General features: G+C 42.8%; 1 protein-coding gene and 1 long non-coding RNA gene across 2 annotated transcripts; one reads left to right on the forward strand and one right to left on the reverse strand.

Annotated features, from left to right (window-relative positions):
* Positions 1–9,915: 9,915 nt before the first annotated feature.
* Positions 9,916–444,673, reverse strand: LOC115476280 (cadherin-12-like). Its single transcript, XM_030212608.1, has 5 exons — positions 444,629–444,673; positions 210,882–211,154; positions 102,069–102,490; positions 10,345–10,635; positions 9,916–10,008 (listed from the first exon to the last, which is right to left on the reverse strand). The coding sequence occupies exons 3-5, from the start codon at positions 102,297–102,299 to the stop codon at positions 9,916–9,918; spliced, it is 615 nt and encodes a 204-aa protein (XP_030068468.1). The 5' UTR covers positions 102,300–102,490; positions 210,882–211,154; positions 444,629–444,673.
* Positions 444,674–501,035: 56,362 nt separating this feature from the next.
* LOC115460218 lies at positions 501,036–520,083 on the forward strand. Its single transcript, XR_003940421.1, has 3 exons — positions 501,036–501,188; positions 515,751–515,754; positions 520,074–520,083. It is a non-coding gene; the product is annotated as an uncharacterized LOC115460218 (long non-coding RNA).
* The last annotated feature ends 56,633 nt before the right edge of the window (positions 520,084–576,716 follow it).

Below are 576,716 nucleotides of genomic sequence, written 5' to 3' on the forward strand. Positions count from 1 at the left end.
ATGATTTCTGTGCACCTATACACACATATAGCCCTACTTGAATCCATGCTCAAAGACATTATAAACTTAATCCCAAAATGTAGCTGATGTAGCACTGGACCTTGTGCACATCAGCAACACTGTCAAGGTTTCAACTGTAGCTAAACCTTCATGATTGGTGTTGCTGCTTTCAAGTTCCAAACTTACACAACTCAATCCTATTTTCTGTTTCTTAGCATACTTCTAATAGATGTGCAGGTATTTTACTGTACAATATAATAATAACTAGTAAAAAAGGCCCGTTTCTGACACAAATGAAACGGGCGCTAGCAAGGTTTTCCTCGGAGTGTGTATGTTTGGGAGAGTGTATGTGAGAGTGACTGTTTGAGAGTCAGAGTGAAAGTGTGATTGTGTGAGAGAGTGAGTCTGGGTGTCAGTGTGTTTGTGAGAGAGTGTGTGTGTGAGAATGAGAGTGTGTGCAAGTGTGTATGTGAGAGACAGTGTGAGTGAGAGTGTGTGTGTGTGGGCGAGAGAGAGTCAGAAAGACATTGTATATGAGAGAGAGAGTGTGACCCGTGCCCTCCCAATCCATGGCCATCCATGTTACTCTGTAACCTGCCCCCTCCATTCATCCTATCCAGCATTTCCCCTCTGTGCCTGAGGCCTGCCCTGCAATCCATATCCATCCATGCCCATCTGTCCCCTCCATTCATCCCTATCCAGCAATTCCCCTGTCCCTGAGTCCTGCCCTTCCAATCCATGGCCATCCATGCTCCTCTGTCACCTGGCCCCTCCATTTTTCCCTATCCAGCATTTCCCCTCTGTGCCTGAGGCCTGCCCTGCAATCCATATCCATCCATGCCCATCTGTCCCCTCCATTCATCCCTATCCAGCAATTCCCCTGTCCCTGAGTCCTGCCCTTCCAATCCATGCCCATCCATGCTCCTCTGTCACCTGGCCCCTCCATTTTTCCCTATCCAGCATTTCCCCTCTCTGCCTGAGGCCTGCCCTGCAATCCATATCCATCCATGCCCATCTGTCCCCTCCATTCATCCCTATCCAGCAATTCCCCTCTCCCTGAGTCCTGCCCTTCCAATCCATGCCCATCCATGGTCCTCTGTCACCTGGCTCCTCCTTTTTTCCCTATCCAGCATTTCCCCTCTCTGCCTGAGGCCTGTCCTGCAATCCATATCCATCCATGCCCATCTGTGCCCTGTATTCATCCCTATCCAGCAATTTCCCTGTGTCCCTGAGTCCTGCCCTCCCAATCCATGGCCATCCATGCTCCTCTGTCCCCTGCCCCCTCCATTCATCCCTTTGCAGCAATTCCCCTCTCTCCCTGAGCCCTGCCCTTCCAATCCATGGCCATCCATGCTCCTCTGTCCCCTGCCCCCTCCATTCATCCTTTTCCAGCAATTTCCCTCTCTCCCTGAGCCCTGCCCTCCCAATCCATGCCCATCCATGCTCCTCTGTCCCCTGCCCCCTCCATTCATCCTTTTCCAGCAATTCCCCTCTCTCCCTGAGCCCTGCCCTTCCAATCCATGGCCATCCATGCTCCTCTGTCCCCTGCCCCCTCCATTCATCCTTTTCCAGCAATTTCCCTCTCTCCCTGAGCCCTGCCCTCCCAATCCATGGCCATCCATGCTCCTGTGTCCCCTGCCGCCTCCATTCATCCTTTTCCAGCAAGTCCCTCTCTCCCTTCCATGCCCCCCCCTCGCATCCATGCCCCCCCCCTTCGCATCCATGTTCCCCCCCTCTTCGCATCCATGGCCCCCCCTTCGCATCCATGTTCCCCCCCCCCCTTCGCATCCATGGCCCCCCCCCCTTCGCATCCGTTTTTTTTGTTTTTCTTCTTCTTTAAAATGTACCTCCGTGGCGGTTCCCTGACGCTTCGCTGCCGAGCGATGCGATTGGTTGAGTGTCATTGCTCCGCCCTCAACGTCATCACGTTTGACGCGTGGGCGGGGCAGACACAATGGGATCTCACCCCCTTCACTTAGAATGTTGGCTAACAGAGGCTTCATTAGAACGTTGGAGGTGCGTTTTATATAGAGAGATAATAATAATAAAATGCTGCTTTAAGAAGTCAATTATAAATCAATCAAAATCATTAAAAGAAATTAAGATAAATCCTTGAAGAAGAATGTCATGATCAAAAGTTGCAAGGGCCTACTTTCTAAGCTGTGCTAGCTGTTTAAAGTGGCAACTGCCACATGCCAACTCCCACGTTGAAAATACCATTTTGGGCCGTGGAATCGGTGAGACTGTGACTTAAGAGATATAGCGGAGGAGGTTGTTACTGTGCATTAATTGTTAACATGGCAGATAACACTTCAAAAGTGTAATTAACTGCATCACGAGGAATCTGCTGCACAGTTCACATGCAGTGGCTACTTTTTCTCTGTAACTACATGACAGCCCTCTCAAAAAAACTGAGTTTTAGCAGCTAATTAGTTCCTAGTAACAGCGAATAAGGGCCAAAGTTCTTTGCCACTGTTAGTTCATCTTGTTCATTAACAATTCTTTCTAAATGTCTTCTTCCTTACTTTAGGCCATGCGAGGAACACCAAGAGGAAGAAACATCCTTTTATTTGTATCACTCTCTTACCGGCTCATAGTTGGTAATCCCATCTGTTAAGCTATAAGAAAACAAAATGCCTGAAGCCTGAAGAATTGAATTTGCAAAACCCAGAATACTACCCCAACAGATACTTTAGAAAGAAAGGATTGCAGAAAATGTTGATGCTTGAAGGATTTATGGATGCTGAATTGTAGCAGCTCCGATAAGCTGAAATGATTTTGAGAGCAAGCTCATGGAGTAAGTTATCCATAAGGGAGGCTGATATTCTGTTTCTTAGTAACTTTTGAGTTAGCCAGAGTACTAAGTTTTAAATTCCACCCCCCTCAACTGTATGATCAAGAAGGAATAGGGCAATTTATCCTGAACATTTAGGGGCTCATAATCAAGAAAAAAAATGTCCAAAAAAATGGCATAAGGGGCAGCAGATGGACATGTTTCTCACTCAAAAAGAAATAACCCATATATTTTTTAACTGTAGTTTCGATTATTGGAAAAGGTTGGGGTTTTTTGTTGTTGTTGTTGTTGTTACTTCTTCCATTGTGGACTTGGTTTTTTAGATGTTTTCCAATAAGCATTTTATTTGTCAATTGTACGGCATATCAAAAATGCTCCTCATAAGTTTCAAGTTTCTTTATTTCTCGATATACTGCCAAGGGGGTGCAAGTCATCATGGCAGTTTATAATCATATAACAGGAGAGGTCAATTGGAGAGTTGAACTACAATGCATGTAATATGCCAACTTTAGAGAGAATAGGTGGTGTTCTGGGTGTGAGGTCCAACGATACCTGGACAGTACCCAATACTAAGCTCAAATCAGTCTGTATAAAACATGGCCCTGTACTGAATTTATTTAGGGGGCCAAGTTAGACTAAGAGCTACTGCCTTAATGTTGGCAACTTTTCATAGGTCCCATTTTCTGCAACGAGACCTAGTTACTAGTAATGCCATAGTGCATGTTGGTAACTATGACCTGGATATGTGGGCTGAATATTTTAGTTACAGATAATCAGATATATGTTCTAGCCATCTTCAAACAGATACCATCAGAATGAATATGGTCATCAGAAGGGCAAATTTCAAAAACATTTTCATGGTTAAATCAACGCTTTGCTCCTGGGTTTGTAGCCTATTCTATAAAGGAAAAGTAGGAGTAGAGGAGTAGCCTAATGGTTAGTGCAGTGGCTTGAGAGCCAGGTTCAATTCCAACTGCAGCTCCTTGGGACCCTGGGCACGTCACTTAACCCTCCATTGACCCAGACTGACCCAGGTACAAAAATAGATCGTCCCCAGTAGGGACAGAGAAAAGTACCTGCATAGAACATGCAAACCGCTTTGCCTGTACCACAGAAAATGGATATATCAAGTCAATGACCTTTTTCTTTATAGAATACAAGAGTAACAGGGCAAATACATGTGTATATTAAAGGTGCAACCAATTACATCAGCCATAGAACTGGTGTAAATGCTCATGCCTAGATTGCTAAGAACAAAATATACTTTTTATAGTATTCAATCATTTAGATGCTTAACTGTGCACCCTTCATATGCTCCTTCTAGATGTTTCTACTGGAGACACATATTTTGGTCTTTATTTCTGCAAACGGCGGTGCTAAGTTTTTATGTTGGCATTATGAGATTTATATTGATTTACGCCTTCACAGCTGACTTATACGAACCCCTGAAGGAAGCTTGGGTGCCAAAACAGGGCCCGTGTTGGGTTCATACTGATCACCTTGGAGATTGTGACTGGAATCTTCCACTTTTGTGTACTGCCTTCTAGACTCTGCCCATGTATTTACCGTGTTATAGAATAGCACATATCTGAAATATAAACAGATATGCCAGTATTCTACATAGTAACATAGTAGATGACAGCAGAAAAAGACCTGCATGGTCCATCCAGTCTGCTCAACAAGATAAACTCATATGTGCTACTTTTTGTGTATACCTTACCTTGATTTGTATATGCCATTTTCAGGGCACAGACCGTAGAAGTCTTGCCCAGCACTAGCCCCGCCTCCCGATCATTTATGTGCATTCTCGGTGCCTAATGCCATCACTCCCCTTACAGAAGCACACTGTTAGGGGGTAATTCTATAAGATCAACACTGCTGTGCCAAATATGCATGTAAATTATAATACTGGCATATATGCATGCATGTATGTGTGTGCATCTATCTAATATAATAAAACGCACCGTGAACGTTCTAATGAGGACAACGTTCTGAAGCCATCTGACGTCACTCCCTGAGTCCCTGGCTGTAGGGTTCGTGGAGTTCGTGGCGTTCGTAGTGTTCGTGGTGTGAAGCCATCCAAAACAAGGCGGAACACAGCGAAGGGAAAGCTAGACGTCGGGAGCGCCGCCTCCTTCCCTGACACTTCGCTGCACGAACCGCCACGGAGGTAAAGTTAAAAGAATAAAAAAAAAAAAAGGGATGCATGGATGCGAAGGGGTGGGGGGGCATGGATGCGAGGGGGGGGGGCATGGATGTGAAGGGGGGGGGGGAGAAGAGGGCGGGCCAGGCTGGGACATGGGAGAGAGAGTAGCATGGATGCGAGGGGGGGGTCATGGAAGGGCGAGAGGGGACTTGCTGGAAAAGGATGAATGGAGGCGGCAGGGGACAGAGGAGCATGGATGGGTATGGATTAGGAGGGCAGGGCACAGGGAGAGAGGGGAATTACTGGAAATGGATGAATGGAGGGGGCAGGGGACAGAGGAGCATGGATGGGCATGGATTGGGAGGGCAGGACTCAGGGAGAGAGGGAAATTGCTGGATAGGGAAAAATGGAGGGGCCAGGTGACAGATGAGCATGGATGGGCATGGATTGGAAGGGCAGGACTCAGGGAGAGGGGAATTGCTGGATAGGGATGAATGGAGGGGACAGATGGGCATGGATGGATATGGATTGCAGAGCAGGCCTCAGGCAGAGAGGGGAAATGCTGGATAGGGAAAAATGGAGGGGCCAGGTGACAGAGGAGCATGGATGGGCATGGATTGGAAGGGCAGGACTCAGGGAGAGGGGAATTGCTGTATAGGGATGAATGGAGGGGACAGATGGGCATGGATGGATATGGATTGCAGAGCAGGCCTCAGGCAGAGAGGGGAAATGCTGGATAGGGAAAAATGGAGGGGCCAGGTGACAGATGAGCATGGATGGGCATGGATTGGAAGGGCAGGACTCAGGGAGAGGGGAATTGCTGGATAGGGATGAATGGAGGGGACAGATGGGCATGGATGGATATGGATTGCAGAGCAGGCCTCAGGCAGAGAGGGGAAATGCTGGATAGGGAAAAATGGAGGGGCCAGGTGACAGAGGAGCATGGATGGGCATGGATTGGAAGGGCAGGACTCAGGGAGAGGGGAATTGCTGCATAGCGATGAATGGCGGGGACAGATGGGCATGGATGGATATGGATTGCAGGGCAGGCCTCAGGCAGAGAGGGGAAATGCTGGATAGGGATGAATGGAGGGGGCAGGTGACAGACAAACATGGATGGCCATGGATTGGGAGGGCAGGGCTCAGGGACAGAGGGGAATTGCTGGAAAAGGATGAATGGAGGGGGCAGGGGACAGATGGCCATGGATTGGGAGGGCACGGCTCACACTGTCTCTCTCATATACAATGTCTTTCTGACTCTCACTCTCACACACTCTGTCTCACACAGTATCACATTCACTCTCTATGTGCCACACAGTCACTCACACACTCGCTTGGTGTCATACACTCACTCTCACAGAGAATCTGTGTCTCACACACACACTCTCTCTCACACTGTGTCTCACATACACACTTGCACACACTCTCATTCTCACACACACTCTCTCACAAACACACTCACACCCAGACTCACTCTCTCTCTCACATACTCACACTTTCACTCTGACTCTCAAACACTCACTCTCACATACACTCTCCCAAACATACACACTCCAAGGAAAACCTTGCTAGCGCCCGTTTCATTTGTGTCAGAAACGGGCCTTTTTTACTAGTATATGCATAAATGCCAAAAATCCATCTAAGCCATCCATATGCATATTTGGCAGGTGGATATAAACACAGATGGAGTCTGAGTGGGGCTCACACATGTGTAACTTAAAGAATACTATAAGTGATGCATATGCCTTTAGCATTTAGGCTCAAGCAATTACACCAGCTTCTTTGGCTGATGAAAAGTGCTTGCACCTAACTGCATACGTGTATATATTGCCAGTTATGCTAATACAGCAGAGTCTTGATTATCCAACATAAATGGGGCTCACCAGTTGATGAGAGATAATAGTAGTAGTAGTAGTAGTAGTAGATAAAATAGAAATATATTGAATACATGTTTCAAAAGAGGAAACAGTAAAAAAAGAAGGAAAAAAAAGAGTTTACAACTTAATGTGCCCAAGAATCTTACCTAGCACTGCTGCCTCTTAAAAGTGATGCCGAGAGAGAGAAACCCACGTGCATCTCAACGACAATGCTGTGACACCACCAAGGTATGTCGGCTAATCCAGAACATCTGAAATGTGAAGGTCGGATAAGCAAGACAACTGTATTCTATAAAGGAAAATAGGCACCTACTTGCCTTTATAAAGTAGGTTTCTATTAGCTGCCAAGTTATAGAGTTGCTCTTTTAATTGGAAAATGTACATACCTATTTCTACAACATACAAACTTGTACTCCGCGTTTGTGGGAGACTTTCCTGGGGTGGGTTAAGGCAAAGACTGCAACAATGCATGTTCTATTTTAGTACATGTTATTTTAGGCAAAAAGTAAACCAGTACCGAAAGGTATGTTTTCCTTAATATGTGCACGGTTTCACTTTGAAATGTGGTGAAGTCTTTGTGGATTAAATGGTACCAGTGGACTTTTCAGGTATGTGGGCAGCATAAAAAGTGCCTAGATGAAAGGATCCTGGATGTTTGAGAGCTCCTTTTTGATGGTTGGGAATCCAAGATGTGCACGATAAATGGTTGAAAGAAATTGAAAAGGATATTTTCCCTTCACCTGTATGGTTCATCAGATGGAAAAAATTCAGAGGGTCTTTGGTCCCTATTTTAAAAGCCCTATTCATGATTTTACATTTGCAAATACTACCACTAACATGTGTATATCACATACACATGCAAAACCTAATTTTAGAAAGCGGATAATCTACACCTGTTGAACTGCACTATGTGTAGATTGAAAGGAGGCACAGTTTGGGCAGAGCATAGGCACAACCAAAATGAGCACATGTATTCCCCATTTTGGAAAGAGAATGTATGTGTATGTCCCAGTTTATTAACCTTGGGAATTACAGCTGCTCTAGCCCTGTGCAGGGCAGATTTAAAGGAGCCCTCCCCCTTAATCCCTCATTGCTTATGCCCCCCTTTGATTGTCAAGTATTGCAGGATCTATTGTTCATTAGCAGTAAGTACACACATGAGTTTGCAAAATGGGAAGGCACACACATGTAACTTACGTGTAATTTGTAGAAACACCAACTTGCTCATGTAACATACACAAGTAAGTTGAGAAATTCCTACTTATATATGTAAGTTACACCTGGAGGTTCATGAGTCACTATTTATTTATGGAGTTTTATTAGCTGCATTTATCAAGAGATTCACTCAAGGCAGTGTACAGCCAGTTACAGGTGTAAGTTATAAAATATCTACTTGCAGGTATAACTTCCATGTGTAAGTTGTCGAGTTCCTCATTCAGGGGTCCTGTTACTAAGGTTTGCCGATAAATGGCCTGTGCTGTTGTAGACTCGTGTATTGGAAGCGCGAAGGTCCATTTTTCAGCATGCCTGCAAAAAAGGCCTTTTTTGGGGGCTGAAAATGGACAAGTGGCAAAATAAAAATTGGAGCGTGTCCATTTTGGGTCTGAGATCTCACCTGACTTAGCAGGAAGGTCTCAGGCGGTAATCGTCTGAGCGTGTATACTGCCGATTACTGCCCGGTTAGGGCCATGTGGTAGAAAATAAAATATATTTTAGCCGCGTATGTTGGACGTGTGTAAAAAACGGAATTACCACCCACGGCACGTGGTAGCTGGGTGGTAGTTCCAAACTGATGCACGTTGGACGCGCGTAAGCACCTATGTGCCTTAGTAAAGTGTACCTTTGTAAAACTGGATTACTGCAATGCACTATACAATGGTCTGACTACAAAGGGCCTGCATCAGCTCCAGTTGATTCAGAATGCAGCGACGTGACCACATCATACCATTTTTGCAAAAACTTCATTGGCTACCAGTACAATACAGGGCTAAATTTAAAACTCTATGTCTGATCTTCAAGGCCCTGAGTACTGGAAGAATAGGATGATCTTCCACACACCACCAAGGAATCTAAGGTCCTTCCAAGGACTATCACTAACCACACCCTCTCCAAAAGACATTACATGATGTGATAACCGCAAGCGAGCCTTCTCCGGAGTAGCCTCCACACTCTGGAGTGCACTGCCTGAAAGGCTCCACTTAACACAAGACTATCTCTACTTCAGGAAGCAGGTGAAAGCTTGGCTCTTCAACCAGGCCTTTAATGGAAGAAGTAACTAACTTGTTAGTCTCACACACACAAGGAGTGACACGGGCTGCACATACTGCAGAAGGACATGTTTATCCACTCCTACCCTAGCTGAGATAATATTTAACCATCTCTCTGACCTCATATGCAACTCTCTTTATATCAGTCACCTTACTTTCTATCTCTTCCTACTTTCATACCTATCTATATGTTACATCTTTGCTTATACCCTTCACTATCAACTAAAATGTTCTATTACATATTTTGTTGACATTGCAAGTAGTATACTATCTCCTTGTCTATAATTTTACCAAATGGTGTTGAGATATTCGTCTCTCAGCATGTGAATGATATTACTGATTTATCAACCCAGGACCTCAACGCTACCAAACTTGGCTATTCTGCAAAGAATACTTGCTCTTTCTTTCTTAATTCTTTAAGAGCGCCACAGCTTATCATTGGAGCTATGTTCCTATCATTGGTCCTTGTTTTTTCTATTTTATTGTAGCGGGAACAGTACCAACCAATGTAAAAAAAACTCAATAAGGAGAAAAAACATTGGTTACTTAGTCTATCCGCCACTTGCAAACACCCATGCTGTGAGAGAAATATCTTCAAAAATACTTAATCGAAATCTAACATTTTACATTCTATGTCAATTCTTTGCATTTTATTTCTTTTATATTTTATATTTTCTTATTGAAAAGCACTCTTATTGTCCACCCCCAGCTGTGCACTTATCTTGTCGGCTTTAGTCCTGCTGTATTGTGGCTTGAGGCATTCTTATCCTACCGCCGCTGTTCAGTCTTTCCAACTGGTTGGTGCGTTCACTCAGTGCTATCCAATCTCGGCTATTGCAATCCTATTTCACGTCTTGCTTCATAATCTCCTTCTTCTGCTTTTTCTGTTATTGCTGCTTTAGGAAGAGTTTTTCTGTTAATGCCCTGAAGCAGCAATAACAGAAGAAGGAGATCATAAAGCAAAACGTGAAATAGGATTGCAGTAGCCAAGATTGGATAGCACCGAGTGAACGCACCAACTGGTTGGAAAGACTGAACAGCGGCGGTAGGATAAGAATACCTCAAGCCACAATACAGCAGGACTAAAGCCGACAAACGTTGTTTGCAAATAATGAACTTTACATTTTAGGAACGACAGTTCAGTTCTACTTACTGAATTGCCTGTTTTCATACTCCCTGTACAAGATCTATGTGCAAGATTGTAACAGTATGCAGAAAGAACTTGAATAGAAAATAGCTTTATGATTTTCACTTACCAACTGGAGACATTTCAGGTACACTAGCAACATAAGGCCCATCCAAGAACTGTGGCTCATTATCATTAATGTCCTGCACTTTGATAATGAATTCAGACTCTGGCTCCACTAGCTTTCCAGTATCTATATCTATAGCACGAGCACGTAGAGTATAGAAAGGTTTCTCCTCTCGATCAAGGCTCCTAATGGCATGAATGTCCCCGGTTGTTTCATCAATTGTAAAAATTGTGCCTGCACCATCCCCCAAAAGGGTGTATTTAACAGAGTCAATTCCTTTGTCCAAGTCAGAATGAAGCTGTGTAGAAGGAAAGAAAAAGCAGAGACATTAATGGTCTATTCCAGTAAAGGGCTGTATTTACACGTTAGTTTACTATAGGCACTAGAAACAATGAGATGCTAGATGAATCACTAAAGGTATTAGATTTAGATATTAGATTTTGAAAACAGCGAGATGCTTTTGTCACTGTCCCTATTCTCTCCCCTCCCCCAACCTGTAAATTAACAACAGTCATACACTACAAGTTAAAGACATTTCAAAACTCTGATTAAAACAATAAGTTTCAAAAAATCTTTTCTACTTGTGAAGATTTATATTCTCCTGGATATATAAGGTAAAGGTCCTGGTGGTAGACTATATGGCAGACATAATTGAAATAAAATAGTACAAGTGGGAAGCCTAATTAAAGTAATTGTATGAAGGGCCAGGAGTTTGCAACAATGTGACATTTTTGTGTAGAAATGACAAAGTATAATGTAAAGAGTATATCTCTACAGTTAATATATTCCTAGCTGTAATCTTCACTGAAAATGAATTGTTTCTGAAAGGATAATATATGAAATAGTTCTGCTTGAGTGGAATAGACTATATCAAATCAAATGAATGAAATTTATAAAAGCAGTCTAAGATATCAGTTCAGCCCCCAACCTTTACAAGGAGAATGAACAATTCTTTGTAAAATTAGATGAAAACTGAAGTCCGTGGCATCAGAGGAATGACCTTTCACTAGGTGATTTACTTATGCCAATAATATTATACATTGCCATCAATGATCAGTAAAACCACATGAATACTATAGATTTTACATAGTAACATAGTAGATGACGGCAGAAAAAGACCTGCACAGTCCATCATATTTGCTGCTTTTTGTGTATACCCTACTTTGATTTGTACCTGTGCTATTTGCTACATTTGTATCCCACATTTTCCCACCCTTTGTGGGCTCAATGTGGCTTACATATAACCATTAACGACGTTAGCTGATTACAGTCTGAACAAATACATGGTATGAATGAATACAAAGTGAATACTTCCACAGCATTACAAAGAACTCAACAGTAGCATCAACAAACCTCACCATCATAAAGCAAATCAATAATGAGCCAACCCAACTCAAAATAATAATCCTGTCCATATAAGTAACAAAGATACAAAGCTGGAACTCCTTATATGGATTGGTTTAAAAGTACTATAGTCCACTGTTCAAAATCAGTTTACATCAAGTGTGGCACTCCAATGATCTTAGATCAGGGGTTCTCTACCTAGCCCTCAGGACATACATAGCCAGCCAGGTTTTCAGGATACCCCTTAATGAATACGCATGAGAGATTTGCATGTCTACTACAGGGGCATAGCCAGACCTCGCTGGGAGGGGGAGCCAGAGCCTGAGGTGGGGGGCACTGTTTAGCCGCCCCCCCCCATCCTGCACGATGCAGGATGTAAGGCGTCAGAACCAGCTGATCACAGCAGGAACTTCATTGAACGAAGGCGCTACTCCGGTGCTGAACTGAAGAAGACTCTCTTCGGCTGCAGCAAACGAAGTATCTGATGCGGCAGCGGGGCGGGCGGCGACGGCGGGGGAGGGTTGGTGGCGGGAGGGGGGTTCAATGGGATTGTCTGCAGGGGGGCCAGGGCCAAATCTACGGGGGCCCAGGCCCCAGGTAGCTACACCACTGGTCTACTACCTCCATTGTATATGTCTATCTCATGCATATTCAGTAAGGATATCCTGAAAACTTGACTGGCTAGGTGTGTCCCAAGGACTGGGTTGAGAACATCTGATCTTAGATGCATAAAGCATACATAAAAGAAAAAGAAAAAACTGGGTCAACATGGGCTCAGTCTGCAAACTGGTCAAAAATATGGGGGGGGGGGGGGGGGGACAGAATCATCCACACTATGGTCAACTATGTTGACTCTTCATTACTGAACAGGACTGGATACGTACTCAATATGGAAAACATTTATTTATTTTATTTATAGCATTTGTACCCCACATTATCCCACCTTTTTGCAGGCTCAATGTGGCTTACAGAGTAAGGTTATGATAAAGTCAGTACATGGTTTAAATACAGTTGATCATAAGCTGAGGTAAAAGAGAATTTAGATGGGTGGATGTTGGATAGGTTGTGTGAGAAGTGTTTTAGGTGTGCTTGGGTGGTTTGGGGGATGATTTGTATCATTCAGGGTGACTTTTGTAAGCTTTGTTAAAGAGGTGTGTTTTCAGAGCTTTGCGGAAGCTGGTTAGATTGTTCATGGTTTTCAGGGCCTTGAGTAACGCATTCCAAAACTGTGTGCTCTTGTATGCAAAGGTCATAGCAGAAGCCTGTTTGTATTTCACTCCTTTGCAGCTGGGGAAATTCAGATTGAGGAATTTGCGGGCCGATCTTTTGGCGTTTCTGGGCGGTAAGTCCACTAGGTTTAGCATATAGAGTGGGGCGTCTGCATGAATGATCTTGTGCACGGTTGTGCAGATCTAGAACTCAATATGTTCCTTGAGTGGAAGCCAATGTAGTTTCTCTCTTAGGGGCTTCGCACTTTCATATTTAGGTTTTCCAAAGATGAGTCTGGCTGCCGTGTTTTGGGTTGTTTGGAGTTTTTTAATGGTCTGTTCTTTACAGCCTGCGTACAGAGCGTTGCAGTAGTCCAAGTGGCTTATTACTAGTGACTGTACCAGGGTGCGAAAGACGTTTCTAGGGAAAAAAGGTTTAATTCTTTTGAGTTTCCACATCGATTGGAACATTTTTTTCGTTGTGTTCTTCACGTGGGTATCGAGTGTGAGGTTTCGATCAATGGTGACTCCAAGAATTTTCAGGTTTTCTGAGATAGGAAGTGTGCAGTAAGGTGTGGTTATAGTGGAGTAGTTGTTTGTGTTGTATTGGGAGGTGAGAACTAGGCATTGGGTTTTTTCTGCATTGAGCTTTAACCGGAATGAGTCCGCCCATGAGTGCATGATCTGGAAGCTCTGGTTGATCTCATTGGTTATTTCGTTTAAGTCACTCTTAATCAGGATGTAGATTGTGACGTCATCGGCATATATGTAGAGGTTAAGGTTTTGATTGGCCAAGAGTTTGGCTAGTGGTATCATCATTAGGTTAAAGATTGTAGGTGAAAGGGGGGATCCTTGAGGGACTCCACATTCCGGTGTCCAGGGCGGTGATCTGGCAGTATTCGTTATAACTTGGTAGGATCTAGTGGTGAGGAATCCTTTGAACCATTTGAGAACTGGGCCTCCAAATCTGCTTACAAATTCATGCTTACAAAACAAAAATATACACAAAGGTTGACTATGTTAAAGAATGCAGCAGATGAGATACAGACTTCCTTATGCCAATAAACATAGACAGGATCTACATCCCCACTGTCATCATGGCCCCAGGCACCAGAAAAACAGTGGACAGCCATGTAGAATGGCTACCCAAGTTAGTAATTTTATCAGCACATATCTGACATCTGACAAAATCAAATCATGTAAAAGATTATTATCTCCTTAGATTCTTTCCATCTATCTGAGAAGCAATATTGATGACTCATAAGGCTCAGCGCCAACCAATCTGAATCAGAACTGCAGGCAATCAAGTGATGCCCAAACCACCCCTTATAGATTATGTTGGCTGTCACAAAATTAACCTCCAGAAAAGAGGTTAGCTTTTTTTTAACAAAGCACTTGCCGCACGGCCATTTTGGGAGGGGGGGGGGACTGCCACTCGAGGTGGCGGTAATGGCTCCAGCACTAACCCGACAGTAACTGGGCAGCGCACAGCACTGCCCGATTACCACCGAATAGAGTCTGGTACTACAAAAATAAATACATTTTTGTAGTGCCGGAAATGATAGTGTGGTAGAGGTGGGAAGTACTGCCGGGCTGCTGCGGTAGCATGGTGGTACTTCTATTATAGCAAGTGGTAAGCCCATGTTGGGATTACCACCACTTAGTAAAGCAGCCCTTACTTATTTACAACATTTATATTCCACATTAAACATGGTTTAGGTTGAAACCTGGGAGCATGTAAAATCTTTTTTTCCTATGCCTAGATCAAAAGAGCGAGATGGTTTGTGGGAACTTGCTCCTTTTGTTTTGTGGGTGGGTGGATGGATTATGATGCTGAATATGATTATGCTGCTGATGGACTGGTGCTGACTGTGCTAATTACAATGGTTCTGATTATGGTAAGCTTCTTAAAGTGGCTCAATGAGAGAGTGTGCATAAAGGGGGACCAGCAATTTCCTATACATTCCATAACACAGAGCTTACAATTAAGGCAGACAGACAGGAGAAATAATTTTGGAAAGTCCATTTCTTATGATATACAAGGCTGTGTGTCACGTCCCCTACCTCAATGCAAGCAGCGTCCTCAGGCTACGCGGAGTCCCGTTGACCCGCACACTTGACTGGCACTGCCAGAGCAATGTGTGTGTAGTCCTCTCTGGGTTTGTTCAGAGAGCAGTGGTTGCAGGCTCCTTAATTGCTTTGCTTCTATGCACCTGTTTCTGCTTTCTCTCTCGCTCGCGCTCTCTCTCTCTCTCTGCCTGGCTTGATTGCTTTGCTTCCACCCACCTGGGTCTCCTCTTCCTCTGCCTGGCTTCCATTGCTTCTCTCCTATTGGTCTTCCGGTTCCTCCTTCCCCTGCTCTTGTCCTATGGCTGTGCCCCTTCTCTCTGCTGATGTCAGACACCAGCACTTTATCAGCTGAGCTCTCCCTGGACTCCATGCTTCGACTTCTACTTTGGTAGGCATTTCTAACTCTGTAGTCTGCTTCTTACCTACTGGTCCCTCGTTGCTGACTTTGCCTGTACCTGGATTACCCTTCTGCCTGCTGCCTGCCTACTGACTTTCGCCTGTACCTGGATTACTCTCTTGCCTGCCGCCTGTCTACTGACTGCCACTTGTACCTGGATTACTCTCTTGACCTGCTGCCTGCCTGGCCGATACATTCATCACCCCGCTTCCAGCTCCGTCCCGTAAGTCCTGCAGGCCGCCTGCACCTAGGGGTTCAACCTCTGGGGAACGGCGGTCAGCGCAGGTGAAACCTGGGGTTGTCCAGCCGCCAACAGAACCTGGTCCGAGTACTGATCTCAGCAGTGCTCTACTTGGTACAAGAACTCACAAGTCTGACACTGTGATAAGAAGAAAAAGGGTTAAGATTTAAAAGTAAATGCACAATAACCTCATCAGAGTAGATTTTTTCAATTAGAGTTGACTTGTGTAATAAGGTGGAAGACTTGATTGTAAACTCTGTGTTATGGAATGTATAGGAAATTGCTGCCCCCCCCCCCCCCCCCTCCAATGCACACTTCCTCACTGAGCCACCTTAAGAAGCTTAGCTTTAGAGCGCTCAGTAGAGAGAGTGCGTGTCAGCCAGGGGAGAGAAAATCTCAGAGCAGAGACAAGCTAGATAAGGACTAGAGGGAAGGGATGGAGCTTCCAGGACTGAACCCAGGATTGTAGGAACCTAGGTGCAGATGCTCAAAATTCTGTACTAAACAGCTTGTATATTTTTCGGCTACTTCCAAGCCATTAGCCACAGAGGACAAACCTCTGTGAATAACAACGAGGAAGTGCCAGGCTGCAAGTTATTCTATTCTGACTCATTTATTCTGTTAGAGTGCTAGACCAAACCCAACTAAGTAGGGAGCTAGATAAGGATAAATAAAGAGAATGAGAGATAGTTTTTTCTTCTAGAATTTACTACTTACCAAAAGCAATTATTACAAGCAGATTATAAGAATACTGACATATTCTTAGGGAGATCCATGAGACAGAGTGACCGGGAGGGGTCCGACATGTCCTGGACTTCTCCATTGCATTTGGGCTGTCAGTCTTGGTGTTTTCATTCTTCCCTGGATAGTGGACATACCACTAGGCAGAGATGAATGAAGCACCTCAGGATATGAGAAATTAGCTCTCAAGTTTATTACAGAATATTTCTACATGAAATTACTTCTATATCTGAGACCCCAAAGAATATACCAGCAGCATGTACAATCAATTGGTTATGAGAATATAATATTCCAGCTGCACATAGGTGCTTTCTGGGTTTTAGTCTTTTATGATATATTTTACCACTCAAAAGTATTCATGAGAAAGCAATTGGGTAATTTGCCAACTCTGATGCGCTAGATTGGTTTCTCATGGAGAGAGAGCAGTGGCCGCCTCTCTCCCGCTTGAAGTAGGAAGTACACTCATTTTTATATGTTCATTCAGGATACAGGTAATATGACAGTAAGCACACCTGATTGGATCTATGTTAATGTCATGGTTAACACTGATTGGCTATGGTAATGAGTAGCTTCGAATCTTGTAAACATGTTTTTCATCTTTAGATTCAACCGCTATTGCATCTCTCTACCACAAATTTCAACAAGCCCCCTGCACCTGGCCCACTGACGTCCAGTAACCACAAACGTCTCCTTTCTGGCCTGCATCTGGTGTTTATTTCAGTTATTTTCATCAGAGCTTAGTTTCCACATCTGTCATCTGTCACCCATCCTCTCACATCATAAGTGACCACAACTTCTCACTTTGTACTGACCACCTGCCATCTTGCACCTTCTTGGGCAACTCTTTCATCGGAGGCTGTAACTCCATCAAGCTCACAAACAACTGTGTTGCTGCAATCAGTTGCAACCCTTTAATACAGACAGGCTCTTATGATTTTTATTGAGGCCCTGTTATCTGAGAAGCCTCGTGACCCAGTTTCTGGCCTTGAACCAAATAATAATATTCAAGCTCCAGAAAAATACCGCCATGACAGTGTGGCAAAGGAACTCCATAATAATGACATGCAAATTTAAGCCCAATGTCAGCGTTGAGCATTAAGGAGTTCAGTGAGAGGGCAGTGTTAGGCATATGCACTGAAGGCATATGCGTTAATCACAGCTCTCAAACGTGTTTGCCAGAAGGCTGGTGGGGGGGGGGGGGAACGAGGAGAAAGAGGTGCCTGGAGCATGCGCACACAACCACTGGCTGCACAGCAGCCCCCTGGATGGAACAAAGCCCCTTCTGAAATCCTCGACTGCCGACAAAGTTCATGCAGCTTTGGCATTTGTGGTATGTAAGCCCAAACTTCCAGGTCCGTTTTTTGTAGAAGGGGAATGCTATGGTAAACTGAGCTCCAAGCAGACTTTTCTCACCGCAGCTCTAGTACAGATTTTCCTGGCTCACTGCTCACTATTTCGTTGTCTATGCTGCAGCACAAAATCAGAACTTTCTTTTGCCTTTATGCCAGCTCTGAGCTGGCGAAGGATTTGCAGCGGTACGGGTGTGCTTGTAGAGTCAGTGGTCATATCAGCATCAGAGCGAATAGGTAATGACCCCTGTTTGCATACAGTTTCATGCTACTTGCAAAGATAGTGGTCACACTCGTTGTTTCCTGCGGCAGGGGTCTTCCAGCATACTTCCACCAGTAAACGCGGGTGCTAGATCGGCACTACTGGCTTGTAGCCATGTTTACTTTTGAGCATTGGGGCCCTAGTGGGAGCTTTGCAATTAGTATCCTGCAAGAAAGGAAGCTATGTTTGCACCTTGCCAGAGAAAGGATTAAGAAGAAGACTGAAAAGGACCTAAGGTTTGCAGCTCTGTCTACCTTTACCTTGCCAGAGTTTAAAGGTAGTACAACGTTTATAACTTTATACTCATTTATTGGGCTGACAGGAAACTAGACCCCTTTTAGATGGTTAACCACGAACTGAAAATCCAGTGAGAAAGAAAGTTGTCTGTATGTTTGACCTTTGACTGTATTGTAACCCCTGGCCTCCTATGATACCCTGTGCCATCTTATGCTTGCTGGAGGAAGGCCGGAAGACACATCCAGATGTAGGAGGTGTGTTAATAGGCAAGAAAACTTCCTCCTGTACCTGGAAACTGGGTTCTGGGACACTGATCCACTGGAGCAAGACAGATATTACAGGCTGCTCAAAGGATTTCTCTGTCAGTTTCATATAAGAATTAACAACAGAAGCAGATGTATAATTCACAACAATAACTTTACTGAAAGGTACTGGGGTTCAACTTAAAAAACAAACAAACAGGAACAACAAGGCAATGAAGGATTTATACAAATAGAAAAAAAGGTCCAGCATAAGATATAGTGTATTCTTTTAAATAGCAAATGTTACTACAAGACCTGGGATTTCAGTCAGTTAATTGTCTGTCTGCTAAGTCTAACAAAGAATATGTTACTCAAGATATGTTTAGTTCATTACTAATATAGCAGAGTGATGGGGCCCAGTTGGAGCTCTTACAGCTTTCAGATTAGATTCCAAGCGGGAGGTATAATAACCCTCTCAGTGCTGTATTATAGTTGGGATGGATATGTCCCTTCTATTTTTAAATTTAGAACAAGAAAATACCTTTTTTTCCCCTTTCTTCTGGAGTAGTGCACTTCTCTATTCTCCAAAGAAGTTTATGACAGTTTTTTCTGTCTTCTACTGTCTGTGAGAGGCACAGTAGCTGAAGTATCCAGTTATTTCTTCTATCTAAAATGCACCCCTGCACTTTTCCAAACCCTCTCTTTTCCCCTCTGGCTATTGCTCTAGGCTCAGCTCTCAGTGTCTTTCATGGTAGCCAGTAGTGGCAGCTGTGCTCGTGCAGTGAGAGGAATCCAGGCAGTGTATTTTTACTCCCTTATTAGTATACAGAGGCCAGCACAGTATACAAAAACACAAGTGGCATCAGATTCTGGTGAATGCCACAGACCGGTTCCTTTGATTTCCTTTCAGTCAATAAAGGAATTTCTGGATGGGACCTTCCTCATACTCTCCCCCTACCACAGTTGGACAGGTCCTCATGTCCATCTGTTAAGGGATTGTCCTGACTAACCAGCTGAACATATTTATGAATATATTCAATTATTGTCAACCAATCAGCAATGAACGTATTTGCAGAAATCTGTACAAGCTGGTTAGAAGGGGTACCCAATTCATAATAGTCAACATAGAAACATAGACAAATGTAGGCAGATAAAGACCATGTGACCTCTCCAGTCTGCCCATCTACGCCATCTACTCTCCCTACCATTCCCTTAAAGATCATATGTACTTGTCCCAAGCTCTCTTGAATTCAGATACTTCCACACCACTTCCACCAGAAGACTGTTCACGAATTCACCATCCTTTCCATGAAGATTACTTCCGAGTCTGGCCTCTTTCACAAGTTTTGTGACAGGCTTGTGGGTCCTGTGTGACCTGTGTACCAATGTAGTATTATCAATATACTGACCAGCTATGTCATCTGACACAATGGGCATGCTTTCACTATGTGCTGTTCATAGGCTCCCCGTATAAGAGGCTTGGGGAGGCTAAGCCTCCCCAGCCCAAATGCAGCATGGGGCTCTGCACGTCGCTGCCTGGCAGACTGCCGGTTCCTTCCGGAAAGAAGCTGGAACGTCCCTTCCATACTTCCCTGCCGCCAAACCCGCTGACTCTCCGATTCAGTGGCGATCGGCAAACAAGCACTGTGCACGGAGCCATAGAGCTCTGCATGGCAGCGCTGACAGCTCTTCCGGTCCCACCCTCTACGATGCAACGGTTGCATCATAGAGGGTGGGACCGGAAGAGCTGTCAGTGCTGCCATGCGGAGCTCTATGGCTCCGTGCACAGTGTTTGTTTGCCGATCGCCACTGAATCTGAGAGGCAGCGGGTTTGGCGGCAGGGAAGAGGATCGTCGATGGCTGATCGAGACGGAAATAGGAAAGAGCTGCTGAAGATGCCCGGGAACACGAGGTGTGCCGACAGCGGAGCTCCAGGTGGGTGGGGGAGGGTGAGAAGGAGCCGGGACACGGTGCAGGGATTTGGACAGAGGAGGATGCTGGGGCAGGGCTCCGGGTAGAAGCTGGTCAGATGCTGCCAGGGGCAGGGCCCGGCAGGGCAGCATGGAAGAGAACTTCCAGCTTCTTTTTCTTTTTATGGCTAGGCCAGGGGAAAGGAAAAAGAGAAAGAAGATAATGCTGGAGGCAGGAAATGGGAGGAATCAGAGAGGATGGGGGAGGGAAAAGGCAGAGGCACAATGTTGGATACTAGGGGGGGGGGGAGAGAGAAGCAAGGCTAGATGTTGGATATTTGAGGGGGCAGAGAAGCAAGGCCCCTGACCCCGCCCCCCTTAGCCTCCCCAAACAGTTGGGCCACCGACCGCCTATGGTGCTGTTGTTTCCTCACTTACACCAGTTAAAGGTACTGGAGTACTAATGTCTGCTAATATGTTCTTGTAAGGACTATTATCAACTATGGAACCACTAAGCTCAGGGCTCTATACATTAATTTGGCATTGCTTCTGGCCTATCTATAGAAGGAACAGAAGAAAAAAAAGAGTAAACCACGTAAAAAGTGAAATGATATTTACTTCCAAGTCATCAAAACAAGAAACGATTTCCTTGAATCGCCCAACGTGGCCACGTTTCACCCAACTAGGGCTACATCAGGGGCTAAACAAATAACCATAAATACATAACTAAATACATAAAAGGCCATTAGATAATGTAATTTAACAAAACACCTACAACTTAAAACAAACAATATAAAAGACATACAAATAAAGGAAAAGCTACATACACAGCAGGAGCAGTCCAATGTTTTCCCTGTCTGGTTACTGCTAAAATACATCTATCTATCTATCTATCTATCTATCTATCTATCTATCTATCTATCTATCTATCTATCTATCTATCTATCTATCTATCTAATTGATTAATTAATTAATTAAACAAAAACAAAACATAAAACTCCCATAAAACAGCTCAGATGTAGAAGGAGAATGCCAAATCAAAAGTTATATACTCACTAATACAGCACTAAAAGCTAGCAAGATGTTTGCTTTTTATAAGCAGAGTAACAGCAACTCAGATACATAAGAGGAATGTCAAAACAAAAGTAAAATACTCCACAATACAGCACTAAAAACTATCAAGAGGTTCGCTTTTACAAGCAGCAGTTACAGCAGCTCAGATACATAACAGGAATGTCAAAACAAAAGTTAAATAAATACCAATACAGCACTTGCAACTAGCAAGAGGTTTGCTTTTACAAGCAAAGAATTTTATGACAGTTTTTCCTTTCTTCCACTGTCTGTGAGAGGCACAGCAACTAAAGTATCCAGAGGCTGTGTGTTTTATTTTGGACTGATGAAGTCCAAATTACTTCTTGCAATTTTTCATGTCCTGTGTGAGCTCCTGAAACCGACTTTCTTCTATCCAGCATGCACCCCTGCACTTTTCCAAACCCTCTCTTTCCCCCTCTGGCTGTTGCTCTAGGCTCAGCTCCCAGAGTCTTTCAAAGTAGCTAATAGTAGCAGCTGTGCTCATGCAGTGGGAGGAACCCAGGCAGTGTATTTCCTCTTCCTTGTTGCTATAGAGATGTCTGCATTGGTGGTATTTTACAAAAACACAAGGGTCTTCCATTTTCTGATGAGTACCACAGACCAATTCCTTTGATTTCCTTAGAAAATACTTACTCAATAAAGGAATTGACTCACAGTACGAATACATTTTGTTGTTTGCCTCTGAATTATCTGGAAGTATGTTGAAGACCCAGGCCTCAAACCATTGCACGCATTACCACACTCTAGAATTAATCTTATATGTGAAATCCCCTGTTAAATTGGGGTTGCTAAAGAGAGAGTGGATCCTGTGAGGAGTCACCAGAGAGGAGGAGGAGGAGGAGGAGGCAGAAGACAGTTCAGTGAGCAAGTCAGGAGGGGGAGGGAGCCGGAGAGGAGGGGGAGGGAGCCCGGCTTCAAACTGTTGCATCCACGTTGTCGTGCTTTATTGTTGGTAGCATTTTTATTTAATTTACATATATTTTCAAACATGCCAGCTTGTGCAGCATACGGATGTACACAGAGGAAGTATAATAATTGAATAACTTTTCGTAGGCAGAGTAGTAATTTGTTATAAACTGTAATCAGTGTGTCATTTGGAGGGGCTGGTTATAGGGACACCCTAGCACATGTTATATTCGTGAAGAGATTTTTTTCTCCTGGTAAAGGGTCACTAAAACAGACATCATGTTATGAGAATCTGGTGCTCAACATTCAGAGTTTCTATTTAGTTACTTATTTATAACATTTATATCCCACACTAAACATGACTTAGGTTGAAACCTGGGAGCATGTAAAAGTTTTTTTTTTTTCCTGTGCCTGGATCAAAAGATTTGTGGGAACTTGTTCCTTTTGTTTTGTGGGTGGGTGGATGGATGGATTATGATGCTGATTATGATTATGGTGCTAATTGTGCTAATTATGTTGCTGCTGATTATGATGATTACAATATTAATATTCATATTAATACTGGGCTACTTTTGGATTGGAAAAATGTTCACCATCTGGCAACACTGAGTCTTTGGTTGCCTGCAGGTTTAAGCTCTCTGCATTATCCTCTGCCATTGACCCAGGGAGAGAAGGGGAGTCCTGGATTGCCAATCATTTCTGGGTTGAGATTAATGAACAGCTATTCCCATACTTGTACCAACTGGAAAAAGAATAAGATCTCTGGTAGCATTGGGGAGACCTATCCAGGAGCAGGACTTAAGAGCAGGTAGTGTCTGCTCAAGGCCGGGTGACCCAACGAGGGGCACTCATGGAAGGAGGTCAGTCTAACAAAGGGGTCTGTGGCCAATGGAAAAGGAGAGCTTGAGAGTAGGAGAAAAATTTAACCCTTGTGAACTGACATCTTGCTACCAGGATAGGCATGGTCAGGAGCAGACATTTATATGTACATAGCCCAATTTATAGGATCCCCTGTACATACCCCCTACTGAGGAAAAGACCCGAATGGGGATTACCCTACAAACACCAATAGTAATACCACTGAAACTGGTTGAAAGTTTAAGCTGTTGGATTGTATAGAAAGGATGTTCAATTTGCTGTCTGTTGCAGTCAAGTTCAATAAAAGTAAAGTTATTATAAAATCTCCAGAAGTGTGGTGTCGGTCCTGGACTGAGGAATGGAGTGGAACCCAGATTGTTAAATTGTCTCCCAAACCCACTAATCCGGACCATTGACCCACTCCCAGCTCACCTGGAGTCTGACTGAAGACCTGAGTGTGGTAAGCATGGTCTGAATGAGAAGTGTTTGTTTTATGGGCCCAGGACCAGAGCTATATCTGGGTGAGACCTGGACTATATATGTATTTATAGAGTTGTGTTGTACCTCTAGTGGTAGTTTTAGAAATGGTTAATTAGTAAAAACAATAGTAGTAGAAGTAATTGGAGAGGTGGACTTACTTAAGCAAGGGTAGAAGCTGCAAATTAACCCTCTCCCCTGAGATGTACTGCAACAAAGTTGCTGTGTCCCTCACACATACATACACATAGTCCACTGTGGGAACAGGAGACAATATTACATTTGTAAACTGACAGAAAAACAGCACCACAGGCCTTTAAAAATGGAACACAGTTCTTTAATGAATGAGCCTTGACAAAAAGACCCGACATGGGCTGTGTTTCGGTGACTAGCACCTGCGTCAGGGGTCACAGTGATGACGTGGAAAACTTGGGGAATAACTCGAATACATTCCTCTACAATATATTATTCCTTACTCCACGTCTCATATAGTAAAAGCTACAAAGCACCAAGGCACTTTCACTTTCTGTATCATTCATATTCTGTTATATGATTGTGTTACAGTGCTGTTAAATGTTTATATGTCTGATATTGTATCATGCTAATCCTTTTACTAGGATTCAATTTGCCATCTCCAAGTTTACCTCATTGTTTGTGTTTCTGCATGTATGCAGCCATTTTACTATCATTATGCTGTTAACAAAATGATAACTTTTATGTCAAGCAGTGTACACCACTCTGGGTGAATATCGTCATAAAGACAGCTTATAAATATCAAACAATAAACAAACTTGAGCACAAGGTCTGGAGCAAGAGCGAGTTTAAAACGTGTGTGAATGCTAATGGGTAAAGTACTGTTAATGATTATTTTGTGGGAGGGGGGCAGAGTTGTGCTAGTTACTCTTCAAAAGTAATTCATTACAGTTACTAGTTATGTCTCTGCTTAAAGTAATTAGTTACAGTAATTAAACTACTCATTTAGAAAAGTAATTGATTGCAGTTACCTGCTAAGAATAACTAATTGCTTTTCTTTACCAATACTACATCCAAGAATACTTATGGTAAAAGCATTACGGTATGTGAAGATATATAATATCCATCTTATACACAACCTCAATGTGGATATTGCATAACTTTCTCTCTTGATGCTTATTTCAAGGAGGTTTGACCAACTCATGCCAACCATATCCTCTGTCATGTCATGTTGTCTTAGTTACTTTTCAAATGTACAGTTACTGTGGTAGTGAATAAGTAGTTAACTACTTTTGTCATTACTGGAAGAAAGTAATTAACTACAGTAACTAATTACTAGTAACTAAATATCACACAACATTGTTTTAGCTGGCATTGCAACAGGTAATTACTGGAAAAGTCTGCAGTGGCCACAGTACTATGTTTTCAAGAAGCAGCGAGAAAAGGATCTGAAACCAGTCCACCCCCTCTCTACCTTGTCTGATCCCTGAGTGTGCTATTATTTGCTTTGTCTAAAGCTATTTTTCAACTGTCACCCTTTTTTGCTCTCTGCTAACCTGCAGCTAACAAGCTACCCCCCCCCCCCCTCTCTCTCTCTCTCTCTCTCTCTCTGAAACCCAGGAAAAAGAATGAGCATTGGAGTTTGTGGTATTTGATTTCCACCCTCCCTCCCTATTGCTCACCAAGGTACTTTCTTTGATTTTTAACTACAGCTACATCGTGCTGTATTCCCAGAGGCGTAGCTAGGTGGGTCACCAGCGGAGCAGCCTCTCCCCCAAATGGACTTCTGGAGGCACCGGTGCCTATTTTTTAACGTGGTGATTTGCGTTTAAAATATGCACAAGTTCCATCGGCAGTCCGCTCTCCCCGTGCCCTCCTGGCTATGCTACTGCGTATTCCATATTAGGATTCACCACTTTGCATATTCTCCCTAATTCTATAAAAGTTGCTAAAAATTGTGCGCCCAATTTGCACATGCAACGTAATCGAATAACCTAATCAGCACCAGTAGTTGGCTTTTTAACAAGCAATTATTGGCACTAATTAGATTTAATTAGGATTTATGTGCATACATTTAGGCATGGGATCAGCACCTAAAATTTACACTCAATCTGAAAAAGGGTTTGCGGAAATGGGATGGTCATAGGTGTAACAGTGGCATTCCTAAAATTAACACGTGTTGTTATAAAATAACGAGGACACATGCCTAAATTTAGGCATACAATTTGTACCTTGTTTCAGTTTGTACAAATAGCTGCGCCTAAAGGTTAAGTGCAATTCCTGGGTGTAAGCGCTATCCTATAAACTGTGCCTAACTTTAAACACAGCTTAAAGAATATTGCTTTTTTTAAGCCCTGAGTTTTTTGGCACCATATACAGTCTAGCCCATTGTGTGCAGTTCTGTTCACCCCCTTCTCAAAAAAAGATAAAGCAGAACTAGAAAAGTTCAGAGAAGGGCAACAAGAATGATGACGAGGATGGAACAGCCACTCTATGATGAAAGGTTACACAATTTAGGACACTTTAACTTGGGCAGGAGAGCCTTAGCAGGAGTTATGATAGAAATCTATCAGTAAGGAGTCCATACGTCACATTTTAAAAACACAGCAAAGAAAGCATTTCTTTTTCACTCAGTTGTGGAATTTATTCTTAGAAGATGTGTTCAAGACTGTTAACATAACTAGGGTAGATATTCAAAGCGATTTATCGCTTATCTGGGGATATTCAGTGGCACTTAACCAGACTTTGAAGTACTGTGAGACTGTTCCTAATGGTCTCGGCAGCCATTTTAGGGAGGCAGCTGCAACAGGCAGGAGCAAGTAAGCATCACTCTTGCCCATTTCCCCACTTGACCACCAGGGAACCAGGCAGGTACTGCCGCAACCATGGGAGGGCTTGCTGTTCTGGGGGGTAGGGGGGACATTCCGCAAGGGGGTGGTCTTTCTTTGCTCCTGGGGAATGGAATGTGGCATGTCTACTTATGTTGGTCCTGACCAATATTCAGCTGGAACCCACATAAGCTCTAGTGGCAAGCACCTGAGGAATTAGCCCCAGTTATTTACTTCTGGTGGCTAGACATAGATCAGCATGGAGTACCTGGGGGTAATTCTGCCCATAGCTGGGCTAGACATAGATCAGCATGGAGTATCTGGGGGTAATTCTGCCCATAGCTGGGCTAGACATAGATCAGCATGGAGTATCTGGGGGTAATTCTGCCCATAGCTGGCCTAGACATAGATCAGCATGGAGTATCTGGGGGTAATTCTGCCCATAGCTGTCAGCATTTAAAACAAACTCTGACCACCATAGGTTGAATACTGACAGACTGAATTTAAAAGATGTTTTCACACATTTCTGTATAAAAAGTCCCTCTCTGTGTATGAGTGCATATGAGTGGGTCTCCCTGGGATCCTGCTAGGTACTAACCAGTGTCCTGCACTGGAAATTATCAGAAGCAGGATGCTAGGCTTGATGGACCTTTGGTTTGATCCAATATAGTACATCCTTAGGCTGAAATTCAAAAGCACTTATGCAAACGAGAGCGACTCAAACCATGTCTTTCCAAAAATAAAATCATCAGTGAATTTCTATGTAAATTTGGTCATTTAATTTCCAAATTGGTCAAAGATATGAACAGAAAAAGGAGTGTTATGAGCTGGGATAATGACTAGCAAAAAAGTTATAAGTTCTGTGATGATATGCCATTGAAGTGCTGACAGGTAAATAGTAGGAATAACTTGAAACATATAATTTATATTTAAGGTATACATTGATATTCAAAGACAGGATTAATATGGATAATGCTACTGAAAATACGTATACTGTAACTTTAACATATTATAGATGTATTTAAATCCTAAAACAATAAATTAAACACTGATTAACCTCCCAAGGCAGCGTACAACAATATAGCTAGACAAATAGCTTACATTGTACTAACAGCATAATGATAGTAAAATGACCAAATATCAGTATAATACACAGAATAATAAGGGGGAACTAGGCAAATTAAATACTAGGAATAGCAACAATGAACACATTACAACAGCACAGTGGAACATTCATATAAGAGAAACATGATAAAATTTCAACAGAATACAAATGATACACCATAATAACTAGCACAGTACGACGTCAGCACAATATAAATAAAATAGTTTGATAGGCACACATTAGAATATTTATATAATGCAGATATGAAGTGTTGGCACAATAGAATGAAACACCCTAATAGACAGTAGAGGGGACAAGTTGGGACATATAAACAGATGACACTGGTACAAGAAAGGTTTTGAGATAAATGGTGGCTGCATGACTCGGTGATCTTGTTTTCTTAAGTAATTTTAAGGGGTAACATCATATTTTGTTTCCCTTTGAAAAGGGACGGCAATGTATGCAAGCTAAAATGTCCATGTATACTGCTGCAAACGACACAGACTTGTTCAGAGTTGTCTGAATGTTACGTTCACACTCCATCAAGAATTGTTTGATGACCCATAGAAGGAACTGTTTTAACAGTGTTTCCACCCCCACTCCCCACACTTATTTTCTCTCCTTCAGTTGTTTCCTGGTGGATTTTACCAGCGGCTTAGGCAACCAAGCACAGGAAACTAAAAGGTGTCTCAGAGGTTGAAGGAAGGAGTACAACATTAAAAGCTAATTGATGTTCAACAGGTACAAATAGGAGCAGCAGTGGAAACAGCTGAAAATAAATGGCCAGGTAGATTGTTAAATTCTGTTAAAAAATCACTTAAAAGATTGGACTTTTTAAATTCACAGTGTTATTCATTGGCATGTGTTCAGTATATTTTGTTAAAATATATTGTTTTCATTTAGCCTTTTATCAAATACATAATCCATTTTAAACCCCATATATAATTATAGCCATGGAACTGAGAATCTTCAGAGAAGAAAACAGAACGTTTTCAAGACAGACTGAAGTAAACACAGTAAATGGAATGCAGAAATGATTGTATGACCTGAATATGATTATCATGCAGCACTGTATAGGGTGCATGTTAAAACCAAGAAAAATGTATTACATTCACATACCTAGTCTAATACAGAAAAGAAAATGTAGCTATCGAAAGTGACTTATCAGAAAACCTGGTCTGAAGAGTGTTCATGAAAATGAATTGAATTTTATATCTTGGAAAAAGAAGCAAAGGTTGACCCATTTTCAGCATTGTTTCTCCATTCCTATTATCTACATGTGGAGTAAGTGTGGTATTATGGTTATTTCCATTGTGAAAACACTTGCTTTCTTATCTGAACTCAATCTGATTCAAATTTATACAGTATACATATATTTAGAAGCACGTTTTCATAGAATATAAAAACCAGCGAGACTGCAATTTCTTTCTGATCACCAATCCTTGGTTGGCTGCCTACATCGCTGTTGGAAATGCTGTCTCCATTTGTAAGTACAAGTCCTGGTACTGTCACTTCCCTTATGAGCTCCATCACCATTTGTCCGAGTAAATCCCCTTTCAATGGAATCTGCTTAGACATATGGAAATGAAAGCCAAAAAGGAAGGTGTGAAATTTGACTATTGTGTTTGCCAAAAAAATAAACATCTCTAATGTTCTGATAGCTGCCCACAGGAACAGTAATGATCTTTAGCTTGTGTGATTTGAATTAATCAGCATGCAGAGTAAAGAGCACATGGGGTTAGCAGGTGCCACACTGAAAGATGACACCAGTGGGAGAGGACAGTTGGAATAATTTGTGTTGCAGAAGATACCATGATTTAAAATTTAAATCTGGTCTGGGTTGAGAGGTAGGCACTATAAAGAGAAGGGAAAATTAGGTCTTACCTGATAATTTTCTTTCCTTTAGTCACAGCAGATGAACGAGTGGGTTGTGTCCATCTACAGGCAGGTAGAGATAGAGATCACTGAGCTGAATCCTGTGATATCAGACAGCATGGTCACTGGTTAGCCAGTATTTCTCGAACAAAGCAGAAAGAAACCTCCAGCCACAGCATGGACCCTTGTCACAGGAAGAAGTAATAGAACATGAACATCAAAACTGTACTCAATCTACAGATAAAAGGAACCCGAAACATCCGCCGTCCAGAGAGGTGACCATCATTCTGCCAAAGGGAGTGATCCTGGATTCATCTGCTTTGACTAAAGAAAAGAAAGTTATCAGATAAGACCTAATTTCCACTTCCTTGTCATCAGCAGCAGATGAATCCAGGAACAAGTGGGATGTAGCCAGTGGTATGCTGGAGCAGGCTCTCATAGGCTCGCAAGAGCCGGTTGTTAAGTTTTTAAGAATTTTGGGAGCCGGTTGTTAAAGTAGGGCCCTCCATGGCTACTTTAACAACTGGCTCCAAAAATGTGGGCTTGGGCACCCTGCTGAATTATCTTTTACTTTGCTGGTGGGGATGCTGAGCCCTGCCAGCCAAGTAAATAGACAGCTGCTGCTCCCCGCTCCTTGTTTCCAGCTCCGGGCAGCAGGCTGGGACTTCTCCAGCAGGTGAGAGAAGTTCCAGCATGCTGCTCAGAGCAAGACGTTGGGAGTGGTGGCAGTCCATTTATTGGCTGCCAGCAAAGGTATGCCTAGCGTGCCCACACGAAGGAAGGGAGGAGAGAGAGGCAAGTGTTGCTCCCCCACCCCACCCCACCCCCGGCCACCCCTGGCCCTTCCAACTGCAGAGCTGGCTACGTCCGTCTGGAGAAAGAGCCTGTTGTTAAAAATTTACCAGCACACCCCTGGATGTAGCAAAGCAGTCCTCAGGTGTGTGTGTGTGGGGGGGGGGGGGGCGGAGATTCAGGAGCCAAAACCGAGGCCCCGAAGGAACCCTCACTCCAAGCAGCCATATCCACCTGGTAATGTCTAGTAAATGTATGTAAGGAGGACCACGTTGCCGCCCTGCAAATTTCTTCAAGCGAAAAGGCCCAAGACTAAGCCTACAAAGTAGCCTGTGCTTGAGTAGAGTGGGCCTTCAAGGACAAAGGCGGTCCTTCCCCACCAGCATATACACCAAAACCATGGCCTCCTGAACCCAACAAGCTATTGCAGCTTTGAAGGCCACACAGCCTCGACACAGCCCGACATGAAGGACAACAAATGATTCAACTGATGAAAATCATTCGTGGCCTGAAGTAATGTAACAGCACCTGACACGTCCTGGCAGTGCAGCCTGGCAAAATCCTTCGGATAATCCTCCTTCCGAAAGGATGGCAGCACCAAAGGCTGATTCAAATTAAATGAAGAGACCACCTTGGGAAAGAAGGAGGGGACTGTGTGAATAATAACCCCTCCCTCTGAGAACCACTGGAAAGGATCATGACAGGACAAAGCCAGAAGTTCCGAGACACGCCAATGACACAGTAACCAGAAACACCGCCTTCAACATCATATCCTTCAAGGTAATTGCAGCCAGAGGTTCAAAGAGACTCTGCTGGAGGGCCGGTAACACCAGATTCAGGCTCCACTCCAGACAGGTAGGTCGCTGTGGAGTCATTTACCGTGGAGGAGTGGCCTAGTGGTTAGGGTGGTGGACTTTGGTCCTGGGGAACTGAGGAACTGAGTTTGATTCCCGGCACAGGCAGCTCCTTATGACTCTGGGCAAGTCACTTAACCCTCCATTGCCTGCCGCATTGAGCCTGCCATGAGTGGGAAAGTGCGGGGTACAAATGTAACAAAAATAAATAAAAATAAATTAACCCCCTTCAAGAAACAAATTATATTGGGATATGCAGCCAGGGAAGTATTTTGCAGCCTACCCTGAAAATAGACCAAGGTCACCACCTGCACCTTGAGGAATTTGAAGGCCAAGACCTTGGAAACACCATCCTGTAAAAAGGCCAAAATGTGGGGCAGGATACCCACCAAGGTCGAAATAGCCTTCTGCATGCATCACATCTCAAACATATGCCACACTCTGGAATAAGCCGCATACATCAAACACTTCCACGCCTGCAAAAGCATAACAATGACAGCACTCAAATACCTTTTCTGCCTCAATCATTTCTTCTCAAGAGCCAAGCCATAATAACAAAGTAGGACACATTGTCCATACAAATCAGGCCCTGAAAAAGCAGATCTGGAGAGATCAGAAGCAGGAACGGCTTGTCCACAAGAGATATGCCACATCAGTATATCACAGCCACCTGGACCAGTTCAGCGTCACCAAAATCACCAGACCCAGATGCAGACTGATCTTTTGAAGCATATGGACTATCAGGGTCACGGCGTAAACATATAGAGGAGGTCCGTTATGGGCTAAGGGTGGAGCAATGCGTCCAACCCCTCTGAACTGCACTCTTTTCTGTGACTGAAGAACCGAGGTACTTTGGTGCTGCGGCGAGAGGCCATGAAATCCATCACTAGAACTCCCCACTTGAGCATCATCACCCAGAAGGCTCACGGAGAGAGAGCTCCCACTCTGCCAGATCCAAGTTGTTCTCGTTGAGAAAGTCCACTTGAATATTCAGCGCATCCGCAATATGGGCTGCTTGTAGAAGCTGCAGATACTGCTCCACCTAAAGCAGGAGCAGTTGGGCCTCCTCCGCTAGAGAAGCACTGTGCCTGCTCCTGTGGTGATTGATGTAAACTACTGTTGACACATTGTCGGACAATGTGGCTTGCCCCACAAGTGAGCCAAAAAGGCCCACAGAGCCCTGCAAACCACTCAAAGCTCAAGTCGATTGATCGACTTGGAAGCCTCCAGGCTGGACTACCTCCCCCGAGCCACATGCTGGAGGCAGCGAGCCCCCAGCCTGGCATCTGTCACCACCACAATCCAGGACGGTGATATCAATGGCATCCCCCGGAGCAGATAGCCATTGGAAGGAGCCACCAGGCCATGCTGGCCTACGCTGCTGTCATCCACTGGAGGTCATAATCCTGTGACACCAGAGAACAGTGGAATAGGATAGAAACCTGAAGAGGATACATGTGTGCCCTTGTCCACAGCACGACCTCGAGAGTTGCCACCATAGACCCCAGCACCTGTGCATAATCCCAGTTGCAGGAAAGGGGGGACCAAAGCAAGAGCCAAATCTGAGACACTAGCTTTTCTCACTTGATGTCCAGCAGAAAGACTTGGCCTCGTACCATATCGAAGCGAGCCCCCAAATACTCCTGGACTTGAGAAGGTACTAACTGGCTCTTGGAAAAGTTGATCACCCAACCCAGGGACTGCAACAGATGAATCACTAGTTTTCCTCCACAGAAGATGCCCTGATCAGCCAGTCATCCAAGTAAAGATGCATCTGGATCCCCTCGTGGCACAAAAAGGCCACTACCAGCACCATGATTTTGGAAAAAGTCTTGGGGGCTGTTGCTAACCCAAAGTGCAGTGCCTGGAACTGAAAATGTTGTCACAGTACAGTGAAGTGGAGAAACCGCTGATGAGGCTGCCAGATCGCAATATGCAAATATGCCTCCTTGAAATCAGAAAGGGTAGAAATTATCCCAGTCTTACTGCAGCAATGACCGAGTGCAGGGTCCAGAAACGCAGAATGTGCAAGCACATGTTGACATGCTTGAGGTTGAGGGCCGGATGGAAGGAGCCACCCTTTTTGGATACAACAAAGTAAACGGAGTAATGGCCCTGACCTTGTTCCATTTGAGGCACCAGGACCACAGCTCCCACGTCCATCAAGGTCTGGAGACGACGACACTCAACTTGGTGGTGAACTTAGAACAAGGACTCCAAGAAAGAATCTGTGACTTGAGTTTGTACCCGTCTTGAATAATGTCAAAGACCCACTGGTCTGAAGTTATGTTGGTTCACTCCTTGTAAAATAGGGCCAGCCGACGCCCAATGTGCAGCTACGGAGAGAGGACTGCCACCTATCATTGCAATGAGTGGGTGAACTGCGACACTCTGGCAGACTGTTCTGTGGAGTGCATGTCCAACTGAAAGAACTTTTTTTGCTGATACCATGTTCACTAGAAGGCCAGTGCTTGTCCCGGGCGATAGTTCCTTGAGTCCCTGAACCATGGATGGGATTGGCCCACCCTGGGCGAACTCCTAGACCTGTCCTCCGGAAGACACTATGTCTTGGACTTCCCCAAGTTCTCCCCAAAGAGGAGCTTCCCCTTAAAAGGGCAACTTCATCAAGTGCTGCTTCAAGGCCACATCCACAGCCCAATGGTGAAGCCAAAGCAGGCCACGGGCTGTGACTACCAGTGCTGTCTGCTTTGCTGAAACCCTAAAAAATTATACAAAGAGTCAGCCTGGAAGGCTAGAGAACTAAGGATTGGGGGGGGGGGGGGGGGGGGTTGGTGCCTGGTACCACCAGGTGTACCCAACTGCCACAGCCACACAGGTTTCACCCCCATGCTCAAATGGATTGGAGACCCAGAGCAGGAGTCTATTAGAAGACAAGACCAGGAGCTTGTGGAGAGCTGTCCATCCACCTGCTGGAGAGAGAGAATACTGGCTGACCAGGAAGCATGCTGTCTGATGTCACAGGACTCATCTCAGTGATCTCTATCGCCACCTGCTGGTAGATAAGCACAACTCACTCGTACCTGGATTCGTCTGCTACTGATGACAAGGAACATTTTATTTTTAGTTCAACTATTATGGATGTGCATGGTGAAAATGTTTGTTTTGGCTCATTTTCAAAGAAATTAAGCTCAAATTTTTTTTCATATCCCAAAAATCTTTGCTCCATTTGTTTCATTTCATTCCATTAAAGCCAATAGGGAAAGCAGCAATGGGGGTTCCTATTTTTAATGAAAGTAGTAAAAAGCTTGCTGACAAACTTAAGGCAACAGCACTTCAAGACGCCAAGAATGACATGAATACCCCAGGAAACCAAAAGAAGGGCAAAGATCACTATGGTTAATATGAGCAAGGGTGGGTCATGGAGCCATGTATGACAAGCCACACATACTCAGCAAGTTACAGCAGGCAGAGAAGGAAGACTGGCATCTCCTCATATAAAACACTAACTGCAAAGCAAGGTAGCAACAACACTGTCAAAGTCCTAAATGGAGTGTGGGAGTAGTCTAATGGATTTAAAACAGTGGGCTGAGAACTATGGAAGACCAGTTTAAATCCCACTGCAGCAACTTGTGATCTTGGGAAATCACCTAACCCTCCATTGCCTCAGATGCAAACTTAAAAATATGCAAACATGCAAGATCAGACCAAAAGTCCATCTAGCACAGTATCCTGTTTCCAACAGTGTCTAATCCAGGTCACAGGTACACAGCATGATCCCACAAAGTAAAAAGATTTCATGGTGTTTGAACCAAGAGACAGGAAGTGGCTTTCTCTAGGTCTACCTTTAGTTCATTGTCTTTCTTCCAGGAATTTGTCCAAACCTATTTTAAACCCAGTTACACTAAATGCTTTTACCCCATCCTCCAGCAACAAGATCCAGAGTTTAACTATGCATTGAATGAAAAAATATTTTTCCAGTGTGTATTAATTATACTACTTAGTAACTTCATTGCATGCCCCCTAAGCTTAGTACTTTTTGAAAGACTAGAGTGTAAACCTTGTGAAAACAATACCTCCTGCAGATGAATACAGCTTGCCTTGAGCTCAAAGGCATAGCCATGAGTGTGCCTCGGTAGACATGAGCCCACCCACTTTGGGCTTAGGCCTACCCAGTGGCAGTGTACCCTTGACTCAGTCAGTATTAGATGGGGCAGGGAAACAGGGGAGCTACTCTGGGCCCCACAAGCCCCTATGCATGGCATCTTTCTCCCCTGCCTCCAATCCAACATCCCTCCATCTTAATATGTGTCTTTGTATGGAGGGGTCACTTGCATAGGATCCAGCTCTGTAGGTGCTTGAGCACTCCCAATATTGATCAAACTCCTTAACCGTGTCTGTTGGGTTTAGCACCCCAATCATTTTGAAAAGTTGGTTCCTACAGTCAATGGCAGTGGCAGCAATTCATTCACACTGCCTGTGATTAAACCCCAAAGCCTTTTCTCTGTCACATCCTACCCCTCTGATGCAACATCCTATTTCTACAGGCAGAACATGGCAGAAGCCTAGTTTTGAGGTCATCAAAGGAAGAGTATTGATTCTTCCACTTGTTAAAGTAGACCGGAGCAGGGAGGGGTGGAATGAAATAAATGTGATCGGAGGGTGTCATGGTTAGCTCAACTCTGGCCTAAATCAACCACTTTTTGCCAAGTTTCACCCCAGATGGAACCCCCAACAAAACAGTTCTGGAGAGAGAGTCAATTTCTCAAAACCCCCAAAGTTCACTGCTTGCTGCTCTAATAGAACTGGCCATGACATCTGACGTTGTCACAGAAACTGGTATGTACTGTTTCTTTCACATCTTTGGGGGATTGGAAGATGACCAGTGACTACTGGGGGAATACAGGGGGGGGGGGTCATGCCTTAATCCCGCCAGTTGTTATCTGGTCATTTAGGGCACCTTTTGGTGACTTAGTAATGGCTGAAACAGGTCTAGACCAAAATGCCTTTTAGACCTGGACATTTTTGCTTTGTTCCATGGAAGAAAAAGTCTAAGTTTTGGGAACACCCAAATCCCGCCCCTGATATGCCCCCTTGTGATTTGGGCACACTGTAGATGAACTGTATAGAAAAAAGTCTTAAAATGGGTTTCAAAAACAGAGATTTGCACATTTTGGCAAAAAACCTCCATCCATCTGCCACTTTGTCCCACTTTTTCTGTTTTGAAAATAAGCACCAAGATCTTCTACATCAAAGGACAAATTAAACAGTCATCTCTATTCTTCTTTAATTTCCTGTGATGGGGTCTGTAGCTCTCTTGTTCCTACATCATTGATGATGAGCTGTAAGTGCTACTAATATAATAAATGTTGGCAGATAAAGACCTGCGTGGACCATCCTGTCTGCCCAACAAGGTGGCCAGAGTTGAATCTGGGACTCTGAACTGATTACACTTCTTCATGATTAAATGCTGGTATGCTTAATCTATCTCTCCATGCCAATTTTGGGGCACAGACCATAGAGGCCTGTCTGGCACTGATCCTATTTCCGAACTACTGGAATTGCCTATTCCAGCCTTGACCCATCCGTTTTTCTCATTTACAGGACCCAGACCATAAAAGTCTGCCCAGCATAAGTATTACTTCTCAACTTCTGAAGCTGCCATCAAAGATCTCTCCAGTTATGAGGCCATTTAAGTTTTTGCATTAATTGGATTCTATCTTTTTTCTATAGAGAGATCATCTGTGTTAATCCCAAGCATTCTGTCACCGTTTTTCTCTTCACAACCTCCTGCAGGAGGGCATTCTAGGCATCTACCACCCTTTCCACAAAAAAATATTTCCTGATATTCATCCTAAGTCTTCCAGACTGCAGCCTCAATTCATGACCTCTAGTTCTGCTGCTTCCATGTCTCTGAAAAATATTAATTTCCATATAAATCCACACATACACTTCTTTCAACTGCAATAGTCTATATCTTCAGCCAGCATCACACTTGGGGTGAATTCCCACTGCTGGTTAAACTGCTGATTCCTCCCTAATTAGCATTATAGTTTCACTCCTTCCTCAGGCGAGACTCTTCCCTCTAGCCTTTTCATAATATGAGCAACACGCTCCCCGACTTCAGGCTTTTCTGCCCCCACCCTTCTAGGACAACTCTCCCCATTGGTGATTCCTCATGGGCTGAAACCCTCGTACGCTGTTTTCTCTTTTTTGGCTCTTTAGTCTCCAACTCTAGCACCAAGCTTTATGGGCTCTGTAGTTTTCTTCCTCTTAAAGGGAAACTTTTTTTTTAATTGAAGTTTTTAAAATACACATGTTCACATTCAAACATTAAGCAATTACAAAGAAAAGGAAAAATCCTCTGAACGAGGTAAGCAATAACAATACAAGGCAGTGAAAATAGTTTCAGCTCACATCAACGGGGAAATAAAGAACAAATTAAAAAAGGCAAAAATACCAAAATAGGAAAATCAAGAATACAATCTTAATCATGAGACTAGATAAACTATAAGAACTCTTTACATCTCTATACCTGATTAATTATTTTGAACTATGTTCCTACAATAAACCTTTTCTTCCAACACGTTTTAACTTAAAAAAGTAAAAAGGGTCTTCTAGCTTTCACCTACACAGACCCTCATGACAGGGCATAACCTGAACCTGTCACAATAAGAGCACAAGTACTGTAGGGCCTTTTACTAAAGTGCATAAAATTTTGAGATAATAAAATTATGTAGTAACTTTGTAGCCTCTGTATTACGTGTCAGGGGCCTGCCCAGCATCTTCCCAGTCAGTTAACACAGATACAATGCACTCTGTGAATTAAAATGGCAATTCTATAACTGGGTGTGTGCAGTTAGATGTGCCTCGAATGCTTAAGTTCACAGAAACCCAAAAGATGATTTTAAAAAGACACCATGCACATATAGTACAGATAAAGTCATACGAAGAGTATTGATTCTTCCACTGACACCAAAAACAATCACACAACAAATAAACAAAGAAATAAATAAATAGAAAATGTGAGATCTCAGTTATTAAGTCTTAGTTCTCATAAGGTTTTATAAAATGTGTTAAGATTTCCAAGTAATACAGATTTATTTTTCCATAGACATCATCAACTCCCCTATTGATCCTTGGTGCTCGTCCTAGGCTTTCACAAATTCTGTTTCCATTTTTGTATCTACCACTTTCACTGTCTCTCCATTCCACTTAATTTCTCTCCTGCTTCAAATAAGCTACAAAAAGGGAATTAGAACATCAAGCAATAGAATGATTATGGCTAAAACAAAAACAATATGTATGTCTCTCTCTCTCTCTCTCTCTCTCTCTATGTCACTGGATATTCAGCACCAGCCACTCTCTCAAGACTAGTGCTAAACGCGTTGTGATTGGCTCAGAGACTTCAAGGTCTCTCAGCTGAGTGAAGCACGTCCAAAAAGGGCGTTTTTTATTATTGCGGGTGGGGGGGGGGGGGGGGAGGGCGTCCAAAAAGGACGTCTTTTTGAATGGACGTCCTCAACTGCACTTTCCTGCTAGGATCGAGCCGCATCGGAGCCTTCCTGCAGCAGGCCGTGGAGGGGGTGAGCGGCGCGGTGTCTTCCTTTCGGGCGGCACAGAGGCTTATTTGGCAAGCGCAGAGCAGCCAGCATAACGCTTGGCTGCTCTGCGCATGCTCAACCGGCCGACTGTTTACTGATGGAATAGAGAATGCAAGTGAGCTACAACGAGCAGCTCATTTGCATTCCTTTTCCTTGATGCATGCCCGTTCCTTACCAATTCGCTAAGGGAATCGGTAATGGAAGGGCTTTAACAAGTCTTTAGTGCATCTTCCCCTAAGCAACTCAGTTTCAACCTGTACCTGGTGAAAGCAAAAGGTTTAAATCTCTGTAACCTAAATGTGAATTCATACTAATGAATCTTAATCTTACTGGGGAAGATTCGTTTTATTAATTTACATTGTGCAGGACAAGTATATTTAATTATAAAAAAAGATCTGTTAATCCCACTGTAATTATCTTGTTTGTTTGCAGGCCCCCTTGCTTTGTGTTTTAGACACTATAGATTGATCTATTTTTAACAAAAGGATTACACAGTTTAATTTGCATAGGACAAGAAGTTAATTAAACAGCCCCTTTTACCGCTATCATATGCAACAGTGGGTTTTTTGAATATATAGCAGTGATGAGTACTTTACCATATTTGGGAAAATTTAAGTTCATAAACATAGTAACATAGTAAATGACGGCAGAAAAAGACCTGCATGGTCCTTCCAGTCTGCCCAACAAGACAAACTCATATGTGCTACTTTTTGTGTACACCCTACTTTGATTTGTACCTGTCCTCTTCAGGGCACAGACCGTATAAGTCTGTCCAGCACTATCCCCGCCTCCCAACCACCAGCCCCGCCTCCCACCACTGGCTCTGGCACAGACCGTATAAGTCTGCCCAGCACTATCCTCGCCTCCCACCACCGGCTGGCTCTGCCACCCAATCTCAGCTAAGCTCCTTAGGATCCATTCCTTCTGAATAGGATTCCTTTATGTTTATCCCACGCGTGTTTGAATTCTGTTACCGTTTTCATTTCCACCACCTCCCGCGGGAGGGCATTCCAAGCATCCACTACTCTCTCTGTGAAAAAATACTTCCTGACATTTTTCTTGAGTCTGCCCCCCTTCAATCTCATTTCATGTCCTCTCGTTCTACTGCCTTCGCACCTCCGGAAAAGGTTAGTTTGCGGATTAATACTTTTCAAATATTTGAACGTCTGTATCATATCACCCCTCTTTCTCCTTTCTTCCAGAGTATACATGTTCAGGTCATCAAGTCTCTCCTCATACGTCTTGTAACGCAAATCCCTTACCATTCTCGTAGCTTTTCTTTGCACCGCTTCAATTCTTTTTACATCCTTCGCAAGGTACGGCCTCCAAAACTGAACACAATACTCTAGGTGGGGCCTCACCAACGACTTATACAGGGGCATCAACACCTCCTTTCTTCTGCTGGTCACACCTCTCTCTATACAGCCTAACAACCTTCTAGCTACGGCCACCGCCTTGTCACACTGTTTTAGATGTAGATTTTACTACATCAGTGTAATAACAGAACATTTTCAGCAGCCTGCCCATAAAATCCTCCAGTACCTGTATTCCATGGAGCTAGTGGGTAATTTTCAAAGAGAAACAACATGAACACAAATCCCCACACTGTTCACGCTATCCAAAAATACTAGGACTAGAGGGCATGAGTTGAAGCTACAGTGTGGTAAATTTAAAACGAATCGGAGAAAATTTTTCTTCACCCAACGTGTAATTAGACTCTGGAATTCATTGCCGGAGAACGTGGTACGGGCGGTTAGCTTGACGGAGTTTAAAAAGGGGTTAGATAGATTCCTAAAGGACAAGTCCATAGACCGCTATTAAATGGACTGGAAAAATTCCTCATTTTTAGGTATAACTTGTCTGGAATGTTTTTACGTTTGGGGAGCGTGCCAGGTGCCCTTGACCTGGATTGGCCACTGTCGGTGACAGGATGCTGGGCTAGATGGACCTTTGGTCTTTCCCAGTATGGCACTACTTATGTACTTATGTACTTATGTACACTGTGTTTCCTTTTTCTTGGGTAGAGGAAAACTAGAAAAAAAATCTATAGATTATAAAATGAAATTCTGCATGCAGACTCTACTAGCCTGTCCTAAACACATCAAAACACTCTTTAATGTAGCTAAAAGTAAAAATAGTATAAACACCAAGCGCCATTTTCAGCTATTCATAGGAGAGAATTTTTCAAATAGGGTAATGTATCTGGGGAAAAATGCTCTTTACCTAAACTAATGATTGAAAATCACCTTCATATAAAGGAACAGGGCATTCAGACTGTTAAGATAAATACTGTACATACATACATTTACAATTTTTTATTCATGACAATTTTCATCTATACTTCAATAAATGCATTTAAAAAAGCCAAATATTCATAGACAAATAGCAACAAAGGAAACAATTTAACAGCAGTATGAATGATGAATCTTGAAGACTGAGATTGAACCAAAGGGAAAGTTACATAAACCCAGGAAAAATTTTCCAGAAAAAAATGGGTAAGGTTATTTCATTCACATCATTACAGAATGCTGCTCTAGGTAGTCAGGATACAGTAGCAGTCTGAAAATCCAGATGCCACAAATCTGGACCATCAGAGAATCCGGACCCTTTAAATTTGCGTGCTGACTGTCCAAGAATCTGGACTACCCCCTCCCCACATGGTACAGCTTCTCTCTCTGTCTCTGAGTTCCTAGCCCTTCACTCACTCTCCCAGGCCCCAAGACCCCCCCCCCCAAAGCTATGCCTTCCCTTTCCTTCCCTCCCTCCCCGCACTGTTTGGTGTCTTTCCCCCCAACTCCCAGCCCTGCCTGCTTGTTCTTTCTTTAACCTGTCCTGAAGTCTTCCCAGCGCCAGCTTTACTCTCTAACCTGCACTTGGCCTTTCCCCTCTGACCCATAACACCCTTTCCAAAGACAGGAGGTTGCATCAAAAGGGGCAGTATGGTTCAGAAGGGAAAGGCCCGGTGCATGCTGGAGACATCCAGTGAGTAAGGCTGCCACTGGCGCTGCAAAGATTTCAGGGTAGGTTAGAGACCAAACAGGCAGGGATGGGTGTAGAGAGAAAGATGCTGGACCATGTGGGGAGGGAGGGAGGGAGGGAGGGAAGGAAGGGGGGAAGCATAGTCATGGGGGGGGGGGGGGTCTTGGGGACCAGGGAGACTGATGTGGGCAGGGCTGCCTGAGAATCCAGAAAATACAAAAATCTGGACTGACCCGATCTCCGAGCAGTCTGGATTTTTAGGGCCCCTTTTACTAGGCTGCATAGGCGCCTACGTGTGCCCAATGTGCGCCAAATTGGAGTTACCACCCGGTTACTGCGTGGCCCTTGCAGGAATTTCAATTTTGGCGTACGTCCGCTATACGCGTCTGAACAATACTTTTTATTTTCTGGCATGCATGCCAAGTGGCATACCACCCAAATTTTTAATCGCTAGGTCTATGGCTCTTCGTAAGGTCTCAGACCCAAAATGGACGCATGGCAATTTTGATGTTGCTGCATGTCCATTTTTGGCAAAAAAAAGAGGCATTTTTTGCAGGCACACTGAAAAATGGATCTGCGCGCTCCCAAAACCCGCGCCTACACTACCGCAAGCCATTTTTCAGTGTGCTTTTGTAAAAGGACCCCTTAGACTTCTACTGTAGTTGCAATTATCAACCAGTGGCAAATTTGCCAACTATGACAAAAATTATAGAGGCAATAATTGCTGACCAATTACAGGAATATTTAGAGGTTCACCAATTGCAGTATGGATTTAGGTCTCAGTTTTGTACAGAAATGTAAGAATGTAACAAAAGGTAACACATTCCAAGAGACATCCCCAAAACAATGACAGATCGGTGCAAAGCAGAAACTGCTAGGAGACTATTATCAGAGGCATTAACTTAGGAACATAGTTTAAAAAACCCAACCTAGTGAAGTGCCTACCAGGATCCTCAGCTACCAGAAGTACCGACCAAATACTGAACTTGATCCGAGAGGAGAGTAAGGATTCTAATACTGATGCTGTAATCCACCTAGGGACAAATGATCTGTCCAACAATAGCAAGTTCAGAACACAAAAAGCGTTTCAGAAGCTTGGGGAAGGACTGAAGTCTTTGGTTCATACTGCGACTTTTTCTGAAGGTATTCCTACATGTGGCAAGGGAGAAGAGAGACTATCAGGCTCATTTTCGAAAGAGATGGATGTCCAAAAAGTGACATAAATCAGCATTTGGACGTCCATCTCACAGAGACGTCCAAATCGGTATAATCAAAACCACATTGTGGACGTCTTTCTCAGAAGTCCATCGCAAGGATGTCCAAATCTCAAGGGGGCTTATCGGAGGCATGTTTAATGCGGGACTTGGGCGTTCCTGAGCCTTGGACGTCTTTGAGCCATAATGGAACAAAGCAAAGACGTCTAGGACTAAAACTTGGACATTTTCAGCTAGACCTGTTTTTATTACAAACAACAAATATCCAAACCAGGACAAAAAGTTAACAGAATTCAAAAATAACCAAACACAAGTTCACAGCAAGGGCTACCAAAAGAGTATTAGTGTATATTCAAATATTTTTTGAAAATACCCTCAGAATTTCCACTCATTACTGCAAGTGATATCACTGCCTGGTGGTTCAGCACTTCGTTCATCGGGTGATTCTTTTTATATATATTTTTGTGCTGGTCAGGTGATACTAATCCTTAATTCACCTTATATTAAGTGTAATATAAGTATAACCAATAGCCAATGCTGCTAATAGTACAGTCAATAAATACACAAGCACTTATCTTGTAATTTGTGAGTGCTCCATCTTGTAGAGTCGTGACAAGAAAATATCCAATAGCCTCCCCCTAAAAGACGCCCGACGCCACGGTTTCAAAATCATTTCTTCAGGGACTCTGGTTTGAAGGCGTTAACTGGCAGTGTTATCCTCCTGCAGCTGATTTCCTTCCGTCCTTATCTCGACTTGATTTCAGTGGTGTAGTTTGGCACAAATAAGGCACAAAAAGGTGCCCCAGATGACCACTGGAGGGAATAGGGGATGACCTCACCTTACTCCCCCAGTGGTCACTAATCCCCTCCTAACCCCCCCAAATTATGATGAAGAACATTACTTGCCAGCCTCAGATTTCATACTCAAGTCTATTACAGCACATGCAGGTCCCTGGAGTAGTTTAGTAGTAGGTGCAGTGCACTTCAGACAGGTGGACCCAGGCCCATACCCCCTACCTGTTACAGTTGTGGAGGAAACAGCGAGCCCTCCAAAACCCACCAGAAACCCTCTGTACCCACATATAGGTGCCCCCTTCACCTGTAAAGGCTATGTTAGTGGTGTACATTTGGGGGTAGTGGGTTTTGGGGGGCTCAGCACACAAGGTAAGGGAGCTGTGTACCTGGGAGCATTTTATGAAGTCCACTTTACTGCCCCCTAGGGTGCCTGATTGCTACCCTGGCATGTCAGGGGGACCAGTCTACTAAAAATGCTGGCTCCTCCCACATCCAAATGGCTTGAATTTGGACGTTTTAGACTTGGACGTTTTTGTTTTCGAAAATGACCGAAAATCAAAGACGTCAAAATCGCAAAACATTGAAATCCAAGGATGTCAATGGTATTTTCGAACACAGAAGATGGACGTCCATCTTTTTCGAAAATAACCTTCTCCCCGCCTCGGAATTTGGACATCTTTGTAAAACGTCCAAATTCACACTTAGTTCGAAGTGACAAAAGGAAACAAAGGAATTCAGAAAGTCACCCTTAGAAAAAAGCCTGATGGCAGAGGGAAAGGTCAGGTAAATAAAGAAACCCATCTTAACTCAAATAGCACAAGGAAAGCAATGAGCACAAATGCTTGTAGTCTAAGTAGAAAAGTTCAAGATCTGAAAGCACTGATATTTGAGGAAAACTTGGATATTGTTGCTATTACAGAGACATAGTTCAATGATTTTCATGAATGGGATGTGACCATATCTGGCTATAATCTTTTTTGAAGGGATAGGGAGGGCCAAAGAGGTGGAGGAGTGGCGTTATATGTGAAAAACAATATCAGAGTGGCTGAAATGTGGGGTACCTGGGGAAAGGAAGAAGCTACATGGATCAGCCCAGAAAGAGAAGCTGGAACCTGTATCGACACGGGTATTATCTACAGACCTCCAGCACAAATGGAGAAGCTGGACAAGGACCTGATAGATGATATTCATAAGCTTGGTATGAAAGGGGAGGTACTATTGTTGGGAGATTTCAACTTGCCTGATATGGACTGAAATGTCCCGTCAGCAGAATTGGAAAGTAGAGAGATTGTGGATGCTTGTCAAAGTTCCTTGCTTAGACAACTGGTGACAGAACCTATGAGGGGAGGGTCAAAGGATCTAGTGCTCACAAATGGAGGAAGTTTTTCCAATGCCAGTATGGGTGCCCACCTAGGTAATAGTGATCATCACAAGATGTGGTTTGATGTAAGAGAAAAGCAGAGTGCAGACGCACAAAACTCAAAAGTACTGAATTTGGTAAAATGGGAGACTGCTTGAAGAAGGAGCTGATGGCAGGGGTAGGAAATGGAGAAGTGGAAGTGCAGAGGTCCAAGCTGAAAACTGCTATAAACACGGTAAACAATCTTTAAACAAGGAAAGTAAACAAAACAAAACAAGAGAAACAGGAAGCCTATATGGTTCTCCAAACAAGTGGCTGAAAAAATAAGGGCAAAAGAGGCTTCATTCAAGAAATACAAAAGAACTTAACGAGAAGATCACAGAAAAGATTACCACATTAAGCTCAAAGAAGTGAAGAGGCAAATATGGCTAGCGAAAGCGCAGGCAGACAAAAAATGGCTAAAGAGGTAAAGAGAGGTGATAAGACCTTTTCTAGATATATTGGGGAAAGGAGAAAAAATAGAAATGGAATTTCAGAACTGAAAGATACTGAGAATAGCTATGTGGAGAGTGATGAACATAAAGCGAATGTGCTAAACAAATACTTCTCTTCAGTGTTCATGGAAGAAAATCATGTAGAAGGACCATGGCTGGTGGCACAGGGTATATCTGGGAATGGAGTAGATGTTGCGCCATTTACGGAAGAAAGCGTTTATAAGTAACTTGAAAATCTGAAAGTGGACAAAGCTATGGAGCTCTCCTCCCCCCCACCAAAAAAAGCAATATATATGTATGGAACTTTATTATACATTTTATTGATACAAAGGTACAATGTAGAAACCAATTTACAAATAATATTAAAACATACAATATTCTTTACTGTAAATTCCATATGACCATGCAACCTCAGGAACCCTTCCCCCTCCATACGCCCCTCCCTTCCTATAAGCCGACCCGACTGTTTCCACTCAATAAAATGGCACAACAGAGGTACAGATCAGTAGGACCAAAAGCAGTACAAAATAAGTAAAGTCATAAACAAAACAGTTTATACCAAATTGTTTAACCACCCTTAGGCTGTGCCTTTGGGTTTAGCAAGCAATACCATGTGCATTTAAGGTCTAGATAAATTAATTTAACCAATCTATGTTTTAAGGCATATGCCCTAAATATGTAATGCTTGGTAGCAATAATGAAAGAGTGATGGAATAATCACATAGCAGGCACCCAACAGATTTAATTTCCACTGAAAATAATTAACTTTTTTATAAACATAAATGTCATTCAGCTCCAACTGTTCTACTGCTGCTTTCCCTTAGCCATCATTATTCCCAGGACTCAACTACTGTATATACAAACACACATCCAGGAGAAAAAGATTAACCCCCACCCCACCCCACAAAAAAACAAGCCTTTTACAACCAGACTTAAAGAAGAAACAAATCTATACCACAAAACTGGAAAATGTTGGCACATTTAGACTGACTGGACTTCTGCTTGAAGGTAGCTCTGCCCTCATTATTCAATCCATCTCTTTTAAATAGTAGTAATAAACAATATTAAATGATTTTCTACAATAATATACCACTGCATTCCAATAAAACAAAAGAAGCAAGTTCCCATAAATCATCTCTCTCTTTTGATCTAAGCATAGGAAAAAATAAAATTTTAAATGCTCCCAGGTTTCAACCTAATTCATGTTTAATCTGTGGGATATAAATGTCAAAAATAAGTAAATAAAGTGGCGGTAAGCCCAACACGGGCTTACCACTCGCTAAAAGGGAACTACCGCTGGGCTACTGCAGCAGCCCAGCGGTAGTTCCCACCCCTAGCGCACCATCATATCTCAGTTCTTGTCTTAGATGTGTTGACTAGAAGGATCATCAGAATTTCATTTTTTGATGAAAGATGTATCGTCCAAACACATTTTGGGCTCTTTTAAAATCCTAAGAGCTCCGGGGATTCATTGTGCTCTAACATGTTCTAGAAGAGTGAGATAGTGTAATTCAGCTTGGGTGCATCTTTTAGGGGTACATTTACTAAAGCATAGTGCTTGTTAATGGACATTAGAGTGCACTAAGTGCCACATGACCCATAGATATAAACATAGTGACATAGTAAATGACCGCAGATAAAGACCTGAATTGTCCATCCAATCTGCCCAATAGTCACATTCATTATCAAATTATAATTGAACTAATAATCCATTAGTATTACATTTTGATCCCTAAGTTCTAGTTCTTCTCCTCCACTGAGATATACAGGACGCATACTCATAACATAAGATATGAATGTGGTATAAAAAAATATGCATTTTTGATCCTGATCTGTCCTTGCCATTTTCAGGGCTCAGATCATTAAAAAAAAGTCTGCCCTGCACTAGCCCTACTTCCCAGCTATTGGAGTTGCCACTCCAGCCCATCCTGATCTGTCTTCCCATACACAGGGCACAGATCGTAGAAGTCTGTCCGGCATTGACCTCACTTCCCCACTGCTGGGGCTGCCATCTAAGCACCATTCCTACCCATCATAAATGAACTTATAACTATTGATGTGTTTTGATAATATCCCCTTTCTATTTCAAGATCCTTTGTGTGTATCCCATGCATTTTTGAATTCCATCAATATTTTTGTCTCCACCATCTCCACTGGGAGGGCATTCCAGACATCCACTACCCTTTTCTGTGAAAAACTATTTTCTGATACTACTTCTAAATTCAAATAACAAAAAAAGCACCGGGACATAATTCCTTTAGGAGGAGTAGCCTAGTGGTTAGTGCAGTGGACTTTGATCCTGGTGAACTGAGTTTGACTCCCACTGCAGCTCCTTGTGACTCTGGGCAAATCACTTAACCCTCCATTGCCCCTGGTACAAAATAAGTACCTGAATATATGTAAACTGCTTTGAATGTAGTTGCAAAAACCTCAGAAAGGTGGTATATCAAGTCTCATTTCCCTTAATCATGTTACTAAACCATCAATCTTGCATAGATGACCCGACACGGGACTCCATTGTAAAGGGACTATTTTTTGCTCTAAACATATTTGTAAAGGAGAAAGTCCCATCATTGCACATTGATTTTATCAAATGCCATAACACATTTGACCCCTGACAGAGGCGCTTAGCGCAGAAACACGGCCCGTGTCGGCTTATCTATGGAAGATTGATGTTTTAATAACATGATTAAAGGAACTGTGTCCTGATTTTGAAGGCTCTTGATGCTTTTTTGTTATTTGGACTTTGCTCTCTATTTTGGACCCTCTCTGTGCTGTTATTTTTAAATCCACCACCCCACAACTTCAATTTATGTTTTCTAGTTTTACCATTTCTCGTGTCTGGAAAAGACTTGTTTGTACATTAATACACAATTTACCTGTGAGGGACGTTCCTTAGATGCCTTTAAAAAGAAGTTGAAAAATTTTTGTATTTAATGATGCTTTTAATATGTAATTCTTTTGAGGATATGTAAGTGGGTTTGAGTGGGTCACTGTCAAAGCACCGTGGGGCCCTTTTACTAAGGCACTTAGGCATCTACACGTGTTCAACATGCATCAAATTGGCACTACTGCCTGGCTACCATGTGCCCCAGGCAGTAATTACATTTTTGGCGTGCGCCCAAAACATGCGGTAGAAAATATTTTCTATTTTCTACCACATGGTGCATACTCGACAGTTTACGCATGCTGGCCACTTATCACCGGGTTAGCCCACTAAGACCTTACCATTAAGTGAATGGGTGGTGGTAAGGTCTGAGGCCAAAAATGGACACACGCTGGTTTTAATTTTGCGCGCTTCCATTTTCCGGTACAAAAAAAGCCTTTTTCCAGGCGCACTGAGGAAATAGACCTGCGCACATCCAAAACATGCGCCTACACCAGCGCAGGCCACTTTTAGGTGCACCTTAGTAAAAGGGCCCCTGTATTACTTTTATTACCATACTATCTCTTTCCTGTCTGTAAATAGAGTTTTTTTCAATTCTTAAATTTTTTAAATTTTGTAAATTGCCTAGAAAGGTTACTGACCTGGCGGTATGTCAAGGACTGAATAAACTTGAAAAGTCAGTATCATATTTCCTCTAGTGCTTCTTTCCTCTAGAGAAACACATGTCTTTTCTCATATGTCTCCTGGCACAATCCTGATATCATTTTTGTCACCTTCCTCTGAACCACTTGTCTTTTTATGTCCTTACAAAAATACAGCCTCCAGCAATGAACACAATATTCTAAGTGATGCCTCACCAATGACTTGTACAAGGGCATTAACACCTCCATTGTTTTTGCTGGAAATTCTCTCTATGCAGCCCTGCATCCTTCTCACTATGGCCAACTGCAACTAAGGGCAGTTATGCACATAATTGTAAATTGGTGCCAATTAACTTACTGGTAGTTAGTGCCAATTAACATTTAATATAACAATTAAGTTACATGCCTGTCTTTATTCTATAACCTATGTGTGCAAATTTGCATGCTATGTGCGTAAATGTGCATGCAAGGTTACAGAATTATGAGGTAAATGGCAAAACTCTGTATTATGTGCCCTTGATATACAATTTTTCAGCACAAACCATGAGAAATAATAATGGGAAGTGTATGCAAAGCAGCTCATTAATATGCAAAATTAACAATGGAGCTTGTATTTTACCTCACAAGTTGCATTAGTCATGGAAAAATATTACCTTTGTGGTGCTGTTATCTTTCCTCCCAAGGTACACTAGACAAATAGAATATAGCCCATTGATCCTGAGTTGACACTTAAGGTTGGTTCTAAAAAAATATTGTTCCCTATGCCCTGGCCACCTTCTCATCATCTACCCCTAAAACCTCTGCACCTCCTGGTTAGCAGGGGGGGGGGGGGGGAGAGGGGGAGGGGAGAGGCAGAAGTGTTCCTGGATGCTCTTGCCCTGGCTGTTTGTAGCTGCAAAATGTCAGTCAAAACCTTCTGGTTGTAATCTTGCAATACTACCACTAGGGGGGTCAAGCTGCCAAATAGGACAGCAATCCCAATTGAAGTGTTGACCCTCCCCCCAACAATAGTAGCATAAGAGTACTACTAGCGTTCTTTGGCCACCATTTTGCAGCTCAAAGCAGCTGGGGCTGAAACATCCAGTGTGAAAAGTCAGATTTTGGTGATATTTGAGAAGGAGATTAGGGATGTGGGGGTAAGAAGAAGCATATGACCACCACAGTATCAAGTTGATGAGGGATGGATGATTAGGGGGCTGAAGGATGAGATGGAGCATATGACAAGGACATTGGGGGTGCAGGAATGGGTGATGTATGACAAGAGGATTGGGGATCGAGGGGTGGAGGCTGAATGACAAGGATATCTGGGGAGGGGAAGAGTGGGAGTCCTTTCCCCAGTACTAGACCATTAAAAGATAGTGGGCCTGATTTGGGGTCTGTTATATTTGCACTGCTGCAGCCAGCAATGCAAGATGTTCTCAGCTGCAGTAATGCAAAATGAAATTTATCAAGTGATTATCCTACAGCACTGAGGTTACCTTGGATTAGTGGCTTGTATGGTGAATTTTGCTGTGGTAAAACAACACATTCTTAGCGAAAGCCAAATTCACTAATTGCCCCTGTATATTAGATATGTTTACTGATATACAAACACAGAATCTACATGTCAATCATGATCATATTAGCATAGATTTTTTGTATGAAGGAACTAAGGAACAATAGCATGCTTGAAAAGAAGTGAAGGAAGGGGAAACCTGTTCCCTGTTAATCACTGCTGCATATAAGTATTCAGCACAATTACTGAACCTCTAAACACTGGATGAATGTGGACAGTCCACTCTTACTGGAGATTTGCATTTAAATAGTATGCTAAGCAAACCTTCCTCTACATTCCTCATAATAGGAATATTTAACCCCTTGACCCCCATACAGTGACACACTTATACAAGAGATCAGCAGGGCAGAAATTCTGTTTTGGTTTATTTTTCTTTGCTGGAGAACTAGAAAAGCTGAAGTCTACATCCATTGTTTAAGGCTGGGTTTTGTAGGAAGAGGAAAGAGCAAGGGGCAGTCTGTGATAAACCAGCATTTGGGGGGGGGGGGGGAGTTATAGCAGGGTGAAGAGTATGGCAGGTCAGGCAAAGAAAAACAGAAGAAAATACAAGCATAAGTAAAGAGTAGAGGTTAAAAGAAAGAAAGCTAGAGATCGCAGAAGTAGTGCACAGAAAACCAGAGGGAGATGAAAGAAAAATAGCAATAATAAATCAAAGAAGAACAGAATAATAAAGGATTACTTCAAAAACAGGACAGGCAAATTGATTTTTATTAAATCAATGTTTTTATAATCTATTTCATTTTATATATTTATTTTTTTTAATTTTAATCTGCTTAGATTTGTATGTTATTTTTAATTTATTTAGCAGCCATTTTACTAAAGCTTTGTGGGGCCCTTTTACAAGGGTGCGGTAGGCTGTAACCACGTGCAGCACAAGCCAAAACGAGAATACCGCCAGGCTAGCGCACCCCCTGGCAGTAATTTCGGATTTGGCATGCACCCATACCACCAGGACAAATTCTTTTTTACATTTCCTACTGCATGTGAAGTTTCTGGCATTAAATAATAATAATAAATCGGCAGTTGGTGCACACCGACTGGTCACCGCATATGTAACATGTGAGCCCTTACCGCTAGATCAATGGGTGGCGTTAAGGAATCAGGCCATAAATAGGCACATGCTGGTTTCAATTTTACCACAGGCCCTTTTCCTGGCACATTGAAAAAAAGCCCTTTTCCCAGAAACAGTAAAAACTGGCCCGGCACATGCCAAAAACACTTGCCCACACTACTGCAGGCCACTTCTTGCTGTGGCTTAACTCTGAATGCTGCATGTCCTATCTTATACCTTTGGGCCATGTGGCACTTTGTGCATGCTAATATTGGTTAGCGTGCACTAAACATTAGTAAAAGGGCCCCTTAAATTCTTATATACCATCTACATGTCTGAAAGCTATCAAAGTGGTGTTTTTTCAAGTACAGGTTATCATTGCAGGGCTCACAATCTGAGTTTGTACCTGATGAGTTAAGCATATAGATTGTTTTAGACACAATGTGAGGGTTATAAAGAATAAAAAGTTCATGAGAGATGAGACAGATTACAAAAAAATGGATCAATTTATCCATACAGTCATGCCAGATCATATATGAAAAAGACAAACACTAATATTAATCATAGCAAGTCATGTAGCGTCATTACTCCTGTGTCAGGAAGAAGGACCTGACCCGTGGCCGACACCAGTGCACAGTTAACACGTTAACACACGATAACCCGGGTCCTGGCACACAGGAGCAGGGGACCAATCAGCATGCGCTTATTATATATCTCCCTCCGTGGCACCCCTATAAATTTGCTGCGGTGCACAGTTCCGGAAACGCTGTCCTATGTCATTTTCAATTGAAAAGGAGCGGGAAAAAACCATTAAAATTAATGTTTTGTCAATTGCTGAAAACAGTATGCACTCTTTCAAGTCAATATGCACTATTTGCAAAGATAGCGCCCATTATGCATGTGCAAACTCTGTGCGCACTCTTTCAGAAAGGGTGCCTCCCCTCTTTCCACATAGTGCATCCTCTTTCAAAAAGAGTGCACACTCAATGACTTTGCTCCAGTGAGAAAAAACTGGACAAACAAAACCAATAAAACAAACTTACCCAGAAATTTCACGGGAAACAATATGAAACAAATTTTTCTTGATGCCCATCCTTATAAATTTATAAGCATGACTTTTAAGTTCCTAAATTAAAATGAATTTTGAAAACCTATGTTCCTAAATTTGGCTGAAAATACGGTACAAATTTAGGAAAATAAATTTAGAAACTCTACCTTTTTTGAATATTGTGCCCATAGTTTAAATATAATTTTAATTAACATATATGGCGTGCGCTCTGAGTGGGACTACCGCCGGCGGAAAAAGTGAGCGGTAAGCCCGCATTACTGTCACTCTGTAAATGGGCCCATATAGTTGGTAGCTTAGCTATGTGGGTACCAGTGCTGAATATTATTGACACTGGCATTGCTCTCAAGCTGCCCACTTTCAAAATGGCCCATCTGAGCCAATATCCAGCAGCACTGCCCAGTTAAAGAGCCACTGAATATTGTCAGTCATACTGCCGTCTCCTGCCCACTTAAATTGCTTTGAATATTGACCCTAAATTGATGTGCTATGTATCAAATAAAAAATAACTATGAACTGAAGGAAAGGTTCAAATAATAAGATATTCCCAGTATATTGTTCCAGTCTATACATAAGCAAATTATATGCATGGCAATTCTAGGAAGCCCACACTCACAGCAATGCACCTATTATACATGAAAGTCATTAGAATAATGGCAAATGCATGTGTATATGCCAACATTCTGCCTAAGCACTGTCCTGTAAACATGCATGAATCTTAGGGCATATTTTGGGTGTACACATAGACACAGTCTGGGAAGAGCACAAATTTACAAATATAACTTATAGAATACTATTAGCTGTACTGTACGTGCATTTTCTACACTTAGGTACACACACATACGCCACCTCTATGACTGCTGCAGTAGCCTGGTGGTACTTCCTGTATAGCGAGTGGTAAGCCCACGTTGGGCATACCGCCGCTTAGTAAAAGGAGTCCTAAGTTTGCCATCTGCTGAGAGTACAAGGCTAGCGAAGAATACCAGCACTGGGGCTATTATGCAAGGAAAACTTCAGCCTGAAAAAGTGACCCTAGAGGGATTACGGGAATCCTTAGGTGATGTGGAGTATTCCTTGATGCAACATATTGATAAACTAGTGAGAGTTCCAGAAACTCTACAGAATCAAATTAAACAGTGTAATAAAAACACAGTGAAAAGTGTGTCAGGCAACTGTAATGAAGGAGAATTTGGCTATTCATCAAATATTGGTGTTTTTAGAAAATTATGATCGTCGTTTAAATCTGAGTTTTATTAATTTTACTAAATCTCCTGGTTTGTCACCTGTGAAGATGTTGAAAAAATATTTGTTGAATATTTTACAGATTACTAGTGATATGATAATATATATTACAGCAGTTTATTAGCCAGCATATTTTCAAAGGAGATCACCGGCCATCTTCCAACACAAATCAGGAGATGGCCAGCCAAACTTCAAGGGGGCGTTTTGGTAGGGTAGTGAAGGCGGGACGGGGGCGTGCTTTGAGATGGCTGGCTTCGCCCGATAATGGAAAAAAGAAGGGCTTCCCTGGCGAGAATTTGGTCCACTTTATTTGGTCCCTTTTTTTTCAGGTCCAAGTCCCAAAACCCTGCCCGAACTGACCACATGACCACCGGAGGGAATCGGGGATCACCTCCTCTGGCTCCTCCAGTTGTCACTAACCCCCTCCCACCCTCAAAAAACATCTTTAAAAACTTTTTTTGCCATCCTCTATGCCAGCCTCAAATGTCATACTCAGGTCCATCGCAGCAGTATACAGGTCCCTGGAGCAGTTTTAGTGGGTGCAGTGGACTTCAGGCAGGCGGACCCAGGCCCATCCCCCCCCCCCACCTGTTACACTTGTGGTGGTAAATGGGAGCCCTCCAACCCTCACCCAAAACCCACTGTACCCACCTGTAGGTGCCCCCCTTCACCCATAAGGGCTATGGTAATGGTGTAGAGTTGTGGGGAGTGAGGTTTGGGGGGCTATTTGGGGGGGCTCAGCACCCAAGGTAAGGAAGCTATGCACCTGGGAGCTATTTTAATTTTTTTTTTAATTTTTAGAAGTACCCCCTAGGGTGCCCAGTTGGTGTCCTGGCATGTCAGGGAGACCAGTGCACTACAAAAATGCTGGCTCCTCCCACGACCAAATGCCTTGGATTTGGCCAGGTTTGAAATAGACGGCCTCGGTTTCCATTATCAGCGAAAACCGAGGCTGGCCATCTCTGACATTTGGCCGGCCTCAACCGTATTATCGAAACAAAAGATGGCCGGCCATCTCGTTCAAAAATACGGTCGGCCCCGCCCCTTCACGGCGCCGTCCTCGGAGATGGGCGCCCTTAGAGATGGACTTCCCCGGTCGAAAATGCCCCTTTAGATGTACTAGGGTGAGAAGGGAGGGCAAGTTAGTGAGAAGGAATCAGCTGGAGCCAATGCAGATATAGACTTTTTGGAGAGTCTGGCTCTGCAATGACTACAGCAACTTTAATTGCCCCTTTGGAACTTGTCCAAAATTGGATTCTTAGACTGTATTTTTAACTGGTTCTCAGGTTTCTAATTTTTCCTGGCCTCTGCAAGCTACACAGTTGAGACATAAAGCCTTTTCTGGCCAATCATTCTCAACTCTTAAACCTAGGTGGGTCTTTTTTTTTTTTTTTTCTTGCAATCTCTGTGTAAATGGTTTATATAGTAACTTGGAGGGGCATAATCGAACGGGGGCACCCATCTATAAGGGAGCCCATCTCTACAGAAGGCCCCGTAAAGAAGCGTACCCGACCGTATTATCGAAAGAAGATGGGCGGCTATCTTTAGTTTCGATAATACGGTCGGGGATGGCCAAAACTCAGCATTTGGGCCACCCTTAGAGATGACCACCTTTAGAGATGGCCGACATTGGTTTTCGCTGATAATGGAAACTAAGGGCAACCATCTAAAAACCGGCCAAATCCAAGCCATTTGGTTGTGGGAGGAGCCAGCATTCAGTGTTCCCCCTCACATGCCACGACACCAACCGGGCACCCTAGGGGGTACTGCAGTGGACTTTACAAATTGCTCCCAGGTGCATTACTCCCTTACCTTCAGTGGTCTCCCTCGTGTGCTGAGCCCCCCAACCCCCCCCAAAAAACCCCACTCCCCACAACTGTACAACACTACCATAGCCCTTAAAGGGTAACGGGGGGCACCTAGATGTGGGTACAGTGGGTTTTGGGTGGGTTTTGGAGGGCTCCCATTTACCACCACAAGTGTAACAGGTAGGGGGGGAAGGGCCTGGGTCCGCCTGCCTGAAGTGCACTGCAGTACCCACTAAAAATTGTTCCAGGGACCTGCATAGTACTGTGATGGAGCTGGGTATGACATTTGAGGCTGGCATAGAGGCTAGCAAAAACATTTTTTTTAATTTTTTTGGGGGGTGGGAGGGGGTTGGTGACCACTTGGGGAGTAAGGGGAGGTGATCCCCAATTCCCACTGGTGGTCATCTGGTCAGTTCGGGCACCTTTTCAAGGCTTGGTCGTGAACAAAAAGGGACCAAGTAAAGTCGGCCAAATGCTTGTCAGGGCCGCCCTTCTTTTTTCCATTATCAGCCGAGGACGGCCATCTCTTAACCACGCCCCCGTCCCACCTTCGGTACACTGCCGACATGCCCCCTTGAACTTTGGCCATTCCTGCGACGGAAAGCAGTTGAAGCCACCCAAAATCGGCTTTCGATTATACCGATCTCAGCGCCCTTAGGAGAAGGCCGCCCATCTCCCAATTTGTGTCAGAAGATGGCCGCCCTTCTCCTTCGAAAATAAGCTGGATAGTAACATAGTAGATGACGGCAGAGAAAGACCTTTACGGTTCATCTAGTCTGCCCAACAAGATAAAAAAAACTGAACACAATACTCTAGGTGGGGCCTCACCAACGACTTATACAGGGGCATTAACACCTCCTTTCTTCTGCTGGTCACACCTCTCTCTATACAGCCTAGCAACCTTCTAGCTACGGCCATCGCCTTGTCACACTGTTTCATCGCCTTCAGATCCTCAGATACTATCACCCCAAGATCCCTCTCCCCGTCTGTACATAGACTCTCACCACCTAACACATACGTCTCCCGTGGATTTCTACTCCCTAAGTGTATCACTTTGCATTTCTTCGCATTTAATTTTAATTGTCAAACCTTAGACCATTCTTCTAGCTTCTGCAGATCCTGTTTCATGTTTTCTACTCCCTCCTGGGCGTCCACTCTGTTACAAATCTTAGTATCATCCGCAAAAAGGCAAACTTTACCTTCTAACCCTTTGGCAATGTCACTCAAAAATATATTGAATAGAATCGGCCCCAGCACCGATCCCCGAGGCACTCCACTACTCACCTTTCCCTCATCCGAGCGAATTCCATTTACCACCGCCCTCTGGCGTCTGTCCATCAACCAGTTCCTAATCCAGTTCACCACGTTGGGTCCTATCTTCAGCCTGTCAAATTATCTGAAAAGTCATATGTTTTCCTAGCACTTAATTTTTTTTTTCTTGAAGAAAGGCTACCCCCTATCCCTTTAGCAAGGTCTTCTTCTAGTAGGCTAGGCTAGGCTAGATATAAAAGAAGACGGAGGAAAATGAATGTTCTCTGGGACCATTCTTTAATAATTTGCCTTTTTTTGTTTCTTTTTATCTGAATGATTTATCCTCCTAATTGGCTACCCCCTATCACTTTAGCAATGTCTTCTTCTAGTAGGCTAGATGCAAATATAAAAGAAGACCGAGGAAAATGAATGTTCTCTGGCACCATTCTTTAATAATTTGCTTTTCTTTTTTGTTTGTTTGTTTCTATTTATCCTCCTAATTGCTTGGAATTTTTATAGTCCCCATTTTCCTCTGAAGGTGGTTAATAATATTTCTTGCATTTATATTTTCCTAATTGTAGGTCTTTTTTACGATTTACTTTTCTGTGTCAACTTAAGCTTGTAAAACTGAAAATGCTATTAAAACAAAATTTAAAAAGTTCTTCAAGGAAGTAGAACATCACTGTGCAAACTTCACTTAGTTTCTTATTACTCCATAGCTTCCTTTATCTCTTTCTCTCATAAAGAGGAACGAGTTAAATAGAACAAGTTGTTAGTTTAACAAAATGGGGCTTGAACCTACTGTCCCCAACTCTAGCAATATGTAAATCAGTTCCTTAGTCTCTCAGGTGGGACTTGAACCCACAGTCTCAAGAGTACCAACTTCTTAAGGGTTGTTCCTTTAGAACAGGGTTGTCCAGCCTCAGTCCTCAAGGGCCACAATCCAGTTGGGTTTTCACGATTTCCCCAATAAATATGTATTTTTCTACCCCTGTGAGAAAATTTCTTCAATAAGTTACACTTACTATATTGCCTCTTCTTAGTAACTTTAACCGTTTTCAATATATCACAAAACTTTATTTATTCAGTGTTTCTTTTACAAATTACATAGTCTTAAAACCCTCCTTATCCTCACTGTTTCAATCACAACATTGATTGAAACAGTGAGGATAAGGAGGGTTTTAAGACTATGTAACTTGTAAAAGAAACACTGAATTAATAAAGTTTTGTGATATATTGAAAACGGTTAAAGTTACTAAGAAGAGGCAATAAATATGTATGAAATCTATTTGCATACACTTCCCCCATTGTATGCAAATAGATCTCATGCATATTCAGTGTGGAAATCCTGAAACCCGACCTAGTGAAAACTCAGATTGGACACCCCTGCTTTAGAACAAAAGGCTGGTTCCCTCCCCTCAAACGCTGAGAACCGCTCAGCCTTAACTGCTACCTCCCCTTAGGATAGTTGAATCACTTAACAACTTTTCAGTACTACCCTCCACCCCGGCTATTTCATCAACACAAAACAATAAAGAAAAGAAAAGAAAACATGAAGAAAAACATTCACCTGGTTTCCAATCTTCATTTTTTATCAACAACTTGTACTCCTATGGTAGTTTAACACTGCCTTGGTTCCTGTCTTCCACAGTGTTGAAACCAAACAAAAATATCCCATATCCACACTTGCCAACAGAGGTCCTGCTCCATTTCAGCTACTCTATTCTAAGCACCTCTGACAATGTTTTTAGGTTAGCTTCTTCCCAGAGGCCTTGGATTGTGGGTCAATAGCCACCACCTTGTCACATTGTTTCGCAGCCTTTTCCCATGCCGTCCCCAATGTCTAAGTCCCCATTTTATAAAGCAAGGATATGCATGTATGTATGCAAATGGTAAGGGGGCATGTTCTGGGCGGGACATGGGTGTGTCAAATTCATAGATCTTTAGTCCCCATTTTTGAAGGGGATTAAGAGGGAAAGTTATCAAGCTGTGTTAGGGCTTTGAATTGTGTTATTTGTCTCTGTTTTGAAATATGACGTACTAGCAGTAGTAGCACAAGACTACCACTAGGGGTACCATTTTGACAGGTGGTGCCAGGAGTGCAGGAGCAGCTGGGGATTGCTCCTGCTCAGTCACCACTGGCCCACCACGGCATAAGGAATGGCCACAGGGGTTGAGTGCGGAAACTTTTGGAAGTTGGGGACTGCATCAAGGGGGGAGGGGTGGGATGGAGGGGGGATTGATCAAGGGGTTGGGAATTGCATCAGGGGGTAGGAACTTTGATCGCAGGATGGAGAGTTTGACCTGGAAGGAGCTTGGATTGAGGGGTGAGGACTGGAAGCCAAGGCCAGGAGCATCAGGTTGCAGCTAGGCAGCTTGATGTTTTGGACTGCTAGAATAGTGCTGTTTGTGGGGTGGATTGCAACAAAGTTATCCATTTACTATGTTAGTTAGCAACCTGCAAGACTCTTATACCACAGTTTCTAGACTATGTGACAAAGCTAGCACTCGGGGCCCCACAGAGAAGCAGCTAATCCCTGAACTATGGTTCCCAGAAGCCCTTGCAAGCAGGAGGGTAGCCCCAAAAGGGTGGAATGGATTTCCAACCCCAGCAGGGGGAGCAGTGGCTCAGTGCTAGGGGAGCCAGTTACTCCCTTCCCCACTAGAGAGAGAAGGGAAGATAAAGCTCAGTCCCTTAGCTGCAGGAAAGGAATGGAAAACAAAATGAGGATGTTATAATGCCTTTTTATCGCTCTATGGTGCGACCGCACCTTGAATATTGTGTTAAATTCTGGTCGCCGCATCTCAAAAAAGATATAGGGGAATTAGAAAAGGTGCAGAGAAGGGCGACAAAAATGATAAAGGGGATGGGATGACTTTCCTATGAGGAAAGGCTAAAGTGGCTAGGGCTCTTCAGCTTGGAGAAAAGGCGGCTGAAGGGAGATATGACAGAGGTCTACAAAATAATGAATGGAGTTGAACGGGTAGATGTGACGAGTCTGTTCACGCTTTCCAAAAATACTAGGATTAGGGGGCATGCGATGAAGCTACAATGTAGTAAATTTAAAATGAATCGGAGAAAAATTTTCTTCACTCAACGTGTAATTGAACTCTGGAATTCGTTGCCAGAGAATGTGATAAAGGCGGTTAGCTTAGTGGAATTTTAAAAAGGTTTGGACGGCTTCCTAAAGGAAAAGTCCATAGACCATCATTAAATGGACTTGGGGAAAATCCATTATTTCTGGGATAAGCAGTATAAAATGTTTTGTACATTTTTGGGATCTTGCCGGGTATTTGTGACCCGGATTGGTCACTGTTGGAAACAGGATGCTGGGCTCGATGGACCTTTGGTCTTTCCCAGTATGGCAATACTTATGTACTTATCGCCGGTATATAATTCCCTCCAGCTGTGAGAGAGGATAGGGAGATTTCCGGGTGGCTCCCAGCCACCATGAGGGAGAGGAAACTGATTGAGAGAGAAACTGCCATGGAGTAGGTAGAGGATGGAAAGGGCCTGCCACTGGAGCTTCCCTGGGGGGGGGGGGGAGAGTAAGCTGCCTTGGAGTGTGAGAATGCAAATGTAGCCCTGTCCAGCACATGAAGGCAGTGTGAGAGGCCACAGTGGTGTGGTGCTGTGAGGTAGGAGGAAAGCTGCCAGCCCTGTTAGGTACAGGGTCCTCCTGGGTGCTGTGAAGAGGACAAGGGCATTAAGTAGTGGTTTCCTTTGAAGAGACTGTTTGTGAAAGGGATGAATTATTGGGATATATAGAACAGCAGGCTGAACTTTGACTGAGCCCTTCTGAGGGAGAGGGGAGGTAGTGCAAAGGAAGTGGGCCTGAACTGTTAAGGAACTGAATGTTGGCTGGAGTTTTGAACCCGGCCTGAACCCTGTTTGTGAACTGCATTTCAATTTTGAGAGTGGAACTGAATTGAGAATAAAGCACTTTAGTCTTAAGTCCATATGGTAGTCTGGTTCTTTGCTAGAAACCTGTGAACCTAACAGGGCTGCTGGCCCCAACCCATGGTAAATCAAAGTGTAGTAAAAGCTCACCATTTACCACACCTTGATAACTAAAAAATTGGGCTCAGGAGTTACACCTGCTACCAAGCAAATTTAAGATTTGGCAAATAGCTGCTATTGAGTTTCACAACAATGAAGGGATTGGGGAGTGTTGCCCCCTTAATTTCCCAGTGTTTTTTGTCCCCTCCCCCCTAAAATGCCAAACTGGCAAGCAAACTAGTCACTGTGACAGCATTGGGATTATAACCGGTTATGTTTCTTTTTATTTCCTATTTATTTATTTCCAACAATTTACAAGTGACAAAGTGTATATTGGGAAGTCAAGCAGATCCTTGAATGCTAGGATGACCGAACACTCGTCCCGGATCACAGCGTGCAATATAGGAGCACCGTTGGTGCAGCACTGCATCCAAAATAATCATCCAACCGATACCCTTAGATGTATGGTGATCGACCATGTCACCCCAACCTCTAGGGGAGGGGACCGGAATAGAAAACTACTCCAGCAGGAAACTTTTTTGATTTACCATTTAGATACCCTGGAACCGAAGGGGCTGAATATGTACATCCATTGGGGATGTTTTATGTGAGGCGCTTTTGGAGTCAACGGAGGCAGCACCGGAAACCGGATATGTTTGGTACCGGCACCATCTATAAGACACAGTTGTAATCAGATTCTAAGGGCTACGAGCTGATGAGGAGGTTGAAAGACTGTGAGCCATGAGTTATGATGATCATTTATGCCAGAGCATAACATGAGACGGACTTGCTAATGGATGTGTACTTAATTTTTATAGGTCCTTAAGTGTGATTATCCCTTGAGAAAGCCATAAAGAGCGAAACAGGCACCTGTCGGGGCAATATCATGGGTGTTGGTATTGAAATCTGCTTCTGGGATGTCCACATTACCAAAAGGTGCTCAGAGTGAGCAGTACTTCACTGGGGATATTCAGGGGGTCATCACTTCATTCCCCCTGTGGTTGCTTTCCCTCTTGAAAGTGACACTAGCAAGGATAGGTGGTGGAGATGAAAACGGTAACTGAGTTCAAACATGCGTGGGATATGCATAGAGGAATCCTGTGCAGAAGGAATGGATCCTCAGAAGCTTAGCTGAAATTGGGTGGCGGAGCAGTTGGGGGGAAGAGGGGGTGGTGGTTGGGAGGCGAGGATAGGGGAGGGCAGACTTATACGGTCGGTCTCTACCAGAGCCGGTGATGGGAGGCGGGACTGGTGGTTGGGAGGCGGGAAATATTGCTGGGCAGACTTATATGGTCTGTGCCCTGAAAAGGACAGGTACAAATTCAAGGTAAGGTATACACATATGAGTTTGTCATGGGCAGACTGGATGGACCATGCAGGTCTTTATCTGCCGTCATCTACTATGTTACTATGTTACTATGATAACAGGGTTATATCACAGCTCTAGGAAAGACAGTTGCATTTAGTTGTTCATAGCGCTAAAATGGCTGACATGAAAGTTCATGTCCTGGCAAATGGATGTCTCTGTGGTCATTTTAGAACATGGGTTTTTCATGTTGACGTCCATGTTCCAGTTTAGCTACATCCACAGGCTAGGCAATCAAGGTTGAAAAATGGCTGTTCATTCTGGATGTATTCAGATGCCACTGAACGTACTGACTTAGACATCCTTCTAAAAGGCCATTCCACATGTATTGCTTGCTTGACACTTGAACTGATTGTATAAAACCAAGATACATAAATATCCAGCCACTAAAATATACTTGTTTCTTTCAAGTTCAATTTTGGTTTTCTTAAATGGCAAGATATACAAGTGTACAGACATGACCTTGAAATACCACAAGCAGTTAATGCACAGAATTCCATATGTCTTGCCCCAACTAACTCTGGTTGTCACAGAGTTAGTAATCTTGCAATTAACCAAACACAGAAACCTGCAGAGCAAAATATTTTGTCTAATTATCAAACAAACACCGGAACTGTTCTTTCTGGGGAGGGGGGGGGGGGGGGGGGGGGGGAGGTTAGCTTGGGTTGTGCATTGCTATTGAGTGTCACAGTGCTATTATTTTCTCAATGATGCCATTTTTCATACCTTTTGTCTTTGAGACTTACATATACCATTTACGAGGTGCAAAGCCAGTGTATGATTAAGTACTTTATAGCTTTTCATACAGGCTCATCATTCATTGACATCCAATTGGCCTTGTTTTCAGAAGCATAAAATATGTTCAGAGAACACATCTTGTATGAAGTAAAAATTTTAAATAGCGATATGTTTTTGATTTAATAGATACACTTGCTTAAGGACAAAGGTTTACCATTTTTTAGATGCAACCATTAAAAACTGGCATCTACAGGCACTGTAATGAATGTGAGTACATAGGGACTAAGAGTGAATCTAATGAGCAGTTTAAACCAATTTGCACATCTATTTTATCAAAAGGTGTGCTTTTCCAATAACTGGAAAGAAATTACCATATAAGAAATTTCAATACATAATGCTTCAAAAGAATAACCTATGCTTATTTTTCTAAACCTACAATACAGTGTAAGACCAAAATTATTCATGCTGAAATGCAAACCAAATAGACTGAGAGCTTCAGACAGATTTTACATTTTCATCAACACATTTCAAATCTATTGTAGGAACAGATGAATTACTATTTTGTTCACTAACAGAGTTGCATTTCTGATACTCAAAAATAAATTCAGTATCCAGTTTCTCTATTTGTAAGGCCAGGAACTCATATATTTGCTGAGTTACAAAGACGAAACATGAAATTCTGAAGAAAAAACATAGTATACAGTATCTAAAGGTACCCAAGACAAAATAATAGGGATTAATGCAAATATGCATGTGTACATCTACATAGAGTGGTAGATAGATATAAAGATCCACATTGGGTTCTCTTAGATTCCACACAAATATATATCCCCATTTAGAAGGACCTGTGTTTCAGAGTAAGGAGCACGTGATACGCTCCACTTGTTAGAATACCCCTTGGTTTGATATATTAGTGGCATGCCCCTGAGAAGGAATATACTATATAGCTCCATAGAGGACAATATTTATGCTCTCTGCATGTCTGCCAAGTAACACAGTAAATGCCAGCAGATAAAGACCTGCACGGTCCATCCACTCTGAGCAACAATGTGGGCAGAGTTATATCTAGCTCTCTGCACAAATTCCACTTCTTCATGGTTAAACACTGGCATTGTAAAGAGGGGCGTTGGCAACTTGCCACCTTGTCAGTCTCATATAGGCAGCTATGATGCAATCTTGGAACATAATACCATGATATCCTTGCTGTCAACCCTAAGAATGTCTTCCATTTCTGATACTCTTGCTGTCAACCCTAAGAATGTCACCTCCTCCTCCACCCCTAATTAGTGAAACTGTTGCTATCTCCTTCTGAATATTTGTGAGACTAATTATAAAGAAGGAATCCAGTATGCATCACCTCATTCCTAATTTGTTGTATCATTGGGGCCATCATGTGAATGATTTGATTGATCCAAATTTATGTTTGGTTCAATATGCTTCTTTTGACCAGGCGAAAGAGCTGCTATGGAATCATGGCCCCAGGACATTGATGGTAAAGGCAGATATTGAGGCAGCTTTCTGGTTGTTACCCCTTCATCCAGATTTCTTTTATTTGTTGGGCTTTAAGTTTGAAAGGAATTTTTATTTTGACAGATACATGCCTATGGGCTGTTCTGTTGTGTATGCTCGTTTTGAAGCTTTGTCGATGTTCTTGCACTGATAGTTCAGCATGTGGCAGGCAGTGATAACATGGTGCACTATCTCAATGTTTGTAGGGGCAGCTGGAAGGTTGGCTTGTGCTAAGCTAATGGAAGCTTTTCATTGTGTCACTAAGGAAATGGATATTCCTTTAGTTTTGGAGAAATCTGAAGGGCCTGCCACTATTCTCACTTTTCATGGTATCGAGCTGGACTCAGTAAAGTTGTCAAATTAAAAGGGACAATTTATTACCAGTCGGATGGAAAAATTCTCACATTTTAGACCTAGTGAAGATGAGATCCTGGTAGATATGATTTGGAGTGATTTTCATAAAATTCATTGGTCCGATATGAACCATCTAATTAACACATTTGCTAAACCACACTGAGGGGCATAATCGAATGTCGCCGGCCAAATAGATCAACGACGATCTATGTTGGCGGTGGCGCTACAGCTGGCCGGAACAGTATTATCGAAAAAGATGGCCGGCCATCTTTTTTTTCGATAATACGGTTTAGCCCGGCCAAATGCCTTGGAGTTCGCCAGGTTTGAGATGGCCGGGTTTGTTTTTCAGCAATAATGGAAAGTTATGTTGGCCATCTCAAACCCTGGACAAATTCAAGGCATTTGGCCGTGGGAGGAGCCAGCATTTTAGTGCACTGGCCCCCCTGACATGCCAGGACACCAACCAGCCACCCTGGGGGTTACTGCGGTGGACTTCAGAAAAGCTCCCACGTGCATAGCTCCCTTACTTTGGGAGCTGAGCCCCCCAACCCCCCCCCCCAAACCCACTACCCACAAATGTACTGCACCCACTAAAATTGCTCCAGGGACCTGCATACAGACTCTAGGACTTATTGCTGCTGTATAACTTTGGCACACCAGTTCACACCTGAAGACTTATCTCTCTGAAAAGTCCTTTCTTGAAATAACCATGTTTACTCACAGTTAACTGCAGATCAAAGGTTGTGCCCCACTGGCAAAGAGTCCCCTGGTACTAAGATTAGCAGTAGGTCAGAGCTGGCACAATGGTGTACAATGCCCTCTTTCAGACCATTCAAGGTAAGAACTACGTTCTCTAACGTGGGTAACACAGGAAAGCGAACTAAAACTGGCTTACAAAAATGGCCACTACCGCATGGACTACAACAGGAAACAAAACAGGGCACACTCTGACCCAGTTAGCAGGGGGGAAAAGCACCATGGGAGTAGAGCCCAGTACCCTACACCCACCACAATGCATTGCTAATGTGACTCTGCAGGGCACCTAACAGAAAAGGTGTCACACTCACCCGAGAGCCACATCGCAACCAGGGAAAGGCTGTCGGAGGATACAACACATTCTGCTGTCATGGAGGTGGGTACGGCATTTGAGGCTGGCATACAGGCTGGCAAAAAAGGTTTTTAGTTTTATTTCTTTAGTTTGGAAGGGGATTGGTGACTACTGGGGGAGTATGGGGAGGTCATACCCCATTCCCTCCAGTGGTCATCTGGTCAGTTGAGGCACCTTTTTGAGGCTTGGTCGTGAAAATAAAAGGACCAAGTAAAGCCGGTGAAATACTGCTTAATGCCCCTTTTTTTTTCCATTATTGGCGAAAGCCAGCCATCTGGTAGCCATACCCATGCCCGCCCATGTCCCGCCTTCGCTAATCTACAAACACGCCCCCTTGAACTTTCGCCAGCGAAGCGACGGGAAAGCGGCGATGCTGTCAAAAATGCCACTTTCGATTATACCGATTTCGCCGCTTTTAAGAAATCGCCGGCCATCTTACGACACAAATCGATTATAAGCTGGATTGTCAACTAGACTCTTGTCCCACAGTCTATATGAAATCAGCTTCTAGTTTAGGCTTAAAATTATGATTGGTTGACGACTTTGTTAGCACAAGGCTCTTTCCCTCATTATTTGGGTAATATCATCTTAACTCCTATTCTTAAATATAAACTAGAATCTCCAGCAACGGTTAGTAACTACTGACCAGTTGCCTCAATACCATTCTGTGCTAAGGTTATGGAGTCTATAGTTACCACTAACTGACAATGCACTTAGAGAAGTTTAATATCTTGCTCTATTCACAATCAGGATTTTATTACAGAGATATTATTATGCACATTATTATTTGATTTACACACTCTTAAGTGAGGGGGGAAAGGTCCTTATAATGCAGTTTGACTAATTGAGTGCAATTGATGTGGATCATGTCTTATTACTAAACTAGTAAAAGAGGCCCGTTTCCAACAGAAAGGAAACGGGCGCTAGCAAGGTTCCAGGGCCCCCTCCCTACCTCCCTGCGATGTGCAGGCCCCCTCCCCTCCCCTCCGAGTTCCATGCCCCCTACCTGCCTCCCTCCATCCCTCTGAGTTCCACACCCCCCTACGTGCCTCCCTCCCTCTCCTCTAAGTTCCAGATACCCCTCACTCTCCTCCGAGTTCCAGGACCCACCCCTCCCCCTCCTCCTCCTCCCCCCTCTCTCTTCTCAGGACCTCCTCCTCACTCCCGTCCAACGGCCCCACTCCCGTCCGAGTTCCACACCCCCCTCTCCTCCGAGTTCTGCCGCCCAGCACCTCCCTCCCTCTGTCTCTATGGCCTCCGAGTGCCCCAGCCCTTTGTAAGTGGCAGCTGTTGTTTAAAACGTTTTACCTCCTGCTCCGCCGGCAACAGTGAAGTCCAGCACGCACGGACGCCGCTTCAGACTGCCTTTGCTTTTGCTTCTGTTTCAGCTGTTCCTCTGGTCCCGTGCTTCTGCAAACAGGAAACGAGTCTCTCTGCTTGTTATGAGAAGCTCCACTAGTTGCCGGTGGAGGCTTGAATTTTTTAAAGATTTGTTATTTGTTTACAAGATTTGACGGGCCTGCTTCCGCTTTACATGTACCTGATGATTAACATACTGGCCTCTAAGTATGATACTTGTAATAGTTTAAGACTGTCTTTCCCATCTTATAAAGGATTACACTTAAGAGAAATTTTACATCTTTATTTTCTTACCAGGCTTCAAAAATCTGGAATTAGGTTATCTACTTTTCCGTAAATCCCTTAAAGCAGTTTTATTTAGAAAATATGTGCTTTCTAGCTAGCTCAATTATACATGATTTGTCTTAATGACTGAATTTTAGACTAGGTTCCAAGTATAATTGTAAGCTCACAATTTTTTTGAATTGTACTCCACTTTGAACCTATTTCAAGGTGTTGAGGGGAATACAACTCTAAGGTAATGTAATGGTTCATCAATCTAAGATGGTTCAGCAGGTGAAATATTATTTAGTGGTTCTGCACCAGGTGCTGGGTTTACATGCTTGTCCCTGGAAGTGGGCTTGTTTCTTTTTACATTTGTGGCCATCATCAACTTTATTTTGGTTGATTCATAGCTTCTGGGTTGCCTTTAACCAGGTTCATAATTTTGCATCGATGCATATGAAATGTTTGATATATTGTGGGATGGATCTAAACTTATTTGGCACTCATTTTTTCCACATAGGTGCAACTCGTTATGCCACCACATTAGGTGCTCCTACTACACTTATAAAGAGAATATGGCACTGGTGTTCTAGTAAGTGCAAGAGTTATGAATACTATTTTAATGTGTTGTTTGCTAATTAGTTTTCTTGTTAGTTTCTTTTACAGTGCCTTTGCCTCCTGAAGTCTGTGTGTGGCTCTACGGACATTCCTGTATCTTCTGAGCACAGAAAAGAGAATTGCAATCTTACTGAGGTCCCCGTCTGTCAATAGCACCACTTGGAATGAGGGTCCACTGGAATGGGTTGAGAGGAATATTGTGAGAACAGTCGCAGTCTCTATTACTACAGGTGAGTAATTTCTCGACACCTGTACTCCTGCTGATTCACTTGGAGGAGATGACATATGTAAAATAAAAGGGTCAAGATTATTTGACAAATGAAGAGGGCGTTGTTAATTGTGTATGTGCTATTTTCCTACAACTCAGTTAATTTGGTCTCAGATTATCCCCAGATTGGTTTGGAGGGATGTGTGTCACCACTATGGGTCTTGGGGAGCAAACATGATTTGGAGATACTGCAGATCACGCATGAGGAAATATGAACTCAGCCTAGTTAGGTCATTACCATCTAACCTGGAGTGTTATTGTGTTGATGTTGACATTTTGGACAATTAGGGATGGCTTGTTAAACTAAAAGTTTACAGTGTTGCGTCAATGGTAATACATAATAAACCTGCAGTCGGTTCTGCCACAAAGAATTAAGTGAACTGGTGTCATTTTGGGGAATGTTTAATGGGTGATGTCATGTGAATGGCTATGTTAGGGGCATGTGTGCTAAGCAGTTACCACACATTGTAATGTGGAGACGCCATTAACGTGGGCTTGCATTAATGGTTACCATATGATAAAAATGCTACTGTGTGTTATAGTTGATTTCTCAGTTTAGATCATGAATGAGGTGTGGAATGTGTAGAGTGGTTGTAGAAAGCACCTCAGTAGCTAACACACATGTGTTATATAAAAAGGCTCCAGGTAACATGGATTTCTTACTATCACCTCCTTAGTAAGCATTACATGAACCTGCATTAACTGCATTCCATCTAGCATCTGCTCAGTCGAAATCCACCAAACCTTTCTCCTTGGACCACCCCCTACCCAAGGCAGCCAATAAAAGAGCTGCAGGCCTTTCCCTTTGGATTTCTTATCATGGATTTTGTAGTGGCATGCTAGAGGAAAAGCAGCAGCAGCACCTACAGCAGTTGGCACAGAGCAGCAGCAGCAGCAGAAAGAATTGAGACAGGAATGTCCTTGGTTAAGAGAAGTATAGCCCAGGTGGCCACATATCTTTAGAGCCCGTGCCGCCCTCTTTGCCCTTCATGAAGATCAGGTCTCCTTCTACCAGCTAAACTCAGATGCTATCATATCCTTATATGAGGAACTGTGATTTGATCTCAAGCTATACCTAGTTTAGTGAAACTTCTAAACACTTTACATTTATCTGTCTCTAGCTCCTTCCAAACATCTGTGGAGGTAGTTGGTAGAATAAGCCATGCCACCTTTTCTTGATGTCTCCACCAGGTACTTCAGGCCATGAGGAGATGAATTATCTATTTATTTATTTTATACATCCCACCTAATCTATCTTTTCTTGTCAGGTCATAACAAAATAAATACTTCAGCAGACAATCAATAGAACATTAAAGCCTAACCCTTCAGCAATCAATCAATTACAGCTAAACTCAATTAAGAGAGATTTAACATCATTCTTGGCCTACTTAATGATGGGAGTTATTGATTGTAAACATGTGGTACTTATACCACCCAGTGACAGGGAAGACATCTTTTGCAGTTGTAAGCACTTTCATTCTCTGAATATACAGGTATGTGATGGGCACATTATTATTATGAAGGTACTGGCCAGGTTCCCATGATTCCAATATCCTGTGTTACTCAGCTATCTTTCTCCAGTTTGAGGAAAGGAGATATGGACTTCAATGGCTGCTGGAAGGTATTCATCAGGCCTTGCCATTCTTTGGGATGGGCACGGATGAACCATGCCCTCTCAAATATTGGGGACACTAATGCTGAATTGGTTCCCACAGTCAATATGGCTTCCTTACCCTCCTCCCCAAATTAAGCAGGATAGGTACACTGATGCTTCCAAACTACAGTTCTCACACTCTGCTCAGCTGCAATCACGGCTAACAATCCATTAATTACAGTATACCATGCATTCAAAAGCATCTCTTTTCTTATAAGCATTCCCACCCTCAAGCTTTTCTCCTATGGCCTGAGGCCCATAAGCATATAAAGCTCAAAACCTGACATTTATTCCCATATCCACATGGTACAGGGTATGCTCAGATTATATCTATCATCCCCAGGGCCAGTCCAACCATTAGACAATAACAGGCAGCCACCTAGAAAGGCAGCTTCCTGGTGGCAGCAAAAAGCAACTGTAACCAATGCAAATCAATAGGTCCTGAAAGCCACACAAACTCATCAATATATACTTTGACCTGCATTTTTGTGTGACGATCATGATATTTGAGTTTAAGTATCAAAATCATGGTTGTGGGGGAGGAAGGGGGAGACTGCAAGCTAGAGGCCTGAAAGTTAATTGGGGGGGGGGGGGGGGTATAAGTCTGAGGTTCGCCAAGGGCATCCACTACCCTTGCACCATCTCTGGTCATTACTTGGAAGAAAGCACTGGTTCCTCCCCACTCCAATCTTCATCAGGTTCATCCTCTGTGCCTTGCCTCACTCTCCATATTTTCACATAACCAACTGATTAGTGGGGCAGGCAGAGGAGCTCTGTAGTGCCCTTAACATCCAGCTGCTCCCACAGATGCACTTCTTCTCTGGTTTCCTACTGTTGCCATTCTGATGAGTTAATATATAAATAAGAATTCTAACCAACTCTTTGACCAGGAGCAAACCCAAACCACAACAGGGACCAGCAACTCCACTATATCTACATATTATATCAGTTCTCTGAGATAGGTATTACATAATGAAACACCAAAGGTATCTGGTGTAGACATGATATATGTGTGGAGCTCTTTGGGGAAGGAACCTTACAATACAATCATATCTCTTTGTAGGTCCTCTGCTCTGAATGTAGTATACATGTAATATGCCCTGGTTCTCAGGCTACTGCACTAACCATTTGGCTATTTCTGCACTTGGTTTAAGATTATACACTGCTTTGTTTACAATCTTAAACCAAGAAAGAAAAAAAGTTACAATACATCAATATGGGTCATAGAAGGGGGCAGGAGATATGAAATAAACAGAAAAAAAAACAGAGAAGGAAGGTGTTGGTATTTTTTCTGTACTGTCCATGACTAGGCCTCACTCTTCTTCATATGCAAAGTAAAATTAAGTCTTTAAAGTAGATTTGAAACATATACAGTCGGATTCATTTCAGAGTAAAAGTAGGAGTGAGTTTCTTTCCAGGGGCCCAAAGCAGAAAAGAACAGAGTATCTTATTGCATTGAGACGATGAGCAGTGATGGCTGGGAGGATGAATTGATTAATGAATGTCTCTGTATCTCAATCAAAATGTCAGTCTGCTACGATTTCTTACAGAACAGGGGCAAATGGCGGAAGTCATGGCCCTTTACCAACCAGATAACTTGGGGACTGCAAAGCTTCAGCATGGCAGTGTCATAAGCTCCAGCATGGGCTAAGCCTTGTTTTTTTTTTTTTTTTTTTTTAATTTATTATTTATTCATTTAAACAATATTTACAAGAAACATCTTGCTTAGGAAAGTGTCGTATAACTAGAAACTGTTATAAAAGGAAAATACTCTCAAAAACAAGCACATAAATCTATACACTTTCAAATTTATAAGACACTCAAGTCCATAATGGGAGATCCAAGATTTCAGGTAATCTAAGGGGATAATTATAGTAAAGGAGAAAAAGTTACTAGGTAAATCCTTCTCTGCTAAGAAATTATAAATTATTCTTTAAAGCTTCTCCATTTTAACTGAGGCTACTAATGCTGACAGATGTTCAGGTTCAGTAAATACATATTTCTTCCCCCCTAGCCGATTGTTTTTCTTTTTTTCATTGGTACATCTCTAATATGCATCTGCGTAAGCAAGCAATGTTTCAAACATGTTTGACACATTTTGTGACCACCGAAGAACTAATGCAGCAGAGGAGTGGCCTAGTGGTTAGGGTGCTGGACTCTGGTCCTGGGGAACTGAGGAACTGAGTTCGATTCCGACTTCAGGCACAGGCAGCTCCTTGTGACTCTGGGCAAGTCACTTAACCCTCCATTGCCCCAGGTACAAATAAGTACCTGTATACAATATGTAAGCCGCATTGAGCCTGCCATGAGTGGGAAAGCGTGGGGTACCAATGTAACAAAAAAAAAAAACAGCTATCATGGATGGTAGATAACTAGCCAGGTTCTCAGGACCTCCTTCATGAAAAGACCTTCCATATCTTGGCATACAAAGGTTGTACTTTCAGGCTTTGCTATCTCTGGATTGTTATATGGAAGCTATTCTGAAAAATGGACAGGTATGATGAGCTCCAGTATTGCAATTGTACAGTTTAATTCCTGGTGTGGTTTGTTTTACCTTTACAAAGCTATGAGTGATCCAAGGTATGACATTTTCCAGTCCACTGGATAAAAGAAAGTATGTGCTAGATGCCAGACACACAGAACTTCTGCTATTAATCCTTAGAGAGTTTATGCATGACAAAATGAAAGTGGTTGGCAGAGCAGCATGCTGCTTTTTCTTCCTAAATATTCCTTTCACACAGTTAAAACATGTCCACTCACTAGCTGTGAAAGACCAAGATGGAAATTCTGTAACAAGGCAGTTTCATTTAAGCTTATATTGTTACGCTCTGCTACACTTCTCCAGGATGGGTTGGTTTCTGTTTCCTAACCTAGCAGCCGTCATCCGGGTTGGATCATGGACAGCAGCCATCTTGGCTAGCTCAGGAGGGGCAGCCATCTTGGAGTAACGAGGTCAGGAAGGAAGCCCATATTTGGATGTAGGCACCTCTGCTGATGGGGGCAGCCAACTTGGAACAGCTGCTCATGGTTGAGCCTAATTCCTGCTCTATTTAAAGCCCTGTTTCCAGTCCTTCCATGCTTCGGCTTCTATTTGCTTAGAGGTTGTGGTCTTCATCTGTTCCAGTGTTTTCCTGTGTTCCTGACCTTGGATTGTTTACTGACCACGCGTTGTGTTGCTGCCTGCCCAGACTTTCGGATTGCTCTCTGTTTTGCTGCGTCACTGACTCTTTGCTCCTGGACTGTGTCTTCCTGCCTGCCAGCCTGGTCAGCGGTTGTGCAACCCCGCTGGTTCCAGAAGTCCTGGTGGCCGCCTGCACCTGGGGGCTCAACTCCCAGGGAACGGTGGTCGCTCCCCAGGTGAAGCTAGGGGTTGTCTGGCTGCCTGATCGAGTGCGGAGCCACTTCATCTTTGCCGTGCTCAGTCGGGGCACAAGGGCTCACATTCACCAGGTCATAACAGTAAGCCGAAGCCATGAGCTCGCCAGACAGGTCTGAGCTGTCTCACCTAGCTCAGGTTCTCCACCAGCAGCAGGAGCAGCTAACCCGCCTGTCCAGTACCCTGCAGGAGGTCTGCAGTCAGCTACCAGGGCTCCAGCGGAAAGCGGCCGCGGTTCCTCCAGTCCCGAGAGCGGAGACTTCTGCCGCACATCTGCGACTTCCAGAGCCACCTCATTTGATGGTACTCCCGCAGCTTGCCGGGGGTTCCTGAACCAGTGTCAGATCCTGTTTGAGCTGCAACAGGAGGCTTTCCCATCTGACAAAATAAAGGTGACCTACATCATCTCCCTGCTTTCCGGTGCCGTGCTTGCTTGGGCGTCCCCGCTATGGGAACAGCGGAGTCCGGTTCTGGCAAACCTGGAGGAGTTCTTGCGGCAGTTCCGGATGGTATTCGACATTCCTGGCCGACCTTCTTCTGCCTCTGGGGAGCTGCTGCGGATCCAGCAGGGCTCCGGGTCGGTCGGGGCGTATGCTGTCCGGTTCCGTACCTTGGCTGCGGAACTCAGGTGGAACCAGGAGGCCTTAACGGCCATTTTTTGGCAGGGGCTGGACGGCCAGATAAAAGATGAATTGGCCGGCCGAGAGATTCCCGCTACTTTGGACGCCCTTATTGCACTCTGCACTAGAATCAATATCCAGTTCCAGGAGCGAGCCCAGGAGAGGGTCATGCAGCTGGCAGCGAAGGGATCCAGAGGCCTTCCCCGTCGCCCCGCGACACCCCGGTCCTTCGAAGAGGGTTCGGAAGGAACCAAGGAGGAACCCATGGTATTGGGGCAGCATCGCCTGTCCAAGAAGGAGAGGGCCCATCATCTCCAGAACCGGTTATGCCTATACTGTGGGCAGGCCGGACACTTCACGGGCTCCTGTCCAAACAAGCCTGGGAGATCGGGAAACGCTCCGGGCCGAGCCCTATGAAGGGGGTGGCTCTGGGCCGGCTGTCTGCCCTTCCGGACAACTTGCTCTCTGTTCCCATACTGCTCCAAGGAGAGGGTTTCCAGGCTCATACTAGGGCCTTGCTAGACTCCGGGGCCGGAGGGAACTTCATCGATGCCGAATTCCTGTCGCAGCTAGGTGGCTTCACGGTGCCCTGTCAACCGGAGCTCAGGGTCACCTCCATCCAGGGGGATAGTCTTCCTCGAACCATCACCCGGATCACCTCGCCCCTGGGTCTACAGGTGGGGGCTTTACATCAGGAGAATATCCAGTTCCTGGTTCTTGCCTGAGCCATTCACCCGGTGATCCTTGGACTGCCTTGGCTCCGACTACACACTCCTGTTATTGACTGGGCCACCGGGGAGATCGGGAAATGGGGTTCCCGATGTGTCGAGCACTGTCTCCAGCAGGTCAAGCCACCTTTGCCGCTCTGCTCAGCTAAGCTGCAGACCCCACAGGAAGGTTCGCCCATGCTGCCAGAGAACTACCAGGAATTCCGTGACATGTTCAGTGCTCGGCCGGCTGACACGCTGCCTCCCCATCGGTCTTTCGACTGCGCCATAGACCTACTGCCCGGATCCAACCCACCTAGGGGGCGCCTTTACACCTTGTCCCGGGAGGAGTCCCGAGCCATGAGGGACTATATCCAGGCCAATCTTCGCAAGGGGTTCATCCGAGCCTCCACTTCCCCTACAGGGGCCGGATTTTTCTTCGTCTCGAAGAAGGATGGGTCACTTCGTCCCTGCATTCATTACCGAGGATTGAATAAATTTACCATTAAAAACCGGTACCCGCTTCCACTCATCCCGGAGCTGTTTGACCGTCTTCAAGGGGCCAAGATCTTCACCAAGCTGGACCTGCGCGGGGCCTACAATCTTGTACGGATCCGGGAGGGAGATGAGTGGAAGACGGCTTTCAACACCCACGAAGGACACTTTGAATATCGGGTGATGTCGTTCAGTCTCTGCAATGCCCCTGCAGTATTTCAGAACTTTGTGAATTACATTTTCCAGGACTTGCTCTACTCCTCAGTGATCGTCTATCTGATTTTTTCCGCTTCATTGTCACAACATGTTACTCACGTCCGCACCATGCTCCAGCGCCTCCGGGAACATCGGCTGTATGCCAAGTTGGAGAAATGTTCATTCCACCAACAGAGTTTGCCTTTCCTGGGATATATCATTTCTTCCACCGGGTTACAGATGGATCCCGGTAAATTGACAGCGATCCGAGACTGGCCGGTGCCTCAGGGTCTGCGGGCTTTGCAGAGGTTCCTGGGGTTTGCGAACTACTACCGGCAGTTCATCCAGGATTACTTTCTCATCACGGCTCCTCTGACGGCCCTCACGAGGAAGGGGACCGATGCAAAGAATTGGACGCCGGAGGCTTTTTCTGCATTCTCCACATTGAAGAAGGCCTTTCTCTCTGCCCCGGTACTCCGCACTCCGGATCTTACTCAGCCTTTCCTGGTGGAAGTGGACGCCTCATCCCTGGGAGTAGGGGCAGTTCTCTCTCAGACATCGGCATCCGGGAAAAAACATCCCTGCTTCTTCTTCTCCCGGAAGTTCACCCCCGCGGAGCGAAACTACAGGGTGGGGGATCGGGAGCTTCTGGTGCTCAAACTAGCTTTTGAGGAATGGCGATACTTACTAGAGGGAGCAGCACATCCAGTAACTGTAATAACCGACCACAAGAACCTGCTCTATTTGCAAAATGCTACCAGACTGAATCCTCGCCAAGCCCGGTGGTCTCTGTTCTTTGCCCGGTTTGACTTCCGTCTGATCTTCAGACCGGGGGAAAAGAATATCCAGGCGGATGCCCTGTCCTGCAGCTTCGAGGCTCCCGAGGACCAGGAGGAGCCCTACCCAATGTTGAATCCGGCATGCATTCCCTCCATGCCCGGGGCCAGTGCCACCTGCCAGAAGGCCGCTCCTGTGAGGCTTCGTAGGAAGGTGCTGCGCTGGGGGCACACTTCCGAATTTGCTGAACACTTTGGGTTCCACAAGACCCTACATCTGATCTCTCGATCGTATTGGTGGCCCCGGATGGCGCAGGATGTTCTACAATACGTATCTACCTGTCCAGTGTGCGCCCAAACTAAATCTTCACATCAAAAGCAGTGGGGGCTGATGCAGCCCATGCCGGTACCACAGCAGCCATGGGAGGACCTGTCCATGGATTTTATCACCGACCTGCCACCCTCTCAGGGCAACATGGTCATTTGGGTGGTGATCGACCGGTTCTCCAAGATGGCCCACTTCATTCCTATGAAGGCTTTACCCACTGCCGCTACCCTGGCCGCAAACTTCATCACACACATATTCCGGCTCCATGGACTGCCTCAGAGGATCATTAGTGACCGTGGCTCGCAGTTTACCTCGTGCTTCTGGAAAGCTTTGTGTTCAGCTTTTGGGGTTACCACTTTATTCTCGTCTGCATATCACTCCCAGACCAATGGTATGGTGGAGCGGGTCAACCAGACGGTGAAGGCGTTCCTTTGGGCATACTTTAACCAGTGCCAGGATGACTGGTCTACGCTGCTACCCTGGGCTGAGTTTGCCTATAATAACAGTCTGCATTCGGCCTCCCGGACGACACCTTTCAGCACCATCTATGGACGCCACCCGCGTCTACCTTCTCCAATTGCCCCTGCAGAAGTTCCACCTCAGGTGCAGTCCACCATCTGTTCCTTTCAGGAAGCTTGGAGGAAGGTCCAGGAACAGTTACGACAAGCCGCGGTCAAGGCCAAGGAGACCTATGACCGTAGAAGACAAGCGGCTCCCACATTCCTGCCGGGAGAAAAGGTTTGGTTGAGCACCCGATACCTGAAACTGCGGCTCCCATCTCTGAAGTTTGCTCCCCGGTTCATTGGACCTTTTGCCGTACGATCCAGGATAGGAGCAGTGACTTACCGACTACACTTACCCGGTCAACTCCGGGTGTACAATACTTTTCATGTGTCCCTCCTGAAACCTTTCCGCAGGTCAAAGTGGCATCCTGAACCCAAGAAGGTGGTCGTGCCTGAGAGTGATCCAGATCCAGAGTATGAGGTGGATCGCATCATGGATTCCAAGTGTCGTGGAAGGAAGTTGTACTATCTCCTCGCCTGGAAGCATTTTGGACCAGAGGATAACTCCTGGGAGCCGGCGGACAATGTGCATGCTCCAGATCTGATCTGGGAGTTCCACGCTAATCATCCTGCTAAGCCCAGACCGAACCGGTGAGGGGGAGATCTTTCCGTAGGGGGTACTGTTACGCTCTGCTACACTTCTCCAGGATGGGTTGATTTCTGTTTCCTAACCTAGCAGCCGTCATCCGGGTTGGATCATGGACAGCAGCCATCTTGGCTAGCTCAGGAGGGGGCAGCCATCTTGGAGTAACGAGGTCAGGAAGGAAGCCCATGTTTGGATGTAGGCACCTCTGCTGATGGGGGCAGCCATCTTGGAACAGCTGCTCATGGTTGAGCCTAATTCCTGCTCTATTTAAAGCCCTGTTTCCAGTCCTTCCATGCTTCGGCTTCTATTCCCGTCGAGGTTGTGGTCTTCATCTGTTCCAGTGTTTTCCTGTGTTCCTGACCTTGGATTGTTTACTGACCACGCGTTGTGTTGCTGCCTGCCCAGACTTTCGGATTGCTCTCTGTTTTGCTGCTTCACTGACTCTTTGCTCCTGGACTGTGTCTGCCTGCCTGCCAGCCTGGTCAGCGGTTGTGCAACCCTGCCGGTTCCAGAAGTCCTGGTGGCCGCCTGCACCTGGGAGCTCAACTCCCAGGGAACGGTGGTCGCTCCCCAGGTGAAGCTAGGGGTTGTCTGGCTGCCTGATCGAGTGCGGTGCCACTTCATCTTCGCCGTGCTCAGTCAGGGCACAAGGGCTCACATTCACCAGGTCATAACATATAGTTACATTTTTGTTTCCCTAGCCCATCTCTAGTGAGTATGCCTTAATAGTTGACAAGAGGTAGTAACTGAAGGTCATCTCTATGGAGTGTAAATTTTAAGGGGCTTCAACGTTAGCTTCAGAACTTTTAGTGCAGGAACAGTGCAGGGCAGACTTTTACGGTCTGTACCCTGAGAAAGGCAGGGACAAATCAAACTGGGTATACATATAAAGTATTACATACCATGTAAAATGAGTTTATCTTGTTGGGTAGACTGGATGGACCATTCAGGTCTTTATCTGCCGTCATTTACTATGTTACTATGTAATTGTTGTGATTCATATACAGTGAGTAACTGATATATTGTGTGATATATCTGAGCAGAGCTTGGGCGGGCCATGGGCGTGTCTCCCAGTTACATGCATAGTTTATAGAATTCTATAAATTATATATGTCACACTCAGGTGCATCAATTATGTCTGCCTGTTGCATGGCATAAGAGGGCACATCTAAACATGGGCATGCCAATGCCGACATTACCCTAGCATTCTATAGCAGAATCTAAGTCCCAAGATCCTGTTCTACTAGTGGTGCTACGTGAATTGCACTGGAGTGCCAAAATTGAAGCACCAAGTTATACAATTGCTCCCAAAATGTATGAGAGCATCAAATCCTGTGGGTGTAGTGGAAGATTTTAAAGACTGTTTTTAAGCTCTGCTTTGACCGTCAAGTGCAATCGGGGTATGTATTTTTAATTAGAAGTAATTCTGTTTGTGTGAAAGATAAGACAGCTCTAATTAATTTGGTATGTGAAGGGAGAGGTGGAGCCTGTTTCAAGTTCAGACTGGCCACCTGGTCTAAGAAACATGTGACCACATTCCCACAGTATGGCTTGCTTACCAAAACAGAGAAATTCTCAAGCATTCTGTAATTTTCCTTAGCTCTGAACATGAGTTCTAAGCCTAAAAAGGGAGTTTCTCTCAGTGAAATTGGAAGCTCATCTGTAACATATGTAGTACGCAGATAACCATATTTCCTGGTCAAGGAAACTCCTGGCTTTTGCTGTGAACAGGCCCCCCCCCAGCTGATAAGAGCCTGGATGATGTAAGGACCAGTGATGTATGTTTAGTGTATGTATATTGCTTTTCCTGGTCTAGAAAGTCCTAGATGTAATGATTGTATATAGGTATTGTTTCTTTTCACTTATATAGCTTAATCATTGTGTACATAGCTTAATCATTGTGTATATTAGACAATAATGAACCTCTAATAAAAGTCTCATTTACCTAATAGGAATCCAAATGAATCCACAGTAATTACTGAGTAGTCTGTGTCAGTGAGGCAGGCTGTAAAACCAGGTCAGATCAGTGGGATACTTCCACATGCACACCACAGGTGGCATAAAGCAGTTGGGGAATAAAAAAAAGGCACACATTAGGAGAAAGGTAAGTGTGTTGCCCCAGTACTGAGAACTAACAAGTGTGTCTGTATTCCCATGGGCAAACACCTAATATAGTGTATGTCCCCTTGGCCACATTTCTCATATGCTGATGTGCTCTGTTGGAATGTCAGGGCACCTATGCAATCTGAAGGATGAAATACATGAGATACAAACTTTATTTATATGTCATTGATTTTACAGGATATCGGTCTGTGGTTGAGTGTCATACTGCAAGGTTTGAGATTATATGAGAAAGAAAAGCAATGGTATAGGGCTGGCACCAAAAGAAGCAGTTGCAAAGATGTTTGTGTTTGTAAATAGTGAGGAACACATCGGATCCAAGTGAAAAGCTACCAGATGTTTATCCCAGTTCAGTTAAAGCCACGGCACTATTGTGGGATCTCCTTGTTAACTTAGTACACAGTTCCATTTTTACCCGAACGAAGCTCTCGTAATAGAGGGGAATAAACAACGAAGGATTATTTTGCACTTGGCTCTGGCTGTCCTAGAAGTGTCTCAAGGATGTCATGGCACAGGCTGGTTGCATACTATCTAGAAAGTGCTCCCTGTTAAAGCTCTCTACCAACAAGTATATTCCATCAATCTTCTGTGTGCACTACAGAAACAACAGAACTATAGCAGAAACCAAAACACTTATGCTTATCTCATAGTTTTGCCTTCTGCCACTCTACAATCAATTCTCCCATATGTTATAGCCATTCCTTTTCTTTTGTTCCTTGGTTTTTCTTTTTGAACCCATGCTTTTTGTTTTTGCTTTCTCCTTTTTTTTTCATGCATCTACTGTTTAATGTTTACTATTTATTGCTAAATGTTTTAATATTCCTGCATTTTCTTTTTGTATTTCTAATTGTTATTTACTCTTATTACAAGTCAATAAAAATTGTCATGGACAAATAGCCAGTGATTTGCTTCTTAACTTCTAAAACTATTTTATTACAGACCAATTGAATGAACAAAAACAGTACAATGAAATTAAGGGTAGCTATAAGTGTAATCAATGTTCCATTGGACACTTGATTGAATTCACTCCTGGGGTTGCAGTAGGATGGTGGCTGCAACAACAGATCCGAGCACTTTGACTGCAATGGAAATTTACTGCTGAAAGCACTGTTCCATCTAAACTGAGCTCCACCTACAGTCCTGCCATTGGGGGGTGCTGTTTCACTATCACATTTTCAGTAGCAAGAGACACCTCTACAGGACTCCAAGGAACCAGCCTGTCCCTAGCAATTGAAAATACAATATTGAAGCATCACCCCACCCCACCCTCCACACACACAGAGGCAGCAATGCAATTGGAGGATTCCCGCTCGCTTAGAAGGAACAGTGTTTGAAAACAAACAAACTCCCCTTCAACAGGTAACCACTTGGAAAGATTAAATCCTGAGTCAAGAAATGAATAGAGGGGACATCCATTGGTAATATGGAAATTAAACATAAAATAGGGTTTCTGCCTCATGGAATCAAAAAGAGTTATCTAGATCAAGGAATACGATCACACGCCACAAGGCAACAGTGTAATACAGATTTATAGAGTGTGATCTGTACATATGGAGTAATTAATAAACTCCATAAAACTGTGTAGGATATTGGCAGTCTTCAGACAAATGTCCCCACTGTCTGCTTACGCAAGCGCTGTATCAGGCCCCTGTTCAGCTTAGACATATCATGGGAACTAAAAAAGACTTCCAGCCATTTAAATATACAATCATGATATAGCTTTTATAAAGTCCTTGCATAAATTCTGCAAATATTTAGTGACTATAATTCATTCTTTCTCTGAAAGCTTCTTTGTGAAACACTTACACTGGAGACTTTCTAACTGCAGAAAACAAATACCACGTGCATTTTTAAATGGCTTATGCCAACGCACTGTATGCCCATTGATAATAGCGTGAAAATGGAGCCAGGCAGCATCTGAACTCAATGACAATTTATTTCTTTTCTTGTATATTATGTGCAGCTAATTAGTAATTATTTCTTTTATGTAAGAAAAGTGAGATTCAGAATTTGCATAACATGTTCATATTTAGTAGACATTCATTAGTGGCTCATTATACAGGACAATACAAGTATTTTTAAAAAAGACCTTGAAATAATGATCCTCTTTCAATATTCTGTATCTTCAATTTGCAGTAAAAATATTGCCATTGATCAAAAAGTGACTGAATGGTTAATTGTGTATTCCATTGTTTCTGGAAGCTGCAGTAACTGACAGTTTGGATCATTTAACACAAAATAGTCTTTGATGTGGAATAATTTAAATTAGATAAGAAAATTGCTACAAACATTGCAGAAGTGTAAGAAGGGCCGGATACTTTCTTCAACGGAGATGAATGGGGAGTGTCTAACATAAAGACAGAAAATTCATTCACGGAGATAACGGAATAACTGTGCACAGGTGCAAAAAGTATATGCACTGTTTTATTTGATGCATGGGGTTTTGCGTTCAATGTGTGAACAATTCTGCTTTGAAGATAACTCCAGGGGGAAAATATGTTCTTTCATCCCCACCTGCTCTTTGGCACACAAACATCTTCAGGATTAATTTTCATACAATAGGCCTGAATTTTGAAAAGTGTGTGTATATAAGTGCAAACTCCAATCAAAACTTGGACCACCCCCTCTTACTCTAGGTAAACTGTATGAAGCTGTAGGAAAGGGGAAAGTAGCTTAATGATTAACTCAGTGGGCTGAGAATCTGGGTTCAAATCCCACTGCAGCTCCTTGTGACCCTGGACAAGTCGCCCAAGCCTGTATCATCCCAGACACAGTCCATCAAGGTCTATTTTGGACCCAAATGTTGGAACTCTGTCCTAAAATCTATTAGATTTCATCCTAAGTACTTACAATTCTGAAAATTGATAAAAACTCATTTCTTAACCAATTCATTCCAGAATTCATTACATTAATTAATATAATAACCAGTTCATAATCTTGTCTCTTTTCTGTATTTTGAATCTATCAATATGTACACTATTTGTAGTTTATTTGCTAATCTGTTACTCTGAGCCACTTCACTATTGTTCAAATTCAAACTCTGCATTTTTAATCTAAATAGTAAGCCACATTGAACTCGAGCTTACTTTCAGGATAATGTGGGATATAAATGTCATAAAGAAATAAAATTTTCTGTTCACATTGAATTCTAGTATTTTCAATAAAGGACTTGCTGATGTCATCCTGGTCTATTTGTATAGTCATTCCCATTGGTGCTTGCCCTTCTTGGTATATCACACAAGCACAATACCTTATAAGAGCCTTATAAAAATAATGAAATATTTTTATTGAAGATTACAATACCAACAAGTACAAGAAAGTCGGTGACATAACATATTATGGGAACATACAACATTCCATCCCACAAACCTCACATAATTACATCACTTTACCCTGTATAGCTATCAAATTAATCTTGAGAAAACAGCACACTCATACAAAAGCAGCGCTGGATGTTCTTTAATCTACAGACTGATTCCAAACCCTGCACTGATCACAGAACACTAACACACAACACACCTTTCACACAGACACTGCCTGATGGTTTCCTTTTCCATATATCAAACTCACCTTCAGTTCCCCTCCCCCTCTGTCACACTTTAAATCCTTTCACACTTTTTTCTGACATCCTTATAGTTTTTTCTCATTTAGTACAATTACCAACCAGAATCACAGTCTCTCTGACTCTTACCAGTCACCCACAACCTGGGTCTCAACTGTCCTCCTCAGCAATTATACCTTCCCTAGTCAACACTTCAAACTATTTTCTTTCTTTCTCACAGACCACCACCACTCCCAGTGCTTCAACCTTCTCCCCCAACTCACAACTGACCAGTGAGCTGTTGCCAAGGCAACCAGGTCTCAGCTTGCTGGACTGTTGTCCCATAGTGATGTCACTATAGAACCCTCATTTTTTCCTCTTGAGGAGCTCAGTTAAGATTATTTTAACCCCTTAGGGTTACAATACTAATTCAATTTTGTACTGCTGTAATATTGAAAATGGCTGCAGAGACATTTCAGAGATGGATATCTCTCTCACAGATGTTTCTGTCTTGCCACCTCCTCTTTTAACTTTCTAACCTCATTCATTGACCTCAGTTAAATCACTTGTTCAGGGTTAAGCAGTCATTTTCAATATCACTGAAAATGTCCAGTTAGCGCCTATCTCAAAACTGATTATTTTGGGAGCATTCCTGGGGCAGAGTCAACACTTGGCCAGTTAAGTGCCAATATTCAGTGTTTAACTGGCCGAGGTAACTGCATATATAGGACCGCATAAAAGTCAGTCCTATCTTTATGTGGTTTATCTGATGTTGAATATCATACTTAACCGGCTATTCTTTAGCCGGCCCCACAAACACGGAAATTCAATGCTGAAGCCTGAACATGGCCTAGCATTGAATTTCTAGGCATAACACTGGTGGGATTCAGCAAAACACTGAGCACCGCAGACTGAAAATTGACCTTATATTGCTTACACCAACCTAAATGTCTATGTGCCAAATACATACATAAACCATTAGAATACTGTATGGGAGTAATTCTCATAAAGTTGCCTAAAGTTAGGTGACAGGATATTGCAACTGAGTGTGGATTCTATCGTGGAAATTGCATGCACAATTGCTGTTATAGAATACTAGTGTAAGTCCGCATTTATCTACCTAATGCTCACACCTAGCTGTAGGCAGTTAGGTGTATAAATGCAGGTGTTTTATAACCCATGCATACAACTGCCAGACATGTCATTGGCCCACCCATCCCCCTCCCAGATCCACACCCCCTTGCAAGTTGTATACTCTGGAATCAGCACGTGCAATTTACAGAATACTGACTAGAGTCTGTTACACACATAGGACCCAATTTTATATATATATATAGCGCCTGAAAAATCAGCGCCAAAATAATTGCTGCCTAGGCGTATGTTTTTAAACCAGGTCTAACTTTAGGCATGGTTTATAGAATACACATAGAGCCATACACATGCCTAAACCTAGTCATGGGAATTTACACCAAGGGTGACTAGTGGAGTGCCACAGGGATCTGTACTGGGATAGGTGCTATTTTATTCATAAATGATCTGGAAATCGGAATAATGAGTGAGGTGATTAAATTTGTAGATGACACAAAACTATTCAATGTTGTCAAAACACATGTGGATTGTGAAAAATTGCAGGAAGAACTTAGGAAACTGGAAGACTGGGCATCCAAATGGCAGATGAAATTTAATGTAGACAAATACAAAGTAATGCACATTGGGAAGAATAATCCAAATCACAGTTATCTCATGCTAGGGTCCACCTTAGGAGTCAGCACATAAGAAAAAGACCTAGGTGTGATTGTAGACAATACGCTGAAATCTTCTGCCCAGGGTGTGGTGGCAGCCAACAAAGCAAACAGGATGCAAGTAATTATTAGGAGAGGGATGCAAAGTAAAACAAAAAATATTATAATGCCTCCATATTGCTCCATGGTGTGATCTCACCTTGAGTAGTGCATTCAATTATGGTCACCGTATTTCAACAATGATATAGCAGAATTAGAAAAGGTTCAAACAAGAGTGACCAAAATGACAAAGAGAATGGAGCTGCTCCCATATGAGGAAAAGCTAAAGAGGTCAGGGCTCTTCAGCTTGGAAAAGAGAAGGCTGAGGGGGAATATGATTGAAGTCTACAAAATCCTGAGTGGTGTGGTGTGGAGATGAATCGATTTTTCACTCATTCAAAAAGCACAAAGACTAGGGGACATTCAATGAAATTGCATGCAAATACTTTTAAAACAAATAGGAGGAAATATTTTTTCACTTAAAGAATAGTTAAGCTCTCTAACTCGTTGTCGGAGGATGTGGTAATAGCAGTTAGAGTATCTGGGTTTAAAAAAAGGTTTGGACAATTTCCTGAAGGAAAAGCCTGTAGTCTGTTATTGAGATGGACAAGGAAGAAGCCACTGCTTGCCCCGGGATTGGTAGCATGGAACAGTTTCTGCCAGGTACTTGTGACCTGAATTGGTCATTGCTGGAAGCAGGATACTGGGCTAGATGGACCACTGGTCTGACCCAGTATGGCTATTCTTATGTTCTTAAGTTAACACACTATGGTATTCGGGCACCCAGGATTATAGAACAGCTCACACTCAGATATGTATGCAACCCATAATTGTTGTGCCCCTAATAGGTGCCAATTATCAATAATTGATTGTTAGTGTCCAATCATTTATTTTAATTTGCATCAATGGAGACAGACAGAGTCCTGGATTCTCTAGGTAGTAAAGACCTGAACTGGAGTTATTGCAGGGTTGCACATCTTGAAGTGCAGTCGGCAGGTGGATCAATGCAGGAAGTAAGACTGAAAGTAAACTGGAACTGCAAACTTGGAACTGGAGTTAACATGCAGTGGAATAGTGTAGGCCCCTGATGGCGAACCTATGACACGCGTGTCAGTACTGACACGCGTAGCCATTTTCGATGACACGCGGCCGCATGTGGCCGCATACAGAGAAGCAGTGGCGTTCCTTGCTGACACCCAGGCGGATTGCCGATGCGCCCCCCCCCCAAGGTGCAGCGCGACCTCCCTCCCTGGCGAAATCACCCCCCCCCTCCAGTGCATGTTTACCCGTGTGCGCTCCTATTGGCTCCCTCCGAGTCCTCCGCTCGTTCCCTTCCTGCTGCTCCCTCTGCCCCGGCTCCTGCACGGCCGTTTGACCTCACTTCCGGCTGGCGGAGCAGAGAGCAGCGGAATGCCGTGGGGGACGCATCTCTGAGGGCCCTGTGATCGCCATTACCAGCAACCACATAACCACAGCAATCATCATCCAATCTACTGTTCTGGGGTGTCGTGGATTTCTAATTGACCATCATTACTGAGATAGGTGAGGGGGAGGCTGGGAGAGGCGAGGGCATGTGCTATGGGTGCCATTTCCCGCCATTAGAAATAGCGGCAGCCATCTTAATTTACATAAGGTGGTCAGTTAGGCTAGTTAACCCCTAATTGCCTGCAGGGCTAACAGGCTATCTATAATTCTATCTTCTGTCACTGCCCCCCTGATGGAGAACCCAAAAAATAAAAAACCAAGGTTAAGTAAAGGAAGTGGTAGTAGCAGTAGCCGACCCTTTCAAGAGACATGGACCGAGATGTATGGCATTATAGAAAAAAATGGCAGATCATTTTGCGTTCTATGTACTGAAACGGTAGTAAGCAGAATGTGGAATATAAATAGACATTTTGAAACTAATCATTCCCAGCTCTTGAAAAAAAGTGAGGATGAAAGGAAGGAATACATTTCCAGGCAGCTACACTTTTATAAGAGCCAATCTAATTCCATCCTTACATTTGTAAAAGGTTCTACAAATTTAACATCTGCAAGTTTGAGCATTGCTCACTCCATAGCTCAGCATGGAAAAGCACTCAGTGAGGGAGGATTTATTAAAGAAACTCTCCTAAGATGTGCACCAGTTCTATTTCACGATATGCAAAATAAAGATGCAATTATTAAGAGAATATCTGAGTTACCAGGAAATTTGGAGTGCCTGGATCCGATTACCAGACACTTTTAGCACTCTGAAAAATATAGCAATGGCTTTACTCACAATTTTTCCCTCTACGTACTTTTGTGAAACCTTATTCTCAGCGTTAAATAATATGAAAACCAACAAAAGAAACAGATTGAAAGATGAAGTTAGTAGCGCTTTCTTGGGCTTGAAGTGTACAAAATACCAACCTTCAATTGAAGATTTAGCCAATGAAATTGAGCAACAAAAAAGTCACTAATAGGCAGATTAGTTAAAGAATTCCCCCTCCCCCTCACTTATTTTAGTTCACGGCACCCCACACAAGTTAAATAATATCAAGACCAACAAAAGAAACCGACTGACAGATGAACAAAGAAGTCACTAAGCAGGTAAGTTAAATAATTAGGTTTTGGTTTATTAAATACAGTTATATATTACAATTATACATTTTTGTTATTTAAACTATAAATATCGCGAAATTATGGTTTTTTTCTCGAAGTGACACACCACCCAAGTTATGCTCGTTTTTTTGGCGAATTTTGACACACCAAGCTCAAAAGGTTGCCCATCACTGGTGTAGGCCATAATATTTTCCCAACACAGCATCAGCTGCTTGAAAGCTTTGGGACGGGTCTGGATATCGGTTTGCTCGGCCCCTTCAATTGAAAAGATGCTCACTAAGCAATTAGGTTGTGCACACATCCCAGGATCATCCACAAATTTGGATGCCCAAATTTGAACAAACTTTGTCTAGGGGCACACGAGTGATGTGTAGGTCAATGTGCTTAGGTTTAATGTTGCATGCATGCATACATTTCTTAAACCAGACAGCTTAAAGTGCTCTCTACACCCTCCTAACATGCTTTAATGCTAATTTAATCGCCTCGTTGTAGAGAAGATTGATTTTAATACAGCTTGCAATAATTGCATTTAGTAAAAATCCATTAATGAACTTTCTCAGTTTTAATTAGACAGATTTGTTTGTTTGTTTTTATTTCCACTTAACATCAACTATAACTTAATTCAGGTCAATATTACTGTGCAGATGCAGTTTAATCTCAGACTATCACTGATGGCTCTATTGTAAATTTCAATTCCAGAAGTAATGCCGTGAAGTTTTGCTCTAGTACAGCTTTAGTAGCATCACTGTTTAATGGAAACCTTGGAAGTTATGCACTAAGGCATGTGCCTTTGTGACAGTTAGCAGCAATCTGACTCAAGGTTTTGCTGAAGGTTTCAAATAATCCCTGCAACAAAATATCACATAAGCTTTCACATTAGAAATAATAATAATACATGCATCTTACTGAGGTGGGTTATCATTTTTGTGAACACTAGTGCATGAAGTTATGTTTGCACACTGCTTTTGCTGATTTGAGAGCTGCTCTGATTGACATTGCATCCCATTCATTTTGAATCAGAATACAAGAACTCATACAGTTTACTACGCAGACACATACTCCATTCCACTGCTGTTCTTACCTGACATTTGTGATGGGCTTATTCACTATTTACATGAAAGTCATAATGACAGCTTAAACCAGGGTCAGTTCCAGAGCATAGTTTGGGATCCTAACAAATTAACATTACCAGATAGACCCCCAAGACCACACCCCTATGAGGAACTAGCTGTGGGTCACTTGAAAGGAGTTGCAAAGAAGCAGGGGATTGTTTACGGGAACGTGAAGACCAAACTTCCCTTCTAGCTACCAAAATGCCTGCATAAGTAATCCTTATTGCCAAGTTTCTCTGTTTCAAGGTCCAAGTTCCATTTCACTATCAGTCCTACACCAATTTCAATTTTTTCAATTGAAGGAGCCAAACAAACCGATACCCAGACCCGTCCTAAAGCTTTCAAGCAGCTGATGTTGTGTTGGGAAAAATATTATGGGCCTCTCTATTCTATGCATGTTAACTCCAGTTCCAAGTTTGCAGTTCCAGTTTACTTTCAATCTTACTTCCTGCATTGATCCACCTGTTGACTCTAAGTTGTGCAACCCTGTAACAACTCCAGTTTAAATTCAGGTCATTAATACCTAGAGGATCCAGGTCTCTGTGTCTATCTACATGTGTGCAAACTTTGATTCCAGTTCTTTCATTTCTTACTACCTGGAAGTCCCAGATCTTGGCCTTTGACTACTAAGCACAACTCCTGACTCCAAAGCATTTCATCCCTGGGGTTCAGCTCTGTTCTGATCTAATAAGTACCTTCATGGCAGTAACCAGGAAACCATCTGTTAAATGTTTTGGAGTAGGTATTTCTGCCTGTTGGATTAATTGAAACCTGGGTTTGCCATAAAAATGTCCTAATTTTAAATGAAATCTGTTCACCAAAATTGCCCACCTGGTAAGAGGCAATAAGAGGGGAGGAGGCATTGCAATGATCTACAAGTCCTTTCTCAAGATTAAAATCATATCAGAATGTAATTCCCCCACTTATAAATATTTGTTTGTACAATTCAAGACTCCTCTCTCCACGGCCACTTATGCTGTATTCTATGCTATCATCCCCCCCAGCAAATAGAGTCTCAAACAGACTTCACAGACTTTGTCTCAAATGTGTGCATTAACCATTCTGACATAATTCTAGTAGGTGATTGTGAAGAAACAGTGTGTTTTTTTAAGCCTGTAAAATGTATTGGATATTTTCCTGTCTTAAATGTGTCTGAAGTGTATTTCTCCTGTTTGGCCAGCAGATGGTGCATGTTTATGCTTAAAACTGTTAAAAGTGTGTTGCAGTGATATAACCAGTTTTTATTTGAAACTTGACTGTTCTGGTCTCTGATTGGCCTGGAGTTTTGAAATTACCCAGCAGATGCTGGCTATTTCTTCAGTTTCAGCCTGGGAGGAGAGGGAGGGGGAGAGAGAGAGAGAGATTGTTGCTGAAGCTCTGTGAACAGATATATGCCCTGATATCCCCAGGTACTTTCTAGGAAGCATGCAAATGTTTAGTTTTCTAATTGATTCATTTTTCTGTTACTTGTTACTATTTACTATTTGCACAATTATTTTGTCCACTATTCCAAATTCTGAGAATAAACATAATTGTTTGTTTGCCCTGTTTGTCTGGACTGATTAAAAAAAAATCCTGGTGGTTTGTGTGTTGGGTATGTGAGTGCCTTCTGGAAACTGTAGACCACTGGGAGTGTGACTCCAGCAACCTAGAAATCACTGGGGATAATAGGAGAGCGGGAGACTCACTCAGAGGCGGTTATGACCCAGTCGGTGGGAGGAGGGTGCTAATGTAGAGCACAAGCAGCAGGTGCAGGCAGACCTGAGCTGTGCTAGGGATAGACCCTCTAAGTGGCCATGTTGCTGGTTAGGCATTTCGTGACAGTGATATAAACCTACACATTCAGAACCCGGGAGACAAGAACATAAAAGCATTTAATGACTTCCTCAAACATTGGAATTTCACAATCCCAAATGCAACACCCACATATGCAACAAGTCACACCTTCAACACAATTGCACAGAGAATCTCTGAGAACCAAAATTTTGCAATAGAAGGAATAACATGGGAGGTAGTGCCGTGGTCAGATCATTACAACCATAAATTGGATCGAGACTCACATAAAAGAACCGCAAACAACACATTTTCTCACAAGAGGGAGGGTAAATGGATGTTATTTTGGAGCCATATGCACAATGAGCAATGGTCTCCAAACATTGAAACCACTCAGTTCCTTTCTGAATGGACCACAGAACCCGAGACATACTCGACCAAATAGCTCCGCTGAAAACGTTAAGGCTAACTAGGTAAAAAGTGGTCCCATGGTTCAGCAACATTCTAGGAAATATAAAAAGGGCTTGCCAAAGACAGAAACATCAGCGGAGAAAGAACAAATCAGATGCAAATAGAGAGGAATGGAAATCAGCACTTTAAGAACACAAATCAAAACTACAACATACCAAATTCAAATTTTACTGTGGAAAAAATTGTAACAGACCACAACAACTCTAAAAACAAAAACAAAACACTAATGCAATGGTAAACAATTTGATAGACATTAATGCGATGACCACCAGTTGCGATTACCCGCTGTCAGCTAATGAACTAGTCAGTTACTTCAAATACAAAATAATGGACCTGAGGAAAGGGCTTAATGTATTGTACTGTATTATGCTATAATCTAATGCATTAATACATCGATGAATATCAATGGCAATCTTGCTTAATAGCACAATATATCTGTACAATGAAACGGTAGTATAGTGAATGTATAGTTTGACAGAACACTTATCTTTCAGACTGCCGGCACTAGGGATTTCCTCTATACTTCGCTTGGGGCGAGGGAACGAAATATAGAGGAAATCCCTAGTGCCGGCAGTCTGAAAGATAAGTGCTCTTTCAAACTATACATTCATTATACTACTGTCTCATTGTAGAGATATATTGTGCTATTAAGCAAGATTGCCATTGATATTCATTGATGTATTAATGCATATTCATTTATGTATTAATGCATTAGATTACAGCATAATATAGTATAATACAGAAGGTTTTTGGCCAATGATGAACAGAGGACTCATTAATAAATCCGTTTAAGCTCTGATAGATGAAGATAATCTAGGAGCTCTGTGAGGCCTTTTTATCCTTCTTCACGTACAAAACAGGAGTATTGTTGAACATTTCAAACGTTTTCACCCAGTGGAAAGTTTTCTTGATTTGTTAGTATCTAACGATTGTATTTCCACACCCTAAAATAATTCTCATTCAAAATATGCATGCTGGTCCACCAAATCATATTCAGAATTACCCCAGACCATATGAGAGATCTAATCAACCTACCACTGAGAAACGTGAAGTAAGTCTACCTTAAATGTATCCTTCCTTCCACACCACACCCCTCTTCACCCCATGTTCTGTCCCATTTCTACCTCCACTTTTCCTATTTCTCTCCTCTTCCCTCCTGCACTTTTCCCACTTCCTCTTTCCCTTTTCTCTACTTTGCATACCCTCCTCTTCCTCTCTAACTGCATCTCCTTTGCACTTTCTGCGTCCCTCTTGTCTACTCCCTCCCTCTCCAAACTTCCTATAAACTGGATCCCTGTGTTCCATCTATTGTTTATAGCTCCTGCCTCTGTCTGTTTCTCTATTCTTCAGGCGGTACGGTCCAGATTTCCTGCCATCCCACTATTCAAGAAATTCAGTAAACATCTCTTTCATACATGTTTCCTTTGAATTAGGGCAAATCAAGCACAAGAAGGAGTTTCTCAAAATCCAAAATAGTCTGTGCCTCAGCTTTATTCCCCCATTTATGACAGCCGTTAACCTGTATAAATGCCTGCCAGATTCTGTTAGGATTATATCTGAATCTCATTTTAAACAGAGTGACAGCCATCGATTTATCCTCGTCTCTACTAGTGGCATCAATTAGAGTTAAACTAGAAGTACAAGCATGCTTTCGGTCTGATAGTGCTGCTTGTGACAAGTAAATGACATTCTAGTGTGCTGTCTGGAAAAAAGGTTGACAGTGAATCTAACAAATTATCATAACAATTGAAAATGATCTGTATATATAGTCCAGTGGTTTCCAAACCTGGTCCTGGAGGCACCCCAGCTAGTCAGGTTTTCAGGCTATCCACAATGAATATTCATGAGAGAAATTTGCATGTAGTGGAGTCAGTGCATGCAAATTTCTCTCATGAATATTCATTGTGGATAGCCTGAAAACCTGACAGGCTGGGGTGCCTCCAGGACCAGGTTTGGGAACAACTAGTATAGTCTTTAAGGAGGGACTTCTATATATCAAGCTCAAAATTCAGCGCCAAAAGAAATTAGGCAAATGATATTCTATATAAGGCGAGTTGAGTTATAGAATAGCGCTGTGCGGGTCAAGTTGCACGTCTATTATAGAATAGTACTCAGTGCGGAAAATTATGCGTGGATTCAGTGAAAGGAGATGGATCAATCCATGCACAAGTTTTGATGCCCTTTTTTGGTGCCAATGCCACAGGGACAGCGAGAAAAAATGGCATTGGGCAGAAGGAAGCCAAACGTATCAAAGGAGGACACAATCCTGCTTGCCAGGCTCATGATGACCAAGGAGAGGACATATTTATGATCCCTGGCCACCGGAGAAGCTATAATAGCTACAGGAGGGTATGGCAGAGGCTCACTGCCTCATACAGGGGTCCTTTCACTAAGGTGCGGTAAAAGGGGGCCTACGGTGGCGTCAGCACATGTTTTTGATGCTCACTGAGACCCTCTCTTTTACTGCAGTGGGTAAAAGGCTGTCTTGTTTTCTGGAAAAGAAATGGCTGTGTGGTAGTGAACCACTTGCCATGTGGCCATTTTGGGGGGAGCACTTACCGCCACCCATTGAGGTGGTGGTAAGGGCTCCCACTCTAAGCCAGCAGTAACCAGGCAGCGATTACCACCAGATAAGCACCAACACTACATAAATATTATTTTTGTAGTGTTGAAATAGCACATGCTAGGGGTGGGAACTACCACCGGGCTCCTGCGGAAGTTTCAGATTGGCGTGCTGCACGCCAGCCCTTTAGTAAAAGGGCCCCACAATGAGCAAACCTCCTTCCCTAGGGAGTTAAGTACAAAATGAAAGTAGGGTACAGTGCATTGTAAAAATTCCTGATTACATCAGTTAGGTGTGAGCCCAGCACAATAAAGCACTGTTTCCCTGTAATAAGGAGGGTGAAGTGAATAGTTCAAAGCGCTAGTGGGCTTTGAACCTGCCACCCCAGAATGTCAAGTCAACAGTTCTAACTACTAGGCTACCACCTGCACCACTGCCCCAACAATGTGTGCAGATCCATTAGGCAGGCAACATGTTTATGTCATAGTGTAAGATTTCCATTAATATATATATCATATCATATCCTGGCAATAAGGGCACTGAAGCTACCACAACAGGTTGGCAGGCAGCAAACCAAGATTGAGATAACCTGATGACACAGTGAATCTATTACTGATGATCAGAACCTAACATCGGTGCTGGAGCTGATTAACATTGGACTAGTGCCAGTGTTCACCTGCGCAGAATGTTCAGAGAACTCTAGTGCGGTGGGAAACAATGTATGTGCCAAAGATTAGCTGAAATACTATTTAAATGTAGTCAAAGATGTTAATGAGGTCATTTCCTATTCCTTCCCCAAGACTCAGATAACAGAACACAAAACAAACCCGCCCTTACCGCTGGAAACCTAACACCAGCTTGAAGCTGGTGTTAGGGTATTTGAAGAAAGGATTTCCCAAGATTTTCTCCTTAAAATCTGCCAGTTTTGATTTGATTTGGAAGTCAAAGGAAGCCCTTGGAAGCCTCTAAAAACAGGGAGTGAGAAACATATGTGCGAGTCCGAGCAAAGCTAAAAATGAAGGCACACATTTGGCGCCTGTTTTCTATATTTAAATATAAGCCTTCAATGAAAAAAACTAATTTGAAAGGCGCCATATATGCTTCACTTCAGGGGTTGCCTGCCTCATATGCACAAGATCCATGCTTACTGCAAAACTCTTGTGTGCATGCCCCAGGCACATTCCACCCCCTTATGTTTGGTCTCACAGTGTGCATATTATTTGCATGCAATTAATATGGAGAAGTAGCCTAGTGGTTAGTGCAGCGGCCTTTGTTCCTGGGGAACTGGCTTCAATTCCCACAGCAGCTCCTTGTGATTCTGGGTAACTCACATAACCCTCCACTGCCCCAGGTACAAATAAGTACCTGTATATATTGTTTGTAGAGGAGTAGCCTAGTGGTTAGTGCAGTGGCTTGAGAATCTGGGAAACTGGGTTTGATTCTCACCGCAGCTCCTTGTAACTCTGGGCAAGTGAAGCTCTGTACACTTTTATATGAAGGTACTTTTTCTGTCCCTAGAGGGCTCACAATCTATGTTTTGTTTTGTACCTGGGGCAATGAAGGTTAAGTCCTCCATTGCCCCAGATACAAAAAAGCAAACAAACAAAAAAACCATAGATTGTGAGCCCTCTAGGGACAGAAAAAGTACCTGCATATAAAAGTGTACAGTGCAGCGGACATCTAGCGGAGCTATAGAAATGATTAGTAGTAGTAGTATTCCTCTACGCTGTTCCTGTGCTGTTTGCTATAGCACCAAAGTTCTGAGCATCGGCTCATGTGACTTCTGGCATGCATATTATGTGAACTGCTGTTCAGTTCTTTCAGGAGTCATAGACATCTGTGAGTGATAGAGAAGCCAAGCACATGGGGATTTTATGTTGTTGTTGTGGAGAAACTTTCCTTGTTGAATCTGTTCTTGTCTGTACTAACTGTCTTTTATGTCGTGATTTCCTTGGGATGCCAGCGTAAATTAGGACAGCAATAAGCCCCTGACAATATAATAAAGAACTCTGAGGGGGTGTTAACAGAGCATCAGCTATGATTTCTGATGAACACTTCTGCTTTCAGTCTACAAAGAAACAGCACTCCAACGTCACCAAGAGATGAACCTTGGGATGCATTCTGTTTCATCAAAGCGAAGACGGTAATAAGGTTGCCAACATGCTGATCCCAACGCTTGGAAACAATGTAATTCAAACAAACTACCCAACAAAACTATTCCCCCCTGCAATTTCAAGCTTCCTGCAACCACCATAGTAAAGAGCAAATTCGTAAAACATACATAGACAGTAAATGTACTAGCCAGCTCATTTAAATTTAAAGTAGATTGTGTTACTGCAAAAATGTGCATTAATGCCGCTATTAATGCAAACATTTAAAACACCTTTTCACAGGTGTTGTAAACATCTTTTGCACTAAAAACTTGTACTAATACAGATTTCTAATGCGTATTATACTTTCACCTGCATACTGCTCAGACTACATCCAAACAACTCCCTGTAATCAGCTACAGTTAGGCCACCTATAGCCCACTAATACTACTAATCATTTCTACAGCGCTACTAGACGTACGCAGCGCTGTCTTAAATAGTTCACAGTAGGTTACAGCAAGATACTAAAGCACAATTTGCCCAGGATGTCACAAATTTAGGAGAAACAGTTATAGGTTAGCTCATTAAAAAAAGAATATTCTAATTATATGTGATTATTTATTAATCACATATCTATTAAACAGTAAAGTATTTAGGCTCTTTCTTAACATGCCACAGTGAAGTAAAATTAGGCGGTAAAAATTCCCAAAATTTGGCAACCTGAAATGCAAATAAATCTGAGAAAAATTTCTTAAGAGGTGATACCTCGTGGACTTGAGTAATCAAAAGACAACAAATTGCAGATATTATAAAATCATACAAGGGAAATCATATATGATGGTACTTTGCCCTGTGTTATCTTCAAGCAAAGCAGAATGCATGGGGGAGGGGGTACAGCTGGACATAATACAAAAGCCCCCCTGAAAAACCCATTGCTTTCAGATCCCCGGTAAATGTTAAATGGTGAAATAACGAGTGATGCAGAAAGGAAATCTCATGCAAATGAGCTACTCGCAATTACAACAAGCAGCTCGGTAGAAAAGACGCCAGCGCATGCGTAGGACAGTTACTCAGTAAGCGTCAATGCTATGCACATACCCTGAACAGAATGTGCTATGGACGCACTTTCACAGCATTCCAGTGCTACACACTACTTTTATGTACACATATAAACCCCCCAGAGTGTAAAAGTGTCTTTTTGTGGGGTTCCACACTAACTTTCCTGCCCCGGGGGGGGGGGGGGGGTATTGTTTATATGCACGTGTATGAAAGCCGTGTAGCTTTTTTTTTTTTTCAAAACTACAGGTGCTGTTGGTACACCTCCACAATGTGCTTTTTGGCTCCAGACAACTTCTTCATAGTTCTATTACATGCAGGACACACACACGTGCAAATAATATGACCGAAGACTGCTCAGCCAAGAAGACACCATCATGCTGCGACAGCTCCTGACATGCCATAAAACTTTGCTTGTTAAAGGGACGCTCTCCTTTCTGTGCATTGCTCAGGATGCTCATTTTAATATTAATCAGCTCACTGGAATACATTTGCATAGATTCTTGTTGGCTGCTACTGCAAACGGTAAAAACCATGCAGGACCCCTTTGTGCATTATTCGCTGAATAACGTATACGCTAAATTGGACTGAACCGGTCAAAATCAGACGTTCATAGCATGGTAAGCTTTGTGCCTCGAGGCCTAGAAAGTGGATCTAGCAACCAGCTGGGGCAGAGAGCAAAGCCTCTTTAGACAGGTAGCCCAGGTTTTAGTCTCTAATCAGTCGAGGCAAATAACTCAGCTTCTTTGGCAATAGCAAGAGGGTATGACTGGAAGCACACACTGTGGGCAATACTTGAAGGAGCTAGAAACCGAGCACAGGAAGAACACACACATGCTGAGACTCTTAGGGCACTGAATAGGACCCTGAAGCAAGGAGTAAGCCAGAAGGTAAAGACAGGCTGGGAAAGGAAAACATTTGGAAAAGGTTTAAAAGGATTATTGTAGCCTTGAAAGAGTGCCCAGAAGGCGGCTTAGGCTAGGGAAGGAAAGCTTCAGTTTGGGGAACAGAGATCCCAGTAAACAAGACTAGGTAGAGGTATAACCTAGGCATGAATTAAATGCAGCTAGGTTTATTCACATGATGAAGGATTACAGCAGTGCTAAGAATTAAAGCAGTACATGTCGCATACAGAGAGAGAGAAGGGAGAAATTTTCTTGAGTAGTGCTTTGCAATCTAAGGGATCTACTACTACTACTTATGATTTCTATAGCGCTACTAGACGTACGCACCTATGCTCAAACCTTCACAATAAAGCTCACAGTGCAAAACCCTGTAGCACGACAACAACACAGGAAAAGAGCTGACCAATGCTGAAAGCTAATTATATTTAAATTTTATGCATGGTGAAATCGAACTATGAAACCAAAAGTAGGGGGAGTGCATACGGGTTTTGACACACATGCGTAAGGGTTTTGCGATAAGCAGGGCTCTTGTCCAGATGAAACTGGAAGTGCAGGCACATCAGGACTGTTCTGTGCTTTTATATTTGAGTCTTTTAAAAATTATTTACACCTCAAGGCTCATATTTAAGTGCATATAAACAGGCACCAATGTGAGCTTTCACTTTTGGTTCTGCTTGGATTTGCACACGTTTACTTCTCACTATCGGCGTTTAAAACTTGCATGGGCATCCTTTTTCTTACAAAAAAAAGGCCAAAACTCACACTTTAATGTGCCAAATTGTATTGTATTGTAACATTTATACCCCGCGCTTTCCCACTTATTAGCAGGCTCAATGCGGCTTACATAATATATAATAGGTTTACAAGAAAACACAAAAAGGATAAAACAGCTAAATATAAATTGACAAGAAATCTTCTCCTGGAAACCTTAAATGCCACCCCCGAGGTGGAGGTAAGTTTTCAGCATTAAGCCCAGCATTTGCTATTTGCTTCAGCATGAGCATTGGGAGGGAATACTGACTGACCTCATTAACAGCCATTTGAACACATTTAAATACAATTTGTGGCCATCTTTGGTATGCATGTTAATAGTCCCACTACAGCCTTCTGAACATTATTTATTTATTAGAATTTATTTACTGCCTTTTTGAAGGAATTCACTCAAGGCGGTGTACAGTAAGAATACATCAAACATACGCACTAGGCAATTACAGAAGTAAAAAATGTTCAAATAACAATACAAAGTATGGCATAGGATACTACTTACAATGTCAACACAATACGTAATAGAACATTTTAATTGACAGTGAAGGGTAGAAGCAAAGATGGAACATATAGATAGGTAAGAGAGAAGAATTAGAAAGTAAGGTGACTAATTTAAAGAAAGGTTCTGCACATATTAACATGCATGCTAGTATGGCACTAACTGCCTTTAATGCTGACATTAGCTTTTTAGCATTGGCCCCTGAGGGAGGCAGCACTGGTAGGCTGAACCGGGAAAAGGGTTTAAGAGTCTAAATGTGACACATGTATGCGGAGAGGGGAAAGGGAGAAACCTCCTCCTGCAGCGCATTGCAAATAAGAGAGACAGCACTGCAGGCTAAGCCTGGAAGAGGGATTGAGTGCCTAAGAGCAACTAGTGCTGTGGAACCAGAAAGATATATGTTTGATGTCCTACTGTTTGTAAAGAAAGGGTAAGTATTATTTTGTTACTGGTGGCATTTTGTGTATTATAGAAGCCCTTTGAGAAAATGCCAAGGATAAAGGTTTGTATTTTCTGTTTGTTATAACTATAATAAAACATGTCTTTTGAGGAAATGCTGGTAACGGAGGTTATTGTAGGAAAAGGATTCCCATAGGGTTAGGTTGGGCTAATTCTGGGAGGATGTAGAAACAGCAGGTAGACTGCAGTTCCCTTTCAGTACCAGCAGGGCCGGTCTTAGCAAGTGCAGGGCCCTATGCAGACCAATTTGGTGGGGCCCCATCCTAGCCCTGCCTACCCTAGCACCACCCCCACCCTAGCTCCACCCCATTGATAAGATTATTCCATTTTTAGAACATTTTTTTATTTACAAAATTTCAAATAAAGACAAATGAAGCTAAACTTGTACAAAAAAACCTGATTGAAATAATAAGCACAATGCTATCATGAAACCTCCCCTCCCTAGAAATTATTCAGTTCAAGTTCACTACAGTTAGTAGCGGGCCCAAGCCAGGGGTGGATGCCGTGCCGGTGGTGGCGGGAGCGGAGTGGCCGAGCCGCGGGAATGGGGATCATCTGAGGTGACTAAGGCGAGCAGCGGCAGAGGTCGGAGCGGAGGCACGAGCGAGGCAGAGTTGAGGTGCTGCGCCTTGGTCACCTCTGCCTAAGACCGGCCCTGAGTACCAGCCATACCTGAGTGAGACTCCATCAGGGCTCACTCTGCTTAACCAGTCATCAGGACTGGGACCTGCACCCTAGGGTGACACCTAGTGGTGACAATAGCTAGTAGCACTATACAAATAAGTGGAAATGGGAGTCTCTGTATAAGTACTCATTTATTTATTTATTTGTTACATTTGCATCCCACATTTCCCCACCTATTTGCAGGCTCAATGTGGCTTACATAGTACCATAAAGGTGTTCGCCAATTCCGGTATGAACAAACACAGTAATGTTGTGGTAGAATAAGGTTCGTGTGTTCAGACACATTAGGGAATCGTAGAGAGGAAGAGTTATTATATGTCCATTATGAGTTTTGGTTTTGTTGGGTCGGTAGGGTATGCCTTTTTGAACAGGTTAGTTTTTAATAATTTCCGGAAAGTTTAGGTGATCATAAGTTGTTTTCACGGCTTTTGGTAATGCATTCACATCCAGCGGCCAGGCTTATGCATGGACCGGACCGCCTTCATCCATCCAATCTTTGAAGTGTGATTCCCCTCACCCACACCTCCTTCCCCTGGCAGGACACTTCTCTGCTCAACTCTCTGAGTTCTCCATCTCTTCTCCTCAGAGAGCCAATTCTCCACTTCTAGTTGCCTCTGCTAGTGGGCAGAAATGCTACACTGTGCTCCCACTACAGCTCCCCATTTCTTTTGCCAGCAGAGGATACTCCCCTTCAGTTCCTAGGGTCTTAGCAGAGATTCAAGTTACCAAAGACCCCGTGTAGGTCCGAGCTAACATTTCTATAACCCAGACTCCTCCCCTGATTTAATAATTTATGCCAATAATCTCTTCTCATAACACTCTCTTACTGTAATCTAATACAACCACTCCCCCCCCCCCTGTAAACCATGGGTCCATTCCCTAGCAGCACAGTATTTTATTACCCCAGCCCCTTCTGATTGTGTGACAATGTTCCTCAACTGAGTAACCCCTCCCAGAAAAAAAACACTCACCCCTTCTGCAGCCCAACAGGGTTTTTCTGAGGAGGTTACAATACTATAAAATCCAGAATATATTAACCCTGATTTGAATTGTGAGTGTTAAGCATAGGAGTCTTTGCTAATAATGTCCAGTAGTATTAAATAAGTTAAACCTTATCCTTGCAATGTCCTGCTCCAATTTAAATTCATACGAATCCATAAACTTGGCAATGTGTTCTTCGATATTAAGAATACCCACAACTGGCAGTAACCAAGGTGATAGCACAAACGTAGGATTCACAGAGGAGGTGAAATACTGTACTACGACAAAATCTCGGCACTTAGCTGTCAGCGGCTGCAAAACAGATCCCAATGTTCAATGTAGCTGATGGTTCTAAAATGACGGAGGACTGATGAAGTCTAAATCTACACTGTTTCTATTCCTGGAATTCATTTCTATTCCTAACTGGTCACTCACTGATTCAGAGAAAGATCAAGAATACAGAGATTCACCCCATTTGTCTTATTTTCGATTTCTCTGTGAATCCATAAAAGAGAAACATCTTTTTTAGATATTTTTGTGTTTTGCCCCTTTATATTTTGTTTTCTGTTTTTTTACAAAAATCTGTATGTAAATATAAATCTGATGCAAGCCAACAACCGTCATGTTGAGTTCAGTTTTTAAAATAATGTTTAGAATTTTTGTTTGCTTTACTAATACTTGTTACACAACAGTTGTTTGCTGTCCCCTGCTCAGGTGGCTCAAATATTAAACAGTTACCATTAAAATGCATCACATTTGTCACATTTCACAACAGCAATAAAAAACTGAGAAGTTACCTTTCCCACATATTGGGGCTCAGAGCCCATGTATTCTTCCAGTACAAAAAACTGGTTCCATACCCAGCCCCGTTTAACTCGCTGGGTGGGTAATCTCCTCCCTGGCATGGAGACATTTTCTCTTTGCCTTTCTGCTGAAATCTGTGGTGGCTGCTGAGACTTCAGTGGTGTTAGCAGACCTCCGTCAAACAGGACCCAGAGAAGCAGCGATAAGCAGTTTCTTGTACGCATTGGCAAAGAGTTCCCTTCCGCAAAGCGATCAAAAATCTCCAGCACTTATCGTCAAACCTTTAGATCCAGGTTTGAGGTGTCAGGGGCCTCTACCACCTTAGCTTCCTGATCTCATTGTAGAAATGCTAATGTAGGTAATGACTCCATTGGATAATAGAGGTTGTGTTGCAATAATTTCCATCTATAGGGACCTGCAATAGAAAAGTTACATGCATTATCTAATTATATTAAATTCCTGTAAAGGATAAGAATGGCAAGAACAGCATCTGTTTGAAGATTAAAGGGATACAAGCAAACACAACTGTTAAAATGTTTTGGTTGAATCCATCACTTCGTTAAAATGCTAGACATTATGGAAGAAATTCTATAAGTGAGCATTCCCTTTTAGGTGCTCCAATGACGTGCAATGATAACCCATTCTATAATGGCATCTGGACATTCAGATTCCACTACAGAATATTAGTGTAACTCAGTTTCAGTGTGCCTTACATTTATGGACCATAGATCTGGCGTAACTGCAGGTGTCTATTTGCAACAAAGATGTGGGTAACTTACTGTATTCTGTAAATGGTAATGCATAAGTGGCAACCCCACCCATGCCTCTCCCATTCTCTGCTCTTGTGAACCCCGTCCCTTTGCATTTACATGTTATGCCATTTACACGCTCCTTTACAGAATAGTGCTCAGCTGATTTGCTGCCATGTATTTATTTTATTTATTTTAATTAGGATTTATTTACTGCCTTTTTGAAGGAATTCACTCAAGGCAGTGTACAGCAAGAATAAGTCATGTAAGTAATAAGACAATTACAGCAGTAAAAATATTTAAATAATTCAAAGTATGTCATGGAGGGACATTTTCGATAAGACATCTAAGTTCGATTTTGGTTGTTTTGCTCAAAATGTCCAGAATCCAGGAGTCGAACAAAGTAATCTTTGAAACAGCAAAATGTCTATCTACCTTTTTTTTTTCCCCAAAAAATGGCCACTCGCTAGGGGTTTTTGTGCTTTGCGTGTTTACCTTTTTGGTCCATTTTCGAGAAAAAAGAAACAACCAAGTGAAAAATGAACAAAATCAAGCCACTGGGATGTAGAAGGTGCCAGCATTCCTAGGATACTGGCCTCATAGATATCCCAGCAGAGCAGTAAGGCACCCCAGAGGACAAGACAGTGGACTTCACATAAAAGGTCATAGGTACACATCTCACCCTTACCCCCTTATATTGTATGGTGAGTCTTCCAAAACCCACCAAAAACTTACTGTATCCAACTATACACCACTACAATACCCCCTATGGCTGCAGGTGTCACCTTATATGTGGGTACAGTAGGTCTTTCGTGGGTTGACACTTTCCACCACAAGTCTAACAGTTAGAGTGGATTATGGGCTTGGATCCTCTTCTCCACAGTGTACTGCACCGACCACTAGACTGCTCCAGAGACCTGCTTGCTTCTCTAATAGGACTGGCCATAACATCTGAAGCTGTTATAGTGGCTGGTATGTACTGTTTCTTTCACATCTTTGAGTGGTGGGATGGGGGTCAGTGACCACTGGGGGAGTAAGAGGGGAGAGGTCAATCCTTCATCCCTCCAGTGGTCACTGGGTCATTTAGGGCACTTTTTTGTGGCATAATCATTATTAAAACAGATCTAGCTCAAAACATTTTAGTTTTTGTCCTGGATGTTTTTGTTTTGTTCTGCTATGACAAAAAATTTCCAAGTGTTAGGAACGCCCAAATCCCACCCCCAACAGGCCCCCTTGTGATTTAAACGCACTGCAAACGAACAGCATAGAAAAACGTTTAGATAATGGGTTTAGAAAAAAGCAATTTGAACGTTTTAGCAAGAAAAACCTCCAAATGCTGCTTTATGCCACTTTTTAAATGTTTTTCGACACAATACGCAATAAACCATTTTAATAGACAACATACGGTGTAAGCAAATATTACTCTTGCTGGAATTCTGCACCAAAAAAACTCAAAATTCTGTGCACAAAATTTAGCCAATATTACAACCCCCTTCCCTGCACAGATACCATCCATACTTTTCCCAGCACCCATAGCATCTACCTTTTTTACAGACCCCCTCCCTACACCCACACACAACATCCACCGTTTTTACAGCCCCCCCTTCCTGCACCCACACACATAGCATCCATCTTTTTTTTACAGCACCCCTCCCTTCCCTCCACCCATAGCATCAGCCTTTTATTTACAGCCCCCTCCATCTACCCACAGCATCCACTTTATTTTACAGCCCTCTCCGTCCCTCCACCCACAGCATCCACCTTTTTTATAGCTCCCTCCCTTCCTGCACCAACACATAGCATTAGTCGTCCTTTAATCTCCAACTATGCTCCACCTCCCCCACTCATCAAAATGGTCACTGTCTTGATCTCATCTTCTCCTCCAACTCTTCACCTTCTAGTTTCCTTGCCTCTGATCATCCCTCCTCTGATCACCATCTTATAACTTTCACACTTAAATCTCCTCCCTCCCAGTCCCGTCCTATCCTATCTAATTTATCTAGGAATCTTCACGATATTGACCCTTCATCTCTATGCTCCCATGTTTCAAACCTCTTCTCTACTGTGGCACCATCCACGTCTGTCAACGAGGCTGTTTCTTCTTACAACAATACTCTATCCTCTGCCTTAGACACTCTTGCACCTTTGATGACCCGCCCTGTAAGGCGTACAAAACCCCAACCTTGGCTGACTTCTAATATCCGCTACCTACGTTCCTGTACCCGCTCCGCTGAATGCCTCTGGCGGAAATCTCGGGCCCTTGCTGATTTCTTACACTTTAAGTTCATGCTGACCTCCTTCCAATCTGCTCTTTTACGTGCCAAACAGGATTATTATATCCAACTGACCAACTCTCTTGGCTCTAATCCTTGACTTCTCTTCACCACATTGAACTCTCTCCTCAAGGTGCCCCCTCCCCCAACTCCCCCTTCATTATCTCCTCAGACCCTTGCTGAATTCTTTCACAACAAGGTTCAAAAGATAAACCTTGCTTTCTCTACCTCACCAGCTCTCCCTCCACTAGTCCGTTCCCCTCTCTCTCCTTCCCCTCATTCCCTTTCCTCCTTTCCTGAAGTTACTATTGAGGAAACTACACTTCTCCTTTCTTCCTCAAAATGTACCACCTGTTCCTCTGATCCCATTCCCACCCACCTTCTTAATGCCATCTCTCCTACTCTTATTCCTTTTATCTGTCACATTCTCAACCTCTCACTTTCCACTGCGACTGTCCCTGCTGCCTTTAAACATGCTGTGGTCACACCTCTCCTTAAGAAGCCTTCACTTGACCCATCTCCCTCCTTCCTTTTCTCTCCAAATTACTTGAGCGTGCTGTTCACCGCCGCTGCCTTGATTTTCTCTCCTCACATGCTATTCTTGACCCATTACAATCTGGTTTTCGCCCTCTCCACTCAACCGAAACTGCGCTTACTAAAGTCTCCAATGACCTATTACTGGCTAAATCCAGAGGTTAATATTCCATCCTCATTCTTCTTGATCTTTCCGCTGCTTTTGACACTGTCGATCACAGCATACTTCTCGATACCCTGTCCTCACTTGGATTCCAGGGCTCCGTCCTTTCCTGGTTCTCTTCCTACCTCTCCCTCCGCACCTTTAGTGTTCACTCTGGTGGATCCTCTTCTACTTCTATCCCTCTGCCTGTTGGCGTACCTCAGGGTTCTGTTCTTGGTCCCCTCCTCTTTTCTATCTACACTTCTTCCCTTGGTTCATTAATCTCATCCCATGGCTTTTCCTACCATCTCTATGCTGATGACTCGCAAATCTACCCCTGATATCTCACCTTGCATCCAAACCAAAGTTTCAGCGTGCTTGTCTGACATTGCTGCCTGGATGTCTCAATGCCACCTGAAATTAAATATGACCAAAACCGAGCTTCTCATTTTCCCCCCCCAAACCCACCTCCCCGCTCCCCCCGTTTTCTATTTCTGTTGATGGCTCTCTCATTCTCCCTGTCTCCTCAGCTCGAAACCTTGGGGTCATCTTTGACTCTTCTCTCTCCTTCTCTGCTCATATCCAGCAGACCGCCAAGACCTGTCGTTTCTTTCTTTACAACATCCGTAAAATCCGCCCCTTTCTTTCCGAGCACTCTACCAAAACCCTCGTCCACACCCTTGTCACTTCTCGTTTAGACTACTGCAATCTGCTTCTTGCTGGCCTCCCACTTAGTCACCTCTCCCCTCTCCAGTCGGTTCAAAACTCTGCTGCCCGTCTCATCTTCCGCCAGGGTCGCTTTACTCATACTACCCCTCTCCTCAAGACCCTTCACTGGCTCCCTATCCGTTTTCGCATCCTGTTCAAACTTCTTCTACTAACCTATAAATGTATTCACTCTGCTGCTCCCCAGTATCTCTCCACACTCGTCCTTCCCTACACCCCTTCCCGTGCACTCCGCTCCATGGATAAATCCTTCTTATCTGTTCCCTTCTCCACTACTGCCAACTCCAGACTTCGCGCCTTCTGTCTCGCTGCACCCTATGCCTGGAATAAACTTCCTGAGCCCCTATGTCTTGCCCCATCCTTGGCCACCTTTAAATCTAGACTGAAAGCCCACCTCTTTAACATTGCTTTTGACTCGTAACCACTTGTAACCACTCGCCTCCACCTACCCTCTTCTCTTCCTTCCCGTTCACATTAATTGATTTGATTTGCTTACTTTATTTATTTTTTGTCTATTAGATTGTAAGCTCTTTGAGCAGGGACTGTCTTTCTTCTATGTTTGTGCAGCACTGCGTGTGCCTTGTAGCGCTATAGAAATGCTAAATAGTAGTAGTAGTAGTAGTAATTCACCTTTTTACAGCCCCCTCCCCTTCCATCTCTCCACAACCAGCATCCATCCTTTTTACAGCCCCCTCCCTCCCTTCACCCACAGCATCCACATTTTTTTTACAGTCACCTCCCTCCCTTCCAGCTCCAATAGTGTGCATCTTCAAAAGCACCCTTGGCACCATCTACTCTTCCTATTTCTACTTTATCTGTGACAGTCCCTGCTAACCCTCCCACTCCTATTGCCTGTGCTATCTCTGATCTTACTAAAACTTTCACCCCTGTTAAGAAAGCATTTTGTAATTTGGACCCCCTGCTTCTTTCTTGGCTCACCAATTCTACACATAAGCTCCTTTCTGTTACTCTGTGGATGATTAAAAATAGTCTTTCCATGGAAGCCATTCCAGCTTCCTGGAAAATCTCAGTAGTACATTCGGTTTTGAAGAATTCCACACTTAACAAACATGACCCCACAAGTTATTATCCAATATCCTTATACAGAAAACAGTATTTTACCAATCCTAGGATCATATCGAGGCCTCCAATATTTTAATCCGAGCAATCTGGTTTCAGGTGTGGTCACTCTACTGAAACCATAGTTACCTCACTTTTAAATGACATTAATTCTACTTTTGATAGGGGCTCACAGGTTCTTTTAATCTCACTGGATTTAATTGCTGTTTTCGACTGCTTTCTTGTCTGGCTTCCCTGGGTCTTTCTGGGACTGTTTACTGTTGGTTCACTTCTTTTCTATCTTATTGTCAGTTTGTAGGACAGCCCTCCCAAGGTACTTCATCTTCCTGAGCCCTGCAATGTGATGTTCCTCAGTATTCTATTATCTCTACGCTTCTCTAATATTTTTCTGTCCCCTTTGGCTCTTATGATCCAACACCTGGGTTTTTCATTTTATATTTATACAGACACTATCCTTTTACGCACTATCCAAGATCCCACTGTACCTAATCTCTTTGCCCTACAGAGTTGCCTTGAGTCCACTGATCACTGGCTATCTTTAAACCATCTGGTACTTAACTCCTCCAAAACTTTAGCACGTTGGTAAGCCAGATCTACACTCACCCTGTCAGTTAGTCCCCTCTTTCAAGGTTCTCCTATTCAAGTAGTCGATTCCCTACAATGCTTAGGAATCACTCTTGATTCTCAATTATTGATTCTCAACTCTTTCATCCCCCATATTTCTCTGGTTGTACGTTCATGTTTTTGTTTTCTCTGCTCTATCCGTTATGTCTGTCTATTTTAGGATGAGGATGCATGTGCTACTCTCCTTCATGCATCAGTTCTAAGCAAACTCGATTATTGCAATATTATCTATGCAGGCCTTCCTTCTACCCTCATCAAAAAACTGCAGCCCATCCAAAATACTGCCATTTGTATCCTTTCTGGTTTTTGTCAATTTGACAACATTATCCCTTTGTTTAAATACCATCATCGGCTCCCCATTATCTTTCAAATACAGTATAAAATTCTAACATTAACCCATAAAGTTTTTTTCTAATGCTCCTGCATATCTTTCATCTTTCCTCATTCTGTACAGGCCCGTCTGTGTTCTTTTATCTTTTTTTATTTTTGTTACATTTGTATGCTGTGCTTTCCCACTCATGGCAGGCTCAATGCGACTTACATGGGGCAATGGAGGGTTAAGTAACTTGCCCAGAGTCACAAGGAGCTGCCTGTGCCTGAAGTGGGAATCAAACTCAGTTTCTCAGTTCACCAGAACCAAAGTCCACCACCCTAACCACTAGGCCACTCCTCCACTCCTCTTCTACAGCCCATCAGCTTTCCACCACTGCATTATCACATACCAGACTTCAAACTACATGCAGTACTGCATTCTTCTTGCTCAGTCATTCACTTTAGAACACCTTGTCCTTTACCCTATGAAATGAACAATCCTATCACCATTTTAAAACTTCCCTTAAAGCCAACCTTTTCACTAAGGCTTTTCAATAGGCCATTCTCCTTACTGTAGGTTAGTGATAGACAAAAGAAAAATATAAAAAAAAGCAAATTTTATCAACTAACCTCCACAGTCTTTTCCCCTTAGTTTTAAAAACTCTTAGGTAGAAAGCTCAAATCCAGAACCTCTAGGGTATCATTTTCTGAAATGCTACCCGTTCCACGCACAGGGCCCAAGAGACAGGCAGAGCTTCAAAGTCTTAATGACCTAGAGATGGGAATAACTAGTGAGGTAATTAAATTCGCCGATGACACAAAATTATTCAGGGTCGTCAAGTCGCAGGAGGAATGTGAACGATTACAGGAGGACCTTGCGAGACTGGGAGAATGGGCGTGCAAGTGGCAGATGAAGTTCAATGTTGACAAGTGCAAAGTGATGCATATGGGTAAGAGGAACCCGAATTATAGCTACATCTTGCAAGGTTCCGCGTTAGGAGTTACGGATCAAGAAAGGGATCTGGGTGTCGTCGTTGATGATACGCTGAAACCTTCTGCTCAGTGTGCTGCTGCGGCTAGGAAAGCGAATAGAATGTTGGGTGTTATTAGGAAGGGTATGGAGTCCAGGTGTGCGGATGTTATAATGCCGTTGTATCGCTCCATGGTGCGACCGCACCTGGAGTATTGTGTTCAGTACTGGTCTCCGTATCTCAAAAAAGATATAGTAGAATTGGAAAAGGTACAGCGAAGGGCGACGAAAATGATAGTGGGGATGGGACGACTTTCCTATGAAGAGAGGCTGAGAAGGCTAGGGCTTTTCAGCTTGGAGAAGAGACGGCTGAGGGGAGATATGATAGAAGTGTATAAAATAAAGAGTGGAATGGATCGGGTGGATGTGAAGCGACTGTTCACGCTATCCAAAAATACTAGGACTAGAGGGCATGAGTTGAAGCTACAGTGTGGTAAATTTAAAACGAATCGGAGAAAATTTTTCTTCACCCAACGTGTAATTAGACTCTGGAATTCGTTGCCGGAGAACGTGGTACGGGCGGTTAGCTTGACGGAGTTTAAAAGGGGTTAGATAGATTCCTAAAGGACAAGTCCATAGACCGCTATTAAATGGACTTGGAAAAATTCCGCATTTTTAGGTATAACTTGTCTGGAATGTTTTTACGTTTGGGGAGCGTGCCAGGTGCCCTTGACCTGGATTGGCCACTGTCGGTGACAGGATGCTGGGCTAGATGGACCTTTGGTCTTTCCCAGTATGGCACTACTTATGTACTTATGTACTTATGTACGTGGATGAAACAATGGTGCAGGGAGGAGAGGTTTAGATTTGTTAGGAACTGGGCAACATTCTGGGGAAGGGGGAGCCTATTCCGAAAGGATGGGCTCCACCTTAACCAGGGTGGGACCAAGCTGCTGGCATCGGCATTTAAAAAGGAGATAGAGCAGCTTTTAAACTAGAAATGGGAGGAAGGCCGACAGTCACTCAAAAGCGCATGGTTCAGGATAAGATATCTTTCAAAGGTATCACCAAAACAGGGAAGATAAGGTATCCTGATAGTGAGGCTGCAAAACAGACCATAGTAGATCAGGTGTCCTTAAATAAAAAACAGACAAAAGACTGCAAATTAATACTGTCAACTAATGAGCAAAATGTAAATAGGAACAACAAACATAGTTTGGAATGTCTATATGCGAATGCCAGGAGCCTAAGAAATAAGATGGGCGAGTTAGAATATATTACACTAAATGAAAAATTAGATATAATAGGCATCTCTGAGACCGGGTGGAAGGAGGATAACCAGTGGGACACTGTCATACCGGGGTACTAATTATATTGTAGTGATAGGGTAGATTGAATTGGTGGAGGGGTAGCATTGTATATTAACGAGAGCCTTGAATCAAATAGATTGAAAATTCTGCAGGAAACAAAACACTTCTTGGAATCACTATGGAATGAAATTCCATGTGTAAAGGGGAAAAGGATAGTGATGGGAGTGCACTACCGTCCACCTGGCCAGGATGAACAGAAGGATGCAGAAATGTTAAAGGAAATTAGGGACGTAAACTAAACAAACTGGGCAACACAATAATAATGGGTGATTTCAATTACCCTGATATTGACTGGGTAAATGTAACATCGGGGCATGCTAGGGAGGTAAAATTCCTTGATGAAATCAAGGACTGCTTTATTGAACAACTGGTACAGGAGCCGACGAGAGAAGGAAAAATTCTAGACCTAGTTCTTAGTGGAGCGCATGATCTGGTGCAGGAGGTAATGGTGTTGGGGCCGCTTGATAACAGTGATCATAATATGAATGATGGAAAAAAAAAACAGAGGAGTGGCGGCGAGGGTCAAAAATTTACATCAGGCGTGGCTGCTGTTCAAAAACACCAACCTGGAAGCCCAGGCCAAATATATTCTGCGTATTAAAAAAAGGAGGAAGAAAGACCAAACGACAGCCAGCATGGTTAAAAAGTGAGGTGAAGGAAGCTATTAGAGCTAAAAGAAAATTCTTCAGAAAATGGAAGGAACCGACTGAAAATAATAAGAAACAGCATAATGTATGTCAAGTCAAATGCAAAGCACTGATACGGAAGGCTAAGAGGGACTTCGAAAAAAGATTGAGTTGGAGGCCAAAACACATACGAAATTTTTTTTTAGGTATATTAAAAGCAAGAAGCCGGCAAAAGAATCAGTTGGACCACTAGATGATCAAGGAGTAAAAGGGGCGATCAGGGAAGACAAAGCCGTAGCGGAGAGATTCAATGAATTCTTTGCTTCTGTCTTCACCGAGGAAGATTTGGGTGGGATACCAGTACCAGAAATGGTATTCGAAGCTGACGAGTCAGAGAAACTTAATGAATTCTCTGTAAACCTGGAGGATGTAATGGGGCAGTTCTACAAACTGAAGAGTAGCAAATCTCCTAGACTGGATGATATTCATCCTAGAGTACTGATAGAACTGAAAAATGAACTTGCGGAGTTATTGTTAGTAATATGTAATTTATCCTTAAAATTTTTGTTAGTAATATGTAATTTATCTTTAAAATTGAGAACGGTTCCGTTAGATTGGAGGGTGGCCAATGTAACACCAATTTTTAAAAAAGGTTCCAGAGGAGATCCGGGAAATTATAGACCGGTGAGTCTGACGTCAGTGCCGGGCAAAATGGTAGAGACTATTATTAAGAACAAAATTACAGAGCATATTCAAAAGCATGGGTTAATAAGACAAGTCCACATGGATTTAGTGAAGGGAAATCTTGCCTCAGAAATCTACTACATTTCTTTGAAGGGTAACAAACATGTGGATAAACGGTGAGCCGGTTGATATTGTGTATATGGATTTTCAGAAGACATTTGAGAAAGGACCTCATGAAAGACTCCAGAGGAAATTGGAGAGTCATGGGATAGGAGGTAGTGTTCTATTGTGGATTAAAAATTGGTTAAAAGATAGAAAACAGAGAGTAGGGTTAAATGGTCAATATTCTCAATGGAGAAGGGTAGTTAGTGGGGTTCCCCAGGGGTCTGTGCTGGGACCGCTGCGTTTAAACATATTTATAAATGAACTAGAGATGGGAGTAACTAGTGAGGTAATTAAATTTGTTGATGACACAAAGTTACATAAAGTCATTAAATCATGGGAGGATTGTGAAAAATTACAAGAGGACCTTACGAGACTGGGAGACTGGGCGTCTAAATGGCAGATGACGTTTAATGTGAGCAAGTGCAAAGTGATGCATGTGGGAAAGAGGAACCCGAATTATAGCCACATCAAGCAAGGTTCCACGTTAGGAGTCACAGACCAAGAAAGGGATCTAGGCATCGTCGTTGATGATACGTTGAAACCTTCTGCTCAGTGTGCTGCTGCGGCTAAGAAAGCAAATAGAACGTTAGGTATTATTAGGAAAGGAATGGAAAACAAAAATGACGTTATAATGCCTTTGTATCACACCACGGTGCGACCGCACCTCAAATATTGTGTTCAATTCTGGTCGCCGTATCTCAAAAAAGATATAGTGGAATTAGAAAAGGTGCAGAGAAGGGCGACAAAAATGATAAAGGGAATGGGACGACTTCCCTATGAGGAAAGGCTAAAGCGGCTAGGGCTCTTCAGCTTGGAGAAAAGGTGGCTGAGGGGATTTATGATAGAGGTCTATAAAATAATGAGTGGAGTGGAACGGGTAGATGTTAAGCGTCTGTTTATGCTTTCCAAAAAGTCTAGGACTAGGGGGCATGTAGTAAATTTAAAATGAATCAGAGAAAATCTTTCTTCACTCAACGTGTAATTAAACTCTGGAATTCGTTGCCAGAGAAAGTGGTAAAGATGGTTAGCTTAGCGAAGTTTAAAAAAGGTTTGGATGGCTTCCTAAAGAAGAAGTCCATAGACCATTATTAAATGGACTTGGGGAAAATCCACTATTTCTGGGATAAGCAGTATAGAATGTTATGTACTTTTTTGGGATATTGCCAGGTATTTGTGACCTGGATTGGCCACTGTTGGAAACAGGATGCTGGGCTTGATGAACCTTTGGTCTTTCCAGTATGGCAATACTTATGTACTTATGTAAGGTCACCTGACTGGTCAGCTTTTATGTCCCCTGTTTCTGTTACTACTTTCTAATGCTTTTGCTGTCCTCTCTCTCTCTCTCTCTCTTCATAGTTGGCCATCTTATTCCTTTTTCCTTATGTTTTTATTGATTCTATTTGTAAACTACTTTGAATTTATGAAAGGCGGTATATTAAATGAAAAATAAACTGAACTACACATTGTCCATGAAAAAAAATGCATGTCTTTTTTCAGCATACACACATTTTTCTGGGGAATTTTAGAAATGGCACCTAAACTTAGGCACTAATTCTGCACCCCAATTTCAGTGCAGAAACCAGTTCTAACAGATGCAAAGCACCAAAATGGGCTGAAAAGGCAGATCAGCAGAGCAATACATTTATATATGGTGCCTTAACTTGTGCACGCTAATTTGGCCGCGTGGTACTTAACCAATTAGCAGCACTAATTGGCTTTAATTAGAATATACACACACAACTTTCTAGGCACATTTTAGAAGGCAGTGTGCATAAATTCTAATGTGCGCAGTCAAAAAAGGGGGCATGGCCACGGGCGTGGAATGGGTAGGTTGTGGCATTTCAAAAAAACTGTGCACTGTTATAGAATACACCCGATCTGTGCCTACGTTAGGCACAGGTATTTAGGACTGGTTTTATGTGGCCTAAATTTTAGTCAAAGGAAAGGCACGGGAGCACATTCTATAAACTATGCCTAACTGTGTGGTTTTTTGGAACCAATTTTTAAGGTGCCATTTATAGAATTTGGCCCTAAGTGTGTCCGTGCAAAACTGCAAAGGGAGCATTCTCATGGGAGGGGCATAGGTGGGTCAGAACTGTTCCATTAAACTGCTTGCAGTATTACAGAATATCACAGATGCATGACCAGCTTGTGTTCCAGGATTTACACCTGGTTTTAGCTGGTTTAACTCCTTGCACTTCCACAGCCAATGCTATTCTCTAAAGAGCACTTTCTGGAGTGTCCTTTATAGAACAGATCTGGGTGCCAATTTACTAAATCTATCCCTTTATGTGTGCATGCAGCCACACAATGTTATAAAATCCCTTTTCTACATGTAAAACAGGCTTTACACATAGACAATCCATGATAATATTACCCACTATAAGTGTGATGCTTCAGATGTGTACAGCAAGGAGCTTCAAAGTGAACAGAATAGGAGAGGGTAGAGACCTTTCCTGCATTTACACAGCCACAAATAGGATGTAAATGGATCCTGGTAGGGGAAGAAAGAGGAATGAGTGGGGGGAATCAAATCTTGAGGTTACTTTTCAAGCTATGGGGGGGAATATCAGCTAGGACAGGGAGGGTCATTTGGCCTGCAAAAGTCCTTTAGTCATAAGAGCTGGGAAGTGGTTGTAGGAGGATATTGATTCACAGTAGGGCTTTCTTTCACATTTAAGAGATGGAGAGTATGGAATAGATCAAGCGGCACTGAGACCTTTGTTCTGAGCTGGGAGATCAAGGACAACACTATAATGAAAAAGCAAATATATTATCAACTGCTGTAACACAGATGCATTACTGCTGCTTGTAAATGCACACACATCAATAGCTAAAGGTGTGTTTTATTAATGTCCAAAGTACTAAAAATTTTGGGGGGTAACTCTATAAGTAGGTGTTTTTGAATTTTAGGTGTCCTGATGTCACACAGTGAAAACCTATTAATAATGGCAACAGGGCACCCACATTTCAATATAGTATTCTTTCAAGCCTGTATTGGGCACCAAAATCTAGGTGCCAGCAGTTAGACTGGTCACAGAGCTGACGTAGCCATGGGTGCCTAAATGCGACATGAGCAATTTACAGTACTCTGTAAGTGGTGTGCGTAAGTGGCAGCCCTGCCCATGTCCCTCCCATGCTCTACCAATGTGAATGCCTCTTTTGCATTTCAAGGCTATGCCACTTAAGCGCATCCTTACAAAATTGCACTTAGCTGCTTTGCTGCCACTTATGTGTGTAACTGTGCACAAAAATGCAGGTATTCAGTACTTTCACATGCAAAACTGGTGCTTAAATGTGGATGCCCAGTTATACAATTGACCCTTTATGCCTTTAGACAATGGGTATGAACAGCTAGAGTTAATAATGCAAGCTACCATGGAGGAGTGGCCTAGTGGTTAGAGCAATGGTCTTGCCATCCAGAGGTGGCGGGTTCAAATCCCACTGCTGCTCCTTGTGATCTTGGGCAAGTCACTTAACCCTCCATTGCCTCAAGTACAAACTTAGATTGTGAGCCCTCCTGAGACAAATATCCAGAGTACCTGAATGTAACTCAACTTGAGCTACTACTGAAAAAGGTGTGAGCAAAATCTAAATTTATAATAATAATATCACTAATTTGTGTTATTAGTAACAAGGTCCCATTTTGCCTGTTGTACAATAATGTGCATAAACCACATTAACACAAATTAAAGCAGTAGTGCATGTTAGTAATTCCAGTTGTGAACTAGAAATGAATTTCCATATTGAAACTGGCACATAAATCCATGTTAATAGACAATTTATGAGGTGTAATATATTGACCACTAGGTAAGAAGCATTTGATACCTAGCAGGTGGAAACAATATCTATTTTCCTACTGTAAAGCAGATTGGCAAAATACTTCTAATCAGGGTTAGGGACAGAGATATCCAGTACTCTGAGTCAAAGTAGAAGTGGTTTACAATAATTTTTTAAACTTTACCTTTTTTTTGCAATTTTTACAAAGTTAACAAATACAGAAATAAAATAAAGGAAATTAGTGTAACTCCTCTCCCATTCCTACCCTCAATATCATCTGAAGAACTGACAGAAGCGATTCATCATACTAGAAAGTAGTATCATAAAAATGGGGGGGGGGGGGGGAGTGGAAAAGAAATTACAATGCTATCGTATTTTTACAATTTGTCCTCTCTGTTTACTAAGCCGTGCTAGCGGCTGCCATGCAGCAATGCCGACACAACCCAAAGTAAATGGGTTGTGTAGTGTATCTTGTCAAAGATTTTTGTCTTTGTATATTATATAAAATGATAAATAAAAATTAAAAAAACAAAAAAAAAAACCCTTGTTCAAAAAGGTATATTATAACGATCCAAATTAAACACCTGAACTCTGCAACACAACAAAACTTATACCAGAACTGGACAAAACTTAACTCTTCCTTCTTGATTACCTAATTTACTCTGTCACTCATGAATCTCTAACGCAATACCACTCTGTATTTCTCATACCAGAATTGGCGATCGCCATCACGGTACTATGTAAGCCACATTGAGCCTGCAAATAGGTGGGAAAATATGGCCTGCAAATGCAACAAATAAATAAATAAATAAATAATTTGCGTGTTCCCACCAATTACTCTGACCTCATCCTCCCCAGACTGCTCTTTACACAGTCTAGGAATTAACAAACTCCATAATCAGAAGGACTTGCTGGGATATAAGACGATATTTTATTACAATCTCACCAATCTCACCAACAGTAGTACAGGCAAATCAGGTATTCATATGGTTGAGCAGCATTACACGACATGACCTCTCTCTGGTCTTCTGAAGTCTTCTGAAGTCTTCTGATCTAATACCCTTCAGACTCCCCTTTTATACTATTTCAACCCCATTCATTCCAATAGACCCTAGCTTTCTCACCAGAGCTCTTGGCCCTTATCAGTTGATCAAAATGACTCCACATGTTATCAAGCTCTAAGTATAAACAAGATATGCTCAGAGCGCATCTTGTGAGATGACTTCACATGTTCCCAAAACCTTTCCCTAGCCCCCTCCTTTGGATGTTCTCACCAGGGGTGCAGCTGACCCAGTACTATCTCTACATAACCAAAACAATCTTGCTCATGACGTCTTGTAGGTACCAGTCTCCTCATTGTTTACAGAGTAGATTTCCCCCACCCTCTGTCAGCTCTCAATTACTTCATTTCAGCACTTGCCACAGTGAAATGTAACTGTGTCAAAGGTGATCTCTGATTTTCCTACAGGCCTAGCTCTTAGCCTGAGCCCTGAGCCATTGACCTGTATTTCAAGCAAGTGACAGTATATTTCTGTTGTTTAGGTATTAGTGCACAGCTTAGTAAACAGGGGTGTGTGTGTGTATAAAGCAGCCTTTCCTGGGGAGGAGTGGGGTGGAATATTGGATTTACACATATATTTGGTAAAATGTAAAATATACGTGCATAAAACAGCCAATATACATATGTGCAGTTAAGTTGGTACTGCTGCAGATGCAAATATACGCCAGTTGTATGAATAAGCGGTGAGTTTAGAACAGGAAATATGTGTGTGGACTTTCCCTTCCTACAGTGGCTGGGTTTTTTTTATATGTTTACCAGCCACATCCACTTATGGGCCAGTTCTAAAATCAGAATATATTTTTAAAAATCTGCTGAATAAACAACTTATATGCCACGCAGTTAAAGGCTTTTAATATTACATGCAAAGACCAATGTGTTAACAAAAAGCTAATTTTAACAAAGATAGAGACAAAGACCTCATATAAAAGTTTAATATAAGACCACAAAGCACCACCATTCTGAACCTGCATAGTTTAATCATCAGTCAAAAAAAGAAATCCATCTAATGACTCTTTTTACAGTATAAAATATTCAAAGTCTTAACTATAAACTTATCAACCAAGATTATAAGTCAAAAAGAGTCAAGAAAATTGTCACAACATATGGCCTTCCACTGTGATATCTTAAATGTATACTTATTTCAGTTTCATCAAAAGGTCAGCATGACTTCACATATATCTTCCCAGTACTCATTATTTCTTCAGTATCATAGACCCGATGTAATATAGATAACTCTTCTAGTATTTCTACTGATACAAAGGGTATAACGGCAGTATATTGTACACTGAAAACTTACTCCAGTGACAAAGGACAACAGATTTTTTAAATTATTTTTTATACAACTAAAAAAAGTATTCAGATTAATATTCAACAGTACAACTACAATTTAATGGCAGCCATGAGAATTTCCCCCCTAATTCTATAAAGGGTGTTTTGAGATACACATGCAAATTTGGGCACTTGCAAACTGCGCACACATCTTAATTGAACAGATAACCAATTAGCCCCAACAATTGGCTTTTTAACAAGCTATTGTTGCTAATTGGAATCACTACTACTACTACTACTTAACATTTCTAAAGCGCTACTAGGGTTACGCAGCGCTGTACAATTTAACATAGAGGGACGGTCCCTGCTCAAGGAGCTTACAATCTAAGAGACAAGTGAACGGACAGTCCGATAGGGGCGGTCAAATTGGGGCAGTCTGGATTTAGTGAATGATAAGTTAGGTGCCAAATGCAGCATTGAAGAGGTGGGTTTTAAGCAAAGACTTGAAGATGGGCAGAGAGGGGGCTTGGCGTAAGGGCTCAGGAAGGTTGTTCCAAGCATAGGGTGAGGCGAGGCAGAATGAGCGGAGCCTGGAGTTGGCGGTGTTGGAGAAGGGTACAGAGAGGAGGGATTTGTCCTGTGAACAGAGGTTACGGGCGGGAACATAGGGGGAGATGAGGGAGGACAGGTAGTGAGGGGCAGCAGACTGAATGCATTTGTAGATAAGAAGGAGAAGCTTGAATTGAATGCGGTATCTGATTGGAAGCCAGTGAAGTGACCTGAGGAGAGGGGTGATATGAGTAAATCGGTTTTGGCGGAATATGAGACGTGCCACAGAGTTCTGAACAGATTGAAGGGGGGATAGATGGCTAAATGGGAGGCCAGTGAGGAGTAAGTTGCAGTAGTCAAGGCGAGAGGTAATGAGAGCATGGACGAGAGTTCGGGTGGTGTGTTCAGAGAGGAAAGGGCGAATTTTGCTGATGTTAAAGAGCAAGAAGTGGCAGGTCTTAGCAGTCTGCTGGATATGCGCAGAGAAGGAGAGGGAGGAGTCAAAGATGACTCCGAGGTTGCGGGCAGATGAGACGGGGAGGATGAGGGTGTTATCAACTGAGATAGAAAGTGGAGGAAGAGGAGACGTGGGTTTTGGTGGAAAGACGATGAGCTCGGTCTTGGACATGTTCAGTTTCAGGTGGCGGTTGGACATCTAGGCAGCAATGTCAGATAGGCAGGCTGATACCTTTGCCTGTGTCTCTGCGGTGATGTCTGGTGTGGACAGATATAGCTGGGTATCATCAGCATAGAGATGATACTGGAAACCATGAGATGAGATCAGTGAGCCCAAGGAAGAGGTGTAGATTGAGAAGAGAAGGGGTCCAAGGACAGATCCCTGGGGAACACCAACAGATATGGGGATAGGGGTGGAGGAAGATCCATGAGAGTGAACTCTGAAGGTGCGGTGGGAGAGATAGGAGGAGAACCAGGAGAGGACAGAGCCCTGGAACACAAATGAGGACAGTGTGGCAAGAAGTAAGTCATGATTCACAGTGTCAAAAGCGGCGGATAGATCAAGGAGGATGAGGATGGAGTAGTGGCCTCTGGATTTGGCAAGGAACAGGTCATTACAGACTTTAGAGAGTGCTGTTTCTGTCGAGTGAAGAGGGCGGAAACCGGATTGAAGTGGATCGAGGATGGTATGAGAGGAGAGAAAATCAAGGCAGCGACTGTGAACGGCACGCTCAAGTATTTTGGAGAGGAAGGGTAGGAGGGAGATGGGGCGGTAATTGGAGGGACAGGTAGGGTCAAGTGATGGTTTTTTGAGGAGAGGTGTGACTATGGCGTGCTTGAAGGTGTCAGGGACAGTTGCAGTGGAGAGAGAGAGGTTGAGGATATGACAGATGGAGGGGGGTGACAGTATGAGATATGGTGTTAAGTAAGTTGGTGGGGATGGGATCAGAAGAGCAGGTGGTGGATTTCGAGGAGGAAAGAAGGCGAGCGGTTTCCTCCTCGATGATGACAGGAAAGGAGGAGAAAGAGGCCTGGGTTGGTTGGGTGAGGGAGAGGGTTGCAGGGTGAAGAACAGATGGCTTGGTAGTGAACTCAAGGTTGATCTTTTGCACCTTGTCACGGAAGTAATCAGCCAGTGATTGAGGAGAGAGTGAGGGTGGGGTGGGAGCGGAGGGCACTTTGAGGAGGGAGTTAAGGGTGGAGAAGAGACGACGGGGTTGGAGCTGAGAGAATTGGTCAATCGGGTGTAGTAGTCCTGTTTGGCAAGGAAAAGGGAGGAGTGGAAGGAGGATAACATGAATTTGTAGTGAAGGAAATCTGAATGGGTGCGGGATTTCCTCCAGAGGCGCTCAGCAGATCGGGTGCAGGAGCGAAGGTGACAGATGCAAGGGGTCAGCCAGGGCTGGGGATTAGTACGCTTTGTGGGACGGGAGGTGGAAGGTGCGAGGGTGTCCAGAGCAGAGGAGAGAGTGTCATTGTAAGCGGAGACAGCCTTGTCGACAGACTCGGAGGACATGATGGAGGGGAGGAGATTAGAAATATTAGAGTGGCTGAACAGCTAGCAGGCGGGCTGGAGTATACTGGTGCAGATGGACAGGAACGAGCAGGGAGAAACTGGAGAGCAGGTAAGTCAATGGCTGACAAGTTAGCAAGTTAGCAAGCAGGCAAGTAAGTCAACGGCTGACAAGCTAGCAGGTGGGCTGGAACAAGCTGGTACAGATGGACAGGAATGAGCAGGGAGAAGCTGGAGCAAGCAGGCTGGAGCACATGGACTGGAGCAAGCAGTGAGAAGCTGGTTAGGCGGACTGGAACATGCTGGAGCAGATGTACTGGAGCAGGCAGGCTGGAGCAGGTATACTGGAGCAAGCAGGCTGGAGCAGATGGACTGGAACAAGCAGGCTGAAGCAGATGGACTGGAATACTGGAGCAAGCGGGGTAAGCTGGATCGGCGGACTGGAACAAGCCAGGATCGGGTGGACTGGAACAAGCAGGCTGGAGCAGGTGGGCTGGAACAAACAGGGGGAAGCTGGTTCAGGCGGACTGGAACACGCTGGAGCAGATGTACTGGAGCAGGCAGGCTGGAGCAGGTGTACTGGAGCAAGCAGGCTGGAGCAGATGGACTGGAGCAAGAAGGGAGAAGCTGGAACAAGTGGACTGGAACACTGGAGCATGCAGGGCAAGCTGGATCGGCAGACTGGAACAGGCTGGGATCATGCAGACTGGAACGAGTTTAAAGCAGGCGGAACAGGTGGAATCAGTTAAGATGTACACATATAAATTTAGGTACTTGATCCGCACCTAAATTTTATGTGCATCCTGAAAAGGGGGCAAAAAAATGGGAAAGTCATAGGTGGTTTGTGCAAATTGGGGGCATGGATTTTGATTACACGTGCTGCTATACAAAAAGGGGCTGCTGCGCCTAAATTGAGGCATGGACATTTGCAGCACATTTTCATTGGAGCAAATGGATGCGCCTAAATTGAACTGTGACCCCCCCCCCCCCCCCCCGGTCTTTTCTATAAACCACACCTAACTTTAGGTGCAGCTTACAGAATCATGCTCAGCGGGGTTTTTTCAGTGCCATTTACAGAAATCTACCCCGTTATGTAAATACTATGGGGCCCTTTTACTAAAGTGCATTAAGCACTAGCCCCCGGATTCTTTATAGGTCACCCAAAGTTGGGCACTCAATTTTGGGAAAGGATCAGAGATTCACGCATAAACTACATAAGTACTTAAGTATTGCCACACTGGGACAGACCAAAGGTACATCAAGCCCAGCATTCTGTTTCCAACAGTGGTCAATCCAGGTCACAAACACCTGGCAAGATCCCAAAAAAAGTTCAATACATTTTATACTGCTTATCCCAGAAATAAGTAGTGGATTTTCCTCAAGTCAATTTAATAATGGTCTTAGGACTTTTCCTTTAGGAAGCCGTCCAGACCTTTTTTAAACCCTGCTAAGCTAACCGCCTGTACCACATTGTCTGGCAACAAATTCCAAAGTTTAATTACAGATTGAGTGAAGAAACATCTAGATATATAAAAGGCAACCCCAACGTTCTGAAGCCTCCACGGACGTTGAGGCGCCCGAGATATCCGGTGTGCCCTGGAGTGTCTGCACCGCCCTCGCGTCAAAATGTCATGACGTCGAGGGCGGAGCTATAACACTCCAGGCCCGAAACCGAAACGCCACAGGCACGGCCACGGAGGCGCAGCAAACAAAAAAAAAACCAAAACCCTACCCACACACAGCGACGCCAACACCGAACAAGGCAAGTAGCTCGGAGGGAGGGGGCCCCTTGCTAGAGCCCGTTTCATTGCCCTCAGAAATGGGCATTTATTCCTAGTTTTCTATGATTCGTATTAAATTTACTACTTTGTAGCTTCATCACATGCCCCCTAGTCCTAGTATTTTTTTAAAGAGTAAACAAACGATTCACGTCTACCCGTTCGACTCCACTCATTATTTTATAGACCTCCAACATATCTCCCCTCAGCCGTCTTTTCTCCAAGCCGAAGAGCCCTAGCCGCTTCAGCCTTTCCTTATAGGGAAGTCGTCCTATTCCTTTTATCATTTTCGTCGCCCTTTTCTGTAGCTTTTCTAATTCCACTATATCTTTTTTGAGATGCGGTGACCAGAATTGAATACAATATTCGAGGTGCGGTCGCACCATGGATCGGTATAAAGGCATTATAACATCCTCACTTTTGTTTTCCATTCTATTTGCTTTCTTAGCCACCGCCGCACAATGAGCAGAGGGTTTCAACGTATCATCAACAACGCCGAGATTCCTTTCTTGGTCAGTGACTCCTAATTGGTTAAATAGATGACAATCAATTGACATTAGCAAGCACTAATTGACGGTCATTAGTAGTTATTTGAGGAGCCCCTGGAATTCTCCCACCTCTATACCCTATTCCCTTTTCCAGTATTTTGCCATTATGTCAGCCTTACCTCTAGCATTTGGTCTGTGAGAAAATGGCTGGAAATGTTGGCCAAACCATTCCTTCAATGTCTGAGAAAATCTTAAAAGAGAAGTGCCATAGTATTAGGAAATCAGGGCCAGTGAATTGATGATTACAACAAGAGAAATCATCCTGGCTGACAAAACTTTAGGGGCCTCACTGTGGAGCTGAATCAGAATTGAAAACCTGCTTCCCATGAGTTTAGAGGAGAGGCAGATTGGTGGTACATTGGGAATTCACTGAGAGAGTTGTTTAGCCTTTTGAGGGTATTTGTCACTTGCTCAACTCTTTTTGATGGTTTGGGCTAGAATGGGAGATAGCCCTCTAGTGGAGAAATCCTGCTGCTGGTGGTTACAGAGAGTTAAGAGCTGGAAACTCTGAACCCAAACAGGAAGAGTACCCTTATAGGCTCTCTTGAAAACAAGAAGAGCAGAAGCCCTTGAGAGCAGAGCAGCTTAGGGCAGGAGGAGCAGCAGCCCTTGGGAACAGGTTCAAGGTGAACAAGCCTTTGGGAGCAGCTCAGGGCATAAGAAAATGGCCTGTGAGGCACTATCGGTGTCTAGGGCTGAGAAGTGCAGATGTAGCCCAGTAGCATGGAACCCTGGAACTGGTGGTTGCAGAGTCCTGTTAAGGGCTGGTAATCCTGAAACCCAACAGGGAGAAACCCTAGAGGCTCTTCTTGAAGAGAGGACCAGCGAGGATGAAGGCCTCCAGGATGCAATTGGCACTAGGGGCCCAACGAGGGAGAAGGATCCCTAAGTGTGGCCAGCCTTAGAAGCCCAGAAGAGGACGGCAGCTCTTGGGAGGACAACTGGTCCCCACAGTCCAGGGAGAGCCTCCAGGAAGTCATAGGAGGGACAGGCTTAGCCAGCCTGGGATATAGCTCAGCAACCACCAGCCCACAAAGTCTCCTGAGAAGGAGTAAGATCTGAGGGGACTGGGGGTGGACTTGCAAGGAAAGGAGAGGAGGGACCTAAGCAACTCAGCCATACCCACACACTGATTTAACTAACTTGGCAAGCAAGACTGACAGGGTCTGAACAACGTGTGAAGGTCTAACTCACTGATTCAGAATACCTGAGTCAAAGACTTATTGCTAATACTAGAGTGCATTTGGTTTAAGAGGTTAAGTGTCAGGACTATTGGTGTTTATGTATAATAGCTAAATATATATATATATAGAGAGAAAGCAAGTTTAATTTATTACTCAGCCAGGTTCAAAGCAGTTCTCTTTTTTCTTTTTTTTTTGGGGGGGGGGGGAGAAAAGGGTAAACCCACCCGCTAATGCTTTCTTCCCCAGGTAGAGGCATCAAACGCCAAATAAATAAAGGACTGATACGGATTGTTGTACACTGCCCTTGGGAGGTTCCAATTAGGTTAGGCCCCAAATCTAGGAGCGCCCAGTAAGGGGACATTACATTTGTGTCAGCCAGCCTCCTTAACAACCTGTTTATTTCCACCTCCAAACTAAAATTAAAGATTGTGGCTTCTATAGCTAATTGGGTGCATTCACATACGGGTTTCCAAAATGACAAACTGTTATATTTCTTCCACTGTTTTTTTCCACATTTATAATTGTAAAATGGATGCTCACACCACATATGCTATCACATACATGTGTATTAATGCATGTATCAATTCCTGCCTGGATGTATCAATTCCTACAATCTATTTATGAGAGGTGAGTGATTAGCCAATCAAAGATGTCTTAGATCAGGACTTGGTGCAACAATAGAATATAAGCCTTTTTACATATGCATATATATAACCATATACAAAAAGACATATAGCACACTAGATTGGTTCCAGTCTATAGATCTTGCTATATATGTATATGAATATTTGTAGACATGCAACATTTCTGGGCTCAGAAGTGACCCCAAGCCAAGGTAGGTTCCTCTTCCTTCCACCAGTGAGTTAACATTAGAACAAGTACCCTGAATCATAAACCTGTCCTTTGGGACAACATGAAACGAGTTATTGGATTCATATGGAGTGTGGTAAAGGTGGTTAGCTTAGCAGGTATTAAAGAGGGTCTGGACGGCTTCCTAAAGGAAAAGTCCATAGAACATTATTAAATTGACTTGAGAAAATCCACTATTTCTGGGATAAGCATTATAAAATGTATTGAGCTTTTCTGGGATCTTGCCAGGTATTTGTGACCTGGATTGGCCACTGTTGGAAACAGGATACTGGGCTCTCCTCTCCTACTTCCTGTACACATTAATTGATTTGATTTGCTTACTTTATTTCTTGTCTATTAGATTGTAAGCTCTTTGAGCAGGGACTGTCTTTCTTCTATGTTTGTGCAGCGCTGCGTACGCCTTGTAGTGCTATAGAAATGCTAAATAGTAGTAGTAGGTGTAGTACTGGGCTTGATGATCCTTTGGTCTGTCCCACTGTGGCAATAATTATGTACTTATGTAAAACATGTATCTTCACTTTTCATTTGCCCATACTGACAAGGTAAGCAATGTTTAAGGAACTGAGGATCAGGGCAGCTACAACAAGACTGGCGCTATCATGGGCCTTTGAAAAAAAGCTGGCTGTCCCTTACAGCAGACAGAAGCAGCAATTGTACTGTCAGAGTGGCAGGAGTAGAAAAAGTGCTCCTGAGAATCCCACTGTTTCATTCCTTACTGCAGGTGATTATTTTCTACAACACAATGCGAATTAACAGCAAGAGATGAGAAGAGCAGTAGCAAACTCAAAATTCCTTCATTCCAGCTCTCACTGTAATCCTGCTGTCTATCTAGTGCTGATTATTAAACTCACAGCTGTGTGATAACCCAAGTGAGAAAGAGCTGACAATCTTCTGGAAACCAAACCCCCTTCTGCCAGACAGAATCATGTGGGAACCACCTTGTTCCCCATTCTTCTTCCTGCCAATTAGACCAGTGTGGGGACAAGACTGGTTCAGTTCTGATCTTAAATGGTTTTCAAACATTTAGATGATTGCATTGCTGCCCACAAGCTTGAAACTGTGCTAATATGGCAGTTTTCATTAGGGTAAATATCGGGGTCCTTTTACTAAGGTGCGCTGAAAAATGGCCTGCGGAAGAGTAGATGTGTGTTTTGGGCACACGCAGAATTATTTTTTAGTACACCTACAAAAAAATGTTTGTTTTTTTTTAAATTCTTGCCGAAAATGGATGTGTGGCAAAATGAAAATTGCTGCGTGTCCATTTTGGGTCTGAGACCTTACCGCACTCCACTGACCTAGTGGTAAGGTCTCACGTGGTAACTGGGTGGTAATGGTCTATGCACGTCAAATTCCACTTGACGCGTGTAGCTGCTACGCATCAGAAAATAAAAAATATTTTGCGGACGTGCACCAAAATTGAAATTACTGCAAGGGCCAGGCGGTAACTGGGCAGTAACTCCAATTTGGCGCAACTACGCAGCTTAGTAAAAGGGCCCCCAAAGTTAAGAAATATTTAGAATGCAATGCTTAATATTTGTGATATGAAAAAAGGAGAATATATATTATATCTCAGCCGTTCCACAAGGTGCTATATCATGATTATAGACTGCTTATTTATAGTGAAAATGTAATTACCTACTTCTACTGATAAATACCAAAGTGGGGTACAATGAAATATCAAACTTAATACAGCAAAACAAATAGGGAAAAAATTCCCCTTAACTATCCCCTTATCGAGCAAGATACAATCCCCAGAATTAAAACTCAAAAGGGCAACTCAAATACCTATGCATGACACATCCATTTGTTGGCTGGGTGAAAAACATGGGTATCCTATATAATAAAACCCACCTCCAACGTTCTGAAGCTGGCAGCGTGGACAACAAAATTGAAGCATTCGTGCTCAAACTATGCATCGGCAGACATGATGACGTACCGCAACTACGGACACATCACAAAAGACTGTGCCCAATCGCAGCACACCAGCGCAAGACGTCACCAAACAAAAAAAAAATGCCAACAACAAAAAAAGAGAACAGCACTGCCAGACCAGTATTTAAAAAAAAAAGGAAACTGCCAACGTGAAAAGAAAAGGAGCACTGCCGGTAAAGCTGACACACTGGAACACAGCCCCCACACCCCCGGTGCTCTATCACTCGCCCCTCCCGAGGTGCCAGTTGACCACGTCCCCCTCAACTGACTTAGGACACCCGCCCTCTCCTCCACGACTTCGGACCTCCCCCTCCTCCCCCATAGACTCCCTCTCGAATCGGAAAACAATCCGTTTCTACCCTCCCGTCACGGCATACCTCCGGACGTACACGACAACAACCTCTCCTTCCCCCCCCCACCCAAAACGGTCGTCGCGTCGTCAGAACTTGCAGGCACCATCCCTACATCGACGCTGATACAGTGAATGCAGCAGCAGTCAAAAGCATCCAGACTCGGAACTTCCCTCTCTAACACAGCTCAGGTCCCGCACGTGCCCACACGCAGACCCAAACCGATACCCACCTGCAAAACCCTCTCAGCTAGAAAAGACTTCCTCAAACTTTGCCAGCAAAATAGAAAAAAAAACCCACAAACACAACCCACTCAAACCCTCACAAAACGCTGACCACCCCCCTCCAACCACCCACACTACCACAGAAACAAACACATTCCCAAAACACACACTGACTACCCAACTCTATATCACACACACACACACTGAAACAAACACAGGCACACTCTCACTCACACACACACACACACAAACTACAACCTCCAACCCACATACGCTGATGCACAACACTCACACTCACTCACTCTCTCTCACTATATCACCCCTTCAACAATAAGACAAACACATAAAAAATGGCCTATGCCCCTCTCACACACGCAACAACCCCCCCTTCCACCCACCCACAGGATAAAATCCAAAGCCCATCCAAAATTACATACACCCACCCATTAACACATCAGTTCAGAAGTTGTCCTACTAACACTATCCATGTCATTTCTAGCAAAAAACTGAAGACACAGAAAACAGCAACTGAACCAACAAATGTTCAACCGAAGAAGAAAAGCACTACTGAAATAACAGGACTAACACACTATGGAGAAAACCCACGCTCACAATCTCTAATACAAGGTATGCAACTTGATCAACACACAGACATACTCTCTCACCACACAAAAACCCCAGTAAAAAATAAAAAATGACATGACACGTAACACAAAAATGTCAAATATTCATTACCGTAACAAATACAGAAGAAACCTGTCTTCGCAGAAAACAACAATAATCAAACACAGCGAAGATGACGCAAAATAACGGTAAAATGAAAAAAAAGAAGAAAAAAAAAGAAAAAAAGAAGAAAAGAAGAATAATCAAACACAGCGAAGATGACGCAAAATAACGGTAAAATGAAAAAAAAGAAGAAAAAAATCTCTTTCAACACAATCATTGCAGAAATCAAATACCTTGCTAGCGCCCGTTTCATTGCTCACCGAAACGGGCCTTTTTTTACTAGTTTACAATAAAAATTAAAATTCTTAGTTGGTCACTAATCCTACTATTAAGCCACGCTAGAAGCTGCTGTGTGCTAATGCCAACACAGCTCATTCACTTTGAATGGACTGTGTTGGCATTGCCTTGCGGCCTAGTAAACAGGAAGATAAATTAATATAATGGTCATAATATCAAATGGGAAGTTTAAAACAAACAATTATAAGATAATATTTAACAATATGGAGGCGTGAGTGGTAGACATTCGACTCAAAAAAAGTAAAGACAATGAGACAGATAGCTCAGATTGAAAGAGAAATGGCCTGAAGATTTCCTAGGTCCAGTTCACTTGTTTATCCTCTTCTGAAGACAGTTTCCTTCTTTTCACCTTTCCCCAGCTTTTCAAACTGACATTCAGATTTGGCAGGTAAAGATTTTCTTTCATTCCAGAATGAGAGGCTCCAGAGCACCCCCATAGTGCATGCAGGTCAGAGCAAGAGGATGTTCATTACACACTGTCAACATGATCATTCAGCACGTACAGTGTTGCTTCTTGGCAGATCACTGATAAAGGGCATAAAACCCCATAGGAGAGAAGATAAGAAAACCAGAAAAGAAAGCAATTGTAAGAAGAGAACAGCTCTATACTTTTCAAAATCAGTGCAATGCTACAGACCTTGTGTTAAGGATAAGACTCTGCCTTTGTAGTCATATTTTTTGCAGGAAAAAGGGAAACTGGGGGCCACTGTCCAAGGGGATATGGAAGGGCTAGTACGAGAAAGATATGGTGTGATGGGGTGGTTAGCAGAATAAACATTGACTTTTGACCCAGCAAGTAGTGCGAAGACAGTTCACCTGCATGTGTCTATTATACAGGTTGGGTGATCTTTCAGGCAATGTGTAATTTAATTATGATATGATTGCCAAGAAACAGGCTCTAGTTTTGTTTATTAGGGTCATTTTATGTATGTATTTATTTATTTATTTTATTGCATTAGTATCCCACATTTTCCCACCTATTTGCAGGCTCAATGTGGCTTACATAGTATTGTTAACATAGTTATTCCAGTATATTAGGTATAGTTAGTATTGTGTACAGGTTAATTAGGGGAAGAAAGAAGAAGGACGGGATTTATAGGGTATTTACAGAAGGTGGGCTTTCATAACTGAATGGGTTGACATACTTTAATTTAAAATTGGGTCTCATTTTATTTTGCATTAGGGGGGGGGGGGTCATATTTTTTATTTTTCTGTATTTATTTTATTTGTAGTTATTTAATTTTTATATACTGCCTGTAAGCCCAAAAGCTGTAGGTACTTTTCTGTCCCTAGAGGGTTCACAATTTAAGTTCGTACCTATGACAATGGAAGGTTAATGTCTTGCCCCAATCACAAGGAGCTGCAGTAGGATTTGAACCAGCTTCCCTTGATATGTTTCTAACTGTCAGGTAACTTTTTTTTGTACAGCACTTTGGATGATTATCTTAGTTTTTATGTGGTTAAGGGGCTCATTTTCAAAACTAAAAAAAAAGTCCAAAAAATGTCATAAGGTAGCAGGAGAATGTTTTCCTCTTAAAAATGTCCACGTTTTGACAACCCGATTTTAGACGTTTTGCTCCAAAGTTCATCCAAATTTCAAGGGGGCATGTTTTGGGCGGGACCTGGGCAACACCAAAAGATAGACTTTTTCTGCAATAATAAATAAAACAAAAACGTCTAGGGCCTAAATTAAGACTTTTTGATTAGACCTGTTTCAGTGATATCTAAGTGACCAAAAGGTACCCTAAATGACCAAATGAGCACTGGAGGGATCAAGGCATAACCTCCCTTACTCCCCCAGTAGTCACTTACCCCCTCCCAGCCCCCTAAGATGTGATAGTGGCAGTGAATACCAGACTCTATGACAGCATCAGATATGATAGTCATTCTTGTTAGAGCAGAAAGCAGGTCCCAGGAGTAGCCTAGTGGTTGGTACAGTATAGGGTATAAGGTAACAACACATTATCTTGCAAGAACTCCTTGATATGATTACACAAGTGACCCTGAATTTATCCAAGGATGGTGATCATGGGAGATTTTAAATTACAGATTGAAAACCCAGATACTACCACAGCTGTCGTCCAGGACACGATGACAGCACTAGGATTCACGCAGGTGATCAATTCTCCAGTCCATTTAAAGAGTCACATACTAGACTTGGGTTTCCTACAAAGAAGTTCATATCCGAGAATACTGGGATATCAGTATTGAAATCACCCTTATCAGTGGCAGACCATTTTCTAATTAAGTTTTCCCTAACTTACCACCTGTGGCACCTCCCAGAGTTTGGAAGGAGATCAAAGACAAGAAAAAGCTAACTGCTAAGAATTTCCTAGAGGCTTTGGACTATCCACATGTGGATGAAAAGACAACTACAGTGTCGGAACAGGTTGATATTTGGAACACACACTTAGCTAAGACCTTAGAGAAAATGGCACCACCAAAAAAAGGTCTTATGCCTCACTTACACATGCTCACCTTGGTTTTCTTCAGAACTTCGGACCCTTAAATGCAATGGACAGAAACTGGAAAAGAGATAGCGTAAATCTCACCTGGATGAGGATAGACAAAACTATAGAAATCACATTACAAAGTGCTGCCAAGCCTTAACAGCAGCCACAAAACAATATTTCTTTCAATGCATTGAACAGGCTGCCAATTCAACCAAGCACCTGTCCAGCATAATAAACAGCCTACTGCAACCCCTACAACAGAACCAGTTTGCACAGTCACAACTGAATTGCAGTGATTTTCCTGCATGCCAACAAAAATTAAAAGTCTCTGCTAAGATTTACAGGCAGTCCCATCCAGTGTTCAATCAGCTAACCAGGGTGCCCTTTTAATAATGGAGTCCCTCTTCTCTAGATTATCCCACCTAGCTTGATGCAACTTCCTGTTATCCTCGTACGCGGGACATGCCTAAGAAGAGGCCCTGATGCTGATGGAAAAATTTCTTAATCATTGCTGCTGCTGGAGAGGTACAGGGGCCTGGGGCTATGGAGGAGAGTGGGCAAGAGGGAGAGATGCAGGGCTCACTGGCAGGGGGGGGGGGGGGGAAGAGAGACTTGATTGGAGAAGAAAGGGTGAAGGGACGAGATGGGCAGGCACGAAAGAGAGAGTTAAAGACGTGGCACTCAAGTGTGGTAGGGTGGGCATGGCAGGAAAAGAAGGAAAAAAGAAAGGAGAAGGTGAATATGGGGAGAGACAAGGACAAAAGATGCTGGACAGGGAGGAATATTGGGACAGGAAAAGGGGGATATGGAGACACAAGGGGGCAGAGTAGCCCCCCCCCCCCCCAGGGTTGTTCCAGGTGAAGGTGAGCAGTGGAAAAAATGTGGGGGGGGGAGCAGTAGAAAAATATGGGATGTAGAGACCTACGTGGCTGGCGGGCAGGCAGAGACCTATGTAGATGGAGGGGGGGGGGGGAGGGTGCCACGAAAAATTGCTCAAACACTAAGGGTGCCGTGAACCGAAAACGTTTGGGAACCACTGCCTTAAACAGTGATTCCCAAAACCTGGTCCTGGAGGCACTCCAACTAGTCAGGGTTTCAGGAAATCCACAATCAATATTCATGAGAGAGATTTGCATGCACTGCCTTCACTGCATGCAAATCTTTCTCATGAATTTTCATTGTGGATATCTTAAAAACCTGACTGGCTGGGTTGCCTCCAGGACCAGGTTTGGGAGCCACCAAGTTAAGGGAACTGCAGAAATAGGAGGCCTAAAGATATTTGGATAATAACACTAACTAGCATAGGCAGTCGGTGACCCAACTGTTTGGGGAGGCTAAAGGGGGCGGGGTTATGGGTGGAGCTTACATCCATAATTGTCTAACACGCAGGAAAAAAATAAGTAAAAATAAAATAGTCACAATTAATACCATTTATTAAATTTAGATATTAGATATGTATCATATGACAAAGAATAAAGTGGTTGCTCAAAGCATATACTAACCACAATCACTCAACTGCAAAACACTATGCACAAATTTGTGCACAAACACTCTCAGAACCTTACTGTACCATAAATATTACACTGGGCAGACCCTAATACACCAATATATCATCCTTACGGAAAATGAAGACCATCAACAAAATGAAGCAAGGGATCATAATATCACAATCCTCATGAAGAGCCACAAAACACCCTTTTAGGGTGGATAGTGTTCACAATGAGTTCCTTTTATTAATGACCATATGTAGATCCTTCAAGAGGTAGTGTGTCATGATTTAGGCTCTAAAACCCTTTCTGATGATTTGGTGCCACCTCAGTAAGGCCAACACACAATCTCTCCACTGCAAAACACACTCATAACCTTATCAAACCATAACAGCACTAATTCCAAGGACAGGATGAGGTACAACCTTATGCGTTGAAAGGCAGCACTGTAATTATACCGGGCTCTAAAACACCAGTACACAGCCTAGTGAAAAAAAACAAAACAAAACAAAACAAAAAGGGCTGCAAATACTACACACTAGCAGAATCCTGCACCTTGATCACACATGAAAAACACATGACACAACAGATATGAAGGCAAAATACTGAACTGGAAAGCTACCTCAAGAAGTCAGACTCAGCATGCAGCAAGTCGCAGTAGGGCACAGGTGGCTATTACAATTGCTAGTATTAATTTTTTCTCCAAATTGTTTGGCTGGGAGAATCCCACCAAGGCCTTTGTAGTGTCAAGGATGATGAAAGGGTGGCACAGGGTAGTAGGTTCCTCAGTGGATAAGCGTCAACCTATTTTACATGGTGATTTGTGTGCCTTGTTTGCAGTTATGGATGAGGTGTGTGATTCGCCATTTGAGGTACGGCTATTCCGCTGTGCCTTCGCATTGGCTTTTCATGGGGCCCTTAGGGTGAGGGAGTTGGTGGCCCAGTCTAAGTCTGCGGGGGCTGACAAGGGTTTGTTAATGCGGGATGTGACTATTACACAGACGGGGATTGATTTACTCATACGGAGCTCAAAAACTGACCAGTTGGCCAGAGGTTCACACATGTGGATTAGACCACACTTACCGGAAACTACATGTCCTTTATACAATCTGCAACAGTACCTGCAGATTAGACCAATGGGGGGTGTCTGGCTGCTGCTTCATGCTAATGAGTCCCCATTGACTCGATTTCAATTCATCAAAGTATTGCAGTTGTGTGTTACTCGGGCGGGCTTGGAATCTGCAACATTTAGTTCGCACTCATTCCGGATTGGGGCGGCGACTTCGGCTGCTCTGCATGGAGTTCCATGTGAACAAATTAAACGGTTAGGCCGGTGGGGATCGAATGCGTACAAAAGATACATTCGACCTCCACGTTAGTAGCCCTGTTAGGGTTAGCCCTGTTAGGGTGGGTGGTCCTTTGCAGTGGGGTTTACTTGGGTTGGCTTCCTGTTGTTGCCATAATTGATAATATGTTAATTGCATGGGTTGGCTTTCCTGTTGTTGCCATAATTGATATGTTAATTGCATGTGACTTGCCATATTTGATAATATGTTAATTGCATGTGACTTGCAGGTGACGTGGTGGAACAGTACCAGATATGGATCTGTGGTCACTCTTATGTGCATTGGGCACAAAAGAGGGCAGCTGTACGACCTGATGGGGTGAATTTGGGCTTTCCGAGGGGGAAGGTGGCTGTACGATGGTTGGGTAAGAGAGGGATGCTGTGGGCTCAATTGTTGCCAACCATAGAGTGGGAGTTGATGTCTTCCAGTGCGCCACAGTTTCTCATCCTGCATTTAGGGGGCAATGATTTAGCGGGGATGAACAGTGTGCTATTAGTGAAAACAATACAGAATGATTTATTAAAACTGGCATGTTTGATGCCCCGGACCAGGCTCGTCTGGTCGGATATTATTCCACGACGAGTTTGGAGGGGCGAGAGGTCGCATACAGCGATCGATGGCACACGCAAAAAAATTAATAGGTGGATGGGTAAATTTATGGGGTCAGTTAAAGGGCAAGTGATTGTGCATGAGTTCCTTAAAGAATCTTGTGCGGGTTTATATAGATCGGATGGGGTCCACCTGTCGGATGTGGGCCTGGATATATTCAACTTTGATTTACAGAATTTTATTGAAGCCATTACGCTGGTAGTAGGTCGCAGCCAGGGTTTGGGGGGAGCCCGCGGCGAACGAGGAGTCGTTGCCGTGGGCTGTGGCATAAGCTATGGAACTTAGGTAACATTAGCGACGAGTACACAGCACCTCAGCGGATAATATGGCAAACTGAGTTACTATGTATATGTTAATGACCTGTTGCAAGTTACAATACTGAGCAAAATGTTATGCCTGCATGCGGGCAGGATTACAGAACAAGATGGACACGGCTAGTCTCCTGGCTTGGACGGCCAGGGGGCCAATAGCTTTGGTTAAAGTGGTAAATGCATCCTTGTACGGGATGCATTTGATTGGACAGCGTGCTATAGCAGACAGCACTGAGGAGGAACAGGGTGCTTGGACGGCACAGCCTGTAGTAATATAAGCAAGAAGGGCTGTGTACTCGGAGGGAGATGTTTATCAATGATGTTTACCAATGATTGTTTATGTGAAGGTTTACAATAAATAAATTTTTGCGGACCTGGCTGCGGCCTAAATAAATCCACATTTGTTAAAGAAATTGGCTTCTGGTGTGGTGTTTGGATAGAAGGGGGTGACTGAGTGAATGCCGAATGCCCGTGTTGTAGAAAAATTGAAACTTACATGCAAAATATCACAGATGCACATTTCCAAAAGCTGGCATATGCTTGCTTTTTCCCTTCCTTCTCCTACACTCTTTTGTTTCTTTTGAAGATGTAATCATGCCTTCTTTATCTTTCATTTCTCTATGCAAAATTTTAGAAATTATAACTTTGTTATTTTGTCTCTCATTTATTTGTTTGTATTGTAGACCTCCTTGTGCCACCATGTGCTTGACCCGTATATCAAGTGCTCTAAATAAAATAAATCAGTGCTGCTTGGTTTTGGACTTGAATTCAACTAATGCTAGAATAGTGTTCCATAAGAATGATCACATTAAATTTTGGTTTAATACAAGAACTATTTGAATAAAATCACAAACATATGCTGTTAAAATGTAAAGTCTGGCTGCAACAGGGAAACATCAAGAGGTACCGAACAGTGTGCTATTGAGGGCTTTCAAAGAAAAAGGAACCCAGCTGCGGAGTGGCTATAAAATCCTGCTCGGAACCAGGCACCGTCCCCATACTGACGCTTCAAAACTTACCTGAGCCGCAGAGTTTCTCCTCTCTACTCATAAAAGCTTCACCCCGCACCAGCAGGAGAGTGACCGTCAGATGTTCTGTCAGACAGAACATGAGGTGCCTGCCTGAGCCCCAAGAGGGACACATCATACCACCAACAGTACGGTTCATGTCAGCGGCCTTCCTAGGCACACGTACACGGGGGCTAGGCCCATACGGAAGTCATCCTAGACCCGGTCCTCACGCGCCGGGAGAAAAAAATCGGAGCAGCAGCAAGCGCAGAAGCCCGGGCCTGCACGTGCGAGCGCCCACTCTCTAACACTCTCTATCCAACCGCTTCTGCAAGCAGGTAGGTAGCTCAGTTTCCCTCCTCTTCCATCCGACCACGGTAAGCACAGATAACGGAACCCCACAGTGCACGACCCCTGACCTGGTACAACTGTCAGTAATCAGGATGAGGGAAAAGCCGCCCGACGTTTAAATCTTTTTAAGTCGCAGTGACGGCTCACCTCCGCTCCAGCCTTTCCCTTCTCACTCAGTGTCCCGCCCTCGCGGAAACAGGAAATACCTCATCAGAGGAAGACGGGACACTGAACGAGAAGGGAAAGGCTGGAGTGGAGGTGAGCCGTCGCTGCGACTTAAAAAGGTTTAAACGCCGGGCGGCCACGGCAGGAATGGAAAGGTCGGGGAGCTGAGGGTGGGCTCAACGGGGGGTGGGCGGCGGCAGAGGAAAAGGCGAGGAAAGGTCACAGCTTGGCTGGGGAGGCTTAGCCTCCCCAAGCCTCTTATATGGGGCGCCTATGCTATCTAATTGCATTTAGCGATGGCATCTACCCACCAAAGGCCAACTGTTACAAAGATGCAGGGTTGGGAGATGCGATATTGGAGCCAGTGACTTGTGGGGAAGAAGTAACTGCCTCCCCCTCCCCACAGATATCAGAGAGACCACCCAGTAAGTGCCAGTGGAGAAATAGGGAGGGTGGCAGAGTTTCCTCTGGTGGAGGGGATCTGTTCAGGAGGGAATCTGATTAGATAGTGAGAGTGAGCAGGCAAAAATTTTCATTTTAGCTTCCCATAAGTACATAAGTACATAAGTAGTGCCATACTGGGAAAGACCAAAGGTCCATCTAGCCCAGCATCCTGTCACCGACAGTGGCCAATCCAGGTCAAGGGCACCTGGCACGCTCCCTAAACGTAAAAACATTCCAGACAAGTTATACCTAAAAATGCGGAATTTTTCCAAGTCCATTTAATAGCGGTCTATGGACTTGTCCTTTAGGAATCTATCTAGCCCCTTTTTAAACTCCGTCAAGCTAACCGCCCGTACCACGTTCTCCGGCAACGAATTCCAGAGTCTAATTACACGTTGGGTGAAGAAAAATTTTCTCCGATAAACTGCAAACGTTGCCTCCTGTTCCCTGCTTGTTTTACTAATCAAGGACATCGACTCTCCCTCGAGGCGGGGGTGGGGGGAGTTTTAGCAATTACTTGCAGCTCTCATGCCAACAATTTCTTCAGCGGGACAACAATCTCTCGGAGTTCAATTTTTTTTCAGCCGCTGGTGAATTGATCAGAACGAATTCATTCCTTCAAAGTGAAACTCAATGCAGAAACTAAATGTGATTGAAATGGACTTCGCTGGCATTTCCAGATTAATCAAAAACTTTCACGGCACACACATATGTACAGCTTTACTCACAGGTATTGTTTTATTATTTAACGTTCACAAACTACATGTTGATTTATTTGCCAATTCATTCAGTTCAATGGTGGTCCAACCTGTCCTGGGGGAGCAATAGCCAGTCAGACCTTGGGGATAGCCACAGTAAATATACTCTAGATAGACTTACATGTAGTGTTTCCATTGCATTGCAAATTTATTCATGCGCATCCACTGTAGACATCCTGAAAACCTGACTGACTTGTGCCCTCCCCCTCCCCACCCAGGACAGGTTGGAGAATCACAGATTTAGTGGCCCTTCCCATGTTTTTAGGATTTTTTTCCCCCTTTTCATTTCAGGGGCAATGTCATTAAGAATGCACATTATCCCCCAGTTTCTGTATAGGTTGCTCAAATATGGGTGTGCAAATTGGGCATGGATCATAGATCCACATTCAGCTAATTAGGAGATAATCAATTATTGGCTTTAACAAGCACTTAATTGGCAGTGATCAGGATTTATGTGCAGTTTTGCTCTATGCCCTATTCTATAACATATGTGCCTACATTTTAGAGTGTGCAACTCCAAAAGGGGTGTGACCATGCAAAGGGCATGGTTGGGTCAGGGGCGTTTCCAGAAATTAGGCATGATGTTATAAATACCTGCATTTGTGCACCTAACTGCTATCAGTTGGGCATAAATGCTCACATAAGGGCCCTGTTTACTAAGGCACGTTAGCGTTTTTAACGCACCTACAATTAGCACGCACACTAACCGTGTAGGCGTCTATAGGGATATTGTAGGCGCTTATACAGTTAATGCACGCACATGGTTAAATGCTAATGTGTCTATAACAAGGCTTAGTAAACAGGGCTCTAAGTTAATATTTGACACAGAAAGCCCTTTAGAGAATACTAGTTTAGCATGGATCATCCTGATGCCTGTGGGCAGAAAAGTGAGGAATAAATCCAAATGAAAGCTGTGGAGATTGCATCTTTCTTTTTTCCATATAGGTCTAACTTTAGGTGCCATTTATTGAATTTCCCCCTATTTGTGAAGAGAGTGGCTAGTGCACAATATTAATGACAGATGAAATGTGACAACATTTTAGGTCTTTTGCTGTCATTTCTGTTAGAAAACCACATCAAGGGCTAGATTATATATTTCTGCACTTGAAAATTCAGTGCAGAAAAAAAAAATCATGCCTAGGTGTATTCTCTGAAGCACGCCTAAATTTTATAAAACAGGCTTAAATTTCTTCATGGTATATAGAATACGCAGAGCACGGGCCCATGCACCTACATTTAGTCAAGGTCAATTACTCCAACTAAAACCTGGTGTAATCCCGACACCTAAATTATGCGCGGAGCAGGTGTATTCTATAATATCGCATGTAGATTTAGAAATGCCCATGACCTGTCCATTTCACGCCCATTTTTCAACTATGCATCTTAGAATTTATGCGCACCACGTTACAGAATACACTTAGCACTAATTGGCATTAAGTACAAGTTACACACATTACTGTCTAATTGCTTAACATCCCAATCATCAGTGCTGATTAGCTTGTTAACTAATTAAGCTATGCGCATTGTTGTGCATACGCCTTGATTTCTGAGCAGAAATCTCAGCACGATATATAGAATCACAGGGCAAATAACATAAGAAATATTTCACATTTCCTGTGTCGCTTCAAATGACTGTACGTCCCTATTATGTGGAGTCTTTTCAGGGGGGAGTCTGTTTGGAGGCGCTGACGGTGGGGGAGGAATCTGGGGAGATGGGGTAGGTAGGATATTAAATAGAGCACTGGCCTCTTTAAGAGGCCTCCAAGGAGCATCAAGGCACACTCTATGCTCCTGAGGAGGAAAGATGCTGCCAGATCAAAATTAATGTTATCTTTTACGATTAATGCAGCTTGTGAAGTTAAACACATGCAATGTTACTCAATTTGCAGAATAATGAGGTGCTTTGTATGCATTTACATGCTTTGCATCTTCTTATTATTTACCTCATGTTGCATTATTATTTGGCCCAAATCATTCATTATTCCTTTAACATACACTAGTAATTACCCTTCTAAGTCTACTGAATAGCCAGATAAAGTTACATGGATGATTTATCCACCCACTAGACAACTGATTATCAGATCCCATGTTCTTTGTTTTTTCAAGAATTATTATTTGTTTCTAGGTCAAAAGATAAACGTGCTTCCAGATTTATTTACGGATACAGTTTATGCAGTATTGATACTGTGAAAGTATGTATTGGATATAGGCTCAAATTACCATCTTAATTGTAAATGTATTATAAAATATTCTAGGACAAGATTTGTCTGTCTGACTCCTGACCACTAATACATTTCTTGTGATAAATCTACTTTAGCATCAGCTCTCTGGTGCAAGGAAGACAGCTCTGTTTATAGTTCAGTGGAGTTGTTAGTATATTGAGTTGTGTGTGGTGGTGATGGTGGGGAGGAGGTTTTATCTTACACAGCAGCCATTTTGAAGAGGCAGGTACAATGGGCAGGAGAGAGTGGGCATCACTCTTACTCATGCCATGCCAGACTACCAGGGATCGAGCATGTAGGCCTGCCGTGATCCTGAGGGAGATTCTGGAGGGCATCTGTATGTTCTTCTGGGGAGATCAGAGGGAGGGAGAGGGACCCAGGGGTGGAAGGATGGTAGAGGGGATTTGTGTGGATTTGGATATTCTTCTAGGGGGAAGAGAGAGGGGGAGATCCAGGAGGGTCTGGATGTTCTTCCAGAGATTGGGAGGGAGGGAAGGAAGGGGGACTGGCAGACTTCAGGCCAGGACCCAGAAGTTATTCAAGGCTGGCACCTTCATAACAAAACAGCCAAAGTTAGGAATGTTATTTTTTGAAGTCCTATTTGGTCACTTAGCTATGCAGGCAACTACACTGGATATTGCTGACACCTGCATAGCTACCAGTTCTTCCCTGACTCTGACTTTGGAATGCCCCTCTACAGCCCACTTCAAAAATGGCCAGTCTGAGCCAATACTCAGTGGCACTGCCTGGTTAAGTGCCACTGAATATGGGCTGCCAGCCAGCCCGCAGAGAATGATTTAAGTTGGCAGGATGCACAACAACCTCCTTTTCTCTCTGCCTATTCCCAACCCCTCCAGCCTCTCCTCAACCACCCCAAGCTCCAAATTCCCATCCCCCAACTGCACCAATTCCATGCCTGCCAAACTCCATCCTAACAGGCCACCCCAAGGGAAAAAGTAACATCTCTCCCCAAGAGATCCCCTCCATAGACAATCACACTCAAAGAAACACATATACACAGACCATCCCATCAAACCTACATCCTATATCCCTTATCACTCCCAAGAAAACCTCCCCCACTCCCAGGAGCCTTTAAGCATTCACTTTCCTTACCAGTCCATGCTAACAGTGGTTTGCTCAATTTTCTTGCCACTATTCTGTCGGTACTTCAGACCCTTATCTTCCATCAACTCACTGGCAAAGAGTCTCATATGGCAAGGGGAGGTTGAAACATTACTCCCCTTGCCATTTGAGACTCTTTGCCAGTGGGTTGATGCTCTGCCACCTCCAGTGCTCAATTTGCTTCCTCCTTGGATCTGATTCAATAGGCCTTTCCATTGATTATGAAGCCCAGAGCAAAGGGGTGCATCTACCTATAGTGTACATTTTCTCCATGCAGCTTGGCAGTCACCTCCTTAAGTTCACAATGCCTGCATAGAGTGACTGAAGAGAGATCTTGGAAGATCTCAATTTGGCAACAGTTCTACTCCACTGTGCCAGCAGACAATGCTTCAGGAAAGGGAAATGGGACTTGATATACCGCCTTTCTGAGACTTTTGCAACTACATTCAAAGCGGTTTACATATATTAAGGTACTTATTTTGTACCAGGGGCAATGGAGGGTTAAGTGTCTTGCCCAGAGTCACAAGCAGCTACAGTGGGAATCAAACTCAGTTCTCCAGGATCAAAGTCCACTGCACTAGCCACTAGGCTACTCCTCCACTCCACTTTAGCAGCTATCATATCTTTATCTTTAAAAGTCCCATGTTCTTTGTTTTTTTAAAGAATAACAGATGTTCTAAGCAACATTTTACTACGAGCCACCCAATCATTCTTCACCATCAGCAGAGCTGAACTTCCCTCCAAGCCTGCCAGCAAAACCATCTCGATATTCTGGACTACCTCTTCACAATGGCCATATTCTAGCATCTCGGGGACACTCCTGAAGCAGATGCTGAAGTGGCAGTGTGGTTTTTCCAGGTCCTCCACTTTATTGATTAAGTCCATATCAATCTTCTGCTGCTCCTCCAGTCAATGTATCTGTTTTGTGCAGGCAATATAGTTAGGTACTTGTCTTTGTAAAATGGTATTTATTTTGACAGTTCTGTAGGTGCATACCCATGGTGCCCAGCTATAAATTGTTCTTAGAGTACATATACATATACATATTTGAATGTGCACCAGATCAGGTGTATATTTCAGCAAAAGCATATCTGTACAACTGGGGTATGTACATACCAGGGTATGTAGGAGCCTGTTTTTATAAAGACACATAGGTGCCTATATTACCTGTACAAATCAGATGCACTCTGGAAAAATTTTGAAGGTATCTTGTCATAATATTTCCCTCCTACTCTCCACCCCCAAATGCCTATGTGCCTACTTTGTACATTTGAATATCCCTGGGCAATTTTAAAAGCGGCTACTTGAACATGAAAAAATTCTACAAGCTCAATTCCTTTATAAAAATGTTTCCGTTAAAATCCATTGATCTTTTTAGTTGTTTGCTTTTGTCATTGGTAAAATATGTATGGAATTCCTTATTTAACTTTATCTTGATAAGTGTAATTTAATAAAAAAAAGGAGAAGTGCTTTGTTATTCACTCATCTGTGAGTTCTTGTTAGGAAAAAGTAATACTTTCAAAGGTATATTAAAACATTTCACTTTATCATAGTTATCATAGTAGATGACGGCAGGTAAAGACCTGTACAGTCCATCCAGTCTATCCAACAAGATAAACTCATATGTGCTACTTCATATGTATACCTGACCTTGATTTGTCCTTGCCATTTTCAGGGAACAGACCGTAGAAGTCTGCCCAGCACTAGCTTTGCTTCTCAATTACTGGTGTTGCCACCCAATCTCTGCTAAGCTTCGATGGATCCATTCCTTCTGAACAGGATTCCTTTGGGTTTATCCCACACATTTTTGAATTCCATTACCATTTTCATCTCCACCACCTCCCGCAGGAGGGCATTCCAAGTATCCACCACTCTCTCCGTGAAAAAATACATCCTGGCATTTTTTTCTGAGTCTGCCCCCCTTCAACCTCAATTCTTGTCCTCTAGTTCTACCGCCTTCCCGTCTCTGAAAAAGGTTTGTTTGTGGATTAATACCTTTCAAATATTTGAACGTCTATATCATATCACCCCCTTTTATACTTCCCTCCAGTGTATACATGTTCAGGTCAGCAAGTCTCTCGTATGTCTTGTAACGCAAATCCCATACCATTTTTGTAGCTTTTCTTTGCACTGCTTCAATTCTTTTTACAACCTTAGCAAGATACGGCCTCCAAAACTGAACACAGTACTCCAGGTGGGGCCTCACCGACATGTACAGAGGCATCAACACCTCCTTTCTTCTGCTGGTTACACCTCTCTCTATATATTTTTTTTTGTTACATGTGTACCCCGCACTTTCCCACTCATGGCAGGCTCAATGCGGCTTACATGGGGCAATGGAGGGTTAAGTGACTTGCCCAGAGTCACAAGGAGCTGCCTGTACCTGAAGTGGGGATTGAACTCAGTTCCTCAGTTCCCCAGGACCAAAGTCCACCACCCTAACCACTAGGCCACCTTCTGGCTATGGCCACCGCCTTGTCACACTGTTTCGTCACCTTCAGATCCTCAGATTCTATTACCCCAAGATCCCTCTCCCTTTCTGTGCATATCAGACTCTCACCACCTAACATATATGTCTCCCGTGGATTTCTACTCCCTAAGTGCCTCACTTTGCACTTGTTTGCATTGAATTTTAATTGCCAGACAGACCATTCTTCTAGCTTCTGTTTGGCAATTAAAATTCAATGCAAAGAAGTGAAAAGTGATGCACTTCGGGAGTGCATCACTTTGTTCAAATCAACAAAACCAATCTTGTATCAGAAAGAGGACATTTTATAAAATTTGTTTGTGAAAAGGGAGAATTCAGTATACAGCGCACCTGCAGCAGAGCTAAGTTATCAATGAGCCACACTGTAATATGGCTCACATGACCAATTTATACATCATGTATCTCCCTGTAAGCCAAACCAATCTTTTTTTCAATGAAACTTTTATATAGACAAAGCTTGTAATAATCCACATTAGTTACTGCAGATACTTTGACATTATTACAGGCTGCTCTCAGTTTATTCCCTTTATTTGTTGACACTATATCTAGTATTAAACCTCTCTCATTGAAGAGTATCTTCTCTTAAGAAAACACACATACTACAGTTTATAAGGAAGCAAAGAGCTCCAATTGGCAGGAAGTCCAGGACATTACCATATAATTCTAGAACCAGGGCATGGAAGATGCATTTAAAAACACAGAAGGGACCTTTTACTAAGGTGTAGTGAGCTTTTCCACTTACTGTGCTGCACTTGAACAGCTATTAATACACAGTAAGTGTAAATACTGTGCGGTAACTGTTAGAGGCATGCCCAGCCTGTAATCTGCAGATAATGCACTATGGACTTAGGAGTTAGGAGTGGCCTAGTGGTTAGGGTGGTGGACTTTGGTCCTGAGGAACTGAGTTTGATTCCCGGCACAGGCAGCTCTTTGTGACTCTAGGCAAGTCACTTAACCCTCCATTGCCTGCCGCATAGAGCCTGCCATGAGTGGGAAAGCGCGGGGTACAAATGTAACAAAAAAAAAAAAAAAACATGTTCTTTACTTTGGGATAAGGTTATTTACGATTAGCGTGGGTGCACTTACCGTCTTTCAAAATGACAGCACCTGGTAACTACCCTGTGCTCCCAGTCGTGTGCAGTCTGTGCCCATTCTCTGCCTATAACCCTCCCAGTTCCTGCTCCTTAACAAAGTCAGCGTATGCTGTCATGTCAGCTCAGTAACAGTTACCATGCTTGCCAACTAGATCCACATTAGCCCGACAGGGAACTTGTGGTTCTGATTTTCACATTGGATTCCCTAAGAAAAGCAAGGCTACAAGGCCCTGAATGTATTGGGGGTAAGCCCAGGACTGGATCAACCCTGTCAGGCGGATCTGGATCTAATTGGCAACCTTAGGTGGATAACAGTACACACTTATTTTCACATTAATTACTTAACACACTTTATTAAAAAGAGCCTCATAATGATTTTTCTGACTGCCACCAGGTCCCATTGTGATCCCAATGCTCAATCCTTTATCTTGGAATGTTTTATGTTCACAGTCTACTTTGCTCTAGTTCCTGGATGTGGGCCTATCTCCAATCAGCACACGTTTACAACAGTTTAACTGGCAAGCTTTCTGGCATCAGTACAGCATCTCTGCTGCTGAGTGAAAACTGAAATGTCTGTCCTGTCTGAATCTCAATACATTTTCTACCTCTGCTGCTCTGGCAGTGGTTTCTGTAAACATTGAGGGATTAATTAAGCCCTTTGGCCCTACTGACATCTGGAGACATGTAGCCCTCAGGCCAGGATTTTCCTCTCTCTCTCTCTCTCTCTAAAAGACTTCCCATGTACAATAGGATAGATTACATTTTGTGCTTCCTAGACTTAGTTTTGCACACTGAAAACTGACATTTTAAATTGCTTTTGCTCAGAACATCATTTCATCTCATTTCACTTCACTTCTGACAAATTGGCATGTGCCATTATTGGAGGACAGAGCCTTGAGGCTGATCATCTCATTGCCAGGAAACACAAGTTTTGTGAAAATGGCGTCTGATATTGTTACACCCTTTGATCTATATGAACCTGCGTTGGACTATACTTCATCTCTGAGATGGGATAAGTTGAACATAATCCGAGAGGAATCACTAATTCCAACATTCTAAGCAGAAACAGACAGGATAAACCAATGGTCAATTAACAATCACAAAGCATCATTCTTGCAGGTGTTAAAGAAGGAACTTCCTGTAGGGTCAGCACACATGGAGTGGTCATGTAGGTAATGTTTCTTAGTTTTGGGTCAGTGGAAGATGAAGAAATCTTAAAGGCAATTTTCAGCAAGATGCAAAGCACACAACTTTAAACTGGTAAGTTATCTAAGAAAAGATATGTAAGAGAAGAGAAGGGGTACTTTTGTAAAGCTTTGATCCTGACCTTATTTGGCAGCCTGACATCTAGCAGTAGTAACACAAGACTATTGACAGGGATTGTGGGTGCCATTTTGAATCTGACACCAGCAGGGGTAAAACAACTGGGAAGCGCTCCTACCCTACAACTTCTAGGCCACCACAGATTTATTGAAGAAGGGGTGTATGGAGGGGATCTTTCTGGGTTCCAGGGAGACCAGTGAGGGGATGGGGCTTGAATGCTTTCTACCTAATATGTCTTTGGGGGTGTCTTAGCTAAAGAAGGAAAAGGGACCCAGACAGCGTTCTACCTTATACTGCTAGCCCCTTTAAGACAGACTTTCCAGGAGCATGTTAGCTGGCATTGTTTTTCCTGGAATAATTCAACATACAAAGTTCAGCATCACTAGATTTATATAATGAGATATTTTGCATATATTTGCATGCTTTGTATCTCATTATTATGTAGCCCACAGTATCTTAAACTATGTGCATTATGGTAAAATAATACATGATGTTGCCATTTAACATGCTGGAAGAAGCAAATATCATGTATTATTCCCTTAACACATATTAGTAACTACCCCCCAACACCACTAATGTGCATTAAACTGATTTCAAGCAAACAATTTTTTTAAGATGCTTTTCTGAACCAAGTGCATGTTAACAACTGCACATTCCTAGCAAAGGAATGGTGCACATTTCATTAAGAGAGCCAGTATAGGAAACAGATCCCAGAGCTTTAGGGCCTGAGCTTATAACAGGGCACCTATGCGAGAAGCCCACAGGGGTGCATATTTTATGTCTTCTTTATAAAGGAAACGCAGGGTCTCTTTATGAAATAGCCTTCCAGATCCAGCCCCCCAATAGTGCCAACATATACACTTACAGCTGCTGTGAGGCAGTTATATACTCATGTATTTTATAACACACATATATACATCACAACTGCACCACAACTCTGTACAAACTATGTCCCCCTACAGATTGTGTAAAGGTAGGTGTGCATTTTCCATGTGTGCAATTTCTTTCATATGTATATGCAGGTGCCATTTTCCATGTGTAAAAGAGGTTTTACATTCCAGAAAAGCTATATAAAATAACCCAATTGCAATATTCTAAGCCATTTCCCTCCAGGAATGTACTATTTCAACATTGCCATCCTCAATATGGGTAAAATTATGGCAACTTTACAATGTACTTAATTTCAGATTTGCTATCTGGAGGCATTTACAAGGGTGTGAAAGGAAAACAACATCTCTAAATAACATTTCCAAATTTGCAAATTATTTCAGAGAGAAAATGTGTGAAAATGTCTCTTATTGGTACTTGTTTTCTGGGATAATAATGGAAATAATATTATGTGCATAATTTTTCTTTGATTGGTGGTAAAAAGCCCAGAGTTAAAAATTATGAACAAACTTTGCATCAGTGTGGAAAATTTGATTATGTCCCTATTAATTTCAATGGAGACCTCATATCTAAAATTTGCAGTTCTGGCATTTTTCTCCCTTGTTTTGGCATGAAGTATCATTGCCTACCATGACAGTCAATATCTAGCAAATCCTGAATAACTAACTGCTACTTGCCTTCCGCCAGCAGCTGGATCAAGAATTAGCATGGATAGGGTTGACAGACGGTGATATGAGAAACGTACTTTCTTTTCATGATTATCTCATAAAACAGTAGCCCCTGGATTATATATATTGCACTCGAAATTGCACATGCACCCAATTTACATGTCCAATTTAATTGCGTAATGAGCCGATTAGTGCTGGTAATTGGGTCTATCAATTATTGGTGTTAATTGGCAACAATTTGGATTTACACATGATCTTGCTAAGCACTATACAGATGCATGTGTAAATCTTGTAGCACAAAACTGAAAATGGGTGTGGCCACTGGAGGAACATGGGGGTAAGAAGTGTTCACTAAAGATGCACAAACTGTTATAGAATTCGGGGGATCCATGCCTATTTTATGCACAAGGATTTGAATCAGGTTTCAGTTGACGAAAATCCTCATGCCAAAAGCTGGGCATGGATGATGGCGCTACGCACTGTTCTATAAACAGCACCCATTTCGGGGCACTGTTTATAGAACAGTGTTTAGCACTCATTTTTTGACACCAAAATTTGGGTGCCATTTACTGAATTTAGCTCTATTTGCTGTGCAAGCTTGTCTTGTATTATTGTTAAATTGAGAATTAAAAGAAATCAGCATGGTTCAATTTTCAAAAATGATTTATACAACTGCTAACCATCAGGATCTGTATAAATTTCTCTTTCCATAAATTTACAAAATTTATATGGATAGTCTGTGGCTGAATAGGTGACTAACCACCTCCGCTCCTACCTGTATAAAATGGAGCTAGCTCGGCCTGGGGTGAGTGAAGACACAAAGTAAAACAAGTGAAGGGCACTGAATAAAGGGTGCCTAAATTTATGCGTCAATTGCATGCTCTAATTTAGAGAATAGGTACACTTACATGCATGAATGATGCAACAAATTGGCATTTACACGCATAAGTGCTAGATGATATTCTATAACATTAGCACACTAGTCACATGACACATAAAAGCAAATGGTCTGAACTAGTGGGAGGAGCATGGGTATCTCATAGGCTTTCTGCCTAGCAACACGTTTAATTTAATTTTGGCAGTTAGAGTTGGCTTAACCTTGAAGTTCTAAGCGGAGAACAGATAGAAATTGGGAACAGCTTGAACACTGAATCTGAGGAAAAAGAAACAAAATCATTACATTGAAATCAGAGGAGGAATATCGTTACATTAAACAGAAGAGAATGTCATTATATTTGTGTGTGTGTGTCAGGTCTAAGTAGCACTTGGCAACTAAAAACAGAGAACAAATTAATAAAATGGTTATGATTCTTTGTTGTACAGAATTGTCTGCGTCATTGCTGTACTTTCTTTGTAGCCCCTTGGAATAAGCAGGGAGCTGAGAGGCCACTAGGTTAAGTTCATTTATGGTGCATATTATTTGTAAAAAAGCCAGATTTTCAATTTTCTACGGAAGCTCAGATACTTTGGGATGCATCTAATCTTTTTTGTAATGAGTTGCATAGTTCTGCACCTTTGCCCATCATTGTTGTACTGGTTGTTCTTTTAAGGTGGCAGATTCGGTTGTTTGGCGGTAACAGTCTGATGTCTGTTAAGGATCTAAGCGCTCATTTGGGTTTGTATATTTGTATGAGCTTTTGTAAGCAGTGTAGTGCTATTCCGTAAAGGCATTTTAAGAGTGAGTAGCTTGAATTCAACCCTTGCTTTGCAGGGAAGCCAGTGTAGTTTGCACAGGAATGGGGTGGCATGATCAATCCAGTGGCCTCCTCCTATTAGTTTGGGATGCACGTTATAGAATATTTTCTAAAAGATAAGTTGTTAAGAACACTATGACTAATTAATTTATGAGAATAAATATATAATTAATTATAGTTAAGCAAATAGAATATTGGGATGCCAATGAGGAGGTGGGTGTTGCAAATCTCATTGATTACAGTCAAGTTCAAAGAGTAGCACCACTGAGGCAAATAATATATACACATATTTTGTCATTTAATGTTAAGATCTGGTGTTTTTGCTAAGTGCTTTGGAGGTCGAATAACATTAGATCGATTGAATCATGCTGGATTTTGAGTGCCTTATAGAATAGTATCTTATGCGCGCATTTCAAGACGCACTCAGGAACACTAGCGTATGCCTGCCATTGATCTGGAGTAAGCTATCATGCCTAAGTTTCAGCACATCAAATGCGGCTTTACGCTACTATTCTATAACAGGTTAGGCAAGGAATTAGTGTTAAGTGTGCTTGACTACATCTAGGTGCCACGTTATAAAATTGCCCTCTTGGGTGATCCAGAGAGCAACTGAAAATACTACTACTACTACTTGACATTTCTAAAGCGCTACTAGGGTTACACAGCGCTGTACAATTTAACATAGAAGGACAGTGCCTGCTCAAAGGAGCTTACAATCTAAAGGACAAATGTACAGTCAGTCAAATAGGGGCAGTCTAGATTTCCTGAAAGGTATAAAGGTTAGGTGCCGAAAGCAACATTGAAGAGGTGGGCTTTGAGCAAGGATTTGAAGATGGGTAGGGAGGGGGCTTGGCGTAAGGGCTCAGGAAGTTTATTCCAAGCATAGGGTGAGGCGAGGCAGAATAAGCGGAGCCTGGAGTTGGCGGTGGTGGAGAAGGGTACTGAGAGGAGGGATTTGTCCTGTGAGCGGAGGTTACAGGCAGGAACATAAGGGGAAATGAGGGTAGAGAGGTAATGAGGGGCTGCAGACTGAGTGCATTTGTAGGTAAGAAGGAGAAGTTTGAACTGTATGCGGTATCTGATTGGAAGCCAGTGAAGTGACCTGAGAAGAGGGGTGATATGAGTATATCGGTTCAGGCGGAATATAAGATGTGCAGCAGAGTTCTAAACAGATTGAAGGGGGGATAGATGGCTAAGTGGGAGGCCAGTAAGGAGTAGGTTGCAGTAGTCAAGGCAAGAGGTAATGAGAGCGTGGACGAGAGTACGGGTGGTGTGCTCAGAGAGGAAAAGGCGAATTTTGCTGATGTTAAAGAGAAAGAAGCGACAGGTCTTGGCTATCTGCTGGATATGCGCAGAGAAGGAGAGGGAGGAGTCGAAGATGACTCCGAGGTTGCGGGTAGATGAAACGGGAAGGATGAGGGTGCCATCAACTGAGATAGAGAGCGGAGGAAGAGGAGAAGTGGGTTTTGGTGGAAAGACGATAAGCTCGGTCTTGGACATGTTCAGTTTCAGGTGGCGGTTGGACATCCATACAGCAATGTCAGATAAGCAGGCCGATACCTTGGCCTGGGTCTCCGCAGTGATGTCTGGTGTGGAGAGATATAGCTGGGTGTCATCAGCATAAAGATGATACTGGAAACCATGAGATGAGATCAGTGAGCCCAAGGAAGAGGTGTAGATTGAAAAAAGAAGGGGTCCAAGGACAGATCCCTGGGGAACTCCATCAGAGAGCGGGATGGGGTGGAAGAAGATCCATGAGAGTGTACTCTGAAGTTGCGGTGGGAGAGATAGGAGGAGAACCAGGAGAGGCCAGAACCCTGGAACCCAAATGAGGACAGTGTGGCAAGAAGTAAATCATGATTGACAGTATCAAAAGCAGTGGATAAATCAAGGAGGATGAGGATGGAGTAGTGGCCTCTGGATTTGGCAAGGAACAGGTCATTACAGACTTTAGAGAGTGCTGTTTCTGTCGAGTGTAGAGGGTGAAAACCGGATTGAAGTGGATCGAGGATGGCATGAGAGGAGAGAAAATCAAGGCAGCGGCTGTGAACAGCATGCTCAAGTATTTTGGAGAGGAAGGGTAGGAGGGAGATGGGGCAGTAGTTGGAGGGACTGGTAGGGTCAAGTGATGTTTTTTTGAGGAGAGGTGTGACTACGGCGTGCTTGAAGGTGTCAGGGACAGTTGCAGTGGAGAGAGAGAGGTTGAGGATATGACAGATGGAGGGGGTGACAGTATGAGAGATGGTGTTAAGTAAGTTGGTGGGGATGGGATCAGAGGAACAAGTGGTGCATTTCGAGGAGGAAAGAAGGCGGGCGGTTTCCTCCTCGGTGATATCAGGAAAGGAGGAGAAAGAGGCCTGGGTTGGTTGGTTGAGAGAGAGGGTTGAAGGGTGAAGAGGAAGAGGTGCCTTGGTAGTGAACTCAAGGTTGATCTTTTGCACCTTGTCGCGGAAGTAGTCAGCCAGTGATTGAGGTGAGAGTGAGGGGGGGGGGTGGGAGCATCTCTCACCTCAGTGTGAAAGCGCTGCAGGCAGCAGCAGATCGCTCTGCTGCTGCCTGCAGTGCTTCCACACGGAGGTGAGAGGCGCTGTCAGGTCAGTGCAGGGGGCCCGATTCGGAGTGGGGCGGGAGCGGCGGCGGGGATGGGGGGAGGGTGGGGGTTGGTGCGTGCGATGCTCGTTTCCAGGCTCCAGCGGCAGCGTCTGACAATCCGACTCCATTTCCCTCTCTGTTCCACCCTCTGACATCATCACGTCTTGACACGAGGACGGGACAAAGAGGGAAGTCTCTACTGCGCATTTGCAGGTGAGTCGGTCTCTTGCCATTTATATGTTTGATATTTAAGATATATATAGTATATAGGGCCCTGTTTATGAAGGTGCACTAACATTTATAGTGTGCAGTAAACATTAGTCACCCATGTTTCTATAGGCGACTTAGTGTTTAGCGCGTGCTAATCATTAGTGTGCACTAAAATGCTAGTGCATCCTTAGTGTGGCTTAAACAGGGCCCATAATATATTAAATAACAAATGAGCAATATAAGGTACTGACATTTTTTTTATTCTAATTAATGCTTTAACAACTAGTTAAAAATATTAAATAATGGGATCCAAGATGGCGTTTTGAAACGGATGTGCGTTCATTGTCTCCTGAACACTAGCGGATTTCCTGGATTGTGGAGTCTCCCCTACGAGCCCTTTGTGTCGGCAATGGGGAAGAGGAAAGCTAAAATCAACGTGCTTACCTCCACGAGCCGTTCTGTGTCCTCTACCATGCGACAGGCAACCCTAGATGAGATGGTGACTCGAACGCCGGGGGCCTCAAATCCTGCCACGGTAAACCAGGAAGAACAACGGGAACATAGTACCGAGGGTATCTCTTTGAGTCCGCCCTCGATTACAGCCCCCCCGCGACCCAGAGAGGAGTTTGCTTCGGTGGAGCAACATTTCGGTACACCCGAGAGTGGGGATTTACCTGTTGTTGCACGAGGAGGCCCCGTAGCGACTTCTTCACCTATGGTAACAACGCGAGGACAGGATGAATATTCCCTTTCCTCTCAAATACAGGGAAACCTCTCTGGAGCACTCGGAGGACAAAGACCAGCTGTTATTACCCTTGATGTTTTATGGGACGCGATACAAGGTTTGAACGCTACTCTTCAGCAGATATCGAATACCACTCGTGGAGAAATGGCTGAAATCAAGCAGATCCAGGATTCTTTTTCCACCCAGCTCGAGACTCACACAACTAAAATAGAGGTACTTGAGAATGAAATGCAAACTTTTAGAAACTTCTCTTCCTCTGTCTCTAAAGATAATAAGATTCAAATTCGTAAGATTGAATACCTTGAGAACCAGATAAGGAGAAATAATTTAAGACTTTTGAATTTCCCCAAATCACCATTGATACCCGCTTTAGAAATGTTCAAAAGATACCTTAAAGATGTGTTGCATATTCCTTCGGAGAATATTCCGCCTATTACTAGGATTCAATATATATCGGGTACAAGAAATCATGGAAATTTACCACTATCAAACTTAAATTTAACTGAATTCCTTGAGACATCATTGGAAACTATTACAGAAAGGACCACTATGATAGTGACGTTTGCACTTGAACTGGACCGAAATAATATACTTAAACTGTTTTTCAGCCATATTAAGGACAGTTTCCTAGGAGCAAGAATTCAAATGTTCCCCGATCTCTCTAAGGATACACAAAAGAGAAGGAAGGAATTTTTACAATTGAAATTAAGACTTTTAAATATAGGTGGAACCTTTCTTCTCACGTATCCTTGTAGATGTATCATTTCTTTAAATTCCTCCAATTATATGTTTTTTGAACCTAGCAAGCTATTAGAATTTATTCTGTCTAAGGAGTAGAATAATAATCTTTGTATTGATGTACTATGTATCGGCTGCATCTTTTGAGGAAACCCTTCCGTTTCTTCTATTTCTATTTTGTTCCTTTCGAATATATTTGAATTTAATTTTCTTAGCGCTTGGATCCATTTGTGGACAAATAATAACAAAATTTCTTCTATGTTAAGTATTAATGACTTTTCCGAATTCCTTTATGTTTATGTTATCACATGAATGTAATTTAAAAATTTATAAATAAAAAAATTAAAAAAAAAAAAAAAAAATATTAAATAATGTAAAAATAGTTTTTTTTTAAACTGTGCATATGTAGACAAACCTATCTAAGCCACAGTAGCACAAGCACATGGCTACTGCGCTGTAAAAAACACTACTGTGGGAAACGTTGAGGCATCAGCATGGTAGTGTACCACTCAGCACGCACTAATCCTGCACCGAAAAATAATTTTTATTGCTCTGGCAGAGAGTAGGCATGCCCTGCATATATCAGGTAGTGCAGGCACATTGCTGCGTGCTGCCTGATTACCATGGAAGTAGCACAGCAGCCTTTACTGCCAAGTAAATAGGTGGTGATAAGGGCTTCCACGCTAAAGGCCACATGCTAAATGGGAAATTAGCGCATGGCCATTAATGTGGGATATAGCAAATGCGTCCATTTCACTGCTTTGCTAAAAGCGCCCACAGCACTTGTCAAACCCATGCACTGACAGCAGTGCTAACCACTTTTTAGCACGGCTTAGTAAAATGACCCCTAAATGAATTAAATAGAACTTTAAAACTCAATTAGATTGTAAATTCAGCTCATTTTTACATTCAAATTGTTTCTCTTCAACTTTGCAGTTTACACTTCAGTAATTTCTATTTTCACAATATCCACGAACAGTGATTTACTACTTCAACATCAGATAAGTAAACACTGCTTAAATTATATATGTTTCCCTCTGACTACATCTATTAAATTCCTTGTAATGTGTTTCACAATAAAATTGATTCTTTTCTCTATTTTCTTTTTATATTTTTTCAGGTAAGACTTCTGTCAGGCTATGAATCACTTCCTTTTTTCTATTTCTTACTATTCTTTGTCTTTGAATCTCTCTCTTTTCATACTCTTAACATTAGAGATTTAGATGTGTGAGAATGAATGTGAATTTAAGTTCAGTATCTTTTGTGATGTATGTGTAGCTGTAAATGGTGGGGGTCCTGCTTCTTTTCTTCCAGTAGCAGATGATGGCAAATCAGCAGCAGCAGTACCTACAACCTTTTCTTTGAACCACAAATAACAAATATCTGTCTCCTTAACAATATGCACCCTCTCTCTCAAAAGTATTCCTATAATTTCTTCTGAAAACCTAAATATACTGTATTTGGCTTACTATTTTAAAATAAAAATACATTTATTTTCCTGTCTACATTTTTATCTACAACTGTATTTCTCTTCACTACCTTTCAAGTCATATAATTACAACAATCAGTTTACCTCCTTTTAAAATAACTGTTGTGGTTCTCACCACTTTCAAACATTTTTGGCACAAAAAAGTCGCTGACAAAACAGAACTTCCACTTTTTAACTTAATAATTCTCTTCAGAAGTTCAAAAACACCCACTGTTCAAAGTTAGCTTGGACATCACTCTTGTCAAAACCAAATTGTATCAATATCAACTTTAGATATAATTAAATTCTATAAGAGATTACCAAACCAATGTTTCTCACTCAGGCTCACTCTCCCAAACTCCCACACATACACACAAAATCCCACAACTTTTTGCTCAAAAGATTTCTTAAGGTATTGTGGTATTAAAGTTAGAATACAATTTTAAACTTGCATAAATTTCTTAACAAAAATCCAAAAATTCTTCACTTTTATAAGTACTCAATGGTTCCTCTCACAATACTCACTTATTCACCTATTTCCTCACCAAGGGACCTTTTTACAAAGGCGCAAGCCCACTGTGGTCTTGCCGCATGCCAATTCAGCACTACCACCAGGCTACCGGAGGAGCCCAGCAGCAGTACCTGCTCCCACTGCATGCTATTTCCACCACTCAAAAAAATACCGCTGGGTGAGAGCGGGAGCCCTAAATAGGTGGCGGTAAGGGCTCCCCCGGGAAATGGCCGTGCGGCAAGTGGTCAACTTACCGCTGGGCCATTTCCTTTTTTTTTTAAGGCCTTTTATCTGCTGCAGTAAAAGGGGGTCTTGTTGCGTGGCAAACCTGCGTGCCAATGCCACTGCAGGAATCTTTTACCACAGATTGGTAAACGGACCCCCAAATGTTAAAATCAGTTCTCTTTTTACTGACTTTAAGCCAATACTTCACACTCTCAACACAGACCCTGCCTCTTCAGAGTCCAACCATTTTGTCCCCAACAGACTTCTGAACAGTCCATAGAAACAGGTTCTCACAAAGAACTGTGCAGCCAATCAGATTCTTGCAGTAATATTCTATGACAGCAGCTTGCAGAACCCTGCTCAGCTCCAAACATTTTTTAAATCATAAATGATAGCATTTTTGGTTTTAAACACCACATATCAACTTACAGCCATTATTTTGACTAAATCATGTAAAAATCTGAATTTCTAACCAGAGGCGTAGCCAGGTTTTGACATCAGGGGGAGCGAACTTTTGTAAAATAGGCGCCAGTGCGAGGCTGAAGGGCCGGGAGAGAGGGAAGGGTTAAAATCCTCATAGGCATATGTGTGATCAGTGGTCCTTCATAGTCTGGCATCTCTCCTATCCCCCTACCCCTGCAGATCTAGTACCTGTCCGCTTCCTTCCTTCTTTCTTCCCCCTCCCATGGGTTCAGCACATTCCCCTTCTCCCCAATGAGTTCAGGACCTTTCTCTCTTCTTCCCGAAATCCCCCTGGAGTCCAGAACCTCTCCTTCTGCCCTCAGCCCCCCCCCCCCCCAATGAGTCCAGCAACTCTTCCTCTCGTTCCCTCGATCCACCCTCCCCCCCCCCCCGAGTCCCCCCCGAGTCCAACAACTTCTTCCTCCCAAAGGAGGTTAGATTGAGAACAGGAGATGACTTGACGTCAAAAAGCTGAAGCCAAATAGGGTTAGTCTCCCTTTCCTTCTTACCCAAAAAAACCCCAAACCTACAAGCTGCTCTATCCACATTGTCATTCGTTATTGTTGGTAGCATTTTTATTTGATCTCACTTATAATTTTCAAACATGCCAGCTTGTGCAGCATATGGATCTACACAGGGGAAGTACTGGTTCCATCAGTTAGAGTATTAATTAGTTCTAAATTTTAAATCACTGTATCATTTGGAGGGGCTGGTTATAAGGACTCCCTGTATTCATGCACAGATGTTCTCACCTAGTAAAGGGCCACCGAAACAGAAGAATCAGGTGCTTAACAATCAGAAATCCTGATTTTTTAAAAAAAATACATATAAACACATTAATTAGGTTGAAACCTGGGAGCATTTAACATCTTTTTTTTCCTCAAAAGCACAGAGTCAGTCTAAATGTACCAACATTGTCCAGTTGAGCACTCTATTAGCTTCCAAGTTCACACAAAGTTAATTATGTTCATTGGAAAATAACTCTATTGGCTCAGGCTGCTTGCTATGTGAATATTTCATCACCGTTTCATGACTGCTACCAAGTATTACATATTAAGAATCTTTGCTGTAGGTGAATCCTAAGGGTGGTAACCTCATGTGAGATATAAATGTTAAAAATAAAAAATAATAAGCCTTTATCCTCCACCTTTTAAGACACTGCCTATCCAGCAGGATGGTGCTGGCACAAGGAAAGTAAGTTTGGTCCAGTGAAGACCAACTCAAAATAACCTGTTCCTTAGCTTGACTCTAGTATGTTGAAAATGCAACCATACCATGCCTCTATGGTTATGTTTCACTAACAAATGATTAACTGGCTTTCTTGAAAGGATTATATAACATTTGGATGCATGACTAGGAACAAAAACAAACTTATTTATTCAGTATCACAATTCCTCATGTACAGCCACAAAACAACCTTTTAGGGTGGATAGTGTTCACAATGAGCTCCTTTTATTATCGACCAGATAGAAGAGATAAAGAGTTTTCAGTTTTGGCACAGTATAAGTCATCACAAGAACAAAATAAAAGAAAACCAATGGGCTGAATTAGGGTGTTAAAAGAAATCTGCAAAACATGAAGTGAAGATGTGATTCCATAAACCCAAATGAAAGGATAGTTTAATTTTACTTCCATTTAGTTTCAATCATCTTTATAACACCAGGCTTCCCAAGACAGATTACAACACAATTAAGATGAACCCATTAAGGCATTTTGTGCTAATTTTTCTACACTGTTCTATACAATACAGATGAGGAGATTTCAGTGAGTATAAGATATCCTCACTGAAATCACCTCATCTGCACTGTATAGAACAGTGTAGAAAAATTAGCACAAGAGAAGAGTCAGTTATGCCTCCAAGACAAGTTTAAAATATAATCCATGGTGTTCTGTGGTGGCCCAGCAGCAAGACAGATAGGCACCGTTTTCCCTTTAAATCTCATTGGGGGAGCGGTCGCTCCCCTTGCGCCCCACCTAGCTACGCCACTGTTTCTAACCCCCTTTTGTACCCACAATGGATGTCTAAAGTTTTTTTAGCATTTAATATTTATAACTACTCAAAAGAGGATCACAGCACACATTGATCACATCTACACATCTCCATTCTTACATTTTTAACACTGCCATAGCCTTCTGAATGATATAAATATTTTAATTTTTAAACAGGTGACAATGCAGGTCTCCACTGTCTCCACTGCTCATGCATGAAATTCTGTGCCATTTGTAGGCATCCAATGGCTTTTTCCTGTATACTCTTTAGCTCCCAGCATCCTCAGGACTGTTTCCAATATGATCATGCATGAGCAATTACACAGCCACACTGATTGCAGCTCCTCAAAACCCTTTTTTCTGAGTGTCGTCCTGCCCCTCAGGCCACTTCATTAATTAATTTGATCCTGAGCCCCCAAAACTTTTTCTTTTATTAGGTTTCCTAGCTCCTGGCTGCATCCTGGTGCCTCCGCACATGCACAGTGATATCACATGCGGCAAGCTTCCCAGCCCAAATACTTTGTAGAGCCAAGGTCTTTCCTGCTGCCAATTAACCAACTGAAACAAGCCTTCAGCAGCTCGGAGATGGATTCTTCTGTCTCATAGCACCATAACTTTAATCTGCCTCAAAAAAACTGTGACATACCTGTGGCATCACTGTCATGAGTTCCTGTACTTTCCTCAGATCTTCCCAAGCTAAATGTTTATTTCTTTATCTCTGATTATTCGCCCAGGCCAAACAAACAAACAAAAAAAGTTTTGCCATTAAGCAAAACAATTTTTTAAAATTCATTACATTAAACCTTTTTATTTCATCTTTATCTTTAACATTGCACCAACACATGAATCCACAATTTTATTCAGCATGATTATTATAATACTGTGAAGGAACAGTGGGCTCCTTTTACCAAGCTGCGGCAAAAAAGGGCCTGCACTGGCATCGGCGTGTGTTTTTCACATTCGCTAAGGCCCCCTTTTAACACAGCGGGTAAAGGGGAAATCTTTCTTTCCTGCAGGAAATGGCCATGCGGTAAATAAAGCACTTGCCATGCGGCCATTTCAGGGGGTCCCTTACCGCCACCCATTGAAATGGCGGAAGGGGTTCCCATGCTAACCTGGTGGTAACTGGACAGCATGTGGCCCTGCCTGATTACTGCCAGGTACACCCTGGCGCTACAAAAATATGATGGTGTGCTAGGGGTGGGACGTACCATCGGGCTGCTGCAGTAGCCCGGCGGTACTTCCTGTTTAGCGAGTGGTAAGCTCGCGTTGTGCTTACCGCTGCTTAGTAAAAGGGGCCCTATGTGTTTTAAGCCTGTAAAACTGCCTTTATTAATTCCTGAAGTGTATTTCTTCTAGTGGCCAGCGGGTGGTGCATGTTTTTTATTTTAAAGCTGTTATAGAAAAATGAATGCCCTCTTTTAGTTTCACGCAGTGAAGATGTGAATCTTCAGTACTGTGAGCAGTATACTTTTAAAACTTGTTGACTGGGCTCTGATTGGCCCAGGATCTCATTTTTCTTTTCAACTGTTCTGGGTTATTTCCCAGTTTCAGTCTGGGAGAAGAAAGAGAGAGAGAGAGTTCTTTGCTGAAGACCTGTTAAAAAACAGTTATATTTGACAATTGGTGAACAGTTATATGTCCTGATCTCCCCAAGTACTTTTAGGAAGCAAACAAATGTTTAATAGTGTTATAATTGATCCATATTTCAGTTACCTGTTATTGTTTGCTGATTGCATTATTTTGTTCTACTGTTCGATTTTTAAAAGACAATAAACAATATTTAGTTTATTGCCTCTCTGTCTGGACTGATAAAAAATTCTGGTGGCTTGAGTACTTGGTCTCTGAGTGCTTTCTGGGAACTATGGAACCACTGGGAGTGTGGCCTCAGTAACCTAGAAATCACTGGGGATAATTTGAGAGTGGGAGACTCACCCAGAGGTGGTTGTGACCCAGTCGGTGGGAGGAGGCTGCTAGTGTGCAGCACAAGCAGCAGGTGCAGGCTGACCTGTGCTGTGCTGGGGATAGACCCTCTAAGTGGCCACAGGGTAACCCCAGGCGGGTGGCTAGGCGTTTCATGACAAATACTATCCAGGGTACAAGTTGATAACAATCTCATCTAAAGACCCCCAATGTTCTCCTCCCGAGTACTCACTTCCTGTGTACAAAACTTCATCCAGTGCATCCCAAGAGCATGGAAGCCAATATCCTAACAAGAGTCCCATATCCTCAGGTGCACTGGATGACAAAAGCTCCTGATGAAACTGTTCTGGGCATTTCTTTTTTATACTTTCCTTTCCCTGGTTGGCCATCCAGGCATACAGGGAGGGGACTTTTCTATCCATACCACAACTATCCTTCTATATAGGCAAATTACATAAGTGGGCTTCCATAACCAAAATTCACTAGACTTCTCTAAATTTCAATAATCAATGCAAGAATTAACCAAATTCTCAACCATATTTCAGAAATTCAGCATAACATTGTTCTAATCAATTATTCAATTATATAGAGTTCCACAGTGCAGAACCCATGCACTACAGAGAAACAATTCCAAGCTAGCATTTTGTTTGTATAATGTGAAATCATGAATTCTGTTTACCAGCCTAGCTCCCTGATCAAAATGAGGTACAAATTATTCAATTTCTAACACAAAAGAAATTTCACACATTTCTAATATAAAATGCATTTATTTATTAGTATTTATTTACCGCCTTGAGCGAAGGAATTCACTCAAGGCGGTGTACAGTAAGAAAAGATCAAACATAAGCAATAGGCAATTACAGCAGTATGCCTTGTAGCGCTATAGAAGTGATAAGTAGTAGTAGTAAAAATATTCAAACAACAATACAAAGTATGGAATTATATACTACTTACAATGTAATACAATATGTAACCGAACATTTTAATTGATAGTGAAGGGTAAAGCAAAGATGGAACATATAGATAGGTAAGAGAGTTAGAAGAGTTAGAAAGTAAGGTGACTGATTTAAAGAAAGTTGCACATGAGGTCAGGGAGATGGTTAAATATTATCTCAGATATGGTAGGAGTGGATAAAAATACTCATACAGAATTCATTCTCTTTCATACGTCTATCACTGTCAACACTTGCATATTTTTACTGAATTAATACTCCTGAGCATCTAATTTAAAATACATCTATTCTCTCTTCATGAACAATCTCAATTCATTATTTAACTCTCCTGTTTAATTTGTATTACCTCACATATTCTGCATTTAACCTGGTAGGTTAAATGCCCTACAACTGGCTATGAATTTTCAACCGAGCATGGCTGGCCATGACCTGTTGAAAATTTGCGGTTATCGGCTAGCTAGTTATCAGGCTCATTTTTGAAAGAGAAGGACGTCCATCTTTCGACATAAATCGGAAGATGGACGTCCTTCTCCCAGAGACATCCAAATCGGTATAAACGAAACCCGATTTTGGACATCTCCAATTGCAGTCCGTTGCAAGGACGTCCAAATGTCAAGGGGGCATGTCAGAGGCATAGCGAAGGTGGGACTTGGGTGTGCCTAACACTTGGACATCTTTGACCCGTAATCGAAAAAGGCAAGGACATCCCTGACGAACACTTTTTCAGCCAGATGTTTTTTTTTATGAATAAGGCACAAAAAGGTGCCCAAAATGACCAGATGACCAGTGGAGAAAATCGGGGATGACCTCCCATTACTCTCCCAGTGGTCACTAATCCCCTCCCACCCTCAAAAAACATCTTTAAAAATATTATGTGCCAGCCTCAGATGTCATACTCAGGTCTATGACAGCGCATGAAGGTCCCAGGAGCAGTTTTAGTGGGTACTGCAGTGTACTTCAGACAGGCGGACCCAGGCCCATACCCCACCCCCTGCCTGTTACATTTGTGGAGGAAACAGCGAGGTATCCAAAACCCACCACAAACCCACTGTACCCACATCTAGGTGCCCCCCTTCACCCATAATGGCTATGGTAGTGGTATACAGTTGTGGGTAGTGGGTTTTGGGGGGCTCAGCACACAAGGTAAGGGAGCTATGTTCCTGGAAGCATTTTATGAAGTCCACTGCAGTGCCCCTTAGGGTGCCCTGTTGGTGTCCTTGCATGTCAGGGGGACCAGTGCATTACAAATGCTGGCTCCTCCCACATCCAAATGGCTTACATTTGGATGTTTTTGACATGGACATCTTTGGTTTCGAAAATCGCTGAAAGTCAGAAACGTCCATGTCTAGCGACGTCCAAATTTAAGGATTTGAATGTCTCTGATGGTATTTTCTAAACAAAAGATGGACGTCCATCTTTTTTTGAATATACGGTTTTCCCCACCCCTGGATTTGGACGTTTTGCAAAGACGTTCAAATCGCAACTTGGACGTTTCTTTTGAAAATACCCCTTCACATCACCCAATATAATCAGCTATCCGCTAATTTTCAGAGTGAATTTGGTGGTCATATTTGGTGGCGCAAATACCTGGAATATGTTTGGCCAGTTCAGACTTAACCGGCCAGTGTAGAATATGGCTTGACCATAAGTTTGGTTTAATGTTGGCCAGTTCAGATATTCAATGCTGATCATTGTAAAGGCCCAGCATTGAATATCCAGACTCATCATCGATTGCGGGAGTTAGCCAGGCTAACTCCTGTGGTCTGAATATTGGGCCCTCTATTTTTAAATTCCCAAGCATCCTAATCTATGCCTTTTTCGAAATCCGTTTCCAAAATAAGAACCAAACCTTCCAGCTCCAAAACAACTCCTTTTGCATGTGGATTATAACTTATCTTAATTTGTCTATTGTTTTGTCTGGACACACTTCCAGTTATCTCTCTAGCAACTTGCAACTTATGTGATGACTTTGAATCCAATTATCTAAATCTTCCTGGATTTCTTCTTCATCTTCTAGAAAAAGCTGAAAACTTGGTAATAGAGTCTCCTGACCCAGCAATAGATAAAGATGGGGCAAAACCAGTCGACCTATGGATAGTACCATTATTCACTTCTACAATTTACTCAGACTACTGCTTTCATTTCTTCACTTCCATCTGAGCTATAGTTCCATTTGGTTCTTGGTTGGAATTGCCACTGTGAATCGAGTGAACATATCAGTTATCACTAATACATTTTCATACCCTCTTAAATCTTTCTTTAATACAGTATAGTCAATTACTGCTACTTCAAGAGGATTGGTAACTTCAAAACACTGCATATGTGCTTTTTCCAAGACAATATCCTTGGCAAAAATACATCTTTTACAGTTCTTGATCCATGACTCTACAAAGGCATACATATTTAACCAGTAGTATTTCCTCTGCAAGTTCTTAACTGTTGTTCCCACTCCAAAATAACCTCCTATGTCATTGTATATCTCTAGCAACTCCTCCTGATATTCTTTTGGCACCAGTAACTGTAAACAAACTTCTCTGTCTCTTGAATCTTCTACGTTTCAGAACAATATATTTCTTTTAATCAGTAACCGGTTCTTTTGTCTCCATAATTTATTAGCCTCATGAGATTACTGAGGAGAGTTTCACCCCACTTGTTGCACTAACGTATTGATAACTTCCCTTAAAACTGTCTCATTTCCCCCTCCGAAGGGACACCACCTTGTAGTGGTGGAGGGGCTTCTGTGTTTCAGTTACTCAGAGGGCTATGCTGAAGGGTTACCCATATCAGATAGGCCTCTGAGGAGAAACCAGACAAAGAGTGTCCCAAACTGGGGAGAGTGGAGAGATGGTGACCTGAAGCTCGTATGCTCAACGGCCCAGCTTTCCTCTGAAATTCTGCTTTGATTACCTGAATTTCCTCTTTACAATTGCAGTTACCTTAACTGAGAGGAAGGGGACAATCGGGGATCAGCCACCGATGGCCAGCGTTTTGTCCCCTTTGCAGCAAGTGTGGGACCGCTACACTATGAGCAGTCCACAGATGATTGGGTTGGCGAGTCCTTTGATTAACGCTGGCGAAGGAGCATTGATGCACTTGGACCTGGAAACAACTTTATCGCTCCCGAATCATTTAACCACCATGTCCAAAGGAGTGGAGTGAGTTAGGAGTTTATGTGGAGGACATTTACAGCAGAACCCGAGTCGGCGGTACCACTCCTAAACCAGTAAGAGGAATCAGCTTGGAGGTTTTGGCTCCCGTGGAGGTTACATTGAATATCATCTGGAAGGCGCTTCAGGACTTGACGTTGGTAGTAAACAACTTTGTTCCAGATATAGTCTTACTAGTGAGTTACATGGATAACTTAACCGAATCCTTTGAGAATGAATATTGATATAACAAATGAAGCTTTACAGGAGTAGGAAGCAGTTAAGATTTTGAAAATGATAATAGACCAGAAATTTAGAATAAAATGATTATTACAAATGAATAATATTGAGATTATTGTTCTTTCCCAGAGTTCCGGGTATGACTCCTAAAGATTTCCTGTGTTTGCATTGTTAAACAATTTCTGGTTTTAAAAGAGAAAGGATGGAATCAGATGTATTATTTCTATTAACATTGGACAGTAAGTTTTCAACTAAGTGAATTGACTATACACCGTTTTGGCTTTGAAGGAGCCAACCAGACGATCAATGTGGAATAATGATTTAGACGAATAATAACTGGGGATAATCAGGTTAATACCATGTTTTTTCTTTGTTTAGTATTGTTTAATTGATCTCCTTGTCTTGTTTCACTCTCCCTATTTAGTGATCTAAGGAAGAATATAGAATTACCTGATTGAAATAATTCTTGTGTATTACTTTCTCTGTATTTCTGGCAAGTTATTTTATCACTTGTAAATTTAAATTCCTATTAAAAAAAACTGTCTCATTTCTTTGTTTTTGTTTTTAAATCAAATCTTGGTCAGTTTGTTTTTTCCCTTCGAGATAATTTAATGAATCAATAGCACCTTTGAGTTTTGTTTTGACTCTTCTTTTTTTTCTCACATCAACATAGGACTGAATTTCTTTACTAGAGAGAATTTTAAAAATCTGTATCTAAGTCCTCCAAATCCAAATTAGATATACACTGTTCAATTAATCTTATAGCACATCACTATTTTGATCAATTCAACCAGGTTTATAGAGCACTTCAAAATCCAACTCAGCAAGCTAAGCCAACCCTCTCTGTTCAATTGCTTGTATCTTGGCTATTTCAAGATATTTTAGCAGCTTATGATTTGTGGTAAGAAATGCTAGGGCTATGGTATCCTTTAAGTGCTCTAACAATTCTTGTCCCCTCCAAGCAGTGAACAACTGGTCTTTTTCCAGCTTGTTGCAGAGGTATAGAATTGTCTCCATATCAAACCTGAACCTTCACAGACATAGCTCCTCTCATGTCCATGAACTATGTTTTGCTCCTGTATGCCCTTGTACATGGGCCCTCCTTCTTCTCTGTTGCCTTTCCCTCTTGTGATTCACGGCCCATAGGAGCAACACTTTGCTTCCACGCATGCTTGTTGCCACCAAAAGTAGCGGTGCTCTGTACCCACCACCAGATCCTCACATGCTGCGTGCCCTACCCGCTCCTTGGTTCCATCATGGTAGAGGGAAGTGTCGGCCATGTAGGCTGGGCCGACGCTCCAAGATCATGCTCGCCACCCCAACCAGCATGGCTGCGTCGGTGCGGGGCTCTTTGCCTCCGATCTGGTTGCCCCTGCAATTTGGAGTGCTGGCGCTCCTGAAGCAAGCGTTCCTCTTCCGGGCACGGAGCCCGGGAACTCAGGCCACGCCTCCAATACACCCAGATTGGCTCCTCGTGTCCAGGCTCCACCTTCCCTTGCTGGCTGGTCCATCGAGAGTTTCCTCGCCAGCTGAAGTTCATCGCTCTGAAGGTGGGGGCTATTTAAGGAGCCAGCCTTCCACTCTAACTTTGCTTCGGCTTCAAGTAGTGTGACGGCCCTGTTCGTGTTGTGTTTGCTTGCTGCCTGCCTTTGAACCTTTGATGGACACCAAACGAAGCAGATACGTATGTGGAAAACAATATTTAATTGATATGGATCAATTAATGAAATGTAATTATTATTTTATATCTATTTTTATGTTTACTTGCTTTTATATTTGTTCTAATTGTTATATGATTGTTTGTTTTGTAGCCCCTGATGCAGCCCAGTGGGGCGAAACACGGCCTGTGTCGGGCTTGTTAAATTTTTATTGATCCATATCAATTAAATATTGTTTTGCACATACGTATCTGCTTCGTTTGGTGTCCATCTTGGAGTTTGCAGATCGATTACCCTGCTGTTTTCTTGGACCTGCCTTTGAACCTTTGCCTGAACCTGGACTGTGTCTTTTGCTTGTCACCTGTCTAGAGACTTTACCTGGACCTGACTTCTGCTTACTGCATGCCTAGAGACCGTGCCTGGATCAGTCTATGGCTTCTAGTGACCTGCTCTTCAACTTCGACCTCAGTTAAGGCCAGAGTTGTTCAGCCGCCAAACATTGTTTGGCTCAAGGGACTCACTATTTCTTGCAGCAGGTTTGACAGTACACCACCAGCAATGGCACAAGGACACACATACCTGCACCCATACAAAGGGACACTGCAGTATATAGACATGCATTGGCAAGCTATGGCACATGGGCACAAAACACAGACAATGCCAGAAGGGCATACTGAAGTTGAGACACAACTACACCTGTACCCATACACAGACTGCCAGTTGTATGGGGGGGGGGGGGAAGAGAGAGAGAGAGAGAGTTTTGGAATGAGAAGTTGTAGGGGCTGAGAGGCAGGTGATTTAAATGGTGGTGAGGAATTCTGGGAGAAATGAGTGATACAGACCAATGTGGGTGATAATGGGGTTGTAAAGGTTCAAGTGAGGGCAGAGAGACTGATAGCTTGAGAATGAGTGAAGATGACCATGCACTGAGATGCCAAACAGCAGGTCAAAAAAGGCATCTTTCCATTTTAGTCAGTATTTATAGCAGGTGTACATGTGGGCACATTATTCTTGTGCCCAATGATTATGCAATATACTATGCATGCATTGTGATGGTGAACAGAAGCAGATCAGAGAAAGGATATGTACAACAAAACACCTTTATTAATAAAATCAAGCAAGTCTGACACAGGCCATGTTTTGCCCTTCGCAAGGGCTGAAAAATAGCAACAAGTAAATATAAACAAAAAATAGCAACAAGTAAATATAAACATAACAAAGCTATAGTTAGTAAATAAACATAACAACCCTATAGTTAGTAAAAAAAACATCAAATATACATAAGCACGAAACTAACTAATAAAGAAATAAAAACAATCATAAGTAATAGATACAAAAATTAAGAACATAATTAAAAACATATTTAAAACATAATTAAAAACATGTGTTCAAAAACATACATTAAAAATAATACTATGGTACAAGTCAAAAAAGATAGCAACCAGATATAAATTGCAGAACAACACTGATACCACAAGCATAAAGGATAGGGGGAATCTACCTAGAATGTATTCAGATAGCACTTGATAACCACTAAGTGGTGCTCAGCTAGCACTCCACCACCTTGACAAAAACAAACATTATTTATCCTAGTTAATACATTAGTACATATGGACGGCACAAGATAGCTTATGCTAAAAATCAGCTGGAGCTAAACGCTGAGATGCCCATTATATTCCTATGGGCATCTCAGCGTTTAGTGCGAGCTAAAAATGCTAGAGCACCTTAGTATAAGACTCCCTTAATATTGCAACCAGCAGCACAAAATCTTACTAGTAGGATCCTAAAGGTGGCAGACTCATATAAGACTCCTTGACAGCAACTGCTATATGCTGCCTGTTTCTTTAAATACAAGTACAGGTCAAAGGTCAAGAGAAACTGACTCAAAATAAATAGTTCAGAAACCTAAAAAGTGGCAAACATTAAAAATAAAAATAGCCAGATTTTATTAATAAAGATGTTTTTTTTCCCATATCCTTTCTCTGATTTGCTTCTGTTCACTTCCACTTTGGCTGCCATGCATGTATTGTTTCCAATTCCATCCAGTGCATACCCATTCTCTACTTCAAACGTACCCTTTTCTAGGTACATATATGTGTGCTTCCTGTTGTTGGGTGCAGTATTGGCACTTAACGTTTAGAGCAGTGGTTCCCAAATCTGGTCCTGGGAGGCACCCCAGCCAGTCAGATTTTCAGGATATTCACAATAAATATTCATGAGACAGATTTGCCATGGAGGCAGTGCATGCAAATCTCTCTCATTTGTTTATTTATTAGGATGAATATTCATTATGGGTATCCTGAAAACCTGATTTGCTGGGGTGCCTCCAGGACCAGGTTTGGGAGCCACTGGTTTAGAGAATTGCCCTTATACCCTTAATGCACATTAGTAACTTTCCCTTCAAGTATGTCAAAGAACTGTCTCCAGCACCATAACTCTCTTATGGTGTTTCTTTGATCTAAAAAGCTGAAATTGAAGGCAACAGACTCCTCTATCTCTGTGTTCCTCAAGACCAGTCCTGGAGTACCCCTTGCCAGTCAGGTTTTCAGGATATCTACAACGAATATGCATGAACTTGATTTGCATATACTGCCTCCATGATATGACAATCTCTTTCATGCATATTAATTGTGGATATCCTGAAAACCTGATTGGCAAGGGGTACTCCAGGACCAGACTTGCGAAACACTGCAATATCTGTCCAAGGCCATATTGCCACTTCAAAGCAAAATCCAGTGTATTCCCACTGATTCTAGGGGTTCTGAATGATCTGGCATCTCCTACATACCACTGGTTTGTCATCTACATCCTAACTACAAGAAAGCAAAGAAACTCTTCTCTCTGAAACTCCTTCAGATCTGAAATGGGTACATTTTAAAAGTGGTCGTTTTCAACCCAGTCATGCACTTATCCACTTATCATTTTTCGATATCCTGAAATACTATCGATGAGATTTATTTTATTTGTTGCATTTGTATCCCACATTTCCGCACCTATTTGCAGGCTCAATGTGGCTTACATAGTACCGTGAAGGCATTCGCCAACTCCGGTACAGAAACAAATACAGGTTGATGTTATAGTCTTATAAAGTTTATAGATCTAGACAACAGTTAGGAATAGTAGAGAAGGAGAACTGTATGGTATACATTATAAGGTTTGTTTAAGTTGTGCAGCAGAGATTTAGGCCATTAAGTTGGGTCCGTAGGGTATGCCTTTTCGAACAGTGAAAGAATGTTTGGTAACAATTCAGACTGTAAAGGACTATAGTGCAGAAAGCAAAATGATGAAAAACGATGAAAAAAACTGTTTGAACGATTTTGTATGTGAAATTATTATAAAGGAGACGTCATCAATTTATGGCTTGTTAGTAAAAAAAAGACGCTTTGCCAAACGCTTTTTTTAAAGTGGACTCCTTGAAAAACATATTGCTTTCACATCAATCTATGCAGTAAAAAGGCGTTATTAAAACAATAGTGGAGTAGTGAAATCAATGCCTGCACACTTGTGTATACAATGAAAGCATGGTAACATTGTTCACTTCTTGGCATTACAATGACAGGGACCACATAGAAGATCAACAGGGTTTTTCATACACATATTTATTTAAAAAAAAAGTCAGAACCACTTTGATCCCATCACCACCATATCTGAACATTTCAGAAGAATCCCATTTAAGCCCTGTGTTTTTCTGCATCTAGTTATTTCAATTGCTTTATTACATTATTTATCCTTATTGGCAGAATCATTCCCTTTTGCATTGGCAGTTGTTTTAATTCTTTTAACAACCAGGATGAACATTCCTAGTTTCAGTCAGTAAATGTGAAAACTGTTGGATAGTATTTACACTTAACAGGTGCATTTGTAGTAGTTTGAGGATCATTGACTTTCTTTAGGGTGTTGTACATCTGAAGTGGCCAAAGCATCTATATTTTACTCTCCCACTAGCTCTCTAGCTTCATGCCATATCTCTAACTCTTGACTAAGTCAGATTTTATTTTTCTCAGATTCAACTGCATTATTTGAAAAAAACTGTATGAGGTTTGTGTCAAAAGACATATGAGAAGAGACATAGGGACCTCAATACTTATACCCTAGAGAAAGGAGGAGAAATCCGAGAAATTATAGACCAATGAGGCTGACGTCGGTGCCGGGCAAAATGGTAGAGACTATTATAAAGAACAAAATTACAGAGCACATTCAAAAGCATGGATTAATGAGACAAAGTCAACATGTATTTAGTGAAGAGGTGAACAAACATGTGGATAACTGTGAGCCAGTTGATATTGTGTATTTGGATTTTCAGAAGGCATTTGAAAAAGTACCTCATGAAAGACTCCAGAAGAAATTGGAGAGTCATGGGATAGGAGGTAGTGTTCTATTGTGGATTAAAAATTGGTTAAAAGATAGAAAACAGAGAGTAGGGTTAAATGGTCAGTATTCTCAATGGAGAAGGGTAGTTACTGGGGTTCCCCAGGGGTCTGTACTGGGACTGCTGTTTTTAACATATTTATAAATGACCTAGAGATGGGAGTAACTAGTGAGGTAATTAAATTTGCTGATAACACAAAATTACACAAAGTCGTTAAATCAGGGGAGGATTGTGAAAAATTACAAGAGGACCTTATGAAACTGGGAGACTGGGCGTCTAAATGGCAGATGACGTTTAATGTGAGCAAGTGCAAAGTGATGCATGTGGGAAAGAGGAACCCGAATCATAGCTACGTCATGCAAGGTTCCACGTTAGGAGTCACAGACCAAGAAAGGGATCCAGGTGTCATCGTTGATGATACGCTGAAACCTTTTGCTCAGTGTGCTGCTGCGGCTAAGAATGCAAATAGAATGTTAGGTATAATTAGGAAAGGAATGGAAAACAAAAAGGAGGACATTAAAAATGCCTTTCTATCACTCCATGGTGCGACCGCACCTCTAATATTGTGTTCAATTCTGGTCGCTGCATCTCAAAAAAGATATAGTGGAATTAGAAAAGGTGCAGAGAAGGGCAACGAAAATGATAAAGGGGATGGGACGACTTCCCTATGAGGAAAGGCTAAAGTGGCTAGGGTTCTTCAGCTTAGAGAAAAGGTGGCTGAGGGGAGATATGATAGAGGTCTATAAAATAATGAGTGTAGTTGAATGGGTAGTTGTGAAGCGTCTATTTACACTTTCCAAAAATACAAGGACTAGGGGGTATGCGATGAAGCTACAATGTAGTAAATTTAAAAACGAATTGGAGAAAATGTTTCTTCACTCAACATGTAATTAAACTCTGGAATTCTTTGCCAGAGAATGTGGTAAAGGCGGTTAGCTTAGCGGAGTTCAAAAAAGGTTTGGAAGGCTTCCTAATGGAAAAGTCCACAAACCATTATTAAATGGACAGGGAAAATCCACTATTTCTGGTATAAGCAATATAAAATGTTTTGTACTTTTTGTGGGATCTTGCCAGGTATTTGTGACCTGGATTAGCCACTGTTGGAAACAGGATGCTGGGCTTGATCGACCTTTGGTCTGTCCCAGTATGGTAATACTTAAATACTTATGAGAGATATGATACAGGTATTAACAGACATACAAATCTTTTCCAGAGACGGGGCAATGGTAGAAGTAGAGGCCATAACTTGAGATTTTAAGGGCGGTAGAAAGAAATATTACCAGGAAGTACTTTTTCATAGAGAGGGTGGTGAATACCTAGAATGCCCTTTTGAGGGAGGTGGTGGAGAGAAAACTGGTGAAGGAATTTAACAATATGTGAGATAAACAGAAAGGACTCCCGATATGAAAAAAGGATGGAATCAAAATAAAGCTTGTCAGTGCTTGGATGGCAATTCTGGTAGTTGGGAAGTAAGACCAGTGCTAAGCTACTTCTATGGTCTGTGCCCTGATATGGCAAAATAGGGAAGATCTGTATGGTCTGTGCACTGGTTATGGAAAGACAGATTTGGATGGGTTTTGATGGCAACTCCAAAGGTTGGGAAGTAGAGCCAGTGCCAGGCAGACATCTACAGTGAGAGACCTGAGAACAGCAAGGACAGACCAAGAACAAGTATGGTATGAGTTAGGGTTATTATATGACTCCAGAAAAAAGAGGACAGATTGAGCCAGTCCGGGTGTTACTTCCATTGAAATCTGGACAGGCTCAATCTGTCTTCTTTTTTCTGGAACCATATGGTAACCCTACTTTAAGTGTACCTTAACGTTGATAAGTGAGTAAAATGTCTTTTTGCAACATTGTTGGATTGCTGATTTAATCAAGTATTGACAATGGATGTGACTGAGCTGCAACAAAAATTAGAAAACCTTTCTTTTCAAGATTGTGCCAAATATAAGTGGTTTGGAAAGTGGCAAAGAGCCAACTTCCCTATGTGATCATGAAGGATTATAACCTGCATGGAGTGGCAGATGTGGCTCTGGCCACCTTGTTGGGCAGACTAGATGGTCCATGTGGGCCTTTATCTGCCATCATATAGATATGGATGGGCTACAGTGTAAATTTTAAGGGGCTTTGACGTTAGCTTCAGAACTTTTAGTAGACGAACAGTGCTGGGCAGATTTCTACAGTCTGTGCCATGAGAACTGCAAGGAGAAATCAAACTCAGGTATACATATAAAGTAACACATACCATGTAAAATGAGTTTATCTTGTTGGGCAGACTGGATGGACTGTACAGGTCTTTTTCTGCCATCATCTACTATGTTACTATCCTGCTTATTTTCGAAGGAGATCGCCGGCCATCTTCCGACACAAATCGGGAGATGGCCGGCGATCTCCTGAACCCGGCTAAATCGGTATAATCGAAAGCTGATTTTGGCTGGCGCCAATTGCTTTCCGTCGCGGAGCCGGCCAAACTTCAAGGGGGCGTTTCGGCAGGGTACAGAAGGTGGGACGGGGCATGGTTATGAGATGGCCGGCATCGCCCAATAATGGAAAAAAGAAAGCAGGCCCTGACAAGCATTTCACCGGCTTCACTTGGTCTCTTTTTTTTCAGGACCAAGCTTGAAAAAGGTGCCCCAACTGACCAGATGACCACCTTAGGAAATCGGAGACCACCTCCCCTTACTCCCCATAGTGGTCGCCAACCCCCTCCCACCCTAAAAAAAAAATAAAAAAAATATTTTTTTGCCAGCCTGTATGCCAGCCTGAAATGTCATACCCAGCTCCCTGACAACAGTATGCAGGTCTCTGGAGCAGTTTTTAGTGGGTGCAGTGCACTTCAGGCAGCTGGACCCAGGCCCACCCCCCCCACCTGTTACACTTGTGGTGGTAAATGGGAGCCCTCCAACCCCCCCCAAATCCACTGTACCCACATGTAGGTGCCCCCCTTCACCCCTTAGGGCTATGGTAGTGGTGTAGAGTTGTGGAGAGTGGGTTTTGGGGGGATTTGGGGGGCTCAGCACCCAAGGTAAGGGAGCTATGCACCTGGGAGCAATTTTTGAATTCCATTGCAGTGCCCCCTAGGGTGCCCGGTTGGTGTCCTGGCATGTGAGGGGGGCCAGTGCACTACAAATGCTGGCTCCTCCCATGACCAAATGCCTTGGATTTGGCCGGGTTTGAGATCTCTGGCATTAGTTTCCATTATCGCCGGAAACCGATGCCAGCCATCTCTAAAGCCGGCCCAAATGCTGACATTTGGCCGGCTCCAACCGTATTATCGAAACAAAAGGTAGCCGGCTATCTTATATTGAAAATACAGTTCGGCTGACGCCGTTCAATTATGCCCCTCCACGTTACCATTGGGCTCATTTTCAAAACAGGAAAACGTCTAAAAAGTGGCATAAAGTAGCATTTGGACGTTTTTCTCACAAAAACGTCCAAATCATCTATTTTTACATGTTTTTCTTTGAAGTCCGTCAGAAGTGCATCCAAATCTCAAGGGGGTGTATCAGGGGCGTGTTCAGGGCGATACTTGGGCGTTCCTAAGACTTTCTTTTTCAGCCATAATGGTAGAAAACAAAACCGTCCAGGACTAAAACTAAGACATTTTGAGCTAGACCTGTTTTTATAACAAATAAAGCACAAAAAGGTGCCCTAAATAACCAAATGACCACTGAAGGGAATCAGGGATGACCTCCACTTATTCCCCCAGTGGTCACTAACCTCCTCCCACTCCCCAAAAATGTGATGAAAAACATTATTTGCCAGCCTCTATGCCAGCCTCAGATGTTATACTCAGGTCCAATAGAACAGCTTGCAGGTCCCTGGAGTAGTCTAGTGGTGGGTACACTGCAAAATGTCCAAAATCAGACTTAGACGTCATATTGAAAATGCCCCTCCACATCATATACTATGTTACTAAGTTACTGTGTTACAAAGTTTATGCTTTTCTTTAAGAACATGTATAATCACTCTACATTTATGTATTTCAAATTACACAATATATTTTACATGAAACATTGTAAACTTTGATGTTAATATTCAGCATGCCAATTATCAGTAAAGTTAAACAGATAAGTCTAACCAGATAATCAGTAGGACTTTTTTGGATACAACTAACATGGAATGTACATAAATACCAATGTTCTTCACCCATGCTAGTCTGGCTTCAGGATAGGACATAGTACCAAGACAATTTTGGTTTTTCTTCTTAGTGAAATTCACAGTTTTCTCATTGATGGAAGAGCTGACGTGGTGGTAATTCTAAGTTCTTCAATAATTGAACTCTTTTCTATATAGTCATTCTTTTCATGTCTCCACTGCCACTTCAGTTTCAGCTCACCTACTCCCTTACTGTGAAGCATCCCTCAAAACTATGTTCTTACCCCCCCCCCCCAACTTAGCCCTTGGCAACTCTAATACAGGACTGGCATCAGCAGGTCTACTACACAGACCCTTACTCTCCAGACCTCCCCTGAAATCCTAGTTAGACCCAGTAGCCACATGACTTGAAAAATGAACTCATCCAAGACACTGCATCTTGAATTACTGGTAAGCACGTCTGCCTGGATATTCCTCCACATTATCAGGGTGTTTCAATTCCATTAACTGATTTCTTTAATTATCTAGGTATATATCCAGATAACTAATAGCATTACAGAATACCATTACAGCTTCCTATCTTCCTAATATTAAGCTTTTTTCAGGAACGGCAGGAACAGTCTTAAGTCTATAAACAAAAATTTGGAATTTGCGTACAATTTCAAGAAGATAATGACCTGTGGAGCACTCAGGTCTATGCATGATTTGTGTATTAAGAATATCATTCAAATCATTTTGCCTGACAAAGGTGTACTCCAAAAGTTGTAATATTTGGCATGAACATTGATGCTTTCTATAAGAAATGTTTCTCTGGCTGCATGAAAATAGCTTTGCCAACAGTTCTACATATGAATTACAGTTTACCTTGACAAATGTGCCTATGGTTTATCCATAAGTGTTAATTCACACATTAACTCTTGCACTGAAACATTCTAAGCTGTGAATTTTGTCAAGTTATGGAATGGCACCAACTGCACTGTAAAGGAAAGTGCAAAACTATAGTTAGAGCTTGGTAAAGGGAATTTTGAGATCAAATTCTATCCAAAAGAAATATATCTACATATATATATATATTTATTTTTATTATTTATTTTGTTGTAGTGAAATTAGCCTGCCATCAGCAGTATTCCTTGTGGAAATTACAAATCAAGTATCTCTGTTATCATTACAGACATTCCAAAACCAAAAGATAGTGCATGTTTCCTTGCAAATGTTTCCTGTCAAGTATAGTCTCTTGCATGGCTGCATATCTAAATGTTGAAATAGTCTAACTCACCCCCGACAAGCCCATGCTCCTCCCATTCGCCACAGATATACACTTTGGGATATAGGCACACTACCCTATAGAACAGTGCTCAGCCATATTAGCATGCAAATATTAATGAGTACCAATTATCAATAATTGGTTGTTTGAATCTAATTATTGATGTAATTTAGCTTGTTAAGCAAAATTTGGATGCACAAGTCTGGGCACCATATATAGAATCCAGTCCTAAGCTCTGCCCTCAACTTGTTGACCACACTGTATCTGACCCCCCACTCCCAGTACTACCTTCAGGAACACAGTAGTCTCATTGTACTCTCTCTAGGGTTCTGTCTGCACATCTTGTGCCAATTACATGTCTAATTAGCAGCACTATAAAAATTGACATTTACACATGAATGACATCTAAACATGTAAAAATGTCATTCAAGTGTAGCAGACCATTAGTTGGTTGAGGCTGAGGGTCACCTGGAGGTGGGTACATAATCAATTTGTAGTTTCAAATATGCACCACCTTCCCTCTTAACTTTAATTTGAGGTACATAGGGCTAGTTTCTATATATGGCTCCTGAAAAATTCAACACATTTAATTTACATTTTCCTGAAAAATCCACACAGAACACAGAACAAAAAGGCGCCTAGGTGTATTCTCTAAGTACGCCTAAATTTTATAGAATCAGCTTAAATCTCCACGCAGTACATATTTATTTATTTGGATTTACTCACACCTCACATAGAACAACACTGAGCGCCTCTCCATGCGACCAAATTTGGTCGCATCCATTTAGGTCATGTCTTACTTGGTATAAATACCATCACCTAAATGATGCGCATAGACTGTAGAAACGCTCACTTCCCACCCATGACCATGACCTTTTTTCAACTATGCAAATTAGAATTTAGGTGTTACAAAATATGCTTAGTGAGTTGTGCATGTAAATCTCAATGCCAAGTAGCGCTGACTGCTTAACATCCTATTAACAGTGCTGATTAGATAGTTAACCAATTAAGTTGTGTGCATTGTTATAGAATACACTTCGATTTTCAAGTAAAAATAAATGCGAAACATATAGAATTTGAGGCATAGAGTGTAGAGAGGTATGGTAGCCATGTTAGTCCACTCTTAAAGGTTATCAATAGAAATCAAACAAAATAAAACATGGAAAAGAAAATAAGATGATACCTATTTTATTGGACATAACTTAATACATTTCTTGATTAGCTTTCGAAGGTTGCCCTTCTTCGTCAGATCGGAAATAAGCAAATGTGGTAGCAGATAGTATATATAAGAGAAACATCAAAGCATTACTTTGACAGTCTGACAGAGTGGGAGGGTGGGGGTATGCATGGGGACATCAAAGCATTTCATTGATATTCTAACAGGATGGGTGTTGGTAGGTGAGAGGAGGGATAAAGGATAAAGATCATTCAGAAGCAGCAAGTTAATACAACCTGACCTTTGATACTATGTTAGACATTCGCTACCTGGGGCTCTTATCAGAAAAAAAAAAAGAGTGTTGTTGTAACAGTTCACAAAAACATATTTCTATTGTTATACCATAGAATACATTTACAGAAAATTTTTAAATACCAAGCCCCTATTTCAGGAACAGAAATTGACAGCGTTATGATTGCACAACTCTAGCCTTAGTCAGGAAAACCAAACTTTTCGTACCAAAAAAAATTCCCATCTACTACTAAAAACTTCTGAAAACCATGTCACACACTACCATATATTAAACTACTGAAATTAAAGCTGCTGGTTGACAGCGTCTAGAAGTATTATCATAATGAGCTTCCATTTGTAACAGCAGAGTTAGGAACAGAAAAGTAGCAAGAGTTTTGGAGACCAGAGTGGCTTTAAGATAACAAATTCCTTTAATAGGCACTTCAGTATTTAAGAAGTATATATAATATACGAATGATGAGAAAATAATGCTTAGGGGCCCTTTTACTAAGCTGTGTATGCGTCTACGTGCTCCCAACTCGCGCCAAAATGGAGTTACCACCCGACTACCGTGTGGCTCTTGTAGTAATTTCATTTTTGGCGCGCCATATGCACGTAGGAAAAAGATTTTTTATTTTCAGGTGAACGTAAAGGACGCTGTTTCCTCCACAAATGTAACAGGTATGGGGGAATGGTCCTGGGTCCGCCTGCCTGAAGTGCACTGCACCCACTAAAACTGTTCCAGGGACCTGCATACTGCTGTGATGGACCTGAGTATGACATCTGAGGCTGGAACAGGGGCTGACAATATTTTTAAAGATGTTTTTTTGAGGGTGGGAGGTGGGGGGGTTAGTGACCACTGAAGGAGTATGGGGAGGCCATCCCCAATTCTCTCCAGTGGTCATCTGGTCATTTTGGGCACCTTTTTGTGCCACGGTCATAAGAAAAACACGACCAGGTAAAGTCGTCCAAGTGTTCGTCATGGACGACCTTGTTTCTTTCGATTATGGGTCGAGGACATCCTAGTGTTAGGCACGCCCAAGTCCTGCCTTCGTTACACCTCTGATACGCCCCCTTGAACTTTGGCCGTCCATGCGACAGAAAGCAGTTGTGGACATCCAAAATCGGCTTTCAATTATACTGATTTGGACGACCCTGTGAGAAGGATGCCCATCTTCCGATTTATGTCGAAAGATGGACATCCTTCTCTTTCGAAAATGAGCCCAATAGTCTCATAGTAACATAGTAGATGACGGCAGAAAAAGACCTACACGGTCCATCCAGTCTGCCCAAGATAAACTCATATGTGTATACCTTACCTTGATTTGTACCTGTCTTTTTCAGGGCACAGACCGTATAAGTCTGCCCAGCAGTATTCCCCGCCTCCCAACCACCAGTCCCGTCTACCATCACCGGCTCTGGCACAGACCTTATAAGTCTGCCCTCCACTATCCACACCTCCCAACCACCAACCCCTCTTCCCCCCACCTGCTCTGCCACCCAATTTTAGCTAAGGTTCTGAGGATCCATTCCTTCTGCACAGGATTCCTTTATGCATATCCCACACATGTTTGAATTCCGTTACCGTTTTTATCTCCACCACCAGGGCATTCCAAGCATCCACCACCCTCTCCGTGAAAAAATACTTCCTGACATCTTTCCTGAGTCTGCCCCCCTTCAATCTCATTTCATGTCCTCTTGTTTTACCGCCTTCCCATCTCCGGAAAAGATTCGTTTGCGGATTAATACCTTTCAAATATTTGAACGTCTGTATCATATCACCCCTGTTCCTCCTTTCCTCCAGGGCATACATGTTCAGGTCAGCAAGTCTCTCTTCATACGTCTTGGAACACAAATCCCATACCATTCTCGTAGCTTTTCTTTGCACCGCTTCCATTTTTTTAACATCCTTCGCAAGGTACGGCCTCCAAAACTGAACACAATACTCCAGGTGGGGCCTCACCAACGTCTTATACAGGGGCATTAAAACCTCCTTTTTTTCTGCTGGTCACACCTCTCTCTATACAGCCTAGCAATCTTCTAGCTACAGCCACCGCCTTGTCGCACTGTTTCGTCGCCTTCAGGTCCTCAGATACTATCACCCCAAGATCCCTCTCCCCGTCCGTGCCTATCAGACTCTCCCCGCCTAACACATACGTCTCCCTTGGATTTCTACTCCCTAAGTGCATCACTTTGCATTTCTTCGCATTGAATTTTAATTGCAAAACGTTAGACCATTCTTCCAGCTTCTTCAGATCTTTTTTCATGTTTTCCACTCCCTCCGGGGTGTCCACTCTGTTGCAAATCTTGGTGTCATCTGCAAAAAGGCAAACTTTACCTTGTAACCCTTCGGTAATGTCACTCACAAATATATTGAACAGAATTGGCCCCAGCACCGATCCCTGAGGCACTCCACTACACACCTTTCCCTCCTCCGAGCGAACTCCATTCACCACCACCCTCTGGCGTCTGCCCGTCAACCAGTTCCTAATCCAGTTTACCACTTCGGGTCCTATCTTCAGCCCATCTAGTTTATTCAAGAGCCTCCTGTGGGGAACCGTGTCAAAAGCCTTGCTGAAATCTAAGTAGATTATGTCCATAGCACGTCCTTGATTTAATTCTCCTGTCACCCAGTCAAAGAATTCAATGAGATTCGTTTGGCACGATTTCCCTTTGGTGAAACCATGTTGTCTTGGATCTTGCAACTTATTGGCTTCTAGGAAATTCACTATCCTTTCCTTCAGCATCGTTTCCATTACTTTTCCAATAACCGAAGTGAGGCTTACCGGCCTGTAGTTTCCAGCTTCTTTCCTATCACCACTTTTGTGAAGAGGGACCACCTCCGCCGTTCTCCAATCCCTCGGAACCTCTCCCGTCTCCAAGGATTTATTAAACAAATCTTTAAGAGGACCCACCAGAACCTCTCTGAGCTCCCTCAGTATTCTGGGGTGGATCCCGTCCGGTCCCATGGCTTTGTCCACCTTTGTCTCCTTGGAGTTGCTTCACACATTTCCAACTCCAGCATATTTCCGACATTTAGTAGGTGGTATATTGTGGCATGGAATTTTAGAAAGGACATCCAGCTCAGAATATGGATGGCCAGTCAGTATGTCACAAATGGATGTCTATCTCACAGGCATTTTAGAAAATGATACAGCCTGTTCTAAAACATATGTGAGGTGGATGCTCATGTGCTATAAGCATCCAGCATGAACATCCAAAGCATCCAAATTATGAACGGGGAAAATAAGGGGCACGGACAGGAACATCCGTCTGATAAAACGGACAGAAAAAGGCCCATGCAGCGCACAGGGATAGTCTAATGGTTGAAGTAGTGAGTTGAGAAGCAAGGGACCCAGGTTCAAACTCTACTTCAGCTGTTTGTGATTTTTTTTTCTAAATTGTGAGCCCTCAAGGAACAGAAAAATATCTACTTTACCTGAATATACACTTCAATAACCTTCAGGCTTACAGGTGTTTTACATATTCAGGTAGAGTAGGCATTTTTCTGTCCCTGGAGGGCTCACAATAAAAAAAAAAACCAGAACTGAAGTGGGATTTCAACCTGGGCCTCTTGATTCTTACTTAGTCCACTGCACCAACCATTAATCTACTCCTCAGACTTGTATATTGCTCTGTTAATAATGTCTGTAGTACCTGAAGCTGTCAAGGAGCCTAGTATCCCTTCCAGTTTCACATTTTGGGGAGAGGAAGGACAGAATAGAATTGGACTGGATTGTATTTTATGACTTAATACTAGCCGTTGAGCCCGTAAAAACGGGCTGGTATAGAGGTTTTCCTCCCCCCACGGTCACCACCGCTCCCCTCCCCCCCGCGAAGTCACCACCGCTCCCCCCCCCTCGAAGTCGTCGCCACCGCCACCCCTCCACCTGGTCCGGGCCCTCTCTTCACTTCTGAACTTACAGATCCATTCGCCGAACGCAGCAACGCACATCAGCTGAGCTGCCCCTTCCTTCTCTGCCTGTGTGTGTCCCGCCCTCGCTGACGTTACGTCACAGGAGGGCGGGGCCACAGGCAAAGAAGGAAGGGCTCACTGCAGCTCAGCTGATGTGCGTTGCTGCGTTCGGCGAATGGATCTGTAAGTTCAGAAGTGAAGAGAGGGCCCGGACCAGGTGGAGGGGTGGCGGCGGCGACTCCGAGTGGGGGGGGGAGCGGTAGCAACGTTGGCGGCGCAGTTTCCCTCTCTGTCCCACCCCCCCCCATCATCACGTATTGACGCGGGGGCGGGACAGAGAGGGAAGTCTCTACTGCGCATTTGCAGTGAGTACGGTCACTCGCCGTTTATATATATTGATACCACATTTTTGCTTAGCGTCAAAGTGGGGATTAACCACTGGGGGATTCAGGAAGTGTCATGCCTTAATCCCTTTAGGGGACAACCACTCAAATCAGAAGATCTTTCTGTAACCTGGACATATCAAGTACCAGGTCTAAATAACAACATCCATCTTTTCAGACATGAATGTTCCTTCCCCTTTTGTGATCAGAGTTGGGTCATCCATATTTTAGCCCATCTCTAGTCCTGCCCAAAACATGCCCAGACCAAACACCTTGTCATGTGGACATTTGCAATATTAGGCATCCATAACCTGTCTTTATATAATCAGGATTTGGACGTCCATGTAATACGGACATCTATATGCCAGTTTTCAGATATTCAAAATAAGAACAGAGCTTCTAAAATAACCCCCATAGTCGCTTACTCAATTCCAAGTCTCTCCTAGATATCCTGTATCCCTTTTCCTCTCAGTTTAGATGATATAGAGGGGCATAATCGAACGTCACCGGCGAAATAGATCGCCGGCTACAGCTGGCCGGAACCGTATTATCGAAAAAGATGGCTGGCCATTTTTTTTCCGATAATACGGTTTAGCCCGGCCAAATGCCGTGGAGTTCGTGGGTTTGAAATGGCCGGGTTTGTTTTTCAGCGATAATGGAAAGTTATGTCGGCCATCTCAAACCCCGGCCAAATTCAAGGCATTTGGCCGTGGGAGGAGCCAGCATTTTTAGTGCACTGGCCCCCCCCTGACATGCCAGGACACCAACCAGCCACCCTAGGGGTCACTGCGGTGGACTTCAGAAAAGCTCCCACGTGCATAGCTCCCTTACTTTGGGAGCTGAGACCCCGACCCCCCCCCCACCAAACCCACTACCCACAAATGTACTGCACCCACTAAAATTGCTCCAGGGACCTGCATACAGCCTCTAGGACTTATTGCTGCTGTATAACTTTGGCACACTAGTTCACACCTGAAGACTAATCTCTCTGAAAAAGTCCTTTCTTGAAATAACCACGTTTACTCACAGTTAACTGCAGATCAGAGGTTGTGCCCCACTGGCAAAGAGTCCCCTGGTACTAAGATTAGCAGTAGGTCAGAGCTGGCACAATGGTGTACAATGCCCTCTTTCAGCACCATTCAAGGTAAGAACTACGTTCTCTAATGTGGGTAACACAGGAAAGGGAACTAAAACTGGCTTACAAAAATGGCCACTACCACATGGACTACAACAGGAAACAAAACAGGGCACACTCTGACCCAGTTAGCAGGGGGTAAAAGCACCATGGGAGTAGAGCCCAGTACCCTACACCCACCACAATGCATTGCTAATGTGACTCTGCAGGGCACCTAACAGAAAAGGTGTCACACTCACCCGAGAGCCACATCGCAACCAGGGAAAGGCTGTCGGAGGATACAACACATTCTGCTGTCATGGAGGTGGGTACGGCATTTGAGGCTGGCATACAGGCTGGCAAAAAAGGTTTTTATTTTTATTTTTTTAGTTTGGAAGGGGATTGGTGACCACTGGGGGGGAGTATGGGGAGGTCATACCCCATTCCCTCCAGTGGTCATCTGGTCATTTGGGGCACCTTTTTGAGGCTTGGTCGTAAAAATAAAAGGACCAAGTAAAGCCGGTGAAATACTGCTTAACACCGCTTTTTTTTCCATTATTGGCGAAAGCCGGCCATCTGGTAGCCACGCCCATGCCCGCCCATGTCCCGCCTTCGCTAATCTACCGACATGCCCCCTTGAACTTTTGCCGGCGATGCTGTAAAAAAATGCCGCTTTTGATTATACCGATTTCGCCGCTTTTAAGAAATCGTCAGTCATCTCCCGATTTGTGTTAGAAGATGGCCGGCGATCACTTTCGATTATAATCTGGATAGTTACATGACATGAATTTCTGAGATTATAGCTTCTCTCTTCATTGGGTGGTGACAAAATTACTATATTCATATCCCAATGATGGTAATAGTTAGCTTTCCTTCAGATATTATAGTTTCCCAGAGTGCTGGAATCTTTCCTTGTGAACAGGTTAAGGAAAAACCCAGAGTGGATGTAGTGTAGCGTAGTGATGTAGAGATGGGGACTTTTTTCCCCGATGAAGTGAGATCTTATTTTTTTTGTTTGCTAACTGAATTGGATATTGAAAATGTATACTTCTTGTATTGTTATTTGAGCGTTACATGGTACAAAGCATAGCTTTCCTTATACTGTTTGAAGGAGTCTGGGTTCCTGTGCTTTCTCCAGGCTTTCTCAGAGTGCCTGGTTTGAGTTTTTAGTAGACATAACCCATTATTAAACCAAGGTTTAAAGTGACCAGTTAGATTTAGAGGAGTGTAATGGGGCAATCTGGTTGAGATGGTATATATTATTCCATGCAGACATTTGATCTAGGAGTGAACAAGATCCGCAGTCAGGGGGAAACTGAACATAGTGATCAAATTGAGGATGGATTTATTTGAACAAAATTCCTCGTGACAATGAATGACTGTTCAAGCAACAGTGCAGAAGTCCTAAGAATAAAAGTTATAAGAAAGCAGTCTGATAAAGGTATTGGAAAAGTAGAGAAATTAGTAAAGCAGTAATGGTTCATTGTTGAGGTGAGGACTAGATTTAGTGTGTGTCCGGCAACGTGAATTGGAAAATATGTATACTAAATGAGTCTGAGTTAAGGAAGGTAAAGTATTGTCTTGAGATTGAGGATTACTGATGTGAAACTTTAGATTCCCAAAGATTAGCAAGTTGGAAAAAAAATGACTATAACATCAGACAAAGTTTGAATGAGGGTTTCCCAAAGAGCAGAATCAAATGCTGGAAGGACATAGACCAGAAGACTATGTAGGGCATTGTTAGGGGTAGTCAAACAAGTAACAGCTCTTGATAGGCAAACACATCAGTTTGAGGTTCAACAATAAATAAAGAGACATTGGCAATAAGAAATTGCATCATAGAAATATATGGTTTTATTCTTTCGTGATCTACCATTAAGAAGAGCAAAATGAAATAAAGAAAGCTCGGGCCAAGGGTCAAAAGAGGATCTCAAGGGAGTTAATAATATCCTCAATGCACCGGAATGTCATGGGTTGACTTGAAGGTCATACTAAAAGCACAGAGCAGAACGATAAGAGAAATAATGAAGAATGGACATAGCAGATGGAGAGACCTGGTCACTGTGATAAGTGTTGCTCCAGGAGTTATCCCAATGAGACATCCATGAAGCACGTCCTGTTCATTAGTCTTACTGCTTCAGTGCATGCCCAGGGTGTGAGCCATTTCAGCATGAATGCTGCCATTGGAATACACTTTATACAAATTACCAAGGCATCACTTCTGTCCTGTTAATTGAGTGGGTGAGGCTTAAGATCAGGGGTAAATGTGGCATTGGCAGCAATGAATTAGGATCCAGCCAGGATGTCACTTCCATCCCATTTGGGAGTGAGCAGAGCTTGAGCTCATGGGTGAATACAGTATTGACAGCAGAGTTAGGACCAAGCCAGGACATCACTTCTGTCCCACTATGGGAGCAGATGGAATTTAGGATCACAGGTGGATGTGACATTCACAGTAGAGGGTTGAGAGCGAGCCTGCAAAGTAAAAAAATAAGTCTTGTAGGCAAACAAGAGAGCACAACGCAAATTACTGAACATCATTGTAGAATACAATTTACACAAACTGGTTTGTTATTTTTAACATATTTATAAATGACCTGGAAATGGGAACAAGTAATGTGATCAAATTTGCAGACAATATGCAATTATTCAAAGTTGTTAAATCACAAGAAAATTGTGAAACATTGCAAGAGGAACTTGTGAGAATGAAAGACTGAGCATGCAAATGGCAGATGAAATTTAACATAGACAAGTGCACAGTAAGGCATGCACGGAACAACAACCCAAACTACAGTCACATGATGCAAGGTTCCCCATTAGGAGTCACTACCCAGGAACAGGAATTAGGGTTCCTTGTGTTTAATGTGTTGAAGTTGACTGTTCTGTGTGCAGCAGCAGTCAGGAAAGCAAACTGAATGTTAGGAATTACTGGGAAAGGAATGGGGAATAAAACAGAGAATATCATATTGCCTCTGAATGGCTCCACAGTTGACTATACCTAGAGTATTGTGTGCAATTCTACAGCTCAAAGAAATATAGTAGAGTTAGAAAGGGTACAGAGTAGAGCAACCAAAATAATAAAGTGAATGAAACGATTCCCCCGTGAGTAAAGGCTAAAGAGGTTAGGCCTCTTCAGCTTACAGATGAGTTAGCTGAAGGAGGATACGGGTAGCCTAATGGTTAGTGCAGAACCTGGGGAACTGGGTTCAACTCCTACTGCAGCTCCTTATGACTCTGTGCAAGTCACTCAGTCATCCATTACCCCATGTACAAAACTTAGGTGCTCTTTCACTACTTACCACAGCAAAAAAAAAAAAAAGCGGCCTTACCAAGGGGCGCATTCAGGCATTCCGCAGTAATTTTGTGGCCAGCGCACGCTTCCCATGTGCTAAAAAGTAGCTTTACTTTTTTAGCACTGGGGACAGGTCAGGGGTGGAGAGTGACTTCTTCTGCGCTAATCTGTTAGCACAGCCACATTGCCATGTGATAACTGATTAGCACGTGATAAGCGCATGAGCCCTTACCACTTACAAAATAGGTGGCGGTAGGGACTCACACGCTAATAAAGCCATGTACTAATGGGAAATTAGTGCATAGCCATTAATTCAAAAAACAGAAAAAGTGGCCATTTTACCCATGTGGGGAAAATGGATGTGCTAAGGCCACCTTTTACGAGAGTTTGGTAAAAGGGCCCCTTAGATTGTGAGCCCACTAGGAACAAAGAAAGTACCGGTATATTATATAATGTATACCAATTTGGCTGTACCACAGAAAGGCAGAATACAAAATCCATACCCTTTACCCCATAATAATTAAGGTCTATAAAATAATGAGTGGGTTGGAAGAGGTAAAGCCAAATCAGGTGGCTTGTTTAATATTTCAAATTCTTTCTGGCAAACATTGATACATTTGGTGATGCTGATTGGGACCTCACAATCTAATAGAACATTTTGATTCTATGACTGCAACCTATTAATTTTTTCTTATACTAAAGGGCCTTCATTTTAAAAAGGCTCTGGATAACTCCTTTTGTTTCTCCATTTGCCTTTAAATATTAAAATGTCAATCTTCTTATCTTTCATTTCAAAAACATTTAAAGTCATTTCTTTTCCAGAAATACTTCTTACAAGATGATTGTTAAATTGTGTACTACTGCTATTTACTTTATTTTATTGTTTCCAATGTATATATTGGCTTTTTTAATTGCAAATCACTCAGGGCCCTTTCAGGGATTAAAGACTAGGGGGCCCTTTTACTAAGCTGCGTAGGCGCCTACGCAACCCCAATGCACACCAAAATGGAGTTACCGCCCGGCTACCACATGGCCCTTATGGTAATTTCATTTTTGGCACACGTCCAATACGTGCGTCCGAAAAATAAAAGTTTTCTGATGCACATCCGCTACACACCAAGTGGCATTCTACGTGAGTAGGTCATTACTGCCCGATTAACACATGAGACCTTACCGCTAAGTCAATGGCCAGAGGTAAGGTCTCAGACCCAAAATGGACGTGGGCCAATTTTGATTTTGACACACATCCATTTTCGTCAAAAATTTTAAAAAGGCATTTTTTATAGGTGTGCTGAAAAATGGATCTGCATGTGCCCAAAACCCACGCCTACACTATTGCAGTCCATTTTTCAGCACACCTTAGTAAAAGTACCCCTAGATTCTATACATAGGAGCCAACTTTTCAAAATGATTGGGGGTGCTGAAATTTTTTTTTTTTTTTTACAAGCAGTGCGTCGTTCCCCCCCCCCCCCCCAATACCTTAAAATTCTGTCTACTGCAGTCTTCACCTGGGCAGTGGCAGCACCGCTCATAGGCTGCCTGCAACCTGCACCAGGACGTCTTCCCTGAACAGTCTCACCCCTCAGTCCCCCTATACTGTGCAAATATAAAGAGATGCAAATGTCAAAAACTGACATATTTCAATCACTATACTATAGGTTAACAAATACAAATACAACAAAAAATGGAAAATATATCATTTTAGTGGACTAAATACATTTTTCAATTAGCTTTCAAAGGCCAAAACCTCTTTCCTCAGGTCAGGACAGTTAGAGGGGTGGAGGATACAGGGCCGTGCAAAGTCTTCACACCCTTGTAAATATTTTACTGTTGTCTAAAAAAAACACATTTAATTCAAAATGCATTAAACTATCAGCTTGTTTTAACTGATTTATGTGACATCAAAATATGAAATCAAAAAGCCTTGACTAGTTAAAACTAATTTTACCCGAGTGAACGACAGTGAAACAAGAAGAGTACAGCTGGCTCCGTCTTCAGCTTCTCCTTCCCTCTCAGCTCAGCTGTGGACCCGCCCTCATTTCCTGTTAATGCAAGGGCGGGACGCTGAGAGGGAAGGAGAAGCTGAAGACAGAGCCAGCTGTACTCTTCTTGTTTCACTGCCGTTCCTAGGCGGTCGGTGGCCCAACTGTTTGGGGAGGCTAAAGGGGGCGGGGTTAGGGGTGGAGCTTAAATCCATAATTGTCTGATCATACACAGAAAAAAAAAAATGTCACAATTAATACCTTTTATTAAATTTAGATATTAGCTATGTATCATATGTCAAAGAATAAAGTGGTTGCTCAAAGCATATACTAACCACAATCGCTCAACTGCAAAACACTATGCACAACTTTGTGTAAAAACACACTCTGAACCTTACTGTACCATAAATATTACACTGGGCAGAACCTAATACACAAATATACAACCCATACGGAAAATGTAGACCGTCAACAATATTGAAACAAGGGATCATAATATCACAATTCTCATGTAGAGCCACAAAACATCCTAATTCATGTTTAATGTGGGATAAAATGTCATAAATAAGTAAATAAACTTTTAATGTTGAACACCTAATTCTCAAAGTGGACATATTCCAAACACTATAATGAAAATAAAATGATCTTTTCTACCTTTGTTGTCTGGTGACTTTGTTTTTCTGATTGTGCTGGCCCAGTATCCGATTCTGCTGCTATCTGTCCTCTTAACTCTGTTTCCAGGGCTTCCTTTCCATTTATTTGTTTACTTTCCGCCTTTCTTCTTCATTTCTTGTCCTACATCCGTAAGTAAAAGCTGGGTCCTCCGCAAACTTGACTGTCCAGTGGATCCAGCTTTTGCCTATTTTCTTCATCCATGTGCAGTTTTTCTACTCTCTTCCTTTTCTGTTATCTCATCTCCTTCCTCACTCCTCCCTCCCCCTCCATGTCCAGCAACCCTCCTCTCCCCCCTACCCTCCCCTCCATCTACCCATATCCAGCAACTCTCCTCTCCCCTGCCCTCTCCTCTCCCCTTCTTCCACCATGTCCAGCAACCCTCCTCTCCCCTTCCCTCCATCCAGCAACCCTCCTCTCCCCTTCTTCCACCATGTCCAGCAACCCTCCTCTCCCCTTCCCTCCATCCAGCAACCCTCCTCTCCTCTCCCGTCTGCCCTGTTACCTTCCTGCCCCCCCGCCGTACCTTTAAATATTATAGTTTTGCTGGAGTCGCGGGCAGCCGGCATTGAAGACATCGGCAGCCTTACGCCGGTTCCAGCAGCCTTCCCTTCCCTCGTTGCAAGTCGGATGATGGCTCCGCCCTCTTCTGACGTATTTCCTGTTTCTACGAGGGCGGAGCCATCATCCGACTTGCAATGAGGGAAGGGAAGGCTGCTGGAACCGGCGTAAACCTGCCGATGTCTTCAATGCCGGCTGCCCGCGACTCCAGCAAAACTATAATATTTAAAGGTACGGCGGGGGGCGGGGCGGGGCAGTGGCGGGCTGGGGAGGCTTAGCCTCCCCAAGCCTCTTATACGGGGTAAAATTAGTTTTAAGAGCTGGGCAGCAGGAAGGCAACGAGGGCAGGTTTCAAAATATTGAGGGTGCTCAAGCACCCACAGCACCCACGGAGTCGGCGCCTATGATTCTATATATGATGCATACATCGGCACCAAAATGAAATTCGCCTAAGCATATTCTATAAAATATGTCTTAATTTAGGAATACTTTACGCTTAAATTTCCTCGCGGTATATAGAATATGCCGAGTGCTGCTCTGCACGAATAAATTTAGTCATGGGCAGTTACGCCAAGTAAAACTTTGTGTAAGTCCCGATGTCTAAATTATGTGCGGATTGAGTGTATTCTATAATAACGCACATCGATTTTAGAAACGCCCATGACCCACCCATGGCCTTGCACATTATTCAACTATGTGAATTTATGTGACTTAGAATTTACGTGCATCTCATTACAGAATACGATTAGACAGTTCTGTGCATAAATTCTAATTAATGGCAATTAGTGTTGATATTTGGTTGTTAACATCCAGTTATCAATGTTGATTAGCTTGTTATCCAATTTGAATAGGAGTCCTTTTACAATGATACGGTAGAGCTACCATGGCGTTGGCGCACACCAATCAGGCACTACCACCGGCCCACCACAGGAGCCGGCAGTAGTGCTGCCACCACTGCATGCTATTTCTGGCATGACTGGAAATATTTTGTATTGCTATGGCGGGGGTTTCGCTGGCAGTAATTGGGCAGTGCCACACACTGCCTGTTTACCCCCGGGTTAGTGTGGGAACCCTTACCGCCTCCTAAACAGAAGGTGGTAAGTGCTCCTCCAGGAAATGGTCATATGGCAAAGTTTGTACTTACTACACAGGCATTTCCTTTTAAGAAAACTCACTGTGGTTAAAGAAGCCTTGGCATGCGACAAATCCACACACAGATGCCACTGCAGGGTCCCTTTTACCTCAGCTTGGTAAAAGAGCTCCTAAATTAGAATATTTTTTTTAAGTACAAAGACTCTGGAAAATAACATATTTACTAAGTAGTACATTTAAAACAAATTGGAGAAAATGAGTTTCACTCGATGCATAAGCAAGCTCTGGAATTCATTGCCAGAGGATGAAGTACATGCTGTTGGTGTAGCTGGATTTCAAAATGATTTGGACCAGTTCCTGGATAAAAATCCTAATTAAGGTGAACTTGGCAAAATTCATTACTTATCCACAGGGGCGTAGCTACGGGTGGGCCTGGATGGGCCCAGGCCCACCCAATCTCGGCTCAGGCCCACCCAAGTGACGACGACTGGAACGGCGACTTTTTTACTCAAAGTCGCAGCGATGAACGGGCGGGCAGCGCTTCAGTAGTAAAAGCAACAAGGAGACAGGTCGACTGCTCCGTCATTCGCTTCCCTGCTTGCCCTCTGCGTCCCGCCTTCCTCTGACGTCATTTTCTTTCAGGCAGGCGGGACGCTGAGAGGGCAGTGAAGCGAAGAACAGAGTCGAACCTACCTCCTTGTTGCTTTTCCTACCGCTGCCTGCCCGCTCGTTCGTCGCTGCAACTTCGGGAGTGCAAACAGCAAGCAAACTTGTGAGCTGCTTCATCCACGTTGTCCTTTCAGGTGGCTTGTCCTTTCAGGTGGCTGGGAGATGCTGCGAAGGGGGAGAGGGGGGGGGAGACGCTGGACAGAAGGGGGAAGGGGATGGGCAGAAACAGGATGGGCTGGGGAGAGAGGAGAATTGCTGGACAACAGGGATTGATGGAGGGGAAAGGGGAGAGAGGAAAGTTGCTGGAGATGGATGGAGGAGAGGGCAGGGAAGAATGGAGAGTTGCCGGAGGGAGCGGAGGGCAGGGGAAGGAGGAGAATTGCTGGGGATGGATGGAAGGGAAAGGGGAGAGAGGAGAATTGCTGGGGATGGATGGAGGGGAAAGGGGAGAGAGGAAATTTGCTGGAGATGGATGGAGGAAGGACAGGGGAGAATGGAGAGTTGCTAGATGGAGCGGAGGACAGGGGAAGGAGGATAATTGCTGGGGATGGATGGAGGGGAAAGGGGAGAAAGGAAATTTGCTGGAGATGGATGGAGGAGGGGCAGGGGAGAATGGAGAGTTGCGGGACGGAGGGGAGGGCAGGGGAAGGAGGAGAATTGCTGGACATGGATGGATGGAGGGGAAGGGGAGAGAGGAAATTTGCTGGGTATGGATGGATGGATGGAGGGGAGGGCAGGGGAGAGAGGAGAATTGCTGAACATGCAGGGGACAGAGGACATTTGCTGGATATGGGTGGATGGAGGAGATGGCAGGGGAGAATGGAGAGTTGCTGGACAGATGGATGGATGGAGGGAGGGGAGAAAAGTCAGGGAGGAGATGCGCATGGATGTAGGGGAGGGAAGAGAGCAGAAATGCTGGACATGGATTGAGTGGAGGGCAGGAAAGAGAGGAAAAATGTTGGACAAGGATGGAGGGAAGGAAAGATAAAGGAAGGAGATGCATATGGATGGAGGGGAAGGGAGAGAGGAGAAATGCTGGATATGGATGGAGAGGAGGGAAGACAGAGGAAGTAGATGCGCATGGATGGAGGGGAGGGGACAGGAAGTAGATGCACATGGATGGAGGGGAGTGAGGAGAAATGCTGGATATGGATGGAGGGGAAACTGCTGAGTTTAAGGGCTGGTTTGGAACATGTTGAGGGCAGATACTGAAACTCGAGGAAGTATAGGGACAGGGCTACAGATGGTAGACAGGACACATAAGGACACAGGAGAATGGTGGACATGGTGAGAGAAAAAATATCAAATGGAAAGAAGACACTGCATAAAACAGAAGACACTGGGACCCAAGCGAATAGATCGGACAACAAAGGTAGAAAAAAGTATTTTATTCAGAATTTATTAATTGGATTATGTCAGATTTTTGAAATGTGCATCTGTGATATTTTGCATGTAAGTTTCAATTTTTCTGGTATTGCTGCATGCTAAGTCTGACTTCTTGAGTTAACTTTCCAGTTCAGTATTTGCCTTCATATTTTTTGATTTCTAGTTCATTGTGTCATGTCTGTTGTGTCATGTGTTTTTCATGTGTAATCAAGGTGCAGTATTCTCTAGCGTGTAGTATTTGCAGCCCTTTTTGTTTTGCTTTTTTTTTTTTTCACGAGGTAGTGTATTGGTGTTTTAGAACCTAGTGTAATTACAGGTCTGTGTTTTCAAGCATAAGGTTGTAGCTCATCCTGTCCTTGGAATTAGTGCTGTTATGGTTTAGTAAGGGTACGAGTGTGTTTTTGCACAAGTTTGTGTATAGCATTTTGCAGTGGAGAGATTGTGGGATAATGTAATTATATTTAAAAATATCAATTTTTCCATTATGTATGTATGTGGTTATACTGATGCAGGGCAGCTGTTGGGCAGACTACTTAGAAAACCATCATCAAGTGAATTCTAAGGCATTATTTTGTAGGATCCCAAGAGACACTACTCATACTCATATAGACCGTGCATGCCCACCCATATTAGCTCTGGGCCCACCCAAAATCTCAGGTCTGGCTACGCCACTGCTTATCCCATATGGATAATCGGCGTGGAATCTCTCTTTAGGCTCCTACAAAGTCTTTGTGACCTCAATTTCCCACTGTTAGAAACAGGATGGTGTGCTTGATAACATTTTGGTCTGACCCGTTACAGCAATCCTTAATGTTCTTCAACTGTAGTAAAAGATTTGAAAAAAAAATAAATGATAAAATACATTTTCTCAGTAAAAATAAAATTAAACTGTAGAATTTGTTTTCAAATTGTAAAGTCAAGGTCATCAGTTTACTTTCATGTTAATACGATTTAACAAGTTTTTGAAGGACAGGTCCATTAGCGATTATTAGCCACACAGATCTGGGGATCTCACCTGGGAATCAGCAGCAGAGAATGGATCTCTTTCATTCAGATGAACTTGACTGGCCATTATCCTTTCTTATTTGCAATTGACTACAAGCCTTTCTAAATTCAAGCTGAAGTTGAGTCATATTTACAGTATAGTAGGCATTTCCCTACCCAAGAGAGCAGCTAGGTGAATTTAGAGTCACTGACATTTGCTACTGTAAAAGCCCATGCTAACACTGTTAACACCCACTATTAATAACAAAGCCCCGCTGCGCAAATGGACCTGTGGTAAAATAAACTATATTAATTAGCTGCAAGTCTGTATCTCAAGAGCTAGATTTTATAAAATTATTTCCTCTAGGTACAAGAAGCTTCAGTTGGAGGAGTGGCCCAGTGGTTAGGGTGGTGGACTTTGGTCCTGAGGAACTGAGTTTGATTCCCACTTCAGGCACAGGCAGCTCCTTGTGACTCTGGGCAAGTCACTTAACCCTCCATTGCCCCATGTAAGCCGCATTGAGCCTGCCATGAGTGGGAAAGTGCGGGTACAAATGTAACAAAAAAAAAAACAAAACTCTTGATTACCCAATTCTTAGTCCATGGTGCTAACAAGGTTATCCCCGGCACTGCTGGATTTTGAATGGTAGGTTTAATGGCCAACTTATCGGATGCTGTGACTTTTGTATCCTAATATTTACATATTAAAAATGGATTTAATCTGAACATTATGATGCTCCTTTACTAAAATGTGCTAAGCAGTCAGTGCATAAGTTAGTGTGTAGTAACTGCTAGCCTATGGGGATTGTTTACTAAAGCTTAGCTCAAGTTATCTGCAACCGGGCCCATTTTTTTCCTATCGGCCCTGCTGCAGATAAGCTCGAGCTAAGCTTTAGTAAACAACCCCCTATGATTGCTGTAAATATTGCCGCATTGCATTATAGCATACAATAATTTGAACATTAACAGCATACTGTATTATGGGGTGGGAAATGGACAGACTATGTGTTGGAAATGGGTGTGGACACGCACCATTAGTTACATAGAAGTGTCAAATGCATCCAAGCTAAGTAGGAAGTCTCTGTGCTACCTGCAAGCACATGGCAGAATGCTAATGTATTTATCTGTGTGATAACATTGTATAGGAACATACCGGGAACTGTCTCTACAGTTAGCACCCTTTAAAAAAAAAAAAGGCCCCCTAAATTGGAGTGGAGGGGGAATAGCCAAGGGATTAGACTTAGAGTGCAGGTCTTGCAATCCAGAGGTGGCCGGTTCAAATCCCACTGCTGCTCCTTGTGATCTTGGGCAAGTCACTTAACCCTCCATTGCCTCAGGTACAAACTTAGATTGTGAGCCCTCCTGTGACAGAAAAATACCCAGTGTACCTGAATGTAACTCACCTTGAGCTACTACTGAAAAAGGTGTGAGCAAAATCCAAATAAATTATTTGAGATTCTGTTGCTACTATCTGAGATTCTACACGGAATGTTGCTATTCCACTAGCAACATTCCATATAGAAGCCTGCCCTTGAAGATCACCAACGCGGCTGTGCAGGCTGCATGTACATTCAGGACGTCAGACTCACAGAAACAGAAGCCTGCGCGACCGCATTGCTGATCTGCAAGGGCAGGCTTCTAGGCTTCTACATGGAATGGAATGTTGCCAGTGGAGGAGTAGCGGAATGTTGCTAGTGGAGGAGTAGCCTAGTGGTTATTGCAGTGGAACATCGAACGTGGCTACCATTTGAGATTCTACATGGACCATTGCCAGTGGAGGAGTGGCCTAGTGGTTAGAGCACCAGTCTTGCAATCCTGAGGTGGCCAGTTCAAATCCCACCACTGCTCCTTGTGATCTTGGGCAAGTCACTTAACCCTCCATTGCCTCAGATACAAACTTAGATCGTGAGCCCTCCAGGGACAGAGAAATATCCAGTGTACCTGAATGTAACTCACCTTGAGCTAACACTGAAAAATGTGTGAGCAAAATCTAAATAAATAAATAAAAATATCAGGGTGGTTTACCAAATTTAATATATCACCTTAAAATATCTTAGGGTTATTGTTACATATTTAAAGATCTTGTGGACTTTGATTGTAGCAGATCTATAATATGCCTCATGGTGGCGAGGAATCAAGGTAGTATAGGCATCTCACTGCATGTTTTGCCATATAATCAAATGTGCAGATCTTGCTCTAAGTCATGCTGTTGAAACATCTGCGAATGTAGGCACCAGATAAAGAAGACAGCAAAATAATTCAAGCCACGGTAGGATGCTGAAATATATTCTGAACATTCAAAGCAGCAGTAGAGTTTCCCCACATATTCCCCAGATAGAATTAAACATGACCTACATCATTAAGGAGCACCTAAAACATCTCCCGTGTACATTCTGTACATTTCTTAACATTCTGCCTAATGAACTGTATAATTTTGTAACAGATGCCTGTTGGTGTTCAGCGTTTGGGACCCCAACACAGACAGCAGATGGGGAAATAGAAAATAACATAAGGAAGAAAAGACATTGTTCCTAATCGAGAATCATATCTTAAGGATGTATGTTTTTCTCTCTCCATTTCTCATTCATTTCCATTTAGCAGAGGAGTGTGGTAGCTGTGTTAGTCCACTCTTAAGGTTATCAATAGAAATCAAACAAAATAAAACATGGAAAAGAAAATAAGATGATACCTTTTTTATTGGACATAACTTAATACATTTCTTGATTAGCTTTCGAAGGTTGCCCTTCTTTGTCAGATCGGAAATAAGCAAATGTGCTAGCTGACAGTGTATATAAGTGAAAACATTCAAGCATTACTATGACAGTCTGTCAGGGTGGGAGGATGGGGGTGGGTCGGAGGTATGCATGGGGACATCAAAGCATATCATTGATATTCTAACAGGATGGGTGTGGATAGGTGAGGGGTGGGGTGATCAACAGAGACATACAGCTTTATGGTTTATAATGGGTTAGGAACCCCAGATCCTTGTTAAGTCCTTTCTGTTGGGTGTTAAAATATTCAATCATTCTGACTTCAAAGGTCTTATGTTCTTGTATGGTTTTAAAGTTACCTTTCAGTATTCTCACTGTGAAATCCCTGGTACAGTGTCCTGGTTCTGTGAAGTGCTGTCCCACCGGGGTGGGGGCCCTACTGGCTGTATTGTTCATGTGATGTCTATGTAAATTGAATCTTGTCTTAAGCATCATTCAGTGTAAAAAATGTAACTAAGGATGCTATATTGGAAAAACAGGCCAGATGCTTAAGACAAGATTCAATTTACATAGACATCACATGAACAATACAGCCAGTAGGGCCCCCACCCCGGTGGGACAGCACTTCACAGAACCAGGACACTGTAACTTTAAAACCATACAAGAACGTAAGACCTTTGAAGTCAGAATGATTGAATATTTTAACACCCAACAGAAAGGACTTAACAAGGATCTGGGGTTCCTAACCCATTATAAACCATAAAGCTGTATGTATCTGTTGATCACCCCCACCCCTCACCTATCCACACCCATCCTGTTAGAATATCAATGATATGCTTTGATGTCCCCATGCATACCTCCGACCCACCCCCATCCTCCCATCCTCCCACCCTGTCAGACTGTCATAGTAATGCTTGAATGTTTTCACTTATATACACTGTCAGCTAGCACATTTGCTTATTTCCGATCTGACGAAGAAGGGCAACCTTCAAAAGCTAATCAAGAAAAGTATTAAGTTATGTCCAATAAAAAAAGGTATCATCTTATTTTCTTTTCCATGTTTTATTTTGTTTGATTTCTATTGATTTCCATTTAGAAAATGCTCAAAAAACGGATTCCTTTCGCAGTTACAGATGCAGGAGGAGGCAATACTCTAAAGTGGGCTGATGCTACAAGATGAGATCATATTTTATAACAACATCTGGGTGTCCAGATACTGTTACACAATACTAGCATAAACCAGTATCAGTGTGCCTATAATTGAGGCACTCAAAGTTATACCAGCCACAGACATAGCTTAACTGAAGGTGTCTAAATCCAATAATGGCAGGCATAACTTACATTATTATGTTAAGTTGCATGTGTAAGTGACTACTGTGCCCTTGCCCTTCCCATGCTCCATCTATGTGAACATCGACTTGCATTTACACACTAACCATCAGATTTTATATATGGCGCATGTGTAATTAAATTGAGTAATAAGCCTATAAGAACCAATAATTGGGTGCTATCAATTATTGGCGTTAATTGGCAACAATATGGATTTAAACACATCTTGCTTGCTACATGCTGTTCTATAAAGATGCACGTGCAAAGTTTTTAGAATGCAACTGAAAAGTGGGCATGGCTATGGGTCTGGGTGGGTCAGGGGCGTTCACTATGATGCACGTAGTAATATAGAATTCAGGGGATCCACATCTAACTTACGTGTCAGGATTTACACCAGGTTTCAGTTGGTATAAATCCTGGCACTTAAAGTTGGGTGCGGATCCCGCTGCTATGCACTATTCTATAAACAGTGCCCCACACAGAGCGCCATTTATAGAAAATTTTGGATCAGTGTGGATTACACTATATAAAAAGAAACTAGGATAACCCTAGGAAGAAATATTAACCAAAACTTACACTAAATTAATATAAGCCCTAAAAAAGGGACAAAAATCCTTTAACCAAATTTCTCTCTCTCTCTCTCATCCATCAAATAAATACAAAGAAAAATAGATGGGTCTTTAATAACTTATGAAATGCCAGATAACCTTAAGTCAATCTCAATTCAGATGGAAAGGAGTTCCAATGCTGAGCAGAACTATAGGCAAATCCCACTACATGAACCGATTTGCACTTCACTTTTTTCAGAGTAGGGAACTGTAATAGATCATTAACCCTTGACCTAAAATAACGATCTGTTTCAAAAAGCAACAAATTAACTAAATATTCAGAGGCAGAACCACGGAATATTCCGTGCACTAACCTGCATAATTTAAATTGGTAGAAGCCTCCACTGGAAGCCAATGAAGGCTCCTCAACAAGGGTGTAACATGGTCAGATTTTTGTTTGACAAAGATCAACTTAGCTGCTGTATTTTGTAAAACCTGAAAATGCCTAAAAGATGATTTAAAACAACCTAGGTAGAACAAATTACAATAGCTGAGCTGAGACAGCACTAATGCCTGTATCATAATTTGAAAATTAGCATGTTTTACACACTTTAGCTGCCAAGTCTTATGCCACTTATACACACCTTAGGGAACAGTATTTACTCAATTTGCTACCATTTTGGTCACCGCATCTCAAAAAAGATATAGTGGAATTAGACAAGGTACAGAGAAGGGCGACAAAAATGATAAAGGGGATGGGACAACTTCCCTATGAGGAAAGGCTAAAGTTGCTAGGGCTCTTCAGCTTGGAGAAAAGACGGCTGATGGGAGATATTAAAAAGGTCTATAAAATAATGAGTGGAGTAGAACAGGTAGACATGAATCGCTTGTTTACTCTTTCCAAAAATACTAGGACTACGGGGCACGCAATGAAGCTAAAAAGTAGTACATTTAAAACGAATCGGAAAAAATATTTCTTCACTCAATGTATAATTAAACTCTGGAATTGCCAGAGAATGTAGTAAAAGCAGTTAGCGGGATTTAGAAAAGGTTTGGCTAGCTTCCTAAAAGAAAAGTCCGTAAGCCATTGTTAAAATGGACTTGGGGAAAATCCACTGCGTATTTCTAGGATAAGCAATATAAAATGTACTGTTCTGGGATCTTGCCAGGTACTTGCAACTTGGATTGGCCACTGTTGGAAACAGAATGTTGGGCTTGATAGACCTTCAGTCTGACTCAGTATGCCAATACTTATGTATTTATACACTTAACTGCAGAATGCTGGTAAACCCTGGATTCTGTAACAGATACCCACATTTGGATCCACAAACTAGTTAACGAGCCACTAGCAATCAATTATTATATTCATTGGCACTAATTTGGATTTGCCCACATGCAATTCTATAATGCTGTGCACCCAAAATATCTCATTTGAAATCCAAATGGGGCACAGCCATGGGAGGGCATGGGCGTGTCGAGGCATTCCAAAAAATTTAGTACACTTATAGAATACTGGGCTTACATACCCAACTTTCGCATCAGAATTTATACCAGTTTTCAGCAGGCATAAATCCTTGCACCCAAAGTTAGGCAAGTGAATCTATGCTAAAGCACTGTTCTGTAAAAGGCTTTCAGCCCGCAGCACCCTTTATAATATAGCGCACAGCATGAATTTTTCACAGTACCTCAATTTCAATGCCATTAATGGAATCTGGTCCACAGTGAAACATATGGGACTAGATTCTATATATGATGCTGAAAAAAATACACCTAGGCGTATTCTATAAAGTATATCTAAATTTAGAATAAGCCTAAATTTCCACGTGGTTTATAGAATATGCTGAGCACGCATCCAAGCAAGTAAATTTAGCTGCAGGCAGTTACGCCAAGTAAACAGTGTAAATGCCAACATCTAAATTAGGACGGACCGGGTGTATTCTATAACAATGCACATAGATTTTAGAAACACCCATGACCCGCCCATTCCACACCCATGGCCATGCCCCCTTTTCAACTATGCAACTTTGAATTTATGCGCTTAGACAGTTGTGCGCATAAATTCTAGTGAATGCCAATTAGTCAATAATTGCTTGTTAATTGGCAATTATTAGCTTTGAGCGGCTTAACTAAATTGCATGTGCAAATCCAGAATAAGACAGGATTTGCGCACACAACTTTAAGTCGCGCTATATAGAACCAAGGGGATGATTTTTTTAACCTATTGTTTGTTATTTGTCATATAGATAGTTGTCCTGTTTCTTGGGGTAGATACACAATTAGAGTTTATCTTGGACAGATAGCTGCTTATGTATTTGTATTGCAGTCATCTCAGGTCTAATATTTCAGATGCATTAAACAGTATTCAGAGATGTGTCCATTGAAATTCCTTCTATACATGTATTAATCTTTCAGTAGCATCCTTAACCACAGTGAAATCTGCCAGAATCAGATATGCATCTGTCAATATATCCTGCAACAGAACTGTGTAAAGACAGATGCTGAATTTTCTGTTAAGGACATGCATCCTTGATGCTCTTATCAATTGATTGCTTCTGAATGCTTTTCACTGTTTGAGAGACTTAAACAAAGTTCCTTAAAGATGTGTCAAACTCTATTGAATTTTCTAGTTCTGGCCCTCGAACTCCGCATATGTATTTCTTTCTGCTATGAAATTTATGTTAAACTACATGAGTAAAACTGATACATACACCACCAGACATGACTACAGTAATGCTCTGGTATTTGCAAAACTCAGGATCAAGGTCCATGATTGTCCTGAATACATTTATGCTTTTATTTATTTGGCTTGATGATCTATGTATCGTGCAATATCTATGCTATTACAGCAATTGAAAAACAGAGATCAGATCAAATCAAATAGTTTACAAAAGAAAAAAGAGAGCATGGCATTCTGCAAGGAGGGGGAAAAAAGCAAAGACACATAATAGGGTGCCCAAGGCAAAATGCTTTCACAGACAGGTGATGGCCCTAGGCTGAGACAAAAACAGATTGTTTTAAAGGTTTAAGACCTAGCTTGAGGATGGCAAGGATTACTGGCACATTATATCCATCCTTTATTTTTATTTTTTTTTGAAACACCTGTAAATTATATAACCAGAATATCTCTTTTACCATTGAGAACAACACAACAAATGAAAACACACAGGATACATCTGCAGTCTGTGTCATGCAAATAGCAAGAGACGGATCTAGATTTGGTAACTCAGTATTTGGAAACTAAGGCCAATGCCTTACAGCCTTCTACGGTCTGTATACTGTAAATGGCAAAAGACAGATGAAAATCAAGTCTGTGTATTGTTGTTATTATATGATACAAGTGAAGGTGTTGTGCATCTGAAGGAGGGGAAGACATCTTAATGTAGAAATTTGCAAGCTAACCACGGTCAGTAATACTTTTGAATTTAACGTACGTGGAGGGGCATAATCAAACGGAAACGCCTATCTCCATGGGCGTTTATCTCCGAGAACGGGTCCGTGAAGGGGCGGGCCGAACCATATTTTCGAAAAAATGGACATTTTTTGAGCTGGGCGTTTGGTTTTTTTAGCGATAATGGAAACTAAAAACGTCCTAATCCGAGCCATTTGGTCGTGGGAGGGGCCACGATTCGTAGTACACTCGCTCCCCTGATGTGCCAGGACACCAACTGGGCACCCTAGGTCAGTGCGGTAGACTTCAGAAAAAGCTCCCACATGCATAGCTCCCTTACCACAGGTGCTGAGCTCCCAACCCCCCTCCCCCAAAACCCACTACCCACAAATGTACAACACTACCATAGCTCTTAGGGGTGAAGGGGGCACCTACATGTGGGTACAGTGGGTTTTGGAGGCCTCCCATTTACCAGCACAAGTGTTACAGGTGGGGGGGGGATGGGCCTGGGTCCACCTGGCTGAAGTGCACTGCGGTACCCACTAAAAGTGCTCCAGGGACCTGCATACACACAGGCCTCTAGGACTTGTTGCTGCTGTATAACATTGGCACACTAGTTTACACCTGAAGACTAATCTCTCCAAAAATGTCCTTTATTGGAATAAGCATGCTTATTCACAGTTAACTGCAGATCAGAGGTTGTGCCCCACCACTGGCAACGAGTCTCCCTGGTAGTGAGATTAGCATTAGGTCAGAGCTGGCAGAATGCTGTACAATGCCCTCTTTCAGCCACATTCAAAGTAAGAACTAAGTTCTCTAACGTGGCTAACACAGGAAAGGGAACTAAAACTGGCTTACAAAAATGGCCACTACCGCATGGACTACAACAGGAAACACAACAGGGCACACTCTGACCCAGTAGGCAGGGGGAAAAGCACCATGGGAGACGAGCCTACCAACTACCAACATCGTGAGACTGTCACAAAAGTTAATGAAATCACGGAGCCCAATACCCTGCACCCACCACAATGCAATGCTGATGTGACCCTGTACTGCACCCGAGAGCCACATCTGACCCAGGAAAAGGCAGAGAGAGGATCGAACACATTCTGCTGTCATGGAGGTGGGTACGGCATTTGAGGCTGGCATAGAGGCTGGAAAAAAAGTTTGTAAAGTGGGGGTTTTTTGGTGGTAGGGGGTTAGTGACCACGGGGGGAGTCCGGGGAGGTCATCCCCGATTCCCTCCAGTGGTCATCTGGGCAGTTGGGGCACTTTTTTGGGACTTGTTCGTGAAAAAAAGGGTCCAAAAAAAGTGACCCAAAATCGCGGTAAAAACGCCTTTTTTTTTTCGATTATCAGCTAAAGATGCCCATCTCTCCTCGGCCGATAACCACGCCCCAGTTCCGCCTCCACCACGCCTCCGACACGCCCCCGCCAACTTTATTCGTTTCCGCGATGGAGTGCAGTTGGAAACGCCCAAAATCGGCTTTCGATTATACCGATTTGGGCGCCTTTGCGAGATAAACATCTATCTCCCGATTCAGGTCGCACTATAGGCGTTTTTCTCTTTCGAAAATAAGCTGGATTGTGTCCCAAGACTCCATCACATTTAACTGCCTATGCTGCAGTAAACCCCTTAAGTAGGTTTTTCTCGTGTGCTGTCATTTTTAGCGTAGCAGGAAAATGGTCAATTTTTCATGTTCTGAATTAATAGCCATGCGCTAATGTTGCCATAACAAAAATTAGCATGCGAGTCTTTACTGTCCCCTATTTTGTAGACGGTAAAGGCTCACATGGTAATTCCACATGAATCAGTTAGCATGTGGAAATGTGGATGCACCAAATGATTTGCGCTGTCATGCCCACTCTCCACCCCGAGACACACCCCCCACTGAGAAAAAAAAACAACAAAACAAATCAGCACATTGTTTGCATGCGCATCCTGGGCCTCAGCGCATTCCACAGTAAGCTTTTTTAAGCTGTGGTAAGTGCGTGCTAACACTTACCGCAGCTTAGTAAAAGGAGCCTTATATGTGGTTGGCATGATGGCAAATTGCTGACCAGTGTTATGAATGACTAAAACCTGTACAGAGTGGAAGGTGCAGCTCTGGCCTTCTTGCTGGGCAGACTGAATAGATTGTTCACAAAATGTCATACAAGGGAAGGCAAGTACATTATCTGAAGGCAACATCCTACTAACAGACTGGATTGTCTGCTACTTAATGAGAGGATAGCCATGTTATGTTGCTGTGGCTTTTGTGCAATTCTGTTGAGTTTCTGTTGTCTGTTTTTATTCCACTGAATTTTAAAAAGTGTTATATTTGATGTTTAAGACACATTTTCTGCATTCCCTCTCCTCATTTCTACCTGGCTAATTCTTACCTCTGCGCACACATGCACACCAGAACACACAAGATAAGTGATTTTGAGTCTACCATCATTAGCACTGAGTTGTTTAAAAGACATGTAGAGTTTGCGAGGGTGATGCAATAAGCATATTAAGCGATACAGCAGCATCATTTAAAAAAAGAAAAAAAAGATAAAGACAAACATTTTAAAAAAAAATTTTGTTCACACACTCAGGAAGGCAGAGAGTTTTGTCTATGATTAAATCCGTCACCTGGGGGATCACGTGACGCCATGCACGTGAGCGGTCACTAAAAGATCAGCTCCGTGCTCCTTCTAGATAACCCCAGTTAGGAATCCCGCAAACTGATACCAAAACGCCCCAGAAAGGGCCAGGATACCTTCTCAACGTTATAATCATTTTAGCTGACGAACAAAAGCGGCGATGGCGGCCAAATCGCTCCGACGAGACAAGGAAAAGAGCAAACTCGGAGAAGACAAGATGGCGGCCCCGGCAAGTCCGTCGAGCGTAACAGTTAGCTCCGCATAGACAGCTGAAATTGTGGGAGAAGTCACCACAGCACTGGAAGCCATCTTAGATAAGAAACTACAGGGGCTGGAAACCAAACTGGAGGGTCTCCAAACGCACATGACTCAACTAAGCCAAGAAGTGGCTAGCTTTCAACAGCGCACGGGGGCCCTCGAAGACCAAGTCACTGCGGTGGAACACCATTATTCCAAGCTCCTGAAAATGGTTGAAACTCAGGCGGAAAAGCTTGAGGATCTTGAAAATCGATCGCGAAGAAACAACCTTCGCTTTGTAGGCTTACCGGAGGAGCTGGGAGACAAGGAACTACGTGGTTTTTTGGAGACGTGGCTAGCAAAAGAACTCCGTTTACCTGCAGATATGGGCCCACTGATCATCGAACGAGCCCATAGGGTAGGCCCGGTGAGACAGAATAACAACAGACCAAGGGTGGTTATCTGCAGAATATTAAACTTTCATCATAAAACTATCATAATGCAGAAATTGCGAGCGGGAGCCAGTTTGAATTACAACAATTACAAAATCCTATGTTTCCAAGATTATTCCATGGCGGTGGCCGCCCAAAGAAAGAACTTGAGATAGAAGAAGCGCTCTTTAGTCCTTACCGCTATATTACACTACTACACTTGCGGAATGCAGAAATACCACAAAAGCATAGAAATAATGTTCTACTTAAACCAATAAGAGAAGCATGGAGATTTATAGGGACATTACTAGGAGGGGACCCAAGAACCACTGAACTTATCAATATTAAGGGGAACCCGGCCTTCATACCTGGGATGGAAAATAAAACTTTTGACAGATGGGAACAACTAGGGGTAATTGAATTGGCAGATGTTTTAGATGCAACTGGCGAAATCAAACCGCTGACACAGCTGGTAGGCCAGAATGAACAGGGCTGGGGAGACAGATATGCACACTGTCAACTGAAACATTACATACAATCACTAAACAAAGAAATGTTGAATAACAAATTAGGCAATCAAATGAAGACTTTCTTTGATGAGATCTCTGAACATGCCCCCTCCATATCACAAATACATCAAAAGCTGTGGAGTCTAGCCCCGGGGAAAGACCTGACTCAGATCCGGCAGAACTGGGAAAAGGATGTGGGAAGGGCATTGGACTCATGGGATATGACAACGCAGCTCAAAAATATTCCACACATAATAGGAGGAGCTGATTATAGAGAATGTGCGTATAGAATATTACACAGAGCATACTTTACCCAAGTTCAACTGTTTAAATCGGGGGGAATTGAAACAGCTATGTGTTTGAAATGTAATAATTCTGAGAACTCACTATATCATGCACTGTGGGATTGTGTACCAATACAACGCTACTGGAGGCAAATAATTGCTTATCTTTCAGGGGTGGTGGGTAGTAGAAGAGACATGAACCCACTACAACTAGTATTAGATATGAATGAAGCACAAAGAAGATTAAATGCTGATAAAACACTGTTGTGCCGAAAACTTTATCTGGTAGCAAGAAAATGTATCATGCAACATTGGACTGTAGCCAATCCGCCGACCTTCTGGCATTGGCGCAACAAGGTGCATCAATTGCTAGTCTGGGAGGCCAAGGAAGCCAAAGGACATTGTAAAAGGAAAAACCGATGACACAGAAAGGACGTAGTCTTATTGTTAATTCCTTATAAGCATATACTATAAGCTGACAGATGCGGGTTTTGGCATATAGGAGTTACTGGGAGGGATGAAGGGAGGGGGGAGGGAGATGAAGAGGAGGAGATCAAGGGAGGGGGGGGGGAAATAAAGGTTAAAGATTGGAAATATGTAGGTTAACTAGAAAGGGGAATAGCATCAAGTTAGGTGATCTGAACAGGATAAATTGGAGTAAGAGCAAATGATGTAGAATTTCATTGCATGTAAACTGTGAAAGTAAATGTTTGTTAATATGTAGACATGTCAAAATAAAAAATTGTTGAAACATAAATCCGTCACCTGCAGGGGTTCACCTCATTAGTGAGTGAAATAACAGAAGAGGCCCCGGTGACCATATGAGACTTTCCCCTTAAACCCTTAATATATGACAATTGTTCACTCCTGTATGAATTTCTACTATTTTTTATATCCTAGACATAAGCAGTGGATATTTCCCAAGACAATTCTAATACTGGCTTATGGATTTTTCTTTTAGGAATCTATCCAAACCTTTTTTAAACTCTGGTAAGCTAACTGATTTTACTACTTTCTTTGGCAAGAATTCCAGCATTTAATTACATGTTGAGTGAAGAAATATTTTCTCCTATTCGTTTTAATTTTACTACTTTGTAGCTTCATTGTGAGCCTCCTAGTCCTAGTATTTTTGGAGAGAGTAAACAAGTGATTCACGTCTACCCATTCCACTCCACTCATTATTTAATAGACCTTTACCACATCTCCCCTCAGCCGTCTTTTCTCCAAGCTGAAGAGCCATAGATGCTTTAGCCTTTCCACATAGGGAAGTTGTCCCATCCCCTTTATCATTTTTGTCGCCCTTCTCTGTACATTTTCTAATTCCACTATATCATTTTTTGAGATGCAGTAACCAGAATTGCATACAATATTCAAGGTCTGGTAGCACCATGGAGCGATACAAAGGCATTATAACGTCCTCATTTTTGTTTTCCATTCCTTTCCTAATAATACCTAACATTCTATTTGCTTTCTTAGCCGCCACTGCACACTGAGCAGAGGGTTTCAACGTATCATCAATGATGACACCTAGATCCCTTTCTTGGTCGGAGACCCTAATGTGCAACTTTACATTACATGGCTATAATTCGGGTTCCTCTTTCTCACATGCAACACTTTGAACTTGCTCACATTAAACATCATCTGCCGTTTAGATGCCCAGTCTTCCACTCGTAAGGTCCTCTTGTAATTTTTCATAATCCTCTTGGAATTTAACAACTTTAAATAACTTTTGTCGTCAGAAAATGTAATTACCCCACTAGTTACTCCCATCTCTGGAAAATTTATAAATATGTTAAAAAGCAGCAGTACCTTATCTCTGTTATTAAGAGCTTTTAAAAGTGTTTTTCTGAACTAGGATTCTGCCCATCCCCCAACAGGTCTCTTGTAGGCAGGTTTGAATAAGATGAGGTGTGGCTGGCTCACTTCCTCAATTAGGAAAACTGAGGGCCACCACATGGTCCTTTGAGATTTGGCTTGCGCTGAAACCTCACTGTCTGAGATAAGATAATTCCTGCATTCCCTGTACTCTTTTCTACCTGGCTAATTCTTACCTCTGTGCTGTGTTTTTTGTGCAATTCTGTAGAGTTTCTGTTGTCTGGGTTTGTTTGTTTTTAATTCCACTGCATTTTAAAAATTATTATAGTTTCACAGCCAGCACAGACCACAAATCTTGCTTCTTAAGCCCTCCTACCCTACCCCTCATCCCAAATAGCAGTGTAGTAAGGTGGTTATAATACAGTTTTGGAGAAATGTTTCATGACTAACACGTGCTACCCCTCAGCCCACTCACCCCAAGGGTAGCACTTGCTATATAGTTTGCCTGATCCACTGTTTATCTCCAGCAATTAATTCTATCCTATTCGCATCTGTCTTTTGAAAGCAAATCATTTTAACTCTCAAGCCTTCTGCTTTGGATCAGGTGCCTTTCCTGTTTTTAGATTAAAAGGGTCTTATTTAGCATATACACCAGTTTGTTACTCTTTCATATACCTCTACTAGAAGGATATTAACTTATCTTCTCCTTCCCTTACAATTGTTCCCCAATAGGCAAGGAAGTACACTGAACTACACCCACAGAGTACATCTAAATAAGTTCCTAGATACCTCATAATAAATCTAACTGCTTCCTGTATTCCTCAGAACAGGTGTAAGAGAAAATAAATTATAGCCCTTTCATTTCCTTAGATCCACAGGCTCAAAAAGCTCCTACACTTGAAATATGACAAAGCAACACCGTGCCCCTAAAGCTTTGGCTCCCATTAGAGCTATTGCCCCTGTACAGACTGAATTTAAACTAAAGAAACAAACACTTAACTTAAAAGTGCTAAGATGCCTTCTGCAACTGTTCCATGGCCGACAATGGCCAGAGTTTTGATGTACTGCATCAGGGTCCGTGGAGCACAAGCAGGACTCCAAACGCTTAGATCATTTGTCTGGGGCTAATCGGGCATTTTCAGCAGCACTATCTGGTTAAATGCTGCTGAATATGCTCAGTTAGCCCCAAATGACAAACAGCCGGGAGCCATCTCTGGTCAATTAAATCGTTTTGACCCCCATGTTGTTTTCCTGAATTTTGAATGGAAGTGTATCAAATACTGGTAATAAATAAACAAATTAATATAAGATATAATGTTTAGATTACATGTCTGGGCTCTGGAAAAGCTGAGATACAAGCGAGTCAGATAGCTACCTGAGACAGGGCTGACACAATCAATCCTATTGGAGGTTGGAGCTAAGTAGTACGGATGTGATGGCAGAAAAATTATCCATTTGTTTCATTTTTGGCACATCTCTATCATGTGAGCCTTAGTGCCACCCCTACAGTGTTGTTTCTTATAAATCTCCCAATCATACTCTGTCCCATGAAACTCTGATTTATAACTGAGAATCTAATTTCAACACGTGCTTATCCCACTTATTTTTCATCATAGTGGTTTTAATTATAATTTTGCATTTTATAGGTGTGGGGTGTTTAATTTTCAAAGCCACTTAGGTGTGTAAATATTGATTTAAACAAATAAAGTGGCTGTCTGAAAATTGTTCTCACTCAATGAAGCTGAAAGTCCAGTCCTGGTCCACAACGTGCAAAGATTTAGGTTCATTAAGGGGTCCTTTTACTAAGGTGCAGTAGTGTAGACACATGTTTTGGGCGTGCGCAGATTCATTTTTCAGCGCACCTGCCAAAAATGCCTTTAAAATTTTTTCTCTTGAAAATAGACCTTACCGCCAGCCATTGACCTAGCGGTAAAGTCTCACAGGGTAACCAGGTGGTAATGACCTACGCGCGTCAAATGCCACTTATTTTTTCGGATGAGCACCAAAAATGAAATTCCCACAAGAGGCAGGCAGTACCCAGGCAGTAACTCCATTTTGGTGCACGTTGGGAGGACGTAGACGCTTACGCAGATTAGTAAAAGGGCCCCTCAGGGAGAACTGATGAAGACTGCATAAACCTGTATGTACACCTTTCTAGTAAACTTCTACCCACAAATAAAGCATGTACAGATAGCTGTGTGTATCTTATAGTCATGGCAATTTTCATAGTGAACATAGTTGCATTTCTCTTAACGCAGGCAGTTTGAAAAGTGAACAATGCATAGAATTGTCACAGAAGTGCACTCTTTCTACATATATCAAAATAATACTGTTTTGATGCAGCTTATCATTTGATAATGTAAGTATTTTATTAATATTTTAATCTGTTTTTCATCTAACCATTTCTTGTGATTAAGGATGCCAAATACAGCTTTTGATTCCCAATATCTAGGTAGTGGTTGAAAAAGAGTTAATGCATTGGCAAGTGCTGTTCCATTAAATACCTAGTCCTTCCATTTAAAAACTCTCATATCTTTTGCAGGTTATTAAAATCAGTTAGAAGTTGCAAAGAAAACATCTACTGATTCCCTAATCTCTCTCTAGAGTGTGCTCTCCATTTCCTACAAAACATTTAGACAAGTCATTTTGGAAATATGCAAAATAAAACAACACAAAGCCCCATGTCGCATCTAAGCAAGAATTGGGACATCCAGATCAGGATGTTTACAATTAACCTAGCATTTTACAGAAGGCTCTGATGAAAATACATATAAGACACCAACACACATGCATTTTCTTGCAGATATGGTGATGTCACTAACATCACAAACCTGCACTTTCACAAAAAAAAGAGTAGCATTACTTGGGGCTTTACATTTAAGTGCCTGTCTCACAAGACACATATGAATTTGTCACCATCCCATGAATTCTATATAGCGGTGTTAGAAAGTGTGCGAAATTCTGGTTGTAATATGGATTTTGCGTGCAATTTAATTACCTAACAAGCTGATAATTGTCATTTAACAAGCAATTATTAATACTAATTGGAATGAAATAGAATTTATGAACACAACTTGCTAAGCGTTTTCTGTAAAGTGGTGAGTGTAAATTCTAATGCACGCTGTAATGGGTGGACCATGAGCATTCCGAAAATCTACACACATGGTTATAGAATACACCTGCTCCACACCTAACTTAGGCTCCGGTATTTACTTGGCTTAAATGGACGTGACTAGAGTTGGTGCAGGCATGGCCGTCAGGTGTATTCTATAAACCGCACCTAAATCTAGATGCTGTTTACAGAATATGCTTAGGCAGAAATATTTTCAGCGCCAATTTTTCAGGCACCATACATAAAATTTAGTCCCATATACATATTTTTTTTCTACTTGTTCTGTTTGCCAATGGCAGGAAATCACAGAGGAAGTGTCATTGATAATTCTTTTGTCATTAAGAACTGCCCATCCCTAAAATTAAATTATTGGTAATGGACTATACATTTAGTTGCTTCATATGTACATAGACTATCTACAGCACATCTTAAGACCATAATAAAGCAGCTTATTACATTTCTACTTGGAAAATGTATAATTTTTAACGCAGCGCTTACCAGTCCTCTTCCTATATGTTTTTCTCAAGAATAGCAAATCGATTGTCATCTAGCGAAAGGACTCAGATGTCGTCTTCACAGCTAGCAATTATAATCAGTCTCTTTATTCCGCAAAACCAGATGAAAACCCAAGTTCCCAGAGTTTGGCGTTAGACAGTGTATTTCAAAGCTCCACAGTTTCTGATACTATGTGCCAAAAAATCAAGACAATTGATGTATCTTGGAAATAATACTCTTTCTGCATGTCCAGTGAAGAACTGAGAAGTTTTTGATCTGCAAAACAAAAACATGAAAGAAAAAAATGTCAATCCACTTTTTATCATTCTTTATCAAGCTGTAGCAAAGAATATGAGTATATAAAGGAAGGTAATTCTTTAACAGTGCACATATTTAGGCATCTAGAGACCATCTCCTATACAGTGGTACCTATTCTGTAATGGAAAGTGGGCTCCTATTTTCCTTTATAGAATATTAGTATAACAAGTTAGATACATGCCTATAATTTTGGTGTGACTACTGATGCCAGCTACAGAGCTGGTGTGTTTGTGCCTATATGCTGAAGATACACATAGAGCAGGGAATGTTGTAAATGGTGTCCAAAATGTGCCAGGAAGATCGGTGCTAAACTAGCACAACCTTTATAGAATACTAGTGTAGAGTGGATTTTCCCCCGGGTTCTATATATTGTGCTTAGTGTTCCGTGCAACGTGCGTAACTTCATTGGCTTAATAAGATTATCAGCAGTTAATAAGCAACAATGAGCATTAATTGGCAATAATCAGAATTTACACACGCACAACTCGCTAAGTGTTATCTGTAATGAACTGTGCCTAAATTCTAATGTGCACAGTTCAAAAAGGGCATGGTTATGGTTATGGGTGGGGAAATAGGTGCTTTGTGGGCATTCCAAAAAAAAAAACAACACTTAAGTAGTTATAGAATATGGCCCAGTGCATGTAAATCTATGCGCAGGAATCTGCACCACATTTGTGTTGGTGTAAATGGCATAGTTTTAGGTGCTGGGATATCAACTACAAATATTCTATATACTGTGCCTAAATCTAAGCACTACTTATAGAATACGCTTAGGAAGAAATGTTTACCGAGTGGATTCTTTTAGGTGTCATATAGAATCTGGCTCTTTATGCCTAACTTTGGACACCACCCTTATGCCTGTTGAAACCTGGTATAAATACTGGCACTCAACTAATTACAGTTGGACGTGAAAATGCCCTACTCTAACATTGTGCCTAATTTCTAAGAACTTCTCCGACCCGTCCATGCCTCTTTCATGGCCACACCCCCTTTTGAGTTGCATGTTATAAAACTTGTGTGAATTTTATAGAATACGGCACAGGGCAGATCTGTGCATAAACCCAAATGAGTGTCAATTAACATCAATGATTGATTATTAGTGGCTCATTAACCAATTAGTTTGCGCGCATATCTATGATTTGCACCCATAATTGGGTGCCCAAATTTAAGCTACCTATATAGAATCTGGGAGATAGTTTATAGTATTCTATATCTTGCCAATGCTCTGCCCAGACCTCTGCCTATATGTACACCCAACTGTGCACACTATATAATATATGCACCATGGGCGAAGCCAGACTTCGGTGGGAGGGGGGTCCAGAGCCCGAGGTGAGGGGGCACATTTTAGCCCCCCCCCCCAGCGGTGTTGACCCCCCCCCCCACCACTACCAACTTTGACCCCCCCTGCCGATAACCCTCTCGACCCCCCTCCCACCGCCAACCCTCCCCCACAGTCGCCTACCTTTGTTGGAGGGGGACCCCAGCCCCCACCAGCCGAGGTCCTCTTCTTCCTTCGTTCTGTTTCAGAGTCTGACATCCTGCACATTAGACTCTGAAACAGAATGAAGGAAGAAGAGGACCTCGGCTGGCGGGGTTGGGGTCCCCCACCAGCAAAGGTAGGCGACGGCGGGTTGGCGGTGGGAGGGGGGTTGAGAGGGTTGTCAGGAGGGGGTCCAGGGCCAAATCTACGGGGGTCCAGGCCACTGTGGCCCCACATAGCTACACCCCTGATATGCACATACTTGTAGAACAGCACTTAATTATGAATTTTGACATTTACATGCCCATGTGCACATACGTACATGTATATTACATTATTCTAATTATTTACATATGTATTTGGCGTGTAAATGTTAATGCCCACTTAACGTTACTACCTGTACCAGGTGTTCTCTGAGGATGGCAGGACTTGAATCCTCACTCATGAGTTTTGAGGATTCAAGTCCTGCTGTCCTCAGACAGCATCTGCTCTAAGTTAATACCTTCATTTTCTCCGAGAGCAAACAGGACTGCGAGTACTCACTCTTGGGTGATGTAACCAAATGGACTCCAATGCAGGAAACTCATTAACTCTGCAAATCATTAACTGTGGTGTTCCCCAGGGTTTAATTTGTCACCCATATTATTTAGCAGTTTCATGGAACCTTTGGTCACACTAATTCAGTCTTTCAGACTCAAATCTTTTATTTACATTGGTGATAAATCAATAGTAGTTCCATTGATTCCACACAACCACAAACCATATTCTCAATAAATGAGCATTTAGGTAAATGAGCAATCTGGTTAAATTCTCACAAATTAAAATTAAACCCTGATAAAATCACAGCTATCATTCTTAGTTGTAAAGGAGATAGTCTCTTATCAACCCCGCTTGCCATTGTAGATAATACCATCCGGACAACAGAAAAATATTAATAGCTATTTTAGACAATATATTGAACTTACAAACACAGATATCTCCCTTCATGCAGAGATCATTTTTTAAATTTAAGAAGATTGATTTTGTACATTCATAAGCCTCTTAGGGGCCCTTTTACTAACCTGTGGTAAGAAATGGCCTTGCTGCATCTTAATATGAGACTTTCCCTGTGTCGTAAGGCATTTTAGCCATGTCTGTAAAAGAGCCCTTTTCCATTTTTTTTTTTTTTGCTGGGCCCATGATAATTTCTCCATAAACACACTCATTCCCTTCAGTTACTAACTAGTTGAGTTCCTCAGCCTTATCTCTAGGAAGTGTCTAAAAAATTCCATAACAATGTGTACTATGTTCTACAAAGTACATGCCCATGAGCAGCTGAAAGGATGTGATGTGGGATGAGAGCATAGCATTTTGAAGCAATTTCTTTCCAACAGATTCCGATGTCTAAGCCTCTCTCCCAGGGAGAAACTTTTTTTTTTAATATTGTTATAAGCAATTTTACAAAGAAAACATACAAGGCAAACACTTGATACAGAACAAGCATGTACACACATCAGAGAAAATTTAAAATTGGAAATAATTACTTATGGAAAATAATTTAAGGAGAGACCCTTGAGAGATGAGCAGACTGGAGCTTAATTCCTCGATAAGGAAAACAAATTAAGGAAAAGGAAGATGACTGAGTATTACATATTGCATGGAAGACCAAGGGCCTGAGGGCAAGGTTAAAGGTATTGGAGACAGAACCATTCGAGCATCAAGAAAATTCTGTAGATGTAATGGATCAAGAAAAACATAAGTATTACTCTGATGTTTCATGATATGTATTTACGATTCTTTCCTTTGTTGATACGTGTGATATTATGATTTTTATTTCATCTTTTATACTGTCTTCTTGTAGCTTGTTAGCCATATTGAATTCAAATTTATGCGGGAAAATGTTGGGTATAAATGTCATAAATAAAATAAAATAAATGGGGAAACTGAAGGAAATGCTTTGCACCTAGGACCAAAACCTGTGAGAACTTCATCAAAAAAGCCTTGGGCCGGTTCTCAGTGGCCCTAAAAAGATCAGAAAATACCATTACATTAATACCACAAAAAGTCTGTTGCTTAAAGCAAAAATACAAATGAGGAATTCAATTCCTACTGGCTTTAGATGACAAAATAGGCTCTGTTTTCCAGAAAACCCATTGAGTACAAACTGACCTCTTCAGATCTTCCTTAACCCTTTACATTCCCAGAAGCATCGTATAAATCATGGGTAGGAAGGGGTAGAGTCTTTACGTACCTGAAGGACCTCTTCAAAATATTTTTTAGCCATGTCCCAGCAACCACATCATATTAAATGTGTGTCACCGCCAATCACATACATTCTTAAGAACTAAAAAGGGATCTTCAGATATCACAGCACAGATACTGCATTCCAATAGTTTCTATGCAGCACTACGTAATCCTCATTGATCCCAATGCTTAGTTTTTAATCTTATGAATAAATATTTTACAGTCCTTTATCAATAGCCACTTGGCTTGGAAAAAACTAGATCCTCTGCCAACATGGCCAAGTTTAGACTTCTTTGGGGTAGAGGTCTAAGACATTCCATTTGATCTCTCACTCAGCTTCACCATGTTGGCAGAGGTTCCAGAAAAGCCTGGGAGAAACATTAGCAGAGAAGGGGGAAGAAGAAACCACTAGTCAGACTGCTAACGGAGGGGGAGAAGGCCAAGTGTAGGCGTAATGGAACACAATGCAGGGGAACTCTCTAAATGTATCACAGGGCTCAGCTGCAAGAATAAGGCAGTTGGATCTTCTTTCTTTCTTTCTACTGATCTCTTAACCTTGGAAGAGAGGGCAGACATGGTCAGCACAGAAAAGAGCTCTCTTTCCCTAAGAGTAAGTAAGGTCTGGGTTTCCAAGCTACCATACAAATGCAGAAACAGGGGCTCTAGCTGTTAGAAGTACAAAAGGGAAACCAAAAAGCTTTTAGGGTTTAAAAGGTAGAAACCCAGTGGGAAGGAAGAAGTACCCCCAGGAATAAGATGATAATACAGGAAAGATTACCTCTGAAGCCAAGGAAGGGCTACTCTTGGGGAATAAATCATCCCAGGAAGGAGTGAAAGGCTGCAGTTCTCCTCAGAGTATATAAATGGAAATTAAGAAGCCAGAGTATCCCACGGTGGGAACCCTAGAGAGAATGGTCAGGGTCACTGATCATTAAAATTTATATAAGCCAGAAGTAAAACCCCTAGGAAATGGGGAGCCATAGCAAGTGAAGGTTTGAGTTCATGCTTTCTGAAAATGAAAGGTAGTGAGCAGAGTGGATTACTATGGAACTAGAATGGGTGCCTATTTTTAAGAAAGCAATGGGCCGATGTTCAGAACTCCGGCGCTGTAGGGAACAAGGCTGGGAAATACTGCGGAAACAGAGCAGAAATAAAACTTCACAATGCTAAACATTAATAGCATGAAAATTATATGCATGCTGTTAGCATTGAGCATTGGGAAGTTAAGTGGGAGCAACGTACACTGGTACGTGCGCACAAGAGCTGTGCAGGAAGCACAGCTCTCGTGCGCTCACTCAGTCAGAACCAGAGGTGGTGATAGGGATGGTATCATCAAGCAAATATTTAAGATGATGGAGCTTTTCAGCTAACTTCAAGATTAATATACAGAGGTGCAAAAAAAATCATCCTGTCTGGGAATTACAAAAAAAGATCTATTGTCCCTTCCCAGTTCTCCTATACCAGGTTAGTGTATGAGAAATCTTTCTTCAGACACCCTAATGCCAGCCCCCCCCCCAAATAAATAAAACCCTGGTGGTCTAGTGGTCCCCTGGCCAGGATCGCCCTATAGACTAGTGCCAGTGGTCAAGCGGTGGCCCCTCCCAACCCAACCCCCTCCTACCTTGAAGACAGAGGAGGGACTAAGACTCCTTCCCTCCTCCTGTTGAGCAGTCTTTAAAATGGTGGTGTCCTACCCTGCCCAGTGCATCTTGGGATGCACTGGGTGGGGACTAACTACCATATAAGGCTTAGGCCCTGCCCAGTGCATCCCAGGATGCACCGGGCAGTGCACCGCCATTTTGAGGACAACCCAGCAGGAAGAGGGAGTACTAGACCCTCCTCCTTCTTCATCATAGGAGAGGGTGGGGATGGGTTGGGGAGCTACCGCTAGACCAAGTCTACTGGGGGGGGGGGGGGGGCGGTCCTGACCAGGGGTCCCACTGGACCACCAGGGTTTTATTTATATTCCGGGGGGCTGGGGTCCACTGGACCACCAGGCCCTTGTGTCTTTGGGAGATCTGGAGTCCACCAGTCCTTCATGTTTTTTAAGGGGTGGGGGGGGGGGGTCTGGGGTCCACCACACCACCAGAGCTTTAATTTGACAGAATATCATCCTCTGCCTATGGCTCGGCACAACCATAATTCAAGCTCTGAGCTGGAGTAGGATTTGCCGCAGGAGCAGTGCCCTTATTTGGCATGCCACCCACTCAGCATTGGGGAGGAATAGGAGATGACCTATTTTGCATGCATTTGTATGCTTATTGCACTCAGAGCCAGCAAGCTCACTGTTTCATGGGCTCATCAGCTCTGAGCATTCAGCACAGGGAATTGTGGGAGCTAGTCACTGGTGCCCGCATTCGCTTTTGAACATTGGGGCCTCAGGACCTAAGTGGAGGTGGGAACAGCCCTTGTGACAACATTCTACCCAGAAACAGCAAACATTAAGGGCCTTTTACTAATCCGTGAAAATGTTCATGGCTCATTTGCACCCTGTAGCTAAATTAAAACAATACATTTTTATTACTGTTGCCACAGCTGGGAACTTCACATATTCCAGGCAGTGTCAATTGCAAAAACTAAAAAAAAAAAAAGAGAGAGACCATAATTAGTGGCTGTAACTTAAGGAATTCTCATAGTCCAAATTTGAAGCCCCTTCCAGCATCCCCTAGGTGGCCTCTGCATCTTTGTGAGCCAATGGTACCCAGAAACCTGATCCCAGTCCTAAAGAAGGGCTAAAATAGAAGACACTCCCAAAAAGCCCCACCTCTTTAGACCCTGCCTGTTACACTAACTCGTATGACTGGCTCCATCCCCCTACCTCTTATTTACTCTCCCAGACCCTAACTCACCCAGGAGATCTGGGGAGGAAGGGGATGGCAGAACCAATTCCAACTTGCTTTTTGCCTCAGCAGTCCCTCATTTGAAATAGCTGCCACTGACCCCTAGAGGAAGTCTGGTGCTACTACCCCAAAGAGTTAGACTGTACCTTCAACAGGACGAGGAATCACGGATAACGACAGGAGGGGGAAAATGGCGCAGTACCGGCAGCCACAGTGTAAAAATAAAGCATAGACAGACTTGATGTGAAAGTGCAGCAGCCATAGAAGCCCCAGTCATATTAGTAACTATAGAAATGAGAAGCTGTATAAGCACAGCAGGCTTGCTGACAAAAAGATAATTTTGTATGAAGAGACTAAGTCACACAGGAATTGCTGCAGTAGTACAGGACACTGGAGGCAAGTTGGTATGAGTCATATTATAACACTATAAGCACTCACTGGATATATAGTTTAAAAAAAGAGATCCAAGAAAAACATCAGAATCATTCATCCTTAAATGCAAAAGTAAAAGAGTTTGTGGAGATCAACCATAGAGTGCTAACTACATAAAAGATGGAGTTCTGTAAGTGCGGTAATAATTCAGCCAATGCATTCTGTGGGGAATCACGGTCCAGTTCATCTAAAATCTTCAGAAACTATAAGTGCTAAAAAGCAGTTTGTTTCAAACACAGAATTACACTCCTGTAAAAGCATCCTGGCTGAAGGACTAAGTGTTTATGAGTGTGTGTGTTCTTCACGGGAAATTCTTCTCTCACTTTGAGACTCCATGCTCAATTACCAAAATAATATGAACCATGCTTGCACTGCGGACAAACAGCTTTTATTTTAAAAGGGGAAGGAAGGTCACATCCATTTCCATATACCCTGAACCATCACAGAGTGTAGGATGTCCTCTTTGAAAAGACTTGGAATTAGTGGCATTGTTTTCAAAATGGACACATGGTTTTACTTTTCAAAACGACTATATCGAGGTACCAGTGCATATAAAGAGATGCTGCCTGCTTTGTAAACATTCATTTGCAAGATCAAGGAATAAAAAAAAATAGAACTGTATAAAGCATAATTTCAGGTTGTCACTGTCCTAAAGTGCATTAGAAAGCTAATGAATGCTCATGACAATTTAATTTTCTTGTTGATGGCTTTTCTCCCATTGGAATATTGCATACCTGTGACTTTTATTCTATTCGTGTGTTGTACACCGCCCATTTCCCAAAAGGATTCATAGCAGTTTACAGTGTAAGAGGGTCTCAGCAATGGAGGGATGTTAACATCACGGGACAATGACAATTGAGGTGAAGAGGGGGTAGACTGGATAGGAAGGTGGAGCAATTAACACAGGTAGATCTTCAGGGACTTCCTGAAGGATAGGTAGGAGGCTAATGCTCAGATGATGGAAAGCCCTGTGTTGTTCCAAACAGCGCTCTAAAAAGAGCGCTGGAACAGTGTGGGGCTTTACCACCCCTATGATCAGAGATAATAGCACTGCAGTGGACTTCACATAAAAGCTCCAAGATACAAATCTTACCATTGCTCCCTTATACTGTATAGTGAGCACTCCAAAACTCACCAAAAACCTACTGTAACCAACTGTACACCACTACCATAGCCCTTATAGCTGCAGGTGTCACCTGTATGTGGGCACAGTAGGGTTTTGGTGCGCTGACACTTTCCAGCAGAAGTGTAACAGAGAGGCATATCTTCAAAGCACTTAGTCTTCCAAAGTTCCATAGAAACCTATGGAACTTTGGAAGGCTAAGTGCTTTGAAAATATGCCTCAGAGTGTAATATGGGCCTGGGTCTCCTTCTCCACAGTGCACTGACCACTAGGCTACTCAAGGGACCTGCTTGCTGCTGTAAAAGGACTGGCTATGACATCTGAGGCTGTCATAGAAACTGGTATGTACTGTTTCTTTTACATTTTCAGGGGGGGGGGTCTAATAAATGGATGTCAGTTGCTCTGTTACAATTGTAGTATCCAACTTTAAAATCATTGGATTTCCTGGACCCCACACAAAAGCACATCCCCGAAACATGGCCATGTTAGGTTTCCAATATTTGATGTGAGGTTGTGGACAAATCATTTGTTTCCCTGATGTACTGTGAGATGGTGTTGTCTTCTGTCCTCCATTCTGGCCATCTCTGCTTGCAAAGCAATGATGTAGCGGAGGTGCAGAGGGTGCAAAGCAGGAGGGAGCGGAGAGGTTAAGTGCAAAGGGGAGCAATGGGATGGGGGGAAATACAAAGGGAGTGGCAGGAAAGGTAAGTGAGGACAAGAGGGAGGTTGAGAACGTAAGGGGATGGAAGCAAAGGGAAAGTTGATTGGAAGAATGATGGAGGGTTACAATATAAGAAGGTGGACAGCAAAAAGTGTAAGACAGAGGGTAGCTGAGAAAGGAGGTAGAATGCAAGGGGTAGGGAAGAGTGCAAAGAGATCAGAACCACAGACAACCCTCCACTAATAGACACACATGAACACACCAACACACGTTCCCAACAAATTCCATATTAACATCCACAAAGATAAACAGCTAAAGCACTGATATACGTATGTACACACATCGATATACACATCAGTCACTGCTCAAACTCTACATATTTCCTCTTCCATCTATCCTCCCACTGCTACTGTACTGAGACACACTTTCCCTGACTGTTCACACTGAATCCTCCACACAGACATGCCTGCATGTGCAATTAGAACGAGGAATGGAGGAAGATACACCATTGTGTCATATTCTAAACCCCTAGTTCTATATAGTGCACCCAAACAGGAATAAACAGCAGTTAGGCGCCGGAAAAAAAAAGTACTTAAGCAGTATTCTATAAGCTGTGCCTAAGGTTTGGTGTGGTTTATAGAATTAACGCTTAAGCGGAGAGGTCGTGCGTAAATTTAGGTGACACAAGTGCTCATGCCTAAAGTTACACACGGATCACCATTACTCTATAATTACACACGCAACGCAAAACCACACCACCAATCTGCCCTGAAACGCCCATGACCCTCCCATTTCCATGCCCCCTTTTTTGGGCCATATGTAAATTTTAGCCACGAATCCAATGCCTAACTTTATGCATGTAATTTCCAATTAAATCTAATCAGTGCCAATCACTTGTTAAAAAGCCAATTCTTGGCAGTGATTGGATCATTATTCTATTAAATTGTGTGTGCAAATCAGGAGCGTACCTAAATTAATGCATGCAATTTTTGGTGGCCTTTATAGATTCAGAGGGTTAGTGCATAACTGCAAAGTGGGGGGGGGGGGGGGGGTGCATATGGGCAGGTCATACTCTTTGGTGCAAACTTATAGAATGCATTTGGCCACTAACATTTTCACCTGCCGTTTACATGGTGTAAATGCTGGCACCCAAATTTCAACTTAGACTCTATGGGCCCTGTTTACTAAGCCACACTGTAGGCGTGCTAACATTTTTACTGCACGCTAAAAATTAGCACATGTTAATGCTAGAGACACCCATATATTCCTATGGGTATCTCTAGTGTTAGCACACACTAATTTTTAGCAAGCACTAAAAACGATAGCACACCTTAGTAAACAGTGTCCTTATTCTATAATGGAATATGGGTCTCCAGATGCCATTATAGAATACTATCAGCATACAGATGTTGGATGACTAATTTTTGGCCTATAAGGACTTTTCTGCTTGTGGATTGTGTGTTCAAGAAGGTGCTAGCTAGCACCGAGGGGTGCAGAAGATAATGCTGACAGTAACTCTAAATGATACTTCAGCTAAAGATCCTTTGATGATGCAGAATCAGTATTCTTGAGAGAGCTTTGCTAACAGGAATCAAGGTTTTCCATATCAAAAGAAGATACTGAAAAATAAACGCTGAACCTACTTTTGATCACATCAGTTTTTACCTCCTTATTCTCCTCTAATAAATGAAATGATCTTTTCCTTTTTCTTTAAATAAATACAATTGTGCTTTGATTACCTAGATATTCAATATATGCATCTGGAAGTATAATAATTTTTGACACATTCTGTTCACATAGAAAAAAAAGACATATCCCATAAAAGTCAGCTATGCTGTCATGTAGTTTAAAATTAATTAGCCACACAAACAGATACAAACTCACCCTTTGTATAAGTTTGCAAGCTAAAAAAAAACACTCCTAGGTATCTAAATAGGTTCATAATAAATTTTAACAAATACTTATTTTTGGCCTATCTACTAAAGTATATCCCTGTTTTGTTTTGTTTTTTACTAAATGAAAATGAGAGTATTTACTGAACTGCAAAACACAAGTACCACACCTCAGTGAATCCTGTGGGTCTTTTTGACTTTGCACACTCTCGGCTGTGGCAAAACCAGAAAACAGCCTTCCATTTTGTTAATACAACACTTTCAATCAGCTTGGAAGGAAAAGTAAGACTGAAAACTGGTCTTCAATTATTCAACCAATCTGTACTAAAGGAATTAGGAAAGAGAGTCTCTGGCAAGGATGCATTAATTGCAGTGGTGCGGAAATCATTCTCACCAGATGTCTTAACTAAATGTGAAGAACAAGGGTGAACAATATAAGTAGATGTTCAAAGCCCTACTCAAAAAGACAGGTCTTTATCACATATTTTATTTATTTATTTAACACATTTATACCCCACATTTTCCCACTAGTTGCAGGCTCAATGTGGCTCACACAGTACCGTAGGGCAGGCTACAGTTCAGTAAAATACAATTAAACAATGTAATAGTAAGATAGTATATAGCAGGTGCACTAAAGGTTCAGAGATCAGGCAGTCCTAATCCCCTATCACTTCGAAGAAGCTGTAAATGTTGAAGAGCCAAATGTGGTGCTTTTGTGCCCCAGAGGAATTTCCTTACCATATTATTATATTTAGCCAAGTCGGTGTGGGTGCTATGCCATAAAGAGTTCTCTGGGCTGAGTTCTCTATAGAATAGTGTTTAGGACTTCTTTCACAAAGCTGTGCTACAGATTACCCTATGCTAAATATGAAGAAACCCATTCAATTCCCATGGGCTTCCTTGCATACAGCGCACCTAGGGGTCCTTTTACTAAGGTTCGCTGAAAAATGGCCTGCGGTAGTGTAGGTGCGTGTTTTTTATAAATTTTTGCCATAAATGGACATGCGGCAAAATAAAAATTGGCACACGTTCATTTTGGGTCTGAGACCTTACCACCAGACATTGACTTAGCAGTAAGGTCTCACATGTTAACCAGGCAGTAATGACCTTCACGCATCAAATGCCACTTGGCGCACGTAGCAGATGCACGCAGGAAAATAAAAATTCTTTTTGGACGCACGCCAAAAATGAAATTACCGCAAGAGCCACACGGTAGCTAGGCGGTAACTCCAAATTGGCGCGCATTGGGCACGTGTAGACGCTTACATGTCTTAGTGAAAGGGCCCCCTAATTAGTAGCACTGTTTTGTAAAAGGAGCCCTTGGTACGGATTCCCATGCCCAGCTTTGGGCGCCATCAACTGAAACCTGGTGCAAACCATTGCGTTCAAATTGAGTGTATAACCCCCAAATTCAGCAGCACTGCACATAACTTTCTGGAACGCCCTTGTCCCGACCCTGCCCCTCCCACGGCAACGCCCATTTTGGGTTACATGTGAGAAGATTTAAGCATGGGGTTTTACAGAATCACACATAGGCAGTTGCATGCACAGCTTCAAATTAGTGCCAATTAACACCACTAATTGATTGTTACCAGCCAATTATTGAGTTAATTATTCATTAATTTAGTTTCATGCAACTCAGGATCGCGCCCAAACCTCGGCAACCTTTATAGAATCCAGGGATTATGTCCAATATTTAGGGAATCCAAAACAGAAAAGCAATATCTGAAAAGAAAAAAAAAATACTGAAATCATTGCCTTGAAACTCTTACTTGTATTAACCCCAGTGTGTTTTTTCTATCGAAAAAGGTGCCGGTACTCAAATGCCAGGCCAACCTTCAGGGTGGGTTGAACTCTGAGGGATTCATCCCACATTAGCCAGGCCCCCTGCAACTAGTCACAGAATCTATGACAAGGCAGAATTGGTGTGTAGGGCCTGAGCTCTTTCATTAAAACTTGGGGGCCATGGGTCCAGTTTAGCAGACAAGGGAAAAGGTGCCAGTACTCAGTACCCCCAAGTACCCCCTCAAAAAAAGCCCTGATTAACCCTCCTAGTTTCTACCTTAAAATATGTAACATGAATGTTTTTCCTGACAAAGTAAACTTAGCTAAACTTTGTGGGAAAAGGGAGTTTTAAATGGAGATAGACCCCCCCACACACACACACCCCCAAATATTCAAAAGCATTTAACCGGCCAGGATTGGCACCTGTCGGTTAAATGCCCCATAACCAGCTATTGACCCACTGAAAATTCACGGTCAGCGGCTATCCCGTTATTCTGCACGATATAACCAGCTAACCACCGATATTCAGCATGAATTTGAAAGCCGTATTTGGCCATTTGAATACCAGGCCTATCTTTGGTCGGTTCAAACTTAACCAGCCAGTGCTAAATATCAGCTTAGCCAGTTAAGTTTGAACCGGCCAAAAATAAACCAGATAGTCAATGCCGGTCACCAGAAATGGCCTGGCATTGAATATCCAGGCTCAGTGCCGACCACTGGAGTTAGCCAGGCTAACTCCAACAGCAAGAATATCAGGCCCGGACTCTTCAAATTTTGCTGTCAAAAAACATACTTTCCAAGTAATAGTAAATAGAATTTTCAAAGAAAACCATCCTTTGTTTAAAGCACAACTTTGATCAAAATATCACGGAGTTAAGGCTTGTGATGCCATCACTTGGAAGTAGCCATCAAGTTACACACAGAAATACACAAATAAGCACAGCCAAGAATATAGCCTTCATAAGAGCAGACATCTAGAAGCACACAATACTAACAACTGTGTAAAGATCACTTGATATATGATTCACTAAAATTATAGCATCAAATGATCAATTTTTCTCCATTATGTATAAAAGCCATACATCAAAAAAATGTAGAAAGATTTCTGTTTATGGCATGGACAACAAACCATAGAGAATTTGAAACACACTCAACATCATGAAAGGCACATGAAGAAAAACTTAGCAAGGTTCACAATGCAGCATATCCTGTAACCTTTATTCATTTGTACAACTCTGGACTACAAATACATCCTCAGCTTCTACAGTAACCCTCAGCATTTTAAGAGCACTCTCGACACATTTCATTCAAGAAATAGCAGGAAAACTTTATGCTATGCAGGCCAGATGAATGAAAAAAATGGAAGTCCTTATTACTACAGTTGTGTATAGCTTTCAAAAAGAGATTGATAAGAAAAAAATCAGATTTCTCAAAAAATTAACAGCAAATCCATATATTTTTAATATCTTCAGTTAGGCACATGAGTTCAATAATTTCAAATTTGTGAGAAGAATCCTTGAACAGGAGCACTTAGAACAGCAAAAAGGTTGTCCTAAGTTATGCGGATGGTTATCCAGGGGTAACAGCACTGCATATTCCCATTATCCTCCGGATTCTACATATTGTACAGAGATTTTTTTTTCTTTTTTTTTTCAATTTTACTTTATTAAGAGAACACACACAAAAAAAACTTTACAGATCCATAATATAATGGCAAATATCACAACACTACCAAGCATCTGTATAGTCTATTAGTATCCCATTCTATAAAACAACAGACCATATTACCATCCCTCCCTTCCCTTCCAAATAATCCCCACCCCCCAGAACTAAACTATTAAGCTGTAAACTAAGAGGAACCAGGACTAGCAAACCATTGTATATAAGAGTCCCAAGTCTGGTGATACTTCACAATAGATCCATTGCGTCTCGCTGTTACCTTAGACATCAGGTGGATATAATCCAATTTGCGAAGAATCACCTGAGGACCAGGGAGTGTCAGCTGCTTCCATGCCGCAGCAAGGATAAGCTTGCTGGTCACCAAATATGAGTAACCAACCAATGGACAGGCTCCTTCACTGCCGCTGGTTTAAAAAGAAGACAACAATGATCTATTCGAATAGTATACTCATTTTCTACCAACCCACTAGATAGATACTTTAAGCAAAGACTTAAAAACCCTCTCCCACCTAGCATAATCATGAGACACCCAATGCCCTCTCCCATTTCAAAAGATAATACTGGATAGGTTGAGTACGTGAAAGAAGGGCCCTTTATATGCAAGAGACACTTCCTCTCCCCCCTCCACTAGCCATCGCACACTCTAAAGAAGTCTCCACAAGGCCCAACTCCCCCTTTGCTCTACGTAAAATAAAACTACGTAATTGACCATACTGAAAGACATTGGGGGCTAGGAGACCATACTCATCATTGAGCTCACTAAAAGATAACAGTTCCCCTTCCTCCCATATCTGACCAAGCATGCAAAGGCCCAGACCCTCCCAGGAACAATAACTAGAATCCAAACGACCCGGTGTAAAATGTGGAGCAAACCAAATAAACATATGTAAAAAATATAAGTGTCCCGGAAAAAAAATGATCTTGGCACTTGCTCCAGAGATGGACAGGCCAGCGCAGCAAAGGAGCAGCATTCTTAACAATATCTTTCAAAAGGCGGCCAGGTAACCACAGGATAGCCCTCAGAGGGTAGGGATCCAGCCACGACTGCAACAAGGACTTCCCTATCTTAGAAGGGCCTTGTTGCCAATCAGCCAAAATGCGAAACTGCAAATAAAGAAAAAAACATGGGACTCCCATTCCCCCCTGCGCACGCAATTGATACACAACCGAACGGTGCACCCGTGGTGGTCTCCGCCTCCAGATGAAAGAAAAAAACCCACTTCTGCAGACCCCAGAAGAACTTATCTGGCAGGGAAATAGGGAGGGCCAGAAACGGATAAAGTAGTTTGGGGAGCAAAATCATTTTAACCGCACTGATACGCCCAAGCCAGGAAAGAGTCAAACCCTCCCACCTATCCAATTCTAGAAACAATTCACGAACTTTGACTGGAAAATTAGCTTCATAGAGTCCCTCCAAGCGCTGAGTCAGATGGACCCCTAAATATCGTATAGAATGTGCCGCCCAACGAAACGCACAGTTCAACCGTAAATGAGCTACCTGAGACGTGGGGAGATTAAACACTGAGAGCCTCCGACTTGCTCATATTTATTTTAAAACCCGAGACCGCACCATATTTCTGTAGAACTGACAGAAGTTCTGGGAATGAGACAATCGGATCCACCAAGGTAAGAAGTACATCAGCAAAAAGTAAAAGCTTAGTCTCAATCCCATCATATGTAGGCCCCACAATGCTCAGGTACACATGGATAACACAAGCCAAAGGTTCAATGGCCAGAGCAAATAATAAAGGGGTCAGGGCACAGCCCTGTCTCGTACCTCGCAACAGAGCAAAAGGAGATGAGCACTGGCCATTGACCCGAACTGCAGCCCTAGGTGTTGCATAAATGAGTTGAAGCCAATGCAAAAACCGACCAGACACACCAAACCTTTCCAAAACCACAAATAAGGAAGGCCAATGCACCTGACAATAAACACAGTGAAGAGCCCTCAGCTTGAGATTGATAAATAATATGAAGGGCTCTGTGAATATTATCGAAGGTCTGACACCCCTGCACAAATCCCGCCTGATCTTCCAATATCAAAGATGGTAAATACTGTTGTAACCGGGAGGCCAAAATCTTAGGAAAGATCTAATAATCAACTCCCAGCAAAGAAATAGGCCTATAAGAGCTACACAATTTCGGGTCCTTACCCAGTTTCAGCAAGACTGTTATATGCGCTAAATTCCAGGTCTCCAAAACAGACTGGCCCCTCATTATAAGAATTAATCACACGCAATAACAATTGGGCCAGCCATTTATCAAATACTTTATAGAATTTATTAGTGAAGTCATCAGGCCCCGGAGCTTTGTTAGGGGCTAATGCCCAAATTGCACTATGGATTTCATCTAAGGTTATAGGTTGAGACAACACTCCCTAAGCTCCCTCAGATAGTTTGGGCATAGTTATATGGTTTAGATAAGATTCAATTAAGGACCCAGAGGGATCTACATCAGGTTTATACAACTGCTCATAATATCGTCTAAAGATAGACTGCAACTGATCCGGATCTGCATGTAGCTCTCCATTATCATCTTTAAGACTCATCACTTGTGTCCGACTCCTATGTTGCTTAAGTCTATGGGCCAAAAGCCTACTGGACTTATTGTCAAACTGAAAATATTGTTGACGCACCCTCAAACTGTTCAGAAATATCAGCCAACTGTAGTTCATTAAGCTGCACACAAAGTTTGTGTGCTTAATCTAAAAGCTGGGATTGCAGGGGGGGACCTTTGACGGCAGAGTTGTCGCTCTACCTCGGCTATTACAATTTTTCAATTCTACTATGCTCCTAGTTCTAAGGTTCAGGAAAGTCAGACTGAAGAAGGCCTTGAGGTAGTGGCATCTCCTGAGAGTCTTGATCAGTCAGCTTTCTTAGGATCCTCTTTAGCTGTAATATTCTCTAGGACCACTCATTTGGTGTCCCAGGCTGTGATTTATTTTTGAAAGATTCATCCTTCTTTACTGCTCCTGGTATAGAACCTCATCCTGGCTATCCACCTGTACTTGAGTTCCTCTACCCCTCTGTGCAGCTGCTTCCTAGGATTATTAGCATACTCTGGAGACAAGTGGGAAATGTGGTATCACCTCATGGACTAAAACATGCACTTCCCTCAGGTGAATATTGGCCCTGCATGGATTCCTGACCCTCCTGTTGTTTACCTACCACTGGTTGATTATCTGTAGCTCTCTAAACCAGAGGTGGGCAACCTGTAGCCTGTGAGCCACATTTGGCCTGCCATTGAATTTTATGTGGTATGCCAGATCATGAGAAGTATACACAGCAAACATCATTAACCAAAGTTTTGGCAATTTTAAATACAGTATTTCACAAACATTTTCAGAATCGACATTCTAGCAGTTTGTTTCCATCATTTTAGTTAAACTGAAGAAGGCATAGGCTGAAGACCAGCTTTGGGTGCCTCCTCCCTGTTTCTGCTCTAGGACCCCGAATGTCTAAGACCAGCCCTGTTGGGTGCCGAAAAAAAAATGCACACTGAGCACTACTCTGTAAATTGTGCTCCAAGCTGGGTGCTGTTTATAGAATAACGCGGAGCACCTGGATCCGTGCCAAACTTTGGGTGAGAGGGATTTACACCTGCTGAAAATATTGGTGTGGAAGTTAGACGCAGATCCCCTAAATTCTATAATACTGTATGCATCTTTAGTGAATGCTCTAACCCACCCATGGCCAAACCCCCTTTTTTAGTTGTGCACTATAAGATTTTTCTTCACCCAACGTGTAATTAGACTCTGGAATTCGTTGCCGGAGAATGTGGTACGGGCGGTTAGCTTGACGGAGTTTAAAAAGGGGTTAGATAGATTCCTAAAGGACAAGTCCATAGACCGCTATTAAATGGACTTGGAAAAATTCCGCATTTTTAGGTATAACTTGTCTGGAATGTTTTTACGTTTGGGGAGCGTGCCAGGTGCCCTTGACCTGGATTGGCCACTGTCGGTGACAGGATGCTGGGCTAGATGGACCTTTGGTCTTTCCCAGTATGGCACTACTTATGTACTTATGTACTTATCTTTGTAGAATAGTGTTATCAAGATGGCACGCAAATCCAAATTGGTGCCAATTAAGATCACCCAATTAATAGCACTACTTGGCTTATTAGTCAATTTATTTATGTGCACATTTCAGAATAGTGTGCAATTTTGCAAATGGAAATTTGCACACCATTTATAGACTTCCCCTGCATACGTGTGGCTAACGCATGAAAACAGGCTAACATGCAACTGAGTTCAGGCATTTTGCACGTTAATGAATTCCTCTGAATGTCTCTTTCAGGGGGCATGTAAAGGGCGTGGAAACATTATCCTCTTAGCCCAATATATTTACTGTGTGCTAACTGGTCAATAGGAGGTACAAAGTGCTCCCGCATTAACTGTGAGCAAGTACCACATGCTAATGGAAACATTAATACTGAACCCAAATAAGAAAATACTACAAATGCCTCCTGTAATTGCTGCTTCAGATTTATAGTTAACACGTGGTAAAATCCCATGTTAAGTCATATTAACTGCAAATCCTAACACACTTTAGTAAAGAGGACCATTTGTGTTCTTATAAAGTAGACTTACATTAGGTGCCATTGTGGCCTCTAACTTCGGTGACCTGTTATGAAATTACTCTTCACATAGTTAAACGGTTTAATTGGGAAAGGCTAAAGAGATTAGGGCTCTTCAGCTGGAAATGAGAAGGCTGAGGTGAGATATGATTGAGATCTACAAAATCTTGAATGGTGTAGAACAGGTAGAAGTGAATCGAATTTTCAATCTTTCAAAAAGGTACAAAGACCAAGGGACACTCAATGAAGTTACATGGTAATACTTTTAAAACAAACAGGAGGAAATATTTTTTTTTGGTCAAAGAATAACTCACTGCCGGAGGATGTGGTAACAGTGGTTAGTATATTTGTGTTTTAAAAAAAGGTTTGGACAAGTTCCTGGAGGAAAAGTCCACAGGCTCCTCTTGAGACAGAAATGGGGGAAGCCACTGCTTGTCCTGGGATTGGTAGCATGAAATGTTGCTACTATTGGGGGTTTCTGCCAGTGTCATGACCTTTACCGCAGAGGACTCAGCGCCGGCAGCGATCGGTACTCGGCTTGGTCCGCCCTTGTGTGGCAGCGTCTTCGGGGCGGCCGGTCATGAGTAGCTGAGTGACAGTGGCGGCAGCGCTCCCGCACTGGTGCGGGGGCTCGGGTCCGCTATGGGCAGCACCTCCCTCAATTCCCCCTCGTCAGAGTCCCCGCCTCCTTGCCAGGGATTGGTTGTCCTTGGGGCAGCCTGCCTCCTCTCGCCTGCTATTGGCCCCTGGCTGCTTCCTTTTCTCCAGCAAGTTGTACGATTGGTTCATGGCTATCCTTGGTCTCTCCTCTGACGTCAGACGCTGGCAGTATGTCAGCTGGCTAGCCCTCCTCCTCCTCCTCCTCCATGCTTCAGCTTCAACCTCAGTTCTCCTTAAGTGCCTGTCTTTTGTTGCTGGACCCTGCCTACAGACTTCCACCTGCCTGACCTTTGCCTGGACCTGGACCCTGCCTACTGCCTGCCCAACCTTTGCCTGGACCTGGATCTTGCCTACTGACTGCCGCCTGCCTGACCTCGCCTGGACCCTGCTTCTCTAAGTCCTGACGACCGCCTGCACCTAGGGGCTCAAACTTTGGGGAACGGTGGTCTCCACAGATGAAGCATCAGGGTTGCCCGACTGCCGGCCTGAACCTGCGCTCATCTCCTTCCTTAGGGCACGCCGTCTTCTGGAGTGTGATAGCCAGGTACTTGTGACCTGGATTTGCCACAGTTGGAAGCAGGATATTGGGCTAGATGAACCATTGGTCTGACCCAGTATGGCTATTTTTATGGTCTTATGTGTTTTGCTCCTCCTGCCCAGGCACTATCTAAATAGGGCAGTGGTGGTTGAAAGAATTTTCACCAGCATTATCTGGATAATGTACCTGACAACCCACAGTTGGTGGATTTTTATGTTTAATGATGGCCGCTAGATGTATTTCAATATTGAGCCCCTTGTAGTCAGCATAATTCAGGTGCTATTAACCATTTGTTCACCAGATGGCACAATAGGGCTGAAAGAAAGGATTTCTGTAGGTCAAAGAATTTCATTCAAGCCATACCTGAAAATCAAACTACTCTACCTGTGCTAGGATATCAAAGATTTACAGTATAACTAACTTCCCTGCACATTTCCTTGCTAGTTAGAGCTCAGTCATGCTGCTGAGGCATCTGCAATCACAGGTCAGTCTCCCTTCTGCACAGGAGTCAGATAATTCTCTTATGGGCCCTTTTACTAAAGGGTTGGCGCGTGGCAATGGGCTTGCTGCACGCTAATCTGGCACTACCCCCGGGCTACCGCAGGAGCCTAGGGGTAGTTATTTATTTATTGCATTTGTATCCCACCTTATCCCACCTCTTTGCAGGTTCAAAGTGGCTTACAATATATCATGAGTAGTGGAAGAATGTTAGTAAATAAACATTTAGTATTACAAAGTCTTGGTCATCATGATGATAATTAAACAAAGTTATAGTATACAAGCAGATAATTGAGAAACAGTTCTAAACATATATAGGCGAGTTGTGCATATTCACATTGGTTGATCGTCGTGGTATGCTTTATTAAAGAGATGGGTCTTCAGTGATATGCGGAAGTTCATTCTTTCGTAGATTGATTTAAAGCTGCGCGGCAGTGCATTCCATAACTGTGTGCTCAGGTAGCTAAAGTTTGACGCATGCATTAGTTTGTATTTCATTCCTTTGCAGCTGGGGAAGTGCAGATCAAGGAATGTGCGGGATGATCTTTTGGCATTCCTAGGTGGTAGGTCTATCAGGTCAGACATATAAGCTGGTGCGTCCCACTCTCAGCGCATTCCATTTCCAGCACTACAAAAATATTTTCTATTTTTATAGTGCCGGTGCTTACCTGGTAGTAATTGGGCAGCGGTAAGTGATCCCCCCCCCCGAAATGGCCATGCGGTAAGTGCTCACTTACCGCATGGTCAGTTCTTGTCAAGAAAAAAAAAAAGGCAGCCTTTTACCCGCTGCGGTAAAAGGGAGCATCAGCAGCTGTCAAAAACACACGATGATGCTAGTGTAGGCCCCCTTTTATCACAGTTTAGTAAAAAGACTCCTTAGTTAAGAAACAGTCTCTATTAAATAAATAATAAGATGCACTAAGCTTAGCTTACTGTTTTAATCATTTTTAGTACACTTTACTCAAACTGAAATATTTTCAATATACAAAAAAAGGTCATTAAAATGCGAGCAAAAATGTACGTTACAATCAATGCACTTCCATTTAAATGAGTGAATCAATCATTAAACTTCAAGGCAAGGAAGTGCATAAGGTCCTTTAGTCTTAATGCATGTTTTTTACTCCTGCCCACTTAAACCACACTGAATGGGGCCATCCACTGATATTAAGAGAGAGGAGTAGCCTAATGGTTAATGCAGTGGGCTTTGATCCTGGCAACCTGGATTCAATTTCCATTGTGACCTTGGGTAAGTCACTTAACCCTCCACTGCCCCAGGTACAACAACTTAAATTGTGAGCCCTCTAGGGACAGAAAAAGTACCTGCATATAATGTGTATATCTAGTAGCATTATAAAAATGATTACTAGTAGCTGAACCAGATAGTGCTGCGGAATACTGGCTTTGGATGCCTCAACATATTCTGCACAGTAGCAGAAGATATGTGGGCACCATGGATATCCATTATCAGTGCTCACATATCTACCTGGGCAGTCATGTCTTTTCCCGGTTAGGTATGCGGGATATTGGTTGGCACCAGGGGCGAATCTGAACTGCGGCGGTAGGGGGGGCCAGGGCCAGAGTGAGGGGGCACATTATAGCCCCCCCCCCCCGCCGCCGCCGCCGCCATTGCCGATCCCCCTCCCCCCAGCCGCTGCCATTGCCAATCTCCCCCCGCTGTTGCTGTCGCCTACCTTCGCTGGCGGGGGACCCAACCCCCGCCAGCCGAGGTCCGCGTCCTCCTGCCGCTGCCGGCTGCCTGTAAAAAAATTCCGTCAGCTGGTGGGGGACCCCCCAACCCCCGCCAGCCAAGCCGAGGTCCTTTCATTTCTTCCACTAAAGCTGGCGCCGAAAGTTTCTTCTGTTTCTGAGTCTGACGTCCTGCACGTACAACGTGCAGCGACGTCAGACTCAGAAGAAACTTTCGGCGCCAGCTTTAGTGGAAGAAATGAAAGGACCTCGGCTTGGCTGGCGGGGGTTGGGGGTCCCCCACCAGCTGACGGAATTCTTTTAAAGGCAGCCGGCAGCGGCAGGAGGACGCGGACCTCGGCTGGCGGGGGTTGGGGTCCCCCGCCAGCGAAGGTAGGCGACAGCAACGGAGGGGGAGGGTTGGCAGCGGTAGGGGGGTCCAGGGCGAAATCTGCGGGGGCCCAGGCCCCTGAGGCCCCATGCAGATACGCCCCTGGTTGGCACTCACAACTTCTAAGGGAGAGTAGATAGTATAGATGGGCAGACTGAATAGGCCTTATGGTCTTTTTCTGTTGTCATTTTTACTGTGTTTCTATATTCAGTGCTGGGTCATATCCAAATAATCTTCAGCAGCCACCTTACACCTGGATGTTCAATGCCAGTATCTATGTACAGTTCAGCCCTGAATATATGGGTATAACTTTAAATGCTGCAACTGGTATTTTAAAGGAACACCAACAGCAGAGTTTAAATTTGGGGGAAGGGGGTCTGTGTTATACTCAATGAAAAATGCAAAATATTCCACAAGCTGTGCATCAGTAGCCCTGTGCTAAATATGCTGAGGTATTACACACATTTTAAAACAAGAAATGCTTGACATAATGAGCAGACATCTTTTAGCGCATTTTAACTTAGGAGTCTAATGTAGTAGGCTAAGGTTCATTACATTCTGCTTCAGAGGCACTTAGCATTACTGTGCTTCAGCAGTACTTTGCTGTAACTGTATTAGTCACATGTTGATATTAATAGAATTAAACCTTTAGTGGGACTAATGCCCAAATCTAGACAGGAGAATCTGATGTTCTTGACAAGAAATTATTATAACAGGTGACTAATATCCATGGAAAATATTTGACTGTGCCCACATAACATTGGTACAGCTTACACTGTATATATTAACAAGAAAATAATCCGTATGTCATGTAAAATGTCACAGAAGAGAATTTATTTTAAGGGCTGCAAGGAATAATAAAGTAATGGAAGGGGAAAAAAAACAATTAATCTTGACCTATTTCTCTCATTTTGTAGATGGCATTGGGTTATGACTCTCTAGCCACAAAGAGATGATGCTGTGAATAAATACATCAGCATTGCTTAACTGGTGACAGAATGAATACTAATAACGAAGATGGTAGAATTCACCAGAATATTGCCTCAAATTGTTTTTTTTACATGAAGTAATATGCCAGGAGATTCTTAGGAAACTAGAAACTGCTCTATTTTGTTACTGAGCCACCGAGATCTGTTTACTTAAGCAACATTAAAGATTGTGATACTTTGGCAAAACTATCAAACCATAACCTCAACCCATATATATACGCCGATGATGTAACAATATACATCCCTTTCAAACAGGACATCAAAGAAATCTATAACGAAATCAATCAAAGTCTACACATCATGAACACATGGGCAAATGCATTTCGTCTGAAATTAAATGCAGAAAAAACTCAATCCCTGATACTCACCTCCCAATACAACACGAATGAATTTACCGCCATAAACACACTAAAATTAAACCTTCCAATCTCAGAAACACTAAAAATCCTTGGAGTCACTATCGACCGCCACTTAACACTCGAAACTCATGCAAACAATACAACCAAAAAGATGTTCTACTGCATGTGGAAACTGAAAAGAACAAGACCATTTTTCCCAAGATCCGTCTTTCGCTGCCTAGTGCAATCCCTCGTATTAAGCCATCTGGATTACTGCAACTCACTATACGCAGGTTGCAAAGAGCAAATACTGAGGAAACTTCAAACAGCCCAGAATACAGCAGCCAGACTCATCTTCGGAAAACCAAAATATGAAAGTGCAAAACCCTTACGAGAGAAGCTACACTGGCTTCCACTCAAGGAACGCATTACTTTTAAAGTATGCACATTAATCCACAAAATCATTCATGGCGAAGCTCCAGCCTACATGTCTGAGTTAATAGACCTACCACCCAGAAACGCCAAAAGATCATCCCGAACCTTCCTCAACCTCCACTTCCCTAATTGCAAGGTCATAAAATACAAGACGCTACACGCGTCAACCTTTTCTCACGTGGGCACGCAGTTCTGGAATGCACTGCCGCGCAACCTGAGAACGATCCACGAGCAAACCTCCTTCCGCAAACTATTGAAGACCCATCTTTTTGAAAAAATCTACGGAAAGAAGCAAAACACATAAAGCTCACACTCACTGTTCACTAATACATCCACTTCTGAACTCTCATCCCCCGTAGTCTCACCTCACTCATACCCTTACTCACAGAAATATGTATACCATACATAATGCCCTTTTAACCTCCCACTGTCTCCTTCCAATGTTTCAAGGTTTGGTTCCAATGTTTATATTCCTTAACAACACTTTGATTGTCTTGTATAACTCTTCACAATGTAATCCATAACCAAGTTGTAACAAATTGTATTTCCATCATTCATATCGTATTGTAAGCCACACTGAGCCCGCAAAGAGGTGGGAAAATGTGGGATACAAATGCAATAAATAAATGAGCTTATCATTCTCTCCTACATTTCTCACTTTCCTATGTTTCTTCCCTCTCATTCTTTTTTTTTTTTGTTCTAACCCATATTCCATATAATTCTTATTCATGATCATGTCCCTCAGTTTCGCACAGGCACAGTAAGTGACAATGAATCAACTATTATGTAATATCATACTGGACATGAGATAGGAAGTGAAACCATGTTTTTAAGAAGAGCCTCACATGTAAGCAAGGCAATAGCAAAAGGTTGTTCCTTGCCCCACTACTCACCCTTCAGTCTCTTTTGTGGCAGGAGAAAAACATTACAAGATTGGGGCGGGGTAGTATTGGAGAACCCCCATGGGTAGTGTACCTAAAGCAATGCAAGAAAAATGCATCAGAGGATACAGTAAAGGGCATGTGTGGGGTCTTCAGCATGCAAGACTCTTACCCTGTACTAAATTGCTAACAGCAAGCTACAACCACAGCATATCCCCATCCCCTGTTGGTCAGTTATTCCTCTTAACACAGTACTGTGCCACTAGGACTCTTGAGTCCTATCATGCATAAAGAATATAGCTTGAATGTCAAGGAAGAAGGGAGTCAGCAAAGGTTCTGACCCTGTGGGCAGAAAGGGGTTAAGTAGCACAGGAGTGAAGTACATACTATATACAGACATACAGATCAATAAAACACAAAAAGCAGGCAAATGGCCAGATCTACTTAAGAACCCCAAGGGTGGAACAGTGGGAATGTTACTTTGAGCAGAAACACAGAAGATGACCTCACAGGTCTCCAAGTATCAATTCTCTGAGGATCTGCCAGAAAGAAGAGTAGGCAGTAAACCCAGCCCTGCACTTCTCCTGCTAAATGGTCAAGAAAAGGCAGAATTCCTGGTTGGTGTATCAGCTGCTTTCTGAACCAGCAAAGAGAGGACCAGTGAACTGTATTAAGGGATCTCTGGGCAACCCAATGAAAAGGTTCTACAACATAGAACAGTACCCAGCTCAAATGGAGACAGCAGGACTCCGTGACCTTAACAAAACACCTTCCACCCTACAAAAACCCACTGGATTCCTTTCCAATCCTTTTTCCCCCCTGTAAACTGTATCCAGCAGCTGCCTTTTCTCCCCTTGCCCCCTCTTCTTCTCCTCACTCTTGTCTCCCACAATATTCACCCACAAGCCCCTCTCTCTTATCTAGCTGTCCACTTACCTCCTTCTCTCTTCTCATCCCTTTCATCCCCACTACCTTCTCTTCCCCTCCTGTTGCCATACCCCTATCTTCCTATCCAGCTGACCCCACCCCACACTCCCCTCTCTGTCCCATCTCTTCACCCTTCTCTTCTTGTGCCCTGAACTTCCCTCACTTTGCTCACTTCCTCTTCTTCCCCTCCTTTTACCCACTTCCATTTTTCTTTCCATCCAGCTCTGACCCTGACATCACCTCTCTTCCCATTATCCTAAACTCTCCCCTCTGTACCCCACCCCATTTTGCCCCCATTTTATCTTACTCAAAAAACCAACTCTGACCTGAACTCACTTCTTTGTACCCCACTGCCTCACATCTCTCCCCCCCCCCCCCTTCCTTCCCTAAAATCCCTGCCCTCTGCCTCCTATCTGACCTGGTAAACAAGTTAAGAGAAAAGGCTACAAAATTCACTCAGGCTTAGACAGGGCTTTTTTTGAGGGGGTACTTGGGGGTACTGAGTACCGACACCTTTTCCATTGTCTGCTAAAATTGACCCATGGTCTCCAAGTTTTAATGAAAGCGCTTAGGCTCTACACACCAATTCTGCCTTGTCACAGATTATGTGACTGGTTGCAGGAGGCTGGGATATTGTGGGGTGGTCACCCCACCCCTAAAGGGTGGCCTGGCATTTGAGTACCAGCACCTTTTTTGCTAGAAAACAATGCACTGGACTTAGAGCAAACCTTGTATGACAGCACTAACTTATAAAACAAGGACCCTACCTACAAAAAGACACTGCCCTAAATATTGCAGTGGGTCCCACAATATCAATACTTCCATTGGGAAAACTGAACAAGCCAAATTACCAACGACCACTAAATAAGGAGCGAAGGAGTGACCTATTGGTTAGTGTGCAAGGCAGACAACCATCAAAGCCTGGTTCAAATCCTCCTACTGCTCCTTCTACTGATCACTGTCTCAGGTAGGAACAGATTATAAGTCCTCTGGGGAGAGGGAAATAGCTACTCACCTTGAGCTACTACTGAAAAAGGTGCAAGCTGAATGCAAATTAATAATAGAAAATTCTTGTAAACAGAATACCTGGCCTCAGTCACACACAGAGCACAGAAACCAAATACAGAATAAGTGACCACAAACTATAAATATGTAGACAAACTGAAACACCCAGAAACTTTTTGCTAAATGTAAAGACAGCAGATATCATGGACAGGGGGTGGGGGCGGGGGGGAGGTAGGCAACCAGAGCCATTGGCCTTGAATTCCTGGCCAGAGAAGGTTCTAAACCTGCCTGAACCTTATGAAAACACAGTCTAGTAGTAGGCTTTAGGGTCCCCTCCAAACTTTCTGCCCGAGACCCCAGTCACATCTAACACTTTCACTAATAGATGTACATTCCAAAAACTGAAATATTCTAATCACTAAATATAAAATAAAATAATAGCGTATTTCCTTGATTCTAAGGCACACCTCCACTGGCAGAGTGGGGAGGAGGAAGGAAGGAAGAGGGAGAGATGCTTAAGGGAGAAATCCTGGACCTGCCAAGTAGAGAGGGAGTGGGAATGGGGGATGAGAAAGAGTGACTTCAGCACTACAAACATACCAAAAAATATTTTTTAAAAACCCAAAACAAAACAAAAATCTTATACACAAACACAAAAAAAAACGGAGTGGTGCCAGGCCTGGTGATTCACTAGAACCCTTGAAGGCCCTGACCAAACACCACTGACAGCTACTAATGAAGTGTGAGAAATGACAGTTATGCATGCCCTGCATAGAATGAGCCCCAAATCAGAAGTGCTGCCCTCAATGAAATTACATGGAAACACTTTTATGTTTCAATAATTTTTATTGATGACTTAAGAAATCATCCAATACAAATATTTCGGGAACAGTTAAATTCAAATAACAAGAAAAGGAAAGATTCTTCCACCTTTGATTCTCCAATCATTATCATCAACTCTTTTATCATTTTATATCCCACCTCCCCCCTCCCTTTATGTTGAGATCTTTTATTAAAATAGATAAACATGTCTAGAATTGGCAACAGATCAAACGAACAGGCTTATACATCAAGTAGCTACCCAGCCTCTTTCAAAGAATAAGTCCTTATGTTAACTCCCTCCCCCGTACTGACCGAGCAGTCATTTATCTAATCTCCTAGCTGCTGAAACAGCCCGCAAACCTTATCATTAGTCCATTCTATCCATAATAACCCCCCACCCCTCCTCCCCCCCTCCCTCCCTTCCCTCTTTCTTCCCGCCCTCTCCCCCTCAGAGTTCTGGGTTTGGGATCTGACGTCACTTCTTTAAGGTCTTTTAAAACAAAATGGAGTTAATATTTTTTTCACATAGTTAAGCTCTGGAACTCATTGCTGGAGGATGCAATAACAGCAGTTAGTGTATCTGGATTTAAAAACAGGTTTGGACAAGTTCCTGGAGGAAAAGTCCATAGTCTGTATTGAGACAGACATGGAGAAGCCAATGCTTGCCCTGGGATTGGTAGCATGGAATGTTACTACTATTTGGGCTTCTGCCAGATACTTGTGGCCTGGATTGGCCACTGTTGGAAACAGGATCCTGGGCTAGATGGATCAATGGTCTGACCCAGTATGGCTATTCTTATGTTGTTGTGTTCTCTGTCCAAGAACTGCCCTTCTGAGGACTGGCAGAGAAACCAAGCTCAGTAAGCAGAGGCAACAGTACCAGAGCAAAAGAAACAAGGGCCTGCTATGATCAGCCATGGACTCCAATGACTGAGCCTGAGGGCCAATGTTAGATATGCAGGGGTCCAGGCCAAAAACTGGGGAAGGGGTCCCCAAACCCCATTTAGGCTATGCTTTCTTCTGCTTGAGGTGGGCTTGGGCCCCCTGTGGCATGGGAGCCCAGGGCAATCGCTCTGTTTGTCACCCCGTAATGCAGATTCCTGCTGAACAAATGCAGATTTCTTCTGATCATGTGTCACCAGGCATGTGAAAGGAGGACATGCAGTAATGGGAAAATTGTATGTTGCTTAAAGAAATGGTGTCCTAGCTTCCAATAACCTGTATGAGTGTGTAGTCGCACAGTAAGAAAGACATTTAGCTATGAACATCTAACACTATTCATCCATGATCCTCAGACTTAACTGAAATGAACATGTACTCAAAATATGCTATTAGTGAAATAGGTATGTTTTTACTGAATTTCCTTTTTGCTACTGTACTTGTAAAGGATAATATAAATCTGAATTATTGATTTCATTTCTCAAAACAAGAAAATATGTTACAGCAACAATGTCATACTGTTCTTTTTTTTATGCTCCTCTCAAGATCTTGAGCAATTTCTTTCCCAAAGCCCTCGCATCTAAAACATATTTAAGTATACATTCCGTTTCACTCTTACGACGTGGATATTAATCAGCTCTGCTGAAGTTGGGCAAAATGTGCAACTATGCTGTCTTCAATCAAACGCTTCACAGCAGAATGCACACAATATTAAAAAAAAAAAAAAAGAGCATCACTCTACCATACAATACAGAATGCTCGCTGGATGAATACTTCTGTTTCCAAAAGACTGTTATAATGATACAATTTGTATTTCTGTCGCAAGATGCTTCATAATTTAACACTTCAGGAAAGCACATGCAAACACTTCTAGGATGGATATCCTAGCTGCTCATTCCTGGCACCCGAAATGCTAGCGGAGAAAGAACTTAAGAGGTGAATGGTATTATTACTACAGATCATAACCCAATTGCAGGCAGGTAACACAAAGGCAAATGGAAATAAAACAACTTTTCCAAGGCCATCCAGGGCCAGTAGAGCTCCTGGCGTTTTGTTCAATGCTACAACCACTCAATCACGTCTCTCTTTGTATCACATAAATCTTGTTAAACTGATGTATAAAGACCAGTCTTGTGAAACCCAAACTAAATCAGGTATGGCTGATTCACAAAAATGTGTCAGTTCTGGAAAAAAAAATCCCTCAACATCAAAGCAATCTTAGAAAGCCATCATTGTACTCTGCTGCTTGTGAGAAGCAGGCAGCAAAGTGGAGGGAGACAAGCTGAAAGCAATCAAGCAATGAATGGCTGTGTGAACTCATTGGTTGTTTGGTTTGATACTACATGAAAGTTCTTATGCCGTACAGATGAAATGTCACTTATTTTAAACAAGGAAGATGATTTTTATATGTACTGGATCTTTAAATATGATTCCACACATTCACATCTCATTTTCAGATATTTTTGGGGGGAGGGGCAGTAATTAAAGGTTTTAGATGGTAAAGACTTATTCACGGTTGAATTATTGACCCTTTTAGTGCTGGTAAAAGTGTGTGGGGTTAGATGAGGGGAGGGAAATTTTGAGCAGTGACTTAATTTTCCAGTCATCACACAAACTTTCCAGTTCATACTTTACACCTGTGCATGTCATCCCTCATTTTCAAAGGGAATCTTCACAAGTTGGGTCCCCTTTAAAAAAGAGCCTCATAGTCCTTTAGGTTTAAAAAAAAAATGAAAAGAAAAAAAACCATAAGATTGCAGGCTTTGTGGTCAGGATAGTTTGAACATATTGTACCTGATTCCCCAGAAGTAAATCTGAGAAACTGATCATCTCCAAGATACTATGGCTTAGGAGCAGGTTCATTCCTGTCATCACATTCACAGGACTAATCCTGTGAATGTGATGACAGGAATGAACTGGAAATACTTAATCAAAAAACATTTTCATAGGGAAAACAGCAGAGACCCCTTTATTCCAGACACAGTGTCATCACCCTGTCCTACCTGAATGGTCTGTAATCTTATTCAATGTAAAGTGATTTATTTTTTAATCTCTAATAAATCCAGAACCAATTGGCTACCCAAAATAATTCCCCCTCCCCCCCCCCCACATCTGGTAACAACTAATCAGAAACCTTTTATAAACACATTTCTACTGTCAGTAAAACAAACCACCATGAAAATCAATGCACACATTATCAGCATTTACATGTGGGAAAATGTAGTTATGCTATTCGTGTTTTTTGTCCTTTTCTTTAAAGTGTGGAAACCATTGTGAGAAACTGAAAAATAGTTAATGACAACTTGAATCTCCAAAGATGCCGATAATCGGTTGCATCCCTTTTGAGAAGAGGTGTCTGCAGTTACATGCCAGTCTTGGTAATGGCTTTGAAAAGCCTGACCTTGCGCCTGTATTCAGATTCCAGTGAACTGAACGCTGACAGGATACTTGTACATCACCTTTAATAATCGGAGAATGCAAAGCTCCTTGAGCACTGACTTGGATGAAGAGCAGGATTAAAAACGGTTACAACGTTCCACATGGGCTATTAGTTGTCAACCTGCTGTAAACACTACCGGTGGATAATGGGATTAGTTTGGCTAAGCAGAAATCACTCAAATTAGCCCAACACTTACACTCTTAAGTATTTTCTAGAAGGGAGGAAAGGCCTTTTTGTGTGTCACTGAGAAAGAAGGTGGGTTGTGATACTATCTAAAACAAAATCTTCTCAGAGAGACGGGCAGAAAAACACTTGAATGATAAAAAGAATTAAATACAGTATGGAGGTGTAACAGAAAATGTCTTATTCTTCACTCACTTCATGTTAACCATATCATTCCTGTGCCATTCAAAAGTCTCCACTAAACATTGTAATCTCAATGGTTTTACTTGTACTGAAGTCACAGACTCATTTCTCCCCAAAATTATTATATAGTTATATAACCGAAAGTTATAACTCTTACTGCCTCTAAAGAATGTCGATCTAATGCTGGATTGGTCAAAAGATCTATTTCTTTGCCCTCATGAGGTCTCTTAACAACTCTTAGGGAGTAATTCTACAGGTGGAACTGTGGTAACGTGAACGAGGGTGGGCCTAAAACCCAGGTAAGAAACAGACAAACAGCAGTTGCAGGTGAAAGAAAATATTGTTTATTATAAGTATCAGGTAGGGGTCCTGTTCCATTCAGAGGTAGTGGATAGAAAATAAACAAAAAATTTCTGTAAATGTAACAAGGTTCTCCAGTGGCTTGCTCCTGTCCATTACTGTTTCTCAGCACAGCAGTATACTTTACTCGTCTCTGGTCTATTTCTATTCATGTTTTACATACTGCCAACTCTCCCAAAGGATCCGAAGCAGTTAAACAGAATAAGCCTTCACATAAAAGGGAATTACATTTAGTTAGCTATCCTGCTTATTTTCGAACGAGTAAGTGGTGAAAGCGGGGAATCCTGTTGTACCCAACAGCCAAAATTTCAATGTGATGAAACACTATCTTTCCCTTTCGCTTGGTGGGTCCCAGATCTCAAAAATTGTTCGAACCAACTCAAAACTGATCCAGCTATTTTTAATTCACTTAGTTTAAATAATAACAGAGAGTGGTTAATTGCATCAATGGTCATGGAGACGTCAAACTGCAATAAAACAGACTGCATGCCTTTGCTTAATAACTGCTTGACCAGAGTTGTAAGGGTTAAAAAAGGGGTCCTTTTACTAAAGTGTGCCAAAAAATAGCGTGCACTTAGAGACGCGTGTATTGGATGTGTGCAGGTCCATTTTTCAGCGCGCCTACAAAAAAGGGATTTTTTTTGGGGGGGGGGTCGAAAATGGACGTGCAGCAAAATAAAAATTGCCATGCATCTATTTTTGGGCCTGAGATCTTACCCCCACCCATTGACCTAGCAGTAAAGTCTCACATGTTATCTGGGCGGTAATGGTCTATGCACCTACAATGCCGATTACTGCTCGGTTAGCGCCACGTGCCATAAAATTTCCGGCACGCTTAGTGGACGCACGTAAAAAATTAAATTATCCTCTGGATCACGCGGTAGCCGGCCGGAGTTCAAAACTGATGTGCATAGGATGTGCGTACGTGACTATACGGCTTAGTAAAAGGTCCACAGAAGCACTTCTGTGCTGGGTCTGGACCCAAAACCATGTTGATGTTTATGTAAAATATTATGTGTCTCTAAATAACCTTTCTACTGTTCATTTACTGACAATTTGAATACATTTGGCCATCCAAAGGATGCTGGCAACTGGACAATAGTTATCTACAACAGTTAGATCAGCATTCAATGATTTAGGTAAAGGGGTCACTGTGATATCTGAAAGGCTCTCAAAAATAACAACCAGACTGAAGTACAGAATTTACAAAATCTGTGAGCCAAAGGAGAATATTCATGGAAGCTGTAGCTAATAGATAAGATGTACAAATATTTAGAGAGCAGGACATTTTACTAAGCTGCCATACCAATTTCTTAATTGACTGGAAGGGGATTGTCTTGAAATTATTCCAAGATCTATCCTGAGAAATATCTCATAAACAGTCATTACCTGGGGACATACAAGTATTCTCTAGATTAACTGGAGGAAATGACTGTCTAATTTTACAACTTTACTCTGAAAAAACTGTGCCGGTCGTTCTGCACTAGGTTCTAAAACAGGAATCACGAGCAAAGTATCCGTTACTTGCGTTATTTGGTTTTTCTATTTCTTGGTTATAAAAATTTCTCTAAGCTGAATTGATCTGCTCTTTATACTCCTTCATTTCCTTTTCCCACAGTAGGGAAGCTTGATAGTCCTGACTCTTCCTCAAGGTTTGCTCCATTTTTCTATAGCTTCTTTTCTTTAATGCAGGTTGTTCATCAAACCAAGGGCTGATTTTCCTTCCTTGTTTTTTTTTTCTTTTTACCTTTGACAGGGAGTACTTTTGTCTAGTACTGTATTAATAACACCATTTCATGTACCCAACTCCAAATTGGAGGATGAACCCTCCAATTTTGTGGCTACAGACTGCCAAAAAAATTCAGGTTCTATCTTTCATCTATACTGTTTTGAGTGTAATTGGGAAATTTCTTCCTTAAGGGCCTTGTTTACTAATCAATAGCATTTTTAGCACATACTAACGCTAGAAACACCCATAGAAATATATGGGTGTCACTAGTGTTTACCTTGTGCTAATTTTAGCAAACGCTAGCACACCTTAGTAAACAGGGCCCAAAATGTTAGAGCAATGATCTGAACATATCAGAGGTTCCCAGCTTTGATGGCTAATATAAATATCTGGAGAAGATCTTGAGAGTGCCAAAAAAATCTAATTTGTGTCCTTTTTGATGTGTTGGAACAGTTGAGTCCAGAGTCAAATCTAAGGTGTCTAAAAATTGACAGAACTGAATGGCACTAACATCATTCATATCTTCTAAATGTAAATTAAGATCACCTAGAACTATTAAATTAGTAAAAAAAACAAAAAAAAAGACAGTAGAGTAGTATGATAATGGTTCCAACAATTTTTGCTGGGCAAGAGACCAATTCTTCGGTGGTCTATATATTAATATCAAGCCCAATTTACCCTCTTGTGTCCAACTCACAAATTCACATACCATGATTTCTAATGTACCTTCACAAATCTTATCCATCAGTCTAATGTTAAAAAAATCTTAAAAACCAGTGCATGAGTTCCAGATCTTAACTATTGCTCGAGTGAAAAAAATATATTTCTTCCTATTTGTTTTAAAAGTTTTTCCATGTAATTTCATTGAGTGTCCCCTGGTCTTTGTACTTTTTGAAAGAGTGAAAAATCAATTCACATTTACTCGTTCAACTCCACTCAGGATTTTGTGGACATCAATTACATCACTCTCGTCAGCTGTCTCTTTACCAAGTTGAAGAGTTCTAATCTCATTAGCCTTTCCTCAAACGAGAGAAGTTCCATCCCCTTTATCATTTTGGTCACTCTTTGAACCTTTTCTAATTCCGATCTGAGGTGCGATCACTTACACTGTGCGTCTATTTTGCACCTTGCATGTAAAACTTCTTTTTTTAGATTTTAACTGATTACTTACTCCTAACCTTGGAAAAATAAATGTTTGTTGGATGAACATTAGAATAAACTCCGTGCTCTGTTCTTAACAATTTTCTGCTCCAATAATAATTTTTATGTATGACTTTAATTATAAAGTTCTGTTTGTGGGGCTATTTACTAAGCTGCGTAAGCATCTATGTGCACCGAACATGCACCAAAGTGGAGTTACCGCCTGGCTACCACGTGGCTCTTGTTGTAATTTCATTTTTGGTGTACGTCCAATATGCATATCTGAAAAATAATTTTTATTTTCTGGTGCACATCCACTATGAGCGCCAATCAGCATTTGAAGCGCGTAAGTCATTATCGCCTGGTTGCAGTGTGAGACTTTACTGCTAGATCTATGGCTGTAGGTAAGATCTCAAAGACAAAATGGGTGCGCGTCCATTTTGATTTTGCAACACATCCATTTTCGACAAAATTTTTTTAAAAAAGGTGTTTTTATCAGACGCACTGAAAAATGGATCAGCATGCGCCCAAAACACATGCCTACACTACTACAGGCCATTATTCAGTGCACCTTAGTAAAAGGACCCCTGTGTTATTCACCCTGATGCAGATGCTCTGCTAAAACATGAGTATGTTAGGTTAGTTTCAATTTTAGGGTCAATATTTAGCCAGTGGCAGTCAGTGCTTTAGCCGCTGGCCGCTGTCTGTACATCGTCACTGATTATCTCGGTATTTGGCCGAGTTGAGAAGTCTTCCAGGTATAGTAAAACACATGGATAGCTAATTGGCTGTCACGTCTGTTGTCGTGACCCCTCACAGCCTCTCCCTGATGTCTGGGGGTCCGCTTCTGAGCTGGCTTCTGCCTATCCTTTCTGGAGTAGTTCTGTCTTTGGGTAGATCTGTTTCGGTTTCCTATCTCTGGCAGCCAAGAGCTGGGTTGGCTCAAGGGCGGCAGCCATCTTGGATGGCTCAGGAGTGGTAGCCATCTTGGTTAGCTCAAGAGGTACAGCCACCTTGGATAGATCATATCATAGGAAGCCATCTTGGAGTAACGAGGACAGGAAGGAAGTCCATATTTGGTCCTTAGAGATCTCCTGTGGGAACAGCCTCCATAGTTACTTAGATTTGCTGCAGCTGCGTTTCAGGTGTGGATGGGCTTTATTAATCACCTAGAGACTGCAGTCCTTTGCCTTTGCATTGCGTCTTAGGCCCTGGTACGTGGGTGCTGGTGCACTTCTGCCTGAGAGACTTTGTCTGATCCTGATTCTGTGTTTGCTGGTTTCTTGCCTTTTGAACCCTGCCTGTTACTGGACTATTCTTCTGCTTGCCACCTGCCTAGACCCGGAGTGTTACTAGACTATTCTTCTGCTTGCCGCCTGCCTAGACCCGGAGTGTTACTGGACTATTCTTTTGCTTGCTGCCTAGACCCAGAGTGTTACTGGACTATTCTTTTGCTTGCTGCCTGCCTTTTGAACCTTTGCCTGGACCTGGACTTTGTTTTGCTTGCCGCCTGCCTTTTGAACCTTTGCCTGGACCTGTCTTCTGCTTGCTGGCTGACTGCCAGAGACCTAGCCTGGATTTACCAGTACGTCTGTTCTGCCTTGCTTCTGGTGGGGGGTGGTTTTGCCTGCCACTGCTGCTCCTCGGCAGTGGCCCAAGGGCTCACAAACCCAGTTCTTGTTTAGTGAACATGACACTTGCCAAGGTCAGGACTGCTTTTTCATGCAGTCCTGCATAACCGGTTAGCTGTCTGAGCATAGACATTGAATAACTGCAGTGCCTGGATAACTTTTGGATCTGCCCCCACTCTTCCCCTGGACCACCCTGGAACCAGCCGGAATATCAACCCCTGAGTTGTTTTATTGAGTGTTTGAATAAACCTTTTAATAATGTAATGTAATGTATATTTATTATATTGATTACATATTATTTTATTATCATGATGGCTCTTGCTTGCTTCTTTCTTTGTCATTTCCAGAAATACAAATAGAAATATATTCATACAAACTTGATTCCCAAATAATAATACTACTAATAAATTGCTATGTTTACAAACAAAGAAACAACTGATAGGAAATTGCGCAAAGCGCTGGTGCCAAATCTTAACTTTATGTATGTATTCCGTGATGCTGGATGTTTAAATGGCTCCATTGAATATAGGTATAAGAAGTGACCAAGTCTCAGCTCATACACATAGGATAGGACTTATTTTTGTGGTCTGTGTGTATAAGCCTGGATGGATTACTCTATCAGATGTTTAAGCATGCCTTCTGAGTCTTCATTCTGGTAAGTAGTAGTAGTATTGCCGGGAGACGGGAAAGGGGAGTTAATGTGGCAGAAGCAGCAGGCAGAAAGAAAAAGCCTGAGCAGATGCATGCACTGAACTCTCTGCTGTGTCCCCACCTCTCCTTCATTGCAGGCTTCCTAGTAGAAATAGGACTTCAATGTTGAGGGCATGAGCAGGGCTGGCTTAACCATTGGACCAGGTGACGGTCTGGCCCAGAGCACTGGTGATTAAGAGTGCCAAAATACCCAGCATCTGACCTCACCTGGTCTACAGGTAAGCCTTTTCTTCCCCTCCTCCCAGTCCAGTCTATCTCCTTTTCTCTTCCCCCTTCCTGCAGTCCTGTAAAGTTTACATCAGTCACCAGCAACAGCACCATTATGACAGGTTGGGAGGGAGGGAGCAGTGCCAGATCCATGGGAGGGGGAAAGAGAGACTGGACCGGTGTGGGGAGCAGAGATGCCAGACTGAGGGAGGAAGAGATAGTGAACCTGTGGGGGGGGGGGGGGGGGGGGGGGGGAGGAAGAAACGGGGGGCCAGAAGCGATGCAATTGTGTGTGTGTGGTGTGGGGGGGGGGGGGGGAACCACCAAAGCAAGCTGGCTCAGGGAATCACTATCCCTTTATTCGGCCCTGGGCGTGAGCTGGAATGAACAGGGCCTTTAGTGCTTGCACATCCATCCATTTTGTTGCTGCAGGCCTGGAAATGGACTCCTAAAGATTTCAGAGGGCAGAGCTGGAATGGTAGAGAGGTGAAGAACAGAGAGACACAGAGGGTAAATGCTGGAGGTGGGGATGGGGGCAGGAGACAAAAAGTGATGGCAAATGCTGGATGAGGAGGAAATTTAAAGATTTATAGTCCACCTACACTCAATAGGTTTTAGGAAGATTACAATTATAAATAACAGCAAAAATCATTTTTTAAAACAAATACAATTTCACTTACATTTTCAGGTTACAATAAAATCAATCATGACCTAAATATTTCTGAAAAAAAGTATTCAACTATCTTTAAAAATCTCAGAATCAAATGAAAGCTTAAGATTCTATCAAATGTCCTACTGTTTAATGTGTAAAAGAGGCTTGATATACCGCCTTTCTTAATAATAATAATTTAAAAAGCAATGTACAATTCTAACATGGGAACTTAAACTTATTAACTTGAGCTGATCTTAAAGGCCTTACAGATGGCTAGCACTGGGGCCAAATCAGTTAGCAATAGACAATGTAAAATTCTAAAAACAAATGCCAAAAGCTTAAAAGCGATGAGCCTGAATAGCAGCCAGAGTAGATGAATTAACATTGGCATTAATATGCAAACTAATCTTTTTTGGAGGCAGGGAAGTGGTAGAACTAGAGGACATGAGTTGAGGTTGCAAGGTGGTAGACTTAGGAGCAACATCAGGAAACTTGTTTTCACAGAAAGGTTGGTGGATGCCTGGAATGCCCTCCCGCGGGAAGTGGTGAAGGTAAAAACGGTTACAGAATTCAAGAACACATGGGATAAACACAGAGGATCCCTACATAGAAAAAGGATGGAATCCAATTAATAGACAAATGACCTCACTACTGGAGTGAGCTTTGATGGCAGCTCCAGAGGTTGGGAAGACCAATGCCAGACAGATTAACCCAGTCTGGGTCCTGTAAATGGTAATGGCATATCAGGATCAAGGCTGGAATGGGCTTCAATAGCAACTCTAGTAGTTGGGAAGTTCAACCACTGCAGGGCAGACTTCTGTTGTCTGTGTCCCAACACTGACAGGGAGAGGTAGAGATTAAATATGCCAGTGTTTAATCACAAAGAAGTGGAACCTGCACAGAGCATCAGATACAAGTCTAGCCACATTGTCGGGCAGACTGGATGAACCATGCAGGTCTTTATTTGACGACGTTTACTATGTTACTATGTAATGGAGTAACTGTTTTCAGCTGTGACTATTCACAGAAAGGTGAAAGGGCAACACTGGATGAAAAAAAAAAGAGAGAGAAAAAATGCAAGATGCAAGATGGGGGAAAGAGAGAAAAGGCAGATGATGGATGAGAAGTGTAGAGGGGGAGAGAGAAAGCCCCATGCCAGGGGACAGAGAGGCAGGGTCCAGGATTTTTGACTGGGGATGAGTAGAAATTTAGGTATTTGAGGGAGGGTAGGGAAGAATGTGGACTAGATGAGGGAACAAACTGCAATCTGACTGTGGGAGAAAATAGAGAATATAATTTTCACTACGGAGTGCATGGAGAGGAGAAGGAATTCAGCAATGGGGGAGGGAAGGGGAAGAATAATTCAACTGGATAGGGATATAGCAGGGACGCAGTGATTGCAGTGGGAATGCAGAAAGTGGACACTCATGATTCTGTCCTTAACAATCCTGGTTAAAACTGTGCTTTATACCAAGTGACATTTTTGTTCCATGCAACTGTGGCTTAATTGTATGAACAATTTGTTCTGTTACTTACTCAGAAATGTAAAGATGGGCAGGTATAAGTGCATTAAATGAAACTGCAATGAAACTGACAAGGGAAATGCGGGAAAGAGGGGCAAGGTGGGTTAAGAATGGAAACATAACAGATGATAGAAAGCCAATAGGTAAAAAGAAGAAGATTACAGACTGTGAGGGATAAATTTGGGGGTAAGATATGAAAAGGTGGGATGGGAAAGATGGTGGAGCAACAGCAAAACTGTAAAAGGACTGAGAAGAGTTCAAAACAACACAAAATGTGGAGTAACAGCAAGGAGAGAGAGGTAAATAGCAGGGATAGACAGTTGTTAAAAACAAGAGAGGAAATGTTGACATTTCCTCTGTCGTGTCCTATCATTGGCAAATGAAAACAAGCAGGGGTTCATTTGCCAAACATAAGTTTGGCAATGACAGCACCCCCCCCCCAAAGTAATCCAGAGCCCCCTTCATGCAGCTCCCCCACCCCACTCCCTGTAAGCCCCTTGGGCCTATCTGCATTCTCTGGTGATCTAGAGAGGGCCCACTGGGGCAGGAGCAACACCATTCACTCCTACCCATAGCTGCATCTATCACAAGGGCCACAACCTTTCACCCTAGTACCACAAGATTAGGGTGAAATGACAGGGCCCTCATATTGGATGTGGTGTGGCCATGGGTAGGAGTGAGTGAGTGTCGCTCCTGCCCTAACGGACCCCTGCCAGGGGAAAGGGAACTCATGAACAAAATGAATATTTACATAACCACATGGGAAACAATATGAAACAAAATTTCTCTGGCTGTCCATCTCTAGTAATAGATGGTGACCGGGGATAAGAAGAAATGATTGGAAAGGGATGATTGGGACCATGAGAAGATATAGAGATAAAGAGGGAAAAAACAGCCTGAAAACAGAGAAATGGAGATTAATGGGATGACAAGTGAAAAATAAATGTCAGATGTAGGGGAGGAGGAAAGAGATAAAAACAAAAATAGGCAGTAGATTCTAGAACAGGAGTTAAAAATGACTGAGAAAAACGAGAAAAAAGGATCAAAGTGATTCCAAAATACCGTTTTATGTCTAATTTAGTGTTTGGAATATGACACCTTTGGCAAAGTGCATCTCTCATGCCTTTATATTTTGCAAAAAGTTGTGGCAGCCATTTTGGAGAGCCAGTTGTTAGGGGCAGGAGCGAGTGGACTTCACTCCTGCCCCCACTGCCCCACTGGACCATCAGATACTTCAGGTAAGCCTGGGGGAGCGATCCTGAGTATTGGGGGGGGTGTGTGGGTGTGGGAGAGGGTCAACTCATCAAGGTGGGAGGGGGGTCCAGCCATTGCAGGGAGTGGGTGGGTGGGAGGGTGGGGAATCAGGAGAAGCACAGGGCACTTTTTTCTTTTATGTGGATCCCGACCAATATTTAGCCAGGGCCCACATAACTTTCTAATGCAAGCCCTGGCTGAATATTCACCAGGATTCACCTAAGCTCCAGCAGCTAGCACCACTGCAATTAGCCCCAGATATGCACAGCTGATGCCAGGACATGGCCCCAGGCACAGAATACCCAGGGTTAATCTAGCTGGTGATGGTCAGTGTTTAAAGAAACAGTAACTGTCAACTGAACACTGGCCGGTTGTTCTTTAAAAAAAGCTTTTAGAGACACGACAATTATCTGGCTGATATTTAGCCAGACACAGTTGGTGTTTCTTTAAATGCTGCCTGTTGTTGCTGGGCCATGTCTGGGCACCGGCACTGAATATTGGGGGCTAACTGTGGTTGCGGGAAATTAAGACAGTTACGCAAGCAATGCCTGAATATCGTCTGGGCCTGCATGATACAGTTAATCAGGCCCTGGCTGAATATCAGATGGGAACCGCATAACTGGGTTTTCAATTCCGAATCCCCTTGACCCCATCCTGGTCCCCCTCCATACTACCCTCTACCACAGCCCGTGAAAATCAACAGCTTCCTCTCCCTACCTGAACTCCCATGCCCCCCCCCCCCCTCACAGTCAATGATAGACCCCTCAGACCTACCTTAGCTCCCTGGTGGACCTACAGTGGGGGAAATAAGTATTTGATCCCTTGCTGATTTTGTAAGTTTGCCCACTGACAAAGACATGAGCAGCCCATAATTGAAGGGTAGGTTATTGGTAACAGTGAGAGATAGCACATCACAAATTAAATCCGGAAAATCACATTGTGGAAAGTATATGAATTTATTGCATTCTGCAGAGGGAAATAAGTATTTGATCCCCCACCAACCAGTAAGAGATCTGGCCCCTACAGACCAGGTAGATGCTCCAAATCAACTCGTTACCTGCATGACAGACAGCTGTCGGCAATGGTCACCTGTATGAAAGACACCTGTCCACAGACTCAGTGAATCAGTCAGACTCTAACCTCTACAAAATGGCCAAGAGCAAGGAGCTGTCTAAGGATGTCAGGGACAAGATCATACACCTGCACAAGGCTGGAATGGGCTACAAAACCATCAGTAAGACGCTGGGCGAGAAGGAGACAACTGTTGGTGCCATAGTAAGAAAATGGAAGAAGTACAAAATGACTGTCAATCAACAAAGATCTGGGGCTCCACGCAAAATCACACCTCGTGGGGTATCCTTGATCATGAGGAAGGTTAGAAATCAGCCTACAACTACAAGGGGGGAACTTGTCAATGATCTCAAGGCAGCTGGGACCACTGTCACCACGAAAACCATTGGTAACACATTACGACATAACGGATTGCAATCCTGCAGTGCCCGCAAGGTCCCCCTGCTCCGGAAGGCACATGTGACGGCCCGTCTGAAGTTTGCCAGTGAACATCTGGATGATGCCGAGAGTGATTGGGAGAAGGTGCTGTGGTCAGATGAGACAAAAATTGAGCTCTTTGGCATGAACTCAACTCGCCGTGTTTGGAGGAAGAGAAATGCTGCCTATGACCCAAAGAACACCGTCCCCACTGTCAAGCATGGAGGTGGAAATGTTATGTTTTGGGGGTGTTTCTCTGCTAAGGGCACAGGACTACTTCACCGCATCAATGGGAGAATGGATGGGGCCATGTACCGTACAATTCTGAGTGACAACCTCCTTCCCTCCGCCAGGGCCTTAAAAATGGGTCGTGGCTGGGTCTTCCAGCACGACAATGACCCAAAACATACAGCCAAGGCAACAAAGGAGTGGCTCAGGAAGAAGCACATTAGGGTCATGGAGTGGCCTAGCCAGTCACCAGACCTTAATCCCATTGAAAACTTATGGAGGGAGCTGAAGCTGCGAGTTGCCAAGCGACAGCCCAGAACTCTTAATGATTTAGAGATGATCTGCAAAGAGGAGTGGACCAAAATTCCTCCTGACATGTGTGCAAACCTCATCATCAACTACAGAAGACGTCTGACCGCTGTGCTTGCCAACAAGGGTTTTGCCACCAAGTATTAGGTCTTGTTTGCCAGAGGGATTAAATACTTATTTCCCTCTGCAGAATGCAAATAAATTCATATACTTTCCACAATGTGATTTTCCGGATTTAATTTGTGATGTGCTATCTCTCACTGTTACCAATAACCTACCCTTCAATTATGGGCTGCTCATGTCTTTGTCAGTGGGCAAACTTACAAAATCAGCAAGGGATCAAATACTTATTTCCCCCACTGTATTGGCGGCACGGTGCAGAAGCAAAGCCTCTTTGCTCCTGTCTCTTGTGGCTACCGGTAGAATATGGCTGCCATGATCACTCACTGCAGATCGCGGTACTTACGTAGTACTGTGAGGCTGCTGCAAGAGGTTGCAACAGCCATTTTCTACTGGCAGCCACAAGGGGCAGGAGTGAGAAGGCTTCACTCCTGCCCCCAATGCACCACTAGGGCTACCAGGAAGTAACAGTGGACCTGAGGGGGCTTACCTTAGACCGCGAGGGAGGAGAAGGGGAGCCATTTGGGGGGGGAAGAGGAAGCTGTTGATTCTCATGGACAGAGAGAAACAGGATAAGGTGAAGGAGGACTATTTGGGGCAAGGAAGGGGATCAGGGGGACTTGGAATTAAAAACTCAGTTATGCAGGTCCTGGTCGATAGTCAGTGCTGGGGCCCACATACTTAAGCAGGTGAAATTAGGACAGCTTTTGACATGGGCGTAGACTGGGGGGGGGGTGAGGGGGGCAGTGCCCCCCCAAACGATGAAGACGATGAAGATGAGTTCTTTCCCGCAGCGGCGAACGGGCGGGTGGGAAAGCAGCAAGCAAGCAGCCACGTGAACTCTGTCCTTCGCTTCCTGAATCCTGCCCTCTCTCAGCATCCTGCCCGCCCCAAAGGAAATGACATCAGAGGAAGGCGGGACGCAGAGAGAGGGCTGGATTCAGAAAGCGAAGGACGGAGTTCAGCGTGGCTGCTTGTTTGCTGCTTTCCCACCCGCCCGTTCGCCGCTGCAGCTTCGGGAGTGGAGTGAGCCAGGCCTATCTAGTCTGTAAGTAAGGAAGCCATTTCCACTCCCCCGTGCAGCCGTCGCCATTCACAAACACAGCAAGCAAACCTGTGTGAGCTGCTGCTGCTGCTGCATCCACGTTGTGGTTTGGGAGATGCTTTGAAGGGGGAGGGAGACGCTGGATAGAATGGGGAGGGGAAGAGAAGGGGATGGAAAGAAACAGGATGGGCAGGGGAGAGAGGAGAATTGTTGGACAACAGGGATTGATGGAGGGGACAGGGGAGAGAGGAAATTTGCTGGAGATGGATGGAGGAGAAGGCAGGGGGAGAATGGAAAGTTGCTGGACATGGAGCGGAGAGCAGAGGAAGGAGGAGAATTATGGTTATTCCCCCCAAAAAGCCAGCTCTTTTTCCCTTCCTTCCTTCCTTCCTCCATATTAGCATATTCATTTGAATATATATATGCAAATGAATATGCTAATATGCTCGCCCCATTTTTGCCCCCCCCCCCCCAAATGACACAGTCAAACTACGCCCATGGCTTTTGAGCTGTCCTAAATTCACCTGCTTAGTTAAGTGGGTGCTGGCACTGAATACTGCCGGCACCCGCATAACTGCTGCCTCGTCTCCTGTGTCACCCCTTGTACTGCGCCTGACCTGCCCACTTTTTGTTGGGCGGACTGTGGTGATAGCTTTGTGCCACTGAATATCATCACTTAGGCAGTGATAAGCGATTTAAGCAGGCGGGAAGGCTCCTGGCTCTAAATCGTTTTGAGTATCTGGGGAGAGGGGTATATATCCAGTGAACTATTAATGCTAAACTGCATCCTATAAGCTTGCCTAAGCTGTGTTTACAAACTGTTAAGAGGAATGACACATTGACAATTACATTGCAAGCTTTAACTTGGCATAAAGTAATGAAATCAAGATGGTGTTCAAGAAAAAGCATGACTACATGCATTTAGTTTTCAGTCAGAAATGAAGATGTATTATCATTATGGGACGTCTGTTAGCAACTGCATTTTGATTACATTTCAGCCATGAGATTGAAAATATAAGTTCAATGGCTACATGCCTAAAAGCAGTATATCCATAAACTCAGATTACTTGCACATCATTCTTCATTTAACTTTATTTATTTATTGCAATCTGTATAGGCTATCTTCTCTATCACTGTAAGAAACATTTGCAATGTAGAAAATAGATATATTCAGCTTGCACATATTAAACCCTGATCCCCCTAAAACTCATTCAGGGGACGCTCTGGTTGCCTAGCTGAGCAGGGTAGTAGCAGTTCCCCTCCACTACCACCCTATTAGGTGTTGGGGTTCACATCATCATGCCTGGCCCCTTATATGGCAGAATGACTCCCCCTAGTGGTAGCACATTGAGATTACTGCTATGGGTCATAGGCACCATTTTGAAAACAGAACAACCACTTTTCCCTCTAAGCTGAGCAGAGGTCCTCCACCTACAGTCCCTGTTAGTCGGGGGGGGGGGGGGTGCTGTTTCACTATCACATTTTCAATAATGACGGACAGGAAAGCTCTGCAGGACTCCAAGGAACCTGTCTGTCCCTAGAATTGAAAAACAAAATACTGAAGCACCCCTCTCCCCCAACTGGCAGCAATGCACTTAGAGGACTGTCGCTCAGCTTACTGAGAACTACTACATGGGGTGGGAGCAAAAGGGGACTGCACCCTGGCCCAGTGGCATTCCTAGGCTGGCTGACACCCGAGGCGGATCGCCGATGCACCACCCCCGGGTGCAGTGCCCCCCCGGTGAAATTACACCCCCCAACCCGGTGCAGCGTGACCCCCCCAGGTGCATTTTTACCTGCTGGGGGGGGTGCCGTGCGCCTGTCGGCTCCAAGTCCGCTCGTTCCCTGCTGCTCCCTCTGCCCCGGAACAGGAAGTAACCTGTTCCGCGCAGAGAGAGCAGCAGGGATGGAACGAGCGGACTCAGAGCCAACAAGCGCGCGGCACCCCCCCAGCGACGTGCACCCGGGGCGGAGCGTCCCCTCTTGGTACGCCACTGCCCTGGCCCACTAGACTACCAGGGAAAACCCCAAAGGAGACAGCTGGAGGTGGGGGGCTTTCATTAAGGGGATTTTTTTGTCGGAGCAGTCTACTCTTGAAGGAAGGCCCTGTAGGGGGGGTTGATCCTGGGCGAGCTTATCTCAGGGAGACATAATCAAGGGGGGGAAATCAAAGGAATTTTTCCTCAGGCGGTGGCTGCACTATTAGTCTGCCAGTAGCAAGGCTGCATATAATGCCACCTCTAGAGGTACCAGCAAAAAGAGTAGCGCGACCAGCTGAGCTTTTCCAAAAACAACAGGAGGACAAAAGGTCAGATGAAAATACTTTAATTCTTAGAATTCCCATTGTCGATATCTATGCTTGAACCGTTGCAGTGGAGCAGTAGCCTAATGGTTAATGCAGCAGGCTTTGATCCTGGTGACCCTGGTTCAATTCCCACTGCACTTGTGACCTTGGGTAAGTCACTTAACCCTCCATTGCCCCAGGTACAATGTGAGCCTTCTAGGGACAGAAAAAGTATCCGCATATAATGTGTACAGCACAGTGAACATCTAGTAGCGCTATAGAAATGAGTAGTAATATTGGTACTAACCCTTTACATTTTCTTGTCCCACATTTTCAACTCCTATTTCACACCCTTTACTTCTCTCTTTACCCTGTCATATCCGCCCATCCCTCATTTCTGTTCTCTCCCCGTCTCTTCCTAACGAGTCTCTCACCTGTTCACTCTCCCATCTCTTGTTCAATCTCAGCCCATAAATGTCAAAACTGCAAGCTGCAAAGCAAAAGTAGCTCATTGGGATGTGCATAAAAAAAAAAAAATCTTGTTTCATTTTGGTTTTGGATCAATCATTCATCTGGGTCATTTTCAGACATTGAATGATTTGTTTCATGTGTGCAAGCAATTTTGCAGTGGTGTTTTCCATCCATTTTCACCTTGAACGGAGAAATTGCCTGGTATTTAGAGCAATGGGCTAAGAACCAGGCAAATCAGACTTCAGATCCCATTGTTGCCTCCGATAGAAGTTTACTTTATTTACTCATTTTACAAGATTTAAATCTAAGGGGAAAAACATAACACCCTCATTTTGAATGTAACTCATCCTCCTACTGCTACTGAAAATGTGTGATCTAACTTTTTTTTTTCAACTAGATGGCAACAGAAGAAAAGGGGAACAGGGTAGAAACAGTGGTAGGAAGATTCTATATCATTGTGAGAAGGTCAACGAAGCAGAAGAAAAAAGTTAGTTAACACCATATTTAAAGTGCCCAAGTGCATTTGATTTATGAGTATACCTTAAAAACGTAGGCGTCCTTTTACAAATCTGTGTTTTAAGCAGCTAGTGCGAGTTTTACTGTATGTAGACAGTAGTGCAAACTTACAGTGTTTACTAAGTGTTAAAACCATCAGTGAGGAACCAAACCTGTGCTAGCTGCTTAACACAGGTAGGGACAGTAACCAGGTATGAGGTGGGAGGTTATGGGGCATCAGTGACAGCGAGCATGCAGGTTGGTACCAAGACTAGCTATCATGACTTCCAACAGCGCAGCTGAACTTACTGTCACCTCAAAAGGAACCACTATGTGCGGTTGCGCTACCAGCAATTTGGTAACGCTGCTGCAGACACATCCTCCCAATCTGGTCCCCTCCTTATAAATTATAAATTTAGGTGTTTGTTTATGCAAAATTAAAACACACCCCAGATTTACCGGGTGGCTTATTAACATGGTCGAGCCAATAATCCATTTATGGACATGGTCAGCAGGGTTAAGTTTGTGTGAGAGGTCTAGTTATTTTATGGATAATCACTATGCTAACAGTGTCTACTCAGGACTGATTGGAGTTTAGAGTTAGGTTCAGCCAATCAGTTGTGAACAGACAGGGACTACAGTGAGCAGGAATCTTTCTTTGAGCATTCTTTTGTTCAGCCCTGACAGGAGGAACACGTTGCCCTCCCTCCCCTCCGAAACATCACCCCAGAAACACTTACGCCCATTTACAGAATGCCCCTGCCCTAATAGAAACCATGCTCCTGACAGAAAACCCCATACTCCTCAGAACATTACCCTGACCCCAACCCTGACTCTGTCCACCCCAGGATTTACACAGAGGACAGGACTGGTGAAGCGGTGAAGCCCCTCTGCTGCTGCTTAGGTCAGTGCCAGAATCCAAAATAGCACAGGTAATGTGCTGCCTGTGTATTAAGGTGGAATTCTATAAATTGTGCCCAAAGTTAAGCATTGAGAAGATCCGCGTTAATCTGGTATTCTGCAAAGGGCAATCTGTGTGGAACCACCTTTACAGAATATTAGCTTATAACAGATCTCATGCCTAACTTTGGGTGCTGCAGTTATGCCTGATGAAAACTGGTGTAAATGCCAGCGCATAACCAATGGCAGTTGGGAATGTAAATGACCCTATTCTATAACACTGGACCTAATTTCTAGGAATGCCCTTGATCCACCCATGTCCCTTCTATGGCCAAGCCCCCTTTCGAATTGCACACCATAAATTTTATGCATGCATTTTATAGAATAGAGCGCAAGGCAGATCCACAAATAAATCCAAATGAGTACCAATTAGCACAAGTTATTGAATTTTAACAGCTCATTTGCACATGGATCTGGGCTTCACCCCCAAATTCTGGCAACCTACATAGAATCTGGGGTTAAGTGCAGGGTCGGACTGACTATTGGAACAATAGGGTCCACAGCGTAAGGGGGCCCACTCTCCTATAGCTTCCATCTAACTTAATCATGTTTGATATGTGGCTAAGGGGCCCACAGCCCTTTTATTTGTGTATTTATTAGGATTTATTTACTGCCTTTTTGAAGGAATTCACTTAAGGCGGTGTACAGCAAGAATAAGTCAATTACAAGCAGTAGACAATTACAAGTAGTAAAAATATTCAAACAACAATACAAAGCATTACATCGCTTACTACAATACAATGCCAATACAATACTCAATAAAACATTTTAATAGCCAGCATAGTGTAAGCAAAGAAGGAACATATAAATAGATAAAATAGAGTAACAGGAGTAAGAAAATAAGGGACTAGTTTAAAGAAAGCTGTAAATGAGGTCAGAAAGGTGCTTGAATATTATCTTAGCTAGAGTAGGAGTGGATAAATATGTCCTGCTATAGAATGTGCAGCCAGTGTAATTTACTTCTTCCATTAAAGGCCTGCCTGAGAGCCCAGAACACTGTTGGTCCACCTCTGGTTAAGCGTCTGCCCTGTCTGCATGTCCCCTGCATTCACCACACTGGCATTGCGCTTACCTCACCTTACGTTTTGTACAAAGTGGCCCTTTTCCTCAAGTTTAATGCAAGCTTAGCACCAAGAGGCCCGTTATATACCTATGGCCTTCTTAGCATTTAGCACACGCTAATTCTGTTAACGTGTACAAAGCTTTGCTAAAGAGGCCCCTTAAAGTGCATTAAATGCAAAAACTTATAACACTTTAGTAAAGAAAGGCCTCTTACGGTATGATAAACTGATTAAACACACAGTAATTTATTTATTTGTTACATTTGTATCCCACATTTTCCCATCTTTTTGCAGGCTCAATGTGGCTTACATGTTAACCATTAACGGTGTTAGCCGGTCCCGGTCTGAACAAATACAATTTCCACCTGACTAGGGGTTGTCTGGGGATGCAAAAATTAAATAGCATCCTAACGTTACTGGGAGGATTATTAACATGGCCAAACCAATAATCCACCCTTTATGGACATGGTCAGAGTTAAGTTTGTGTAAGAGGTCTAGCTATTTTATGACTGACTACTAGGCTAACATGGGGCCCCCCCTTAAGGGGGCTGGCACTGCTGTCAGCGTATGTTTTACAAGTGCGCCGAGGCCTCCTTTTACTGCAGGAAATAGCCAAGCGGCAAGTAAAGCACTTGGCGTGTGGCCATTCTGGGGGGGGGGGGGGGGGGAGCCCTTACCGCCACCCATTAAGGTGGCGGTAAGGGCTTCCATGTTAACCCGGTGGTAACCTGGCGATTACCACTGGGTACACTCCGGCACTACAAAAATAAATACATTTTTGTAGCACTGGAAACGATGACGCACTAGAAGTTAAAAGTACCTCCTGGCTGCTGCGGTAGCCCGGCGGTACTTCCTGTATCACGAGCAGTAAGCCCGTGTTGGGCTTACCACTGCTTAGTAAAAGGAATCCTGTGTCTGTTCAGGACTGATTGCAGTTTAGAGTTAGGTTCAGTCAATCAGTTGTGAACAGACAGGGACTACAGTGAGCAGGAATCTTTCTTTGAGCATTCTTTTTTTGAGCACTGATGGGAGGAATTTGTTGCCCTCCCTCCCTCCCAATGTTGGTTTAATTTTATAGCATTTTGGGTTAGGTTGGGGTGGCTTTGTCCCAGCTGGGGATATTTTAAAAAGTCATCCCATGTTTTCTGGACTATGAGGAATTTTGCAACTGTTTTGAGAAGTTTGGGGTCATGCGGGTCACCATCAAAGGCTTAATGGTGGAAGTGAAATACCAGGTCTGGCAGTGCTGCATTCCTGGCAGGTATGAAGATATCCACAAAGGGGCCTTAGTCTCCATCATCTGGGCAGATCATCACCGACTATCCAGATAATGTATTGTGGATGAGTTTGTGGGTTTAAATATGTACAAGCTTGTGGTGTTTGCTAAGGGATTTGTACAGGAGGAAAACATTAGCACTCCACAGTGAATAAATCAATAAAATATAAAGGAGTACTTAAAGAAGTGCAAAAATGGCAAGATACCTAAAGGACCCTATTTATTAAGGTGCACTAGCATTTTTAGCGCATGCTAAAAATTAGCATGCACTAACCATGTAGACACCCGTAGGAATAATATGGGCATCTACACAGCGCACGCTAATGCTTAGCGCACACTAAAAATACTAGTGTACGTCAAGCTCCATCTCTGGCCGTCTTCAAATCTAAGCTAAAAGCCCACCTTTTTGATGCTGCTTTTAACTCCTAACCCTTATTCACTTTTTTCAGAACCCTTATTTTATCATCATCACTTTAATATTCCCTTATCTCTTGTTTGTTCTGTCTGTCCTAGATTGTAAGCTCTGTCGAGCAGGGACTGTCTCTTCATGTTCAAGTGTACAGTGCTGCATACGTCTAGTAGCGCTTTAGAAATGATAAGTAGTAGTAGTAGTGTGCCTCTAGGGCGACTTAGGAAACAGGGCCCAAAGTGTGTCATAAAAAAGGGGTATATACCCCTGTTACCAAAATTCAACTTTTAACCCTTTATTTTTTACCTTTATTCAAACTTTTCCATTTTTCAAATTACTGTCGTTAAATTAAATCAAGCACAGAAATATCATATGACAGTCATATAGGCTATGAGGTCTCTTATACCCCGCAGCTATTTCAGATCTGCAGCACTTTTAAGCATCTTAATCCTTTGCTTATAATGCTATCAAATCTTGATCTCTACACATAAATTTTAATATTTCATATAAAGAGTAAAAATTAGCAACCAAAGACCCCAGTACTTAACCGACATATCAGTCACAGTGCTGAGAACCAAAGTTGTTCCCGCTCCCCAATTAGCATGCAAAGGCATTTCGATTCCACAGAACCTGCTTCTGGGGTAATTCAAAGAAAGATCGCTGTGTAAATCAAAAACCACATTCCACAAGCGGCACCATTCTGAGAATGCTCAAAGTATTTGTACAGGCCAATTTTGTCAGTATGTTTTTGAATAGGGAATGGTTGTGGAGAGTTAGATGTGTGAATGCCAATATTAAGTGTTTATTAATGTTTTCATGCCACGACTACTATTGCTGGGGACCTTTTCTGGCGGAATTAAAAATGTTTGTTTTTGCCATTTAACACAAAAACAGAGTGGACAAGCCAGAGTGTGAGAGACCACTAGGCGAAGTGGTGTTTCAAAAAAAAAAACTCTAATTATTTACTTATTTATTTGTTGTATTGGGGGTGTTTTATCATAATTCATAAGTTAAAATCAATAATCTAAAGCTCCAAATATACGACATAAATGTATAAGGCCTTTACCTTGGATTAAACATCCCTACTCCATTAACACCTCTAAAGAACTAAGAGCTGAACAATACTAAAAAGCAGTCAGCAGTCCAGCAACAAGGTGGGGCTTCCTAGTGTTTTCACCTGGGAGTACCTGGGTTAAGAGTAGCAATGATAAGGATGGATAGGGGAAATGGTAAAGACATGACCACAGTCAGTCATAAGGAGAAGTTCAAACTGCAAAACTGAATGGGGGGAGAGAAAATTTGGATTTTAGATTCCATTACATCCTTTCCCAATAGGTGTGTTCAAGGTACAGTAGGGTTGAGTGAAAATAGAATTTATAGCAGAAATGATCTTACTGGGGAGGAGAACAGAAACAGCTGTCAAGGAAGGGGGTCTTAGTAGTGGTGGAAAAGTTCCTTGGGGGGGGGGGGGGGTATAAAAGGCCAGGTAGCAGCATTAAAACCTGTCATATCTGTAGACAGTTATACATTTAAGAATGTGGTCTGGTAATGAATTGACCCATCAAGATCTTCTAGTGGTTCAAAGATTTGCTTTTAGAATCTTATATTTAAATCTGTTTATTAGCATTCAAAAGTTAAGACAAGAATCAACGACAAAACAAATAAAATCAGGTGTACATGAGGCAACAGGAGTGGCCTAGTGGTTAGGGTGGTGGACTTTGGTCCTGAGGAAGTGAGTTTGATTCCTGGCACAGGCAGCTCCTTGTGACTCTGGGCAAGTCACTTAACCCTCCATTGCCTACTGCATAGAGCCTGCCATGAGTGGGAAAGTGCGGGGTACAAATGTAACAAAAAAAAAAAAAAAAAAAAAACCACACACACACATCAACAACACAAACCCAAAAAGGGACCTTGTTTCCTATAGCCCTGCACTAAAAGCTCATTGCCTCCACCGTGGACAACTATACTCAACTGGGCAAGATAGTGCATCCTTTGTAGTGACCCCCTTAATTCTCTATTCCAACAGTTTTATGATGGACGCTCCATTGCCAACACTGTACAAAATAGAATAGCTTCTTAGAGTTCACCCAGACATAAAGAACATGAATGTGCTTGCTACTGTCAAACAGCAAAAAATTGTCTTATCATCAAGAAATTGTTACAAGTTTTTATTGCTTTTAGAATCTTAAAATATGCCAGTCATTCAAATAGTGACGTGTTGACAATATATAAAAATCCCCCCCCTCCCCCCAAAAAAACCTGTGGATTATATGAAAATGTTATCCATAATAAAATCCAATGCACCTTTCGGCTCGAAAGTTAGAACAGTTAGAAAATTATAATCGAAGACTAACTTTGAGATTGTTGAACTTCCCAATGTTACCAACTATGACACCTCGTGATTTCCTTAAGAAGTATCTTCTAGAAATATTGAACTTTTCTTCAACAGATATTCCCCCTTGTAACAGAGTGTACTACCTGCCAAATGTATCAAAAGAGAGAGATGTCTCCGAGTCAGCGAAGGTTACTTTGGATATTGATACTCAGAATTTAACTGCTATTTTGGAAGACTCCATGGGAGATGTTACAACAAGAGGAACTTTAATTATGACTTTAGTCTTTGAACAAGATATAAATTTGTTGATGAAACTTTATTTTAAATATTCCTCAAAATTATTCTGTGGCCAGAGAGTCTGGATGTTTCCAGATGTAGCAAAGATCACACAACAAAGGAGGAAACAGTTTTTACTTATGAGGAATGATGTTAAGGGACTGGGAGCAACATTTATGTTGGCCTATCCCTGTAAATGCTTAATTCGCCTATCTGGAATCAAGTATACTTTTTTTGACCAACTCCAATTAAAGACGTTTCTGGACTCTAAAAGACCTTCCAGTTGATTGATATAAATAATTCTCAGCGATGATGTAAAGGGATGAAGATCAGGATTAGCCTTAGAGGAAAAAGTTACTTCTGTGTTACATGCTCCTTGAGTTGTACTTATAAAACCACTCTCCCCCCCTTTATATGGTGGTCTGAGGAAGAGTAAATACAAATGTTTCATTTAATTTTAGAAGTATTTTCCGCTTATATAATTTCTCTGTATTGCCTTACAAATGATTGTTTTGTTTGTATTATTGAAATCATATAAATAAATAAATAAATAAAAAAAAATCCAATGCACCTGTTTATGACAATAACTAAAGGCAATAAAAATAAAACAAATTTCAGACTTCATAAAAAATTAGTCACATGCCTGAATTAGTTTTACCTGAAGAAGATACTAGAGTGTGTGCATTTGAAAAGCAAAAAGAAATGAAAATGCATCGATGAAACTTTTAGTCTGCCTCAATGTATAAAATCAAATTCAAAGGAGCCATTCAGAAACTACCATTTTTTCCATGTGGTATAAATAGATTTGGAAAACCGCATTAAGCATGTGGAAAAACGCTTTGATGCATTTTGCGGTAATTTGCCTGTCAGCGTGTGCTAATCATGTGGATTTTTTTTCAGGGGGGGTTGTTTCATGGGTAGAGAATGGGTGTGGAAGCATTCTACAGCTAGTGCATTCACATTAGCGCACACTAACCCTGGATTCTATAAACGGCAACTAAAGTTGTACACACAAATCAGTGCGTGCAGCCAATTTACATGTGCAACTTAATTGCTTAACAATCCAATCAGCACCAATAATTGGCTGCTAATAACCAACTATTAGCATTAATTGCACATAATTAGGATTTATGCACAGATCGTATTCTATAGCAATCCGCACGTAAATCCTAACACGTGTAAATTTAGGGGGGCATGGCTAGGGGCATTCCTGGAGTGTTTTTTTCATAATTTCATGTGGGGAAAATACAGAATTCAGCAGAACTGCGCCTAATTTAGGCACTGGCATTTACACCTGCTTTTAGCAAGCATAATTGTCAGTGCCCAAAAGTTAGGTGCAGTTTATGCTCTAAGCACTCTTTTATAAAGGATTCTTTATAGAATAGCGCTCAGCGCATAACATTTTTGGCGATGATTTTTAGGCACCACTTATAGAATTTACCCCTAACTGGATAATGCAGACTTAGGGGCCCTTTTACTAAAGTGTTGGCGTGTGGCAACAGGCCTGCCACATGCCGATCCGAAAATACTGCAGCCCAGCAGTAGTTCCCACCCCCAGCGCACACCATTTCTGCTGCTGCAAAAGTATTTTCTATTTTTGTAGCACCAGTGCTTACCCAGTGGTAATACAGAGCTTCACGGTTACCACCGGGTTAGCGCAGGAGCCCTTATTGCCACCTCAATGGGTGGTGGTAAGTGCCCCCCCCCCCAAAAAAAAAATAACCATGTGATAAGTTGTTCACTTACTGCATAGCCATTTCTTTTCGTGGAAAGAAGACAGCCTTTTACCCACTGTGGTAAAAGGGGGCCTCAGCGCACGTCAAAAACACATGCTGTCTGATAGGTACGGACGGGGAGAGGGATCGTGGGGTGATAGTATCTGAGGATTTGAAGGCGACAAAACAGAGTGACACGGCGGTGGCCGTAGCTAGAAGGTTGTTAGGCTGTATAGAGAGAGGTGTGACCAGCAGAAGAAAGGGGGTGTTGATGCCTCTGTATAAGTCGTTGATGAGGCCTCACCTGGAGTATTGTGTTCAGTTTTGGAGGCCGTATCTTGCTAAGGATGTAAAAAGAATTGAAGCGGTGCAAAGAAAAGCTACAAGAATGGTATGGGATTTGCGTTACAAGACGTATGAAGAGAGACTTGCGGACCTAAACATGTATACTCTGGAGGAAAGGAGAAACAGGGGTGATATGATACAGACGTTCAAATATTTGAAAGGTATTAATCCGCAAACGAAACTTTTCTGGAGATACGAAGGCGGTAGAACGAGAGGACATGAAATGAGATTGAAGGGGGGCAGACTCAAGAAAAATGTCAGGAAGTGTTTTTTTCACGGAGAGTAGTGGATGCTTGGAATGCCCTCCCGCGGGAGGTGGTGGAAATGAAAACGGTAACGGAATTCAAACATGCGTGGGATAAACATAAAGGAATCCTGTTCAGAAGGAATGGATCCTCAGGAGCTTAGCCGAGATTGGGTGGCAGAGCCGGTGGTGGGAGGCAGGGCTAGTGGTTGGGAGGCGGGGATAGTGCTGAGCAGACTTATACGGTCTGTGCCAGAGCCGGTGGTGGAAGGCGGGGCTGGTGGTTGGGAGGCGGGGACAGTGCTGGGCAGACTTATACAGTCTGTGCCCTGAAGAGGACAGGTACAAATCAAAGTAGGGTATACACAAAAAGTAGCATATATGAGTTTATCTTGTTGGGCAGACTGGATGGACCGTGCAGGTCTTTTTCTGCCGTCATCTATTATGTTATTATGTTATTATGTCACTAGCGCAGGCCACCTTTTACCAGAGCTTAGTAAAAGGACTCTTTAATGCATGAGCCTTTAGGGGACCTTTTACTAAGCTGCGGTAAGTGCTAGTGCATGCTTACCACAGGACACACTCGGGTACGTTGTGATAAGTTTTCAAAATTGCCCGTGCTAACCGTGCACAAATAATATGCATATTTTCTTGGTAGGGCATAGAGACAAAGAGGTGCATTTTTAAAGCTCCTAGACTTACATAGATAGGAGGAGCATTTTTGATATGATGTCTAAGTCCAAATTTGGACATTTTGCTCAAAACATCCAAAATTCAAATGGGGAATATAGCCAGCCATTCTCAAAACAGAAAGACGTCTTTTTATTTTTTTTAATGACTATTTGTTAGATATACCGGTATTTCTGCTCTATGCATTTATCTTTTTGGTCCATTTTCGAAAAAAAAAAAAAAAATCTAAGTGAAAAACACACAAAATCAAGTCATTGGGATGTAGGAGAAGCTAGCATTATTAGTAGACTGGCCACACAAACATCCCAGGAGAACAGTGGGGCACCCTAGGGGGTACTGCAGTGGACTTCACATGAAAGGTCCCAGGTACACATCTCACCGTTGCTCCCTTAAATTGTATAGTACGCCCTCCAAAACCTACCAAAAACCCACTGTAACCAACTGTACACCACTACAATAGCCCTTATGGATGCAGGTGTCATTTATATGTTCGAACAGTAGTTTTTTGGGTGGGTTTTGGGGGGCTGACACTTTCTACCACAAGAGTAACAGTTAGGGTGGATTATAAATCTGGGTCCCCTTCTCCACAGTGCAGCGCACTGACCACTAGGCTACTCCAGGGATCTGCATGCCGCTCTAATAGGACTGGCTATAACATCTGAGGCTGTCGTAGATGTTGGTATGTACTGTTTCTTTCACATCTTCGGGGGCTGGGAGGTGGTCAGTGAACACTGGGAGAGTAAAGGTGTCATGCCTTAGTCCCTCCAGTGGTCAAAAGAAGATAAGAACAGCCATACTGGGTCAGACCAATGGCTCATCCAGCCTAGTATCCTGATTGCAGCAGTGGTCAATCCAGGTCACAAGTACCTGGCAGAACCCACATACCCATCTCAATAGCAGGCTATGGACTTTTCCTCCAGGACCTTTTTTAAACCCAGATAAACTAACCACCATTACCACATCCTCCAACAATGAGTTCCAGAGCTTAACTATTCTTTGAGTGAAAAAAAAATATTGTTTCCTATTTGTTTTAAAAGTTTTTCCACGGTCTTTGTACTTTTTGAATGAGAGAAAAACCGATTCACCTCCACCCGTTCCATTGCACTCCACTCACGATTTTGTAGACCTCAATCATATCTCCCCCCTCAGCTGTCTCTTTTCCAAACTGATGAGCCCTAACCTCGTTAGCAGCTCCATCCCCCTCTATCATTTTGGTTGTTCTTCTTTGAACCTTTTCTAATTCTGCTATATCATTTTTGAGATAAGGCAACCAGAATTAAACACAATACTCAAGGTGAGGTCATACTATGAAGCGATACAGAGGCATTATAATATTTTTGGTCTTATTTTGCATCCCTGTCCTAGTAATTCCTAGCATCCTGTTTGCTTTTTTGGCCACTGCTGCACACTGGGCAGTAGATCTCAGCATACTGTCTACAATGGCACCTAGGTCTTTTTCATCTGGTCATTCAGGGCACCTTTTTAGGACTTAAGTCATGATTGAAACAGACCCAGGCCAAAATGACCAACATTTAGCCCTGGACATTTTTGCTTTGTTCCATTATGGCAGGCATCCAAGTTGTGGGAATGCCCAAATCCCGCTCCCAACATGTAGTTCTGTGATTTGGACACACTGCAGCCAAACTGTGTAGAAAAATGTCTAAAAATGTGTTTTAAAAATAGCAATTTGGATGTTTTTGCAAGAAAAACATCCATCTGCCACTTTATGCCACATTTTGCAAAGTTTTCTCTTTCAAAAATAAGCCCGATAGACTTCCAAATACTGGTTCTGCTCTTTTCTTTTTTCTGTTTAACTTAATATTTCCTCTCTTTTTTCCTCTTATTTGTTTAACCAATATTGGTGGGATTCTCACCTTTTCATGTCTGTAAATATCTCATATGTTTGGAGATGACAACTAGTCATCTTCACAAAGGGTATCTTATCTTTCTAGCACAAGGTCCTTTTCTCATAATCCTATTTGAAGTGGAGCAAATCAGCTTCTATACTGTATCATAATAACACAGTACAAGAGGGATTATGGGAACAACATTTTAAGGAACTGTCATACATTCTATGTGCATTCTTTGTTTTGTTAACGCTAATGAGATTATAAATTAGGATATGTTTCTGTTTGGTTTATTCATTGCTCATAGGAAAAGTAAGAACAGGACTGAACCTCTTTCATAGCAAGATTGTGACTAGTTTAGGGCTAAGTTTCTCAGTAATAAAGAATCTAGCTGTAAAAATCTATAGAAATATAGAAAAAATAGAGTTCAATTTTCAACTGGGCAGCTGACACTTAAAAATATCTGAATAAAGGTGAACCAGATAGACCTGTAGTGGGTGATCTCAGTCCTCCCATTCAAGGTTAAACTTCAAGGCATAGAAGCTTGTATTCAGGAGACAGCTGCGTGGATGGTGTTGACAAAAGTGTTATGGCTTCTTAGATTATGGGATGGTTTTTCAAGGGTTGCTGAGAAGATATGATGCCCCTCTACCGAAGAAAGGTTAAAATGTCCTCCAGAGGAGACTGACTAACCTATTGAAGAGGGCTTTAAAATAGGATAGATGGGGATGGGTTGTCAAATCTCCCAGATAAGACATTAAATACTGGTATACACACTGGAAAAAAAGTGACTCATCAAGAAATCTTTGCATATTAATGCCATAATATGGGAAATAAAATTCCTGATCTGGAAGCTCTAGTGGAAGAGGCTAACTTTGAATTAGTAGTGATCACTGAGACTGAGAACCATGACTGGGATATAATTATACCAGGCTGTATTCTATTCAAGCAGGACAGGGTCTGAAGAAAGGGAGGAAGTTGATGCTACAGATAAATAATATTAAAGCAACAGAGCTCTAAGCTTATAAGGTAAAGAAGAAGTACAGTGGGATAAATGGAAAGAGGTCAAGGAACAGCCAAAGATATTGTTGTGATAAACAAATCTCTTTCATAGAAGAAGGAAAATATGTTTATTGGGACTTCATATGCATTATGTCCTTTTCTTGTAGCTGGAAACATTTCCAACATTTTCAAGAGTTCTTATATGCTCTTTTCTTACTGCTAGGTTGATCTTATATGTTTTCTTGTGCTTTGAGGTTTTCTTTCTTTTTTTCCTTATTGGATGCTATTTGATATTAGCAATTTCCTTCTAGGGACTTGCTGTTGTTGCAGGGGCGAGGGGAGATTTGTGTCTACTGAGAATCTTTGTTCTGTCCGGATAATAGTTCCTCTTTTTAGTAATGTGTCTGGGAGGGGAGGGGGTTTGGTGGGGGGAGGAATCTCACAGTGACCTCAGTCCTAATGAGGGCATAGAACTGTAGGATATAGTAGAGGGGGGGATTCATTGTGGTAATGAATCTGACTGGGGGCATGGTTACCTTCTTTATGGTAAGGGGGTTATTTACCTTTCTATCATCTTTTTTTGCTTTTTGATGAAGGGTTTATTGCATGCGCTGTGCGGTGGGACTCTCCTACCGACTCCATGCAACTTGTCTAGATTTGGTGGGAGGATTGCTGGCTGAGACGATCCTCTCACTCTTTGACTGAACTTGAAGCTAGCTATTTTACTCTTTTTCAGGCTAGTCTCGATGCCAGTTAAACTTATTTCATGGAATGTTAATAGAGTTTATTCTCCTATTATGAGAGAGAAAGTTTTACAAACCTTAAACTGACATAAAGCAGATTTGGTTTTTCAACAGGAAACCCATCTATCTACACTGGAACATGAGAAACTTACAAAATTGTGTGCGAGATATTTGATAGAGACTCCGGCTGTGCATCATAAGGCCAGAGTTTTAATTCTTTCACAGGAACTTAGATGTAGAAGTACATCAGAGTTAGAAGGATCTTTCTGGGCGTTTTCTCACTGCATGAGTCACTGTAAATAAACAGTTAATTCTCTGCAAAGTTTATGCTCCTAATGTTTATGATAATAAATTTATATGAACTTTGATCCACATTCTGCTCTTTCATCTGGACATTCCTGTTCTTATGGGAGGAGATTTTAACATGGTTTATGATCCTACCCTAGATAGAACCTCTGGTTCAGAACAAGACAGCTTTAATCCCTCTAAAGGCATTCCTCTACTCTGCTCTACTCTTGTGTACCTTACATCCTTGGGACAGGGACTACACATTTGTCAAGAACACATGTCTCTCAATCTAGAATTGATTATTGGTTGTTATCCCAAAAACATTTTTCTAAGACTTGAGGTGTGGATATTGGCCTCTATGGCATCTCTGACCATGCCTTGGTATGGTGTTCTTTGGAAACTGGTGTCTCTACGGAGGGGAGATATGAGTGGCAGTTTCCTATTCAGTTATATTGGGATATGGAGTTCCAAGATTCTCTCTTGCGTCAGTGGTCGGAATATCAGTTCCATAATGTTGCTCACCAAGACAATCCTGTGCTTTACTGGGAAGCTGCTAAAGTGCTGCTCAGAGGCACAATATTAGTTAACACTAGTTTTAAGAAGGAACCCTGTGACAGGGCGATATTATATCTTGAACATCAAGTCACGGTGTTACGCATTTGTTATGGTGTCCATCCTACTTCTCAGCAGAGGGGTTCTTGGTAATACAGGCCACCCTCAATGAGCTTATTCATGCGCACATGGTCGAAACTATGCAATATCAGCTTTACACCTGCATGGAAATAAACATGATGGCTTTTGGTGCACCTTATCCGGCAGGCTAAAGAATCTCGAATCATATCGCAAGTAGATAAAGGGGGCAGGCATCTCGTGCACATGGATCAAGAGACAGCTGTGGTGTTTAGGGTTTATTATTGCCACCTCTATGTTTGTCCATCTGGTGAAAATTTGGAGAGTGATGTTTAATTGGGAAGTATGAATTTACCACTAATTTCCACTGGCTCCCACGATAAGTTTAATGATCTGATTACAATGGATGAATTTGCTTTAGCTATTCAGGAGTGTACCCTATATAAGGATCTGGGATTTGATGGATTCCAGGTGGAATTTTATAAGATTCTGAGTTCCTCGATTGTACCTACCTTGCCATCTCTGTTTTTGCAGTTTGTGGTGAATGGTTAATTATTTACGGATTCACTGCGCCTTGCTCAGATAGTGGTGTTTTTGAAACCTGGGAAGGAACCCTGTATCTGACCATTTCTCTTTAGAATGTTGAAGCAACACTGTTTACAAAAATAATGGTAAATCATTTGGCCCAAATGTTACCGTCATTGGTGTCTGATTCACAAGTGGGGTTTGTACAGGGCCATACGATCACAAAGAGTATGAGAATGCTTCTTGCCTCCATAGAACAGGTGGAGAGATTGTCATTTTTGATGCAGAGAAGGGTTTAACTGCGTGAGTTGGAACTTCCTTTGCTAATTTGCAGAAGTATGGTATTGAGGGATTTTGGGGGGCCACTGTACAAGCTCTTTATGCATCCACTATGGCGGTGCTGTGGATGAATGATGTTCTGTCCGAGTCCTTTGATATACAGAGAAGCACAAATCAGGGTGTCTGCTCTCACCTTTATTGTTTGTCTTATTTTTGGATTCCTTTATCTGAGAGATTTTGGATAACCCAGACATTAAAGGGGTGCAAATCGGTGCTCAGGAGTTCAAGCTTTCTGCTTTCACAGATGATCTCTGTTCATCTTGTGGAGCTTCATCTCTGTTAGCTCAGATTGCTAGGTTTGAATATGGAGATTTTTATGGCTTCAAATTAAATCTAGACAAATCCTTGGCACTGCCCACTGTGGCCTTGGTCAGACAGTGTTGGGAGGGCCCTTTTCCTATAAAGTGGGAGATCACGTCTTTTCCCTACTTGGGAATTCAGTTACCTTACAAAACTTCCTTCCTTCGAGATGTCAATGTCTCATGTCTTTTAGATTACATGAAGAAATGCTTGAATAGATGGATGTCTCTCCCCATTTATGTTCATGGCAGGATTCATCTTTTTAATATGGCTTTATTTCCTAAGTGGCTCTATACTTTGCAATTGTTACCGCTCAGATTGTTGAAGAGAGATTTGCTCACCCTCCAGAAGCTTGTATCTAAATTCTGTTGGAATGGTAAAAAACCAAAAACACCTTTTAAATATTTGCAAAGGTTAAGGAGGCATGGGGGTCTTGGCCCTCTGAATCTACAGAAATACAGTTTGGCTTCTTTGCTCAGACATCTGGGAGACTGGATTCTTAAGGAACAGATTTAAACCCCTCGTAACTAGATGTATCTGGGCAACAAATGAGAGCCCCGTTGGTAGGCTCATAGTTCTTGTTAGCCTTAGAAGCTTTAGATGCTTTGACAATTGAAAGTGACTATTATCTTTATCTTGAGGGACTCTTTCATCCCTTAGTATTGCATCCTCTACTACTGATAATCATAAGGGAATTTTTCTTATATTGTTTTTGTATTCCCTATTTGTGGTTTTTTTGTGTGGATTTATTATTATTCGTGGCATATTTATTCTTTTGCACAGTCCATCAGAGTCTTTACCTCTGTATTTTAGTAGGAGTATCTTACTGCAGGTCATTCGGTAATGTTTGGATTAGCGCATGGTGCTTGCAGAAAATAACATAGGATTATCAATTTAGGAGGTGCTAAGTACTCCCAGGTTATCCAGTTATCACACGCTACATGCAAACGCAATAGCTTGATAATACTTCTCTGCTTATTCTCCATTAACGCCCCCTCCCAATGTTGTTAAGACTATTATTTTCATGTGCAGAAGTATCTTATTTCTTTGTATATTGCTTATAAGACTAATAATACAGATTAAAAACTTTTAAAAAAATAAATAACGTGATTAGCATGTGTAAGAAGCAAACTACTGCAAAACACACCCTCCCTCCTCGAACAGGCAAGATTACCCCTCCTACTACCGAAGTACCACAAGGCTGCCTCTATCATGAGTGGGATGAGAAAAGTGGGGAGGGAGAGGAGGATCATGCCTCTCTAAAAAAAAAAAAATGATCACTGCAGATTGAATATCTACCCTTTATTGAAAATCTTGTGTGCCTCACTGGCTGGGCTAAAATAGTAAGGTAATGTTTGTTTACCACTTTCCATATTCTAAACACATTTTAGCTGTTATTCTTATGGTTAAAAAAAAAAGACAATATTGTCAGTTTAAGTTTCCTCTGCTCACATCTGACATTATCCTGCAATCATGTAATTAATCATGCAATAAAAATGTTTGATTGCATAATTAATCGTGATTAAAAATATGAAATCGCATCCCTAAAAATTGTAGCAGAAAAGTAGATTCTAAAAAGGCAATAACTGGATGCATGCAGTTATGTAAACCCAGTGCACATAAGTGCCCAGAAAAACACCACTTGTGCATGTGTGTGTGCATTATGCATTATTTGATATGGTAATGCATAAATGCTTTAGTGGGTAACTGCTGCTACTACTACTGCTAACTGCAAAGAAGTGTACACATAGGTAGAGCATAAGAGGGACATGGGTGTGTCTCCAACATATGCCCACAACTTACAGAATACTACAAGTTGCACTCTTTGCATGGAGCATTGAGAAGCACCCATTTATGCCTGCCATTGGGCGTAAATAGTTGTGCATATATTTAGGTGTGCAAAATTGGATTTACTCTAGTATTCTATAATAGAATCTTAGCGCCCTGGAGGGCTCACAATTACAAAAATGAAGAGTTAAGGTGGGATTTGAACCTGGGTTCCTTGGTTTACAGTCCACTGCACTAACCACTAGGCTGACCCTCAGCTCTGCAGGGACATCAGTGTGGCTATTTTCTAAAAATGCTGCTATACAGCCATCCATGCCCCACGTTTCCCCCCTGTTCAAATTTTGGATGTTTTAGTTTGTACAATGGATGTTCATGCTGGAAGTTTCCAGTGCATGGATGTCCATCTCACATACTTTCAACCAGGCTGTACCCACTTTGAAAATACATATTTGGGATACTCTGACACAGACGTCTTTGTTCTTACTTGGACGTCCTTTCGAAAATGCCCGTCCATATGTACTTACTTGAGCATGTAAAACATTGTTGTACATGTTCAAGGTGCTTATAAACTTACCCTTAATGACCATATAAGCAAAAAAGTGAATTGATTGCTGTTATGCCCCCATACTTGTGTGGGCATTTCACCTTCAGTTTGTATTGCACTGACAGTCAAACTAATGCAAGCTGCTTTCTGCTTTTTCCGTGTACTTTTCACACCTGTAAGTCAAATGTTGCATGTATCACCTTCTCTCCAATCTCCTTGATACCTGCCTAGATCATACCTTAGCCAAGAACAACCTTTGACCATATGGGTCAATTCCATAAGTACATAAGTATATAAGTATTGCCATACTGGGAAAGACCAAAGGTCCATCAAGCCCAGCATCCTGTTTCCAACAGTGGCCCATCCAGGTCACAAATACCTGGCAAGATCCCAAAGAAGTACAAAACATTTTATACTGCTTATCCCAGAAATAGTGGATTTTCCCCTAGTCCACTTAATAATGGTCTATGGACTTTTCCTTTAGGAAGCCATCCAAACCTTTATTAAACTCCACTAAGCTAACCGCCTTTACCTCTGGCAACGAATTCCAGAGTTTAATTACACATTGAGTGAAAAAATATTTTCTCCGTTTTGTTTTAAATTTACTACATTGTAGCTTCATCGCATGCCCCCTAGTCCTAGTAGTTTTAGAAAGCGTAAACAGACGCTTCACATGTACCCATTCAACTCCACTCATTATTTTATAGACCTCTATCATATCTCCCCTCAGCTTCCTTTTCTCCAAGCTGAAGAGCCCTAGCCACTTTAGTCTTTCCTCATAGGGAAGTCGTCCCATCCACTTTATCATTTTTTTCGCCCTTCTCTGCGCCTTTTCTAATTCCACTATATCTTTTTTGAGATGCGACGACCAGAATTGAACACAATATTCGAGGTGCGGTCGCATTATAACATCCTCATTTTTGTTTTCCATTCCTTTCCTAATAATACCTAACATTCTATTTGCTTTCTCAGCCGCAGTAGCACACTGAGCAGAAGGTTTCAACGAATCAGCAATGACGAGGCCTAGATGACTTTCTTGGTCCGTGACTCCTAACGTGGAACCTTGCATGACGTAGCTATAATTCAGGTTCCTCTTTCCCACATGCATCACTTTACACTTGCTCACATTAAACGTCATCTGCCATTTAGACGCCCAGTCTCCCAGTCTTATAATGTCCTCTTGTAATTTTTCACAATCCTCCCACAATTTAACGACTTTGAATAACTTTGTGTCATCAGCAAATTTAATTACCTCGCTAGTTACTCCCATCTCTAGGTCATTTATAAATATGTTAAAAAGCAGTGATCCCAGCACAGACCCCTGGGGAACCCCACTAACTACCCTTCTCCATTGAGAATACTGACCATTTAACCCTACTCTCTATTTTCTATCCTTTAACCAGTTTATAATCCACAATAGGACACTACCTCTTATCCCATGACTCTCCAATTTCCTCTGGAGTCTTTCATGAGGTACTTTGTCAAACGCCTTCTGAAAATCTAGATACACAATATCAACCGGCTCACCTTTATCCACATGTTTGTTTACCCCTTCAAAGAAATTAGTAGATTGGTAAGGCAAGATTTCCCATCACTAAATCCAGAGCCCCTAACCTTTTGTTTAGTCATCTGCATTCCTACCTCAGGGAGGAATTCTCCATTTTAGCTCCTACTCCAGCAAATAAGGTCACACAAGCCTCCTCACCCCTTTTCCACCCCTGCAAGTCCATTATATTTTCACCAGTTTGGCATTCATCATCTTCAGAATGCATCTGCATCTACTACTATGGAGGACCTGCAACAAACTCAACAGGCCATCTTGTCAGTGGCTGTTGAACAGAACAATTCAGGCAGACTCATTCTCTGGTTTCAATGATTTGCATGCAGTAAGGTACTTGTCTTTACTTTTTTGTATTAAACTGTTAGAAACTAAGAGGCCCTTTTATTAAAGCTTAGCCTACGGGTGTGTCTGGAGGCTGGCCTACAGGTGTTTTTTTTTTGGGGGGGGGGCTGTCTCTGTTCATGAGAAGAAGGCAGCAGCGGTGGAGGGACAACATGGGGGAGGGAGGGAGGGAAGTACTGTAATACAGGACCTCCACCGGGGAGGGGCAAAAGTGGAAAAATGCAAGTAGACTCGAGTATAAACTGAGATATAAATTTTGGCCCTTTCTTAAACAAAAAAAATCTTGGTTTATACTTGAGTATATACAGTAATAAATTTGTATTACTAGAACGTAGAGTTCTAGCTGTACAATAAGGAATAAGCAACCATGCCAAATGTGGAGGTTGGCCCTTATAGTAGGCCTTATGTGTAAGAAAGAGAATTGAATTCTACTTGAGACAGGTAACCAGTGCTGTTCAATCAAAGGTGCCACACAGACAACAATGCATCTCATAAATCATAGACTACGCATTTTGAAGAAGTTGAATTCTGTGCAGAGTATAATGTGGTAGACCGCATATAAGTGAATTATAATAATTTGCAAAAAGATTTAATATAGACAAGGTGACAAGTAGGGAAAGCAATTGATCATGGCTCATGGAATTCTTTTTCTATCCCCTCTATATGTGTAGCTGTGTTGTCTCTGTGAATCTCTGACTTAGAGGAAAGAGGATGGAGGGTGGTTTGTGGTGGGTGCTGTACCTAAACATTCTTTTGATTGGGAAAGAACACTAAAATTAAACTATATGTGATTCTATATTGAAATCATGAGAGGTCAATGATCATATTTCTTAGGACTGATTTTACTGCCATGAATCCTCCATGTAGTCTAATTGTCTTTTTCCATGGCCTTCCCATCACAAATTTGTTCATGGCTTTTCCCCTACACCACTCCACAAGCAGCATAAGGAAAACTGCCATTTACCATCTTAGCCACTGGTATTTCAGAATTTGAGTTCCCACCTTCTCAGGAGAGCTTCATCATCAGGGGTTACTATCCTGCTGGATGTATAACTCCGTAGTTTCAGCACTTTCTGATTACAGCTCTCAGTGGTTACAGCTGAGGTCATGATTTGCAGTTTGGAGCTTGGAGGATCTCTATTTGTTCAATCATAAGGATAAGAGGGGGCCTTTCACTAAAGATTAGCTTGAGTTATCTGCAGCAAGGCCCATAGGAATAACATGGGTCCTGAGAATTTGGCAAGAAGGTACAAAATGTGCAAACTCTGTCCTTTACCCTACCTTTTTTCCAGCCTGAAACTCAGCTGACCAAGATTCAATCACAAACTTACTGGTGGCGGTGAGAATCAACCATTTTGGGGAATATATTCCAGTGAAGTTTTCTTAGTATGTATACCAAATTTCTCTCTCTTTCTTTCTGCTTCTCAGCCTTAGAGTTGAATTACTGTGTGAGTAGTAATAGTAAGATGTGATTTTAACTTATCAAGAAAAAAGTAAGTTGAATGTTCCCATGCTGATCCTAATTTCCATGTTTCACTGTATCAAAGTTTCTACTCTCCAAAAGCTGGAAGTACTACAGAATAATAAAATTCAAACCAAGTGTGATGCTATATGAAACCATTAGACCTCACTCACCTGATTTTGAAATAGGCCCCTCCATTCACTTGTTCTCAGTTCATTGCTTCCATGGCTCCATCCCACCAAGATCTTTGTTTATTCCCCAATATTTTACCTCTTCAGAAATGGCAGAGAGAAAACTGCAATCCGTCATCATAAGAACATAAGAATAGCCATCCTGGGTCAAGCCAATGGTCCATCTAGCCCAGTATCCTGTTTCCAACAGTGGGCAATCCAGGTCACAAGTACCTTACAGAATCATAATCACTAGCAGCTACTAAGGTCAATTTTGTATAAGGCACACCTGAAGGTCACACGTCTGGTGTGCATAACTCTAGAATAAATTCCACTTAGGTGTTCTTCTGCCCAAACTGCCATTCTGTAAGCTCACATGTAAATGGCATAGCTCACAACTGTGAAGGGGGTGTACAAGTGGGAGGAGCATGGGTGGAACATGGCCATGCCAACCACCAATGTTTTCAGCTTATAGAATACCATAAGTTGTGTGCTTTGATTAGAGCATCTAAGCACATGCACTTATGTCTGCCACCATCATAGCATAAGCTTCTTTTTGGTGAACCAATGGGAGTTAGTGCAAGTATTCTATAACAAAGTCAGAGTGCCCTGAAGCCATCATAGAATTGATGTTCCCATGCTACGTTGGGGCACCAAAAAGGAGGTGTCAATTTATAGAATTACTCCTCTAGAGTGCCTACCTTGTTGAGAAGGTTTTCCACACCTGCGGTTAAAACCTACTGGCCACAGGTTTACTAGCTATGCCCCTTCCTGATTGCCACTTTCAGTAATTATAACTAACAGATCAGGGATTTGCAGTTTAAGTTCCCCAGCTTGGAACTACTCCTCTTTCTGAGAAATGAAACAAAGTACCAGAAAAGAAAATATAGATAAAATATACCAGAGTTCTCTTTCCATATCTTTTTTTTTGCAAGCCTATAAACCAGTGGTCCAAGTTTTTAATCATATACTTAATGGCCTGGATAAAAATCAACCTTTCCAGGGAATGAATTCTTGAAGCCTTCTCTTGGGCTCCCTAACATATACACCAATGTGTATCTATCTTTCCTAGCTTTAGAGTTCGATTACTATTTGTGTATGTGCACAAGATTTCTATGCTTATCCCACAGAAATACCGTGGGCCATTTTTTAGAAAGCTTATTTCTTTAGAACCTTCAAACTGATGTGGCCCATTTTTGAATTACATGTGTATTTTCTTTTTCTTCAAATAATGTCAATCACAATAATCATGACAAAAGAAATATCACAAATTTCAACAGGAAATATAATAAAAGGAAAATAAAAAAGTTTTCCACCACAATGACAAGGATAATAAGGAATCAAATCTAGGAAAAAAATATATAAGAAAATGGAAAAACAATTTAGCACAAACACATCCTCAATCATATGTTTCCAAAACAGCCATACCCAACACCAACAGAAGGTAATAACTCCAAGCAAAGAAAGGTGAAGCCAAAAAAACCCTGTCTCAGATGGTGTCCACAATAAAGTCTTTATTCAAACTGATAAAATGTGTGACCCAACACAAGTCGTGTTTCGGCCCTACTGGCCTGCGTCAGGAATTTTCAACACAATATTCCCAGGCTGACTGTCACAGCTAAATATGAAACGCTGCTGCTGTTCTGTATTCTCTACAGGAGAATATTGTGTTAAAAGACCCCTGACACAGGCCGGTAGGGCCGAAACACAACTCGTGTCGGGTCACTCATTTTATCAATTTGAATAAAGACTTTATTGTAGCCACCATCTGAGAGAGGTTTTTTGGCTCCACCTTTCTTTGCTTTCCAAGACAGCCATAACAGAAGGATCTAATTATGTCACAGCCCTCAATTCCTCTTTAGAAATAATAAAATCCGATAATTGTTTTGGGTCAAAAAAACATATAAACCTTATTTTGAAAATTTACCACAAATGTAAAATGAAATTGCAAAATAAACCCAAAACCCGGCTTCTGAGCCATAGGACACATAGCCAGGATCACATGCCACCATTTCTAAGTCACTCTTGACAAGTCAGGAAAATTTCTAACGTCAAATCCCAGAAACAACTATTCCACTGAACAAAAATAAAGTCTTAGAATCACATTCTGGTCATTTTCCAGGACAAAAGTGGCTACAAGTGTAGATCTAGACATGATGATATCCAAAGACAATGCCAAGGACTCTGCTAAGTTCATACTGGACTCTTCAGAAGGATCAGATGGAGTCTGGCCATATAAAGTTAAATACTGAGCACGAACCATAGGAGGAATAGCCTCTGATGGCAACCTCAATGTTTCCCTCATGTACTTCCAGACCATGTCCAGCGGAGCCACTAAATGTGACATGAGAAAATTCATAAAATGGAGAGTATTCTTCCTAGTCTGTTCTCCAAGTATTCCAATTTCCTATGGAGAGCAAATTTATCCTTAACTAAGGAACCACAAGTGTCCTGCAAATCACTAACCTTATTCTCCAGAGCTTCCACCATCTTAGGTTGTATTTCCAGCTTCTGTGAATGATTCAAAAAGGTTCTAGTAAATTCTGCAAGTTGAACACCAAAATTAGAAGACAAATGCATTATTGATTGGTTGAGGGTATGCACAGTGTGCCATAACACTTCCAGTGTATCACTAGTTGGCCTCTGCAGCATTGAGACCACGGCTCCTGGACTGTGCTCCACTTTCCTTATATCAGAGCCAACTTCATACTGCTGAAACTGCTGTTCTGGCCCTGGAACTACTTGCTCTTTTTCCAGGTGAAATACCTCATCTGAGGTTTCCTCCAACAGGGGCTTCGGTGTCAGAGTTCCCTCTCCTGATGTGCCAAGCCCCTGACACAGGGGACAACTTCCAGGCTACCTAATTTTACCAGTATTTTCACTGCATATAGAATCTGGCTTTCTTGGGGGAACTCCAGTTTTTGTCTGCATGTTTTTTTGTGGCCCCCCTATGTTGTATCAGTTAAGGGTCTGTCCATGTTCTGCATGTACAACTGATGTGAAGGATTCTGTGGCATGTAGGGTCCATATAGGAATGTGTAACATTCCAGCTTGTCAGATTTAATGTCAATGATTTATTGTGAAAAGAATTGGCAGATTGGGATGAATAGCAAACAGATTGGCTACAGATACAAGAGTACGGCAAAAATCAATTGGCCATTTGGATCTGGTAATGGCGGTTAGTGTATCTGGTTAAAAAAAAAAGGTTTGAAAACGTTCTTGGAGGAAAAGTCCATACCCTGCTATTGAGATGGACATGGGGGAAGCCACTGCTTGCCCTTGGATTGGTAGCGTACAATGGTGCTACTAATTGTGTTTCTGCCAGGTACTTGTGACCTGAATTGGCCACTGTTTTAAGCAGGATACTGGGCTGGATGGACCATTGGTCTGACCCAGTATGGCCGTTCTTATGTTCTCATTTGGAATTCACAGTAAAGAATATTGTATGTTTTAATATTATTTTGTAAATTGGTTGCTGCCTGCACAATCATTTGTACCAATAGAATGTATAATACAGTTACGTGCATATCAACGGGGGTTTTTTTTGTTTTGTTTTTAGAGAAAGCCTGTTGCTAAATATTTACCAGCACACCACTGATTTCTACAACAAAATGTTTTAAGCGGAGAAAAGGAATTTGCCTGCCTTGCAGATAAAGGCTTCACTGGGTGCAGAATTGAGCCCTACCCTGCTCGACACAGACACAGAGAAGCTTCCAAAAGAAAAGTCCACACCATTAGCCACAGGTAAACTGTGCAAATGCCACTCAGTGCCTGAGAGTAGGAAGGAGCTGAGCTTGGGACTAGTCAGACCAGGAAGTGATACAGTCCCTGCAGAACTCTGAAAAGATAGCTTCTAACACAGCATACATAAACCACATGGTTGTGAGGTTTTTCACCCAATTAAAGATTTATCCATTATCAAAGTACTAAAGGAACACCTAGGACAGTGGCAACATGCGGATCCAGCAGTCTATTTTTGAGGCCCCATAACCACTGGGAGGCGGATAGGGAAAAAGCCCCGCAAATCTCCTCTGGATTGCCTGTGTCTGCATGCCATGTGTGGTCACATTGATGCACATCTGCGTGCACACATGGATGCATTTGCATGTGTGCAGGTGCATGCTCATCAATATAAGGCACACGGTACCCGCATCGCTGACTGATGAGACTCTGGAAAAACCTTTGGCTGAAGGAGGTACTGGACAACAGTTGGTCGAAGGCAACCTTGAAAACCCTGTTTTTGGAGCTGAAATGGCAGAATTGGCAGAAGTTACAAATGCCATTAACCACATAAGAAGTAATTTTGTAAACCTTTCCTGTGTGTAAAATGATGATTTGCAGACTGTCTTTAGCTGCCTCTGGGTGGCCCTCTAACACTACACCAGGATCTAATTGACTGCAAAGAATTTACACACTCTTTTGCAAATGAAGTTAACATTGGGGAAGTAGTATAGAACTGCTCTTCTGCTTTCAGGCAGGATAAATATAGGATTCGAGTCATCTATTTTATTGGACTAACTTAATACATTTTTTGATTAGCTTTCGAAGGTAGCCCTTCTTCGTCAGATCAGAAATAAGCAAATTTTGATAAGTAACAGCATATATAAGTGAAACATCAAAGTATTTCAGTGACAGTCTGAAAGGATGAGGGAGGGTGGGCTAGGTGAGAAACAGAGAGGGCTGAGAGGATGAGGGACAAGGAGATATACATGGTGATCAGAGGGTGACAACGCAGTGAAATTTCATGGTTTATAATGGGCTAGAAAACCCAGATCTTTAAGTCAAGTCCTGTCTGGTGGGTGGGTATCAAAATATTTAATCATTTTGACTTCAAAGGTCTTGCGTTCCTGTATTGTTTTAATGTTTCCCTTAAGTATTCTCACCATAAAATCATTAGTACAGTGTTCTGGTTTTGTAAAGTACTGTCCCACAGAGGTAACATCCTGTTTTGCACTGGCATTTTTCATATGGTGTCTATGTAAATTAAATCTCTTCTTCAGCATCTGGCTTGTTTCTCCAATATAGCAACCTTCGTCACATTTTTTGCACTTGACGACATATACTACATTGGAAGATGAGCATGTGAAGGACTCCTTTATGTTGAATATTTTTCCTTTGTGAATGACTGTGGGGTCTTGTGAAATGTTTTGGCATAATTTGCAGCTGGATACATTGCAAGGATGTGTGCCATTCTCTTCTTTATGGGTCTCTGTTGAGAGCTTACTTCTCACTAGCTTGTGTTTTAAATTGGATGGCTGTCGGAAGGCCAGAACTGGTGGGGATGGGGATATCTCTTTCAGTAATGCATCCTCCTGGAGTAGTGGCTGCTGATCTCTTATGATTTTCCTCAGTTTTTCCAGCTCTGTATGTCACTATAAGGGGGGTTCTGTCTGTGACTTTTCTTTGTACTGTAGTAGATTTTCCCTGGGTGTTTTGAGGGAGGAGTCAATATTCTTGGAGATTATTTTGGAGTTGTGGCCTTTCTGTTCGAAGGATGCGGTCAGGATTTTGAGGTGCCTATCTCTATCCCCTGGGTCAGAGCAGATACGTTGGTATCTTGTGGCTGGCTATGAATAATTGATTTTTTTGTATGCGAAGGGTGGAAGCTGGAGTTGTGGAGGTAGCTGCATTTGTCTGTAGGTTTCCTATATATGGATGTTTGTATGTAGCCATTGCTGATTGAAACTGTGGTGTCCAAAAAATTGACTTTTTCTGAGGAGTAGTCAATTTTGAATCTGATTGTAGGGTGGTATGTATTGAAAGAACTGTAAAATTGTTTTAGAGTTTCTTCCCCCTCAGTCCAAATCATAAAAATGTCATCAATACACCGGTAGTATTTTAGGGGTGTGGTCTGATATGTATTCAGAAATGTCTCTTCCAATTCAGTCATAAAGAGGTTGGCATATTGAGGTGCTGCCCTGGTGCCCATCGCAGTACCCATGGTTTGTAAGTAGATATCATTGTTAAAGCAGAAGTAGTTGTGAGTTACAATAAATTTGATTAATTTTGTAATATTTTCTGGTGAGTATTGATGGTCCAGTGTGGATGTTTTTAGGAGGTTCTCACATGCGACATCCGCATGGGGAATGTTTCTGTATAGTGATTCTACATGGATCGTGACCAGAAGGGTACCCGGTGGTAATTGCTTGATATTTTTCAATTTATTTAGAAAGTCTGTGGCGTCTTGAATGAAGCGGTTTGTCTTGTGCACAAGAGGTTTCAGAATCCCCCTCTATAAGTCCAAATATTTCCTCCGTGAGTGTGCCAATACCCGATATGATTGGTCTGAAAGGGTTTCCAGGTTTGTGAATTTTGGGTAGCATGTAGAATGTGCCCACAGAGGGCTGGTTTGGTATGAGTTTCTTCAGATGTGGCTGTACTTGTTTAGGAAATGTTCTGATAAGACCCTTCAGCTGTTTCGTATAGTCCTGTGTGGGATCTTCAGTTAGTTTCCTGTAGTATGTTTTGTCTGAGAGCTGTCTGTGCCCTTCTTCGATGTATTTTTGTGTGTCCATAATCACCACTGAGCCCCCTTTGTCTGTGGGTTTGATGATAAAACGTTTTATAGGTTGCTTACGGCTGCTCTTTCTGGTAGAGTAAGGTTGTACAGGACTTTCTTTTACTTGCTGGAAAAGTTGTGATTTTACCCTGTACCTGAAGCTGTCTAGTTTATTGTTTTGTCCACATTGTCGGGTGAAATATGTGTTCTTTCGTTTAAAATTGTGTTCCAGTCTGTTGGGTGTTACTTTATTGTGAAAATGTAACTTCATGCGAAGTTTTCTAAAGAATTCTTCCAGATCTGAGTATAATTGAATTTCATCAAGCATGCTGAATGGGCAAAAGAGGAAACTTTAAACCAATACAGGAATGCAAGACCTTTGAAGTCAAAATGATTAAACATTTTGACACCCACCTTAAAGATCTGGGTTTTCTAGCCCATTATAAACCATGAAATTTCACTGCTTTGTCACCCTCTGATCACCATACATATCTCCCCATCCGTCATCCTCTCAGCCCTCTCTGTTTCTCACCTAGCCCACCCCTCCCTCATCCTTTCAGACTGTCACTGAAATACTTTGATGTTTCACTTATATATACTGTCACTTATCAAAATTTGCTTATTTCTGATCTGACGAAGAAGGGCTACCTTCGAAAGCTAATCAAAAAATGGATCATCTTATTTTCTTTTCTATGTTTTATTTTATTCTATTTCTATTGACTGCTTTTAGGAGTGGACTAACACGGCTACCACATCTCCCGAGCCATCTATTAGTTTCACTGAACATGAGAATTCTAGTGGGACAACTGCGGCTAGTTTTCAGAAAGTATCTCTGGTGAAATGAGAACATACATGAGCCCATTGCCTACCTGATCCCTGTACCTCAAGACTGATGAAACAATTAGTACAGAAACATTTAAATAGGGGTACTATGATCATCAATGCCTCCTTTAGAGATATTTTATAGAATTTCATGTGGTGGTGTGGTGTGCCTTATTCTGTAAAAACCTGGGCTGAACTCAGGTTTTATTTATGTTTTATTTTGGCAGTTATAGGCCAGTTTTCAATTTTTCATTCCTGTCTAAACTGACTAAAGAAATGGTGGTTTCCTAGTTCCAGACATTATTAGAGAACAGAATCAAGTCTAAATTTAGATCTGTCAACCATATAAAAACTGTGAGGGGAGAATTAATTGAGGACTTCGATTGTAACCTTGATAGAGGACGATCCCCTCTTTTAGTATTGCAAAACTTGTCTATAGCTTTTGACTGTGCACCATGATATCACTGGATAATTCAGATGTTATGCCCCTCTTTGTTTCCATTCCTTTTTGTATTGAAAATTGCATAGGATAATTTGTAAGTCCTACTTGATGACCTGTTAATTCTGTCAGATCTTGCTACTTCTCTCAATACTGGTAAATATGTTGCCAACCAACAGGAAATATTATTAGGAAGCCTGAACTATATGTTATATGTACGCTGATGATGTGCAGACATTTCTTCAGTTAGAGAACAATTATTCTGAATCAGTAGGTGTTTTAATCTCTGAAGACATTATTTGGCTAGATGTTAATAAGCTACAATGAAATCCAAGCAAAACAGAGATAAAGCAGAAAAACAAATATTACACTAGGACATGTTTACTAAGCTGCATTCAGCAGCTAGATTGGATTGTACCATGTATTAGACATTAGCACAGAACTGTGCTACCACTTACTAAAATGGTCACCATGGTAAAAACCCCATGATAGCTGCTTAATTTGGGTAAGGCCGATGCACAGGTGTGACAGGGCAGAACAAAGGAGTGGCCTGCTGTGACAGCTAGCGTATGGGCCAAGAGGTGTTGTTAAGTGAAGCCACACTATGAGCAGTCCGGATATCCACAATGAACATAAATGAAATCAATTTACTTTCATCAAAACCTAGCACATTCAAACTTCTCATGAATATTCATTGTGGGTATCCTGAAAACCTGTCTGGCTGTGGGATACCCAAGATCGGTTTTGAAAGCTCAGGGGTAGGGCGCATAATCTCAAGCATTTCTTATTGCAAGCCCAATGATGTGGCCTACTTATCTGAAGAGGAGACTGATTAGATATATTCTTAGCAGGTCTTTGTGGTCATGTCAAGCTTTTAACCTGGTTACACCAAGTCTAAAGGATTATAGTAAAATCACTACTACATATTGTTCCTTTAGTGGTTCTGTACCAAGTCTCTGCAGTGGACTTCCTAAATTGGAATCAAATCATACGAAAGTTCAATGTTCACTGAAACTTGGGTTTTTTTGGCTCACTTCTTGAAAAGCTGAGTTTAGTGTTGGGTTGAGTTGATACTAACTGAGATTTTCTGTTTTATCTGTATTACAGATTTATTGTTTTTATTGTTCTATATTTTTTATAATTTTAATACTTTGTCTATATGTTATTGTAATCCACACTGTATGCCCCACAAGATGAAAGGGCAGAATACATTAAGGTGGTTATTTTAGAAGGCCTTATTCCTGATTTGCACTTGTAAATTCCAGCATTTATACATGCATATTGAATAAACGTAGGAAACCTGAAGTCAGAAAACTGGGATATACACATGCACTTTGTGAAGAATATGTGCAAATGAAAGGGGGCATGATTTGTGTGGGGTCAAAATATATACATGTGTATTTGCCATTTCAGAAGAGGAGTATATACCTACCTACTATCACCAAGATCCACATCAACACCAGGATTTACACCTGATCCCCTCCTTTGTAAAGAGCTCATTTTCAGCTGTGTTATACAGGAGGGATTAGGGGAGGTTACCCACTTAATCATGCTGATTCCACCCACCCACCCCACACACATATGAAATTGATACTGCCACATGATTACAGGCTCTGCACCTAATTGGTGCTCTCAACTATCCACACATTGTTTGTTTGTCCTTGAGATAGTCTAAATCCCTGGTTACTTACTGCACATGTATTAATTTGCTTCTTGAAATTATTGTAATGTGTGTTATATTCTGTACGATATTATGTTTTATTCACATTATTGTATGTTTGTAAGCCACTTTGAACTTCAGTCTACTTGGGGCTAATGTGGGGTATAAATGTCATGAATAAATAAGCACAGAAGTGTAGGGAGTCCTTTTACTAAGGTGCGCCAAAAATTGGCCTGCGCTGGTGTAAACGTGTGTAATGGATGAGCACAGGTCCATTTTTCAGCGCGCCTGCAAAAAAGGCCCTTTTTTTTGCTGAAAATGGACGTGAAGCAAAATTAAAAATTGGTGTGCGTTCATTTTGGGCCTGAGACCTTACTACCATCCACTGACCTAGCGGTAAGGTCTCAAGTGTTAACTGGGCGGTAATGGTCTACACGCACACAATGCCTATTACCGCCCGGTAAGTGTCATGCTCCGGAAAATTTCTGGCGCACTTAGTGGACGAGCATAAAAAATGCAATTACCGCCCGGGCCATGCGGTAGCCAGGCAGTAGTTCAAAATTGACGCGAGTAGGACGCGTGTACACACCTATGCAGCTTAGAAAAAGGGCCCCTAGGTTTCCGAAATGACAGACATAAGTATCACTTAGAAGTATATGTGTAAATGTATGTAAATGTTGCCCCATTGATTTTTCAGAACTTGAGAGCTGCAAGATGGGTACTGCTGCCACTGCACATCCATCCTTCCATGTAATTTAGGAAAGGATTTATGTCACGTGATCCTTTTCTAAAATATTACCAGAACTATTCACATTCCAACATGGTAGTCTCACTTCTGATTTCTACATTCTTTCTAAAATTAGCCTTCACATGAAAATTGCTACATCAACCCCAAATTCTATAAAAAGCAATAAAAATTGCACAAAGAAATTTCACTGCATGCACAATTTGAGTCAATTAGCACCAATAATTAAGATCTTAACAAGCGATTATTGTGGCTAATTGGAATTTAAATTTATATGTGTAAATTTTACATGTAGGTCCAAAAGGGGGCACAGCCATGGGAGGGTCAGGGACAGGTCAGGAGTATTTGTTTAATTTATGCGTGTTGTTATAGAGTGAAGGGGATCTGCACCTAATTTAGGTGCAGGGATTTACACCAAGGTTTTGTTGGTGTAAATGGTCATGCCTAAATTTGGACTCAGTCCTAGCACTAACAACTATTTCTTCAGCACCAATTTTTTTAGGCACTATTTATAGAATTAGTCCTAAATGAGGAATAATCTGCCTTTAAGCTCTTCTCTCCTTGCAGGAAACTGGTTTTGTGTCACGTTTTCCAAAAGCAGGAACTAGGATCGTGAGCCCTTGGGCTACTGCCGAGGAGCGGCAGGGGCAGGCAAAACCACCCCACACGGGGATAAGACAGAACTCTGACAGGACGGCTTAGAAGCTGACCGCCAGAAATAAGGTAAGCCTGAGAGGGGTCACAACCACAGACGTGACATTTTGCAAACAATACTGAATTCATTCATCTTGGAGGAACGTTTGATAGGGTAGAATTTTAATTTGATGTAGGTTGTATCATTCTTAATAAACTAGTAAACCAATATTCAAAATGATAAAGTAGGCCGAAGAGGCTCCTTCCTGCTTAAATTACTTGTCTGCGACTAACCACCGATATTCAGTGGCACATAGGGGGAGTTTCTATATATGGTGCCTAAAACAATCTAAGCATATTCTATAATGATTGCCTACTTAGCCACTGATCGCTTAGTTGATATTTCAGCGCCTAAATCTATGCGCATCCATTTACACCAACAAAAATGTGGCGTAAATCCCGGCACGTAGATTTAGACGAGCTGGCCATATTTTATAAGTCGGCGTGAAAATTTCAGATCGCCCATGAAACGCCTATTTCCCTGCCTATAACCATGCCCCTTTTTTCCTGCAAACGTTAAAATTTTGGCACACATTACAGAATATGCTTAGAGAGTTATATACCTAAATTCTCAGTATTGCTTGTTAAGTGCTGTTATCAGTGCTCATTAAGCTAGGGGCCCTTTTACTAAGCTGTGTAGGTGCATACGTGCATCCTACGTGCATCAATTTGGAGTTACCATCGGCTACCACATGGCCCGGGCGGTAATTTAGTTTTTTACATGCATCTGAAAGGTGCGCCAGAAAATAATTTTTATTTTCCTGTGAATGGTGGAAACCAGGCGGTAATCGTCATGCTACACGTGTAGACTATTACCACACGGTTACCACGCAAGACCTTATCGCTAAGTCAATGGCGGCGGTAAGGTCTCAGACCCAAAATGGACGCATGCCAATTTTTATTTTGCCGCATGTCCATTTTCAGCAAATATTTTAAAAAGGCCTTTTTTAACGGCACACTGAAAAATGGATCTGCGTGCACCCAAAACACGCGCCTACACTAGCGCAGCCCATTTTCCAATGCATCTTAGTAAAAGGACACCCTAGTTAAGTTGCAGGCACTGTTACAGAATCTGCGCTGTAATCAGTGTGGATCTCTAGGCACACTAAATAGAATCCAGGGGTTAATGGATTAGCGCTGTTGAATAATTATAGTTAGTGTCTGCATTGAAATTGCCTTACTTGTGGGTGTTCCAGGATGGAGTTGGCACTGATGCAGTTAAGTGCCGATATTCAGACTTTGACCACTGCATAAATTTAGCCACTTAAATTGCAGTCCTATCTTTACACTGTTCAGCTTATGTGATCAAGGGCTGAATGCTGCACTTAACCGTATAAGTTTTAGCGACCAACCTAGAACTGAATATTCAATGCCGGTGCCTGGATATGACCTGGCACTAGTACCTAGGAATACAGCTGGTGATGGAAATAAAAACGCCGAATCAGCTGAATATCGGCCGGTAGGTGTTATTTGTGAGGTCTGTGTTATGTTTCATAATATTCTATTACTGTAATCCAGTGACAGAAGATACCCCCACTGGATTGGTGGACTCAATTTTCTTTTTTGCTAAATTAATTCATATATATAGGAGGTGAGAGAAACATTCCAGAGGTATGATTTGATTAGACCAATAATGCTGATATTCAGTGCTATGTGATTAAAGTTATTTATCTAAAGTTTAACCAATTAAATAGCTATCCTAAAGCTAACTGCATAACTTATCCAGTTAACCGTAACAAGATGTATACAGCATTATGACATGATAATATTTTCAGTATTCAATTAAACTTAACCAAATAATTTTAATCAGATATCCAGTCACCAGTTTCCAGCTCCACTGTATTTATTGTTTATTGAATTCTTAATTGTATATCATTTTTGGGATGATATAGAAAACTACAAAGAAATACAATAGTGCTTACCTCTGAAAAAACTTTGAAATTATGGTTGAAAACTGGTAAGTTTTCCATACATTTACTAAAGATCTAAAAAGTTGAGAAAAAAATAAACAAATTTCCCAATTTCTAAGTTTTAATGGTTTCATAAAATATAGGTTATAATAGGAAAATTTATTTTTCAGACACTTATTTCTGTGAATACAGAGATGATGAAATGTACACTGAGTCAATCACTGACTCACTGCTTAACTCTCCTGTTAAAACAGCATCTTCATAATGAGGCATCAAACTCTATAAAAATGATAGCAGAAAATATTACCATGAAGCTAGCAAGTTATGTCACTCATAAACCTCCTTGATCTAGAAGTAGGAATGTGAATTTGTTAGCTCACATTTAGTTCCTTAGGGGGAAGTTATCAACGTGGGCTACAGTTATATTGGGTTATTTTATCTCAAGTCGGGTTATTTTGGGATAGAGTCTCATTGCAAAAAATGGGAGCCCGTGCTAAAATAACCTGACTTAGGGGAGTCTTTTAGTAAAGCTTAGCTCGAGTTATCTGCAGCAGGGCCCATTTTATTCCTATGGGCTCTGCTGCAGATAACTCAAGCTAAGCTTTAGTAAAAGACCCCCTTAGTAAGGAAGTTATCAATATAGGCTTCTTCTAAGATGGGTTGTTTTACACAAAGGTAGAACCAAAGAGTAGGGTATAGGGGTGGCACTTCCAAAAACCACTGGACAGATGACAAAGTCCTTGTGTGCAGAATTTATTAAAAAGGTACCAACAGACTTGACACGGCACTGTGTTTCGGCACTTAGACGCCTGCCTCAGGAGTCCGGAGTGAAGGTGTGTGAGTACACAAACCCTATACAGACTTTTTTTCAAAGCACAAACATCCACAATAATCAGGGAATGCACTACAGCAGCAGAGCTTAACGCGGTACAAATGAACCTCGGAAAAGCTTTCGGCCATGCCAAAAGTGTTTTATACAAGCCATGCTATTTTATCACAGGATTCCATTTCACGCAATGGGAGCTTGCACTAAAATAGTACAACTCATGATAAAATAACCCAAGAACGGGTGCCCATTCTGATAACTTCTTAACAGTAGCTCATGTTGAGAATTTCTTCCCTTAGAAGGGAAGTTATCAACATGGGCTACTGTTTAATCAGATTAGTTTGTCACAATTCAGGTTATTTTAGCCCTTTCCTTCATTGAAGCTATTGCTACACTACGGTGATCTTCTCTGTTCTGACAGTGGAAGTTTATACCTTATATGAAAGTTTTTTGGTAACAAACTATCGACTTTACACAATCATAAGACTCCTGAAGAAGGCACGAGCGAGCGCCGAAACACAGCTGTGTTGAGTCGTTGTCACTTCGCTTACAATAAAGAATTGTTTCTTTATAGACGTCTCCTCCAGTATTAGCGCACCACCAGCTGCTAGCACAGCTTAGTAAACAGGGGGGATAGTTTGGCGCATGTTATCAAACACACAAATCTGTTAACAGCTTATCAGGTATTTTTATGTTTAGCCTGTGGTAAGTCACACTTTCAGACCATTTTTGGAAGGGGGTGGAACTGAGCAGGCATGTGTTTAGAATGAGCTTAAAGAGAGTTTTGCAGTTAACGTGCTGTACTTACCGTGCGCTAAAACGCAATTACATAAGTACATAAGTAATGCCACACTGGGAAAAGACCAAGGGTCCATCGAGCCCAGCATCCTGTCCACGACAGCGGCCAATCCAGGCCAAGGGCACCTGGCAAGCTTCCCAAATATACAAACATTCTATACATGTTATTCCCGGAATTGTGGATTTTTCCCAAGTCCATTTAGTAGCGGTTTATGGATTTGTCCTTTAGGAAACCGTCTAACCCCCTTTTAAACTCTGCCAAGCTAACCGCCTTCACCACATTCTCCGGCAACAAATTCCAGAGTTTAATTACGCGTTGGGTGAAGAAAAATTTTCTCCAATTTATTTTAAATTTACTACACTGTAGTTTCATCGCATGCCCCCTCCTAGTATGTTTGGAAAGCGTGAACAGACGCATCACATCCACCTGTTCCACTCCACTCATTATTTTATATGCCTCTATCATGTCTCCCCTCAGCCATCTCTTCTCCAAGCTGAAAAGCCCTAGCCTCCTTAGTCTTTCTTCATAGGGAAGTCGTCCCATCCCCACTATCATTTTAGTCGCCCTTCGCTGCACCTTTTCCAATTCCACTATATCTTTCTTGAGATGCGGCGACCAGAATTGAACACAATACTCAAGGTGCGGTCGCACCATGGAGCGATATAACGACATTATAACATCCTCACACCTGTTTTCCATACCTTTCCTGATAATACCCAACATTCTATTCGCTTTCTTAGCCGCAGCAGCACACTGAGCAGAGGTTTCAGTGTATTATCGACAACGACACCCAGATCCCTTTCTTGGTCAGTAACTCCTAACGTGGAACCTTGCATGACGTAGCTAGCCGCCCAGTCTCCCAGTCTTGTAAGGTCCTTCTGAAATTTTTCACAATCCTGTCGCAAGTAAACGACTTTGAATAACTTTGTGTCATCAGCAAATATAATTACCTCGCTAGTTACTCCCATCTCTAAATCATTTATAAATATATTAAAAAGCAGCGGTCCTAGCACAGACCCCTGAGGAACCCCACTAACTACCCTTCTCCATTGTGAATACTTCCCATTTAACCCCACTCTCTGTTTCCTATCCTTCAACCAGTTTTTAGGACTTTTCCTCCTATCCCATGACCCTCCAATTTCCTCTGTAGCCTTTCATGAGGTACCTTGTCAAACGCCTTTTGAAAATCCAGATACACAATATCAACTGGCTCCCCTTTGTCCACATGTTTGTTTACTCCTTCAAAGAATTGAAGTAAATTGGTCAGGCAAGATTTCCACACACAAAAGCCGTGCTGACTCGGTCTCAGTAATCGATGTCCTCGGATGTGCTCTGTAATTTTGTTTTTAATAATAGCCTCTACCATTTTCCCCAGCACCGACGTCAGACTCACCGGTCTATAATTTCCCGGATCTCCCCTGGAAACGTTTTTAAAAAATGGGCGTTACATTGGCCACCCTCCAATCTTCCGGTATCACGCTTGATTTTAAGGATAAATTACTTTGAGACCACTTACTGCCTCCTAAATAGGAGGCACTAACTGCTACCTAGAAGGCCAACACTCAGAACACCCGTGGTAAAGCCAACAGCACAGAAAACTAGCTCGCCAATGTTCAAAGGAAATGGTATTCAAATTATATGTGTACTGTAAAAGCAAAAGCAAGGGAGGGGACAGGCTTGGCACATGTGCAGACAAGTTTTGCAGTAAGCTCATCTCCTGTGCACACGAACCAGGCAAACCCAGAAGCAAAGCACACATTAGTTTTTCAATTTTTTTTTTCCTGGAAGGGGAAAATTAGGTTCTTGCAGGGACTGTCCTTCTATGTTTAATTGTACAGCGCTGCGTAACCCTAGTAGCGTTTAACAGTGGCGATCCTAGCCGGCATGACACCCGGGGCGGATCGCCAATGCGCCCCCCCCCCTCGGCGAAATGACACCCCCCCGGGTGCACGCCGCTGGGGGGGGGGGTGCCGCGGCGCGCGCCTGTCAGCTGACTTCGCTGACTTCGCTAACTTTGCTGCAGCTCCCTCTGTTCCGGGGCAGAGGGAGCTGCAGCGAAGTTAGCGAAGTCAGCTGACAGGCGCGCGCCGCGGCACCCCCACAGCGGCATGCACCCGGGGCGGACCGCCCCCACCGCCCCCCCCCCCCCCTTGGTACGCCACTGGCGTTTAAGAAATGTTAAGTAGTAGTAGTAGTAGTTACCTTGGTAATTTTCTTTCCTTTAGTCATAGCAGATGAATCCGTTACGAGTGGGTTGTGTCCATCAACCAGCAGGGGGCGAGAGAGAGCACTGAAAAAGAATAGTGCCTCATGGCCAGCTAGCTCCATCTGCCTCTTCAGTATTTGAAGCTTCCAAAGCAGTGTGACACCGCCACATATAATAACATGAACTTTCCTCACAGCGGATGAACGCCCCAGAATAGGAGCAACAATTCAAAGGAGGGACGAACTCTACCTCCTGTAACAGAACAGAAATCCTGAAGACTGTTTTCCAACTTCTCCCAATGAGGGAACATATCTACAGGAAAAACTGAACATAAAACCAAGATCAATCACATAATGAACCACTGAGGGAGGGCTCATGGATTCATCTGCTATGACTAAAGGAAAGAAAATTACCAAGATAAGAACCTAATTTTCCCTTCCTTGTCATCAAGCAGATGAATCCATTATGAGTGGGATGTAACAAAGCAATCCCTAGATAGGGTGGGAACAAGCCACACCACACGTCAGCACTTGTGCTCCAAAATGCCCGTCTCTCCTGGCAGCCACATCCAGCCTGTAATGTCGGGCAAAAGAGAGTTTAGAAGCCCAAGTAGCTGCACTACATATCTCTTGAAGAGAGAGTGCTCCAGTTTCAGCCCAGGAAGAGGAAATCGCTCTTGTGGAATGTGCCTTCAAGTCTTCAGGCGGAGGCCGGCCAGACAGCAGATATGCTGAAAAAAAAATATCTTCCTTGAGCCAACGGGCTATAGTGGCTTTAGACGCTGGAGACCCTCTGCGCGGACCTGATAACAGAACAAAAAGATGATCAGAGGTCCGAAAGGCATTTGACATGCGCAGGTACTGCAACAGAGCCCTTTTTGCACATCTAGGAGGTGCAATTGCCCAAAGGATTCTGGAAACTCCTCTTTAGAAAAGGAGGGTACGAAAATAGGTTGGTTTAGGTGAAACGCTGAAACCACCTTAGGCATGAAGGATGGCACAGTACGTACCATAACTCCGGACTTTGAGAATTGCAGAAATGGGTCTCGATAGGACAGCTCCTGGAGAGCAGACACCCGTGTCGCCGATGCAATGGCCACCAAAAAGACCATCTTTAGGGTCACATCCTTCTCCAAAGCTCGCCTAAGTGGCTCGAAGGGCGAACACTGAAGGGCCTTTAAAACTAACCCCAGGTTCCAGGCCGGGCACGGAGCTCCCATGGGAGGACGGAGCCGAAGCACCCCTCTGAGAAACCGTGCCACATCCAGACAAGCAGCCAGAGAGAGGCCAGTGACCTTCCCTCGAAAACATGCTAAGGCTGCCACTTGAACATGCAGGGAATTATAGGCAAGGCCTTTTTGTAAACCATCCTGCAAAAAGTCAAGTATCGGCGAGACAGAAGCTCGCATGGGTGTGATCGATTTAGAAGCACACCAAGCCTCAAATTGGTGCCAAATCCTGGCAAAAGCCACGGAAGTGGAACGCTTGCGGGCCTGTAGGAGAGTGGAAATGACTTTACTGGAATAACCCTTGTCTCTCAATTGCGCCCTCTCAATAGCTATGCCGTAAGACCAAGGCGGCAGGCGTCCTCCATGGTCACCGGTCCCTGTGACAGCAGATTCATTACCAGAGGTAGCGGCAGGGGAGCCACCACCAACATCCGCCGGAGGTCCGCATACCACGGCCTCCTGGGCCAATCCGGGGCGATGAGAACCACCTCTCCCTGGCGTAGCCAAATTCGCAGGAGTACTCACCCTATCAAGGACCACGGAGGGAACACATACAGGAGGCCCTGAGGCCAGGGTTGAGCCAAGGCATCCAACCCCGCCGAGCGAGGATCTCTCCATCTGCTGTAAAAGCACGGGACTTTGGCATTCGCGCTTGAGGCCATAAGATCAGCTACGGGCGTCCCCCATTTGGCACAGATCTGCAGGAATACTTCGTCTGCAAGTTCCCACTCCGCTGGGTCGATTTGATTCCTGCTTAGATAATCGGCTTGCATGTTGCTCTGACCTGCAATGTGAGCTGCTGACAGAAACTGCAGATGTAGCTCGGCCCAGTGGCATATCTGAGTGGCCTCTGCAGCCAGTGCTTGACACTGAGTGCCGCCTTGTCGATTTATATAGGCCACTGCTGTCGTGTTGTCCGACAGAACTCTGACAGCCAATCCTTCCAGGGTCAACTGAAAGGCCAGAAGCGCCTGGAATATCACTTTCAACTCCAAGCGATTGATGGACCACTCCGACTCCTCGGTTGTCCAGAGACCATGGGCATGCCTTCCCCGGCAATGTGCACCCCAGCACTTCAGGCTGGCATCTGTTACCACCAGGCACCAATCGGGGAGCGCTAGCGGCATTCCTTGCCGCAGCATGCTGTCTGAGAGCCACCACTCCATACTGAGGCGGGCCACAGGGAGCCACTTGAGTCTGCATTGATAATCCTGAGATATTGGAGACCATCATTGAAGCAGGGAACACTGCAGAGGTCTCAGGTGCGCTCTCGCCCATGGTACCACTCCAAAGTGGCCGTCATCGACCCCAACAGCTGGACTATGTCCCAAGCTCGTGGGCGGGGCATCCTCAGGAGCAGGCGGATCTGGTTCTGAAGCTTGCACCGCCTTTGCTTGGGTAGGAACACATACCCCGAGGCTGTGTCGAACCGGACCCCCAAATATTCTAGAGATTGAGAGGGGGTTCAGGAGACTTTTGGCCAAATTGACGACCCAGCCCAGAGATTGAAGTACTGAGACCACTCTGGCTGTTATCTGATGACTCTCCACTGCCGAGTCCGCTCTGATGAGCCAATCGTCTAGATACGGGTGAACCTGGATAGCCTGTCGCCTGAGAAAAGCAGCTACTACCACCATTACCTTTGAAAAGGTTCGGGGAGTTGTGGCGAGGCCAAAAGGCAACCAAAACTGGAAATGTTTTCCCATCACCACAAACCGCAGAAACCTCTGGTGCGGGGGCCAAATAGGAATGTGCAAGTAAGCTTCTTTCAGGTCCAGACACGTGAGAAATTCTCCTGGCTGTACCGCCACAATGACAGAGCGCAGGTTTCCATATGAAAATGCCGCACTCTCAGGGACTTGTTGACTTCTTTTAAGTCTAGGATGGGCCGAAAAGACCCTCCTTTTCGCGACACCACTAAGTAAATGGAGTAACGGCTAGAGCTGTGTTCGGCGGGAGGCACCGAGGACACCACCCCTATGTGAATCAAGCCTTGCAAGGTCTCCTCTACCGCCGCCATTTTGGCAGCAGAACCGCATCGGGACTCCATAAACACGTCTCTCACCGGGGCATTGAATTCTATTCTGTAGCCATCTCTGATCAGGTCCAAAACCCACTGATCTGAGGAAATCTTGGCCCACTCCTCGTGAAAGAGGGAAAGTTGTCCTGCTATAACAGAAAGCGAGGAGAGGGCCGGCGCACCATCATTGAGAAGGTTGCCCTTGAAATCCAGGCCTTGAGCCAGCTGCTGCAGAACGTTTGTCCGAGCGAAAGGAGTTCCTCTGCTGAAAATGGGCACGTGAAGAAAACCCAGCAGAATGCCCCAGGCAGTACCTTCGAGCTTCACGGAAGCAAGGTCTGTAAGAGGAGGGAACTGCCTGACCCTTGGAGGAAGGCCGCGGCCTATCCTCGGGTAAGCGCTGGGGTTTAGCATCCCCCAGGCCTTTAACAATGTTCTCCAGCTCCTCACCAAATAGGAGAAGGCCTTGAAAGGGCAACTTCACCATCCTTTGCTTAGAGGCCATGGCAGCCGCCCAATGCCGTAGCCACAACAGGCGGCAAGCGGCCACCGCCACAGCCATCTGCTCAGCCGAAGCTCTGACCAGAACATAAAGGGCGTCAGCCAAGAAAGACCAGGCAGACTCCATCCGCGGTGCCACCTCCACAAGGGGCTCTGCTCCATCTCTGGGCTGTTCCACTGCCTGTTGTAACCAAGCGAGGCAGGCTCGGGCAGCGTAACAGCTGCATGCAGACGCACATAAAGATAGGCCTGAAATCTCAAAGGACCGCTTTATAACTGATTCAAGAAGTCGGTCCTGCATGTTCTTCAGGGCAACTCCTCCTTCAACTGGGAGAGTAGTTCTCTTTCTCACAGCAGTGACTAGGGCATCCACTTTAGGCACATCTAGGCGCGCCAAATGCTCCTCACTTAGAGGGTATAATTGCCCCCTAGCCCTGGCAACTTTCAAAGGCCCCTCGGGGTCAGCCCATTGAGCCGAAATAAGCTCTTGGATGGAGTCATGCAAAGGAAAGGCTCGAGCAGGCTTCTTAGTACTTGTCATCCTCGGATTAGCAGAGGAAACTTCAGCACTCGCAGGATCTTCAATAGAGAGGGCCTGCAATGCATTAGAAATAAGCGGAAGGATCATCTGGATCCAATGGCAATCATGCACCTTCCTCTGGCTCTCCAGACCATGCGGGCCTGCCAGACCCCTCAGACTCCTCACATCCCTATCACGGAGGGGAAAAGGGGGGTGCCACTCTCTTAAGGGGAATCCACACTTCTGCGCTTGTCCTGCGGCCATCTGTCAGGGGAAAACGCACCTGACGGCAATTCAAGGCCGGGCTCCACTGGAGGGGACACAGGCAGCAAGGCCGATTGAGACCCCTGCGGGAGAGCTCTTTTTAACATAAATGCTTTATGCAGCTGCAAAACAAACTCAGGGAAGAATGGCTCACCCTGGTCTCCCAGTTCCATTCCGGGGGTAATAGCTCTCATATTAGCCTCCATACGAGGCTCCCCTCCAGGCTCAAACCCCTCCGCCTCAGCGGGGGTCGCGCCATGCTGTTCCAAAATGGCGTCCGCTGCCAACTCCACGGAGCGGGAAGAAACCTCTCTCGCCATGCTCGGGCCGGCTCTGATGTCAGAAGAGCACGATTTACAGAGCCCTACTGCTGATCTGCGCTTGCCACAACAGGAACAGCGCTTAACAACCTCCGCAGCCATCGCCGAAAATGGCGGGAAATTCAAAATTGCGGATTCGCGCCAAAATCATCCCAAATGTGGGCCCTCCCCGGAGGAGCTACAAAATGCTCTTACCTCCCCGGACTGAGTACACAGAGCTCCGATCCGCTGCACAATCAGAAGAAAACCTCTTTTCTGGGATCGCAGCACTACAGTGCGACTTTTTTTTTTTTACGCTGTGAGGAAAGTTAGAGGCAACAGTGCAAGAGGCAAATTTTTTTCACTCCGGAGGATCAGTAGCATGGGAAAGGCAGTGAAAGGGCGAACCTATGTGCCTGCATCCACAGCGTGGGCAAAGACAGGGACAGGGCTAGCCTATGTGTCTACATCCACATCGGGAGCCGGGTAAGGCAGGGAAAGGTCTAACCTATTTGCCTTTAAAGTGGGCACCATCAGCCACAATACCCCTGGCTACATCTGGCAACAGCACAGGAGCCACCCCAAGCAGATTTTCTGAAGGAGCTGAATAAGCTGCGTCTACCCTGCTGGGGAGATAGAGAATACTGAAGAGGCAGATGGAGCTAGCTGGCCATGAGGCACTATGGTTTTTCAGTGCTCTCTATCTCCCCCTGCTGGTTGATGGACACAACCCACTCGTAAGGGATTCATCTGCTAGATGACAAGGAAGTATGGTTTATGTGTTTATTATATTTTTCTCCTAGTAGTCATCTGTTTTAGGTTTTCTGTCTCCCCAAGTTTAGTGTGCTAATAAAGCTAACATTAAAATATACTAGATTTCTGCTTTAATTGTGTCCTATTGAATGCTTTTCTTTAGGGTCATTTTATTAAGTTGAGTTAAGCATCCTCTATTAACTGCCAAATTAGAATGTGCTAACTGTGCACTAAAAAGTATTTTAACTTTTCTTTTGAGATGGTATGTCATGGGGACTGAGTTTCCACAGATACATTACCATGCACTAACTGGAGTATCGCATGAGCCCTTACCACCTATAAAATGGGTGGTGGTAAGTGTTCATGTGGTAAAAACTTTTAATGGCTGTGCTCTAAATGCAACACAAGTGTTTCACTCTAAAGCTAGACTTAAATTTTGTGGACCATCAGAAAGCAGGTGTGTACTGAGCCTACACTTAAAAAATTTACAGACTGGTTATGTTGGCCAGATGAGAATCTTCAATTCTCTATGACCTACCATCATAAGTCTATGAATTTTTGGTTGATCATGTGTTTACAATCCATGATGGCCTAGGGACCACCCTTTACCAAAATTAGACTAATCACAATAATTTATTGCAATATCATAGTTTCTATCCACATAGGTTAAGGGATAGTCTCCCTGTCAGCCAATTTCTACATCTGCGAAAAATCTGTTCCTCTTAACAGGATTTTAAATAGCAGGACATGCATGGTGTTATCCTACAGGAGTGATTTAAAAAAGCCTACTTCAGAGCTAGGTATGCTCAAAAGGATTGACTGCTTCAATATAAACGATGAGGATTTCAAAACATGATTACTTGTGTGTTAAAATATTCATCAGTTTCTTCAGCTATAGCTTCCAGTATTCACAAACACTGGCAGGTTACCAAATTATTGTTTACCTCTATGGATCCTCCTGTTATTGCTCTATGTAGAGGGAAATTGATTGGGGAACATTTGAAGACACACAGGACTTTTAAAAAGTCATCTCAATTTTTTCAACTTAAACAGTGTGGAAATTGCCAAAGGTGTAATTTGACAATTGAGGGGTCAGAGAGGAACTCTCCCAGACACACAAGAGTCATTAAATCCAAGCTAATGCCGACTGTATTTCAGTGTATGGCATAAAATGCTCATCTATTATATTGTACAATCAGGGACTCAAATACACATTCAGAGCCACGGCAGTTGATTTCTGACCTGAGAAGGGTTCATGCTGGCAGGCTGCCAAGCAGATCAGCTTAAATGATATGGTGGTTCCTCCTGAGGAAGAAAACGAAATGCGGTCCTGCAGAGAGGAACCGACGTTTGGTTAAGGACCACAGCAAATTTTACCATGAGTAACTCATTCCTCCAACGTAGTGCCTGAAGAGTATTGAAAGCAGACTCATTTACTTATTGAGGAAAGCACTGGAGACTTTTTGCAAACCCTCAAAATAGACATTGTAAGAAAGGGAAACTGGAAGATCAAAGACAGCAGAATTACAAAGAATGTTTGCCTTTAATTTTGTGTAACACTGTGATATTTATTTGAGGAATGTAAAATGTGAAATATAATGTGCAGTGCAATAATATTCAAAACAGCAAGTTGTATAAAACTTTAAACACTTATAGAGTCACTAAGCAGACACGCTACAGGAGTGAATGGGTATGAAAGACAGAAGAGGGTTGTGTGTGTATTTACAGATTTTAAAATGCACATGAGCAGGTTTTGAAGCGCATGTGTTCAATAAAGAGTTTTGTATTTCAACAGTCTGGAGCAAATTTGTAATTTATAAAATGCTCATGCCAGAAAATATATGTGGGTAGAACTACTAGACTGATAAAAGTACACCTGATGGAACACAAATCACGTATAAACACGCAACAAATATCAGCACCTATTGTGTCTCACTGGCTCCAGATGAATCACTCTGTTATTGATGGGAGGGAAGGTGGTAATTTGGAAAGACTATTGAATTCACAGACGCAACATTGGATATACAAATTAGATACAGTAACTTAATGAAGAGCTGGATTGGTTTTCTCTAGTGCAATTTAATTGGTTTACATCATCTAATAAGCTTTAAAGTGCAGAGAATGACGCCACCATTTTTTTGCAAGCCAAACTTTCTTGGAATAGAGTGCAAAAACTCATTTTAACTAATTGGCAAGTTATTATAAACTAAGTGACTATTATGAACTTTGAAGTGTGCATATTATCTGGTAAGGGTATTTGTGGCATGTATCTTTTTTTTTTTTTTTTTTTAAACAGAGTTCATTTCCCTGATGCAGCTGAATAAGCGAAACATAGCACTATATTGGACAAGCTACTTATTGGGAGAAACTAACGGACAGCTAACCCGCATGAAGATAAGTGTGGATTTAGTACTTTTGGAAAAGAGATTTAATATAAATGACAAGTTACGAGAGACTTATAGGGGGATTTCCTTCACAATTTTAAAGCACATATTCTTTTAAAAAAAAATGGCCTGATGAGAAATTTAAGTGATAGTGTGCGAGTGTTCTTTTCTACACTCACTTGGTACACACCCGCTTTCTGATGGCCCACAAAAATTTAAGTCTAGCTTCAGAAGAAGACTTGGGTTGTTTTGAACTGAGGGGGGTTTCCCTTGAAGTATTTGTCAGATCACAGTTAGTTATGCACTAAAGGCAACATTAGCACATGACCATTAATAGGAACAACAGAAAATTGGTCACTTTACTGCTACGGTAAAAAAGGCTTTAGCAAGTGGGAAAATCGTGCGTAAAGGCAAACTAAGGTTACTTTTTGACGCAACTTAGTAAAAAGACTCCTTTGTAATTTAGCTTTTTCTTTTGTATGAGGATGTGAGGTTTCCATATATGCTTTGATGCAGTCTATAAATGTATTTAAAAAACAAAAAGAAGAAAAAGAACATTAACAATATTTTCTCCTCCTGTCCCTCACTTTACTCTCTAACAATGAAACACTGAAGGTTGGTACAGTTTGGTCTAACCATTTCAAAGTTTAATGGGGACACATACATTAAACATTCTGCATTAGCTCACAATCCTTTTTGCTATATTGAACAGAAGCTAAAAACAAAGAAAAGAATCAATATCATTGTATATGGGGCACTTTGTGTCATTACTATAGTAGCATATTTCAACTCTAGGACAAAAGGAAATAAATGATCTTATGTTTGTTGATACAATTATTCAATATCAGACCCAACGGAAGAATCAAAGCATAAATGTGAGAACTCTAAACTATTCAGAATGTGTATCTACGGGAAAAGAAAAAAAATGGGCCTTTTTACTAAAGTGCATGAGAAAAGGCTTACCGCAAAACCTACTAAAGTGTTTTGTGGTAATTTGCCCGTCAATGCATGCTACTTGTGCACTATTTAAACTTTATTTTTTTTTTAATCAGGAAGGGTTGTGCATCAGGAGGGGTTCTGCTGTACTGGTTAAATCGCCTGCCTAGCCGCCAACATTCAGTGGCACATAACAGAACAGTGTGCCGAATACTGGCACTCACCCGCCATATCCCAAGGATGTGTGTGTGGGGAGGGGAAGATCTGGGAGTTCTGCAGATGCTGGCAATATTCAGAGCTGGCACCCGCATAGCTAATCGGAAATGTAGAACCGCATAAAACAAAATCCTAAATTTGCCTGGTTAGCTAGACAGGTGTTGGCACTAAATATTAGCTTGTGCCCGCATAACATCCAAGTACCGGCCTGCCAACATACCTTGTCCTGTCTTCCTTCCCTCCCAACCCAGCAAGCTCTGATTCCCTTCTCAACCCCCCCGATACCAGTTCTGATCCCCCTCCCAACCCCCTCCCTACGGCACAAGGACCAGCCCCCTTCCCCGCTTGGTTAGAGGAGTTCCCCTGGGTCTAACTTTACTGCCTGGTGGTCCAGTGGGGCAATGGAAACAGGAACAAACCCTACTCATTCCTGCCCTTAATAGATTCATAGTAGAAATGGCCACTGTAACATCTAACAGGAGTCTCATGGTCCTGTACCTCACAGGTCTCCTATTAAAAACTCTCTCGCTCCCCTTCCATTGGCTCCCTATACATTTCTGTATGCAGTTCAAACTCCTCTTGCCAACTTAAAGTGCGTCCATTCTGCTTATATCCTTTTGAAGGTAAGGTTACCAGAAAATGTAGGAAGTACTCCAAATGAGTTCTCACTAGACTATAGAGAAACACTATCACCTTCTTTTTCCTGCTGGCCATGCCTCTCCCTCTTTATCTATTTAGCCCCTTTATGATTATCAATTGCAATCATCCCCTGATCCCACTTTTCCTTTATGCAGAGAAACTGTATCCTGCACCATTCCCTATGGTTTCACTATCCCAAATGCATAAACCTGAAATAACCCAATAATCTGCACATATTAAAACAGCAGCTGTAAAAGTAAGCAGCTGCTGTAATCTGATATTACTTCTGCATAACAGTCCGACAGTGCTGTAAGTACTGTACTCAGAGAAGTTGACTTTTTTAATATTGTCCATCCAGTCAGAGGGCCCTGTGTGCTTTTGAACAATGTGCATGTGTTTATCTATGGAATGTAGAGGTAGCACTCGGAGCAAAGGAGTGTGGAGGGAACAGATCATCTAGTTTTCTATAATCAGAACAGTGTGCATTATATGAGATGGAAGAATTACACTCAGAGAAAGCAGGCACAACCTCTATGGGAATTTTTTTTCCCCGGAGGAGTAATCAAAGCAAAAGCCTCTGTGAGGATCACTGAGAGGCAAAAGCTCACTGGTAAAAGTACCCATGGACTTTGGAATATGGATAATGTCTTCTCATTACTGTGTATGAGGTAGATAGATAGATGTGTATGCTTGCACACTTTAGTTTTTCTTCTGGAAAAATGAATGATGCAAGATGAGGACTAGATTTGCAATTCATACCCAGATGCTCAAGGAACAAACAAACAAACAATCTCATCTACTAATCTTATCTCCGAAGCCAAACAAAAGTAATACACTGCTCTAATTGAGCGCAACAAATCAAATCAAACAGAGGAATTTGGATGTTACAGCTGTTCCCGATAAGAAAAGAAAAAAAAAAAGAAAGAAAATAGGGAAATATAAAAAGAAATTGGCGGGGTTGGAGGATGATGAAATAGGGAAGGCAGAGATAGGAAGAGATGTACAGATTGATTCTAATCTAAGCTATGCATCAGGGAAAAAGAGAAGTTTGTGCTCATCTCTAAGCAGAAGGAAAAGAAATAAAAATCCCATAAACATCATGGATGAGCAGTCTTCATTCTCCTGTAAAGCACAGTGACATCTGCAATGCTAAGCCCCACCCTGACACTGATATCATACTCCAGATTTACCAGACCTTCATAAGGACCAATTAGCAGGAGGATCTCTCCCATCAGTGCGACACATCAAAAGGACCCTTTGAGCAGCCCTTGTTGCAGCCCAAGATGACCAAAGCACTCTATCTCTCTCTCTCTCTCTCTGAATTTGAATAGTAGGTTTTATCTTGTTTTAATTTTAGTCTATGCTAATTTGCTAATAATGCAAGATGGGGTTTACTTTGGTATTTTAATGTAAAATGTTGACGTGGTGGTCAATGATTTATTGAATCTATTGAATTTTTTATAGGGTTTAGATCTGGGTGGTGAGGTACAGTTAAGAGACTACTATTAGGCTCATTTTCAAAAGAGAAGGATGTCCATCTTTCGACATAAATCGGAAGATGGACGTCCTTCTCCCAGAGACATCCAAATCGGTATAATGGAAACCCGATTTTGAACGTCTCCAACTACAGTCCGTCACAAGGATGTCCAAAGTTCAAGGGGATGTGTCAGAGGCATAGCGAAGGCGCGACTTGAGCGTGCCTAACACTTGGACGTCTTTGACCCATAATTGAAAAAAAAAACAAGGACGTCCCTGACGAACACTTGGACATTTTCACCTGGACCTGTTTTTTTTAACGAATAAGACACAAAAAGGTGCCCAAAATGACCAGATGACCACCGGAGAGAATTGGGGATGACCTCCTGTTACTCCCCCAGTGGTCACTAACCCCTCCCACTCTAAAAAAACATCTTTAAAAATATGTCGTGCCAGCCTCTATGCCAGCCTTAGATATCATACTCAGGCCCATGACAGCGCATGCAGGTCACAGGAGCAGTTTTAGTGGGTACTGCAGTGCACTTCAGACAGGCGGACCCAGGCCCATACCTCCCCTACCTGTTACATTTGTGGAGGAAACAGCAAGCTCTCCAAAACCTACCACAAACCCACTTTACCAATATATAGGTGCCCCCCTTCACCCGTAAGGGCTATGGTAGTGGTGTACAGTTGGGGGTAGTGGGTTTTGGGGGGGGGGGGTTCGGGGGCTCAGCACACAGGGTAAGGGAGCTATGTTCCTGGGAGCAATTTATGAAGTCCACTGCAGTGCCCCCTAGGGTGACCGGTTGGTGTCCTGGTATGTCAGAGGGACCAGTGAACTATAAATGCTGGCTCCTTCCACGCCCAAATGGCTTGCATTTGGAAGTTTTTGACATGGACATCTTTGGTTTCAAAAATCACCGAAAGTCAGAAATGTCCATGTCTAGGGATGTCCAAATTTAAGGATTTAGATGTCTCTGACAGTATTTTCGAAACGAAAGATGGACGTCCATCTTTTTTCAAAAATACGGGTTTCCCCACCCCTGGATTTCGCAGTTTTACAAGGACGACCAAATCGTAACTTGGACGTTTCTTTCAAAAATGCCCCTCCACTTAGATGACTGTTTTAAAATTCAGGATGTTAGGGGAAATGGAGTTTACTCAATGGAGACTATTAGCCCTGGGTTGTGGAGATATGCGACAAAAGGAGCTACTATTGGATAAACCACAAAATAATAGGATTGACTGTAGGGGCTATACTAATACTAATGGCAATTTAATCAACCGTCTGTTGATCAACTGTGAAATCAAGGCTGTTATGGGGAGGGGTAAATATGAAGGACAAAAACATTTTGTTGAGGAAAAGAAAATGCTGCCTCATAAAAATCAAAACTAAAAAGGCTGAATGTACTAGGGAGGATTTGTTGCCAGTACTAGTCTAGTATACTAATATTAGGTTAGTTGTAAACAAAATTGATAATATCAGAGAATTTGTGGCAGATAATCGAGTTGGCCTTCTATTGACAGAGACTTAGTTAAATAAGACTGATACGGTTGCAGCAAATTTATTGTGTCATTTATTTAATTTATTTATTACATTTGTACCCCACTTTTTCCCACCTATTTGCAGGCTCAATGTGGCTTACATAGTACCGTAAAGGCGTTCACCAGTCGGTTGATAACAAATACAAGGTTGTATTGTGGTCGAATGAGGTAGGTGTGTGTCAGGCACTGTGAAGGTCGGAAGGAATGAAGATTGTATATTGTCCAGTTCGATCATTGGTTGTGCTGTGTTGCTGGGTGTGGGGATTTACGTTGGATCAGTGGGGTAAGCCTTTTTAAAGAGGTTGGTTTTGTCCTGGGACCTCTTCTTTTCTCCATCTATACTTCTTCCCTTGGTACTTTGATCTCATCCCGTGGTTTTCAGTATCATCTTTATGCCGATGACTCCCAGATCTACCTCTCCACAACAGAAATCTCAACAGGAATCCAGGCCAGAGTATCAGCCTGCCTGTCTGACATTGCTGCCTGGATGTCTCAGCGCCATCTGAAACTAAACATGACAAAGACTGAGCTTCTCATCTTTCCCCCTAAATCAACCTCTTCTCCTCCCCCTTTCTCTATTTCTGTGGATAACACTCCCATCCTTCCTGTCTCATCAGCTCGTAACCTTGGGGTCATCTTCGACTCCTCCCTCTCCTTCTCTGCACATATTCTGCAGACTGCTAAAACCTGTCGTTTCTTTCTCTATAATATCAGCAAAATTCGCCCTTTTTTTTCTGAGCACACTACCCTCATCCACACTCTTATCACCTCTCGCTTAGACTATTGCAACTTGCTTCTTACAGGTCTCCCACTTAGCCATCTCTCTCCTCTTCTATCTGTTCAAAATTCTGCTGCACGACTAATATTCCGCCAGTGTCGTTATGCTCATATTAGTCCTCTCCTCAAGTCACTTCACTGGCTTCCTATCCGTTTCCACATACAGTTCAAACTCCTCTTATTGACCTATAAGTGCATTCACTCTGCAGCTCCCCAGTATCTCTCCACTCTCATCTCTCCCTACATTCCTCCCCGGGAACTCCGCTCACTGGGTAACTCTCTCTTATCTGCACCCTTCTCCTCCACTGCTAACTCCAGACTCCGTTCCTTTTATCTTGCTGCACCATATGCCTGGAATAGACTTCCTAAGCCGGTACGTCAAGATCCATCTCTGGCTGTCTTCAAATCTAAGCTAAACGCCCACCTTTTTGATGCTGCTTTTAACTCCTAACCCTTATTCACTTTGTTCAGAAACCTTATTTTATCATCCTCACTTTAATATTCCCTTATCTCTTGTTTGTTCTGTCTGTCTGTCTGTCCTAATTAGATTGTAAGCTCTGTCGAGCAGGGCCTGTCTCTTCATGTTCAAGTGTATAGCGCTGCGTATGTCTAGTAGCGCTTTAGAAATGATAAGTAGTAGTAGTAGTAGCATAGTCTGTAACACATTGTGCTGAACTTCTAATGCACGCAGGCAAAAAGGGGCATGGTTATGGGCAGGGAAATGGGCGTTTTGTGGGCATTCTGAAATTTATGCATGTAGTTATAGAATATGGCCCTCTGCGACTAAATCTAAGCACTTAGATTTATGCCACATTTTCGCTTGTGTAAATGGAGGTGCACAGCTTTAGGCGCTGGGATAGCGACTAAGCACATTCTATATACTGCTTCTAAATCTAGGTGCCACATACAGAATACACTTAGTTGGAAATGTTTTCTGCATGGATTTTTAAGGTGCCATATATAGAACCTCCCCCTTAGGGCCAGATTCTATATATGGTGCCTAAAAAATACAAATGGAAAGCATTTCCACCTAAGTATATTCTATAAGCGGCGCCTAGATTTAGGCACAGTATATAGAATACGCTTAGTCGATATCTCAGTGCCTAAAGCAGTGCCCCTCCATTTATGCCAATGAAAATGTGGCATAAATCCAAGTGCATAGATTTAGGTGCAGAGGGCCATATTCTATAAATACGTGCATAAATTTCAGAATGCCCACGAAACGCCCATTTCCCTGCCCATACCAGCGCTCCTTTTGAACTGCACTCATTAGAATTTAGGCACAGTACGTAACAGAATATGCTTAGGGATTTGTGTGCATAAATTTTTATTATTACTCATTATTGCTTGTTAAGTGCTATCAATGCTGATTAGCTTAAGCCAAGTTACATGCGTAGTTATAGAATATGCTTGGATTGTGGCGCACAACTCTAGGCACACTATATAGAATCCAGCGTTAGTGTCTGATTTTTCTGCACAATATACATTAAGTACTAAGAGGTCCTTTTACAAAGGTGCACTGAAAAATGGCTTGCGGTAGTGTAGGTGTGGGTTTTGGGCATGCGCCAATCCATTTTTCAGCATGCCTGTGAAAAGGCCTTTTTTTTGCCAAAAATGGACATGCACCAAAATCAAAATTGCTGCGCGCCCATTTTGGATCTGAGACCTTACCACCTAGCGGTAAAGAATCCAGACGATAATGATCTACACGCATCAAATGCCACTTGGTGCGCATCCATTACACATGTCCGAAAATAACAAAATATTTTTCAGACGTGCGCCAAAAATGAAATTACAGCAAGAGCCACGAAGTAGTCGGGTGGTAGCTCCATTTTGGCACGCATTGGGCATGCATAGACGCTCACGCGGCTTAGTAAAAGGATCCCTCAATATCTGAGAGAGGAAGGGGTTTAACTTCCACCATTTTTCAGTAGTAGCTCAAGGCAGGTTACTTTCAGGTATGGTAGGTATGTTCCTATTCTCAGAGAGCTTAAAATCTTAGGGGCCCTTTTACTAAAGCTAAATGGAAATTAGTGTGCACTAAGTGGCACATGGCCCATAGGTCTAAAATAGGATGTGCCCTTCATTCACCTCATTATTTTACAAAATGAATTATCTCACAATTTGTGTTATCCAAGGAAATATAACACTACTCGAGATGGTATCTTTCCTCCCAGGCAACACTTAATGGCAGTGAGCTCACCCAGAACTGTCTCAACTACACTCAAGTGCCCTACCCTTTTATTGAAAAACATTAAGTCATGGATTAACTGGACAATAGGTTTACATCACAATTCATGGGATACAAACTTCGAAAAATTGTTGGCTAGATTATATTCTGCTTACATTATATTATATTCTTATTACTTCAGTAAAAGAACAATCTCACCAATTTCAAGAAGTACATAAGTACATAAGTGTTGCCATATTGGGACAGACCGAAGGTCCATCAAGACTAGTATCCTGTTTCCAACAGTGGCCAATCCAGGTCACAAGTACCTGGCAAGATCTCAAAGCAGTACAATACTTTTCATGCTGCAGTGGATTTTCCCAAGTTCATTTTAATAATGGCTTATGGACTTTTCTTTTAGGAAGCTATCGAAACCTTTTTTAAACCCCACTAAGCTAACTGCTTTTACCACATTCTCTGGCACCAAATTCCAAAGTTTACACGATGAGTGAAGAAATATTTTCTGTGATTTGTTTTAAATTTACTACTTTCTAGCTTCATTGCGTGCCCTCAAGTCCTAGTATTTTTGGAAAGAGTAAACAAGTGATTCACGTCTACCCTTTTCACTCCACTATTTTATATACCTCTATCATATCTCCACTCAGCTGTCTTTTCTCCAAGCTGAAGAGCCCAAGCCATTTCAGCACTTCCACATAGGGAAGTCATCCCATCCCCTTTATCATTTTCATCGCGCTTCTCTGCACCTTTTCTAATTCCAATATTTTTTTTGAGATGCAGTGTCCAGAATTGCACACAGTATTCAAGCTGCGGTCGCACCATAGAGCGATAAAAAGGCATTATAACACCCTCCTTTTTGTTTTCCATTCCTTTCCTAATAATACCTAACATTCTATTTGCTTTCTTTGCTTCCGCAGCACACTGAGCAGAGGGTTCAAAGTATCGTCAACGATGACTCCTAAATCCTAAGAAAAAGGAACTCTGCTTAGAACTGGCCCACATTATTCATTGCTTATATCTGCAACACTCATAGGGGTCAGGGGTATAAAGGCTACGGCACAGATGTACATAAACAACCTAGTTCCTTTTTTCTGCTTGCATAGGTTAATTTTGGTACTTTCCAACATCCGGATATAGTTGCATGGCATTGCTACATATCTTGCTTAACAGACAGCGCATGTCCTGTTTCATATCTAATTATTTTATCTTAACATTTAACTCTTAATATTCCCTTCTGAACTGGGGGCACCATTATTTTCATATATATCCTTAATATCATCTGCGCCATATATAGAATTTCCCCCTATGTGTATAACTGGGAAACACACTGATAGCCCACCTATGCTCCACTCACGTGTACTCTCCCTTGCAGTTAGGAGCTATGGCACTTAGGCACTAGGTAGTGAAAATAGGTAACCGTAATCAGAGGCACCTTTACAATGTATATACAAAACCAAGATTTCATTTTATATACCAATGAGGATGCAATAGAACCAAGCATCCTTCTCTCTCTCTCTAGATCGAGAGAGCTCTAGATAGATGGATAAGAGATAATTAACTAGTTAAGTCACATGGAAGCCTAGTTAAAGAAGGCATAAAATACATCAGAGTTCAAGTTGGTCATGTGGCTGCTATGTTCTTCTACACTAACATATATTTTCAGAATTCTAACAATAAATCTACAGTTAGTTTGTATTTCAGGGGCATGGTTCAGGACACAATACACAATCATCTTTTTTAAATTGCAGTTATACATCGTTATTGAAAAATATATTTTTGGGTCTGAGGCTAACACATTTTATATCTAGGTTGAAAACATCAATACATACTGACCTTTAAGAAAAATGGGGTCTATCATTCTCTTTATTATTCAGTCAGTTGCATTTACGTCCATCACCTTTCCTTGATTTGCTTATTTAAAGTCTGCAGAGCTAGCTGGATTCCTCAAAATAGAGTGTGTTGTTCTCAGTTCTATTGCTTGCTCATTGGTTTTACAAAAATAAAATGAAATCTTTGTGGAATGGTGTGTGGTTTTCACTAGAGTCACACCCTCTTTTTATTTATCATATTGTGAAGCCTACTACAGATTAAGTTAATATATAAAATTTACCTATGAATCAAAATCAATAGTTCTTCTGGCTAATAATCTATTGCTAGAGGTCATGGCAGGCCGGTAAAGCCCAACATCAGTGCCAGGAAAAATAGTGGAAACCACTATAAAAATAAAATCATGTAGACATTTAGACAAACATGGTTTAATGGAACAGAGTCAACATAGATTCAGCCAAAGGAAGTCTTGCCTCAACATTTTGCTTAATTTCTTTGAATTCATGAATAAACATGTGGATAAAAGTGAGCCAGTTGATGTAGTGTATCTAGATTTTCAGAAATCATTTGACAAAATCCTCCATAAGAGACTCCTGAGAAAATTAAAAACCCATGGGTTAGAAGGCAATGTGCTGTTGTGGATTAGGAATTGGTTGATGGCTAGAAAACAGAGGGTAGGGGTTAAATGATAAATTCTCTCAGTGGAGGAGGGTGAATAGTGAGTGCCTTAGGGATCTGTACTGGGACCAGTGCTATTTAATGATCTGGAAATGGGAACGATGAGTGAGATGATTAAATTTGCAGATGACACAAAACTATTCAAAACTGTTAAAGCGTATGCGGATTGTGAAAAATTGCAGGAAGACCTTAGCAAGTTGGAAGACTGAGCATCCAAATAGCAGATGAGATTTAATGTGGACAAGGGCAAAGTTACAAATATTGGGAAGAAAAATCCAAACATAGTTATTTGATGCTAGGTTCCACCCTAGGAGTCAGCACCCAAGAAAAAGATCTAGGTGTCATCATGAACAATATGCTGAAATCTTCTACCCAGTGGTGGTGACTAAAAAAACAAACAGAATGCTAGGAATTATTAGGAAAGGGATAGAAAAAAAGACAAAAAATATTATAAAACCATGCAATTCTCAGATTCAAGATGGCCGCTTAGAGCGAACGTGTGAAAGCAGTGTTCTCAGCGAGTTAGTCCTAGCCCTTCGCAATGCCTAAGCGAAGGGGCAAATCGGCTGGCACGGTGTCTTCAGGCCGACAAGCAGTCCCGGTGACTGGACCTATGGACCTATCGTTCAGAACCAGCAAGGAAATGGGTCTGTGAGTGGCACGTTGGCGTCGGTTGGGGCAGTTGGAGGCCTTGAACCAGCGCCGGTGCTTGAGACAACTTTAAGCCCAGACCAGAGGATGCCACCCTCGCAGCCGCAGCGTGCGAGCACCCCTTTGATGGCGTCTACCACGGAAAAGTTGGTTAGACTCGAGACACCGGAACAGCTTGGGGTGAGCTCGGAGAGACCCACAATTGTGGAAGTTGGAGCCGCTGCGAAACAAACAACTATACTGACGGGGCAACTCTTGGCTACGGAAAGTGAGATAAGTACTTCTTTAAAATCAAGTTTACCTATGCAAATGTTTGCTTCATTAGAAACACCATCTGAAGTAACTCTTGAATCATTGTGGGCCTTGATTGCTTCTTTTGGAAAGGCTTTATGCCCCCAAATAAATCAACTAGAGTTAAAAGTTCAAACTTTAACTGAAGACACGATAACATTAAAGAACGATGTAAAGTTATTAGATGAGAAAATACAGAATTTTGATCAAAAAGAAAAACAAGTTCAAGATATTCAAGCAACAACGGTTAAAGATTTGATGAACTTGCGCAGGAAAATTGAAGTGTTAGAAAATAATCAGAGAAGTAACAACCTTAGGCTTATTAACTTTCCAAGGATTAAAACAATGTCTCCTAAAGAAATGCTATTAAAATATATGAAAGATATACTTCAAGTTCCTGATGAAGCAGTTCCTCCATTTCTACAAGTATATTACTTGCCGGTGCAAACACCAGGCGAGCATGAATCCTCAGAATCCCCCTTAGATGTGACAGCACTACTAGAGTCCTCAGATTCTGAAAACGTTTTTTCTTCTACTTTGATTGCCACGGTGATGCTGGCACCTGACAAAGGATGGATAATGTGACTTTTCTTTAAAAACAGAAATAAAGACTTTTACGGATTAAAAATAAGAATATTTCCGGACGTGACAAAAGAGACCCCAAAAAGTAGACGTCAATTTCTTTTAAGTAGACCTGGAGTACAACAGTTGGGTGCTTCTTTCTTTCTGCATTACCCATGCAAATGCATAGTTAGACTACAATCCACTAAGTATATATTTTTTGAACCTAAACATTTCACTGAATTTTTGTTATCCAAGAGAAATGAAAGAGAAACTAAAGCGTCCTGAAAAGTAATATTTCTTGCCGCTTCACATTTTTTTCCCTTTGTTTTTCCTTTAATTACGATGTTAATTGAGCTTTAAATCTCCAAATCTGTAAATCTTGAATCGCATTTGAGGACTTTAGTGGTTTAAAGATAAATAGGGGAATGATTCCGTTTGTTCTGTATTTACTCCCCTGCTATGCTATTATATTTTCTTTAAATGGATCTGTATTTAACTACTTTCTGTACAAGCGTGTTTGCTTGGATTGTAACTTAAAAAATTATAAATAAATAATTTAAAAAATATATATATTATAAAACCTTTGCATCGCTCTATGGTGCGACCACACATTGAGTATTGTGTGCAATTCTGGTTGCCGTATCTTTAATATAAGAATATAGCAGGATTAGAAAAGCTTCAAAGAAGGGCGACCAAAATGATTAAGGGGATGGAACTCCTCTCATATGAGAAAAGGCTTACGAGATAAGGACTCTTCACTGGAAAAGAGATGGCTGAGGGGGGATATGATAGAGGTCTACAAAATATTGAGTGGTATAGAATGGGTAAACATAAATCAATTTTTTACTCTTTCAAAAAAATAGAAAGACTAGAGGACATACAAATTACATGGTACTACTTTTATAACTAACAGGAGGAAATATTTTTTCACTCAATGAATCGTTAAACTCTGGAACTTTGCCGGAGACTGTAGTAAAAGCAGTTAGTGTATCTGGGTTTGAGGTTTGTACAAGTTCCTGGAGGAAACGTCCATAGTCTGGTTTTGAGATATACAGGGGAGAGCCACTGCTTGTCTCTGGGATCAGTAGCATGAATCTTGCTACTATTTGGGATTCTGTCAGGTACTGAATTGGCCACTGTTGGAAGCAGGATACTAGGCTAGGTGCACCATTGGTCTGACACAGTATAGCTATTCTTATGTGTTTTTGTTTTTTTGCATAGAGCAGCTAGGGGTAGAAATGAGAGTTCTCTCCTTCCCCCATTGCCCCACTAGACTACCATGGCATTCAGGTAAGCTGGAGAAGGGGGGGGGGGGGGCTATTCTGATTGGGAAAGGTGTGGAAGAGGGGACATGGACACTGCAATTATGTGGGTCCCAGTCGATAATCAGCAGAGATTCACAGAAGGGTCAGTGACCTGAAACAATCCTGTCAGCCACAGATATTCAATGCCAGTGCCTGAACACTAACTAGCATTGAATATTGGGGCATGGCTGTCAGCGTTTAAAAAACCCTGATTGCTGCCAGCTGAATATTGACAGGTAAATTTATTTGCATGAATAGGGTCCCCAAAATGAATCGCAGTATAATCCACAGTGTGGGGGATTTGTCAAAGCCCCACCTAGTCCCATCAGTTTTTTTTGGATATCCACAATGAATACGCATGAGATAGATTTGCATGCACTGCCTCAATTGCATGTAGATCTCTCATGAATATTTATTGTGGATCTTCTGGAAACCCGATGGGACTAGGTGTGCCCAGAGGACTGGGTTGGGATGGCTAAGCTAGGAGAAATTCATCTTTCAGGGGCGGAGCAAGATGGCTGACAGCTGGTCAGAACGTTAGACCACAATTTTCCTGCTGCTATTTTCCTATCCTCTATGGGGAGAAAGAGGAAGAGTAGTGATAAGAGGGGTAAAGGAACACTTCTGGTTGCACCCACCTCTGGTCCGATGGACCGATATCTCTAACATCCAGGTCCAACGAGTCAGCCAGTGACTGCACCACTGGGAGCATTGGGCAATTGCCTCCTAACTCAGCAGAGGAAAGAGCAGAAAGCTCTGTTAGTGAGGTTCCATCGGCGGCCTTGGGATGTGCTGCTGTGGCCGCAGCTCTGCTTGAGAGTTTGCAGGAAGCGAGCAAGACCCCTCTGATTGTGGGAAGCTGAGTTCCTGAACCAAAGTCTGGAGCTGAGCAAGTAGCATGGGAAGTTCCCAGCTTCACTTCACTTCGAAGAGGCCTGCCACAATCTTGTTGGACTCTATTTGGATTGCTATTGAGTAGCCGGGGAAGCTTTTTTCCTTACAATTTCAAGCTCAGTCTGCATTTAACAGAGACTATTTTGAGAATTTTACTGCAGCAATAAATTGAGTTCAAACACTTGAAACTAAGGAAGATTCACTTTCTCAACATAATGCAGCTTTAATGAAGGACAATCTCTTATTGCATAATAAATTTGAGAATTTGGAGAATGTTGTTCGCAATAAGAGCTGGCGAGTAATTTTCTAAATGTACCTTACATCTCTACTAGAAATGTTTAGAAAATAAATGACAGAAATTTTCAAGATATCAGAATCAAGTTTACCTCAAGTGATGAAAGCATACTATTAGCCTTTGAAATCTAAAGCTTTTATTTTGGGAGTGTCAGCAGATTCTTTGGACACGAATGTTGATCCCCCCAAAAATGAGATTAGCAACTTTTCTGGAGACATCTATAGAGATGCAAGCTATCCAGAGGCATAGCCAGACTTCGGCGGGAGGGGGGTCCAGAGCCCGAGGTGAGGTGGCACATTTTAGCACACACACCCCCCCCCCACGGCGCCGCCGACCCCCCCCCCCACCATTGCCGCTGACACCGCCCACCAGCCAGCCATTGTCGACCCCCCTTGATGACCCGCTCGACCCCCCCCGCCGCCAACCCGCCTACCTTTGCTGGCGGGGGACCCAACCCCCCGCCAGTCGAAGTCCTCCTCGCAAAAGGCTTCCTATTCCTCCTGTTTCTAACATGCTGCATGCTGTACAAGCATGACGTGAGACTCACAGAACAAAGTCTTGCAGATCAGCTGATCTGCAAGGCTTCGTTCTGAGTCTGACATCCTGCACGTACAACGTGTAACACGTCAGAAACAGAAGGAATCGGAAGCCTTTTGCGAGGAGGACATCGGCTGGCGGGCGGTTGGGGTCCCCCGCCAGCAAAGGTAGGCGGGTTGGCGGCGGGAGGGGGGGGGTCAAACAGGTCGTCGGCAGGGGGGTACAGGGCCCAATCTATGGGGGCAAGGCCCCACGTAGCTACGCCACTGAAGCTATCCCAACTACTTTAATTGTAACATTTACACTGTAACATAGTAACATAGTAGATGACGGCAGAAAAAGACCTGCATGGTCCATCCAGTCTGCCTACTGGATTCAGAGAGATCGTTTATTGCAATTGTTTTTCCTCAATATGGACATTTTCTTTTGTGGACTGAGGGTTCATATGTTTCCTGATGTGACATGGGTTACCAGAGGAACAGACAACAATTATTCTTAATGCACCCAAGAGTCCTTCAGATTGGGGCTACCTTTTTGCATAGATATCCATATACATATATAAAGAAGCATATGGATAAGAAATTTATGTTTTTTGACAGGTCTCAATTGTCTTTATTCCTTGCGGAGAAGTTACCATTAGCTGTATTGATCCACCAGGCCTCTTCTCACCTTTAGATTTATGAATTCAGGGTATACCGTTAACTGTGTGTTTAATCGGATAGAAGCTGTCTTTTTTTCCTGCTATCGTGATCCTTACTTCTTAATTAAGGGGGTGAAGCAATTAAAAATAGGAGCCCTAAACAGAGGGCTTTGTGAGAAAATGGTTGATATTCATTTGTTTTTTGTTATTTCCCTAAGAAATATTTAGTTAATTTTCTTACTTTCTATATCAGGTTGGTTCTTGTAAACATTTTGAAAATTGCATACATAATTTTAAAAAAAATCATCTTTCTTGGAAAGAGGAGATAGATGTACTGAAAAATGTCATAGAAACACAGAAACATGATGGCAGACAAGGGCCAAATGGCTCATCCAGTCTGCCCTTCCACAACAACTACTAACTCCTCTTTTTCCTAAGGAATCCAATATGTCTCTTCCATGCTTTCTTAAATTTCAACACAGTCTTTGTCTCCATAACCTCCATTGGGAGGCCATTCCACGCATCCACCACCCTTTCTGTGAAGGAGTATTTTCTTAGATTCTTCTTAAGTCTATTTCCTCTTAACTTCATCCTATGCCCTCTCATTCCAGAGTTTTTCTTCATTTGAAAAAGGCTCACCACCTGTACGTTAACACTACTGAGGTATTTAAACATCTCTATCATATCTCCTCTCTCCCGCTTCTCTTCCAGCGTATACATGTTGAGGTTCCTGAGCCTATCACTATATGTTTTAAGACCGAGACCACTTACCAATTTGGTAGCCGTCCTCAGGACCAACTCCATCCTCATGTCTCTCATATGAGGAATGGCTAAAGAGGCTAGGGCTCTTCAGCTTGGAAAAGAGACAAATGAGGGGAGATACGATTGAGGACTACAAAATCCTAAGTAGTATAGAACAAGTAGAAGTGAATTGATTTTTTACTCATTCCAAAAGTACAAAGACTAGGGGACACTTCAGGAAAAGTCCATAGTTTGCTATTGATGCAGACATCAGAAAGCTACTGCTTGCTCTGGGATTGGTAGCATGGAATGTTACCACTATTTAGGTTTCTGCCAGGTACTTGTGACCCACTGTTAGGATACTGGGCTAGATGCCCATTGGTCTGACCTAGTATGGCTATTCTTGTGTTCTTATGTTTCAGGAGAAAGGAATACATTCTCCTTATGGGTAAGGAAATAAATTCCCTACTTGCCATGAAAAGCAAAACAGAATCATAACTGGATTTGCAATTGGATACAGATTAAACAAATCCAATCCTCTTTGTTTTGAAGGAAATTGAATTGATTTCTTAAGTGCCCCATTTCTAATGCTTTCATGGAGTTTTCAAAAGGTCTTGCTCAGAAATAGCAAGATTTGCTTATTTTCAAATTCAAAGGCATGGTTAAATATAAGGAAAAGAAGATGAAAAAAAAAAAACCTTCTCAACTGCAAAAACTGAATGCCAGGAAGCAGATTAAGACAGAAAAGCAGCTCATAATATATAATGAATATCAAATTCATGATTTCTTCCAAATGGGCAGTAACTTCAAAAAGTGTCATAAATCAGAATGTGGACGTCTGTCTTCTCAAAATGTACAAATTGCTATTTTTGAAACCTATTTTGCAGATGTTTATCTATGCAATTTGTCTGCAGTGCATCTACATCACAAGGGAGAATGTCAGAAGGAGAATTAGGGCATTCCTAATGCTTGGACATTTTGCAGCAGTAATGGAACAAAACAAAAACATCCATGGCTACAATTTCAACAATTTGATCAAGACCTGTTGTTAGAAAGAATAAGACACAAAAAGGTGCCCTAAATGATCAGGCATGGCCCCTTTAGTCCCCCCCCCCCCAGTGGCCACTGACCCTCTCCAACCCCCCAGAGATGTGAAAGAAACAGTATGATGGCTTCAGATGTTATGGTCAGTCCTATTATAGCAGAATCAGGTCCCTTGAGTAGTCTAGTGGTCGGAGCAGTGTACTGTTGAGAAGCGGACCCAGGCCCATATCCCACTCTACCTGTTACGCTTGTGGTAGAAAGTGTGAGCCCTCTCACACTTACCAAAAACCTACTGTACCCACATATAGGTGACCCCATCAGCTATAAAGTCTATTGTAGTGGTGTACAGCTGGGTATAGTTGGTGTTTGGTAGGTTTTGAGGGCTCACCATACAATATAAGTGTGTAACAGTGAAATGTGTACCTGGGAGCTTTTATGTGAAGTCCACTGCAGTGCCCCCTAGGGTGCTCCACTACTCTCCTGGGATGTCTGGGTGGCCAGTCTACTAAGAATGCTGGTTCCCCCTACATTCCAATGACTTGATTTTCTGCATTTTTCACTGGCCTTTTTTTTTTTTTTTTTTGAATGATGGACCAAAAAGATAATCACATAAAGCACAAAAACATCTAGTATGTAGCCATTTTTACAAAAAAAAAAAAAAAAAAAGACATTTTGCTGTTTCAAAAATGGCCATATTTCCCTGTTCGAATTTGGGACATTTAGAGCAAAGCATCCAAAGTCGGACACAGAAGTATATCGAAAATGCCCCTCCATGTGCAAAGGTCTACAAACAGAAAACCCAGCATTCTATAAGTCATCCCTATCAGAAGCAATGTCCAAGTCGGAATGTTCAAAATTTGCAAGATACATCACAAAAGGCTTGCTGAACATAGCGGACCAACTGCTTAAAGCAATCCATCCAATATTCAGTCCCTGAAGTCAGTGTTTTGTTAAGTGTTGACCGTGGCCAGCTAAATTAGTACCAGAAATTCAATTACAAACATAGTGGATACCCTGGAGGGAGTAGAAAACATGAGAGGAAATCTACAAAAATTAGAAGACTGGCAGGTGAAATTTAATGCAAAGAAGTGCAAAGTGGTGCACTTGGGATGCAGAAATCCAAAGGAAATGTACCAGATTGGAGGTGAGAGCCTGATAAGCACAACCAAGGAGAAGGACCTTGTTGTGACAATTTCTGAGAATCTCAAGGCAAAAGATGCCAGGCTGCATAGAGAGAGGTATAACCAGCAGTAGAAAAGAGGTGTTGATGCCCCAATACAAGTCATTAGTGAGGGGCCACTTGGAGTACTGTATTTAATTTGGAGGCTGTATCTCACTAAGAATGTAAAAACACCTACATCATTTCAAAGAAACATGAAAAAATGATATAGGTTTTGGACCAAAAGACATACCAGAAGAGACTCAAGGAAGTGAACATGTATACTCTAGAGAAAAGGAGGTATACAGATGATATGATACAGACATTTAAATATTTGAAAGATATAGTTGTGCCATATGCAACTAAATCACTGGCATTCGCAGTCCCTGCCACTGCCAATGAGAGCAGATGGTGGGTTGGGGGCAATCTTTACTTCTCTCCATATTTATACCCTGTACAGCCACATCACTTTCAGTTTTTGGTACGGTACTACTCTAAACACTTCCATACTAGTATCTCCAGGCTGGTCCAGGACCTGGTGATCTTCCAGCTCTGCATGTATGTTCTCTCTTAGCAAAATTTTGGATGCTACAAAATTATCCATTTATCCGCTCTAAATTTGCAAAAACCATGCATTAGGCTTCACTCTCATTATTATCACAATGCTGGATGCTAATTTTGGTACAGGTGAAGTGCTTGAAAAAGGGGTAATTTGATCAGTCTTTATAATGCACACTTTAATATACTATGATGGGTCTGCAGTCTAACCACAAAATACTTTGGGCTCAAGCATTGAGTGTCATGTATAAGTATCTCCCAGTTGGTGAGAGGTTATATGTGTGTGCTTGATGCAAAGAGCTCCTAGCACTCAGAGAATGAGACCATTCTTTTGAGGCTAGAGTAGCAGACTTGGAGGAGCTGAGGGAGACAGAGTGGTACATAGAGGAGGCCTACAGGAATGTTGTAGAGAAGTCCCACCTGCAGTCTGGCAGCCCCTGTGCTGCCTTGGAGGAGGGAGGTCTTCTAAAAGGACAGTATCACCCTGGTGAAGCTGGAAATAATCCTGTAGCCAGGACCAGCCCACCAAGGGATGCAATATCCTCTCACACTGAGGATGTGTCTCCAGGAGCTTCTGTCCAGGAGGGGAGGATTAGGATGGCTGTTGTAGTTGTTGATTCAATTATTAAGCATGTAGATAGCTGGAAGGCTGGTGGATATGAGGATCGCCTAGTCACTTGCCTGCCTAGTGTGAAGGTGGTGGACCTCACGTGTCACGTAGATAAAATTTTAGAAAGTGTTGAGGAGGAGGAGGAGGAGTCGGCTTTTTTGGTACATGTGAGTAATGACATAGGAAAATGTGGCAGGGAGGTTCTGGAAGCCAAATTTAGGTTCTTAGAAAGATCAAATCCAAAACCTCTAGGGTAGCATTTTCAGAGGTGCTCCCCATTCCACGCAGAGGGCCCAAGAGAAAGGTAGAGCTCCAGAGTCTCAATGTGTGGATGAGGTGATGGTGCAGGGAGGAGGGTTTTAGATTTGTAAGGAACTGTACAACATTCTGAAAAAGGGGGTGTCTACTCCAGAATGATGGGCTCCACCTTAACCAGGGTGGGACCAGGCTGCTGGCATCGGCATCTAAAATAGAGATAGAGCAGCTTTTAAACTAGAAACTGAGGGAAGGCTGACAGTCGTTCAAATGTGCATGGTTCAGAACAAAGGAATCTTTCAAAGATATCACCAAAACAGGGAAGATAGGGCATCCCGATAGCAAGGTTGCAATAGAGACCATAGTAGACTAGGCATCTTTAAATAAAAAGCAGACAAAAGATTTCAAATTATCACTGTCAACTGCTGAGAAAGATGTAAATAGGAGCAACAAACAATTTGAAATGTCTACAAGCGAATGCCACATGCCTAAGAAATAAGATGGGAGAATTAAAATATATTGCACTAAATGAAAAATTAGGCATCTCAGAGACCTGGTGGAAGGAGGATAACCGGTGGGACACTGTCATACCAAGGTACAAATTATATTGTAGTGATAGAGTGGATTGCATTGGTGGAGGGGTAGCATTGTATGTTAAAGAAGGCTTTGAATTAAATAGATTGAAAATTTTGCAGGACACAAAACACATCTTAGAATCCCTATGGATTAAAATTCCATGTGTAAAGGGGGAAAGGATAGTGATAGAAATGTACTACCGTCCATGTGGCCAGGGTGAACAGACAGATGTAGGAATGTTAACAGAAATTAGGAAGGATAACAAACTGGGGAACAGAATAATAATGGGTAATTTCAATTACCCCAATACTGACTGGGAAACATCGGGGAATGCCAGGGAGGTAAAATTCCTTGACAAAATCAAGGACTGCTTTATGGAGCAGCTGGTACAGGAGTCAACAAGAGGAGGAAAAAATCTAGATCTAGTCCTTAGTGAAGCGCATGATCTGGTGCAGGAGGTGATGGTGCTGGGGCCCCTTGATAACAGTGATCATAATATTTTCAGATTTGATATTGGCTCTGGAGTAAGTACACACAGGAAATCCAATATGTTAGTATTTAACTTTCAAAAAGGAGACTATGATAAAATGAGAACAGTGAAAAAAAACCTTAGAGGAACAGCTATGAAGATCAAAACTTTACATCAGATGTGGACAATGTTCATAAATACCACCCTGGAAGCCCAGGTCAGTTTTATTCCATGTATTAAAAAAGGAGGAAGGAAGGACAAGCAACAGCTGGCATGGTTAAAAAGTGAGGTGATGGAAGCTATTTGAGCTAAAAGAAAATCCTTCAGAAAAGGGAAGAAGGATCTGACTGACAATAATAAAAACAGCATAAGGAATGGCAAGTGAAATGCAACGCACAAATAAGAAAGGCAAAGAGGGACTTTGAAAAATGACTGCACTGGAGGCAAAAACACATAGTAAAAACTTTTTTTAGGTATTAAAAGCAAGAAGACAGCAAAAGAATCACTTGGACAGCTAGATGATCGAGGGGTAAAAGGGGTACTCAGGGAAGACAAAGCCATAGCAGGAAAATTAAATGAATTCTTTGCTTCTTTCTTCACCGAGAAAGATTTGGGAGAGATGCCAGTGCCAGAAATGGTATTGAAAGCTGATAAATCAGAGAAACTGAATGAATTTTCTATAAACCTGGAAGATGTAAAAGGCGCAATTTAACAAACTGAAGACTAGCAAATTGCCTGGACCGGATGGTACTCATCCCAGAGAACTGATAGAATTGAAAAATGAACTTGAAGAGCTACTGTTAGTAATATGTAACTTATCTTCAAAATCAAGCATGGTACCGGAAGATTGGAGGGTGCCAGATGTAACGCCGATATTTTAAAAAGGTTCCAAAGGTGATCCAGGAAATGGTAGAGATTATTATAATGAACAAAATTATACAGCATATTCAAAAACATGGATTAATGATACAAAGACAACATGGATTTCAAGAAGGGAAAGCTTGCATCATCAACAAACTACATTTTCTGAAGGCGTGAACAAATACGTGGATAAAGGTGAGCCGGTTGATATTGAGTATCTGGATTTTTAAAAGCCATTTGACAAAGTACCTCATAAAGACTCCAGAGGAAATTGGAGAGTCACAGGATAGGAGATAGTGTTCTATTGTAGATTAAAAACTGGTTAAAAGAAAATAGAGAGTAGGGTTAAATGGTCATTATTTTAAATAGAGAAGGTTCAAAAGTGGGGTTTCCAGTGGTCCGAGCTGGGACCGCTGCTTTTAACATATTTATAAATGATCTAGAGATGGGAGTAACTAGTGAGGTAATTATATTTGCTGACGACACAAACTTATTCAAAGTTGTTAAATTGCAAGTGGATTGTGAAAAATTACAAGAGGACGTTACGAAACTGGGAGATTGGGCATCCAAATGGCAGATGATGTCTAATGTGAGCAAGTGCAAATTGATGCATGTGGGAAAGAGGAACCTGAACTATAGTTAAGTTACACAAGGTTCCATATTAGGAGTCACCAATCAGGAAAGGGATCTAGGTGTCATCATTTGTGTGGGGAAATCTTGCCTGACCAATTTACTTTAATTCTTTGAAGGAGTAAACAAACATGTGGACAAAGGGGAGCCGGTTGATATTGTGTATCTGGATTTTCAAAAGGCGTTTGACAAGGTACCTCATGAAAGGCTGCAGAGGAAATTGGAGGGTCAAGGGATAGAAGGAAATGTCCTATTGTGGGTTAAAAACTGGTTGAAGGATAGGAAACAGAGAGTGGGGTTAAATGGGTAGTATTCACAATGGAGAAGGGTAGTTAGTGGGGTTCCTCAGGGGTCTGTGCTAGGACTGCTGCTTTTTAACATATTTATAAATGATTTAGAGATGGGAGTAACTAGCGAGGTAATTAAATTTGCTGATGACACAAAGTTATTCAAAGATCGTTAACTCGCGACAGGATTGTGAAAAATTACAGAAGGACCTTACGAGACTGGGAGACTGGGCAGCTAAATGGCAGATGACGTTTAATGAGCAAGTGCAAGGTGATTCATGTGAGAAAAAAGAACCCGAATTATAGCTACGTCATGCAAGGTTCCACGTTAGGAGTTACGGATCAAGAAAGGGATCTGGGTGTCGTCGTCGATAATACACTGAAACCTTCTGCTCAGTGTGCTGCTGCGGCTAGGAAAGTGAATAGAATGTTGGGTATTATTAGGAAAGGTATGGAAAACAGGTGTGAGGATGTTATAATGCCGTTGTATCACTCCATGGTGCGACCGCACCTTGAGTACTGTGTTCAATTCTGGTCGCCGTATCTCAAAAAAGATATAGTGGAATTGGAAAAGGTGCAGTGAAGGGCGACTAAAATGATAGCGGAGATGGGACGACTTCCCTATGAAGAAAGACTAAGGAGGCTACAGTGTAGTAAATTTAAAACAAATCAGAGAAAATATTTCTTCACCCAACGCATAATTAAACTCTGGAATTTGTTGCCGGAGAACGTGGTGAAGGCAGTTAGCTTAGCAGAGTTTAATAAGGGGTTAGATGGTTTCCTAAAGGACAAGTCCATAAACCACTACTAAATGGACTTGGGAAAATTCCACAATTCCAGGAATAACATGTATAGAATGTTTGTACGTTGGGAAGCTCGCCAGGTGCCCTTGGCCTGGGTTGGCCGCTGTCGTGGACAGGATGCTGGGCTTGATGGACCTTTGGTCTTTTCCCAGCGTGGCATTAGTTGTGTATTTATTGATGATACGTTGAAACCTTCTGCTCAGTGTGAAGCAGCAGTGGCTAAGAAAGCAAATAGAATGTTAGGTATTATTAGGAAAGGAATTGAAAACAAAAATGAGGACGTTATAATGCCTTTGTATTGCTCCATGGTGCGACCGCACCTCGAATACTGTGTGTAGTTCTGGTCACTGCATCTCAAAAAAGATATAGTGGAAATAGAAAAGGTACACAGAAGGGTGACAAAAATGACAAAAAGGGGATGGGACGACTTCCCTACGAGGAAAGGCTAAAGTGGCTAGGGCTCTTCAGTTTGGAGAAAAGACGGCTGAGGGGAGATATGATAGAACTCTATAAAATAATGAGTGGAGTGGAATGGGCAGATGTGAATCACTTTACTCTTTCCAAAAATACTAGGACAAGGGGGCATATAATGAAGCTACAAAGTAGTAAATTTAAAACAAATCAGAGAAAATATTTCTTCATTCAATGTGTAATTAAACTCTGGAATTCGGTGCCAGAGAATGTGGTAAAAGCATTTAGCTTCCAAGGTTTAAAAAAGATTTGGATAGCTTCCTAAGGAAAAGTCTACAAGTCATTATTAAAATTGGCTTGGGTAAAATTCACTGCTTATTTCTAGGATAAGCAGCACAAAATGTATTGTACTGTTTTGGGATCTTGCCAGGTACTTGTGACCTGGATTGGCCACTATTGGAAACATGATACTGGACTTGATGGACCTTCAGTCTGTCCCAGTATAGCAATTCTTGTGTTCTTACGTTATGTTTAGTGCCCCCCCAAAAATGGAAATAGATCAGTTGGGCATATGCCCAAATAGTGGAGGAGAAGATGGGGGTGTTTAAACATTCTGTCTGGGAACACCCATTGATTGCTGGGTTTTGGAACACTCTGTGGAAACAACTGAGCGTTAGGTTCGAGATGGCAAAATAATTCTTGGGTATGTCTTTTAGACAAAGAAGGTGCAGTGCCAGATAGTTCCATAACCTACATTATGTTAATCCATAAAGCTCGTCTGTTTGCAAAACACTGTTGTATTGCAAGGGATTTAGACACAACCCCCGGACCTGATGTTACAGAGAAATCAAATGCATGAGTTACTGAGAATAGAGCATATGACTGTGGAGACAGCTGAGAGAGTAGTACAGAAAGATTTCTTGAAAAGCCAGGAGCATGAAGAGTTCATAGTGGGTTGTTGGGAAGGGAAATTGTGTGTAAAGAGATCCTTGTTGATTTTCATGTTATTCAAGCACTCAAGGAACTGGTTCTTTGTACTATTTAATATAATGGAAAGGTATTGTGTGCATCAGTACAGTTTTAATGTTCTGCTTTTGGAAATTAATAGAAAGATTTAAACATAAAAAGCACACATTAGATCCCATACTTATTGCTTCAAACTATCACATTGTAATCAAACATGTCACTCAGTGCAAATGCAGTTGAAAATTTTTTTCAGCTGTGAGATTTCTGGATAAAATCACCACCCACACCAGTTAAGGTTTGTGAGATGCACATTACAGAGACCTGCTCAACTGCACTCCTAAGAGCCACATGGCACTTAGCTCTTCTGAAGACCAAATCCATTTTGTCTTAAGACTTCTTTTTTTTTTCTCCCCTAGCTCCCATCCCTTTCCTCTCTCCCTGTTCCCATCTTTCCTTTCCCCTCCTACACGCACCTTCCCTTATGTTGCCCCCTTCATCAGAATTGTTGAGTATTTATTTTTAATCTATTGTTATAAACCACTTAGTCGCCTGTCAAGGATCTGTTTGCAGTATAGCAAATGAACAAATAAATAAATAATATCCGTTAGCATGCGCTAAGCTTTAGTAAAAGGTTCCTATATCCATCTTATTCATTTACCCTTACTGAAATGTCAGCGCCAAAATGCTGGCACAGATCCAAGAGGTGAACACAACTAAATTAGTTAGCGAGTCATTAACTATGAATTAATTGGCCTTAACAATCCATTATTGTTAACTAACACTAATTTGGATTTGCGCACGACTCTGCCTGTATGATATTCTATAACACTGAGTGCCTAAATCCCATAGCATGCAACTTGATAGGGGGTGTGGCCAGTGGAGTGGAATTCCAAATATTTATGCCCAGTGTTATAAAATAGCTCCATTTACATGGCAACATGCCATGCGCTGGGGTGCTGACATTTACACAAGGTTTCAGCTACCTTAAATCCTGGCTTTCAAGTTTGTTTGTGGGAATTGGCTCTATGCACTGTTCTTTAAAGACCACTGCTCCTACAGTGTCCTTTATATACGTGCTTAGCGCCAACTTTTTCTGTTGACGATTTTTGAGTAACACCAAAAAGGAAAAGGAATCCCTAAGTGTAAAACATACAAACCAAGAAGTAGGGTTCTTGATAGAGTTCATACACATATTGCCCTTACAAGTAGTTCCTGCATTTTAAGGTTTTGTTCTTGCACCTATGCATACAAGACATTCCTTTTGGAGTGAATGATCCCTGAGGCAGACGGGTGTTTCCTGTTGAAACACAACCCCATGTTGGGTCTGATGCATGAGTGCTGCCTAATAAAGACTTGCATTCTATCCATTTGGCTGCTAGTGCCTCCTTGGTTCACCCCTACTTCTTGGTTTCGACGATTTTTGACTGCCATTTACTTGCATTAACCTTTCTAAATGGGCAGTTGCCTCCTATGTATTGCTATTGTACATTTTTGATATTTCTCTGTTTATATTTCATTCTTGTTTGTTATCATATAAGCTCAATAAAATTTCATAGGAAAAAAAAAAGAATTTTCTTCATAGTGCACACTCTTTAATAAAAGGGTGCACTATTACTGATGGATTACATGTGTTTCAAATGACAGCTCATCCCTAATATATAATCACCTGGAGGGCAAGTGTTCTATTGAGGAAAGTAGGTGCCTACTTTCTTTTACAGAATAGTAGCATAAACTGGGTATATATGTGCATATGTTGTTAAGCACTGGCCTAAGTGCTCACATGTAACTTACAGTATTCTATATGTTCTTCCCCAGATTCTATATAGTGTGCCTAGAGATCTGCGCCAAAATCCCCACAGATTCTATACCAAGCTTAATAACCTGATGAGTGCTGATAACAGCACTTAATAAGCAAAAATGAGCACTAATTGGCAATAATTAGAATTTACGCGCATAACTCGCTAAACATATTCTGTAATGAAGTGCGCTGAACTTCTAATGCTCCAAGCAAAAAGGGGCATTGTTATGGGCAGGGAAATGGGTGTTTTGTGGACATTCCAAAATGTATACATGTAGTTATAGAGAATATGGCCCAGTGTGCGTAAATCTACACACTAGGATTTACGCCACATTTTTGTTGGTGTAAATGGATGTGCATAGTTTTAGGCACTGAGACATCAACTAAGAGTATTGTATATACCACACCTAAATCTAGGCACCGCTGATAGGATATGCTTATTCGGCACTGATTTCCGCGCCAATTTGTTTAGGCGCCATATACAGAATCTCCCCCTGTATGTATAAGTATGAGCCCAGCCCATACTCTACCCAGCCTCTGCCTATGTATATATCTACCTATAAAATATGAACTAAATAAGATAAGTTCTAATCTGTAAATACATATACATAAGTGCATTTTTTGAATTTATTTGCATATATGCTAGTATTCTAAACATGTACATGCGTAGAATAAACTTTGCAGAATTACCTCCTTTGGAGGCAATTCTATATCGGGGATCCTTCTTTTAGGCACACAAATACCTATTCTATAACTACATCTGGGCACCCAGAATCCACTATAGAATGCTAGTACAACCCAGCACCAGAGCACCTAACATTTCGCAAATACAGTTACACTAGCCATCGACATGGAATGACTGTGGTCATGTAAATGCAGCAAGGGTGGCTCCCAAACCTGATCCTGGAGGCACCCCAGCCAGTCAGGGTTCCAGGATACCCAAAATGACTATTCATGAGACAGATTTGTATGCAGTGGAGAAACTACTACTACTATTTAGCATTTCTATAGCGCTACAAGGCATACGCAGCGCTGCACAAACATAGAAGAAAGACAGTCCCTGCTCAAAGAGCTTACAATCTAATAGGTTCCGTTACATGGTAGGGAAGCCATGCCCAGTGCATCCCAGGATGCACTGGGCAAGGCACCACAATTTTGGAGGCAAAACTGGATGAGGAGGGAGTGTGTTACTCCCTCCTCCATCAGAGAGGTGAGGGGGAGGGCACTGCTAGACCACCAGGGAGGATGGGGGTTGGGGTGTCAGCCCACTTGGGCCACCAGGGATTCTTTTATGGATATGGAGGGGGTTAGGGGGGCTGGAAACATGTCAAACTAGTGCGGGAGAATTGTGCACTTTTCCCCTATAACAAGAGCTATTTTTAGAGTGCTGTTTGGAACAGCGCAGAGCATCTGATTACCCGGCTGACAGTGAGGCTAACTCCTCTTACAAAAGACTCTTCTAATTCTAGGCTGCCATTCAGTCTTAATTGTCTTTCAGGGTTCCTTGGTGGTTAAAACCAATTTCCACGTTCTTCTACTTATTTGGATCATTAGGCATAATCTAGACCAGGGCTACTCAATTCCAGTCTTTGAGGTCCACAGGCAGACAATATTTTCAAGATATCTGCAATGAATATGCATGAGAGAGATTTGCATACCCCGCCCCCTTTGTAGTTAGAAAACAAGAAGGCAGGAGGTCCGCCAAATCCAACGTGAAAGGTAAAACCAAAAGGCAGACCTTGTGAAGATCACAATCTTTATTGATAAATTAAAGACTCCCACAAGTTCAACATACAGAGGCCAACATGGCCATGTTTTGCCAGAACTGCAGGCTGTGTCAGGGGTAACGGTTACTATTTCCGCTTTCTGTTGTTTCTCAATTTCCTCCAGCCAGCCCAGCAAGCAGGCAATTTTAGTTCTGATTTGAGTTAGTTCCTTCTTAATTGTTTGTAGCTCATCTGATTCCATGCTGTCATTGATAATGAAAGTAACTCGCACAACGGCTGGAGAAGATTGAGAAACAGAGACCTGAAATAGTAACTACTGCCCCTGACACAGCCTGCAATTCTGGCAAAACATGACCATGTCCGGCACTGTATGTTGAACTCCTGGGAGCAACTGCTTGCCCTGGGATTTGTAGCATGGAGTTTTGCCACGATTTGTTTTTCTGCCAGGTACTTGTGACCTGGCTTGGCCACTGTTTGAAAAGCAGGATACTGGGCTAGATGAACAACTGGTCTGACCCTGTATGGCTACTCTTATGTTCTAAAAACTGATCTTCACAAGGTCTGCCTTTTGATTTATCTGCCTCCTTGGTATGGAAATCTCTCTCGTGCATATTCATTGTGGTTATCCTGAAAACCTGGCCTGACTGTGTGGATCCAGAGGACCGGAATTAAGTAGCCCCGACCTAGACAATTATTCTTTACATGATACTCACTGTACATTGGCTTCTGATTGCTTATACAGTGAGGTTTTACATTTTTGCTTTAACGTATAGTGCACCTCTCATCTGGCTTGCCAATTTACTTTCAGATGTTAAGAACATAAGAAAACCCATTCTGGTCCACCTAACTAGTATCCTGCTTCCAGCAGTGGCCAATTCAGGTCACAAGTATCTGGTAGTAGCAGGATGCATGCTGCTGTTCCCAGGGACAAGCAGTGGCTTTCCCCATGGACCTTTCCTCCAGGAATTTGTCCAAAACTTTTTTAAACCCAGATACACTAACTGCTTTTACTACATCTCCCAGCAAAGAGTTCCATAGCATAACTATTCACTGAGTGAAAAAATATTTCCTCCTATTTATTTTAAAAGCATTTTCATGTAATTTCATTGAGTGTCCCCTAGTCTTTGTACTTTTTGGAATGAGTAAAAAACTCAATTCACTTCTACTCATACTAAACCACTCAGGATTTTATAGACCTCAAAATCCTATCTCTTTCAGCTGTCTCTTTTCCAAGCTGTAGAGCCCTAACCTCTTCATCCTTTCCTCTCAAGGTGAGTTACATTCAGGTACACTGGGTATTTCCTTGTCCCTGGAGAGCTCACAATCTAAGTTTGAACCTGAGGCAATGGAGGGTTAAGTGACTTGCCCAAGATCACAAGGAGTAGCAGTGGGATTTGAATCGGCCACCTCTGGATGCCAAGACTGGTGCTCTAACCACTAAGCCATCCTCCATTACTGTGGGCTACTGTTAAGTCAGGTTTTACCACAAGTTGGGTTATTTTAGCACAGGATTTCATTGCATAAAATGGGACCCTGTGCCAGAATAGCCCATCTTAACACTCGCCCATGTTGATAACTTACATGATTTAAAAGAAATAACTTCCACCATTTTCTCTTCTGTGCAACCATAACCACAAACACAGCATCACGTCCTTGTCACCACTTCACCTTCACTTCCCTAGTGTAGTCAAACAAGCAAGTTATACCCCAATTCCATATAATAAAAGCCAGTGTGTCTATCTGACACACAGTACTCTCATTCTATATACAGGGAAAACCCAGAGCTGTGACAATCTGATACAGATGGAAGAAGCCAAACACAGCCTCTCATTTACCACCACCATTGGTGTCCCCAGTGCGTTCTTTCTAGCAAAAAAGGTGCCGTACTCAAACGCTAGGCCACTTTTCAGGGGTGGGGGTGATCACTGAGGGATCCACCCCACAATAGCCAGGCCCCCTGCAACCAGTCACAGAATCTATGACAAGGCAGAATTGGTGTGTAGAGCCTGAGCTCTTTCATTAAAACTTGGGGAACCTGGGTCAGTTTTAACAGACAATGGAAAAGGTGCCGGTACTCAGTACCCCCAAGTAACCCCTCAAAAAAAGCCCTGGGTGTCCCCTGACCCTCCTCAAAACCATTAGCTTTTGAACTGGTCACTGTGTCCTTTTGCCAGCCACCATGGCCTTTCACAGCCAATGTGAGTCTTGCTGATGTTTCTGCCACTGGAATCAAAGCCAGTGTTGGCATTCACAGTCCCAAGCAATTTACTCTTCTTTTGCTCAAAGCTGCTGACAGTACAGTTCAGAACTGCTCTGGTGCAATTTGCCTGCCTCTTACTGCAACTTTATCTGCCTCAAGTGGCCATTTTCACAATTAATTCTTCTTCCACTGCATCTCATGCCCCTTTCCAGTGCAGAGTTGCCTGCTAGCTATGGCAGATTAACCTGACTACCATTCTTTTAATTAACAACCAAACTGGTCACAAATAGGTGCAAAATCAGGAGAGAAATCTGGATGTGAACTGAAAACAAATGCAAAATATTTTCTGTGCACATTCCTACACCTATTCCAGAGCAGAAGCCTGGCCAGACCGGACTTGCAGAAAAGCTAATCCAAATTAGTCCAGAGCTAAAGCAGAGAAGAGGAGCTTTCAGCAAGACAAGTATTTGAACAAAAGCCAGGCTGTGAATGTGCTCTCTGGCCCGTTGGGCTGGGCTAAAGGGGGCATCAGTTTTGGGAAGAACAAGGAATAGAAACTGAAGATGATGAGGTTAGATGTGAATATAATCACACAGACAGACAAAACCTATATGTTTGCCACTACTACAGGTCATTTCTATTAGCAATAAATGCATGCAGTTCCTACAATATATATGTCATAGTCACATCCTCAATCACTGAAGAACACAATGAAATATGTATACTGTGAAATTCTCTTTTCTGGCATTCATTTTGCTAGTTACTAATAAAATACTCCCTTCCTTGCAAGCATCATGTACCTTTTGCCATTCTCTTCCCCCAATTAAATCAACCTATACCATAGGTATGCTGCTGATCTCATCACTCTCTTCCATACCTGCAATACAATACATTACAATATTTATTCCTATATTTTGCAGAATAGCAAAGCTGGTTCGATGTGGATCACAATTAAGAAACTAGCCATATCTAGGAAGCACAATTAAAAGCAAACCCATGATAAAACACAAATAATCTAATAAAGTCAATGGAATTTTCCAAACAAATATGTCTTCAATTTCTTATGAAAACACATGCATTTTAGCATATTGACTGTTTAATATCTCTAGCAGATGGAAAATGTAAAATTAAGTTATCGTTGGTATGCATAAGCCTAGCTCTCCTTGAGAAACATATATAGTGATTAAAGACTTATTTTACCAAACCGCACTAGCAATTCCCAGCACAGTAATGCCGACAAAGCCCATTCAAAGTTGTTGGCATTGCCACATGGGAATCGCTAGCACAGTTTGGTAAAAGAAGACAAGGTATCTAGATGCCTGACCAAGAACATATCTTAAAAACTAATGTACACCTTAAATAAAATGTGAGCCTATAGCAGCTCCTTAAAACTTGACTGACCCTGTCAAACTGTTTTGTATGACTTAACAGCCTAGCAGCATTATACTGCAGAGTCTGAAATCACCTCAGTGAATCCCCAGTGCAACTGACATACACAAGATTACAATAATAAATCAATCAATGGTAGAACCAAGGCCTGTACTATTATCTGAAAATGATCAGACACAAAACATTTCCTAACACTACACAATCTTCTCAAAATATGAAAAATCATTTTGGACAAATTGGCTAATCTGCTGTTCCATGGTAAGGCTACAGTCCAAAATCACACCTAGCACCTGTAAACATGATTCAACAGTAACTAAAATTATTATTTTGCACAGTAAAACTGCTAAAAATTGAGTGACAGAATGGAGGACCCAACCAAATCATTTTATGTTTTTTCCCCCAAATTCAAAATGAATCATGCAACCTCATCCAATTCCGAACAAGCAAAAAACAGTGTTATATAGATCACACACATCAGTCTGAGTAGAGGATACAGGAACAAGAAGAGTTATATTGTCAGCCTAAGAATAAAAACTTACCCCCTGATCCAAAAGGTCTTGTCTGAAAGTACACATCATAAGATTAACCAGAATTGGGCAAAAGCAGGGACCCTTGCGGTAACCTACAACATATCTTCCAGGAAACAGAAGTATCATTCATCAATTTCACTCTCTATGTGCGACAAGAAACCTCAAAACCACTGCAGAACCTTTCCTGAAATCCTATTTGATCCAGTCTATACAACAAACACTTATGGTCTACTAAATCAAAAGCGGAAGACTGGTCACGTTGAATCAATAACGCCTATAAGCAGTGTGTTTTTTCTAGCAAAAAAAGGTCCCGGTACTCAAATGCTAGGCCGCCCTTCACTGAGGGACCCATCTCATAATAGACAGGCCCCCTGTAACCAATCACAGAATCTATGACAAGACAGAATTGGTGTGTAGAGCATGAGCTCTAGCATTAAAACTTGGGTTCCATGGGTCAACTTTAGCAATGGAAAAGGTGCTGGTACTCAGTACCCCCAAGTACCCTCCCCTCCCCCCCAAAAAAAGCCCTGCCTACAAGCAAAACTATTACATGTATCATTCTTCTTCCTCTAGGAATTAAGGGTATTATGCTACCAATTTAACAATCAATACACACAGTTAAGTAGGTCTGACTTTGATTATCAGAGCGGGAAACAGAGTCATCTTGCAGTCAGTTTGAAGTTGTTGCCCTTCCGTTTTTCCCTCACTTCAGCAGTCAACTGTAATTCTCTTCACTCAACCAATTTATCAGGAAAAGAAGTTGACCCGCACCACTGCTAGCAACACTGGGAAAGCATAGTAACATAACAACACATAAGACATTCATAGCCAAAAATAGCCCATCCAATCTGCTCAGAAGCCATTTGTCTCCTTTGGGTAGTTGCACATACAAATTCACATATGAACACAACACCTACCCACCCTTTCCTAGTATCCCTCGGTACTTCTGCTTTCTAGGGTTGCAATTGCCACTCTGTGCAGTTTACCCAAATGCGTTCTCATAGATCCAATGGAATCAGAATGGTTCCTTTTAATGCTATAACTGCAGTTCCATGCAGGTCATGCGAGAGCTTCATTTCTATCCTTTACCACGAGGCTTTCTTGAGGTCTTTTGTTTATTTATTGTATTTAATATTTTGCCCTTCTGGTGAAAACCAAAGTGATTAACAATGACAAGGTTCAAATAATACCCCTTAAAAAGAAATAAACAACTATTTTATAGCCCTGAAAATGTCAGTGTAAAAAAGGAGCTTTTAAGCTTTTCTTTAGATTTGGGCCCCCAAGATCTGTTGGTTGGGCTGGCGGGAGTCCCCAAGCACCACCAGCAGAACCCTTCATCCAGCGATGTTCACCACTGTGATGCCTGTCCTTAGGGTTACCATATTTACTCCCCCCAAAAAGAGTGCACATGCCCCGCCCCACTACACATCCACCCTGTCACATACCACCCCACCCCTTCACCCCCCCAAGGGTGTCCTATCCTCCCCTTACCATAATGTACTGCCCTGGTGGTCTAGTGACCTCGAATCAGGGCAGGAAAGACCCCTTCTTTCTTGCCCGGAGCCTGCATACTGTTCCTTGCTAAATCCGGTCCCGACACTGATTCAAAATGGCCTAAAGTGACCTTGCAAGACTTCTGAAGAAGTCTTGTGAGGCTGCCTCAACTCTCGGCAGCTACTTTGAATCTGCGCCCAGACCAGAGTCAGCAAGGAACAGTAGGCAGGCTCCGGGCAGGAAAGAGGGGGTCTTTCCTGCCCTGATTCAAGGTCACTAGACCGCCAGGGCAGTATAGTAAAGTAAGGGGAGGGAAGGATAGAACACCACTAAGCCTGCCAGCCAGCCTGCCCGTTTGTCCGGAAATCCGGACAAATGGGCAGGATGGCAAAACCCACCCGGTTGCCTGGCCATGTCCTCAGAAAGAGGACATGCCCGGGTAAAACCGAACATATGGTATCCCTACCTGTCCTGCTTCCTCCTTCACTCCCCGTGTGCCTGCGTGAAGCCTTGCACATGCTCAGTTTCACTAAAACTGAGCACGCATGCGGGAGGGGAGGGAGGGAGCAAGCAGGACAGGCATCGCAGTCTGGAGGAAGGCTTCTGCTGGTGGTGTTTGGGGACCCATGCCAGCCAAATTAGCAGACCTTGGGGGCTCGAATCCAAATTAGAGGTGCTGAGGCCCCCAAGCCCCCCCCCTGTGGCTATGCCACTGCTGTAAGAGGCCTGGGTGATTAACAGGGTTAGCCTAGTTCAGTTAATAAAGCTTGATTTGATTCTGTTTCTTTATTTATAGTTAATATATGATGACCAATTTTTGAATTTTGACACTGAACAAAGTTTTCAATGGTCTGCATGATGTTGTCATTTTTAGATATTAAGGTTTGTTTTCGATTTGGTGATTCTTACTGTATGTTCACACTTTGAATGATATGCAATCAGGAAAGCATTATAAAAATGTATTTTGTAAATGAATAGTGTCAATGTATTACTGCCAAGGAACACTGAGATTAATGCCTTTAGGCACTGGATGTTTAATACAGATAATGCTCATGATCAAATAATGCAGTGATAGCCAATCTTACTCTGATGTAGTACACTGGCTGCTGACTTTCAATAAATCTTTAAATTTAAATTGGCCCTTCATGGAAAACATTAACTCAAAGGGTCTCAACCCATTCATCGGGGTTTTCAGAATACCTACAAAGAACATCATGAAATAGATTTCCATATAATAAAGGCAGTGCATGCAAATCTACCTTATGCATATTCAATGAGGATATCCTGAACACCAAACTGGCTAAGTGTAATGAGAACCCCTGCTCTATCTGAATGCAGGACTTCAAAATTTAACAATATCAGTTCTTGTCATGATCACTCTAAGCTTCAGTGTATGCTGCAGCAAATAAATAAGCACTAGACAGATAATGAAAGATAATGCCAGCAAAGTCTATGCAGACAACCTAATCATCTTCATTTTCCAAAAAGGTTTCTCTCTAAAGCACTATAGTAAATTATGAGAAATGATTGAGGAACAATACGTTATAGACATGTACTTTTTACATACATTTTTAACGTTTTTTTTTCCATTAAACAATTTTACAATATCAACTTTTCTGAACAATTTCTATAAAATGATAACAAAATAATGGGATAATATGATTAAATCAGGAGGGAGAATGATAATTCAGTTTTTTGGAAAGCGATGTAAGTTGGGAATTTTCCAAATTTTTAAATGTACTGAATAGTTGAGACAAAGGGGCCTTTTACTAAATTGTGCAAGTAAATGGGCTTAGTGCATCTTAATGTGAGAATTTCCCATGCGCTAAGTCCATTTTCTAGTGCAGCCATAAATTTGGTCTTTTTCTATTATATCTTTTTCTGGCCATGTGCTAATGTTAGCATTAGTGGCACTAAAGCAAATTAATATGGGAGTACTCGTCACTAAGGGCTCCTGAGTCAACTTAGGGCTAGATTCTATAAATGGCACTGAAAAAAACAAGCTAAGGGGTGCTTTTACTAAAGAGCAGCCGCACGGCAACCCATAACTACCACCGGAGGCCGCCTTGAGCGTGCACCATTTCTGGCGCTATAGAAAATAATTCCATAATTTCTAGCAGGGTGCCAGCCCAGTTACCGCTGGGTTACTGAGGGAGCTCTTACCGCCACCTCAATGGGTGACATTAAGTGCTGCCCCCCACATGGCCACATGGTAAGAATAATCTTACTGCATGGCCATGTCTTTTTTAGGGGCTTTTTACCTGCTGTGGTAAAAATGGCCCTGGTGCATGGCAAAAATGGCCCCTGCCGCTACTGCAGGGCCCTTTTTATGCAACTTGGTAAAAGGACCCCAAGCGCTATTCTATAAACCTCACCTAAAGTTAGGCGTGGTTTATAGAGTAAGCGTAGCACCCGTTCTTGCGACTAAAATGTAGGTGCAACCGTTTATACCAACTACAAACTTGGTACTGCACCTAATTAGGTGCAGACTGGGCATTTTCTATAACAGTGCGTGTAATTTTTAGGACCGTCCATGCCCCTCTCATGGCCGTGTCCCCTTTTGTGATCCACGCATTTGAACTTAAATGCAACATTTTACAGAATATGCTCAGAAAGTTGTGCACGTAAATTCTAATTAGTGCCAATAATTCATTGTTAGTGGCCAATTATCGGCACTGATTAGCTTGTTCAGTAATCTTCCAGTGGTTGTTGTCCTCCTTCCACTTCCTGAATTTGATGTCTGCAAGAGATATCAGGCTTATGACAGCTTCAGGTACTATGGACATTCTTAACAGAACAGCATGCAGATCTGAGTAGCTGTCCGGTTAGTGTGGTGAACTGGGAACCAAGGGAACCAGGTTCAAATCTTACTTCAGCACTTTGTTTTGTTTTTTTAATTGTGAGCCCTCAAGTGGCATAAACATACCTACTGTACCTGAATATAGAAGACATCTGCAATCCCAAAGGCTATTAAGTGATGTACATTCAGGTACAGTTGTTATTTTTATGTTCCTAAAGCGCTCACAATTTGAAGTGGGATTTGAACCTGGATCCCCTGAGTCTCAAGCCACTGCTCTAATCATAAGGCTACCCCTGTGCTCTGCATGAACTTCTTTGTGGCCATTTTCTAAGATGGACATTCCTATGCTGCCATACTTCTTGTTTTTTTCCTGTTTATAATTTATTTATTTATTGCATTTGTACCCCACATTTTCCCACCTATTTTCAGGCTCAATGTGGCTTACAGAGTGTTATTATGACATTTGGACATTTCAGTTTCTAAATGGATATTCATTGTGGCCATTTTCAGTAATGGTTGTCCATCTCACATTAATTTTAGAACAGGTTCTAAAATACTGTACATGCAAGATGAATATTCATTTCTGATGTTCTGACCAAGACATCCATATTTTGAGTTGGATGTTCTTTCTAAAATGCTGTTACACATATTCCAGCATTATCAATTCACTGCTCAAACATCTCCAAACTGACAAAACGCTGCTATCTGTACCCTATGCTGTACTAGAAAATTTGATCAAGTTGTGCCACTCTTTGCTCACCATCATTGGTTACCTGTTAAATTTAGGATACACTTCAAACTTCTAACTCTTACCCAGGGCAGCTGAGAGACTGAGTCTGGCCTGGGGCAGGGAAAAGGGCCACCCCCCCAATCGCTACTGCTGTTGCCTCCCTCTCCTGCTCCCAGGCCGCCGGCACCACAATCCCCAGTCTCCACCTGCCTACCCTCAGCTCCCTCGACAGCCCCCTTCTGTCTGCCACCGGGTCCCCTGCATTTTTTTAAATCTTTAAATCGTCAGCACATCACCTGCGAACAGAGCATCGCATCTGTGTGAAAGCGGCAGATTGCCTCGGGCCTTCCCTCACTGTGCCCCGCCCTTGCAGAAATAGGAAGTTACATCAGACGAGGGTGGGACACAGTGAGGGAAGGCCAGAGGCGATCTGCCACTTTCACACAGACTCAAGGGAGCTGAGGGTAGGCAGGTGGAGACTGGGGACCGTGGCGCCAGCGGCCTGGGAGCGGGAAACAGACCCCAGCGCGAAGGCCCAGGCCTGGGGAATTTTGTCCCCCCCTGCCCCCCCCCCCTCTCGGCGGCCCTGCTCTTACCGATAAAGCAGTTCATTCAGGTTGTCCTCAATATCTTTCTTCTTTAAAAATCCCCTTACCCCCTCCGAAGGGACACCACCTTGTAGTGGTGGAGGGGCTTCTGTGTTTCAATGACTCAGAGGGCAATGCTGAAGGGTTACCCATATCAGACAAAGAGTGTCCCAAACTGGGAGAATGGTAAGATGGTGACCTGAAGTTCGTATGCCCAACGGCCCAGCTGCCCTCTGAAGTTTCGTCTTCTTTACGTAAATTTCCTCTCTGCAATTGCAGTTACCTTAACTGAGAGGAAGGGGACAACCGGCGGTCAGCCACCGATGGCCAGCGTTTTGTTCCCTGAGCAGCAAGTGTGGGACCGCTGCACGATGAACTGCCCACAGATGAAAGGGTTGGCGAGTCCTTTGATTAGCACCGGCGAAGGAGCATCGACGCTCTTGGACCTGGAAAAAACAACTCCATCGCTCCCGTATTCAACCACCATGTCCAAAGGAGTGGAGGAGTGAGTTAGAGGCATATGCTGAAACGGAGGACGTTTACAGCAGAACCCGAATCAGCAGAACCACTCCTAAAGAGAAATCAACTTGGAGTTTTTGGCTCCCATGGATGTTACATTGAATACCATCTGGAAGGCTCTTTGGGACCTAACGGTAGCAGTAAATAATTTTGTTTTAGATATAATTTTATTAGAGAGTTACATGGACAATTTAACTGAACCTTTTGAGAGTGAAAAATTGATATAGCAAATGATTCTACATGAGCAAGAAGTGGTTATGATTTTGAAAATGATAATAGACCAGAAACTTTGAATAATAAAATGAACATTATTATTGATGATTAATATCGAGATTATTGTTTTTCCCAGAGTTCCGGGTATGGCTCCTAAAGTTTTCCTCAGAAATATTTCCTCAATTATTACTTTAAAAGGAGTGAAGCCTGTGAAAACTGGGATTACTTTAATCAGTGGGATTTGAATTAGAAATTTAAGTATATGTATTGTTAAATAACTTCTGGTTTTTAAAAGACAAAGAATGTAATCAGATCTATTATTTCTAACTAATATTGGACAATAAGTATGTTTTCAATGAAATGATTTTACTATACACCGTATTGGCCTTGAAGAAGCCAGCCAGATGATCAATGTGGAATAATGAATTAGACGAGTAATATCTGGGGATAATCAGGTTAATACCACGTTTCTTTTCTGTTTACTGTTTAATTGATCTCCTTGTCTTGTTTCACTCTCCCTATTTAGTGGTCTAAGGAAGAGAATAGAATTACCTGACTGAAATAATTCCTATATACTACTTTCTCTATATTTCTGGCAAGTTGTTTTATTGCTTGTAAAAATGTAAATGGTTATAAATAAAAAATATTTTTTAAAAAAGTCCCCTTACCCCACTTCATGCCTTCTTCATTCTGAACTAGGGGGTCCTTTCACTAAGCCACGTAAGCATCTATGCGTGCCCAACACATGCCAAAATGGAGTTACCATCTGATTACCGCGTGGCTCTTGTGGTAATTTCAGTTTTGGCGCACGTCTGAAAAATATTTTTCATTTTCGGACACACACTAAGTGGCATTTGACGTGCGTAGGTCATTACCGCCCAGATTCTTTACCACTAGGTGAATGGCTGGCGGTAAGGTCTCAGACCCAAAATGGACGTGCGGCAATTTTAATTTTGCCACACGTCCGTTTTCACCAATAAAATAGAAGCCCTTTTTCACAGGCACACTGAAAAATGGATTGCCGCGTGCCCAAAACCCACGCCTACACTACCACAAGCCATTTTTCAGCACGCCTTTGTAAAAGGACCTCTAGGTTTCTGGTTGTTTACTTGCTGAATATTCATATGATTCATTCCAGCCTCCAGATAATCTGGAATTAACTGCAACTGAAGATGAAACTACAGAACCTCCCAAAAAGAAAGTAAGTCAGGAGCATTCTTCAGAAGCATTTGATTTTGGGCTTCTTATCCTCAAGCACACTGCAAACAAAAAATTTCAACACCTTAGGACCTGGAAACTTAAATTAACAAATTCCTTGCAAAGCCATGTTTACCAAGAACTGAAGACCCAGTTCTATAGTGGAAACTGAATCGTCAAAATTACCCAAATGTGAGTACAGTGCTAAAGCCTTTTTGGCCTTTCCTTCCACAGGTGTGCCCAGTGAAAAGCTGTTCATTGCAGCCAAGGCCATTATCTCAAATGAGAACTTGCCTTTTCCATGAGAACCGAGAAAATGTGGTGTTTCTGAAATCAAACTTAGCAAATTTTCAATAGCTCTCCTAAGAATAATTCTCCTTAGTTGTTAGGTAGAAGCAAAGAATAATAGTGGAGTTATTAAAAAGCATAATAAAAGAATGATAAATGACTCCCTAAGCATGTAAGTAACAATAATGACTATTTCTAATATTATTTAAAAAATTACAAAGTATATTGCTTCAAGTTAATGTGCTATTGCCAATGATTTCTATTTGGTATTTACATTTGGCTGAATAGTGTCTTCATTATTGGATCAAGGACATGTATTAGATGAAGTCTACTTGGATTTCAGCAAAGCCTTTAACAGCATTCCTCATGGGAAGCTCATCAATAAACCTAGTAGACTGAAGTTAGGACCCAAAGTGATGAATTGAATTAGAAACTGGTTGACTGACAGACAGACAGAGGGTAGTGGTAAATGGAATTCACTCAGAGGAAGGAAAGGTGAATAGTGGCATGCCTCAGGAATTTGCACTGGGGCCAAGTCTGTTCAATATATTTGTGAATGACATTCCTAATGGGAAAGAAGAAAAAGTGTGTCTTTTTGCAGATGACATTAAGATTTGCAACAAAGTGGATACCCTGAAGGGAATAGAAAACATGAGAAGAGATACACAAAACATTATAAGCATGGTCTAATGTTTGGCAGTTAAAATGTCATGCATAGTTGTTCAGAGTGATGCACTTGGGGAGTAAAATTCCCATGGAGCTGTATATATTCTTAAAAAGAGGCTGATATGCATGGATTGGGAAAGAGATCTTGGGTGATAGTGTCTGAAGGCTTTGAAACACTGTGACAAGGTTGTGGCCATAGCCAGAAGGATACAGGGCTGCATAGAGAGAAGAATCACCAGCAGGAAAAGTGAGGTATTAATTCCCTTTTATAGGTCATTAGCGAGGCCCCATTTGGGCTATTGTGTTCAGTTTTCAAGGCAGTATCTTGCTAAGGACTTAAAAAGATTTGAAGCGGTCCAGAGGAAGGCAACAAAAACAATATCAAGAGGCAAATGAGAAGAAACTTGAAGACCTGAATATGTATACCTAGAGGGGAAAAAAAAGAATAGAGGAAGTATGATACAGATATTGAAATACTTGAACAATACTTGAGCAGTATTAAAATAGAAACAAATCTTTTCCAGAAACAGAGAAGCATTAAAACTAGAGGACATAAATTGAGGTTGTGGGATGGTAGACTTTCGAGTAACATCAGGAAATACTTTTTCATGGAGAGGGTGGTAGGTGCCTGGAATTGTCTCCCGGGGAAGACAAATAGTGATGGAATTCATAAATGAGTGGAATAAACACAAAGAACCCCTAAATAAAAAAATAAAAAAAGAGGTCAGTATCAAAACAAAACTTAACAGACTACAGCTATAAGTTAATTTAATGACAGCAATTCCAGCAGTGGGGAAAGTGAGGCCAATGCCGTAGGAACGTCTACGGTCTGTGTCCCGTATATGGCAAGTCAGATCAGGATTGGCTGGAGTGGGTTTCGACAGCAACTCCAGTATTGGGAAGTAGGACTACTGCAAAACAGACTTTTATGGTCTGAGCCCTGAAAATGGCAGGAACTGATCAGGATCAAGAATGAGTACTTTATACAACATTTATATCATATGCTATGAGTGCAGATGCTGTATACCTCAGTGGGGGAGGGAAATACATCATAAAGTGGAACTAAGGGGAGAATTCATCAAGCAGAGTTAGGGCTGTTGCACAAGCATTAGGGCCTTAATACGTATTAAGGGAATTAACACTTGATAAATGCTAAGAAGCGCAAAGGACCTAACGCTGTTTGATGAATTCCCTCTAAGTGAGTAAAATGCTGTAATACTACTATTGAATTGTTGGTTCAATAATGAATTGATAATGAATGTGACTGTTGGATAGACTGGATGGACCATGCGGGTCTTTATCTGCCATCATTTACTATGTTACTATGATTTGGTCGAATAGCAAAAAAAAAAAAGTTATTCAGTACAGGTCCAGTTGCCACCTACTTTATATACTCCGAAATTTAAGAGTTTACTGAAAATTTAAAGTATAAATGTAGACACTCAGCCCTACTAAATTTTCAAAGAGACCAGTTTAGAAGAATAGAGCTAGATTCTATATATGGCACCTTAAAAATTGGCGCTGAAAAAAAAAATACACCTAGGCATATTCTATAAACTACGCCTGAAGTTAGGTGCGGTTTATAGAATATGCCTAGTGCCTTCCATGTGACTAAGTTTAGTCATGAGCATTTACGCCAAGTAAAACTTGGCATAAATGACTACAGCTAAGTTAGGTTGAGAGCAGTTGTATTCTATAACAGTGCGCCTAGTTTTTAGAAGTGCCCACAACCCACCCATTCCATGCCTATGGCCACGCCCCTTTTCTAATCTTCATCTTAGAATTTACGTCCATCACTTTACAGAATACGCTTAGAAAGCTGTATGTGTAAATTCTAATACCAATTACTGTCAACAATTGATTGTTAAGTGGCCATTATTTATTTGTTGCATTTGTATCCCACATTTTCCCACCTATTTGCAGGCTCAATGTGGCTTACATAGTACCGTGATGGCGATCGCCAATTCCGGTATAACAAATACAAAGTGATACTATTGTAAAAGTTCAAAATACGTTCTTTGAGTGATTTCCTGTGCGGCGTCTGTGGCTCAGCCCTAAGGGAGTTTCAATCCGGCATGCAGCCACTGGAGGTGTAGAACAAATGTGATGGTGGTTCCTCCTGAGGAGCCGGCATAACATGAAACAGATATGGTGGACTGTTGAGTTAGTCACCGAGCACACAGCACCTGTATTGTGATGCATACTAATGACTGGAGGTGGCGTATTTGAACAGCCAACGGAGGTTTAACGGACATACAGAGTTTGTCCATGAAGAACAGTCATCCAGTGTTTATGTGGAAACATTTTCACTGCGTCCATGCGGAAGACGTGGTGTTTGTAGGAAAAGGACTATTTTGCTGGCAGGACTGAGTTTTGATTATTTGAGTAAGATATAATGTATAAGCATGACAAAACATATGCACAATACGAAACAGTATAAGTATGCAGTTTAAAATGTAAAATCAACTGTTATGTATTTAAATTAAATACAGGTGTGCAAGGTGAGCGGAGGAGTGAATGTGTGAGGTTTTAATAGTAGGCAGCAGTGCTAGTGAGGTTAGCGGGCATTGCAATATAATAAAATGTTTTTGTGATAAAGAAAAAATACTGGAGTCTTTGTGTAGTCGATATTAAAAGTTCAAAAGTGACAAACATATTAGGGAATCCAGGAGGAAGAAGTTATGTCCAGTTCAAATATTAATTTTGTTGTTGCAGAGTTCAGGCGTTTAAGTTGAATCATTAGGGTATGCCTTTTTGAACAAGTTGTTTTTTAATGATTTCCAGAAGTTTGATGGGTCATGCATTGTTTTCATGACATTTGGTAATGCATTCCATAGTTGCGTGCTTATACAGGAGAACCTGGATGCATAGGTTGATTTTGAGTCCTTTGCAGCTTGGGTAATGTAGATTTAGGTATGTGCGTGTTGATCGTTTTGTGTTTCTGGTTGGTAAGTCTATGAGGTTTGCCTTGTATCCCGGGGCCTCGCCGTAGATGATTTTATGGACCAGAGTGCAGATTTTGAACGCAATACGTTCTTTGATTATTGGCGCTGACTGGCTTGTTAACTAATTAAGTTGCATACGCAAATCCAGAATACAACTGGATTTGTGCTACATGGAATCCGGGAGTAACAGTCAGCCTGTGGCAGTCAGTATGTTTTCAAACACTGACAGCTGCGGCAGAATTAGCTCCAGATATTTAGGCCATGTCCGAGCACCGGCACCGAATACTGGGTGCTAATTAGAGCGAGGCTGGTTGCCGCAGCTTATGCGGGTTCCGCCAATATTCATCTGCTAGGTAGATGGGGAAGGGAAGGAAGGGGGCTGCATGGGGCAGGAAGGGGAAATATGAGTAAAATAAAAAGTTATGCTGATATATACTGCCAGCACCCCACATAGCTAAGCTTGCTAACCCATTTTGTGTTCTAAATTCATCCACCTAGCTATATAGGTACCAGCACTAAATATTTCCAGCACCCGCATAACTGCCAGCCCATCCCCAATGCCATCCCCTGTACCCCCCCCTCCTGATCTGCCCATCTTATGCCAGGTTAAGTGCCGCTGAATATCAGAGGCTGGGTGGCCATGAGTGATTTAAGAGGGCTGGAGCCTCTCCTGCCTACTTAAATTGCTTTGAATATTAGGGGGATTGAGATCTTTAAATTTGTTCCCATATGTTTTATGCTGACCACTCACCATTTTAGTAACCACCCTCTGGACAGACTATCTTGTCTCTATCCTTTTGGAGCTCTGGTCTCCAGAATTACAAATGGTATGCCAAATGAGGTCTTATCACTTCCATTCCTCTCCTGTGCATCCAAGCTTCCTTTTAGCTTTTACCCTCACCTTTTCAATCTGTTTGCCCACCTTAAGATCATCAAAGTGGAGGAGTGGCCTAGTGGTTAGAGCACCGGTCTTACAATCCAGAGGTGGCCAGTTCAAATCCCGCTGTTGCTCCTTGTGATCTTGGGCAAGTCACTTAACCCTCCATTGCCTCAGGTACAAGCTTAGATTGTGAGCCCTCCTGGGAAGGACAGAGAAATATACAGTGTACCTGAATGTAATTCACCTTGAGCTACTACTGAAAAAGGGGTGAGCAAAATCTAAATAAATAAAATATGATCACCCCAAATCCTGCTTTAATGCCCAGCAGTACTTTGCCCTTTATATTGTACCACTCCCCTAGGTTTTTGCAGCCCAAATGCATGACCCTGCATTTTTTAACATTATTTTTTCCTGCCATACTGTAGATCAACAATGACAGCATGATCACATTGAATACAGTGTGCAGCCAGTGGCAATCGTGCTTTTATGTTCAAATAGCTGCATTGCCAGTCTCCTAGTAGTTTGTCCTACATACAATTTTGTGCATGGACATAATAAGCAGGTACATGACATGGTCTGATTTACAAGTTGTGTTTGACCTTGGGTCATACCTTCATCTACTGATAGGAACTTGAAACACTGCAGACTATCATGATGACACGTCGAGCAGTCCCCAAAACGCTTGTGCCCTACCACCACCACTGACACAATGTTATGCTCTGGAGGGACATAACAACTCTTTCATATGTCTCCCACAGCTAACGGCAAACTGCACTGATGACTGCCTAAAAGCTAGAACAGTGGAGAGCACATCCCAGTGTCTTCTTACAGCTTTCATGGTGTGTGGTGTCAATGGACAATATCCAAGAACATATGTTAGAATTGATTCGACTTCCTCTTGCTGTCGTGGTCTTAACAAAAAACTATTATTGCACTTAGCTCTTTGATAAGCACATTTAACCACTTGAGAAGGATAGCCTCGATGCTGTAATCTATTGGATAAATCTCATGATTGCATTTTAAATTCTTCATCTTGGGAACGCAAGACGCTTATCTTGAATAAACTGGGAGAATGGAAGGCTATTTTTTTAACAGAGGTTGGATGAAAACTCCCACAATCAAGAAAGGTATTACGGTCTGTGTCCTTCTGGTTTAAATGCCCAGATTGAGTGGTGTCACTTTTTTAGTAGAAGTGTTTTGATTGGTTAGCTATGAGCTGAACATCTGACGTCACACAATAAGAGGGGAGATATGTTGGCAGGTTTGTGAGAGCCTTGTAGAAAGCAGCAAGAGTACGTTTTAGAGAAATACGTAAAATACTTTTTCTGCATTTTCAGTAAGGAGTATTGAGAGCTAATGATTCTATGTTTTATTTTGTTCTAGTCCCAGATGGCAACATCCTGAAGAAGCCTTGTAAAACACTGGCCATCATCGATTGCCATTGTGGGATCAGAGACAAGAGAGTGCAATGAAGATGGCTCTTCAAAGGATTAAGCACAAAACGTAAAAAGATAAGTACACTGTACTACTAAGTAAAATGTTTGCTGAATACTGAATGAACATTAAAGATGGTGGTTATGGAAGATCTTTTATGCCAGTGATGAAAGTCACAGCTCCAATGGGATTGTGTTGCCTGGAGCTCATCTGAGGCTTTTTCCTTACATTTTTTGGCCATATAATGAATAGACTTATACTTCCAAAAACTTTTTTTAACAGAATTATATTGATTTTGCTTTTGTGGAAATTAGCATGTGGCCATTAATAGAAAAAAAATGAAAAAAAAGGGACTATCATACTGCCACACTAAAAGTGACCTCAGCGCACGTGAAAGACCCGCACTGGGGACAGCACAGGCCACTCTTTACAATGGCTTTGTAAAAAGACCCTAAGGTGATTCATATGTCTGAAAAATCACATGCAGTGTTTGTATAAGTGAGATGAAAGACCTAAAATATGATAAGTGGATTATGTTATATAGATAGCAACAAAACTACATCAAGTTGAATAGCCAACTGAACACTGGCACATACCTAAAGGGGGAGAAGCAAAAATGTGCTTCCCTCTAGCTTAATGTGAAAAGGCAAATCTACAAATTTCAAAAACAATTGAGACCCACATGGGCAGAGTTTTTGTACAAAATAGGTGCAGCTTCAGCATAAGTTAAGATCAGTACTAGAAATATAAAAAAAAAACCCTTTAGAATATAAATTTATATTTTAGTTACAGCCAGCACTCATTTATTTATTTGTTACATTTGTACTCCACATTTTCCCACCTATTTGCAGGCTCAATGTGGCTTACATAGTACAATACAAATACAAGGTTATATATTGATCGAGTGAGGTAGCTGTGAAGGTTCGAAAGGAATGAAGATTGTATGTTGTCCAGTACGATCATTGGTCATGCTGTATTGCTTGGTGTAGGGCTTTACCTTGGATCGTTGGGGTAGGCCTTTTTGAAGAGGTTGGTTTTTAGTGATTTCCTGAAGTTCAGGTGGTCATGCACAGGTATTCTCCAATCAGAGCAACCGAACTTCAGAATAAAGCTTATATATGAATGGTTTTTAGTCATGTTTTCTTGTTGTCACTAATGAAATGTTTTGGTGATTAATCATTGATTTGTTCACGTTTTTACGTTTGGTCAACAGCTGCCCCTGACGCAGCCTTGTAGAAGAAATGTGGCAACATCAGGCGTTGTGTTTTTAATTGTGCATTAAAGCTTCTATTTCTACTGCTGTTTTGTGTTATCCAGCAGTCTGCTATAATTGTTACTAATCATAGTATCACAGATCCCTGCCTCTCACTCATTCCATACTCTGAAGACTAGACCATTTCTCAAGATTAGCTAGCATCCTCTTTGTGTTATCCACACCTTCCAGAGGCTCTAAACTGTTAGCAGATTTAGGTATCATCTATAAAGATGTAAATTTTTCCTGACACCCCTTCTACAACATTGCTAATCTACCCTAACATAAGGGATTTCAAAACAGAATTTGGAAGTGTTTAAATGATATTTTTTTTCCATCAATGCACCTTTGTCTTTGAAACACTAACACCTTTCAAAAAATAATGTTAAGCCTGCCCTCTCAAAATCTACTTGCTTTTCTCACTATTGATTTCTCTGACAGTCAAACTCATTCTATCCAACTGGAAGGACAATAGTGTTCTCAATTAGAATGCATAGTGGAATCTAGTTTACCTAACCTGAAAGAAAGAGACAATGTTCCCAGCAAAAACGAATTCCACGTTTAAATGTCTTTAGTCTGCCTTGGAGAAGTTTAAGGTGTGAATTAGTTCTGATTCTCTACCAGTGTACTTAATAATTCAGGGGCCCTTTTACTAAGCCGTGTAGGCGCCTATGCACGCCAAGTTGGAGTTACCGCCCGGTTAGCGCATGGCCCTTGCGGTAATTTCAATTTTGGTGAGTGTCCACTATGCGCGTCTGAAAAATTGTTTTTTTAATTTTCTGATGCATGGCAGCTACGCGCGTCAAGTGGAATTTGACGCATGTAGACCATTACTGCGTGAGACCTTACCGCTAGGTCGATGGCTTGCGGTAAGATCTCAGACCCAAAACGGACGCGCGGCAATTTTCATTTTACCGCACGTCCATTTTTGGCCCCCGAAAAAAGGCATTTTTGTAGATGCGCTAAAAAAATAATTCTGCACGCGCCCAAAACACACATCTACACTACCGCAGGCCATTTTTCAACGCACCGTTGTTTTGTTATTATTATATTTAAATTTCAATAAACATATTTGAACTAAATAAAATAGACATATGTTCCACATAAACTCCAAACAACTGGGACCCAGAAAGGAAACAAAGGGGATATAAGAGAATCATTAACCCTTTACCACCTATTAAAAAAGAAAAGCAAGACAAAATAGTTAAGGGGGCAGTAGAGAGAAATACAATTACTGCAACTTCTTTGGAGATGAGGATATACCAGTAACATACAGAAAAACATCTTATTCTTAGATCAAAAGAATATTCTCTGAATCATATTCTGGTCAGGATCCAGGGTGAAGTTAGCAAGTAGTGTAGCTTTAATAAAAGCCACAGACTAAAGTTCTCTAAAAATCCAGTACGAGTGAACTATTTACCAAAACAAATTTCTAGCTACTCCCTGCCTATTCTTGGTGTTCATTATGAATGTAACAGTCCCATGAAAGGCTGGAAAGAACCAGGCACACCCATTAAAGGGGGGCCGACCACAACCGGGCTGAAGGCCAGCGAAGACAGAAGTGTGGGGGAGGGTACAGGGAGGGCCTAGCTAGAGAGCAGAGGTAGTAGTGGGAGGGAAACAAGGGGTAGCAAGGGGAGGGGGCAGGAAAGAAGGGGAGGAGCAAGGGAGGAGGAGAGAGGAATTTGAACTGCACAGGAAGTCCTTTTGAATTTGGAAGCAGGAGAAGAGCAACCCTGGGCAGCAGCTCCTGAAATTTTTACAGGCACATGTTTTGTGTCTGCCCTGGGCAGAGCTTGTGCAGAGTACAGCCAAAGAAGCTCTTACAGCAGAGCACGATATTCCAGCAAATTGAGAACAAATTTTACGGTATGTAGACATTTAAAACTTTGTGCAGCTGCAAGGCATTTTAGCTTTCTCCTGCCGACCCCCATTTAGCTTTTCCAGGATGGCCGGCCATCTCAGGTTAGCTGCCTATCTCACGGCATTACGCGCACTACGCTAGAGTCCCACATAAGCTGCCCATGGCGCATGGCAGATGGGTTTGCCACAGCGCGGTTGCCGTTTTTGGCCGGCCATGCAGTGCTCGCAATCCGCAGTGCATAGCATGGCACTGAGGCACGTCTCGGAAGACCCTGTGCACAGTACTGAACCGAGGCGCAAACGATCTCAGGGAGACGAAAACACCTTTAATGGTACGTCATTTTTGCTCTTCTCCTGCCTCAGCGGCACACCGCACGTTAAGATGCGGTGATGGCCGGCCACTAATACTTGGCCGACAGTTACGTACTATACGGCAACGGACCTTTGAGCCCCGTTGTGGCTGGCCACGCCGTGTTATCAAATTCGATAAATTAATGCGGAATAAGCCGTCCATGCCATTACGGCGACGGACCTTAAGCCCCGTTATGGCCGGCCACACCAGATTTTCGATGTAATGCAGCAAAAATGATTGCAGTATAAGTCGCTCATGCTGTATAAGCCGCCCAGGCCACGCAGAGCTATACAAGCCCCATTGTGGTCGGCCACACCGTGTTATCTAATTCGGTAAAATTTAGTGTGGTATAAGTCGCCCATGTTGTATAAGCTGCCCATGTCACGCAGCACTACGGCCATGCCATGTTTTCTACTCGGTCGACTACGCTTCATCCTAAACGTTACTTACCGGCACCATGTCTGTATGATTGGCCTGCCATGCGATATTTGAGATGCGGGTTTTTGCAGAAACGTCCACGCTAGTCAGGGTCTTCTCTTGCGGGCCACTTAGGGGGAGTCCCAAATTGGCGGGACATGCGCTTCACTACGCGTTGTAATTGCCCACCCATACAGTCGGCCATTAACCTACAGAGGCACGTACGGCAGCGGTGAATTTCGATAGGGTGGCCATTTGCATGAGTGCCGATTGTAAAAACGGTGGCCACTTTCAATACACCACCCATTCCGACTAGCAGTAAAATTTGGAAAAGGCAGCCAGTTTTATGGCACAAAAATTCACTAGAATGGACATTCCAAATACAAATTTAACCCCAGCAGCCACCTTGGATGCCGCACGCATGTGTCTTTGACACACGACATAGGCTGGAGCAATTGATATCATACCGTTTGGTGCCAGCATAGCGGGACACAGTACTTAGGGGCATCAGACAAACATATCGGTTACAGTATGCTACTCTCAGCTGCCGTTAGGACCAGGTCCACGGGGGGAAGGGTTGGTACAACAGTGTTAGTCCTAGAGGGCCATGTGCACTTAGCGGCCATTTTGACTAGAGCGGCCACGTGGACTAAAGCAGCTAATTTGAAAATGGTGGCCATTTTGATAGAAGGACCACCGGTCTTACTGATTTATCTGACAGATTTACAGGGGCCCGGCCATTTTAATTTTAGCGACCCATTTTGCATACGGCAGCCGTTTTGACTACCAGGCCAAATTTGAATGTAACAGCCATCGCCTGTGGGGCTTTAGGCCGGCCATTTAAGGAAGGGTGCACTGCGCAGACAGCACGCAGTCGGATATGTAGCTATGAGCAAGGAGGGTACAGTTTACACAGGCACCATAGGATGCACGCAGCTATTGGGGAAGCCGGCGTCACCACAATCAGTTATTATGAGGTCATTTTGCTTTAAATTGTCCATTCTTTTAGTCTCTCCATTGCAGTAATGTCATTGTAGTGTGCGAAGGAGATATATGCACCAGCAAGGCCAGCCAAGCAGCCCACCAAAACTCCGCCAGCTAAGACGCGGAGTGCTGCTGCCCCAGACCTTAGAAGTCACAGTGGACCTACACCACAAGCTCAGACGGTGCGGGGGCCTGCAAGGGAGGTAGCAGCACTGCAGACTCCACCTCCATAGTTGCGGGGCTACCGCCAGTACCGGCAAGGGGTAAGTCTAATGACAGCACCACACTCCTTCCAGCGCAGACGCATGACATAACTAGATATGCAGTACGGGACGATAAGAACGGGTAATGGAGCCCAATATGGCAGGACAGAATGCGGTTGTGGCACTGGTCGGTGCACAGGGGACCAGTCAGGATGTGGGAGTACTTAATCACAGGAGCGATGCATTAGGTACCGTTCTCACAATACAGGTGGATTGATATCTTCTCCCTCCTTGTGTGGGAGTTGCATGAGGAGGGTACCGTAGGCAGAGATAGCGTAACAGATAAGACCCCAAGATATTCGGGTCCTTCATGGACTGGTCGTAGGCTGTTCACATACTTAGGACACTCAGCTGTTCACATACTCAGGACACTCACTATAGTGAAGGAAACGGAAAGGGGCCCGGACTTGGTGTGGGATATGGAATACAATTTTAAAAGCGCATGAGATATTTAGGGGACAGGCATGGCTTAACTAAGATATTAAATTTACAAGAAAGCAGTGCAGACAATCCATTCATATCGGGTCAGCACCAGTGGTAGTCCTGTCAGGCAATGCCGTCAGGACAAAGGCAGGACGGAGGCAGCGGACATTGCACCTAGCACCCGACACGCCCGCGCGGGCAGGCATGCTGCAGGGCAAGGCAGGCTCCCCAGAGACAGGGAACAGCAATCTAGTAACACGGGACAGGGTACTGAGGGAGCTAGCGCTCCCCCCATCAAGCTTATGAGACAGGAGAAAGCAACCTATTAACTCAGGACAGGGTCCGGAAGCCATCAAGCTTCAAGGTTAGCCCGTTACCCTGACAGAACGGGTGCATCACCACAGGTTTCCAATCAGGTTGCATGATTCCATATTAGAGGACAACACCACAGTGACAACACTCCCCCAACAATGTATCCTCGATTCACATGCATCGACAGATAGCTGCAGGCAAGATTACCAAAGAACTATTGCTAGGCTGCATAGCGGGGCTGTTTGAGGACCCGCCCTTCAAGGCAACAACAGTGTCCCCGCTAGGCATAATACCAAGGAAGGAGCTGGGGAAAGGTAGGCCCAGTCGTAATTTGTCCCGCCACATAGGAACATCAGTAAATGACTACATTGACCATAGCAGCTGTACAGTACAATATGCATCTGTAGACAATGCCATTCAAATAATTTGGCGGCAAGGCAACTAGGCACATTGGGCTAAGGTGGACGGAGATTCGGCTTTTCGCACCTTGCCTTTACACCCACAGCCCTTTCCCTTGTTAGGTGTCAGGTTCCAGGAGAGGTTTTATTGCGATAAATGTGTCCTCATGTGTGGCCACATCTAGTGCGCATACTTCAAAGAGCTTAGCATGTTTGTGCATGGGGTAGTGGAGCAACTAGCCCCCACTAGGTCTCTGGTCCTCATCTGAAGGACTTCCTGTTCAAAGGTCGGGAATCACAAGAGTGGACGGATGTGTTATAGGTCTTTATCCACTTGGCACAGAAATTGGACATCCCATTAGCCGTTGAAAAAACAGTAGGCCCACGGCGAATCCTTACGTTATAGGTATTGAATTGGAACTAGATGTTCCAGACTGCCGGCTGACAAAATTGATAAGCTTGCCAGAGCGGCGAATACGAGGTGGCACTGTAAAAAAGCAAGGCTGAAGCAGGTACAGGAACTCCTGGGTCCAGTAGGCTTCGCAATAAGGGTGATTCCCAATAGCTTTAGCAACATCGGGAACAAACAAAGCGCATTTTCATCTCAGACGTACACAGGACATCAAGCGAGATTTAGCAGGTTCTTGGCCCATGGGATTTCATTTTGGCACGATTCACCCACTCTCACGGAAGCCCTGCATTTTATTTACAGATGCGGCAGATTTACTTCCAGGGAGCGTGGTGCGCAGCAAGCTCGGGTTTCAGCAGGGACCACGTAGGATATCATGTTTCCTGGGGGGACCTGGCATATCTCACAAGTCAATTGTAATTCCCTCAGACAATATGGCAGTAGTTGTCCGCCATGCACTTCCCACAAGTTATGTGCGCAGACAGATAGTTCCGCAGTGATTACAGCTAAACATATACCAGGCAGGGAAAATGATTATAGTGGATGCTCTTTCTCGTTTTTAGAGCGCAGACCCGGAAATGGGACCCGATGCTGCGATAGTTAACAGATACCTCGAGGACAAGATACACAACCGCACATATAGTCAACACTTAGAAGAGAAGGGTGGTACTGATATATTCCCGGCCCCCGGCATGTATGAAGGGAATTAGCAGAAACCAGGTCTCAATCATGTTCGCAGCCATCAGTTTTCTCGCCAAAGCGGTGGCTGTTCAAAATCCATCTAGGTCATTTGTTGTCACGAGACTGATGAAAGGATGGGGCAGGCCGGGGGTACCCTACCCAGGTAAAAGAAAACCCAGTACCGGCAGGGAAATGGGCTGTCTCTTTGCATCATTAGAGGAGATAAGTGACACTGAGTTTGAGGGCCGTCAAGTCAAATGTGCATTCTCATTAGCTTTGCATGGTGCTCTGCGAGTCAGTGAGTTGGTGGCTACGTACAAGCATGCCCACCATGGCATGTCCCTCTTAATACGTGACGCGGCCATTACAGCCGCGGCAACTGACCTACTTATTCGCTAATCAAAATGGATCGGAACGAACATGCCCTGTCCTGAACCTTCAAGCCGACTTAAAACAAAGACCAAAGACCAGCCTGCTGATTCATACACTATGTACAGTACCCACTCATTTAGGATTAGGGCAGCTACGGCAGTGGCAGCGCTAGGAGTGTCCATAGAGGCCATCAAAAGACTGGGCCGATGGCGATCTAATGTATACAAGCGCTACATCAGACCCATCTAGTGTATACAAGCGGTACATTGGACCCATTAAGGCATCCACAGCAAAGTGATAATGGTTGCTTGCACTGTGCTAACATGTCGCTTCCCATTATATTCTATTACAGGTATCCATATCCAGAATGAGCTGCAGCGGATTTGGATATGCGGTCACTCATCACTTGTATGTACATTAGGCACAGGGAAAGGCGGTGGGCGCATAGAAGGGCAGCAGTGAGACCGAACAGTGAGAGCCTGGGTTGTCAGGGCGATAGAGGAGCCAGGGCGATAGAGTAGCCAAAACAGGGTATAGGTAAGGGAGGGATGCTTCAGGCATTCATGTGTGCATTAAAAGTCATACGATCCCACATGACTTGCGAATAGATACAAGCCATAGCGTTAAGGCATGACCGCAGCTAGGAGGGGTGGGGGACCACGGCAAACGAGGTGTCGTTGCCGTGGCCTATGGCGTTAGACTACAATGTTTACGCACAGCCAGCAATGGGTACACAGCAGCTTGACACATAACAGTTACAAGTTTGGGGTAACTACTGCTGCAGAAAGAGTTGTGTGGAAAATTATCAAGTTGATGCAAATGGTAGGCTTGCATGTGAGCAGCCTTGTTATAAGGAAACAACGTGTATACAGCTTGTCTCCTGGCTTGGGCGGCCGGGAGGCCTAGAACGTCATTTTGTAAATGTGGTAGGTGCCTCCTTCAACAGGAAACAACGTGTATACAGCTTGTCTCCTGGCTTGGGCGGCCGGGAGGCCTAGAACGTCATTTTGTAAATGTGGTAGGTGCCTCCTTCAACGGGAGGCACCAAGTGACGTCGGGTGCTTGGAAAACAGCACAGGGGGCCACAGGGGCTTGGTACGGCTTGGCCTGTGGCCCAGAATATGCAACTACGTGTAGAAGCTGTGTACCCGGGTAGAAATGCATGCTGGCATAATGATTAGTAGAAGATGTAATGTAATTTGTTTAAGTTGTAACAATTTTGATGTTCCTGGCTGCGGCCAAAATAAATCCAATTCTATCGAAGAATCGGCTTGTAGTGTGGTATTGAAGGGGGCGGGGGTTGATACGTCTGAGTGTGTGCCGAATGCCCGAGTTGTGGTCTCTTGGAAAATTAACAAAACTTCTGCCAAATTCTGCCTAACGATCAATCAGTGAAACAGTAAAATTTTAAGAACTAAAGATTGCAGTGTCTATTCTGGCTCTCTAAAGTCCGTTTTATGGTGCCTACACTCTGGGGTCCTTTTACTAAGGTGCGCTGAAAAATGTCCCTTGCTGTTGTAGGCAAATATTGGATGTGCAGAGGTCCATTTTTCAGCGTGTCTGCAAAAAAGACCTTTTTTTGGCCAAAAATAGATGTGAAGCAAAATAAAAATTGGCGCATGTCCATTTTGGGCCTGAAAACTTACTGCCACCCACTGACTTAACAGTAAGGTCTCATGCGTTAAACGGGCGCTAATAGACAGCAGGCGTACACTGCAGATTACTGCCTGGTTAGCGCCACATGGTAGAAAATAAAAAATATTTTCTGCTGCTCGTATCGGACGATTGTAAAAAATGGAATTACCGCCTGGGGTACGTGGTAGTCGGGCGGTAGTTCCAAATTAATGCATGTTGGATGCGCTTAGGCACCTATGTGCTTTAGCAAAAGGGCCCCTCTATCCCTAAGCAAAGCAAACATGCAAACCATAAAGACCATCATTTGCTGTTCTGTCTAAACACAACTTCTTTATAATTCTCAAGGGCATTTCATGTCTTTGCAAACTTTGCCTTGTCTTCTATAGTCAGGGACAGCTCCGTATTAGTTATTACTCTCTAAAGTTCATCCAAGGTTACCACTTTCAAGTTCTTAGAACCTGTATGCAATATAAGCTTACACCTACTGAGATCCACTCCACACACAGCACCAGCTGGGGAGTTCATATCTTTCTTCACTGGGCTTGCTCTATGGACCTTTCTAGCTCAGGGATCAAGTCCTACAGTTCTTCCAATACTTTGAGATCCTTCTGCTGCTGAAACTGCCCCAACCCTGCATGGAATTTATCTGGTGCTACCAATCACTATAGCTCTCACACACACACACAGACAACTCAAGACACTGCAATAATTCTGAGTCTCAAAGGGTTCTTGTGGTAATCAAGATTCAGCAAGATCTCAGCATTGCTAGCAGCAGGTTCTCGCCGACCAAGCTGTAACCCCAATGTTCTAGCTCTCTGCAAAGCCAGAACTATAAAGCAAGTGATGGAAGGCTCTATCAACACCAACAGGAGCCTCATTTCAGCAGGGTAAGGTTTAGTCTTCTCCTTGTGCTTCCTAATAGTAAAAAGACACTTCCAAGCCATGCAGTACTCTAAAGAAGTACTGAAAAGGTCAGACAGTAAAGCCACCAGAACTTTCCAAATTTCCTTCAATATTCATGGATATATCTTGTCTGACCCCATCGCTTTTTCTATTCGCAGTATAGCTATTGTTCATAAACACAGTCTTTAGAAAATAGTTCAAGGTCTAACTCACTTCCATTCTATTTATGTTTCTTGTCTGTGGTCCCTCTCTTGATCTGCTGAACACAGAAAACATAAATATTTGTTAATTCAGGTTTATGATCATCATTCTACAGAACTCTGCCTCTCATCGTTCAAACTCAAAATATCACTTTTACACTTCCTACTACAGACATACATACATACATGCATACATACAATGGGTACTTATACCCTGTGAAAACCCAAAGGGAGCTCCATGTGGTTTGTAAGAAAAGAAAGCAGGGCAAACCCCCAGAGAAGCATAAAATTATTACAGAGTTAACAATTCAAAGCCTATTAAAACTGGAAGAGGTAAGTTTTTAAGGCTTTCCTAAAAATTTATAACAATCTAATAATCTCACATTTAACAGTAAAACATTCCACCACTTAACAGATTGAAAGGAAAATAGTTCTTTAAATACTGAATTTATAAATAAAATAGGGCCCTGTTTACTAAGGTGCACTAGCTTTTTAGCGTGAGCTAAAAATTAGCACGCACTAACACTAGAGACACCCATTAACATGTGCTAATTTTTAGAGCGCGCTAAACAATGCTAGCGTGCCTATAGCATGGCTTAGAAAACAGGGACTTTATTTAGGACAGGGATATTTTAATAATATCCCAGTCCTAAACATGTGGAGGAGAGCCCTAATGTTTAATGCAGTGGGTTGTGGATCTAGAGAACCAGGTTCAATTCCCGCTGCAGCTCCAAATAGTTTTATATAAGACACCACAGATTTTCTGAATAAACTAAAAAATATCAAGCAACTACCACTGGATACTCTTCTGGTCACAATGAATGTGGAAGCACTATACAGCAACATTCCCCGTGCCGATGGCACAGCTGCATGTGATAAATTCCTAAAAACATCCACCCTGGACCACCAGTACTCACCGGAAACCATTACAAAATTAATCAAATTCATTCTAATTTTTATCAATAGAAATCAAACAAAATAAAACATGGAAAAGAAAATAAGATGATACCATTTTTATTGGACATAACTTAATACATTTCTTGATTAGCTTTCGAAGGTTGCCCTTCTTCGTCAGATCGGAAATAAGCAAATGTGCTAGCTGACATTGTATATAAGTGAAAACATGCAAGCATTACTATGACAGTCTGACAGGGTGGGAGGATGGGGGTGGGTAGGAGGTATGCATGGGGACATCAAAGCATCTTTTTGCCTGTGAGGGAGCTCTGTATATCACACCATTTTAAACAAATGTTCTATTCCCTTTCTAGATTAACTTGAAGTACCTCCTCCTTACCTCATAAGTTGTGTAGTTCTGTTGATTATTACTATTTTTACATACAACACCTATCCTGAAAACAGGTACAGGTGTGTAGCCAAAGGAAAGAAGTAAAGGCAGTATCAAGCAGATAAAACCAAGAAGTGAACAGAATAGGAGTAAGGTGCAAGATCCAGTCTAAGAGTCCCAGGCATGGAAGGGGAGTTCCTGCAAAAATTAATAATGACCCATTCACAGAGCAGAAGAGTAGCTCAAGGACCAAGGAGGGACATGAGAGAAAAAAAAAGCGCAACAGATTATAGAAACAAACATTTAAGTTTACACTTGTAATATAGATGTATCAAAAAGAAAGTGTATGCAGTCTTACATTATCACTATTGCTCAAACTGAACAAAAAAGTAAATCTTTTATATTTATTTACTTCCCTTACTAGGTGTCCTAAAGCTCTAGTTGTCATACAATATCAACATAAAAATATTGTACAAAATATGTGGAATAGCCCCCTGAAGTTACTGGAAGGAGAGCGCCTTAATATAGCCAAGCCAACATTACCCCCTTCGGTGATAGGCTATATGGGTAAAGTTTGGGAGAGAGTTCACAGTCACTAGTGTAACTATTAGGCAGATGAGTCTGTTCAGAGCTGATTGAAACTGAGAGTCAACTACAGTCGATCAGTAGTGAACAAATATATGTAATATATCATATATAAAATCTCTCATTTTGAAAGTGCCTCTCCTTTATTAATCAAATTACACTGGCTTCCCATTAAAGCGCGAATCACCTTCAAATATGTACCTTTATCTTTGAAATCCTAAATGGCACTGCTCCAGACTATATGGTACCATTAATAAACTTACCTCAAAGAAACACTAAATACAAGGCAAGAAATTATCTCAGACTACACCTCCCAAATTGCAAAAAAGTGATCTAGAAAACTGTCCACTCTGCAGACTTCACTTACCTAGGACCAAATGACGGAACTCCTTACCACCCAAAATAAGAAATATACAGGAACATACTAGATTCCGCAAAATTCTCAAATCATTCCTATTCAAACAAACTCTCACAAAGAACAACCATATCTCAAACAATTAATTATTACCTGAATTGGTTAATACTCTATTTATCATTAACTTTCTTTGCTTCATGTACAATTTCTTATTCATAATAGATTTTCTAAATGTTAAACATCCTTAGCTATCCCAGTATGTTTATGATACTGTATTGTAAAATTGGATTCTTACAACAAATTACTTTCTTATGCATTATTCGTTGTTATGTATCTAATACTGTTTATAGTAAGCCACAATGAACTCAAACTTGTTTGGGATAATGTGGGATATAAATGTCACAAATAAATAAAGAAAGAAAGAACTCCTCAAACAGGAATTTTTTGTGGGGCATTATTTTCCTGAGCCCAAGTGGAAGGAATGTGTCTGACCTCCCACCTACCCAACTAGAGTTGGTTTGTTCTCAGATAGGAGGCAGGTGGAATGGTTTTTGACATAGCTGAGGTAGTTTCAGAAGTCATCTCTATATATTTTGACCTGAATAAGGGGGATTCTTTTAAGTATTCCATACTGTTTGGGGAAGAATTGGGCCCATGTGCATAAGGGTGGGATCAATGCCTAATCTGACAGTACCACATTCCAGGCAGCAGTGAAGATATCCACAAGGGGACTTTGTCGCCATCATGTCAGTTAGTTTAGAAGACAGATGATTTAATGTGGATGAGTAAGGGATTAAATATGTACAAGCTTGTTAAGACTGTGTTTCCTAAGGGATTTGTGCAGGACGATTTTGGGGATGTAAGAGCTTTATTACAAGATTTCACTTGATTGTTAATAAAGCTGTACTTGATTATGCCGCACAGATTCAGGGCCGCCGAGGGGGATCAAGATTCCCCAGGCCTGGCACCGGACATAGAAAAGCCACTTTTTTTCAGTGATGCTGCAGCCTCACGCAGTCAAATCCAGCATATTTCCCCCTCTTCCAACCCCACCTCCCTGGTCCCGTACTTGCCTCAGTCACTGGCTGGCAGCCCACAGGTCCTTCTTCCTGCTGTGTCCCGCCTATGCAGAAACAGGAAGTTACTTCACAAGAAGCGGGATGTGGCAGGAAGGAGGACCCATGGCAGGCTGAACAGTCTCTCGCAATTGCTGCTGCCTGCCAGCCAATGACTTTACTTTTGAATGATGGTGTGGTGAGGGCAGCAGAGCCCTTAAGACTGTTTGCCCTGGGCTTGGATTTGTCTCTTGACAGCACTGCACAGATTTAGTCTGGGTGTTTTGATTTGGGAGTATTTGAAGGGTGAAGTATGACAGTGCCAATGTTAAATGAGAACTAGAACATAATTTCTGTCCAGGCTCCAGAAATTAACCCTCCTCCAAAAAAGAAAATCTACGCTGTAACCAAGGAAAAGAGGAAGAGACAGGCAACATTCAGTACTGAATGTGGCCCTTCCTATTAGGGATAGAATTCAGATAGGGCTTGCACTGAGTTTCTGAATGAGCCCCTGGTCAGGGCTAGTCACAAATGTATACATTAGACTGAGTGGTGGAAACATCCTATGCTGTGGCAAAGAAATCCTCATCATGGTGCCATGATGAGTCTAGCTGAGCTAGCAGTTCAACACATTAGCAGAAACTAGGGATGGGCTTCCATTTGCGGTTACTAAACGAAAATGGGCAAATAAAACCACAACATTTTGTGTTTTGTCATGTCAGTAACAGTGTGCCCCATATGGAAATAGTGTGCACTATTTCCCAATAGGGGAACCAGCACACACGTGCAAACTCAGGAAAAGATTGTGCTCTCTTTTCACGTAGTGTGCAGTAGTTCCAAAGTGCACACTATTATCAGAAACTGACAAAATGGTCAAACAAAAACGAATAAAATGAAAACTCCTGTAAATGACACGGGAAGTGACACAAAGCACATGTTTTCTGCCTACCCATCCCTAGTCAGGACCAGCAACAATCAATAAATACAAAAAATACCTGTCTGTCGGGGAAAGAAAGCACTACAAAAAAAAAACTACTTAACAACTAACATTTTTCCATTTTCCAGCATTTGCATAATCATACTTATTGTTATCCTTCCATATCTGTCACTGTTATTTGAAAAGTGTTTGATACCTCTCTCTCCAGTGCAAAATACTCCACTAAAATATTTAAATGATGGAATGAAGATCTAACAGCATATTTTGGGCCTTTGTCAATCTCTCACCAAGCACTGTAAAGCACATTTCTAAAGATGAATAAAAGAACAACCTCCAGATTTAACTACACCACTCTGGCCACAAACCATTCTTCTATCTATCCGAAAAAACAAGCCAGCAGTCAAGTATGATGCTGTGTGCCTGTGGTTTCTTGAAAAAGCTTTCCCCAAAAAAGCAACACTTCAAAATACAAGGTAAATAAATATTAACAAACAGCTTTAATGACTGAACAAAATGTAGGTCACATGAGAAAAACACAGACTGGAAAACAAAACATCTTGTGACAAATAAGGATGATGAGATGTTTAATCATATGCTGTATCACAGAGAAACACAGCTTTGGAATGCAGGAATAGCCTAGTGATCCGAGCAACAAGATTGAAGCAGCGGAACCAGGTTCAAATTCTAGTCATGCTTCTTGTGCCTTGGATAAGTCACTAAAACCTCCATTGACTCAGGTACAAATTTAGTGATTCCTACATGCTGCCTGACACTAACCCAGAAGCCTCCCCTCTGCTGCATCCACCCTCTGTCGCGATTTCCTGTTTCTGCCTGGGTGGGACGCAGCAGAGGGGAGGTTTCTGGATTAGCGGTGGGCAGTGTGTAAGAATCATTGCCATGGGTTTATTGATGAGAGGGGAGAGATACTGCAAGGCATAGAGGAACTAGAAGAGAGAGAGGTAGAGTTGTGGGTAGGTAGGGTAATGGAAGGAGAGGTGCAACACAGTGGGGGGCGAAAGAGGAAGAACCATTGGACATGGGGGTGAAGGGAAGGAAGAGAAATGCAGAAATGAGGTAGAGCGGAGAGAGAAAGGGAGAAATCTTGTATATGGGAGTGGAGAGGAGAGAGAAAGGGAGAAATCTTGTATATGGGAGTGGAGAGGAGAGAGAAAGGGAGAAATCTTGTATATGGGAGTGGAGAGGAGAGAGAGATGCTGCACGGAGTGGGAGAGGGCCGAGAGAGGGACAAATGTTGGACATAAGGGTAAAGTGGCGGGACAGAGGGAGAAATGTTTCACATGACAGCAGAGGGGAGGAAGGGATAGATACTTCATGGGAGAGGGTAAAGAGAGAGATGTTGGATGTGAGGCACAAGGGAGGGTGGGGGAGAGAGAGAAAGATGGTGGACAGTGGCAGGAAGGAAGAAAACAGAATGCTGCATGGGGAGGGGGAAGAAAGATTTTGGATCTGGGGTACAAGGGAGGGAGAGAAAATGGACAATGGGAGAGAGGCCTTATATGGGGCTGAAGGAGAGGCAGAGAAGAGAAGCATGAGGAGGAGAGGAGAGAAAGAAAGAGATGTTGGATCTAGGAGCAGATGGGAGTGATGGAGAAATGCCGGACAATGGGAGTGAGGGAAGAGATAGGGAGAAATGCTGGACCATGGGGGAATAGAGCAGGCGGGAAGAGAGAAGGGACAGGGAGATGTCATGCTACAGGGGTGAGGCGGGAAGAAAGAGGGATGCTGGGCTACAAGGGTGGCGGGAAGAAGAAGACACTGAGAATAGAGGAACCAAGAGAGAGAAGCCAGGAGGGGGAGGAGGAGGGTGGCAAGGAAATATATGAAAGGATAGTGATTTACAAAGAGTAGAAATATGGTAATGAGGAGTAAATCAAAGATGAAAGGATAGGGAAGGATTGAGACAGGGAATGAGAGAGCTAGTGAGTGAGAGAAGAAGATGGAAATCTGATAAGTAGCTGAAAAGTAAAAAGGAGGAGAAGGGTGAGAAATAGGGTGACATTTGAGTTGACAGAGAGATAGGAAAGAGCTAAAAAGAAATGATCAATATTTCAGAGGTAGGTGTAGTGAGGGAATAGACAGCAGAAAAGAGAAAAGACAAATGGACAGCAGCCGCTTGAAGGAGAATTAGTAGATGACAGACAGGAAATTGGAACCAACATAATGGAAAAATAAAACGTCCAGACAACAAAGGTAGAAAAAAGCATTTTATTTTGAATATTTTAAATAGAACATGTTAGCTTAACACGTCTTTCACTGAGTTCAGTAGAAAAGGAAATATATTTCTGTTTTTATTTCTACAGTGTTATAGTACATGTTAAGGTTAACTTCTTGGGGTTCCCAATTCAATTTTTGTCTAAATATTTTTATTTCTAATTTGTGATTCCTTGTTCTATATTTGGTGAGGGTCTGTCATGTGATAGTAATGGCAGGTGGGGAAATCGGAAGGGAAGCAGGGAGGAGAAGAGATAGGGGAGGGTACCCTTCTTTATTTTCTGAGCTGAGCCTAACACTGGCCCTGACCCTCACTATACAGCTGGTGGGGATCCCCAAGCATCACCAGCTGATGACCTCTTCCAAAGGAGGCCAGAACTCCCTTCTACCAAACTCTGCAGTCGGCGACAGCATCTTTGAGCCACCAACAACTAAGCATGCATGAGGTGCCAGCATCTGTGGTTTAAGGATATTGCACTGCTGCCTGTGAAGCTTGGTAAAAGGGAGCTCTGGCCACCTTTGGAGGCAGTCTTCAGTTGACAGAGCTTGAGAATCCTTATTAGCTAAAGCAGTGATGGCGAACCTTACAGAGATCGAGTGCCCAAACAGCAACCCCAAAATCTAATTACTCATCGCGAAGTGCTGGTACTCATTATGGGCGGGGTCACCACATATGACTCCACCCCTATGATAGCCATACCCCCTTACACCAGCCATGGCGCATATAAACAGACATCATTGAAAATATTATACTAGTATAGGAGAAAAAAATAATATGATTTTCTTTCATTATAAATCATTTCTGTAAGTTATTACAGCTCCAGTATACCCAGTGCAAAATAAGACAGCTTATGTAAATTCTCAAATTGGACATAGTCCAAACACTAAAATGAAAATAAAATGATTTTTTCTACCTTTGTTGTCTGGTGATTTTGTTTTTCTATCCATATTGATCCTAGTCGCTGATTTTGCTGCTCTCTATCTGTTCTCTTAATTCCATTTCCAGGGCTTCCTTTCCATTTATTTCTTTACTTCCCTCCTTTCTTCTTCATTTCTTGCCCTCCATCCATGTCCAGCAACCCTCCTCTCCCCTCCAGCCACAAATGTCCAGCCACCCTCCTCTCCCCTCCAGCCACCCATGTCCAGCCAACCCTCCTCTCCCCTCCAGCCGCCCATGTCCAGCCACCCTCCTCTCCCCCCTGCCCTCCCAGCGACAGGCCTCCCTCCCACCCAGCACCAGGCCACCCAGCACCAAGCCTCCCTCCCTCCCACCCAGCACCAGGCCATCCACCCACCCAGCACTCCAACCCAAGCACCAGGACACCCACCCAAGCACCAGGCAGGCCTCCCTCCCTCCCTCCCAAGCACCAGGCAGGCCTCCCTCCCTCCCACCCTCCCACCCACCCAGCACTCCCACCCAAGCACCAGGCCTCGCTCCCTCCCTCCCACCCAGCGTGCACCAGGGCACCCTCCCTCCCTCCCACCCGGCGTCAAGCATTCCTCCCTCCCTCCCACCCGGCACCAGCCCGCCATCCCTCCCTCCCTCCGAACCCGAAGAAATTTAAAAGTCTTCCCTTGTCCAAGTAGGCGGCGTCAGCATCAGCAATAGCAGCGAAAAGCGTGCTGCTGGTTCGGCGCGTTTTCAGCCTTCCGTCTCTCAAGCTCTCTGGTCCCGCCTTAACAGGAAATGAGGGCGAGACCAGAGAGCTTGAGAGACGGAAGGCTGAAGACGCGCCGAACCAGCAGCACGCTTTTCGCTGCTACTGCTGATGCTGACGCCGCCTACTCGGACAAGGGAAGACTTTTAAATTTCTTTGGGTTCGGAGGGAGGGATGGAGGCCGGGCGGGCTGGTGCCGGGTGGGAGGGAGGGAGGAATGCTTGACGCCGGGTGGGTGGGAGGGATGAAAGTCTCGGGTGAGGCGACCAGCGGCGCGCGTGCCCTCTCTGGCACGCGTGCCATAGGTTCGCCATCACCGAGCTAAAGTATTTATATTTTGAGGTGGGAGGTAGGGTGGAGCAGAGAAAATGTTGTACCCACCGACTTTGGGCTCAGGCCCACCCAAAACTGGCTGTTTGGCTACGCCACTGAAAAAGAGATGAGCTTGAAAAATGCTAGGCCTGAATGCAGCTGAAACAACAAAATCAGTGCCAAATATTCTGAAACCACAAAGACATAGACAAATACAACCAGTACGATTATGCAACAAAATTATATTCCAATCAGTTACAAACCATAAATAGGCAAAACACAAGAGAGACTGTACCCTTAATACAAGATCATCAATCAAAGAGATGGGTGTCTTGATCTGAGAATATTTTACTTCAAGGTCTCTAAGAACTCCTGAACAATAAGGAAAAAATACATATATGAGTGTGTAGCACTGGCTGAAAGTTCCTTCTGAACATCTGAAGTGAAAATGATCAAATATTGTTGAACCTTTCAGTAATTTCTCACATTTTACCCTTCACTTTTTTCAGACTGATTTCTTACTCTATGTTTACAATCTTCTTATATTTACCTCAGACTCTTTTGGATTATTTTAAGCTTTTCTCTTGTCTGTAAATCTCGTTTTTACATATGCTGTCACCTTCTTCTCAGGCTTGTGTCTCTTTCTGTTGTCAAGTGGTTCTTTCCCATGCTATCCTTTCCTCTCTCTCTCTTATATGTCAACCGGTACTTAGTCCTCCCTCTTTCCTCTCTTCATTTTCCTCTTACCTTTCTTGCACTTACCCTTGACCCTCCTCACTGCTCTTTTTCAGAGCTCCTGCTGAGCTTAATCACCAAAAAGGCTTAAAAAGCTCCCCAGTGTGGGAAGACTAACACTCAGTAACATGATGTAAAAACAAAGTGAGGGAGGAAAGGATTCTCCAGACTGTACTTCTCTGAAAAGTGACATTTTCTGTATATTTTCTCTTCCTGCCAAAATATTGTGGCACTGGTTGACAAAAAAAGAAGAAAAAAAAAACACAACAGAAAAAGAATCCTAACAAATGCAGCCTAATACAGCCTGCTGTTTGCTATGCTTTTTCTTCCCAAAATACAATACCAACTAAGCTGCTCTTCACAAGATACTGCATGCATGGATTATATTCAGAAGTGAACATCCCACCAGATAGACTGGATAACGGCCTGTAATCAGCCGTTCTACCACCCACAACTGCCCCTAGTAAACCCATTTCATGCATGCCCATCTGTGTCACTGCAAGTTGATGCCCTGGATTAGTTGTGACTTTGGAATGGGACAAGGTGTCCAAATGCCAAAGTCAGCAGAGGGGCTTAAATCGGCACGATTATTCAAGATGATGATGTCCTTTCGTTCTACAGCGAGTGATTTTGTCTGCTCTTCAATAACAGGATGCATTAGCAACATTATTTTTTGTAATCTTACATCCAGGGGCCCTTTTACTAAGCCGCGTGGAGGGGAATAATCGAACGGAGCCGGCAAAATACATGGCCGGCGATGCATTTTGGCGGCGCAGCAAACAACTGGCCAGACCCGTATTTTTGAAAAAGATGGCCGGCCATCTTTTATTTCGATAATACGGTTCCGGCCAGCCAAATGCTTTGGATTTGGCCGGGGTTTGAGATGCCCGACTTCGTTTTTTAGCGATAATGGAAAGTTATGTCAGCCATCTCAAACCCCGGCCAAATTCAAGGCATTTGGCTGTGGGAGGAGCCAGCATTTTTAGTGCACTGGCCCCCCTGACATGCCAGGACACCAACCGGGCTCCCTAGGGGTCACCGCGGCTCCCTTACTTTGGGAGCTGAGCCCCCCAACCCCCCCCCAAACCCACTACCCACAAATGTACTGCACCCACTAAAATTGCTCCAGGGACCTGCATACAGCCTCTAGGACTTATTGCTACTGTATAACTTTGGCACACCAGTTCACACCTGAAGACTAATCTCTCTGAAAAAGTCCTTTCTTGAAATAACCACGTTTACTCACAGTTAACTGCAGATCAGAGGTTGTGCCCCAGTGGCAAAGAGTCCCCTGGTACTAAGATTAGTAATAGGTCAGAGCTGGCACAATGGTGTACAATGCCCTCTTTCAGCACTATTCAAGGTAAGAACTACGTTCTCTGACGTGGGTAACACCGCATGGACTACAACAGGAAACAAAACGGGGCACACTCTGACCCAGTAAGCAGGGGAAAAAGCAGAGCCTACCAACTACCAATACCTATACCCACCACAATGCATTGCTGATGTGACTCTGCAGTGCAAATAACAGAAAAGGTGCCACACTCACCCCAGAGCCACATCACAAGCAGGCAAAGGCTGTCGGAGGACAGAACACATTCTGCTGTCATGGAGGTGGGTACGGCATTTGAGGCTGGCAAAAAAGTATTTGTAACCTGTTTTTATGCTGGGAGGGGGTTGGTGACCACTGGGGGAGTACTGGGAGGTCATCCCCGATTCCTTCCGGTGGTCATGTGGTCAGTTCGGCCACCTTTTTGAAGCTTGGACCTGAAAAAAAAAGGGACCAAGTAAAAGCGGCCAAATGCTCTTCATCGCCGGGTTTTTTTTTTCCATTATGGGCTAAAGCCGGCCATTTCGTAACCCCACCCATGCCCGCCCATGTCCCGCCTTCGCGTCACTGCCAACACGCCCCCTTGAACTTTTGCCGGCTCTGCGACTGGAAAGCGGCGATGGTGTCAAAATAGCGGCTTTCGATTATACCGATTTGGCTGCTTTTGCAAGATTGCCGGCCATCTCCCGATTTGTGTCGGAAGATGGTCGGCGATCGCTTTCGAAAATGAGCTAGATAGGCGCCTATGTGCATCAATTTTGAGTTACCGCCCGGCTATTGCGTGGGCCTTACGTTAATTTCATTTTTGATGCGAGTCCGCTACGCGCGCTGGAAAGTATTTTTATTTTCTGGCGTGCGGGCTGTAATCGGCATTTTATGCACGTAGACCATTACCGCCCAGTTACCGTGTGAGACCTTACTGCTAGGTCAATGGCTGGCTGTAAGGTCTCAGACCCAAAATGGGCGCATGGCAATTTTCATTTTGCTGCACGTCCATTTTCAGCAAAAAATTTTAAAAAGGCATTTTTAACAGGTGCGCTGAAAAATGATTCTGTGTGCACCCAAAACACGCATCTACACTAGCGAAGGCCATTTTTCAGTGCACTTTTGTAAAAGGACCCCCTTTAAGCTGCTCTGGATCCTTCATGAGTTAGATAAGAGAGAAAAAAATAGCATGACTAATTTGGGGTTCGTTGATCATAGATTGTTTTAATATTTCAGACCACACAAATCAGGAGGAAAACTAATCAAGATTGGACAGAGTCTCTAGGTATCCCCTGATCAGAAAGGATTCTTAAGCTAACCCAACTTCTTCCAACTCCCATCTAAATGACAGCATGCATTTTGGCTCCATAAGTGTTCATTCTTATTGCCAAATATTCCTTCCAAATACAAAAAAGTAGTACAGCATATTGTTTTATCTTTACTATCCCTTTCTAAAGCACTGAATACTACTTTTCATCAGAGAATATTTATTTTAAGATTACTATAGTCCATAAATCTCAAGCCATAAACTAGTATCTGCATTTGTTTAAAAGAAAAATATGAAATTTAACTGTGCTTTCTTTCTTTACCATATATATATTTTAACTCCTTTTCCAAGCTCAGCTTTTTCAAGAAAGATTAAGTATTAGGGTTATTTGCAGTTCTTTAAAATGTTTGCAGGCAAACAGCTGTACAGACCTCAGGGTCCTGCTTTAAGGATGCTCATAGTGCCACCTAGACGCTGAACTAGAATAATATACTTTACCTTGACATCACTGGTTGCTAGAGAGAAGGACTTTTCACTATGTCCGGTATTATAATCGGGGGGGGGGGGGGGGGGGGGGGAGGGGGAGTAGATTAGTTTTAGAGGAAACTTGCCAGGGGTATAAAATGGTGAGCACAATTCAGATACTTATCTTTGGATCCTTGCCTCCCAGCTGCTGACTTACAGGTGAGGGGGGGGGAGCTCATCCAGTCCAATGGTCCTAGCCATCTTAGCCCAAGTAAGTATAGGAGACAGAGATAGTCTGGTTGCCCTAGCCAGGATAATCTGTAAGGAGAAACCAAGGAGCACTGAGCAGTGACTGCAGCAACTTAAGCTCTGTGCTGTGACTAGGACAGTGGAAATAGGGAACCTGTTCTATCCACTCCTAGGACCAAGGAATAAAGGAGAAAATGTGCACAGTTGTGTATTCCAGCAGGGTGACCAGGACCACCTATAATTTGAGCAGGACCTTGGAACAGCTACATAGACTGAAGAGACAAGAAATGTTTACAGTAACAAATCTCCTAAGTACCATCTCACATTCAATTAAGACCAAGCCACCTAAAGGGTTGGTTTGGGAGCCTCAGAATCCTTGAGTTTTCCAGCATCTCCGACTGTAGGTGACTGTTTTCTTTGAAACACATTATATTACCTGCTACAGTGTTAATGGAGAGTGACATGGTGTAAATGTCAGTGCCTAAAGGTGAAAGCAATAATGCCAACTTAATTGCCATTATTGAATAGTAATGAATGTGTTTAAGTGCTGTTTGAACACTTGGAACCAAACAATCAGATGAACTGAAAAGGGCACAAACAACAGCAACACACCAGACCCAAATATCTACCCTAACCCACAATCCCACTTCCTTACTCTCAACGAATGGCCGACCAAGAAACGAACTCAGCTCAATCCCCCACGATTCCACTTGACTCTCATCGTAACTCTACTACAACGATTCAAGCATTCGACCTGATGCCCCCAATGGGACCATCCAACCTACTACTTCCACAAGAACCCATACAAATTCTAGTTATTCCTATTGCTTTCCAAACCCCTCCCTGCAACTGTCAATCCCTCTCCTTTATCTTTAACCAGCCTTTTGTATCTTCCCTTTGTTCCATGTAAGCCACACTGAACCTACCAATCGGTGGGATAATGCGGGATACAAATGTATGAAATAAATACATAAATAGTTATTCTTACACTTGATATACTGCAAACTCACACTAGTCACTGGTTACTAAGCGGTTAACAATAAATCAAATTCAGTAAATGATTCTATACTGATGGCTAGTCTATAAGTAATTGAGACAGAGACAAGCATTCAAATGGAGGTAGGTCCAAAATAGCCATACTGGATCAGATCAATGTTTATGTTTATTCAGGCTTGATAAAATTGCTCTTATCACATAGCAAATCAAAGTGATCTACAATCTAAATAAATAAAATGATAGAAGAATAGAACTCCATAAAAAATAGGAAAGGGAACATCATTCACACAGAGCAAACAACCCTTACCTAAAAGGGGGAAAAAAAAGTATAGCAAAGAACAAAATCCTACTTCTGACCTTGCTAACCAGGCTGCATTAGCACAGACACTTTTCAGCAGGGGGCTGGATTTAGGGCAAAGTCAATGAAAATAAATACGTGTTTAAAGCAGTTTTAAAGTTGGTAAATGATAGTTCTGCCCTTAGTGTGAGAGGTTGGCTGTTCCACAGAGAAGGACCACAAGAAAGGCGGAACTCTTCCTAGTGGATTCCCAGTGAGCTAAGTGGGATGGAAGGACAAGTCTAAAATCATTTATAGAACAGAGGAGTCCAGTGTACTGTTTCCAACAGTGGCCCAATCCAGGTCACAACTACCTGACAGAAACCTAAATAGTAGCAACGTTCCATGCTGCCGATCCCAGGGCAAGCAGTGGCTGCCCCCATGTCCATCTCAGTAACAAACTATGGATTTTTCCTCCAGGAACTTGTCCAAACACTAACTGCCCTTACCATATCTTCCGGCAATGTGTTCCACAGCTTAACTATTCATTCAGTGAAAAAATATTTCCTCCTATTTGTTTTTTGAAGGAGTTAAAAAAAAAATCGATTCACTTTTACCTTCACTTTTACTTTGTATGGATTTCACTCCTAACTTTGGACGCCTGCATTTACACCTGCTGAAACCTGCTGTAAATGCTGGCACCTAATTTTCAGTAGTTGGGCGTGCAAATGACATTATATAACATCACACCTGACTTCTAGAAATGCCCCCTGATCACCCATGCCCCCTTTTGAGTTGTGCGCTACAAAATTTAGGCATGGGTGTTATTGAATAGCACCTATGGCAGATGCATGCAAAAATCCAAATTGTCGCAGTTAACATCAATTATTGATTGTTGATGTCTCATTAACTTACTCATCTGCATGGCCTTCTACCTATGCACCTAAACTTGGTCAACCTATATAGAATCCATGGGACAGTGTATAATTCTATAACACAGTTGCTAACATTTATGTGCCTATTCCAAACTTAGATGTGTAATCAAGGTATTTACAAGCATGTGTGTGTACATATGTGCATAAATGTTAAAACTGTGCCAAAGCACTATTCTATAAATACCCACTTAACTCACTTAGGGGGAAATTTTATATAAGGTGCCTAGAAAATCTGTGTGGAAAACATTTCTGCTTAATTGAATTCTATAAGGGTTACCTATATTTAGGCGCGGTATACAGAATATGCTTAATTGATATCCTAGAACCTAAAACTATGTGCCTCCATTTACACCAAAAAAATGTGGCATAAATCCTGGCACATAGATTTAGGTGCGTAGGGCCAAAATCAATCATGCCACACGTGAATTTTGGAATGTCCATTTCCTCACCTATAACTATGTCCCTTTTAAACTGCGTGCATTAGAATTTAGTCGCAGTGCATTACAGAATACGCTTAGCAAGTTATGCATGTAAATTTGAATTATTGCCAATTAGTGCTGATTATTGCTTAAGTGCTGTTAATGCTAATTAGCTTGCTAAGTCAATTAAGTTACACGTGTTACAGAATACACTTGGATTTCGGCGCGGAATGCCAGGCTCGCTATATAGAATCCGGGGAATAATGTGTATTTGCAAAGTGGTGTACACATGGGTGGAGCATGAGCAAGGCTCAAATGTACGTGCATGACTTACAAAGTACTATGAATTACACATGTGCAGCACATAGGCACTTACGCTTACAACAGATCTATGACTGGCTCACGTGCTCGCACCTAATTACTAAGAACGTATATACTGAGTTATGCAATATTCTAGAACAGGCTCCTACTAGGCACCCTGTTAGAGAATTGTCCTTATAGCGGGGAATTCAGACTTCCAGGTCAGAATGTAGAGAATTCCCATGGCAGTTTTCAAGAGGCAGATGGCAAACACAAAGCTTTTTGTAAAATTGATGCAGAACTGCACACGGATGTCGCCCTACATCCAGAGGGCACAATGATTTTTTTTAAAACCTGCACTTTAAACTTGCCCACATGTGAACCCTCGCCTCCCCTAATCAATTTCCTAATATCATTCCTCCAACCCCTTCGTGGCATCAGAACCCCATTAAACCCTCCCAGTCATGTCACCCCCCCCCCAAAAAAAAACCAAGAAACTCCCTACCAGATCATTTGATCCTCCTTCCATCTGACTCCCCAACAAGGAAAAACCTCCTTCCATCAAAACCCCTCCACCTTTTGCCCTCTAATGCAAGACGACGCTTCCTACTGCTCAACCCCACACTTATTGGGGGCTTCTGGTGTCTAAGTATAAGCAGGTGTGATCCTCAGCAGCTCCTGTTCTTCGTGGCTCTGGTTTCAAAATGGCATGATCCCTAGCTATAATCTCACAGCACTACTGTTAGGAATAAGACACACCATTTTGAATCTTAGCAGATACTGAGTTGGGGACAAAAGGGGACTGCTCCCACTCTGCTCTACTAGAATACCAGGCAGATGCCTGGGTGAGTCCTGGGAGATCTGACTTCTATTTGGGTACAGATTCCAATTGGGGAGTGATGCTGAGGTGGGACATCATGGTCTGATCTTGGCAGGAGGGTCTTCATTGTGTGGTTGTGTGTGGGGGGGGGGGGGGTGGGTTACTATTATGGGCAGGTACTCTCCATGGGGGTGCTGATGATAGTAGGTGTCATACAAGGGATTGTGAGTGTGCATGTTTGTGAGATGGGAGGGGGAGTGATCAAGAGGGTTATGACCATCTATAATTGGTTTGTGCACAGGAAAAAAAAGTTTGGGTTCATTTAGCCTGTTTTCCTGATTTTCATATATGCCTTCAGTTCATTTTACACAGTTTTTATTACAAAATGGACTGCTGAAAGTTTGAACATGTACTAATTGACTAAATACATTTAAACTCAGCTTAATGCATGCTTACTTTAATACACACTTAAATTTTGAATCTAATTACAGGGTCAATTGAAAAAGCGGAGTTCCAACAATAAATAAACTATTCCATACTCAACACTGGAAGTTTTGTACAATTATAGTAGCAAAACTTAGTCGAGCAACAAATATATCTTAATTACATCAGACCTCAGTGGCGACTCTGACACAGCTACTTTGTGAAACATGCCGCATGTCGGCTAATGGTCCTGCACACTTCACAAAAAGCTAAGTTGATGATTTAAGTTACTTTTAAAGTACTGTAATTAAAAAGCAGTAAAAAAAAAAGTTAGCATATCAATGATTAAAATACAATTGAAAACCTGTGAGGAGGCAGGCGTGACAAGCTATGAAACTCTTGTGAAATGAGTCTCCACCGAGGTCGGATGTAATTAAGATATACTTGTTGCTCAACTAAGTTTTGCTACTATAATTGTACAAAAATTTCAGCACTGGGTACGAAATCGTTCACTAACTTTTCATGCACACTAATGAGCCTGTGTACTAATGAATGCACATCACTAGTTTATAATATATGTCAATAAAGCACTGTATACCTGGATATTCTATGATGGTTATTTTGGAAGATCTATTTATAGAAACATAGAAACATGACAGGAGATAAGGGTTGTATGGCACATCCAGTCTGCCCATCACCAGTAACCATTAACTCCTCCTTTTCCTAAGAGATCCCACATTTCAGGACCACGCCTTCTTAAACTCTGACACAGTCTTTGTCTCCACGACTTCCACTGGGAGGCCATTCCATGCATCCACAACCCTTTTCATAAGGGGTATTTCCTCAGATTTGTCTTAACTTCCTAAGCCTATTTCCTCTTAACTTCATCTTATGCCCTCTCATTCCAGAGGTTTCCTTCATTTGAAAAAGGTTTACCTCCTGTACATTAACACCACTGAGGTATTTAAACTTTATATCATATCCCCTCTCTCCCAGCGTATACATGTTGAGATTCATGAGCCTGTCCCTATATGTTTTATGACCGAGACCGCTGACCAATTTTGTAGCTGCCCTCTGAACTGACTCCATCCTGTTTATATCACAGAGTATTCTAAATGGGGCCTCACCAGAGACTTATACAAGGGCACTATCACTTTTTTTCCTGCTGGTCATCCCTCTCCTTATGCACCCGAACATCTGTCTTTGAGTGTCGCCTTTTCTACCAGTTTTTGCCACCTTAAGGTCATCGGACACTATCACCCCCAATTCCCACTCTTCTTTCATACACAGCTGCTCTTCACCCCCTACACTGTACTTTTCCCTCGGGTTTTTGTGACCCAAGTGCATAAGCCTGCATTTCTTAGCATTAAATCTTAGTTGCCAATTTTCAGACCATTCTTCAAGTTTCACCAGATCCTTCCTCATGCTATCCACACCCTCCAGGGTGTACACGCTGTTACAGAGTTTGGTATCATCTGCAAAAAGACAAATTTTACCAGACATCCCTTCCATATCACTACTCACAATGATGTTAAAAAGAGCCAGCCCAAGGACCAACCCCTGCGGTATACCACTTGTAACATCCTTTTCCTCAGATCAAACTCCATTTACCACTACCCTCTGTCTCCTTCCATTTAACCAGTTTTTAACCCAGTCAGTCACTTTAGATCCCATACCGAGGGCACTCAATTTATTTATGTCACCTGTGCGGAACTGTGTCAAAGGCTTTACTAAGATCTAAGTACACCACATCTAGCACTCCTCCCACATCCAACTGTTTGGTCACCCAGTCAAAAAAAGTCAATCAGATTTGTCTGATGAGATCTGCCTCTAGTGAAACCATGCTGCCTCGGGTCCTGCAGTCCATTCGATTTGAGAAACCTTACAATCCTCCACTTTAGAAGCATTTCCATTTGTTTACTCACCAATAAGGTCAGAGTGACTGGTCTGTAATTCCCAACCTCCTCCTTGCTTCTGGTCTTGTGCAAATGGACCACATCCGCCCTTCTCCAGTCCTCTGGGACCACTCCAGATTCTAGGGAAGCATTGAATGGGTCAGACAGTAGAGCCACCAGAACCTCTCCAAGTTGCATGAGTACTCTCAGATGTATCCCATCAGGCTCCATCGCTTTGTCTACTTTTAGTTTAGTCAGCTCTTCACAAACACAGTCTTCCAAGAATCAGTCCAGGTCAATCATACATCCATCCTCATTAGCATTTGTCTTCTGTGGTCCCACCCCCGGCCTTTTATCCATGAACATCGAACAGAAATATTTGTTTGGCAGTTCAGCTTTACCCTTATCTGCTTCTACATATTCTTCCCCCTCAGCCTTGAGCCTCACAATGCTATTATGGCACTTCTTCCTGTTGCTTACATATCTAAAAAAATGTCTTGTCACCCAATTCTACCATATCAGCTATTCTTTCCTCTGTTTTCCTCTTTGCTTTCGCTTTTCCAGCTTCTCTGAGCTTTTCCAGGTATTTTTGCCTCTCTTCCTCTTTCTGAATCATCTTGTAATGTATAAAGGCTAACATTTTTTCCTTTAACTTTTCAGCTATTATGTTCGAGAACCAGAGCAGCCTTCTTTTCCTCTTACTTTTATGTAATTTTCTAACGTAAAAACTTTGTCTCCTTTAGAATAGCTCCTTTCAGTTTCACCAACTGATGTTCTACTTCCTTCAGCTATTCCTATCCAACTAATTCTTTCCTGAGAAATTCCCCCATCTCAGCAAAATTAGTTCTATTGAAATCTAGGACCTTCAATCTTGAATAAGCTGTCTCCTCCTGCATCTTAATATTAAACCACACCATCTGGTGGTCACTAGATACCAAATGATCTCCCCATTTGTAAGCACCAGATCTTGAATCGCTCCATCTAGCATCAGTTCCATCACTCACTGCTGAAACAATTTTTCCTATAGAAAATCTAAGATCCCTTTATGATTTGTATGTGTAAATACCAACATTTGCATGTGGAAAGCTGGAATTTTCACATGCAAATCACAAGAAGGCATAGCTTAGGTATGGTTAGGGCTGGGTTAGGGTTTGCCAACATATACATGTGTATTCCCATTTTGGAAGAGGAATACCCACCTGTGATCATTGTTCTAAATGTTGGGATTCACAGTTGGTCCTGGAGTTTTCTAGAGATTTTGGAAAAGGTTCATTTTTGTGGCATTTTATAGGAGGAATTAAGGAAGGTTGCCCACTTAATCCTACCAAGATTAATTCTGCCAAATGATTGTGGGCTCTGTTCTTAATTGAACACATATAGACATGTAGGTTTCTAAAATGGCACATGCACCACTGTGTATCAGTATTTCTATATGTATGTTCTGAAATATTAAGATCTATTATTTATTTTTTTATATAAGTTTTATGGAATTTAAGTTGGCTCACTGAGTATGGAATGCTTTGATATTCACATTTTATATATTTATCACAATCTACATGTGATGAGTTTTTATTATGTTTGTAATTTTATTACCTGTTGCGTTACTCAAATTGTTGTTTTTATGTTTTTATAGACCGCTGATGCCCCGCCAAAACACGTCCTGTGTTGGGTCTTTTTGAATAAACAATTCATGATTGTCCCAGTCTTGAAGGTCCTTGTGTGCTTTTTTTTGCTTTGTTCTGAAATAACAACATATACTTACATGTGTATGTTGCCGTATTGGCCATGTTGATATACATTGATACTTGCAAAATAGATGCTCCCACTGAATGTAGCCAATGCATACAAGTCCATTCCTGACCGGATTTTAGAGATGGTTCTACATTGGCAGATTCTTTTCTAAAATACCAGTGGAAATAGACATGTTCTGCCCCCAATTCCTATTTCTACATTCTATCTAAAATGGAACATCATATAGAAACAGAGAAAAATGAAGGCAAATAAAAACCATATGGCCTATCCAATCTGCCCATCCATGCCATCTACCACCCCTACTTCTCCCTTAGAGATCCTATGTACTAGTCCAAAGTTGCTTGAATTCACATACAGTATTCATCTCCACCACCTCTACCGGTAGGCTATTCCACAAATTCACTACCCTTTCCGTGAAGAAGTATTTCCTCAGGTGACTCCCAAGTCTATCCCCTTTCACTTTCATCCTATGTTTCCTCATTCCAGAACTTCCTTTCAACTGAAAGAGATTTGCCTCCTGCACATTTATGCCACTGCCACATAGGTATTTAAATGTCTCATCTTATCTCTCCTTTCCCACCTTTCTTCCAAAGTATACATATTTAGAACTTTAAGTCTGTCCCCATACACTTTAAGACAAAGACCACTAACCATTTTAGTAGCCACCCTCTGGACCAACTCTATCCTGTATATATCTTTGTGAAGGAGCGGTCTCCATGCTAGCATAGAAAAATGTAGGCAGATAAAGATCATATGGCCAATCCAGTCTGTCTGTCTATCCATGCCATCTACTCTTCTTATCACTCTTTTAGAAATCCTATGTATTTGTCCCAAGCTCTCTTAAATTCAGATACTATTTTTGTCTCCACCACTTCCACTGGGAGGCCATTTTACAAATTCACCACCCTTTCTGTGAAGAAGTATTTCCTCAAGTTAATTCTGAGTCTGTCCCCCTTTCACCTTCATCCTATACCCCCTAGCGCTTCCATTCAGTTGAAGGAGACTCACCTCCTGTGCATTTGTCTCTATCATATCTCCCTTCTTCCATCTTTCTTCCAAAGAATATATATTGAGATCTTTAAGTCTGTCCCCATACACTTTATGACGAAGATCACTGACCATTTTAGTAGCCGCCCTCTATCCTGTTTATATTTTTTTGAAGGTGCAGTCTCCAGAATTGTATAGAGTACTCTAAATGAGGTCTCACCAGTCTTATACAGGGGCATCATCACCTCCTTTTTCCTACTGGCCATTCCTCTCCCTATGCACCCAAGCATCCTTCCAGCTTTCAATGTCACTTCTCCTACCTCTTTGGCCACCTTAAGATCATCACATATGATCACATCCAAGACCTGCTCCACTTCTGTTAGCATTACATCTTAGCTGCCAAATTCTGGACCATTCTTCAAGTTTCACTAGGACTCTCCTAATAAGGCTGATATTCAAAAGATTTGTTCTGTAACTTGAGTTACCCAGGCAACTCTGATTTAAAAAATGCCCTCTTTCCCGATAACTAGATTAATTTAGGTGGCATTTTGAATGCTCTAGAAGTTCAGCTTCTGATTAGCACAATAGTATAATCCATCAGAGGGTTGTCCTAAAACAAGGATTCTCAAATTAGTCCTGTGGACACACCCCATCAGTCAGAATTTTAGGATATCCACAAATAAATGTGCATGAGATAGATTTGCTTACAATGGAGGTACTGCATGTACATTTATCTCATGTCCCGTCTGGCTTGCTGTGTCCCAATGACTGGGTTCAGAACCACTGCCATAAAGTAAAATGAATATCTTTAGCTGGTTAAGTTCAGACAAGTGATATTCAGTGCTATTTAACCGGTCAGGAACAGCTCCTGGTTGGTTAAACTGCACTTAACCGGCTATCCAGAAATGTTCAGCGGGGGATAGCCAGCTATCTCCCACTGAATATTCACAATCAGTGCAACATAGTTGGCTAGCCGTGAATATTTAGCACAACACTGGCTAAGTTTGGCAACCAAATCAGGATGCCCAAATAGCAGGCCTGTCTATATTACATAACCGGCCAGCGCTGAATATTAGATAATTAATTAAGCAGGGCAAAAAAGAAAAAAAAAACTGGATATTCAATGTCAGTCACCGGAGATGACCTGGCACTGAATATCCGGGTTTAGCGCTGTGTCGGGTGGACAGCGTGCTGCCCGGTGCCGGCTGAATACTAGTCAGAACATATTCAGTAATACTTAAACCAGATATGTGTCATTGAATTTACAAGGTAAAGTTAACTGGTTCACAATATCCAGTTAACTTTACTGCCAACCACACCACTCTCCTGGCACCAATAATAGCAACCAGCTCTCACCTATTAAACATCCAATGTTAAAAATGTACCCCTTTCCCCCTCCAGCCTGACCCCAACAAAGTCATCTACCCTAACCCAAAGCCAGCACTCCTTTCATTGACCTGAACACTCATCTTCCCTAAGGATGAAGGAAACATTCTACTCACTCCTCTACCTAAAGACGCAAAGAAAAGCACAAACGACCTAACTATCGCCCAGTGGCGTCTATCCCATTGATAATCAAAATCATGGAAGGTGTAGTTATGAAACAACTCACGGACTACCTAAATAAACACTCAAGTCTACACGAAACACAATCAGGATTCCGCTCGAACCACAGCACTAAAACTGTACTAGTGTCCTTAATGAAATCATTCAAACAAACAATTGCAACTGGCAAAAACATACTCCTACTGCAATTCAACATGTCCAGCGCCTTCGACATGGTTAACCATGGAATATTACTAAATATTCTTGAATACTTTGGAATTGGAGGCAATGTTCTCAACTGGTTCAGAGGATTCTTAACCACAAGATCATACCAAGTAATAGCAAACGAAGATATCTCCACCCCATGGACACCGGAATGTGGAGTCCCCCAAGGATCCCCCCTATCACCAACCCTCTTTAACCTAATGATGATACCCTTGGCCAAGTTACTGGCCAACCATAACCTCAACCCCTATATATATGCATATGACATCACGATTTACATCCCGTTTAAACATGATTTAAAGGATATCACCATCAAAATTAATCAAAGCCTCCAAATCATGCACTCCTGGGCCGATGCATTCCAGTTAAAACTTAACGCAGATAAAACACAATGCCTTTTACTTACCTCACAACATAACACAATTAACTTCACCACCGTAACCACACCAAACCTAACTCTTCCAGTCTCAAACAATCTAAAAATTCTGGGAGTGACCATAGACCGAAACCTCACACTCCACACCCATGTGAAGAACACAACGAAAAAGATGTTCCACTCCATGTGGAAACTCAAAAGAGTAAAACCTTTCTTTCCAAGATCCATCTTCTGTACCCTGGTACAGTCAATGGTGTTAAGTCACCTGGACTACTGCAACGCACTATATGCTGGCTGCAAAGAACAGACTATCAAGAAACTTCAAACTGCCCAGAATACCGCAACCAGACTCATATTTGGCAAAACAAAATATGAAAGTGCGAAACCTCTACTAAAAAAACTTCACTGGCTCCCTCTCAAAGAGCGTATCGGGTTCAAGATCTGCACAATTGTTCATAAAATCATCCACGGAGAAGCCCCGAGCTACATTCTAAACCTCGTAGACCTGCCTCCCAGAAACGCTAAAAAAATCAGCCCGCAAATTCCTTAATCTGCACTTCCCCAATTGCAAAGGACTAAAATACAAGCTATCACACACAACCAGCTTCTCTTACATGAGTATGCGACTATGGAATGCATTACCAATTGACTTGAAAACAATTAACAACATAACTACCTTTCGTAAATCTTTGAAAACCTATTTCTTCAACAAGGCCTACAATGGGATCCCATAGCTAATCACAACACCTCACAACTTCACCCTATTCCGATATCTATCTTTCTATAACTTTGCTTAGACCTTTTCTTTCTTCATCCAGAATCTTCCTGTAACACCAATTGTATTCATCTCCTGAAATGGCGATGCCATAACAGCTGCTTGTAAGCCACATTGAGCCTGCAAATAGGTGGGAAAATGTGGGGTACAAATGCAATAAATAATAATAATCCTATTTTCATCCTCTTTCCATCAAGTACCAGTCCTTTTGTTTTCTGCAGCTCCCTAAATTCCTTTGCTTCCCTTTAGTTCCATGGCAATACAACAGAATGGGTCAGAATCCTCCCTTTTTCAGCCCATCTATCCTTTTGCCTTCCTCTGTTTTCATAGTTCCAAAGTACTGTAGCTTTGCATAGAGGATCCCCCCCCCCCCCCTTGCACCATTTACAAACGACACTCATATAATGGCAAAACACCACCTCCTTGTGACTAGAGCCACAACAGCAGTTCCCTGACAGATGCCAAGGAAAGCTTTAAGTGTATTACATAGCATAATAATAGTATTACATATAATAGTCTTTTCCTTCCATTTTTTATGAAATTTCAAACATTTTGTTTCTTATTTGGGGGGCACTGACTACATAACACAGTAAATGATGGCAGAAAGAAGTTAAATTGTCTCTTCCATTCCGTCCAGTGTTGACTGGAACAGAGGAGTAGCCTAATGGTTAGAGCAGCAGGCTCAGAACCAGAGAAAGTGGGTTTAAATCTTGCTGCCAGCTCCTTATGATCATCAGTAATTCACTTAACCCTTAGAGGTCCTTTTACTAAGCTGTGGTAAGCACAAACGCATATTTACCACAGGAAAAAAGGCCTTACCGCGAGGCACACCCAGGCATCCCATAGTAATAGTAATTTTGTGATTGGCGCGCGCTTCCCACGTGCTAAAAAACTGATTTAATTTTTTAGTGCTGGGTACAGGTTGAGGGGCGGAGGGCAGGCGCAGCTACATTGCCATGTGCTAACTGATTAGCATGTAATTAGTGTGTGAGCCCTTACCACCTACAAAATAGGCGCTGACGTTCTAATGGGAAAATTAGGGGTCCTTTTATTAAAGACAACCTAGCGTTTTTAGTGTGTGCGTTAAATATGTGTGCGCTAAATGCTAGAGACGCCCTTATATTCCTATAGGCGTCTCTAGCATTTAGTGTGTGCTAATCATTAGCACATGCTAAATACACTAGCACGCATTTGTAAGAGACCCCTTAGTGCGTGGCCATTAATTCAAAAAATAGAAAAAAAAAAAAGAGGTCATTTTACTGCTACAATAAAAATGGCCTTAGTGCTAAGGCCACTTTTCACCTCTGTTTGTTAAAAAGGATCCCTTAAATTGTGAGCACTTCAGTGACTTGCAAGCAGTATATAATAAATGATTCTTTAAGTGTGTAAATGAGCATATAAGGTTCAGCCTAATATCAGCTTCTTACCCCTATATTATTTATATGAACTGTCAACCGTTTCCCTTCCGCTGCCCTCCATATCAATTTTGACCATGCCAAGAAAGTGCATAAAGTCTACTTGTTCAGACATGCACATTTATACCTTAATCATTTCATACAAATAAGCTCATTTATATATTGATTGAAATCCAGCTGTGATTTGTTTAGTGGTAGCTCTTCAACTCTGTTCCATTGAAGCAAAATATATATGTTTGCAAAGTTATGAATTTAATCTAGTGCTGTGTAGAGGACCTTAAGACTGTCATCAATCTGAACCCAATTTCCTAAACTGGCACATTAATCTAATGCACTCTGGACAATTATTCAGTGAAAATAATTTGTATCCCATTAGCACAGTCAATAGTTTTCAGAATGATATTGTTTTTTCAATTAATGCATTTTAGATGAAAAGAAAATGGAAGCCTGCGTGCGTGACAAGTAATAAGAAAAGTTCTTGAATGCATGGTGATAACTAACTCGTATTGCTAAGATTACCTTTTCATTATTCAGAAGGCTCGTATCTAAGATGGAACATATCAGGGAAGACCTGTTGTCCACAAAAGACCTAAATATCAAAGGCTTTTTATTATGCTTCTAAAACAGCTCTACATCATTAACATTTAATCTTCCTCGATACACATTGACATTTTTTGGCAACAGATGCTGAGACCTTTATATTTTCTATCATAATTTTTAACTCAGTTTGAGAGCTTTTTACCATTCAGTAACATGTTTCATGGATAGAAATACTGAAATATATTTATTTCGACCCATATGAAAATGCAATTCAATACCATATATTAAAATTATACTTTATTTACAGTGAGGCCTACTTACTAAACTTGTGGTAAAGTTTTGAAATTACTACATGGTAACCCCCAAAATTAACACAACTTCAAACCTCTTTGTAAACTGTTGGGTGTGTCCTTAATATGTTCCCACAGTTAACAGACAGAAAATGTTATTACCTCATGTTAACTGCACTAAAGATAATGCAACAACTATTAAGGTGGTATTTGAGCTGTGTCATCTGCCACATTAATTAACGAGCAGCAACTACCTCTATATTAACTATAAGGCACAGTCCCTGCTCATTTCCTGCCAGCTTCCGCATTAGGTGGCCAGCTTCCGCATTAGGTGGGCAACTATTAAAAAATCTAGTTGCGATTAATCGTGCGTTTTGGACTTTTGATCGCGTGATTAATCATGCTTAACCGCGGCATGCATTTTAGGCAATAAACAAAAATAAAGTTTAGAGTTGTTACTGTAGCTTTGAGCAGGACCTCTTTTGCTCAGGTCTGTAATGCTTTTTTTGTAGTGTGAAAATCATTTAAGTTTTGCTTTGAATGGAAATAGTTGTCCTTGCCCAAAGTGTCACCACCTTTCAGGCATTTAGCTTCTCTGCGTGTACCACCTACTATCAGACTACCTCATCCAAACATGCATGGAAAGCCCCATTTGGTACAGCATGTTAACAGAGGAACTGTAGTGTCCAGGTCAGGAAGGAACCTTTTGTAAAATATGTAGGAATATGCCACACATATACATGTATTTTCCAGTACATAAAATGGGAGCATTAATTTTAGAAAACTAAATGTAGAAAAATCAGCAGTATCACTTCACAGCTTCCATTTACAAGTGCAGGCACCATAGTATATGAGGAAGTGGTGATTTTTCAATCGCTATATGTATTTTAATGATGTATATTCTCCCAACCTAGGTAAATACCTATTGTATACATATGTCCCCAATTTTAAAAAATACCGGTATAAATGGCACCAACTGACATTCTCCCTCTCTCCATATCATTCCAGCAACCAAGAAAAAGACTACCTAGATTGTCTCATGCTCTCAAAATAAGTACCTGAATATATGTAAACCGCTTTGAATGTAGCTGCAAAAACCTCAGAAAGGCGGTATATCAAGTCCCATTTCTCTTTCCCTCTCTCACTCCTTGTTTACGTTTACAGCTGGGTTTGGGCTCTGGATGTTTTCTCCTTCCTCACTGCATCAAAGTCCTTGTCTTCCTCTACATGGCCAGACTCTGCTGATATTTGATCCATGCCATGCAGGAAGTTGGGGAAAGTCTCACGGTTTCAAGCGCACTAGCAGCAGGGGCCATTTTTGCTGAATGATGATGCCCTATTCACTACAGCGGGTAACAAGGATGAAAAAAAGAAAAAGAAATGGACATGTGGTAAGATTTCACTTACCACGTGGCCATGCAGGGAGAGCAGTTAACATCACCCACTGAGGTGACGGTAAGGGCTCCCATGCTAACCCGGCGGTAAGTGGGTAGCAAGCGGTGCTGCCCAATTACCACCAGGTTAGCGCCACAAGAAATATTTTTCAATATTTTTACTTGTGCCGGAAATGCCACGCCCTGGAGACAGAATTATCGCTGGGGCCTACATTGGGCCGGCAGTGGCTCCACATTGGCATGCGGTAAGCCTACAGTGGGCTTACCGCTGCTTTGTAAAAGGGCTCCTAATGGTGTTATTAACACATTAATTGCCCACTACCTAGTTAAAATGATGCATTAACTATTAACACATGACCATATTAACTGTTAGCTTGTGCTAACATCACTGTTATCATGATTATGGGCCTTTTATTAACTGTCAGTGAAATAATTTAGTTCATAATTTCTCTGTCAATACACTTAAAGGTGGAATTCATAAAAGTTGCCCAAAGTTAGGCATCAGGATGATTCACACTAAGCGCAAGTTCTTTGAAGGCAGTTCCAGGCAGAACTGTTTTTACAGAATACTAGCTTAGCGTGCAAGTTTGTGCCTAACGTTCAGCGTGAGCACATGCCAGTGAAAGGCTGGTGTAAAAGCTCACGCCCAGCTCCTGTCTGTTAGGAATAGATATTTAAGTATTCTATAACAGCAGGCCTAAATCCTGAGAACACCCCTGACCCACCCATGCCGCTCCCCTGGCCACGCTCGCTTTGGGGGTTGAGTACAAGAAGTTAAGCACGCAGGTTATAGAACAGGGGTGTAAGGTAGATCCACACGTTAACTACTACTGACCGCCAATTAGTGCTTGTTAATGCCAATAATCATTATCACTTAATTAGCCAATTATTTTGCAGGCAAATCCATAAATCCGTGCCCAAAATTGTGCACCCAACTTTAGGCGACCTATAGAGAATTCCCCTGTTGCTTTGTAGTAAAGAGTTTTTCTGTGTGGTCAGTGTATGAAAAGATGCTAGGAATGCTCCTAACAATGACTACATGGGCCTTGCCCTTTCTGCATGGTAATTTGGGAACTTGCTGAGCATTAAGTGCAAAACACTACTACACCTTAGTAAAAGGGCCTTAGTAACATAACATAGTAGATGACAGCAGAAAAAGACCTGCACGGTCCATCCAGTCTGCCCAACAAGACAAACTCATGTGTGCTACTTTTTGTGTATATCTTACCTTGATTTGTAACTGTCATTTTCAGGGCACAGACCGTACAAGTCTGCCTAGCACTAGCCCCGCCTCCCAACCACCAGCCCCGCCTCCCACCACCGGCTCTGGCACAGACCGTATAAGTCTGGCCAGCACTATCCCCGCCTCTCAACCACCAGCCCCGCCGCCCAATCTCGGCTAAGCATAGTACATATTAGGCATATTAGTACATATTAGGCATAATCTGGCTGACATTCAAAACTACTTAACTGGCCATGAATGGCTCCTGGACGGTTAAATAATGTTTTAGCGCCTAACTGTGGATATTCAGTGGGAGATAACCAATTATCTCAGGTGAATATTTGCAGTTAGTAGCTAGCCACTAACCAGCTATATCTTGCGGCATAGCAGGTTAGGTGCGGACATTCAGTGCCAAACTGGCTATGTTTAGTGGTTAAAATAGGCCGAATAAATAGAAGGCCTATCTTTAATTGCTAAGCACTTAAACGATTAGCGCTTAATATAGGCTTAACCAGTTAAGTTGCCACAGTGAAAAATGTAACCAGGTATTCAGTGCCGGTTAGAGAAAATTGCTCAGCACTGAATATACGGTCTGACCGTCACTGTCGGGCAGTCACCGCATAGCCCGACGCTGACTGAATATTGGGAGGAGTAAGTATAGACAAAGCATTAAAAAAATAAACAGACATTTTTAAGAGTTAGAAATATGACGCATATTAACTATAAATACAAATCTTATATTTTAATAATGATCCCAACAACATTTAGCAGGGAAATTATCAATGCTGGCTACCATTAAGATATGTTATGTTATTTTTTACTGTTATTAGTAATTAGGTCTTAATGCATAAAATGAGACCTGTACTAAGTTTGAGCTAGTGGTAAAATAACGCCTTCACAGTAGCCCACGTTGATAGCGTCTCTGCTTTCTGTCACTCTAATTTAAATAAAACTGATCCAGAAAATTCTTGTAAGGGTTCTTCTATGACAGTTACTATACAGCAGCAGCGTGGAGGTGGCACCAGGAGGGAGGTGGGAAAGGGCATGATTGGAGCTGCCAAGCATTTATGTCAGTTGAAAAAAAAAAAAAGAATAGTTTTTCAGTTGCTGCTTTTAAGGCTTTGTCGGCAGCCGGCCTGGCCATTGAAAACCAGCCAGGCCAGCTCAAAACTGGTAGCTGGCAACACTAACTATTGTGTGTCAGATGATTCCATTTCAGAGAGATTTGTGCAGAAGGGGATCCCAGAAAAAAGAATCATGCTGACGACTGAATGACTTATGGCCCTAAGAGATTCTATTTGTTTGTCCCATGCTTTTTTGGACTCAGATACTGCCTTGGTCTCCAACACCTCCACTGGAAAGCTGCTCCACATATCCACCACCTTTTCTGTAAAGAAGTATTTCCTTAGAATACTACTGAATCTCTTTCCTTTCACTTCCATCCTTATAACCCTCTTTCTAGAGCTTCCTGTCAATTGAAAAAGAATTGCCTTCTGTGCATTTATGCCACAAAGGTATTTAGATGTCTCTCTCATATCTCTCCTCTCTAGACTTTCTTCCAGAATATACATATTGAGATATTTATGTCTGCCCCCATTCATTTTATGATGAAGACCATTGACCATTTTAGAAGTCTCCCTCTGGATCGACTCTATCCTGTTTATATTTTTTTGAAGATATGGTCTCCAGAATTGTATACGATAATCTAAATGGGGCCTCACTAGAGGCCTATACAGATGCATTATAACCTCCTTTTTCCTGCTGATCATTCCTCTTCCTATGCACCCGAGCATCCTTCTGGTTTTTACTATTGCCTTTTTGATCCCCTTAAAATCATTGGATACTATCACTGCCAAGTCCTACTTTTCTGTGCACAGAAGTGCTTCATTCCATCCCCCCTCCCCCAATACTGTACTACTTCCTCAGGTTTTTGCAGCCCAAATCCAAGACCCTGCATTTTTTAGCAATAAATCTTAGCTGCTAAATTCTAGACCATTGTTCTCGCTAGATCTCTCCTCATATTATCCACACATATTGTAGATTTTGGTATCATCTGCAGAGGCAAACCTTACCAGAAATCCCTTCTGCAATATCGCTTACAAAAACGTTAACATAACTGGACCAAGAACTGATACTTGTGCCACATCACTGGTAATATCCCTTTCCTCAGAGTGAACTCCATTTACCACTATCCTCTGTTGCCTTCCACTTGACCGGTTTCTAAAAAAGTTACTTTAGGGCTCATACAGAAGGCACTCAGTTTTCTTTATAAATTGCCTATGTGCAAAGGCTTTGACAAAATATCAGTACACACCTCTAGCACTTTCCTACAACCCAATTCTCTGGTCACCCAAAATTTAATCAAATTTGTCTGACAAGACCTACCTCTAGCAAAACCATGTTGTCTTCGGTTGTGCAATCCATTTGATTCCAGAAGCCTCACTAACCTCTGTTTTAGAAGTATTTCCATTAATTTACTTACCACAGGTATCAGAGTAACCAGTTTGTAGTTCTCAAACTCATTCTTACTTCCACTTCATGGAGGGGGATCATATATTCCATTTCCCAGAGCTCCAAAAACACTCCCAACACTAAAGAAGCTTGGAAAAGGATAGACATTGGAGCCACCAGAACTTCAGTACCCTTGTATGCATTCCCATTTGGCCCTATCGCTTTGCCTACCTTTAATTTGGATGGTTCCTCGTGAACATAATCTTCTGAAAATTATTCAAAGTCTACCATACTTCCATTCCTATTTGTGTAAATGTGTGACATGTCCATGCCCTCGATTCACTTCCCGTTGCATTTAGACACTATGCAACTTGTGTGCTTAGTTGACATTTACACCTAAAAGTGCTAGTATCATAGCCGCCAAGAGGGGGGCAAGGGGGACAAAATTCCCCAGGCACAGGCCTCCAAGGGAGGCCCGGTGCCAGGGTCTTTCCCCCTCTCCTGCTCCTGACGGGACCCAAGTGATCACGTCCCAATTGAGCAGGAGAGAGAAAACTCCGGCACCGCAGCCGAGCCCCCCTTGGAGGCTGGGGAGGACCGGGTCCAGAGGAGCACCTTGCTACTTTTGGGGCTCTTGCCAAGTAGAAACAGGATACTGGGCTAGATTGACCTTTGGTCTGACCCAATAAGGTAGTTCTAATGTTCATATAGAATGCCCAAGATGAGATCAGGATTAAGGTATAGACAAATTAGGCATTGCCTAATGCTTAAGGTTTAGGGGGGGGGGGGGGGGGTATGTTGTGGGTGTTCATTCATTGGTTCCCAACTGGTATATTCCGGAGTACTATGAGATTTTTGCACAAGACAGTCAGCAAATGCCTAGCAAAGGAAAAAGAAGGAACTGGCCAGAGGTGCCTCCAGTACCTGGCAAAGCCTGTCTATCTTTCTCCACCCCCTCCATGCACACTGTCCTCCAGCCAGTCTTTTCAAAAAGTTTGTTAAGATTAGTTCTTGAATTAAAATTCTCTGTTCATTTATTTGCTTCCCAAGAGGCTGTTTTGGTTTATTCATTATTGTAAACAGCTAAGAACCTGAAGGTATCAGCGTATAGAAGTATATTGTAATGTAATGTAATGTAATGCACACAGTTTGGCAGACAGGAGGCACTGAAATGAAAATCACAGATGAATCGGGACACTATAGTTGTTAGAACAGTCTCATAATTTAGTGACAAGAAACTATTACAAATGCACAAGCAACCTTTGCATTTTGCAGATGCTAAGAAAGAAGATTGTAAAGTCTCCAACACAGGACAGACTGGAACAATCTCTTCCCCCCCCCCCCCCCCCTTCCACTCTGAAATCACTTTTGTCAAAATTTTAAAAAGTTGTGTTGAAAACCCATTTTTTTTTTCAACTTGCTTTTGGTAGAGTTGAGGGCTGTCATTCTGGAGTCTGATGAAAGATCCATTTTTGTGCTATGTTTCTATGTTTGTGCAATTTGTTTTAACTTTTTCTATCCTATTTTATGATGATGTTCTTTGTTCTATTTGTCAATTTTATAATGTAAACTGCTTTGATCCTCTTGTGGGCAATTGCTGTATATCAAAAGTTTTAATAAAAAAACTGTCATGGAATATGAAGGGTAATTCTATAACAAGTGACCTCTAACCTCTGGAAGTGAATATAATCTATGGTTCAGCAAGTTTGTCTGACTGCTGTAGAGAACCTCAAGAAAGAGCTCTGCTGCAAGTCTTCCTTTTGATCTTCCTTAATGAGTATTTTTAACCCTCTGTGCCCAATTTTTAGAGTTGCCATTTGTTGTTTGCTCTAGATGGAAGTGCTTCTTTTCTATTCCTTCTAAGTAGGTGCCATTGCTTGTCTTTGACTGTTAGCACATTGCTAAAAAATGTAAACATTTCACTGTTTTCAGCTCATTATTGTTTTATACCATATTTCTTATTTTTTTGACCAATACTTTCTTTTAAACTAGTTAGAATAAGACTATTAGAACTTGGATAAGCTTGTTGCAAATAATATCAAGACGCATATCAGATTTTTATATCTACTTTTTAATTAGTGATCTACATACAAGGTTTATTGTAGTGCTGCACGTCACTTTTTTTTATTTTCAAGTTTGTAGCTTTTCTTAAGAATATTGATATTATTTCATTTATGATTATTGTTATTATTAACCCCAAAGATACAACTTTGCCCAGAAATAAATCAGAAATTTACAAATAGGAACAAACAGAGGAAAAATTTCCATCAAATCCTCAAGCCCCCTCCCATCCCCCCAAAAAGACAGAAAGGTAGATCCCAGTAACTAAGAGGGATGATTATATCAACACAAAATAGAAAAAAGGAAGTGGTTTAGGCAGGGTTCAATATCTATACCATGATTCTAACAAAGGAGAACAGTCAACTAGCCTCTTGGACATGTAAAGCAACATTTTTCTTAGAATCCAGAACACTCTTGTCTTGGGTCCCAGAAAACATGAGTTTGACCACCAACTTTAATCAAACATTTTACAGGAAATCTCAAGAAAAGCTGTTCTGCTATGGACAGTACTTCTTGGCGTAACACTAAGAAAGACTTGTGTCTTTCTTGAATCTGTTTAGATACATCTGGAACAATCCATATACACTGATCCGTAAACTGCACTTAATGCAAACAAAAGTAAAGTCCTTATTGGACTCAAAAACAAAAGTTACCAGAAGAGTTACACTATCTTGGACTTCTTCTTGTGATGTTTCCAAAAAAAGTGGTAAAATTTAAACTGTCTGGAGAAATCTCAGGCCCTTCACCTCCAAATCCCTGGCCTTCAAGACTTCCATCGAAAAGTTAGAATGCCTTCTGAATTGGAGGCACCACTTCTTCTGTTAACTGCTCCTGGAAAGTCACAGATTCAAGGCTTGGTGGTGCATGTTAGCTGTTAACACTGGGAAAACTTCTTAAATGGATCCCTAGGATAAATGGAAGCACTTCTGGGGAAGTTCAACACCCTTAGTTTTAAATTACACAGCCTATTTTCCAAAATCTCCATTTAGTTTCTCATAGATGCAACATCCTTTATCACAGCCACTTTAAAGTCCTGTACTCATAACAGTCTAGGACTAATATATCTGTTATTCAGAGTGTGATGCTAACGCACCCTCTACACTTTGTGATGATCTTCAAAGCTCCCCATGGGGCCTTCCACAGCAGCTACTCTGCCACTCATAGTTTGTTCTAAAAGTACTAATGCTGATCATATAGACTCATTGGAGTGGTGAGCTTCACCAGAGATGACAACTTCTGGCTATCAGAAGTGCTCAGCGGGCCTGAATGTTGCAGGCTCCTGGGAAATTGTTCCATTTTCGTCATCAGATTTCACTCCTTCCTCACACTGGAACTGACCTCTTTGGGAATCGTCAGTGTTTTGGGGGTTAAACAAAGTACAAGTCGGCGCCATCCCCAATTGTGTTGAAGAGGAAACTGCAACCACTCCTCCACTCATTGTTGGAACCACTTGATCTGTCGTTGATGGTAACAACCATCCTGATGGAGAAGGGGGCTCATGGTCGTCGGGGCTCATAGATGCCTCAAGTTGGGGAAGAATTTCGTCATGTGCTGTGACAGCAAGGGGCACTTCTGATGAAGGTGCTGTTCTTGGCATTCTGACCAACTACAGAATAGTTGGCTGGTTCACAGGTAGGAGTTCACCAAGAAAAACCCTGGGTTTTCCCTCTCTCTTCACCATACTGCAACAGGGAAAACTAAAAATGTAAAATCATATACAAACCAGCAGGACTGCATCCGATAACATCCTTGATTCTCTCAAGAATATTGATGTTTTACATGTTATACTTTTTATAATTTTGAGCGAGTTAACACCCATTACTATATCTGATTAACAGTTCATGTCCATGATTTAGCCCAATCCAGGCAAAACGTGGCCACGTCAAGCACTGTTTTCCTTTTTAAGTAATAAAACTCCTCATAAAAACCTACCTTGTTCATCATCGTTTTACTCTGCTGTGTGGTTTTGCTGGCAGAATATTTACATATATATGTGTGCACATATATGATTAATGTCGTCATTCTACCTAAATGTTATTCCGTAACAGCATGCCTAACTCACAACGCATAAATGCAAGGGGGGATACAAAGGGGAAGGACTGGAGTACGGCTCCCAGTTACATGTGTGACATAGAATAATGTAAATTGCATAAGCAGCTTCCACATAGAGGCACCCACACTTACACCAGTTCTACAACTGGTGTAATTGTGGTTGCCTAAACGTTACGCACACAGATTCCAGTTTACACCAATATTCTATAACAGAACCTAGTCCCTCAAGTTCCATTGTAGAACAGGCTTCCAACCTGCCCAGCTATAGAATTGTCCCTACGATAGGCAGGCAAAGGAAACAATTATATGAGTGACCATGGCAGGCAGAGAGACTCAAGAGTGGGCGTCAGACACATCTGAACAGTAGTTTGCTTGGGTGCAAGTGAGTGTTGTCATAGCACTAATGCAAGCAGGAAGAAACAGTAATATATGAGTTACCAGTTGCTTAAAATCATGCATTACCTAGTGAAAAGCACTAATTAATGCATCAGTAAGATCATTTTTTAAAAAGGGAAATGTGGAAGACAGGATCTTGATAGCAGCTCTTAAGATCCGTTACTGCCAGACTTGCTGGCTGGAATTCTGTAGCAGGATCTAACTCAGAGGAAAGGACTACATGCAGCTCATTAGATGAAAATCTGCTTTGCATACAGATGATCCCAGATTCAATCCACAGCAACAGATTCAGAAAAGTCAGGGTACGATCTCTGTCTGGACCTTGAAGAAATGCTCCCATTAACTACTTTCTCGATTCAGTTTTTCTCTCCCTTCTTCCTTGACTAAGCATCAGGGAGCTTAGGACAGAGAAAAAAAACAGGATCAGGCTTCTCATTGTACATTAATCCTTGCTTCAAGGAGCTAAACTATTTGTGATAAGCTTGCATTAGAAGCTGTGCACTCAGCTAGGGAGGGAAGGATTGCATAGACAGGGATGTCTATGCAATCCTTCCCTCCTTGGCTGAGTACACGGCTTCTAATGCAAGTTTACCACAAGTAGTTTAGCTCCTTGATGCAGTAAACCATAAGCATGCAAATTACTACTGCATTAAAAGTGTGTGTTGTAAGGGAAAAAAAAAGCATGCACTACTGCAGTAATCTTCAGCTCATAACTGAAATGCCCCCCTTTCTGTCAGTGCCTGAGTGAAGATTGTCGCTCACATACTGACAAAAAGGGTACAAAAAAAATCCAACCCGATCTGCATCCTCTCTCCTCCCTTCCAATGTCCCAAAATTGTCCCCAGTATTCTAGCGGACCTTCTTTCCTCTCTTGGTCCAGGCCTAACCCCCCTCCAAGTAAGCCCTGGTAGATTAATGGACCCTCCTTCCCGCCATCCTCTCAAAACACAGAAAGTCCTAGTAGTCTAGTGGACACCCCCCTCATTCCCTCCCATCCCCAATCCCAAGAAATAATCAATCCCTGTAGTATAGTGAACCCCTCCCCCAGTCCCTCTCCAGACCGTCCCATTCATGTCAAAGAGTGAAAATTAAAAAAAAAAAAGGCAAAACCTGCAAATGGCATAGAAAACTAAACAAAATGAAATTTTTTGCCTGTATATCCCTAATATTTTGTGGCTTCACTTAACCAAATTAATTGGCTTTTTCTGTTAAAGCTAATAAATGAATAGGTTATCTGGTTAACTTCAACTTGATATGACCTTCTAAACACCGATCTTTTTTATGCTGCATACGATAATGATGTACCATAGCTGCAATGAAAGACCAATGTAATTTTTTTTACACTGAATGTTCTGCTAAAAGTCAGAATATGATAAATGGGCATCCTAGGAAGTAATATTCTCAAAGAGGTCAGTTCTCTCAAATGGCTGTGACCAGGAATAAAATTAGACAAAGAAAAAATGATTTAAAATTTAAAACTTTAATAAAAAAATCCATGAACTTAACCTTAAAGTATCTTTTCAATCTAAACAATGTTTACTGAAAAGTGAAATAAAATTCAGAACTTCCACACAAGGATTTTCCTGAAATTTTATACTTTAACTGCTGAAATTCATTTTTTTTTTAAGTAGTAAGATTGCCAGTCATGAAGGGAGATGGCCATTTAAGAACAGAGCTCTGTTTAGAATGTACTCAGAGCCAGATTTAGATATGGTGGGGCCCAGGGCAGAAATTAAGGAGGGGGCCCCTGATCCCCTCTCCTCCCCCTCCCCCTGATCTCCACACCTGCGTTGCTACTACACGGTCCCCACCACGGTCCATCTCCCTCCCTTCCTCTCACCTTGCGCTTTTCTTAGAAATTTATTTCCCTTCTCAAAGGGGCCTCAGCGCAGCAGCCAACCTCACAAGTTGTCTCCAGCTGCCCCGAAGCTTTCTCTCTCTGCCGCGATCTGCCCAGGAGGAAATAGGATATTGCGTCAGAGGGCAGCAGATCGCGGCAAAAAGGAGGAGGGTGAATAGTGGAGTGCCGCAGGGATCTGTACTGGGACCGGTGCTATTTAACGTATTTATAAATGATCTGGAAAAAGAACCAATGAGTGAGTTGATTAAATTTGCAAGTGACACATAACTATTCAAAGTTGTCAAAACACTTGTGGATTGTGAAAAATTGCAGAAGGCCTTAAGAAGCTAGAAGACTGGGCTTCCAAATAGCAGATTAAATTTAATACGGACAAATGCTCCTGGAAGAAATATAGGGATAGTAAAGGGGGCGATGGAAGGGGGGAATTGGGGGTAAAATAAAATTAAAAAAAAAACTTTTGTATTATGTGACAAATGTTGTTACTACCTGGTCATCAATAAAGAACTATTCACTTAATGTGGACAAATGCAAAGTGATGCACATTGGGATGAATAATCTAAATCATAGTTACCTAACGCTAGGAGTCAACACCTGAGGAAAAGATCTAGGTGTCATTGCAGACAATACACTGAAATCTGTCAAAAAAGCAAACAGGATGCTCTAAATTATTAGGAAAGGGATGCAAAATAAGATGAATCTTATAATGCTTCTGTATCGCTCTATGCTGCGACCTCATCTTGAGTATTGTGCTCAATTATGGTCGCCGTATCTCAAAAAAGATATAGCGGAATTAGAAAAGGTTCAAAGAAGAGCGACCAAAATGATAAAGGGGATAATGGCATTTCCTATCATAAAGCTATCTTATTAGAAGATTTCAATTTGCATTTTGCTCTCATCGCTTCTGTTTCAGTTATTTCTGATTTTTCTGGGGCTCTTGTGGGTTTGGGCTGGAAGCAAGTTCTCACTTCTAGTACTCATATGGCAGGTCACTTATGCTTTCTGGATTGGTCTTTCATATCTAGTCATGCCGTGGTTGCCTCTCTGATGCCAGTGCCATGGTCTGATCACTATTTGATCTCTTTGGCTGTTCCGATATTCACTAAGCCTGTTGGCCTGGGGTTTCATCAGACCAGGCATGTGAGGGATGCAGTTGATCCTTTACAACTGAAAGGTCTTTGGGTTCCCAACCCAAGCTAGCTAATGCAACTGTGCTATTTGCTTTTGATATTGTTGACTTTTGATATAATTCAGAGGCAGTGTGTTTGAATATTAATGCTCCTTCAAAGCAGTTACCTGTGTGCGTAAAGCTGGTGCTCCTTGGTTTACTAATGCTCTGCAGGCGCTGAAGCAATCCCATAGGAAGAAAGAGCATGGCTGGCATAGGTAGCTAGATGACATTTGCATGTTTGAGTATAAGATGCAGTGGGACATTTATCAGTGGGAGTTGTTGCTTCTGAAGAAGCGTTTTTTTCTACGAGTCTATTGCTAAGGCTTCTTCCTCTGCTCTTGAGTTGTTTAAATGGGTTAAGACTAACTACTCTGCCATCTGCGCCTTTCTGTGGTATATCATGTCAGGAGTTTGTGGACTTTTTCCTAAAGAAGGAAGCTGATAGTTCTAGTTCCTTTGGTGATGTTGGACTACCTCAGGAGCAGATCTGTGTTCTGGAGGATAGATGGTTGCATTGTTCGATAGTCGCCATTGAGCAGGAGAAGACTGATGAGTAGGATTAACCCTTCTTGTTGCCCATTGGATGACTGTTCCCCAGCACTTATTAAAGCTCTGAAAAATGACCTTTTAGACCCTCTGACTGCCATCATGAATAAGTCACTGAAGGGAGGAGCTGTTCCCATGGCTCTAAAAAAGGCTTTTATTCATCCCTTGTTGAAGAGTAGTGCTCTGGATCCTACTCAGCTGGTAAATTATCATATTTCATCCTTGAAATTTTTAGCAAAAATTCTAGAGAAACTGGTGTTGAATCAACTGCAGGACTTTCTGGAGCAGAATGAGTTAATTAATGTATTTCAGTATGGCTTTAGAGCTAAGCATTCTACCAAGACATTGTTAGTCCTTATTTTGGATTTGATTCATACTGGATTTGATCGAGGCAAGGAATATATTTTTGGATGTTTCTGCCACCTTCGGCACAATTCATCATGATATACTGCTTAACAAGCTGTAGTCCTTGGGTATTCAGGGTACTGTGTTGTAGTGGTTTCACTCCTTTTGCCTGACCTTTTGTTGTTGTTTGTTTAGGGTTTTTATGGATGGTAACAAGTCAACTTGGTCTCCTATCACAGCTGGAGTCTCATGCTTAGGAGTCAATTATCAGCTTTATGCTGATGACATTCAGTTTTTTTACCCCAGTGCATCAATCTGTTCCTGATATTTTGTATTTTCTTACAATGTGCTTTCAAAAGCTAAGCGCTTGGTGTTCTGAATCTAGGAAAAACTCTAGATTCTGTTTCTGTCAAACCATTTGGATCCTGGGTCTTGGCCTGGTGCAGTGAATTTTGAAGGTGCTTAAATTCCTATTACTACTAGGTGTAAGTGCCCTGGTGTGATTTTGGACTCTAAGCAGTCTTTTAAGTCTCATATAAAGAGGGTTATTCAGACAGCTTATTATAGACTGAGATTATTTCGATGTTTGTAGGAGATGCTCTCTGAAGTTAATTCGGACTGCTTGCAGGCTTTGGTACTGACAGTGTTGGATAGTGCTGTGACTCTCTGTACCTTGGCCTCTCAAAGTCCTTGATTCATTCCCTAAAGATTGTGCAAACTTCTGCCACCAGGCTCTTGTCTAGTTTGTCAAACTTTGACCATATTACTCTGGCTTTGAGGGATTTGCATTGGCTTCCAATGTACTGGCAAATCAGGTTTGCGGTTCTGACTCTGATTTTTAAAGCCATGAAGGCTAACATGCCTCGCTCATTGGTTTCTTCTTTTAGTTGTTATCAGCACCTCTTGAAATTTGCATTCTATTGATGTGCTTATTAGATATCTCTTCATTTAGGTGGATCCGGCTTGAGGCTAATCGATCTGTAATGCTTCAAAAGTTGCTGGCACCTCAATTTGGAATAACTAACTTGGCAGCAGAATTGTGAGTGGTGCCTTTCATTGCGCAATTCAGGAAGCAGCTGAAATCACTTTTTTTTTTACTCAGGCGTTTGGAGTCGCAATGTAGGGGGCTGCTCACTGTACAATGTTAGTTGCTCTGTTTGTTTTTATATATGTACTGTTTCAAAGCTAATGATTATGTACGCTCCTGTGTTGTACACTGCCTAGGGTGATTGGGTAGAGCAGTTTATAAATATTTTAAATAAATTATGGCTTGGATGTTCTTTCAAAAATATCCCTTCACATGTCTTTATAAAGTACGTGCCTTCTCCGCTTCCAAACCTACCTGTCCAGTTACAAAATTACCCTCATGATGAGCAGAAAATGATATTAAATAAATAGTATATTCATATTAGTTGAAAAGTATTACCCATGCTTTACATAATTTTATTTCAACTATAGATGCATATGCCACCTATAGATGCGCATCCAAGGTAGAATAAAACATCTGTTTGTCTTACTACTACTAATAATAATAATAAAGCACATTTGGAACTAGGATATAATTCCTGAACATTTAAGCAAGTTCAGACCCCTCATGTACCAACACAGTCTGCTCACACTACAATTGGTGCTGACACATGGGCAGCATTCCAGGTGAAAACAGCAATATTGACCTTGAAGAGAATTGGAAAAAAAAATCTGTAACCCAGACCATGATCTAGCCTATGTCAAAATGATTTCTTATTCCAATTTACAGAAGTACTGCCACGCTCTATCATGTCTTGCAAGCGAGTCAGCCCACTTGAACTGGCAAGTTGATTAGTTAAAGTCTACATGGGCGATTCAGAGTGTCACTATGATTTAAATAGAAAAGGGCGTTCTGCAGGTAAAATACAAGACAGTCATTGGAACAAGAAGCATTAAACATATGAAACAAATTGTCCATATTTTTACCTCATTTATTATGTGAACTATGCATGGATTCTCAAAGGCAGATAGAGGACAGGTAGTTGTTTAGATTTTAAAATACTGGAGTATTTAATGTTGAACTCCAGTTGTCCATCCTGTTTTAACTGATTGGGGCAGAGAAGAGGACAGGAAAAAAAACAGCAAAAGCATCCGTTTTCAGTTTTTCTCCTCCATATTTTAGACCTCATAAAAAGCCAAACTAGAGAAAAATTCCCTCTAAATCTTTCCCACCCACACAAAAATACTTCCAAACAGCTAACATTTCTTCTGGTATTTTATAAATCAAACGCCACCAAATTTCTTAAAAGCACAGCACTAGATTGTAAATACAAAGAACTGAGTTTCTGCTGCTTACATGTCCTCTGACTTTTTTTTCTAAGGGATAATGAGCGGAACTTGGAACACTGTAATCCATAAATGCAAAATTGTTTTGTTTCCCTTGTAATGAATACTCTGTATATATTAAGCAGAACAGTCAGTGAATAATTTGAAATGTCTAGTGTTGATGGTTCAAATTATTCTTATACTGATGCCTCTGCAAGTACTATATATATGTAATTGCACTACCTCCCAAAGCATGAAATGCGGGCATGCAGTAGGTGGGATAAATGAAGGGCAGATAATGGGAACACCCCCAGCATTTCTAGCACAGGCAAAATACTACATATGAATAAACTAGTATTTGTACATGTGCTGAATATCCAAATGCAGTTGATACATATAAGCAGTGATAGTCAGCCACTACCTGCTGGATTCTACATATTGCACCTAGCATTCCGTGCCTAAATCTAAGTGTATTCCATAATAATGCGCGTGACATGGCTCAACAAGCCAATCAGGTTTGTTAACAGCACTTAACAAGCAATAATCACAAATTGGCAATAATTAGAATTTACGCACATAACTCACTGCGCCTAAATTCTAATACGCAAATTCAAAAAGGGGCATGGTTATGGGCGGGGAAGTGGGCGTTCCCAAATTTACACATTTTATAGAATATGTCCCAGTCTGTGTAAATCTACACGCAGGGATTTACACCATGTTTTTGTTGGTGTAAATGGATATTTGTAGTTTTAGGAATTAGAATATCAACTATGCTTATTCTATATACTGCGCTTAGATCTTACAGAATACGCTTAGGCATAAATGATTTTTATGTGGATTTTCCATGTGTCATATATAGAATCTCCCCCTACATGGGTAGATTATCAGATCAAAATTCAAAATCCGTAGTTGGTATTTCCCTTAAATACTATGGTACCTGTGGCGTTTAAAGCTATTTCCAGGTTTTTAGCACCAGCAGCTATCTGGATATTGGCATTGAAAATTGGGGTGTACTGTAAAAGTGCACATCTTCCTTATCTGGGTATCAGTTATTTTATGTTAGGTGACTAGTGATCTGAGTCACAGCCCTGAGTTTTGCCTGCACCTGAATAAAATCTGGCTCTGCCTAGGCTCCAACCCCTGATGCTCTGTCTGGATTTTCAGTGGCATTATCCACATAACACTGCTGAAAATTTGGGTGTGGCATCAGTACTTATCAGGGCAGAAGGTGCTCCTACATGAAATAATGTCACTGAATATCAGAAAGTATGGGATAACTGTATGAAATTTGTATCAACATGTACATGTTAGTTACACACAAAAAAGCTAGAACACTAGCATATATGCACATATGTCTACACATGCACACGTATATGCCAGGGTATGTTCCTATCTCCGATAGCTTGTACTTTGCAGGTGAAAATACACATGGGTGGAGTCAGGGTGGAGTGGGGGGGGGCACAAAGTTATGCATGACTTAGGAGTCACCACCCAGGAAAAGGAGTGGAGGAGTAGCCTAGTGGTTAGTGCAGTGGACTTTGATCCTGGGGAACTGGGTTCAATTCACACTGCAGCTCATGTGACTCTGGGCAATTCACTTAATCCTCCATTGCCCCAGGTATAAAATAAGTATCTGTATATAATATGTAAACCACTTTGAATGTAGCTGCAAAAACCACAGAAAAAGAAAGGTGGATCTAGGTGTCATCCTTGATAATAGGTTGAAATCCTCTGCTCAGTGTGCAGAATGTTAGGAATTATTAGGAAAGGAATGGAAAACAAAACTGAGAATGTTATAATACCTTTGTTTCGCTCCATGGTGCGACCGCACATCGAATATTGTATGCAATTCTGGTCATTGCATCTCATAAAATATATAGTGGAATTAGAAAAGGTATAGAGAAGGGCAACAAAAATAATAAAGATGGGATGACTTCCCTATGAGAAAAGGCTGAAGCAGCTAGGGCTCTTCAGCTTGGAGAAGAGATGAGCGAGAGTAGATATGATAGAGTTTATAAAATAATGAGTGGAGTGGAACAGGTAGACGTGAATCGCTTGTTTACTTTTTCCAAAAATACAAGGCTAGGGGGCATGCAATGAACTTACATAGCAAATTTTAAAAAAATCTGAGAAAATATTTCTTCACTCAACATGTAATTAAACTCTGGAATTCATGCCAGAGAATGTGGTAAAAGTAGTTAGATTAGCAGGGTTTATAAAATATTTGGATCATTTCCTAAAGGAAAAGTTCATAAGCCATTATTAAGATGGACGTGGGAAAGTCCACTGTTTATTTCTAGGATAAGTAGCATAAAATCTGTTTTACTGTTTTTGGATCTTACCAGGCACTTGTGACCTGGATTGGCCACTGTTGGAACAGGATACTGGTCTTGATGGATCTTTGGTCTGTCCCAATATGACAACAATATGTTCTCTGGAACATAGGTGCACACACACTAGTGCCAGCTCCATGGCTAGCATAAGTGCTCATGCCCAAGGACATACAAACATATCTATTTGGTTACAATAGAATTCTATTAAGGAAAGTATGTGCCTACTTCTCTTTAGAGAATAAGGGCTAATTAGGCAGTCTCTGGGCACATATATATAGGCCCACTGTGACGGGTTCTACAGAACATCCCTTAAGGAAAGTCTCTCCGATGTCCGATAGCTGGTACCACCTTATAGAAGATCATTCTATAACTAACCAGGGCCACCTTAAGCGCACAGGTCCCTGTGTGGGAGAAAGGGCAGGGTGGAGTTGAGGCTGAGGAGTTTAAAGGAAAGGGCCAGGCAGAGGTTAGAGAGGCCCAGGGAAGGAAGAGGAGAAGCCCAGTGCCTGCAATGACTGGATACATCCAATTACTATGATTGGGCTGAGGTAAGCTCTTGTTGCTAACTGATTGAACTTTGCAAGTTTGCTGGCAGTGTGGCCGGAGCCAGATCCGACACATAGAATAGAAATGAAAGGCTGTGTTTGGGGTGAAGCAACCCCGCAGCTGCAGACTGTGTTTGAGCCTGCCGCCAGAGGCTGCCTTACTGTGCTGTTTGCTGAAACCGCCAGAGTCTTCCCCATTCTGTGTCGGGCTCTGTAAAGAAACAGGCACAGGAATTCCTATTCCTGTAAATAAATACTTAGTTTGTCATCTCACCCTTTTGTCCGGCTGTGTTATTTCCTCCGGACACACCCAATCGCCATTCGGGGTCTCACACAATTACCCCCTATGTTGCCAACTCTAGAACAGGCCATCCAGTAGGATAAAAAGGAAGATAGCACCTATGTTCCATTATGGAATACTAGCATAACCCGGTATACACACGTCTAAAAGTTAGGGGTGAACACTTAGGCCAGCCACAGAGCTGATGTAAATGCTCGTGCTTAAATGTCGTAGATGCACGCATAACAAACTATCGTCTAATTTAAAAGCATAAGCCTGAGCCCTGCTCATGTATACACCCTTTTTGGAAATACACGCTATGTAAATTAAGTGGGTATTTTGTAAAGCAGCGCTTAGGCAGATTTTTAGGCTTTATGTATACACATATGCACATGCCATTATTATTAATATTCACATGTGCCCTGTAAGGCAATTCTATAAGTGGGTGCCTCCTATTAGAAGTTGCAGCAGCAATTTTGAGAATGAGCCAGCATGGGCAGGAGTGCTGATCTTTTCCGGCACCCATTTTTTTAGCGTGATTTTTAGATTCTATATATGGTGCCTAAAAAATCCACAGGGTCAACATTTCTGTCTAAGCATATTCTATGCGTGGTGCGTAGATTTGTGCGTGCTATATAGAGCAAGCTTAGCTGATATTCCAGTGCTGAAAACTACACTGGGATTTACACAACATAAAGTGTAGTTTTTCTCACTGGAATATGTAAATTTCAGTACGCCCATAACCACACCCCTTTCGAACTGCGCACTTCAGAAGTTAGGCGTAATTCATTATAGAATACGCTTAACGAGTTGTGCGTGTAAATTCTCATTATTGCCTATTAAGTGCTGTTAAATATGCTTATTGGCTTCTTAAGCCAATTAAGTTACGCATGTTGTTACAGAATACGTCTGGATTTCCATGTGGATCCTTAGGCGCATTATATAGAATCCTGCCCTATGTGTGTATAGAGTACTGTGTTATAATTAGCAATAACTTACCCATATACATGGTATCTTATGTGTTATGTGGTAAACTGTATAAACACCCACAGTAGCCCTGAAGGGTGCCATCCTCACAAAGTCAAACTTTGTGCTAGGAGCGGTGAATTTGATAAACCAGAGAAATGAGCATATCTTGACCATCAAAGTACTCCTCCAAGTTTTTAGGCCCAAAAGACAAGTTAGGCAGAGGTTATGCATGATTTCGAGCTGATGTAAATGTTTGTGAGTAAAAGCGATCTTCTGTAGGTCCCACCATCAGCTACTTAGCTTAAAGTTCAACAGAAGTGGGACCTACAGAAGTGCTCTCCCTTGAACTTTAAGCTAAGTAGCTGTTGATATATTCACAATACATTTGACATTTTGGGATAAGATTTTTGCACGTTTTTGTTTACATTTGTATAGTTCATAAGAAGCACATTGAAACTGAAGTCAAAACCATAGTTACGAAACAGAAGCAGGAGGTTCTTTTTTATGCCCATGAAGTTACTGCTCTAAAAGTATCTGGGGATTCTGAACCAGTTCTAGCTTCAGTTTGGGCTCTGAGGATTTTCCTCCTACTTCAATATAGTAATTGTCACAGCCAGGTTGTGAGAAAGAAGGCTTTACTGTTTTGGATGTGTGGTTGGAACAAAAGAATTCTTGTGGCCTTTACAAAGAATCCCTTTAGTTTCTCCCGTTGTTCTTTGCTTCATCTACACCCTGCCAGTTCCTCTCTTTGATATAATCCCAGGATTTTTTAAAAAATGGCATCCACTCTCCACCACAGTAAAAAAAAAAAAAAAAAACCTGCAGGTTCCAAGCTCTCACGGTGGATGGGAAGGCACTCGTACATGCACAATGGAGCACCACTCATGTTCCACGAAGCTCTTTCAAGCTTGTAATATGCTCCAGACTGGGCAACGCAGATCACGTTACCCACATGCGAGAATTATGGCCTGCTTGTCCTCGGAGAATTCTTGTGGCCTTTACAAAGGATCCTTTTAGTTTATCCCTTTATTCTATGCTTCACCTACACCCCTGCCAGTTCCTCTCTTTGATGTTATCCTAGGATTCAAAATCTTTGCCAACTCATTTCTGCCTTTACTTTTACATGTAACTGTACTGCCCAATGAAAATTAGGCCTCTACTGACAACCTACTATTAATTCATGAACACTGTCCTTATTTGTAAGTACAAGGTGAAATCTCCCTTGATGGAAAAAAACTGAATCTTCGTGCAATTTTTCTGCAGATGGGATGTTCCAGCCAGAATCCAGACAGATTTGAGAATCTTAACCTTGTGTTCATGAACCTCCTGAAAGTCCATATACAGAGAGCCCATAGATGATCCATGAAACACTACTAGAAGTAGCTCATGAAAAGCATGTGGTACATACCATACTTCATTTTTCTTGAATTTTAAATATGCGCTCACTGTTGACATGGAGGGCCTAATAGAATACTGCCTAACTACTCGTCCTTGTTTCTCCACTTTATCCTAACTCGTGCCATCATATCCAGCATGGTCTCTTCTTACTCTTACCAACATTTGTTCAGACCACATACCTACTGCTCATCTCTGCCTAGCATCTTTTTCAATTTTTGCTTCTGCTGTACAAGCTATACCCAGGATCCTAGCATCAATAGATAACAAAAACTATTAAAGGCATAATTAAAATAAATTACTACTACTTAACATTTCTAAAGTGCTACTAGGGTTACGCAGCGCTGTACAATTTAACATAGAGGGACGGTCCCTGCTCAAGGAGCTTACAATCTAAGAGACAAGTGAATGGACAGTCCGATAGGGGCGGTCAAATTGGGGCAGTCTGGATTTACTGAACGGTAAGAGTTAGGTGCCGAATGCAGCATTGAAGAGGTGGGTTTTAAGCAAAGACTTGAAGATGGGCAGGGAGGGGGCTTGGCGTAAGGGCTCAGGAAGGTTGTTCCAAGCATAGGGTGAGGCGAGGCAGAATGAGTGGAGCCTGGAGTTGGCAGTGTTGGAGAAGGGTACAGAGAGGAGGGATTTGTCCTGTGAACGGAGGTTACGGGCGGGAACATAAGGGGAGATGAGGGTAGTGAGGGGCAGCAGACTGAATGCATTTGTAGGTAAGAAGGAGAAGCTTGAATTGAATGCGGTATCTGATTGGAAGCCAGTGAAGTGACCTGAGGAGAGGGGTGATATGAGTATATCGGTTTTGGCGGAATATGAGACGTGCTGCAGAGTTCTGAACAGATTGAAGGGGGGATAGATGGCTAAGTGGGAGGTCGGTGAAGAGTAAGTTGCAGTAGTCAAGGCGAGAGGTATTGAGAGCATGGACGAGAGTTCATTATTTATAATTATTATAATCATTATTTATAATGATTATAATCAAATTAATTATTTGATGACTAAATAATCACTTATCATAGCATTCACATCCAGCAAAAAAAAAAAAAAAAAGGAATATACTGAGAACTGTATCAAATTTGGATTTACCACTACCATTAATCATGATGGCACTGTGGAAAGGTTCTCTGCAATCACAGCATGAAGCCTGTAAGGTTATGAGAGCACCCAAAGATATGAAAAATGGGTGGAGTATCTTCAAGCATATTGATTTGTCATATGGCACTATACCGAAATGTATCTTTTCTCCAACTTGAAATCTACATTTAAGCATCAGAGAAAATGGCCTATTTAATTGCAAAAAACAAAAAGCCACGACTGGAGAAATCTTTATTATGTCATATACTCTTGAAACGGTTGAGCTGTTGTGTGGCAAATTGTTTTAGAAAGAAACTGAAAAAATTATTACTGTACATTCATGAAATCAAAATATCCATTTCATTATTCTTCAAAAGGTAGTAGGGGAATTGAAAGCCAGTTTTCTCTTATGTAGTACAATCCGCAGCTGATTTATGTGTGATATGTGGACAATAGTTCAATCAATGGAGAATTCCTTTTCTGCAAACTGCTTGAGCAACCACAAAGACAGTGGATGTCAAAGAATTTTTTGCAGATCATGCCTTCACTGATTGGAAGAAGATGCCGAGAAATGAATTGCATTAATAAATCATCAACACCACTTGAGAGGAAATCAGGATTTGCAAGGCTGCTGAAAACACAAGCTCCTGATATTAAGAACCTAGGATGAGCCATGCTAAATGAAACCAAGGTACATCATATGCCCAGCATCTTGTCTCTGAGACACTATAGTGCTCATTTTCAAAGAACATGGATGTTCTTTGGGGCATTTTGAGTTGTCTATCTGCCAAAAACATAAAAACAGCAATTTTGGAAAGGCAGAAAAAAACATCCAAGACTGCAGTTCATCCAAATAACAAAGGGGTATGTTGAGGATGAGAAGGAGGCATGTTTTGGGAATGGGAAAAAATGTCTAAGTCTTAGATTTAGGACAGCCTAAGTTAGACCTGTTTCAATCACATCCAGGATTTTAAAAAAAGGTGATCTAACTGAGCAGCTGACCACTACAGGGATTAAGGCATGGCCCCTCCATAATTCCCAGTGGTTACTATTCCCCTTCCTCTCCCCTGAAAGCAAAACTGGAAAGAAATACCAGGCTCTCTGATAGCTTCAGGTATTACAAGCATTGACCAAAGCAGGAAGCAAGTGTGAGGAGTAGACTGATGGTTACTGTAGTGGACTTGGTTTAAAGGGACCTTGGTTCAAATTCTACTTTCTTTCTTTTTTTTTTTTTTTTTTTAATTGTGAGCCTCCCAGAACAGAAATATGCCTATTGTACCCAAATATATAAGCCACCCGCAAGCCTGAAAGCTATTTAAGTGGTGTACATTCAAGTACAGAAGGTATTTTTCTGTTCCTGGAGGGCTCTCAATTACAAAATAAGAGTCAAAGTGGGATTTGAATTAGAGTCCCTTGGTTTAAAGCCTACTACTACATTAACCACTAGGCTACCCCTCTGCTCTGCTTGGGCATCTGTATGGATGGTTTTCCTGTTAGAAAATGGCTGTGAGAGAGTCTTATTTGGATGTTATGAGCAAAATGTCCCAATTCTGACTTTGATAACTTTTAGAAAATGCCACTCTGCAGGTCACAAGTGCCAGATCCCAAAAAGTAATTATAATTTCTAAAGCTTATTTCAGCAAGTAAGATGGTTTTCAAATGTCTGGCTAATGTTTTTTTATGCATTTTTCCTTAAGGAATGCTTCTAAACTTCTTTTGAATCTCACTGTTGCTTTGACAACACCCTCTGGCAATTATTTCACATCTTAATTATGCACTACATGGAAAAACACTTTCCACAATTTGTTTTCAGTCTGCTAATTGTTAGTTTCATGGAGTGTCTTCTTCTAGTTTTATTTCACTCCACTCATCTACATATATAAAACTCACCCTCAACGTTCTGAAGACAGTGACGTCAGTGAACCCAAGCCCTGACTTCCTTCAAAAAGGTTCGAAGGTTCGTGGTGGTGAAGCCACCAAAATCGCTCCGGGTCCCGCGCTCGAGGGCGGAGCAATGGCAGAACAACGAAGGGGTTGGCAGGGAGGGAGGCAGGGAGGCAGAGGGGGTGGGAAATCGCTCCGGGCCCCACCCTTGCGTCAAACGTCATGACGTTGAGAGCGGAGCAATGCCAGAACAATGAAGGGGTTGGCAGGGAGGGAGGGAGGGAGGCAGGGAGGGGGGTGTTGCCGACGAAAACCTTGATGGCAGAACAACGAAGGGGTTCACAGGGAGGGAGGCGGGGGGGTTGCGAAATCGCTCTGGGCCCTGCCCTCGCGTCAAACGTCATGACGTTGAGGGCGGAGCAATGGCAGAACAACGAAGGGGTTGGGTGGGGGGGTGTTGGCGACGAAACGGGCCTCTTTTACTAGTGATTTTATAAACTTCTGTCATACCACCTCTCAACCATCTTTTTTTCAAGCTGGGGCGCCCCAACCTGTTTATCCTTTCTTCATAAGAGAGGTAGTCCATTCCCTTTATCATTTTTTCTGCCTTTCTCTGAACTTTTTCTAGTTCTGCTATATCCTTTTCGAAATGGGTCAGTTACTCACTGCATCCTTCATTGAGTAGCTTAATAGTGAAAACTGGGGGAACCTTGGGTAAAGTCTCCTAACCCTCCATTGCCCCAGGTACAAAACTTAAAATTGTGAGCCCACAGGGAACCAACCGTACATAAGAACAGTCATACTGGGTCAGACCAATGGTCCATCTAGCTCAATATCCTACTTCCAACAGTAGCCAACCCAGGTTACAAGTACCTGGCAGAAACCCAATTAGTAGCAACATACCATGCTACCAATCCCAGAGCAAACAGTGGCTTCTGCCATGTCCATCTGAATAGCAAACTATGGTCTTTTCATCCAGGAACTTGTCCAAACCTTTTTTAAACCCAGATACGCTAACCACCATTACCACATCCTCCGGCAGCAAGGTCCAAAGCTTAACTATTCGTTGATTCAAAAAATATTTACTCCTATTTGTTTTTAAAGTATTCCCATGTTAAATTTCATTGAGTGTCCCCCAGTCTTTTTACTTTTTGAAAGAGAGAAAAATCGATCCACTTCTACCCATTCTGCATCACTCAGGATTTTATAGACCTCAATCATACCACCCCTCAGCCATCTCTTTTCCAAGCTGAAGAGCCCTAAACTCTTTAGCCTTTCCTCATAAGGGAAGTGTTCCATCCCCTCTAACCTTTTTAGTCACTCTTCTTTGAACTATTTCTAATTCCGGTATACCTTTTTGGAAATACGGCAACCTGAATTGAACACAGTACTCAAGGTGAGGTTGCACCATGGAGCGATACAGAGTTATTATAATATTCTTGGTCTTATTTTGCATCTCTTTCCTAATAATTCCTAGCATCCTGTTTGCTTTTTTTGGCTGCCGCCACACATTAGGTAGAAATTTCAGAGTATTGCCTACAATCACAATTAGCTCTTTTTCTTGAGTGCTGACTCCTTAAGATGCACCCTAGCATCAGGTACTTATGATCTGGATTATTCTTCCCAATGTGCATCACTTTACATTTGTCCACTTTAAATTTCATCTGCCATTTGGATGCCCAGTCTTCCAGTTTCCTAAGGTCTTCCTGCAATTTTTCACAACCCACATGCATTTTGACAACTTTGACTTTTGTGTCATCTGCAAATTTAATCACCTCGGTGTTCCATTTTTTAGATAAATATCACTGGTCATAGTACAGATTCTGTACTATGTAAACCTGTAAACTACTTTGGTTGTACCACAGAAAGATAGTATGTCAAGAATCTCATAAACAATACACTTTAGCGGTGTGCAATCAGGCAATTTTTGTTCCTTGTTGTTTCTCATGTCATATCTGGGAATGTTTTGCTTTCCTCAAGTTCCCCCACACCCTCTTATATCATCATAATGTACTCACTTCACTCCTGGTCTGTCCCAGTCCAGTATCTCTTTTCCCCCATGAATCAGCCCCTTGGTTCAGCATCTCCCTTTCCTCAGACAGCTCTGCAATCCAAGATCTCTGTTCCTTCTACTCCCACTTAGTCCATCATATCCTCTCTGGATTTTCCCTCGGTCCAGAATTTTACTTCCAAACCACCCTAGCTTACCATCATTTATCCTCTCCCCCCCCCCCCCACTTCTGTTCCCTGGGACATGTGGCTCCCCTTTACTGGTTTGAAGGATCAAAACAGCTCTAGTGAATGAAGCTAAAGAAGAAGAAAATACAGTTTCTAGAATCCAATGGATTACAGAATCTGAGGTAGCATGGTTTTACTATAAATAGTTCTTGTTAGACTAATGTGATGAATTTCTTTGATTGAGGGCCCAGTGCACAAAGGGAATCGGTAAAATTTAGCGAGTTGCAAACAGCGACCGATGCACAAAGGGAATCACATGCAAAAGAGCTGCACAGCTCCGCCTTTGTGCATTGGTTGCTGTTTGTGACTCCAAGCTGTCAAATGGATTTGACTGCTCCGATGAAGAGCTGACCCAACCCTGACACCACCACGCTGACCCCCTTGCACCCTCAAGGAATAAATACCAGGTGGACCCCTGAACCTCCCCCCGCACCCCCTCCTGGCCTCCCTACGCAAGCAATCCCTGGTGGTCCAGTGGACCCTGACAATGACCCCTCTCCACCCTCTCCCAAAGCAAGAGTGGCCCTGGTGGTCAGGTGACCCTGACCCCCTGTGCCCATAATGACCCCCTGATCCTCCCTAAAGGCAACAATGGCCCTGGTGGTCTAGTGACTCCCTCCCCCTCCCTCATACCTACAGCATACAAAATGTCAGCACCCAGCCCTAGCCCGGTGTCAGGGTCAACTAGACCACCATGGGTTATTTTTGCGGGAGGTCGTGAGACATGAGGGGGAGGGAAATCGGGGTCCACTGACCCACCAAGGATACCAAAGTTTGGGGGAGGGGTTGGGGGTTCTGTGCACTTGAGCACCTACTTTATAGGGGGCAGTCTGCTTGCACTACTATACAGTGCAAGCAGACTGCTGCCCATAATGACAGGCCCAGACCTGCAGTAAAATTCTGCACATTAAAGGTAGGCACTCCGTGTACGGAACTCTATGTGCATTACTCGGAATGCTCATCAGAATACCATTGAGCTCCTTGTAATGCATTTGCATAGGCTTTTCGGTAGCTGCTAATGGCACGTTAGAGCCACAGAAAACCCCTTTGTGCATTACTGTCTAGATAACGTTTGCTTTAGACTGGCACAATAAGCTTTGAGCATCGGGCCCCGACTACAGAGTTGGATCGGGGAGAGCGCTAGATGTAGTGTACTTAAGATTTCAACAAAGATTTTGATGCAGTTCAGCAGAGATGACTTATAGAGACCTTGATATCAGCTTTAAAATGATTGGCATGGTCAGAAACTGGTTGAGTGGCTGGCGACAAAGGGTAGTGGTAAATAAAGTTCATGCTGAAGATAAGGGTATTTCTAATGGCCTGCTGAAGGGACTGGTCCTTGGTTTCTTTCTTTTCTACATTTTTGGAAGCACTATTTTAGAAAGGCTGTCGGGGAAAGCTTTGCCTCTTTGTGGCTAATACCAAAATCTGCAAAAATGTAGCATAGATTCTGCAGAAATAATACCTTGATTATGGGCTCTGATGTTTATGTTAGTGCATAAAGTACACATATATTCATGTAAATCATGACTTCATCTACACTCTACCCAAACTCCTCCCCTGAGCAGGTACTTTTAGGCTTAACCTAATTTTATGTATGTAAAAGTGTTTTTTGCACATAAAGGTTTTATTAAAAAATTACCATCTTAGTTACCCTGGGGTCACTCTTACAAAACCAATACTTACGGCAACCCTAGGCCCACTTCTTTAATTATCATGTTTAGTATTAATCCCACAGTCATCGCTATGATACTATGGTAAAGGAAGATGACACCTCTCTGTTTACATTTATATTTGAGCTTTATCCATGGTCTTTCATGTAACTCATCCTTTTTAGAAGCTGGATGATCTTGAATTACTACTGTTTAGTGCTGTAACTGCTGTTCCGGGCAAGTTATCCCAGTGCTTTATTATTATAATCTCCTAGTGGGGGGATTATCTGTGCTAGTCCCCTGGTTTGCTTTTTTTTTTTTTTTTTTTTAAACCTTTGTAGTCTTCTCCCTCTTGTCTGGGAAGGCATTTCAGGCATTCCTGACATTTTTCCCCTTGAGTTTCCCCCCTTTGGAGCTTCATGATCCCTAATGCTACAACTTCATTTCAATGTGAAAGATTTAAGGGGTCTTTTACTAAGCGGCGGTAAGCTAAACCGGAAGTACTGCCGGGCTACCACAGCAGCCCGGTGGTAGTTCCCACCCCCAGTGCGTGCATCATTTCCGGCGCTACAAAGATATTTTTATTTTTGTAGCACCAGTGTTTACCCGAAGTTAATCGGGCAGTGCCACGTGCTGCCCTGTTACCGCCGGGTTAGTGTGGGAGCCCTTACCACCACCTCAATGGGTGGCGGTAATTGCTCCCCGAAATGACTGTGCAGAAAATGTTTCACTTGCCGCATGGCAATTTCTTTAAAAAAAAAAAAAAAAAAACAGCCCTTTACCCATTGTGGTAAAAAGGGGGCCTCAGCGCACATCACAAACAAGACCCCTTTTGCCGCAGCTTAGTAAAAGGACCCCTTAGTTTTACATCTTGCTGGTATTTAAATTTCTAATATCCTCCATGTTTCTCCTCTCCTCTAGGATATGCATAGTTAGGGCCTTCATTATCTTTTATGGCTTTATTGATGCAGACCTTGCATTGTTTGGTTGTTTTTCGTTGGCCACTTCCTCTCTATTTGTGAGTTTCTGGAGAGATGGCCTCTAAAACTGAATACAGTGCTCTAAGAGGGTCTTTTGCTAAGGTACACTCACGTATTTGGCGCATGCTAAAATTGCGGGCACACTAAACGTTAAAGACGCCCATTGCACTCCTATGGGCATCTCTAATGTTTAGCACGCCCACAATTTTAGCGCGCACTAAAAATGTGAGCACGTCTTAGTAAAACGCCCTAAGTGAATGTTCATCTAAGCCTTTACAGATATATTAACACTTTTTTTTTGTACTGGTTATGCCTCTCCTTATAGACTAAGCATCCCCTCGGCTCTGTTCATTGCCTTATCACACTGTTTCACTACTTTGAGAGCATCAGCTGCTTTTCACCTTGAGATTTTTCTCCTAGTCATTGCTCATCAACAACTCACTCTCTTTTAATGTTGGACTGCAATTTTTGGAATTCATTCGTTAAGTGCCCTAGACCTTTTAGATCATTTCACATTCTGTCCTCTCCTGGGAGCTCAGTCTGTTTGCAGATCTCTGTCTCATCTACAAAAAGAGACATACACAAGGGGAAAAATTGGTTTCTTGATGGTAATTTTTAAAATATCCTCAATTTTTCAGCTAGTTTCACAAATTTGGATTAATCAAATGTTTTTATCATGCAGTAGAACTATTTTAATGCATGCAAACCAATTGTACATATGTTAATTCAGAAATTAATGCATGCTAAAATCAATATTATGTATGTTAATTTTATAAGGCATGTTAATGAGTGTACATCTTTAATAAAAAGGCAAAATTTCCTTTAACTCCTTCACAATAATTCTAATAAAGATACTGAACAGAGTCTGCTCAGAGACTGATCTCTGAAATACTTCACTAACCACTGTTCTCTCCTCAGAGTGAAGTCTGAGCCTTCTGTATCTCTAGACAACTCAACCTGTATCTCTAGAAAACTAATCAAAAAAAAAATTAAATCACATTCATTGGCACAATTTATCTCTGCATCAGGTCCTGCAAATCCACCGGTATTTATAGTTTACTATTCCTGGAGTCTGAGTTCTCCTACCACTTAAGGTAAAGCTAAGCAACCTGCCATTTCATCCTCTCTGTTACTATCTTTGTTATGAGTAGCCACATTTACCCTTTTTCCAACCTCAAGGAATCACTTCCATCTCTGAAGCTCAATTTTACAGGTACTTGAGCTGACTCACCAGGACATCTCAGGGACCTGCATGCTGCTCTAATGGACCTGGCTATAACATCTGAGGCTGTCATAGAGGTTAGTGAGTACTATTTTTATTCACAGTTTTGGGGGATGAGAGGGGGGGGAGGGAATCAGTGACCACTAGAGGAGTAAGGGGGTCATCCCTGATTCCCTCCAATGGTCATTTGGTCATTTAGGGCACCTTTTTGTGCCTTACTTTTATAAAATCAAGTCAAGAAGAAATGTTGATGTTTTCACCATAGGCGTTAGGTACACACAGTGGATCCAAAAAGAGTCCTCTCTCATGTGATGTCTTCCCAAACAATGTCTTTATTAAAATCATTGATTTTAATGCCGAAACACGATTCGTGTCAGGTTTTTATTGATTTTAATAAAAGCCGAAACACGATTCGTGTCGGGTTTTTATTGATTTTAATAAAAGCCGAAACACGATTCGTGTCGGGTTTTTATTGATTTTTATTGTTTTTATTGATTTTAATAAAGACATTGTTTGGGAAGACATCACATGAGAGAGGACTCTTTTTGGATCCACTGTGTGTACCTGGTGTTCTTCATTTCTCCTGTGGAGAGATCACCTTCTGTGGTTGTTTCACCATAGGCGTTTTCATTTTGTTCCATTATGGCTATAAAACGTCCAAGTGTTAGGCATGTCCTAAGCCCACCCTAATCTCACCTCTGCAACGCCCCAACATGCCCCTTGTGAGTCAAACACATTGCAGATGAAATGCATAGATAAACATCTGTAAATTAGGTTTTGAAAATACCGATTTGGATGTTTTGTAAAGAAATCCGTCCAAATTGTGCTTAATGATACAAAGTTACATAGGGGCTCATTTTCGAAAGATAAAAATGTCCAAAATGTAAGTCTAAGTGCTTTGTAAATACGCCTCTTTTTTAACTATTTAATAGTGTTTCTATCTTTGAATTGATTTACTTTGTATAATCCTGGATATTCAATGCTGAGCCACGTCAAACTTCTGGCACTGAATGTCCGTGTAAGCGCAGTCACCAGGAAGTTAAATGGGCACTGCCTGATATGCAGAGCAGCACCTGGTCAGCTTGGTAGATAAAGTTAAGACAGCTTTTTTCCTATCCTAACTTTATGCATTTGCTTAATTGGTTAGCGGACTAATATCACTGCTACCCAGTTAAGTGCTAGCTCTGCCCAAGCTCTGCTTCCAGACTAGCCTTACACTAACTAAACAGTGCCTGGGCGGTCACAGGCAATATTCAGCAGCTTACCCGATTAAGGGGCCCTTTTACTAAAGTGTGTAGGCGCCTACACGTGTCCAATATGCGTCAATTTGGAACTACCGCAAGCCCCAGGCGGCAATTTTATTTTTCATGTGCATCCAATACACGCAGCAGAAAATATGTTTTATTTTCTGCCACTAACCAGACAGTAAATCAGCAGTGTATGTGCGCCGACGGTTACCGCCCGGTTAACACGCGAGAACTTACCACTAAGTCAATGGGTGGTGGTAAGGTCTCAGGCCCAAAATTCATGCACGCCAATTTTTATTTTGGTCTATTTTCAACCCCCCCCCCCCCCCCCCAAAAAAAAAGAAGCCTTTTTTGCAGATGCGCTGAAAAATAGGCCTGTGCGCGTCCAATACATTAGCCTACAACAGTGCAAGCCATTTTTCAGCGCAACTTAGTAAAAGGACCCCTAAGTGCAGTGGTGCAGCTCTCCTGCCCTGTAAAATCCTTTTAAATATTGACCCTGGGGTTTCTAAGAATGATTTGATAACCAATTCCAAACAACTTAAAGATATTTGCAGCGATACTGTCTTATGTCATCTATAACTTTCAACTTATCATACATATATTAATATATGAGGGGTTACAAACCAGTTGAACATGGGTTCTCTTCCACTCATACACAATCTGATTTGAAAGTTTGATCAGTGTTTCTGAACCAGTCCTTGGTGCGAACTCGGCACCAAGGACTGGTTTGGTTTTCAGGATAGCCATAATGAATATTCATGAGATAGATTTACAAAACAAATGAGGCAGTGCATGCATGTCTCTCTCATGCTTATTCATTGAGGATATCCTGAAAAAAAAACTGCTTGAGTGTGATCCAAGGACTGCGTTTAGAAATCACTTGGGTTAGATGATCCATAAAACATTTTACTAGAGGGTAACAAACAAGTCGGGGAATAGAATAACATCACAGAAAACATACATTTTTTTGTGCTTTGGTCTGCATTTGGTGAAAAACTAAGGCAGGAATTGTATTTAGTAAAAAAAGACACAAAATAACTAATGTAAATCGTTGTGAAGCTGGAAGAGGTGCTGGAGCAAATTAACACAGACCTAAAGTACTAAAAAAAAAAACCCAAAACATAAAGGAAAATACTGTACAGCTGCTACCATTAATTAACAAGCTACTAGCAAGCATGACAAAACATTTTGAAGTAGTCTCAGAATTTACCCTACTCCCCACCCACCCACCCCCAGGTACATAAGAATTTAAGAAAAGCTATGCTGAATAAGACAAAGATCCATCAAACCCAGCATCCTAACAGTGGCCTGACTGTACCCCAGGTACCCAAGTAGATCCCCAAAAGTAAATCTGTCTCTTATCTCATTTTAAGTGATGAGCAATTGTTCTCCCAAATCTGTTTGCTAATATTTTTGCATGAACTTCTCCAAAAACTCATTTTGAACCTCGCTAGGTTTCTTGGTTTCCTGCATTTTTCAGCAAAACATTCCAAAGTTTAATTACGCACTGCATGAAAAAAATGCCTTCTACAATTTGTCTTCAGTCTGTTGGTCATAGGTTTTATAGAATATCCTGTTTTAGTGTTTGAAAGACTTGATAACTTTTACCCATCTAACTATTCAACCCCAATGACGATTTTATGAACTTTTATCATGTATTTTCTCGGTCATCTTTGCTCCAAGCTGAAGATCCCTAACCTGTTCAGCCTCTCTCTACAAGGCCTTATCATTTTTGTTGTCTTTTTTTGTTGTTGTTACATTTGTACCCCGCGCTTTCCAACTTATGGCAGGCTCAATGCGGCTTACATGGGGCAATGGAGAGTTAAGTGACTTGCCCAGAGTCACAAGGAGCTGCCTGTGCCAGGAATCAAACTTAGTTCCTCAGTTCCCCAGGACCAAAGTCCACCACCCTAACCACTAGGCCACTCCTCCATTTCTAATTCTGCTACATCCTTTTTTATAGATGGGTTGACCAGAACCACCCATAATACTTAAGGTCGCACCATGGATCTATACAGAGATATCATAATAATCTCAGGGGTGTAGTTATCAAAATGGGCTACTGTTAAGATAGTATGAGTTAGTGGTAAATTAACCTATTTTAGCACAGGTTCCATTTTATGTAATGAGGCCTAGTTACCAATAACCGGGGTTAACACAAAAACAACACATCTTAATGACAGTGTTGTTCAAAGTACTTAAGCAAAAATAAATGGATATTTTAATAGTTTTACTTTAGCACAGTGAAGAACACATTTAAAAAAAATCTACTTAAGTGAAAGTAACAAAGTTATTGCCTAATGTAATACTTTTTGAGTAAAAGTACCACGTCTACAATGAATGCAACTACTGTTAACATTTTTATCCCAACAACAACTTTATTGCTGTACCGTTCAATCCACTTTGTAGTAATATTCAAAATGATTTCATCAGCCAGGAGAGGCTCTTGGCCGCTTAAATTGTGTGTCTAGGGCTAACTGGACATATTCAGTGGAACTTAACTGGATAGTGCCGCTGAATACGCTTGGTTAGCCCTGAAGCCAAAACGGGTTATTTTGTAGGCATTTCGAAAGTGGAGTCAACACCTAGCACTTAACCAGCTAAGGGGTCCTTTTACTAAGGTGCACTGAAAAATGGCCTGCGCTGTTGTAGACACATGTATTGGATGTGCACAGGTCCATTTTTCAGCGCGCTTGCAAAAAGGGCCTTTTGGGGGGGGGGGCAAAAACGGATGTGTGGCAAAATAAAAATTGGTGCGTGTCCATTTGGGGCCCGAGACCTTACCGCCACCCATTGACTTAGCAGTAAGGTCTCACATGTTAACCAAGTGGTAATCGTTAGCGCACGTGCACTGCCAATTACCGCCCGGTTAATGACGCGGTAGAAAAAAAATTATTTTCTGCCGCACACATCAGACGTGCGTAAAAAAATGGAATTACCACCACGGGCTCACGGTGCTGGGCAGTAGTTCCAAATTGACGCATGTAGGTGCCTACGTACCTTAGTAACAGGGGTCCTACGTTAACTGCATAAATAGGATCATATAAAACACAGTCCTATTTTCATGCGGCTCACCTTAGCCAATTAAGTGCTGAACATCACTGGTTAAGTTTTATCTGGCTGTGTATGTCTGGGTATTCATTGCTGGTGTCTGGACATGGCTCGGCAATGAATATCCAGGTATAAAGCCAGCAGTGGCCGAAAAAAATGCTGACTGCCGCCAATTGAATATCTACCCCTTTGTTTTTAGTAAAACTAAATTTTGAAAATGACTGTCACTCATGCAGGTGCGCTTGTGAGTCAATTATTAAACCAGAACAGGGCAAAAAGTATTTTGACAAATACACTGGAAGGAAGTATAGTGTTCCAACTGATAAAAAGTTCCTTCAAATCAGGCCAGGCTACAACACTACCGATATCTTCAAGTATTGATCAAGGGAATGTCTATTTAAAACACTTGAAAAGAATGCTTTATCATCATCATTGTCATTATCATCAGCATTAGAGGTAGTGCTGTCTAATTCATCACTTACACCTTCATTATTATTGGTCATGCTGTCTAATTACAGAGAAGGCTTTCACAAAGTTGGAAGGAATCATTCTCTGTTGTTCTAACAATGTTTTGTCCATTAGTAAACTACTTATGAATGTCTTTGAGAACTAAGGCAAGAATTTCACGTGTGTGAACCCTTCAATCTTCTTAAAGCCAGACAAAGAGACTTCCTCTCTGAACACACTATCAATCCAATGGACAGTCCACCCCAGTATAAAATTTTCTATGGGATGACTAGCAGTCTGTTGTCGCAGAGACATATTTCTGTTTACCAAGAATTGCAACCAACTTCAGCCTCATCTCAGCTTCAAAGTGACCCAACTCATCATTGTTCTGTTTGGCTGGAGACCAATAACCAGTTCAACAAAACACAGGCAACTCCACCATTTTTATATATAAATGGTGCCGAAAAATCACACTCTTAGCGCAATTCTAAAGTTAGGTGTAGTTTATAGGAATATGCCCAAGCACTGTCCTTGCGACTAAAATATAGGCACACCCATTTAGGCCACCTAAAACCAGGCCTAAACAGCACATTGGGTTTATTCCATAATAGTGTGCACAGTTTTTTTGAAATGCCCATGGCCACATCCCCTTTTCGGCTAAGTGCATTAGAATTTACGCATACTATGTTACAGAATACACCTAGAAAGTTCTGCAGGTAAATTCTAATTAAAGCCAATTAGAGCCACTAATTGGTTAAGCACCTATTATCAGCACCAACTGGCTTGTTAATCAATCATGTTGTGCATGCAAATTAGCATGCACAACTTAAGGAGCCATTTATAGAATTTGGGGGTTGGTTATATTCACCACACAGGAAAATTTAAGATGAGATGATCCACTGTTTATGTGACAAGGTGTGCATTAGCTAGCAACTCCTTTTCCAATTTTTGCTGCTTCGTTTGATTTACCGAGGAATTGTCATTTAATGTCTCGGTTCTCCTTTTACTTTTAAGTGCAAGCATCAGATGTAACTAGGTAAAAATTGCAAAAATTGGTGAAAATTATTACTTTGGTCAAAGTAAAAGCAGCAAATGTTTCCTGCACTTCTTTACATGTAAAAGTGACAACTTTACATGTAAAAGTAACTAGTTACTTTTGCTTAGTTACTATAAACACTGCTTCATGGTAGCCCATGTTTATTACCCCCCCCCCCCCCCTCAATTTTGTTCTCCATTCCTTTTGAATAGTATCTAACATTCTAGTTGTAAGATGTGAAGGGCAATTCTATAAACACCGCACTGTAGGAGTCTATTCTATGTAGGAAAGTGAGTGCCGACTTTCCTTTGCAGAATAGTAACTGGGTATATAAATGCTTAACACTTAGGCACAATCACTTACACCAGCTGAAGAAATATGGCACATACCTGCCTAATTTACAATATTCTATTATGCTTGTAAGTTTGAGCCCCACCCAAGTCTGCCCATATGTACACCCCTTTGGAACAACGCAGGGCTTCTGATCATCGGGCTGTATGGGAGTTAGACACCCTGTCTTACAGAACAGTATGCAACCAGATGCGCACACGGTTTCTAATGAGTGCCAATTGACTTCAATAATTGGCACTTGATAATTAACAGCTCATTAGCCAATTAATTTGTGAGCACATCTCAGGAGCACGCTCAAATTTGGGTGCCATACATACATATACATATATATATATATATATATATATATATATATATATATATATATATATATATAATCCACAGGATATTGTCTTTATCCCCTCATGTGAAGCCACTCTTCGGTGTGTATATGTTTATAAAATCACTCTGTCTCATTTAGCAGTACTATATATGTTTTTTAAACGGCTCAGCGTTGAAGCTTTTCATATAATATTGGCCTACTTTTACATGGGGGAACTTATACGCACCCCTTACTCCATTTAAACCACCCATACAAAATTATCCTCCAAATGCAGTATACTTAAAATTTCAGAAAGGTTTTTTGGCATGGTTCTATAAAGGATACTCAGACAAGCAGGACTGCCAATAGGGTGGATCCCAAGCTGATAAACAGAGTTACAGACTTTTCTTTACTGATGAATAAGCCTCAGACTACAGGAAAAATGGCATTGATGTAAAAACGGAAGGAAGGATCATCAGTGTAGCACCTCAACTTCAGTCAATATTTTCATAAAATTGCAAAGGGACTACTGAAAAAGATTTGATTTTTTTGAAATTGATAGTAAGCAACATAATTGAAACTCCAAATGGAAGGAAGGAAGCAAGCAAGCAAGAAAGAAAAGCGATTTAAGAAGCAATCAAATGCTTAGCCCCTAAAAACTGAATGTACTAAGATGCAAACATTTTAACAAGTGGGACTCTGTGAAGAAAAATACACAACACTGTCATGCCACCACTCTAGTATCTTTGTCACACTGCCACCCACACAAAGGTGTGGGCTGAGTATCAGTAACTGCAACCACAGGCAAGAATTCCACAGTCAAGATGAATCCACAATTCCTTAGTAAAAAAATCCCATAGCAATAATCCAAAATAAAGGTTAGTCTACAATCCTGCACCAGAGTCTACCAACAGATATCCCACCATCCTTCTTCAGTAGGGTATCTCGCCTACAGGCAGAGGCATAGCTGGGAGGGGCGCCAGGGGAGCGGCCGCTCCCCCAAATGGACTTCTGCTAGTGCCTATTTCTTACACAATCTGACGCATTTAAAACGTGCCAACAGCCGGCAGCAGTCCACTCTCCCCTCCCCTCGTCACGTCTTCAACCTGGCTACACTTCTGCCTTGAAGAAGGATATAGCACTATCTCCAATTCCTTGGGTTCAGCAGCCTGGACATTCACTGGGGTCGGGGTTCCTCAGTTTTACCAGGTCCCGTGTTCGCACATTTCTGGGGCTGGGGTTCCATCCCCCATCACGATGAGACATACACCTCATCACAATGACACTAAACATGAAAAAGCAGATTTCTGGAATTTCATGTATTGTTCTGGGCAAAACCCTTCTTGCAAAAAAGTTTCATAAACATTGGTCCTCATGGTAGTGAGCTTTCCCACACAGCGCTAGATAATGATGTTAATGTATGTCACTGCATAAAACAGACCTTCAGTAAATAATGCATGCTAATGTATTGTGGCATGTGCTAACAAGATAGAGCACTTTTGTAAAGCTATTTCATAGTCTGAAACATTGAAAATTGTATTGAAGTCCATCATTGCAGAAAAGCCAGATAAAAAATAACTACATATCATGGAAGTACTTTTTTTTGTGAAAATATATGTGATGATTTTCAAGACAGCAGTTAATGAGCTGCTTTGTGTGACTTTACACTACAGCTATTTATTTCTCTAGCAAACTGTCACCATGAGTGTACGGAATCAAGGTGGCGTCATGAGCAGATGCCCGACTGGGATGCTCCTTCATTTGCTTGCTTCCTATATGCTTTCCTGGTCTTTCACATGGGGAAGAAAAGGGGTAAGGTGCAACAGCTTCATCCAGCATCCACTCCAGTCCCAGTGAAGAAGCAGACCTTGATCCAGGGGTTTTGTGCACCAGCCAGCTTATGTCCTCTGCTACCTGCAGCCATGCCGGAGGTTGTGTCCAGCATAGTGCGAGTGGCCCCTCGCCAAGTCCTGTGGAGGCCAGAAACCTAGGTAGATGAAGTTGTCCCCCATTCCAGGGGTTGGGTCAATGGGAGAAGGATCTCTGATGCAGATGCTCCTGTTGAAGGAAACCCTGGATGAGGTGTTTCACCCAGAAAAAGAGCAAGTAATTCCAGGGTCGGAAAAGCAGTTTCAGCACTTTGAAGCTGGCACTGATATAAGGAATGTGGAACAGAGTCCAAGTGCTGTGGTCTCAATGCTACAGAGGACAAGCATTGTTACAATGGGAGTATTATGGAACACTATACATACCCTCAACCAATATATTACACGTTTGTCTTCTAATTTTGGTGTTCAATTGGCAGAATTTTCTAGAACCTCTCATTCAAAGAAGCTTGAGCTACAAGCTAAGAATCTCAGGAGAAGGTTAGTGATTTGCAAGACACTTGTGGTTCCTTGGTTAATGTAAACTTGCTCTACTACTACTTCTAATCATTTCTATAGCACTACTAGACGTATGCAGCGCTGTACACATTATATGCAGGCACTTTCTCTGTTCCTAGCGGGCTCACAATCTTAAGTTTTTGTACCTGTGGCAATGGAGGGTTAAGCGATTTGTCCAAGGTCACAAGGAGCTGCGATGGGCATCAAACCCAGGTTGCCAGGATCAAAGCCCACTGCACTAATCATAAGGTTACTCCTCCATAGGAAGTTGGAATACTTGGAGGCCCAAGTCGAAATCATGCAGCAGCTCCTTGTGACCTTGGACAAGCCACTTAGGGGTAAGTTACTAACATGGGCTACGGTTTAGATGGGTTATTTTACCACAAGTGCTATTTTAGCACAGGGCTTCAGTGCATAAAATAACAGAACGTGAAAAATAACAACCATAGCCCACTTTGATAACTTCCCCCCTTAACCCTCCATCGCCTAGGGATGGCCAGGGATGGTTCTGGCAATCTCATCCTACTTAGGGCCTGCCATGGAAACCATCACACTTGTTATAACCCCATAAATGATTCACAGCTTTGTGAACGTGCACAGGAAGAGAGAGATTATACATGCAGTAATTCAGAGGTTAACACAAATTAAATAAAATTTGAACTTGCTACATTTTTAAAGGTGTGCTAACAAATACACATCCCTATGCACAGACAGACAACTGCAAACTAAAAGACAAGAGGCGAGAATCCCTCTATAAAAAAAAATTACTGACAAGACTTTACCTGGAATAGTGGCTTCAGTTCTGGAGAGTGTATCTCCAAATGAATATATACAGGACGATTCTATATTAATGGGTATGTTACTCACATAAATGTTTAGCATACAAGCATATATGCACTTATGTGTGGATATGCCAGCATGCTGCCTAAGTATTATTCTGCAAAAACTTGTTTAACTTGCATAGTGTGTATTTGCATACAGGGAAGGAGCATGGGTTGGACATAAGCAGTGCTCCCACTTAAGCGTGTAACAAACAGAATACTGAAAGGTACACACATCTGTGCTACACTTAATCACATTTATAGCACCTCCACAGTAACCCCCGGATTATATGTTTATTCCACACTTGATATACCGCCTTTCTGTAGATACAGTCAAAGAAGTTTACATACACTATTTTTGCAGGTATTTTTTCTGTTCCTAATGGACTCACAATCTATATATGGCATCCAAAGTTTCGCACCCAACTTTGGATGCACTTCCGAGACATACATGCAAGTGCAAATTAATTGGATGAGCACTGATCAATAATTGGCTCTCATTAACATCTGCGCACACATCTGGATACACACTATTTTACTAGGCACAGAGCCTAAATCCAATACAGCATATCTCAAAAGTGGGCACGGTCACGTTATGGGCATTCCAAAGTTGTGCGCAGTCAGAGAATACTGCCTAACTACACCTAAATTGGGTGCCGGTATTTATGCCAGGTTTCAGCAGGCTTAAGTCCAGCACCCAAAGTTAGGCACTGAATTTTTTTCAGCGCCTACGTTTTGGCACCATTTATTAAATTCCCTCCCAAGTACATATATACTTGGCTATGCAAGCATCCTATAAAGCAAAACAAGCACCTACTTTCGTATATAGAATAGACTCCCACCATATGCCATCTGGATGTTTAATTCTAGGTGCTCTGTTAAGAACTGCCCCATAAGAGTGTGGAAGCAGCCTATCAAAACAATATTCTGCACTATAAGTCTATGAAGTAAAACATATCCAAGAACAAAGATTCTTAACTAGTGGTGTAAATAGCCTTAGGGGTACATAAATACATACAATTGGATTTAACTTGAAAATCAGCGTTTTGCTTCTTTGTATCAGTTTTATAGAAACATTTATCTCATGACTTCTGTGTGGAAAGGTCAAGTAGTAGGTTTAAAGGCCTTCTTAAAACTCACCTGTTTAATCCAATTGTATTATCTCTGTTATTTGAATTTCAGTGCTGTTAAATGTGTATATTTTTGATCCTGTTTCATGGTAGTCCTGGTTTTAATTTGCTGTTCTCAAGTTTAGCTCATTTATTGTATTCATGTTTATATTTGGCAATTTTTACTATTGTTATGCTGTTAAAAATTGTAAGTTTTATGCTAAACTGTACCTGCTGTACACCGCCTTGGGTGAATCTCTTCATAAAGGCAGTTAATAAATCCAAATAAGTAAACATTGACAGCAGAAATATTTTCTCCAATTTGTTTTAAGTGTACTACTTAGTAGCTTCATTGCATTCCCTGTGGTCCTTGTACTTTTGGAAACAGTAAACAAGTGATTCAAATCTACCCTGTTCCACTCCACTCTTATTGTATCTCCCCTCAGCCATCTCGTCTTCAAACTGAAGAGCCCTAGCCTTTTTCCTCACAGGGAAGTCACCGTTGTTATCCAAAGAACAATGCCTTCCAGTTCCCTTTTATATTCCCGTTAAGATTCTTACTTCTGCCTGGGAAAAGGAACTGAATGTTTCACTTTCCAGTAAGGAATGTGGCAGCCGAGTTAGTCCACTCTTAAGGTTATCAATAGAAATCAAACAAAATAAAACATGGAAAAGAAAATAAGATACCATTTTTATTGGACATAACTTAATACATTTCTTGATTAGCTTTCGAAGGTTGCCTTTCTTCGTCAGATCGGAAGAAGAAGGGCAACCTTCGAAAGCTAATCAAGAAATGTATTAAGTTATGTTCAATAAAAATGGTATCTTATTTTCTTTTCCATGTTTTATTTTGTTTGATTTCTATTGATAACAGTAAGGAATGGGAACTCTCTTGGACAAAAACCTTGCATTCTTCTTCATCAGCTGCCCTTTTACAATCCACTTATTATATTTTTCACAAATCCTATTGGCCACCTGCAAATGGTCTTGTTTTGTACACCCCCTCCAGATCACTTCGTTCCTCCCAGCAGCATCTGTTTGTTGTTCCTTCGAATATGAAAACTTGCTTGGACTTTGTTCGCAATTTGTTTCTCCACACTGTAGCTTCAGTGTTATGGAATGGACTATCGTTATATATCCTCTCAAAGGTTTTTTTTCCCCCCCTTTTTGGTTTTAAGGCCACATTAGAAACTTATTACACTCAGGCTTGCTCTTCTGAGTGATTTCCTGGGGATGATGCCTTTGCTGACGATGCAGTTCTAAGATAGCTGCTCTATGTAGATGCGTTTGATCGAGTGTCTGTGCCCTTCCCGATTTGTCCCACCTTTTTTCTTTAATATACTTTGCGGTGTATTATAATTACACTGTAACTTTTCCCCAGTGCATTTTTTCTAGCGAAAAAGGTGCTGGCACTCAAATGCCAGGCCACCCTTCAGGGGTGGGGTGATCACGGAGGGACCCACCCCACAATAGCCATTAACAGAATGTATGACAAGGTAGAATTTCCAGCTTATAATCGAAACACAAAAACGCCTATATTGCGACCTAAATCGGGAGATAGGCGTTTATCTCCCAAAAACGAATAACGCGGTATAATCGAAAGCCGAACTTGGACGTTTTCAACTGCACTCCATCGCAGAAGCGTACAAAGTTGACGGGGCGTGTCGGAGGCGTGGCGAAGGTAGAACTTGGGCGTGGTTATCGGCCGAGGAGAGATGGGCACCTTTCGCCGATAATGGAAAAAAAGTATACGTTTGTAGCTAGAATTTAGGGCACTTTTCCTGGACCCTGTTTTTTCACAAATAAGGCCCCCAAAAGTGCCCTAAATGACCAGATTACCACCAGAGGGAATCGGGGATGACCTCCCCTGACTCCCCCAGTGGTCACTAACCCCCTCCCACCACAAAACATGATGTTTCACAACTTTTTATTTTCACCCTCAAATGTCATATCCACCTCCCTGGCAGCAGTATGCAGGTCCCTGGAGCAGTTGTTAGGGGGTGCAGTGGACTTCAGGCAAGTGGACCCAGGCCCACCCCCCCCTACCTGTTACAATTGTGCTGCTTAATGCTTAGTCGTCCAACCCCCCCAAACCCACTGTACCCACATGTAGGTGCCCCCTTCACCCCTTAGGGCTATAGTAATGGTGTAGACTTGTGGGCAGTGGGTTTTGAGGGGGATTTTGGGGGCTCAACACACAAGGGAAGGGTGCTATGCACCTGGGAGCTCTTTTACCTTTTTTTTGGTTTTTGTAAAAAAGTGCCTCCTAGGGTGCCCGGTTGGTGTCCTGGCATGTGAGGGGGACCAGTGCACTACGAATCCTGGCCCCTTCCACGAACAAATGCCTTGGATTTATTCGTTTTTGAGCTGGGCGCTTTCATTTCCCATTATCGCTGAAAAACAAAAACGCCCAACTCACAAATTGTCGAATAAAACATGGACGTCTATTTTTTGCGAAAATACGGTTCGGTCCGCCCCTTCATGGACCCGTTCTCGGAGATAAACGCCTATGGAGATAGACGTTTTCATTCGATTATGCCCCTCTTTATGTGTAGAGCCTGAGATTTTTCATTAAAACTTGGGGACCATGGGTCAATTTTAGCAGACAGTAGAAAAGGTGCCAGTACTCAGTACCCTCTCATAAAAAGCCCTGCTTTTCCCTTTTGTGTTTTGTGCTTCTTCATTTGAATGTACCTAAAAACGTTTACCTTCCTTATCAGAGCTTTGTATTTCACTTGCTATCCCTTAAGCTGTATATGCCTGTCACAGGGAATGGATACATGTGCACAGCCACTTTACATGATACAGTGGGGGGAGGGGGGTTCTGCCATGGCAGTACAACCTGAAGTCAACCAGCTAAATGCAAAAGCTGCAGGAAGCAGAAAATAGTGTTCAACATGCATGGGAGCTGTTTCATGCCTTCTTTCCCTCCTTCCTCGTGCATCTCATACTCATGCTCTACCTGCTGCTTGACTTGGATCCATCTCCTGCTCAGAAAGCGATAGTAACATAGTAGATGACGGCAGAAAAAGACCTGCACGGTCCATCCAGTCTGCCCAACAAGACAATTCATATGTGCTACATTTTGTGTATACCCTACTTTGATTTGTACCTGTGCTCTTCAGGGCACAGACCGTATAAGTCTGCCCAGCACTATCCCCGCCTCCCAACAGTTACCACTGCTGTCCTTGGACTCTGACATCTCCCTCCTTCTGCCCCCCCAAACAAGGAAAAAGTAGGAGGGACTGATGTCCCTGTTCCTTGCTTATGTTTCTCCAAGATCTATGTATCTTGGACAGAGGCGCTGGGGCAAAGAGAAGGGAGTTTGGAAAAGTAAATGGGAAGAAGGTTGAGGTACAGAGGTGGCTCAGACCAGAAGGAGGGGTATGCAGGCGAGGGTCAAGATGTAAGATAAAGGGGAGCGAAAGGCAAAACTGGGAAAGAGAAAAAGAGGGGAAGTGAGAAGGGATGAGAAAGAGACAGGTGAGGGTGTAACTGACAGAAAAGTGTGAGGTAAGGAGATGAGTTTGGGAAGTAAATGGAAGGGTGGTGGCAGAAGGACAGAGAGCAAGTGGAGGTATGGAACAAAAATAGAGAGAGAAAAAAAAGTGTGAGAGGAGGGGGTTGGGGCAGGAGTAGAGAGAACGAGAGGGTGAGTGAAGGGGATCAAGAAGAGAACACAAAAGGAGGGCTAGCTATAATAGGGTGCAATGTCAGTCCTCAAGAAAGGTAAGGCAGTGGTGGGAAAAGGGGATACTAGGTGTGTTTGGGGCTGAAACCTCTATCACTCTTTTATGCATGTCAGGGGGGTTTATGCTGGGGCCTTTCCTCCTACCAGACAGGATAAATCCTGTTTCTCTATCCCCAGGTGTCCTGGGTGACACAGTGCCCCTAGGGAAAATGAAAGGGGATTCAAGTTGCCTGCTAGCAGGAGAGTGTAATGGTAAGAAAGGGAGATAGAAGGTGTTGTCTTGGGCTGTTGAGCTCCTATTATTCTTTTGGATGTGTGTGTATTTTAGGGTGCTTAGTTGTTCCTCCTACTGGGATATACCTATGGACTTTCAGATGTTCCAAGGTGCTTGCTACTAGAGGTGTGCATGGGGATAGGGACAACAGGAAACCCACAGGAATTCACGGGGATGTGGACAAAAAGGTCATTACTACTGTGGGAATGGATCTGAAGTGAATGCAGACAAGAGGGGATAGGGATCAGGGTATGTCCCCGTGCACACCTCTACTTGGAAATTTGACACTAGCACCTCAGCTAAAGAAGTTGAAATTGATGAAATCTTGTGTGTGTAGGTGGGGGGGGGGGGGGGAATTTAAGCAATGAGGGAGACCACTGATAAATGTGAGAATTCATTGATTTGTTTTGAGCATTTTGGCAGGGTGTATAATCTCCACTGAGGTAGTCTCATCTGTGACTGATAACGCAGCTGATATGAAAAGTAGCAATTCGAGATGAGGTCTGGATAAGTTGCGCACATCATAATCTCAATCTTGTACTCTCTCATGGACTCCAGCCATCAAAAACTGAAGTTGACCTGAACGAGCTCCCCAGTGAAGTAAGTGAGCTTATAACATTGTGCAAAGGAGGTGGTTGGATACACTCATTAAGTGAACAAAAGTCAGCTGTTCACTGAGTAAAACACTCGAACAGTGTGTATCAACTTCGTGAAGCAGCGTTCTACTGACGTCGAAGTCTGTGGCAGAGAATATGGAGGAGCAGAGTGCAAATGCCACTGAACCAGGTGCAAACAAGCAGTTTCTGACCACATTGTGTGCAATAAGACTCCTTGCTGGCAGACATTGTTACGGTGTTGGAACCATTGGACAAGGCTACAAAAGATCTGTCGATAGATATTAAGCCTTCACTACATCTGATGATGCCAACAAAATATCAGTTGAAATGTCATCTGACAACTGCAAGCTCAGGCAACAATGTGATAGCATCCTTAGAGAAACATCTTGCAGATCTATTTTACAGTTACAGAGACACACTTGGTAGCAACATTGCTGGATCCAAGGCTGAAGGGGTCATTTAGATCCGATGACAGTTGAAGGGTGTAACAGTGCCATAAACAGACTGCGAGCACTGACAGCAGATCAAGCTGTAGCCAATTGCCAAACCGCCAACAAAATGTCCAAAACGAGAAGAATCAAAGGCAGATATTTTGGGAGATTTTATTCAAGAGCCAGGAAACAGCTTCAGTGATTGACAAAGTGCATGCATACATATTGAGCTCAGACAAGGAATTCTGCTCGTCTCTTACTACCAACAGAGATAAAACTGATTCATGTTGCCTGCTCCCTGCTTGGAGCTCCTGCCACCAGCACATCATCAGAACATTTTCAGTTGCAGGACGAACAAACGTGCAAAAGAACTGAGCTCTGGCTCAGTAGATGGTCTATTATTTTTACATAGTTTGTTATATATGCAAAACCATATTTATTAACATGGACTGCAAGAAAACAATTATTTCAAAGTTAATGCCTATTGTTTTGTGTTAAATTTTAATAACATAGGGCGTATTTTATGTTTTGTTTGAATTTATAAAATCTTTCAAATGCAGGTCGGGTAAGGGGATGGGAAAGAAAACTGTGGGAATGGTGCAGGGATGGAAAATAATTGACTAGGGATGGGAGCAACATGGGACTGAGTTCTATAGATGGAACCTAAAAAAAAAAAAATCTGTACTGAAAAAAAAAAAAATAATGCTAAGCGCTATTCTGTAAATGGCACTTAAAGTTAGGCACGATTTATAGAATCGCACTAAGTATCTGAACTACAACTACATTTAGGCAAAACCATTTACAACAATAAAACCTTGGGTAAATCCCTGCACCTAAATTAAGCACAGAACCCCTTTATTCTGTAACAACGCTCATAAGTTAAAGGAACGCCCTGATCCACCCCATGACCTCTCATGGCTGTGCTCCTTTTGTGGACCTTTATTTATTTGTTACATTTGTATCCCACATTTTCCCACCTATTTGCAGGCTCAATGTGGCTTACATGGTATCGGAGATGGGTTAGCAGTCTCCGGTGTGAACAAATACAAAGTGATATTATGGTAAGATAAAGTTTGTGTGGCACAGCCGCATTAGGGAATCGTACAGCGGAAGAGTTGTGTTATGTCCAATTACGTCCTTTGGTTTTGTTGTGCCGCAGAGAGCATAACCCTCATGATCTAAAATCCTAAAGGTAAAAATCAAAAACCATGCTAAAATTCCACACCAGCTGTATAATACAAGATGGGGTGTGGACTGGATGGGATATAGGCAGAGATTTGGTGTAGACTGTATATTGCAGTTAGCGCATGAATATTAGTGTAGGTCGCCGCTTGTGCAGATAATGCACCCATGATATCACTTCCACAAGAGGAGGCTTTTAAGATCATTTGCAATTATCATGCATGCACTTAACGTGTGGTAAGGAATTTTTCTATGCAGTAACTGTAGGATCATGCTCAACACACCCCCAAGAGTTAGCAAAACAGCCTTTACACTTACTTATTTACTGTTAAAGTAAAATAAGTACAAAAAAAACTTAAATTGCACTTTAGAAAACAGGCCTTATAATATCAAAGTAGAAAAAAAAACATGCATTGCATAAGATTTACTTTTAAGAACAATATGAATTTACATTCTTCAGAACCCCCAGTGATACTGTATGTAAAATTAGAAATACAAAACCTTTCATATTGCAAGATTTATTCAACTCCTCTGTTAGGTGTTTTTTTTCTTCCCAGTGCCCACAAATTTAAAGCTGGAAAAAACCCCCAAGATGTGTTCCATTAAAATGTCATACTACTGTATAATTTTATTTTTCTCCAATCTCAAATGTTTCATTACTCTTTCCAAACTTTATTTGGTCCTCTATGTCTTGCCCCATGGTTGCAGCAAATCAAAAAGACTATGTAGCTACTATTGCAATTGATAAAAATGATGGCAATCTGTGGCAGCCAGTTGCAAAATTGCTTCTGTTCAGAGCATCCTGTAATGAGCTCTGCTGAAGGCAAACCCAAGCCATGACCAATGATTTCTGGCATTTTGAACTGTTGGCTCAGCACAGATAGTATAAAATGCCTACCAGACACCTGCAAAACATTTGCAGTAGCTCCAGAGTTCTCCCCACTAAATCTGACCTAAGCACTTTCTCTCTTTCCCCGTACAGTCTTCCCCCCCCCCCCAAGTCTGTCTCGCTCTGTCCCCACCTTCAAAGCTCTCTTTCTCTCTCTTCTCTTCACCACTACACCAGCACAGTCTCTCTCTCCATCCTTTAGTTCCCCTAACCCTCATGGCTCTTTGGCAGTGGCTCCAACTCGCTACATCCTGCTTGAGGTGTCTGTTCCATGCCAGTGGGGTATACAAGAATGCTAGTGCATGAATGTCCACCCCATCCAAAAGCAAAAGACACTGGGGTTGATATTCAAAGCAAATTAAATGGCCAGAAATGGCTCCTAAATAACCAAATTGGTGGTATGGATGTATAACAATATTCAAAAACAAAATATTCCACACGTTACAAAATGACTGAATTGACGGGGGAAAGCCTCAAAGAGCTCCAAGATCAAACATTGGTCTCACGGAGCTTGAACAGATCAAATGATCTTCTCTTCATCATAGGCAAAAATCCCAATGTCGCAGTTTTAAATAAACGTAATAATCTGCGATCACATACTGTGCAGCAAGTGAGGAACAGCACAGCATGGAGCAGCATGTAGTGAACACTATTCAATAAGATAAGTGCAAGAGTGCAATATTGGATAGATGGACATGTTCTAGCAGTGATTACGCAGTGATATGATGTTTGAAAAAAATAGTATGAAGTGTATTTAACACAGTATGTGATCGCAGATTATTAAGTTTATTTAAAACTGCGACATTGGGGTTTTTGCCTATGATGAAGAGAAGATCATGTGATCTGTTCAAGCTCCGAGAGACCAATATTTGATCTTGGAGCTCTTTGGGGCTTTTCCCCGTCAATTCAGTCATTTTGTAATGTGTGGAATATTTTGTTTCAAAAATGGCTCCTAGCCATTTAAATTGCTTGTCTGGGGCTAACCAGGCACATTCAGTGGCACTTAACTGGACAGTGCCAGTTAATGCCTATGCTGAAACCAGCTACTTTGTGGGCATTTTTGGGGCGAAAGCAGAACTTGACCGGCTAGAATAACTGTGTAAATAGAACCGCATAAAATACAGTCCTGTCTAGGATAATAGGAATTATTAGGAAAGGGATGGTGAATAAGACCAAGAATACTTTAATGCCTTTGTATCGCTCTATGGTGCGACCTCATTTTGAGTACTGCATTCAGTTCTGGTTGCCATATCTCAAAAAAAGATATAGCAGAATTAGAAAATATTCAAAGAAGAGCAACCAAAATGATAAAGGAGATGGAACCCCTCTAATATGAGGAAAGGCTAAAGCAGTTAGGGCTCTTCAGCTTGGAAAAGAGATGGCTGAGGTGGGATATGATTGAGGTCTACAAAATCCTGAGTGGTATAGAACGAGTAGACTGGCAATATTTTACTCTTTCAAAAAGTAAAAAGACTAAGGGACACTCAATGAAGTTACACGGAAATACTCTTAAAACAAATAAGGAGGAAATATTTTCATTCAACGAATAGTTATGCTCTGGAACTCATTGCTGGAAAATGTGGTAATAGCGGTTAGCATATCTGGGTTTACAAAAAACTTTGGACAAGTTCCTGGACGAAAAGTCCACAGTCTGCTACTGAGATAGACATGGGGAAGCCACTAATTGCCCTGGGATTGATCGCAAGGAATGTTGCTACTATTTGGGTTTCTTTCACGTACTTGTGGCCTGGATTGGTCACTGTTGGAAGCAGGATATTGGGCTAAATGGCCCATTGGTCTGACCCACTATGGCTATTCTTATGTTCCTATCTTTATGTGGTTCATCTTAGCCAGTTAAATGCTGAATATCATACTTAACCGGCTAGATTTTTTCTAGCCACATATGTCCAGATATTTAATTCTGGTGTGCCTGGACATGTCCCGATATTGAGTATCTGGGCATAACACCAGCAGGGGCCAAACAAACACTAACTGCCACCAGCTGAATATTGGTCAAACCATTTCCAGCCCCAAGCAAACTTAGATCTATAAACTGTAATGTGAGTGTGCAAACCTCCAACGACACATTTAGAAGTGAAATTTCAGCTTGAAAATATTGAGCCCAATTTCCGTATCCATATTTTTTTTTAAATTTATGCAGATACCTTCAGACCATTTAAATCACTCCTTGGCCAGACACTATCCCTATAAAAGTGGGCTGGGATGGGAGGAACAAGGGAGGGCCAAAAAAATTAGAAGTGCATAAATGCTAGATCATCGACAGCACAAGCATGTGTGCCATGTCAAAGGCTGATATTTATTTATTTAGATTTTGTTCACACCTTTTTCAGTAGTAGCTCAAGGTGAGTTACATTCAAGTATTCTGGATATCTCTCTGTCCCAGGAGGGCTCACAATCTAAGTTTGTACCTGAGGCAATGGAGGGTTAAGTGATCACAAGGAGCAGCAGTGGAATTTGAACCGACCACCTCTGGATTGCAAGACGATATAAATGCTCACACCTATATGCTGTCAGTTGCATGCCCCTCCCATGTTAACTCCTGACAGCAGTGTTTCCCCAAGTCTGGTCCTGGAGTACCCCTTGCCCGTCAAGTTTTCAGGCTATCCCCAATGAATATGCATGAAAGAGATTTGGATATAATGAAGGCAGCGTATGCAAATGAAGTTCATGCATATTCATTAGGGATAGCCTGAAAAACTGACTGGCAAGGGGTACTCCAGGACCGAACTTGGGAAACACTATGCTACAGAACTTAATGCCTCTTTTAATAAACCATGCTAGCGAATCCCGGAGCGGCAAATGATAGGAATTCCTATGTGCTTCTTCTCATTTGCCACGTGGAAATCGCTAGCGCGTCTTTGTAAAAGAAGCCCTTAGGTGCTAAAGTTCATAGACTAGTGCAGTGGTTCCCAAACCTGATCCTGGAGACACCCCACCAAGTCAGGTTTTGGGGATATCCACAATGAATATTCATGAGAGATTTGCATGCAGTGGAGGCAGTGAATGCAAATATCTCTCATGAATATTCATTGTGAATATCCTGAAAACCTAACTGGATGGGGTGCCTCCAGGACCAGGTTTGGGAACAACTGGGATAGTGTTTAAGTGCCAGTTAGCACCACTTAAGGGTCAATGAAATCACAACAAAACCGCAGATCATAATGCACACTCCCAACTTCCCTCTTCCTTCCTACGTTCCCCTAATCCTACCTTTCATGAACCTATTTTACTACAATAACACCTGTATTTGTTCACTCCAGAACTGGCGAACGCCACTACGGTACTATGTAAGCCACACTGAGCCTGCAAATAGGTGGGAAAATGTGGGATACAACTATAACAAATAAATAAATAAATAATTGAAAGCCAATAATAATGAAAGCCTGCCTACTTAAACTAGTAAGTTAGGAACTATGCTATAACTTGTGAGTACAGTTTTACGCGCTGTACGCAAAAGTGTGCTCCCAAGTTTATAGAATTAGGGGGGAATGTGTGTTTTGTTTTGTGAGCAGCAAGCAGGTGGACAGAGGTATACAAAAAGCTAAATCCGTTCTGTGTGTGTTGGCACTGCTGCTAACCGTGAAGGTTAGCGAGGATTCCCTCAGTAGCAGAACTACTTAGAATTTATTTTGTTTTTATATTGGAGATTTTGTTTGCCAAAATACAGTAGGGGCATGATTACCCCCAGAACTCTTCCACTGGGTTTTGAAAGAATCATTTTGCACCCGGAAGGGCAAAGTATTTGACAAAAAGACTTTGAACTTGTAACCCCTTTTTGGGAAAGACCCTCTCACAGAGAGGAGTATTTATCGAAAAGATAAAAAAGGAATGATGTTTCTAAATGAAACTAAAAGCCTTAGTAGCGCTGGGGTATACATAGGTCTTTGAAGAGGTGTGTGCTTAACCTACATAGATAAGCTTATGAACATTCTACTTGACCCTACAAAGAAAGAAAGGGCTGGGAAATACATATGAAGGATTTTTGCTTCCGAGCCTTGTGGTTGGAGGTTCTTACATGACATTCTCAAGAGGGAATTTGTTCTAGTGCATGGTGGAAGGAAGCAGCTTGACCCTGGCCTGAAGAGCTTACTGCTACAGAAGAGCCATTCCTGGTCTGTACCTTGATCTAAGAGCTTACAATATGTTAACCGCATAGCACACTTTAGTAAAAGTGACCCTATGATTTTGAACATATCTGATATCTACTAAACCAGTGGTTGTCACGCCTTTCCCCAAAGGACAGTTGGCCTGTTAGGTTTTCAGAATATCTGCAAAGAATATGTATGAAGCATATTCGCATACAATGGAAAAAAGTGTGTGGGTGTGGGGGGGGGGGGGGGGAAGAGAGAGAGAAACACACTGCATAAATATGCATCACGATATCTTCAAACCAGACTGGGTTGATGGTCCTTGAGGACCTGATTGAGAACCACTAAACTATTTTGACATGCAAAAGAAAACAATTAGAACTCTCCCTGGAGATATCATATTAATGTGTTCAGCCTTAGACTCCAAGCACTCTAATCAATCCCCTGCCACTAATGCTTTAACTCCACAGGGTAATAAGTTGCAAATTCAATCAGCATTTGAAATATTACACACATATATTACACTTTAGTATGTACGCTGTAAAGAAAAATCGTCTCATTAATACTGGACATTTGGTTACTCATTACTGACAGTCAAAAGCTATGAGAACACAATGTCCTTAAGAAACCTGAGTAGACCAGGAAAGAGCAGGTATTAGAAAAGAATCAGAATATTAACACAGGTTAATTGACAATTAAATGAAACATGCTGCCTGATTCTTTGTGACATAACACATTATACTGTGTTGCATGAATAGAAAACTTTGGCTACCAGTCATTGTAAGTCACATTTATGTGTTGACAACTGTCACAAAGCCTCTTGGCAAGCTCATAATTGAAGTGTGTCACTATTGTAATTTCTCTCAATCAGTATTTTGAGCTTTAAACTTAACAGTGCAAACAGAGGAAAATTTTCTTGCACTGGTTTCTGAGAAGTAAACCGCACAAATACTAAAAGAAATAAAGTTAATGTACTCTGTGTCTTATGTCCAATTACAGAGAAAATGTTTTTTTTTCCTCACCTTAACTCATGAAGGCTTAGAAGCTAATTATATTGGCAACTGAAGTAAATCTATAGAACAAACTTCAAGGAATAGAACTACAGGCTGAGCTCTTTCCACACAACCTGACTGGGAATGGCAAAAGGACATCTCTATTATTGTAAAAAGAAAAGGTCAAAAGAACAAGTCAGAAGGGAATGTCAGCATCAGAAATCACTAATATGCATTACAAAGATACATCATGTATTTGTATGTATGCTGTATACCAAATACTCCCATTAGCATTGAGAGGTTACTAAGAGCACCCACCCTTGCAATGATGGCAAAGCTAGTCTAGGCTTCACCTTGTGAATTTGATGGGATGGAACCAGGACTGACTCAGTCTGGGTTCAAATCCCACTGCTGCTCCTGGAGATCTAGGGCAAGCCACTTAACCCTCAGTTGACTTGGGTACTGTAAGCCATCTGGGGAGATGAAAATACCTGAGCTACCAGTGGAAAAAAAAGGCATGAACTAAACCTAAAAACCCTTCCCTTCCAAAATGGTCATTTTCAGACTTCAGTGCAGTGTCAAGTGTCATGAAGGTGTTCCTAAGGATTGAATAAAATCATGGGAAGGACTGCTATGGGAAGATATAGTAGAATTAGAAAAGGTACAGAGAAGGGTGACAAAAATGATAAAGGGGATGGGACGACTTCCCTATGAGGAAAGGCTGAAGCATCTAGGGCTCTTCAGCTTGGAGGAAAGATGGCTGAGGGGAAATATGATAGAGGTCTATAAAATAATGAGTGGGGTGGAATGGGTAGACGTGAATCATTTGTTTACTCTTTCCAAAAATACTAGAACTAGGGGGCATGCGATGAAGCTACAAAGTAGTAAATTTAATACGAATCAGAGAAAAATTTTCTTCACTCAATGTGTCATTAAACTCTGGAATTCATTGCCAGAGAATGTGGTAAAGGCAGTTTGCTTAGCGGGGTTTTAAAAAAGTTTGGACAGCTTCCTAAAGAAAAAGTCCACAGACCATTATTAAATTGACTTGGGGAAAATCCACTGCTTATTTCTGGGATAAGCAGCATAAAATGTATTGAAGTTTTTCGGGATCTTGCCAGATATTTGTGACCTGGATTGGCCACTGTTGGAAACAGGATGCAGGACTTGATGGACCTTTGGGTTTGTCCCAGTGTGGCAATACTTATGTACTCATGGGAAGGGCTAATTGGAGTGAGTGAAACTGCAGATACTCAAACTATCCCAAATCTGAAAAATCTATTAGGGGAAGGGAAAGGGAAATGGGACTTGATTACCACCTTTCTGTGGTTTTTGCAACTACATTCAAAGCAATTTACATATTATATACAGGTACTTATTTGTACCTGGGGCAATGGAGGGTTAAGTGACTTGCCCAGAGTCACAAGGAGCTGCAGTGATTTGATATACTGCATTTTCTGTGGTACAACTGAAGTGGATTTACATATTGTAAACAGGTACTTTTTCTGTCCCTAGTGGGGCTCACTGTCTTTTTTTGTTGTTTTTGTACCTGGGGCAATGGAGGGTTAAGTGACTTTACCCAGGATCACAAAGGATTACAGTGGGAATCCAACCCAATTCCCCTGGTTCTCAGGCTACTCCTCCAAAAGAAGTTATTTCTATTATGTCAATAATCATATTAGTCTAAGAGCAGGTTTAAGACTGATAATTTCAGATAGAGGGAGCAATCTAACCATTAAAATCTGTAACAATTTCTGCACACTAACATAGAGATAGAGAGCTCACGGGGGTTAAATGCCATTCTATTAAGAGAAAACTTACCCACTAGGTGAGTGTGGTAAGTATGGACTCATGTTTGGGAACTCAGTTGTACAGATGTTTACTGGAGTCTGGACTTGGAGAATTGCAAATTAGATTACTTAAGTCACAGCACTTGCACTAAACAAGGTTCAACATGATGATTTGGAGAGTAAGTAAAGAGTGTGGGGCCCTCACAATGTTTCTGATTCCTTATTTTGAATTCTATGTAGGTAGGAGGAAGCTGAAATTTCTTTTGAGTACATACACTCTGGGTAGGAGGAGAGGAAATAAGATGTGATCTGTGTAGTTTAAGTCAAAAATTTTTAAAATCCTTCATAATGCTATTGCTTCAAAGTGTAACTCGGCCCCCACTTCAACCAGGCCCTCCTTGAACTAATATATGATTTAGCTCATGTCTGTTTATTGGTAGCTCAAGTTATGGTGCATTGGAAAATACCTAGTTACCTGAAAGTGCTTGCAGTATAAAAGATAACACATTTAGATGAGTTAGTAAAGCAAGCCTCACTATTTCCAAGGGGGTCTTTTTACTAAGTCACATTAACACAGATAAGTAAATGAGGCCCTAAATGTACTGTATCTGAGACAATGGGTTTGCCCAAGATCACAAGCATCATATGTAGAGTGAAAGGGATTTGAACCCTGGCTTTGCTGGCACTCAGGCTCCCCTGTTACCTGAGACAATGGTCTTGCCCAAACTCACAAGAAGCATAAGTGAGTGGAGAGGGATTTGAACCCTGGCTTTGCTGGCACTCAGGCTCCCCTGTTACCTGAGACAATGGTCCTGCCCAAACTCAAAAGGAGCATAAGTGAGTGGAGAGGGATTTGAACCCTGGCTTTGCTGGCACTCAGGCTCCCCTGTTACCTGAGACAATGGTCTTGCCCAAACTCACAAGAAGCATAAGTGAGTGGAGAGGGATTTGAACCCTAGCTTTGCTGGCACTCAGGCTCCCCTGTTACCTGAGACAATGGTCCTGCCCAAACTCAAAGGAGCATAAGTGAGTGGAGAGGGATTTGAACCCTGGCTTTGCTGGCACTCAGGCTCCCCTGTTACCTGAGACAATGGTCTTGCCCAAACTCAAAAGGAGCATAAGTGAGTGGAGAGGGATTTGAACCCTGGCTTTGCTGGCACTCAGGCTCCCCTGTTACCTGAGACAATGGTCTTGCCCAAACTCACAAGGAGCATAAGTGAGTGGAGACTGGAGAGGGATTTGAACCTTGGCTTTGATGGCACTCACGCTCCCCCTATCATCCTTTGCTGTCTTCTAATAGTTACCAGCACTCAGTTCAGACAAGAAATTAGTAAAATCCCATGAGAGCATTCTGTCCCAACCACACAAGCACACTCCACAATGATGAGTAAGCTCCTACAGATCATAAAACCACCTGAAATTTAAATACAAGGCAATTTGCCCAAAACCCAGACAGGCTGAGGTTGATGCTGCTCTGAGATAAGTTTGAATTCAAATCAAGCTACACTCATTGTGAAACTTCAGCAAAACAAAACAGAAAATCAACAGTAAAATGGACCTCCTTCAGTCACAGTAATAATCCATCAAATTACAGTGTTAGATATTGTTATATTGCATCTGAACTCAGTCTTGATTGATTTGGAATTCATCCAAAATGGCAAACTTTTATCAACCCAGCAAGTGAAATATGAGACATACTGCAACTCTCAGAAATACTATTCCCTACACCCCTTCCCCCCCCCCCCCCCCAAAAAAAGAGCAAAATGCAGAATTTCTAGCAGATTCAAATATACATCTTACACATTACAAAACAGTCTACAGCACAGGTGTTCCAGATCCTCTGTCCAACATTTATTCTGCCCAATTAATGCTAAGCTTTCAGTTGTATTTTTAGTTCAATGTGTCCTTGTGTTCCATTCCCATTATCATACCTTTATTAAGGTGAACAACTACGATAGGCTTTTTTTCCTCTGGAAAAAAAAAAAGTCCTCACCAGCTTTAAACCTGTCACTATAATTTAATCCCACAGCTTAACCACCACAATATATGCATTCTTTTCTCCTTTTTTTTTTTCATAAGTGGCAGGTGTTTGTTTGTACAGTATCTCACTTTCAAAAATCCACCGGCATTAGTAATCTAAAAATATGCGTATTCTCTGCATGTTTACACACAGACACACACACACAACGTCTTTTCTGTGGAAGTTTGAAGCCTGCAGAGTTCAAGCTGAAAGGGGATCAGAACGTTACAATAAAAACTAGAAGCTCTACCAGTTAAACCTCAAATATTGCTCGCCGTACACAGATCACTATACAATGCACGGAGGAAAAGTGTTTCCCGTTAATCTACTATTTCAAACCAATGTGCAAACACACATACGCTCTCTCAAAAACCGCATGCACTTTCTCTGCATCCACTGAGCCCCCTGCGTTTCACTGACCTCCTGGAGAGAAAGCCAGCGGCCACTTGCTCCCTTGCAAAAACGCCAGCCTAGAGCGAACTTTCAGTGCAGACACCCCCCCCCCCCCCCCCAAATCATACACGGGGAGCTCTTACCTCAAATGCAATCCTTTCTCCAACGTGGCTGAGTTTAAACAAAAATAACGGTCCAAATAAGAGCCCGATCTGCAGCGGTCAAGGAGCAATCCAAGTTGTCAGATACCGCCTTCCAGGTAGCCGTGCACGAGTGGGTGGGTGGGGGGAGGGCGCGCTATGTTTGGTGTTGTTTTGATTTATTTCCCTGCCCCCTTTCCTCGCCTTTCTCTGCGTTCAACGCTTCCCTGTTGAAAGAAAAGGAGGCAAAAAAAAAAAAAGAAAAAGATCAGCTGGAAATCCTGGGAGGCTGCTAAGAGGAGAAGTGAGCCGAGGCTCTGCTTCTGGGCGAGATGCTGCCGGGGCTCCGATAGGCTCCTGCCGGATCCCCTGAGCTGCGGGATGATCATTGACCTGATTAGCACGGGGGAGGGAGGGAGGGGAGACAGCGCGGAGAGGATTGGTGAGTGTCGAGGGAATTGGCAAAAGGCACCAAATGCACTTGGTGGAAGGGGTGGGGGGGGGATCCTGTCTCTCCCAGACTAATGGATCTGCTGCAGCTGAAGCCGTGTAATTTGGGAGGCTGCTGCTGCTCTCCACGGTGTTAACCATCTAAGGACTTGGGAGAAATGTGCAGTGCCTCGTTGCCGCCGCTGCTCGGGCTCAAGGTGCCTTGGCGAGGGGCAGCTGAGGAGGGTTTAGTGGTGGCTGCTGACTGTTTGGCTCAGAAGGAGGTGATTGGCCGGTTGCTTAGTTGTGAGGGGACAACATTTCCACGGGTTTGTACCTTAAGCCCGGGGGTCAGATGCTAAGAGCAGCGGATGTAGTGGGCTTCTCTGAGCCCCGCGACTGGCAAAGCCACTGTCTTCCTAAAATAGCACTGAACACACACACACACACTAGGTAAACAGATCTGGCAGTCGTTTGCAAATCAGGGAGCGAGAGACGGAGGAAAAAGGCTGCGGCGATTCCCTTCTACAGATGACTTAGTTCCAGCAAATACTATGCAAACAAAAAACCCTCTCAAAGTGGTCATATTAATAGATTAAACAACTTCCCGGAGTATGTCTGCTGCCCTTTGTGCAAATAAAAAAAAAGGGGGGGTTATTCAATGAATTTCATGAAACAAACTAAATCATTTCAACACAAATGAGTTCTCTGTGTAATGTTCTTTTTTTTTTTTATATAGTTATGCTTCACATTTTTTTCTCAGTATTTCCAGATCCCTCCTGTCCTCACAAGATGGCTATGTTAAGTCTGAGAGATCACAAGCTGCTTGCAGGCTCTGCCTTTCAAGACTCTCTGGCATCGCAGGTGGCCGGCTTTTCGGTATCTGATTACCATTCCTTCTGGGTGCATCCCTTGGATGTTGACCCAGTCCTCAGGGACCACCTTGCCTGTCAAGTTTTCAGGATATCCACAATGAATATGCATGCGTGATATTTCTATGCACTGCTTTCTCGATATGCAAATCTCTATCATTGATATTCATTGTGAATAGTCTGAAAAGCCAGGTGGTCGCTGTGGAGGACTGGGTTGAGAACCATTATGAGGAGTAATCCCCACCCAGCTCTTTTGTGTTTCTCTTTGTATCACTACTGATAGTAAAAGAAAAATTTTTGCCATGCACATTCCTATCAGTTCCTTTTCTGTTAATAAAAATGTTAAGATACAGTGGAAGTGTTCAATGCAATGGTTTCCAAACCTGGTCCTGGAGGCACCCCAGCCAGTCAGTTATGCCCACACTAGCTCACTCCTCAAGTCAGTGACGTACCAAGGGATGGGGGCGGTTTGCCCCAGGTGCACGCCGCTGGGGGGGAGGGTGCCGTGGCGCGCGCGCCTGTGGGCTCCGACTTCACTAACTTCGCTTGTTCGCTGCAGCTCCCTCTGCCCCACAACACGTTACTTCCTATTCCGGGGCAGAGGAGCTGCAGCGAACGAGCAAAGTTAGTAAAGTTGGAGCCCACAGGCGCGTGCCGTGGCACCCCCCCCCCCAGCGCTGTGCACCGGGGGGGGTGTCATTTCACCGGGGGGGGGGGGGGGCGAAGGTGTCATTTTGCAGGCAGGGGGGCTCTGCACCCGGGGGTGGCGCATCGGCGATCCGCCCCAGGTGCCATCCAAGCTAGGAACGCCACTGCCTCAAGTCACTTCATTGGCTCCCTGTCCGCTTCCGTATGCAGTTCAAACTCCTCTTGCTGACCTTTAAATGCATCCACTCTATGACCCCTCACTACCTCTTCTCTCTCATCTCTCCCTACATTCCTCCCCGTGAACTCCGCTCTCTGAACAAATTTCTCTTGTTGTCCCCCTTCTGCACCGCTAACTCCAGACTTCGTTCCTTTTGTCTTGCGGCACCTTATGCCTGGAACTGTCTTCCCGAACCCATACGTCTAGCTCCTTCTTTACCTGTTTTTAAATCTATGCTGAAAGCTCACCTTTTCACTACTGCCTTTGGCTCCTAACCGCTTTTGCTCTCCTCCTCCCTGTTCCTCTCTACCCTGTAATTCCCTTGCCTGTAATGTCTTGTCTGTCTGTTTTACCTAGATTGTAAGCTGTTTGAGCAGGGACTGTCTCTCTATGTCAAGTGTTCAGCGCTGCGTGCGTCTGGTAGCGCTATATAAATGCTATTAGTAGTAGTTTACAGAATATCCACAATGCATATTCATGAGAGAGATCTGCATGCACTGCCTCCACTGCATGCAGATCTCTCTCATGAATATTCATTGTGGATGTCCTACTGCTACTTATCATTTCTATAGCGCTACTAGACGTACGCAGCGCTGTACACTGGACATATATAGACAGTCCCTGCTCGAAAGAGCTTACAATCTAAGTAGGACAGACAAACAGGATGGAAAAACAACAGAGCAGATCAGTAGGAGATAAACATAAATTTAAATGTTCAAATCAGCCCAACACAGGCCGTGTTTCGCCCAGCAGGGCTGCGTCAGGGGCTACACAGTAATCCTTTATTGTCAAGGTTTAGTAGATATATGTGTTGATGAAAAATAATTTCTCTTCCGGAATTGGTGATCACCATTATGGAACATATAAGCCACATTGAGCCTGCAAATAGGTGGGAAAATGTGGATACAGATGCTACAAATAAATAAATAAATGTACAGGAGACTGAAATCATAGATCTTCTAAAATATATGGTAAAAAAAACAGCTCAACTGAATAATCATAAAAAGTGGTGACGTGAGACCTGTCAAACACCCTCGCAACTGCTGGGTGAAACATGGCCTGTATCGGGCTGATTTGAACATTTGGTTTTCATTTAATACATTTATGTTTATCTCCTACTGATCTGCTCTGTTGTTTTTCCATCTTGGAGTTTGCAGATCGTCTGCCTTGTTGCTTTCTAGGACAAACAAACAGGACAAATAAGGGATAAGGGAATTACTATGGTGGGAATGATAAAAATGGGTGCTGAACAAGTGAGTAAGGGTTAGGAGTTAAAAGCGTCCTAAAAACCTGACTATGCCTCCAGGATCAGGTTTGAGAATCATTGGTTTAATGCTCAGAAATCTACTGTGCAAATGCCAGATGATAGGTGCCTTAGAGCAAGGTTCTCAACTCGGTCCTTGGAACACATTGACCAGTCAGGTTTTCATGATACACATAAAAAATATGCATCAGATAAATTTGCAGGCAAATTACTCTCATACATATTCATTAAGGGTTATCCTGAAAATTTGACTGGCTAGGTGTGTCCCAAGGACGGTTGAGAACCCCTGCTTTAGATTAATATTGTGTGCACTTTAAGGCAGTGTTTCCCCTGGAGTACGCCTTGCCAGTCAGGTTTCCATGATATCCACAGTGAATATGCATGAAAGAGATTTGCATATAATGGAGGCAGTGTATATAAATCAAGTTCATGCATAGTCATGACTATCCTGAGTGGAGGAGTGGCCTAGTGGTTAGTGTGGTGGACTTTGGTCCTGGGGAACTGGGTTTGATTCCCACTGCAGGCACAGGCAGCTCCTTGTGACTCTGGGCAAGTCACTTAACCCTCCATTGCCCCAGGTACAAATAAGTACCTAAGCCACATTGAGCCTGCCATGAGTGAGAAAGCATGGGGTACAAAAAAAAAACCTGACTGGCAAGGGTCACTCCAAGGACCAGACTTAGGAAACACTGCTTTAAGGCACCACCATGAAACTGTTTAGCCAAAGCACATCCCTAACTCCTAAGGCAGTAGCACATATATTTTATTGCGCTAAAAGAAAGAATGGACCCCCACTTAGAAGTTTCAGTACCAGGCCTGGAAGGTTAAAGGGGGCAATTATGATATTGTGTGCAATGGGGGCATGTCATTAGGAGGGCTTCTTTCACTTATGCACAGCAGGGTCCAGTTGATAAGTAAACAGAACTCTGCCCACTGTCGCCAGTTTGCTGAAACAGTTCAGGGGGTAGGTTGTATGGCAACAGTTATAAAAACAAAAATACTGTGGCAAAACTGATGAAAATATGTGCCTATTATGTGACTCATATGCATGCATTTGAATTCTTTTGCATATTAAATCATGAAACTGAATTTTCCATAATAAAAATAAAGTCATTTTCCAATCTGCATGGAGTTTTTTTTTTTTTTTTTTTTTAATCTGTTGGGAGTTTTATAGGTGAGGAAATTCAGGTAGCTATGTGGAGGAGGAAAAATAGAGAGAGGAAGGATCAGGAATATAGAGAAGAAGGGAGGGCTGGAGATGGGCCTACAAAGTGGAGTGAAGAGGGAGGACAGAGAATAGGGGAGGAAGAAAAAGAGGGAAGATCAGGATGGTGAATGGGGTGAGGCTGGTTCTGGGATCTCAATAGGGGAGAAGGAGGTTATGGGATTGATTATAGGGCAATAGTAGAGGCATAAACATGGGCCCCCCCAAACAAATTGTGGCACCAGTTGCAATGGCTGGCATGGATGCCCAAGTCCCACCAGTGGAAGAGGACCTCTGCCTGAACCCCTGTCCTTCTGAGCAACTGGGAAGTCAGTGGCACACTTCCAGCCTCTGACACCAGCACTTATTGTGCATGCTCAGTTTATACATGAAATAAGCATGTGTGGGGATTCCGACATTGGCAGCTGGAAACATGCCACCAGCTTCCCAACTGCTCAGATGGCATGGGGGGCTTGGGCAGAAGACCTCTTTCACTGGTGGTGCTTGGCCATTCCCATCAGCCAAAATATTAATTTTAAAGCTGGGAGAGGGGGGTAGCAGAAAAGAAATGTATGGACTTCTGGCTAAGGCGCTAAACTATTGAGAGAGACATGGAGAAGCCAATGTTTGCCCTGGGATTTGTAGCATGGAATGTTGCTGCTATTTGGGGTTTTGGCCAGGTACTTGTGACCTGGATTGGCCACTGTTGGAAGCAGGATACTGGGCTAGATGGACGATTGGTCTGATCCAGTATTGCTATTCTCATGTTCTCATTATGTTCTGTGCTACTGTGCACAGAGGGTGTGAAGGAAGTTCTTGTAAGGGATCTGAAGAGAGGAGAGGCAGCCAGCCCCACCCCTTCACATCTCTCTTTTGTGCCCTCTCCCCAGCCTTGTTTTCTAACCCATCTCTTTCCCCTTCTCACCCCATTCTTGCTTTCTTTTCCTCTGTCCACCTCTTTCGATCCCTAATCCAGATATCCATACAGGCACCCACTATTCCCTCTGATCACACCCCCCCCCCCCCCCACACATACACATATCCTCGTATCACACCTTCCGCTATATCACATTGCCCAGGGTTTTGGGTTTTTTTTTAAACCCCATAATCCCCCAGCCTGTCACAACCTTCTCTCCCATTTCATGGCAACATGAACTTTCACTGGCAAAAACGGTAAGAGAATCTTAGACACAACCACAGTACATCTCACTGTTACAGACATTATTTTCACAGCAGGCAGTTCTTGACCAACCTTTTCATCATTTAAAATGGCCTGTTATCAGTAACTGAAACCAAAACAGCCCATGTTCTTTCTTAATTCACTATCCTGTTTTAGGTGGTCTGGCCCTTTCCTGGTTCCCTTTTTGCTAATCACTTGGCAAGAGGAGAGGGACTGCACCTTGAGCCACATTCTTCTCCTCCCCGCCACCCTTCAACAGTGTGAAATACCTTACAATTGTGCGTTCACATCAGCAGTCGGACCTAGAGCTATAGAGGAGGGGGTGGACAGAGCCCCACAGGCAGCTGCTATCCTTTTCCAACTGATTGGCAATGAGAGCAGTTCAAGCACACCACCACCAGGGGACAGTCAGCCCTTCACCTTCACGACCTGACCTGGCTGGCACAGCCCCCTTGTCTCCCACTGGGATTGTGTGGAGATCAACAAATGATGTGGGAAGGGGCAGATGTTGTGGCCCTTCCTACGGCTGTGGAATCACTGAAGGCCAAAGGCCCTGGCTCTGACACTGTGGCTATCGATCAGTACTCTAATCTCAGACAGCACAAAACATCCCTTTGCTTCCTTCTCCTGCCTCTCTCCTAAGCAATGTGCAGGGAACAAGAAAAAAAAGAGTGAGCCCGGAGCTGGTTCAGAGTAGTTTATCAGTGTGACAATTTTACATGTGTTGCCAAAGTCATACATAAAAAGGGTCATTTTGGAAGGCTTGAGAGGAATTTGCAGATGCAAATAATGCTGCACTCATAGACAGTGAATTAGGAAACACTCTTTTAGATGGCTGTGGAGGTGGTGTGTTGGGGGCATGATGTAGATACGCAGTGCTTTTTTGTGCCGGTACACGCCAGTACTGCGTACCGGCACCTTTTTTCTGAGGTCTGGCTCACCTGCCCACTCCCTTCCATTCGTGCACCCGTGCTCCCTGAGTTGAAATCTTTTGTTTACCCAAAGTCATGGTGAACCAGCAGTGAAAGCAGCAGACAGGCAGGCAGGTTCGGCATCCTCGTCGCTTCCCTTCCCTCTTAGCGTGTCCCACCTTCCTCTGATGTAATTTCCTTTCCGCGAGGGGGGGGGGGCGCACTGAGAGGGCAGGGAAGTGACGAGGAGGCGAACCTGCCTGCTGCTTTCACTGCTGGTTCACTGCGACCGGGTAAACAAAAGATTTCAACTCAGAGCATGGGTGCACGAACGGAAGGGAGCAGGAAGGCAGGGAAGAGAGAATTGCTGGACATGGATAGGAGGGAAGGGCAGGGGAGAGAGGAGAATCGCTGGACATGGATGTGAGGGGAAGGCATATTTAAATGTAGCTCTCTGGTATTCTGCCCATATGATCAGAGCACTGTGCTCTGATCTTAAGGGCCGAATAGCACCTTAACCCTATGCCATCTTAGAGCTGGCATTAGGGTTAAAGCTCTTCCTTCCCGCTCCTCCCCTCCATGCCAGGCATCCCAGGCTACCACTGTTAGCCCAGGCTGCTGGAGGTCCAGTGGACCTCTAGGCCCCCTAACCTCGCTGACATAATACTCCCTGATGGCCCAGTCAGTGGGGTACATACGCCCCCCCCCACCGACCCTGTGGTCTAGGGGTCTCTCACCCCCCCCCCCCCGTACCTTGTGGTAGTGACGGAGGAGAGAGTAGTGCTCCCTCCTCCTTCCAGCACCGCCTCCAAAATGGCAGTGCCCTGCCCTGCCCAGTGCATCCTGGGATGCCCTGGGCGGGGCTTCCTTACCATATAAGGGACCCATATATGGTAGGGAAGCTCCACCCAGCGCATCCCAGGATGCATTAAACAGGGCAGGGCATGGCATCTTCCAGTCCACTACAGTTAGGGTTACCATATTTACAGAGACAAAAAATGAGGATAGCAACAGTAAAAATGGATGCTACCTTGCTAAATAAATATTTAATCATAGCTTTTAGTTAATGAACACACATCAATAGTGACTGACTTACAGTACAGCAGTAGACAATAATCTACTTTTCAAGAACTTCCAGATTTGAGTTTGATTGAGTTCTGATCCCAAGTGGCTTATCAGAAAAGCTAATATCTCTCAACTTTGGCTGGCTTCTGAGAAATATTTGCATGACATATAAGTTGTGCTGCACAAAGAAAATTCCTGTGACGGATTCAACCAGCAGCAGTGTTGCCAATTACCCGTCCCCAAAACCCGCCCAAAAAGTTCACACCCCCGCCCCTGCCATCATCAACCCTGCCCCCGCCGTCATCAAACCCACCCCCGCCGTCATCAACCCCACCCCCACCGTCATCAGCTCCACCCCCACCGTCATCAACCCCGTCTCCTCTGTCATCAACCTCACCTCCTCCGTTATCAACCCTGCCCAAAACTTCATTAGCCCCGCCCCCGTGACCCAAAAAACCACACAAAAACCAGCACAAAAAAAATAGCCCAAAAAACCGCGACCCACAGCGGACAAAAATTTCCCGCAGCGGGTCGCAGAAAACCACCCAATTGGGCGGGAAAACCGTCCACCTGGCAACCGTGACCAGCAGGGAAACAGAGAGGACATCAGCAGTGCCTTTTTATCTCTTTAGCACCCCCATGTGTCTAGACTGACCAAGAGGCCAGATATGGTTTCTCTCATTATGTGGGTAGGTGTGTTGGCATAGGCATATACAAGAAAAGAGGGCATGTTCCTAAAAATAAAAATAAAAAAACCTGAGGGTATAACCTTAGCTACAATGACCTCAGCCAGTCAGCACCTAATATGCATCTACCAGTTTCTGAGGGCTTTTCTCAGTTACACCAATAAAGGTGTGCCGCAGAAACAGTAAAGTTCTTTGAGATGGGGCATTTCTCATTAGTGTTCGGGGCAATTGATACCACTCAGGTACTAATCAGACCAACTGAAGGGCGTATGCTATCTACCACAATAGAAAGGCCTTTCACTGCCTCAGAGAATCAGGTGGTCTGCAATGTCCAGGGTCTCATCGCTGATGTCTCCCTGAGTTTCTGAGGTGCCTGCCATAATACTTACATTCTTTCTCACTCATGACACATATAAGAGTGACCAGATCACTGAGGTATGGCTTCAAGTAAGCAACTACTTCCCAGATACACAGCACACCTCATCTATGCTCTTTTCTCTCCACAGAAGCTGGACCCTCTGCTCTTACAACACATGCTAAAGCACCAGGGGAGTTCTGGCCATGCTGAGTGGCTTCCTATGCCCCAGGGACTGTATACATTATTTTATTCCTTTCACTCACATAAATGATAAGGCAATCCCTAAGAACTTATCTGATAAGTCCATTTCAGAATCTCAAACTGAGGTTGAGAAAATTACAGTAAGGCCCAATACCAAATTAGGGCAATTAGAAACAAGGACACTTGGCCTGTTAAAATACCACTTGAGGTATCTGGACATATCTTGGGTGGGGTGAACTTCTATATAGCCCTCTAAGTGTGTGATATTTTTATGGCATGCTGCATGCTCCATAATTTGTCATCTTCAGGCTATCCCCTTCAGAGGGAAGGGTGGGTAGAAGGGTGCCAGAGCAGGCTGAGACTAAGAGAAGACAGAGAAAGCAGCTAGAGGAGGAGCAGGGACTACAAGCATGGCCTAGCTCACATAAATTACCTTATTACAATTCTTGTAAGTGCATATTTTTTTATTTACTAGTTGCAAAGATCCTTGATTGCATGGATGCCTGGGCCTTGCTGGAATATCCCACACTCTCCATCCACTTCTGCTGTTACTCTGTGCCAGTTGGTGTCTCCACTGGTCTTGGAGGAGGCTAATGACTCCTCATCAATTTACTGTGCAGGGTAAGCAGCTCCAAAATAATTCAGGGAGCACTGTGGACAGGGGCATCATAGGTGGCTTAACAGCAGGGTGGGTCATGAGGAGGGCCAGCAAACCCTTCAGTTTGCAGGAAGAGATGATTCAGCTTGCAGGTGTGCTGACACAGAAATGTCCTGTCTCAATGCCTCAGCTTGATGGTGGTGCTGCTTCTGGGCTTTCAGTTCTCTCATCTCTTCCTGTAGGGCTCTTCAAAAGGCTCTGGTTTCCATGTACCAGCTTCTCTGTAGGTTCAAGTTATCCTTTCTGCCTAATTTTTTTGCTCACACGTGGCTGGAACCTCTTCTGCTAAAGGAGTCTTTCACTGCTCAGAGTTAGCTGGTTCTTACCCCTTGCAATTGCACTATTAGCAGCATGGTCACATCCATGGAGGTTTGATAACAGAAGGCAGCATGATGTCACAAGGCTGAAGCTAGTATCCACCCAAGGAGGTTTTAATTCTCCCCAATGCAGCAGCCGTCACCATCTTGGTACACCCAAAGCAATGAAACTGAAAGGGCGACAAGCTCTGCCTACTGGCTTTAGCCCACATAATGGTCCAGTCAGGTCTCCTGTTATCAGACCTCCTCGGAAGCAACAGGGCAATCTATCTGCAGAATCCAAGAAGGTGACAAAAAAAGCAGAAACAAATGAAGAACATAGGTTCCAAAGAAAATTAATCAACCAACGGTGTCCACTTCCTCCTCTGGTTCAAAGGAGGATTCTTCAATAGAGGAGTCGCAACTGCTCTGCCCACACATTGCTATACCCTGGGCACTTTTCCATCTGATGAGGCTGTGGCCTCAGCTTTAAGTAGGAAACAGAAAAAGAAACACTGTACTATAGACATAGACCATGTGTCCCATGAATAAAGGATATGCCAGGCTAATGGCCAGCAGGTGCTCCTATACAGAAGTGGCCCATACTTTACTTAAGCTACATGGGGCTGGAATAGTTTGTATAATTCAACCCTTCAATTGGTTTATATGTAGATGCCTCTTACATGTACTTAGCTGTGCCAATGTAACATACATTTCTTCCTTTCAGACAGCATAAGCATCTCCATCCTTGTTATACCCCAAGGAATTGTGTGATTCTGCACCCAGTTGGAGAAAATAGGAACAGCCCCATATTTACTTTCAGGATTACTAGTAGTGTGGCTCTCCTCCGGGTCATTTCTTTCTCCTCAAACTCCACCTCTGTACAACACACTCCCACTTCTTTCCTGCTGCAGTGCCATAGATGGCTGATTGGACCACCTTGAAAAGATTGTCTTCTGTGTAGTCCTTAACAAAAACAAACAAAAAAAAAAGACAGTCCAGGACAAAGTAGCAGAAGCAGAGGTAATGCCATGGAAACCATCCTGTGAAGCATGGCTAATGGAGAGGCTCTCAAAGAAAAGCTAATAGGTCCAGAGATGGTAATTTATAAGAAATAACTATATAGGTTGTGGCCTTGACTACAAGTCTGTGGAAGGTTGGAAGTTAATACCAAAACTGGCAGTGATATCTAGTCACACAAGTTCAGCCTAGCCATGGGAGCATGGCAGAAGATGGAAATTAATAAGCAAAGTCTCCAATGGAGGCTCAGGGAAGTGTGGAGCAGTCTGCTGGGACCCGTACAGCCCATCAGCAAATGCAAGTGTCTGAAAGGTAGATGAGACCAGCTGCCTCAAAGATAACAGCAAGGCAGAACACAGAAGTCACAAGTACAAACATCAGCTCAGGCCAAACTAAAAAAGGCATGAGCCAAATCCAAGTAACTAAATACTTATTTCTTTCTTCTGTAAGGTGAGACACATCCAGATGTCTAACTCCTCTGGTGGTGGCTTGATCCATTATTGCCAACACTTGCTTCACAGTTTGGGATAAGGATTCCTCACTGACTTGCTTTCGGAAGATGCCGTTGCCTTTCACCTTAATTTTGCATCTCATGTCCTTGCATTTCTTCTTCTATTTTTGTAATCTTTTCTTTTAATATTGTGGATCGTGCCCATTTTTTGGCATATTATAACCCAGATTTTTTGTTTGGTGTAACCACTCACATTGTGGCCAGCATTGCCAAAAAGTATCTTCATATATTTGGTGAGCTCTCTTACCAGTAATTCTACTTCTCTCAAGGGGAAAAAAAGGTTCCTTTCCTAGGAGAGAATTTTTTGGATGCCATTTCATTGGTGTATTTTATTGTGTTTCTTTGTATATTTATCTTAGTTATATTTATTTCTTGCTGTATACCCCTTTGCAATTAAAAAAATGGTTTATAAATAACAATAAATCAAAGTAGGGATCAGTAATAGCCTTTCAATAAGGTCCATGACAAGGCTCCAGAAATAAATTTACGTTATTTATTGGTAAAAAAATATAATGTTCATTAAAGCACCAACTATGTGATGACGACACAGGGCTGTGTTTCGGCATATAAGATGCCTGCTTCAGGAGTTGTTCAATCAATAATTTATATTTATTTCTGGAGCCTTGTTTTGCACCTTTTTGTAAAGCTATTGCTGATCCCTACATTGTTGTTTTGTTTTTAACCTCATCTGTAGGGTGTTTTCTTCTTGGTATGTGTGGCTATAAATCAAAGTAACATGAAGTGAAAATGTTTTCCAAATAGAAGGGGTTTTACTGTCCAATTAAATATTTAAAGTTCATATATTTATTTTTTCTATTTGCGTTTAGTTCACACCTAGTTGTTGCTATTTTAGTACCATAGGTTTGCTATACAAGTAACTTTTCTGTAGGGTTTTGTGTAACACAGTAAATGATGGCAGATAATGACCTGCATGGTCTATCCAGTCTGCCCAACAAGGTGGCCAGAGCTGCGCCCACCTCTCTGCGTGGGCCACAGTGACCCATGCTTAAACCCTGGTTGTCAAGTCTCCACTATGTCAACCATAAAGGCAGCCAAAAATGATGGAGTCTTAGTTATAACTATATATCGTCTCCAAGTATTGCTGACAGCATTTAACTTGCCAGTTAGAATGTCTTTCCCTCCACCCTAAGCTGCATAGCACCCTCATTCGCAGCACGTGGTAATAAAGTGATCTACAACACTGGAGCTGCCGAACCTTCATTTGACTTTTGCCATTTGCGGGACACAGACCGTAGAAGTCTGTCTAGCATCGGCTTCAGTTCCCCCCCTGCTGGATTTGGGTAATCTTCTTTCACTCTTTTGCCATTTGTAGGACACAGACCATAGAAGTCTGTCTGGCTTCAGCCTTAGCTCCCACTACTCTTATCCAACATAACACCAAAACAGCCATACTGTGTTTCCATCCTCTTATACTTAGCCATTCACTATGTCTATCCCATGCATTTTCTAATTTGTTCACCATTTTTGACTCTACCACCTTTCCTGGAAGTGCGTTCTAAGCATCCACTACCCTCTCTGTGAAAAGGTATTTCCTGACATTACTCCTAAGTCTACCTCTCTGCAACCTTAATTCATGTCCTCTAGTACTACTGCCCCTACGACTCGGGAAGAGGTTTGTTTGTATATTAATATCTTTCAAATACTTACACATCTGTTTTATATCACCTCTCTCTCTCTAGTGTATACATAGTCAAGTTCTCCAGTCTCTTCTCATATGTACGACAGCCCTAGATCTGGCCTAAGTTTAGGCATGTCAATACCAACAGGAGTGGAGGAGTGGCCTAGTGGTTAGGGTGGTGGACTTTGGTTCTGAGGAAGTGAGTTCAATTCCCACTTCAGGCACAGGCAGCTCCTTGTGACTCTGGGCAAGTCACTTAGCCCTCCATTGCCCCATGTAAGCCACATTGAGCCTGCCATTTGTGGGAAAGCATGGGGTACAAATATAACAAAATAAATAACTTACATAAGTATTCTTTAGTGTGTCAGGTGCTATTATAGAACTGGCACTCAGCATGTTGCATCAAGTTGCCCAACAAAGTGCCAAATTATTGAATTGCCCCTGATGTAAAACAAAAAAAACTGCAAATTTTTGGTAGTTTTTTTTTACTCCTTTTGTAGCCCCACAATTTTTACCTCGACTTAGAGCTGGAGTAAAGACACAGTATGGAAGCAAAAGATGATCTGAGGTGTAATGCAGCACTTCAGTTCATGTCACCCTGTTCAGCCAAGATCCCTGGTGGAACAGTGAGCACCATAACTCCAACCTCACAAAACATGCCTGGTGGTTCAAATGGACCCCCTGTGCCCCATCATAAATCAGCCATGATAGCTCAAGTGGGCTTCCATAACCCCCACCCCAAACCTCTAAAATAGTGGCCTAAGTAGGCCCCTGACCTTCTAGTCCACAAAGATATCCCTCGTGGCCCAAGTAGGCCCTTGCCTTCCCCAATGCCCCTACTCACCATGGGATCAAGAGGCAGGAGTGCTGCCCACTCACTCCTGACTATGGCACTTTCATATTCCAAAATAGTGATATCTCACTTCTAATGCTTCCTTTGTTTAACATACTGATCTCTAGCAGTGTGTCCCAATGTACCACTAGGGGGTCAGGCACCACTATTTTGAAAGATGGCAGCAGGAAGAAGAGGACACTGCTGGACAACTCCCTGGGACCAAGTAAGTATTATTGGCCTTTTAGGGGGAGAGAGAGCCACAGCATCAGAAGTGTCTTTATTCCTCTCTTATTTGCCAGTTTTTTGTCTTCCTTTCTGACAGTGTGTGAGTGAATCCCTGCTCACACATTTAGAGGAAAAGAGACAAAATCACCCAATGCTCTAAACCTCTGGCAAGTTACCAAGTAATGTGCACTATTGTTTCTTTCAGTGCACATTTTCAATGTGATGGTAATTTTCATGCCATTAGTTTACTGCATCAGGATTAACAGATTTTCAGTGATTGCATAGAACAGTGTGCACTGATGCTTTAGTGCACTGTTTTCAACACACACTTTATTACATTGATCTCATAAAGATGCTGCTGCTTGGTAGGTGGTGAGAAAAAGAAGAGGGAAGCTGCATAGCTGCCAAAAGGGAGGGCGAGAGGGCAAAATTCCCATGGTCTGAGCCTTCAGGGGGGGGGGGGGGTCCAGCGCAGGTAGGTCTCTCTCTCTTTCTCTCTCCTGCTCCTGACGGGACCTGGGTGATCACGTCCCGACAGGAGCGGGAGAGAGAAAACTCTGGCGCCAGGCCCCCCTTGCATTGACTGCCTAGCAGCTGCTGGGCCCTCAGGCTGTGCATGCTCAGTTTTGAGACTGAGCATGTGCGACCTGAGGAAAACAGCCGCAAGGGCAGGTAATGCTGGACAGAGGAAGGAGCAAGCCAAGGTACTTCGGGTGGGTGGGTGACGGCGATGACAATTTGGGGGTGGGGGCAGCAATGACGATTCTGCACTGAGCCCGGCGGCTGCGGCCCTGCTCCGGGCCTGGCTCAGTCTCTCAGCGGCCCTGGGAAGCTGTTACTACTACTACTATTTAGCATTTCTATAGCGCTACAAGGCATACGCGGTGCTGCACAAACATAGAAGAAAGACAGTCCCTGCTCAAAGAGCTTACAATCTAATAGACAAAAAATAAATAAAGTAAGCAAATCAAATCAATTAATGTGAACGGGAAGGAAGAGAGGAGGGTAGGTGGAGGCGAGTGGTTACAAGTGGTTACGAGTCAAAAGCAATGTTAAAGAGGTGGGCTTTCAGTCTAGATTTAAAGGTGGCCAAGGATGGGCAAGACGTAGGGGCTCAGGAAGTTTATTCCAGGCGTAGGGTGCAGCGAGATAGAAGGCGCGAAGTCTGGAGTTGGCAGTAGTGGAGAAGGGAACAGATAAGAAGGATTTATCCATGGAGCGGAGTGCACGGGAAGGGGTGTAGGGAAGGACGAGTGTGGAGAGATACTGGGGAGCAGCAGAGTGAGTACATTTATAGGTTAGTAGAAGAAGTTTGAACAGGATGCGAAAACAGATAGGGAGCCAGTGAAGGGTCTTGAGGAGAGGGGTAGTATGAGTAAAGCGACCCTGGCGGAAGATGAGATGGGCAGCAGAGTTTTGAACCGACTGGAGAAGGGAGAGGTGACTAAGTGGGAGGCCAGCAAGAAGCAGATTGCAGTAGTCTAAACGAGAGGTGACAAGGGTGTGGATGAGGGTTTTGGTAGAGTGCTCGGAAAGAAAGGGGCGGATTTTACGGATGTTGTAAAGAAAGAAACGACAGGTCTTGGCAATCTGCTGGATATGAGCAGAGAAGGAGAGAGAAGAGTCAAAGATGACCCCAAGGTTTCGAGCTGAGGAGACAGGGAGAATGAGAGAGCCATCAACAGAAATAGAAACGGGGGGAGCAGGGAGGTGGGTTTGGGGGGGAAATGAGAAGCTCGGTTTTGGTCATATTTAATTTCAGGTGGCGTTGAGACATCCAGACAGCAATGTCAGACAAGCACGCTGAAACTTTGGTTTGGATGCAAGGCGAGATATCAGGGGTAGAAAGGTAGATTTGGGAGTCATCAGCATAGAGATGGTAGGAAAAGCCATGGGATGAGATTAATGAACCAAGGGAAGAAGTGTAGATAGAAAAGAGGAGGAGACCAAGAACATAACCCTGAGGTACACCGACAGGCAGAGGGATAGAAGTAGAAGAGGATCCACCAGAGTGAACACTAAAGGTGAGGAGGGAGAGGTAGGAAGAGAACCAGGAAAGGACAGAGCCCTGGAATCCAAGTGAGGACAGGGTATCGAGAAGTATGCTGTGATCGACAGTGTCAAAAGCAGCGGAAAGATCAAGAAGAATGAGGATGGAATATTGACCTCTGGATTTAGCCAGTAATAGGTCATTGGAGACTTTAGTAAGCGCAGTTTCGGTTGAGTGGAGAGGGCAAAAACCAGATTGTAGTGGGTCAAGAATAGCATGTGAGGAGAGAAAATCAAGGCAGCGGCGGTGAACAGCACGCTCAAGTAATTTGGAGAGAAAAGGAAGGAGGGAGATGGGTCGGTAATTAGAGGGACAAGTAGGGTCGAGTGAAGGCTTCTTAAGGAGAGGTGTGACCACAGCATGTTTAAAGGCAGCAGGGACAGTCGCAGTGGAAAGTGAGAGGTTGAGAATGTGACAGATAAAAGGAATAAGAGCAGGAGAGATGGCATTATGAAGGTGGGTGGGAATGGGATCAGAGCAACAGGTGGTACATTTTGAGGAAGAAAGGAGAAGTGTAGTTTCCTCAATAGTAACTTGTTGTGCAAGGAGGGTAATACAAGGCACACAGCTGGGGCAGAGAGATCAGGAAGAGCCAGAGCAAGGATTGGACTCAGGGGACAGAGTAGTGGGGGAGATAGAGAAGGGTATTGGTCAGAAGGGGGAAAAAGAGAGAAAGCTGCTGCTCTGGAGCTGCCATCATCAGGGTAGCAGTCTTTCCTTCACTACCAAAGGGGAGAGCACTATACTGGCACAAACACTGGTACATTAAAAGGGCACAAGCTGTGGAATATTTTATGCATTGCATAGAACAGGCGAACTGAAGCAGCAGAGTAAAGTCCTACACTCCAGGTAGCAGTTCAGAAAGCAACAGCACTTCACAATGAACCAGTTACTGTGCTCAGCGCTTCTGGGTCATCCCTCTTCCATACATGAACAGTCTCAGTGATGCTTGTCCCAATGTGACTGGAAGATATCAAAGAATTCACAGGTGTTTTATGTGATACAAAACTGCAAGGATAGAGAAACTGAAAGCAGGGTTTGACTTGATTAATGGCCTAATGAAGCGTGAGCACAAAGAATGTACAGGCCACCCAGGGATTGCTCACAAGGAACGAGGAGTGCATATCAGTCCACTACTAGCAAGGAGATCTGAAGGAGATTGTGCTGACCTAGTTCTGAACGCTGCAGAAGATGCAAAGCAGCTGTACATCAGTGCAGGTCAGTAGACACTGTACAGTGGAAAAAAACTATAACAGGGGAGAACAAAAAAGAGAAAGAGAGAGAGGGAGAGAAAGAGAGATGCAGGGCAGTGAATGACCAGAGGATGAAAAATCAGAGGAATGATGCAGGGTGATGAGGGACTAAGTGGAGGTGGGGAATGACACATGACCATAGCGAGATGCAGGAGGTGAAAGGATCAAAGAGAGGAAGGAGGCAGCTCACAGATCCAAAGCAGCAAACAGCAAGGGAAAGGCAACCCAGAAATCAAAGTTGCTGCCCTGCCCAGAGATCACAGCAAAAAGGATAGAAACATCAAGGCACAGTGGCTTACTCACACACACACACAAAGCATACATGTATGTGGCAAGATCAGTTTGTTAGTACACCTTAATAATTAATGGAAGTAATCCTCAAGCTGTGTTACAGCTATAACACATGTCATTTGCCTTTATTGAATGTTAAAGGGCACTAACACAAGTTTTATTACTATAAGATATGGTACTTTCAGTTATTGCAGGCTACATACCACTGAGAAGCAAAACATGCAAATGCATGTAAAAAAGTTCATTAGTATGTACATTAAATGATGTGGCTTGCATTACTCCAGGAAAAATTGCCACCAGCAAAAAGCTGGCAATATTTCCATCCAGAGAGCATTGGGCCACAAAGCCACAGGTAACTTCTTAAAGGGCCAGCAAGGTAACAGCGAGTCCCCCAATTACCCCCCAAAACCATAACCCCATTTCCAAGGCCTCCTTCCCTCATCTAATTCAACCTCCCAAAGGCCACCCCAATGCGATTCCATTGCAATACCCCATTGGGGCTGGAGCGATATCTCCAGTTGCTCTTGCCCTGTTGACACTGGGGGGGTAGATGCATCAAGCAAACGTAAAAAAATCAGAAATGTAAAAACATTTACCGAATCTCAAATAACGAAGCATGCTCCAAAAACACAGCCCCAAAAAGGTTTGGTGCGGTATTGGAAAGAACGATGCACTAATCCCCGTCGGTAATCGGCTCGTAAGCATGCACAAAGCATGCTTTTTCTTCCTGTGTCCGCCCTCCCTCTGACGTCAGTTATCTACGTAGATAGCTGATGTCAGAGGAGGGCGGACACTGGAAGAAAAAGGAGACATCGGAGGAGACATAAGAGCTAAAGAATAGCTGATCCATCCTGTGCAGCGCCTTCAAACATAGGTGAGAGGCGCTGCAACCGGCCATTATGGTGGAGGGGGGGTCCGGTGGGGGGGGGAAGCGGCGGGGATGAAATCGGGGGGGGCGGGGCACGGAGGTGGAGGAGGGCAGAGGCGGAGCAATGCCGACTAAAGAAGAGAGACACAGGAAGGGAGGGGGAGCCCAGCAACTGCAAAGGTTTCATTTTTAGAAGCTTTTATTTCACAAACGGAGCAGCGGGGAGCAGCGGGGACTTCGGGGGGGGGGGGGGGGGGGGGGCAAGCAAAGCAAGGCAAGGCAGGCCGTCCATACAGGACGCTGCTGATGAGGCGCCTTTGCCCTCTCCCGATCCTTTTTTAATTTAGTTTCCCTTTTTTATTTTAGGCACAGGGAAGCAGGGAGCCACTTTTCTTTTAAAACATGCCAGCAATTTGGTTTTTCATCGTGGCAGGGGGCAGTGGGGAGATGACAGCTCAGGCTTTAAACGACAGGTCTGAGCTGACGTTAAATTTCTGGTGGTAAGTGAATCGTTGCTATTGCGGTATGGTTAGTGCATTCCGAATTGTCTACATTTCAATGGTAGTTTCTCATTTGCATTCCAGTTTCGTTAGCTGCTACTGCCGTCGAAAAATAGGCTTTAGTGCATGGAAAGGATAGGAAATTCTTCCTTAAGGGCTCATTTAACGATGAAAAAACGTTTAGTGCATCTGGGCCTGGGTTCAAAATGGCACTAGTGACCCTAGCACTAGTCTTGCAGTACTACTGGACTGAAGGAGTAGCCCAATCGTAGTGCAGTGGGCTGAGAACTAGAGGAATTGGGTTCAGTTCCTACTGCAGCTCTTTGTGACTTTGGGCAAGCCACTTAACCCTCCATTGTCCAAGGTACAAAAAAAAATTAGATTGTGAGCGCAGTAGGGACAGAAAAAGAACCTGTATATAATATGCTAAACACTTGGGGGGCCCTTTTTCCAAACAGTGGTAAAATGTGGCCACAGCGTGCCCTTACGTGGGCCTTTCCTGTGCACTAAGGCCATTTTTTCCGCTGGGGTAAAATGGCAGAATGTCTTATTTTTTCCATTAATGGCCATGAGCTAATGTTGCCATTAGTGTGTGGCCATTAAGACAGATGAACATGTGAGTCCTTTCCACCACCCATTATGTAGGCAGTAAGGCTCATGTGCTAAGCATGCACTAATCAGTTAGTATGCAGTAATGTAGCTGCAGTAACTGATTAGTACAAAGCATGCCCACTCTCTGCCCCTCTACTACTACTACTACTACTATTCAACATTTCTAAAGTGCTACCAGACTTACGCAGCGCTGTACGGTCAAACATGAAGAGAGAGACAGTCCCTACTCAAAAGAGCTTACAATCTAAAGGACATAACAACAGAGACAATCAAATTAGGATAGCATAGCACATCTGATTACACAACAGTTCATAGGGACAGACTAATAGATCTAAACAGCTAAAGACAATTAAGGTATGCAAATGCATAATACATACAGATTGGTAGTGGTGTTGAATAGAGGAGTAATGGTAAGGTTAAGTGCCAAAAGCAGAGTCAAAAAGATGGGCTTTGAGCAGGACTTGAAGGTGGGTAGGGATGGGGCCTGACGTATCAGTTCAGGAAGTCTATTCCAGGCAAAGGGTGAAGCGAAGCGAGGCAGAAAGGGCGGGGTCTGGTTTTAGCGGAGGTGGAGAAGGGAGCAGAAGGAGGGGTTTGTCCAGGGAGCAGAGGTTCCGGGTAGGAATGTAGGGGGAGATGAGGGTGGAGAGGTAAGGAGGGGCAGCAGAGTGAGAGCATTTGTAGGTTAGTAGGAGAAGCTAGAATTGTATGCGGTAACGGATTGTAAGCCAGTGAAGTGACTTCAGGAGAGGGCTGATGTGAGCATATCGGCTCCCAGACATGCCCCTGCATCAAAAAAATAAAATTGCCTTGAGTTTAGCCAACCATCAAATTATCCCAACTGACTCTGTACCACGCATCTTATTCCTATCATATATCTGCTCACGGTCCCTCAGCTATATGGTAAGCCATATTGTAGAAAATCTTTATCGTCATATCTATGTTATTTGAATGTTCTAATATGTGCTTATTAGATGTTTCCTTAGTATTTTGCTGAGATCGTATTATATCTCTGGTATTTGAATTCCAGGGCTGTTAAATGTTTTTGATACTGTTCACGGTAGTTCTAGTATTAGGTTTCAATTTACTATTTTCAAGTTTACCTCATTTATTGTATTTATGTTTATTCTTGGTTATTTTACTATTGTTATGCTGTAAACAAAATTGTAAGTTTTATATTAAACTGTACCTGCTGTACACCGCCTTGGGTGAATCTCTTCATAAAGATGGTTAATAAATCCCAATAAATAAAATAAAAATTTATATTTAGCATATGGATGGCATGCACACATCCCCAAATTACCAACGGATGCCTCACTGCACCCTGCGGTATGCCATGTTTTTTTTTTTACTGCAGTAAGTATATGTTAGCTTTGTAAAAGAGTCCCTTTGATTGTAACACAGAAAGACAGTATGTCAAAGCCTTTCCTTTCCTTACTGCTAGGGGTCAAGCTGTTGTATAAGTATATGACAATTAACCATTTGCTGAAAGGTTGTAGTTTTATATAATGGTCTGATATAAAAGTGATTTAAAGAAAATTGTAGTTCTATATAGCATATAGGAAAGATGATGTCATTTATAATAGCTGTAGTCCTTCAAAAATTTAACAACTTAATAGAAAATAGGATTCCGCAAGGAATCATTTACACTTGTAAGAATTAGAGCAGGGAAGTCAGCTTTTGCATTGACAGAGTTAACTACAGGCTTTCTTCTAGTAGCAATGGACTGACAACAACCAGGAAGCCAGAACAAGCAGGAATAAAGGGATGTAATTAAGCAATTCACATGTATGTCATGTGGGAATATTAAGAAAGAGGAGGCTTAGAGGGTCACACGTTTGCTGCCAATCTCACAGTTCATGGGAGTGCAGAAGACATGGGTGTCAAAATTGTTTAAAAAAGAAAAGTGACTAAGTGGTGCTGACTGGTGAGGTCCTGGGCACATTTGCATTTTTAATTTTGTAAAATATATATATTTTGCCTCCTTTGTGTGTCCAGTTAACTTATTTGGTCCTATCTATCTATTTTGGTGGAGGGAAGTTGCTGGGAATGGAAGAGAATAAAGAAAATAAAGAGATATGGAATTTCAAGAATGAGGAGAGAGGGATTGCAGAAAAGGAGAGGTGATCATAGAGGAAGGAAATGAAGAAAGCACCTCAGGCTGGAGATACAAAAGGAGAAAAGGATATGGGGCATTCAGGAAGGTGGAGAAAAACATGGGAAGAAATTTGAGAAGGGGGGAGAGGGCAAGGAGAAAGAGAGGATCCTGAGAAAAAGGAAGGGGCTCCAGGATTTGGAGAAAGAGGGACAATCCACTCAAAATCACAGCCCCTGAATGTCCTTACTTGCACCCCATCTCTGATCCTCTCACCCGTAGACCACAGCACTTAAAATTTCCTCACTCACTTTCTCCCCACAAGTCGTACCCCTTATGACCTCTCTCTCCTCACTTCCCTCATCATCCCTCCACTCTAACCCTGATTCCCAACTCATTTTTGCCTCCAGCACCCCTCACTCATTCTCTTATCCTTATCACCTGACTTCAGTCACGCTTTTCCCCCCCCCCCACACCCAACACATCTTCTTTCTTATCCTGCTTCTCCTCAGACCACCTCCTCTCACTGTGAAACCCCATTTTCCAGCAGTTTATTCACCCCACGTAATCTTACACAGGTCCTGAATCAGCTTATGGTTCCATCTGAATCATTAATTGTTGCACCTCTAGACCCAGCTAACCCTGCAAATTATTGCCCCAAATCCAATACACCTTTGATTTCCAAATCTGCAGAGACAGCTATCTTTTTCAGCTTCAGTCTTTCTTTAACAATACTAACACTCTTCATCTGAGGCGATTTATTTGGGGTTACTACTGACTTTTCTTCATTGGTTGGCTCTTAATCCAAAGAAATGTCAGACTATCTGGTTTACAGGTTTTTATTAGATTGTAAGCTCTGTCGAGTAGGGACTGTATCTCCATGTTCAAGTGTAAAGCGCTGCATACGTCCAGTAGCGCTACAGAAATGATAAGTAGCAGTAGTAGTGTCCCTACTTTTTCTCCTCTCCTTCTTGGCCGCCCTGTCTCTTAAAATCCTTTTAATGTTACAGGTACTCACTGATCTGGTTGCAGAAGAAATGAGGCATTTAAATCCCAAAAAATTAGCATTAAATCCTGTCAACCTACCCTTCTTTGCTGCCTTGTACCTGGCGATAGTTTTCTTGCATTGTGCCTGTGTTGAAATCCCCAGTTTACATTTGTGCCTAATGGCCTCATCACCATTCATTTTAATATAGTGAGCACCTATGTCTACCATGCAATTGCCACAGTAAACCCCTTGATGCATCATGCAGCAAGTAACATGCACACAAAATGCTCGTTAACTGTGTGCTTCTGCCTGCTGTGTCGTTCTGCATTGGCCTCAAAGTTTGTACCTAAGGCAATGGAGAGTTAATTGTCTTGCTAAGATCACAAGGCATGACAGTGGAATTTGAAACCTCTTTCCCCTAGTTCTCAGCCCCCATAGGTATTCCTTTTCAGGGGGCAGGTAATCTTTTGGAGCCTAATGCAAGACACAATTCGCTTTTCCATAGTGTATAGATTTCTAAGACTGGTGGAAGGCTTCCCTAGCACATGATTAAGTAGGTAATCCAGAATTGCTAGTAGCAAAAGTGCAACCTATAGAAGGCACTTCAGTTATAGAAAGACACTCTAATGGGTCTGCTCTCCAGCAATAACAAATTGTGCCAGATACAAGAAAGAATCATGAGTAGCAATACAGTTACCAGTTAAATGCTGCTGATAGACTCTGATACAAAAAGCACCTTGTGGGTATTTGTGCATAGACTATGGGTAAACAACACTTCTCATTGAATGCTACGAAGTAGTCAGGTTTCAGGATATTTCCAATGAATATGGATGAAATCCATGCGGAGAACATTTCCACTTAAACGTATTCTATAAGTGGTGCCTAGATTTAGGCGCAGTGTATAGAATACGCTTACTTGATTTCCTAGCGTCTAAATTACGCACCTTCATTTACAAGCAGAAAAAACAGCACAAAGGGCCTTTAAAAACACAGGGAACACAATTCTTTCATTAAAAAATCCTTTAATAATGGAATTTGATTGGAGGAAGACCCGACACGGGCCGTGTTTCGGTGCTACCGCACCTGCGTCAGGGGTCACACCAATGACTAAAATAACTTTCAACGGTGTCAACTGTCTGATGTTTTTATCTCATTGTGACTCACACTAAAGGTGTGCGTGAGTTCTTCACTGCATGTCGTTTGGAGGGAAAAACTCTGGAAAAACATTTGACACTAGTCTGTTGAAAAGAAAGAATTGTGTTCCCTGTGTTTTTAAAGGCCCTTTGTGCTGTTTTTTTCTGATTGGACTTTTTTTGTACTTAGTTCCCTCTCTTTGTTGCATCTTCATTTACACCAACAAAAACGTGGCATAAATCCTGGTGCATAGATGTAGGCACAAAGGGCCATATTCTATAACAGCACGCGTAAATTTCAGAATGTCAACAAAATTTCCATTCTCTGTTCATAACCATGCCCCCTTTTGCCTGAACACATTAGAAGTTAGGTGCACTGCATTACAGAATACGCTTAGCGAGTTGTGCGTGTAAAGTCTAATTATTGCCAATTAGTGCTCATTATTGCTTGTTAAGTGCTAGTCAATAGTGATTAACTTGTTAAGCCAATTAAGTTACATGCGTTGTTATAGAATATACCTGGATTTCAGCGTGGATCTCTAGGCGCACTATATAGAATCTGGGGGATAGTGTGGATATCCTGAATTCCTGTCCAGTTTGCAGCACTTAAAGACTGGAGTTGCCTACTTAGGGACATATGTCTAGGGATAATAATGCAATTAAGTCTTACTCTTCATCGTCTGGTGAAGGCCTGTTAAAGTACCTTTTGTTCCATGTTTGCATGTTGCAGAATCTTAGACCATTTTTCTTGGTGTTATTTTTACGGTATTGAATTGTTCCAGTGCCAGTGGTTGTTATGAAGGTATTACAAGTAACCTAGAATGTGGCAGGCTAGGCTAGTTTTGAGTGACCTGCTAAGGACCATAAGACTCTGCTTCTTTGTGAGATACATTGGCTTCCTCTGAATGATTGGTTGCATTTAAGAGTCTTTGTTTAGTCTGGAAGACACTTAGGGGCCTTTTTACTAAAGGGTTACTGTGCGGCAATGGGCTTGCCATGTGGCAAATCGAAAATACTGCCGGCCTAACTCAAATGCCGGCAGTAGTTCCGCCCCCAGTGCATTCCATTTCCGGTGGGACTGGAAATTATCTGTAATTTTTATCGCCAGGGGTTACCTGGTGGTAATCACTGCCCGGTTACTGCTGGGTTAGCGCAGGAGCCCTTACAGCCACCTTAATGCGTGTCATTTTGGAACTACTGCCCGGCTACCCACAAGTCCCTAGCAGTAATTCCATTTTTTATGCATGTCCGATACGAGTGGTAGAAAAGTTTCTACCATTTGGCGCTAACTGGTCAGTAATCGGCAGTGTATGCACCCTGACAATTACCACCCAGTTAACACATGAGACCTTACCACTAACTCAATGGGTGGCGGTAAGGTCTCAGGTCCATAAAGGACGTGTGCTGATTTTCATTTTGCCGCACATCCATTTCCGGCCCCAAAAAAGAGGCCATTTTTGTAGGTGTGCTGAAAAATGAACCTTTGCGCATCCAATACACATGCCTACAACAGTGCAGGCCATTTTTCAGGGTGTCTGCAGTATTTTTTTTTTTTTTTGTTACATTTGTACCCTGTGCTTTCCCACTCATGGCAGGCTCAATGTGGCAATGGAGGGTTAAGTGGCTTGCCCAGAGTCACAAGGAGCTGCCTGTGCTTGAAGTGGGAATCAAACTCAGTTTCTCAGGGCCAAAGTCCACCACCCTAACCACTAGGCCACTTTGGTTTAGTTTAGTTTAGGGAGTCAAAAACAGAGGGAACAGAGGGTTGAAATTAAGGAATTCCCAGACATAAATGATATAAGAATGTTAAGGAGGGTAGTAGCTCAAATATGTTTGTGGGCAATCTCAGCCTGGCAGGCAATCAAGATATGTCAATAGGGATGCACTAAGAACTAAACATCTAGAATTTTTTTTTTTGTCTTACAATTCCAAAACCAGTTAGGAAGGTCTGAGGTAACCTTTTACACAGTAATATAGGTGAAAGGGAATGGGACTTGATATACTGCCTTTCTGTGGTTTTTGCAACTACATTCAAAGCAGTTTACATAGTGTATACAGGTACTTATTTGTACCTGGGGCAATGGAGGGTTAAGTGACTTGCCTAGAGTCACAAGGTGCTGCAGTGAGAATCAAACCCAACTCCCCAGCATCAAAGTCTGCTGCACTAACCACTACACTACTCCTCCATAGCAGTCCTTTTTTTAAGATATGCCAACAGATTTAGTGCTTGCTAACAATTAGTGTGTGCTAAATTCTATGAAGCCCATTTTACCTATGAGCTTCTTAGTATTTAGCACACACTAAAGGGCCCTTTTACTAAGCCATGGTAAAAAGTGGCCTGTGCTGTTTTTTAGTGCATGGGTTTCCCACATGCTGAGACCACTTTTAGTATGGCAGTAAAATGGTTGTAATTTCTATTTTTTCCGATCATGACCACACACTAATTTCCCAGTTAGCGCGTGAGCCCTTACTGTCACCTTTTACTAGTTGGTAAAGGCTCCCTTATTAATTGGGCAGCAAGTGGCAATTTACCCCTACTACCCGATTAGCGCAGGGCATGCCTACTCTCCACCTTCAAACACACACCCGTGCTAATAAATATTTTATATTTTTAGCACAAGATTGGCCCTTGCCGATCCCACAAATACTGCGGGATGCCTGAGCGCGTCACATGGTAGTGCCTTTTTAGCGTGCAGTAAGCTTGCATTTGTGCTTACTGCTGCTTTGTATAAGGGCCCCTAAAGTCATTAGCACACCTGAGTAAAAGGACCTCATAATAACTAACAGTAGATAAAGACCAGTATGACTCATTTAGGGGTCCTTTTACAAAGGCACGCTGAAAAACGGCCTGCGGTAGTGTAGGCGCGGGTTTTGGGTACGCACAGAATCATTTTTCAGCGCACCTGTAAAAGAGGCCATTTTGTTTTTGTCGAAAATGGACGTGCGGCAAAATCAAAATTGCTGCACATCCATTTTGGGCCTGAGACCTTACCACCAGCCATAGACCTAGCGGTAAAGAATTTGGGTGGTAATGACCTGCTCGCGTCTGCTACGCACGCCAGAAAATAAAATATATTTTTCAGACGTGCGTATCAGACTCACGCCAAAAATGAAATTACTGCAAGAGCCACATGATAGTTGGGCGGTAACTCCATTTTGGCGCATATTGGGTGTGCGTAGGCACCTACGCGGCTTAGTAAAAGGGGCCCTTAGTATGCCCAGAATGGTGGCTAGCTTTGCAATTGCTGCTTCATTCAGGTTTCCCAACTGTATGCCATCTGGTTTTTTTCAGTATGAAAGTCTAAGTTATGCTTTCTTTGAAAACTTATTTTACTTTGATTCAATTCTCTTGCTATATAGGGATCCTTTGTGCACATCATACGCTTATTTGAATTCTGTCACCATTTTGGGCCCCACTATATATACCAGTAGGGCATCCATCATCCTTTCTGAGTATTTCTTGATTTTTCTTCTAAGTTTTCTTCCTTACAGCTTCATTTCATGTCAATGTCAATAGAAGCTTATGTACTGCTATATCCCCTTCTGGGTTCAACGCAATTTACAAAAATCTAAATAGAAGTAGCACTTAGAGAAAACTTGGTACAATCCTTACACATACCCAGCCATAAATTATTTATCAAATAAGAAATTTTGCAACTTTTTTTTTGGAAAATTAGATAAGAGGCCTCCAAATAAATCCATGCAGGTAGTAGGTTCCAAGACAAAATTATGGAAAAGGAACACAGTGTTGAAAATTCGCACATACTGAACAACCCTAGCACAAGGAGGTTGAAAAATCAGTGAAAGGTGTATTCAAGATGAATGACCTGACAAAGTAGTGATCAACAAACCGCTTAATAGTTTAGAAGTAAGTCCATACACCCCATGAAATAAAAAAAAAAACAATGATTTACTACTACTACTACTACTAATAGCATTTGTATAGGGTTACCAGACGCACGCAGCGCTGAACACTTGATATAAAGAGATAGTCCCTGCTCAAAGAGCTTACAATCTAGGAAGAACAGATAGAGAGACATAGAACGGGCAAGGGAATTAATGGGTAAAGAGGAGGACGGCAAATGAGTAGCGGTTAGGAGCCAAAGGCAGTAGTGAAAAGGTGGGATTTCAGCATAGATTTAAAAACAGGAAGAGATGGAGCTAGACGTATGGGTTCGGGAAGATTTAAACATAACTCTCTGGTATACCAGAAGCCAATGCAATTTTTTCAAATAAGGTGACACACGATCAGACTTTCTGAGTCTGTAAATCAACCTTATTGAGGTATTCTGGATGAGTTTAAACTTGTTCAATTTAGATGGAAGACCCAGTCTATATGAGACATTACCAACATCTGCACCACTGTGGCAAAAGAAAAACATGCTCCCTTGAGATTTAGACAAACTGAAGAGAAAAGCCATCTCAAATCCCTCAGAAGTTTGAAAATCGCAGCTTGGATATTTCCCATGAAAAACCTCCATCTAGCGTTTTGTGCCGCTTTTGAGACATTTTTCTCTTTTGAAAATGAGCACCTTGGGCACCATGTTATAGAATAGCGCCTAAGTGCACTGTAGCGCCTAACCGCTATTTCAGCCCCATTTCCCCCAGATTCCATATAGCGTGCCTAGAGATCTGCGCCAAAATCCAGGCATGCATAACTTAATTGGCTTAACAAGCTAATTAGCATTGATAACAGCACTTAAACAATACTGAGCACTAATTGGCAATAATTAGAATTTATGTGCACAATTCACTAAGCATATTTTGTAATGTACTGCACCTAAATTCTAATGTGCGCAGACAAAAAGGGGCATGGTTATGGTCATGGAAATGGGTATTTTGTGGGCATTCCAAAATTTATAGACATAGTTATAGAATATGGCCCTCTGCGCCAAAATCTATGGACCGGAATTTATGCCATGTTTTTGTTGGTGTAAATGGACACGTGTAGTTCTAGGTGCTGGGATATCAACTAAGCGTATTCTATATACCATGCTAAATCTAGGCACCACTTATAGAATATGCTCAGATGAAATGTTTTCTGCGTGGATTTTTTAGGCGCCGTATATAGAATCTCCCTCCCCCCCCCCCCCTTGGGGACTAACATCCATTATCTCCCATTACCAGGCACCATTTTTAGAATTCCCCCCATAAATATAAAAATAGAGGGAAATTATTCAGATCTGAATTTTGTGCATTTTTTAAAAGAATACTATAAGCCACTGCATCTCTGGAAGTAAACATTCTGGTAGATGAAGGTAAGCTATACTCAATAGTGCAATATATGTGAATTAGAGAGATAGCTAAAAGAGGGCAAGAGAAGCAGAGTAATATAAAATACATAGATAAATAAGAATACATGTAATACAAGTTAACACATTTCAAATACATGATTACATGCAAAATCAAATAAATAAAAACAAATACAAATAAAAGAAAGACGTGACAGGTGTAAGTAAATATGTGGAGTTTTGAACTGCAGACTTTGGTTAATGCAGCCAAGGAGATCAAAGGATATTGCTCAGCTGAACATTAAGGGAGGTAGTTATTAAGGCACCTTAACCCCCCCCCCCCCCCCCCGATTATATAAAAGTCACCAAAAATTGTATGCACAAATTTAATTGAACAACATGCCGACTAGCACCAATAATTGGCTTTAGCAAGCAATTAATGGTGCTAATTGATATCAATTAATATGTACATGTGTAAATTTAGGAGGCATGTAAATGGAAGGGTCGTGGGCATTTCAGGGTGGAGCATGAGCATGGATTCCAGTTATGCATGCAATTATAGAATAAGGGGGTTTCACACATAAATTTAGGTTTCCACACATTTTCTTTGGTGAAAATGGGCGCACCTAGATGACCTCTGCACTTAAGTGCCATTCTATAAACCTTGCCTAACTTTAGGTGTGGTATATAGTAATATAGTGCTTAAGAGGGTTTTTGGTGCCGACTTTTTAGGTGCAGTTTATAGAATCTAGCCCTAAGGGAATAATGCATGTTAATTCTTAGTGGGGAATTGTATAAAATAGACACCAACATTTATGCACCAATTACATGTGTAAATGTTCAGAATAATGGCACGTATACAAGTAAATACCAAAATATCCAGAACTATTCTGCAAATGCACGTATATATCTTACATAGCACGTATTGAACAGGTACCTGTACACATAGGTGTATTATGGGCAGAATGTGTATGAATCTTATAGAATGGTGCAAGTTACACGTATATCTCTATGGCTGGTGTAAATGCTCATAACTACCTGCATACACACGTATATACTCCGTTATGCTAATACTCTATAAAGGATAAGAGGTACCTAGTTCCTTTAGAGAATGGGTGCCTTTGTATAGGTGAGCTGATATAGAATTACCTCCTATGGACTAGATTCTATATATGGCATCTGAAAAATCTGCACCAAAAAAAAATATGCCTAGGTGTATTTAAATTTAGGTGTACTTTATAGAATAAGCCTAAATTTCCATGTGAATTATAAAATATGCCAAGTGCCTGTCCGCGCAACTAAATTTAGTCACTGGCAGTGTAAATCCTGACACCTAAATAAGGCAAGGACTGGGTGTATTCTATAAATGCCCATGACCCGGCCATTCCATAGCCATAACCTCGCCCCCTTTTCAATTATGCAACTTAGAATTTATACGCATCAATGTTGCAGAAGATGCTTAGCAAGTTCTGCGCATAAATTCTAATGCCAATTAGTGTCAATAATTGCTTGTTAAGTGGCAATTATCGGTGCTGATTGGTTTGTTAACTAATTAAGTTGAGTGCATAAATCTGGAATGCGACCGAATTCATGCACACAACTTAAGCCGCACTATATAGAATTCAGGGGTATGTGTGTTAAATGGCAAAATTGTGTTATTTTATCCTAACTCATGCTAGTTTACTACAATACACACCACAAAATAATAAGATGAAAAGCTCACAAACGCATGCAGAGCATCGTATTATTATGCAAATGAAATTATACAGCTTGCATTTAACTTCACCAGCTGAGTTATTCCTGGAAAAATAATGCATGTTTTGGGCTGCTGTTATTTTTCTTCCCTGTAAGTAGTGTGCTGTGAAAATAAAACAAGGAAATTCTATCCCAGACACTTCTCAACACTCTGTCCCTAGATATCATCCCCTGTAGCTCCGATACCCTACCTGTGGATATCAAGACTCACCAACAGACCCTGCACCTACTTGAGCTTTCACTGTTTTCAAGTGGCAGTAGTCAACTGCTGCCATTTTGAACCCTGGACATTGACTGGGAAGGACTAAGTAGGGACGGCTCCTGCCTGCCCACTAGAAACCGATAAAAGCCCTGGTAAGTGTGAGGAGGGGATGGGGGGGCATTGGGGGGGGGGGGTCTGATATCTATGGGTAGAGTGTTTGGGGGATCTGATATCCATGGATGGGGGTATCAGGGGATATCAGGGAGATTTGATATTCATGAATGGCCCAGTGTTGCTTCCAGCACAGCCCTACACTAGGCCCAGCCCAGTGCAGCTTCTCAGCACAGTCCTGCTCTCTGCCCAGAACACACCAGCCCTCTTCTCTCTTTCTGCCACATTTCTTCTCAGCCTGGGACTTGCCTGAAGCCTTCCTTCTCATTTTCTTTTTTTAGCTGCGTCTTCTTCCTTCCTAGACTTATCTGCTGCTAGCCTCCCTCTTCTGCCCCGGATTTACTTCTCTCCTGCTTTCTTCTCATGCTCACTGCTCTCAGCCTCTCCAGCACTATCCAGGGCTTCTCCACACTGCTCCACTTCCCCAGGGCTCACCTTGGTTCAGGAGGCCTCTTCCACTCTCTTCCCAGGGAAAGCAGCCTGCAGCTTCTCTTTTCCTCTCTCCGGGGTTATTTATTTATAGTAGTTTTCTACTCCACCACTAGGGGGTTTACCAGTGGTGTCACAGACAGGATGCCTTACTTAGTCCACCTTCTCCAGTAAGGATCTCCAGTAAGGGCTTGTGCTAAAATTCTGTTTGGAAATTTGGTGAAAATTGTGTCCTGAATAAGATCCTTGTCTGGCAAATACATGTACCCTGGTAAGAACCTTACCACAAGTGTTTTTCAACAAGCTTTACTTAGGCAGGCTGGTTAGTTCCTTTTTGTGGCAATCTGTGGGGCCTCTGGATCTAACAGCACACCTTGGATGAAGTAAAGATGAACGCTGACTGGAAAAAGGAGCTCAAAGCTGTAAAACAGCTGTGCAAGAAGCAAGAAAGAAAATGGAGGAACAAGCAGCAGCTTTATGGCAAGAAAAAGAAGCTCACCAGGAATCCTGTCACTTGACCAGGACAATTATTTAAAAAATCCAGTAATCTTCTACAAGCTTGCTCACCAGCCCAAGTTCCTCAACAAGTCCCAGTGCTCTATATACCAAGAGACAAACAGATACCCGATTTTAGTGGACATCAACAGAAGATGGGTGATCTATTTGTGGAAGTGTGGACAGAGAAGACGTCTGCTCTGAAAGTCTTGAGTTCCACCAAAGATCAATGGGACATAGTCCTAGATCATTTGAAGGGACCCACCTTTGATGTAATGAAATTTTATCATTCAAGAGGCAGAGGAGAGACTAAGGAATTTGGAGATAAAAAGTTTCACTTAATGTGAGACCGCACAAAAATAGTTACCGGGAAAGACTGTGAGAACATCTGGATGCTGTTTGTGGGAGCAAGCCACTAAGATCCTGGACAGGCAAGGTAATCCACTGCTATAATGGATGTAGAAGGAGCACTAAAAGAACAGTTGGTTATAGGGCTGAATGATGCAGCATTACGGAGAGAAGCTAAGAGGTGTGAAGATGAATTTGAAGAACTGTCTTATGACGACCATCTCCTTGCTAATTAAGTGGTCAGAGGAAGAAGAGAATCTTCCAATAGAAGGAGATCGAAACACTAAGATATTACAGAGGAGGAGTGAAGCCAGTGTAAAAGCTACCATTGGAGAACTCGATATGCTGACTCAAGCCATACAGCAACTATGTGTTGTTGCTGAAAAACTGGGTAAAGATTTGGGACAGAGACAACATGAATTTCTACAGGAGATAAGCCAACAGGCAGAAAATCGAAACAGACCATAACAGAGTGGCAGAGCTCCTTCTAAAAGAAACCCACCTAGATGACATGAAAGTGGACAACTTATCTGTTATTGTTGTCAGGAACCTGAGAAAGTCCCAGAAACTAGTGGAAGGAGACCTTGGAGAGAAGAACAGGGAGTTTGTGAAGAAAGACCCAAAGAGACTCCCAGGACAAGTACATAAGTACATAAGTAACATAAGTAATGCCACACTAGGAAAAGACCAAGGGTCCATCGAACCCAGCATCCTGTCCAAGACAGCGGCCAATCCAGGCCAAGGGCACCTGGCGAGCTTCCCAAATGAAGCAAGATAAGCACCAGGGGAAGTGCAAAGTTGAGATTCCTCTCAATCCTCCAACGTCACATGAACAGGGACAAGTTGCAAATATTAGAAGTAAAGTGTGTATCCCTGAAGACCAGAAGAAAGAAATTGCCATTGGACTGAGACCTGTCTTTGAAGTGCTCGTGGGAAGAGTACCAGTAAATTGTTTAATAAACACCAGCTCTGAAGCATTCACAATTACAGATGGGTAATTCTATACCAAGCTAAAGAATAATCCGAAGTTGCTAGATGCCACCTGGATAAAATAAACAGCAGCAAACGGATTGGAAATTCCAGTAATCAGATGTTTAGTGACAGAGGTGACTTGCTTCAGCCAAACCATTCCCTGAAAGGTGTATATTTGTCACTCAAGATGAGACCTAGAGTGAAGAAGTTCCTGGCTTGATCAGCACAATCATATTAAAAGAGTGGAGTGGAGAACAGTGGCGTAGGAAGGGGGGCGGTGGGGCGGTCCGCCCCGGGTGCACACCCCTGGGGGGGTGTCGGCTCCGCTGGTTCCCTGCTCCCTCTGGCCCGGAACAGGTTACTTCCTGTTCCGGGGCAGAGAGAGCAAGGAACCAGCGGAGCCGACGCAGCTCCCAGCGACGTGCACTCGGGGGCGGATCGGCCCTCTCGCCCGCCCCTCACTTCCTAATTGAGGTAAGAATGCGCTCCGGGGGGGGGGGGAGGGTGCGCTCTGGAGGGTGCGCGCAGAGGGGGGCGAGCAGCGGCAACCCGCCTCGGGTGTCAGCCGCCCTCGCTACGGCACTGGTGGAGAAGTAGCCTAATGGTTAGTGCAGCAAGCTTTGATCCTGGTAAGCTGGGTTCTAGTCCCACTACAGCTCCTTGTGACCTTGGGCAAGTCACTTAACCCTCTGTTGCCCCAGGTACAAAAACTTAGATTGTGAGCTCTCTAGGGACAGAAAAGCACTGCATACATCTAGTAGTGCTATAGAAATAATTAATAGCAGTAGTAATAGACTTTAACAACAGTTTACTAAAAGCAGATCAGCCTAGAGTGCAGGAATGTACATTTCTGGGGTTACTGGCCTGCCTCCTTCTCTTCACTCCCAGGTTCTCCCAGAGCCTACACAACAAAGCTCCATGCTCCTTGTTTACCCCCAGAAGCCCCCCACCACCACAGGATTTCCCCGATGCTGGCAATCACCCACTCCTCTTCCAGGGAGGGATCACAAGGTAATTTTTTTCTCTGTTGAGAATGTACTACTTCTCAACCACATACACTATTCTCCAGTGATGTGGGCATGCTATTGAGAAATGGTGAGCACTATTGGCAACATGAGAAAATCATAAATTTAGGGTTTTTTCTTATATTTTTGTTTTTAAAACATATGATATAGGAAATTCTGTTTCAAACAAATGAACATCCCAACCAGTTATGGCTTTTAGAGTTATGCATTCATCTGAAAACATTTTCCATGTAATTTCATGTTGTTTATAACCCGAAACAATAGGAAAACCCCTCACAAATTTCATTTTACAGTAAGCACTATTGATGACATGGCCCAAAAAGAAAAAAATATGCAAAATCAAAATAAAATGAAAAATCACATAAATGACGAGGGAAACTAAACAAAATGAAAATGTTTGCCCTGTACACCCCTAATGGCTCTAGGTAATTTAGGGGCCCGTTTACTAAAGTTTAGCGCATGCTAAATGCGGCATATTCTATTTTATACCTGAGGACCACATGGCACTTTGCACACACTAATGTCCATTAGCGTGAGTTAAGCTTTAGTAAAGGGCCCCTCAGAAATCCATGTCCCTAATAGGACAGATAACAATAGAATAATTTAGGGTTTATTCAGAACATGCCTGGGCTGCTCTGGAAAGGGTTGCAATAAAGGAGGGAAGGCACAGAGGCATTCATGGTACTGGGCATTGCCTTTCCAGAAATGAATTCATCAAGGGCCTCTTTTATCAAGCTACGCTAGCGGCTCCCGGTGTGGTATTGCCGACAAAGCCCACACACTTTGAATGGGCTCCGTCGGCATTGCCTCACAGGATCCACTAGCACAAATTGATAAAAGAGGCACTAAATCTCTAGTCTTATAGCAGCCTTCACATCTCTTTGTATAAAAAAAAACTGCTTCACACAGGTCATAATGCTTCAAATCTCTACAAGCTGTTACCAAGAAGTCTAAACCAAAACAGGGTTTCATCCATTCATGGGAAGCAGATACAGAATACACATTATCTTCAGAGCAATGGTCAGTCTTCTAAATATACTTCTAGCTATAGCCTTGAAAACAATCCTAAATAATTGGAAAGCTAACTCTCATATTAATATTCATTTCTGGTGGCAATCTGTACTACAAGAACATAAATTTGAATCTTCATTATCAGACAAATATTGTTCTTTCAGGCTCCAAAGTATGGGCTATGCTTAACCAATATATTTCCACCTTTTAATAATATGTTTTTCAGATAAAGGAACAGTTTCTTTGCCTCATATGTCTTTTTATCTTTTAAATATGACCTTCTACCTGTGTATCTTAAAGAATATACCCTACTGATGCATTCAGTCATGTAAACTGATACTATGTCCATAGACTTATGACTTACGTTACTTGACTTCACACGTGTATGGAGAACAAAAAAACTTTATTCAAAGCACCAAAATGGACCCTACATAGAGATATTCTGTTTCTTCTTCAGCTTATAATGTTACTGCCCATACAATAATATGTCCCTCTTTTTCTTCTTAATGTTTTTAATGACCAGTAGGTCACATATGTTAATTTTGTTTTCTGTATGTTTCTCATAAATTAATTAACAAAAAATACTTGGACCCCCCCCCGCCCCCCCCAAAAGGAGGGAAGGCACAGAGGCTGTTGCATACCTTAAGTGGCTGGGCAATCGCTTGATTCAGGTTGGTTCCATGGGTTACGTTCCCAACTTGCCGGTAGATGTAGAACAAGTATGATGTGTGGAATGATGCTGTATTTCATACATTGTATGCCACATAAAGCTGCTATGGCAGTTTTTCATCCACTAAGTCAAGAATCCTGTGTGTATAAGGAACTGTGTGATTACTGTCTTAAGGGTTATGAGGACAGAGTGGGATGGTACAGGCACTCTGGATGAAGTGCGGCATGCTGAGGTTATGACACTTGCCTCTAGTGAGCTCAGAAAGTAACTGGCCTCCTTGGTAATGGATGTGGTGTTGCTGCTGCAGCTAATTAGTGAGGCTGCTGTGCACAGTTTCCTTATAGATTAAAAGCAACAGATTTAGTGGGTTTCTTTGAGCCCCCCACCAACTGGCAACCATCTCTCTCCTAAAAGAGCACTGAACACACACACTAGGTAAATATATCTGACAGTTGTTTGTAAATCAGGGAGTGGAAGATAGAGAAAGGGCTGAGGCGTTTCCTGATTCCCTTTTACGGATGAGTTAGTTCCAGCAATACTATGCAAACCAAAATCCTCTCTTAATGTAGTCATATTAATAGATTAAACATCTTCCCGAAGTGTGTCTGCTGCCCTTTACCTTGTATAAATAAAAAGGGGGAGGGGGCATAAAATGAATTTCATGAAAGAAACCAAATCACATGAGTACTACAGCATTTTATGTATTTAGATACTCATATACTTTCCTCACTCTTGTTCACTCATGTATATCTAGGGGAAATGCAACAGAAAATTGAAGTATAAAATGTACAGTATGTACAATACTTTCCAGTACTTGCAATTTATCCCTGCATACAGCATATAAAATCATATTTTAAAAAGGGCCCCTTAAAAAGCCAAACTTTCAACAATATGTGATTCTTCAAATAAGTTTCTTTTAACGTGACTTTCAAGGGAAAGCAAATCCAGAATGTAGGGTACTTGTTAAAGTTTTTTTTTTTTTCCCCGGAATCCAAAGCCTGTTTTACATGCAGAATAGAACTTTTTATAAATTGAACAGCCATGTGCATGTGTCAAAATAGACACATGGAAAGAAGATCCACTTCTACAGCATCTGAGGGTAATTCAGTAACAGAGTGCCTGCTTGGCAAAGATTTCATACATTTCATAGTTCACAGTTCAATTTATTTGATATACCACAAATTATATGAAATATCTAAGCGATTTACGAATAGTACAAAAATTTGGGAGAAGTGAAAGGGAAAAAGACAAGAGGAGAGACTCCCGAGGAAATTAGAAAGTCATGGGAGAAGAGGCAATGTCCTGTTGTGGATTGGGAAAAAAAAAGAGAGAAAACAGAGTATAGATACATTCCTGGAGGTAAAGTCCTTAATCGGGTACATATCATAAGTACATAGACTATGTTCTCTTAATTGGTTAATATTTCTTAACAACTCTCAATGCTAGTACCAATATTGTTCTGAATCACTTCTCTAGCTGTTATCAATATGTCCTATCTTTATTGTTCAATTTTTTTGTTACATTTGTACCCCGCGCTTTCCCACTCATGGCAGGCTCAATGCGGCTTACATGGGGCAATGGAGGGTTAAGTGACTTGCCCAGAGTCACAAACAGCCCTGTGCCTGAAGTGGGAATCAAACTCAGTTCCTCAGTTCCCCAGGACCAAAGTCCACCACCCTAACCACTAGGCCACTCCTCTGTTTTTATTACTATTTTTGTTATCTGAAAACCCTAATAAAATTTTTTGAAAAAAACAAAGTACATAAATACATAAGTATTGCTATACAGGGACAGACTGAAGATTCATCAAGCCCAGCATCCTGTTTCCAACAGTGGCCAACTACCTGGCAAGATCCCAAAACAGTACAATACTTTGTATGCTGCTTATCCTAGAAATAAGCAGTGGATTTCCCCCAAGTCCATTTTAATAAGAGTCTATGGACTTTTCCTTTAGGAAGCCATCCAAACCTTTTTAAAATCCCACTAAGCTAACTGCTTTTACTACATTCTCTGGCAACGAACTACAGAGTTTAATTACATGTTGAGTGAAGAAAACATTTCTCCGATTTGTTTTAAATTTACTACTTTGTAGTCCTAGTATTTTTGGAAAGAGTAAACACGTCTACCTGTTCCACTCCACTCATTATTTTATAGACCTCTATCATATCTCCCCTCAGCTGTCTTTCCTCCATGCTGAAGAGCTCTAGCCACTTCAGCCTTTCCTCATAGGGAAGTTGTCCCATCCCCTTTATCATTTTCATCACCCTTCTCTGTACCTTTTGTTATTCCACTATAACTTTTTAGAGATGCGGCAACCAGAATTGAACACAATATTTGAGGTGTGGTCGCATATCCAATTAAGCATGAGCACTTATACAAACCACAGAGCTGCTATAAATGCTCATGCCTAAATGCAAGCAATAGTATTCTATAAGTTATGCATGTGAATGTCCTGCCCAGTGTCTGCCTATGTGTACGGCTACTTGTAAAGTCCATGTTATGTAATACAGGTCTATATTTGCTGAATAGACAGAATTTTGGCATATATGCATGTATGTGCACATGTAGGGGTGTATATACAAGTATTTTAATCATGTAAGTATTCAACTGGTATGCAAATGGTAGCACATATTTCATAAATGAAAAGCCCACCACGGTGGAGGAAAAATAGAATCCCACTGAAAACGCAAAGAAACAAAGAGCAGTGGGAAGCGGACAATGGCTCTTCTAGGATACATCAAATGACTCCAATATTTCAAAGAAGTATTTATTAATAGCAATGGCGTAGCCAGACAACCAATTTTGGGTGGGCCTGAGCACAAAGTGGGTGGGCACAAAATTTTCTCTCTCCCAAATCAAAATATAAATACTTTAGCTGATGAGGATCCCCAATCTCCGTCAGCTGGGGACCTCCACCAGAGATGGCCAGAACTCCTCCCCGCGAAGCCTAGCAGGCAGTAGCAACTCCTTGAGCCACTGATGCCAGCACCCCATACATGCTTAGTTGTCAGTGGCTCCAGGATGCTGCCCCCATCTGCCAAGCTCAGCGGAAAGCAGCCCCGGAAGAGATCCCCAGCTGGCAGGCTTGGGGATCCCCACTAGCTTGGCAGCGTACACTCTTCTCCACTATGCAAATTCTCCAGCTGACTTCTGGGGCCACTAAAGAGCAACTAGGCCTAAGGAGCTCAATGGAACATGTCTTCCAGGTCAGGTGGTGGTCTCATCTCTGAGTCAGCAGATTCGCCCATCAGTAAGGGCTGCAGGAATGGTATTTGCTGCCTTTTTTGGGATGGTTTGCCTTGGCAGGGGGTTCCTTTACTCTCTCTTTGCACTTGGGCATATGCAGAAAATTCTCAAGGATAATGATCAAGGAGAGAGCTCCAAAATCACCAAGCTCCATACATTAAAAATGCTAGATTCCCCCCCCCCCCCCCACCACCACCACAAGAATTTTTTGCTAGTTTTAAATAGTATGAAACTAATTTAAAAAATATATTGAGAGTTCTGTTGTCCTCCTCCCCCCCCCCGCCATGCTGCACCTTTTTCCCCTGCCCCCGCCATGCTGCACGTACCTTTTTCCCCTCTCTCGCCAGCCAGCCAGCCAGTCCAGCTCTTCTCTGCAACGGCGCCACATCCGTCAGCAGCAGCACACTGCTACACGACAACTGCTTCCTTCCCGCTGCTACACAACGACTGCTTCCTTCAGGCTGGCCTCACCTCCGATACTCTTTCTGAAGAGGCGGGGCCAGCGCAGAGGAAGCACTCGTAGCGGACGGCACCGCGCAGCTCGAGCTAGCTAGCACCGCTGCTGGAGTCCAGATGGGGATGACAGGGGAGGAAGGAGGGAGCAGGGAGGGAACAAAACTTGCGGTGCGCCAGCGGTTTAGGCATCTAGGTGCACCGTTGCTGGGTGGGCCCGAGCCCAAAATGGGTGGGCCCAGGCCCACCCATGGCTACGCCCCTGTAATAGTTGAAGACACGTCACAGCACTGTGTTTCAGCAATAACGCCTGCCTCAGGAGTCTTTCAACTATGTAGAATAGAATCAGGTGTAAATGGTCTGGAAAAAGACCTTTTGTGAATCAATTTTCTGTACTTTACTGACATTTTGAATGTGCCACTCTGCTCGTTTTTCACAGAAAATTGATTCATAAAAGGTGTTTTTCAAGACCATTTGCAACTTTTGTCACATTGATCTTGTGGATGATTCTGTTCTACAGACTTAGTTGAAAGACTCCTAAGGCAGGGATTATTGCCGAAACACAGTGCTGTGTTGAGTCTTCAACTATTAATAAATACTTCATTGAAATATTGGAATAATTTGGTGTGTCCTAGAAGAGCCATTGTCCGCTTCCAAATGTTCAAAGAAGAAATAAATATTTCTTCTTTGAACTTTTGGAGTTGTTGCGGTTTGTCTTAGAAGCAGGGCCGCCGAGAGACTGGGCCGGGCCCGGGGCCCCGCCGCCACCCCCCCTCTGCTGCCGCTGCCCCCGAGGTTGTCATTGTCGCTGCCCCCTCTGTCCACCACGGGGCCGGGCCCCCCTGAATTCAAATCATAGCACCTCACCTCGACCTTGCTCCATGTGAAAGAAGTGCAGCAGCGGCAGTCTGCAGATCGCCTCTTTTAGGGCTTTCCCTCCCTGTGTCCCGCCCTCACACAGTCAGACGAGGGCGGGACACAGGGAGGGAAGGCCCGAAGGGAGGCAATCTGCAGACTGCCGCTGCTGCACTTCTTTCACACAGAGTGAGGTTGAGGTGAGGCGCTATGATTTGAATTCAGGGGGGCCCTGCCCGGTGGTGGATGGAGGGGGGCGGGTGGAGGGGACTGCGGCACCGGGCCCCCCTTGGAGGCCTGGGGAATTTTGTCGCCCCTGCCCCCCCCTCTCGGCAGCCCTGCTTAGAAGACCACTGTCCACTTCTGTTTCTCAGCACGTATTTTGTAGAATTACCCCCAATATACCTAGCTGATTGATTTAATTTAGGACATCTTTTTTGTTGGCTTATATTAAATTGCTTAGTTATATGGATAGTGGCTGAATATCACCACTAACTTTGGAATCTATAAATGATGCACAAATTTCCACATGCAAAATTGTGCGCTGTTCTGAGATGACTGAACAACTAGATTGGCTAATGAGCAAATTAGCACCAATAATTGGGTGCTACCAACCAATTATTGGCATGAATTGGCAACAATTTAGATTTGCATGTGCATTTTGCTAAGCACTATTCTTTGATTCACAGCCAAAACTCAAAAGGGGGTGTGACCATAGGAGCATAGGAGGGGCACAGACAGGTCAGATGCACGCAGTATTACTGAATACCATGGATCCATGCCTACATTATGCACCAAGATTTACATCCTCATGCCCAAATTTTGGTGCAGAAATTGGCTTTAAGCGCTATTCTATTGATTGCGCCCAGCTCGGAGCACCCTTTATAGAATAACACTCCATGTGGATTTTCTTGGTGATGTTTTTTTGAGCACCATTTACTGAATCTAGTCCTTTATTTATTTATTTATTTATTTATTTATTTATTAGGATGTATTTACCGCCTTTTGAAGGAATTCACTCAAGGCAGTGTACAGTAAGAATAGATCCAACATGAGCAATAGACAATTACAGCAGTAAAAATATTCAAATAACAATACAAAGTATGGCTTGGTATACTATTTACAATGTCAATACAATACGTAATAGAGCATTATAATTGATAGTGAAGGGTAAAGCAAAGATGTAACATATGGATAGGTAAAAAAGTAGGAAGAGTTAGAAAGTAAGGTGACTGATTTAATGAAAGTTGCACATGAGGATAGAGAGATATACAGTATGTATAGTTGGGTGGAATGCTTTTGTCCACCCTCACTCTATCCCGCCACTATTTAGACAGCACTCACGCTCTCTCTCTCTCCTCTCTCTCTCTCTATGGTGGCAGTGAAAATCCATGGAGAGGAGACTTACAGGTTTAGTGCAAACTGCTTAGAGGGTAATTCTATAGCTCTGCACCTATATATAGATGTTCAGAAGGTGCTTGGTTGATGCATATTCTATAAAGGAAACTAGGAGCTTCCTTGCCTTTAGGATACTAGTATTACTGGGTACATATGCTTGTATGTGCTTAGATGCAAACTCTTACTCCAGCCACAGAGCTGGCTGAAGTGTATGCACCTATGTTCCAAAGATACATGCATAATTAATAAATATTGTGCTATAGGTTTCATGTGTAGCTTTGTGCCCTGCCACCACTCCCAGGGTGGGCCTTAGCAATTGCGGGTCCTTGTGGAGACAAGTTTGGTGCTCCCCCAACTTAAGATTTCAAATGAACCACCAGTGCTGCCACCACCACAGTCCGGCATCTGAACTCTTCTCTCTGGCACCTCCCCCACATTACAGGGTGTCTCCCTGAGTCTACAGCTCATCGGTGGCAGCAGTGATTCACCTGCGCTGCCAGGGGCCGGACCCTGAACTTTATTTCTGTGGTGTATCACCCTTGCAGAAACAGGAAGTTATATCAGAGGGGGCAGGATGCCACAGAGGGTAGGTTCTGGAAACAGCCCCCAGTAGTGCAGTTGAATTGCTGCTGCCACTGGTAAGCTGTAGCCTCAGTGAGAGATACTGTGTCAGAGAGAGTAGTTCAGATGCTGGACTGTGGTGGTGGTCGTGGTTCATTTGAAATCTTGTGTGTGTGTGTGTGTTGGGGGGGGGGGGGGGGCACCACTAAACTTGTCTGCACAGGGCCCTGCAATTGCTAAGGCTGGTCCTGGGAGCATGGGCAGGACATACAGTTACATATGTCACTTACAGCATGATATAAATTATGCATGGGGTAGGGGGTGTCAGAGAGAGGCGGCGATGCCAGACCATGTGTGGGAGGGGTTGAAAGAGGGTTGAGGGAAGAGAAACAAAGGTTCCTACTCAGTTAAGCGAGGGCCCCTATTGCTCTTTCTTAAGGCTGTCCCTGCATGCTCTGCCTTCCACAAAAAGCAGAATACACGTCTTGCAATGCACGGGAACTTTATTCCAATCTATTTTATTAGAGTCCCAAAGGGCACTTACTCCTAATAGTAGATTCACAGAACTACTCCTTCCTCTGTGAGTCTGAGTCTGCTGCTGCCTCTGTCTGTTTTTGTACTCCTTTTTCCATACTTTACATTTCTGTTGTTTCCCACTTATTATTGTAGGTTCCTTTCCAGTTCCTAGTTTTAATGATTGTAGACCACTCAGCTGGCATTGCTTGTAAAGCACTATATCAAGTGAAATAAAAACTTGAAACTTGACAGCTAGTGTACACAGATATCAATAAGAATGTGCAATATAACATGTATACTAGCTGTTACAATGACTAAAGCATTTATTCATTGCTATTTTATCATGATCTACACTAGTGGCTGGTTTTATTGAGCATATATCCTTGTATTCTTTATATATTTTGGCCAATGTATGTCCTACTACTGTAAAATAGCTCTGTGCTGCTTAAATTGTCAGCCTGCCAAAAAACACGCTACACATTGCACAATAGTAGACATAAATATTTATTACAGTTTCATAGTTACTTTCACATATTGAGTTTGTCACTTATTCTATAGTAGTGCATCCAAAGGACAAATCCATTTTTGGAGCCAGTGGTCTATAGTAATAATTCCACTGTTGCTATCCATAGGGCTATGGGAAATTACCTCAGTCCATCAGCCCTTGTTGGCTTCAAGTGCAGAAAATATTGGTGGAACAATTAGAATCCATTAGCCAAATGAAAAAAAAAAGAGTCTGTGTGAGGCTGTTCCAGAATATATTTAAAAGTAACTAGAATTCTTTTCAAAATGCACCCTTTCAGGCTTATTTTCGAAAGAGAAGGGCGCCCATCTTTCGACACAAATCTGGAGATGGGCAACCTTCTTGCAGGGTTGCCAAATTGGCATAATTGAAAGCCGATTTTTTGGCATCCCCAACTGCTTTCCGTCGCGGGGATGACCAAAGTTCACGAGGGGGGGTGTCAGAAGCATAGCGCAGGCGGGACTGGAGCTTGCCTAACTCATGGGCGTCCTCGACCGATAATGGAAAAAAGAAGGGCGTCCCTGACGAGCACTTGGGCGACTTTACTTGGCCCATTTTTTCCTTATGACCAAGCCTCAAAAACGTGCCCGAACTGACCAGATGACCACTGGAGGGAATCGGGGATGACCTCCTCTTACTCCCCCAGTGGTCACTAATCCCCTCCCACACTAAAAAAAACTTTAAAAATATTTTTTGCCAGCCTCAAATGTCATACCCAGCTCCCTGACAGCAGTATGCAGGTCCCTGGAGCAGTTTTAGTGGGTGGAGTGCACTTCAGGCAGGCGGACCCAGGCCCATCCCCCCTAACTGTTACACTTGTGGTGGTAAATGTGAGCCCTTCAAAACCCACCAGACACCCACTGTACCCACATGTAGGTGCCCCCTTCACCCCTTAGGGCTATGGTAGTGTTGTACAGTTGTGGGGAGTGGATTTTGGGGAGCTGTGCACCTGGGAGCAATTTATGAAGTCCACTGCTGTGCCCCCTAGGGTGCCTGGTTGGTGTCTTGGCATGTCAGGGGGACCAGTGCATTACGAATGTTGGCTCCTCCCATGACCAAATGGCTTGCATTTGGTTGTTTCTGAGATGGACGTCCTCGGTTTCCATTATAGCCGAAAATCGGGGACGACCATCTCTAAGGATAACCTACATTTTGCGATTTGGGCGTCCCCAACCGTATTATCAAACGAAAGATAGACGCCCATCTTGTTTCAATAATACGGATTTCCCCACCTCTTCGTGAGGACATCCTGCGAGGACGTCCTCAGGAAAACATGGGTGCCCCTTTCGATTATGCCCCTCTTTGTATCCCTTTGCAAGCCATGGTCTTTGCATCTCATGGAAAGAATATGAACCCCACTTTATGTTTCTGTAATATGGCCTCAGTTGTAAATTCCAGCCTTGTGTATATAATACGTCTGAACATGGAATCTTTCCATTAACAAAGCGAGGGTAAAATGTAACTGGTATTACCCAAAAAAAACAGAATTCTAAGCTTGAACAGAACACATGATCGATGCTTGTTTTGCTTTTTAAACTTCATTTCCTTGAGCTATATTAATTCCATGTTAATGGTGCTGACAGTTTTGTAAATAGTAGAGTCCCCTTTAACTTCTTTTTGGCTAGGGTTATCTAATTGTAGGTAATTAGCTAGCTGAATATAATTAACAGAAGAACCCTTTGCCATGGAGAATCTCATTTAATCAGTTTTATACTGGAAAGAATTACTCATTGGTGTGTGCGTATATGTGTGAGAAAATGTAAGCCTGATATTGAAAGTGGCTGCCTAATGCATACAGTAAGCCAGGGATTAACACTATGTGTATATTCAGACCCTCTGATCATTTAAAGGGTGCAACGGAATAGGCACAAGTGATGATTACCTCTCTGCCTATTTTTCTGCTGAATTTTGCCCTCTTTCCTTATTTATTATTTATTTATTTGTGGCATTTGTATCCCATATTTTCCCACCTCTTTGCAGGCTCAATGTGGCTTACAATACATCATGAATAGTGGAAATGAGAAGAGAACAGGCAGTTGGGTTACATGATAATGATAAAGCATAATAGTGAAATAACAAGAAAACATTTTAAGATAATTCTGGGTACATGTGGGGAATTTCACATGTGATGATCTTAGTGATATGTCTTGTTGAAGAAATGAGTCTTCAGTAGTTTGCGGAAGCTGGTTAGTTTGTAGATCATTTTAAGGTTTTATTATATATTTTGCTCACACCTTTTTCAGTGGTAGCTCAAGGTGAGTTACATTCAGGTACACTGGATATTTCTCTGTCCCAGGAGGGATCACAATCTAAGTTTGTACCTGAAGCAATGGAAGGTTAAGTGACTTGCCCAAGATCACAAGGCGCAGCAGTGGGATTTAAACTGGCCACCTCTGGATTGCAAGACTGGTGCTCTAACCACTAGGCCACTCCTCTACTCCTTAGCCTCAACCCCTTTCCCCTCCCCCAAATCACTCATTCCCCCACTGCATGACATAGTGCCTCCCTCCCACACCTGATGGTACAACATCTCCCTCTCTCCCTTTCCTCTATGTTCAGCATTTCTGCCTCTCCCTTAATGCTCTAGGGTTATCATAAAAATCACAAAAAGGAGGAAAAGACCTCAAACTGCCCGGGTGCTAAGGTGGACTTCCCACCAATGTCTTCAAAGCACTCACCAGGCTATTGCTCATCATTGGCCAAAAACCTCCTCAGAAACATTTTTTTACTTTTTCCTGCTTTTTTTGCTTTTAATATTTGAAACCCCTTTATTCAAAAGTCAGCATGTAAACGCCAGAAACAAGTTCAGATTAACTTAGCTTTGGCTTCTGAGTTGATCAAGCTGCTGAACACCCGATATCATGACTCCCGACGGGGACCTGTTTCTCCCATCGGCTTTCTCAAGGGAGGTGTCATAGGTATTTTGTCAAATTCTTCCAATGATGGTCGGAAGAATTTTACAGAACACCTGTGACACCTCCCTTGAGAAAGCCAATGGGCAAAACAGAGGAATGTGGTGTGGGATACTTACAGAGAAATACAGGAGCAAGTGATCAGACCAGGGCACAAGTGTAGAATGGAGAGACCTAAATTTAAAGGCTGATTTTGAAGGAAGCATGACAAGATCCATGGTATGACCCTTTATGTGCGCTGGGATTCTGACCTTCAGAGAGAGTTGCAGATCATCAAGAATTGAGAGGATTATCACATGTACATTAAAATCTCCAAGGATAAGGACATTAGGGTAACAAACCAATGTTTCAGAAATCATTTGGCAACAGGCATCCCAAGAGGTCAATGTCAGGGCGGGCGGACAATAGCACAGTAGAATGACAAGAGGATTTGGACTCAGAAGTCTCACTAGGAGGGATTCTGCATAGGAGAATTTAGTAGCCAATTCTTCAAGTCTAAGTTAGCTAGAGTAGAGAATTGCAAGATCACCTCCCTTCTTGGATGTCCGACACTGCGAGAAAACATTATAGCCAGCAGGTAAGCACTCAGATAGCTTTCCGAACCGTTCCGTATCCATGTTTCAGTGAGGCAAAGGATGTAAAAGCCAGAGACAATAAAATCACGGATTTGAGATGTTTTAACAACCCAATATTAAGGGTATGTGTCCAAGAACTATTCTTGTAACAACAATAAACAAAGCATAGGAAGAATGAAAGGAAAAAAAATGAACAAAACTGTTGACATGCTCCACACACTATTGCACTGCTTTGAACCCAGTCCTCAGGAAAAAAAAAAACAACCAGTCAGGTTTTCAGGATATTCACAATAAATGTGCATGAGATAGACTGGGTGTATCCTAAGGGCTGGATTGAGGGGCACCGCACTTTTGATAGGAAAGACAAGGCACAATTTTAGGAAAATTAAACTAAATCATTGCACTAAAGACATTAAGAGGAAAGTACAATTTCTTACTAAATTATGGAGTAGAAGTTGCTGGAAAGTCATTCAGGGGTCTCAAAGAGCCTGCAGGTCTAGAATTTAAAAATGTGTTTAAATGTTGTAGATCACAGAAAATATACTTCACAGAATTCAACTAAATAAGACATTTAGAAGGAAAATTAAACTAAAAAAGACCAGCATGCTGAGTCACGTAAGGCCTTAATTTCAAAAACTGCTGGCATCTCTTCTGAGTTGCTCTGTCAAGATACATGCTGATTTTACAAATAAGGAACAAAATATCCCAATGACGAAAGAAACATTTCAAAATCTAGTCACGATCTGGATCAAACACTATAGTCACAATCAGTGTAGCCAGTTTAACACCTTCTGTTTCATCTTTCAAAGCCTGACTCAAATTCATGATATCACAGGAAACGTCAGCTGCCGGAGCTATAGGTTGTGCAGAATCCTCCTATTTAAAAGGTGGTAAATAATATATTCATGAATTGGGAGGAATAGATTGCTCTGGTATTTTAAGAACGTCTATAAGATAGTGCTTAAAAGTTATTAAAGGAGCAACTGAAGGCTGTTTTGGTAAATGTATAAGGCACAAAGTCCTATGTCTCACAATATTATCCAAATTCTCTATTTTCTGATACACCTTAACATTATCCTTAATAAAAGCCACCTGATTTTCAGACATCTTCTTAATTTCTTCTTTAGTTAATTCTATCCATTTTCAACATCCAAAAATTTTGAAAGTCATTTGCTTTTTTTAGCTGGAGTTTCTATTTGGGAAGATAAAACAGATTTCTGTGCCAAATTTGATTCTAATTTCACCAAACCATCCTAGAAAGAGTCCATAGTTATCACTAATGGATTAGTTAGCAGAATTACCTAGTTGAGATCAGCCTGAGGGCCAAAAATTCCAGCGGCCAGGCTTGCAGTTTCTTGCAAAAGTCCCAAGTTTAAATTACCATCAGTAGTCCCATATACTGTACTTCCCTACACACCAGCCACCGGCATATTTCCTGGGAATGTGAACCTTGTTAGAAGATTCTCAGCAGCTCTTCAAGTAGCAGAGAATTCCTCGTGCAAAATTACCTATCCTGCCAAGGCTGGCGGGATCCTCTGAATCTTGGGCTGAGAGTCACATCCAGTGGCGCAGCCAGACCTGACATATATATATATATATATAAAACTTGATCAGATATGTCTACTATAATGGCAAATATTTCAACACACATAACAGTATAATTACAGCAATGGCATATACTTTGCTTATAACAAATGTAAATGCCTGATTAAGCAAAACAGGAAGAAAACCTTTCAAGTCTTTTCCCCTTCCTTTGGCTCTACTGCTTTCTCTCTATTCTGATGCTGACAAAATAAAATTGCCACAATTTAGCACATATCTTTCAACTTTGCTTTATAAGAAACATATATCAAAGGACAGAACGAATCACAGATGAAGAACAAACCAAAAAAACTTTACTGAAAATGATCCATCATGACCATGTTTCGCCTGAAGGCTATGTCAGGAACATTTATAAAAACAAACAGTTTAAAATAAAAACAAGAAAAAAGCCATCTCTTACTTTTCAAATGTAGGAAGTACAGGTATGGTTACATGCACTCAAGAAGTGTAACTATTTAAAAAGAACAGAGCAGTGTGCTTTAACAGAAAAACAGTAAGTGCATAATATGGAATGCATATTGTGTTGTGGGACAAAACACATTTTTTACATATGTGTTTGGTGTAGTGAGACAAAGAAAAAAAATCAAATACAGTTTAAATAAGGAGTACATGTCTAATAGGGATTGTAAAAAGGTATATCCTCTATAGTCAGCTCGGCCTTCTCAAAGGCTAAGAGCCTCTCTGTATAGGCTTATAAAAGTACCTCGTGGGCAGCCACTAGTGATGTTTTAAAGTAAATTGGAATTTGGTGCTAATGTACAATTCCAAAGCTGTATAATAGTATCTAGCAAATTAAGTTGAGAAACTATGTTCACTAAAAAATGAGGCGCCGTCTTTTGGTGTTGAATATATCAATAATTCTGTCATAGTCCAATGAATCACACAGTTCTCTTTCAAATGATAACAGTGACAGATTATGGAGGTGACTGGTGAGCACTGAGGCTCTTGATGCCGTTTTGATCCTGTTTACAGTTGAAAACAGTCATTCCACAGTGCAAGTTGACATCATCAGAGTGATAAGTACTCTTAAAAGGGCATTGACATTTGGGGAAATGTCCACATTGCAGTTGTCTAGTACTTCGATTAAAGAGGGAAAATGATTAAAGATGGGAAAATGTATACCTTCTGCTACTTTGCGTTTTAGACCTGAACAAACACTGTTAATTCAGCTTCCTCTATGGTAATGCCATATAAAGTGCATGGGGGCAGTAGACTCTTTCTTCGGTCAAAGGCCTCAGATGTTGGCATACAGGCAGCAGAAGCAGTCATCATTCCATAAGCATCATCTTGAAAACGATTATTCAGTTCACTTAGCTGGCAGTCAATAATCTCATTCTACAGATGTCTCAAATCTTCACTGCTTTGAACAGAAGAAGATTTACCCAAAGTGGAAAAGAAACAATGAATCACCAAACTTTATAGGTATCTTTGTCTTTCGAGAGGAAGAAACATCCCACTTTTCAATATCATATTTCTCTATGAGATCCTCTGTTAACTTAAGAACTTTATCAACGTCATTTGATGTGTTCTCCCTAAACTGAGCAAAAGCTTCTTTTAGCCACTCTATAAGATTAATGCAATCTGTAACAGACAACATGGCACTCTGTAGTCCTTTCGTGGCAAAATCACTGCTTTCAAATAATTTCCCAAATGTAACTGCCAGAAATAAGAATTTCTTTGTCTCTATCTGATGTAGAAGAAATAGGGAATCTAGTTTTGTCTGTCCAGCAGCATTTGAAAAGAATAACATCAAAAAGTGAAGTGCTTACTCCACCCAGAATCCCACCCCCACCAGTCAGCATTTTGAGTACAAAAAAAACCCCACATGATGATGTTAAGAAAAAAAAGTATTTCAAGTTTTATTACCTGCAATGCTGGGCAGCTGCTTGCAGTAAAGCTGCAACTGCCACGTGGTGCAGAACACCCTGGCTCCTGTAGCTGATGCAGACAGCGTGTGTTGTGGCCCACTGTGGGGCAGCACTGGAACCCAGTGGAATGCTGCTGCACTAAGGCACAATGTAAGAGAGCTAAGAAGCCGCCCCTGCTACTACACACCCAGGCGGCACCAGCCTTTCCATCTGGCAGTGTCACTGCAGTCCAGGCCCAGGGGGTGGGGGTGGGAAGGAGGAGCAGACAGTGCCACGTAGTCCAGACTCCCGGCGCCTGCAGCTGAGCGTGCAGCTATTTTTTAGCCTGTTGAGAAGATGACGAGCCGCAAGAACGAGGCTGAGGGCGCCACACGGGACGGAACATGAGTCATCAGCATGCAGGGGGCTGAGAAGGAAGAGGACGTCACTCACGCTGCAGGTCACCACGAAGTCAAGAGCTGCGACCATGTTTATTCAGTGCTGAGTCGACTCTCTGCCGTGCCGAGTCTGCCCAAAAGGTAGGTGGGACTGGGAGATCAGCTGAGTGAGCCGCGGCACGATGGTAGAAATGAATTATTGAAAGGCTGCTCCTTTGGCTTTGATCTGTGCGCTTTAATTTAACCACACTTAAAACTGGATGGGCGGGCCTGAGCCGAGATTGGATGGGCCTGGGCGCCCGTAGCTACACCCCTGGTCACATCTGCCCCAAGTGGTAGGGGGTGCTTCAACCTTCCAGTGCTTCTGCAGTCAGCAAGTTGAGCCAATGGAGTTTGATGGAACTGCATAGTGGTTCATAAGGCTGGCAATCAAAGAGGCAGTTGGCATTGCAGAGTAAGTATGAGACCTGCTCCCCCACACACTTTTTTGGCATTAGGATAGGAGGAAACTACATTGAGGTAATCATAGGAGACTGAAACAGGAGGACTCGCTCATACCTCCCTTAATGCCACCATCTTGTCCCTTGATCCTATGATTTGCTTTGGTACTGTAAATGTTTAATTGTCCCTACTGTCTTCTGTTTTATGTTGACCAATTTGTCATGTATTTGACAATTAAATATTCTTATTTAATAATAAAATTATTATTGCACTATGCTTTTCCTCGTTTCTTGTTTCAAGTCTTGCCTGTTCTGTTTGGATGTTCTACAAATGTTCTGCCAGCTTTGACTCTGATTTTGTGTACCATCTCAACACCATTGTGATTGTATGGTTTAGCAAATACTCAAATAAATAAACAAACAAACAAACAAACAAACGTGTTATGGTAATATAATACGCATTATTCAGGATGTTGAGGATTGTGGAGAACTGTTACAACATTGTTGGATGGATGAATTGATCAATGGCTCTGTCCTACCATGTTATGGTGTTTCTTTCTGTCTTTTGTATTTGAATTGTGACCTACTCTGGCTTGTATAAGAAGAATGGTATATCAAGTATTTTAAACTATTATTGCCCTTTAACATGTATTAAGGGGTACCTAAATCTGCACTACCCAAGCTGCAAAGGACTCAAATACAAATCAACTTACGCATCCAGTTTTTCCTACATAAGCACACAACTGTGGAAAGCATTACCAAAAGCTTTGAAAACTATGTACGACCACCTAAACTTCTGGAAAAAACTAAAAACTAACCTGTTTAAAAAGGCGTACCCTACCAATCCAACATAAATGCCTGATCTCTGCAACACAACAAAGCTAAAGTACATAATGGACATAACACAACTCTTCTGCTGTACGATTCCCTAATGTGGCTGTGCCACATGAACTTTATCTTACCACAATATCACTTTGTATTTGTTTACACCAGAGTCTGCAAACACCTCTCCGGTACTATGTAAGCCACATTGAGCCTACAAATAGGTGGGAAAGTGTGGGATACAAATGTAACAAATAAATAAATAACAGGCATAGGGCCGTAATACACCCTAATAACTACCCCACTAACGACTATATTTACTAAGGTGGGCTATGGGCGTGCTAGCAGTTTTATCTCGCGTAAATGGTTTATATGCATTAAACGCTAATGCGCTCATAGAAATGTACAGGTGCATTAGCGTTTAACACGCCTTAAATTTAAGGGTGCATTAGAAATGCTAATGCACCTTAGTAAACATACCCCTACATTTCAAATTTGAGCAAATCAAGTACTCTTCAGAATTACATTTTGGTTTTTGAAAAATGCTCTGGCATTTAATTTCTTTTGGAAAGGAAGCAAACATGCATGCCTAAAAGGTATTGCTGAAAATAAAACCTATGAAAACAGTAAGCGTATAAAGCATTCCCCTCATTTTTCTCCACAGGAAATGGTTAGGCTTCAGTTAATAACATTACACAGCACTTCAGTACAGCTAGCAGTGCTATGAGATGTAAGGTTAACCAGCCTGGCATTTGTACCCATCAGTGAAAACATGACACTGATAACTGCAATAAAAAGTAAAAAGAAAAATTGTTGCCTCTCTGCTTTTCATCCTGTTCTAGCCACTGCCCTTAACATGACACACATTGCACAGTATGGAAACTTAAAACTGCAGCTGCTGACCCAAGCTTCATACAATACATTTCTGTTTCTGCCAACTAAGGACATTTCCTTCAAGAAATTAGATTAATTGGGCAGAACACAGCTTTGTTAAAATAATGCTAAGGTTGAGATATATACCAGGAAAAGCAGCACAAAGGGACTTTCATGGAGGGGAAAAAAATCCTTCAATTATAAAGGCATACTTTAAAACTAGTTTTGTAGAAGATTCTTACTGAGTGGGAAAATTGGTGGTGGTGTTTGCTGTTTATGGTGAGAACTGTTAATCAAACCATCTCTGTCATCCACTGGCCAATGATAGGAATTCATAATTAGACAAGCTTTAGATTCAACTCGGGCATTCAGCACACACTCAGACATATCAACCCCTGCCCCCTTCAATACCACACTATAAGCCGTATCTTCGATAGAATTGGATTTATTTTGGCCACAGCCAGAAACATCAAAATTGTTACAACTTAAGCAAATTACATTACATCTTCTAATAATCATTATGCCAGCATTTGCATTTCTACCTGGGTACACAGCTTCTACACGTAGTTGCATATTCTGGGCCACAGGCCAAGCCGTACCAAGCCCCTGTGGTCCCCTGTGCTGTTTTCCAAGCACCCGACGTCACTTGGTGTCTCCCATTACAAAATGACGTTCTAGGCCTCCCGGCCGTCGAAGCCAGGAGACAAGCTGTATACACGTTGTTTCCTTATAACAAGGCTGCTCACATGCAAGCCTACCATTTGCATCAACTTGATAACTTTCCACACAACTCTTTCTGCAGCAGTAGTTACCCCAAACTTGTAACTGTTACGTGTCAAGCTGCTGTGTACCCATTGCTGGCTGTGCGTAAACATTGTAGTCTAATGCCTCGCTGTGACAAACCTTGCCTCTCAAGTGGGTGGGCGGGTGGGCGTTGCTCTTCTCCTGCCTCCAAATTCAAAAGGACTTCCTGTGCAGTTCGAATTCCTCTCTCCTCCTCCCTTGCTCCTCCCCTTGTTTCCCTCCCACTACTACCTCTGCTCTCTAGCTGGCCCTCCCTCTACCCTCCCCCATACTTCTGTCTTTGCTGGCCTTCAGCCCGGTTGTGGTCGGCCCCCCCTTTAACGGGTGTGCCTGGTTCTTTCTAGTAGAAAAAAAATGTTATCATGGGGGTAGATGTTCAAACAGGCAGGGAAGCTTCTGCCTGGTTTAATCGCAGGGACTCAGTGAGTCATCCTCAGATTTTCAGTGAAAACTGCTGCCAAAAATCTGATGTTACTACCATGGCATTATCCGGTTACTACTGGTGTGGTAAGGAGGATGGTTTGGGGGCGGAGTCAGGGCAGTGTCGAGATTTTCCCATTAGTGAAGATATTCAGTCTGTTAAGGCTCCGCTCAACGTAAGACTATCTCTACTTCAGGAAGCAGGTGAAAGCTTGGCTCTTCAACCAGGCCTTTAATGGAAAATCAACTAATTTGTTAGTCTCTCTCTCTCTCTCACACACACAAGGAGTGACAAGGGCTGCACATACTGCAGCAGGACAAGTTTATCCATTCCTATCCTAGCTGAGATAATATTTAATTATCTCTGACCTCATGTGCAACATTCTTTAAATTAGTCCCCTTATTAACTCCTCTTACTCTCTTACCTATCTATATGCTCTATCTTTGCTTATACCCTACGTTGTCTATGAAAATGTTTTATTACATACTAGTAAAAAAGGCCCGTTTCTGACACAAATGAAAAGGGCGCTAGCAAGGTTTTCCTCGGAGTGTGTATGTTTGAGAAAGTGTATGTGAGAGTGACTGTGTGTGAGAGAGAGAGTGAATGTGCGAGTGTGTGTGTGTGTGTGTGTGTGTGTGTGTGAGAGAGACAGAGAGAGTAAGTCTGGGCGCGAGTGTGTCTGTGAGAGAGAGTGTGTGTGTGAGAATGAAAGTGTGTGCAACTGCGTATGTGAGACACAGTGTGTGAGAGAGAGAGTGTTTGACACAGATACAGTGTGTGCGAGAGAGACAGTATGTGTGAGACACAGACTCTCTGTGAGACTGAGCATATGAGACCAAGAGAGTGTGTGAGTGACTGTGTGACACAGAGATGGTGAATGTGATACAGTGGGAGACATAGAGTGTGTGAGAGACAGTGTGTGAGAGTGAGAGAAAGACATTGACTGTGTGGGAGACAGTGTGTGTGTGTGTGTGTGTGTGACAGAGATACCTCCCCCCCCCTCCCTCTGGTGTCAGGCCCCCCTCTCTCTCTGGTGTCAGCCCCCCCCCCTCTCTCTCTGGTGTGTGAGCGTTACTGTGCAGGACGCTGAGCTCTGGCTGTGCTTCAAGGAACTGACCAATCCTATTTAATAGAATGCACCTCCAACATTATGAAACCGAGAAAGCTTGTGTGGTTGGTCACTTCTGCTTGTGACGAACCCGGAAGTACATGATGTAAAATCAGGAGATGGATACAGCCTGCATGCCTCAGCCATGCAGTCAGCTTCAGAATATTGGAGGTGCGTTTTATTATATAGGATTTTTGTAGTGCTGGTGCTTACTCGGAAGTAGTGCTGACCGGTTACCACGGGGTTAGCGTAGGATTCCTTACCATCATCTCAATGGGTGGCAGTGAGTGCTCTTCTCCCCCCCTGAAATGGCCACACAGCAAGTGGTACACTTACCACACTGACATTTCTTTTTGAGAAAAAAGCCTTTTACCAGCTGCAGTAAAAGAGGGCCTCAGCACACATGAAAAACAGATGAAGAAGCCAGCAGAGCCCCCCTTTTACCGCAGCTTAGTAAAAAGGACCCCTAAAACATATCTGAGCGGGCCAGAAACATATAACCTTAACAGTGACACCACCACCCCATAAAGTTGTCTGTTCTTCCATCATTTCCTTTGATGTTGTATAATAAACCCCATCTTCTTATTTTGACCACTTTACTTATTTCATTGGTAAGGTGTAACTTCATTGAATGTGATAGGAAAAGGAAGCCTGGGCGCATGTCGTCTCCTCACCCCGCCCTCATTACACGTTACACCGGCTGCTGCGGGAGGAAGACCGCCTTCGCACTCACCCAGATAGAGGATGGAGGGGATGAAGCCCCAACGGAGAGCGAACTGCCCGCAGCGGAACAGATGCTGGAGCCGCTGTTTGCTGTCTTTACTCAACTTCCTCATGGTGACGGCAGGGAACAGTTACAGCCTGGGCAGCTACCGAGCCAGGAAAAGGACAGTAGACCACCCTGGAGACATCGAGGAAAGGCGTGCAAGAGGGTAAAGAGCAAAGGGGGAGGGAGATGGAGGGTCCGGTGTGAGGTGGAGCTCCCCCTACAGCTATACCTCCGGAGACACAGCAAGTGTGTGACCCTCACTTGATACCCTTCCGTTTACTAAGACGTGTTAGCCAAGGAGGTTGGATTAAAACAGAAGACGGGATGATCCTATGTAGTCCATTATATGAGCTGAAGCCAGTAGGCGGAGCTTGTCCGGATGCTGCCATTTTAGTTCACCAAAAATAATAGCAAACGGTATTGAAAACAATTTAGCAAAAGATTATGTACAGCCTGCCTGGCTTACTCCCTCCAATCGTCGTTGCGTAGTACATCGATGTATGCCCCGCCCTCGAGTCAAACGTGATGACGTTGAGGGAGGAGCGATGCCATTGGTCAAGTGTCATAGCTCCGCCCTCAACGTCATAACGTTTGACGCGAGGGCGGGGCAAATAGTAATGGGGCTAAATTCCGATCTCTGGCACCTCACAAACCGGAAGTTGCAGCTTCATTAGAACGTTGAGGTAGGCAATTATGTGTGGAAGGGGCGTGGCTGTGGGTGGGTCTATCAGTGAGAGTGGTGCATGAGTGACAGTGAGTGGTGACAGCCTAAGTGCAGGGCTCCAGGGTTCCCTGCCACAGAGTGAGCTTCAGAATGTTTGAGGTGAGAATTATTAATATAGATTGTGTTGACATTGTAAGTAGTATACTATAATCTATAATCTCTCCCTTTCCCAAGGATCTTCAGATGTGTTAACCAGGACCATCAAAGATATATATTAATCTATATTTTTTGTTTAACAATCTGACCTCAACACCTCCACCCCTGGTCTATCACCAGTTGGTGAAACAGAACCTTAATTAGAGGATTCCAGGGACTTTGTGGGGTTGTTATTATCATAGGTCCTTAATATCCAATTATCATAATTTTAAACCATGCTGGGGAAAAAAAACCTCATCTTGAGAAAAACCCAAACATGACAAAATAATGATCCTTCTATACATTAGCTGTCCTGTGTCAACACATACTATCCATCATACATCAAAAATCTTTCTGCCTTCGCAAAATACTTTTCTATCTCACATCCCAATACACTCATTAATTTACTACTACTTAATAACCACACTCTCCCCTCAATCCCCAATCTGTTACACTTAGCTGGTATCTTTGATCTTCTCTAGCCGGCTGGTAAACGCTCTCTTTTCTTTTCATCAGCGTCTCCTGTTCATGAGTTCTTTGCGGTTATGTTTTTTACTGGCTTGTGTCCTGTTTCGGTTATTGGTGAGCCCTTAGGTTCCCTGAGGTCCCGCAAGACCTCAGAGGACAGCCGCGCACCCTGAATCTTCACCCGCGGCGACCGCCGTTCACCAAGGGTTGAGCCCCTAGCTGCAGGCGGCCAGCGGGACTGCTGGAACCGCGGGGTGACGGCCGGCCTGGCTGGTAGTCAGCAACACAGTCTCTGAAGGGCAGCTAGCAAGGACGGCTAGCACTGAGGAGGGACACAGTCTCTGCAGACAGCTAGCAAGGACGGCTAGCACTGAAAGGGAACACAGTCACTGAAGGTGGCTAGCAAGGACGGCTAGCTTGAAGAGGAACACAGTCTCTGAAGGTGGTTAGCAAGGACGGCTAGCTGGAAGAGGAACACAGTCTCTGAAGGTGGCTAGCAAGGACGGCTAGCTGGAAGAGGAACACAGTCTCTGAAGGTGGCTAGCAAGGACGGCTAGCTTGAAGAGGAACACAGTCTCTGAAGGTGGTTAGCAAGGACGGCTAGCTGGAAGAGGAACACAGTCTCTGAAGGTGGCTAGCAAGGACGGCTAGCTGGAAGAGGAACACAGTCTCTGATGGTGGCTTGCAAGGACGGCTAGCTTGAAGAGGAACACAGTCTCTGAAGGTATAACACTCCGAGATCCACTGTGTTGGCTTCTGACATCTGAAACGGAAGCACTGGACCCTTCCCGTTCCGTGGTTTAAATCTCCCGCCAGTCCATCCCCTCTCAACAGCAGGAGCCAATCCCGCTGGCCTTGGCAGGCAAGGGACGCCTGGATTGGCCAGCCTGCCTTGCAGGCGGAGTCTCCACATCAATGCCCCAATCCGGCGCGAGTAGGCGGAGCTTGCTCGCTGGTCCGCTCCGGAGCAGGGAAGCGATGACGCCGGCGCCACCATCTTGGCCAGCTTATTCTCTTCTCCGAGGCCGGCGTTCGCTCCAGCGGATCGCCGGCCTCGGACCGACCTGCGGCAGCGCCGGCCCCGTCTGCGGCTCGGCTTCGCCGCACTGGGTCCCGCGGGCTCCGTTGACCATCGCTCCCCGCCGCGGGAGCCCAGGTAAGGCTCCGGGACGGGACAGCTTGTGTGTATTCGGTTCTCCTTGCTGCTCCATTCCCTTCTTCTTTTCATATTAATTTTTCGACAAGTACGTCTTGTTTCGCGATAAACATCGCTGCTTCAGGAACTTTTTAAAGAACTTATTTCATGATTTTGATTCCGATGGTATACTATGCTATACTTTGTATTGTTGTTTGAATATTTTTACTGCTGTAATTGTCTATTGCTTATGTTTGATTTATTCTTACTGTACACCGCCTTGAGTGAATTCTTAAGTACATAGGAGCACTTAATGCAGCTTAATAAAAGAGCTCCTTAAATTGGGAGCAAACTTTTATGCAAAATTACCAACAGCCTTTGGAAAATCTTATAGGTTAATGCATCTGCTGCATAACTCAGAAATCTGCAAAAATATTCAAGATTTGAATTGTTTTACCAACATGTTATTATTATGATTTTAAACATAGTAAACACTTGTAATTGGCAATTCTGTAATGGAGTATGAGCAGAGGCCAATTTTCAGGGTGTGCAATTAACAGATTTGATAATTGATTTCCAAGTACCAAAACATCTATGACACATCTGCATTGAATCTTGTAAATTCTCTCCAGAACTGTGAAAAAGTTCTCAAGATATACCAAAGAAATCTGAGATAAGTAGAAAAAATTAATGGATTTCACTCTAATGTTTCACAGATGTATGTTAGGCTGATAAATCAATTACCAAATCCCAGTCATCTGCTGCTCTATTCCTGTACCCCTCACCCCTGAGTTCCAGTCATCAGGAGCTTTGCTCTTCTACCCCCCCCCCCCCCCCCCCCCCCCCCCCCCCCCCCCCACTCCTGGGTCCTATCCATCTTCTGCTTTCTCCAGAGTTTCCAGTCTATTTGACATTTCTTCTCTCTCCATGTCAACCATCATTCCCTCTATGTTCCTATCTGTCCTAACATCTGCTTGTCCCTGTACCTAAAGCACCTTTCCTCTTTGTCCCCATCACCCCTCTGGGTTCCTGTCTCTTCTCATATGCAGCTTCTCCCCCTCTCTTCCCTTTCTCTTAGACCCCCTACCCCAGGGCTAGAATCTCTCTCCCTCTCTCCCCCTGCCTCCTTCCACACAGTCCAACATCTATCTCTTCGTTCTTCCCTCCTAACCAATCTCTCTCTTTCCCCTCTCTCCCCCATCCTAGCATCTCTCTCCCTCCCTCTTTCTCTCTCTCTCTCTCCTACCCTTGCCTTCCTTGCACCAGCGTCTCTCCTTAAATCTTCCCCATCTCCTCATTTGATCTCTATCTTCTCTCCACTGTAACCTCCCACCCTCTCATCCAAGCTCTCTTCCTCCCTGTTCCTTTCCTTTCCCTCCCCCCGCAGGTGCAGCATCTTTTTCTCCCCCTCCCCCATGCAGTCCGGTATCTCTCTCTATTCCTTTCCTCCTCCTTCCCCCCTTTAGTCCTCCAAGATTTAAATACTATTGCCAGCAATGCCAGCAATGTCATGAAACACCTAGCACCCACCTGGGATTACCCTGCAGCCACCTGAAGGGTCTTCCCAGCCCAGCCCAGACTCGCCTGCACATGGGCTCATGCTCTATACCACCCTCCTTCCACCGGCTGGGTCCCACTAGCCTCTGGGCTAGTCTCTCACTCTCAAGTTATTCCCCAGTGATTTCTAGGACAATGGGACCACACTCCAGGGAACCCACAGTTTCTAGAAAGCACCCTCAGACCCAAAAACACAAACCAGGATTCTTAGTCAGTCCAGGACATCAGAGCTAATAAACTATAGGTTTATTATCATGAAAAAGTTGAACAATGAATGTCTGAAAAACCAGATGGAAAAGAACAGCAAGCAATAACAGATAACCAAAACAAGGATTAATATTAAAACTAACTAACACTTGTTACTACCTGGGTAGCAGCTGGGGAGTTCAAGAACTTAACTGTTCACAAGCCTTGAACAGGATCTCAGGACAGAGATGTTTCTCCTCTGTACCCTCACACTGAGATTGAAAAAGATCCAATACCTCCAGGCTAGATTTGAAGTCCAGAACCAATCAGAGCCCAGAGCACCAACCGTTGAAAGTATCTGGCCAATAGTACTACAAGTTCCCCTTTTCTCAAGGCTGTATTGGAAAAGAGAAAATAATCTTTTTCTGCAACAGCTTGAAAACTGAAAACAAGTATCATCTACTGGCTAATTAGAAGAAATACATTTTAATGAAATTATTTATTTACAATTCATATGCCTGAAAACCTACTGTTTCATCACAGTCAGCAATTGAGACAGGCCGCTGCTTGCCACCTCCTGAAGACTTCTATCTGTTGCATCCCCACTGCATGGGAGCAGAATTTGCATCAGAGGAGGTGGGGTGCGAAAGAGAGCCCAGGGAGAAGATATCAAGAGGTGGCCGGCAGCAGCATGTATCAATCACTGACATTGCCTATAATGTATTGGAAGATTGAAGGACCACTGGGGTGGGGGGGAGGGGAGGAGGGAGGGAGAAGGTAGCAGTCTACACCGGGAGGAGAGGAAGAGTAAGAGATATTGGACTTCAGGGGATGGGTAGGTAGAAAGTGCCTATCCACATGCATGGTGAAACTCGGTTGGCAAAGGGCTGGCAAGCCATTTTTTGGGGGGTGGTACTTGCCGCTCCTTGTCATCCCATAGTGATGCCTATGTCAAAGATGCAAATCTGCTCTTTAGAAGTGTTTCTCCAACTTTTCACATTTTGCTGATGGGAGGCCCATTTATCTAGTGGGACTGTTTCCAAGTATTTTTCTACAGTTTCAGAGTTTTCACTTTTCTCTTCATAAATAGAGGAAAGCTCAACTCTGCAAATCATTTTTGTGATCCAAGATCTCTAGTAGTGTGGGCTGAATCCGATGTTTGAGAAGGAGATCATTGAACATACCATGAGTGCAACTTTTGGCAGAAGCTCATTTCAAGAACGGGAGAGGGGAATCATTGCTGAAGGGCTGCTGGAACTACAAGAGAGATTCTGTAATAACAACTGAGTGTATTTCTGATTCTGGAAGAGTCTTGGATGTAAGGGAGACCAGAACAACACATAGAATCTGCATTATTGCACTATGATTGGTGGACCCAATATTTAAAATGTTTTAAATGGTCAGGAGAGGCTCCTGGCCATTTAAATCCCCTGTCCAGGGCTAACTGTGCATATTCAGCAGCACTTAACCAGATAGTTCTGGAAAATGTCCAGTTAGCACCCAATGCAATCCAGCTATTTTGGGGACATTCTGGGTTGAATTCAGCAGTTAATTGGCCAAGGTAACTGCATAAATAGGACTGCATAAAAGTCAGTCCTAGATTTATGTGGTTCAATATGGTCAGTTAACTGCTGAGTATCACATTTGACTGGCTATATTTTTGCATGCCCTGAATACCCCGAAATTCAATGCTGGAGCCCAGAATGGCTTAGCATTGAATTTCTAGGCATAGCGCTAGCCGGTGGTCAGCAAAACGCTGATCACCACCAGTTGAGTATTGGGCTCTGTATTTTTCTTGTTTGTACTATGAACTATATTGTTTGGATTACACACCTTTCTCTTAAATAAAATATCTCTGTTAATTTTTTTGTAAACAGTTGATTTTGGAACAGAACTACCAGTGGGAAGACTTTTTTTTTCCGAATGACTGCATATGATTTCTTTGGGTCTTGTAGGCTTTTCTGCCCTCATTCAAAAATCTGGAATCTAACTTGATTTGATAAATTTAATATACTGCTTAACACTAACAAGTTTTAATGTGGTTTACAAATTACAATAAAATAATATTTGATAAGATACTAATAATAATAACAAAAATAAAACAGAATAAACATCACATAAAATAACACTTTGGATTCAGCTCATATCCTTTCTCAAATAATCAAGTCTTCAAAGCTTTATGAAACAGTATGTAACTGGAAGTATTTACTTAATTCAGATAGTAATGAGTTCCACAGTGAAGATCCAGCACAACAAAACGCTCTATTTCTAGTAGGTGATAGCCTGACAGAATTTAAAGAGGCAGTCAAATCTAACGTTTTTGAGAGGAACGCAACATACGGTGAAGCGTGTACTTCTGAGTTCTAGCCAATTTTTACCCTACTCTTGTTGTTAAACTGAAGGTGAAATCTTACCTTCTATATGAAGTGCCCTGGGAAAGGGCATTTTACGCACACAAATACACAACTATTTTACAAAACTCTTCCTGGCGTTTATTTTCTTTTGGAAAGAAAGCTAAAGAATGTGAGAGTTGAACAGCTCACTTCAAATCTTACTACATTACATTTCAGTAGTGTCTAGAATATGGATGGATAGATAGATACAGATCTCTTTCCTTCTGTCTCCCTCCCTGTGTATATTCATCTCGATATCTATCTATATAGATCTAGAAATACATATTTTATATTTATCTTTGAGTATAAAATGCATTATTACTTAGCTGTTTCTATTAAATTTCATACTGTACATTTGTATGTTATGAAACTGATTAACAGGTGAGGTAAGGATGATGCCAGCCAATCTGCGAATCTGTGTTCACTTCTGGGTTTGACCACGTCCACTTTGAGGGGGTATACAGAACACTGCCCCTCACCCTAAAAAAGGATCCCTGAGGTACTGCAAGCCACCTTAAAAACACTTAGCCCAGGGAGAAAGTGAGAAGGGAGGGGTGGAGCCAAAACCAGGAACTATAAAAGGCAGGCCTAGAGTGGGGTTAAGAGGGCCCAGAGGGAAGGAGTGAAGACCTATTGCAGTGGCGTACCAAGGGGGGGCGGTGGGGGCGGTCCGCCCCGGGTGCATGCCGCTGGGGGGGTGCCGCGCACCTGCCGGCTCTTCGTTTTCATGCTCGCTCTGCCCTGGAAAAGGTTACTTCCTGTTCCGGGGCAGAGGGAGCATGAAAACGAAGAGCTGGCAGGCATGCGACACCACCCCACAGCGGCGTGCACCCAGGTGGGGGGGGGGTGGGTTCACTGGGGATCGAAGTTTTTTTCTCCGGGGGGGCGTCGCGCTGTTCCGGGGGGGGGGGGGGCGCTGCACCCGGAAGGCGGGGCGCTTCGGCGATCCGCCCCGGGTGTCAGCCCCCGTAGGAACGCCACTGACCTATTGCATACACTCCATCAGGTACCTGTGGAAAGGAACCACAACAGTGGATCCAGCCTGAGGTAGGCTGGATGGTGAAGTACTAAGAACTGTACTGATAACTCTGGGAACCAGGCTAGAGTCAAGAGGTAGTATAGCCTTACGAAGAGACTGTAGTGCATGCAGAGGTCCTGCAGGAGCAGGTCACGGAGGACATTCTTCTGTTCAAAGATTGGTTTTGCGCTTGATTTCTCCTTTCCATGTGAACTGAACAGGACCCCCTTTCTCAACTCCTTTAATGAACACTAATTTTGCTCGCTCTAACCTGCTGCGTAGTATCACTTTACCTGGGCTCCGAGCTTGCTCTTGCTCACAGTATCACAAGCACACAATCCATGCCCGGCCCCTCTGAATGGGAGTAACTCCAACCAAATTCTGTCCACCATCTCTCCCTAATAATGACTCCTCTCATCTACACCACATCCCCACTCCCACCCCTAACCACATCTACGTGCAATATAATAAAAAAAAGAACCTTACTGCTTTCAGTGATGACACAAAAAATGGTCACTTTTGATGACATCACTGGAAATAGCATTCCTGACACCCCCAAATCCATTTAATGCTACTGGGTTAATGGTGATATAGCAGTGACATTTTCAGCTCTTTCGGTCTATATTTGTTACAAAGCAGTGACAGGATCACCCCTCCATCTTTTCCTAGCCGGATGGTTTTCAGTGAAGACGTGTATTATTTAATGAGCTGTCTGTCCAGCCAGCTTTCTGAAATAAAAGAATGCTGTAAGACTAAATGTCTGTTAACTGGTTGGGGGAATACTTGGAAAACATATAGCATGAAAGCTTGGTAAAAGAACATTTTAGGGAATAAATCCATTTCATCAGGCTGCTAGAAAGCATCAGAAATCAGTGAACAGAAAAGAGTTAGAGGGATTTTTCTTTTCCTTACAAACTTTGCTTCTCACATAATATCAGTGACAGAATCACCCTTCTCTTTTTTCCTAGCAGGATGGCTTTCAGTGAAAATATGTATACTTCCTTATTAATGTATCTGCTCTGCCAGCATTTTGAGTCAGGTTTTAGTAAAATAAAAGAATGCTGATACTTACACAGTACTTGTTTTTATATCACAAGCACCTTTTTAGTTAGATCCAGGGCTAGCCTTAGGCAGGGACTACAGGGACAGCTGCACAGGACCTCACAGTTATAGGGGCTGTGCCCTGGCATGTGCCACTGCATTTCAGCCACCACTCACCCTACCTTAAAACATTGTTTCTCCATGGAGAGCTCAGGGTAGAGGCAGCGATTCACATAGGCCATCTGTGGACAACCCCGGAGCCTGTTCTCTACTGCATCCCATCTCCTTCTAATGTAACTTCCTGCTTCCACAACGGTGGGACCCAGCAGAGAGCAGACTTTGAGGTTGGTGGCAGATGGCCAATGTGAATCACTCCTGCTGCCCTGAACCCTCTTTGGAGAAATGCCTATTTTAAGGTAGGAGGGGGGGGGGGGACATACTGGACCACCTGGGTGGCATTCAAGCTGGTCTACATTGAGGGGCATAGTCGATCATGGCGCCCAAGTTTTCCTCAGGGCGTCCTCGCAGGACGTCTTCGGGAAGGTGCAGGGAAACCTGTATTATCGAAACAAGATGGGCATCCATCTTTCGTTTCGATAATACAGTCGGGGACGCCCAAATCTTAACATTTAGGTCGACCTTAGAGATGGTTGTCCTTAGAGATGGTCGTCCCCGGTTTTCAGCGATAATGGAAATCGAGGATGCTCATCTCAGAAATTACCAAATCCAAGCCATTTGGTCATGGGAGGAGCCAACATTCGTAGTGCACTGGTCCCCCTGACATGCCAGGACACCAACTGGGCACCCTAGGGGGCACTGCAGTGGACTTCACAAATTGCTCCCAGGTGCATAGCTCCCTTACCTTGGGTGATGAGCCCCCCAAAACCCCCCAAAACCCACTCCCCACAACTGTACAACACTACCATAGCCCTTACGGGTGAAGGGGGGCACCTACATGTGGGTACAGTAGGTTTCGGGTGGGTTTTGAAGGGCTCACATTTACCACCACAAGTATAACAGGTAGGGGGGGATGGGCCTGGGTCCACCTGCCTGAAGTGCACTACAATACCCACTAAAACTGCTCCAGGGACCTGCATACTGCTGTCAGGGAGCTGGGAATGACATTTGAGGCTGGCGAAAAATATTTTTAAAGTTTTTTTTTAGGGTGGGAGGGGGTTAACGACCACTGGGGGAGTAAGGGGAGGTAATCTCCGATTCCCTCCGGTGGTCATCTGGTCAGTTTGGGCACCTTTTTGAGGCTTGGTCGCAAGAAAAAATGGACCAAATAAAGTCGGCCAAGTGCTCGTCAGAGATGCCCTTCTTTTTTCCATTATTGGCCAAGGACGTCCATGTGATAAGCACACCCCAGTCCCGCCTACACTACGCTTCTGACACGCCCCCATGAACTTTGGTCGTCCCTGTGACGGAAAGTAGTTGAGGACGCCCAAAATTGGCTTTCGATTATGCCGATTTGGGCGATCCTGGGAGCAGGATGCCCATCTCCCGATTTGTGTCGAAAGTTGGGCACCCTTCTCTTTCGAAAATAAGCCTGATAGGATCCTGCAATTGCTAAGGCTAGCCCTGGCAAGAGCTATAAAAAATATTTTAAAATCAGAGAGGAAAAAAATTAAAGCATGTCTGGTAGCTTCCATGTTGTCACGGTGACTATGCCATGTGACCAAAGGAATAAGCCTAAACATTCCCATCAGTGGTATAGCAATGGGGGCTATTGCAGAAGTATTTACACACCTATGTGCGTATTTACACGTAAAAATGCAAGTATGGTGCCTAAGTGTTATTCTGCAAGTACCCGCCTAACTTATATAGCATGCATTTGCAAGGAGGTAGAGCATGGGTGGGGTTTCCATTTGTACACGTAACTTACAGAATGCTTTATCTTACATATGTTCCTATTGCACTTGGGTACATGCTTACACCAACTCAATGACTGGTACATGCAAGCACTGACATTTTAGGTGCATTGATAGTCAGTTAGGTTAGTATTCTATAACAGAACCTAGACACCTAGGTTCCTCTATTTAATAGTCTCCTACTGTGGGCCCTAATTAGAGTCTTCCAGTTATAGAATCAGGTGTCCCGGTGATGCAAGATAACAACTTATTTAATAAGGGCAGCTAGATACCCAGATTCCATTGTAGAATGTTAGTGTAACCCAGAGAACGTGGTAAAAGCAGTTAGCTTAGCAGGGTTTAAAAAGGTTTGGATAATTTCCTAAAAGAAAAGTCCATAAGCCATTACTAAAATGGATTTTGTGAAAATCCACTGCTTATTTCTACGATAAGCAGCATAAAATCTACTTACTCTTTTGGGATCTTTCCAGGTACGCAAGGGGCACGTGAAAGTGGGTGAACAATTATAGAACTGCTCTTTAAGAGGGCAATTCTATAACTAGGAGCTACAAGTTAGGTGCCCACATTATGCAGTCTGTGAGCCTCCTCTAAAAGAGCACTTAAGCGCATAAGTGTTCTTAGAGAATACTAGCTTAAGAGTGTAGCTTAAACTACATTTAGATGCGCCCATTTATGCCATGTCAACCCTGTACCCTCTAAGCTGAATTGAAGTCTCGGCGGCCATTTTGAATCTCGCCGAGACCGTCAGGCAGCATACAGGAGGACGGAGAGCAGCGCGCTGGGCAGGAAAGAGGGGGCTCTTTCCTGCCCCAACGTCACTAGACCACCAGAGAACATCGCGTGACGTGAGTAGGGGAGGGCGATCCCGAACTCGGACAAGACGCACCGGAGCACCTAGGTTTTAGAGGAGGGAAAAAGGAAATTTTTTTTTTCCTATTTCCCTCCACTAAAACATAGGTGCGTCTTATGGTCCGGTGCGTCTTATAGTCCGAAAAATACGGTAAATGGACTTGGGGGAAAAACCACTATTTCTGGGATAAGCAGTATAGAATGTTTTCTACTTTTTGGGGGATCTTGCCAGGTATTTGTGACCTGGATTGGCCACTGTTGGAAACAGGATGCTGGGCTTGATGGACCTTTGGTCTTTCCCAGTGTGACAATACTTAAGTACTTATGTATTTTTACTATAACCCTATAACTATAGGGAGTTTTGGAGGAATGAATCATCCTTTTTATGCTGCTAGAAACATAATAAAAGAGTGAACAGAAAAGACATAACTGAATAGGTTAAAGACCAAGATTCTTATAATTTTCACCAACTTGCTACGATGTGTTATAAAGGAAACAAGGTTATCCTGTTGAAGTGGATGCATAATGGCAAACTGATTCAGTTGAAATATTTACCTTTCCCATGACAACAACTTCTTCAAAATTCATGTTAACAGTGAGTTTAAAAAAACAAAGACTGGCCCACGAAGTGACCAAAGCCTTTGAAAAAATATTTAATCTAGATCATACACTTGAAAAAATACATACAGGCATGGCTAAAGAAATTATCAATAGCCCTTAAAGAAAAAGAAAGCAACATACCACTTCTGAAAGGAGTTTTGAGATTATTAAACCACACATGACAAGCACTGCAAAAAACATTGCTAAAGATGTCATGGACCATGTCATTACCATTCTAAATAAGAGAAACAAGGCCACAGGGCAGGCAGCGTCAGAATTGACGGTGATTCAAAGAAAAAGAACCAGTCCTCAAGGTTACCTCCTGAGCCTTTTAAAAGAAAGAAACCCATAGAGTCTCAGCAGCTTAGCTGTACGTCTAAAAAGAGAAACATCCACTCCAGGAGGTGAAACATATTCTAAAAGCACCATGACTTTTGTACACCACAGATCTGAAAAATGTGTTAAAATAGGACTGAAATGCCCTCTACCCAAACCAGTATCATAAAAAGTATTTATATGAAAATACTACCATTATCAAAATGATCAGAACCAACCCCCTTGAACTTTAACCTAGCCAGTCATTCTGAATATGACATGATTTAAGAACACTCTGTTGTGCCTGACCTGTAAATCTGTGAAAGAAGATGGAGCTGACATTGATGCAGGGGCCAAGTAACCTTGATGAACCATCCAATCACATCTATTTTTAGCGGGCTAGATGTTACCCTGGGAGACCAGCTCATTAGACGGAGCAACAACTGTTTTCCTTACACAGCCCTTATAAGAGCTGCTCCTCAATTATGGTAAAGGACCCCTCAAATCACAGTGTACAAGTGACTTGTTTTATCAAGACACAGCTGGACTGACACTACAAAGTCACTTGTTCAGTAGCTATGTCTGTTTTATCATTCCCACCTTAAGTATTTTCCTTATTTGTCCTGTTTGTCCATCCTAATTAGATTGTAAGTTCTGTCGAGCAGGGACAGTCTTTTCATGTTCAAGTGTACAGCGCTGCGTACTTCTAGTAGCGCTATAGAAATGATAAGTAGTAGTAGTAGTAGGCTGATGCAGCACTGGCTTTACTGAAAGGGTGTTCTTTACAGCTTCTAGTTATATGGTGGAGCTGTCGAGGAATTTACACAGTGCTTTTTGTTTTTTTTAAAGCTACTGATCAATGGGTTGGACCTAAAAATAAAAGTGACCTGTAATAAAGATACTTTCTGCTTTAAAAGCAGCGATGCAGATGTGCATTACAAACCCCTTATCTTAACTGCAGCCGTCTTTGTATAGCAGTGAGGTAGGCAGATGGTCAATTTTAGATGAACCTGAGCCTAAAGTGGGTGGGCACAAAATTTTCTCCATACCCCGACTCTCCCCCTGCTTTTCTTCCTCCTCACCCTCGCTGCACCACCAACTCAAAATAAAAATAACTTAGCTGGTGGGAATCCCGAAGCCCCACCAGCTGAAGACCTTTTGGTGGCTGGAACTCCTATCAAGCTTGCTAGTAGGTAGCAGTGTCCCTCAACTACCATCACTGCTAGACCCTGCGCATGCTCAGCTTTCACGCGTGCAAAGGTGTGTTGCTACTGAGTGGGCCTAAGCAGTGGCGTAGCTATGTGGGGCCATGGGGACCTGGGCCTCCTCCCAAAATTTGCTCTGGGCCCCTGGTTTGGCTGGCAGGAGTCCCCAACCCCTGCCAGCTGAAGCCTTCATCCAGCGCTGGGTTTCTGGTGCTGGCAATTAATGTGGTGGTGTCGGAGACCAGCACTGGATGAAGGCTTCAGTTGGCAGGGGTTGGGGACCCCCACCAGCCAAGGTATTTGCGGTGGTGGTGCTTCAGCTGGTGGGGCTTAGGGACCCCCACCAGCCAAGATGTACAGTGACGGCAGTGGGTGAGAAGCGGCTGGGAAGCAAGGCGGTGGAGGGAGGGCGACGGCGGGACAGTGGACCAAAACGTGCCCCCCCCCACCTTGGGCTCTGGCCCCCTCCCACCTCAAGGTCTGGCTACACCCCTAGGTCTAAGCACAGATTAAGCAGACGCCTGCCCACCCAGACCCACCTATGGCTATGCCACTGTTGTAAAGAGAGTTAAAATGTCCCCTGGAATGTGCTTGGGGCTGGGCATGTGTGGAGTATGAGCTGGTGTAACCGAATAGTGAATGCTGATGTCATCTTTATGTTACCTATCAGTTTGATTCATTGTGTATCCATTATACTGCTTGTCAATATTCCATATATCATATTTGACATGTAGTTTGAGAAGATTTCACGATTGATTTTGTTTCCACAGAGAGGAACATAATCAGGTGCTATTTTCTAAAAACACATAAGTGCCTAGATTAGTCTGGGAATAAATTAGCATATTTTATGGTCTATGCATGTTTATACAAACTTTGCTCATTGTGTCCAAACACTAGTTGGAATTTTATATCGGGTCATTTGTGTGCATAGGCGGCCACATACGTCCAGAAATGACTTTCAGGCTTATTTTTGAAAGAAGGGCACCCATCTTTCGATGCAAATTGGAAGATGGGCGTCCTTCTCCCAGGATCGCCCAAATCAGCATAATTGAAAGCCAATTTTGGGCGTCCTCAACTGCTTTCCATCACGGGGATGACCAAAGTTCACGGGGGTGTTGGAAGCATAGCGAAAGTGGGAGTGGGGCCTGCTTAACACATGGGCGTCCTCAGCCGATAATGGAGAAAAGAAGGGTGTCCCTGATGAACACTTGGGCGACTTTACTTGGTCCTTTTTACGATCTCTAAGGTCGAGATTTGGGCGTCCCCGATTGTATTATCAAAATGAAAGATGGACGACCATCTTGTTTCGATAATACGGGTTCCCCACCCCTTCACGGGGATGTCCTGCGAGGACGCCCTTAGGAAAACTTGGGCGCCCCATTCGATTATGCCCCTCTTTATAAATTTATCTCTAAACTGTGCAAAAAAGCCCACCAAATATAGGACTTTCACAGTACATCCAGTGGCGTACCAAGGGGGGGGGGGCGGTGGGGGCGGTCCGCCCCGGGTGCACGCCGCTGGGGGGGTGCCGCGTGCCTGTCGGCTCTTCGATTTCATGCTCCCTTTGGCCCGGAACAGGTTACTTCCTGTTCCGGGGCAGAGGGAGCATGAAACGAAGAGCCGGCAGGTGCGTGGCACACCCCCCCCCCCAGCGGCGTGCACCCGGGGGGGGTTCTTTCGCTGGGGGATCGGGGGTTCCTTCTCCAGGGGGGGGGGGCGTCGTGCTGTTCCGGGGGGCGGGGCGCATGGGGGCTCCGCCCCGGGTGTCAGCCCCCCTAGGAACGCCACTGAGTACATCAGTTACAATACAGCAGTTCATTATGATAAACTCTGTTGAAGAAATGCAAAAAGATTGAAGCTAATAGGCTGAAGTTGCACACTACCCTGTTAATGATCTCATAGAAGAGGATGCTATATACAAGTTGGGGTGTATGGGTCTCAGATGCCAAAGCATGGTACAAGCCTGTTAACAGTAGTCCATTCATGTGCCAGTAACCTCTGAAAAGATAACAGAGGAGACAGAATGATCATACTCAGTAAATGGCATGCTGTGTGAGCATGTGTTTCGAGTTCTTTTGTGTGGACAGTGATTTACTGGATTGCATCTCCTAGAAGCTGAGGATGAAAAGCAGAAGTATCCTCAACGCAGTGGGAAACATTCTGCAAAAATTCATCGTCCTGTTCTTCCTGTGGCCATCTAGGAAGACAGTGAGAACCAGGGCATAGGACTTATTTGCTTTTCTATCTGCAGAATCTTTGCACAGGCACATGGGCATGAGTGAATATATTAGGGGAATTTTCTGATTAAACAATACTTTCCCTTTCATACAGATTACAGGTAGTCAAGCACAATTATTTTTAACAGGGGAACACTGAATAATAAAGAAACCTCATGCAAGGTTTAGGGGTATGTTTACTAAGCTATGTTAGCGTTTCTAATGCACCCTTAAATTTAAGGTGCGTTAAACGCTACTGCGCCTATACATTTTTATGGACGTGTTAGCGTTTAACGCGTGTAAACATTTACGTGTGTTAAAAATGCTAACGTGCCCATAGAGCACCTTAGTAAACAAAGGCATTAGTGTTATATGCAGAAGCGTAGCCAGATTGTGATGCCAGGGGGAGTGGAGAGGCGTACATGCACACTGTGGAGATACGACAGATCACCTGAAAAATAGGCACCAGTGCCATCAGAAGTCCAATTGGGGGAGCGGTTGCTCCCTTGGTGCCCCAGCTAGCTATGCCTCTGGTCATATATGTTACTATCTCTTGGGAGCCAGTTTTGTGGGTTGTTATTGAGATGTAAATTGTTCTTCCTCACTAAGGTGCCGATGATCAGAAGCAAATGTAGATGCTAGAGGCCAATAGCGCCGTACTAGCGCCCGCGTTTGCTATCGCCCCATAATCATAGCCCCTTGTACCTTAGTGGTGGAGGAGGGAGTAGCACACTCCCTCCTCTCTTCAATGCCGTCTTGAAAATATGGTAGTGAAGCCCTGCCCAGTGCATACTAGGATGCACTGGGCAGGGCTGGGTGCTACCATTTAAAACATTTTTTTTATTTATAACCATTTAAATTTTTACAAGCGATAAAAGAACTTGCCAGAAATACAGAGAAGGTAATATATAGGAATTATTTCAATCAGGTAATTCTATTCTCTTCCTTAGACCACTAAATAGGGAGAGTGAAACAAGACAAGGAGATCAATTAAACAGTAAACAGAAAAAAAAATGTGGCATTAACCTGTTTCCCCCCAGATATTACTCATCTAATTCATTATTCCACATTGATCATCTGGTTGGCTTCTTCAAGCCTAATACGGTGTATAGTCAATTCATTTAATTGAAAACATACTTATTATCCAATATTAGTTAGAAATAATACATCTGATTACATTCTTTCTCTTTTGAAAAACCAGAATTTATTTAACAATACATATACTTAAGTCTCTAATTCAGATCCCACTGATTAAAGTAATCCCAGTTTTCACAGGCTTCACTCCTTTTAAAGCAATAATGAATGCTACCATTTTAAAGACAGCACTGAATAAAGGAGGGAGTGTGCTACTCCCTCCTCCACCAGTTAGGTATGGGGGTGGGGGAGAATGGGGCAACTAGGCCACCAGGGCTTTTTTTCTTATTAGGTGCTTAAATGTGCATGCTATTATCTCTGATCATAGGGGAGGTAAAGCCCTGTGCTGTTCCAGCGCTATTTTTAGAGCACTGTAGTGGGAGCTTTTGATCATCTGCCCCAATGGCTCCTTTTACTAAGCTGAGATAAGCACTGGTGTGTGCTTACTGCAGCTTAAAAGGGTTTACCATGAGCCGTTAACGCCGACAAAATAGGTGGGGGAAAGGACTCACACACTAATTTTTGTTAATAGTCACATGGTAATGATAATAATAGTGTATGACCATCAGTGGCGTACCAAGGGGGGCGGTGGGGGCGGTCCGCCCCGGGTACACGCCGCTGGGGGGTGCCGCGGCGCTTGTCTGCTGTGAGAGTTCGCTAACTTCTCTCGTTCGCTGCAGCTCCCTCTGCCCCGGAACAGGTTACTTCCTGTTCCGGGGCAGAGGGAGCTGCAGCGAACGAGAGAAGTTAGTAAACTCGCAGCAGGCGCGTGCTGCGGCACCCCTCCCCCAGCGGCATGCACCCGGGGGGCTCTTTCGCAGGGGGGGTCTTTCACCGGGGGGGGGGGGGGGGCGCTGCATGGGGGGGGTGTGCATGGGGGGGGGCCGGGTGTCCGTTCCCCCTAGGAACGCCACTGATGACCATTAATTTGGAAAATGGAAAATCGGCCATTTCCATCAGTTAAAAATGGCCCATGTAAGGTGCATTCTAAGGCCACTTTCTACCACAGCTTTATAAAAGGACTCCCGTTCTATAGGCAGGTTGCTCCACATGACACACGTTAACTGGATTTAAAGAAGGTGTTCTCAGAGGGAGTGATTAGACTCACAAGAAAAAAATGTGTGTGTGCGTGTATGTGAATTTTCAGATCTAAGCAATATTATTTTATATTATGACAAATATGCCTGCAGAAAAAGGAAATGCAAATATTAGTGGGTATTTTGTACTAATGGCAAGTTGAAAATTAGTGATGGGTCACTTTAAATGTCTGCAGTGCTTGGTATGCACTTTTACTGCACAAACCAATGAATTTATATTTTTCACAGACAGGGCTTCTAATTTTGTGATATGTCATTTCTGTCCTTGTCAGTTGATTTATGTTAGAAAGCTAAAAGGCCACTCCAGAAAAGACTGATCGAATGCCTACATTTGAAAAAGTGGAGACTGAAAGTGCCTAAGGTAGAGAAATGCATATTTTTGAGAATTTGCATTGACTTGCCATTAACAGATTGCATTTAATCAGCAGGACAGTGGTACATTTTTATTTGGACTCAGGTGCTCATGTTCAGGATTATTTGGGTTTTAATAAATGACTTAAGACCTGGTTGTTTACAGACTATTTTCTTATCAGTTAGAGACAGTTTAGGGTTTTTTATGGAGGGGAAAGATATTTGGGTGTGGTTGGGGGGAATGGGGAAAGATATTTGGGTGTGGTTGGGGGGAATGTGGTTGTGGGGGTTTTTTGGGGTGGAATGGGGGATTTTTTTCTTTGTTAGTATTTTTTTGTAGTGTTAGGAGATTAACACTGTGATGATGGTGACTGGCAGCGGCCAGCAGACACTGGAGATCCCTGGCCTAACACAAGAGCAACCGGATGGCATCAACAAGGAGGAGATGCAGGATAGGCCTGTGCAGAGTTCTCCTGAGAGGAGACCAGATTCCTTGTGGACAATGGCCCCTGTGTTGGCAGGTCCAGGTGCCACACCAGCTGAAATCTGGCAGATCTACATGATGAAGCAACAGCGGCTAAAGCAACTGCGGTGTGAGGAACGGGAAGAGCGCTAGTGATGAGAGGAATAGGAAAAGCAATGGCAGCGGGAGGAGCGAGAGAGTGAATTCCAGCGGCAATGTGAGGAGCATGAGTGGGAATTCCAGCTGCAGAAAATTAAACTGGAGATGGAAATGGCTCATAGCCAAAGTTCCAGCCCAGCCCCTCTGCCGAGGCCAGAAACAGGATCCACTGCACGGATTGGGCCCAACTTGTTTTTGCAGTTTGATGATACCCGAGGAGACATTGATGAATATCTAACTGCCTTCGAAAAACTTTGCCGCCTCAATGAGATTCCTCAGAAAAACTGGATGCGCTATCTGGGAGGAAAGCTCACTGGTAGAGCACCTGAGGCGTTCCAAGGACTGTCCATGGAAATGTGCTCACAATTTGAGGAGATGCACAAAGCTTTGTTGAACCGTTATGCTATTACCCATGAGACCTATAGACTAAAGTTCCAGACTTTGCAAAAGGGGGTGGATAATACCCATAGCGAGTTTGTGATTCAGCTAAGATACCAGCATCAGTGGTGGCTCAGTGGAGTTGAAGTTAAAGCCCTGGAGGACTGCCAAAACCTGATGGTCCTAGACAGTGCATTTTTTCTAGTGAAAAAGGTGCTGGTACTCAAATGCCAGACCACCCTTCAGGGGTGGGGTTATCACTGAGAGACCCACCCCACAGCAGCCAGGCCCCCTGCAACCAGTCACAGAATCTATGTTAAGACAGAATTGGTGTGTAGAGCCTGAGCTCTTTCATTAAAACTTGGGAACCATGGGTCAATTTTAGCAGACAATGGAAAAGGTGCCGGTACTCAGTACCCCCAAGTACCCCCTCAAAAAAAGCCCTGTTCCTAGAGCAGTTTCTTCAGTATTCTCAAACAGAGGTAAGGGAACATGTTCAAGATCACCAGCCCCATACTCCAGATAAAGCGGCTGAGTTGGCTGACATCTTTATGGCTAACCATCCCGGATGGCAAAGAGAAGCCATCTTTATTCCAGTGACATAGCTACGGTGGGGGAGGGGGCACGGGGGTGGAGCCCCCAGTTTGGCTGGTGGGGGTCCCCAACCTCTGCCAGCTAAAGCATTTGTCCTGTACTGGTCTCGTTGCATTGCCTACCCTGCTCTTCTCAGTAGCTACATGCACACTCGTTTAGTGAAACTGAGCATGCATGCCCAGTTTCATTAATATGAGCGTGCATGGCGTGATTGAGAACAGAGCAGGACAGACAATGCGAGACCAGCATGGGACAAACGCTTCAGCTGGCGGGGGTTGGGGACCCCACCAGCCAAGGACGGATTGTGCAGCTCTGGGGTTGGGGGTGGGTGTGGGGCGACTGCGGCGGAGGCGGTGGTGGGGTGGTGGTGTCCCCCACTTCCGTCAAGGTCTGGCTACACCCTTGTCTTATCCACAGCAGTCGGGATCTAAGGGTAGCCAGGGTCCTAAGCCAAATATTCCTGCAACTTTAGAGGCTGTCAGAAAACCCTCCAGTGTTGCCCAAAAGCCCAAAGACTTTAGGCATAAACATCCTTGTTTCCAGTGTGGGCATACAGGATATTTGAAAGCAGATTGCCCAGATAATCCCAAGCCTATACTAAAGAGCATTCCAGTTCCTGCACCAAGGCTGGCGGTTTACGTGGGTGGCTCCAGTACCATGAAGGAGACCCACACAGTTGCTGCAGCACAAAAAGTTACTGGCCATTCATCAAGCAAGGAAACAGATTTCCACAACACTTCAGCACTGCAGTAACTGTGAACCAGACCCAAGTGGCTGGGCTTTTGGAAACTGGATCTAGCATGACTTTGTTACGACGAGAGCTAGTGCCAGAAGATGCTATTCTACCAGGGTGCACTCCAGAGGTAGTGCTAGCTAATGGATCCAGAGAGACTGTACCTATTGCTCAAGTATTTGTGGATTGGGGTACCAAGCCTGGATACAGAGAAGTAGGCATAATGAAAAACATACTGATACCAATGCTATGTGGGATCGACATGGGTACAATGAACATTACCCTTGATAGCGGAGTCAGCATTTCCACTATGGTGACCCGTAGTCAGGTCTGGGTGTCCCAGCAAGCAGAAGCAGCAAAGATCACCTCTCCAGTTCCAGATCGTGAGCCAGTCCAGGTAGGACCAGCTGACCAAGTGACAGAAGGAGGCGCTCCAGTGCTTCCAGTAGCACCAGTTCCAGAGGTGTCCAGGGCCATGAGTGTGGAACAGCTTGACTTAACTGACACACCTGCTGATCAGACTGTTGACCTTGATTTGTCAGTCACCAGCAGATACCCTTCCAGATATGGATACTGATATAGGTCAGAGACATACTTTTCAAGAAGCACAGCGCTCTGACCCTGACCTGGAAGCCCTGAGGCAGAGGACTAGTCAACCAATCAGTGAGACTTGTACATATCATATTCTAAGGAAAGGGAACTAGTTGTACAGAGAGACTAATCCTGTTAATCCTAATAGGCCCTGGACAGCAGGCAAGCAGGGCATACAGGGAACAACTCCTATAGATTGTACATGATATTCCACTAGCAGGATATTAGGGGGTGACAAGCACATGCACTAGATTGACACAGAACTTCTATTGGCCGGGAGTATCTCAAGTCGTAGCTGACTATTGTCAAACCTGTGATGTGTGCCAAAGAGTGGGTAAGACCCAAGATCACCCCTGAGCTCCCCTGAAACCTTTACCCATTATCAGTGAGCCCTTTGAGAAAATAGCTGTGTATAATATGGGGCCTCTAGCTGTCCCTAGCGGGACTGGGAAAAGATATATATTGACAGTGGTGGACTTTGCTACTACCAGATATCCTGAAGCAGTAGCCTTATCCTCCATAGAATTAGATAAAATTGCCACTGCTCTGCTAGAAATATTTTCCAGGGTAGGATATCCTTGAGAAATACTCTCAGACCAAGGGACACAGTTTATGTGTGAGCTGATCCAGAATTTGTGGGCACACTGTGGAGTGAAATCTGTATGTACCACACCACATCACTCTGAAACTAATGGATTGGTGGAGAGTTTTAATGGAACATTAAAGCGTATGCTAATGACTTTTGTGGAAATGGGAGACCATGACTGGGAGAAATACTTCCCTACCTACTGTTTGCATACAGGGAAGTACCTCCGGAGTCTACAGGGTTCTCTTTCCATTTGAACTGCTTTATGGCTGGAGGGTGAGAGCCCCTTGACCTAATAAGAGAACATTGGGAGGGGAAAGTTGATACCTCTCACACCCCTGTAATTAAATATGTAGTTAATATGCAGCAAAGATTAGAAGAACTTGTGGGCTTTATCAGAGATAACTTGCAGGCAGCTCAGACTAAGCAAAAGACCTGGTATGATCTTAAGGCCCGAAATAGAGAGTTTTATGAGGGCCACTAGGTACTTGTTTTAGTCTCAGTTCATCAGAATAAACTTCAAGCTAATTGGGCAGGATCTTACAAGGTCATAAGGCGTCTGAATGATACAAACTATGTTATATCTATGGACTCAAGACAGAAAGTAACATACTTTTCCCTATGCAAATCATACAACTATGGTGCTAGCTGTGTGCATCCTGCCAGAAGAGTGTTAGGATAGTGAGCCCATACCTGACCTCCTAGCAGAGACATTACCAAAAGGATCTGCACTGAAGAGAGACCATCCAAATATAAAGACTGTGGAAAAACCTTCAGTTAAAAGGTAGAACTACAAGAACAACAGGAAACATGTATAAAAGACACGCATTTTACATGCTCTAAGTCAGGGGCGTAGCCAGACTTCGGTGGGAGGGGGGTCCAGAGCTTGAGGTGAGGGGGCACATTTTAGCCCCCCTCCGGCGCCGCTGACCCCCCCCCCCCGCCATTGCCGACCCGCCATCACCTTTCACAACCTCCCGCCCTCTTGACCCTCCCCTTAGTTCTGTTCTCTGAGTCTGACGTCCTGCACGTACAACGTGCAAGACGTCAGCATGCAACAGAACGAAGACTTTTTTTGCACTGACTGCAGGACGAAGAGGACGTCGGCTGGTGGGGATTGGGGTCCCCCGCCAGCAAAAGCGAAGGTAGGCGGAGGTGGAGGCAGGGGCGGGTTCGCGGGGGTGGGGGTCGAGAGATTCATCGGGAGGGGGGGGTCCAGGATGAAATCCATGGGGGCCCAGGCCCCCTCAGGCCTCACATAGCTACGCCACTGCTCTAAGTATGAGAAAGATTTCAGTATTAAAAAGGAGCTAATGCAGCACCTGAAAAATAGTAAAGAAACTGGGATATGTACAGGTATAGAACATTGGAAAAGCTGTGTCAATAAAGCAAACATTACAGAATATCGGAAAAACATTGATAATATATCTTCATGTCCTGGTTATGACAGTAGCTTCAACCAGGAAGAAAGCTCCACAAGAAATGCAAAATTTCACCCAGGAGACCAGTTTCAAGTACGGATTGTAAGAAAAGTTTCAGTTGCAGGAAATTATTGTCAACACAGCATAGAATCCATTCAGGAATGAAACCATTTACATGCACTGAATGTAGAAAAAAACTTTATTCATAAATCACAGCTAACAAAGCCCCAGAGAATCCACTCAGGAGTAAAACCATTCACATGTGCTGAATGTGGAAAAAGCTTCTGTCAGAAGGTACTCCTCACTATTCACAAAATGAAATGCACAGGATTAAAACTTTTAGCATGTACTGAGTGTGGTAAAAACTTCAGTTATAAGCACTGGAAGGGCAATGAACATGGCAAAGCTGATGGCCTCTCTGGGAAGGAAAAGCCAGAACCGCCTTGACACTGGACTATCATGACCCGATCAGTGTTCTGTAGAGGCTGCAGTCCGGGGTCTCTCCCTTAAGGGGGTGGTGTGAAGACACAGTCCAGCTTATTTTTGAAAGAGAAAGACGTCCATATTTCGACCCAAATTGTGAGATGGGCGTCCGTTTCTAATGGGCGCCCAAATCGGTATAATTGAAACCCGATTTTTGGTGTCCTCAACTGCAGTCCGTCACAGAGACGAACAAAGATCACGGGGGTGTGTTGGAGGCGTGGTGAAGGCGGGACTGGGGCGTGGTTATCAGCCGAGGAGAGATGGACGTCTTTAGCTGATAATCGAAACAAGAAGGGCGTTTTGGACGAGAATTTGGTCCGCTTTATTTGGACCCTTTTTTTTCAGGTCCAAGTCCCCAAAAAGTGCCCCAACTGACCAGATGACCACCGAAGATAATCAGGGATGACCTCCCCTGACTCCCCCAGTGGCCACTAACCCCCTCCCACCAAAAAAACCCACTTTACAAACTTTTTTTCCCAGCCTGTATGCCAGCCTCAAATGCCGTACCCACCTCCATGACAGCAGAATGTGTTCTATTCTCTGACAGCCTTTCCCTGGTTCTGATGTGGATCTCGGGTGAGTGTGACACCTTTTCTGTTAGGGGCACTGCAGAGTCACATCAGCAATGCATTGTGGTGGGTGTAGGTATTGGGCTTCGTGATTCCACTAGCTTGTGTTAAATGCTCACGATATTGGTAGGCTCTACTCCCATGGTGCTTTTCCCTCTGCTTACTGGGTCAGAGTGTGCCCTGTTTTGTTTCCAGTAGTCCATGTGGTAGTGGCCATTTGTGTAAGACACTTTTAGATCCCTTTCATGTGTTAGCCACGTTACAGCACTTTGTTCTTACCTTGAATATTGCTGAAAGAGGGCATTGTACACCATTCTGCCAGCTTGGACCTACTGCTAATCTCAGTACCAGCGAGACTTGTTGCCAGTGGGGCACAACCTCTGATCTGCAGTTAACTGTGAGTAAAGGTGCTTATTCAAATAAAGGACGTTTTCAGCGAGATTAGTCGTCAGGTGTGAACTGCTGTGCCAAGGTTAGACACCAGCAACAAGTCCTGTCCCTGGAGCACTTTTAGTGGGTACTGCAGTGCACTTCAGGCAGGCAGACCCAGGCCCATCCCCCCTACCCATAACACTTGTGGTGGTAAATGGGAGGCCTCTAAAACCCACTGTACCCACATGTAGTTGCCCCCTTCACCCCTAAGAGCTATGGTAGTGTTGTCCCTCCCACGACCAAATGGCTTGGATTAAGACATTTCTGAGCTGGACGTTTTTAGTTTCCATTTTCACAAAAAAAAAAAAAAAAAAAAAAAAACGCCCTCTCAGAAGGGACCAAATCCATGGCATTTGGTCCGTCCAAACCATATTTTCGAAACAAAAGATGGACGCCCATCTTTTTCGATAATACGGTCTGTCCCGCCTCTTCACATACCCGTTTTCGGACATAGACGCCCATGGAGATGGGCGTTCGCGTTCGATTATGCCCCTCAGTGTGTTTTAAGCCTGTAAAATGTATTACATATTTTCCTGCTTTGATTATGCTCTGAAGTGTATTTCTTCTATTTGGCCAGAAGGTAGTGTTTCTTTGCTGTAAAGCTGTTACAGAGAACTGAGTGTTTTTTCTTTAGTTTGACACAAACAGGAAGCAAGAAGCAGTATATATTTGAAACCTTGTTGACTGGGCTCTGATTGTCCCAGGAGCTCGTCTCATTTGGACTTTACTGGTTTTGAGTTCAGTCTTAGTCCAGGAGAAAAGAGAGACAGAGATATTTGCTCAGGCTCGGTGAATTATATGTCCTGAGCTTCCCAGGTACTGTTTAGACAATATGCAAATGTTTAGTTAGCATTATAATTGGTGGGTTTTGGAAAGCACACTTTCTACCACAAGTGTACTAGTTAGAGTGGGATATGGGCCTGGGTCCCCTTCTCTACAGTGCACTGCACTGACCTCTAGGCTACTCCAGGGACTTGCTTGCTGCTCTAATAGTACCGGTGGTCATAACATCTGAAGCTGTCATAAAGGCTGGTATGTACTGTTTATTTCACATCTTTTGGGGGTGGGTGGGAGGATGTCAGTGACTACTGAAGTAAGGGGGGGTCATGAATTAATTCCTCCAGAGGTCATTTGGTCATTTAGGGCACCTTTTTGTGACTTAGTTGTGAATGAAACAGGTCTAGACCAAACCATCTATCTTTTAGCCCCAGACGTTTGCTTTGTTTCATTATGGCAGAAAAACGTCTAAGTTTTGGGAATGCCCAAATCCCACCTCCAAAATTCCCCAACATGCCCCCTTGTAATTTGGATACACTGTATATGAACCGCATAGAAAGCTGTCTTGAAAATGGGTTTCAAAAATAGCGATTTGGACGTTTTGGCAAAAAAACATTCATCTGCTGTTTTTGCTGCATTTTGGACAGTTTACTGATCTGGGAATCAACTTTGGACAGAATTTTCTTGCCCAGATCAGCTTGACTTGGTAACAAGTTTTACTAAGTATGCTAATTCTTATTGTCAGTTAGATACCTGCCCCCCTTACTTGATGAAAAAGGCTCCACCTGAATTTAAGCTCTTATTCCAAGATAGGCCTATCTATAGGAAGTTTTCCACCTCATATGAGTAGATTATACTTACTTCCATTCTGAAAGATCCTAAGGAACCACCAAATCTAGTATCAAATTATAGACCAATTGCCTCAATTCCTCTGATCATAGAGGGTTTTTTTTTTACATTTGTACCCCGCGCTTTCCCACTCATAGCAGGCTCAATGCGGCTTACATATTATATACAGGTACTTATTTGTACCTGGGGCAATGGAGGGTTAAGTGACTTGCCCAGAGTCACAAGGAGCTGCCTCTGCCTGCAGTGGGAATCGAACCCAGTTCCCCAGGACCAAAATCCACCACACTAACCACTAGGCCAGGTTATGCAGCTAAGCAACTGTCTCAATATATAGAAGCTTATGATAATTTACATTTTTCTCAGTCAGGGTTTAGGCCCAATTATAGTACAGAAACGGTGGTAGGTTCTTTGTTTGATATGGCCAAGACTATAGTAAGTGAGGAGAAAAGAGCACTGATAGATCTAGCTCATTTGATTTAGTGGATCATGGTATTCTCTTACAGCTGTTGAACAGTTTGGACATAATGGATAATATTGCCAGTTGGTTTTAGGGATTTCTCCACAGAACCTACAAAGTTCAAATAAATAGTACTTTTCAGATTTGGACCATTCCGTGAGGGGTACCACAGGGTTCCCCCTTGCTCCTAGTACCATTTAACGTTTATATCCACATATTGGGATTTACTTTGGAAAGGGAAAGAGAAATGGGACTTGATATACCGCCTTTCTGAGGTTTTTGCAAGTACAGTCAAAGCGGTTTACACATATTCAGGTACTTATTTTGTACCAGGGGCAATGGAGGGTTAAGTGATTTGCCCAGAGTCACAAGGAGCTGCAGTGGGAATCGAACTCAGTTCCCCAGGATCAAAGTCCACTTCCTTTTTTTTTTTCTTTCTTTTACTAAATTAGATTGTAAACCATTCTGACATCTTCCATAGGGCGAGGTAGCAAATGTTAAATAAACTTGGAAACTTGGATCTAAGTGCAGGTAGCTGCATAACTGCAAATCGGTGCCAAATAAGGGTAATTATTGACCATTAAAGCCAATTAGCACCCACTTAACCAATTAAGTTTGATGCTATTCTATAACCTGTGTGCACAAGTTTTGTGTGCTAGTCGCAAAATTGTGTGCCCAACTTTATAGAATTAGGGCGTTTGCATCTGAGCACTATGGAGGTCACTGATAGCGGTTATTGGAGCCCTGGAATTTGGTATATTTAAATGACTGTGGATTGATTATTAGAGATGTTTTTAGCATTCAATATCCCTTCTGTCTAATCCCATAATAGAAATGCTTATGCTTAGAGATCACACAAATCAACACAGATTGAAAATATGAAGCAAAATTAGTTTTCTCTTGATATAATATGAAACTTGTAATATATCAGATATGTCTCTTCTGTTTATGTCCTCTTTCTTAATTTGAATGAATGATCATGACATTAGCTCTCTTGCTCACATTCATTTTTCCAAGATGAGTTTTTTTTTTAATTAACATGATATTTGGATACCTGTGAGAAAGCAACTAAACCTTCCTTTTCTTTTGAATAATCTTGGAAGAACATCAGCCTGTCCTTTTGTGAAGTCTTACCTGAGAAGACGTCACTATCAGGCATATTTTCGAAAGAGAAGGGCACCCATCTTTTGACACAAATTGGGAAATGGCCGACCTTCTCTCAGGATCACCCAAATCGGCATAATCAAACGCCAATTTTGGGCGTCCCCAACTGCTTCCTGTCGGGTTTGTAGGGAGGAACGGAGAAGAAGAGGAGTTTTACTAATTTATTGTGCCTCATTAAAATTTATCAAGATATTTGAGGGGACGTTTTGTGGAACTGAAATTCTGGTGTTAAAAGGGAACATATGCTCTGTTTGTTGTACTGCCCCCCCCCCCCTGCAGTTGTTTTGAAGGGATTATTCTGATCTTCTGATGAGTTTCATATATTTGAAGGAAGATATCTTCAGATTAGTAATTATGGGAGATTTTGATATCCCCTTCTCACCAGGCACACAATTGATTCCTCAGATATTGGATGTGCTGTCTGCACTTTCCTTGAAACAGATTGTTAAAGTAGCTACACATCATTGCAGGGCATATCCTGGATCTGATATTTTTTCCTTCTGTATGGGTTTATCGTTTATTTATTTTCTATAATATCACTTCTTGCATAGCAAATCAGAATGGCTTATATCTTATAATTATTCAGGTACTTGTACTGTCCCATATGGGCTCACAATCTAAGTATATTGTACCTGGGGCAATGGAGGGCTAAGTGACTTGCCCAGGGTCACACGGGGCTGCAGAGAGAATTGAACCTGATTCCCCAGGATCTTAACCCACTGCTGACCGTTAGGCAGCAGTGGGAATCGAATCTGGTTCCCCAGGTCCGCATCCCACTGCACTAACCATTAGTGCATTAGGGTTGAAAATGTTACAATGGATGTACAGATGTTGGAATGGACTGACCATACTATGTTGTTGTTTTCCATGCCTGCTATTTTAAGGGATGAATTGAGAAACCGTCAGTGGCATTGCAAGCGATTTGGGTAGATACTGATTTATTGGTACAGGAGTGGGCATCTAGAGTGGGGATATATCTCGTTGGATTGCTACTTTGGAAGACGCTCTTGATGTTGTTCACCTAAGCGGATCCTTAAGCAAGGGGGAATTGATAGGTCTGTGCCTTGGTTATCAGAAGGAATGAGACTAGTGAGGAAGGAATAAGGCAAGCTGAGAGGATGTGGCAAAAAACTAGAGATGAGGATTTCAGAGATGATTATGTAGTGAAATTAGTTGAATATACCGCTGTTATGTGGAATGAGTGTGAGGTTTACTTTAGAATTCATGTTATGGACACTGTTAACCGTCCTAGAGAATTGTATCATGTTGTACGTTCTTTAACGCAAGCATCTCCATGTTCACCAGAGGAACATATGCATTTTTAAATGCAAAAGGTGTCTCAGATTGTTGCTAGTTTCCCTGGAGATGCTTTTCTGAATAATATACAGTGTGTAACAGAGATTGAATGGGAGGAATTTGTTGAGGTTAGTGATTTGGAGATTAATAGGTACCTATCCCGCTGTCATTCTACAGGGTCAGTAGTGGATATTTGTTCTCCTGAAATCTTTAAAAAAACATGCAGAAATTTGTAATTCCTGAAATGCTGAAGATGGTAGACGTGTTTTTTGAAGGAAGGATATTGTCCCCCAGAGTTAAAATTGGCAACAGTGCATCCAATCATTAAGAAAGAAAAAGTAGGGGTATATGATTTGTCAAACTATTGTCTTGTTTCTGTTCTTCCTATATTAGCCAAAGTTTTAGAAATTGAGGTTTATAATCAACTTCATAGGATGCACAATCTAGATTAGATTCTTTGGGGCCCTTTTACCAAACTGAGGTAAAAAAAAAAAAAGTAGCCTTAAGCAGGTCATTCCCATGCTAAGACCATTTTTACTGCTGGGGTTAAATGGCTATTTTTTCTATTTTCACTATTAAAGGCCATGTGTTAATTTTCCCCATTAGTACATCAGCCCCTACTGCTACCCATTGTATAAGTGCTAAGCATGTACTAATTAGCTAGCTCATAGCAATGTCTGCCCCCAGACCCATCCCCTGCGTTAAAAAATAATTTTTATTTTTTGGTGCAAGGGTAGCATGCTCACATCTAAAAATTACCATGGCACACCTCAATGTGCCCTGCAGTAAGCCATTGTTTACTGCAGCTTATTAAAAGGACCTCTTTATAAAGCATAAAACTGTTTTGTCAAGAAGAGGTGTAAAATTCACAATTATTATCAAAAACCTCTACATTTTCTGAAAATATCAAAGATTTTTTTTACGACCATTAGAGATAGTATCATCAGGCAAATGTAGTCACACTGATTTACCAAATTACTAGAAAATATAAGCACTCTTATCTTACCAATATTTAAAGCTGAACTTCTCTGATATAAATGTATAGATATTCTGGGAAAAAACATATTTTGGGTCATAAATAATGTGCTAAATGTCAGTGGTGCAATCTTATATTAGAAGGGAGTGGATCAGGCATTCTCAACCTAGTGCTCGGGATAGAGGGGCATAATCGAAAGGGACGCCCAAGTTTTGCTGAGGATGTCCTCGCAAAACGTCCCAATGGAGGGGCAGGGAAACCTTATTATCAAAACAGGACCATCTTTTGTTTCGATAATACGGTCGGTTACGTCCAAATCTTGAAATTTAGGTCGTCCTTAGAGATGGTCGTCCCAAGACTTGGTTGTTTCTGATTTTCGGCGATAATGGAAACCAAGGACGCCCATCTCAGAAATGACCAAATGCAAGCCCTTTGGTTGTGGGAGGAGCCAGTATTCATAGTACACTGGTCCCCCTGACATGCCAGGACACCAACCGGGCACCCTAGGGGGCACTGCAGTGGACTTCATAAATTGCTCCCAGGTACATAGCTCCCTTACCTTGTGTGCTGAGTCCCCCAACCCCCCCCCCCTCAAAACCCACTACCCACAACTGTACACCACTACCATAGCCCTTATGAGTGAAGGGGGGCACCTAGATGTGGGTACAGTGGGTTTCTGGTGGGTTTTGGAGGGCTCACATTTACCACCACAAGTGTAACAGGTAGGGGGAGATGGGCCTGGGTCCACCTGCCTGAAGTGCACTGCACCCACTAAAACTACTCCAGGGACCCTGCATACTGCTGTGATGGATCTGAGTATGACATTTGAGGCTGGCACAAAAGATTTTTAAAGATTTTTTTGAGGGTGGGAAGGGGTTAGTGACCACTGAGGAAGTAATGGGAGGTCATCCCCGATTCCCTCCGGTGGTCATCTGGTCAGTTTGGGCACCTTTTTGTGCCTTGGTCATAAGAAAAACAGGACCAGGTAAAGTCGTCCAAGTGCTCATCAGAGATGCCTTTTTTTTCCATTATGGGTCGAGGACATCCATGTGTTAGGCACACCCAAGTCCAGCCTTCGCTACACCTCCGATATGCCCCCTTGAACTTTGATGGTCCCTGCGACAGAAAGCATTTGGGGACGTCCAAAATTGGCTTTCGATTATACCAATTTGGATGACCCTGTGAGAAGGTCACCCATCTTCCAATTTGTGTCGAAAGATGGACGTCCTTCTTTTTCAAAAATAAGCCTGCTAGCCAGTCAGGTTTTCATGATATCTACAAGGAATATGCATGAAATAAATGTGCATACAATGGCACCTGTGCATGCAAATTTATGTCATGCATATTCATTGTGGTTATCATAAAAACCAGATTGACCTTGTGTGTTCCAAGAACTGGGTTGAGAATCCCTGGAGAGGACAGATCATTTGACTGGAAGATGGATAAAATGCAGAATGGATACAGATTGCTCTTCCAAATAAGTCATCTATCTAACAATGCACCCATGTGATTTAGTATATATTGGCAGATCATCTCGACTGATGAATTTTGAGTAAAGTGTTTACTGCTCCTTTTGTACATCACTGGCTTGATTATTTTATTTTATTTGTTACATTTGTATCCCAAGGTAACAAGTAAAAAAAAGAGGGAGAAACTCCACTAGAATTTGCTTTATACAACAGTCATATACAAGGGAGTTAATTCTTGCAGCATGTAAGATATCCGAATGTGTAAAGGGGGAGCAAAGGCCTCAGACAGGTGACACACAGCAAAATTGCTGAAATTACTCATAGAGAGTCACCACAGTTTAATCATCGGTCATCCACCAACTTCCTACCACAATGTGAAAAATTATATTTTATTGAGGAGAAATTTTTCAAAAAACATGCTAGTCCACCTTGTGCCAAACAGTTTATGAAAGAGTAAAGTGAAAAAAAACCCCATTTAGCTCAAAGCAGTAATGTGGAGGGGCTTCCCTGCCCAATGGGCATGTTTCGCTGGTGGGGCTTCTTCAGGGGAAAGGACGCCCAATAAACTAGCACTGCTCAAGTGGCTAATGCAAAAGTCACACAGCTGCTAGTCTGTCCGGCTATGTGACTTTTGCATTAGCCACTTTTGCATTAATGCACTTGCATTAGCCGGTGGTCATCTGGTCAATTGGGACACATTTTTGAGACTTGGTCCTAAAAATAAATGGACCAAGTGCAGCCGGCAAAATGCTCGTCAGAGCCGGCCATCTTTTTTCCATTATCGGGCGAAGCCGGCCATCTCGTAACCATGTTGAAATGCATTTGCCCATGAGTCCATGATGTTCAGGCTGAGATTGATTACGTTAGTGATTTCTATCAGTTTGGTTTTGTAAGGAATGTATAATCATACAGTAGCTCAAATGAGTTGGAGAATAATATAATGTGTTCAACAAATCTGGATTAAGGGAGACAATGATCAATACTTGAATTATAGAGAACAGTTTTAGATGTTTTCTTTACAAACAGTAGCACCTTCGGTGCTCAGTGCAGAAATAGAACGGATGGCATTAATGTAATACTGTACTTTGATTGGCTGGCCTTGTCATCTGTCTCTATAAAATGAAAAAAAACAAATGCTGCCACCATCTCTTCAAATATGGACAAGCTTTATAAGATACTAAATGACAGTGTGTGACTACAGAGAAGTACATATTTTTATAGAACCATTTTTTAGAGAGTGGTGTGTTTAAATGTTTATGTTTTAGGAGACCACCCAATTCAGTGAACGAAACATGATTCATGTTTGAGTGGATTGTCTCCTTGGGATATTAAAAAATTAGTGCATTTGAAAAGTTCAGCTTTAAATTCTGCTAAGATAAATGCACTTATGTTGTCTATTAATTTGGGATTGTAACATTTAGAATCATGGTGGAATTTTGAAAAGTAAAAACAAACTCTTTTGTCTGATGATGGTTTTGATGATGGTCAGTATGGCTTTATTAGCCAGATGATATTTCTTCTGGTGGTCCTAAAAACGTTTTTCTTTGATATAGTCAAGACGTTTAGAGGTTGTGGGTAATAATTACAAGCTAGATTAGAGACATCCGGGTTGGGACATCTACAATCAGACAAATATTTTAGAAAAGGACCTGCTAGTATAGATCTTCTAAAATAAGTGCCTGCATGAACAGCCCTATGACAGCAATGTCCAGCAGGAGTACCCATTTAATAAATCCAGACAGGGAAAAAACAAGACATCAGTCACCCCAGTGTCTGGATCTGTCAGGTTCAACACTGCTACATGCATGTGAGGAGTTTGGATCTCAGAAGTGACAGTACTGAACACTGAATGCCTGTGGAATCACCTAATTATTTTGTGAATGGAATAGGTGTGGTAATTGCCCTGTGCTGTACATGCAAGGTAGATGCTGGGCACACTCCCTGCATTTACCACACAAGATTTGAACTTATCCTGTATTACATTTGCATTTAACATAGAATAAGTGCAAAGACTATCACTGAAAGGTCCTCTTGAATGTTCTAGGTAGCAGGTCTAACTTCCCAACTGCTAGGACACAGACGTTCATTCCCCTTCTGACATATGGAATGACCATCTTGCCCAAGCCCCATCCAAAACATGCCCAGACATGCCCCCTTGTCTCTTCAGTTTTAGACATTCATATCTCAGCTTTGTTAAAATTGAAATTTGACGTCCATATATTATAAATGTCTAATTTCTGGGTTTATGTAGTCTAAAAGATGAATAAAACCTAAAATATTTGATTTTTTAGTGATTGCCGTTTTAGATATTCCCATTCCAGAGGTCACAAAGAATTTGGGTAAATTGATCTTGAGATGCATAACTGCTGCTACAGTTAAGTGTACAAATATTCCAATGTTTCTCTTGGATCTCACAGCCCTTTTAGCAAAGAGCATAAGGAAAAGCTATTCCTGGCAAATCAACTTGCCTTCTTTTTCTTTAGATCTCATGGCTAAAGACATCTGATGGCTCAGAGCTGGCAGGAACATCACAATATAATTATATGGTAATGCAAGTCAGTGCACAGTGAGGCAGGCAATCTTTAAATGCAGAATAACTTCAATTTTCAAATGCTTTCATCTCAAGAGGAATAACTCCTAATCACCTTTACATATGAACTGTTACTAGGGAAGCTACCAAACGTAACAAAAATATTTAGCAAAATTAATGTTCCTGTTTTATTATTGGAAAAGACAATATGTCTCTTGGAGATCATTGATTTTCTCATTTAGTTGAGCAGAAATAATGGTTTACAAATATTGGACCAGATATTCAGCCTATGGCGGACATTCGATGCCAGGTTAACTTGGCAGATAAACTTAGCACAGCTTTCTTGCTGTCCTAACTTTGGGGCCCTTTGCTAAGCTAACAAGTGCTTACCATAGGTTAAAAACCACTAACGTGGGGCACACTCAGGCGTCTCGTGGTAGTTTTGGCATCTGCACAAACTTCCCATGTACTGAAAAAAAAGAAATTTTATTTTTTTAGTGCTGAGGGTGTGTTTGGGGGCAGAGAGTAGGCATGCCCAGCACTAATTGGTTAGCACAACTACATCGCTGCATGTTAACTGATTAGCATGTGAGCCCTTACTGCCTAGAAAATAGGTAAGGGCTCATACGCTAATGGCCATGTGCTAATGGGAAAATTAGCCTGTGGCCATTATTGCAAAAATGGAACATGCGGTCATTTTACAGCTGTATTAAGTGGCCTCAGTACGGGGGGGGGGGGGGGGGGGGGGGGGAATAGCGCAGGCCACATTTAAGCACAGCTTAGTAAAAGGGCCCCTTTATGTGCTTATTTAACCTGTTAGTAGACTGAATATCAACAGAAGTAGTGAGGCAATTACAAAAGAGGATTTTCAATATTCAAAGTCCTCTACTGTGCTCACAGTGGTAACATATTAAAGACCCGACACGGCCGTGTTTTGGCATGTGAGCCTGCGTCAGGGGTCACCAAACCTGTAAACGTTTGCTGATGAAGATATAGGTGAGGTACATGAGAAAACGGTCCTTTCTAAAAGCAGTCATTGTGCCCGTTTGTAAACCAGACGCTTCTGCTCTGCTGAGCATAAACTGCTCCGTAAAACCAGTAACATGATACATGGTGAGCCAGCGGTAGTGCCGGATTGGTGCATGACAAAGCGGCAGTAGCTCTACCGCCGCTTTGTAAAAAGACTCCTTAATTAGCTAAGCTACCTCTCCTACTATCCCATTTTTACAGGCTTCTCTCGGAACAGCCTGTTTACAAAGAAACACAGAAAAACAGTTCAGAATTCCTGTCAGCTGCTCCAAGGCTTTCCCAAGCTAAAATAAGCCCTCGAAAATTAAACTTATACTGATCTCAGTTTTAGACCTGAAAGAATCCTTTCCTCAAGCACCACACTTGACAGCACCCTTCTCTCATCAATCCCAGCTCTCAACTGCCTCAACGTTTTTTTCCCTCCTGATGACATCATTCCTAGAAACATTCTAAAGATTTGCAAATGCTTCTGCAAGCACTGAAGCTCCACAACAAAATTCTTCACACTAAATTTTCAGCTTTAAATTATCTAAACTCCAAAATAATATTCCTCAAATTCATACACACTTCATAGCTCTAACACATTCTCAGAGGCACCACAAACATACCTCAGCCCAGTTCCACTGTTCCTTCCAACCGCTTCCTTTCCCCACAACTCCTACTCCTTTCCCAGGAACACTCCACACCAGCACAAGCCATGCCACCATCTCCAAACTGCAGCCAGCCAATTTCCTCACATATCTTTAGTCAGTGTCTCCACCTCTCTTACGTCCAGGCAGCTCCTGCAGAATCTCTCCATCTCATAGTACTGCTCTCTGCCCCTTTTGCTTGCCACCAAGCTTCACTGAAGCTCCAAGGGTCTTGAAACATTCAGCCTTGTTTCCCTGTGACTGCCCTGTGCCTGCACTTCTGTTTCACCCTGACCCTGCATCTGGTAAAGATCCAGGTACTTTGCTTCTGCTCCCCCCCCCCCCCCCTTTTGCTGGTGGCCCTCACACCAATCAGGGCCCTTTTCTTCGGCACATTTCATGCCTGTATCATCTGGGCATTTAAGCAGCCCATTCTCACTCTTCTTTCCCCTCCTCCGGGCCTCCCTCTCCCCGTGTTTTTGCAATCGCAAATGATACCATTCTGCCAGCACCCATGGCACTTGTGGCAATGCAAGTGCTGTAGCCCTGAAGCCCCAATGCTCTCTCTCTCTCTCCTTCTGCCCCGGGCACCCCATAACCAGGACACAGCAGCGGGCCCAGCACCTATGAATCCCGGAGCTCCCCCCCCCTTTCCAGCATGGGGCATTTCGATGTCATGGATACCTGCGGCCCTGCTCCTGTGCTGGCTCAGCTGCCTGCTTCCTCTGGAGCTGCTGCATATCCTATACCCTAGTAGGTACACGTTATTTTTTAACCTGCTTTCAGTAAGAACTTTTGCTGCACCACTGTTAAGTGTATTAATTTTATTACTTACCGCTGATGACATCTGCTGCTGTATAGCTAGAGAGTAAATTTAATCAGTTGAAGAACTCTGCAGTTCTCAAGAGAAGTAGAAGAAGGTGACTATGTATAAGATTTCGCTGCCCAGCATTTAAACTGCCTCTGCCATAATTGTCTCTGATTATTTGAAATCTGCTTATTTTTCCAAGTAAACTATTATTGCGATTCAGAGCACATCAACTATATGGTATACTACTACTACTACTACTTAACATTTCTAGAGCGCCACTAGGGTTACGCAGCGCTGTACAAATGAACAAATAAGGACAGTCCCTGCTCAGAAGAGCTTACAATCTAAAGGACGAAATGTCAAGTTGGGGTAGTTTAGATTTCCTGAGAGGAGGTGTACATTTATTTGATATCTGAGTGACTGTGAATGTGCCTTACTTGGCTTCCTGGGGTCTTCTGCAGTCCTGGCCCATACCCTGAAACAAAATATTGTGTACCCGACCAGCTCTCATGTTCCAGAGCACACACTAGGCAGGCACCTAGGGTGACCCCAAGGTCAGGGCTTACATCAATAACAGGTGCAATGGGTGTGCCTAAATGTGTCATTCTGTAAGTTCTGCACATAAATATCAGCCCCGCCTATGCCCTACCCATGTTCCCACTCTCAGAGGGTCCCCGCAGAGATGACAAGGATGGCCCATCCCAAAGCTACAGATTACTACTAAAATGCTGAAACATGAGTGAGATTTCTCTCGCATACCCCTGCCATGTCTTAAACCAGCTCTAGTATACGTACATTCCAAAAACTGATATATTCTAACAATAGAAAATACAATTTTTTTTCTACCTATGTTGTCTGGCAATTTTACTTTTCTAATTGTGTTGGTTCCAGTCTCTGCTTTCTGCTTTCCTCTTTCTTCTCTTAACTGTCTTGCAAGGTCTCCTTGTCCATTTGGCACTTCTTTTCTCTTCATGTCCACCATCCATCTTCTCCCTGTATCCCACTCACCCTACCCAACATCTGTGTCCTTGCCCCTATCTTGCAGCCATGTTGCGCATATCCCCCCTTTGTGTCCCTATCCTTGCCCTAACAACCATAACTCTTCTGTGTCCCTATGCTGCCCCCCCTCAATATACCAACATCTCTCCCTCTCCCTCTTGTCCCCAGTCAGGCAAGCATCTCTCCCTCTCTTCCCTCCTTCTGCACCCCTCCCCCCCCAGGATAGGAAGTAGTGTTCTATTGTGGATTAAAAACTGGTTAAAAGACAGAAAACGGACAGTAGGATTAAATGATCAGTATTCTCAATGGAGAAGGGTTGATAGTGGGGTTCTGCAGGGGTCTGTGTCAGGACCGCTGCTTTTTAACATATTTATAAATGATCTAGATATGGGAATAACTAGTGAGGTAATTAAATCTGTTGACAACACAAAATTATTCAAAGTTGTTAAATCACAAGATAATTGTAAAAAAAAATTGCAAGAGGACCTTATGAGACTGGGCAACCAAACGACAGATGATGTTTAATGTGAGCAAGTGCAAAGTGATGTATGTGAAAAAGAGGAACGTGAACCGTAGCTAAGTGATGCAAGGTTCCACTTTAGGAGTCACTGAGCAGGAAAAGGATCTAGGTGTCATCACTGAGGACACGTTGAAACCCTGCTCAATGTGCAGCAGCGGCTATGAAAGCAAATAGAATGTTAGGTATTATTAGGAAAGGAATGGAAACATAAATGAGGATGTTATAATGCCTTTGTATTGCTCCATGGTGCCACCGCACCTTGAATACTGTATGCAATTCTGGTCACCGCATCTCAAAAAGGATATAGTGGAATTAGAAAAGGTATAGAGAAGGGCGACAAAAATGATAAAGGGAATGGGACAACTTCCCTATGAGGAAAGGCTGAAGTGACTAGGGGAGATATGATACAGGTCTATAAAATAATGAGTGGAGTGGTATGGGTAGATGTGAATTGCTTGTTTATTCCTTCTAAAAATACTAGGACTGGGGGGCATGCAATGAAGCTGCAAAGTAATAAATTTAAAACAAATCAGCGAAAATATTTCTTCACTCAATGTTTTATTAAACTCTAGAATTCATTGCCAGAGAATGTTGTAAAAGCAGTTAGCTTAGCGGGATTTAAAAAAAGGTTTGGATATCTTCCTAACAGAAAAGTCCATAAGCTATTATTAAGATGGATTTGGTAAAACCCACTGCTTATTTCTAGGATAAGCAGCATAAAATGTATTGTACTGTTCTGGGATATTGCCAGCTACTTGTGACCTGGACTGACCATTGTTGGAAACAGGATACAGGGCTTGATAGACTTTCGGTCTGTCCCAGTATGGCAATTCTTTTGTTCTTATGTTCTTAAGTGTTCCTCTCTCTTCCATCTCCCCTTTGGAGGTCAAGCACCTCTCTTTCTTCTCTACCCACCATTCTGGCATCTCTCTCTCTCTCTCTCCCCTCCCTTCCACATCCTGGCATCTCTCCCTCAAACGTGTAGCCAGGTTGTGACACCAAGGGGAGCAGAGAATGGACAGCGTAGGCGCATGCACGCATTACATAGGCATGATGGACTGCTGAAAAACAGGTTTTGGCGCCATCAAAAGTCCATTTGGGGGAGCAGACGCTCCCCTGGCACCCCACCTAGCTATGCCTCTGCTCTCTCTCTTCCGTCCCACACATCCTAGCATCTCTTTCTCTCTCTCTCTCTCCTCCCTCCCACACATCCTGGCATCTCTTTCTCTCTCCCACATGGAATCTTTTTTCTCCCACCACCACCATGCTGGCATCTCTTGTCTTACCCCCTCCCCATAACCATCCTGGCATCTCTTCTTCTCTTCCTCCTCCAGTCCCATCACCATCCTGGCATCCTTTCCTCTCACCTCCCCCTGACACTCTCTCCCTTTCCTTCCCCTACTCCCACAGCCTGGCCCAGCATCTGACTTTCCTGGCTAAGGCTCCTGCGGTCTTCCAATCTTTCTTGAGGCTGCCACCGATAGCGCTGAACAGACGCCTCTTCCAGCCAACACAAGAGCCTTTCTTCTTCCGCTCCTGCCTCCTCTGATGCTACTTCCGTGTTCTGGAGGAAGGAGCAGCAGAAGAAAGGCCCCGCATTGGCTGGAAGCAGCATCTGTTCAGCACTACTTGCGGCAGTCTTAAGCAAGTTTGGCAGACCACGGGATCCCTCCTCAGCCAGGAAAGTGATAGATGCTGGGCCAAGCTGCAGGAGTAGGGGCAGGAAAACGAGAGGTCAGCAATGTGTGAAATTCAACAGCTTATGCATGTGAGCTGGAGTCGAGGTTCAGATGTGTGTGTCACATGCCAAATGCAAGTGACTTAGTAAATGTGCCCCTGACAATTGCACGCTATACCATTTTACCATGTAAGTATAGAATACTGGTTAAGCATGCCATTTACTATCACTTACCAATGTGTTGCAAATGGTGCTTAAGTTTAGGTGACCTGATATAAAATGAGGGGTAATTCTACAAGAGTCACCAAGATTTAGGCAGCAAATACAACATAAATTACAGTATTCTAGTTATGTGACCACTTACAATTATAGCTCTGTGCTATTCTGTAAGTACATGTAAATCAGGCAGGCATTCACATAGGCAGAATGTGGGCAAGGTATACATGTATAATCATCTTACATGGATAACAAGCAATGCATTTTACAACTTTCACAATGTGGTGTTCTTTTTGACATAAACAGTTCAGATAGTTTTAAAAATAGTTGTTCATTAACAGTACTGGATCACAATTGAGGTCCTCCAGGGGCTTATTATTACTACTTACTACTACTACTTATCATTTCTATAGCGATACTAGACGTACACAGCGCTGTACACTTGAATGTGAAGAGACAGTCCCTAGGCATGAGTTTCAGGATAACTAACTGATGCAAATGAAACTGCTTCTCATCCCCCATTTGTGCACATATGTCTGATGAATAATTATTGAACATGTCCTGAAAACCACATTTTACGACCCCGAAGGCCTGCAGTTGTGCATTTTTGATTTACATTTTAATAATTCTCTACTGTATGAGCAATCCAAAAACCAGCAGTTGAAGCTCTTATTTTTCTAAGGAATTTGCATATTTAATAAGAACACTTTGTAGAATTTTGAAAATGTAAGCACCAATAATAAATTTGTTGATGGAATACATAGATGTTAGTATGCTAGTTTTCATAGTTTAAAAGATGCCTGTATATCAACATAATAGATGACGACATATTATATACAGGTACTTATTTTGTAGTTGGGGCAATGGAGGGTTAAGGGGGCCCTTTTACTAAGCCATGTAAGCGTCTACGCATGCCCAAAGTGCACAAAAATGGAGTTACCGCACAGCTGCCTACCGCGTGGCCCTTGCGGTAATTTCATTTTTGGTGCGTGTCCACTACGTGTGCCTGAAAAATATTTTTTATTTTCTGGCACAGGTCAGTTATGCGCACCATGACATTTGGTGCACTTAGGTCATTACCACCCGGTTACCGAATGAGACTTTACCGCTAGGTCAGTGGCTGGCGGTAAGGTGTCAGTCCCAAAACGGACATGTGGCAATTTTCATTTTGCCGCATGTCCATTTTCGGCAAAAAATTTAACAAAAAGGCCTTTTTTTACAGGTGCACTGAAAAATGGATCAGCACGTGCCCAAAACCCGTGCCTACAGTACCGCAAGCCATTTTCAGCGCACCTTTGTAAAAGGACCCCTTAACCCTCTATTAACTCAGGTGCAAGTTTAGGGGATCTTTTACTAAAGATTAGCTCGAGTTATCTGCAGCTGGGCCCATTTTATCCCTATGGGCCCTGCTGCAGATAACTCAAGCTAATGTTTAGTAAAATACCTCCTTAGATTGTAAGCCTTCTGAGCTCAGGGTCCTGTCAATTGAACCCAGGGCTTAGGGGCCCTTTTATAAATCCACATGGAGGGGGATAATCGAACGGGGGCGCCCATCTCTAAGGTCAGCCCCTTAAAGGGGTAGTGCAACCTGTATTATCAAAACAAGATGGACGTCCATCTTTTGTTTCGATAATACAGTCGGGGATGCCCAAATCATGAAATTTAGGTCGACCTTAGAGATGGTTGTCCCCGGTTTTTGGCGATAATGGAAAGCGAGGATGCCCATTTCAGAAACGACCAAATCCAAGCCATTTGATTGTGGGAGGATCCAGCATTCGTAGCTCACTGGTCCCACTAACTGAATGGAAAAAGTCCTTCCCTTACAGATCCAGAAAGGTACGGGCATGCATGAAGGAAATTGCATGCAAATGAACTGCTCACTGTTAGCTTATTTGCACATGATTTCCTTTCTAAGGAGGGGAAGCAATGGCAGTTGAGGACATCCTTCCCTGTGACGGCAGTTGAGGACTTCCAAAATGCGGATGTTTCTGTGAGAAGGATGTCCATACCTTTGCTGTGCTGCTGACACCCTCTTTATTTTATTTGGATTTTGGATCACAAGTAGTACCAGTGGGATTTGAACTGGCCACCTCTAGATTGCAAGACCAGTGCGCTAACCACTAGGCCACTCTGCCACTCCTCCACTTTACTCCACTCCCTTGAAATTTGGCCATCCCTTTGGGGGGCAGTTGAGGACGTTCAAAATGACACACACATACCTCCCCCCCCAGGGACCTGCATACTGCCCCCCCTACCGGAATGGCCAAATTTCAAGTGGCCTAGTGGTTAGCGCACTGGTCTTGCAATCCAGAGGTGGCCAGTTCAAATCCCACTGCTGTTACTTGTGATCCAAAATCTAAATAAATAAAGAGGGTGTCAGAGGCATAGCAAAGGCATGGATGTCCTTCTTACAGAAACATCCACATTTTGGGGGAAGGACATCCTCAACTGCCGTTGCAGGGATGGAGGCATAGCGAAGGACATACTCTAAAAAAAAAAAAGACAAAAGTTTTTGAAGTTGTTTTTTTCAGGGTGGGACGTGGTTAGTGACCACTGGGGAAGTCAGGGAAGGTCATCCCCCCATCCCCGATTCTCTCCAGTGGTCATCTGGTCAGTTCAGGCACCTTTTTGATGCTTGGTCGTGAAAAAAAAAGGGACCAAGTTAAGTCCTCCAAATGCTCATCAGGGACACCCTTCTTTTTTCCATTATTGGCCGAGGACACCCATCTGTTAACCACACCCCCGTCCTACCTTTGCTACACTGGCAACACGCCCCCTTGAACTTTGGTCATCCCCGCGATGGAAAGCAGTTGAGGACGCCCAAAAATTGGCTTTCGATTATGCCGATTTGGGCAACCTTATGAGAAGGACGCCCATCTTCTGATTTGTGTCGGAAGATGGGCGCCCTTCTCCTTCGAAAATAAGCAGGATAGGCGCCTATGCACACCAATTCGGAGTTACTGCCCGGCTACCGCATGGCCCGTGCAGTAATTAAATTTTTTATGTGCATCCACTACGTGCAGCAGAAAATATATTTTATTTTCTGGTGTGCAGTGAAAATCAGGTGGTAACTCTGACTTGATGTACGTAGGCAATTATCGCACAATTAATGCGAGAGACCTTACCGCTAAGTCAATGGCTGGAGGTAAGGTCTCAGATCCAAATGGACGTACGACAATTTTTATTTTGCCGCACATCCATTTTCGGTAAAAATTTTAAAAAAGGCATTTTTTGCAGGTGTGCTGAAAAATGGATCTGCTCGCGTCCAAAACTCACGCCTATACCACCGCAGGCCATTTTTCAGTGCACCTTAGTAAAAGGACCCCTTAATTTGTAGACAAAATAAAATTGGATCCATAGGGTGGCCAGGGTAGAAGAAAAAGGACAGGATTAAAGATTGAGTGACTGCTCTACCCCAGATTGACTTTCTCCCCTGTTTTTCCTGCTGCTCTGGAATCTGGAAAGAAGCAGTGAAAGAGCCTTCCAGGCCATTCCCCCAGAATTACAATCTGACTATACTTGAATGTAACTTGGCTTGAATTACTATTGAAAAAGTATGCGTTCTATCTACAATACTCTTCCTTTTCAACATAAAATAAAACACACACTGTAAAATGGCATGCTTATATAAGGTCTACAAGCTCATAAAATATTTGCTTTCTTCACTCTCTACTGGGAAGGAAAATTCAATTAAAGTAAACATTATCACCAGAATTATATAATACAGATCAGGTTTTAGGATTGGATTGAGGAAGTAATTTTTGATAAAATCAACAGCATAAGGGCAAATATTTTATGGAAAATAGTACCTAGCATGATTGCAAATAGACTGTGAGAAGCAAGTCTATCTTTATCTAGTTTCATGGATTATTTCTGGGCAGCATGATAAATTTGTTCATTGAAATAAAATAGATTTTACAGCAGTTTCACATACAAAGTACCAAGGTACTCCCATATATCTTCTTCTATCTATACATCAAATACAGGAAATATTTATCATAACCACCTTGGGAATGTATTAATAAATACATTTATAGGCTGCTCATTAAGGGGCCCTTTTATTAAAATGTGCTAGACTCTGTGCTTAAATTGTGATATCATGAGAGATTACCATGCACCAAGCCCAGATTTAATGCAGCAATTTGGAGGGATATTTAAACATATTTTATTGCAGCACATATCATTAGTGTAGCTGGCGGGGTTCACCGAGCCCCGCCAGATGAAGAGTCCTCACTAGAGTTTCCTCCCCTGACAGTCTCATCCCTGGAGTAGTCAGCAACCAATTTCCAGCTGTGGACGCCGGCACTCCCCCTCCCCCCTCGTGTGTGCTCAGTTCAATTGGCACCCATTATGCATGGGGAATGCTGGTTGAACTGAGCATGTGCGGGAGAGGGGCAGCGCTGGTGTCGGCCCTGGCGTCTCGGCATTTACAGCCAGCTGATTTCTACCACGAGCTAAAAATGCTACCACGGCTCAGTAAAAGACCCCCCATGGGCTTAACATCCTTTAGTAAAAGGGTCCCTTATTGCTTAAGGTTTTTATTCTGGTTTCTTTTTCCCCTTTGTTACTGCTAAGTGTATTGATGATCTGTCTTGTTATTTTTTCCACCGCCATCATGCTTTTGCATTTGTTGAGAGTGACATCCTGAAATCGTTTTTTCCGGCACCACCCCCTTCCTCTATTTAACACACCTGTCCACATATTGTTTGAATTTTTAATTTAGGCTCCTTTTTTCACACCACAGAATGTTTTAGTTCATCATTGCAGTATAGCCTCTTGTTCCTTCTATTGCTCCAGCTGCCAATATATTTAAAACCTTTTTGCTTACATCAAACTTGGAACCATAAATTAAAGTTGGTTGTGCGATGCAGACTCTTTTCTGCCTTATCATGAGCAGGTAGAACTTCTCGAAATGCTATAGAATTTGGAAGTTTCCAGAATAATAATAATGGAATAATTTACCTCTGGAAGTAAGGAAAATTGATTTATTATTGGTGTTCAGAAAGCAATGAAAAACATATTTATTCAGTAAGGGGCCCTTTTACTAATGGGTTGATGTGCGGCAGGCCTCTCCAGAACTACTGCTGGGCTTCCACAGGAGCCTGGTGGTAGTTCCCACTCCCATGGCATGCCATTTCCGGTGCAACAAAATATTTTCTATTTTTGTAGTGTCGGCAGTAATTGGGCAGCGCCACATGCTGCCTGGTCACCGCCGGGTTAGCACAGAACCCCTTACTGCTATCATTATTAGCACGTGCTAATGCTAGAGACACCCATAGGAATATATGGGTGTCTCTAGCATTAGCAAGCGCTAAAAATGCTAGCGCATCTTAGTAAACAGGGCCATAAAAGTCATAACCGTAGATAAAAAATACATTAAATTTGACAATTCATAAAACAATATAAGATGAGCCTAATGTGCAAGTTAGACTAAAAGCTAGCAGCATTTTGCTGTTAAAGCATATACAAGGTTAAGCTAAAAGTCATATACAGAACCATGTTAAAAATAAAGCTGCACTACTGACACAAACAAACCATATACAAAGCCATATTAAGAATTGAAGCTGTACTGCTGATACAAACTAAGGCATCAACTGACATAAACCAGGGCACCAGAACTTATATTACATACCCAGATGGTGAACCATAAAAACTTGCATCAGAGCTGGTAAAAGCTGAGAAAAGAAACAGAGAATCACTGTAGAGTTATTCTATGTTTCAACTGTTTTTTATTGATGGCATGACATACACAACACACATGTTAAATTCCATGAACAACATCAAACATAAAAGCGATCAAGAGCAAGGATAATTATCAAAATTGACTTTTCATGGAAGAACAGGGTATAAGTGTTATAAATAAATAAATAATAAATAAATTGCCCCCCCCCCCCTTCTTACCTCTGTTAACTCATTTCTATGAATTTAACATGTTTCTATTAACAAGAAAAGCACAATAAGATGCCTATTATATAAAGCCTCAATATAAACACAAAGTACACAAATAAAACAGCCAACAACACATTTTAATTGTCTCCGTCCCCCCTCCCCTACCCATTTCCCCCTCTCCAACCCCCTCCTTCTGATATAACCTATTCTAATAACAAAGACCAAGTCCAGAATACGCCCCCCTTCTACAGCCCCCCTATTGAACCCCCCAATTTCCCCCACTCTCCCCTCCTACCGAAGTCCCCCTCCCCTCTGCCCACCTGGACTTTTACTCTGATAGTCCAAGTGAAGCCCCTCCCCCCCCTGTGAGTCCTACCACTAAGCAGGGGATATCATGAGAAAGCTTATGCAGTCCCTATACGCACAGTATTAGGACATGTTAAGAAGCAGACTTCGCCGTCTGGGACTCAACACCTGTATGTAAGGATTCCAGATCTGCATAAAGTGTAATAACTGCTTCGGAGAGCCCTTCGCCTCCCTCGTCTCCCACATAGCTAGCACATGCACCTGATTCCTCCATTGCAAATAAGCTGGTGGCTCCGAAACTATCCAACACTGCAGTATGTTTTTCCGGGCCACCAAGCTCAGCTTACGACACAATAAACAAGCTCCTTTAGATTGAGAACAAAAAGCTAGCTGCGTGTCCAGCACAAAATGATCCCAGGTCCCAAGCACAGGGGTCCCTAGCAGTTTAATCATAAATCTCCTAATGCGCTCCCAAAAGGTTCGCACTCCCGAGCAAGCCCAGAAGGCGTGAAAGAGTGAATGAGGTGAGTGGCCACACTTAACTCAGGTAGCTTCCTGAAAAGATCCTATATGGGCTAACTGTTGTCTAGACATATATGCCCGCATGATCACCCTATAGCCACATTCTCGCAGTCTCTCATTTGAAGTAAGGACTGGGATACCCCACAATGTGGCCCCAACATCCCATCCCATCAGTGATAACCCTGACTCTTTTTCCCACTTATTTTTGACTACTGAATAATTTTCTCACTAATGATCTATGAAGTGCCGATAATGACAGCCCCGTGGCTTCCATTTCCTGAAAAAATTCTCGCACTTTATGTCCCAGGTGCCCTCTCAACAAAGATTGGTCCAAAGCTGATATATAATGTTTAACTTGGGCGTATGCAAAATGGTTCTCCCAAGATGTCACAATCTTAGCTTGTAGCTGTTTCGTATCCCAATAAATCATCCTTCCCGTCCCAAAAGATGTTCAACCCTCGTGACTCCAGACCGCTCCCATATAAGAAACACTGGATTATCCAGACCCGGTTTGAAGTCTATGTTACCTCGAATGGCTAATTGGTCAGACACCAAAGGGTTCCCTCCTAATTTATTTACCTGCAACCTCCACATCTCCCGTAATGGCTTAAGTAATATGCAATGTTTAATGTGAAGTGGGAGTTGACTGTGAGTATGATGTAACAATGAAAAGAAATCAAGAGGAGCAAAATATTCCAGTTCCATCTCAATCGGAGTAAACACACAGGTTTGGCTGAACCAATCACCCAAATGTCGCAATAGGCAGGCTTGATTATATAAGGATAAATCAGGTAGCCCAAGACCTCCCTGCGTCCAATACCCCAGCATAAATGAGGACCACAGTTTAAGTTTCTTCCTCTCCCAGCAAAACCTACCAAAGACCCTATAAATACTTTTCAAATCTTTCTGTAATAAACATTGCAGGAGCGTCTGCAACGCATAAAGCCAGCAAGGAAAGACGACTATTTGTACCAAATTCACTCTACCCCTGCAACCATAATGGAAGACCTTCCCATTTCTACAATTTTCTCCTCATATCGCCTAACAGGGCCGTAATATTCAGAGTATATAACCTCTCTAGATCCAAAGTCAGCCTAATGCCCAAATATTTAAATGATCCATCAGCCCAGCTCAAAGGAAAGTCCGAACCCCACATCTGTTTCACCTCCGAAGAGGATGCCAACGCCTCCGATTTAGCCAAATTTAAGCGCAAGCCCACGTAATCTACATACTCTCTCAAAATGCCCATTAGTGCTAAAAAATCATCCCATGGTTCCATCAGCATCATTAGAAAATCATCAGCGAAAGTTGCTATCTTGAACTCATACCGACTGATCCGTACTCCCTTTACACAGGGATTGTCTATTACATCCCGAATAAGTGGGTCTAACGATAGTACAAATAGCAAAGGTGATAACGGGCACCCCTGTCTCATTCCTCGAAGTATGGGGAAAGATGGCGATTCCACTCCATTGACCAGAATCTTGGCATGGGGAGAATGATAGAGAGCCCGAACTGCAGACAAACTGCCCCATAAAGTCGTATGTCTCCATAGTAGCAAATAAAAAATCCCATCGGACCTTGTTAAAAGCTTTTTCAGCATCGAAACCTATGAGCAGTGATGGAATTCTACTTCGTCTCCGCACCTCCAATGCCACGAGAATTTTCCTCAGATTTTTAGCTACCGCTCTCCCCTCCACAAATCCCACCTGCACCTCGTGTAGCAGATTCGGCAAAACTATAGCCATACGATTGGCCATGATCTTAGCCAGCAATTTTGCTTCCACATTCAATAACGAAATAGGACGATATGACTCCAGTCTTGTTGGGTCTTTACCCAGCTTTGGCAAGACTACTACTTGTGCCAAAGACAGGTCAGACGGTAACTGTTCTACTTCTATCATTCTATTGAGATATCTAGTTAAAGTTGGTACAATGTCGTCTCCCAATATTTTATAAAATTCCATTTTGAAACCATCTGGACCTGAAGCCTTATGCAGATGGCCTCTCGCTATCCCCAAAGCTACCTCATCCTCTTGTATTTGCCTGTTTAACATATCTAAATCCGCCCGACTTAGGGAGGGTAGCTCAAGATTGTTTAAATAGAGGGTCCCTGGAAGCCCCTGGTCCGGAGGCTTCTCATACAGGCAACTATAATATTTAAAGAAGAAGTCACAAACATCTTCATCTCTATGCACTGCAGTCCCCTGTCCATCCCTCAATTGGGAACCCTCCCCTTGCCTCCCTTGGGTCGTGCTCCAGGGCCTGAAGCTGTTTTTTAAAGTCTTTCTGCGCATCCTCTACCTCCATCACTCTGTCCTCGACCTCACTCATTCTAGTTTGAAAGGCCACACACTCTCGGGTCAAGTGTTCCATTCGGGTTTGCAGTTGCTCTAATTTAGTATCAATGGGAGACAGACGTCTCTCCAACAGGTCCTCCAATACTGTTGTCATTTCAGATGTTATTTCCGCTACCCACGTAGAGGACACTGAGGGGCCTGCATGGCTAGGTGAGGTCGCCATCTTGGTCTCCACCTGCTTGTTTCTGAGTTTATTTTTTTGGGTCACTTTCGATGCCATCTCCGCGCTCCAAAGCACTCAGTCGGGTCCCAGTGCGTCTCGCCCAAGTTCCAGCTGCGAGAATTTGTCACTGAGTCCGAAGCCAGCCCGATACCTGGGGGAGAGAACAGGGGCTGGAGAGTCCTTCACCTGTGGCTACTCTCTAGCATGGCGTCACGTGATCCTGTTGAGTTATTCTAAAAGAAATGGTCAAAACACTTTGGTTCAAAAGTATAGATAAGAAAATTAAGACCTGGGGTGGGTGAATTGAGGATTAAAAAGTGGGGGTCTTGTCACTCACTGAGGGGACACTCATGATTATCCAGTTCCAGACGATTGCCCTCATGCAAGTCCCTTGGTCCCAAGTGGTCTTCACAGGATTAGCTGTTCTCTTAGAGGGGTCTTTTGCTATCCTCAGGATCTAGCAAACCCCTGCGGTACTCTATGCTTCAAATGTCTCTGCCCCTAAAGGAAGTTTCCTGGGTATTCCCAGTCCTCCACCTCCTATCAGAAATTATTGAGGAGTACAGGTGAAACTCTCTCTAACTGTTGCACCATCCACCAGCCAGAGGGTTTAACATACCATATATTATTTATTGAAATAACAAACAATCCAAACTTCCAAAATTTTTTTTCTTTCTCTGCATACAGTCCTCAAAATTAAAAGTTTCATCCAAAAAGGAACACACAAGCTGGCCTTAGCTTCCCTCCTACAGAGATGCCAACTTACCCAGTTTCCAGGCTGGCCACTTTTTGGACAGTCCTGGTTTTGAACTTAGACCTCATAGTAGTGTGGGATTTGTAGTGCCTGTTACTGCCCATTGAAATCAGTGCTGCAAGCACCTTAATTTACTAGGATTGGAGGGTCATAAACCTAGGACAGTCCCTCAATTTCCAGTCTGAAACTGGGTAACTTGGCTTCTCTTCTCCCAGGGTTGTAGTTTCCCAAAATAAGTTGAACAGTCTCAGGTTCTGATTGAATTCAGTTTTATGGAACAACTATTTATTAAATTCTTCAAGGAGTTCACCTCTCTACCTCTTAATTCTCTGGTGATTTCCCTTCCCCCTTTTCTGTTTCTTTGGCTACAGCTCTCTCTTACTTATGCCTCCTTGCTAATAGCAGGAGTTTCCCTTCCCCCTTCTCTGTTAAACAGGCTGTAGCCCCTTGATGGTTGCTGGCACTGTTCCTTATACAGGTGTCCTCTTACAGGGAGAGCAACAACATTAAAAAAACAAAACATCACTTCCATTAGGTAAGTTCCTTCTAGATGAGCCTCCTTCTCTTTGCTGTTTCAGCAGGCATGAAACCCATACACCGTCTTCCCTGCAGTCCTTGTATCACTGCTAAAACTATTCCTATACACTCTCTTCTCAGGAAAAAATGCCAGGCAGCAGTGGCGTAGCAAGGGGGGGGGGGCGGTCCACCCCGGGTGTCAGCTCGGGGGGGGGGGTGCTTCCTGCCAGCTCCCCCCCTCGGTGAATCGACACCCTTCCGACCAGCTCCCGCACCCTACCTTTAAAAAGAATATCGGGAGGCGAGGGGCAGCGCCTCGCGCCTGCCCTGCATGTAAAAGAAATGTGGACCATCGGGTCTTCCCTCGCTCTATCTATCCCGCCCTCTGCTGACGTAACTTCCTATTTCCGCAAGGGCGGGACAGACAGAGCGAGAGAACGCCTGACGCGACAGTCCACATTTCTTTTACATGCAGGGCAGGCGCGAGGCACTGCCCCTCGCCTCCCGATATTCTTTTTAAAGGTAGGGTGCGGGAGCTGGTCGGGGGGTGTCATCGTGCTGCACCCGGTGGGGGGGGGGAGTGCAACGGCGAACCGCCCCACCCCGGGTGGCAGCCCTCCCTGCTACGCCACTGCCAGGCAGCCTAAAGCTGAGGTCCCTTCCTCTATGTCTCTACCTACTTCTTTCTGCAGTTCCTTTACTACAGCTAAAGCCTTTCCTATTTCTTCTCTTGTTAAGAGAAACTTGAAGGCCATCAAGAGATAGGGTCCCTTCCTCTAGCTCTCTCCAGGGCAGGTTTGAGGCACAACCAGCATATGCTTCCTTTCTGTCCTTTCTATTTCTCTGACTCAAGCTGCTTCCTCAGCACTACTCAGGGACATTGTACATGAAATGTAGTGCAAAGCCCTTCAGGTAATATGGGCTTTGCAGTACATTTCGTGGGGTTCCTGTTTCCTTTCCTGGGCTGCCTGTTTCCCAGGCTCCTGTACTCTGCTTACTCCTGCCTCTCTCCCATAGACTTGCACTCCTCATGTTACCCTGTGTCTCCCAGGAGCACAAGTGTGAAAATTCCAGGTAAGAATACTTATTAAATCCAAGTATCTCCCTTGTAATCTTTCTGGAAGCTAAAAACACTCATTGGTTTTGACAGTCACACTTAAGTGTCCAGTGCCTGTAGTCCTTGTCTGGACTGAAATGCTAATGGAAAATATAGCAGAGATTTTCAACAGTTCACTAGCCAAGAATTTAGCAGCTCACCAACAGATTGCAGTGCAGGAAGGCAAAAGACAATTAGAAGGTCTGTTCTCTCTTAATTAAAGCAGGGCAGAGAGATAGAAATATATTTTTCTTTCTTTTTTTTTTTTTCTTTAGCAGATGTCCAGTAAACTCAAAATAACTAAGCAGAAATCTGAAAGCTACACCACAGCCAAAGAGTTTAAATATAGAAAAAAGAAGATAGAAATCACTAAGCAGTTCAGGAGCTGAGTTGCCTACAGTGTAACAAACCATGGTGCTCATTTTCAAAGCAGATGGACACCTCAAAATACCTAAAAAGCAGTCCATCTGCTAAAAACGAAATTCTGATTTTGGAAAGTCAAACGTTGCATGCTTCACACTGCAGTTCTTCCAAATAGCAAGGTGGTGGTGGTGTGTGTGTGTGTGTGGGGGGGGGGGGGGTATTATGAGTGTGTTTTTGGCAGGACTAGGGAGGGCCCAAAAGTAGGATTTCCAACAGCAATTTTTGAATGAGAAGAAACGTCCATGTCTAAAAAAATTCAGTGACATCCAAGTTACAAAAAAGTGCTCTGATTGAGCAGCTGTCCACTGGAGGGATTAAGGCATAAACCCTTATGAATCCCCCAGTGGTTGCTGTTCCCATCCCTCTCCCCTGAAAATAAACACAAAGGAATCCTGTTTAGAAGGAATGGATCTACGGAACCTTAGAGTAAATTGGGTGGCGACACCAGTAATTGGGAAGCAAAACCGATGCTGGGCAGACTTCTACGGTCTACGCCCTGATTGTAACTGAATAGATATGGATGGGCTGGAGTGTAAATTTTAAGGGGCTTTGACATTAGCTTCAGAACTTTTAGTACAAGAACAGTGCTGGGCAGACTTTTACAGTCTGTGCCCTGAGAAAGGCAAGAACAAACCATACTTGGGTATACATATAAAGTATCACATACCATGTAAAATGAGTTTATCTTGTTGGGCAGACTGGATGGACCATTCAGGTCTTTATCTGCTGTCATTTACTATGTTAAACTGGAAAGGAAAACCAGGCTGTATGTCAGCTGCAGTTATTATGGCCATTCTGAAGACAGCAATAAGCAGGTCAGAAGAGTAGCCTAGTGGTTAGTATAGTGGGCTGTAAACTGAAGGACACACGTTCAAATCCCCCTCTAGTTCTATTCATTTTTTTTTTCCTGGAGCTCCCTTCGGGAACAGAAAAAATACTATATCTAGAGATATAAGGCACCTGCAAGCCTGAAGATTATTGAAGTGGTGTACATTCAGGTATAGTAGACATTTTTTCTGTTCCTGGAGAACTCACAATTACAAATGTGTTACTGTAGGATTTGAACTTGTGTCCTTTGGTTTGCATTCCACTGCACCAACCATTAGGCTACTCCCCTGTTCTGCAGGGGCATCTGTGTGACCATTTTCATAAGAATGCTGCCAGACAGACACCACTGTACCTTGGTTTCCCACATTTATAACTTAAACATTTCAGTTTGTAAAATCAATGTTCAACATGGACACTTCCAGCGTAAGGATGTCTTTCTCACATATTTTCAAACAGGAAATCTGGACATATTTCCCGTTTGAAAATTGCTGTGAGATGGATGGGGTTTTTTTGGACATTGTGAGCAGAATGTCCCAATGGTCACTAGAATGTTCTTTCAAAAATGCCCCTCCAGAAATGTGAGAAACAGTTACAAACCAGGTATATATTCTGTGTGCACAGTCCACCTCCTGGGGAGAGGTATTTGGCTAGCAATTGTTCAGATAAGTACTGCTATTAAAGTTATATTGGAAGAACTTGCAGAATAGGGCATGAGAAAAAAAGAATCAAGCACATTTTAAAATCCAAGCAGTTTTAAATGCCATCTCTTAGTATAAATCAAGCCAGGTATAAAATCATATTGTTCTGGCCAGAACAAAAATGTATTCCACTGGCAATTCACCCTTTTACTAGTAAATAAATAAAATGGAAATAACCAATCTTTAAAAAATATGTACATAAAATATTAACTTGGAACAAAAAAAAAGATAAATGTGAGGATGGTGGAGAAGGTCGGAATTAAACATAATTCTCAGTTCCAATAACATAGGCATTCACACCATCCCCTTTTAACAAACATTCATCCACCATATATGAATAATAAAAATAGGACACATCAAAATGTCGTGTTAAATGTGGCAAATCATGGCCGCAGCTTTATTATTACATCAAAACATGACTTAATTAAATTTCACCAATAATTGAACATCAATAAAAGCGTTTTTAACTAGACAGTAATATACTAGTCAATCCTATAGCATACTTCACTCCTCCCCATTTCTAGTCTGCGGTAACACAAGACTGAAAATTAATTTCAATCCTTTTCAACCTCTACAACTTTACCCTGTAAGCATGGCAATGTCACATGTGCTTGCAACCAAAAGTGGGGATTGCCAATGCATGTCCCCATAAGAACATAAGAGTAGCCATACTGGGTCAGACCAATGGTCCATCTAGCTCAGTATCCTCTTTTCCAAACAGTGGATAAGCCCAGTCACAAGTACCTGGCAAAAACCCAAATCGTGGCAACACTCCATACTACAAATCCCAGGGCAAGCAGTTGCTTCCCATGCCTACAGCCCAAGACTTGCCACAACTTTCAAAAACATCCTGAATATTACTCAAATATATGTCCAAACTGACAAGTGAATACCGTCAGAACGATACAGACCAGCACAGTCAGCAGTCAATAAATCATGAGAAAATACCAAGCCTTTAGATATAACTACGAATTTTGACACTTCTACATTAACATGCTTTCTTAACCTCTCAATTGCTTTAGGAGATTTAGCATTCTTCCAAATAAGATGAACACAGTTTTCCTTAAGTGCTACATCCTAATGCAGTAAGCCAAACTGACCAGTAGCAGGCAAGTGACCATGCAGTCAAGGCTGGAGGCTATCCTCATACCCACCAGCCACTTAGCTTTCTACATGCCTAATGATCGTATCACCAACTACAACAGCTGCCTTAACCCTTCCTTCCTGGGCAGAAGCTCCTGGAGACACATCTTCATTGTGAGAGGATATTGCATCACCCTGGCTACAAGATTACTTCCCACTTCACCAGGGTGATGCTCTCCTTCTAGGAGACTTCCTTCCTCCAGGGGCTGCCAGACTAGAAGTGGGACTTCTCTACAATGTCCCTGTAGGCCTCCACTCTCCCTCAGCTCCTCCAAGTTTGCTACTCTAGCCTCAAGAGAATGGACTCTTGCTCTGAGAGCTAGGAGCTCTTTGCATTGAGCACACACATACAACCTCTCACCAACTGGGAATAATCATACATGTGACACTCAATGCAAAAGACTGGATAGCACTCCTCTTGCAGCATCTTAGTATTACTGTGTTGTTTAAACTTCTTAAGGTACTAGGAATATTTGATTATTTTAAAAATGTTTAAGATTATATGGTACATTGTGTGATAAGTGTTTGTTTCTCAGACACTAATTGAATGTAATTAAAATGCTAATGAATACTCCCCTCCTGTTATCCTAATTAGAATAATTTACTATAAGTTAAGATCAAAAATGAAGAGATGTGCTAGAGGTGGGTGGAGTTGGGGGTATGGGTGGGAATAAAGACTGAACTAGGCCCTGCTGTGCCTTCCCTAGAGGCTATCAATGCTATATGCTGTGGTTCTAATTTTAAAAACTATGGGAAAAAGAGTAGGGAGATTAGTTAATAAAGTTTGCTTTTTTAAATTTGAACTGTCTTTAACAATAAACCTACCTTACCTCTTTTAAAGCCCAACCTTTAAATCATCAAAGCACAGAGTACAAAAAAATGTCCACTTACTCATAGAAATGTCCTCTTCTCTCAGAGCTTCTCATAAAGTGAGAATTTTTCCAGACTTGAGTAAAAACAGTATTAGAAAATAAAAGGAATTGTTGTGATATAAAACCTAAATTGTTGGAGAAAGGGTACAGAGCTGGCATTTTAATTCCTGCTCAACTAGTGATTACGGAGGATGGAATACATAAATTTTTCTCCTGTCTGAGCGAAGGAGAACATTTTCTGAAACTAGCAAAGTCTCCAAATAACAGTGCAGGGATAGGAAGTCACTCAGGCAGAATTCCAGCAATAATGACTGAGTATGGAGGCAGGAAGTAAGTATTAGGGTAGGCAAGGAATTCTGCATCAAGACACCCAAGACTGTATCCAATTCTGTGGAGAGATGACTATACTATAATAAGTATACAATGTTGGACATATCAACAAGAGTCCAAGTTGGTGACATTCAGAGGTTCAGAAGCAGAGGATTCCCCAGAGGTTAGAGAGTTGTAGGATGAAAGAGACTACAGTATGGAGGAAGGTGCAGAAACTCAGTGAGATGGAGCCAGTACAAAACTGTCACACAGCTTGCTTAACACCATATTTTCTGCATAGAAGGATTTGAGAGTCACTTTATTATGGAATTGTAGCTGGATACTGCTAGTTTTGTGATTGAATGATTGGGAGATTTGAGTGTATTGAATGTAGAGCTGAGGGCAGTACACGGAGAGGTAAATGTGGATGTATGAGTGTAGGCTGTAGTGTAGAGGGTGGGCAGGAGGGTTTGAGTGGGTGTTAAAAGGGGGAAGGCGGAGAGACAGAAGCAAATAAGTAGAAGAGATAAAAGAGTAGGAGTGAGGGTATCTGAGTGTTTTGAGAAGTTGCTGTAACAAGGAAGAGTGAACTTCTTAATTAAAAGGATCTGGGTGGGGTTATAGAACAGATGAGATGGGAAGTCTGGGATTTAATATAGCCTCATGGAATATGAGAAGACAGAATAAACCATTCAAAAAGAAAAGAATATTCAAGTGAATGAGAGAGGAGACGATAGATATAGCACTATTTCAAGATAGAAAGCTGTCTGAAAAAGAATGTGAGAAAACAGAGTAATGGGGATTTTTCTTCTAATTCTTCAGATCCATGAAGGGTAGTAATACAAATAAATAAATCCATTGTCCTTTGTCTCCTTTAATTTTAAAATCTAAACCGGTTAAATATTGGATTCTCTGGTAGAATCATGAACTTGTAGACATAAAGAAGTCCTGTTGAAGATTGGAACATCTTTGGAGAAAAACGAAGGACCTGGAAATGAGCTTTTAGATGATATATATAAGCATTACAATCTGAAAAAACGTACTTATTTTGCTCAGATTGAAGATCATGCTGTAGATCAAAAGAAGCTTTTTCAACTATTTTATAAATTGACAACTTCTAGCTCAAATAACGATACTTTATATCTTAGTCCAACAGCCAACTGGCTATTTTTTTAGAGAAAATTATGAAACTTAGGAACTGTGATTCCTCCTAATCTGGATTCTGTTATGAACTTTCAGGGTCAATATGGTGCTACTGTCACGTCCCGTGACCTTACCTGCTCTCCAGCTGTGGGCAGTGGGAGCCAGCGGCAACCACGGACGGCAGGAGGAGGCCCCCGGAGGAGCCGGCGTTGCCGCGGGTCAGGCCGAGACCGGCGCCCCGCCGGGACGAACGCCGGCCTCGGGGGAAGTGAAGGTCGGCAGGAGGTTCGCGCCAGCCAAGATGGCGGAGCCGGGCCGACGTCTCTTGTGCATCGGAGCTGAAGGGTTCCGGAGCTCCTCCCACCTCGCCCCGGATTGGCGAACCCGAGCGATGACTCCGCCTGGAGTTCGGGCAGAGCCAATCCAGGAGCTCTGCCGACTCCCCGGGGCCGGATTGGTGGGTTTCTTCCCGGGGGGCGGGAGGGCGCGGTATTTAAACCCAGGAGCCTGAAGACCTCGCTGCTTCCGGTTCTGTTCCTGAAGCAGGTCCAGTGCTTTCGTGTCACGGATTGCTAGCCAGTATCCAGAGACTGGGCTGAGGTTATCCACGGAGTGCTAGCCGCCCTTGCTAGCCACTATCCAGAGACTATATTGATTCCATCCATGGAGTGCTAGCCGCCCTTGCTAGCCACTATCCAGAGACTATTGATTCCATCCACGGAGTGCTAGCCGCCCTTGCTAGCCACTATCCAGAGACTATATTGATTCCATCCACGGAGTGCTAGCCGCCCTTGCTAGCCACGATCCAGAGACTATATTGATTCCATCCACGGAGTGCTAGCCGCCCTTGCTAGCCACTATCCAGAGACTATATTGATTCCATCCACGGAGTGCTAGCCGCCCTTGCTAGCCACTATCCAGAGACTATACTGATTCTATCCACGGAGTGCTAGCCGCCCTTGCTAGCCACGATCCAGAGACTATATTGATTCTATCCACGGAGTGCTAGCCGCCCTTGCTAGCCACGATCCAGAGACTATATTGTTTCTATCCACGGAGTGCTAGCCGCCTTGCTAGCCATTACCCATTGACTGTGTTCGCTGACTGCCAGCCAGGCCAAACGTCAACCCTGCGGTTCCAGCAGTCCTGCTGGCCGCCTGCAGCTGAGGGCTCAACCCTTGGTGAACGGTGGCTGCCGCGGGTGAAGATTCGGGGTTGCACGGCTGTCCTTTGAGGTCTTTCGGGGCCTTAGGGGAGCTAAGGGCTCACCAACAAAGAAGACAAGACAGGAACCGGAAGCCATGAGCTCGCCTACGCAGCCTGATCTACGGGACCTGGCTAAGGTCCTCCAGCAGCAGCAGGAGCAGCTGAACGCCCTGTCAGGGGCACTCCAGAACGTGTGTTCTCAGCTCTCGGCGCTTCAGGTACAGAACCAGGCCGCTGCGGTCCAGGGGGCCGCAGTGGCTCCCCGTCTGGGAGGGTTCTGCACGGGACCTCGGTTCCCTGAGCCTGCACGATATGATGGGGCCCCCGGAGGCTGCCGGGGTTTCCTCAACCAGTGCAACCTGGCCTTCCGGATGCAACCGGAGGCATTTTCATCAGACCAAACTAAGGTGGGATATATACTTGGCTTGTGCGAGGGGAAGGCCCTGGCATGGGTGTCCCCGCTACACGAACAGCAGGACCCCATCTTGGATGATTACGCCGAATTTCAGCGCCGTTTCCGCATGGTGTTCGACCTTCCGGGCAGGCCATCATCCGTGGCATCGGAACTGCTGCGGATTCAGCAGGGCGAAGGGACGGTGGCGGATTATGCCATTCGTTTTCGGACCTTAGCCACGGAGCTACGTTGGAACCAGGAGTCCCTGGTGGCAATCTTTCTGGAAGGACTGCAAGAACGGATCAAGGACGAATTGGCAGGACGGGAGGTCCCGGGCCAATTGGACGCCCTGATTTCGCTCTGTATTCGGGTGGATACCCGGTTCCAGGAGAGAGCTCGGGCCCGGGCAGAACAGCAGAAGTGGGCGAGAGGAGCGTCCCGGACAGGCAAGGGCCCGTCCCCCCGCCGCGGTACCCGGGATCCTAAGGAAAATGGGGAGGAGCTGATGATGATTGGCCGGCAACGATTGGCCCCTGCGGACAGGAAGAAGCGCTTGTGGGACGGACTGTGCCTATATTGTGGGGAGGCCGGGCATTTTGTCCGTTCTTGCCCCGCACGGGCGGGAAACGCTTCCCCCAAGACGCCTTGAGGGGAAGGGTCTTGGGGCACTCAGCTCCCCTACCGGATTCCCTGGTAACACTGCCAGTAACTCTACGTTGGCACGAGACCATGATCCGGACCCGGGCCCTGGTGGACTCCGGGTCGGGGGGCAACTTTATTTGCCACGAACTTTTGCAACAGATGGGTTGGCCTATGCTTCCCCGTCGACCGGTGCTGCAGGTAACAACCATTCAGGGAACTACCTTACCGCAGCCGGTCGCGGAGATCACCCCTTTTTTGGAACTTCAGGTGGGGGAGGATCATCGGGAGGAGGTTCAATTTCTGGTACTATCCCGGACCATTCATCCGGTGGTCCTGGGCTTACCGTGGCTACGATGCCATAGTCCCGTTATTGACTGGACCGGGGGAAAGATCCGGTCTTGGGGTGACGCATGTCGGGAGACCTGTTTGAAGGGCCGGAACGGCAGTTGTCCTGCATTAGCTATTGCGCCCGGGATGGCACTAGCGGGTCTGGCCGCCCTACCGATGGACTATCGGGACTTTGCAGATGTATTCAGTCCAGTGGAGGCGGAAGTCCTACCGCCTCATCGATCCTTCGATTGTGCCATTAGGTTGATGGCGGATACCATGCCACCCCGGGGCCGGTTGTATACCTTGTCCCGAGAAGAATCCAAAGTGATGCAAGAATATATCCGGGAGAATCTTCAGAAAGGGTTCATCCGCCCTTCCACGTCCCCTGCCGGGGCCGGGTTCTTTTTTGTGACCAAGAAGGATGGCTCCTTGAGGCCCTGTATTGACTATCGAGGGTTAAATGCCATCACGGTGAAGGATCGATTCCCCCTGCCGCTCATCCCAGAACTCTTTGATAAGCTGCAGGGAGCCCAGATCTTTACCAAATTGGACTTGCGGGGGGCTTACAACTTGGTCTGGATCCGGCAGGGGGACGAATGGAAAACCGCATTTAATACTCACGAGGGACATTTTGAGTACCGAGTAATGCCGTTTGGCTTATGTAACGCCCCTGCAGTGTTCCAGCGATTCATCAACTTCGTACTCGAGGATCTGTTGAGCTCCACGGTGATTGTATACCTGGATGACATCTTGATTTTCTCCAGGGATCCCGCCGAGCATGTGAGCCATGTTCGTGCAGTGCTGCAGCGTCTACGGCAATACCGTTTGTTTGCCAAACTCAGTAAGTGCGCTTTTCATCAGCGGTCTCTGCCTTTTTTGGGACACATTCTGTTACCCGGGGGGTTGCGGATGGATCCTGACAAACTCCGCGCCATTCGAGAGTGGCCTCAACCGCTGGGATTGAAAGCGCTACAACGATTCTTGGGATTCGCGAACTACTACCGGCAGTTTATCCCTCGGTATTCGCAATTGACAGCGCCGTTGACGGTGCTCACGAAGAAACACGCGAATGTCCGGGACTGGCCCCCAGAGGCGCAAGCTGCATTCCGCCAGGTAAAGGAGGCTTTCGACGCGGCCTCCATCTTGATGGCCCTGGATCCAGAGAAACCATTTATTGTGGAGGTGGTCGCGTCCGCTTTGGGGGCAGGGGCGGTCCTCTCTCAAGTCAACCCCAAAGGGCGGCGCCAACCTTGCTCCTTTTTCTCTCGGAAATTCTCCCCAGTGGAACGCAACTATACGGTGGGGGATAGAGAACTCTTGGCATTGAAATTGGCCTTGCAAGAGTGGAGACATCTGCTGGAGGGAGCCGAGCACCTGTTTACAGTGATCACTGACCACAAGAATCTTTTGTATCTTCAAGAGGCCCAACGGCTGAATCCTTGACAGGCCCGTTGGTCAGGTTTCACTTTCAACTGGTTTTTCGGGCGGCGGCTCAGAATACCCCGGCGGACTCCCTCTTCAGAGCATTTGAGGTCCCGGAGGAGACGGAGGAAGTTCATCCCATGTTGGACCCGGCCTGTCTCAGTGCGGCCTCAGGAGGGGTGGCTCCGCTGAAGGAATTAGTTCCGCCCGCCGATCGGAGAAGAGTCATGCAATGGGGACATTCGTCTGTGTGGGCTGGTCATTTCGGATACCAAAAGACTCTCCGTTTAATTGCAAGACAGTATCGGTGGCCCCAAATGAGACGAGACATTCTCCAATTCGTCACAACCTGCCCTGTCTGCGCCCGGACCAAATCAGTAATTGGGCACCCCGTGGGGGACTTGCAACCGCTGTCAGTGCCGACAGCCCCCTGGAAGGAGTTGTCAATGGATTTCATCACCGACCTTCCCAGATCCCGGGGACACACAGTGATCTGGGTCGTGGTGGACCGTTTCTCCAGGATGGCCCATTTCATTCCATTGCCGGGGCTTCCTCCTTAGCCCAACACTTCATTCAACACATTTTCCGGCTTCATGGGCTGCCCACTCGGATCATCAGTGATGTCCACCTTTTATGCCCTGTAAAGTCAGAACATATTGCATAGATTGTCATATCAAGCTGTTTTTTATTAGCTGGCCCTCATACTTGATGAGAGATCCTCCAAGCCAGATAATAGAGTGGCTAGCCTTATTTTTAAATGATCTCTTGCAGTTGGGTTCATTTCCATCTCAGTTGGGTGGTATCATTTTAACACCCATTCTTAAGAATGCAGAATTGGATATTAGCCAGCCAGCAAGCTACAGACCAGTAGCAAGTATTCCTCTCTTGGCTAAATTATTGGAGTTACTATCAGATATTCTAAGTAAATTAAACTGTTTACATTTACTGCAGTTTGGATTTAGTCCTTCTCACTGGACTGAAGTAGTTTTGTTGGCAATTATCTCAGAAACAAAGGCTTTGTTTGCTCGAGGAAAGGCAGCAGTGCTTCTACAGTTCGACCTCACAGCTACAGTTGACACAGTTGACCATAATATTTTGCTCTATAAGTTACGCTCTTTAGATTTGGCAGGTAAAGCTTTTTTTGTTGTTGTTACATTTGTACCCCGTGCTTTCCCACTCATGGCAGGCTCAATGCGGCTTACATGGGGCAATGGAGGGTTAAGTGACTTGCCCAGAGTCACAAGGAGCTGCCTGTGCCTGAAGTGGGAATCAAACTCAGTTCCTCAGTCCCCATTTTCTCAATCTTTAACATTTATTTGATTTCCTTTTGCCTTGGTTTTTCTATATTGGGTGTGAAGTTTATTTTTATGCAGATGACATGTTTTTGTTAGTGCCTATTGAAGTAGATTTACCTTCTTTGCTTTCTAATATTGCTTAATGTATTTATGGAATTGAAAACCAGAGCCTTGCTCATGGCTTTAAACTAAATAAAGAGAAAACTAAGGTGCTGTGGTTGAATTGTACTGATTCTTCCATCCCGACAGAATTGCTATTAGTTGATGGTACATTTATGAAAGTGATGAAGATTTCTAAAGTTCTTGGAGTGCTTTTAGATACCAATTTATCTTTACCACCTCTGGTTAATGTTGTGATTAAGACAGGTTTTTTTTTTAATTGCACCAATTTAGAACAATTCGTTCTTTGTTGAAAAAACATTTTTCCTTTCTGGTCCAGTTGGTTATTTTATCATATTTGGATTACTGCAATGGCTTGTATTGTTTGTTATCAGCTCAGGCACTGTCGCGTTCTTGAGGCCATTGGAATGCTGTCAGGTCCTCGAGGCAGCACTGGGGATCGTGAGCCCATGGGCCCCTGCCGAGGAGCGGCAGAGGCAGGCAAGACCATCTTGGAACTGGACGTCCGGAAGGACCGGACTGGAACTCGGGACTGGAAGTAGGCCACTGGAACCGGCAGAACAGGAACCGCTTCACCTGTGCTTAGCCACCTTTCCGCTGGAGTTGAGCTCCAGCGTGCAGGCGGCCAACAGGACTTGCTGGCCAAGGCCAGACTGGAGATCCAGAGGACCCACCGAGGATCAAGGAAACACAAGGAAACTGAACTAGGAACTAAACTCAGACGGAGTGCTGCTGCACAGCCACTAGCAAGAACCAGACAGCAGACCAAGGAGACAAGACATAGGAACAAAGACTAGGGCAACATGCCAGCAAGGCAGACTGGGGATCAGGGAATACCCAGCGGGTAAACCCACTAGCTAGGAAGCAGCAGGAAACAGGGACCATGCCCTGGCAATAAACACTAGCTAGACAGAGAGACAGGATTCAGGATGTACACACAGGAAATACAAGCAGGGTAATCTCACAGACTAGGCAAGGCAGGATTCAGGATATACACTCAGGAAATACAAGCAGGGTTCAAGATAGGCAACAGAGCGAACAGAGTAAACCAGGAATATCAAGCCAAGGGTCTGAAGCCACAGCCGCTCCACACACCAAGTGGGAACTCACAAAGGTTGAGGCTTCACATGCAGACAGAGAACAAACACGGACAGAGGCTTCACCCCAAACACAGAGTAAGCCAGGAGCAGAGGTTTCACCCTAAACACAGAGTAAGCCAGGAACAGAGGCTTCACCCCAAACACAGAGTAAGCCAGGAACAGAGGCAACACCCCAAACACAGAATAAGCCAGGAGCAGAGGCTTCACCCCAAACACAGAGTAAGCCAGGAACAGAGGCTTCACCCCAAACACAGAGTAAGCCAGGAACAGAGACAGGGAAACCCCCCACAGCAAGACAACAGACACAGACACAGAAAGAAGTTGGGCTGGGACCCAGATAGAGGCTAAGCAGTAGTGCAGCAGACACCTACTAACCTGACCTGGCCTAAGAGCATAATACTTCATGCAAAGGCCCTGACTGCAAGCCCAGCACTTCCTTATGAAGGCTCTCACTGATGAGTCACTACCAGCAGGACAGAAGCAAGAAGTTCCTTGCCTCCAAAGAGAGGCTTGACACACACAGAGAAAGAGAGCCCACAGGAAGGACAAGCAGGAGCCATCTTGGATACTGGCATAGAGGAGGCAGCAGCCATCTTGGAAGAGGCATAGCCCACACAGGTGAGGTCCAGTAAGCAATCAGCACACAGAGCCAGAGAGAAACTAAGACAGAGACAGACACAGAGACAAGCAGAAGCCAGCACAGCCACTGACTCCCAGAAACAGGGTAAGTATGAGGGTGGTCACGGCCACAGACGTGACAGGCACTTTCGTGGTTGCAGATTTTGCAGAATACCGTAACCAAGTTGATTTTTGGCAAAAAAAAAAAAGATCTGATCACACCACTCCTTATCTGATGAGTTTGCATTGGCTTCCAGTTAAAGCTCTAATATCCTTCAAGCTCATCTGCTGGGTTTAAAAAGTTTTTAGTAGTTTATGCCCAGATTACTTAACAAATTTATTTACTTTTCCTGTATTTCCATCTACCTCTAAAGCTGGAAGTTCTCACCTCCTTTATTTTCCTTCTTTATCTGGAGTTAAATTTAAAAAGCTTTTATATTTTTGCTTTATGTATCAAGCAGTCCAGATCTTGAACTCTTTACCTGTAGACAAAACTATGCCATCACATCTTTCTTTTCACAAACACTTGAAAACTTATCTGTTATTCATCATTAATTTTTTCTCTTCATAATTTAGTTGTAATCTGCTTTAAACCAATTATGTTGGGAGTTGGCGGACTATAAATACTGTATCATATCATATCCTTTGTGGTACATGAATGGGAGGGGGACAATGACAGAAGAATGGTTTGAGTGGTGGGGAGGGTGGATTATAAGGAATCAACTGTGGTAAATTTATATGCCCAAAACAGTTTTTTATGATAATATGCTTTAGGAGGTGGAGTATAAGATACAATGGAGCTAATTGTGGAGTGGGGTGAGATATGAATAATGTGCTGGGAATCTTGGATAAATTGACTAGAGTGGCTAGACACACTATGAAGTTAAGTAAAGAATTGAGAAAGTGTAAGAATGTACATAATGAGTAGATGTATGAAGAGAGTGCAATTTGGGGTGCAGGAATTATACCTTTTTTTTCCTGCAGGCTTAGAGGGTCTTTTACTAAGGCGCGCTCACGTTTTTGGCGCACGCTAAAATTGTAGGTGCGCTAAACGTTAGAGATGCCAATGCATTCCTATGGACGGCTCTAACATTTAGCGTGCCCACAATTTTAGCATGCGCTAAAAACGTGAGCACACTTTAGTAAAAGACGCCCTTAGAGACCAATTCTAGGATGGACTTTTTCTTGATTAAAAAGTCTTCCTTGGGTGGTTGGGTGGATGCATGGACCACTCGCTTATAATTTTTGATCATGCAATGGGGTCTGGACATTGGAAAAGAGAAGGAGAAAGAAGGGATGGATGAACTTGGAGGGTGCATGTGAGTTTATTATTAAGAGAAAAAGAGCAAGTTGCAGTAGCGTAAGCACGGAGAGATTATGAAACACAAAATGATAGAGAAGACTGACTATGGTATGGGAAGCTAGGAAGGATTATATGAGAGGGTGCTGATACAATTGGATTCCATTGCTAAAAAGGGAAAAGGGGAAAGAGACAAGTTGATTAAGGCAATCCAGATATTTCTAGAGCAGAATGAAAAGAAAAGATGCAAAGTAAGGCTCTACCAGTTGAATATGGAGAGAAAGAAATTGAAGCTTTTAGAAGCACATCCTATTGTGGTGGACAAAATGAGACTAGATAGAGCACAGTAATAAAACAGGGAAGTAGTTGGCATAGCAGCTACAAAAGCAAAGAAATGCTTAGATGGGTTATACTTTGTGCTTGATTTTTTTCTTTAATTGTTAAAACCTCATACTTAAAAAATTGAAGAAGGGAAGCAAAATTATTCTGACTCATATAGTTATAGTGGAAAAATGTGAGATTCTAAAACGTTTATCAATCAGACATTACTCTACCTTCAAAGGCATTATTAGATCAATACTTACAACAGATTCCGAGGGAGAAGGTAGAGAAATTAATACATAACCTTCCCAACAGTAAGGCAGCCGGAGAAGACAGGTTCCCCGGAGAATTCTATAATGCAATAATGGTGCACATTCTTGACCCAGTTCTTTAATGTGGAGCTGGACGGGGACACCCTCCCTAGTTCAGGGGGTCTTTTACTAAGGTGTGCTCATGTTTTTGGCACACGCTAAAATTGTAGGCACGCTAAATGTTAGAGATGCCAATGCATTCCTGTGCTTTAATTCTGTCCCAAACATCCACACTTTTACATGTTCCACAGTCCTTTTCTTTAAAAAAAATTTTTTGAAGATCGGGGATCATCAGAATAATCAACAGCATTTCCCATTTGGGCACAGCGTCCCATATAGTTATGGCGCTGTGTACATCTTCATAGATCTACCCGACATTTTCAATTTTTTTTGTGTTTATTTTTACTATCTTCAACACTCATTCCAAAGAACATATAACTTATAGCTTTTAAACTGCAATTAGTTGTACTTAACTTTGGCAGCAATAGTACCACCAAGTCAAACCTCTGGCAGAGGTGGTAGGTATCATACCTGCTTGGAAGGTATAGAGGGAGACTAAAACATATTGGAGTAGACTGCCTTAACTGAAACAGTTTCCTGCAGGTTCATAAGCCTTTCTCCACAGAATATTTCCACCTTCTACAAGATTGTTGATGGGGCGATGTAAAGACTTAGTGAGACAAGGGAAAGTGTCTACCCACTCTGAAAATTTCCTTCTAACAATTCTTTCAACTCAGACATTTTTTTCTCAAAATGGGATGCTAAGAGTAATCTAAATAGAGAATTAAGGAAGATGGAAAGGATGACTTTTAAGGAAGTTGAAAAAGAAACTAGTTCCAAGAATATACAAAAATCTAGTACAGATTTGAGGATAGGGCACCCAATCTCATGTAGGGACATGGGAGGATTGACTAGGCAAAGAAATGGGGGAACAAATATGGCCTCAAGCTCATAATCATGCCCACCAGTGCTCATTAGTTACTAGCTATAAGCAGTTGCAATGTATGCTTATTTTATGATTTTACTGGACTCTTATGCAATAAGTTAAAATAGGGCAGGGGAGATAGAATGAAGACAGGAGATGTTGGAGAGGGTATGGCAAGAGGGGAAGTTACAAACATACATGTGGTGGGAATGTGAAGTGATTAAGAAATTCTGTGGTGGGGAGGAGAGGGTTGGAATTATATATATGGGTAGGTAGGTGTGGACTTACATAGCTGCCCAGAGTGCTATTTTTTTAGCTGTGGTCACCCAGGAACTGAGGATGGGAGGATGGAATCAGGTGGCACTCACATTTACATTGGCTTCAAAAATGGCAATAGCAAGGAAGTGGGAAGGGGTGAAAATGCTCCTCTGTGGACACCTGTAAAGGGATTTGGGAGGAGTTACATCAATATGAAAAATGTCAGAAGAGTTACAGGGTACAGTGAAGATGAAAAGCGTTGGGCTACAATAAGATGGTAATACATTTTGGTTACAGCATGCATGTAGGAGGGAAGTTTAACTTCGGAGAATTACACACATTCTCCACAGATAAAAGCCAAATGTTTCATGGGTAGAAAGGGATAAAATAATGGGTAGAAAGGGATCAAAATAATGAGTGAAGTAGAATGGGTAGACATGAATCATTTGTTTACTCTTTCCAAAAATACTAGGACTAGGAGGCATGCGATGAAACTACAAAGTAGTAAATTTAATACGAATCAGAGAAAATATTTCTTCACTCAATGTGTAATTAAACTCTGGAATTCGTTGCCAGAGAATGTGGTAAAGGTGATTAGCTTTGCGGGGTTTAAAAAGGGTCTGGACAGCTTCCTAAAGGAAAAGTCCATAGACCATTATTAAATTGACCTGGGAAAATCCACTGCTTATTTCTGGGATAAGGAGCATAAAATGTATTGATCTTTTCTGGGATCTTGCCAGGTATTTGTGACCTGGATTGGTCACTGTTGGAAACAGGATGCTGGGCTTGATGGACCTTTGGTCTGTCCCAGTGTGGCAATACTAGGGTTACCATATGGCTCCAGAAAAAGGAGGACGGATTGAGCCAGCCGGGTTTTACTTCCATTGCTTTCAATGGAAAGCAATTGCGCCAGCCGGGTTTTACTTCCAGTGCTTTCAATGGAAAGCAATGGAAGTAAAACCCGGCTGGCTCAATCCGTCCTCCTTTTTCTGGAGCCATATGGTAACCCTAGGCAATACTTATGTACTTAAGAGGGATAGAGGGGTGGTGAAAAATTCTATCAATAAAAAGGGACTTAATTGGAACTGTGCGCAAATGGTTATGTGAGGGAATTTGTTTTTGATTGAAATTGTTCCAAGAAAAATGTTGAAAGTGATTGTATATGGAATGGAAAAACAAGAGAACAACCATTGAAATAATTAAAGCTGACTCTGACATTTTCAGATGAAACCCTGTAAAATCATCTCCCCATAGGTTACACTGAAGTGGAAAGATAAACCAGTAGGTGGAAGTCAGTATGTGAATGAGAAAACAGGAGGTGTAATCAGAGCCATTAGCAGCAAGGGCATCTGGGAAAAGAGTCAGCTCCATTAAAATAAGAGGCAGGTAAACAATAAAATGAAGTCTCATTCAGCACTGCATCAGGAGTGCAAACAAGCCATTTGGCAGACTTAAAAGACTTAGCAAAATCCATGGCCCAAGTCTTTTTTTTTCTGAAAACATGCTGAGTCTGCTTTTAGCAATCATGGCTGGGAGTGGTGTCAAGCAGGAATCCTGGCTCTTTAGGGACTGGGAGCATACAAGGAGACTAATGAGTTTTAAAAGTTATTATGTATTAATTGATAAATTATAATGATTCATATGAACTGAATGTAAATTTATTTGGAAGATCAACAGGTTATCTCTCAGGTGACATCTGAACGTCAACATATGGCTATGTGTTGACATTCACGTGTTTTAATACACATTGTTTTGCTATAGCTGTAACCCCCTTCCACACCTGAACAGACCAAGTGGTCACATCAGGGAGCATCTGGTCCAGCATGGAGTGTATTGGATTCCTGAGGTTTCTTCTAGTATGTAGGGAAGACATATTTCAAGTGCATTTGGGCTAGGACCACTCTCTTGGGATATAACCCCACAAAGATATCCAGGCAAATGTGTGTCCTTTAAGAAAAAATAAATACATTGGGTGACTGTGAAACTAAATTGAATGTAAGGAGCTAGATTTTCTGGGGATCCTGTTTATAGATATATCTGAGTATTCCAGTGAATGCACTGTCTTGCTAAGTCTTTAATTGCCTACAGTAATATCCATCTTACATGTGAGCATTTCCTCTACATTTTTAAAAATTTTCACTCTTACGGAAATTCCTCTGGAGTCCCTTCATGGGTAATAGAACCCCTTGCAAATCTAGCCGTTCTGGATTCTAAATTACTCCTTCATATCTCTCTAGTTCTTGCTAAAGCACAGATCTGAATAACTGCAAAGAGAGCAATAAGCATAGGTATTTCCTTTGAATAGCAATATTACCAAGATTCTGCTTGGAGCTCCATATCTTTTAGCTCCTACAACCAGGGGCGTAGCCAGACACCCAATTTTGGGTGGGCCTGGGCCCAAGATGGGTGGGCAGAAGAACCTCGCCTCGTCCCACAGGTGATTTGGTCTCTCCTTCTCTCGCCTGCATGCCATAAGGTTTCTCAAACATCCCTCCTCTCCCGTATACCTTTTAAATATCAGATTTTCACCAGCAGTGAGCAGCAACTAATACACACTGCTCATGTTGGCCCCACACTCTTCCCTCTAATGCAGCTTCCTGTTTCCACCTAGGCAGAAATACATCAGAGGGAAGGCTGTGGGGCCGGTGTGAGCAGTATGTATGTCACTGCTCACTGCAGGCGAAGATCTGCTACTTACAAGGTATGCAGGAGGGACACTTGTTGGGAGTTTTCGGCTGGTGGGGCTTGGGGATCCCTGCCAGCCACATCATAGGTATGCTGCTGCTACTGGGTGGGCCTGAACCCAAAGTTGGTGGGCCTGGGCCCACCCAAACCCACCTTTGGCTACGCCACTGCCTACAACTCCAACTTTGAGTCCTATATTAGATAGTTCATATACACCTGTTCTCTTAGTTGCAGTGGAATAGGAAGGGGGGGCGGGAGGGGCGGTCCGCCCTGGGTGCAGGCGCTCGGGGGGTGCCGGCCCCGCTGGTTCCCTGCTCCCTCTTCTCCGGAACAGGTTACTTCCTGTTCCGGGGCAGAGAGAGCAGGGAACCAGCGGGGCCGACGCAGCTCCGAGTGATGTGCACTCGGGGCGGATCGGCCCTCCCGCAGGTATGAATGCGGTCCGGGGGGGGGGGGGGGTTGCGGTCCAGGGGGGGGGTTCACTCCGGAGGGGGGTGCGCTGCAGAGGGGGGGGGGGGGGTGCACAGCGGCGACCCGCCCCGGGTGTCATTAGCCCTCGCTATGGCACTGCTTAGTTGTTTTCCTTCTCCCTTACTTTCTGAAAGCACCTATTTGGGATATGCCTAAACAATGCTTATTTCCTCCAGTACCATATCTATATGTCCTTTGGAGACAGGTTCCCTACTAAGAAATCTATGGGCATCCTTAATGAGATGTAACTCTCTGTCTTGCCATGATTGATTTATTTTACACTGGGTTCTCAATGGGGTGGACAGTAGGCATGCTCTGTGCTAATCGCTTAGTACAGCTATATTGCTGTGAGCTAACCAATTAGTGTATAGTTAGCACATGAGTCCTTACCACCTACAAAATAGGTGGCAGTAGGGGGATCATGCACTAATGGCCATGCACCAATGGGAAAATTAGTGTATGGTCATTAATAGAAAAAAATCAGAAATTTGGCCATTTTACCCTTGTAGTAAAAATGGCCTTAGCTCGCTAAGGCCTTTTTTTTTTTTTACTGCAACATGGTTAAAGAGCCCCTTAGAATGTTCACCTTTAACTAAATTGTGAATTAATTATTTTATTTGTCTCTGACTTTTCATTCTCATTGGTGTTTTATATGAGAATATGTAAATTTCAAGGGTCTAGCTACTGTACTTTCTAGGATATAAATGGTTTCACCTAGAAAAACAGGGTCAAATAGACCCCTTTAATGTTTCAACCATATTACTGTGCTTTTCGTCAGGGTCAAATAGTGGAATCTGTGTATAGGACTGTTTTTTTGTAATGCATCTCAGTCTAGGTTGTTTGATGTGGGAAACGTCATTGATCTCTATCTAATAAATTTTCATCTCTAGAGGAACAGAAGGAGTGTGGGTCTTTATCTGTTATATTGAAGAAAAGATGGTGAAACTATTGGTCACTGAATAATTTGAGCTTTGAAGTTCAAATAAGGTAGCTGGTCCAGAGCATTGATTCTTTTGAGCTTTGATGTGCAGATGAGGTCATTGGTCCTGGGCATTGATTTTTTGAGCTTAGATTTGACTTTTGTTTGAGTGGTTGCCAGGTTTAATATTAAGATCTTTTTGATTTGACACTTTCTGCTTAGACTAAAAGTGGATACCAGTAATTTTCTAATTTGTTCTAGAATTCTTTTTTTTTTTGCCATGAACTCTTTTATCCTCTCAGTTGCCAATTTGTTTTAGAACTTTCTATACTCTATAGTGTTTGACTAAAATTAGGCCTTGCATTATCTTTTGGTAAACATACCTCTTGGATGTCGTTTTACAGTTGAAGAAGTTCTAAAACAACTTTAAGATTTTGGATGAAGAAGAATCAAAGAAATCACAAATAGCAGTGAATCAGGTTCCATATATATATATATATATATATACCTAAACCAAGCATTTGGATAGTGACAACAATGAACAATCTGATAGTCTTTCAGAAAGTGAGGCATATGAGTCAAGGCCCTCATCGATGATACGAGGGTTTGAATGCAGACATTGCCAGTCGTCCCATGGATCTAGTCCTTGATCTCTGTAAGATCTCTATGAGTTCCTGAATAATATTTGACAATATAACATATACTGTAGGTTCTCCCTGTAGTCAGCGAAAAGTCAACTGGTTCAGATAGAACTGTATGAGATGTTACTGACAGCACATCTTCTCCAAGAAGACAAGCCCAACAAAATGTACTAGGAGAAACTCTTGGACAAATGCCGTATGCCACACATGAAATAAAAGAAGGCAGCATGGTTAGATAGCCCATTGTGCCTATTTATCAATGAAACAATCCTCCACTATATAAACATGTGTATTAAAACTGCCAAGGAGATAGTAAAAGATGACAGCTGGTGAAATTTGATGCCTTCATTGTGATATTCTAAGCCTGTGGTGCCTACAGAGCAAATGGCCTTCCTATGGAAAGTCTTTGATCAACTGTATGAGGACCCAGATTTTTCACTGACCCTATGCCAGGAAATTTTATGATATGTGCAGTTTGAGATAAAGTCAACAAGATCAGTTCAGTTGAAGACACACATTTGCATTAACTTCAGAAGTCTGGAATCATTTCATTGAGAATTGCATTGTTTGATACAAGCCAGGAAAAAACCATGACAGTCAATGGGCAGCTTTTCCTGCTAAAGCAAGGTGTCTATTTATCCAATACATAGCAAGCAAACCTAATAAATTTGGAATCAAATTCTGGCTCACAGCAGACACAGAAATCAAGTATCTTTTTGAATGGTTTCCCATACTTCAGTAAAGATCATCATGACCCTCTGAACAGTCTCTTTGAGAACATATATAATAACACATAACATAAAAAATATAGCATAATTTATTTATTTTCTGCACTTGATATACCACAAAATACTGAGTGGATTGGAATGGGCAGATGTAAGTTTCTTATTTACTTTTTCTGAAAATACAAGGACTAGGGACACGCAATGAAGCTACTAAGTATTAAATTTAAAACAAATCTGAAAACAATTTCTTCACTTAACATGTAATTAAACTCTGGAATTCATTTCCAGAGAATATAGTAAAAGCAGTTACATTAGCAGGGTTTAAAAAATGTTTGGCCAAATTTCTAAAAGCAATGTCCAGGTCTTCCACAATGTCCTTGATTTGGCTGCAATCAACATAGCAGTGTTGTACAATACTGTTACCAGCAAAGAAGGAAAGATGACATAAGTTTATCCTTTAGTTAGCTCTGGAGCTTCAATAGCATCACATCACCTTGAGAAAGCATAAGACGAAGGTACCTGTTGACCAAGAAGAACATGGGGGAAGACACACATGACACAACAGCCAGACTGCAATGTGCAAAAGAAATAAAATTGTGGAAGTCTGTGGAGTCTTCAAAAAATACATGTTTGAAAAGTGTATCAGCAAAAGTTGAGAATTATTGTGTCTGTGCAGCATGCATTCCAGAATAACTGACATTTATAGAATGATTCTCATTTTAGAAACATCTTTGATTTTTGCTTCCATTTGTTCATTTATTAATATTTTATTTTCTCCAATTTCCATACTTCTTTGAAACATTAATTGTCAATGACATATAATGAACAAATATTGATTTTTTAATTCTAAAATACAGCATGTGTTTGTAATTCTGTTCAGAAGCTGTAAGTTACATTTTCTGTTTTTACAGAACAGAAAATGTAACTTACAGCTTCTGAACAGAATTTAGGTTAGTGTAAAAAAGACTCCATTGGTTGTTCTAGGTAGGGAAAATTATTGATAGCTCTAGTGTTAAATTTATGAAATGATAATTAATGTTGAAAAATTTACATTAGCCTCTACACTGCTAAAAGTAAATATGAACTGTTTAAAATCTACTTTCTTTTTCCTAAGAAGAAAGCATCAGAATACTAAGGGGTCCTTTTACGAAAGGGCGGTAGGACTAGTACTGGCTTGGCATGCAGCAAATTGGCCCTACCGCTGGGCTCGCTGAGGAGCCAAGTGGTAGTTCTGGTTTTCCTGTGCACCGGGGTTGACTGGTGGCAGTGCCGTAGCGAGGGCGGCTGAAACCCAGGGCTGGTTGCCGCTGCGCACCCCCCCTGGGTGCAGCACGGCACGCACCCCCCTCGGTGCGCGCACCCCCCGGAGTGCTTACCACTACCATAGAAAATGGGGCAGGCGGGCGGGAGGGCCATTCCGCCCGGAGTGCACGTCGCTGGGAGCTGCGTCGGCTCTGCTGGTTCCCTGCTCTCTCTGCCCCGGAACAGGAAGTAACCTGTTCCAGGGCAGAGAGAGCAGGGAACCAGCGGAGGTGACGCAGCTCCCAGCGACGTGCACCCGGGGCGGTCCACCTCACTGCCCCCCTTTCTACGCCACTGTCTGGTGGTAATCAGGCAGCGCCCCACGATGCCTAATTACTGCCGAGTTACCACCAGAACCCTCGCTACCTCCTAAACAGGAGGTGGTAAGGGCTTCAGCAGTAAATGGCTATGTGGCAATTTTTTTAATTACCGCATGGTCATTTACTGGCCCTTTAAAACTGGCTTTTTTACTGGCGGAAGTAAAAGGTGTCCTTGGCACATGGCAATCCCACACCCCAATGCCACCATGGGCCACTTTTTACCGCCGTTTGGTAAAAAGGCCCCTAAACATTCTAGTGCACGATCCATATCTTATCATTTGGTAAAATGATCACCTCACAGGCTGCATGCTATAGTTTTTTAATTCTGTTAATTTAGCCAGATTTCCCTACAAAATGGGCTATAGCACAACTAATTTGATGTCATACAAAAATTGCGTAGGTAACAGGACTGTGCAATGATAGGTTTCATATATCTGTTGTCAGTGGTGTGCTGGTAAATGTTTAATAACAGGCTCTCTTCCCAGTTCACCTCTGCACCCCCCGTCCACCTCTGCAACCCCTCGTTCACCACTGCGCCCCCCCCCCCCCGTCCACCTCTGCGCACCCCTCCCCCCAAAATTGCAGAGCTGGCTATAGCCAGGGAGAGAGCCTGGGGGGGGGGGGGGGGGTGGCAATGCATTACTCTCTCCAGGAAAAAAAAATAAATGCCTCCAGGTTCCAATCTAATTCATGTTTAATGTGGGATAAAATGTCATAAATAAGTAAATAAATATAAGCTTTTAACGCTGAGCACTTGATTCTCAAAGTGGACGTATTCCAAACACTATAATGAAAATAAAATGATTTTTTCTACCTTTGTTGTCTGGTGACTTTGTTTTTCTGATCATGCTGGCCCAGTATCTGATTCTGCTGCTATCTGTCCTCTTAACTCTGTTTCCAAGGCTTCCTTTCCATTTATTTCTTTACATTCCTCCTTTCTTCTTCATTTCTTGCCCTACATCCACAAGTAAAAGCTGGGTCCTCTGCAGATTTGACTGTCCAGTGGATCCAGCTTCTATTTTCTCTATCCATATGCAGTTTTTCTCCTCTCTTCCTTTTCCCTAATCTCCTTCCTCTCTCTTCCCTCCATGTCCAGCATTTCTTCTCTCTCCCTTCCCTCTCCGCCATCCATCCATGTCCAGCATTTTTCCTGTCCCCTCTCCATCCATATTCATCTCACTTCCTCTTTCTTCCCTCCCCTCCATCCATGTCCAGCATT

The sequence above is a fragment of the Microcaecilia unicolor genome, chromosome 1 (genome assembly GCF_901765095.1).
Source record: "Microcaecilia unicolor chromosome 1, aMicUni1.1, whole genome shotgun sequence".
Lineage (NCBI taxonomy): Eukaryota > Metazoa > Chordata > Amphibia > Gymnophiona > Siphonopidae > Microcaecilia > Microcaecilia unicolor.

Excerpts from the sequence above, each read along its gene's own strand:
- LOC115476280 (XM_030212608.1), bottom strand. The coding sequence starts at position 102,299 with ATGCGTACAAGAAACTGCTTATCGCTGCTTCTCTGGGTCCTGTTTGAC. Across the intron at positions 10,636-102,068 it reads AGCCCCAATATGTGGGAAAG|CTTCATTCTGACTTGGACAA; the intron begins GTAACTTCTCAG and ends CCTTCTACACAG. Across the intron at positions 10,009-10,344 it reads GTGTACCTGAAATGTCTCCA|GGCATTAACAGAAAAACTCT; the intron begins GTTGGTAAGTGA and ends TTGCTGCTTCAG.